This window comes from Lepus europaeus, chromosome 5 (genome assembly GCF_033115175.1).
Source record: "Lepus europaeus isolate LE1 chromosome 5, mLepTim1.pri, whole genome shotgun sequence".
NCBI classification, from domain to species: domain Eukaryota; kingdom Metazoa; phylum Chordata; class Mammalia; order Lagomorpha; family Leporidae; genus Lepus; species Lepus europaeus.
In genome coordinates, this window is record NC_084831.1 from 21,645,443 (window position 1) to 22,177,137 (window position 531,695).

The 531,695-nt window shown below is 48.1% G+C and overlaps 7 protein-coding genes, 1 non-coding gene and 1 pseudogene across 27 annotated transcripts in view; 4 read left to right on the forward strand and 5 right to left on the reverse strand.

The window, feature by feature from the left end:
- The first annotated feature begins 1,766 nt into the window (after positions 1-1,766).
- On the forward strand, positions 1,767-34,461 carry YTHDF2 (YTH N6-methyladenosine RNA binding protein F2). The gene is given in 7 exon segments (XM_062190802.1): positions 1,767-1,846; positions 1,848-1,933; positions 1,936-2,045; positions 2,048-2,273; positions 2,829-2,908; positions 5,782-7,365; positions 34,237-34,461. Coding segments are annotated over 7 exon segments (2,190 nt in total). The 3' UTR covers positions 34,261-34,461.
- Positions 34,462-77,494: 43,033 nt separating this feature from the next.
- Positions 77,495-115,578, forward strand: OPRD1 (opioid receptor delta 1). The gene is made up of 3 exons (XM_062193205.1): positions 77,495-77,721; positions 111,314-111,663; positions 115,034-115,578. Exons 1-3 carry the CDS (start codon positions 77,495-77,497, stop codon positions 115,576-115,578), a joined length of 1,122 nt encoding a protein of 373 aa, XP_062049189.1.
- A 19,599-nt stretch (positions 115,579-135,177) lies between these two features.
- On the forward strand, positions 135,178-367,892 carry EPB41 (erythrocyte membrane protein band 4.1). 15 transcript variants are annotated; one of them, XM_062190815.1, is made up of 22 exons: positions 135,178-135,285; positions 233,939-234,399; positions 238,032-238,241; positions 242,233-242,337; positions 255,266-255,308; positions 267,644-267,719; positions 271,478-271,696; positions 283,051-283,138; positions 286,375-286,527; positions 290,172-290,269; positions 292,564-292,736; positions 307,185-307,381; positions 311,332-311,388; positions 311,552-311,593; positions 312,540-312,602; positions 318,472-318,648; positions 350,541-350,990; positions 352,226-352,354; positions 361,174-361,275; positions 362,658-362,738; positions 365,891-365,995; positions 366,649-367,892. In XM_062190815.1, the coding sequence occupies exons 3-21, from the start codon at positions 238,188-238,190 to the stop codon at positions 365,987-365,989; spliced, it is 2,406 nt and encodes an 801-aa protein (XP_062046799.1). In that variant the 5' UTR covers positions 135,178-135,285; positions 233,939-234,399; positions 238,032-238,187; the 3' UTR covers positions 365,990-365,995; positions 366,649-367,892. The 15 variants fall into 15 exon arrangements, with proteins under 15 accessions (XP_062046799.1, XP_062046788.1, XP_062046787.1 ...); XM_062190804.1 differs by lacking the exon at positions 135,178-135,285 and adding an exon at positions 140,094-140,111 and having other exon boundaries at positions 233,922-234,399; XM_062190803.1 differs by lacking the exon at positions 135,178-135,285 and adding an exon at positions 160,312-160,418 and having other exon boundaries at positions 233,922-234,399.
- On the reverse strand, positions 161,047-187,875 carry LOC133759038 (elongation factor 1-alpha 1-like; annotated as a pseudogene).
- Positions 367,893-368,935: 1,043 nt separating the features above from the next.
- On the reverse strand, positions 368,936-371,957 carry TMEM200B (transmembrane protein 200B). Its single transcript, XM_062190820.1, has 2 exons — positions 371,880-371,957; positions 368,936-371,383 (listed from the first exon to the last, which is right to left on the reverse strand). The coding sequence occupies exon 2, from the start codon at positions 371,361-371,363 to the stop codon at positions 370,440-370,442; it is 924 nt and encodes a 307-aa protein (XP_062046804.1). The 5' UTR covers positions 371,364-371,383; positions 371,880-371,957; the 3' UTR covers positions 368,936-370,439.
- A 22,584-nt stretch (positions 371,958-394,541) lies between these two features.
- SRSF4 (serine and arginine rich splicing factor 4) lies at positions 394,542-423,691 on the reverse strand. 6 transcript variants are annotated; one of them, XM_062190823.1, is made up of 8 exons: positions 423,488-423,573; positions 410,831-411,013; positions 410,007-410,180; positions 405,166-405,308; positions 404,160-404,272; positions 399,797-400,011; positions 395,819-395,908; positions 394,542-395,615 (listed from the first exon to the last, which is right to left on the reverse strand). In XM_062190823.1, exons 3-8 carry the CDS (start codon positions 410,126-410,128, stop codon positions 394,748-394,750), a joined length of 1,551 nt encoding a protein of 516 aa, XP_062046807.1. In that variant the 5' UTR covers positions 410,129-410,180; positions 410,831-411,013; positions 423,488-423,573; the 3' UTR covers positions 394,542-394,747. The 6 variants fall into 6 exon arrangements, with proteins under 6 accessions (XP_062046807.1, XP_062046805.1, XP_062046808.1 ...); XM_062190821.1 differs by having other exon boundaries at positions 410,831-412,079; positions 423,488-423,559; XM_062190824.1 differs by lacking the exon at positions 423,488-423,573 and adding an exon at positions 411,942-412,079.
- A 7,027-nt stretch (positions 423,692-430,718) lies between these two features.
- Positions 430,719-460,052, reverse strand: MECR (mitochondrial trans-2-enoyl-CoA reductase). The gene is made up of 10 exons (XM_062190828.1): positions 459,849-460,052; positions 445,799-445,896; positions 445,251-445,382; positions 438,930-439,073; positions 436,241-436,343; positions 435,365-435,467; positions 433,718-433,791; positions 431,761-431,821; positions 431,555-431,627; positions 430,719-431,048 (listed from the first exon to the last, which is right to left on the reverse strand). Exons 1-10 carry the CDS (start codon positions 460,022-460,024, stop codon positions 430,891-430,893), a joined length of 1,122 nt encoding a protein of 373 aa, XP_062046812.1. The 5' UTR covers positions 460,025-460,052; the 3' UTR covers positions 430,719-430,890.
- Positions 450,344-450,462, reverse strand: LOC133761336 (small nucleolar RNA SNORA32). Its single transcript, XR_009866137.1, has one exon. It is a non-coding gene; the product is annotated as a small nucleolar RNA SNORA32 (small nucleolar RNA).
- Positions 460,053-465,482: 5,430 nt separating the features above from the next.
- The window catches only part of PTPRU (protein tyrosine phosphatase receptor type U), an 87,390-nt gene continuing 21,177 nt past the window's right edge, over positions 465,483-531,695 (forward strand). The window contains exons 1-18 of the mRNA XM_062190829.1: positions 465,483-465,555; positions 481,268-481,399; positions 483,669-483,940; positions 484,329-484,410; positions 484,490-484,605; positions 484,765-484,939; positions 485,262-485,555; positions 498,560-498,868; positions 509,302-509,411; positions 509,622-509,823; positions 510,063-510,165; positions 513,207-513,480; positions 514,019-514,055; positions 514,774-514,912; positions 521,778-521,935; positions 529,989-530,179; positions 530,834-530,909; positions 531,334-531,410. Of these exons, the coding sequence (XP_062046813.1) occupies positions 465,483-465,555; positions 481,268-481,399; positions 483,669-483,940; positions 484,329-484,410; positions 484,490-484,605; positions 484,765-484,939; positions 485,262-485,555; positions 498,560-498,868; positions 509,302-509,411; positions 509,622-509,823; positions 510,063-510,165; positions 513,207-513,480; positions 514,019-514,055; positions 514,774-514,912; positions 521,778-521,935; positions 529,989-530,179; positions 530,834-530,909; positions 531,334-531,410 (2,820 nt within the window). The remainder of the gene's footprint in view (positions 465,556-481,267; positions 481,400-483,668; positions 483,941-484,328; positions 484,411-484,489; positions 484,606-484,764; positions 484,940-485,261; positions 485,556-498,559; positions 498,869-509,301; positions 509,412-509,621; positions 509,824-510,062; positions 510,166-513,206; positions 513,481-514,018; positions 514,056-514,773; positions 514,913-521,777; positions 521,936-529,988; positions 530,180-530,833; positions 530,910-531,333; positions 531,411-531,695) is intronic.

A 531,695-nucleotide genomic window follows, 5' to 3' on the forward strand; every position in this document is an offset into this window, starting at 1 on the left:
TTTAATCTTCACAACAAACCTGTTGAGTATTATTATCCCTTTGTTGAAGGAGGGAATGAGGAAAGTTTAGTAATTTTCCTAATGCCGCCCATCTGGTGTTTAGAGCCTCCCCTCCCAGGATAAGACTTCTGATCTGATCTTTTTACAGTACTGCGCTGCCTCCAAGGGTAAGTGTGGGCAACTGCTTCCTGTTCAGGCGTGAATCCAGGCCACAGGAGTAACAAGCTGGTTATCTCCTAAAACATACTTGATTTCCTCTGGCAGGATCTACATGGATACTTAACATTTTAGGCTCCACTACTGACCTTATTCATTGCTGTCATGTGATTATGGGCAGAAACAAAGAGCCTTGAGCCCCTTAAACAAAAGGATGATGTATTCTTGAGTCAACCAAGGTCTCCTGTATACCATCACTGAGCAGATGGTATTAGGTTGATAATTCACGGTGCATTATTTATCTGTTGGCTACTATTTTATTTGAACAAAAGCCACTAGGAGATGGGCTATCCTGCTATCAATCCTGCATGAATTGGGTTTCCCTCTGATTAAAAATGCTTTTACCCACCCTTTGGATCTCTTTTGGATTCTGGTTTTCCTGAATGCAGTATTTCTCTCCTGAGAGTGGAGGGACACCACTATCCTTTTTGGGTGAGATACTCCAGGATACTTAGTAGTAGCTTTGTAACCTTGGGCAGATTACTTAACCTCTCTGTTTCCCCAGTTGCTGAAAGCCCACCGCAGGTTTTCCCAGATCAAGGACGTTCCCTTTTGAGGTCTGTACACTTGGGGGTTCTCTGGACTCCAAAGTGCGTGTGAAATTTTGCGCAGCTGCGTGAGGTGTTATTTTTCTTGGAAAGAGAGCCCACGGTTCTGAAAAGGAACTGTAGATATTCCTGCCTGCAACGTGGTGGGGGTGAATTGCTTTTGCCTGGGACAGGATTTATTTTGTGTGGATGTAGTGCTCTTTGGGCACTCTCTCTGCAGTCCGCTGAGGAGGAGGACCAGACCCCTTGTCCAGTTTCTCTCCAAGAAAGACCCGGAGAAATTCCCCTGGGGGTTCTCAGACCGCCCCCTCCCCTTTGGGATTTCCTTCCAAATAGGGGCGGGGGTGTCATTTGCAACCGGGAAGTAGGTTTATTTTAAGGTCTCGCCGGCTGCGGGGGTCGCCTCCTCATTGAAAACCAGATTTTTGCGGTTCTTCTCAAGCTAAAACCAGTCTCTCCAGGTGTTCATCGAAAACCTCGCGCTGAGACCCCAGCCGCCCTCCACCTCCTAGGCCCCAACCCCGAGGCGGTGGGAGCCGGGAGGCCGCGCGCGCCTCTTCCGCTCCTCCAGCCCAGCAGAGGGCGCCACGGCCCCGCCTCTTCTTTCCCGGGGTGCTTCGCGCCGGGCCTCTTCCGCGTGGGTGAGTGAATGTGAGAGTCAGCGCTCGCGCCGCGCGCGCCGTCCGCCTCCGCCTTCTCGGCGCCCTTATTTCTGCTGTGAGGGGCGGGCGCGCGCGCAGGAGCATAGAGACGGGCGTTGAGCTCTGGGGCTAGAGCGTCGCCCAGTCGGAGCCGGAGCCCGAGCCGCGCGCTGTGTCTCCGCTGCGTCCGCCGAGGCTCCCGAGTGTCAGGGACAAAAGCCGCCGCCGCGCCGCCGGGGCTCATCCGCTGCCGCCGCCGCTGCCGCCGCCCCGAGGGAGAGTCCGACGCCGTCGCCGCCCGTGAGGATCCGAGAGCCATGTCGGCCAGCAGCCTCTTGGAGCAGGTACAGGCCCAGCCCGCATGCCTCGGCCATTGTGTGAGGCGAGAGGGAGCCCGACTAGGCCCGGGCCCGCCGCCCCCGGTCGGGCCGAGCCGAGGCGGCGCCTCTCGCGGGCCGGGTTTCGGGCCTCTCGGGCCGGCCGCACCCAGCGCCTCGCCCTCGGCCCGCTCCTGCCGCCTCTGCGCGGGGCCCCGCAGCCCCCGGGCCGCGCCGCGCTGCTCGTCTCGGCGGGCCCTCGTCTTCCTTCCCCTTCCTGGAAGCCCCGCTCCCCTCGCGGCGCGGCTGGCGCGTCCCCCGCTCCTTCTCCCCGGGCCCCGCCGGCCTAGCGCCTTTCCCCGCCTCCCATTTTTCCACCTCCCCCTCACCACCATTCCTGACGCCTCCCCTCGGGCCTGCCGCTTTCTTCCCTGCTCGGGCCCTGCTTTCACTCGTCTCGTCTTTTTCCCCCTTCTTCCCCCCTCGGACGACACTCGCTGCTCGGCGACGCTCCCTGCGCCCGCAGAGACCAAAAGGTCAAGGAAACAAAGGTAAGCCCGGCTCGGCGGGCGGCCGGGGGGCGGCGGGGGCGGGGTCTCCGGGCAGCGCCTCCGGGAGGGGACCCTGCGGGCGCCGCCGGGCGCGCAGGTGCCTCGCACTGGGGCGTGGGACCCTCTCGGGGTGTTGCTGCAGCCGGCGAGCCGCTGGCTCCGCCACAGGGAGTCGTTCACCGAGGGTGGGGGTGGATTCGGCTTTGAAATGCCCCAGGTCCCGAGTTTCCTGTAGGTCTCAGAAGGCCTTTGTTTTTCATCCTCGTGGATCACTTTCTGGAAGTACTCACTTGTGACGGGGGAGGGGAAGCGGGAGGGAATGGAAATCTGGAGGAGCCAAGAAAATGACCTTTTTTAGATCAACTTGCTCCGGGTGGAGGGAGACATTTTCATGGACGGACGTTGATTCAGCATTAAGTATCTCCTTTCTCTTTAAGCCTGTTTGCCGTCTTAACGAGTAAGGTTTACCTTCAGGTTAGGATATGTTTGGTTTAGGAGGGAGATTGCAGCACTGGGACACTCCTAAATGGTTTTTTTTGTTTTTGTTTTTCCTAGTGCAAAATGGATCTGTACATCAAAAGGATGGACTAAATGATGATGATTTTGAACCTTACTTGAGTCCGCAGGCAAGGCCCGTGAGTAGTTCACCATTTACGTCTCTGATTAAAGGGTGTCCTATACCATTATTTTTCTACTCTAATGGTAAATTAATTTTCTGAGGGGGATTTCGCTTTCCTAATGTCTGTTAGTTGTAAAGCAATTAAAACAATTAAAGCAAATGTTATAGGCTGTTTAAGATTCCCAGCTCTTTTGTCAGCAACCATCTTGTACTCTGAGACTCACACTGGTAACATTTTAGCATGCACTAACGGTAATAGCTGAGTAATTGACCCCCTCCCCACCCATCAAGTATTTAGTTTAAGGATATTTACTGCTATTAAATATTTAGAAAATAGTCCCAGGAAACTTTTTTTTTTTTTAAGGAAAATTAGATTAATGATGTGATGAAAAATTCTAGCATAAAATCTAAAGCTAAAATGCTATTTAGCACAAATTAAAGTAAGATCGAGAATTGAGGAGTCTTCAGCGTAGTCAATCTTATAGGAAGAGTAGGTGCATGTAGATTCAAATACTGTTCATGTTAACCTGTTCTTGGCGAAACTTGTTTGATTCAGCAGGTCTTTTGTATTAGCACCTCTAGTCTCCAAGACAGTCACAAAGGTGTAGCTAACGTAAATCCCCAGATTAATGGACCAAGAGGAAAACTGACTCTCTTCCAAAATACCCTGAAAGACCAAGTTCATGGAGCATTTGTATAAAGTCTGACTATATAAAGGGGTGAAGTATAGTTGGTAGAGTCGAGTAATTTGACATACTAGTGCATGCACAAATTTGGGCCTGGTATTATATAAAATGTAGATGCTTAGGTACAATTTTCTGCATTGAAAGTATGTAGACCACCTAAGTAAGTGATTAGAACAAAGTTCTCTTGTACGACAACCAGTAAACTGGGAAAAGTAGAAAAGGAAGTAAAGGAGTGAAGGTCTTGCTACTGAAGCAGTTTGCGTACATAATCATAACAGGGAGAATGAGAGCATTTAGAAACATAATTCTTTTTCTTGTAAAACATTGTGAAATTCAGTTTTTTGAGCTTGGAGGCATGTGGGAACCTGTCAGTTCAGGTGTAGGCACTCAGTTGTATCTTCATAACTTGTGATAATAAGTCATTTGGTTTTTCTTAAGTAACCTAAAGCTTGAATTCCTGTTTAAAAATATTTGGAGGAGATGAAGAGTAACCTGAGAATCTTTGTTTTCTTGTAGTTTACTGTCAAGAGTAATTAATGTATTTTTTAGCTGGTTTTTCATTGCCCAATGTTGGAATAATGCCTCAAGCTTAATCTACTGATAATAGACTGAATTTCTTACACATAATGGATTTTGGTGTGGTAGCATTTTAACACTACCTTCAAGAATTTCTAAACTTGAGAGGGTGTATGTGAAAAGACTTTTGTTTTTAAGGAAAAACTTAAATTGGCAGAGGAAAGTATAACCATTACATCAAACCCAGTGGTTGAAAATTTTACTGTTGAAGAGCTATGTTTTAATGGCTAAGGAGTACGGTTGGCTGTGGTAATGCAAGCCTTGGGCCTCAGTGTTTATGATCATCCAAGTCTCCTTAAGGACAAAGCTGCCTGTTGCCTAGTTAATGGATATTTACATTACCAGGACTGTTTTTGGAGTTAGGGTAAACTCAGATTTTTAAAGTTGTGTTTGTTTATTCCAAAGAATGATAGGGAGGGAAAGGTGGAAAAAGAGATTTTCTGCCCACTGGTTCAAGCTTCAATGGCCAGGAACAAGTCTACAATGGCTAGGAACTCCATCCTGGTCTCTAGTATGAATGGCAGGGACTCAAGGTGTGCATTGGCAGGAAGCTGGTTTGGAAGTGGAAGTGGTGCTTTATCTCAGGCATTTCAGTTTGGGATACAGACATACTAATGGGAAACAAAGCCCACTTTAGGTTAAACTCTGTTTTGGGTCGAGCTGTATCTAAATCTACTGATAACAATTTTTTTATGCCTCTGGTTTCTCACTGAAGAATTATTCTATGAGCTATAAGATTTGTTAAAAAAAAAAAAAAAAAAACCTGAGCCAAACCTGTTCAGCATAAACTAAAGTAAGTTCAAGAATGATGGAGGCTTTTGTAGTGTAGCTGTATCTGATGTGCAGACTAGTTGCATATAAATTTTTATTTCTGATTAGGTTGGGTTCCTTGAACATACAGATCATACATTGCCTTTAGAATTGTACTTTCCTATTTAAAATGGAAAAGTTAGGTGTGGATTTCAGCTTATAGCCATTAATTTAATAGATGAAGAAAAACAGATAGCAATATATTTTTCTCATTTAAAATCCTCTGGAAGCCACTGAGCATTTTCTTTCCAGGTTATAAATAAATAGTGTCATCTATTGATGTTCCTGGATGATTTGCCAGGAGGCTAACGTTGTAAACCGTATGTACCTAACCTTGCATTTTGGTTTCAGATTGAATGGCTGAACAGACATTTAAATTTCCAATTATTTTTGTTTGCTTGTTTTTTTTTTAATCTGTTTTCATCTGGTTAGGATAGGAAACTTTTTTTGAACACTTGAATTCTGCCAAAATTCCCATTCTTTAAAATCAAAGATAATTGGTTTTAATAAAAGCATCATCTCAGTGCTTCTGTAGACTGACTTACACTGCTGTTGAAATGCTGAGTTTTTTTCCCTTTGTTGTAGTGTTAAAGTTAAAACTAATATTCACTGTATATATTAGCTTAAGTTTAAATGTTTTGACATTTCAGTTACATCAAATTTTATAAAAATACCAGTATATAGGAAGAGATCACTTCATGTGCTGTTATTTTGTAGTAATGGCTGAAATATTTGAATTGTGTGACTAAGTGGGGGAGGAAATGTCTTGGTTATTTATTTTCGTGTTTTGATTTTCCTTTTATTTTTCCTCCCACAGAATAATGCATATACTGCCATGTCAGACTCCTACTTACCCAGTTACTACAGTCCCTCCATTGGCTTTTCCTATTCGTTGGGTGAAGCTGCTTGGTCTACTGGGGGTGACACAGCCATGCCCTATCTAACTTCTTATGGACAGCTGAGCAACGGAGAGCCCCACTTCCTACCAGATGCAATGTTTGGGCAACCAGGAGCCCTAGGTAGCACTCCATTTCTTGGTCAGCATGGTTTTAATTTCTTTCCCAGTGGTATTGACTTCTCAGCATGGGGAAATAACAGTTCTCAGGGACAGTCTACTCAGAGCTCTGGATATAGTAGCAATTACGCTTATGCACCTAGCTCCTTAGGTGGAGCCATGATTGATGGACAGTCAGCTTTTGCCAATGAGACCCTCAATAAGGCTCCTGGCATGAATACTATAGACCAAGGGATGGCAGCATTGAAGTTGGGTAGCACAGAAGTTGCAAGCAGTGTTCCAAAAGTTGTAGGTTCTGCTGTTGGTAGTGGGTCCATTACTAGTAACATCGTGGCATCTAATAATTTGCCTCCAGCTACCATTGCTCCTCCAAAACCAGCATCTTGGGCTGATATTGCTAGCAAGCCTGCAAAACAGCAACCTAAGTTGAAGACCAAGAACGGCATTGCAGGGTCAAGTCTTCCACCACCCCCAATAAAGCATAACATGGATATTGGAACTTGGGATAACAAGGGTCCTGTGGCAAAAGCCCCCTCACAGGCTTTGGTTCAGAATATAGGTCAGCCAACCCAGGGGTCTCCCCAGCCTGTAGGTCAGCAGGCTAACAATAGCCCACCAGTGGCTCAAGCATCAGTAGGGCAACAGACACAGCCATTGCCTCCACCTCCACCACAGCCTGCTCAGCTCTCAGTCCAGCAACAAGCAGCTCAGCCAGCCCGCTGGGTAGCACCTCGGAACCGTGGCAGTGGGTTCGGTCATAACGGGGTGGATGGTAATGGAGTAGGACAGTCTCAGGCTGGTTCTGGATCAACTCCATCAGAACCTCACCCAGTGTTGGAGAAGCTGCGGTCCATTAATAACTATAACCCCAAGGATTTTGACTGGAACCTGAAACATGGTCGGGTTTTCATCATTAAGAGCTACTCTGAGGACGATATCCACCGTTCCATTAAGTATAACATCTGGTGCAGCACAGAGCATGGTAACAAGAGACTGGATGCTGCTTATCGATCCATGAACGGGAAAGGCCCCGTTTACTTACTTTTCAGTGTCAACGGCAGTGGACACTTCTGTGGCGTTGCAGAAATGAAATCTGCTGTGGACTACAACACATGTGCAGGTGTTTGGTCCCAGGACAAGTGGAAGGGTCGTTTCGATGTCAGGTGGATTTTTGTGAAGGACGTTCCCAATAGCCAACTGCGACACATTCGTCTAGAGAACAACGAGAATAAACCAGTGACCAACTCCAGGGACACTCAAGAAGTGCCTCTGGAAAAGGCTAAGCAGGTGTTGAAAATCATAGCCAGCTACAAGCACACCACTTCCATTTTTGATGACTTCTCACACTATGAGAAACGCCAAGAGGAAGAAGAAAGTGTTAAAAAGGTAACCAGCTTACCATTCTTAAGACTTTTCAGGAAGGAGGAGGGACTAGAGAGAACAGGGAAGGTATTACAATGAACTGTTAATAAAACCTCTGTCAGTAACACAGTATCACTTAGCAGTTCAAGGCTTTATGGAAGTGTGATTGGTCATAATTGAACCCTGGTGTACAGGAATGTGAGAGTGTTAGTGGAGGACAGAAAACAGGAGCTTAAAGGAAAGCAGAAGCAATACGGAGAAATTGAAGGTACACGATGTAGAGCAAGTCTGAAACATGCGCAGAGATAATTGAAGTGATAGAACTGTAGAAATTAAAATAAGATAGTATTGAGACTGTAGTATAACCGAAAAATGTGAAAGTTCTCTCTTGGAAATTACTCTGGGCGTTGCTGGGATTTTGTGATTGTTATCAAGGATAAGTGTGTCATTAACCAGTGCAAGCACTTTGCTGTTTTCCCTATGGCAGTCATAGTGTTTCCCAGTTCTTTCTTCCTTGTCCTGTTCTTCATGGTGTTCAGCTTAATTACTTTTTTTCATTCTTGCTTTTAACATCTTGTGTTCCTAAAGAGTCACTTTGTCTTTATTCCTCTAAACAAGTGGGAATCTTGGGCAGAGTGTTGGAGAATGGATTCAATTAGAGTTTATTTGAAAGAGTTGGTAGTACTTGCTCTGTGGTTATTTAGCGAATGTAAACCTGAGGACCGTAAGAGGACAATTAAAAAAACTGGGACAGATCATAATACCTAGGACTGAGTCATTCTTAAATGTAGGAAGTTAAGAGAAAAGATTATTGATAAGAACATTTTTCTTTGAAAAATATGTATAGAAAGAGAATTGAGCTGGTTAGCTTCAAATGTAAAATGAAAAAAACCCAATAAGCTTGTATCAATATATTTTGAATTTGTCCTGAAAGAGATCTTATATGTGACCTGGAATCTGAGGCATTGGGTAAAAACATGATTCCCTGGGTGGGGGAGGGGAGGATCTTTGATACTTTCTACTTGGAAGTTCATTGTTCAGCTAAAGTTGAGGAATAAGAAATGAAGATACACTTTATCAGGGGTGCTGAAAGCATTGGGATCTTGGAGAGGCAGAGCGTTGAAAGTTGACTGATAGTTTTCTTTCGATAGTCTTAAACTTCCTCCTCCAAAGTTTAACAGTTTAACTTAAAATCTGCCATAATCTTATAGAAAAAGATAGCTTATGAATTTTTTTTTTTTTGCTAGAAGTCTAAAGGACTAAAGATATTTTCTAAGGTTCCTATTTCTACAGGAACAAATAAAGAGGCCATGACTTTTTTTAAAAAAAAATTTATTTATTTATTTGAAAGGTGCCCTTACGGGGGGGGGGGGGGGGGGTTGGGGTGGGGTGGGAGGGAGGGAGGGAGGTTGGTCTTTCATCCATTGGTTCACTCCCCAGATGGCCACAACTGCCAGAGCTGAGCTGATCCCAAGCCAGGAGCCAGGAGATTCTTCCAGGTCTCCCATGTGGGTGCAGGGGTCCAAGGACTCCGACCATCTTCTACGGCTTTTCCAGGCCATAGCAGAAAGCTGGATCAGAAGTGGAGCAGCCAGGACTCCAGCTGGCACTCATATGGGATGCCAGCACCGCAGGTGGTGGCTTTACCTGCTATGCCACAGTGCCAGCCTGAGGCCATGACTTTTTAAGCATCATTTAGTGGCATAGCAGATTTCTGAACATATGTGAGGGGCATGTAAATGATTGGTTTAACTTACTATTTATCTCCTGTTACGAATCTGCTTTCCTTCATCTTGGAAAATTCTGTCCTACATCTTGTGTTTAAAGGAAGAAAGGCAAAGATACAGTGTAGGTATTAAAGTAAACTTGTATTTGTTAGAAGCAGCGGGGAAATGTGGGTTTAAAAACCTTAACTTATGTTAACTTTTAATTAAGAGTATATTTGGATTAATTTTACTAGAGTGGTTCAATGAATGATAATTAAACTTATAAGTAGGTGAAAGATTCATAAATGGGAATTGACTAGCCTTTTAATGTTTTCTTAGAATGAATAAAATAATAAAGTTTAAGATAACTAATGGTCCTTTTCCAAAACCATTCCATACTCTTGATGATTGAATTACCTTGATTGTTCTTAGGCTGGTGAACTAACAACCAAATAAAAATGAAACCTTTCATTATATTCGTGTCGGATTACCTTTTAGTTTTTCTGTAAGAAGAGCTGCTCCACTTTTGGGAAGGTCTCTGATTGCTTCTAAGCCTGGTTACCATTTCAGTCAGTGTTGCTTTCACTCTTTTTGGTTACTGTTATCCTTATAATAACTGATTGTAAACTGTTCTTACAGTCTTTAATTATGTTTCTAAGAATAAGCAAGTTTAATGAGAATGGAACTCATAGTTCGTTGAGGCATTACTCTCTTAAGTGGGGTGTTTACTTGTGTACCTTTGTATTTGTAAGGTTGCAAAAAAAATCTTCATGCCAAATAAGGGCAGTAACTCAGTAATTTAGGGAATTGCTTGAACTTCATCCTGAAGATGATGTCATCATACCTGTTCCAAATGGGTATGTATCTTGGTGGAACATACAAGTTGAGCCACAGCCATTTTTGCCTAGTATTATTACTGACTTGTTCTGTTAAGTGATTAATTCTCTATCCTAGAACCTTCAAATATCTGTCAGGCTTGAAACTTCCAGCAAGTTTTGGTGTCATCTTTGATAGTGTGGTCTGCTTGGTTGTATACTACAGACGGTGTTTTGTGACCTGCTTTCTGCATTTTAGAATCTTTTCCCAATTGTTAAATATTCTTCTGTGATATCACTTTAAATGGCTTAACAGTATTCTGTCATAGATTTATAATTTACTGATCCCAAATTATAGGCTATATCAGCAATTCAAATATATCACCCTTTTTCCAGTTAAATAATACCACATTGAATATGCTTTTATATAAATACTGTTTCAGTTTTTCTTTTAGTGTTAGCCGGGTAGATGCTTTTTGAAGGTCTTGGCTCTGTTATATTGCCATATGGGCCTTTTTTATTTTTCCTGAGAAATTTTTTGTTGAGGGAATTACTTTATGGCTATTACCCAGATGAAAGCAACCATGAGTTAAGAACATTTCTTTCTATTTTTTTAATTAAAGTTTTAAAATTGTTGTTTGAGAGGCAGAGAAGGCAAAAGAGAAAGAGCTGCTGCTTGTTCACTCCCAAAATGCCAGGAACTCAGTCCAGGTCCCAGCTGCTTTTTAAGCCATTACCTGCTGTCTCCTGGGGTATGCGTTAGCAGGAAGTTGCAATCAGCAGAGCCAGGACTCCCACTCTAATATGGGATGCGGGCATCCCAACCAACAGCTTAACTGCTAAGGCAAATGCCTGACCCCTTTCTCTTTTGAATTAATTTTGGAATAGTTTGGTAGAGAGCAAGAGTTAGTCTCCAAGCTAATGATATTTATAGAAACCTCTAAAATAGTTGGTATAATTTTTGTCTTCTAATTCTAGCCCTTTAACTACAGGTAAGAATAAGGGAAGTAATCCAGTAGGGGTGGCTAAGGACTCTGATTCTCTTAAGCCTACCTTAATGTTATGACTTAATTGGGCACTTGGGTAACTTATTTTTTTTTGAATAACTGGAATGCTAATGGAGAATAGAGGGAGACAGAATAGAAAATGTAGTTATGATGGCAGCAGCTTGAGGTTTTTTTTTTTTTGACAGAGTGGATAGTGAGAGAGAGAGACAGAGAGAAGGGTCTTCCTTTTTGCCGTTGGTTCACCCTCCAATGGCCGATGCGGCCGGCGCATCGTGCTGATGAAGCCAGGAGCCAGGTGCTTCTCCTGGTCTCCCATGCAGGTGCAGGGCCCAAGGACTTGGGCCATCCTCCACTGCCTTCCCAGGCCACAGCAGAGAGTTGGCCTGGAAGAGGGGCAACCGGGATAGAATCCGGCGCCCCAATCAGGACTAGAACCCTGTGTGCCAGTGCCGCAAGGCGGAGGATTAGCCTGTTAAGCCACGGCTTTTTTTTTTTTTTTTTTTTAACAGGCAGAGTGGATAGTGAGAGAGAAGGGAGCAGCTTGAGGTTTAAAGTTTCTAAATGGGCTTTGCTAGTAAGTGGGAATATCAGGGATTTCTTGAATACCTCTAGAATTATTCCCATGTTCAAGCAGAGAGTTCAATGCTGTGGGAATGTTTTTGGAAGTACTTAAATCTTATTAAGCCTTTTAAGAATTAAGATGAAGCTGTTTATCCTTTCTTTGTACGTTTTTACTATATACTAGACACTACTGAGAAACCAGGAATCTATTGTCAAGCCACCTTAAGCTATATGAGGGGTCTTCAGAAAGCTCATGCAAAGTGATTTCAAAGTTTCTTTTACACCAAAACAAACCTATTGTCATTTTGTTTTTCTTGAACTTTTTGAAATATCCTCAGGTTATAGTAGCAGCAGATAGTACAAAATAGAAAGTATTTTTTCAAAGTATGTACATGGTACCAATTTGGAAGCTTGAAGGAGGTTTCCTAATGCTGCTGCACATGTCTTTTTTTTTTTTTTTTTAATTTGTTAATTTATTTGAGAGACAGAGTTATAGAAAGATCTTTAATCCTCTGGTTCATTCCCCAAGTGGCTGGAGGTGGGCCAGATGGAACCCAGGAGCCAGGTTCCAGGTCTTCCATGTCGGTGCAGGGTGCCGGAGGACTTGGACCACCTTCTGCTGCTTTCCCAGGCAAATTAGCAGGGAGCTGGATCAGAAGTGGAGCAACTGGGACTTGAACTGGCACCCAAATGGGATGCCCACTGCAGACAGTAGATTAATGGCTATCCACAGTGCTGGCTGCACAAGTTTTTTTTTTTTTTAAAGGAAGGTGTTTCTATTCCATAATTTCTGACCAAAGTATTTATTATAAGAAATACCTAAGAAAGGACTTGAGGCCAGAAGGATAGGAATGATATAAAAGAATTGTGGATTTCCAGTACAGTTTAGGTATGTGGGAGACTGCTATGTGTATTAAAGGTATTTAGAGGTTATTATGAGAAAAAAAATTAAGATTTATTTGTGTATATAAAAGGCAGAGTTGCAAGCCGGTGCCATGGCTCAATAGGCTAATCCTCCGCGTTGCGGCGCCGGCACACCGGGTTCTAGTCCCGGTCGGGGTGCCGCATTCTGTCCTGGTTGCCCCTCTTCCAGTCCCACTCTCTGCTGTGGCCCGGGAGTGCAGTGGAGGATGGCCCAAGTGCTTTGGCCCTGCACCCCATGGGAGACCAGGATAAGCACCTGGCTCCTGCCTTCGGATCAGCGCGGTGCGCCGACTGCAGCACGCTGGCCACGGTGGCCACTGGGAGGTGAACCAACGGCAAAGGAAGACCTTTCTCTCTGTCTCTATCTCACTATCCACTCTGCCTGTCAAAAAAAAAAAAAAAAAAAAAAAAAAAGGCAGAGTTGCAGAGAGAAGTCTTCTGTCTGCAATCAGGAGCCAGGAGCTTCTGGGTCTCCAGCGGGTCTAGGGGCACAAACTTGGGCCATGTTCTGCTTTCCCAGGCCATCAGCAGGGAGCTGGATCAGGAGCTGGGACTCAAACTGGTGCCCATATGGGATGCTGGCCCCACAGAAGGATGCTTAACTTACTGTGCTACAGCGATGGCCCTGAGAAAAGTTTTTTATTCCAAATTTTCCTAGTGTTGGCGTAAGTGAAGTTTATAAAGAAGGTGATTTTTTTTTCTCTTTTTTTTTCTTTCTTTTTTTTTTTTTTTAAATTTTTGACAGGCAGAGTGGACAGTGAGAGAGAGACAGAGAAAGGTCTTCCTTTTGCCGTTGGTTCACCCTCCAATGGCCGCCGCGGTAGGCGCACTGCGGCCAGCGCACCGCGCTGTTCCGATGGCAGGAGCCAGGTGCTTCTCCTGGTCTCCCATGGGGTGCAGGGCTCAAGAACTTGGGCCATCCTCCACTGCACTCCCTGGCCACAGCAGAGAGCTGGCCTGGAAGAGGGGTAACCGGGACAGGATCCGTGCCCCGACCGGGACTAGAACCCGGTGTGCGGGCGCCGCTAGGTGGAGGATTAGCCTACTGAGCCGCGGTGCCGGCCGTTTTTTTTCTCTTTTAACCTTACCACCATTTTTCTCTTCTAGCCCTTTAATTTGGGCATTTAGTCACTTGTTGAGAAATATCTCAAGTAATTACCTTGGCTCCATTTTCAACTTTGAAAGATGCAAGTACAAAATTCAGAGGAAGAAAACACCATCTCTAACCAAATACATTGTTTTCTTATCAGCTCTTTAGGAAATAGCTATGTAAATTGTTGCTTCCTATTTGGTATTACCTTACCCCACACCACCACTAATGTTTTTTAAATTTTATTATTTGAAGCACAGAGATCTTAATAGATTCACTGGTGGTTCATTCTCCAGATGCCTGCATCAGCTTTTGTTGGTTTAGGCTAAAGTCAGGAGTCTCAGTTTCTGTCTTCCACATAGATGGCAGGAACCCAAGTACTTGAGCCTGGTTTATCACCTGTGGCCTCTAAAAGCATTAGTGAGAAGCTGGAATCAGAAGCAGATCCAGGACTCAAACCCATCACTGTAATGTGGGATGGGGGCATCCCAGGTCTCATTCTTACTGCTTGTACCAAGCATCCGCCCCACCACTGTTTTAAGTTGTTTGTGTAGAACTGATGTAGGGGCTGGTACTATGGCGTAACAGGTAAAGCCATTGCCTGTGGCACCGGCATCCCATATGTGTGCTCATTCCAGACTTGGTCGCTCCACTTCTGATCCAGCTCCCTGCTAATGCGCCTGGGAAGGCAGTGGAAAGTGGCCCAATTTCTTGGGCCCCCGCAACCATAAAGGAGAAGCAGAAAAAGCTCCTGGCTTTGGCCTGGCTCCGCTGTGGCTGTTGAGGCTGTTTGGGGAGGGATGGAAGATTTCTTTCTGTCTTTTCCCTCCCCTCTGAACTCTTGACTTTGAAATAAATAAATCTTAAAAAGTAGGCATTGTGTTTTAATTAGGATGGCAAACCTTGACTTTTTTTTTTTTTGTAAAATTCTAAGGCTATCTGAGAAGTCTACTCTGTATTGCAAATAAAGTGGCCCCCTTGCCAAAGGGATTGAGGAAATTCTATTTGTATTACTCATCACCTTCCTTGTTTTGTGTTTAGATGAAAGGCCCCTTGTGTAGTCTCCTTAGCTGGAGAACTAGATGAGAATAGACACATTGAATTTGGAGTTCTTTTTTCCTCTTTTAAAAATTTGAGAGAGCCTCCCATCTGCTGGTTCATTCTCAATGCCTACAGTGGCTGGGATTGGACCAGGCCAGGCTGGGAGCCAAGAAACTCAATCCAGGAGTCTCACGTGCGTGGGAGGAAAACTATTGTTTAAACCTCACCACTGCCTGTTAGGGTCTCCATTTAGCAGGAAGAGCTGGAGTCAGGAACTGCAAATGGTTCTCAAGCCTAGGCACTTCAGTATGCAGTACAGAGGTGTTTTAACCTCTAGGCTGAATGCCCACCCCCAAATTGGATTTCTTGAACTATACTCTTTGTATTTTTTTTTTTGACAGGCAGAATTAGTGAGACAGACAGAAAGGTCTTCCTTCTGTTGGTTCACCCCCCAAACGGCCACTATGGCTGGCGCGCTACACCGATCCGAAACCAGGAGCCAGGTGTCTCCTCCTGGTCTCCCACGCTGGTGCAGGGCCCAAGGACTTGGGCCATCCTCCACTGCCTTCCTGGGCCACAGCAGAGAGCTGGCCTGGAAGAGGAGCAACCGGAACTAGAATCCAGGGTACCGGCACTGCAGGTGGAGGATTAGCCTAGTGAGCTGCGGCGCTGGCCCCTTTGTATCTTTTTCAAGAAATACATAAATTACTGGGATGGAGCAGATAAATAAGGCACCATCTTTGCCTTAGAAATTGACAGTGTTGCTGAAACACAAAATGGATGCAATATGAGATAAGAGTTATAATTGAGGAATGAAGAAATGTTTATTTTTCTCTAGAAGAGTGATGCATTTGTGGAATCAAGGAAGACTTTATGGAATAGAGCATTTGAACCATGTCAAAATAAGTAATAATAGAGTAGTAAGCTCTCAAATGATACACAGTACTTGGCACATGGTACTTCTGATACTGTCATATCAGATAAAGGAGGCCCTAAAGAATTAATTATTCAAGGTCTCATGGCTGATAAGTAGTGGTGCAGTTGGTGTATTTCAGCATAAGTCTGGTTTCATTCTGGAGCTAGCTCATTGCCGGCCAGCTATTTTGCTTTCAAGAATTTTAGCAATTTTGTTGTTAAACATTAGTGATTATTAAACAAATTGAACAAAATTAAATGTATTAAAACACCTTTGTGTACATTAGTTTCCAAATTAGCATTGCATAAAATTAAGTGCCATTGTATTAAAAATAGTCATTACTCTTGATTATTTACATCTGTTATATCAATATATAATGTGCTACCGGACATTTCAATTCAGTGACATCACATTGGAAGTTTGAGATAACCATGTTAGTTATTTACAGCATGGAAGCTGGCAAATGCAGTATACATCAGGTCTCAATTTCTTAGATTTAGTGATGAAGAAAAAAATTACTGCAGTTAGTGCTGTATCTGTGGCTTGTACATTTTTTGAATAACAAATTTGAGGAAGTATTCTACTATTTGAAAAAGTTACCCAGTTTAGTAAAGAAGGTGCTCAAAAGATTCATCAATCAGTGAAGTTCTAACACATTTTTGTTTTTGTGTTTTATTTTTTAAAGATTTATTTGAAAGGCAGAGAGTTACAGAGAGGCTGAGACAGAGAGGGGTCTTCTATCTGCTGGTTCACTCCCCAAATGGCTGCAACAGCTGGAGCTGGGCCAGTCTGAAGCCAGGAGCTTCTTCTGGTCTCCCATACTGGTGCAGGGGCCCAAGGACCTGGAGGCCATCTTCTGCTTTCCCAAGCTGTAGCAGATAGCTGGATCGGAAGTGGAGCAGCCAGCACTTGAACTGGCGCTCATATGGGATGCTGGCACTGCAGGCATAGGCTTAACCTTCTCACCATAGCACCAGCTCCTGTTTTTTGTTTTAATAAATGGTTAATGAAGATAGGCTGGAACAGACATTTGGTACAGGGGTTAGTACATGACTGGGCTTGCCTCCCTCTCTTATAGGAGTGTCTGGGATTCAAGGGCTGTCCCTGCTTCTGATTCAAGCTTCCTGCTAATGTGCATCCTGGGAGTCAGCTGTTGATAGCTCAAGTATTTCGGTCTCTTACCACCCATATGGGAGATCTGGGATTGAGTTCTAGACTCATGACTTTAGTTGTGCACCTTTGGGAAACTAACCAGTGGGTAGAAGATATCTCTATGTCTTTCCCTCCCCCTTCCCTCCCCTGCCACTGTTTCTTTTTGTGTGTCTCTGTCTTTCATGTAAGTTTTTAAAAATTTTTCTTAAAATGTTAGAATATAGCTGGAGAGCTATTGAATCTCTAAACCCAAAGCCACTCTGTAATATATGGAGCTTGCCATATAGAAAAATGGGAAGGAGGGCATTCTTGGTAGAAGAGGAGGTAAGATGTTCAAAAACATGATCTTGTGAATGCTTATGGCACCTTTTTGGAATGATTAATTTAATGGGACTTAGTTTATATGAAGGATTTTGAGTTTGTATCCTAAACCATTGTTTAATTGGGTTATAAGGAGAACTAGTTAGGGAGTGACAATTTAGGATGAAACAGAACTGACCTTGTCGTGTACCCTGCTAGTCTTAATCCCCATGCCAGCTCTGGGAAGCAATATTCTGTATTTTATTATTTTAAAACATTTATTTTTATTGTTTAAGATTTATTTACTTGAAAGAGTTACACAGAGGAGAGGCAGAGAGAGGGAGGGAGAGGGGTCTTCCATCCACTGGGTCACTCCTCAGATGTCTGCAATGGCCAGCGCTGCGCCAGTTTGAAGCCAGGAGCTTCCTCCGGGTCTTCCCATGCGGGTGTAGGGGCCCAAGGACTTAGGCCATCTTCTGCTTTTCCATGCCATAGATAGCAGAGAGCTGGATCAGAAGTGGAGCAGCCGGCACTTGAAATCGTGCCCATATGGGATGCTGGCAATGCAGGCAGCAGCTTTAGTTGGCTGTGCCACAGTGCCGGCCCCTAAAACATTTATTTGAAAGGTAGAGCAATAGATCAAGATCTTCCATCTGCTGATTCACTTTCCAAATGCTGCAACACCCCAGGCTGGGACAGACCAAAGCGAAGAATCATGCACTCCATCCAGATCTCTCGTGTGGTTGGCAGGGACCCAAGTACTTGAGCCATCATCTGCTGCCTCCCAGGTGGGCATTAGCAGAAAGCTGGATGAGAAGGGAGTAGTCAGGACTCTAACCAGATACTCAGATATGGAATGTGGACATCACAAGTGGCAGCCTAACACCCACCCTGTATCCCATATTTATAGAGATAGGGAAACGAAAATGCACACTAGCAACTTAACAAAACTTGAGAGTTTGCTGCTCAGAGACTAAATGAAGTGTCTGGGAGAAAAAGACAATGAGGACTTGAACCAAGGTAATGAGAATGGAAAGTTGGATTTGAAGAAGGTGGCAGTCAGTTTTCTGACTGGTTATTTAAAAAAATTTGGGGAAGGGGCAGGCATCTGTTTAAGGATTTATTATTTGAAGGAGTTACAGAAAGAGAGGGAAAGGCAGTGAGTGAGAATGAATTGCTGGTTCACTCCTCTAATAGCTGCAACAGCCAGGGATGGGCCAAGCCGAAGCCAGGAGATTTATCTGGGTCTCCCATGTGGGTGCAGAGGCCTAAGTACTTGTGAGCTGGATGGGAAGTGGAGCATCCAGGACTCAAACTGGTGCCCAGAGGGATGCTGATACTGCAGTGACTTAACCCACTATGCCACATTGGGCAGGCCCCAGGGATTGTTTGAAAGGCCGAGTGACAGATTGGGAGAGACAGATCCATTGGTTCACTCTCCAAATGCCCCAGCAACCAGATCTGATCCAGGTACCAGGAACTTCATCCGTATCTCCCACATGGATGGCGGGGACCCAAGTTCTTGATCATCTACTTTGCTAGTATGTTAGCAGGGAGCTAGATTTGAAGCAGAATAGCCAGGACTTAAACCAGCATTATAATATAGCATGTAGGCATCCATCATGCCAAGTGTCTGGTCCAGTGGGTGTTAGACTTAGCTGTTAAGAAGTTGGTTGGATACCTGCATCCTGTATTAGAATACCTGTGTTTGATTCCTGCCATCCATTTGGGAGACTTGGATTGAGTTCCTGGATCACAGTTGTGGTTTAGTCTCAGTCTATAGACATTTTGGTTGTGAATCAACTGATGGAGCTTATATCACTCTGTGTGTGTCTCAAATCAGTCAGTCAATAAAATGTTAGAATATGGGAGGACCAGCAGTTTAGGGTTAGGATTTAGAGATGTATTGACTTTTGGAAATTAATGTTTGCAGTACCTGAAGGACAGTAGTGTAAACAGGCCGTTTTAAGGATTGAGATTTAGAGCTCAGAGGAGAAATTTGTTGTCAGAAGTTGAGGAAATTTTAGGGAAAAGCATGGAGAGTGTTATTTCATGATTATGCAAAGTTATTGGTAATGAAAACGGCTAACAATTGAGTGTTCTGTACAGTATCTAGCATCCAGTTGTCTGGAATATTTTTTGTGTTTTTATTCTTGTGAGGTAGGTACAACTATTTCAGTTTTACAGATGAACAGACTAAAACACAGCAAAGAGTAAATGATTTTGCGGAGTCACTCAAGAAAGGAGAACTGGTGTTACAGTTGTACAGTGTATTCCAGAGCCAACATGGAATAAAAGAAAACAGTCAACAAAATAAAATTTAAAGGGTAGGTTAAAGAGAGAGATTGACAGGGAATAGTTTGAGTTTTAGAATAAAGAGGTATAGTTAACTTACTAGACTGCGGATTACAAGTGATTATAAATGCCATTGGTACTGTTGAGTAGAAGGTAGCTTTGTGTGGTTTGGAGTGTGAAGATTCTGATCTCCATCCTTGCTGTTAAGGAATGTGGAGGTTTTGATCTCTGTACCTCAATATAAGTTGCATTTGCTGTTATTTTTATCTTTTTTTTAAAAATAGACTAAGTGCCTCTTTTTTTTTTTTTTTTTAAGATTTATTTATTTGAAAGGCAGAGTTACAGAGAAGTAGAGGTAGAGAGCGAGCGAGCAAGTGAGCTTCCATCCGCTGGTTCACTCCCCAGATGGCTGCAGCACTGATCTGAAGCCAGGTGCTTCCTCTAGGTCTCAGGTGCAGGATCCCAAGGTCTTGGGCCATCTTCTGCTGCTTTCCAAGGCCATAGCAGAGAACTGTATTGGAAGTGGAGCAGCCAGGTCTCCAACTGGTGACCATATGGGATGTCGGCACTGCAGGCAGTGGCTTTACCTGCCACAGCACAGACCCTTGGTGTTATTTTATCTTTCCAACCTCTCCCTGCTTGTGAAGTCTCAGTATCTTCCAACCTGTCTGTTCCAATCCTTAAAGAGATGTAGTAAAGTAAAGCCATCTTTTGTTTCACTAGTATGGGCTGTGTTCTCCCTCCCCAATTAGCCTTATAAAAATGTATGAAATTCAATTAAGTAAGTATTCAGTTTTTGATATGGCTAAAGATAGATCCAGAAGGGCTACTGTTTCTCCAAACTTAAAGGTTTTTCAGACGAGAACTTATTGTGGCAATGCTGGGTTCATTTAAGCTCTGAATAGCTTAAACCAGATGTGAGCCATTCTGGTTATCAGAATACTGAACATAAAGATTATTCTCACAATAGCACTGAATTCCCCTCCCCCTAAAATGGCCTTGCTCAGAACTCCATGAATGATTTCTTTTTCATCTACTTGAAGGATATAGAGAGTGAGAGAGCACACTTGGCATCTGCTGGTTTACTCCCCAAATGTTCACAATAGCCAGGGCTGTGCCAGGTTGAAGCCAGGAACCTGGAACTCCATGCAGGTCTTTTGTATAGGTGGCAGGGTCTTAAGCACTGGAGCCATCTTCTGACTTCCAGGCTCATTAGCAGGAAGCTGGATTGGAAGCATAACTGCTCCACTGTGGCCAAAATACCTATCCCACCCATAAATCTCATTTTAAAAAATTTGTTTATGTGAATAGCAGAATGACAGGGAGAAAGATGGAGATCGTCCATCCGCTGGTGCATTCCTTAAGTAGCTGCAACAAACAGGGCAGGATCAGTCCAGAGGCAGAACTACATCTTGGTCTCCGTTGTGGGTGTCAGATTCAAGCACTTGAGCTGCCATGTGCTGCTGCTTCCCAGGTGCATTAGTAGGGAGCATTAGTAGATGGGTCTGAAAACTGGCGCTTTGATAAGGGGTGGACGTGTCCCAAGAGGTGGCTTAACCTGCTGTGCCACAGTGCCCACCCCCCACCATCTCTCATAGGTGTGTATATTAAGTGCTAATTTTACAGTATTAGACAAAGTGCAGAAGAAAAGAACAGCAAGACCAGTTAGGGTTAGACTCATCAGGAAATTTTCATATAAGACAATTTGAATTGAGTCTGGAAGAATGGGTAGGAAAAGATAAGGAAGAAAATAGCTAACTGAAAGTTTGAACTGTTGGCTATAGAGGGCTGTTATTCTTTCCAACTCATGCACTTGAAGTTGACCCTATGTCTGGATTTCACATCAGCAGATCAAAAATATTTGCAAAAAGGGCAGGTGCTGTGGAACATGGTTAAGCTGCCACTTGGACACCTTTATCCCTTATGAGTGCCTGATTCAAGTTCTAGCTCAGCTTTCCATTTCAGTCTGCACAGCTGGAAGGCAGTACACAATGGCTCAAGTACCTCCATCAGAGTTCCAGGCTCCTGGCTTCAGTCTGACCCAGCCCTGGCTGTTTTATTTGGGGAGTGAACCAGGGGAGGGGGATTCTCATTCTCTCCCCCCTCCCTCTCCCCCTTTCCTCTTTTTTTTTTTTTCCCCAAAATGAAATAGTAAATAAAAATTCTAAAAAAATTGCATCTTCTGAACATGTAGACTTTTTTTGTCACTTCCATTAATATATATATATACACACACACACAGATAAACACACTATTTACATAGCATTTATGTTGTATAAGGTATTGTAAGTAATTTAGACATGAAAGTGTGTATAGATTACATGTCAGGCCATTTTAATTTATTAAGATTTTTTTTTTATTTGAAAGGCAGAATTACAAAGAAGGAGAGAGATAGAACTTTTTTTTTAATTTATTTTTTATTTGGAAGAGTTACAGAGAGAGGTAGAAACAGAGGTCTTCCATCCGCTGGTTCAATCCCCAAATGGCCACACTCGCCAGAGCTGCGCCGATCCAAAGCCAGGAGCTTCTTCCAGTCTCCCACATGGGTGCAGGGGCCCAAGGACTTGGGCCATTCTCTGCTGCTATACCAGGCCATAGCAGAGAGCTGGATCAGAAGAGGAGCAGCCGGGACTCAAACCGGCGCCCATATGGCCGGCGCTTCAGGCCAGGGCTTTAACCCACTGTGCCACAGAGCCAGCCCCCGAGATATAGAACTTTCACTGTTTGTTTACTTCCCAAATGACCCCAATGGCTGGCACTGGGCCAGGCTGAAGCCGAGAGCCTGAAACTCCATTTGGGTCTCTAACATGGGTGGCAGTGGCCCAGGCACTTGGGCCATCTGTGGCTGCTTTCCCAGGCACATTAGGAGGGAGCTGGATTGGAAGTGGAGCATCTGCGACTTAATCTCCTGGCACCCATATGGCATGTTGGCATTGCAGGCAGCGGCTTAACTCTGTTAAAATGCTGGCCTCAGACCATTTTATTTTTAATTAAAAAAAATTGCAGAGCGGCCTGCCCACATCTCATATTAGAGCATCTGGTTTGGCTCATGGCCTCTCTGCTTCCTTTCCAGCTTCCTCCTAATGCACCTGTGAGGTAGCAGTAATGGTACAAGTACTTGGGTCTCTGCCATGTAGGAGACCCACATGGAATATCTGACTTGGGCCTGGTCCACTCCCAGTTGTTAGGGGCATTTGAGGAGTGCACCAGTGGATGGAAGATATCTTTCTCTGTCTCTCCCTTTCTCTGTGTCACTGCCTTTGAAATAAATACATATATCTTTAAAAATATTTTGAGAGTAAGATTCCATTCCCCCAAATGACTAAAACTGGAAGCCAGAACTCAACCAGATCTATATGGTTTACAGGAACCCAACTGCCTGAGCCATCACCCTTGCCTCCCATAGTCTGCACTAGTGGTTAAGCTGAAAATGGGGAACCTGAGCTTGGAACCAAACCCAGTCACTCTGGTGGAGGAAGAATGTGAGAGTCCCAAATGTTGATATCTGTGGGGATCGTGGAACAAATACCCTGAGAATATTCAGGGACTGTTGTGTTTGCTGTTGGGATTATCTGGTGGGTTTTATAAGATGATCAGTAGCCTGGCTGCTGCATATGCAAATTTTGGCCATGTCACTTAGGTAATACATAAAGTGATTTAGAAAAGATAAGACTGTGTAAGCTGTTTCCTTGATGTGAACTTTTTTGTAGAGGTATAGATAGCCTGTAAAACCATTAAAGTACATCTCAGGAAAATTTGGAGTGTGCAGTTTTGTTGGAATGTTTTGTATTTTTTTTATTATAAAACTGATAAAGTATAGGAAATAGAATAATCTGTAATCCTCAATTTTGATAAACATTTTGTTTTTCATCTACCTACACAGTTTATGCAGTTATAATTGTACTGCATATGGTATTTTTCTTATCCTGCTGTTTTCCTCTTAATATTTCAGATATTTACTATTATTTAGTCATTTACTGGATCTCTATATATCGAGCACTGATCATATATCTCCAATCCCTTGAATTAATTTTGCAAAGTAGTTAAGATCATCTTTATCTTAGTTGGGGAACTGAAATTCAAGAAGGAATTAAATGGGACCAGCATTGTGGCATAGCGGATAAAGCTGTTGCCTGTAATGCCAGCCTATCACATGGGCGCCTGTTTGTGTCCTAGCTATTCCACTTCTGATCCAGCTCCCTGCTAATGACCTGGGAAAAACAGCAGAAGATGGCCCAAGTGTTTGGGTCCCTGCCACCTACGTGGGAGACCCAGATTAAGCAGTCTGGCCCAGCACTGGCTGTTGTGCCCATCTGGGGAGTTTCTCACTGTCTCTGCAGACTCTTTCAAATAAATAAATACACAAATAAGTATTTTTTTAAAAAAGGAACTTTGCATGATCTTCCCGCAGGAAGTAAACTGGAGTTTATTCTTATGTTTTATTTTACATCTTTGCATTTATCACTTAAAATACCTAGAAGTATTCTGTTGTCTCCTTGTGGTTGTAGCTAGTCACCTCTTTATGGGTGTATGAGACAACATAATTCAACTTAAACATTTATTTAATATTTTCTTTTTTTTTAAACTTTTATTTAGTAAATATAATTTTCCAAAGTACAGTTTATGGATTACAATGGCTTCCCCTCCCCCCATAACTTCCCTCCCACCTGTACCCCTCTCATCTCCTGCTCCCTCTCCCATTCCATTTTCTTTTTTAAAGACTTGTTTATTTGAAAGGCAGAATTACAGAGAGAGAGAGGAAGAGAGGGAGAGAGGTCTTCATCCACTGGTTTGCTCCCCAGATGGCCACAGTGGCCAGAGCTGCGCCAGTCTGATGCCGGGAGCCAGGAGCTTCTTCTGGGTCTCTCACACGGTTGCAGGGGCGCAAAGACTCGGGCCATCTTCTACTGATTTTTCAGGTTATAGCAGAGAGCTGGATCGGAAGAGGAGCAGCCAGGACTCGAACCTGTGCCCATATGGGATGCCAGCACTGCAGGCAGTGGCTTTACCTGCTAAGCCACAACACCAGCCCCTCAACTTTAATCTTATCATGAGAATCAAAGTGGAGCAAGCTGGGTCTTCTCTAGGTATCCTAATGACCATTTGCTGAAGATTGTAAAAAGTTAATTATAGGCAGTAGGAATAAGGAGTGCAAACAGTCTGCATAATGTATTCTGAAAGACAGTACAATCTAGTGAGAAGATTTTAGTCTGTCCCATTTCCACGTTACAAACTGTAAGGTTACTTCATTACAGTGGCAGAGCTAGAATCAGAACCCACACAATTTTTTTTTTTTTTTTTTTTTTTTTGACAGGCAGAGTTAGGTCTTCCTTCTGTGTGTTCACCCCCCAAAATGGCCAGGAGCCAGGTGCTTCCTCCTGGTCTCCCATCCGGGTGCAGGGCCCAAGCACTTGGGCCATCCTCCACTGCCTTCCTGGGCCACAGCAGAGAGCCTGACTGGAAGAGGAGCAACCAGGACAGAATCTGGCGCCCCAACCAGGACTAGAACCTGGGGTGCCGGCGCCACAGGCAGAGGATTAGCCAAGTGAGCCATGGCGCCGGCCCCCCACAAAAGTTCTTAATTCATAGTCATTTATGGTAAAAGTTACTTGGGGTCAGTGAGACTACAAAGGAGGGGGCAGTGCAGGGTAGATCTGAGAGCTCCAAAGCATGAATTCCAAAAAATAGTACCTGATACGGGCTGGCGCTGTGGTGTAGCGGGTTAAAGCCCTGGCCTGAAGCGCTCGCATCCCATATGGGCGCCGGTTCTAGTCCCGGCTGCTCTTCTGATTCAGCTCTCTGCTATGGGCTGGGATAGTAGTAGAAGATGGCCCAGGTTCTTGGGCCCCTGCACCAACGTGAGAGACCCGGAAGAAGCTCCTGGCTTCGGATCAGCACAGCTCCAGCCGTTGTGGCCATCTGGAGAGTGACAAAGCGGATGGAAGACCTCTCTGTCTCTACCTCTCTCTGTAACTCTTTCAAATAAATAAATCTTTAAAAAAAGTACCTGATATAAGACAACCTTGGAATTGTCTGGAAAGTTTTAAAAATATATTGATGCCTATGTTCTATCTCCAGACTTATTAAATGAGAGATTTTACTTAGTGCCTTAAATATTTCTTACAAATTAGAAATGATTGAAGAAAACTTTCTGTGACTTATCTGAAAATCATTGAGATTCTTTTTTTCTATCATGTACTGAATGAGCATCTTTAGAGTTGAAGCCTTGGAGTTTTCATTTTATGAACTCTACTGAAGATTCTCTTGTTTCAAAGTTTGAGGATTCCTAGATTGTGTATTATTTAGTTTTCCTCTTTAAACTAGAAGGATCTGGTGACTACTAGCTATCCTGAAGTTGTCCAGACTATAATGCTAAAGGCTGCTTTTTTTTTTAAGCTGTTTTTTAAAGATCAGTTTTGGGGGAATAGAAAAACTATTAGGTACATTACATATGATGGAGCCCTATCTTTTTTCCTTAAAAGATTTAGGCATACATATACATGGCTGATACTGTAGATGAATTGTGGATTTCAAGGTCTTGTTAACATAATATGTTTAGACTGGAAAGTCTCGGGGTTCTGGCAGATTTTTTTTGTTGTTGCCATTTAAAAAAGACTTTACTTGAAAATAGTTTTAAATTTACAAAACAAAAATCCTGATATAGTAGGGGACTTTCAAACACCAATGATTACAGTTGGGGCTCAAATCTACATTGGAGCTGAAAACTAGACATGGGAATCAAAGCTATAGGAAGAGCAGATGTTCTCTAAAATTGTTACAGATGAAGTGGCAGTGGAGGAAATATTATTACCTCGGTCCTTTGTTTCCCATGGAAGAAGAATTTCCAAGTGGAAAAGCAGAGACATTTAAAAGCAAGATTTATCAGTGTCAGAGACCTCCACCCAGAGTGGCATGGGATTTGGTTTTATATTCACCACTGTCACTGTTGAGCAAGGGAACTGAGCCTAAATATTTTTTTTAAAAAGATTTATTTATTTGAAAGGCAGAGTTAGAGAGGTCTTTCCATCTGCTGGTTTACTCCCCAAATGGCCACAGTGGCTGGAGCTGTGCCTATCTGAAGCCAGGAGCTGCTTTTTTTATTTTTTATTTTTTTAAGATTTATTTATTTATTTGAAAGAGTTAAGCAGGGAGAAGGAGAGACAGAGAGGTGTCCTCCATCCACTGGTTCATTCCCCAGTTGGCTGCAACGGCCAGAGGTGCACCAGTCTGAAGCCAGGAGGAGCTTCTGGGTCTTCCACAGGGTTGCTGGGGCCCAAGGACTTGGGCCATCTTTTGCTTTCCCAGGCCATAGCAGAGAGCTGGATTGGAAGTTGAGTAGCTGGGTCTTAAACCTGCGCCCCTATGGGATGCAGGCGCTTCAGGCCAGGGCGTTAACCTGCTGCGCCACAGCACCAGCCCTGAGTGCATAATTTTGAGTATAGTCAAGCATGGCAAGTTACCTTCATTTGGTTTAGAAATAGTGCTTTCAAATTCTACTTTTAGTTAACATTAAAAAAAAAAAATCTTTAATTTTTATCCTACACTTTGTTCTGACTTGAGTAATTACTAGTCACATTTATTATTGAAGCTGTAAATATTTTCAGGCTTTTTACTTTTCACCCTTTCAGTGAAATGTATAGAGATGTCAAGGTATTAATTAAAGGCTTGGAAAGAGTCAGATGGTATGAAAAGTAATTAGCTAATGGTGCTCTTAACTGCAGTCCCTAGAAATTCAGTCCAGCTGTATTCCCATTCCGTACCTAAAAAATCTCAATAATTAATAAAATATTACAGCTCAGCTTTAAATTGGAGGAACATTGTTCTAGTCCCTGATGAAGGCAGACTATTATATGTACCTCTAGCTTTGTTCTGTTTAGACTTTTAGGCCGGCGCCATGGCTCACTTGGTTAATCTCTGCCTGCGGCGTTGGCACCCCGAATTCTAGTCCCAGTTGCTCCTCTTCGAGTCTAGCTCTCTGCTGTGGCTCGGGAGGGCAGCGGAGGATGGCCCAAGGGCTTGGGTCCTTGCACCCGCATGGGAGACTGGGAGGATGCACCCGGTTCCTGGCTTTGGATCGACGCAGCACTGTCTGTGTTGGCCATTAGGGGAGTGAACCAACGGAAGGAAGACCTTTCTCTCACTGTCTATAACTCTACTTATCAAATAAAAAAAAAAAAGACTTTTAAATATGTTTACTGCATTGGAAACTCTAAAGATCGATTCTATAAATTGTTAAGAGCAATGAATTTTATTTGTTACATCAAATTGTTTGTTTCATGTTTATTTAAGAAGTTTTTAAAGACAGAATGGTGGAGGAGATAGAGGAAGAGACATATCTTCCATCCACTGGTTCACTCCTCAAATGATTACTAGAATGGGCTGAAAACAGGAGCCCAGAACTCCCTCCTGGTCTCCTACAAAGGGTGTCAGCACCCAAGTACTTTTTCCAGGCACATTAGCAGGGAGCTGGGTCAGAAGTGGGGCAGCCTGAACTGGTACTCTGATACCAGATGGCAGCATTGCAAGTGGTAGCTTAACCCACTGCACTGTAACGCCAGCCCCTTATTTGAGCATTCTGTATTTACATCCAGATGTGGTCAGCTTTGTGTTTATTTTTGTTTCTTTTTTTTAATTTTTAATATTAATGACTTTCTCATCATCAACTCTTTTTTAATAAGATTTTATTTTTTTAAAGATTTTTATTTATTTGAAAAAATTACACAGAGCGAGGAGAGGGAGGGGGGAGGGGACGAGGGGGGGGGGAGAGAAAAAGAGGGAGGGAAGTCTTCTATCCACTGGTTCACTTCCCAGATGGCCACAACGGCCAGAGCTGCGCCAATCTGAAGCCAGGAGCCAGGAGCTTCTTCTGGCTCTCCCACGTGGGTGCAGGAGCCCAAGGTTTTGGGCCATCTTCTGCTGCTTTCCCAAGCCATAGCAGAGAGCTGGGACTTGAACCGGCGCTCATATGGGATGCCAGCACTCCAGGCGGTGGCTTTACCCGCTACGCCACAGCGCTGCCCTCGAGATTTCACTTGAGAGGTAGAGTTACAGACAGTGAGAGGAAGAGATAGAGAGAAAGGTCTTCCTTCCGTTGGTTCACTCCCCAAATGGCCACAACGGCTGGAGCTGTGCCAATCTGAAGTCAGGAGCCAGGTGCTTCTTCCCAGTCTCCTACGTGGGTGCTGGGGCCCAAGGAGGATATGGGCCATCTTCTGCTTTCCCAGCCCATAGCAGAGAGCTGGATTGGAAGAGGAGCAGCTGGGACTAGAACCTGTGGCCACATGCGATGCTGGCCCTGTGGACAGCAGTTTTTACTTGATGTGCTTCAGCACCAGCCCTGCTTTGTGTTCTTTTCTATCAAGGCCCATGGGAACATTAAAAAAAGAAGTTAGTTGAGGACTATATTTATTCAATTTTAAAGTTAATAAAGTGATCTGCTTAAAAGTAGAGGAAGGATGGTAGAAGTAATGAAAAGAAACACCAAACAGGCAGATTTTTAAAAATTTCAAAATTCATTTTTTATTTGAAAGGCAGATTGAAGACAGAGTTACAGAGAGAGAGAGAGAGAGAGAGAGAGAGAGAGAGAGAGAGAGAGAACCCTTCTGCTGGTTTACTCCCTAAACAGCCACAACGGCTATGGCTGGATCAGGCTGAAGCAGGAGCCTGCAACTCCATCCAGGTCTCATGTGGGTCACAGGGCTCCCTAGTACTTGGATCATCTTCCACCTCTTTCTAAGCACATTAGCAGGGAGCCGGATCTGAGGTGGAGCAGCCAGTACTGGAACCTGTGCTCATATGAAATGCTGGCGTTGCAGGCAGCAGCTTAACCAGCTCTGCCAAGATGCTGGCCCCTAGTTACAGTTTATTATAGGTATGTATGTATGTAGAGGAGAAAAACAGTATATACAGGTTTCAGTACTATCTGAGGTTTTGGGCATCCAATGAGGAGCTTACTGGCTGAAGAAGATAAGGAGGGACAACTGGATGTATATTAGGTTAATTTCATATGTGTAGATTTTATGTAACATTGCCACCTTGTGGCTTTTAGAGTATTTCCTCTAGAGACCAAATTTTCTGTTTGCAGGAGTTAAAGTGAGGAGGGTCTAAGGTGGCTGTGGATGGAGAGGTGTGGGCATCTCTAAACCATAGATGAGAGGTTGAGGGCTGGAAATGTTTTCTCCAGTTGTATTTTTTTTTTTTGAAAGATACATGCTTCCCTTTTTTTTTTTAAAGATGTATTTATTTGAAAGTCAGCATCACACACACACACACAAAGGGAGAGAGGGAGGGAGGGAGGGAGGGAGGGAGGAGGGAAAGGTCTTCCATCTGATGGTCCACTCCCCAATTGGCCGCAATGGCCAGAACTGCGCCGATCCCAAGCCAGTAGCTTCCTCCGGGTCTCCCACATGGGTGCTGGATCTTGAACCTGCGCCCATATGGGATGCAGGCACTTCAGGCCAGGGTGTTAACCCGCTGCGCCACAGCACCAGCCCTTCCAGTTGTATTTTCTTAGTGAATACTTTTTTTTTTAATAAATGATTGGGGGCTAGGGTGGGGAGATATCTGTCAAAGGATACATAATTACAGTTAGGAGGAAGAAGTTTGAGATCTTTTGTGTAGCATGGTGACTCTAGTTAGTGACAGTATATTGTATAGTATTTTAAGTTTCTCACCACAGAAATAACTCTGACCCTTGTCCCTGCCACCTATGTAGGAAACCTGAATGGAGTTTTAGGCTCCCGGCTTTCTTGGCCTCTGCCTGCCCTGGCTTTTGTGGGCATTTGGGGAGTGAGTCAGTGGATGGAATGCCTTGTTCTTTTTCTCTCTCTCCTTCTTTGTTAATCTGCCTTTCAAATGGATAAAAAGTAAAGTCTAGGGGCCAGTGCTGTGGCTTAGTGGGTGAAGCTGCCACCTGCTCTGCAGGCATCCCTGGCTGCTCCACTTCTGATCCAGCTCTCTGCTGTGGCCTCGGAAAGCAATGGAAGATGGCCCAAGTCCTTGGGTCCCTGCAACTGCGTGGGAGACCCGGAGGAAGCTCCTGGCTCTGGATTGGTCCAGCTCAGGCCGTAGTGGCCATTTGGGGAGTGAACCAGCAGATGGAAGACTTCTCTCTCTGCCTCTCTGTAACTCTGCCTTTCAAATAAATAAATAAATTTTTTTTCTTTTTAAAAATTAAAATCTTTAAAATGTGAAGTGAAAATGTACTCGTTAATTTAGCTGTTTTACAATTTATACTTCACAATATCAAGCATATAAATTAGTTTTTATCAATTTAATCAAAATTAGAGTTGAATATACTACTAGGAATTTGGGTATGGCTGTGAATGAATTCAATAAAATCTTGCTGTTTTTCTGTATTGTTATTAGCATCACGATATATCTAGGTCTAGGAATGCATCTTTGTATATTTTTAGTATTTGGGCTGATTTCTGGCTAGGTGGGATATTAAAATCTGTATTTGAACTGGAGGAGCATAGGCTTGCCTCTGCACCTATAGACAGTCTGTGGCAGGAGCTTAAGGTGGGCTGGCTACTCCAACATGGTGGGGACATTTACACCAGGTGCCTTGCACCTACCCCTAGAAGCAGTAAGTTAAAACAAAAGTGGCAAGTAGGCTTCACATGAGTGCACTTGGGGAAAATGTTTTGGATAAGCCCTTTCCACTGCTGTGATGAGTCAGTAGCATCTTAAGTGCTGTTGCTAGCATACTGCTGAACTTAGGCATAAATATATTTCTTAGGGGAACAGTGGATGTGGCAGAGCAGTGTTACATAGTTTAGGTTTTCTAACAGTGTTATAGTTTGGAGCAAATAGATTTTAACTATTTCTGGGGTTATAGTACATTAAGAGAAGAGATAATAGGCAGCATTTTATTTAAAAGTCAGTTTTAGCCTGTTACTCTCAGTGGGGAGTACAGGTACTTGAAACCTGGTGTTTACTTTTTAGGGGTTTTGATCCAGTTGGGATTCATGGAACAAGGCAGAATGCAATTTAGTTTTAAATTGTGGATGTAGATTTGAGAGAAGGACATTAAAAGCTGCATTGGTGGGGCTGGTGCTGTGGCATAGTGGGTAAAGCAACAGCCTGCAGTGCCAGCATCCCATATGGGTGTTGGTTTGAGTCCCGGCTGCTCCACTTCTGATTCAGCTCTCTGCTATGGACTGGGAAAGCAGTAGAGGATGGTCCGAGTCCTTGGTCCCCTGCACCTGTGTGGGAGACCCAGAAGAAGCTCTGGCTTTGGATCTGTGTATCTCCAATCTGGCCGTTGTGGCCAACCGGGAACTGAGCCAGCAGATGGAGGACCTCTCTTTCTCTCTCTTTGTAACTCTTTCATACACATAAATAAATAAATCTTAAAAAAAAAAAAAAAAAAAGCTGCATTGGAATAGGAAGCCTTAAGGAAGATAGGGATTTTATATGGCACCTTGAAGACCAAAGGAGAGGAGCCAGACATAAAGAACAATAAAGCAGTGTGGTTGAGATTTAATAAAAAAAACATAAGTCCAAATTTCCTGAAAGTAAAAGTAGTTGATCAGAATAGAAGAGTGGTTAGAGAAATGGTAAATCCATCTAAATTATGAAAGATCAACCAGGTAATGGAGTTTAAAATTAGTGCTTGCATTTGGTGTATTGTCTCAGACTGCTGCATCTCAAGTTAGAGACTCTGGTTTTGAATCCTGGCCCTGTTCCTGCTCTAGATTCCTCCTAATGTGTACCCTGGGAAGCAGCAAATGATGTCTCAAGTACCTGGGTCCCCATTATCATGTAGGAGATCCATATTGAGTTCTGGACTTGTTGCTTCAGCCTGACCCAGCCCTGGCTGTGGTAGGCATTTGAGGAGTGAATCATCAGATGGAACTTCTCTGTATGTCTTTCTGCCTTTCAGATAAATACATTTTTAAAGTGAAAATAAAAAATTCAGATTGATACTGCTATCGAACATTTGACTTTAGTCAACTAAAGGTTGTTTTTAAATCACTTTTTTTTTTTTTTTTAAATTTTTTATTTGAGAGGTAGAGTTAGAGAAAGGATGAGGCAGAGAGATCTTCCACTTGCTGGTTCACTCCTCAGACGGCCGACCACATGGCCAGGGTAGGGCCAGAGTGAAGCCAGGAGTTTCTTCTGGGTCTGCTTTGTGGGTACAGGGGCACAAGTACTTGGGCCATTTTCTACTGCTTCCCAGGTACATTAGCAGGGAGCTGGTTTAGAAGTAGAACAGTGGGGACTCAAACTGGTGCCCTTATGGGATGCCGGCATGGCAGGTGGCAGCTTTACCTGCTATGCCACACATTGGCCTCTTGCAGTTTTCCTTTTATAGACTATATCTATGGAAACTTTGGGAGAGTGTTTCAGAAGGTAGGGTGAGGTGGGGGAAGAGAATTAATACTGGTGCCCAGATACATCAAAACTTTTGAAGTAGGCTGGCGCCGTGGCTTAACAGGCTAATCCTCCACCTTGTGGCGCCGGCACACCGGGTTCTAGTCCCGGTTGGGGCGCTGGATTCTGTCCCAGTTGCCCCTCTTCCAGGCCAGCTCTCTGTTATGGCCCGGGAAGGCAGTGGAGGATGGCCCGTCTTTGGGCCCTGCACCCGCATTGGAGACCAGGAGAAGCACCTGGCTCCTGGCTTCGGATCAGCGAGATGCGCTGGCCGCAGTGGCCATTGGAGGGTGAACCAACGGCAAAAAGGAAGACCTTTGTCTCTCTCTCTCACTATCCACTCTGCCTGTAAAAAAACAAAACAAAACTTTTGAAGTGTCTCATGTTGAACTGAATTTTTTTTTTTCATTTTTCAGATACTGGAGTGTATGGATGAGTTATTTTATTAAATTTGAAGTTTCAAAATAACTTTTTCTAAAAACGGTATTCCAGATCTTCACTTGTTGATCTTTTTCTCTAAAATGTGGATATGAAGTGAGACATAAAAACATATGCTTTTTTGAATAAATAAATTGCTGTTTTTATATTCATGGTGTAATTTAGTGATAGCATAGTGATTCATCACAAAAGCTTTACTTTTTTGATATTTATCTTTGGACAAATACTTGTAATAGCATAGTGTAAAAAGGGTACAGATGTGGTAACTATACAGTCCTAAGTTTCAGTGTTGGTGCTTTTTTGTCATAAGTTGGAGAAGTAACTTCAGAGCTTTAATTTTCTTAGCGCTACACAGGAATAACAGTCTTTGCCGGGGTGGTTTGGAAGATCATTATAATGTATGGTGACTGGAACATTTCTATGTAGAGGTTGCTACTTTTAGTAGGAATCATACTGAGTTAAAAGTTACCACAGGGTCAGTAGAACAAGTGTGAGTATATAAGTTTAGGCCTATGCACTCCCAACAGCTTAATGCTTTTGCTTTTAAAAGCCATGCAGATTTTGTCATTCATATTTTTTAAAAACCTTTACATGAGGTAGTGAGTGAAAATGGAAAGCTATTCTGGATAAACTTATGAATGACTCAAGGATTCTTTTAAAAAGAAAGAGTACTTAGATTGATTTCAGGGAGAACTTCAGTGTTGTAGTCAGTTTTCAAAAATCCATCTCTAGGTAGATTTTGATATTTCCCTAGGAGACGAGGATGGTATGTGTGTCCTTGTTAATTGTCCACAGCCCTGTTAGATAGTTACCTTCACTTTACTGAAAAGACAGTTGAGGTCTGTGAATGTGTCCAGTGCCTTGGGACTAGTATGGGTTTTAATTTAGGTTAGTGTGATTCTACTATTTTTAGGATTTTTCTCACATACCATGTATGAACAGGAGACACTGATGTATGTCTGAAGTTAGTTCCATATCTTGGAGACTGACAAGTTAACCTGAATCAGGTGTAATCTGTTTAGTAATCAGGAAAGCAATCTGTTTAGTCTTACAATGATGAGTTTTAGAGTCAAAAATAACTTCGCATTAATTGGGATGACTGATATTTACTAAGTACTTTGGTTTAAAATATGAGAAGTTAAAAAGCCAGTTTTTGTGGGAATATTGTCTAGCACAAAATAATTAAGTGCCTGTTGTTCTTTGAAGTTTTTATTCTTAAGCAAGTTTGGGTAAGTTTTAACTAACCATTTCAACTTTTTTCTTACCTTTGTAGGAACGTCAAGGTCGTGGAAAATAAAAGGCAGTTCTGCACATACTGCAGCAACGGTTGCATCTGCATATCCTAAGAGGAAAAAATGACCTTCAAGAGAATTAGGACTTTTTTCTTAATTTCATTGACTTCAGAGACGATTGCAGATTTGCAGTTTAAGTATTGGAATTTCACAAAAGACATAGGACTTAACTGGAAAATAAAAAAAAAAAAAAGAAAAAGAAAAAACTAAACAAAAAATCCCTCTAGGTAGTTTAGATGAAAAATGTCCCTTTTATTTTGGCTTCGGTTGTGATTTCAGAGCATAATGCTTTGTTTTTTTGTCTTTTTACTATGTTTTTCGGATTTTTAAGTCCGTAAGTGCATACAGTTTTCTCTAATTTTTAAACCCTTTCCTCTTCCCATTTTGACATTTGCACTTGGAGAACACTTGAGTCGCGAAGGTTTTAGGTGTCCACCCCAGAAAGTGGGAATTTGATTTTTCCCTTCCGAACTGGAAGAACATTTTTATGAAGAATTTTTGTCTAGGAGAATTTAACAGTGTTACCCAAGGTTGTGTCTTTAAGGGTGGTTCATTTTCTGGCCCTTTGTTACTCAAAGTAAAGTACTAGGAGTCCTAAGAAATGTTCTGTTCTTGTACATTATACTGATTAAGTCAGGATTAATTTGATTTCAAGGCTAAGAACAGTGGTAAAAACTCATTTACAGAAATGCATTTTGGAAGAGAAAAATATTGTAAAACGTGTAGTGAATGTTTCTTCAGTTTCTTGTTCAGCCAATGAGGAAAGGGCATTGCCTTTCTTTTTACCATTAATCACTTCTCAATAAACGTGAGATCCTGTTGAGCATCACTTCTAGTACCATTTAGTATTATTTCAATCTTCTCTATTTTATGAAAGATTTAGAGTGCTAGAAGATCTAAGATGTGAGATAGCAACTAATTTTAGGAAACATGGGCTGAGAGGAAATAGTTGAGGCTTGCTTTTGTACCCAGGGAATAACCATGACCTCTGGCAAGTCAGATCGCCCAGTATTCTTAGTGCTTTATTTCTGAGTTCTTCCCAGTACAAAGTCATTGATTCAACAAGTACCTGATTGTAAGTGTTTACTAGGTGTCAGACACTGTGCTGACTTCATACAAATCCTGCTCTTGTGCAGAAATAGTGTCCCGGATAAGGGATACAGGTTTTAATCTGAAGTAGGATTTGTTTAGACAGTATTGCACATGGATTCAGTTTTCCAAAATCATATCCCACTGGGTTTGGGTTCTTGTGAACCTCCTATCCAACCCTGATGCTTGAGTCATCCTTGTTTGTTTCCTAAGGTATGGAAGCTTCTCTGCCTATAATATTACAAAGATGTGTGGCTTCTAAGATGTCCCTATTTTGGAGTTAAATATGTGAAAACACCTTTCCTAAAAAAAGGATTCTGAAAATGGGTTTTAATGCTGTTGGACAGTTTTGTCCTCACATGACTTATTAAGTCAAGGTGCCACTAGAATGAGTAAATACTGATTCCTAATTAACATTATAATTGAAGCTGACACTTAAAACTTATAATAGATTTTTTTTTTTTCTGCCCAGAGGCACAGTACAATACTTTAAGATATTCTATCCATCAGGCTTTTTTGAAATGCAATCCCCTAAAACTGGGGAGTTCTTTGTGTTTTCATTAGTTTGAGTATTTTCACTTTGAGCCCATACTTTGACTTCTATAGGATTCCCTTGTGCTTTTAATATTTCACCCTCAAACAGGGAAATACCCAGAGAAAAGCAATTCTACCTATGTTTTCTTGTGTTGTATTTAAGATATCCATGACATTAATCAAAGTGTTTTTTTTTTTTTTTTTTTTTCTTCATTTCAAATGTCAGTACCTCAGTTGCGGAGACCACTTCTTCTCAATCTTCCTTTTTAACTCACATTTAGAAAATACTGTTAATGGCTTTGGGAGTAGACTGGACAGAATTTGAAGCCCCACTAACAGGGTTACTCACCTTGCCCTCCATGTGTGTTGAGGGGTTCAGGATCTTGGATTTCTGTATTAAAAAAAAAAAAAAGCCAAATTGGCCTTTTCTGTAGTATGAAAAGACTAGATTATGTTTAAGAATTTGGTCTAAAGGTTGGTTTAGTGAAGATCCCAAAATGTAGCTAATTTGCCAGTGACATTTGTTGACTGTTCCTAAGGCTTTGTTCTGTCATTTTTAGAGTAGTAACTTGGAATAGCCACGATTATTTATGATTTTGTTGATGATGAGAAGAAACAGTCTTAACATCAATGTCATAATTCAAGGAATTTTAAACTTCATATTAACAAAATGTATACATTTCACATCTATAATTTTAGCTACATTGGATTTGCCATCTTTCTTCAACATGTTCTTTTATTTAAAAAAAAATATTTGATAGAGTAACAGAGAGAGGTAGAGACAGATATTCCATCTGCCAATTCACCCCCAAAATGGCTGCAACAGTAAGGTCTGGGCCAGGTTGAAGCCAGAAACACCATCCTGATTTCCCCCAGAATGGCAGGGGCCCAAGTACTTGACCTATCTTCCATCACCTTCACAGGCACATTAGCAGGAAGCATGATTGCAAGAGAAGTAGCTGAGACTTAACTGGCACTTCGGTATGGGATGCTAGTGGCAAGCTGGCGACTTAGCCCTCCTGTGCCACGATGCCAACCCCTCTTTTAAAGCTTAGTTTTTAAATAGTTTGACAAAAAACAATATTGTGACTTCTCATATACCCTTCATTCACCTTCTTCCAAATGTTACTATCTTGCATATGCACAGGAAAATTATTAAAATCAGTAAGTACTGACACAGTGCTACTAATTAATCTACAGCCCTTACTTCAGTTTTGCCAGTGGTCACAGTGATATTTTTTTCTGCTTCAGTATCCAGTCTAAGATTCCACTTTGCATTTATTTTAGTCTGTTGTAGCTTGTGACAATTCTTTAGTGTCCATCTTTTGTATGCTTTAGTAGGAGAGTACTGACCAGTTCTCTTCTATGATGCCTTCTGAACTGTACTTACCTCACTGTTGAGGTTATTTTTCAGTAAGATTGCAGAAGTACTTTTTCCTTCTCAGTGCAGTATACCAGACACATTGTCAGTTTGATTTATATTCGGTCACTGAATTAAAGTGATGTCTGCCAGATTTCTCTTGCCAATTTTCCTTTTGTAATTAAAAAGTAACTGGGGGGTGTGTTTTGAAATTACCATTCTTTGCTCCCCTAATTTTGGCATCTTTGGATTTCTGTTGCCTGCAACAAATATTACTGTGGCACTTGCTTAAATGTTAATTTACTGTTTATTCCGTTTACTAGTTAGAATTATGTAAAGAGGCTTTCCTCATTTATTTATTGAATTACCTCAGTTTGGACTCATGGTTTATTCCATGGGACAGTACTATTTTGTTCTTCAGATTGTCTCATCTTTGGCCATTGGGAGCTCCCTTAAGTTGGCACGTGTGTATTTTTTTTTTTTTTTATTTTTGAGAGATCTCCCATCCGCTCCCTATCATGCAAAGGCTCGAGCAGGAGCTGGGAATGCAATCTAGGACTCCTGTATGGGTGGCAGGAACCCAAATCAAACCATCCTGGCTACTTTCCAAGGATCTGCATTGTTAGCAGGAAGCTTTAGTCCCGAGCCAGAACCAGAAATCAAACCCAGGCACTCAGATGTGGCACTCTGGGACCAGGACTGATGTTGAGTACTAAGCTAAACACCCACTCTGACATTCTCCCAACGTTTCAGAGAGCTTCCTTTCTGAGGCTACTCTTGGGTTTTTCCTGTCCCTCTCCCTGGGAACTGTTTCCTTTTGTGGAAGAATATTTAGAAAGCATTTTTGGTTGAAGCAATTCTTGAAACTGCAGTGGATTATTAAAATGGGGTTGGTTTATTACCAGTGGAGTAAAAGTGGGGGTTCAGTCTAATCAGAGTAGTTGACCACATAATTTCTTATTCCCCTCAAATAACGCCATATAATATACAAGGGCTTCAAAAAGTTCCCGGAAAATGCACATTCTTTTAATTCAAAATTTCCAGGAACCAATGATCTTCTGAAGTCGCGACTTTAGGGTGGGGCTCTGAGTATTGGAGGATTTGCGCTTTTCCCTAATTTGTACTTGTCCGGTAATAGAGACCCCAAATTTTCCAAGTTCTACCCAAAGGTCCTGCTTCCCACATCTTCCAAACTATTTTTCGGATTCAGATCTCTTTCTGGCTGTGAGAAAGTAAAAAAAAAATAGGCCATGTGTTTACTTGAAAAGGGACGTGATGTGTGTTTCATCATCGGAGTTCTGAAAATTCTGTCCCTAGGCGTTAGGATTTGGGAAGTCCGTTTACAATCAACTCTGCATTGGGAAGCCGGGCCACTCTTAGGACATTATCTCCGGTGGTTTCTGAGCACTTTCCTTACCGTTGAGACGCTTTTCTTTGGGATTGTGCTAGTCATTGGAGCTGCTGGCTTTGCACGCAACAAGCCGCCAGGGCCGTGAGCCGGAGAAGGTCCCGCACAGACTCGGCGGCGGGGAGCGGCCGGGCGGCGCGTGCGCGTGCCGTGCCCCGCCGCTCGAGGAGGGCTCTCCTTGTTTGTGCGCACGCCCGGGTCTCCACGCGCCCCCGACCGCCGCAGCCTCCGGTTTTTGAACCCTTTCTCGCGTGCGGAGCGGCTGTTTTACCGCGAGGGAGGGTGGGGTCAAGATGGAGCCCGCCATTGCGCCTGCGCCTGCGCGAAAGCCCCGGCCCGCGCCGACCCCGCCCCTCAGGTGTGCCGGGTCGTGTGTGAGGGACGCGTGCGGAGCGCTTTCTCCAGCCTCTGATGCCGACGCGAGGGGGCGGCTCCCTGAGGAGACTCCCGGCTTGCGGCGCTGTCGTTTTTTGTGCGTGAGTGCATTTACCTGTGTGTGGGTTTTTTTGTTTTTTTTTTTCCCCTTTTTCTCCTGCTCATTCGTATTCAGCTTGTATTTTGTGACCTTTTGTCGGTGCTGTTGTTGGGCACCGGGGAAAGAAATGATTGAAAAACTCTTCTCAGAAAAAAGTTGAAGGAGTACACGAACACGATTGATGTGGAGTTGTGGGAGATAGGCAGAGAGCAGTGAGACAGAAGAGGGGGTCCGGAAGTTGCCCTTCTTCGTAGCTTTCCCTTGTCTCAGGGGGCGCCCCGTGAGCCCCTTCCCAGGTTCGGCTGTCACTCACAGGCGCTCTGCTTCCTTGCTGTGACTCTGGGCAAGTCCGGGACTCGCTCAGTGCATGCATTGTCTTGCTGGGAAAAGGAAGTGGCCTCTGAAGCCACTTGGTTGTGATTTTTACAGGGATTTAACTAGCGGTTCTTTACGAATTAAAACAAAAACTGTTCAGTTACATGTAGGGTAAAAGTGTGCACCTGTTGCCTTCTAGCCTAAACTCAAAAAATTTGTTGTATGACCTACAGTTAGTGTATATAGCATGTATGTGTTCCTAAATGTGTGCATAAACACTTTTTTAAAAAATGGAATAACAATTGGCAGAGTTCTCCCGCTCACCCCTTTACTCACATTTCCGTGAGTTTTCTAATCTAACGCACTAAAGAAGGACCCTGAATTTCCATGGCATCCTCATCCCATGGCCTCTGGGATCTTGGGGAGAGGAGCACCCCAACAGGCTGCATCTCCATCATCAGAAGCACCTTGGGTGGTGTCTGTCCTAATCTTGCCCTGGAGAGTTGGAACCCTAGCTTTAACAGATTTCTGCTTCCCTTCCGGTTTGGAGTTAAACAGTCAGTGTTTACATGAGTGTCGCTCCAGATCAAGGCATTTTGAGTGGACATACAGGACATGTCCTGAGCATGGGTGCAAGGGCAAGCTGGCCAGGATTGGAGAGGGAGAACAACGTGGAGGAGGGTGGCTCATGCCACGCAGTTCTGGGAGCTGGGGCTGCAGCAGAAAACCAGAAGTCCCTGTGTTCTGTGGGACTTTAGTTCTGGTGGAGAGACATGCATTTGTCAGGTGGTTCTGTGTGGCATAGAGAAAAGTGACACAAGAGAAGGGTATGAAGCTGGAAGGGAGGGCCAGGTTAACAAACACAGAGAGGTGAGCAATGATCCTGTTGGGTGAGGCTTTGCGAAGAAAGCACCTCATTTTCTGTCACTATACCTCTTCTGTCTCCTTAGCTAGTCTCCTAATCCCACTTCTCCACTCTGTATTCACTGTCACTTCCTGGGCCCCTTTAGCTTTATCAGATTTAATTGATGAACCCTAATCCCAGTTACATCCAAGACTCCACCCACCAGCACCTGTGCATTTTGTAGCATGGCTGGAGAGATCCATCCAACCAGGGTCTCATTTTGAATGCTTCATTGTCGGCTTCAGCAGGAAGATCATCGACATTTCCTTCATCTGTTCACAAGACAACCCATTGCATGCCTACTTGCTTTTCTCAACCCTCAGCCGCCTCCTCTCCCATCTCTGCTTTCATTGGGTGACTTCCTCGTTGCCTGAGGAAAGTTGAAGCAATCAGAACAAAACATCAGACTCCTACTGCACCCGCCTGTCATACGCGCTGCCCTACCACCAGTTCTAGGTTAGCGCTTCTCCAAGACAACTGGTCAGCAGCAGCGCCACCACCAGGGGACTTGTCAGAAATGCACGTTCGTCCCACCCCCGACCTACTGGGACCCAGACACTTGTGCTTTATGAGTTCTCCCTGGAATATGAGAACTGGTGTCCTCAGGCGATGCATGTTTCTGTCTAGAGTAAACCCCCCTTTGTGCACCAAATCTCAGTCTTCAGCCAACTCAAGAACATGGTTCCGTCAAATCTCCCTCTCCCACTTCACAGTTTTTTTTTTTTTATTTTTTTATTTTTGACAGGCAGAGTGGACAGTGAGAGAGAGAGAGAGAGAGAGAGAGAGAGAAAGGTCTTCCTTTTGCCGTTGGTTCACCCTCTAATGGCCGCTGCGGTAGCGCGCTGCGGCCGGCGCACCGCGCTGTTCCGATGGCAGGAGCCAGGTGCTTCTCCTGGTCTCCCATGGGGTGCAGGGCCCAAACACTTGGGCCATCCTCCACTGCACTCCCTGGCCACAGCAGAGAGCTGGCCTGGAAGAGGGGCAACCGGGACAGGATCGGTGCCCTGACCGGGACTAGAACCCGGTGTGCCGGCGCCGCAAGGCGGAGGATTAGCCTGTTGAGCCACGGCGCCGGCCCCACTTCACAGTTTTTACGGCAGCTGAATTGTTTCCATCAGCATACACATGTGGAGCTGTTCCTCCCATTTCTTCCACTGGTCACCAAACGTCTCTATTCCTCTTTGCAACAGAACCCACAAGAGGAAGCTGTTACTCACTGGCCGTTTCTCTTCTCCTGTCTAACCCACGCAAACAGGCTGTCAGCCTCTTCATTCCGGGGAGCCTGCTCTTGCAAGGTCATTAGTGAACTCTGCGTTGCTGATTCTCAGTCTTATTTGACCTAGAACAGCAGGTGGCTTTGATGTGCCCTTCTCCTTGATCTCCTTTCTTCACCTGGATCCTACAATGCAGCACTCCTGGATTTTCCTCCCATTTCACAGTTGTTTCCACTCAGTCTCCCTGACTCCTTTCTCCTACTGATGTCAGGAGTCATTCCCTCCCTTTCTATCTGTACTGACTAGATCCCATCCAGTCCTGTAGCTTTAAACACCATTCAGGTACTGACAGCTCCTGAACATACACAGCCCAGAGCTGTCTCCTGAACTCTGGAGTATCCCACTGCCAGCCTCTGCATGGGATGTCTCACACCTCACCTTCCTGTGCTGCATCTCAATAGCTCATCCAACAGTGCCTCAGACCGAATCCCAGGAGTGTTGCTTGGTTCCCTTTCTCACTGTGATATGAGAAGTCTTCAAGAAGCTCATAAAAATGCATTTTACAAAAAACTGCAGATTTCATATCTTTGCACCAAAATAAACTTCTCTTAATTTCATTTTCCACAATCTTTTAAAAAACATATTACTGGGTGCTTTTTTTTTTTTTAAATCATTTTCGCTTTATTTGAAAGGAAGAGAGGGAAGGAGAGAAAGTTTATCTCCCATCAGCTGGTTCACACCTTAAATACCTCCAACAGTCAGGGCTGGGTCAGACTGAACTTTTTTTTTTTTTGACAGGCAGAGTTAGTGAGAGAGAGACAGAGAGAAAGGTCTTCCTTCCATTGGTCCACCCCCCAAATGGCCACTACTCCTGGCGCGCTGCACCGATCCGAAGCCAGGAGCCAGGTGCTTCCTCCTGGTCTCCCGTGCGGGTGCAGGGCCCAAGGACTTGGGCCATCCTCCACTGCCTTCCCGGGCCACAGCAGAGAGCTGGACTGGCAGAGGAGCAACCGGGACAGAATCCAGCGCCCCAACCAGGACTAAAACTCGGGGTGCTGGCACCGCAGGCGGAGGATTAGCCTAGTGAGCCACGGTGCCGGCCAGGGGCTGGAACTTAACCAGCATCTCCCACGTATGTGGCAGGGACCCAACTTCTTAAACCATCACCTGCTGCCACCCAGGGTGTGCATCAGCAGGAAGCTGGAATCGGAAGTGGAGCGGCATCTTAACTGCTAAGCCAAAAGCCAGCCCCTCCATCTCCAATATTAGTCAGTTTATCTTACTAGCTGCCCTGTCTCACCGTATCTACCCTGACTCTCCAGGGGATGCCGTGATTACTTAGCTAGTCTCCTCTTCCACCTTTGCTTCCTAGTCTGTCCTTCCTCCACTGAGCAGCAGGAAGGTCTGTGAAAGTGCACATCGGATGGCGCTTGGCACTATTGCACACTAGGTTAAGCCACTGCCTGTGATGCTGGCCTATCAGAGTGCCAGTTCGAGTCCCAGCTGCTCTGCTTCTGGTCCAGCTTCCTCCAAATGTGCCTGAGAAAGAAGCAGAAGATGGCCCAAGTGCTTGGGCCCCTGCCACCCACATGGGAGACCCAGAAGGGATTCCAGGCTCCTGACTTCAGCCTGGCCATTGCAGCCAGCTGATGAAAGACTTCTTTGTCTGTCTCTCTCTTCCTCTACCTTTCAAATAAATAACAGAAAGAAAAGAGAAGAAAATGTGCATCAGAAGGGCAGGTGTTCGGTGCAGTGATTGGTATGCTGCTTGAGACACCTGCATCCCGTATTGGAGTGTTTTGGATTTGAGGCTTGGCTCTCCTCTCAATTCCAGTATCTTGCTAATGCATACCCTGGGAGGAAGCAGGTGATGGCTCAAGTACTTGGGTCTCTGCCGCCACGTGGGAGACCCAGATTGAGTTCCTGGCTCCTTGCTTCAGCCTGGCCCATCCCTGGTTATTGCAAACATTTGAGGGGTGAACCAGCATATCTGTCTCTGTCTCTCTCCCTATTTTTCTTTCAAATAAAAAATAAAAACAACAACAAAAAAGGTAACATACATCAGAGCATATCATGGCTCCCATTTAATTCAAGGTAAAGGCCAAAGCCTTTAATGGTCTCGAAAGCTCTAAGTCATCTAACTCCCACTCCTTCCATCTTACTTCTCTCTGTTCTTATCTGCTTCACTCACTGACCCCCTGCCCCTCTTCTCAACACTCCAGCCCCCTGCTTCCCCCAGGATAACCTGGTGTACCCACAGGGCCCACTCCCTCCCTCACCTCCTCCAGGTATTGCAGCAGAGGGCACCTTGTCAGTGAGTTCTCCCCTTATTTCTTGTCTACACCCGTCCCCATCTCCCACATTGTCTGTCCCCCTTGCTCCAGGGTGAAGTTGGACCCGAGATCACACCCATCCCAGATTTGCCTCTTTTCTACTCTGAGATAGGGAGTCAGAAAGGCCAATAAAAAGCTCCAATTTTTAAAATGGAAAACTATTGATTTGTAGAATTTCAAAAGCAGTTTCTAGGGTTGGGTGTTTGGTCCAGTGGTTAAGTCACTGGTTAAGTTGCCTGCATTCTACATCAGGGTGCCTGGGTTTGACATCTGGCTCTGGCCCCTGGTTCCAGCTTCTTACTAATGTGCACCCTGAGGGGCACTGGTGATGGCTCAAGTAGTTGGGTTCCTGCCACTCACATAGAAGACTTGGATTGGGTTCCCAGCTCTCAGGTTTGGCCTTGGCCAGCCCTGCCCATCACATGGATCTGGGGAGTAAACCAGAAGATGAGAGATATTTCTCTCTCCCTATCTTTTTGTCTATCAAATAAATAAATAAATAATAATTTTTTAAAATACAGTTTCCATTCTTAAATCCTGACTCGTAATTTCCTAGAGTGGAAAAATGCTGATGTGGGGATCAGAAACCTTGGATTCCAGGCTCTGTGACCTGTGGCAGGTGCATCAGTAGGCTTGGTCTGCTTGGGAAGTGAGGGGCCCAGGCTAACTGCTCTATGAAGTTAACCTATCACCAGCCTGTCAGCATGTCATGTTAGCTCCACTTCCAAAGTAAAGCTCAGCACCCCACGGCCACCGCCTTATCTGGGTTGCTGCATAAGACCCCTCACTGACACCCTGCTTCCAGTCTTGTCCTCTCCTCTGCCCTCCACAGAGCTGACCTTCCCTGCCTCAGTGAATTTTTTTTTAATCTAAATCAGAGCATGCCCCTTTCCATCTTGAATCCTCCAGGGATTCTTGTGCTCCTTAGTCTGACCTACAAGGCCCCTTGCCACCTGGCCCTCTGATTCCAGCTACAGTCATGTTGAGGCCCTCCAGCATCTCATTCATGCTTTGTTTTCCCCTTTTAGGACTCAGCATCAATGTCATTTCTTGACTGAGCTTCCTCTCCTGGCTACCTTATCTAAAGTCAGATCATACCTGTCAGTTGAAATTCAGCTCCCAATTTGTTTATCTCATAACATTGATCACATCGTAAAGTTATTTGAAACCATGCTATTCTCATACAATGGGGATACTATATTATTGTAAAAAAAAAAAAGATAGGAATTGGAGCTGGTATTGTGGTATAGTAGGTAAAGCCACCTGCGATGCCGATGCCAGGGTGCTGGTTTGTGTCCTGGCTGTTCCACTTCTGATCCAGCTCCCTGCTAATGACCTGGGGTAGAAGCAGCAGATGATGGCCCAAGTGCTTGGGCCCCTACCACTCATGTGGGAGACCTGGATGAAGCTACTGGCTCTTGGCTTCAGCGTGGGCCAGCCTCGACCATTGTGGCCATCTGGGTTAGTGTAAGCCAGCAGATGAAATACCTCTTTTTTTTCTTTCTTCCTCCCTCTGTCCCTCTATCCCTCTCTCTCCATCTCTCTATCTCCCTCTCCCTTCTCTGTAACTTTTTCAAATAAATAAAAGCTTAAAAAAAAAGACAGATAGGAATCCATGTACTGATATAGAATGCATTCTAAGATACATTGTGGAAAAAACTCAAGTCCAGTACCAAGTATATAGAATACCACTGTTTGTATAATAAGGGGGTGGGACATGTTTGCTTGTATGTGCCTGTGTTATCTCTAGATGTGTATAGAGGAAACTGATAACACTGTTTGCCCCTCTTAGGGGGACTAGGTGGCCAAGGGTAGGAGTGGGGGCTTTTCACTGCTCACCCTTTTGCACTTTGAATCATAATGTACCACCTATTGAAAATAAATAAATCTTTTAACATTGTGTATTTGTTTTGTTTCCTGTCTCCCTAAAGCGAATGTAGAGGTCATGCGTGCATACACAAGATCCTTCCTGGTTCACTGTTGTATTCTCTGCATTTAACCTAATGCTTGGCACTTACTGAGTGTGCAAATGAATGATTGCCTCTCCCAGCTCTAACTTGTGGTTCTAATTCTAGGACTTCAAGTACCTAAGAAATGAATTCCAAGACCCAGCCACTCAGCGGAGCTGAGGGGAACACTGAATTGTGTAGTGTGGTGTACTGTTTTACTGTGTTGTTTTCAAAGTTGACAGGACTTGCATTGAGGGTGGATACAGATGGGCTTCTCCTGTGAGAGCCCAGGTAACCAAAAGAGGGCCGTGTCCTGCTCGGCCCATGCCCACCCAGCTATGGCCTCTGGGGGAGGTCGCTTCAGAGACAGACAAAGCAGCCCCCTTTCCGGAGGCCTCAACACCCTCAGGGTCATAGCTCCTCTGGCACTCTAGTTCCGAGACTGCCACTGGACTGCATTCTTTTTTTCTTTTAACAACTTTATTTATTTATTTGAGAGGTAGAGTTACAGAGAGAGGCAGAGGCAGAGAGAAATCTTCTATCTGCTGGTTCACTCTTCAAATGGCCTCAACGGCCGGGGCTAAGCCAATTTGAAGTCAGGCGTCAGGAGCTTCTTCCGGGACTCCCACAGGGGTGCAGGGACCCAAACACTTAGGCCATCTTCCAGTCCTCTCCAGGCCACAGCAGAGATCTGGATCGGAAGAAGAGCAGCTGGGATACCAACTGGCACCTGTATGGGATTCTGGTGCTGAAGGCAGAGGCTTAGCCCACTGCGCCACAGCGCTGGCCCCTGGACTGCATTCTAAACTCTCTGAGGTCAGGATCTGGTCTGTCTTGCTCACCAGTCTACTCATAGCCTAGCATAGGAGAGAATGAACAAAGGAATGAAAGAGTACAGATAGAGGGGACTCCTGAACAGAGGAAGGCCGCAATGAGGGGCTGTCATACCCCCACATAGCCAGTAGGGGGCGCTGGAGGAGCATTTGTGGAGATGGCTGCTGCTCCTGAGCCTTACACTCTGGGTGAAGAACCCTGATTTAACCAGGGGAGTGGAGGTTAGTTCATTGTTGACACATTTATTCAAGGATTTTAAAAAGAGGCACACTTTGTGGAGAGTGTGGCTGCACACAGAAATGAACACTATCTAGAAAGGAAGTGCTAGTGGGGCTCATGGGAGACCTGGGAAAGGGGCGCTCAGTTTGAGGCATGTGGCGAAGCCTCCTCTTCTTGATTTCACTTGCTAGCCCCTCTGCCTCCTCTCAGCAGCCCTGAAAGGATGAGTTCTAGGCTCTTCCCTCCTCCTGCTCTTTCCTCTCCTCCTCTTTTCTCATTCTTCCTGTGGTTTCTGTTACCATCTAGGTGGAGACAGTCACCGGGGACACCATAGCCTTCTCTGAGCTCCAGCCTGCACATCCAACAACCTGCTCCCCCTCCAAGGTCCTGGCGAGTGGCTGAATGATGCAGCCATTTCCTAAGTCAGAGCCATGTGAGTCATCCTCACTCAAGCCTTGAGCAGCCCATCCACTCTGTCTCCCGAATCTGCCCCCCTCTCCAACTCCCATAATCCCAGCTGCCTATACTGCAGGCCCTTCTCCCCTCAGGAGCCAAAGTGATGGTTTAAAAATGCGAATAGGGGCCGGCGCTGTGGCTTAACAGGCTAATCCTCCGCCTCGCCGTGCCGGCACACCGGGTTCTAGTCCCGGTTGGGGCACTGGATTCTATCCCGGTTGCCCCTCTTCCAGGCCAGCTCTCTGCTATGGCCCGGGAAGGCAGTGGAGGATGGCCCAAGTCCTTGGGCCCTGCACCCGCATGGGAGACCAGGAGAAGCACCTGGCTCCTGGCTTTGGATCAGCGCAATGCTCCGGCCGCAGCGGCCATTGGAGGGTGAACCAACGGCAAAAAGGAAGACCTTTCTCTCTGTCTCTGTCTCACTATCCACTCTGCCTGTAAAAAAAAAAAAAAAAAAAAAAATGCGAATAGGGTCCCGGCTGCTCCACTTCCAATCCAGCTTTCTGCTATGGCCTGGGAAAGCAGTAGAAGATGGCCCAAGTCCTTCGGCTCCTGCACCTGGAAGAAGCTCCTGGCTCCTGGCTTTGGATCGGTGCAGCTCCGGCCGTTGTGGCCATCTGGGAAGTGAACCAATGGGTGGAAGACCTCTCTCTCTCTCTCTCTCTCTCTCTCTCTCTCTGCCTTTCCTTCTCTCTCTGTGTAACTCTGACTTTCAAGTAAATAAATAAATCTTTAAAAAAATTAAAAATGTGGGCTGGCGCCATGGCTTAACAGGCTAATCTTCCGCCTCGCGGTGCCAGCATACCGGGTTCTAGTCCCGGTCGGGGCACCGGATTCTATCCCGGTTGCCCCTCTTCCAGGCCAGCTCTCTGCTATGGCCCGGGAAGGCAGTGGAGGATGGCCCAAGTCCTTGGGCCCTGCACCCGCATGGGAGACCAGGAGAAGCACCTGGCTCCTGGCTTCGGATCAGCGAGATGAGCTGGCCGCAGCGGCCATTGGAGAGTGAACCAACAGCAAAAGGAAGACCTTTCTCTCTCTCTCTCTCTCTCACTATCCACTCTGCCTGTCAAAAAAAAAATTAAAAATTAAAAATGCGAACAGGGTTGGGACCAACATTGTGGTGCAGTAGGCTAAGCTGCTGTCTGTGACACCAGCATCCCATATGAGCAGCAGTTCAAGTCCCGGTTGCTCCACTTCCAATCCAGCTCCCTGCCAACGAGTCTGGGAAGGCAGCAGAAGGAGTTCCAGGCTCTTGGCTTCTGCTTGGCCCAGGCCCAGCTTTCACAGCCATGTGGGGAGTAAACTAGTGAGTGGGAGACCTCTCTCTCTCTCTCTCTCTTTTCAAATAAATTTATTTGAAAGGCAGAGCTACAGAGAGGCAGAGTTATCTGCAGGTTTACTCCCCAGATGGCTGCAATGACCGGTGCTGGAGCAATCCAAAGCCAGGAGCCAGGAGCTTTCCCCGGGTGTTGCATGTGGGTGCAGAGGCCCAAGGACTTGGGCCATCTTTCACTGCTTTCCCAGGCCATAGTAGAGAGCTGGTTTGGAAGTGGAGCAGACAGGACTTGAACCGGTGCTCTTATGGGATGCTGGCATTGCAGGTGGTGCTTTACCCACTACGCCACAGCACCAGCCCCATCAAATAAATAAATCTTAAAGAAGAAATGCAAATGGGGGACTGGTGTTTTTGTACAGCAGGTTGAAACACCGATTTGAGCCCTCCCGTTTGAGTCCCAGCTGTTCTGCTTCCAATCCTGCTTCCTGTTAATGAACCTGGGAAGGTAATGGATGATGGCTCAAGTACTTGGACTTGTGCCACCCATGTGGGAGACCCTGATGTAGTTCCTGGCTCCTGGCTTTGGCCTGGCCCAGACCTGGCTGTCACGGTCATTCCAGCATTTGGAAGATTCTCTCTCTCTCTCTGTCTCTGTCTCTGTCTCTGTTGCTCTGCTTTTCAAGTGAATGAGTGAATAAATTTTTTAAAAAGATTTATTTATTTATTTGAAAGGCAGAGTTACATAGATGCAGAGGCAGTGTGGGAGGGTCTTCCATCACTGGTTTACTCCCTAATTGGCTGCAACGGCCAGAGCTGTGCCAATCTGAAGCCAGGAGCCAGGAGCTCCTTCAGGGCCCCCCACATGGGTGCAGGGGCCCAAGGACTTGGGCCACCTTCTACTGTTTTCCCAGGCCATAGCAGAAAGCTGGATCAGAAGTGGAACAGCCGGGACTTGAACTGGTGCCCATACGGGATGCCGGCACTGCAGTAGGCGGCTTTACCCGCTACGCCACTGTGCTGGCTCCAATCCCTGACTTCGTGATTTGAGAAGATGAATGCCCAGGCTGTGCAGAGATCTGCTGCTAAACCCTTTCAGGTACTTGGCTCATCCTGCAAAAAGGCAGGCCTGGAGAATCATTGTCACACAGACAGCAAGGGCTTTAAGACAAGAGAGGTTCTGGCTTCCAGTCCATCACTGCTGGTTGTGTGCACAGGTCATTCCGTGTTTCTGACCCTCAGCTTTCCTGCCTGTGAAGACAGGCCCGGTATCCTGTGCATTGCTGGGCCCATGGGAGGAGTTTGTGAGCCACCACAAAGGACCCTTGGACCATTCATATTAGTTTCTTTCCTAACAGTGAGAAAATAGTGTGGATTAATGGTTAGCAGCCTAGGTTCTTGGTCAGACCGAGCAGGATCTATTACTTCTTAGTAAACTGCCTTGGGAGAGGTAATGTGACATTTCAATTTCCTCCCATGGAAAAGGAGGGACAAAGCCATCCTGCGTTATAAGAGCTGTTATGAGCAAAACAGGAAGCCAATGTGTATAGTGAGGCTCAATAGACGGTGGGAGGACCAAGAAATTGGATCAATAGTTCTGATCCTCCTTAGTGACTTCATTTATTGGGAACTGTTTATCGAGCATCTACTTTATGCAAGACATGGGGAACGTCTGGCCTGTGGGTTTTATAAGGCCGTGAAATTGTTTGGTCTGGCCCTGCCAAGGCAATTGCAGACAGGACTCAAAATTCAGTATATCCTGTAGCAGGCTTTTTTTTTTTTTTTTGCTTTAGAAATGATTTTATTTTATGCACAAATAATGGACAGTTGCCTTACACATAAATACTATTTTCCAAAAATAATTAGGAACTTATTAAAAGAAAACTACATAACAAAAACTTTCTAAAAGATTTATTTATTTATTTGACAGGCATAGTTACAGAGAGAGAGAGAGGGAGAGACAGAGAGAGGTCTTCCATCCACTGGTTCATGCCCCAAATGAACGCTATGGCCAGAGCTGGGCTGATCTGAAGCCAGGAACCAGAAGCTTCTTCCAGGTCTCCTATGCGGGTTCAAGGGCCCAAGTGTTTGGGCCATCTTCTGCTTTCCCAGGCCATCAGCAGGGAGCTGGATCGGAAGCAGAATAGCCTGGACTCAAACCAGCGCCCATATGAGATGCTGGCACTGCAAGCGGGTACTTAACTTACTACGCCACAGCGCTAGCCCTACATAACAAATTTTAAAAGGCACTAGAACTCCCATTTCTGCATTACTGCTAAGCTATAAAATTAAAGCTTGTTCTCCCAGGAATAAGTTTCTCCAAAATGGAAATTATACAGTGATATTCCAGGCAGATTATCCGGTTTTCACCCCTATAGCTACAGCTACCTATCAGAACTGTTGAACTAGGTCAGAGCATACCAGTGGAGTCAGGCTTCATTATACAAAGCCATTTTGCTCTTCTAAGATGCTAACAAATCAAGACAGGAAATACAGAAATCAAAACAAAAGATATTATTTGAGATTGTCATGTAAATTGTTATAACTTTTTAACATGAATAATTTATATTATACTTTATATAATTTAATTTATATAATATTTTATAACATGAATAAAAGGGGTACTTTACTGCAAAGAAAATTTTTTATATATCTTTTCCCATGAATTTTTATAATTACTACACAAATGCTGCCTGGTGCCATTATCCCCAGTTCACCTCTGTATTTAAAAGCACAACTTTTGTGATTTATATGAACACATGTATCAGGGAAGATTTAACATGGAGATGCAGTCTGACATCCATAATCTGATGTTCTGCTGACAGCGGTGTGTGAGAGATGTATTTCCAATCACCTTTCATTTGAGTGAGCTTCTGTGAAATATGTGTCAATAATTTAACAAGTCCTAAGTCTCCAAAGGAGATTTTCAAAGGCACAGATTTTTACATCCTCCATGTAGCAGGCTAATTTTTAAGTTGATTATTTTGTCTAGCCTGCAAACGGTGTTATAAATATCCAAATGGTCCACCCCTGGAGGGTCCAACATGGACTGGCTTTCAGGTGTAGGAGAGAAGACATGTCCATGACGAAGCTGTCACATGCAAAGTGATGAAGGCCTAAGAGCGGCTTCCTAAACAACAGCAATAGCAAACAGCCTGGAGACTCAGAAACTTACTGAGTCAAAGAAGCCAGAGGCAAAGGAGAACATGTGATGTGGTTCCATGTTTATGAAGTTCTAGATCTGGTGAAACAATCTGTGATCACAGAGGCCAGAAGAGTGGTTTCTGTTGAGGTGCTGAGAGGGAAGAGGCAGGAGGCAACTTGCTGGGGTGTTGGAAATGTTCTGCTTTGATCCGAGTAGTGGATGCCTAGGTGTATGAAAGATATAAAAATTCACCCAAAAGAAGACCACATATGGCATAGTAGGTTATCCACATCCTGTGACATCAGCATCCCACTTGAGTGCTGGTTTGAGTCCCAGCTTCTCCACTTCCTGTTCAGCTCCCTGCTAATACAACTGGAAGTCAGCAGAAGATGGTCCAAGTTCCTGGGCCTCTGCCAGCCACATGGGAGACCTAGATGGAGTTCCAGGCTGCCTGGCCCAGCCCCATCTGTTGTAGCCAGTGAGTGAGCCAGTGGATAGAAACCACCCCCCCCCTTCTCACTTTGTCTATTCCTCTCTGCAATTCTTCCTTTCAAATAAGTAAATAAATAAAATTTGGCAGGGGAAAAGTTGCCAGAGGATTTTCGATTTCTTCTAAAGGGACAGAGCAGGCTACATGGCTGAAGAAGGGGCTGCATGGGAGAAATGGCCACTTTCTCTCCCTTGGTGTTTCGGTAACAGGAGCTGAACAAGGCACTTTCTCCCTTAATGGAGTCAGGAATCATCAGTAAGTGGTTTGGGAGATTATTTGCTATCTGTTTACAATGCAAAAAATATTTCTTTGTGGGGGGATTACATAATTGCAAAAGTCATGGTCAGGGAGGTAATTATCAAGTGTAACATGAGTGTTCTATTTTTGGGCCTCTTTGCTGGCTCTTCTGGTCCTGCATCCCCTTTGGCTAATGTGATTGTGAGTTGTTTTGCTGGTTCTCTTCTGTCAGAGGTGGCTGGATGACAGGAGGCAATGGATGGGGGACGTACCGCATCTCTGCTGGGCTTTGCCGTTCACAGGGCACCTGTGTGCACAGCAGCTCACCCAGTAGCAATCCAGCAGGGAGGCAGGGGTGTCAGGCACGGTTATTGATTGATGCAAGCAATGAGAACAGATTCTGCGTAGCTTAAGCAGTGAGGGGATGTGTTGGGAGGTTATTGAAGAGCTCACAGAATTGTGAAAATGGGAGATACTGAATTGACAGGCAGGAATCAAAGGAGGCTTACTTAAGCATTTTAGCATCTTTATTTCATGAGCTTTCACAGTTAAGTTTGAGATCGATCAAGATAGAGTTTCGAGGAAGAGGTGGCATGGACCTGGGTGACGGAAGATAATTTCACCAGCAGAGAAAGATTTCAAGAGGGAATGGCTGCGTGAGCTAAGGCAGGAAGGTGGAAAAGAGTGGTGAGGTGTGGTGGGTGCACAGCTGTGTATGGGAGCAGTGCAGTGAGAGATGAAGCTGGGAGGCTCGGCCGAGGCTGTGCTGTGGAGAGGTTTTCATGCCTGGGTGATGAGTTTGTATTTAAACCTGTGGGCGGTGGGAATCCATTGGAGGTTTTGTTTGATTTGATTTGAAAGAGACAAAGACACACACACACACACAGGGAGGGAGAGAGAGAGAGGTTGGGGAGGGGAGAGGGAATCCATCTGCTGTTTCACTCTTCAAATGCCCACGACAGCTGGGGATGGGCCAAGTGGAAGCCAGGAGCCAAGAACTCAACTCAGGTCTTTGGTGTGGGTGGTAGGGACCCAAGTACTTGAGCCATCACTTGCTGCTTCCCATGGCGCACATTAGCAGAAAGCTGGAGTCAAGAGTGGAACCAGAGCTTGAACCTAGACACTCCAGTATGGGGTGTGGGCACCTTGAGTGGCATCTGCTGCTAGTTTTTTGTTTCTTTATATAAAATTGTACATATTGATGGGGTGCTGTGTGATAATTCAATATCTGTATACATTGGGTAATGATCAAATTAGGATAATTCCCATTTCTATCTCCTTATATGTTTTTAAAATATTCGTTTATTTATTTGAAACACAGAGTTACAGAGAGGCAGAGGGAGACAGAAAGAGAGAGAGGTCTTCCATCTGCTGGTTCATTCCCAAAATGGCTGCAACGGCTGGAGCTGGGCTGATCTGAAGCCAGGAGCCTGGAGCTTGTTCCAGGTCTTCCAAGTGGGTGCAGGGGCCACTGCTTTCCCAAGCACATTAACAGGGAGCTGGATCTCGAACCAGTGCCAATATAGGATGTCAGCACTATAGGTAGCGGTTTTTACCTGCTACGCCACAGTGCTGGCCCCAACATTTCTTTATTTATTTTTAAAGATTTATTTATTTATTGGAAAGAGGCAGAGAGAGAGGTCTTCCACCTGCTGGTTCACTCCCCAATTGGCCACAACAGCCGGAGCTGTGCCGATCTGAAGCCAGGAGCGAAGAGCTTCTGCTGGGTGTCCCACATGAGTGCAGGGGCCCAAGGACTTGGGCCATCTTCCACCGCTTTCCTAGGCCATAGCAGAGAGCTGCAGGTGGCAGCTTTACCTGCTATGCCACAGTGCTTGCCCCTCCTCCATCTCTTTAAATTTTTTTAAAAGATTTATTTGGCCGGCGCCACTGCTCAATAGGCTAATCTTCCGCCTAGCGGCGCTGGCACACCGGGTTCTAGTCCTGGTCGGGGCGCTGGATTCTGTCCTGGTTGCTCCTCTTCCAGTCCAGCTCTCTGCTGTGGCATGGGAGTGCAGTAGAGGATGGCCCACGTGCTTGGGCCCTGCACCCGCATGGGAGACCAGGAGAAGCACCTGGCTCCTGGCTTCGGATCAGCGAGATGAGCTGGCCGCAGCGGCCATTGGAGAGTGAACCAACGGCAAAAAGGAAGACCTTTCTCTCTCTCTCTCTCTCTCTCTCTCTCACTATCCACTCTGCCTGTAAAAAAAAAAAAATTTGAAAATAACACATATTATAATAAAACTTACATGAATATAGTCTCTTTTTCTCTCTCATGGAATTTTTCAATTAATATTTTTGGACCCCTGTTGACTACACGCAATTAAAACCATGGGAAGTAAAACCCTGGATAAGGGAAGGCTGCTCTAGTTCAAAGTCAAACAACAAATTTGAACTTGGATTATACATTCACAGGGAAATACCCAACCCAACCCAACCCTGATTCCAACTCAGACTAGGATGTGCAAGTTTCCTGGCTTCCCTGTGGCAGAGGAGAGATTTTTCTCCTTCTCCTCTTTCATTAAGTATTTTTAGGAGGGTCTCAGTTCTGTCTCCTCACCCTGGCTACCCTCTTGTCATCCAAGCACCTCTGTACCTCAGGAATCTTCCCATGCAGTTCTGCACCATCCACCAGGTGAATGCAGAGTGCAGCTCTGATCATGCTCAGTGACTCCCCGTGGATTAGAAAAGTACAGCATTGTTGATTAAGTAGCAGCTCAGGCCTTGAGAGTAGGGCCCCATCCCAACTTCAAAGTCTCTGCACCCGTCACTCCCAGCAGGGCATTTGCTGGACAGACAGAGGCAGTAGCTCGAGGAACTAGCGGCATGCCAAAGAGATGTGTGTGCTTTCTCCCCGGCACTTGGAACCACCTACCTGGCAAAATGTGACCCCCCCTTCCCCTGCCACTTACATTCTCATAGGAATTCATTTTTCCTTCTTATTCACAGTGCAACAGGAATAGGAAAAAATGCTTTTCTATTTTTTATGTTTATTATGTTAAAGGAAGAGCAACAGATGTATACACACATACACTCGTATACACACACACACATACATATCTTCCATCCACTGTTTCACTTTCCAAATGTCCACAACAGCCAGGACTGGGCCAAGCCAAAGCTAGGAGCCAAGAAATCCACCCACATAGGTGGCAGGGAACCAAGCACTTGAGCCATCACCTGCTGCCTCTGAGGGTGTGCGTTAGTAGAAAGCTGGATCAGAAGCAGAGCTGGGACTCTGACCCAGGTAGTTCCATATGGGGTGTGGGTGTTCCTTGTGGCAACTTAACCCACTGAGCCAAATGCCCGCCCTGCAGATGCTATTTTTATAAAGCTGCTGAAGTGGCAAATTTTATGTGATGTATATTTAACCAAAGAAAAAAAGTGCTGCCTGGTGCATTTCCTATACTAAGCCAGCTTCATCCCTGGGGATGACTGCCCTGTTACAAGCAACATACTTACTAGGCCTTCTGGTTATACAAAGCATGACCCAGATTGAGCGCAGTGGGAGGAGTTGAGACCGGAAGAACTAAACTGCTTTGCACAATGAAATAAAGGGTGTCTTGTGGGCTGGGACACTGTCAGGTGATTAATGGGTTTTGTTGTTTGTTTGGACCTTGTTCTTGTTTTCTTTCTCTGGCAGACCTGGGAAATGGGTGTGGGGCAGGCACAGAAGAGGGCAGGCTTTTCTTTTGCGGAACAGCAATTGTACAGTTCTGTTTCCTGGATTACGATTTCCTCCCGATGTACCCAAGCTGTCAGTGAGGCTTGTGAGCTGCCACGCCTGGAATTAGCCTGTGGCTCAGGCTGTCTTGGGGACAGAAGGGAGGAACAGTGACTCCATCTCTGAAAAGAGGTGATTGGGAGCCCATAGCAGCCTGAAATTGTGACTGCAACACAGCCAGGATTGACCAGGAAGAAACCAGAGCACTTGTTCAGACCACAGGCCGTGTGTGTTAGTAAAATGGCGCAGTCTTATCTATGGTGCAATTCACACCCCAGACACCACCCTAGGCTCTACTCCCACCACCATTGCTGAAAGCCAGGTGACCCCATGGCCCAAACACCGGTGTCAGCTCCACCCCCCTCCTAATGGGATTTGCTGCTCCTACTTCCCTGCCCGCCACTCCCGCCTCCCGGCAAAGCTTTAAGAGGACCTGTTCCTGAACACGTGGCTCTCTTTCTCTCATCTCTCTGTCTCCTCTCTTGATCTCTCTCTCTCTCTCTCTCTCTCTCTCTTTGACAGGCAGAGTTAGACAGTGAGAGAGAGAGAGAGAGAGAGAGAGAGACAGAAAAGTCTTCCTTTTTTCCGTTGGTTCACCCCTCAAGTGGCCGCTACGGCCAGCACACTGCGCTGATCCGAAGCCAGGAGCCAGGTGCTTCCTCCTGGTCTCCCGTGCGGGTGCAGGGCCCAAGCACTTGGGCCATCCTCCACTGCCTACCTGGGCCACAGCAGAGAGTTGGACTGGAAGAGGAGCCACCAGGACAGAATCCCCGGGAACTAGAACCCGGGGTGCCGGCGCCGCAGGTGGAGGATTAGCCTAGTGAGCCATGGAGCCGGTCTCTCACTCTCTCTTGATCTCTTCCCTCTTTTCCTTCTTTGTCCCTTTCCCTTACTCCATTTGGTGTGTTTTGTGGCGGCCTTATAGTGAGCTTCCAAATAAGATTTTCTTTCTAAAGATTTATTTAATTTATTTGAAAGGCAGAGAGAGAGAATCTTCCACGTGCTGATTCATTCCCCCAGATGCCCACAACAACAGGCTGGGCCAGGATGAAGCCAAGAGCCAGGAACTCCATCCAGTTCTCCCATGTGAGTGGCAGGAACGCAAACACTTGAGCCATCACCCACTGCTCCCAGGCATATTAGCAGGGAGCTGAATCGGAAGCAGAGCAGCTGGGACACAAATCAGTGCTCTGATATGGGATGTGGATGTCCCAAGTGGCGGCTTAGCCTGCTGTGCCACAACGCTGGTCCCAGACTGTTTTATTTTTTTTTTATTTTTTATTTTATTTTATTTTTTTATGTTTTTTGACAGGCAGAGTGGACAGTGAGAGAGAGACAGAGAGAAAGGTCTTCCTTTTTGCCGTTGGTTTACCCTCCAATGGCCGCCGCGGTAGGCGCACTGCGGCCGGCGCACCGCGCCGATCCGATGGCAGGAGCCAGGTGCTCCTGGTCTCCCATGGGGTGCAGGGCCCAAGGACTTGGGCCATCCTCCACTGCACTCCCTGGCCACAGCAGAGAGCTGGCCTGGAAGAGGGGCAACCGGGACAGGATCGGTGCCCCGACCGGGACTAGAACCCCGTGTGCCGGCGCCGCAAGGCGGAGGATTAGCCTGTTGAGCCACAGCGCCGGCCCCAGACTGTTTTATTTTGATCACAAGTTAATTAACATCGGTGATCCTCAGTCTCAGTCCTTGTTTAATGGGCCTCACAGGCTCTGTCGCAGAAGGCTGCCGAGGGGATCAAATCTGGTGCCATTTGTGTCTCTGTATCGCTTGGTACAGCGGCCATCACACAGAATTCAGTTCACTCACATGAAATTGCTGTTTTGTGGGTCAAAAATGGCTGAAGAGAGGCAACCCAATCAGGAGCCAATAAATTCAGGATACTACAAGCATGCTAAAATCTTCATGGAGGGGCAGGCACTTTGATGCTGTGGGTCAAACCCGTTTCCTTTACCAGAGTGCTAGTTTAAGTCCTGGCACCTCTGCTTCTGGTCCAGTCCCTCTAATGTGCCAAGTATTTGGATCACTGCCATCCACATGGAGACCTGGATGGAGTTCCTGATTACTGCTTTGGCCTGACCCAGCCCCAGCTGTTGTGGGCATTTGATGAGTGAACCAGTGGATGGAAGATTTTCTCTATCTCTTTCTCTTCCCGTCTATCACTCTAACTTTCAAATAAATCAATATTAAAAAAAAAAAAAAACCTCAAGAAGTTCATGGAAAATGGAATTAAAAGATACATTTATTTTGGTGCAAAATTTTTTGAAGTCCACACACTGTTCATAATACATAATAATGTCATGAGCTTGTTGAAGATCCCTTATGTAATTATTGTTGTTATTATTGTTGAGTCCCTCATATTCAAGAAACTTGGGAAAAATTGGCAAGAAGAGTGGGTTCCTGCAGTCACTGAGAATAGGAGGCTGAGCTCTTTGGTTCAGACATCAAGGGCAAGTGGGAGCTGGGAAGAATACAGGACTCAGGTGACAGCTGTAGTCATCTTGATTGTAATTTCTCTCACTTGGACAGTTTACAAAATGCGCACTTGCACTGAAGTCTTAGGTTCTTCATAACTTCATTTCTCTTTCTAGCCCTTTTGAAATGTCCTTAAAACACTTATATTTGATTTGAAAGGCAGAGAGACAGAGACAGAGGTCTCCCATCTGCTGGTTCATTCTCCAAATGACCATAATGGCTAGGACTGGGCCAGGCCACAGTCAGGAGTTGGAACTCCATTCCGGTCTTCCACATGGGTGACAGGGACCCAGGTTCTTGAGCCATCACCTCCTGCCTCCCAGGGTGTACGTCAGCAGGAAGCTGGGATCAGAGGCAGAGCTAGGGCTTGAGCTCAGGCTCCCTGAAATGGGATGCAGGTGTCCCAAGTGGCATCTTGTCCACTGCACCGAATGCCAGCTCCTGAAATGCTTTTTGTAACCAGATGACTCCTGGACCATGCTCTGAGGAGGAGGACAGACTGTGCAGTAGGTGAGAGGAGCTGCAGGAGGAGCCCAGGCAGGGGTGAGGGGGGCATCCCCAGCAGGGAGGCCCAGCTTTCTCCTGAGGCCTCCACCCTCCCTGACATCAGGGCCCATGGGCAGCAAGGCTTGGGGACTCCCTGTGAACGCTGGAGGCTGCAGAGAGGAGCATGCTCTAGAGCACATGCCTGGGGATGGAGCTGAGAGGAGCAGACTCTGCCTTGTTAACCTTCCTGGGCTGGAGGGCAAGCGGGAGGCAGTGCCGGGTCTGGCAGGCCAATGGGCAGGACTGAGCATTCCAGGGGCAGGCAGGACACTGTGGGTTCCGCTCACTCTCGCTGCAGAAAGGGGTGGGCTGTGGCAAGTCTCCTTGGGAGCTCTCTTCATTTTCACAGAAGCTTGGAGAATGAAATGAGTCATGTTTCCAAATGCAGTGGAGGAAGCAGGCCCAGCTCTCCGCTTCCCCCTCCTCCTGTGGTCCCTCTGAGGGAGGAGGGGCCGGCCATCTTGGCTACTTCTGTACCAGTGATGACAGGTACAGGTTTTTTTTTTTTTTTTTTTTTTTAATGAATTATTTTATTTATTTGAAAGACAGAGTTACAGAGAGGGGTAGAGCCAGAGAGACCACAATGGCCAGAGCTGAGCTGATCTGAAGCCAGGAGCCAGGAGCTTCTTCTGGGCCTCCCATGCAGGTGCAGGGGCTCAAGGACTTGGGCCATCTTCTACTGCTTTCCCAGGACGTAGCAGAGAGCTGGATCAGAGGAGGAGCTGCCGAGACTTGAAATGGCGTCCGTATGAGATGCTGGTGCTGCAGGCTGGGGCTTAAACCCACTGTGCCACAGTGCCGACCCCACAGGTTTGTTTATTTATTTTCTCAAAAGATAAAAATAGCTTTGTCCCCTCACCCTAGGTTATTATAAAATATTTAAACTGTTTCACAAAGATATTTTAAAAAGTAAACAAAATCATGTTATTCTATCATCCAGAAACAGGCCCTTTTGCTATTTTTCTTAAAGATTTATTTATTTACTTGAAAGACAGAGTAGCAGAGAGAAAGAGAGAGAGAGAGAGAGTTCATCTGCTGGTTCACTCCTCAAATGGCTGCAACAACCAGGTCTGACCTGGCCAAAGCTAGGAAGCTAGAACTCCATCTGGGTCTCCCAAGTGGGTGGCAGGGTCCCTCCTCTGCTACCTTCCCAGGCTCATTAGCAGAGAGCTGGATCAGAAGTGCCAGGACTTGAACTGTCACTCTGAAATGGGATGCGGGTGTCACAAGTGGCAGCCTAAGCCACTGCACCAACATGCTGGCCCCGCCTCTTAGAATTTTGATGATCACTTTTCTTATTTTTTTAAAAAATATATATTTTATTTTATTTATTTATTTGGAACGTGGGGAAGGGGGCCACTGTGGCACAGTGGGTTAGACTGCTGTTTGGGATGCCTGCATCCTAGGTTGCAATGCTCGTCTTGAGTCCTGCTTCCTGCTAATGCATGTGGGAGACCTAGATGGAGTTCCTGAATTCAGCCTGGCCTAGCCCTTTCTGTTACCGGCAGTGGGGTAGTGAACTAGTGGTTGGAAGATATCATTCTCTCACTCTGTTCATCTGCCTTTCAAATTAATTAATTCATTGATTAAAAAAGAGAAGGCATGGGGCCAGCATGGTGGTGTAGCGGGTAAAGCCGCCGCCTGCAGTGCTGGCATCCCATGTGGGCACCAGTTTGCATCCTGGCTGCTCCACGTCCTATCCAGCTCTCTGCTATGGCCTGGGAAAGCAGTAGAAGATGGCCCAAGTCCTTGGGACCCTGCATCCTGTGGAAGACCTGGAGGAAACTTCTGGCTCCTGGCTTCGGATCAGCGCAGCTCCAGCTGTTGCAGCCAACTGGGGAGTGAACCAGCGGATGGAAGACCTCTCTCTCTGCCTCTCCTTCTCTCTCTGTATAACTCTGACTTTCAAGTAAATAAATAATCTTTAAGTTAAAAGAAGAAAGAAAGATTGAGAGAGCTATCTTCCATCTGCTGGTTTATTCCCCAAATATCTGCAACAGCAGTGCAGGGCCAGGCCAAAGCCCAGAATTCAGGGACCCAAGTACCGGAGCCATCACCTGCGGCCTCCCAGGGTATACATCAGCAGGAAGCTGGAATCAAGAGCTGAGCAAGGACTTGAATCCAGGGACTTAGATACAGGATGTTGCCCCACAAGCAGCATCTTTTTTTTTTTCTTTTTAAATATTTACTTATTTATTTGAAAGTCAGAGTTACACAGAGGAGAGGCAGAGAGAGAGAGAGAGAGAGAGAGAGAGAGAGAGAGAGAGAGAGAGATCGATCTTCCATCCGCTGGTTCATTTCCCAATTGGTTGCAATGGCTGGAGCTGTACCAATCCAAAGCCAGGAGCGAGGAGCTTCTTCCAGGTCTCCCATGCGGGTGCAGAGGCCCAAGCACTTGAGCATCTTCTGCTTTCCCAGGCCATAGCAGAGAGCTGGATCAGAAGAGGAGCAGCTGGACTTGAACTGGCACCCATATGGGATGCTGGCACTGCAGGCAGCGGCTTTACCCACTATGCCACAGCGCTGGCCCCACAGCAGCATCTTAATTGCTGCACTAAAGGCCTCCCCTCATTTTTTTTTTCTTCATATTCAGAGCTGGACCCTTAAGACGTCAGCAGCAGCCTTGGGACTGAGACTTGATGGGTTTCGTCTCTTCATTCTGTGCCTAGTGGAAATTTTAATTCCTTTCCCAAACATTTTTTTTTTTAATTTTTTTTTTTTTTTTTGACAGGCAGAGTGGATAGTGAGAGAGAGAGAGAGACAGAGAGAAAGGTCTTCCTTTGCCGTTGGTTCACCCTCCAATGGCCGCTGCGGCCGGCGCATCTCGCTGATCCGAAGGCAGGAGCCAGGTGCTTCTCCTGGTCTCCCATGCGGGTGCAGGGCCCAAGCACTTGGGCCATCCCCCACTGCACTCCCTGGCCACAGCAGAGAGCTGGCCTGGAAGAGGGGCAACCGGGACAGAATCCAGCACCCCAACCGGGACTAGAACCCGGTGTGCCGGCGCCGCAAGGCGGAGGATTAGCCTGTTAAGCCACGGCACCGGCCCCAAACATTTTTTTTTTTTTAAAGATTTATTTATTTATTTGAAAGGCAGAGTTACAGAGAGAGGGAGAGAAATCTTCCATCTGCTGGTTCACTCCTTAAATGGCCACAACAGCAAGGGGCTGGGCCAGGCCAAAGCCAGGAGCCTGGAACTCTGAGTCTCCCACGTGGGTGACAGGGGCCCAAGTACTGGGGTCATACTCCACTGCTTTCCCAGGAGCATTAGTAGGAAGCTGGGTGGAAAGTGAGACAGATGGTTCTGAAACTGGCATTCATATGGATGCTGGCATCGCAGGCAGCAGCTTAACTACAACGCAGGCCTCCTCTTCCTAAACTTACTTGTATTCCAGGGCTCATGTGGACCCAGTGACTTTGGTCCTACTTCCTGCCTCCAGTGTGTTCTCCGTCTCTGCTCTGGTGTGGAACCCCAGAGCTAGCACACCCTGGTGTTACCTGAGACCTGGGATTTATTTGCTTTCCTCCATTTCCAGAAAAATCCAGACTCACTGGAAGCCATGTGTGTATTATAGACATTGCCAAGGTGCACAAGGAAGGAGGGGTATTAGTGATTGCTGGTGGGCACACCCCACCCCAGACGTGTCATTTCTAACTGATTGCCTAAGAGCAGACGCCCTGGGCTCAGGCTTTCCACATGTGGTGGTTGATCAAAATGTTACCTTAAAGAGAGACAGTTCCCTCCCCAAGGAGTTGCTGCCATCTGTTGAGACAGCAATGCCTTTCATCTCGCTAGACACATTCATCTTTTTAATGTTTTTTTAAATAAAAATGGGCTCCTTCAACATGATCTCTAGGATGGCAGAGCTGATATTCTTTTTTCCATCTTTGGAAGAAAGAACTGAAATGAAAGTCTTGACCGTTGCCTAAAAACCATGCCACCCTACTCTGCCCCCGGCTCAGCCTCCAGGCCACACTGAGCTGTGCCCTTCAGTGCACTTGGGAACATCTCTCGTTCCTGTGTTTGGTGTGGTCTGTCTGTCTTTCTATTTATTTATTCTCATTTTATTGAAAGGCAGAGAGACAGAGACACACAGACAGAACTTACATCCACTGGTTCACTCTCCAGTTTCCAGTAGCAGCCAGGGCTGGGCCAGGCTGAAGCCAGGAGCCAGGAGATCAATCAGGGTCTCCATTGTGGGTGGCAGGGACTCAAGTACCTGCTTCCTGGCCGGTGCATTAGCAGGAAGCTGGATCGGTAAAGGAGCTAGGACTTCAACTGATACGGGGTAAGGTAGCTAGCTTGGGCTGGAGGTGGCAAACCACTAGGCCCTAGCCCATGTAATTCCATCCTATTTGTCTGTCAGAACACTCTTTTTCCCAGGATGCCTTATTTTCATCCGAGATCTCGGGAAGGGCCGCCATGTAAATATGTTTGTTAAACTCCATGTGGAATTTTAAGGAGGTATAAATTTCCCAGGTGACCATGCTACCTCATAAAAGGAGGTGCTGAGAGGTGCTTGCTCTCTTCTATCAGATACAAGGATGAGAGGAGGTGCTGAGGGTGTTCCCCCCTTCCCTACCGCCATCCCCTTCCCTCTCTGGCCCACTCTAACGCCCACATGTGTGTGTATGTGTGTGTGTATGTGTGTCTGTATTTGCTTTCTTACCTTCTGAATAAATGTTCCTGTACTTAAAACGCTTTTTAAGTAAAAGGCAAGTACCTAGATTAATAAAAGCAGACCCTACTTCTTCTGCATCACAACCAGGCACTCTGATACTGGATGTGGGTAGCCCCAACAGTGTCTTAACTGCTGTGCCAAAGCCCCATCCCTAATGTGGTATTTCTTACTCTAGTTATCCAGAGAAACAGAATAGGATCTATGTACAGATAAAAATTTGATTTGCGGAATTAGTTCACCTGATTATGGAAGCAAACCCAACATCTGTACAGTGGACCAGTAGGCTGGAGACCCAGGGACAGGCCAATGTCTCCACTCATGCCTGGCATTGTTACACAGTAGGCCCTTTTAAAGATTTATTTATTTGAAGACAGAGTAATGAGAAAGGAGAGAGAGAGAGAGAGAGAGAGAATATGAACGAATTCCTTCCATCTGCTGGTTTACTCCCCAAATGGTCACAAGGGACAGGGCTGAGACAGCCTGAAGCCAGGAGCCTGGAACTATATCCAGGTCTGCCACATGGGTACAGGACATGGCCATCTTCCACTTCTTTCCCAGTTGCATTAGCAGGGAGCTTGATCAGAAGTGGAGCAGCTGGGGCTCAAACTGGTGCTCTTATATAGGATTGGGATGCTGGGAACTACCACTTAACCCACTGTGTCACAATGCCCATAAAGGAGGTCCTTTGATAGAAGTGTTCACTCCCTGTGTGACCAGAAACATCCGAGAATTTAAAAAATTATTTTATTTTTATTTTTTTACAAAAAGCAGGGCCTCACTACGTCTGCTTCAGGCACGAAGAAACTAAGGGCCAGGCTGGGACTCTGGTGTGGAGATTTGACCGGAATCCACTAACCCGTTATCAAATCATCACCCACGTCTACCCTCCAGCTCAACTTCCTGTTCCTGCTCCAGGCCCTGCCATGAGTTCCCTCCTCTGTGTTTCATCTGGTGCTGTCCCTGCTCCTAACATGCACCTCCCTTCCTCTTCTATATTTCACTTGTTTACTTATTCATTCAACAAACATCTCTTAAGCACCCCTAAGGGGGTAGGTGCTATCTTTGTGCTGGGAACAAGGTGATGAGGAAGAGAGGTAAGATCCCTGCCCTCTGGCGCTTACATGCTAGTGTTGAGAAAATGCAAGCCAGTACATGGACAAGATTAGAACCTCTGCTTGCATTAGAACATTGATTCACTCAACAAACATGTCATGAGAGCCTACTGTTGGCATAACCAATTGTCTGGATTTCTGAGTTTCTGTGGTGAAGTAGGAAAGTTGGGGTGTGTGGTCAGTTGATGTACTGTGTGCCAGACTGAAAGTGAGTCCTGAAACTTTAGGATCTGTGGGTGGGTGGACCCGTCATGGTGGCTGCAGAGGGAATGGAGGCACAGTGAGAAGCAGAGAGTGAGTCCCCTACATGATATTTTTGGTTCTAGAACCTTTTTTTTAAAATATATTTTATCTTTTATTATTTATTTATTTTTATTTTTGACAGGCAGAGTGGACAGTGAGAGAGAGACAGAGAGAAAGGTCTTCCTTTGCCATTGGTTCACCCTCCAATGGCCACCGCGGCCGGCGTACTGTGGCCGGCGCACCGCGCTGATCCGAAGGCAGGAGCCAGGTGCTTCTCCTGGTCTCCCATGCGGGTGCAGGGCCCAAGCACTTGGGCCATCCTCCACTGCACTCCCGGGCCATAGCAGAGAGGTGGCCTGGAAGAGGGGCAACCGGGACAGAATCCGGCGCCCCGATGGGGACTAGAACCCGGTGTGCCAGTGCCGCTAGGTGGAGGATTAGCCTGTTGAGCCACGGCGCCGGCTCAAAAATGTATTTTATTTTTTAAATGTTTGCTTATTTTCATGTGCTTGAAAGGCAAAGTGACAGAAGCAGATCTTCTGGCCGCTGGTTCATTCTCCAAATGTCTGCATCAACCAGGGTAGGGCCAGACTGAGCCAGGAGGCCAGAACTCCATCTGGGTCTCCCACAGAGGTGGCAGGGACCCAAATACTTGGGCCGTCACCTGCTGCCTCTGAGGATGCAGTAGCGGGAAGTTGGACCTGAAGTGGAGGAGTCAGTCTCTGAACTGGTGCTCTGATACGGGATGCAGGTGGCCAAAGCAATGGCTTAATCTGCTGTACCCCAGCACCTGCCTCCCCTGCCCCCACTGAACCTTCCTAGGGGCAGTCTACACCCCTGACTGTACATTCTCAGACATCCCTGCTCCCCCACCATTGATCTCCATTTTCTTCTTAACTGCAATGGGTTCTTTTTAAAAATATTTGTTTATTTATTTGAAGGACAGAGTGACAGAGAGGGAGAGACAGAGAGATCTTCCATATGCTTGTTCATTCCCCAGTGGCCACAAAAACCAGGGCTAGGCCAGGCTGAAACCAGGATCCAGGAGACACATCTGGGTCATCTTGATGGGTAGCAGGGATCCAGGTACTTGTGTGCCATCATCTGCTGCCCCCAGGGTGCACATTAGCAGGAAGCTGGATCGGAAGCAGAGCAGCTGGATCTCTGCTATAGGACGCCAGTGCCACAAATAGTGGCTTAACCCACTACACCACAACGCTGGCCCCGTGGCAATGGGTTAATGTTACTTACACCCAGAGTCCTAACTGGCAGAGACAATGTCCAAAAACAACTGTAACCTGGGAAGTGTAGTGCTTCACGAGGTGTCTGCAGCCCAGGGTCCAGCTGTAGCCAGTGAGGAAGTGGCCTGCATGCTTGGCTATGTCCCCAGCACAGCCTTTCCCATCCATCTGAGTCAGTCTATGGTCTTTGCCTTTCAAATTCCAGCAACAACAGCTTTCTCCCAACACTTACTGCTTCCTCCCTTACATCTTCCATGTCACCTGCTAGCCTGTGTCACGTGTGGTCATCTTTGCATTTCTCCCATAGTGTCTAAAATGTCCTTTGTTTGGAAAATGCGCATACGGGGCCTGATGTTCCCAGCAGAGTGTGAATATTCTTACTCATTGGTAAGAATCCCTGACACTGGTGTGGTACTGCAATCTATCAAGTGTTGTCAAGTTCATTATCATCACAGGGCATTCAGCTCTTCAGAATTTGGATGGCACTGCAGCCGCTATTTGTTCTGTGCATATTTTATGTGCTTGGTGAAGCGGGGGTAAATCTTGAGGCTCAGACGAAGTGCATGGCCTGAGATCCCCAACTTGCACATCCAAGAACTGACCACAGTGCCTTACTTCCAGGCTGCAAATCTGTGTTCTCTGTGCCCTGGCAGGATTGCAAGGGCAGAGCGCAAGCTGCTCACCCCTCCCTCAGGTCCCCAGTGATCTGATTCATGTCCTCTGGGCCGGTCTTGGCATTGTCCTGACTTCCTCAGGGAGAGCAGGACCCTGGTCACTCGGTTTGCCCATCTGGCCAAGTCATGCAAATTCAGTTCCCCAGAGCTGCTGTGGTTGCCATGGCAACTTCCCTGGGCTCCTCTCAGTGGAAACCTGGGGGCGAGCTGTTTTGAAGCAAACAGGGGGAAAACAGGAAAATTCTCCCACTGGTGTGGACATCTCACAAGTAGCCAGCCTCTCTTCCAAATTCCTTTCAATGTCTCATAGGTGGCTCCATGGGGTCCAATCCCTCCATTTTACAGGTGAGGAAACTGAGGCCCAGGGTACTTTGAGTTGCACAAAGAGTGTGTGTGTCTTGGCCAGGAGGGTGTCTGGAGTCAGAGAGGCCTGTGTGAACTGAGTGATGTGGGGTGGGCTCTTGAACCGGCCTGAGCCCAGGATTCCTCATTGCTACGTAAACTGGGGGTCATTACTCTCTTTCCCTGAAGGGTGAAATGAAAGCATGGACGTGACATACTTCACAAGTGCTTGGTGTGGAACAGATGCAGTTGTGCAAGATTACCAGGCCCAGTGCTGGGGAGAGTGCTACGGGAGTTTGAAGACATAGGTTCTGACCTTGACCGTGCTACTAACTTGCTGTGATCCAGAGGTGGGTCCCTTTACTACCCGGAATCTCAGCATCTTTTCCCTTTTCTTTTAAAACTATGTTTGTTTATTTTTCATATATTTGAAAGGCAGAGAGAGATCTTCCACCCACTGGTTTATTCCTCAAATGTCTTCAACAGTTGAGGCTGGGTCAGGCCTAAGCCAGGGGCCCAGAACTCAATCCAGGTTTACAGGTGGCAGGGACCACCTGCTGCCTCTCAGGGTGCACATCAGCAGGAAGTCGGAATTAGAAGCAGAGCTGAGCCTTGAGTTTACGTGCTCTGGTTTGGATGCAGACATTCCAGTGGCATCTTTTTTTTTTTTTTTTCCCAGTGGCATCTTAACTGCTGCACCAAATGCCCAACCCTCAGTATCTTTTTCTTCTAAAAAATTTTATTTGAAAGGCAGAGCCACAGAGAGAGAGAGAGAGGTCTTCCATCCACTTATTCACACCCAAATGGCCACAACATCTGGGCCTGGGCCAGGCTGAAGCCAGGAACCAGTAATTCCATTCAGGTCTCCCACATGGGTGAGAGGGGCCTAATACTTGGAACATCGTTCACTGCCTCCTGGCCACACTAGCAGAAGGTTGGATCTAAAGCAGAGCAGCCAGGACTCGAATTGGCACTCTGATATGGGATGTGGGCATTAATCCACTGTGCCCAATGCTCACCCCTGCACCTTTTTCTATAAAAAGAGAGTGTGATCCAGGTAATGCCAAAGCTTGCTTTCTTTCTTCTTCTTTTTTAAAGATTTATTTATTTATTTGAAAGGCAGAGTTGCAGAGAGGCAGAGGCAGAGGTAGAGAGGTCTTCCATCCACTGGTTCACTCCCTAAATGGCTGCAATGGCTGCAACTGGGTAAATCAGGAGCCAGGAGCCAGGAGCTTCTTCTGGGTCTCCCATGCATTTGCAGGGGCTTAAGAACTTGGGCCATCTTCTACTGTTTTCCCAGGCTATAGCAGAGAGCTGGATCGGAAGAGGAGCAGCCAGGATTTGAACTGGCACTTATATGGGATGGCAGCACTGCAGGCGGCGGCTTTACCCGCTATGCCAAAGCCCCGGTACACCAAGCCTTCTTTTCTTTCTTTTTTTTTTTTTTGACAGGCAGAGTGGACAGTGAGAGAGAGACAGAGAGAAAGGTCCTCCTTTTGCCGTTGGTTCACCCTCCAATGGCTGCCGCGGTAGCGCGCTGTGGCCAGCGCACCGCGCTGTTCCGATGGCAGGAGCCAGGTGCTTCTCCTGGTCTCCCATGGGGTGCAGAGCCCAAACACTTGGGCCATCCTCCACTGCACTCCCTGGCCACAGCAGAGAGCTGGCCTGGAAGAGGGGCAACCGGGATAGGATCGGTGCCCCGACCGGGACTAGAACCCGGTGTACCGGCGCCGCAAGGCGGAGGATTAGCCTGTTGAGCCACGGCGCCGGCCAAAGCTTTCTTTTCACTTCTGTAATTCTGTGCTTCTGGGGACAGCATGCTAATTGCAGGGTTCCTAAAGCCATGTTTGTTTCACCCCATCACCTGCCTCACTACCAGGTTGACCCTGGTGGCTAGTGAGTTCCCTGAACCCCAGGGTCCACTGAGAGAGAGGGAGAGAGGATTCTGAGGGCTGGGCCTCACCCAGAGGGCTGGCTCCGTGGTAACCACTCTGGGTCAGGACCAGGAGGAGGGGGAAGAAGGATGCCTTGAATGGAGTTCAGGACTTGACAGTGGGAGTACTCAGCTGACAAGGTCTACTGAAAGCTTTTAGAGCCCTTGGCCTCAGCGTGCGGTGATGAGGGATGGTTGCTGAAGATGAAGGAGGAGGAGAGGGAGGCGAGTGGGTGGGCAGAACGATTCCAGCGGCACAGGGGTAGGGGGTGGGCAGGGATGGGACCTGTTGGGGTGAGCAGGGAGCTGAAGGGGGCAGGCAGAGAAGGAAGGACTGATTTTCACCTAACAATGATAGCTTGGGAGATGAAACAGGAGCAGGATGAGGATTTCTGGTCATGCTTGCTTCCCTCTGGGCTGTTGGTTTACAGCCCCTGGGAGGCCAGCAGTGGAGGCACCCTACACTATTCTCAGAGCCTGAAGAAGCCCACCCTTCTGGCTGGGTCACGCCTGATGGCCTGGCTGCTGGGCCCCATACCTCAGAGGCCCCTCACCTTCTGCCTATAAGCCTCTGTGTATGGAGCTGCAGTTGGCAGTGGGCTGGGGAGCTCTGAGCTCATCCACTCTCTCCTCCCAGCCTCTGTCCCATTTCTGCTGCTGTCAACTCATCCTTTAAAGTCTCTTCTAATCCAAACCCTCATCACTGTCCACATCACACGGACAGCAAACAAATCCTGCGACTTGACTCATGCAAGGACCCAGCACACGACGTGGCATGTGTCTCCAACAAGGGATAAATCCCAGGGATATGCTGGTCTAAAACTGGATTCACTTTGACCTGCAAGACATAGAGAGGAGGGTTGGTATAAACATGTTTGTTGTTCTTAATATTAGGCATGGTTATTGTTAGTAATAGTACTAGCTAAGACAAGACTTTAGTTAATACCTCCTATGTACCAGGCCCTGTAACAAGCTGTATATTTGCATTACTTCATTTATCTTCTTCATAATCTGATAAAATAAGTATTACTTTCACTGCTGCTTAATAGATGGGGAAGCTGAGGCTTGAAAAAGTCACATGACTTGCATGTGGCTCACCCAGTGTTTAACCAGAGGTGGGGAAACTTTTTTTCTGCTGAGGGCCATATGGATATATACCATCATTCATGGACCATACAAAATTATAACTTGAAAATTACCCTGCTATATATTTATTGAATTTCAAGTTCTGTCTGCGGTTGCCTCGGTAGGGCCACACCAATGATTTCCTGGACCCTCTATGGCCCTCGGGCTAGGTGCTCTCCACTCCTGGTGAACCCAGAGCCCACTCTTCATCATGGAATTCCATCTCCCAGGCACCAAAGATTATTAGTGCCTATAAACCACATCCATTTATTCCTGTGCCACCCTTCGTGAGATGTAATCCACACACAAGCACACCCTTTAGGAATGCTGACCAGGAGTGACTTCTGTCAGAGGTCTTGAAGCTGGCAGACCAGAGGTGGTGTCTGGATCAGAAGTGGAGTAGCCGGAACTTGAACTGGCACTCATATGGGATGCCAGTGCTGCAGTGTCTTTACCTGCTACACCACAGTGCTGGCCCCACCATATTGGCTTTTCATCCTCCATGCTTATTATTTCATGACTGCCGGATGACTGCTACAGCTCCAGGCATCATGGCAGCATCTCATGGGTCAGGGACAAACAGTTTTCTCCTGATGCGACTTTGATATTTATCCTGGAAAAAAAAAAAACTGCCAGCAGGTTTCTTGTTACACCTCACTGGCCACATATTTACTCCTACGCCAATCACTGCTGTAGAAAATATGCATTAGGATGGATCCCGCTTAACAAGTGCTCCCAAACCCAGGGGCTCAAAACAACCACTGTTTGTCGTTATGAGTCTATGGGTAGCTGGGTAGTTCTGCTGCTCTTAGGCTGGTCTGGCTTTTCTTGGCTCGGCTTACTCCTCCCGTGCCTGTGATCAGCTGCTGGGGAAGCTGGGGGCTGGCTTGTCCAGGATGGTGACTGGGTCTCTCATCCATCAGGTTGGCTCCGGCTTGTTCCCATGGCAGCAACAGGGTTCCAAGAAATTGGGTTTAAGTATGCAAGGCCTCTTGAGACCCAGGCCCTGAGCCGACACAATGTCATTTCCATTCCATTCTACTGGGCAAAGCAAGTCATGCTTTGTCGCTGGTACAAGGGGTGGGGTGAGACTCTGCTGCTTGACCGGGGTGTGTGTGTGTGGGGGGGGAGGGGCTGCCATGTTTCATTGCAAAGGGCACAGGCACAGAGTGGAGTGAGGTGTTGGGACCATTTTGCAACCCACACAGATTACCATGGCTGATTTCGATCACTTCATTCTCTGAGGCAGGCATGGGCTCCCTTCCCCAGATCAAGGGAATGCCAATATGCCCTGATCTGGGGGATAGTGTTGTAGGGAATGGGGTGGGGGGAGTACCACTGTTGTGGGACAGGGGCTGCGCTCAGGCCCAAGGAGCCGTAGGGAGACTGTGCAGCTGCAGTTTCTCTAAGTCACCATCTCTTTCCTGGAAAGGATGCTTCGCATCTGCCTCTTGCTGATGCCTGAGCTAGACCCTGTGATGGGTCCTCTAGCAGGTCCTCTAGCATTTCCTCCGTGACACTCAACTGCAAAAATGAATTTTTTTTTTTGACAGGCAGAGTGGACAGTGAGAGAGAGACAGAGAGAAAGGTCTTCCTTTTGCCGTTGGTTCACCCTCCAATGGCCGCCGCAGTAGGCGTGCTGCGGCCGGCGCACCGCGCTGATCCGATGGCAGGAGCCAGGTGCTTCTCCTGGTCTCCCATGGGGTGCAGGGCCCAAGCACCTGGGCCATCCTCCACTGCACTCCCTGGCCACAGCAGAGAGCTGGCCTGGAAGAGGGGCAACCGGGACAGAATCGGTGCCCCGACCGGGACTAGAACCCGGTGTGCCGGCGCCACAAGGCGGAGGATTAGCCTAGTGAGCCACGGCGCCGGCCCCAAAAATGAATTTAAAAGACCAAATGAACTCTGCCTCTGCCCCATCCCTTGCAAGGCAGGGAAGTTGGTCTCAGTCATTGGAGAGTGGGGTCGGTGCGTGTGTGTTGCAGGGGTTCTAGTCTTCCGCTCACTTGAGGTTTACGTGGTCCAGGAAATATGGGGCAAAAAGCATTACCATTTGGATCAGCACAGTGATCTCCAAGGGGCTTTGCCCAGGCTCCAGGGTCCACTCAAAAGGATGGGACTGCCTCTCTCCCTTGATGTGTAACAGACTTTCCCAGGTGCTTATTAGCCACCCGTGTTCACTCTGTCCTCCGCTTGTCAGGAAACCCATCTGTGTGTCCTGCCTTGGACCACGCTCCCTATTCAACTTCAATCCCTCACCAGGACGGGATGATCCTCATGGAACCCTGGCCCTGCCTCTGCTTCCAGCAGACAGACGTGCCCCAGGGAACAATGTGTGATATGAACATGTCTGAGGGAGCAGGGGAGGAAGTGACAGCTCAGCTGACACCCGATGGCGGTGTTGGAGTGGGTTAGGGGAGGAAGGAGCCAGGGAGGGATAGTGTTCCAAGCAGAGGAGCCAGCACCAGGGACTCTAAAGTCATCCCCATCTTATGACTGAAAATGCACGTATGAAGCTCACAGAAGTTAAGTAACTCCTCAGCGTCATGCAACCAGGAAGTGGCTCAGCTGGAGTTTCAAATCCTGCACTGTAATGCTGAAGCATAAACCTGGAGGTGAGAGAAGTAAATGACCTGGAGGCCACAAGGAATTTGTTTTGGCTGGAACATCATGTGGGAAGGGGACAGGAGGCCGGAGCTGGGGGCAGAGAGGCGGGGGGAGGCAGAGAGAGAAGTGAGAGCGTGGGGCACCCTGTAGCCATGGCAACACCGCTTGAGGGCAGCAAGGTTGGGTCCGGGGAGATCATTCCAGGGACCCTCTCGGTAGTTTCAGCCAGAACTGACGAGGATGGAGGTAAGAATAAAATATAATGGCAAGATTCATGGGTTATAAAGGAAGAATGGTGGTCAGGACTTGATTGCTGAGAGAGAGAGAGAGAGAGAGAGAGAGAGAATATGATTATCAGGTTTCTAGCTCCAGCAGCTAGATGGATGGTTCCCATCCTATTTCTTTCACTGATTTGCTGTGGGTCCTTGGGGACCTCACCCAGGCTCTCTGGTTGTCTGGCTTCCTAGCTATAAAATGAACACAATGAAACCTGACCTCCCCAAGTATCCGGATGGTGTCAAGATAAGATGAAATCATCAATCTGGAAGTGCTCTGGAGAGTCAAAGAGTACTTTGCAAACACAAGTGGTTATTATTTTATGGTTACCTTTATGTCTGCCCCTCCCGGGGCTTGCAGATGGAGCTGGACGGCCCAGGGAGCTGCTGGGAGGGAGGCAGCCCTGTATTTCCCATCAGGCAGATCTGTCTCTTTGGCAGGTGGGAGCCACATGCCCACGTACTAAATTGTTAATAGCTTCCCTGGAGAGTTCCTTTCTGCTCTGACTCCTCAGTGATTTCTGTTTCTCTACTGCTGACGCCTTCTGATGCCCTGGGTTGGCCCAGGATTTCCCACCCACTTTTGTTTTTGTTTCCCCCCTGAAGTCAGGGATGGGAACAACCCCAAGCAGAGCCCAGCTGGGGAGCATCGTGTCAGATTCCCTGCGCTCCACCAAGCATAGGCACCGGCTCAAAATCTCCAGCTCCAAGTGACTCCTTGCCCTCCACAGTGGGAGGAAACTGTCAAACAGACGGTGGCTTTGGGGACAGCATAGTGTAGCAGTCAGGAGACGGCTGTTTGGAGTCCCACAGCCCCTGGTCTGGCTGTTCGGCTCTGGGTGGGGCAGGTCACCGAAACTCTGTGATGTGGGATAATAATAACGGCAGCAGCGCACGCCTGGAGGACTGGTTGAGGATGACCTGAGATGATCCACAAAGCGCCTGGCCCAGGGCAAGCTCCCCATAATCGGCAGCCAGTGGGTCATAGCTACATGAATGGGACTGCCTTGTAAAGCCAAATAGACAACTCTCACCTCCTTGTAAGAGTTAATCACTTCAAAACACAGTTGCCCCTCAGCCTATACAGGGGACTGGTTCTAGGACCCCCTCAGACACCAAAATCCACAGAGGCTCAAGTCCCTTACATAACGTGCACAGTTTTTAGGGGCTGGCCTTGTGGCACAGTGGGTTAAGCCACAGCTTGTGACACTGGCATCCCATATTGCAGCGCCAGTTCTTGGCCTAGCAGCTGCTTTGCTTCCAATCAAGCATCCTGCTAACATGCCTGGGAAGGCAACAGAAGATGGCCCAAGTACTTGTGTTGTGGGAGAAGTAGGCTTTGATTTTTATCCAGGTCCTTGCCTTTTATTTAAAAGGCGTTTTAAGTACAGGCACATATACGGTGCACAAAATGATAACATTTATTTAAAAGGTAAGAAAGCAAACACACACACACACACACACGGGCACAGCTGAGGAGTGGAGTGGGAGAAAAGAATTAGGGGAGAGCAGAGAGGTAGAGAGGGGGCAGCTCAGCACCTCCTTTCATTGGTCTCCAAAGGAAGAGGGGGTGAGCACTCCCAGCACCTTCTTTTGAGGTAATGTGGCCACCTATGTACATGGCGACTTTCTCCCCAGGTCCTGGATGAATGTAAGGTATTCTGGAGCCGGCGCCATGGCTTAACAGGCTAATCCTCTGCCTTGCGGCACTGGCACACCGGGTTCTAGTCCTGGTTGGGGCACCGGATTCTATCCCGGTTGCCCCTCTTGCAGGCCAGCTCTCTGCTATGGCCCGGGAAGGCAGTGGAGGATGGCCCAAGTGCTTGGGCCCTGCACCCTCATGGGAGACCAGGAGGAAGCACCTGGCTCCTGGCTTCGGATCAGTGAGATGCGCCGGCCGCAGCGGCCATTGGAGGGTGAACCAACGGCAAAAAGGAAGACCTTTTTCTCTGTCTCTCTCTCTCACTATCCACTCTGCCTGTCAAAAAAAAAAAAGTATTCTGGGGAGGGGAGTGTTCTGACAGTAGGATAGAATTACATGGGACAGGGCCTTGTGATTGGTGACCTCCGGCTCAGCTAGCTAGCTACCTTGTCCCATATCACTTGGACCTCTGCCACCCACGTTGGAGACCCCAGTGCAGTTCCAGGCTTCTGGCTTCTGCCTGACCCAGCCCCAGCTATTGTGGCCATTTGGGGATGGAAGATTTTTTTTTTCCCTCTCTCTTTAAAATAAGTAAATCTTTTTCAAAGCAGTTTCATGGAGGAAGTGATATTTAAGTGAAAACTTGTAGAATCAGTAGCAGTTAGCCTAGGGAAGTGGCTGAGTCTTCCAAGTGGAAGAAATGGAAGATGCAAATGTCCTAAGGTAGAAAAAAAAATTTTTTTTTTTGGTTTGTTGGAGGATTAGGGAGGAGGCCAGAACTCCAATTAAGCAGCTCTCCTCCTCCTTATCTCAATTTCTCTCCCCTGGCACTAGAAAAGTCTCTGAGGACCAGACCCTTTGGAACAGGGGAGAGAGTTTGGCAGCATATGTGACCACAGCATAAACTTCCATCTGACGAGTTCTCAGTTATTGAATGGAGAAGCTTTGGAGTGGAGGATTTGCTGTAACAGGTAGAGGGGCTTGGACAGCACCTGAGTGAGGTGGAGAGAGTGGAGAAGAGGATGGGCTTGGGAATTCTTCTTTGTTCCTTCTGGAAAGAGGACACCCTTACACACAGGTTGATGACTTGAGCCAGAGGGTGGAGTGAGCTAGTGGTCCCTACCCACAAGCCAAGAGCATTGTCTCAGAGCCCAGAGCTAGAAGTCTGCTCCAAAGTATTGGTGCATGGATAAAGTGCTTATCACAGGACCTGGAACAGAGTAAAGCTTGGTGAAGGGAATGTTCCAGAAAGGTATCCAGAGAGGATGGCTCTGGATCCGGGCTGCTCAGGTTGGGGAAGGAGTGTGGAAGGATGAGTTAGCCAGGTGCTCATGTAGCAGTCAGAGGGAGCCTTAAGGTGGTCTTTAAGACCCTGCACACCCCCTCACCAGTTCGCCCAGGACTGACTTCCTGGCTTCCTTTCAGGTCCTCTGACCACAGCACCTTGACCCTGCGTGGTTCTTCCGTCTGGCAAGCTCTTCCTTAAGTTAGTTCTCCCCCCAGACTTCACACCTGGCCTCAAGTGTCACTCCACAGGGCAGGTGTCAGGGCCTCCGGGTTTTACACTCTGCAGCTTTCCACTGTTGGTGCCTGTCTTCACTGGTGTGGTGTTAGGGCGGCTGTCCCTGCCCCCACTGGGCCGTGAGTCCCAGGAAGCAGAGGCTGCGACTAGCTTTATGTACTGGCATCAGTACTCAGGTCTTTTGTTAGGCGCCCTGGGGATGCTTGCTGAGTGAATGCGTAGAGTGGGAGGAGAGCGAGGATGACCCCGGTCACTTGTGGAGCGCTCACTGTGCCTGGCGCTGACCTACGTTCCTTTTTCGTACCCTCTTCCTTTCTCCAGCAACCCTATCAGGTGGCTGAGCGATCTCCCGCACTTCACCGACAAAGAGCATGAAGAGGTTAAGGGACTTGCCCAAGGTCACTGCGCAGGGATGGGAAACAGGATTCACATTCAGGTCCTTTTGGCTCCAAAACGTCCCAGGGCTGGGGAGGGGCGCACACACCCCCGCGGAGCTTGACTGGGGACCGGGGGGGGGGGGGCAGAGACTGCCCTGGCGTGGCTTGCCTGTGTTGCAGCATCCGCCCCCGCTCCCGGGCGCAGACTGGCGGCCGCCTCCGGGCCACGTGGTGCGAACGGCGGGCGCGTCCGAGGAACCCGCAGCGGTTCCCGGCTCACAGCGCTCCCGGCGAGGATAGCGGGTGGAAGCCGGGGGCAGAGCCCGTGCTGGCGGCGAGGCACAGAGAAGAGAAAGCGGAGCGCTCGGGGCGCTGCAGCCGGCGGCGTCGGGGCAGCGGCCTCGGCTGTTCGCGCGTCCCTTGCTCCAGGTCCCTGCGCCCAGGGCGCACGGTGGAGAGGTACGCGGCGCGGGCCACCCGGCCGCCATGGAGCCGGCCCCCTCCGCCGGCGCCGAGCTGCAGCCCGCGCTCCTCGCCAACGCCTCGGACGCCTACCCCAGCGCCTTCCCCAGCGCGGGCGCCAATGCGTCGGGGCCACTGGGCGCACGGAGCGCCTCGTCTCTCGCCCTGGCCATCGCCATCACCGCACTCTACTCGGCGGTATGCGCCGTGGGGCTGCTGGGCAACGTGCTCGTCATGTTCGGCATCGTGCGGTGAGTCCGCTGCGGGCTGGCGCCGCGGGGCTGGGGTTCACCGACTTGGGGCCGTGCCTGGGAGCTCCCTTGGTCTCGGTACTTCCTCCAGGGGCGACCGGGGCGCAGCGGAGAGCGGGACGCAAGGCTCCGTGTCCGTGTGTATGCACGCGAACCTGCCGGCCCCGCGCTTAACCAGGTACCGTGCGGTCATCTGTGGGCATCCCCTTGCTGCCGCATCAGGGCTGTGGGACAGTTTGGCAACAGTTTTGTGTGTCTGGCGTGATGTTAGCAAGGGAGATTGTGACAGTACAGGTGTCTATCTGGTCCCCTGAAACCTCCTAGGGGTGGGCCTCTGGGGAGCCAGCTCGCCGTGGGTACGTGGGAGTGGACGGTCAAGAGTGTTGTGTGTGCCTGCACCGTGCTGCAGGGACGTTTGCCAGTTCATAGCGGACATCCTTAGGTTGGTTTGTGCTTGTCCCAAACCATCTGTTTGTGATTGTGTTAGAGAAAGTGACCATGTGACTGTTGCTTCTCCTCAGGCCCCCCCCCCCCCCCAGCCCCAGGGGAGCATCCAAAGTGGCTGTGGTCACCCGCGTTTGTGCAGCTGGATGTGTGTTTGCCAGCAGGGTGTTGTGTGTTGTGGCTGCGGTGGACAGTGGCTGTGGTGCCCAGTGGCTCCTCTGCTCCCTTCCGCAGGGGCCATCTGCTCAGGAACTCTGGGTCTGCTGCAGAGAGACTTCCACCCTCCTCTCAGCCGGCGGCTCCGGGGTTCTCTCTCCTTCCCTGAATCAGGGGTCTGTTCTCCTGCTGTATGTTTGGGCTGTAGCTGGGTGTGTGCTCCCACCCCAGGAAGTGAGGTTGGTGTCTGTGGATAGTGCTGCTTGCTCATAGCCTAAACCAGCACCAGCGCCCCTCAGAAGTAGCTCTCCCGACACAGCCCTGCCAGCTCGAGCAAAAAAGGGTTGAAAGGAAACCTCCATCCTTACATCAGCAAAGACTTTACTGTTGGCTGGGAATGGGTCCTCCATGCTGGTTGACCTAGGACGCTGTCCTGAACCTCTCTGGGCTGTGGTATCACCAGGCAGAGCAGAGGGCAAGACACGGACTCAGAGGTCCGAGAGGCTGTGGTTGCAGCCCAGTCACTGTTGCTGGGCACCATTCCCCAGGTCCCACCTCCCATCTGCCTCAATTTCCCTGCATGAAGACTAGAGACCCAATCTCCTCTACTGAGGAACAGGATTTCCACATATGGGTCTGTGAGGGGCAGGACACGTGGGTTGGAGATTGGATGGGAGGTGTGGGTGGCAGGTGGCTTTGTCATTGGTGATCTCCAGGGCATCTGTGCTCCCCCGGAAAGGATGCAGGGTGCGAGAATTTCCTGTGCTTTCGATGACTCATCACCGGCTACGGTGGGAAAACTCCCCCAAACACAGGCAGGATTGATCTTGGCTTTGTGTTTTGTCAGGGATTCTTTCCCCCTTGTGGCTTAGAGAGGGCTGGCCTGCATGTTAATCCTTGCGCTGCCGTGAGCTGACCCCATGTCTTGGGCAAATCAATGATCATCTTTGAAGCCTCAGTTTCTTCACCTATAGAACGGGGTAGTAGAACCTTCTTCAGTAGGGTGGTTGCGAGGTGTCAGTACAAAGTGCTAATATGATGCAGCTGGCCCTGTGCCTGCACCTCGTACATGGAAGCTGTCCATATAGTGAAGAGGAGTGATCTTCCAGATCCTATACAATCCAGTGCTGATTAAAGGAAGCCACGGGCGAGCAGCTCTTGTCCTAAGGTGGGCTGCGATTCTGAGACTTTCTGAGAATTCCAAGTTCCTGGCACACAGTGTCTCCAGGGAAGCTCCAGGTGCTCCAGGCCAGGAAAAGCCGAGCTGCAGCGTGTTCCCACTTCCAGCCTTCTCCCCAGAGCCTTCTGGCTGGTGGGCTGAGGAGCGCAGCTTCCCAACTAGCACTGAGCAAGGGCCTCTGGCTTCCCACTGTCCACTCTGGGCAGGCGCTGGGCTCAGCCTGCTAGGTGCGTTCCCAGCTGCCCTTCCGGAAATCGCATTGGGGATGTATGCAGACGGCGTAGCTGACCCCCGGAGGCCCCTGGCCAGCCATCTGCTGATAGCTGTGTCTTGGTCTGAGTGACTTGATTCTCACTTCCACAGCCCTTGGGCTGGGCGGTGGAATCACCATCACCATCATCATCATCACCCTTGTTGTAAAACAAAATGAGGAATCTGCAGCTCAGAGAGAGGCAAGGTGACTTATTCCACCAAGGAACCATAGCAGCACTAGACGTCTGTTAGGTTTAGAGCTCTGGGCTTGTGGCTCCAAGTCCAGAATATTGTCTGGAGCTGGTCAGGGTAGGGGACAGCCAAAACATTGCATGAAAGGAGTCACAATCCTGTCCTTCTTTTTGTCCCAGGATCCTCAGAGGTGGTGGAGGCCTAAGGACTGACTCCCCGTCATTTGGCCCATGTATTTTTTTAAAAAGATTTATTTATTTTACTTGAAAGTCAGAGCTACACAGAAAGAGAAGGAGAGGCAGAAAGAGAGAGAGAGAGGGGGAGACAGAGGTCTTCCATCAGCTGATTCACTCCCCAAGTGGCTGCAACGACCAGATCCGAAGCCAGGAGCCAGGAGCTTCTTCCAGCTCTCCCACGCAGGTGCAGGGACCCAAGGACTTGGGCCATCTTCTACTGCTTTCCCAGGCTATAGCAGAGAGCCGGATTGGAAGTGGAGCAGCCGGATCTCGAACCAGCGCCCATATGGGATGCCGGCACTGCAGGCGGTGGCTTTACCCACTACACCACAGCGCCAGCCCCACAGCCCATGTATTTAAGATGCTGTCCTTCGGGGATAGAGAGTCATGGGGACTGGTACTTGGTCCTTCCCCACTGAGAGGAGGCTGAAGACAAAGCAGCTGCCTGGGGCTTGGCTTCCACTGGAAAAATCCCAAGAGCAGTGGTGGAGTTTGGTCCAGGGTGGAGAAAAGCCCTGGTCTCCTCAGGGCCCCAAGAAACCCACTCATCCTTCTGCATGTGCTAGAAGGGCGCCTGGGAGTTGAGCTCTTAGCAGCAGCCCATGGTGCCTGGGAACGAGGCTTCTGTGCAGGTGAGCAGGATTTCTCGGGATGCCTGGTCCCAAGGGCAGAGCATCACCCTCTGCTCCTGCAGTGTGCATCTGGCCAGTGTGGTGATGTGGTGCTGGCCTTGGGGATGTCCTAGGTCTCAGAGCAGGTGCTGGATTGTCCCTCCTTCTGGGCAGAGTCCATGTTGTCAGCTGGGCTGGCATCTTAGACAGGCCTGCTGGGTAGGGTGGAGTGTGAAGGGCTTAGCCGACCCCTCTTCTCTGACAGGTGATCCCTTGTTTCCTCTGTGTGGCCTAGAACTAACTGGTTTGCGTGATCCAGAATCCAGAATCCAGGCAGGCGAATGGAGACAGCCCCTTTCCCCTGGCCTCTTGTCTGTTCCACAGCCTTCTGCCTCCACCTCTCCCTGATCCTGGTTTCATTAGGTGTGCAACCTGCTGTGTCTGCACAGCTCCCTGGCACCCTAGCGTCTTCCTAGCCCCAGCCTGCTTCCCTGTGCTGTTTGGGGCTGTGTGTGTCTCCGCCCCTTGATCTCTCCTGAGCCCGTGTCTCTTCTGACGTCTCCTGTATCCAGAGCCAGCTCCACACCTGCTGAGATCTTCAGCTTGTCGGTTGCCTCTCTGCATCCCAGGCTCTCCATCCCTGGGTGTGAACAGCATCCATCTGAGAGGTACCTTTGGTGAGGCACCGAGTTTTCCCTCCTGTCTGAGGGAACTGCAGCATGCAGCAGGGTGGAGAGGTGAAGTCAGGCAGCCAGGGCTGGGGCCGGCTCACAACAGACGAATGTGGCTGTTGCTTGTCCCTCCACCCACTGCCCAGGTAGCAAGAAAGGTATTCAAGGGTCAACTTTGCAGAATTGGGAGTAGAGTCTCTGTATTTTTTTTTTTTAATTAAAACTTACTTAACTTGAAAGGCAGAGAAATAGAGATCTTCCATCTACTGGTTCACTCCAGATGCCCACAACAGCCATGCCAAAGCCAGGAGCCAAATCAGTCTGAGTCTCTTCCATGGATGGCATGGACCCAAGTACTTGAGCCATCATTATCTGCTGCCTCCTAGAGTATGCTTAGTAAGAAACTGGACTGGAAGCAGAGGAGCCAGAACTTCTGCCAGACATTCTTGTAATAGAGCGTCCTAAGCAGTGCCTTAACCCCTGAGCCAAACACTCACCCCACCTCCGTCTTGTTTGGGGGAGCCCAGCATGTGCTCCTTGTCTGTTTGTCTCCCTTCCCTCTTTTGCCCAGGTTGACCTAGGGCCTCTAGGCCAGGAGAAATTCCAGTGCAGTGACAGTACCATGGCAAAGGTCACGGCTTGGGGTCAGATGGGACCCATTGTCAACCCCAGCTCCACCGCTTCCTGGTGCTGTGACTTTGGGTAAACAGCTTACCTTCCTTGAGCCTCGTTTCCTCATTTGAAAATGTGGGGGTGATCCTTACAGGTTATTGGGAAGCGTAAATGAGATCACACATGTCGGTCCTGTAGCAGGGCCTCCGTGTGTGCTGGGTGCTGTGACTAAACAGCACTCCTACCGCTACTGCAGGTGGCCGTCCAGGTCTGATTGTCTACATTTCCCACCTTGGGCCCTGGCCCATGCCCCATTTGGGCTGCACACTTACTCATTCAAGAAGCACTGGCTGACTTTGGCCCTGGCCGGTCAGTCCAGCCTCAGTTCCCGTCACCCAGGCTCTCACAGTAAACCTCAGCCCAGCCTCTGGCCCTTGACACAACCAGGCCTGTGACCCCCTGGTTTGCTGCAGCTCCAGGGACAGGGGTAGCTTCCTGGGCCGTGGGAGTGCTGAGGGGCGGGGCATTCCAGGCAGAGATAACAGCATGAGCAATGGTGGGAATGTTCTGCTGGGGAGTAGGGAGACTCAGCACAGCTGAGCTGAGCTACCAGGGACTGTGGGATGGAGAGGTTGCAGGGACAAAAGTGAGTGTCCTCACTGTGGTTGCCAAAACACCTCCTGTGTGCTGAGCTTCAGCAGGGCCTGGGAGCACTGATGAGTCTGCCTGCATCATTCTTGCCTTCCAGGCTTCCTGAGAAGGCACAGGTGCTCAAGGAACTCCATGGACCAGTCCCAGGTGACTGGAGGGAGTCGTTCTGCTGGGAAGGTGCAACCAGAGGCTGGAGGAGGGCCTGAGCCAGGCCAGCATGGCTGTGTGGAGGGGCAAAGGTTGCTCAGGCTCTGGCTGTCAGGCTGGGCATGGGAGCTGAGGCTGGTTGAGTCTCTGGGACTCACAGTATGGCCGGCTTTGGAGAGCTTTGGGTTACATGTCACGGGGAGAGGATTTGGGAACAATCTATGCAGGACACATCTGGTGTGGGTGTCAGCGGGGTGGACTGGATGGGGAGGGGTTCGGTGTGGCTCAGGGCAGTGGGAAGAGAGCCGTGGGACCCTGGACGGGTCATTGACACCTTGGCGTCAGTTCTGTTTCTGAGGTGGGATGTGATGGACCTGAGAAGAAGGCAGGAGGCTCTGCCTGAGGACACTGGGGAACCTGAGCAGGAAATGCAAACATAGCCGTGGCCGTGTTCTCCGTGCCCTCCCACGCTTGTCCTGGAGCCTGCCATTCCCTAGTCTCAGGCTCATTCCCTGGGCAGTATGTGTGACCCATGGAGGAGCCACGAGGACTCTGAGGAGCCTCTTCCTGAGCCATGAGCCAGTGGCTTCTCCAAGCTGCACCACGGGCCCTGCAACAGGGGCTCCAGGTCTTCATTTATAGGCGAGGATGCGAGGCTCGGAGGGAGCAGGTGCCTCTGACAGCCCAGACTCAACCCCTGGTCTTTTTTTTTTTTTTTCCAAACATTTATTTATTTATTTTAAAGGCAGAGTTTCAGAGAGGCAGAAAAGAAAAGAAAAGAAAGAGGGAGGGAGGAAAGGCCAGGAGCTTCTTCCAGGTCTTCCATGTGGATAGAGGGGCCCAAGGACTTGGGCCATCTTCCACTGCCTTCACTCCTAATCTTTTTGACTGCAAAACCACTGCACACCCACTGTGCCCCTGCTGTTGGGAGACGTGGGGGGATGGAGGCGAGAGCTGGGCATGCTGCGGCTGCGTTTACTCAGAATGAGCTTGAGCAGTCCATACGCATCCTCTCTGAGCCTTGGCTTTCTCATCTGTGAAACGGGAGCAGCAACAGGTTACAAGCGAGCACAAGGAACTGCCGAGGTGTGACATGGAGGTGTACACGTGGGCAGGTGTAAGGGTGCCGGCCCTGTTTCCTGTCGTGACAGCTGCTTAGACAACGAGGCCGACTTTCTTCTCTTTCATTCGCTGAATGCTGAGCCCCAGAGGAACCGGAATTATTGGGTGAATGCTAGAGAGAAACTGTATCAGCTCAGTACTAGAAATTTTCTTTTTCAATAAAGATAACATAGTAGTTCTTTCAGGAACTATGAGCAGTTAAAGCAGAGAAAGATGTTATCCATAATCCTAGCACAACCAGAAAAGCTTTGTCATTTTGATGTCTTTCCTTTCCATCTCTTCCTTTCCATCTCTTTTTCCGCCTCTCTCTTTCTCTCAAAATATGTTTTAATAAAATCAGGATCACATGTTGAAGTCATGAGCACACTTTATATAATATTTTATAAGAAGCATTACATCATGAGCATGATCTCAAGCTATCAGATGTTCATTTTAAAAAAAAAGAAAAGATTTATTGGGGTTGGCACTGTGGCGCAGCAGGTTAAAGCCCTAGCCTGCAGAACCAACATCCCATACAGGCACTGGTTCGAGTCCTGGCTGCTCCACTTCCAATCCAGCTCCCTGTTAATGGCCCTGGGAAAGCAGTGGAGGATGGCCCAGATTCTTGGGCCCCTGCACGCATGTGGGAGACCCAGAAGAAGCTCCTGGCTCCTGGCTCCTGGCTCCTGGCTCCTGGCTCCTGGCTCCTGGCTTCAGATCAGCTCATCTCCAGCCCTTGCAGCCATTAGGGGAGTGACCCAGCAGTTGGAAGACCTCTCTTTCTCTCTCTGTCTACCTCTGTCTGTAACTCTGTCTTTCAAATAAAGAAAGTAAATCTTGAGAGAGAGAGAGAGAAAGAGAGAGAGAGAGATTGATTTATGTGAAAGGCAGAGTAACAGAGAAAGAAGGAGAGGCAAAAAGAGAAAAATGTCTTCTATCTGTAGATTTACTCCCCAAAAAGGACTGCAATGGCAGGGGCTGGGCCAGGCCGAAGCCAAGCAGACTGGAACTCCATTTGGGTCTCCCATGTGGGTGGCAGGGGCCCAAGTACTTGGTCCTTCTGGTCCATCTTCCTCTGCTTTCCCAGGTGCATTAACAGGGAGCTAAATCAGAAGCAGAGCAGTCGAGACTTGAACCAGCGCTCTGATATGAGATACCAGTGTCAGAGGTGGGAGCTTAACCCCCTGTGCCATAACAGTACCTACTGTGTTATTTCTATGTGGAATTTTCCCACAATCAAAGCTTTCCAAGAAGATGTGGCTGCTGTGTCATGTAGGGAGCTTCTCGTCACTGAAGGTATGCAAGCTGAAGCTGGAACACCAAGGGGGTAGAAGTTTGGCACCAGAGATTCAGGTAGAGAAAAGATAGGACAAACATTAATTGCAGGGCCCTGTCACCACAGCCGAGATTCAAAGAAGAAAGGTTCTCCGATGCTGCCATCTGGGCTCCTGCTGCCCCTCCCTGGCAGATGCCTGGACTTTGAGAGACAGGGGGCTGTGCCAGGGCAAAGCCTGACTTCATTAACCTCAGAATCCTGGGACCTCAAAATCAAATTGGCTGCCCGGACATCACAACATGCACAGGAAGAGGGATCATTGTGGGGTAGAACAGAAAGCCTGGCTTAAATTAGCAATTTACCATCATCAGTCTGTAGCGGCCCCATTACCAGCTGTGGGTGTGGGGTAGGCCAGGGCGTCTGGGCTGTCTTCTATTGATTTATGGCTCCCAGAGCAGCTGCACAAATCAGCGGCTTTGTCTCTGTCCAGGAAGGAGGTATGCGGGAAGATTCCTGCTTTCTGGAGCTTTCCTGGTCTCTCTTGAGAAGTGAAAGAAACTCCAGCTTCCACAAAAAGTCCTTGGTGGGGGCATAGGCCTCGAGGAGGGGCCGACACAGAAGTAACTGTGTCACCACGGCACGGAATTGGGAATCGTGGATGAGTTTCTTTGGTGAACACTTATTTTGTGCCAAGCACTCAGCCTAGATAACTGTGGGTGTACTTCAGAAAGTTCATGGAAAAATGCACAAAAATTTGAGATCTGTGCATAATTATTTCATGATTTGCATTTTCTGTGAACTTTTTTTTTTTTTTTTTTTTTTTTTTTTTATTTTTGACAGGCAGAGTGGACAGTGAGAGAGAGAGAGACAGAGAGAAAGGTCTTCCTTTGCCGTTGGTTCACCCTCTAATGGCCGCCGCGGTAGCGCGCTGCGGCCGGCGCACCGCGCTGTTCCGATGGCAGGAGCCAGGTGCTTCTCCTGGTCTCCCATGGGGTGCAGAGCCCAAACACTTGGGCCATCCTCCACTGCACTCCCTGGCCACAGCAGAGAGCTGGCCTGGAAGAGGGGCAACCGGGACAGGATCGGTGCCCCGACCGGGACTAGAACCCGGTGTGCCGGCGCCGCAAGGCGGAGGATTAGCCTGTTGAGCCACGGCGCCGGCCTCTGTGAACTTTTTTTAAACAATTTTTAAAAAAGATTTATGTATTTATTTGAAGGGCAGAGTTAACAGAGAGAGAGGGAGAGACAGAGAGAGTTCTTCTATCTGCTGGTTCATTCCCCAAATGGCTGCAACAGCCAGAGGTGGGCCAATCTGAAGCCAGGAGCCAGGAGCCAGGAGCTTCTTCTGGGTTTCCCATATGGGCATGGGGCCCAAGCACTTGGGCCATCTTCTACTGATTTCCCAGGTGCATTAGCAGAGAGCTGGATCAGAATTGGAGCAGCCAGGACTTGAACCGGCACCCATATGGGATGCTAACACCACAGGTGGCAGCTTTACTATACCACAGCACCACAGCACTGGCCCCTTTGGTGAACTTTTTTAAGCCCCCCTCCCCCTCCCCCCCGGGGGCCAACACTGTGGCAAAGCAGGTAAAGCTGCCGCCTGGAGTGCCGGCATCCCATATGGGCATTGGTTTGAGTTGTGGCTGCTCTACTTCCAATCCAGCTCTCTGCTATGGGCTGGGAAGGCAGTAGAAGATGGCCCAAGTCCTTGGGCCCCTGAACTCACGTGGGAAACCCAGAAGAAGCTCCTGGCTCCTGGCTTCGGATCGGCCCAGCTCTGGCCATTGCGGCCATTTGGGGAGAGAACCAGTGGATAGAAGACTTTCTCTTTCTCTCTCTCTCTCTCTCTTTCTCTCTCTGTGCCTCTGCCTATGCCTCTCTGTAACTCTGCCTTTCAAATATGAATAAATACATCTTTAAAAAAAGGCCCCCCATATGCATGGATTTCATAATTTTTTGCACCAAAATACATTTAGCTTTTAACTCCATTTTACTTGAACTTTTTGAATACTCCTCATATGTTATCCTGTTTCATGCTCACGTAATTCACAAGAGGTGAATGTTGTTGCCTCATTTTATAGCTGATGGGGGAACCTGAGGCTCAGAGCCCTGACATAACATGCAGAGGCCCAGGGTCTGGCTGAACTAGAAGGGCTCACATGTTAACCATTGCCCTGTCCTCTGCCACTCTGAATGTCAAGTTCAGTTCCTCTGATGTGCAGATGAGGAACTCGAGGCCTGGAGAGATTCCATGTCTCCGGAGTTAGTGGCCAGGGCTGGACTAAAACTCACAGTTCCCAAGTCTTCACCCCTCTTCTTGCATCTCTTTATACACTTGGGATTGTTTGAGCCAAGAGAGGGCCAAAAGGAAGCTGGAAGTTGTGGTCCATGGGTGCTTGGAGAGCGGGTTCTTGCACAGGACAGCCTGGCCTAGGCACCACTGGCTGCACCTGCAGCAGGAGAGGCCCATTGTCCAGAGGCAAACAGACCAGGGCTCCAAAGTGAGCTGAGCAGGTTTCTCATCTGTGAAAAGGATTGTTGGGAACACCTCCACATCCCAAGGTAACGGCAAACACACACTCATCAGCCCCTCCTAGGTACCAGGCATAGTTCTTCTCCAGTTTTGTTGCAGATTTATTACAAGTCCCAGATAGAGCTTGATTTTTTCTTTTCAGCATCTTGTTCCTTGGTCCTTTAGACCCAGATGCCATGACACTGGGCATCAGTGCCGGCCAAGGAAGACTGGCAAACACCAGGCACAGGCACCACTGTGGTTCCTTGGTTGTCCTTCCTTGCCATATGGGAGGGCTGGTGGCCAGGCTGCAGCTGTGTAGGGGAGGAGGGCAGGGGGCCTGCTGCTGAAGGAAGAGTGTTTCGGGCACAAGGAACAGTGAAGGCAAAGCATAAAGGAGGGGATGCCCGTGTGGCCTTAACGCAGGCCTGGTCTGCAGCAGGGAGCTATGAGTGGTAATGATACCTTCTGGCTGACTGCCCGGGCCTTGGGACGCAGGGGGCAGGGATTGAGCAAGGGACAGAGGATGCTTGTCCTAGCCAGGCCAGATACCCCTGCAGGACAGATGGAGATCATCCGTTTCCCTTGGTTACAAAAACTCATGCTCCCAGAGTGCTAGGAAAGGCCCCCACCTCGTGATTTTCCATCCTTTCTTGAGAGGAAGGGCAGGCAGCCCCAGGGGACCCCCTCCACCTGCTCAGGCCTTGTCATCCAGGTAAGGGGGAGCCCAGTCGTGATGTTGACTTGGCAGGAGTTCGCACTGCAGATAGATCTGCTGATCTCTGAGTGCGGACGAGCTCTGAGCCAAGCTTGTCAAGCTGACTGTGTGTTATCTCACTGTGTGTTATCTCATGTAGTTCTCCCTACTCTGTGAGCTTGGTACTGCATTTCTTTCAGCTGATAGACGAGGAAGCTGAGGCTCAGGGTGATCATTCCGCGGCGCAGGGCCACAGGTGGAAAATGGCAGGGTTGGTCCAGTTGTGTAATGGGTCCAGGAAGCCACGTCCAGGAAGGAGGTTAAACCCTTACTGCTCTCTGATTCCACGGTGGAGTTCCAGGGGCTGAGAGAGTAGACCTGATTGTAACGTTATTTTTTTTTTTTTTAAGATTTATTTATTTACTTTGAAAGTCAGCGTTACACAAAGAGAGAAGGAGAGGCAGACAGAGAGAGAGAAAGAGAGAGAGAGAGAGAGAGGTCTTCCATCTGCTGGTTCACTCCCCAAGCCAGGAGCCAGGAGCTTCCTCTGGTTCTTCCTATGTGGGTGCAGGGGCCCAAGAGCTTGGGCCATCTTTTACTGCTTTCCCAGGCCATAGCAGAGAGCTGAATGGGAAGTGGAGCAGTCGGGTTTTGAACTGACGCCCATATGGGATGCTGGCACTGCAGGCGGTGGCTTTACCTGCTACACCACAGCGCTGGCCCCTGTAAAGTTCTTAAAGTATTCAGTGGTTCGTAAACAAAAGTGAAAAGGGTGCCAGGCAGCAAGAAAGATGGTAAACTACACAGCAGGACCAAAGGGCTGGAGGCCACCTGGGCTTTGGGGAACACCTGGTGCTGTCTGCTCTGCAGGCCTGGCTGCTTGCCTGCCTCTCCTTTGGGGGCCACATTTCCTTCTGGGAGCAGAATGGCAATAAACTGAGACCCGTTTTGCAGGGTGGGTGCAGTTCAAAGGAGAAAGTGTTTGTGAGGTGCTCTGCACGGGCTCACTGTCCCCAGAGAGTGTCCCTGGGTGGGAGGGGCATGTGATGGACAGGCCAGACAAACCATGTAGCGTCCACACTGAAGGACTTGAAATTAAGAATCCAGAAATTACAACTGTGGCAGAAATGGATATGTCTTTCATAAGACTAGAAGGCTTTGTATAGGAGACCTTATGGCAAAATCTCTCTTTTTTTCTTTCTTTCTTTTTTTTTTTTTGAACAAAAAGCTACTTGTTTGAAAGGCAGTGAGACAGAGACAGAGATATCCCACCCACTAGCTCACCTCCCAAACACCCACAACAGTTCAGTTCAGGCCAGGCCAGGCCCAAGCCAGGAACGAGGAATTCAGTCCAAGTCTCCCATCCCACTTGGGCCACCACCTGCTGCTCCCCAGGGTGTACATCAGCAAGAAGTTGAACTATTGAGTAGAGTCAGGTGCTGCTGTGTGGGATGTGGGCATCGCCAAGTGTTAGCTTCTGCACCAGACCCCCGCTCCAACTCTGTTTCAATCTTCACTACAGTTTAGAAGGTAGAAACTGGAGCCTCATTTTTCTTATCTGTTAAATGAAGAGAAATGTGCCCATTTTATAGGCGCAGAGGCCGGAGCCCAGAGATGAAGACTTCTGCCCAAGAACACCTGGTTAGTAAGAGTCTGGCTGCAGAGCCCACACTCTTTCCGTTTAACCACACTGCTGTGTCATCACAGTTGATCCTTCTAACAACCCAGCCTTTTGGTTGCCATTGCCTTTTTAAAGAAAAAAAGATTTAAGTATTTATTTGAAAGCCAGAATTACGGAGAGAGGGAGGGAAGAGACGGCCAGAGAGAGAATTCTCTCTCTGTCTGCTGGGTCATTCCTCAAATGGCTGCAATGGCAGGGCCTGGGCCAGGCTGAAGCCAGGAGCCAGGAGCGTCTTCCAGGTCTCCCACATGGGTGGCTGGTGCCCAAGTACTTGGGCCATGGTTCTCCGCTTTCCCAGGCCTATTAGTGGAGAACTTGGATGGGAAGCTGGCACTCAAAGCAGCACTCTGTCATGGAATGCTGGTGTTGCAAGCAGTTGCTTAACTTGCTGTGCCCCAACACAGGCCCCATGTATGAACTCTTTGAGGTCCTCTTGTGTTTCAAGGACTCAGCATATGCACCTGTAGGGCCCAGCCACACAAGCCTGAGATTGGTAGGGTAGGCTGGCAGGATGGAGGGCTCAAGCAAGAGTGGAAGCTGCAGTCCGTGCTGGAGTTGCTGCTTACTCTGGGAAACCTCAGTTTTGTCCCGAAGACTTCAACTAAGTGGGCGAGGCCAGCCCGGACTACTGAGGCTGGGCTCTACCTAGAGTCACCTGGTTGTAGACGTTAACCACATGCACAAAACACCTCCGCAGCAGCACCTCTGGTAGTGCTGAGTAAATGGGTGTGTTGATCTAGTCCCGCTGACACATCAAACTAACCGTCCCAGGGCCAGACAGACCCGGGCTCATGTGGTACTGAAACCTATGTTCTGTGTGACCTTGGGCAAACTTCTGCACCTCTCTGAGCCTTGGTCCCCTCCTGTGCCCAGTGTTGTGGCAGTGCCGACTGCCATCGATTGTCAGATTAAATGTGAGGATGTGACTATAGTGTCTTTGTCCAGTGCCTGTCACCTAGAAAGGGGGACACAGGAAAATCGATGGTCTTGGGCCTGTGTTTTATCACTGTGGTGACTGCTTGTTTCTGTGTTTGCCTTCCCTTAAAAAAATTATTTTTAATTACTTAATTTTATTTTCCCTGACCCTAAGGAGACATCACTGGGTATTTCTTAATATCTGATTGGCACTTTATTAATGAGATTTCCTCTGCGGAGTTGTTGGGATTTATAATAAAATTCCCAGCTCCAAGACAAGAAGGAACTAAGATATGTGGCAAAGTCAGGCCACTGTCCTCTCCAGATGACCCGTTCCTGTTCAACTCAGTAAATCTTCCCCCAGGGAATCTTCCATTCTCCTTGCTGTATCCCTGCCCCATGAGAGAGCCTCCTCTGTGTTCTCACAGTGTCCTGTGGGCCCTGCCAAGCCCAGCCATGCACTCTGCATTGGTTGTTTTTGTTGTTGTTTGTTTTGTTTTTTAAGATGTATTTATTCATCTGAGAGGCAGAGCTACAGAGAGGGAAGGACAGAGAGAGATCTATCTGCTGGTTCACTCCCCAAATGGCTGCAACGGCCGTAGCTGAGCTGATCTGAAGCCAGGAGCTAGGAGCCTCCTCTAGGTCTCCCACGTGGATGCAGAGACCCAAGCATCTTGGCCATCTTCCACTGCCTTTGCTGTCCACAAGCAGAGAGCTGGATCGGAAGAGAAGCAGCTGGGACTCGAACTGGTGCCTACATGGGGTGCCAGCACTGCAGGCAGAGGTCTGACCCAGTACGCCACAGTGCCAGGCCCCATGCACTATTTCTTACACCTGGTTACTCCTCTCTGCCTCTGGCTCCTCAGCGCCCGGGAGTGGTGTGAAGGAGAGGAAATGTCCTTGTTTTGAGCTGGAGCCCCCACCAAGCTTCCCACATGTAGGTCACATGTCAGCAGGTGTTGATGGGAGGGACATGTCCTATTTCCAGGAGTGACTTGCCACCCGTGGGGAGCTCTGCTTGTGGGGCCCCCGTTGTGACAGCTGCCCCATCCCCCAGTCCAGCCATCCTTTAGCCAGAGCAGGGCCAGGTGATGGAGTGCAAGGGCCACATGGTTCTTGAACTGAGTCCATCAAGGCATCTGCTCTGTTTATGACCTGGTGAGGCCTGGGCGGCCTCTCACTCCTGTTCAGCTCTGGGGCCCCTTATTTCCATGGTGCAGCTCGCCCCCCCTCTGCCGTGACCCCTAGTAACCCCTCACTGTGCTTCACTGTAGTAAACCACTTCACTGCACCGCTGTGCTCCCCCGGGCCTTGCCAGCTAATTAATCCCTGGCCGCTTGCCTATACTGTTAAATGCTGGGCAGGGCCCTGCTGTCCAGCCCAGCGGGTATTTTGCCAGTGGGGAAGGCAGCCACCCCTTTGTTGGCAAACACGGGGAGCTCCAGCTGGACAGGCTACTTGTTCCCCACAGTGGGCAGGGCAGAGCCTCGGTGATCACTGCCAGAACTGTCCACTGCTTGCCTCTTCATTTGCAAACCAAAGGGACCGAACCTGATATTTGGGGTAAGATACAGTAGTGGTTAGCCACGTGGGCTCAGGAAACTGAGGCCCAGGACAGATCCTGTGACACCCATATTTGGACCTTTTGATGAGTGACTTCACCCCTGTGGGCCTCAACATTCCTTGCCTGTAAAATGGAGTAAACTCGCCTCTGAGGTGGCTGTGCAGGTTCAGCAAGATAACGAGCACTCAGGTCCCACTCGCAGGGAAGCTGGCGCACAGTGCTCGGGAGCACTCTCACCAGCCACCTTGCCCTTTGTTGTTAGGGGGATGAGCATTTGGCACAGTGGCTGGGTTGCCTCTTGGCACGTCCACATCCTGTGTTGGCGTGCCTAGCTTGAGTCCTAGCTACTCCACCTCCAGGCCAGCCCCCCACCAATGCGCATCCTGTGATGCAGCACATGATGGCTCCAGTGTTTGGGTCCCTGCCACCCACATAGGAGAGCTGGATGGAGTTCCAGACTCCTGCCTTTGGCCTGGCGCGCACTTCCCCTGCACATACACACATATACACATATACACATATACACATATATATGTGTATATATACACACATATGCATATATGTATGTATATATACACTGATAGATATGTGTCTATATAGTGTATATATATATATATATATATATATACAGACAGACACACACACACAGAAATCTATACCCTCACAATTCTGGAGGCCAGAAGTTCAGAAGGCGCCAAGAGGGCTGTGCTGCCTCTGAAGGCTCTTGGAGAGAGTCTGCCCTTGCTTCTTCCAGTTTCTGGGGGCGATGCGTGTTGCTTAGCTTGTGACTGTGTCCCTCCAGGACCTCCCCCCCTCCAGTCTCTGCATCTGTCTTCCTTGGCCTTGTCCCTGTAGGCCTCTTACAGGGACCCTTATGATTGGAGTTAGGGCCTATCCAGATAACCCAGGACAACCTCATTTCATTGTGTCTACAAAGGACTATTTCCCAAATTGTAGCAGGATTTGTGTACAAAGGCAAGACTCCAAGGCCTTTTACCAGGAGATAGTGTTTTATTATTTATGCCAGTGTAAGGCCAGGTAGAATTTATTTTTTAAAAGGTTTTATTTATTTGAGAGGTAAAGTCACAGACAGTGAGAGGGAGAGACAGAGAGAGAGGTCTTCCATCCACTGGTTCACTCTCCAAATGGCTGCAACGGCCGGAGCTGGGCTAATATAAATCCAGGAGCCAGGAACTTTTCCAGGTCTCCCATGCGGGTACAGGGGCCCAAGTGCTTGGGCCATCTTTTGCATTAAAAGGCCATAGCAGAGAGCTGGATCAGAAGTGGAGCAGCCGGGACTAGAACCGGCGCCCCATGGGATGACGGTGCCACAGGCAGAGGATTAACCTACTGCGCCACAGCGTCGGCCCCAAGGTGGAATTTCTTATCCAACTGCCTGAGCCCAGAACAAAGAGGGGTATTTCCTTATATGTGGTTTTGGCCTCTCCCTTATATGGCTACATGTATACACTTGGTTGGAATTGTAACGTTACATGGCGGCCATAGGGATGGATGCAGTACTGCACATGTGTGCATGATTACTGATGATGACCTTTTCCACGCACACACTGAGCCGCACCGAAATCATTGCTCTGTACTAACGAGCAGAACCTGACATGGTTACATATAAGCAGATAGGGACTACAGTTGGAACATTCCCAGACAAGCAGCTAATAACCGCATTTCAATCCCAGGACAGGATCCTCCCCTCTTCTTCTTCAGAACTTGGGAAGGCCTCTCCTACAACTTTAATCATGTCAGTTAGAAACAAGTCTAATTAAAAAACAAATTACTCTGCCATAAAATAAGGCTGCATTCACAGGTACTAGAGGTTGGGACATGGACATGGCCTTTTATTTAATTATTTTTTAAAGATTTACTTATTTATTTGAAGGGCAGAGTTACAGAGAGGCAGAGAGAGAGAGAGAATCTTGGTTCACTTCCCAAATGCCTGCAATGGCCAGAGCTGGTTGAATCTAGGAGCTTCTTCCAGGTCTCCCATGTGGGTGCAGGGGTCCAATGACTTGGACTATCTTCTGTTGCTTTCCCAGGCACATTAACAGGAAGCTGGATTGGAAGTGGAGCAGCCGGGACTCGAACTGGTACCCATATGGGATGCCGGCACTGTAAGCAGTGGCATTATGCACTATGCTCCAGCCCCAACCCCTTGGACATGTATTTTTTAAATTATTTTTTAATAATTTTATTTTATTAATTATTAATTATTTGTTTATTTGAAAGAGTTACACAGAGAGAGAAGGAGAGGCAGAGAAAGAGAGGTCTTTCATCCGTTGGTTCACTCCCCAATTGGCTGCAATGGCCAGAGCTGTATCGATCCAAAGCCAGGAGCTTCCTCCAGGTCTTCCCATGTGGGTGCAGGAGCCCAAGGACCTGGGCCATCTTCTACTGCTTTCCCAGGCTATAGCAGAGAGCTGGATTGGAAGTGGAGCAGCTGGGACTTGAACCGGTGTCCATATGGGATGCTTGCATTGCAGGCGGTGGCTTTACCCGCTATGCCACATCACCAGCCCCTGGACATGTCTTTTAAAGGGGTACCCTTCAAGCCACCACACTGAAGGAAGTATCTTCAGGTCACTGGCCTACGATGTGGAGACACTGGAACAGGTGGGTTTGGGGAGGTTTAGGAGAAGGCGATGAATCAAGTTGTGAGCTGGGGAGGCCAGGTGGGTGGTGGTGATCAGCCAAACTCTGCCTGAGGCTCTGTGTGACAGGGGATCTCTTGAGCTGATGTCCACCAGCACCAATGCCAGTGAGGTCAGGAACACTGAGGACTGCACGTGGCTGTGCGTGGAGGCAGCGGCCAGGAAGCAGACACTGGACGCCTGTCCACAGCGGCTGCCCTGCTGCCTGGGGTGTATGTCCACATTCATGGATTTAGGTTGTCAGTCCTCCTCACTTCCTTCCTGGAGAGATGGGAGGAGGCCAGGGCCTGCACACCCTGTGTGCCTGCAGATTTACCTGGAGCGTCTCAGGCCCTCCGTTACCCTAGGAGGGTGGGGTCATTTTTTTTCTTTAAGATTTATTCATTTATTTAAAAGAGCAACAGAGAGCAAGGGACACACACATACACACACAGTGGGGGGGGGTATCTTCCATCTGCTGGTTCACTCCCCACATGGCCACAATGACCAAGACTGGGCCAGGTCGAAGGCAGGAGTCTGGGACTCCATAGGGGCATTTCCCATGTGAGTGACAGAGATTGAAGAACTTGGGCCATTGCTTTCCCAGGTGCATTAGTAGGGAGCTGGATTGGAAGTGGAGCAGCCAGGACTCGAACCAGCGCACATATAGGATGCCTGTGTTGCAGGCTGCAGTGTCGCAGCTGGTGGTGTTGCAGTTGGCAGCTTTGACCTGGTCCAGACCGTTGCAGCCATTTGAGGATTGAACGAACCGATGGCCTGTCTGTGGCTGTTGTGGGCATTTGGGGAAGAAATCAGCGGATGGAAGGTCTAATCCTCTCTTTATTGCTCTGCCTTTCAAATAAATAGCTAAATCTTGAAAAAGAGAGAGAGAGCACTTATGTGGTCTGCAAGTCCTAAAATACTCTCTGGCCCTCAAACCCGCACTCTGGTGTGAAATGCTGGCATCATGAGCGGCAGTCGAACTCACTGTGCTACAATGCTGACGCCTTATCTTTTTTTTTTTTTTTTTAAGATTTATTTATTTATTTGAAAGAGAGGCACAGAGGCAGAGGCAAAGAGAGAGGTCTTCCATCCCCTGGTTGACTCCCCAAATGGCCACAATGGCTGGAGCTGGGCTGATCCAAAGCCAGAGCCAGGGGCTTCTTCCAGGTCTCCCACGCGGGTGCAGAGACCCAAACACTTGGGCCATCTTCTACTGCTTACCCAGGCCATAGCAGAGAGCTGGATCAGAAGTGGAGCAGCCGAAACTAGAACCGATGCCTATATGGATGCTGGCACTACAGGCGGTGGCTTTACTCGCTGCGCCATAGTGCCAGCCCAGATCCCTTATCTTTTAGTTCTATTTTTCCATAAACTTTTTTTGAAGTGCCCTTATGTAAAACAAGGCAGGTTTCCATGAAGATCTGTCACTAATACTGGTTTTTAAAATTTTTTATTAAATGGTTTTACATTATTTGAGAATTCTATAGTGAGCAGAAAGCAGCTGGGGACAAACTCAGTCCTAAACGCTCCAGCGACCCACACTGGGTTTGGTTGGGACCAGACAGGTTTGGATCTAGGATGGGCTTGGTTCTGAGATACTACAAGGCCAATGAGGCAGACTCGAGGACTGCTACTAGTGCTACTGGCCTTGGTTTAGGTCTCTGGCCCTTACTTTGACCCCATGGGCTATTGTGCATAAGTGGGAAAAAAAAAAAAAAAAAACAGCCCTCAGTTCAGTTAAAAACAAAGGCGCGGCCGGCAACTGCAACATGGCTCAATAGGCTAATCCCCTGCCTAGCAGGGAGCCGGATTCTGTCCCAGTTGCCCCTCTTCCAGGCCAGCTCTCTGCTATGGCCCGGGAGTGCAGTGGAGGATGGCCCAAGTGCTTGGCCCCTGCACCCGCATGGGAGACCAGGAGAAGCACCTGGCTCCTGCCTTCGGATCAGCGCGGTGCGCCGGTTGCAGCGCGCCAGCCACGGCGGCCATTGGAGGGTGAACCAACGGCAAAAGAAGACCTTTCTCCCTGTCTCTCTCTCTCACTGTCCACTCTGCCTGTAAAAAAACAAAACAAAAACGAAGGTGCTCCCTTGGATAAGTGATCTGAGCAAATGTTTCCTCTTGCTGCTGGCAGCACAGTCACTTCAGAGTCCGGGCAATCAGGGTCAGGCCCAGGTGCCCTTCCGGGGGACCTGAGCTGATCCAGGTTGAAGATGGGAGAGGAAAGGAGGGTGGGAGGGAAGGAGGAGGAGATTGGCACTGGCGCTCTCGGGCATGCAGAGCGTTACAGCCCAGGGACGGGGCCCCTGGAGGCCTTCTCCAGGGCTCCGCCAGCAGCCACTCTGGGGCGCCTGGCCTGGTGCTCAGTGCTGGGATGCCGCATGGACACGGCTCCTGTCTGAAGGACATCCCCATCTAGTGTGGCTGACAGACATGTTAACGTGGATTCATCCCACATCTGTTTTGAGCACCTGCTGTGTGCCAGGCATTCTTGGGGGTCAAATGCTCATAGTGATGACCAAGGCCACACTGCCTGGCCCTGGGGGAGCTCAGTTGTCAAGGAGAGTATGTGAGGGGCACACAGAGGCCAGAGGAGAGAAGCAAAAACCAAAGTCAAGATGCAGGCCCTGGGTTTGTCTCTGGTCAGCCTCTTCGTGACTGCAGTCTTGAGCCAGTTCCTCCCTGTCTATCGGGGCTAACAGAAGTTTGCTGTCTGCAAATTGGGGATAATAAATGCCATCTCCTGCGTAGGGGTGCTGTGATACAAAATGCTTATCTCGGTGTCTGGCACATAGTAAGCATCTGTGTTAAGCATCTGTTCGTGACTGCAACTAAACACCTGACAAGAGCTACTTAGGGGGTGCCGGTGCTGTGGCATAGCAGGTAAAGCCTCAGGCAGTACTGGCATCCCATATGGACGCCGGTTCGAGTCCTAGGTGCTCTACTTCCAATCTAGCTCTCTGCTATGGCCTGGGAAAGCAGTAGAAGAAGGCCCAAGTCCTTAGGCCCCTGCACCCACGTGGGAAACCCAGAAGAAGCTCCTGGCTCCTGCCTGGGGATCAGCCCAGCTCTGGCCATTGCAGCCATTTGGGGAGTGAATCAGTAGATGGAAAACCTCTCTCTCTCTCTCTGCTTCTGCTTCTGCCTCTCTGTAACTCTGCCTTTCAAATAAATAAATAAATCTTTTTTAAAAAAAGCTACTTAGGAAGGAAGAAGGGTATTCTGGCTCAGGGTTTAAGGGGGCTCACAGTGCCAGATCAGGTGGCCCCGTTGGTCTGGCGACTGAGGAAGGTGCTGGATGATGGAGTGTGTTTGGAAGGAGGATCCAGTGTTGAGACAGGGAGCCCGCTCATGTCCCACGTCCTTGTCTCAGTAAAGCCTTCTTGAATCCATCATGGGGGCTCCGCCCCAGCAACTTGATCCAATCCAGTCACTTCCCACAGGCCCCACCTTTACATATCACAGTGCATTGTCCCTACCCTTAATCCAGTTTCCTTAATCCAGTTAATCCTGTAATTTAACCTGAGACTTCAGGGTTCATCTGTCAGCATGAGTTGGGGAGTTTAACCCTGTTCAGACTGCCGCAGGGTCCAATGAATATTTATCATCTGTGAAAGAGCAAAGCACAGGAGTCAAGGATACAAAAATCACATCTGGAAAGGCGTGGCTGCACTTGCTGTCCATCAGCATGGTCACCTCCCTTTCGTGCTCTGAGCTGGCTTCTCCCCCTTGCCCCACTGCACCCTGTCATTCTGTTACTTTGTGCTGAGGTATGTATGTATGTATGCATTTTTAAGGTTTATTTGGGGCTGGTGCTGTGGCACAGCAGGTTAAAGCCCCAGTCTGCTGTGCCAACATCCCATATTGGTGCCAGTTTGAGTCCTGGCTGCCCCACTTTGATCCAGCTCTCTGCTATGGTCTGGGAAAGCAGTAGAAGATGGCCCAAGTGCTTGGGCCCCTGTACCCACATGGGAGACCCAGAAGAAGCTCCTGGCTCCTGGCTTTGGCCATTACAGCCATTTTGGGAGTGAACCAGCAGGTGGAAGACCTTTCTCTCTGTCTTTCCCTTTCTCTGTCTGTAATTCTACTTCTCAAATAAATAAATAAAATCTTAAGGAAAAAAAAAGAGATTGACAGAGAGAGGTCTTCATCCACTGGTTCACTCCCCAACCAAGTATCCCATGTGGGGAGCAGGGGCTGAAACACTCGGGCTATCCTCTGCTGCTTTCCCAGGCCATTAGCAGGGAGCTGGATTGGAAGTGGAGCAGCTAGGACATGCACCAGTGCCCACATGGGATGCCGGCACTGCATGCAGCAGCTCTCCCCACTACATCACAGTGCCAGCCCCTGTCCTGAGGTTTTAAGTCTGCTCTCCCTAAGACCCCAGCAGGGTCTGGGATGTGTGAAAAATAGTTGAATGCTATGGAGCAGGCCCCTTGTGGAGAAACCCACTCCACTCTGACCTGGCTTCCCTCTGGGTCCCTTCCCCGTGCCATCCCACCCCTTAGTGGGTTGAAAACGAGTGGAGATGTCAAGGGGGCTGGGGAAGGTGATTAGCAAGCACAGACCCAGGCAGTTGATCTGGGCTTGGGCCTTGCTGTGCTCACTTCCTGGCTGCCTGTCTCTGGAAGAGCCACGAAGCCTCGCCCAGCTGCGCCGTGAGGACAGCGTGAACTGCCCAGGCGGCAGTGAAGGCAAATGAAATCGCTGCAGGCTCAGGTCTGACCCTCAGGGAACACTGTTTCAAGTAAACAAACAACGCCCCCAGGCTGTCAGGCCCAGCCCACTGATGCTGGTGCCCAGGATGGAATGGCCCCAGCGTCAAGACATCATGGGCCACGCTGGCCAAGTGCTCTGCGTTTGCCTGGGAAGAGCTGTCTAGTCGGTGGCACTAAAGTATTCAAGGAGAAACCAGGCTTTTCAGAGGCCCAGGAACATGTGTGGAGTACATGTGGCCCCTGCTGTGCAGGCCCAGTGGGACCAGGCCCTTCCATCAGAGCACAGCCAGTCTCCAGCAAATCAAAAGGAAATCGGAGGTGGCCATGAGCCTGCCACAGTGGGGCTTGTTTACAGAAGAGGGACTGGGTTTAGGGATCCAGATGAACTTGCTCCCCCACCCCCGCTGATGGATGCTTCGGGAAGGAAGCCTGGCTGGGAGCCTGGCATGGGAAGCCTGGCTGGGAGCGAGTTCCCCAGCGGCTGCAGGATTCAAGATGAGCTGCTGGGGACTCAGCTGCAGGGAACAGGCCCAGGGGTTCCCCGAAACATCTCAGGATCAATGGTGGTTCAGCCAGGGCATTCCCATCCTCAGCCCCTGGCTAGGGGCCAGTGGGTGATGATTAGACCTGAAGAGCAAAAGGCAGAACAAGAGGAATAAACAGTTCCTATCCCCATGCCGGCCCATCGGCCAGGTGCTGTCACGTGTGTTGGCTCCTGAAGCATCATTACACAGAAATTACCCAGGAAACGGGCTCGGAAGGGTGGGGAGATTTGTTCAAGGTCATTCAGCTCTGTGTGTTGGGGAGCCAAGAGCTGAGTGGTTTCAAGGATCCTCTTGAGCTTAGAAAATAAACACAGAGACAACTCTGGATTACCTCGTGTGTCCCTAGAAATTCACAAGTTGAAGCCCTAACTGCTGCTGTGATAGGACTGGAACCAGTAATTCTTTTTAGCAGGTTTTTTTTTTTTTTTAAGATTTATTTGTTTATTTGAAAGTCAGGGCCGGCGCTGTGGCTCAACAGGCTAATCCTCCGCCTTGTGGCACCGGCACACCGGGTTCTAGTCCCGGTCGGGGCACCGATCCTGTCCCGGTTGCCCCTCTTCCAGGCCAGCTCTCTGCTGTGGCCAGGGAGTGCAGTGGAGGATGGCCCAAGTCCTTGGGCCCTGCACCCCATGGGAGACCAGGAGAAGCACTTGGCTCCTGCCATCGGAACAGCGCGGTGCGCCGGCCACAGCGCGCCTACCACGGCGGCCATTGGAGGGTGAACCAACAGCAAAGGAAGACCTTTCTCTCTGTCTCCCTCTACTGTCCACTCTGCCTGTCAAAAATTAAAAAAAAAAAAAGAAAGAAAGAAAGAAAGAGTTACACAGAGAGAGGAAAGGCAGAGAGAGAGAGAGAGAGAGAGAGAGAGAGAGAGAAAGAGGTCTTCCATCCGATGGTTCACTCCCCCAATTGGCCGCAACGACTGGAGCTGTGCCGATCCGAAGCCAGGAGCCAGGAGCTTCTTCCGGGTCTCCCACACGGGTGCAGGGGCCCAAGGACTTGGGCCATCTTCTACTGCTTTCCCAGGCCATAGCAGAGAGCTGGATCAGAAGTGGAGCAGCCGGGATGTGAACCGGTGCCCATATGGGATGCCAGCACTTCAGGCCAGGGTGTTAACCCGCTATGCCACAGCGCCGGCCCCCAGTAATTTTTTTTAATAACTTGTTTTTGCTTTATCCTGTGGATGATGTATGACCGCCCTCAAACCAGCATTTGCTTTTTCTCCTTTGACTTTGCTGTTCTGTGTCTGTGTGAACAGACTCTTTCTCCCAGCACTCTGAGCCTCATCTAGTACCTGTAGGTAAAATATGGACAACATGGAAGTACCACTTTTGCACCTGCATTGTGGCACAGCAGATTAAGTCACTGCCTGTAATGTGGGCCTCCCATATGGGCGCTGGTGGAGTTCTGATTGCTCCACTTCTGATCCAGCTCTCTGTAATGTGTCTGGGATAAAGTGGAAGATGGCTCAAGTGCTTGGGCCCCTGCACCCACGTGGGAGACAGTTGAAGTTCTGGACCCGTGGCTTCTGCCTGGCCCAGCCCTGGCTGTTGCGGCCATTTGGGAAGTGAACCAGTGAATGGAAGATCTCTCTTTCTTTCTGTCAATCTCTCTCTGTAATTCTGCCTTTCAAATAAACAAAAAAAAGTCTTAAAAAAAACAGTTTACCCATTTTAAAAAAATATATTTGTTTGAAAGGAAGGCAGACAGTGATCTTCCATCTCCTGGTTCACTCCCCAAATGCCTACAGCAGCCAGGGCTGGGCCAGGAATTCAGGAAGCCAGGAACCAGGAACTCAGTTTGAGTCTCCCACATGGTTCGCAGGGCATCACCTGCTGCCTCCTAAGGTGTGCATTAGCTGGAAGCTGGATCAGAAGCAGTACCAGAGCTGGGACTTGAACCCAGGTACTCCAGCATAAGATGTGGGCATCCCACATAGTGTCTTTTTTTTTTTAAGATTTGTTTTATTTATATGAAAAGCAGGCTGGCGCTGTGGCTCACTTGGCTAATCCTCCGCCTGCGGCGTCGGCACCCCAGGTTCTAGTCCCTGCTGGGGCACCGGATTCTGTCCCGGTTGCCCCTCTTCCAGTCCAGCTCTCTGCTGTGGTCCAGGAAGGCAGTGGAGGATGGCCCAAGTGCTTGGGCCCTGCACCCGCATGGGAGACCGGGAGGAAGCACCTGGCTCCTGGCTTCAGATTGGTGCAGTGCTGGCCATAATGGTCATTTGGGGGGTGAACCAATGGAAGGAAGACCTTTCTCTCTGTCTCTCTCTCTCTCACTGTCTAACTCTGCCTGTACAAAAAAAAAAAAAAAAGAAAAAAAGAAAAAAGGAAAAAGCAGAATTATAGAGCAAAGGAGGGAGGGAGGGAGGGAGAGAGAAAGAGAGAGAATTTTCCATCCACTGGTTCACTCCCCAAATGGCCGTAACAGACATGGCTGGGCCAGGCTGAAGCCAGTAGACTAGAACTCCATCCATGTCTCCCACGTTGGTGACAGGGTCCAAGCACTCAGGCCATCTGCTGCTGCTTTCCCAGGTGCATTAGCAGGGAGCTGGATAGGAAATGGAGCAGCAAGGACTCAAACCAGCACCTGTGTGGGATGCTGGTGTTGCAGATGGCAGCTTTACCTGCTGTGCCACAATGCTAGCCCTTCATTGTGGTTTTGATTTGCATTTCCCCAGTGATTAGTCATGTTGAGCATCTTTTCATGTGCTGGTTGGCTACATGTATATCTTTTTTTTTTTTTTTAATGTATTGATGGCATAGCAGGTAAAGTGCCGCCTGCAGTGCCGGCATCCCATATGGGTGCTGGTTTGAGTCCTGGCTGCTCCACTTCCGATCCAGCTCTCTGCTATGGCTTGGGAAAGCAGTAGAAGATGGCCCAGACCCCTGAGCCCCTGTACCCATGTGGGAGACCTGGAGGAAGCTCCAGGCTTCTGGCTTCAGATCAGCCCAGCTTCAGCCATTGTGACCATTTGGGGAGTGAACCAGTGGGCTGGGAACAGGAGCAGCAGACCAACGTCTGTGGAGGGGGCTACAGGCCCTGAGACCCCTGCCCTTGTCCCTGGCTCAGCCAGGTTTCTGCCCCTCCCTCTGCAACAGAGCGGCTTCATCGCTTAAGAGGATAACCTGGAGGGACTGTGGACTCAGGGTTGGCAGACGCGAACAGGGTACAAACGGAAAAGCGGGAGACTGCCCCCAGGTCCGTTCTCCAGGATCCAGCGCATCAGAAATTTGGTGCGCAGGCAGGACATGGGCGGGCCCCAGAGAAGTGTCCTACAGAAACTCATGGTTAGATGTCCCTGTGGAAAGGCAGGTCATTGCGGGGAAGCCCTACAGTGAGGCGCACCAGCCGTGGGGTCCCCACGCCGACCGCACACACAGCTGCCCGCTCCTCACGCAGCCTTCACGCACAGAGCAACCCGGAACCACGCATCATTCGATATTTGAACCAGGTCTCCAGGATAAAAGAGAGAGGCCAAACAAACAAAAAGGTTGGAGGCAAATCGACAAGCAGAAAACACAAAGCAAAGATGATCCTCGGAGAGTCACGAGGAGATACCGCGTGCGTGCAGTAGGTGCTGTAACTGCTGTCTACGGAAGGGAATCAGAAGAGAAGGCAGTGGGAAAATCAAACACGAGAGTCAAAATTAAAAAATGTCAAGAGGAGGGCTGAGGATAATGAAAAAGAAACTTCCCAGAGGGTGTAATAAAAAGACAGTGTGAGACCATCCGAGGATCAGCGCAGGAGGCCTGGTGTCTGTCGCGATACCCAGCGTTGCCAGGGACCCTAGAGAAAGCGGAGCGGGAGGAAGTGCTCCACTCGAGGGCGTGAGAATATTCACCCTGAAGGCCAGGCCAGGCCGAGGAGGCCCGGTCCGGAGGAAGGAGCCCTCGAAGCTCAGCAGCACGAAATGCCGCACTTCCAGGGGAAAAGAGAGAGAAATCGCGGGGGTTGGGGCAGAGGACGGATCCCGCATCCAAATGGTTCACGCGCCTCAGTGGCAACACTGGAAGCTGGAAGATAATGGACCTGGGCCTTCAAAAATTTTAAATGCATATTTATTTTCATTTTGTTTGAAAGAGACACAGAAATGGAGAGAGCTCCCATCCACTGATTTAATCCTCAAAGAACTGCAACAGCTGGGGCTGGGTCAGGTTGAAACCAGGAGTCCAGATCTCAATCCAGATCTCCTACATGGGTGGTAGGAACCCAGATACTTGAGCCATCATCTGCTGCTGCCCAGGGTGTGCATTAGCAGGGAGCTAGAATCGGAAGCAGCGTTGGGACTTGAACCCAGGTGCTCTGATGTGAGAGGCAGGTATCGCAAGTGGTGTCCTCACCATGGAACCAGATGCCCCCCTCTCATTCCTTCAAAATTCTGATGGAAAATTATTTCCAAATTACTATTCCATATATAGTCAAAGAAACCAGAAGCGAGGCTAGAATAAAGACGTCTTCAGACAAGCAAGGGTATAAAAATTGCAGCTCCTGTGTGCCCTTTCTCAGGGAATGACTAGAGATGTGCCTTCCCAGAATGCGTACATAAACCAAGACAGGGGAAGAGGCGGCAGCTGGGAGACAGGTGCTTCCACGGAGGAGGAGAGGTGCACAGCTGGTCTAGGTAGCATTGAGTCTCAGATGGGAGGGGAGGAGGAAGGGTTCAGGAGGTGAGTCACTAGGAAAACAAAGGGAGTTGATTACCACTGGCATGGAAAAGGCATTTGACAAGTCTGTTGGTGTGTTTGGGGAGAATTAGCAATATGAACAGAACGAAGCCGGGGGGGGGGGGGGGGAGAGGCAATTATTAACTCTAGGGAAACAAAAAATCTGTACTAGAAAAATAAATGTAATTGTAGCATGGAGCATGCTATCTGGTTTAGAAGTGGACAAAACCTGCAAAGTCGCAAGACTCTAAGTTCTAAAAAAATAAAGGTCAACCCTGAATACTGATGTAGATAAAAATTGTGATAAAGCCGTCTTGGGAGATTGCAGAGGGGAAGAATTGAGGGACATTATAGGGTTCACTAACATCTGTTTCTCCCTCCCTCTGGCCACAATGAGTACAGGACTGTTGGCCCTTGCAGTTGGACTGGGCCCCACGACTGTTCTGGCCAGTCGGCTTCAGGTGACAGTGATGTTTTGCCACCAGTCTAAAGTTCAGATGAGGACAAGGCTTTGTGGTGCACTGGGTTAAGCTTCCTGGGTCCCATATTGCACTGCCTGGGATTGAGTCCTGTCTACACTTCCTATCCAGCTTCTTGCTAATGTGTACCCTGGGAGGCAGCAGGTGATGGCTCAAATACTTGGGTTTCTTCCACTCACATGGGTGAGCGAATGGAATTCCTGGCTCTTGGCTTCAGCCTGGCCTACTCCTAGCTATTGCAGGCATTTGGGGAATGAACCAGTGGATGAAAGATTGATCTCCACCCCCCCCCCCATTTCTCTCTCTTTCTCTCCCTTCCCTCAATCCCTCCCTCTATTTTTCTTTTTCTCTCTCTCTCTTTCTGCCTTTCAAATAAATTTAAAAAAATTTTTTTTTTTCTTTTTTGACAGACAGAGTGAACAGTGAGAGAGACAGAAAGGTCTTCCTTTTTCCATTGGTTCACCCCACAATGGCCGCTGCGGCTGGCACACCGCAATGATCTGAAGCCAGGAGCCAGGTGCTTCTCCTGGTCTCCCATGCGGGTGTAGGGCCCAAGGACTTGGGCCATCCTCCACTGCCTTCCCAGACCACAGCAGAGAGCTGGACTGGAAGACGAGCAACCGGGACAGAACCGGCACCCCAACCAGGATTAGAACCCGGAGTACCGGAGCCACAGGTGGAGGATTAGCCTAGTGAGCCATGGCGCCAGCCTTTTTTTTTTTAATTTTAAAAAATAAAGTTCAGGGGCTGGTGTCGTGGTGTAGTGGGCTAAGCTGTCACTTGCAATGCCAGTATGCCATACTGGAGTGTCAGTTCGAGTCCCGACTGCTCCACTTCCGATCCAGCTCTCTGCTGATGCTCCTGAGAAAGCAGTGGAAGATGGCCCAAGTGCTTGGGCCCCTGCCACCCAAATGAGAGACCTAGATGGAGTTCCAGGCTCCTGGCTTTGGCCCGGACCAACCCTGCTCATTGCAGCCATTTGGGGAGTGAACCAGTGGATAGAAGATCTTTCTTTCTCTTTCTCTATTACTCTGCCTTTCAAATTAAATAAATAAATCTTTAAAAAAATCATAAAGTTCAGATGACCTGGCAGCTACCCCTTCCCTCTCCAAAGTGACCAAGGAGGCCTCAGGTTGAGAAGGCAGAGCCACAGGAGTGGAGCAGCCTGGAATTGCTTCATGGAATCTGGTTGTCCTGGAGACAATGGACTTTGTGACAAATAAATAACTCTTTAATGTATTACGCCACTGAGGCTTTGGGGATTGTTACTGCTGCGCAGTCTGGCTAAACCAAATGCAAACTTCCGAGGTAGGTGTCTAGCAGAGTGGTTAAGATTCGTGTGTCCCACATTAGAGTACAGGGTTCAGTTGCCAGCTCAGGCCCTGGACTCCAGCTTCCTGCCAGTGTAGACCTTGAGAGGCCGTGGTGTTGGCTGCAGTAATTGAGTTCCTGCCACCCACGTGGGAGACCTGGGTTGCATTCCTGGCTCGTGGCTACAGCCTGCCCCAGTCCCAGCCATTATAGGCATTTGGGGAGTGAACCAGTGAATACGAGTACTCTCTCTCTCCCCCCCTCAAATAAATAAAAGTTTTAAAGAAATTTCTTCAAATACTAACTTCAGCAAATACTATATAAAACTGATAAGAATATCCATGAAGGCATATTCTTTATAATGATGGAAATAATTATCAAAGAATAGCTAAATGTATTCAAAGTGGTTGCCTCTCAGGAGCGGGACAGAGAAAGCGTGGGCTGAGGTGCAGCTGTGTTCACTAAAGTGCTATATGGGGATGGGAGTTTTGGCACAGCAGGTCAAGCCTCTGCATCCCATATCGGAGTGCCTGGCTACTCTGCTTCCATCTAACCCACTAATAATGCATGCCCTGGGAGGCAGCAGATGATGGCCCAAGTACTTGGGCTTCTGCCACCCATGTGGGAGAACTCCATGGAGTTCCTGACTCCTGGCTTTGGCCAGGTCCAGCTCCAGCCATTGTGACAATTTGGGGAGTGAACCAGGAGATGAAAGACCTCTCTCACCCTCTTTCTCTGTCACTTTGCCTTTCAAATAAACAAACTTCAAAACAAAACAAAACCTGCCAGCTGGCTTTCCACTCTGCTACTGTATTGTGTTGGCAGAAATGAATAAGAAGTGATATTCACAGATGTGATATGGGAGACTCTCCTCCAATCTGTCCCAGTGGCTGTCTCTGGGGAGAGAGGACATGGTGGACAGAGTGTTTGGGGGAACTACAGATGTGACCGGACCTGGGCCACCTAGGAAGGGAGGCGACCTGGGTAGGATCCAGTCCGGGGACTTTGGTTTTTCTCCTGATGGCCATGGGGAGCTGGGAGGGTGCAGGGTAAGCAGCAGAGAATCCTGGGCAAATCTAGTGCACATCCTGACTTAGCTGGGGAGACGGGCTGCTGCAGGGAGCGGTCAGGAGCTGTTGCAGTGGTCCCAGGGACAGCCAAGGAGCCTTGGAAGTGACCTGCAGGTGACGTGTGTCTGTCGGGAGCCTGCTGTTTGTACTGTGGGCTCAGTGATGCAACAGAGAACGATGGGCAGTCTTTAGCTTTCAGGAAGCTTCCATAGGCAAGAGACAAATGGACGGCAAGAAGCTAAGAGCAGGTAGGGGCCGGTGCCATAACAGGAATAAAGCCACTTCAGGGGCTGGACAGAGGTAACGGGGAGAGGGTACTTCAGAGAAGGGGTCAGGGAGGGCCTCTCTGAGGAGGTGGCATCTGAATAGAGTCCTGAATTAAGCGAAGGAGCAGACCATGTAAAATTGAGAGCTGAGAATTTCCGGGCACAGGGGGCAGCAGGTGCAGAGGCTCTGCGGTAGGGGTGGGCTTGACAGGCCAAGGGACAGCAAAGAGGCCAGCGTGGGGCGGGGCTCATCAGCTGAGGGGAAAGAGCCGGGAGCTGAGGCTCTAGAGGGGCTCTGGGAGAGGGGGCTGCCGGGGAGCACAGAGGGAACTTTGGGCTGAGAGCAGGAAAGCCCTGCGTGATTGGTCTCCAGGCCGGAGGAAGGAGGACGGGAGGAGGCTGCGGGACAGGGCTTGGCTGTGGGGGTGAGAGGGAGAGGAGGGGGCTCCCCGGCCCACCTGGCCCAGCCACAGCAGCCTCATCACCCACTTCCCAGCACCCCAGCCCCCTCTTGGGATAGAAGGAGCCTTCACACATCAAAATAGCAGGCAAAGAACAGCCTCTAATTGTTCTGCGTAAGAGCGGAGAAATTAGACGAGTCAGCTGCGGGCTGGGCCCGCCTCCCACACAGCTGCGATCCCGCAGATCCCGCACCGCCACCGCAGACAGACTTCCCTGCTGCTGCCTCCGAGCAGAACTTCCGCAGCGTCCAGCCCCAGAGCAAATGGTGGCTATTTCGGGAGGCAGTGGGACAGATGCTGGCCCTGGCGGACAATGAATGAATCAATTTTTTTAAACAAACAAAAAAGTCGATCACTTCATGAAGGCCTCGCCTTAGAGGGTGGATTTGTTCCATCATGCAAAAACACTCTGTGAGTATCACTTCTTACAAAATTTGTTTCTGCCAACACAATACAGTAGCAGAGTGGAAAGCCAGCTGGCAGGTTTTGTTTTGTTTTATTTGAAAGTTCACTTATTTGAAAGGCAAAGTGACAGAGAGGGAAGGTGAGAGAGATCTTTCATCTCCTGGTTCACTCCCCAAATTGTCACAATGGCTGGAGCTGGACCCGGCCAAGGCCAGGAGTCAGGAACTCCATGGAGTTCTCCCACATGGGTGGCAGAAGCCCAAGTACTTGGGCCATCATCTGCTGCCTCCCAGGGCATGCATTATTAGTGGGTTAGATGGAAGCAGAGTAGCCAGGCACTCTGATATGGGATGCAGGCATCTCAAGCAGAGGCTAACCTGCTGTGCCATAGCATCCACCCATCCCCATCCCCAGAGCAGGGCTTGGGATCAGAGGATTCTGAAGGAGTGGAGGTGGTACCACCTTCGGGGCAGAATGGAGAAAGGCCCTCGGATGGCAGAAGGTCTAAGTTCTCCCCTGAGCTCTGTAGCTGTTGCTGTGTGACCTAGGATGAGTTGTGCCAGCTCTCTGGGCTGTATTTTCCCTTCTCGCCCCACCCCTCCCAGTACTGGCTTTAGGCTACACAGAGATTCCCCAACTGTGGAATTCATAAGATCCCTTGGGGAGGGTGCTTGTTAAAGATGAAGATTCCCAGGCCCTACTTCCAGAGATTACGATTTGGCAAGGGGGCAGGCGAGTGGTGCAATGGCGAAGTTGCCACTTGGGAGGCCTGCATTACATACCCGAGTGCCTGATTTGAGTTTTGAGTCCTGGCCACTCTGCCTTCTATCCAGCGTCCTATTAATGCACATCTTCAGAGACTGCGGGTGGTGGCCCAATTACATGGGTCTGCCACTTACGTGGGAGATCCGGGTAGAGTTCCTGGCTCCTGGCCTCAGCCTGGCCCATTCCTGGCTATTGTGGGCATCTGGGGAGTAAAGCAGTAGATGCAAGATCTCTCCCCATCTATCTCTCTGTCTCTCTCTGCCCTTCAAAGCAAATGAAAAGAAATACTTAAAAATTAAAAGCAAAGATTTAGCTGATCAAGGCGGGGTGCTCCAGGCGTCTGCTTCTCATAGGCTCTTCCCATAATTCTGAAGAAGTCCGGGGACCATACTTTAATAAAAGCACTTCCCCTCAAGCTCTTGGGGCTCTTCCTGCCCGGAAGTGTGGGGAGTCGCTCACACCACCTTCTGGGCTTATGAGATCATCCCAGGGGCATGGAGGAAGCCTGTATCCCACCTCAGTGCACCTGTGTCTTGCTGCTGCATCGTCTGCTTCCATGTTCGCCATCCCCTCCAGGCCCTGCTACAGTACCACTGCAGAGCATGGCCAGGATGAGGAGCCAGCTGCAGTGTGGACAGCATAGAGGTTGGAGAGGTGTGGGGACTGTTGGGCGCAGCGCTTGGTTGCAGACACCTGGCTCCTGTCCTGGGCTGGATGTGTGACACTGTCGCCTGCTCCCCTTACCCATGTCACTGTGGGTGGGGATGGGATGCAGCATGGCTTCTGCAGGAAGTGAGTCCAGCTGCATGGGGATAGCGAGGCCCGGATAGGGCCCCAGGAAGGGATGGGGCCTTAACAAGAGGACATCCCAGCCAGTGTGCAGGGCACTGTCTCTTCCTTGGGGCTGAGCTTGCATGTACCCCAAAGGCCAAGTCCGTGGCAGAAGCTAGAGGGTCTAGCCCCCAGATTTGTTCTTCACATATGAAGAAAAGAACATTTATCCTGCCCTGGGTGCTTACTGTGCAGGGCTCAGAGCTCAGGGCTCTGTCCTCTCACTACATTTTCCCAACCCTCCCGAGAAGCTGGTTCAGGTATCACTGTTTTGTCTTTAACCATATTGCTTAGTGCCTCTCGGAAGATAAGGATTTTTCCTAAAATACCTTCAGTCGACGTCACTCACAGCCAGAGAAATCCTGGTGCATCTGTTGTAGTGGGAAGGCGTGATGTTGAATCAGATAGTTCCTTGCTCTAGCTCCCTCTGCTCTTGACCTTCTGTGTGACCTTGAACATCACTTCCTCTGAGTTTCACATGACCCTGAATTCTGTGACATAAGATCAATTATACATGCACTCCCTTCTAAGGTACACGAAGATGAAGACGGCCACCAACATCTACATCTTCAACCTGGCGTTGGCTGATGCTCTGGCCACCAGCACACTGCCTTTCCAGAGCGCCAAGTACCTGATGGAGACGTGGCCCTTCGGGGAACTGCTCTGCAAGGCTGTGCTCGCCATTGACTACTACAATATGTTCACCAGTATCTTCACTCTCACCATGATGAGCGTCGACCGCTACATCGCCGTCTGCCACCCCGTCAAGGCCCTGGACTTCCGCACGCCTGCCAAGGCCAAGCTGATCAATATCTGCATCTGGGTGTTGGCCTCGGGTGTTGGTGTACCCATCATGGTCATGGCTGTGACCCGTCCTCGGGGTAAGTGATGGAACTGTGGCACAGGCACTGACCACAGGAGGCAGCACATGGACCTCTGTGGGTCTGTGGGGACTTTTCCAGGGTGAGGGTCAGTGGCCATGGGGAATTTATGAATGGATTGTGGATCAGTGAAAGTGTGGTACTGGTCAGTGGCAGAGTGGAAAGTCAACCAGTGGAAATGGGAATGGTTGGCCAATGGTGAATGGTTGACTACTGTGTGGATGAGTGAGTGCTCAGTGATCATGGGAATTTGTGAATGGGATTATGAATAGCTGGTCCATGTGCATGTAGGTGGGTGGCCAGGAATGTGTGGGCCACTGACCTATAGGGAGATGGATGGATAGCCAGCAGGGTTACTGTCACTGACCAGTGGAGACCACAGGATGTGCAGCCCCATGCCAAACTCCCGTTCACTGCAGTTTTAAAGCCATTCACCCAGGGGCTGGGGGTGTGCTGCAGTGGGTTAAGTCGGTGCTTGTGACATCAGCATCCCTTATGGGTGCCAGTTTGAGTCTTGGCTGCTCCACTTCTGATCCAGCTCCTTGCTAATACACTTAGGAAGGCAGCAGAAGATGGCCCAAGTGCTTGTGCCCCTGCCAACCATGTGGGAGACCCGGGTGTAATTCCTGGCTCCTGGCTTTGGACTGACCCAGCCCTATCTGTTGTGGCGATTTGGGGAGTGAACCAGCAGATGGAGATCTATCTCTCCCTCTCTGTCACTCTACCTTTCAAATGAATAAATAAATCTTCCAAAAAAATTAATAAAGTCATCGTCCCAGGTGATCAAAGCAAGGCCTAGAGAAGGCCTGGAGAGGATGACAGCCTAGTGCTTTTCCTCAGTATAAAGCAGTGATTGGCAGAGTTAACCACAGTAGGGGAGCTGCTGCAACGAGCCCCAGGCTCAAGGGCGTAACCCTTGCTTGCTTTATTTCTCATTCGCATCACAATCCAGTATCGGAGGAGCAAGTCCTTCAGGGACCCAAGCTCCCTCTGATAGTTTCTGAATCTTCCACTGTTGGTGTCTGGCTGGCAAGATGAACGTGGAGAGGGGAGGGGGGCAAAGCACAACCAAGCACTTTAGAATGGTGCTGTCCACCCCTCCTGGGCATAGCTGTCCCATGGCCCCATGGTGATGGAAGGAAGTGGGAAACGTAGTCTAGAAGGGTGCCAAAGACACGAGGAACTAACTGACCTCTCTGAGCCACACTGCATCATGGCATCATGGAGCGTGGAGAAGGTTAAATAAGGTTGTAGATGCAAAACACAAGGCTTAGCTCATTGCCAAGGTCCTAGAAATAGCAGCCATCAAGTGATTAAGCCTGCGAGACAGACAAGGCAGGGACTCCAACTCCATTTGACTGTAAGAAAACTGAGAGAGGCCAGGTAGTTTACTTAGGGCCACACAGCCAGATATTTGGTGACCGTTGGCCCATCTTCTGAGGTTCCTGCTTCCAGGTCTGCTGTTCCTTTTGGCCCCTTGAGTGGAGGCAGGCAGAAGATTGGCGCCGCGCATGGGAGAGGAGAGCAGTCCTTATGGGAAGCTTCTTGGTCACCCTTGACTCTCACAAGGGCAGAGCCCCTGGTGCCCTTATGCAGCTGCTGAGCAACTGGCTTTGACTCAGCAGAAAGGCCCGCTGCTCATCAGCCTTCTGTTTACAGGTCATTAACTGCAGCCCTGCTGGGGGCTGGACCAGATGGGCCTTCTCGACCTGCGTGCGTGCGCGCGCGCACACACACACACACCTCCAGGGTGAGCCATCAGCACTTGTTGGCTCAGTGGGCCACTTGCTGTATGACCTTAAGCAAGTGCTCTTCCCCTCTGGGTCTGTTTTTCCACCTGTACAATGAAGGGCTTGGATTCAGCCCTCCCTGGGAGTCCTGCCAGCCTGAGGTCCTATAGAGCTACTTGGTCTGTGGGTCCCCAGTCACCTTCTAAGAATTCTCGGGCTTCAAGTCCATGGTGTGGGTCCGCCACTCCTTGCATTCTGGGAGATCTTGGGAGTCCCCTGGGCAGTTCAGGCCTGGGTCAGAATCCCACAGCCCCCACCGCAGAAGAGTGAGCTCATGCCATCCAGGGCAGGTCTGGCTGTGGGAAGTTTCTTCCTGATGCTGCACTGAGATCTGCCGCCCTCCTGGGAGGTGCCCTCACCCTGGCCTCTGGATTCTGGCCCTCTCCCCTGAGTGTGTCCAGAGCTTGAAGCCCACCATGCTCAGTGCTTTATGGCTTATCCCTCTTAATCTTCACAGTGATGAGATGTGGGTACTATTAAAAGTCCCACTTCGGGGCCGGCTCTGTAGTATAGAGGGCTAAGGTTCCGCCTGCAGTGCCGGCATCCCATATGGGCACTGGTTCTGATCTCAACTGCTCCACTTCTGATCCAGCTCTGTGCTATGGCCTGGGAAAGCAGTAGAAGATGGCCCAAGTCCTTGGGCCCCTGCACCCATGTGGCAGACCTGGAAGAAGTTCCTGGCTCCTGGTTTGGATCAGCCCAGCTCTGGCTGTTGCAGCCATTTGGGGAGTGAACCAGCAGATGGAAGATCTTTCTGTCTGTAAATCTTTAAAAAAAGAAAAAAAAAGTCCCACTTTGCCAACGCTCCAAGAGCTTAAGTAATTTGTCCAAGGTCACACCATACACTTAGTAGGGCCTGAGTCATGCTTTTTAATTTAATTTTTAATTTCTTTTGATTTGAAAGGCAGAGACACACACACGCACAGGAAGATCTTCTATCGGCTGATTCACTTCCTAAATGCCCACAATAGCCAGGTGTGGGTCAGGAACCCAGAACTCAGTCCCGGTCTCCCACATGAGTGGCAAGGACCCAAGTACTTGGGCAATCACCTGCTGCCTCCCAGGGTTAGCATTAGCAGGAAGCTGGATGGGAAGCAGAGTACCTGGGTCTCCCATCAGGCATTGTGATAGGGGTGTGTGTGTCCTAAGCCAACTTAACAGCAGTGCCATCAGCCAGTCCTGAGCCCTGCCCTTAACTCAGGCCCTCTCTGTCCATCTGAGCCCTACTGTCCCCACTGGACCTAGTTCAGAAGTGAGGTGTGGGGTTGGCTTCGAGTTATCACAATGGATGGCATGTGGTGGGCTGGGCTAAATGATTTCATTCCTGCCACCCATGGACCCAGAGGCTGTAGAGTGGGGGGGGGGGGGGGGGACAGGTGGAAGGAGGCTTCCCAAGGAGAGCAGGTCCTGCTGGGGTCTTCAAGGATGAATGGGAGTTCACCAAGCACAGAAGAATCACCTTGAGCAAAGGCTGGGGGCAGGGGGCAGCTCCTGGCCCAGGCTGGAAGGGCGCGAGCAGGCAGGGCCTCAGGCACACGTGTCCCTCACCCCTCTCTGTCTTCCCTTGTTTCTCGGTCCAGACGGGGCGGTGGTGTGCATGCTCCAGTTCCCCAGCCCCAGCTGGTACTGGGACACGGTGACCAAGATCTGCGTGTTCCTCTTCGCCTTCGTGGTGCCCATCCTCGTCATCACCGTGTGCTACGGCCTCATGCTGCTGCGCCTGCGCAGCGTGCGCCTGCTGTCGGGCTCCAAGGAGAAGGACCGCGGGCTGCGGCGCATCACGCGCATGGTGCTGGTGGTGGTGGGCGCCTTCGTGGTGTGCTGGGCGCCCATCCACATCTTCGTCATCGTCTGGACGCTGGTGGACATCGACCGGCGCGACCCGCTCGTCGTGGCCGCGCTGCACCTGTGCATCGCGCTCGGCTACGCCAACAGCAGCCTCAACCCCGTGCTCTACGCCTTCCTCGACGAGAACTTCAAGCGCTGCTTCCGCCAGCTCTGCCGCGCGCCCTGCGGCCGCTCCGAGCCCGCCGGCTTCAGCCGCGGGCGCGAGGCCACTGCCCGCGAGCGCGTCACCGCCTGCACCCCGTCCGATGGCCCAGGCGTTGGGGGCGCGGCCGCCTGAGCCGACCGCCCGGATGCCCCGTGCGGGGTCTGGAAGAGGGGCGGGGCGGTGGGCGGGGCCTCCGGGGACGGGCGGGGCGGAGGGCGGGGTCTCTAAGCTGATGGAGACTTCAGGGCGTGGGATGTGAGGCTCTAGAATCAGGCCCCCAAATAAGGGCTCTCCACGGGAGCAGAGCTGCCAGTTGGAGTCCAGCCTGGGACCTCAGGGTGGGTGGGGACCGAGGTGGGGGCGGTGGCTTGATTGAGTTGCAAGCTTGGACTTGAGCAGGACAAGGGATGGAGCAGGGATGGGACAGGACAGTCCGCCTGGCTCAAGATCTGGGGAGCCAGATGGGGGCCTCAACTCTCCTGCCTTGGGGCTGGAGGTCCTGTCGCCAGTCCCAGCAAGGGGCGGGACTCGCAGGGGTCTAGCCACAACTTGACATCTTTTTGCCGAGAGAATAAGAGAGAAACGATCCACCTTTCTCTCCTTAGCAGTCCACTGTTCCCTTGGAGCAGACAGGGCTGCCTCAGCACCGTGTCGCCAGCACTTGGTCTCGGTGGGGAGTGACACAGGATAGTGGTGCCAGGGGCCGGCCCCTCCAGAAGAGGGTAATGGGGTAGGGTCCCCAGACCCAAGTTCTAACCAGGGCCCAGTGGCTCTGGAAGGAGCAGGAAGGTCCTCTAAGACCCCAACCACCAGTGGCCCTCTGTGCCACCTGGTGATGGCGGGTGGACTGAGATAGAGTGGCTAGCTACTACTGTTATGGGTGGCTACTTTTGAGGGTCCCCAGAGCCCTGGTGTCTCTGGCCCAGGTGCTGGAGGACAGAGGACCACCTAGTTAGAGCCCCGTGGATGTTTAAGTGGCACCTGGATGGGTGGGAGGCTGTCAGAAGCCCCCAGTGCCATGTGCTGCCTGGTCTGGGCCCCTGGTGAGAAACTTGAAAAAGTCATCCTCCCTTCTCCCAGTGTCTGGCTGCACCTCACGTGTGTCCAGGGAGCTGGAGCTGCCCTGCAGGCCCTGAACTTGAAGGAGGTGGGGGGGGGGGCTTTCAGAACTGTGGAGCCAACGTTTGCTCCATCCCCCTCCCCTGCCAGGGCTTCTACCTGCTCCTGCCAAGCCCCCCCCCCCGCCCCCAGCTGCTGAGGGCAGTGTTCACCCAGAGCTGGGCATAGGAGCCTTTCTCTTCCTATGTTTAGCATTTTATCCAGGCTCTCCCAGATTTTGGCTTCCGTCAGTACCGGGGTCTGCCCTAGCCCGGTGCCACCCCCATGCCCCATCTCCTTTCCCTCCACCCCAGACGCTGCCTCAGCCCTGTTCCCTCACTCCCGATGGAAGCAGTGTGCTGACATTCTTGTAAAAACAAATTTAATTTCTTCCCTTTTTGGGACAGATGGAAAGAAATTGACGTCTTTGTCTCAAACAAAAGAAGAAAGACACAATATACCTCTTTTCCCTCTGACAGCCATTTCTTCGGAACAAAAGCCGGGAGGCTGTCACTCTAGGCTGAACTAGCATGGTGGGGGGTGGGGGGTGCTTAGGCACCACGATGGTCTTTGGGCACATTATGGGGAGGGATGCCCTCCGTGAGCCAAGCACAGCACCCCACTCAAGGTGACACCCCAGAGGCCCCAGGCCTGGGGATGTTCCCCCTGCAGGACGTGGCTCCCTGGGGCCTGGAGAGGTGGCGGGGCAGTGGCCAGCACTCACACTCACCACCACTGTGACCCAGAGGGACCCTGTGACCATGAGGGTGAGGTCATCAAGGCCGGAATGCTCATCATCTGGGCCTCCTGCTGCTAGTGCTTCCGGACAATGGCAGGGAAAGGGCACTTTGTAGGAAGCAGGGAAGACGTTGCAGGTGGTGACAGCGGGGCCAGGGCTGTTTATTCTTGCAAGGACCGTGTCCTCTCCGGTCCTCCTCAGGACAGACCTTTCTCAAGGCTGCTGCGGGCCTGCTCACGGCCATCTCCCGGGGCCAGAACAGATCAGGCAGTGTTTTACCCCTGGTGTTCTATAGATTTTTTATCTGTCTGACGTGCTGGTTTGTCCACCCAACAGGGGCTGGATCCAGGCCACGTGCGCTCGTTGTGTTGAAATCAGCTTCATGCCAGGCGGTGCACACTGGGCCTGGGGACTCGGAGCTGAGTCAGACGCGGGCCTTCCTGGAGACAGACAGATGACTGCCTCTGGGTGTGATCAGCAGTGACAGGGAGCCAGGGGCGTCTCTCGGGAAGTGCTTTTTCCAGTGTTTTACTTAAACACACGTCGGTAGCAATTCTGTAAGAGGTGGAACAAGGTCAGGGGCCTCAAAGGAAGCATAGCAGTTGACCACCAGGAAGAGAGAACAGTGCAGCTGCACAGGGATGTTTAAGTGCTTGGCGAGCCTGAGACGTGGGTGCAGGTGCAGCCTGGGGCTTAACCCAGCACTGCTGTGCGTCCGACCTGCTGCCCAGTGCCTTACGCGCATCATCGCAGCGGGTCCTCACCACCGCCCTGTGGACGCCAGAGTGGCATCCCCATTTTCAACAAGAAGGACGAGGCTCACAGAGGTTAAGCCCCTTGCCCCTGGGTCACAGAGCCTGTCAGGAGCAGTAGAAGTGAGGTTAGGGGAGTTCCAGGACAATTGCAAAGTCCACATTTCCAGTGAATTCCAGGCATCCTTAAAGTAGAAAGGCTTTGGTGGTGGGCACCCTGGCAGGAGGTTTTTAAAAAACTTAAATGGAAAAATCCGAAGGGAAAGGGCAATTTTCCATGAACTTTTGTTCCTCCTGGAGCTCCGAACCTTCAGATTTCGGAATGCACTGTGCACAATGTGTTGAGAGCTCCACACTGACAGTGTAATTCTAGATCATCACGGGGCTCTCAGCACTGCAGAGCAGTCTCTTTCCCCCCAATTTCCATTTCTCTCTTTCCAGGAGGTGGGAGGGAGGTTTCTGCCTCTGGTTTCTTCTTGAAACCAGAGGCAGAAAGTCCTACAGGCTCGTAGCTCTTCTTGGTGTCTGGGAAGCAGTGCTTAAGGCTGGCATCAGGTCTTGCTTTCCTTCCCTCAGCCTCAGTTTCCCCATCTGTTGAGTGGGCCACCTGCCTGGGGTGGCTGGGAGCATTGAATGAAGTGATGCCTCTGCTCCTGCAGCGCGCACACAGGAAGCCCTTGGCTTGTGCTAAGTGGCTGCTACTCAAAGTGGAGCAGGAGTGCAAAGTCAGAGCTGGAGGGAGAGGAGAGGAGCAACGAGGAAGAGAGCAGCTGGGGAGGCAGCTGGGGGATGCCCCTGCTCGCTGTGCTCTGGTGCCACCGTGGAGAGGGAGAAGCTGCCGGAGAAGCAGGAGGAGGACGGGGAGACAGTGTTGCCATGGATACGAAGAGGAGGGCGTTCCCAGGGGGAGGGTGTGATGGAGGATGTCAAGTGTCACAGAGAAGGTGGTGGTGGGGAGGGCAAAAGGGTGATGGGAGTAAGCCAGTTTCAAGTTCAGTCTCCTGCGTGGCCTGGAAGGCAACTCCCGCTGGGTTCAGATCTCAGCTCTGACACTATCTGGTGAGGGATGGCCCACTCTGAGCTTTGGGGACCTCCCAGATCTAAGGGCCCGGCTGGTCGCTAGTAAGAGCCCTGCTTTGCTGGATTCTTGGCCTCTTGCCAGCAGTGTGATGTGAAGCAAAGCACTTCACCTTCAGGAGCGCCCCCTAAAGCTGACCCGTTGCAAGTGAAGTGGTGGCACCTGGGAGGCCTGCATGCCAGGGTCACTCTCAGCACCGTGGGTGCCGGAGGCAGCTGCCCTGCGGAGGCTTGCTTGGCTTGGAATTTGAAACTCCTTAAAATGAAGAGGGGCCCTGGCCTCCTGGGAGCTCTTGGAGGAGCAGCAGTGTGGGCCAGGCGCCTGCTGGGACTTAGCCAAAGACCTGTGACAGATCCTTAGCCCAGGCCCGGCTCATGCACCAACACAGACGCTCACCTCTGCCACCTCTCATTATCATCAGTCCCTTCATTTCATGTCCGGGTGCTGAGCACAGGGTGCTGGGAGCTGGCGGGCCGACAGAGGCTCCATCCATTCCGCTGCAGCGGGTGTGCAGGTGATCGGAGTGGACACCGGGCCAGCTGGCTGGGTGGCACCGGCTGCGGATGGTGCAGGCATTCAAATGAGGCTGAGAGAGTGGCTGGGGAGGGCCTTCAACAGAGATGTGGTGCTGCGGGGCGGTGTGGCCCTGGGAGGTGGTCCAGGTTTGAGCCCCAGTGCCAACACCAGAGGTGAGCTCTCTGCCCCCTGCAACACACACGGCGCCCAGCCACTGGCAGAGTGCCCAGCGAGTGGCCGTTATAACTTTAGAGCGGTAGTAGATGGCACTTACCTGTGCCCAGCTTAGTGGAGTAACTAACCTTCCCGGCATGACTGGCGGAGGCATTATTATTACTACCCTCTTTTTACAGGTGAGGAAACTGAGGCTCAGGGAAAGGGGCAACGTGCCTGAGCCCCATGGGTTGGCAGTGATTGACCAAGCTAGGATCTCATCGTAGGTCTGTCAAGTCCAAGTTCACTTCCTCCTCCTTCCACGTGGAAGCACTCTGGTTACACAGAGATGCCCAGGTTGCAGCTCACAGCCACGGACCGAGCGTTCCCTGTGCCAGGTGCCATCCATGCCGGCTGCCCGCAAATCTGCTGTGAGCTTGGCAGGTTTCTCACCCGTCCACTCTCTCCCTGGAAAGCCTTCTTGTTCTGTAATTGTTTCCACTGCCTCTCAGGTCTCTGTTGGGTGACCCTGGGCGAGATATTGCACCGTCTGCGTCCGTTTCCTCAGCCTGGGTTACGGCACCTCCCTGGTAAGACTCGGGGAGGGCCGTGGGTGAAGGACCTTGTCTGTTGTGGTCACCGAGGTGTTCACAACAGATGCCGACGCGCACACTGCGGTGCTTCCTCCACGTGGCTGAACAATGTGCCTGTCGCTGAGTGAGGGCTCGGTACATGGAGCTTTTTAAATATTATCTAATGTTTTGGGCTCTACCTGCTCCAGCCATGGTTTTTAGTGCTGTAGAAGGGCCAGGAGCAGAGGGTGTTCTCTCCTGACCATGTCCCTGGGTTTCAGAGGGGACTGTGGGCACTGGAGAAGCAAACTGCAGTTCTTTGTACTCTTTTGTCCTCAGCAGAGCGGCCCTCCCGGGACAGAGCAGGGGCAGCCTGGAAGAGGAGCAAAGGTTCCCAGGGGCACCAGCCTGGGTGTTTCGGCCTGAACCTGGAGCCACGGGAATGGAATCCCTTGGTGGGTATCAGTGCAGGTGACATTCATCTGATGGGACTCGTTGTCTAGAATCTTCTCTTGGGGGGCCTGCCACTGTGGCATAGTAGGTTAAGCTTCTGCCTGGGGTGCTGGCATCCCATATGGGCACTGGTTCTTGTCCTGGCTGCTCCACTTCTGATCCAGCTCTCTGCTATGGCCTGGGAAAGCGGTAGAAGATGGCCCAAGTGCTTGGGTCCCTGCACCCGCATGGGAGACCCGGAAGAAGCTCCTGGCTCCTGGCCTCGGATCAGCACAGCTCTGGTCATTGTGATCATTTGGAGGTGAAACAGCAGATGCTCGCTCTCTCTCGCTCTCTCCCCCTGTAACTCTGCGTCTCAAATAAATAAATCTTTATTTAAAAAAAAAAAAAAAGGAATCTTCTGTTGAAGCGATTCCTGGGACGGGACACAGAGGATGCGGTCTAGACTCTGCTTCCTTGCTGTCAGCTTGGACTGAGGGAGGCTGGCGCATGTCGGAGACTTGACGCGAACACCTGCTTTTCGCCTGGGCACTGAAGACCCAAGCTTGGATTCTTCCAATAAAGAGTGGTGCACTGTTGGCCTCTGCGTCTCGGGCTGTTCTGTTGACTCCCCTTCCCTGGCCCCCATGTGAGGGGGCGCCCAGTCGGGGGTGGTGGACCTGCCCACTCCCACCTGTGGGGAGGCAGCCCTACCTTCAGCGCCTTCTCAGAGAGTGATGCGGCATTGTCCTTAGACCCCGCCTTCCCCCTCTCTGCCTGCCCCAGCCTGGTGGGGGAGACAAGCACAAAGCTGTGTCCATTTCTTAGCCCCAGTCCCAAACCAAACCTGGCTTCGGCTCCCCTCCCTTCCCCCCAAATTGGCCCCTCCGGTCCCCTATGCCCTGCCCCCATCTTAGTCCCTTACCTTGCACCGCTGCTCATCTCACCCGCCTCTCCCCACCCCTGCACCTCAGCTCACCCCCACCTCCTTTCATTCCCCTGCCCCTCAGTGACCCTGACTTTGGCCACCCAAGCACAAACCTCCCTGCATTCAGGGCAGCCCGGAGCAGGAGGGAGCAGAGCCACCTGGCCCAGGAGGCCAGCTCTTCCCGCAGTTGCTGGCTCTGCTGGTGAACAAGCCGCTTTCCGGAAAGGAATCACTTCCTGACCTCCGTCTGCCTCCCCCGACGTGTGACTCTTCCTTCAGAGGCCTGGGGCCTGGAACCGCCCCCACCCCACCCCAGCCGTCTCCCTTGGGAGATTCAGGGAGTCTCGGCCCAAGGCCGGCCACCCTGGGCCTTCCTGTGTCTAGGTGATGAGCACTGAGGAGCCCGGACCCAGGCGGATGGCAACGCCCCCAGTGTGGACTGTGGGTGGGAGCACGGATGGGGCCACCAGGCTGCCCTGGGTGGGGGGGCAAGGGCTTGAGTGGCCTTTCCCTGCTCGCAGACAGGGGCTCAGGGCCGGGAGACTTCACAGAGGCCTGACAGCTCCAGGAGGGGGAAGGAGAGCACTGAGAGAGTGTGTGTGTGTGTGTGTGTGTGTGTGTGTGAGAGAGAGAGAGAGAGAGAGCGCGAGCATCTGGCTGTTCAGGTGAGTGTGTGTGAGAGAGGAGATGATGATCACTTGAGAGGCAGAGAGACAGAGTTCCTGTGTATTGGTTCACTCCCCAAATGCCCACAACAGCCAGGGCCAGGCTAGGCCAGAGCTGCGAGCCTGGAGCTCATCTGGGTTTTCCATGTGGGCTGCAGGGGCCCAATTTCTTGAGCCATCACCTCACAGAGGGGTACATTAAACAGAGCTGGAGTTGGGGCGCAGCCCCAGAGTCTGTGGGACACGGCGTCCCGACAGGTGGCTTAATCCGCCCCAGGGTCCAGATTTCGTTACTCGCCTTGGGGAAAATCTTACCCTTGCGGCCGCTCTGGCCCTCACTTTCCTACTTTGTAAACTAGGATAACGAGTAGACAACAGCTGTGCCTGGAAACTAGGGTTCCTCACCGCCCATGGGGAAAACACACCCTGCCTTTAACCTTCCATAGCTCCCAGTTGCCCCAAAAATACAGATGAGCATTCAGGCCCTTGTGTAGAACCCCCTGTGCAGTGGGGGGGATTCTAGGAATCTCTGTTCAGATTTGCTCGCCCACAACCTCTGTTCCCTTGCGGGGGCGGGATCCACTGCAGGAAGAAAAGGCCAGGTTGTCAGAGAAGTGGAGCAGGCAGAGTGTACGTCTGTCATGTGCCACCTTCACCACCCTCTGCCTCCAGGAAGCCTTCTCTGATTGCTCTAGCCACACTCTTGGGTCCCTGCCTGGCCCTCCTCCAGTGGCTTTGGGTGCCCACCTGAGCCAGATCTGCTCCCTCACAGTGGGCTGCTGGGCCCCCGCAGCGTCAGCAGACTTATGGGAACCCTGCTGCTCCCTAGGGGCAAAAGGAAAGCCTGGTGGAAAAGAACATCAGGTTTTTTGTTGTTGTTGTTGTTGTTGTTGTTCTTTTCTTGTCTTGTCTTCAATGACATTTATGGGGCTTCTTGGTCCTGTATCAAACTAATATGTGCTTGTTACAGAGACTGACAAACATGATAAACATGGAAAAGCCATCACCCATAGTTCTCCATTCTATTAACATATGGGTGTGTTCTCTTACCCAGAGGAACCCCTGGGGGGTCTACAGATAATTTCGCAGCCCTCTGAAATGTGGTACAACCCTACTGCAAGGTCACACACACTCCTTGCAGGCATTTAACAGCTGATGCACTGGAGGATCCACGCTAAGTACTATGAAGACACCTGTATGTAGGGCCACAAAGACACAGAAGCCACACATACCCACCGCCTGACTGCAAACCTCCCACCATCCCACTCCACACCCAGGGTACATTCTGTTCCCCTATGCAGACTCGTACATGCACAATGCACTTCTTTGCACCCACATCTGCCACCCGGGCACACACATTGATACACCTGTGTTCATACATCAACCCCCCCCCCACCAACCCCCCCCACAGAACCAAACTGGGTAAAGAAATGTAAGGCTGTCAGAGGTCTGGCTCATTTCACGAGTGCTGCTGCCACCTACTGGTCATATTTTGCATCAGCACCCTCGTTGATTTTTTGCTTCATTCTGCTCCCCAGGGTGCTTCCACCTGCCAGCTCCCTCCTCATCTGGGGAAGCTGGGCCTTGGAACTGGTTCCAGAAAGAGGGACGTAAATGAGGGCACGCGAGTGGAGTGGGGAGACCATCACTGACTGACCATCCATTATGTGTTAAGCGCTGCTGACTTTAGTAGCTGTTGCCTCATTTGTTTTCCCAATCCTATGTGCCTTGGACCCTGACTGGCACACCGACAGTCCTAACAGCCATTTAAATTAGATGAATTAAAACACTTTAGAGTGAGCATAGATCATCAGCAGCATCAAGGGGTTCAACGACCACAGTTGGAAAATATCTTCTGAAATGTGATGCTGCTGCTGACACGTGCTATGTATCAGTACTAAGAAGTCTAGGGGCTGGCGCTGTGGTGTAGTGGGCTAAAGCCTCCGCTTGTGGCGCCAACATCCCACATGGGCACTGGTTCGAGTCCCGGCTGCTCCACTTCCAATCCAACTTTCAGCTATGGCCTGGAAAAGCAGCAGAGGATGATCCATGTCCTGGGGCCCCTGAACCCTCATGAGAGACCTGGAAGAAGCTTCTGGCTCCTGGCTTTGAATCGACTCAGCTCTTGCCATTGTGGCTATTTGGGGAGTGAACCAGTGGATAGAATACCTCTCCTCTCTCTCTCTCTCTCTCTCTCTCTCTCTCTCTCTCTCTCTGCCTTTCTGTAACTCTGCTTTTCAAATAAATAAATAAATCTTAAATAAAGTCTACAGGAGAATGTGCAGAGATTATATGAAAATACATTTTATACCAGGAGCTTGAGCATCCTTGGATTTTCAGCATCCACAGTGTAACCGAGAGGGCAAGGGGGACACAGGGACGGGGAGAGAATCTGAATCAGATCCCCAACTTGAACTTATTCTTCACAAGCTACCGCAGGAAAGCTTATCATGCAGCATGGCAGCCGGAGGGAGACAGACCAGCAGTGGGCTAAGGCAGGTCGCAGGGTCCGAGTCAGAGCCCTAAGCACACCACCTGTGAAGGTGTGGGAGCAGGCAGTGTCTCCTGGTCTCCATTTCCTATGTCTTGGACACTCCCCTAACCCTTGCTATAAAAACCCTGCAAACTGCTTCTCAGAGAGGCAGTTTTTAAAAAATACTTTAAAAAGATTATTTGTTTGTTTAAAAGGCAGAGTTACAGAGAGAAAGGGAGAGACACAGAAATTTTCCCTCTGTTGTTTCACTCCCCAAATGCCCATAACAGCCAAGGTAGACCCAGACTGAAGCCAGGAAGCCTGGAACTCCATCTGGGTCTCCCACGTGGGCGCAAGGGCCCAAGCACTTGGGGCATCTTCTGCTGTTCTCCTGGGCGCATTAGCAGGGAGCTGGACCAGAAGTGGAGCAGCCGGGACGGGAACCAGTGTTCACATGGGATGCTGGCATCACAGGGGGCTGGCAGCTTAACCGGCTGCACCCTGACGCTGGCTCCGAGAGGAAATTTCTTCAGGGAACTCTCAGGGAGCTCTAGGGAGCCCTTCCCACTGCTGCCTGTATCTGTAAGTCAGTGCAGGCTTCCTCTGAGCAGCCCCCGCCCAGCGCTGATTCCAGGTGAGCGGATCCGGTGTGTCTGCTGATCGCGAGACCCACACCCCACAGGCACTGAGAGCCACTGTTTTTGACGGTTGAGGAGATGGAAGTTCACAGAGGGGAAGTGACTTGCTCAAGTTACACAACGCCTTCCTGTGACTCGACTCTGCTCGGAACAGAAAGACAAGGAAGAAGGAGCAAAGGTGAGAAGTTTTTTAATAAAGATTTATTTTTTTAAGTGATTGTTACAGAGAGAGAGAGAGAGAGAGAGAGAGAGATTCTCTTCCATCTGCTGCTTCACTCCCCAGGTGGCTGTAACAGGCAGGGTTGAGCAAGGCTGAAGCCAGGAGCCAGGAGATTCTTCGGGGTCTCCCAAGCAGGTGGCAGGGGCCCAAACACATGGGCCATCTTTCGCTGCTTTCCCAGGCCATCAACAAGGAGTTGGATAGGAAGTGCAATAGCCGGGACTCGAACCAATGCCCATATGGGATGCGGGCGTCGCAGGTGGTGGCTTCACCTGCGACCCCACGACTTTGGCCCCAAAGGTGAGAATTGTGCTGCGATTTACAGGAAACCCAGTGCAGCTCCCTAACCTCAGAGGAACTGGGAAACCCCTAACAGTGGGTGGGGGCCACCTGGAGAGATGATTCCCCCATCCGGGAAGGACCCCTACCCTGAGCTGCTGCCTTAAATCCATTCACTCAGCGCATGCCTGTTGCTAATAGCGAGCCAGGCTGTGCTCACACTGAGGAGGGGCCGTGAACCAAACAGACGGAAGGGGGCAGGCGTGAGGCCTGGCTGTTAAGAAGCTGCTCCAATGCTCATGTCTCACATCAGCGGCCTGGGTTTGAGTCCTGCCGTCACTTCCTGGCCCCATTTCCCATTGCAGCTTCCTGCCAATGTGCACCCTGGGAGGTAGCAATGATGGCTCAAGTCCCTGTGTTCCTGCCATCCCCTGGGAGACCCGATGGAGTTCCTGATTCCTGCCTTCAGCCTGGCCCCACCCTGGATGTTGTGGGCATTTGGGGAGTGAACTAGTTCCACCCTGGGGCTCCCCATGGGCCCCGTCCTTGCTGGCCTGCTCCCGTGAGTTTTGGGGGCCCCTTTGAGCTTCTCTTCACCCTGCAGGCCCCGCTTGGTTGCAGGATCCGACATGAGAGCGTGGCAGGGGTGGGCCTTGGTGGCTCAGCCCAGACTGCCCTGTGTTGAGGTTGAGCTTAGAGAGCTTCCGGTATGGAGTCAAGAAGACCTGGTCTGAGTCCAGCCTCAGCCTTGGCCTTGTTGTGTGACCTTGGGCAGGTCTGGTGCCCTTGCCAATCCTTAGCTCTTTTCTTTGTTAAAGCAAGGAACTTGCCATGGAGCAGTGCTTCCAACTATGGCTCCTTGGAAGGCCCGGGAGCAGCCCAGCCAGGGTAGGATAGGGGGACGCCAAGCACATGGGTGCTCCTGTGCCCACCCCCTGCCCTCTGTAGCCCACATTGAGCTTCTATGGGCAAGAGTACGACAGCCACCGGACTGGTTGATATCTATGTCCTCCTTAGCCCTAAAGACGTTAAAATCAGTCCATGTCTTACCTGACCACTGGACTGCGAGCTGGTAAGAACTGGGACCAGGGCTGGATCCTCTTCCTGCCTCCTCCTCCCCCTACAGAACGTGGCTGCGAGAGGGAGGCCCAGGAGGTGTCCCCCTGCACAGACCACATGTGGAAGACAGCAGGCCAGCAGCAACCCACCCCAACCAGAGACCTCTGGGTGCCCCACACAGCGCTGACTCTGCCTGGGGAGGCAAGGCAGATGGGGAGGACTTCATGGGGCCTTTGAGGATGGCCCTCCAAACCTGGGACGTGAGGAACGATGGGAGGGCATGGTACAGAGCACGCCTGAGCCCAGCCTTCAGGAGCTGGCCACACAGCAGGTGCAGTGAGTCGGGGTTTGGTTCTAGATGGGAAGCTTTGGTGAAACTGCCTCCCCCCTCCCCGGGCATGGTTGGGTGACAGAATGCCACTGCCTGCTCTAGCTACAGAACCCCACAGTCAGGGCCGGCGCTGTGGCGCAGTGGGTTAACGCCCTGGCCTGAAGTGCCTGCATCCCATATGGGCACCGGTTTGAGACCTGGTTGCTCTACTTCCGATCCAGCTCTCTGCTATCGCCTGGGAAAGCAGTGGAAGATGGCCCAAGTGCTTGGGCCCTTGCATCTTTATGGGAGACCTGGAGGGAGCTCCTGGCTCCTGGCTTCGGATCGGTGCAGCTCTGGCCGTTGCGACCAATTGGGAAGTGAACCAGAAGATGGAAGACCTCTCTCTCTCTCTCTCTGCCTCCTCTTCTCTCTATGTGTAACTCTGACTTTCAAATAAATGAATAAATTTTAAAAGAAAAAGAACCCCACCATCTCCTGCAGGGGACCTCGCACTCGGCTGTGTCAGGCCTGGGCAGCCTCACGCTTGCATAGGCACTCAGAGGGCCCCGTGCCTCGTGCCCACAGGACGTCCTGTTTCTCTCCCTTTGGAAAGTGTCAGCCTCCCTTGCCTCAGGTCTCTTTCCCCGTCCCATACTTGTGTCCTCTGGTCCTGAGTGACCACCGGCATTTTGATTACTAACGTTGTGTTCCTTTTCTTAAAGGGGTCCCCAAACAAGCTGCAGGCACCACAGGCCTGGCTCTACCCACTGCGTCTGCAGATTGCCCAATGGCAAAACAAGAATAAAGGTCTTCATGAGAGTAAAGTGACTGCTTATTATTTATATTTATTTATTTTAATTTGAGAGGCAGAGACAGAGCTCTCCGTGGTTGGCTCACTCTCCCAAATACCTGCAATGGCTGGGACTGGACTAAGCCAAATCCAGGAGCTGAGAACTCCGTCCAGGTCCCCCACACGGCTGGCAGGAACCCAACCAACTGAGCCGTCACCTGCTGCCTCCCACGGTGCACGTGAGCAGGGAGCTGGAAGGGAGAGTGAAGCCAGGACTCAAACCCAAGTGGGCATGCCAACCTGATGTCTTAACCACGAGGCCGCGCACCTAGCATCTGATCTAGTCCAGCTGATCTGTCTTCGTCCACTCAAAGGCACTGACATAGAGCTGAGGAGCAAGGGTAAGGCACTTGCCCAGGGTCTTACAGTAACCCACGTGAGCCGGGGCTGCCTCCCAGGGCGGTCCCCCTGGAGAGCCCACCTTTCTTTCTTTTTTTTTTTTTTAACAGGCAGAGTGGACAGTGAGAGAGAGAGACAGAGAGAAAGGTCTTCCCTTTGCCGTTGGTTCACCCTCCAATGGCCGCCGCGGTAGGCGCGCTGCAGCCAGTGCACCGCGCTGATCCGATGGCAGGAGCCAGGTGCTTCTCCTGGTCTCCCATGGGGTGCAGGGCCTAAGGACTTTGGGCCATCCTCCACTGCACTCCCTGGCCACAGCAGAGAGCTGGCCTGGAAGAGGGGCAACCGGGACAGGATCAGTGCCCCAACCTGGACTAGAACCCGGTGTGCCGGCGCCGCAAGGCAGAGGATTAGCCTAGTGAGCTGCGGCGCCGGCCGAGCCCACCTTTCTTTCTCCTCTCCTCCTCCTGCTCCTCCTTCTTCTTTGTCTCCTTCTCCTTTTTCTCATTCTTCTTCCTCTTCCTCCTTTAAGGTTTATTTATTTGAAAGGCGGTTACAGAGAGAGAAGGTGAGATAGAGAAAGAAAATCTTCCATCCACTTGTTCACTCTCCAGATGGCCACAATGGCTGGAGCTGGGCCAGGCTGAAGCCAGGGGCCCGGAATTCTATTTGGGTCTCTCACACAAGTGGCAGGGGCCCAGACACTTGGGTCGTCTGCTGCTTTCCCAAGTGCATTAGCAGGGAGCTGGATCAGAAGTGGAGCAGCCCCTTTTTGTAATTCCTGTATCCAGTCTCCCAGCTGAGTCCTGTCTGTTCTACCTCAACAGTCTTCCCATCCCTCCTCCTCATGTAGGCAATTTCAGCAGGCTCTCAGCTTCACTTAACCTCTTACTCCAGGCTACTTTATATACAATACTAGATTCATCTTACAGAAACAAAAGCTCTGACTGCGTATCCCACGTGTGTTCTATCTCCCCTACTAGACTGTAAGCTCCTTATGGGCAGGATCCATGTCTGAGTCATCTTTGTATCTCCCATAGCATCTTAGCAATAAATAGCTCTTGAATGGAAAAAAAGAAGAAGAAGAAGAAGAAGAAGAAGAAGAAGAAGAAGAAGAAGAAGAAGAAGAAGAAGAAGAAGAAGAAGAAGTGGATCAGCCAGGACTCAAACTGGCGAAGAAGAAGAAGAAGAAGAAGAAGAAGAAGAAGAAGAAGAAGAAGAAGAAGAAGAAGAAGAAGAAGAAGAAGAAGAAGAAGAAGAAGAAGAAGAAGAAGAAGAAGAAGAAGAAGAAGAGGAAGAGGAAGAGGAAGAGGAAGAGGAAGAGGAAGAGGAAGAAGAAGAAGAAGAAGAAGAAGAAGAAGAAGAAGAAGAAGAAGAAGAGGATCAGCCAGGACTCAAACTGGCGCCCATATGAGATGCTGGTGCCACAGGTGGTGGCTTTACCTTCTGTGCCACAGCACCGGCCCCAAGAATAATAATTTTTAAAAACACAAATTGTGTGTGTGTGTGTGTGTGTACTGTGGCACAGCGGGTTAAGCTGGTGCCTATGATGCCGGCATCCCATACAGGCACTGATTGAACTGGTCTACCTGGCACCCATATGGGATGCCGGCGTCACAGACACCGGCTTAACCCGCTGTGCCGCAGCACCGACCCCTGGAAGTCCACCTTTCATCACACCCCCTGCCTCCAAGCTGGCACTTGGCTCAAAGCTGCCTCTGTCCCAGGCTGAGAGACCCTAGAGCTGGACGGCTCAGCTCTGCGCCTCCCTGCCAGTGGCTCTGTGGCCGCTAGGTGGCAGCGGACACCATCTTTCCCTTGCCCGGGCGCTTGCTCCTTCCCTGTTCTCGGTCCCAAGTAGCCAGGGTCTCAGCGATCCCGAAAGCCTACCTCAGCGCTTTCCTGTTCTCCCACTTACAGGGAATTGCGCCCCAGCCCTGTCGTTTCCCGGCTGTGTGACAGCAGCAGATCGCTCTCTGTCTCCTTTTTACTCATCCATAAATCAGAGTTGTCTCACGGGAGCAGGTAGGCAAAGGCACTGGTAGGTGTAGAGGCCATCAGTCATTGGCAACCACAGCTGTTTCAGCAGGGCTCCCAGAGGTGGCTTCTGGGAAGAGGTTTTCCTGCCAGGATCGCCCCCCCACACACACACCCTACCCTTTCCCCCCAACGCTGCAGCAAACCGAGAGGAGCCCCTGGGCAATGGGGGTTTCAGAGCCTTGAACAGGTGCCTCCTATCTCCAGCGTGGGTCCCTCCCTGGCCTGGAGTATCTGGCTTGGCTTTATTTCCATCCCTGCCCATCCCCATCCCTACCTAGGCAGTCCCTGCAGCCTCCTGCCCATTTCGCTGCTCTCCCGGGGAACTTGCCCCAGGCTTCAGGTGAGTTCTCCTGGGTGAGGTCCCTGACCCACCGCCCACTAACTCTCACTTGCCCCTCACCCTCCTCCTAAAATGACTGCCAGACCCAGGTACAGCATGACTGACCCATTGACCATCACCAAACGTCCACCCCTCTGTGCCCTGACCTGACACTCAAGGCCTTCCACTACTTGGTCTCATGATTTACCCTGTGCTTCCAATGTGCCAGACCATTCTCTGTCCCCAAAGCACAGCTTTGCTAGCCTACCCCCAGGCCTTTGTGCCAACTGTTCTGTGCTGGAGTGCCCTGTGCCATTTCCACATAGTGAATTCATCCTCGAAAGCCTCTCTGGGGGGTGGGGTGCATTTACCCCAGCAGTTAAGATATCAGCACACTGCACTGCAGTGCCTGGGTGTGATTGAAACCCGGCCCTGCTAATGCAGGTGATGGCTCAAGTACTTGGGTCCCTGCTACCCATGTGGGAGACCTGGATGGAGTTCCCAACTCCTGGCAATAGCTCAGCCTTGGCCATTTGGGGAGTGAACAGGCAAAGGGAGCTTGCTCTGTCTTTCTCTCTTTAAAGGTTTATTTATTTGAAAGGTAGAGTGGGAGAGGTCTTCCATCCATTGGTTCACTTTCAAATGTTGTCAACAGATAGGGCTGGGTCAGGCTGAAGCCAGGAGCCAGGAACTCCATCTCAGTCTCCAACATGGGTGCCGGGGACTCAAGCACTTGGGCCATCATCTGCTTCCCGAGTGCATTGGCAGGGAGCTGGATCGGAAGCGAGTAGCCCGGACTCCAACTCAACTCAGATAGGAGATGCATGAGTCCCAAGCCACAGCCTGACCCACTATGCCACAATGCCCCCCGACCCCCCGCCTCTCAAATACATAAATAAAACTTAAAAAAGAAAAAAGTCTCGTTGGAAGGTCTCTTCCTGCAGGCAGCCTCCTCTAATTCCTCACATGGGAGCATTCTGTCTCTCAAATAAAGTTAGAGCCAAACATCAGACAGGATTGCTTTCCCCTCGCTGGGCTCTGGGTGCTCAGCTCCTCCAGAGCCCCCACCACACCCCAGGGGGCAGGAGTGTCCCTGGCCCATGGAGCACAGCTGGGTTGGGCAAGGCAGGCAGGGAGAGAGCTGAGGATGGACCTGCTTGGAAGAGGTCAGACACGCTGTAGGTGGGGTCAGGATTCAAACCTGCAACTGATTCCAGCCATGCCCCTGCCTCAGGCCTGTGTCTCCCCCTCTGATCTGCCACTCTCTTCCCCTTTCACATGTTCTGCTTTACTGAAGAAGCAAAGGCTCCCATACATATACACCCCCCTCCAGGCCTCTTTATCACCCAACCCAAGCCCAAGCGAAGCCACATGCCCAGGCCCTGGAGGGATAAGGACTTGGCTGGAGGCCCAGGCCTTCTCAGAGGCAGAAGGGGAGACACAAACAGGTTCTTCCCCCACTCCCCAGGCTTATCAGTCCCCCACAGGCCCCAGCCATCTGGGTGCTCGGCTGTCCCTGCACCCTCTGCAGCAGGGCTGTGCGACCTCCGGCGGTCACTCCTGCTCTCTGAGACACAGACCCTCTGCAGCACATTTTGGGCTATGAGGATTCAGGGGGAGGCAGCACGAGACTGCGTGCACGGCCAGAGCTGAGGAACCAGAGGCGCTCCCTACAGCAGAGGAGAGGGCTAGGACCTCGCTGGCAGAGGTAGTGGGCCCGGGACTGGGATCCAGGGGCCGGGGGCCGAAGTCCAGGCCGTGACAGCCCCCGCAACTCTTGCAGTGGCTGACAAGGCACAATCACCCACACAAGTGCACAAGTCACCTCCCCGAGAAACACGCACAGGTGCCTTAGTGACGAGGAGCTTTCTAGGTCCCCAAGGCTTGGGGCCTGGGGGGTAACCTGTGCATAGGACACAGAGAGACCTGGGCAGTCACATCCCGAGCGCACCCCCATCAGCACACACAAACACACGGAGAGAAACACGCAAGATCAGACGTTCCCACGCGCACAAACTCAGCAAGGCTGAGCCCTCTCTGGCCGCCCCATCATACACACAGGCTTATCAGGCTGGGGCAGCCTCCGGCCCTGCTGAGTCACCCGCAGGCAGCTCAGCCCAGCGGAGCCTGCCCAACAGGGGCGGGGCCTGCGCAGTTCTTCAGAATAACTCGGCCCACCCACGGCTGGGGTTTCCTTTCTCCAGCCCTTTGATTGAGTCATTGCGCCGAGGGGGTGGGGGAGGCAGCAGAGAGCTCGTGTTTGTAAAGGCCAAATGCAGGGGTTTCCAGCTGCTCTCTCCTGGGTACATGAATACACAGGGAGCAATTAAAAAATAGTACTAGACCCATTATAGAGTATTTGCATATATAGTTTCACAAACTCGCATAGAATCATCACACTGTGTCTATATAAAGTCAGTCCTATTAGTAATCCCATTTTATCCCAGAGGGGAAGTGGTTTGCCTTGCTTTTAACCTCTGGGCGATACCGCCTGGTGAGCAGGTGAGTATGTAGTTAAATGAAAGGTGTGTGAATCTGCTTGGGAGCCCGTGTGTGTGTGTGTGTGCACACGCGCGTGCCAGGTTTCCCTATGCGGTCACATGCCCAGAGACTGCCAGGTTCTCAAGTGTCCAGATTTCTGGTCAAGGAAGCTGGAGCTGCTGTGGCCCCCGAAGTGTGTCCCTTCTGTTAGGAGACATGTCCCAGATCTGGGGGCTCAGTCTGCTCCTCTTCTCCTGGACGACGCATTCCTCTTTGAAAGCGGGGACCCAGGCTCCGAAGCCTAAAACAGGAGCTGACTCAGAAAAGCCTGTAGGGAATTAAGAGTGACTTTTCACCCCTGTAACATCTATGATCACGGTAACTGCTAACACCTACTGGATGCTCGCCTGGGATTGGCTCTGGTCTTAGTGCTTAACATGGATTATTTCATTTACTGCTGTACGACTCTTAAAAAAAAGATTATTTATGTGAAAGAGTTGCACAGAGAGAGAGAGATCTTCCACGTGCTGGTTGGCTCTCAAGGCTGGGCCAGGCTGAAGCCAGGAGCCAGCAGCTTCTTCTGTGGTTCCCACACGGATGGCAGGAACCCAAACACTTGGGCCATTCTCCACTGCTTTTCCCAGGCCATCAGTAGGCAGTTGGATCAAAAGTGGAGCAGCCGGGATCCGAACCTGCGCCCATAGGGGATGCCGGCATGGCAGGTGCAGTGGTATAACCCGCTACACCACGATGCTGGCCCCGCTGTACACGCTTGGATGAGGCCTCTGCAGAGGCAGGAACTGAACCAGAGTAGCTTGCATCCTGTGACAGCAGTCTGATCAGCACATCTGATAGGAAGGTCACTAAACTCATAGGAAGTCACTCACCCTCTGGGGCCTGGCCCCCCTCTCTCCCCAACTCATCTCATCGGAAGAAGGGAAGACTCCGTGGCTCCCCAGCATGGAATATTCTATAGAGACCCTGCCATTCTGCGGTTCTCTACTCATTAAGTTTTCTCCCTTAGGAGCAGACTTGGCCTTCCTATGAGAGAGACTTCTGGTGTATCAGGATGGTTTGGAATGGAGAGGTCACCCTGGGTGGTGACTGGTGGCTTCCTGACATGGGCCTCACAGGAGCCAGCACAGGTCCGAAAGGAGATGGAAGGGAGGGTCTTGGGCCACCGGCCATGCAAGCCCCTTACAGCCTTGATCAGACGGATCGTCACGAGGGGAAATCGCGGGGACAGGCGGCGAGACAGAGGAGAATCAGAACCTGCATTTACCGAACACCTAACTGTGTGGCTGACTGGTGCGGCACTTTGCACACATCGTCGGTTCTCAGGAAAACACCGAGTTACCGTGGAGCAAACACATTCAGAGAACTGACCTGCTCAAGGTCACCCAGGCCGGGAGTGGTGGTCTCGCCAGGGTCCCTTCCCCAGATCCCCGACGACCAACCCCTGTTTCTACCTAGCACCCTTGGGGCAGCACCACGTGGCAAATTGCATCATGCTTTCGCCATATGACGTCAGACTGGCCACTCCAGACAATCCAGGAACTCCCTTCCCTTTCCTGCTCTGATTCCTTAGGTCGACCGGGGGCTGCCCGGGGGCTAGGCGTCCCTGCCGGCCCACACCTGCAGCCCCCGCCCCTTCCCGGTTGCGACACTCCCACTCCCTTGCCCGGGCCTGCCCGCCGCCGTGCCGATTGGCAGCTGCCGACGCCAATCAGAGGGCCTCCAGGCCCTGGGGCGGGGCGTCGCGGCAGAGTTGCCCTGTCAGTGCAGGTGGAGGCCCCCGGCGGGGCAAAGTGGCAGCAAGCTCTTAAAGGGCGAGAGCGGCGCGGAGCGAGCGCGCGGCCCGGCCCGGCCTGGCCAGGTCCCCTCCCCGTCCAGCCCAGGTGAGCCTGGACCGCCTTTGGGGGGCGACCCCCGGCCCCTGGGAATGACAGGGGGAGGGACAGAGGAGCCCACCCCCGAGGGCCTGGGCCGTCTTGGGAGGAGCGAGACAGGGTCAAAGGGCCCCTGGGTCCCAGGGTGCAAACTTGGGGTCCCAAGGGACACGGGCGTCTCGAAGTTGAAGGTGCGGGGCGGGGGTCTCGGCGTTAGGAGAGGGGGTCCGGGAGCTCGGGTGCGGAGATAGGCTGCGGCCGGTCCCGGTCCGGTCCGGGTCCTAGCGTGAGGGTCCCTGCGGAGCGGCGCAGCTCGAGGACGCCCCCCAACCCCGCCCTGCCCAGCTCCGCAGCGCTGGCCCGAGAGGGCAGAGGGCGCCCCGGGCCTGGAGCCCCGCGTCCCGCTCCGCCCTTACGTAACTGACTTTGAGTTTCCGGAGCCCGGGACCCGCGGCGGGGGCGCCGGGCTGCCCGCCAGGCTGGCCCTCGGGTGCCTGCCCGGCCCCGCACGCTCGCGCCCAGGCCTGGCCTCCCGGGAGGGCTCAGGTTCCTGTTCGCCGCCCTCGCTCGGTTCCCCGCGCCTCTCACCTCTCCCGTCTCTGCGGGTCTCTGTCCTCTGCCCTTCCGCACGAGTAGTGTCGCTGTCGCCTACACTTCCCGGCGGGCTCCGCCTCTTTGGTCGGACGCGACCCCCTTCCCTCCGGCGAGTTGGAGGGGGCGACTCTCCCGGACAGACCCCAGCCCGAGCTGGCCCGGAAGAGGCGCGGGGAGGACTGTCCTGGGAGGGTTGGGCAAGGTTATTCCAGGGCCCACGGTTTCCCTGGAGGGAGCAGCTGAACGCGACCCCTCCAGTTCCTGAAGAGGAGACTGGGAGAAAGCCTGGCCGGGGAGCCCCCGTGGGAGCTGCCTTGTGTCATGGCAGGGTCAGGCCTCTAGCTCCTGGAGGGGGTGGGGAGGGCGGGGTGGGGGGAGAGCTGTGGCCCAGAGCTGGACCCCTAGCCCAGGCTCCGCGGGCTCCACACCTGCACCCCCCCTGGAGGATGCACTTGGCAGGGAGCTGGGAGAGGTCAGAGTGGGGGCAGAGAAGTGACAGACACTGGAGTCACAACCTGCCACCAAGGCTGACACTTCGGAAATAACTCCTGTGCCCTGGAGTGGTAGTGCCTGCTGCTGTTGGTGCCTGGAGATAAGGTGTTACAGCGGTTGTGAGGTGGAAATTGTTAACTTCCAACACGGGGTGGGGGAGGGGGCCTTTGCAGAGGCACTGGAAGGGTCGGGAAGAAGGGGAGCCGGAGGCTGGGGGTGGGGGTGGGGATGGGAGGGGACATCCCAGTGTCCTCCAGGCTTTGCGTGACCCAGGACTGGGTCTGAATCCCCACCCTGCCACCTCCTTGCTCTGTGACCTTGCCTGAGTCACTTTAGCTTTCTGAGCCCCGGCTTCTCCCTTAGTCCATAACCTGGACCTCAGAGCCATTAGCGGAAGCAAATGAGGCCCTGAGTATGCAGCAACCCGAAGGGAGGCTGGTCTGAGAGCAGCCAGGGGGGTGCTCCAGGCAGAGATGGAGTGGGGAAGCCCTGAGGTTTCCCCTGTGTAGACGGGAGAGTTGGGCTGGGCCTGCCAGCTCCCAGCGTTGTAGGGTGTGGGTGGAGTGCCTGGGTGTGTGGGTGGCATTCGGCGAGGCCAGGCGGCTCCACACCCACTGTCTCCCGATCAGCCCAGTCCTGTGCCACCTAGACCAGGCTGGCCTCCCTCCTGTAGGCCCCTGGTGCCAAGAGAAGCTCCCAGGGCTCCTAGGCTGCCCCAGCCCCTAGAGCAGTGGGGGCGGGGCCCTGGTGGAGCAGGGCCTGCACCCTCTCTGCAGAGTGGACCCTGGCCAGGAGCCTGGCTGGCTGGGCAGGAATGTCCCAGCCTGGCTAGGAAGATGCTGACGCTGTGCAGGCTTGTGGAGGCCCCGAGCTCGGCTGGTTGGAACCGAGCCCAGCTGATGGGACCTGGGCTGTGGGGTGAGACAGAGGCTGGGGTAGGGGTTGGGGGGCGGGGGAGATGCAAGGAGAGAATCCAGGAGGGGAAGCCGGACCAGACGGACCAGAGGAGTGAGACCAGAAGACGCTCCACTCGGTGGTTCCCTAGGCCTTTCCCCAGTACCAGCTGTGCACCACATTACAAGGTGTGCGGCCACAGAGCTCAGCCGGATACTCACAAAGAGCCGTGGAGAGGTCACGGTGGCCTGAGGTTTGTTGAGGGGGAGCGTTGCAGAGGAGCGCTGTATGACAGCCCCCTGGCGGGGATGAGTTAAGAATTTCCCCAGGGCTCAAGATTCTGGTGTTTGTTAAAGGGGACTGCGTTCCACCCCTTTGCAGCCTGTGGACCAGGAACTTTTCTGCCTGGGCCTCAGTTTTCCTTTCTGTGAGATGGGGAGGGGAGGTAAGCCTAGAGCCTGCTGTTCTGGGCTTGTGGTCTCTAATCCTCATTAGAGCTCCTGCCTGCTAAGCAGCTGCTGTGCATGGCTTTCGACCGTGAGCCTTTAGCCTTAACTCATTCGGTTCTCACTGCCTCCCGAGCGAAGAAGCAGCATCCCTGTCTTGTGGGAGTCCAGGGAGGTGAATCAGCTCACCCAAGACACACAGCCAGAAAGTAGCCAAGCTGGGATTTGAACTCAGGTCCAACTCCAAAGCCCAGATGATGAGAGAAACAGCTCCTACCCCATGGGTACTGAGGTGCCCCCCATTGCTCAGCCCTCACCTGGGGAACTCCCTGACCCCTGCGGAGCAAACCCTGAGCCCTGGGGTGTTCAGGCTGGGTGGGAGCAGGTTGTTCTGCAGGCACGGGGTGCCCACCTGGCCCAGTGTCGATGGAAGGGGCAGAGGGAGCGGTCTGCAGGTCAGGGCCCACCAGGGTTTCCCCAGAGGGCCAGCCTCACCAACTACGGCCCAGGTTAGGGAGCTGCACCCTGGAAGGCGATCTTGGTTATATGGCCAACTGTGGGCCTCAGTTTCCCCATCTGTAAAATGGACTTCAGTGAGTGCAGCCATTCGTTGATACTTGGGTTAGTTAGTTAGGTCCGTGATGAGACCAAAGCACTGGTGGCAGTGACTGAGCCTGTGGAGGGAGAGTCTGGGCCAGGAACAGCGTGGATCCCAGCCTGGCTGTTTGTAAACCACAATTTCAGATGAAGGGACTGAGGTTAGAAGTCCCAGAGCCGTGTCTGGGGCTGCGCATCTGGTCCCGCGGGAACTGAGCGGGGAAAGTCCGTGCCAGCCCTGGAGAACAGCGGCCTGCCGATGCCAGCCGGACCTGGCTTGGCTTAAGCAGGCTTGGGGACGTGAAGCGACTCCCCAGGGACACAGAGAGGAAGGCGTCCCTTTGCCTCCTGTCCTCATCTTGGACATGGGCATAGCAGCAATGTTGCGTTTATGCTCCCTGAGTTACCCTGAAGGTCGCAGGAGATGAAGGGTTTGCAGAAGCAGGTGAGGACGCGGGTTTCAGTCCAGAGCCACCATTCGGTGTGTGTTTGTGGGGAGGGGCACTTCTGGTAGCCCCTGGGGAAGCGGCCCGGAGAATAACACCCCCACTTATTACAGAGTCCCCATGGGCCAGGCACTGTGCTCAGAACCTGACTCCTTGGTGTCTCCTCTGAGCCTGCGGCCACCTTGTCACTGAGCTGATGGCCCACGTGGAGCCGCTCTGCAATGGTAGTAGCTCTCCCTTGAGACCACTAGACTGTGGGCCAAACGTTGTTCACAAAGCTCATGGAAAATGGAATGAAAAGACAAGTTTATTTTGGTGCAAAAAAATTTCTGAAATCCATGCATAATACACATTTTCCCTTGAGCTTTTTTTTTTTTTTTTTTAAGATTTTATTTATTTATTTGAGAGGTGGAGTTACAAAGAGAGGTCTTCCATCCACTGGTTCACTCCCCAAATGGCCACTGAGCTAGGCAGGTCCAAAGCCAGGAGCCAGGAGCTTCTTTGAGGACTCCCACATGAGTGCAGGGGCCCAAGCACTTGGGCCATCTTGTACTGTTTTCCCAGGCTATAACCAGAGAGCTGGATCAGAAGTGGAGCAGGTGGGACTCGAACCAGTGCTCATAGGGGATACCAGTGCTGCAGATGAAGGCTTAGCCTGCTATTCCACAGCACTGGCCCTTCCCTGAGCTTTTTAAAGACCCCCTTGGATGTGTAGATTTCAAAAATTTTTTGCACCAAAATAAACTTGTCTTTTAATTTTATTTTCCAAGAACTTTTTGAGAAAACTCTTGTATCAAGTCATATAATCCTCACACCAACTTGCAAGGCGGATACTAATACTGTACCCATTTTATAGATGAATACATGAGGCATAGAGAAGTTAAAAAACGGGCCCGATGTCACAGACAGTTGACCCAGGATTTGATTGAACCCAGGGTCTTAAATCTCCTTCTTGAAGTCTCACCACCATTGGAATTCAATAATTATTTCTGTGCGATTGCCCTTCACTGTGCTGTGGGCTCCACAAGGGCAGGGTCCATGTCTGTGGCTCCCCAGCATCGGGCACACAGAGGATGCTCAGTTTGTCCCCAGGGACAGGACTCTGCTGCCTCCAGGGCACAGGATGCATGGGTCGCTCCTGGGGGTGAGGAGGGTATCTGCCCCAGGAGGGCCTCGGAGGCTGAGGGTGGAAAGGGTTCTCCCTGGCCCAAGTCCCCAAGTCCCAGCTGCAGAGGGGGCCCGGAGCGTGTTGGTTGGCTGTACTGTGTGTCTCACTCCTGTCCTTTGCTTCCTCCCATGTGCGACGGTGGTGATGACTCCATGGCCTCTCCACATCTGGCTGTGTGACCTCGGTGGCTGCTTCTGGGTGAGTACTGGTTTGACTTGATGAGGGTCACCTGAGCTCGATTCTACCACATGTCCTGTGGTCCTGAGGTGGCCTGGGAGTGGACAGCCCTTTCTAGGTGCCTGGTGCTCTGAGTATGACTTTTGGGTCACAGAGTGGAGTGCACAGGTCTTTGGGGGGCAGACTGGCCTGCGATAGAACCCTTGTTGTGCGACTTCCTGATGAGTACACATCTGCAGAATGGGAGTGTTCACACCTAACAGACTCAAGTCTATTTTGCTCTTTTACTTCAGTGGGCCGTACGAGGACAGGGGATTTTGTTCATCTGTTCTCTACTGTATCTCCATACCTTGGATATAGTGGCACATAGTTAGTGCTTGGTAAATTGTTTCTGGGATCTTTGAAGGAATTTATTGAGCATTTGCTATGCACCTATCAGTATGCTTTGTATTGGATTAAATGCACAATGAATATGAGATGCCCAGCATAGCGTCCTCTATTTGCTTATTAGATTGTGAATTTCTTGGGGGTCAGGGCCGTGTTAAAGTGGCTCTGGGTCCTCTTAACCGAGTGAGGGGCAAGCACTAATTAGGCATCAGATAGCACAGAGACAGGCCAAGGCCCAGGACTTCCTGGGGAAGGAGTGAGAGTCTCTGGGTTTCACTGGAAGAGAGAAGCAGTTGGGAAGGGGTGGGGCCTGGTGGGGGAAGGGTGTGGAGGGGCTCTGCCTCCCAGTGTGCTAGTTCCCCTTCATCTGCAGCTTTGCTTTTGTGATTTCAGTTATCCATGTCAATCACAGTCTGAAGTTATTAGATGGAAAATTCTGGAAGTAAACAATTCCTAAGTTTTACATTCCAAGTAATGCAAGGAAATCTTGTGCCGGCTTGCTGTGTCCCACCTGGGTTGTGAGCGGCCCTGTGTCTAGCGTGTGCAGGCTGTGGACACTTTGCCTGCCAGTCACATAGTAGCTGTCTGGGTTACCAGGTCCACTGTTGTGGGGTGGGTGAGCTTGTGTTCTTGTTATTCTTTTTTTTTTTTTTTAATTTTATTGATTTATTTGAGAGATAGAGGTACAGACAGTGAGAGGGAGACAAAGAGTAAGGTCTTCCATCTGCTGATTCACTCCCCAAATGGCTGCAATGGCCGAAGCTGAGCTGAAATGAAGCCAGGAGCCAGGAGCTTCTTCCAGGTCTTCCTTGCAGGTACAGGGGCTTAAGTGCTTGGGCCATCTTCCACTGCTATCCCAGGCCATAGCAGAGAGCTGGATCAGAAGAGGAGCAGCCGGGACTAGAACCACAGCCCATATGGGATGTGGTGCTGCAGCGCCAGCCTCTCTCCTGTTACTCTAATAACGGCCTCAGTAATTGTTCTACTTTACTGTTAGCTACTGCTGATAGAAGGTATGTGTGTATATCCAGTGGGGGTCCTGGCACACATGCCCCACAGGTCAGAGGAGACTGCTGCCCTCGCAGCTCCCCAGGGGCAGCTCTGTCGCCACTGTCCTGGCTGTGTGCTCTTGGGCAAGTCATGAACTTCTCTGAGTCTCAGAGACCTCGCCTGTGACACACACATCATCACGTGCTCTCACAGGGTGCCACGAGAAGTGCCCAGCATGGGGCTTCCTTTGGTAACTTTTGCTTTCCCCTCAGCTCTGGGCTTGTTCTGTGACAGCACTAAGGAAAACGCCTCTCTCTCTCTTTAAAATTTTATTTATTTTATTTTATCTTATTTGAAAGGCAGAGTTACAGAGAGAGAGAGAGAGAGAGAGAGAGAGATCGATCTTCCATCTGCTGGTTCACTCCCTAAATGACTGCAATAGCTAGGGCTGGGCCAGGCCAAAACTAGGAGCCAGGAGCTTCTTCTGGGTCTCCCATACAGGTGCAGGAGCCCAAGCACTTGGGCCATCTTCTACTGCTTCCCCAGGCCATAGCAGAGAGCTGGATCAGAAGTGGAGCAGCCAGAACTCAAACTGGTACCCATATGGGATGCTGGCACTGAAGGTGCTGGCCCCAATTCCTCTCTATTTGCCTTCTTCCTCTCACTTTTAGCTTCCCACTCAGCCAGAACTAGAGTCCAGAGGCAGGAGCCCTTGAACTCCCCAGCAGGCTGGCGAGGCCCTGAGGATCTCTGGTCATTACATGTGTCATTGCCATCTATCAGCTGGGCTGGTTGTTTTATCTAAAATTATCTCCTATACTCCTACCCGTAATTCTCTGAGGTATGAGTTCCTGGGGTGTTCGTTGGAGAAATGAATTTACACACACACACACACACACACGACACTGCCCCCCCCCCCCAGGCCTGGTGCTCTAACAGTTTTGAAGAGGGGAGATGATAGAAGGCAGAAGGCAGGACAGCAGAGCAGCTGGGGTCAGACAGGCCTGGCTGTGAGCCCTGTGTCTATTGCTTGCTAGTTGTGTGACCTTAGGTGACTGTTGAATCTCTCAGACTCTCAGTTTTCTTATCTGTAAAATGAAGATAATACAAGAACCTACCTACCTCCCCAGGGTTCTTGTGAGAATTACATAATGAGGCACCTGGTGAGCACTCAATGAATGGTAGTAGTGATTGTTGTAATTATAACGATCAGTATTATTTGGGGATTATAAAGCTGTCTCTCTCAGGACACTAATCAGGTCTGGGAGGGAACTGCTGGGGACAGGTGGAAAGCAACCTGGTGTGACAGGTTCCAGAAGGCACCTGTGGGGTGCAGGGAGGGAGGCCGTCTCGCGGAAGTGAGAAGGTGCCTCCCTTCCTGGTTGTCTTCTTGTCCTGTGTCCAGTGTGTGCCAGGCCCTGCGCTGGGCAGGGGGCAAAGAGCTGAATCTGTGTTGCTGGGAGCTTGGAGCATGGTTGGGGAGAAGGGCTGAGAAAGCAGCAAGATTGCTGCTGTGTGTCTTAGGCAGAGACCAGGGGGAAGGACATTGGCAGTGGAAGCAAGTGCACGTACCATGGTCCGGAGCCATGACCTGCACTTGGGGGAAGGCAGGTGCCTCATTATGTAATTCTCACAAGAACCCTGGGGAAGGCAGCTGGAAAGATGGGCTCAGAATTAGGGGGGCTTGACCCACACAATGGGAAGCCACTGGACAGGGAGCTGGAAGGGGCAGGGGCAGGAGCAACTGTCCAGCTGAGAGATGCCAAGGTCTTAGGGCTGAGGCTGTGCCATGGGCTGAGGAACACTGGGCAGGCATGAGGTCTGTGTAGGGGGCAGAGCCAGCAGGACGTGATAATGGACTGTGGCGGGCAGGCAGGAGAGGATGGAGGGAAGAGTGAGATCCTGGGGTCTCTGACCAAGGTGCGTATCTGGGAGGGGGAGCCAGAGCTGAGTGAGGGGTAAAAGCCCCTCACCTGCTCCTTGCCACCTTCCCCTGCAGCAGCCCGGGCAGCAGCTCCCCACTCAGCAGCTGTGTTGAGCTGGACACCCAGGGCAAGGCCTCAGGCCACAAGGACCCATGGCTCCCGCTCCTGTCTTGGGTGTTCCTTGGGGTGACTCTGATGGGCCTGGCAGGGTGCAGCGCTCTTTGAGGTGCGGGCCTGGCAGGAGCTGTGTGGTGCTGAGGAGCCAGGCCACTGACTGCCTGGGTGACTTCACGGCCCACTCCTGCTCTCTTGCCTGTCTCCTTTTCTTGGGAGTGAGGACAAGGAAACCTGTTGGAGTGGGTATTGTGGCACATTGGGTTAAACCATTGCTTGGGACACCTACGTCCCGTATCAGAGTGCTGGCTTGAGCCTTGGCTTCTCTGCTTCCAATCCAGCTTCTTGCGAATGCATCCAGGGAGACAGCAGATGATGGCCAAGCTACTTGGGCCTCTGCCACCCATGCTGGTGATCCCGATGGAGTTCCCAGCTCCTGGCTTTGGCCTGATCCAGCCCTGGCTGTTGTGGGCATTTTGGAAATGAACAGTGGTTTTAAGATACTCTCTCTCTCTCTCTCGCTCTCTCTCTCTCTCTATGCCTTTCGAGTAGATAAAGACAAATAAACATTAAAAAAAAAAAAAAAGAAAACCTGTTCTGCCTGCCTTGAAGATTCAACGATACAGCGCAGCTAGAGACAAACAACATTTATTAAGCTGCCTTGTAAGATTCTGGGGACACAAAGGTGACTCAGACAGAGTTCCTGCTCCTCAGGTGCAGAGTGAGCCCAGGGGAGCAGCTGGTTAACTCTTCATAGGCATCAGGGGAAAAGAGAGCTAAGCTCGGCCCAGCACTGTGGCGCAGTGGGTTAAGCTGCTGCGTATGACGCAAGCATCCCATAGGGGCGCCAGTCCGTGTCCCTGCTGTTTCACTTCTGATCCAGCTCCCTGCTAACGCGCCTGGGAAGGCAGTGGAAGATGGCCCAAGTGTCTAGGCTCCTGCCACCACAAGGAAGACCCAAACGGAGTTCCTGGCTCCTGCCTGGCCCAGCCCTGGCTGTTGTAGCCATTTTCAGGAGTGAACCAGCAGATGGAAGATCTCTCTCTCTCTCTCTCTGTCTCTCCCTCTCTCTGTAACTCTGCCTTCCAAGTAAATAAATAAGCTTTCAGGAGAAGAGAGAGCGAGCTGAGCTGAGTTTGAAGGATGAATAAGAGCTCTCTAGGTGATCAGTGGAGGGAACAACCTTCTAGGTACAGGGAACGGCACGTGCAAGGACTCAGGCACTGCTGTTGGGTATGGCTGGAACATAAAGGGAGGTGCAGGCTTGGAGGCCAGCCGGGAAGCAGGGCCCACATCATGGCCGCTGGCTCCCTTCCTTCCTGCACCCTCAAAGTTGACTCTTCCTCCTTCCCACCCTGCTCCCTCCCGTTCTCCCTTCCTCTCATTCCCTCCCCAACCCCCAAGTCAGACCCAGTTCCCTCCCCCACCCCCAAGTCAGACCCGGTGCTGCCTCTCTCGGGAGTCAACACCCTGTGTTCCCTGCTGTGTGGCCCTCCATCATGCACTTGCCCTCTCTGCACCTCAGTTTCCACCTCAGTAAAATGGGTCCAGCAGGCCTTCCTTGCAGGGCGGGGTGGAACTTCAATGAGATAATCCCTACACATGGCCTGGGCTAGTGTCTTCATGTCATGGGCAGCCATAAAAGGAGCTACAATTAAATTGTCATTATTTGGACCCCTTAATTGCAGCCACACCCACTGCTTCCCCTGCCTCGCCTGGCAGCCAGCTCTGGCCAACAAAGGAGGGAAAAGATTAAGAAACAAGCCCAAATCTCCAGAGGGGTCCTGGCCCCGTGCCTAGTAGGCTGCCCTCCTACCTCTGCTCCCCTTTGGCCTCAGGTCCAAGGACTCTCAGTCCTGAGGCCTGGGCCCTCCGTGGCTGGAGGCCAAAACCAGCCACAGGCCCTGAAACAGGGATGAATATTTGGAAAGTATGTGGCCTTATGTCCTCCCCCGACCCCCGGAAGCTGATAATTAGGCCCCCATTTCCCTGGTGCTTGGGAAAAGAGTGAGCGTGATGTCCTGTATCTCTGGGGGTCCCGTGGTCAGGGCAGGGCTGGATCCCTGAGGGTCCTGGATCATCCAGCAGGTGCTGGTCACCGAGTGCCTTTGGGTCCAGAGCCGGTGGCTGATGGTGCAAGGTCAGGGAGCTGGAGCCCAGGTCTCTTGATCCCCAGTGCACTGCCCCCTGCACAGGTGTGGTGCAGTGACCTTGGCTGTCACTTTACCTCTCTGAGCCTCAGCTTCTCTGCTGCAGAAGGGAGAGGATGGGAAACGGTGTGACTGAGGCTGCAGGTGGTCCCTGGCGGCACTAAGCAGTGACTGTTAACGCTGTTGTCACTACTGCCTCTCGAGAACCTTCTGCCCCATCCCTCCGCAGGTCTCTAGACACAGCATATCGATAAGGCTTCCTAGTGAACAGACACACCTGATTAAAAGCTCAGCACCTCCTACTGGCCCGTCCCAGCGCCTCCTCCCGCGGCCGGCTGGGGCAGTCTCCTGCAGCCCGCTCTGATCCATTGGGTGCTGCTGCGGACGCTTGGGAAAGCAGAGGAAGCAGATGATCTGCGTTACCCAGGCCTGGGCTGCAGGGGCAGAGGTGGATTGGATGACACCAGACTCCTGCAGGGGCTGGGGGGTGGGCCCCAGAGGTCCCATAGGCTGGAGCACGGGCCACCGTGGGCGAATCATCTGCCGTCCCTGAGCCTTCACATTCTGATTTGTGAGAGAGGAGTGCATTGATGTGAGAGGTTTCTAATGCAGGATTACGAATAGGGATTTGGGAGCTCACAGCCCTGGTTTAAATCCTAGCACCACCCCTTAGCAGCCGAGGGACCTCTCACAAGCTGCTCTTCCTCCGTGAGCTTCAGATTTCTCAGTTACCAGATGAGATAGGTGCTAGCACCTCCTCGCAGGATTATTTAAGGGTGAGTTAGATAATTTGTGTGAAGCGTGCACTCCGTGGCTGACATGCTGGGCTTGTTGTTTTTCTGTGATTAGTTGAAAGCCGATCAGAAAACAGCTTGCTGATACGGCAGGGCTTGGGGAATGGGTGGGATTCATTCATTCACTCACCAGTTAATATTTTTTTTTTTAAGATTTATTTTATTTATTTGAAAGGCAGAGTTAGAGAGAGAGAGAGAGAGAGAGAGAGAGAGAGAGAGAGAGAAAGAGAGAGATCTTCCATCTGCTAGTTTGTTCTCCAAATGGCCACAATGGCCAGGCTGAAACCAGGAGCCAGGAGCTTCTTCTGGGTCTCTTATGTGGTTGCAGGGGCTCAAGCACTTAGGCCATCGTCCACTGCTTTCTCAGGTGTATTAGCAGGGAGCTGGATTGGAAGTGGAGCAGCTGAGACTCGAACCAGCGTCCAAATGGGATGCTGGCATCACAGGCAGCACCCGTTGTGCCACAACGCCAGCCCCTCCCCCAGTTAATATTTAGGATTTGCAGAGACAAAAGGAGCAGGAGGCTGCAGAAGGGGCCTCAGACAGACCTGCCCCTTCTAGCTGTGTCGCGTGAGATCTTCTCTTCTCCTACCTGGGTCTCAGTGCATCACAGGTAAAATGGGGTGGACGGGGAGCAGAATGTTCCTTCCAGAGCTGTCCTGAGCTTAAGAGCAACACAGCGGGTGCTGAGCCTGCGTCTGATTCCTTTACCCTCCAGCTCTGTGTGATCGCCTGCAGTCACATCATGACTGTCTGCCCTTAGGCACTCCCAGCGGCACACTTCCACCCCAGGGCCTTTGCACTCGCCGGTCCTTGGGCCTGGAATACTCTAACCCCAACCGTTTTCTTGACTTGCTGTCTTTTCTCCTTACCTGTGTGGTTTATGTGACACCCTCCCTCCTGTCAGTTTCAGCACTCCTTCACCCCCTTTCAGGCTTGTTTTCTTCGCAGCACTTACCACTCTTGGACACTTGTTATTTGTTTATGACCTGTCTTTTCCCGTTGGAATGGACGCTCAGTGATGACGATGACGACTTTGGTCGGCCCTGTTCAGTGTCATATCCCTTATACCTAGCGGGGTGTACGGCACAGGGTAGGTGCCCTGGCAGTATTTGTGGAGTGAACTAATGAATTAAGGAAGCCTCATCTGGCTTTAGCACGGTGCTGAGCACGTAGTAGGTTCTCAATACATAAATGTATGACAGGAAGAGAAAGCGGTCATCCACCCTTCCATCTGACAGATAATCCTTTGGCTGGGTCAACCCCAGGCCCTTCGGCTGCTTCTGCTTTCTGCCAGGGCATCAGTTTCAGCTGCAGTGCCCAAATCTTTTGTTCCTGAGCCTGAGCTATGCAGAATTTCTAGTCGGGGCTGCTTGGCTGTTGGGCCCACAATGGTGATTATGTCATTACTGGTAATTAGCACTTAGGCCCACAGGATCCAGCTTTGCATTTTTCAGCAGAAATCCCAGCGGACAGCTGTGCTGGCCAGTGGGGGCCCAGGCCTGGAGCAGCTTCCTCTGGAGCTCCCCGCTTCCCAGCTCTGGGTCTGACTTGGGGAGACCAGAACAGAGGGGCCCAGAGGTAGGGGCGCGTGGGTCCCCAGCTTAGCTGCGGTCCTGTGCAGGCTGTGCCTCCATTCCTGGCCTGGTGTAGAGCATTTCCCCCTCCTGGCCCAGGGGAGCTAGTGGAGGAGGGTTACACACATCCGGCGGGCGAGGCATTTTCTGATGCTCTGGATCCAGGCACTGTGAGTGGGGGACATGAACAACGGGCTTGAAACTGGGAGCCTGGGTTTGAGTCTCTCTTAGCTGCTGACTTGCTGGGAGACCTCAGCACACCCACTGTTCTGCTGGGGGCTCTGCTTTCTCATCTGTCGAAGACAGCTGGGCGTGCTTGCTTGGCCTCCCTGGGGAAGAGAGGCAGGCAAGCGGAGTGGGCAAGGCGCTGGCTTCTGCAGTCAGACCTGATTTCCCTACTATAGCCCTTCCTAGCTGTGTGACAGTGCGTAAATTACTTTACTTCTCTGATTTCCATTCCCAAAGCCAGAAAATGGGATTTAAACTTTGTGCCCACTCCATAGGGTTGTTGTCAAATTTGAGAAGACAGTGTGAGTTAAGTACCTGACTTGTAGCAGCGCTGTGCCCAGCATTGTTGGTATTATCATACTAACCATCATGGAAACGAAAGCAAGCTGTGACGGGTGAGAAGGGCCAGGTAGACGTGAGTTCAAGGCCTAACTGACACGTGCTTCCTGGGTGATCTTGGGGGCGAGGTTTTCTCTCCTCTGAAATCCTGCTTCCTCGTGTGTAAAGTGGGAATGGTAGTGAGAGCCTCGTCAGGAGCCGCTGTGAGGGTCAGGGACATGCTGCACAGAAAGTGCTTGGAACGCTGCTCAGGAAATCTGTGCCGCGTGTGCTCACGTCCAGGGAGGATTTCGCCTTGGTGTTGAGGATTTTTTTTCTGCTTGGTTAATAGATTTTTTTAAAAAAGATTTTATTTATTTATTTATTAGAGAGGTAAAGTTACAGACAGAGGGAGGGAGAGACACAGAGAGAGGTCTTCCATCCACTGGTTCACTCCCCAAATGGCAGCAACGGCTAGAGCTGGGTGGATCCAAAGCCAGGAGCCAGCAGCTTCCTCTGGGTCTCCCACGCAGGTGCAGGGGCCCAAGCACTTGGGCCATCTTCCACTGCTTACCCAGACCATTAGCAGAGAGTCGGATCAGAAGAGCGGCAGCCGGGACACGAACCAACACCCACATGGGATGCGGGCACTGCATGTGGAGTCTTAGCCTACTACACCACAGCGCTGGCCCCTTATAGCAGATTTAAAAGAAAAATCGCACTCAGTGCAGGTTTGGGGCTTTGTGATCTGCAGAACCCTTTCACACCTTCCCTACCCCCCGCTGCTACCCTGTAAGACAGCCTGGGTAGGCGTGGCCACCTCCATTTGGCTGGTGAAGAAAGCAGAGCCCATAGAGCCCGTCGTGGACTGAGTGTTTGTGTCCCTCTAACATGCACAGGTGAAGCCCTAATTCCCAATGCTGCTGGATTTGCAGATGGAGCCTGGGGGGTGGGGCGGTGGTGATTAGGGTGAGAGGAGACCTTGAGGGTGGGGCCTCCATGTGGGGAGGAAGAAGGTGGCCGCCTGCAAGCCCCGACGGGAGGCCTCACCAGGATTGGACCGAGCTGGACCCTTACCCTACACTTGGAGCCTCCGGAACGCTCAGAAAATCAGTGTGGTTACTTAAGGGCCCGGCCTGTGGTATTTCGTTATGGCAGCCTGGGCTGATGGAGACTAGTGATTTGCCCAGAGTCCCACAGTGAACATATGGCAGATCCAAGGCGGCAGTGTATTTGGCATCTATATTTCTCTTCCTTCGCTAAAATGCTCCAGGTCACCGACTGGGAGATTGGACACTGAATGCCGAGTGCTGGCTGGGCTTAGGGACTGTCCTCCTGCAGCAGCTCCCGAAGGCCCGGGGCACAGGTTGACCGCAGCCATGCCTGGGTACCCAGTACCCTCTGCTTCCCTGCGGCTCCCTGCACAGGTCCATGCCTGGGTACCCAGTACCCTCTGCTTTCCTGCGGCTCCTTCTCGGTCCTCTTCCCCTCCAGCCTGACTTTAGTGACTGCTTTGAGAGGGATCTCAGCTAGCAGTTTGCCCTGAGCCTCTCTGTGTCTCTTGGGGAGCTCTGGAGGACTCGAGTTCCCTAGGGATAGAGAATTAGTGGGTTAAGCCCGAGGGAGCTTGAAGCTTTGCAGGATCGGGGTCATTAGGCTCACCGAGCTCACCGCAGCTGGTGAGAAGGGGGGGTGGGGAGGGGTTGGACGCAAGGCCCTTCAGTCCCTCCTTGGATGCTCCAGGGCTACAGTCCAAAGCTGTCACAGCAGCCTTTCACTGGGGTCTTGGGACAGATGTGGTATTGCCCGTTCCTATCGTTTCCAAGTCGCTTTCCTGAGAGTGCTGTGAACACAGTGTGGAGTAGGGGATGGGGATATCACACACACCCAGTGTCATGTGTGCAGTGGGGCAGATCACTGAGCATTTCTAGTCTGTGGTCTCTTCCCCTATAATTGAGGCTGATAATACTTTGCAAGTTTGCTATGAGGCTAAATGCAACATTGTGTATAAGGCACTTAGTAGGTGGGTCCTTCAAAGCATTTGTGGAACAACAGAATTAAAAGATAACTTTATTTTGGTGCAAACAAATTTTGAAACCACTGCATAGTTTTTTAATAATATGCATTTTCCAGAAATGTTTTAAAACTATAATCAGGGGCCGGCACTGTGGCGCAGCAGGTTAATGTCCTGGCCTGAAGTGCTGGCATCCCATATGGGCGCCGGTTCTAGTCCTGGCTGCTCCACTTCTGATCCGGCTCTCTGCTATGGCCTGGGAAAGCAGTGAAAGATGGCCCAAGTCCTTGGGCCCCTGCAGCCACATGGGAGACCTGGAGGATGCTCTTGGCTCCTGGCTTCAGATTAGCACAGCTGTGGCCATAGCCATCTGGGGAGTGAACCAGTGGATGGAAGACCTCTCTCTGTCTCTACCTCTCTAACTCTTTCAGATAAATAAAATAAATCTTAAAACGAAACCTATATTGAAACATTGTTATCATGTAATAACTGCACTTTTATGGGCTACAGTGCACTATTTCAACACCCGTATACCGCGTAAACTGATCAAATCAGGCCATAGCTTCCATCTCCTTATCCCGCCTGTATGTTTGGAGGCTTCCAGCTCCTCTCTCCAGGTCTTCATACAGTACATTTTTATGAACTACTATTGTCCCACTGTGCTGGGGAACAATAGAACATGTTACTTCTATCAAGCTGTGTTTGGTACCCTTTATCCCACCTTCCTCTTCTCCCCTCCCCCCACACTGCTCACCCTCTTAATTGCTACCCTAAGTTCAGATCAACTTTTTTACATGAAAGAGAATATGCGGTATTTATGTTTCTGTGCCTGGTTTATCAGACACTTAGCATCACTTATAATAATGACCTCCAGTTCTATCCATTTTGCTACAGTAGTCAGGATTTCGTTCTTTTATGTGGCTGAATAATATTCCTTTGTGTGTATATACTACCTTCCCTTTATCCATTCATTCAATGATGGACACCTGGGTCGATGCCCTATCTCGGCTGTTGTGAATGATACTGCGAGGAGCGTGGGAGTGCAGGTATTTCTTTCATATGCTGATTTCATTTCCTTCAGATACATGCCCAGAAGTGGGACAGCCGGGTCATGTTGTAGATCTATTTCTAGCTGTCTGAGGAACCGCCACCCTGTTCTCCACGATCGCTGTGCTAATTTGCACTCCCACCGGCTGTACAGGCGGCTCCCTTCTCTCTGCATCCTCACCAGCATTTGCTGGGTTTTGTCTTTTTGATAGAAGCCATTCTGACTGGAGCGAGATGCTAGCTCATTGCGGTTTGGACGGCAGTGATACTGCGCATTGTTTTCATCTCTCTGCTGGCTGTTTGTGTTCTTCTGAGAAAGGTCTGGTCAGATCCTTTGCCCATTTTTTTAAATGGATTTTTTTGTTGTTGCTGCTGAGTTTGTATTTATTTATAACTTTTTAATGTGAGATAGAAAGAGAGAAACAGAGGGGGAGAAGGAGAGAGGGAGAGAGAAAGAGACAGTGAGAGAGAGAGATAGATAGAGAGAGAGAGAGATCTCATTGGTTGTTTCAGTCCCCAAATGCTTGCACTGGTTAGATGGTTGGATGGGACTGAAGCCAAAGCTCCCACATGGGTGGCAGGGACCCAGTCACCCCTATCACCACCCCTCCCAGCATCTGCATTTAGCAATAAGCTGATGTCAGGAGCCAGAGCCAGGTATCCAAACCAGGTACTCTGCTGTGGAAGCAGGCATCTTAACTGCGAGGCCAAAAGCCCAACTCTGTTCAGTTTTTCGAGTTCCTTATATATTCCACATGTTAATCCTTTGACAGATGAATAGTTTGTAAATATTTCCTCCCATTCTGTTGGTTGTCTTTTCACACCATTGATTGTTTCCTTTGCTGTGTAAAAGCTTCTGAGTTTCTTTTCTTTTTCTTTTTTAAAGATTTATTTATTTGAAAATCAGAGTTATGCAGAGAAAGAAGGAGAGGCAGAGAGAGAGAGAGAGAGAGAGAGAGAGATTGGTCTTCCATCTGCTGGTTCACTCCCCAATTGGCTGCAATGGTGGAGCTGTGCCAGTCTGAAGCCAGGAGCCAGGAGATTCTTCCGGGTCTCCCACATGGGTGCAGGGGCCCAAGGACTTGGGCCATCTTCCACTGCTTTCCTAGGCCGTAGCAGAGAGCTGGATTGGAAGTGAAGCAGCCAGGACTTGGACTGGTGCCCATATGGGATGCTGGCACTGCAGGCGGTGGCCTTACCCGCCATGCCACAGCCTCAGGTCCCCTGAGTTTCATATCAACCCATTTGTCCAATTTTGCTTTTGTTGGCTGTGCTTTTTGGATCTTTTGCAAAGATCATTGCCTCTACTGTTGTCTTGAAGTGTTTCTCCTGTGATTTTTTCTGGTAGTTTTACAGTTTTGGGTCTTACATTTATATATATATTTTAAAAATTATTTATTTAAAAGTCAAAGTTACAGAGAGAGAGAGAGAATTTTCCATTGGCTGGTTCACTACGCAAGTGGTGACAATAGCCAGGGCTGAGTCAGGCTGAAGCCAGGAATCAGGAGCTTCATCCAGGTCTCTCACATGGGTGGCAGGGGTCCAACCTGGGCCATCCTCTACTGCTCTCCTAGGCCATTAGCAGGGAGCTAGATTAGAAGTGGAGCAGCTGGGACTTGAACCAGAGCCCATATGGGATGCTGATGTTGCAGGTGGCAGCTTTACCTGCTATGCCACAATGCTGGCCCCACATTCAGAAGTTTCATTCATCTTAACTTGATATTCTTAAAATTTTATTAACTTATTTGAAATACAGTGTGACAGAGAAAGGGAGAGACAGAGAGAGAAAGAGTTCTTCCATCTGCTGGTTCTCTCTCCAAATGGCTGCAATGGCTGGGACTGGGCCAAGCTGAAGCCTGGATCCCTGAACTTCATCTATGTCTCCCACATGGGTGGCAGGGACCCAAGTACTTGGGCCATAGTCCACTGCTTTTCCAGGCACATTAACAGGAATCTGGATTGGAGGTGGGGCAGCCAAGACTCGAACTGGCACTGTAATACAGTATGGCAGTGTTGCAAGTGGTGGCTTAACCTATTGCACCACAACACCAGCCCTTTGAGTTGACTTTTGTATGGGGTAAGAGGGAGGGATCAAGTTTTAGTCTTCTGCATATGGACATCCAGTTTTTCCAGCAGTATTTATTCAAGAGGCTTTTGCTGGTGCATTTCCATCAGCTTTTGAAGACCTTTGTATGTGCCTGGCACACAGCAAATAACTCATATAATATGTAGTTGTTATTATTGTCTATAAATTTTCTCTTTTTAAATACATTTATTTATTTAACTTACTTGAAAGGCAGAGAGAGACAGGCAATAATCTGTCGCTATTAGTTCATTCTCCAAACACCTGTAACAGGCATGGCTGGGCCAGTCTGAGGCCAGGAACCAGGAATTTAATGCCATTCTTCCATGTGGGTGGCAGAGACTCAAGTATTTGAGCTATTAGCTGGTGTCTCCTAGGGTGTGCACCAGCAGGAAGCTGGAATTGAGAGCGGGACTCTAACCCAGGCACTCTGGTATTTGTTGTGGGCATCCCAAGTAGTATCTTAAATACTGCACCAAATACTTGTCTCCAGTTATTTTCTTTTTAAAGATTTATTTATTTATTTTGGAAGGTAGAATTACAGAGAGAGAGACAGAGACATAGAGAAATATCTTCCATCCGCTGGTTCACTACCCAAATGGCTGCAATGGCTGGAGCTGGGCCAATCCAAAGCTAGAAGCCAGGAGTTTTTTCTGGGTCTCCCATGTGGATGCAGAGGCCATATGCTGCTGCTTTCCCTGGTGCATTAGCAGGGAGATGGATGGAAAGTGGAGCAGCCAGGACAGGAACTGGTACCCATATGGGATGCAGGCACTGCAGGTGGCAGCTTTGGCTGCTATGCCACAGTGCCAGCCCCTATTACTATTTTTTAAAATTATTTATTTATTTGAGAGGTAGAGTTACAGAGAGAGGGAGAGACAGAAAATAGGTTTTCCTCCCATTGGTTTACCCCCCCAAATGGCCGCCATGGCTGGAGCTGCGCTGATCTGAAGCCAGGAGCCAGGTGCTTCCTCCTAGTCTCCCATGCGGATCCAGGGGCCCAAACACTTGGGCCATCCTCCACTGCCATCCTGGGCCACAGCAGAGAGCTGGACTGGAAGAGGAGCAGCCGGGACTAGAACCCAGCGTCCATATGGGATGCAAGTGTCTACCAGTCTCTGGGCCTATTTCTTAATCTGTTTACAAGTCAGTAGCTTGGGCTTGATGATCTCCAAGGGCCTAACAAGTTCTAACATCCTGTGAGTCTAGAGGCTTAGGGGAATGCCTTAGCCACCATCCAGCAGATCTGCTTTTACAATTTCAACTTCTTTCCCTTTTGCTCCCTGTTTCTTGGAGTGTTTCCATGGTAACCATAATCTATAGATTTTAACCACATTTAGTTTTTTTTTTTTTTTAAGATTTATTTAAAATTTTTAAAGAGAGAGAGAGAGGTCTCCCATCCGCTGGTTCACTCCCCAAATGGCCGCCATGGCTGGAGCTGTGCCAATCTGAAGCCAGGAGCCAGGACTTCTTCTGGGTCTCCCATGTGAGTGCAGGGGCCCAAGGACTTAGGCCATCTTCTACTGCTTTCCCAGGCCACAGCAGAGAGCTGGACAGGAAGTGGAACAGCTGGATCTTGAATCGGTGCCCACATGGGATGCTGGCGCTTCAGGCCAGGGTGTTAACCCGCTGTGTCACAGCGCCGGCCCCACAGAGAAACTCTTTAAGACAATTTTTGTTAAGCAAAGTGCATTCTATCATAGAAGTTAAAACATGCTCTGTTATTATTTTTTTTCTTTGAGAGTCAGAGAGAGAGAGAGAGAGAGAGAGTGTACGTGTGTTCCTATCTTCTGATTCACTCCACAAATGCCTTCAACAGCCTAGACTGGGCCAAGCTGAAACTGGGAGCCAGGAGCTCAATTCAAGTCTCCCATGTGGGTGGCTGGAGCCCAGTTTCCTGGGTCATCACCTCTGCTGCTCAGGGTTTGCATAAACAGGGGACTGAACTCAGGAGCTGGAGTCAAGAATTGAACCCAGGTAGTCTGATGTGGGATGCAGGCACTCGGTTAAACACCCACCCTCTGTGTTTTCAAATATGAAAGACAAGTTGTTTGTATTCAATAGCAGCACTCTCTCTGATGGGTTTCTTCTGACTTTATTGAAAGATGACTAGAACAGTTAGTGTGGTGTGCTATAATTTTTAAAAAATGCTGTAGCCAATGCATTCTTAAAAGATCATGGATGTAATTTAAAGGATGTTTGCCAAGTTTCATTTATGAGAGAGAAAAATAGGGAGCAATCTAAATCAGGTTAACTAAATTTTGGCCTAGCCATTTGTACTGTTAAAAATGATGACGCAGGGGCTGGTGTTGTGATGCAGCGGGTTAAGCTGCCACCTGTGACACCAGCATCCTGGCTGCTCCACTAACCATCCAGCTCCCTACTAATGACCTGGGAAGGTAGCAGAAGATGGCCCAAGTGCTTCAGCCTCTGGCACCCGTATGGGAGACCTGGGTGGACTTCCTGGCTCCTGGCTTCAACCTGGCCCAGACCTGGCTGTTGCGCGGACTTTTAGGGAGAGAACTAACACATGGAAGATCTCTCCCCACACACCCTGCCCCATAGCTCTGCATTTAACTAAGTAAATAAATCTTTAAAAAAAGATGCAAATATTCAAAATATATTACTAAGTTCAGAAAGTTCCAAAACAATAAGTCTAAATTCTTATTTTTACTTATTTATTTAAAATGCAGAGACAGAGACATACAGGGAGATTTTTGTAGGTCAGAGTCAGAAACCAGGAACTCAACCCGGGCCTCCCATGTAGATGGTAGGGGGCCACGTACTTGAGTTGTCAAAGGCTGCCTCCCAGCGCGCAGCTTACCAGGAAGCTGAAATCAGGAGCGGAGCTGGGCTTGGTACCCAGACTGAGGGCATCCTAAGTGGTTGTCTTATTCTTGCAATTTGACCCTTTTTACCTATAAAATAAGTAATTTCCTACAGGTAAATTAAAAAGTATAAGAAAAAGTATTAGAAAAGTCTCCTTCCAAAATATTGGTGGTAGTTATTTTTGATTGGAGGCTTTGTGGTGATTTGCATTTTTCTTTTTATTTAAATGTACTTTCTAGGAACAGTTCAGGTACTTGTAATAAAAACAATCCCCTAAAAGGCATTCCACTGGATGAACAGTGCTTCTCATGTTGCTATAGCTTCTTTATCAGTTTTGTTTACAAGGTCTAAAATGACTGCACTTTGATGACCAAGGGCAGGATGGAACGCCATTCTCTTCAGGTACTTTTGGTACCAGGATTGGTTTTTAGTTCAGTAGTGACTGCTCAGAACGCATCGTGGTGGGCCCGGCTTTTCAAAGCCTTCTTCAGCTCTTGTTGCCCTCTACAACAAAGGTTTTCCGTGAGTCCTATCACTGGGGCCTCAGGCCAGCTGTGTCTCTAATCTGCCCACGGCCCAGATTTGGATATGGTTCAGACTCTAACTGTTCCCCCACCTTATCCTTGCTTTCTTCCAATCTCATCTCTTCCAGGTCATTGGAGGCCTCATCTCTCCTCCCTGGCCCTGCCTACTGGTCACCACCTAATTTCCCCATCTAATTTCCCCCTTTTTCGTGCAGCTGGTGTTTGCTTTTGCTGAGCTCAGTTTGCAACGGGGAAGGATTAAGACCCTTTCATGCATTTTCTTTCTTTTTTTTTTTTTTTTTGCTTAGTGCCCTTGACTGCTCCAGGGGCTAACAGGCAGCCAGCAGGGCCTGTATTCCCTAGGAGGGAACAGGAAGGGTCGTGGGGGAGTTAGTGGTGGGCTCAGCTGGCAGGCGGAATAGAGATGGCCCCTGGAGACCCCCTCTCGGGCCTTGGATCATGGCACAGCTGCCACACAGATGTAAACATGGAGCTGAGCTGTTTCTGCCTGGGAAATCAGCCTCAATGATGGCGGTTGGGACCACCAACCTTGGTACTGAAGGCAGCCTCTGCAGGGTGAGCTGGGAGCGGGCATCTGGTCTGAGAATCTGGGAGGGCAGGTGGGTTCATTACTTAAAGCCCCACCCCTGTGTGTGATGGGCCCAGCTAAACTCAGAGAGCAAGCACTTACTCTAACAGGTGACGGTGCATAAGAAAGATCCCTCATGTGAGGTTAGTACTTTACAAATCCTTTCCATCTCTACACTGAGAATTAAAAGTCAGTCTTAGAATTCAGGTCTTTCAGATTCTATTGCCTGGGTAACAGATTTTGGTGTGGTGTTGAATAGCACTTTGCATTTTTTTTTTTTTTTTTTTTTGACAGGCAGAGTTAGACAGTGAGAGAGAGAGACAGAGAGAAAGGTCTTCTTTCCGTTGGTGCACTCCCCAAATGGCCGCTGCGGCCGGTGCGCTGCGCCGATCTGAAGCCAGGAGCCAGGCGCTTCCTCCTGGTCTCCCATGCAGGTGCAGGGCCCAAGCACTTGGGCCATCCTCCACTGCCTTCCTGGGCCACAGCAGAGAGCTGGACTGGAAGAGGAGCAACCAGGACAGAATCCGGCGCCCCAACCGGGACTAGAACCCGGAGTGCCGGTGCCGCAGGTGGAGGATTAGCCAAGTGAGCTGCGGCGCTGGCCTGCACTTTGCATTTTTTTTTTAAAAGATTTATTTTATTTATTTGAAAGGCAGAGTTACACACACACAGAGAGGTCTTCCATCTGCTGGTTCACTCCCCAAATGACTGCAATGGCTGGGCTGGGCCAGGCTGAAGCCGGAGCCAGGAACTTCATCTGGGTCTCCTATGTGGGTGACATGGGCCCAAGCACTTTCCCAGGTGCATTAGCAGGAACTGGATTGGAAACGGAGCAGCTCAGACTCAAACCAGTACTCATATGGGATGTCGGTGTTGCAGGCCATACTGTTTTTTTTTTTTTTTAAATATTTATCTATTTTTTTAAAAGGCAGAGTTAAAGAGAGAAAAAAGCAGAGAGAGAGAGAGATCTTCCATCCACTGATTCACTCCCCAATGGCCGCAACAGCCAGGGCTGGGCCAAACTGAAGCCAGGAGCTTCATCTGGCTCTCCCATGTGGGTGCCAGGGGCCCAAGGACCTGGGCCACCCTCCACTGCTTTTCCAGGGATGCTAGTGGGAAGCTGGATTAGAAGTGGAGCAGCCAGGACTTGAACCGGTGCCCGTATGGGATGCTGGCTCTGCAGATGGGAGCTTAACTCCCTGTGCAATGGCACCAGCCCGCAGGCCATAGTTTAATCTGCAGTGCCACAATGCTGTCCTCAGAACTCAGAATCTAACAGTGGCTCTAAGTTGCTCTGGTTTTTTTTTTTTTTTTTTTTTTTTAAGAATAAATAATGAGAGAGAGAAGAGAGAGATTGTGATTCCATCTGTTGGCTCATTCCCAAATGCCTGAAACAGCAGAGACTGGGGGCTTGGCTGGGAACTCAATCCAGGTCTGCCATATGGTGAGGGAACTCTGTCACCTGAGCCATCACGTTGTCTCCCAGAGTCCGCGTTAGCAGGAAGCTGAAGTCAGGAGCTGGAGCCAGGAACCTAACTCCAGTGTGAAGTGTGGCCGTCTTAACCTCCAAGTCAAACGCCCAACCAGAAACTAAGGCACAGGGGAGACCAGTTAGGGCGGGCTGGAGACTGGCAAGTGAACCCAGGCAGTCCGAGCTCAGAGGCCGAGCTGACATCCCGGGGACAGCTTAGCCGGCGTTTGCAGGCTCTGATGGTTTCAGTGTCCCGGCTTCAGTCTCCTTATCTCAAAAGAGGAATACCAGAACCCATCTTACCTTATAAGCATCACGCTTCAAAGAGCCTTCTTTCTGCCCCGCGGAGCGGCAGCCTGCGGAGACCCGCCTGGTAGGGAGCAGAAGGGGCCTCTGAAACCACTGGATAGAAATAAGTGCACAGCAGGCATTTGCCAGAGCAACGCTGAATTCCGCCGAGGCCAGTCTTTATGATTCGGAGAGTGCTAGGGTGAATTAGGAGACTCTTAAATGCAGAAAACAGGCGGAATTACGGCGCGGCCGCAGCACTTAGCTTCCAGTCCAGGCCCCAGTGTCAGCACAGCTGCCGGGAGATCATGGAATGACAGGGAGGGAAACCGAGGCTCGTACCAGCTGAGTGCCTCACCTGGGGTCGCCAGGTGCCTCGGGGAGCAGCCTCTAACGTGAGTTCCCCTTTCCCGAAACTTCCAAATCTAGGCCTCGTACCTGGTCCTCCGCCGGAAGGAAAAGGCCGCCTCTCCGGCCCGGGCACTACCTGCCTCATTTCCCACGTGGGTGCTGCTCCATGCCTGGTTCGAGCTGCGCGTGCGCACACGCGGCCAGCCCCTTGCTTTTTCCCCCTCTTTCTTCCCCTCCCCTCTCCTGACCCAGCTAGGGGAGGGGGGCAGACGAGGGAGCTAGAACTTGGCCTCAGCCAATGGGCTGGCGGGCCGCGGGCCCGGCCCCCTCCTTCCCTCCGGCGCGGCCCAATAGGAATTTACTACAATGTTGTGGCGAGCGGGAGGGGGCGGCGGGGGGGGGGCCCGCGCGGGCGGGCGGGCTGCGGGCCGGGCCGGCCTCGCCTCGCGGAGGGAAGGCGGGAGGGCGCGCGCTAGGGCTGCTGCTCGCTCGCTCCCTCCCTCCCTCAGCCAGCGGGTTTAGTCAGCCAGCAGCCCGCAGGCCCTCGAGCCGCAGAGGGCCCGAGCCTCGGACGCCGGCGCCTCCTCCTGCCATTGTTCGTCTGGCCGTAGCAGCGGCGGGCGCGGGAGCCCGGGCCCGGGAGCGACCGGTGAGGCGAGGCGGCGGCGGCGGCGCGCGAGCCGCGGTGTGGGGGGCGGGGGGCGCGCCGCGGTCCCCCGAGGGGACGGTCCTGGCGGCCGCTGCGGCGCCGCAACCTCTTTGTCTGCAGCCCCCCGCAGGCCCCGGGCTGGGGGCGCCAGCGGCACCGTGGAGGGGCCTCGTTCGCACGCCGGAGCGCTGAGGGGCAGGGCCCGGGACGCGGGCTTGAGGAGCCGCTGGAGGGCCGGGTGCTGTTGAGGACTGGGGCCGGAGGAGCCTTTTAAAAAGTTAGGCTTGGGGGTGTCATTTTGAGGAGGGAAAACCGGCTCCCCCGGGTCTTGTCAGCCGTGGTGCGGTGGGCAGGAGCCGGGGAAGGGAGCCCGGTGGGGAGAATTGCGGGTTTCGGACGGGGACGGTGTTGGGTGCAGCTGCAGAGCGGGCTCTTCGTGCCCAGGGTGCGGGGCTGTTTGCAGAAGTCAGGCGGGATCTGCAGGGTGGAGGGAGCCCTCGCAGGACTTCCGGGCCTCCCTGCCACAGACACCTGCATCGTTTAAAAAAAAAAAAAAAAAAAAATCCCCGGACCGGAGGGATCCACTGCTTTGCTCCTCTGGTCGCCACGGTTGCCGGCGAGCGAAGGGTTAAGTCGGTCCTCCGAGCGTCGTGACCTCCTTTTTCAGTTCGCGCATCTGTCGGCTTGGAAATCCGTGCCGGTGCTGGCCGGGCGGCTGTACCTGCGGAGAGACCTGGCTCCGGGCTCGCCCGCCGGCGCCGCCCCCAGGCCCTTCCTCGGGGAGCTCTGGCCCGCACCGGGTCCCGCTGGCCGGGCACCACGCGCCCCGAATTGCTGAGGCCGGGGTTCTGGCCCCGTGACAGCGACTGTCGCCCTGTTGTTGCTCTCACTGTGCCCTCCCATAAATGACTAGTCTGTGGAGACTTGTCGGTTCTTGGCAAGTGTTGCTGATTAGGAGATTGGGTTTTTAAATTTCTTTTTTTTTTTTTTTTAAGAGATGCTGAGCTTTTTTTAGAAGTCTGGGTGATTTCACAGCTGCTATTTTCTTCCTTCTGTTTTTAGGGAAAATTGCAAGAATTGTGTTTTGTGTCTTGGGTATTATGATAGTGGATTTATACTCCCTTGAGGATATATTGTACTCATTGCTGTCGTTCGTTACTGTTTTCTCTATTCTCAGTCATGGCAAACATTTCAGTTGGTTTGAACCTTCTAATCAAGGAAGACTGATACATTAGGGTAGCATTAACCCTACTTCTAATGGAAGCTTGATGTACTCTTCATTTTCCTTTTCTGTAATTGAAAACATAAATTCTTTGTTAGGTGTGAAATTTTTGGTTTGATAAACTAGTTTCTTGGGGGTGATATTCATAAACTCCTTGTGGACTGTATAACAGACTGGCACACAGTAAGCACTTGATAAATGGCAAGAAAAATGGATAGAATACCTGAACATCAGATTGCCTTAGAATCAAAGCACTAGCTCAGAGTGTCCTCTATCAGAAGTTTGTAATTAAGATAAAGATGGGCATAGTCATATCCCCATTGGGAAAAGTACGGCAGATCTTTGCCACTAATAAAAGTGAACTCATTGTTGAATCCAGGTTCAGCATTCTAACCTTTTGATTCTTTTTTCCTCTAATAAAACTATACTTTCCCATTTATAATTGAATTCAGGCTTTTTAATCGTTAGGTCTCACCAAAATTCTCCTGACATTTATACCAGTGTTTTATTTTATGTTGAATGGCTTACAGGTAAATTCTTACACACAATGGCCCAATTATCTTTCCACCTGCACTCACCAACCAAATAGACCTGCCCATGCTTTGCCGTCTCTGCACTTTTGGACATACAGTTCCAACTGTGCTTATCATTTATATTACTTTTATTTTCAGTTTTCTTACCGTAAGAATATTCTGTGTATTCGTAACTTGAAGTGTGGGGCAAAATGCTCAGTGTGGAAGGGAATTTGATGGAATTTTTTGTTTGCTTTGAATTTTCCTTGAGCCTCATTAGTATGGCCAACCAGTTGAGTTTTCTTTAGTTTGTTTGTTAAAAGGATTTAGGCCCTAAGTGTCGCATTAATGTGTGCAGCAGTTAGTGGTAGATGATGGCTGATGGTAGATTAGGAAAACCTTTTAGGGAATAGGAGTTTGGCCTAGTGATTAAGAAGGGTTAGGATACACTACATACCACATCCAAGTGCCTGCTTTTGATTCTTGGCTGCTGATCCTAGCTTCCTGCTAATGTGGCCCCTGAGAAGCCCCAGTGGTGACACAAGTGATTGGTTTCCTGCCACCCATGTAGGAGACCTGGATTCAGCTCCAAGCTCCACGCATTTGGAGAGCAAACCAGCAGATGAGCTCTATCAGATTAAAAAAAAAAAAAAACTTTATAGGCTTCCGTTCTACACAGAGCTAAAAGCTCCATTTGATAAGTTTGGTATGTGGAAACTGGTTTTTTTTTTTTTTTTTTTTTTGACAGGCAGAGTGGATAGTGAGAGAGAGATACAGAGAGAAAGGTCTTTCTTTTTGCGGTTGGTTCACCTTCCAATGGCCGCTGCGGCCGGCGCATCTCGCTGATCCGAAGCCAGGAGCCAGGTGCTTCTCCTGGTCTCCCATGCGGGTGCAGGGCCCAAGCACTTGGGCCATCCTCCACTGCCTTCCCGGGCCATAGTAGAGAGCTGGCCTGGAAGAGGGGCCACCAGGATAGAATCCGGCGCCCCAACCGGGACTAGAACCCGGTATGCCGGTGCCGCAAAGCGGAGGATTAGCCTGTTGAGCCACGGCGCCGGCCGAAACTGTTTTTAAGTAGTCTAAAAAAATTTCATCTTTTAGGCGGATCTCTGTTTGCTTTCTGCATTTGTTCTCTTTCCTTGTGGTCCAAGGGCCAATATATTCTGAATGTTTTTTAAACACCTAAGTCATATTTATTTTGTTCAGGGCCGGCGCTGTGGCTCAGCAGGTTAACACCCTGGCCTGAAGCGTAGGCATCCCGTATGGGCGCTGGTACTAGTCCAAGCTGCTCCTCTTCCGATCCAGCTTTCTGCTATGGCGTCTCTCTCTCTGCCTCTCCTGTCTCTGTGTAACTCTTACTTTCAAATAAATAAACAAATAAATCTTTAAAAAAAATTTGTTGTGTTCAAGTAGGAGATGGGGGGAATAAATGTTTTAAATAGGCCTACCCTCAATATGCAAAATGATACAATGTTTTATATAATAACAAAATACTATAAAAATAATTTTCTTTGCATATTTAAAATTGCTTTTATTGCCTCTCTTATTTCCTTAAGAAACATCTAAACAGTATCTAAGTTAATGCATGATTTTAGTTGATTTTTCCTCTGAAAGAAACAATTGTGGCATTTTGTTGAGACGTGACCTATATATGTTTGTCTTGTTATTATCTTTTGTCAGGTTTGTGCTCCATATTTAAAGTTGACTGGTGTGAAATTTTCTTGTATGCAGTTTCGGACTTCACAGTTTTGAAAATTACAGAGTCAGCTTCCCATCTCATTCCTTAGTTTATGGTCTTAATTTCAAACACATTCGTCTTATGAGAGATAGTGAGGTGAAGATAGTTTCCTCAGAAAACTCTAGAGTTAAGGTTGTCAGGAACATTTGCTAAAAACCTACAGGATTCTTGAATTTTCTGTAAGTACTTTTCACCAATTTGATAGTGGTGATTTGATTTTGTGACTTTATAATATGAATGGCTGTGGATTTCTGGTTCAGAAATCAGGAGGAGCATGTGTTTAGAACACAGCCTGTTTCCCTGTTATCTAAGGCAGGCCAGCGCTGGCAGTGCTGCCAGTGTGTTTTTCCAAGAGTCTCATTAAGTTCATGATTGGTCAGACGCATATTCAGATGTGGATTCATCTCTGCTTCGAAAGAACTTGTTTTTTTCCTCCAATTTCTCAAACAGAATCATTTTTCTTATGAACAACTTTGCTTTTTTCTCTGGATTGATCAGTTACAGGCCTTATTTATATAGGTGATTCAGAATTACTGGGGGGTAATTGGTTAATTTATGATAGCTTTTAGTTAGAGGAGAGCTGGATGCCAGGGATGTAATTTTATTCATTTAAGTTTCTTAGTATGTTACTGGTGGCTTACGGTGTCTCTTTTCTTATGAGTGAGTTCATAGTGTGTTCAGTAAAATGCATTGTAACAGATACTCTGGTGTACACACGGAGTTAGATTAGTATTTTGGTTTACTCTGCTGTTATTTAATGAATACACAGTGAGCAGGATATAAAAAAGCTACAGCAATGAATAGTACTCAGAGATTGGAGACATTAAAAAGGAGAACTTTATTTTATATTGAGGGCTGATTCCATTTAGAACTAACTGCTTCACTGATACTTTTTTTCAAATATTGGTTTTAAGAAAGCTTAGTGAGAGAATCTGATTATGATGGACACTCATTTTTTCTAATAATTTTTGTTCAAATGTGATTATACCCACCTTGAAACATTTGAAAATAAATAGACTAGCTCTCTGAATTTGGAGGAAAGCAGCATTTTATGGCATGGCTGATGCAATTCAAGGAATGACTTGAAGAGACCTGACTACCCCTGACTTCCTAATCCTTATCAGCTTCCCCCAAAGTCACCCTAAGTAAATGTGCAATCTGTGCAGCAACTGGGAGCTTGATATATGAATATTCTGTTTCTCCTTATGATTAAATCACTCCCATAAAAGTCTTTTCTATGTAGAAATTCTGGCATTATGTTTGTTACTGCTTTTATTTAGTTTTCTTTTCCTATTTTAAAAATATTTATTTATTTTAAAGGTAGAGTTACAGATGGAGAGAGGGAGAGACAGAGAGGGAAGTCTTCCATCGTTGATTCACTCCCCAAATGGCCACAATGGCCAGGGCTGAGCCAGACTCAAGCCAGGAACCAAGAGCTTCTTCTGTGTCTCCCACATGGGGGCAGGTACCCAACTACTTGGGCCATCTTCTACTGCTTTCCCAGGCCACTAGCAGGGAGTTGGATTGGAAGTGGAGCAGCTGGGTCTGGAAATGGCACCCATACTGGATGCCATTGCTGCAGGTGGAGACTTAACCTACTACACCACAGCGCCAGCCCCTGCACTTGTCTCTTGATTATCTCTAAGATAAAACTAAGTGGATTAAACTGTGATTGCTCATTGAATCATTACTTTCTGCCTTCCATGGCTGAGGACTCTTTGGGTCACTTATATCAGTTAATGTAGGCCCTTCCCTGCCATTCTCAGTTTTCAGGATGACCTCTATTTGTAGAAGTTAAAATTGTTTTTGAGAGGTGAATGTTTGGCCTAGTGGTTAAGATGCCTGCGTGTATGTTGGAGTACCTGGGTTGGAGTCCCCTCTCTGGCTCCCAATTCCTGCTTCTTGTTGAGAGCTAGCAAATGATGGCTCAAGTAGTTGAGTCCTTGCCACCCTTGTAGGAGACCTAGATTGAGTGTCTGGCTCCCAGCTCTGATGCAGGATTTGGAGAGTGAACCAGCTGGCAGATTGTCTCTCCGATGGAACAGATACGACTATGACTTCTGAGTTTATACTGAAAAATTAGATTGGAAGCAGCAGTAGATACTCTATTTAATATTATTTGTTATCTAATTATATTTTAATCTATTGTATATATATCTATAATTCCATTTTATTATATAATAATGTCTATCAATAGGGATAGGAATACTTCAATTTCTTTTCTTTTTTTTTTTTTTTTTGACAGGCAGAGTGAACAGTGAGAGAGAGAGAGACAGAGAGAAAGGTCTTCTTTTGCCATTGGTTCACCCTCCAATGCCCGCCGTGGCTGGCGCGCTGCGGCCGGCGCACCGTGCTGATCTGATGGCAGGAGCCAGGTGCTTCTCCTGGTCTTCCATGGGGTGCAGGGCCCAAGCACTTGGGCCATCCTCCACTGCACTCCAGGGCCATAGCAGAGAGCTGACCTGGAAGAGGGGCAACCGGGACAGAATCCGGGGCCCCGATTGGGACTAGAACCCGGTGTGCCGGCGCCGCAAGGCGGAGGATTATCCTGTTGAGCCACGGCGCCGGCCCAAATACTTCAATTTCTTTAAAGAAATAAAAAATAAAGTAGGGCATAATATATACTCTAGTAGTTAATTGTGATTTATAAATTCAACCCACTTTCTCCTTATGCCTTCTGTCCCCGACAGCAGTCATCCTAATACAAATCAACTTATGATAGGTCTTCTATATGTCTTTATCATAGATCTGGACAACACAGACTGGGGTTTAGATGATCACTACATTAATATTCTATCTGTGCATTTTATCTTGATAATATCTGCATTAAACCATAAAAATTTATGATATAAAAGTTTCAGGTGAGAAATTCAGTGATTTAACTGCATTAAAGTATACAAGTATTTTGAGTTGGTTAAATTTAAGCCTGTAATCCACAACATAGTAGAAGTGTATATTTTTGAATATATAGTACTATGTCAAAGTTTAGCTGTGGATGATATATCTGCTTGTATAAATTCTTTTTTTTCTAATAAAAATTTTATAGGAAAGAGAGAAGAGACTAAGAGCTCTCATCCATTGGCTGCCTTCCCAAATGCCAATATCAGCTGGGGGCTAAAAAGCCTGGTTCCTGTGTGATGGCAGGAACCAACTACTCAGGCCATCACTGCTGCCTCCCAGGGTTTGCATTAACAGGAAACTGGAATCAAGAGCCAGAGCTGGGGGCTGGAGCTGGGCACTTCATGGCAGGCACTGGGGTGCAGCAGGTTAAGCTGCCTTTTGGGAAGCTCCATATCCTATATCAGAGTGCTGGTTTGAAGCAGTGAGCCAACAAGATGAAAGAGCTCTCTCTTTCTCTCTCTCTCACTCTGCCTTTCAAATAATTTGAAAAACAAAACAAAAACAAAAACAAAAACAACTTAAAAAGAAGCTAAGGGGCTGGTGCGGTGGCCTGGGAAAGCAGTGGAAGATGGCCCAAGTCTTTGGGCCCCTATACCCACGTGGGAGACCCAGAAGAAGCTCCTGGTTCCTGACTACAGTCTGGCCCAGCCCTGGCTGTTGTAGCCATTTGGGGAGTGAGCCAGCGGAGGAAGACCTCTCTCTCTGTTTCTACCTCTCTCTGTAATTCTGTCTTTCAAATAAGTAAAAAAAATTAAAAATTAAAAAAAAAAAAAAGCTAAGCACCACAGTGTGTGACACGGATGTTCTGACTGACAGGTGGCTTAACTGCCACTAACTAATCCTGTTACAATCATTTTTTTTTTTTAATAAATGTGAATTTACAAAGTGCAACTTTTGCATTGTTGTGGCTTCCCCCCCCAACCTCCCTCCTTCCTGCAGCCCTCCCATCTCCCACTCCCTCCCCCACCCCACTCTTCATCAGGTTTCATTTTCAATTACCTTTATATACAGAAGATCAACTTAGTATATACTAGGCAAAGATTTCAACAGACTACACCCACACACCCACACAAGATATAGAGTACTGTTCAACTAGTAGTGTTATCTTTAACTCTCATAGTAAAACACATTAAGGACAGAGATCCTACGTGGGGAGCATGTGCACAGTGACTCCTGTTGTTGATTTAACAATTGAGACTCCTATTTATGGCGTCAGTAATCACCCGAGGCTCTTGTCATGAGCTGTTGAGGCTATGGAAGCTCCTTAAGTTCACCAACTCTGAACTACAATCATTTTTAAAACAATATGATCTTAGGGGCCTGTGCTGTGGCTCAGTGGGTTAACGCCTTGGCCTGAAGCGCCAGCATCCCAAAGGGCGCCGGTTCGAGACCAGAGTGCTCCACTTCCTGTCCAGCTCTCTGCTATGGCCTGGGAAAGCAGTAAGATGGCTCAAGTCCTTGGGCCCCTGCACCCATGTGGGAGACCTGGAAGAAGCTCCTGGCTCCTGGCTTTGGGTTGGCGCAGCTCCGGCCGTTGCGACCAATTGGAGAGTAAACCAATGGATGGAAGACCTCTCTCTGCCTCTCTGCTTCTCTGCTTCTCTCTCTGTGTAACTCTGACTTTCAGATAAATAAATATTTACAAAAGTAAATAAAAAAATGAGATCTAAAGATATATATTTAAGCATTTTCCCTGATAAAATAATCCTATTTTGATTTATATTCCAGACATATATTTTAATTTACCAACTTCAAATTCTGCATATATTCAAGTCAATGGTGTTTCACCTTGATAATACACTTGGTACAGACTTGAAATTAACTCCTCCTCCCTCCAGTTTTTGGCCATATGGACACAGGCAGAACTGTCAAGAGCTCCAAGGATTTAAGCCCTCAGGTTTTACCTGCCAACCATTGCAGCTTGCAGTGGGAGACACATGGAAAGCAGCTTAAAGAGAAGGCTCCCCCCACCTTTTTTTTTTTTTTTTTGCTACCACCCACTTGCTATTTCTTGCCCTTCTCTCTCTAATGATTCAGAGAACCAACGCTGTTGCTAGCTTACTACCTGCAGAGTCTTGCTAATCTTGATGGTATTATGTAATTAGATAAACCTTTTACATAGTGTCATATGATATTGTGTGTATGTCCTCCTGCAAATGTGTTTTTAGGGTAATTTCTTTCCATCTGGTGTTGGAAATGAGCTTTTTGTGAGATTATTTTTAAATCTTCAAGCTTTCTGGCATCCTCAAGACTTGAAACAACATAATTGCTTTTGGAGACAAGAAAATTCACATAGGATATTAATGTTTTTTCCTGTGAAAATGTAAATAGTATTTTATTTTAAAAATCATATCCTGTGTTCTGAACAGGCAAAATGTGCATTTTATGTTTAGATAGTCTTCAGATAATTTTGTTAGGTAGAATATAATCGGTCAGTTGTTGCCAAGTAGAAAAAGGAAAGGAAAGGTACTTAAGGGAAAGGGGCCAAGAATCTGAAGCCTGTTAGAGGAGAGATTGCAAAGATGTTTCTGGTTCATTGTTTTCTGTATTTATTCATTTATGCCAGATTTTGTCATGTGATGTTTTATATTGCATATTGAACTTGTATTCCCCAACGAGGTTGTCAGTTTCTGGAGTACACAGGCTCACTGTTATGTCTTTGACTGCCTTTCCTACTTCCCCCAAATTCAGATGTTGTTTAGTACCTTAGCTAGATTCATACTATAGAAGGCATGCCATGATGTTAATGAAAATGTGAATTCCAGGGCAATTAAGATGTAAGACCTGAGTTATAATTCTGACATTGCTTCTGATGATCTCATTCGTTCTGCATGACATTTTACTCCAGAAATACTCAATATACTTCTCATAAAAGTAAAACTAGTAGCCTACATAACCACAACATTGTTATTTTTTTAAAAGATTTATTTATTTATTTGAAAGAGTTACACAGAGAGAGAAGGAGAGGCAGAGAGAGAGAGAGAGAGAGAGATCTTCCATCCACTGGTTCACTCCCCAGTGGCTGCAACGGCCAGAGCTGCGCCAGTCTGAAGCCAGGAGCCAGGAGCTTCTTCGGGTCTCCCACACGGGTGCAGGGGCCCAAGGACTTGGGCCATCTTGTACTGTTTTCCCAGGCTATAGCAGAGCTGGATTGGAAGTGGAGCAGCTGGGACTCAAACCGGCACCCATATAGGATGCTGGCACTACAGGCGGCAGCTTAAACCACTGTGGCACAGCACCGGCCCCACAACATTGTTATTATACCTAAGAAAATTAGCAGTGTTTCCATAGTATCAACCAATATGCAATCCATGTTTGGATTTCTCCACTAGATTTTTTTGTTTAAATATTAAATTTATATTATATATAATTATATACTATTAAATATTTTTCATTTCCTTTAATCTAGAATAGCACTTGCCCCCTCTAACTGATCTTAACTTTAATGAATTCTGGTGCCTGTTGACTCATAGAATGTCTTATTTTGGGTTGTCTAATTGTTCCCCCAAGGTTTTGTTTAATTTGTTTCATTGTCTGCTTTGCTTCCAGTAAACTGAGAGTTATCTCTATAGGTTTGATTGAGCTTAGGTAAGACATATTTGGCAAGAATATTTCAGAGGTGATGATTGTGTTTTTCATTTTGCATCACATCAGGAAGTTCATAATGTCTGACTGTCCCATAATAAGTGACTCTAATTTTGATCACCTCCTTAAGGTGATAATCATCAGGTTTCTTCATGGTAAAGGTAATATATTTAACGTTTGGTGTGCTACTTTGGCATCTGTGGATATACCATTCCCCAGTTACCATTTCCCATTGCTTTTAGTATCCATTGATTCTTGGCAGTTGCAGGTGAAGTCCGCTCTTGAAAATGAATTTGGAAAATTTATATTAGGGAGGGAAAGGAAGGTAATGCAAGCCTTTGCTACTATATTACATAGACTTTAATGGATTCTTGCTAAATCTTATGTCTTGTATTTTTTCCCTGATTTGTTCCTAAAACTAGGCTTCTATGTTAAATTTTATTTGGTAGTAGAGCATAATGACCATAAGAATTATATTTGTATTTAGTTGTGCTTTGCTAAGGTAATTTTGGTTTTATTTCCTTTTCTAGTGATATGCTTTTTTTTTTTTAAAGAGTTATTTATTTGAAAAGCAGAATTAACAGAGAGAGAGAGAGAGAGAGAGAGAGAGAGAGAGAGGAGAGATCTTCCATCTGCTGACTTACTCCCCAAATGGCCACAACAGCTGGAACTAGGCTGGTGAGAAATCAGGAGCCAGGAGCTTCTTCCAGGTCTCCTACAAGAGTGCAGGAGCCCAAGCACTCGGGCCATCATCTGCTGCTTTCCCAGATGCGTTAGCAGGGAGTTGGATCAGAAGTGGAGCAGCTGGGACTCAAACCGGTGCCCATATCAGATGCTGGCACTGCAGACCACAGCTTTACCCCCTGTACCACAGGTGCTGGCCCAGTGATATACTTTTTTGTTTTGCTCATTAGGTATATGTAATTAACCTTTTAATTTATTTATTTGAGAAGTGGAAAAAGAGAACAACAGCTCCTTTCTGATGATTCATTCCCTAAAAGCCAGCAACAGTAGGGACTGGACCAGGTTGACACTGGGAGGTGTGAAACCAATCCAGGTCTCTCACATGGGTGGCAGGGACCCATCTACCTGAGCCATCATCCGCTGCCTCCCAGAGTGTGCATGCATCATCAGGAGGCTAGAATCGGGAACAGGCCCAGACACTCCCATATGATATGCAGGTTTCGCATCTGGTGTGCTAACCACCATGCCAGATGCCTACCACAGCCTTAATCTTTTAATTTTTTTTTTTTAAGATTTATTTATGTATTCAAAAGTCAGAGTTAGAGACAGTGAGAGACAGAGAGAGATCTTCCATCTGTTGGTTCACTCCCCAGATGGCTGCAATGGCCAGTGCTAGGCCAGGCCTAACCCAGGAGGCAGGAGCTTCATCTAGGTCTCAGAGATGACCTTTCTGATAAGGTGACATCTGAGTAGAGTCCTGAATGGATGAAGACAATGAGCAGTGCATGTGTCTGGAGGAAGAGCATTACAGGCAGACAGAGCAACGAGCACAAATGTTTAAACATGTTTGGTGTGTTGGGGAACCCTTAAGTAAGTCAGCATGGTGTAGCAGAATGATCTAGGGGACAATGGTAGGAGTTTGAGTTCAGAGGTATTGTATGTACAAGGAGCAGGTTATTTAGTGCCTTGTTGGCAGTGGTAAAGCTTTTCATTTCATTTTGAGACAGGAATTCATGGGAGGATTTTGAGAGCAACAATGGCATGATCGTTCATTTAATACATATTAACCAATTACCTACATTGAGCAGTACCCTGTGGGTTTATGTAATCACAAAAATGTAAATATGACCTCTACCCTAAGGCAGTTTAATGATCTATCATAAATTAGAAATAATGGGGCACACACATAAAAATTTAGGAATAGAGACTCTGTCATGGAAATATCTGTAGTTATGGAAAAGGTACGGAGCAAAATGTGGGTAAAATTGTGTTCTTCTACTTGGTTCAGCTCATGTTATTGTTATTACTGGGTGCCTGTTATGTGCCAGGTAAAGTATTACTAGTGCTGGTGTTTACTGATGACTTCTTATGAGCTGTGTGCTTTATAGGTGTGACGTTAGGTGTTAAGGAGTGTGGGCTCCAGGGCTAGAATGCCTGGTTTTAAATTCTAGTTGTGTCATTCTTTAACTAGTGACCTTGGGCAAGTTACTTAACTTCTGGACCTCAATTTACTCATTCTATAATGTAGCAATGATAAAAATGCATACCTTTTAAGGTTGTTATGATTGAATGAGATAATATGTGAGATATTTAGAACCGTGCCTGGCACCAGATAAATAGCTATTATTATTTTTTCATTTAAGTCTGCAACTGTTTGGAGTAGGTGTTATTAATCCATTTTATATTTTAGCTAGCAGGTTAGAAGTTAAGTAATTTATCCATAGTTACACAACTAGCAAGTGAAAATTGGCTTCAAAGTTGGCACTTTTTTTTTAGATTTATTTTTATTTTATTTATTTGCAAGTCAGAGTTATAGAGAGGGAGGGAAGGAGAGAAAGAGAGAGGGAGAATCTTCCATCCCCTGGTTCACTCTCCAAATGGCCACAAGGGCCAGGGTTGGGCCAGGCTGAAAGCCAGGAATCAGAGGCTTCATCCAGGATTCCCAATTGGATGCAGAGGCCCAAGGCCATCTTCCACTGCTTTCCCAAGCATATTAGCAGGGAGCTGGGTCGGAAGTGGAGCAGCTGGCACCCATATGGGATGCTGGTGTTGCAGACAGTGGCTTAACCCACTGTACCACAGCACTGGTCTCCAGAGTTGGCACTCTTTACTGTCACACCTTTACTTACCCAATATGTCCATGAGCAAATGGGGAAGGAGACATTTAGATCTAGCCTTCTCCAGTCAAAGTCAATGATTTCTTAGTAAGTGTGATCCAATGAAAGTACTTTTCTGTTCCTGTTTCATTTTCTGTGAGGTGAGCATGATGTCCACATAACAGGTAGTAAAAGTAAACAAAACAAACCTTGCTGTGTGCCTGCCCTATAGATCAATGTTAGTTCCTGGTCAGACGTTTGGCTAGTTTAAAATTCCCATGTCCCACATTTGTACCAGGGTTTGATTCCCACATTCCAGCTTCCCACCATTATAGACCCTAGGAGGCTGCAGGTGATGGCTCAAATAATTGGGTATCTGCCACTCACATGAGAGACTTGGACTGAGTTCCCAGCTTCTGTTGCTCTAGCTCTCTATCTGTGTCTGTCTGTTTCTCTGCTTCTTAAAAAAAAGAAAAAAAAAAAATCCCTTTGACCTCATGGAGATGGTAGAGATTAATGTTTGGTTAAGAATAATTTTTAATTTTTACATCCTGACCCATACTTTTTTCTATCCATGTGTCTATATGCTTGTTATATACAATATATATGTAATACAACTATATACAAAACATGGGTTTTATCTAGTGGGGCTGTTTGGCTTGCTTCAGATTTATATTGTAACATTTTTAAGCCTGCAAATGAGCATTCTAAAGACCCATTTCACAGTAAGTCTGGCTTTATAGCCTCATTTCCGGTTGTAGGACACAGTCATGTGGTTGATGTCCCCATTGTTGCTTTTATCTTTTTGCAGCAGATGTGAAAGTAAACATACAAGTTGAAAAACAGGAAGGGGTTTGAGTTAGTTTTTTTTTTTTTTTGCAAACGAACTTGTACTCAAGGCACCTGAAATCTGAAATACCTTGAATCTTTGTGACTTTCAGCAGTTACAAAGAGTTAGTATACTTTGTTGTTGTAAATGAATTTAAAAGCAAATAATTTTACAGTTTAATGAATTCATGATTTGCATATATTTTTGCTCTTTAGGGAAGTGAATATTATGTTCCTATTTTTGACTGAAACAGAACTGATAATTATAATTTTATAGTCACCCCAATTGCGTTTTTTTTAATCTATAGAATAATTTTTCAATAAAGAAAGTAAAACTGTTTGTTATTGTTACTGAATACCTGTTCCAATATCATTACACTTGTGAACTTCTTCAAAAGCCAAAACTTAAGGCAGCATTTTGCTACTTTGCTCTGTTGTCTTTGTTCCTAAGGAAGGAAATTAATGCATATCAAATGTTAGCTATTATCGGGCACTGCTCTCTCTACATTAACTAACTGAAATATTTCCACCTCTGATGTCCTGTTCCCAATGTATTTTTATTGCTTTGGTGATGTCTCTCCCTCCTATCTCCTCCCCTGTCCCTTTCTTTTTTTTCTTCTCCTCTTAAATGATTCTCTCATGCTTTTGCTGAATGGTTTTCTGCTTACAGTTTTGGGAGTCTGTGTGATGCAGTGACCTGTAAGAATATGGGTTTTGGAGTCAGGACCTGGGTTTATAGTCAAGTTCTGGTTTTGATAGGGAAGAAACTGCTTTCTTAATAAATGAAAGGAAGAGTTCTCCAGAGTTGGCTTTCAAAGGAGTTTCTGCCCCTGGGATGGAGAATTGAAGCTCACAGCAAGGACTTTTGTTCCTAAAGATTCACCTTCTCCAAGGGAATCTCTTGCTGACCTCAGGGAATGTTGCTTTCTCTCTAATTTTCTGTCCTAGAGGAGAGTCTTAATATTCCTGCAGTACACAGCTGAGAACAGGCTGGAACATTTAGTACTTTACTAAAGGCTCAGAGACACAAAAGGGAAATAAACATAGACTAACTAGTATGCACGGAGATAATCTGGCTCGGAAAGTGAAACTCACTTCTCTGTGGTTAGCAGTGGTCTTATTGGGATACCTCCCTTCCCTGACCTGCAACACAGACATAGTGTGTCTGCCTTTCAGTGGCAGAAGCTATCTTAGACTCTTCTACCTTAGAGTGCCTCCAGTATATGCAGATCACTGTAAACACAATGGAGCAGTCCCACAGAGGAAACAGTTTCTCTATCTTTGCAGCCAGTGCTTATATGTGAGAGAAGGCCCTTCTTGTGTGTGATCAACACCAAGTTTATACAACCTTCAGCGGAGACCACAGTTACTCACAGAATACCCAATTGCCATTCACAGAAGAGAACACAAATAATGTAAGGTGCTGGGGTAGAGGTAGGGAGGTTTGTTTTGTAACTGTTTACTTTAGAGCATATAATCTCTGATTGTAACTCAGTAACTTGGCACAAAGTAGCTGTCCATAAGTATTTCCTTCCCATTCTTTAAATCTTAACTCCATTTGATCCCTAAGGAACAATTGTTTAGTTTGTTGTAGTTTTATCTAAGAGAGTTTTGCTTGAGGGGATCCTACTAATTGGGTGCAAAGTTAGGCTGAGGATAGTGGTAATAAACATGCTTGGTATCAAGATGAAATCCTTGGTGCCTGAACTGGCTGACTTTAAATGCCTTTTTTTTTTTTTTTTTAATTTTTGACAGGCAGAGTGGACAGTGAGAGAGAGACAGAGAGAAAGGTCTTCCTTTTGCCGTTGGTTCACCCTCCAATGGCCGCTGCGGCCGGCGCATTGTGCTGATCCGAAGCCAGGAGCTTCTCCTGGTCTCCCATGCGGGTGCAGGGCCCAAGCACTTGGGCCATCCTCCTCTGCACTCCCGGGCCGCAGCAGAGAGCTGGCCTGGAAGAGGGGCCACCGGGATAGAATCCGGTGCCCCAACCGGGACTAGAACCCGGTGTGCCGGCGCCGCAAGGCGGAGGATTAGCCTGTTAAGCCACGGCGCAGGCCCTGCCTTTTTTTTTTTTTTTTTTAAGATTTATTTATTTGAGTCGGCGCCGCAAGGCGGAGGATTAGCCTAGTGAGCCGCGGCGCCGGCACACCGGGTTCTAGTCCCGGTCGGGGCACCGGATTCTGTCCCGGTTGCCCCTCTTCCAGGCCAGCTCTCTGCTGCGGCCCGGGAGTGCAGTGGAGGATGGCCCAAATGCTTGGGCCCTGCACCCCATGGGAGACCAGGAGAAGCACCTGGCTCCTGCCATCGGATCAGCGCAGTGCGCCGGCCGCATGGCGCCAACCGCGGCGGCCATTGGAGGGTGAACCAACGGCAAAGGAAGACCTTTCTCTCTGTCACTCTCTCTCACTGTCCACTCTGCCTGTCAAAAAAAAAAAAAAAAGATTTATTTATTTGAAAGTCAGAGTTATACAGAGAGAGGAGTGGCAGAGAGAGAGAGAGAGGTGAGAGAGAGAGAGAGAGAGAGGGAGGGAGGAGTGGTGGAGAGAGAAGAGAGAGAGGAAGGGGGGGTGTCTTCCATCCTCTGGTTCACTCCCCAATTGGCCTCAATGGCTGGAGCTGTGCCAGTCTGAAGCCAGGAGCCAGGAGCTTCTTCCAGGTCTCCCACACTGGTGCAGGGGCCCAAGGCCATAGCAGAGAGCTGGATCGGAAGTGGAGCAGCTGGGACTTCAACCAGTGCCCATATGGGATGCTGGAGCTACAGGTGGTGGCTTTACCTGCTAGGCCCCAGTGCGGCCCCTAACTTTAAATGTTAAAGAAGGTGTTCTGAGTATTGATTTCAGAAGGGGATGAATTGAGGCAGCCCTGTGCTTGTTTCTGAGACAGGAAAAGTAGAATACAATTAAAAACCTTTAGTGTCACAGACTTAGAACCCTGGCTCTGATACAAACTAGCTGTATTTTTTTGGACAAGTTATTTGTGCTCCCTAATTTACATAATACTTAACATGATGCATCCTGAGAAGCTTAGAATTGCTGAGGTTAGAAATTATATGTAATATGGTTAGCATTGTTCCTGTCACATAGTATATACTTAATGAATGGGAAGTAATTATTTTATTTTTGCAGTTTATTTATTCTTATTTGTTTCAAAGCAGAGTAATGGAGAGAGGGAAAAATCTTCCATCCATTGGTTCATACCCCAAATGCCTGTGACAGCCAGAGCTGGGTCAAGCTGGAGCTAGGAACCAAGAACTCCCATCTGGGTCTCCCACATAGGTGATAGGGACCTAAGTATTTGAGCTATCTGCTGCCTTCTCTGGTGAGCATTAGCAGGAACTTGGATCAGAAGCAGAGGCAAGACTTGATCCCAGGTACTCCAGTATCGGATGTCAGAGTCCAAAGCAAAAGCTTAACCTATGCCACGATGCCTGCTCTGTGAGTATATTTTAAACAACATCCCTTTAAAATCCAAGTTATACTGACATGTGTTCCAATCTTGGCTTTAAAAAAAAAAAAAGTTGTATTGAGATATAATTAATATACTGTATGATTTACCCATTTAAAGAATCCAATTTAAGTCAAAATTTTTAAAAAGTGTTTTTATTTATTTGAAAGAGACTAAGAATGAGAGAGTGAGAGACAGAGATCTTGAGTCTGCTGATTTATTTCTCAAATATCCAGGAGCCAGGGCTGGGTCAGGTTGAAGCCAGGAGCTTGGAACTCAATTTGGGTCTCCCATATGGGTGGCAGGAACCCTACTTAAGCTATCACTGCTGCTTCTCAGGGTGACCATTAGCAGGAAGCTGGAACCAGGAGCTGGAATCAGAAATTAAACCAAGGCACTCCAATGTGTGACACAGGCATCTTAATGACTGGGCTGAATGCCTCCCTCTGATTCTCTGTATTTTAGTCTGATTAAGGGTTTGTGCAGCTGTCACTTTAATTTAACTTTTGAACATTTTTTTTTTTAGATTTATTTTAGGAGCTGACACTGTGGTGTAGCAGATAAAGCTGCCGCCTGCAGTGTCAGCATCCCATATGGGTGCTGGTTCAAGTCCTGGCTGCTCCACTTCTGATCCAGCTCTCTGCTATGGCCTGGGAAAGCAGTAGAAGATGGCCCAAGTCCTTGGTCCCCTGCACCGGTGTGGGAGACCCAGAAGAAGCTCCTTGCTCCAGATCAGCACAATTCCGGCCATTGCAGTCAATTGGGGAGTGAACCAGCAGATGGAAAACCTCTCTTTCTCTGCCTCTCCTTCTCTCTGTGTGTAACTCTTTCAAATAAATAAATCTTTTCTTTTTTTTTTTTAAGATTTATTTTATTTATTTGAAATAATTTCAGAGAGAGGTAGAACCAGAGAGAGAGAGAGAGAGAGAGAGAGAGAGAGAGAGTCTTCTATCTGCTGATTCACTGCCCAGATGGCTGCAATGGCCAGAGCTGAGCTGATCTGAAGCCAGGAGTCAAGAGCTTCTTCTGAGTCTCCCTTGTGGGTGCAGAAGCCCCCAAACTTAGGCCATCCTCTACTGCTTTTCCATAGCAGAGAGCTGGATTGGAAGTGGAGCAGCCGGGACTCAAACTGGCGCCGATATAGGATGCTGGTGCTGCAGGCCAGGGCTTTAACCCACTGCACTACCGTGTTGGTCCTGACTTTTGAGCATTTTTATCCCCCTGAAAATAAAGCCCATAGCCATTAGCTATTATTCTTCATTCCCCGAATTGCAATTCTAGTCCTAGACAACCACTATGTCTTCATAAATTTGACTATTCTGAAATTTCATGTGAATGAAACCATATGATATGTGGTCTTTTTATGACTGGCTTCTTTCATTTAATATAATGTTTTCAAAGTTCATCCTTGTGGTAGTATGTATCAACAGTCCATTCCTTTTCATTGTCAAATAATATTCCTTTGTATGATTATACCATGTTTTATTTATGTGTTCATCTGTTGATGGACATTAGGGTTGCTTCAGCTTTTTGATGATTATGGATAATGCTGTTGTGAACATTCATACTCAATTTTTTATGTGAACTTTTGTTTTCATTTTCCTGGGTATGTACCTAGATGTGGAATTTCTGGGGTCTTATTATAACTCTGTGGCTATATTTTTAAGGATTGCATAGTTTCCTGTTTTCTGAAAACCGTCTTTACTGTTATCATCAAGTTGCTAAACCATTTTTTATTATGTTCTACCATCTTGAGTAGATAATGGAATTGCAAGTGAATCTGTTTTTCTGTAGATATATCATCTATGAGACATTCTTTCCCACTTCATTGCCTCTTTTTTTTTTTTTTTTGACATGTAGTTTTTATCTGGCTGAGTATGGTTTTAAGAAATAAAAGTTCAAGGCCAGGGGCTGGTGCTGTGGCGTAGTGGGTAAAGCCATGACCTGCAGTGCCAGCATCCCATATGGGCACTGGTTTGAGTACTGGCTGCTCCATTTCCAATCCAGCTCTCTACTACTGCCTGGGAAAGCAGTAGAAGATGGCTCAAGTCCTTGGGCCCCCACACATGTGTGGGAGACCTGGAAGAAATTCCTGGCTCCTGGCTTCGGATCGGCACAGCTCCGGCCGTTGCGGCCATTTGGGGAGTGAACCAGCAGATGGAAGACCTCTCTGCCTCTTCTCTCTGTATAACTCTGACTTTCAAATAAATAAATAAATCTTTAAACAAAAAAAAGTTCAAGGCCAGTGTTGTGATGCATTGGGTTAAGCTACTGCCTGCAATGCTGGCATCCTGCATCAGAGCTCCAGGTAAGTCCCAGCTGCTGTGCTTCTGATCCAGCTCCTTGCTAATGCTCCTGGGAGAGCATTGGAAGATGGTTCAAGTACTTGGGCTCCTGCCACCCATGTGGGAGACCAGGATGGATTTCCTGGCTCCTGGCTTAAACCTGACCCAGCCCTGGCTGTTGATGGCCATTTGGTGAGTGAACCACTAGATGGAAGGTCCGCTATGCCCCACTCTGATGTTCTGCCTTTCAAATAAATAACACATCTTTAAAAAAAAAAAAAAAAGTAAAAGTTCTCAATAAAAATCTACTGTAGTTTGATCCATGCCTTGTGATGAATAATATCCATGATTTGTGATAGGAGGAGCAATCCTTAAACATATGTTTAATATGTGATGCTAAAAGTCTGTGGCAGGCTAAATTATTCTTCCAACACTTAAAATGCCTAATTACAGAATTTTGAAAGAAAAAGAGGAGGCAGCATTGTGGCATAATGGGTTAAGACCTCCCCTATAAGTCCTGGGTGCTCCACTTCCAGTCCAGCTCCCTACTATTGTATCTGGGGAAGCAGTGAAAGATGGCCTAAGTCCTTGGGCCCCAGCACCCACGTAGGAGACCCCTATGAAATTCCTGGCTCCTGGCTTCAGCCAGGGTTGTGACCACTTGGGGAGTGACAGTAGATGGGAGATTTCTCTTTCTCTCTCTCTCCCTCTTTCTCTCTGTAACTATCTTTCAAGTAAATAAATATAAATCTTTAAGAAAAAAAATATAAAATTATGAATATAGAGATTAAAACAGTTTAGATGAGAAAATAAATCATAACAAATTATATATTTTTAAAATCAGAAAAGTAGTGTAAATACAAAATTCAGAGAAGCAGCATAACATTTTTATTGACTGCCTGATAGTGCTATAGCTCTTTTCCTATTTTTTATACTTTATACTCCTCCTCTAAATATTTCTATATTTTAGTTTTGTAATTCACTTTCTGTAGAGACAATATAAATATAATTGTTGGCTTTGGCAGGGACCAGTACAAAGGAGGGCTCTAAAGCTTAAGGTTCTTTAGTTTTATGGAAAATCCACCTCTGCTTAGTAAGTAACCTTAAGAAAGGAACCAGGAGATTGTAATATGCCTATTCTGTATTCTAATCATTGATTGTAATTGTTTGATTATTATACATGGCTTTTTGTGAATCATTCTTTCTTGGAATTAATGCTCAATTAGGAATTATTTTTATTTGTATTTTGCATTTTAATGATATGTTTCCTTCTAGCAGTGTGCATTGCTATTCAGTCATCCTTGGTACAGAAAGCTTCTTTTTTTTAAAAACACTTCCCTTTAAAAAGTACACATTTCTTGCTTTACAAATAGTTGGTGTTTATTAATGTAGGGATGAAAAACAGGCCAAGCCTGAGTTTGATATATATTTTTCAGTGTGAGGTTTATCTCCTCTGTTCAGATTCAGACTAAATGGTTTCTTTTTTCAGGCCCTCAATACATTTTCTTTCTTTAAAAAAATTTTTTTTTTTTTTAATTTATTTGAAAGAGATACAGAGAAAGGAGAGAGAGATCTTCCATCTGCTGGTTAACTTAAACAGTCACAACAGCCAGGGCTGGGCCAGACCGAAGCCAGGATCTTCTTCCAGGTCTCTCACGTGGGTGCAGGGTTCCAAGGATTATGGAGCCCAATAGAAAGTGGAGCAGCCGGGACTTGAACTGGCGGCACCCATATGGGATGTTGGCACCGCAGGCAGAGGCTTGCTTAACCTTTTGCACCACAGTGCCGGCCCCTACGTTTCCCCTTTTATGTCAACTATAGTTCTCTTTTATCTCTCTTACTAGTAGTGAAAATCAAGTACATTATTGAAAGACAATATGCTCTGAAAATCACGTAGAGATAAGCTTGTTCCATGATGATGTGACCTTGGTATCATATCATCAATAGTATGGTCATTTAACAGTTTTGTTTTTGGGGTGGATTCCTGGAGGCCAAGACTTTGCATAGAACGTAAAAATAAGTTTGTGACAGAGAATTGAAGCTTTTTCCAAGGTACACACTCTTGTTTTATAAACAAAAGTCTAGATATTTTGATAGATTTTTAAATCCCACAATTTAAATGTTGAAAGCACAGTACAGTTAGATTTTGAGCTGGGTATAGTTTGTATATTTACTTTGTTTTAATTTTAAAAATGGTCTTTTTTTGTTTAGCATTTGACTTGAATCCATAAAATATTTATTTTCAGGAAAACATTTTAGATCAAAACATATTTGCTGTATTATATTTTGATGATGACTAGATGGCAACATCTGTCTTTGAGTTTATCTTTTTCTTTTCAGAAAGCAGAAGGGAGGGAAGAAGAGAAAGATGTATTGCACTTAGTATTCTTACAGCCATTTGGAGTCAGGTGGTAGGATTTTCTTTTAATTTTTTTTTAATAAGAGAGAGATTGAGAGACAGAGGGAAGTCCCCTTTGCTCCCTAAATGCTTGTAGTGCCTGGGGCTGGGTCAATGCCAGATCCAGGAGCCAGGACCTAAGTTTAGGTCTTCTACTGGGGGACAGGAATCCAACTTACTTGAGCCATCACCTGCTGTTTCCCAAGGTCTGCACTGGCAGGAAGTTAGCATCAGAAGCCGGAGCTGGGCATTGAGCCCAGGTACCCTGAGGAGGGACAGGGACATCTTCACTGCTGGGAGTGGTGAAATAACTTCTGTAAGGTCATTCAGCTAATAACTGTGAATGCTGACTTAAACCTGGATTTAGCTGACTTTAAAACTGGCCAATAGTGGTGATTATAATGATACTCCTTTTGTTATGGTCGGGCAGTGGTAACTTTCATTTCATTCAATTCACATTTTCATAAGTCACAAGTTACTGTAATGTAAATTATTGAACTGTGGTATTCTTCATGCAACTTTTTTTTTTTCTCATGAAACTTTGTTTTAATTGATCTCAAAATTCTGTGACAGATTTTTGGCTAAGCTGTTTCCATTAAAAAGTACTGATTTGAGGGGCTGGTGCTGTGGTGTAGCAGGTAAAGCCACCACCTGCAGTGCCGGCATCCCATATGGGCGCCGGTTTAAGTCCTGGCTGCTCCACTTCCAATCCAGCTCTCTGCTATGGCCTGGGAAAGCAGTACAGTCCTTGGGCCCCTGTACCCGTGTGGGAGACCCAGAAGAAGCTCCTGGCTCCTAGCTTCGGATTGGCGCAGCTCTGGCCATTGCAGCCAATGGGGAGTGAACCAGTGGATGGAAGATCTCTCTCTCTCTCTGCCTCTCCTTCTCTCTCTGTGTAACTCTAACATTCAAGTAAATAAATAAATCTTAAAAAAAAAAGTATGGATTTGAAAAACTAGTAACTTGGGGATTGGCATTGTGGCCCAGTGGGTTAAGCTGCTGCTTGCAATGCTGGCATCCCTTATGGGTACTGTTGAGTCCCAGCTGCTCCACTTCTGATCCAGCTCTCTGCTGTGGTCTGGGAAAGCAGTGGAAGATGATCCAAGTCCTTGGGCCCCAGCTTCCACATAGGAGACCTGGAAGAAGCTCCTGGCTTCAGATCTGCTCAGCTCCGGCCATTTGGGGAGTGAAACAGTGGATAGAAGACCTCGTTTTCTGCATCTACCTCTCTCTCTGTAACTCTTTCAAATAAATAAAATACATCTTTCAAAAAAATGGCCAATTGAGACATACTTTTTAAAATAATTAATTAATTTGAAAGGCGGAGTTACAGAGACAGAGAAGAGAGAGAGATCTTTAATCTGTTGGTTCATTCTTCAAATGGTCACAGTAGCTGAAGCTGGGCTGATCCGAAGCCAGGAGCCTGGAGCTTGTTCTGGGTATCCCATGTGGGTGCAGGAGTCCAAGGACTTGGGCCATCTTCTACTATCCCAGGCCATAACAGAGAGCGCCGATATGGGATGCCAGCACTGCAGGTGGCATCTTTACCAGCTATGGCACAGCGCCGGCCATGAGACATACAGGTTTTTTGTTTGTTTGTTTGTTTTAAATTTATTTGACAGATAGAGTTAGACAGTGAGAGAGAGAGAGACAGAAAGGTCTTCCTTCCATGGGTTCACCCCGCAAATGGCTGCAACGGCCAGAACTATGCCGATCTGAAGCCAGGAGCCAGGTGCTTCCTCCTAGTCTCCCATGCGGGTGCAGGCGTCCAAGCACTTGGGCCATCCTCCACTGCCTTTCAGGGCCACAGCAGAGAGCTTGACTGGAAGAGGAGCAACCAGGACTAGAACCCAGCGCCCATATGGGATGCTGGCACCACAGGTAGAGGATTAACCAAGTGAGCCACGGCGCTGGCCCATACAGTTTTGAGATCTTTCTTCCACCACCCATTAATACTGGGGTGGCCAGTGTTAGTGATAATATTCCTTTAGCCTTCTGAGTTTTCCGGGCCAACTTGGTGACCTTGTCAGCTCTAGCAACCTTCTTGTCCACTGATTTAACAACACCCACAGCAACACCACAGCAACTCTCAACACATACATAGACTCACCAGAAACCATATCAATTATGGGAACATCACAAGATTTTAAGAGTTTAGGGCCATCTTCCAGTTTCTTACCAAGACACTATCAATCTTTTCCTTCAGTTCAGCAAATTTGCAAGTAGTGTGAGCTGTGTAATAATCCAGTACAGGGGCACAGCCAGCACTGATTTGGCCTGGATGGTTCAGGATAATCACCTGAGCAGTGCAGTCAGCTGTTTGCATTGGTGAATCGTTTTTGCTGTCACCAGCAACACTGCCACAATGAACATCTTTGACAGTCACATTCTTGACATTGAAGCCCATGTTATCCCCAGGAAGAGCATGACTCAAAGCTTTCATGGTGCATTTAACAGATTTTACTTCGCTTCTGATGTTGACTGGAGCAAAGATTACTACTATGCCAAGTTGGAGAACACCAATCTCTATTTGGCCCATAGGGACAGTACGAATACCATCAGTTTTGTAGAAATCCTGCAGGGGCAGACACAAAGGCTTGTCAGTCGGATGAGTTAGTGGGAGGATGCAGTCTAGGGCTTCAAGAATTGTGGTTTCTCTGGCATTGCCATTTTTGTTGGTGACTTTCCATCCCTTGAACCAAGGCATAGTAGTACTTGGCTCCAGCATGTTGTCACCATTCCAAATGGATATTGGCACAAATGCTACTATGTCGGAATTGTAGCCAAGTTTCTTCATTTGGGTGCTGACTTCCTTAACCATTTCCTTGTATCCTTTCTGGTAAAGGGTGGCTCAATGGAATTCATTTTGTTAACAAACAATGAGTTGTTTCACACCCGGTGTGTGAGCAAGAATGGCATGCTCATGGGCCTGCCCATTCTCGGAGACACCAGCTTCACATTTACCGACCCCAACAGCAACAATCAGAGCAGCAGTCAGCCCGATATGAGTCGTGTCCTCGATCCAGTTTCTGCATCCTGGGGGCATCATTGATTGTCACGTAATACTTGCTGGTCTCAACTTTCCACGGGGAGTTGTCAGTGGAGCCATCATGCTTGTGCTCAGCCTTCAGATTATCTAAGACCGGGTGTACTGAAGGAGCCCTTCCCCTCTCGGCAGCCTCTCCTCAAAATTTTCAAAAATTAATTATGCCCACGGGGCTAGAGTTTTGGTATTGTAGGAAAGGCTGCTGCCTGTGGTGCTGGCATTACATATGGGCACCGGTTCGAGTCCCAGCTGTGATCCAGCTCTCTGTTGTGGCCTGGGAAAGCAGTAGAAGATGGCTCAAGTCCTTGGGCTTCTGCACCCTCGTGGGAGACCCAGAGGAAGCTCCTGGCTTCTGGCTTCAGATCGGTGCAGCTCTGGCCATTGCAGCCAATTGGGGAGTAAACCAGCAGATGGAAGACCTCTCTCTCTCTCTCTCTCTCTCTCTCTTTCTCTTTCTTTCTGCCTCTCTGTGTAACTCTGGCTTTCAAATAATTAAATTAAAAAAATTATGCCCAATTCTGGTATTTTTAAACTTTTTTTTTGAAAAAAGATTTATTTATTTATTTGAAAGGCAGAGTTACAGAGAGGCAGAGAGAAAGATATCTTCCATCCGCTAGTTCACTCCCCAGATGGCTGCAATGGCTGGAGCTGTGCCGATCCGGAGCCAGGAGCCTCTTCTAGGTCTCCCACATGGGTGCAGGGGCCCAAGCACTTGGGCCATCTTCTGCTGCTTTCCCTGACCATAACAGAGAGCTGGATCAGAAGTGGAGAAGCCGGGACTCGAGCTGGTGCCCGTATGGCTTTACCCACTATGCTATAGCACCTGCCTCTGTTTTTTAAACTTTAATATGTATGCAAAACAGGTGAGGATATTGTTAAAGTACAGATTCTGATACAGTAGGTTAGCCATAGTTCTGCAATCTAGAATATTCTAGATGATGCCTAGTCTGCTGGTCTGGCCACATTTCGGATAGCACAGCCTTGGTAAATGAGAGAAAGTTGTCTCCCCATTAAGATGATTAAAATGAAGAGTGAGAATTCAGGTATAGGATAGACAGATGAAATACCTGTTTTTTCCATAATTTTTAATTATGTCACTGAAAGTCAATTGAAATATTTACTTTGATATTAGTGGTTTTTGATACATTTTGTTATGAATATTTGAAAAATTAAAGAGGAATCAGGAGTGTAGGTAATTCTTACTGTGTTCTGGGAACTGCTTTAAATACTTTTCATTACCGATTTTCATTACTGATTTACTTTTTGGAATAAACCTTAAAGAGCCAATCTTAATTATGAACTCATTAATGTATGGAATTGACTCTTACATAAATTAATATCTTTTGCTTAGTGAAATTCTCTACTTACTTTTAAGAGTTTCTACCTTTATTCCTTTACCAGTTCTAGAAGAAATAGTTACCACTATTATGTAGCAATTTAGATCCTAAAATTTTATGTTTTGGGCACAGGTTGATGGAAAGAGACACGTTGTGATTAGATTTTCAGCTTTTTAGTTTTGGGGTATAATTTACATATAGTAAAATGTATAGATTTTAAATTGACCAGTGAGTTTTGACACATTTGTACCTGTATAAACACACTTCCCTATCAAACTATAGAACGTGATCTAGGACAGTGTTTCCCAAACTCTGGTTTGCATCAGAATCACCTGTACAGAAGCCTTGTAAAGATAATGAAGAGGTCTCATGTGTACCCTTTAACCAGCTTCCCTAATATTAGCATCTTTCATAACCTTAGTATATTTATCAAAACCAAGAAAATTGTTTTGGTACAATACTGCTAGCTAACCTACAGTCTCTGTTTTAATTTCCCCAGTTTTTCCAATTTAGAAAAATACCACATTGCTTTTCGTGGTCATGCCTGACTTAGTCTCCTAAGTTTTTCAGTATCTCTTTGCCTCTTCTTCAGAGTACTGACCAGATATTTTGTGGAATGTCTCTCTATTTGGGTTTGTATGATTTCTTTTTTCATGATTAGGTGGATTGTGGGTTTTTGGGAAGAACACCACAAGGGTAATATGTCCTTCACTGCATCATGTCATTACTAGTTATATTAATTATTACTGATTGAGATAGATTTCTTCATTATGAAGTTATGGGTTTTTTTTCCCCTTTCTTAAGAAGCTACTCACTGGGACTGATGCTGTCGCGTAGTAGGCTAAGCCTCCACCTTTGGCACCAGCATCCCATATGGGTTCTGGTTCGTGTCCCAGCTGCTCCCTGCTCCTCTTCTTCTTTTTTAATTTGACAGGTAGAGTTATAGACAGTGAGAGAGACAGAGAGAAAGGTCTTCTTTCCGTTGGTTCAGTCGCCAAATGGCCGCCATGGCCAATGTTGCATCAATCCGAAGCCAGGAGCCAGGTGCCTCCTTCCCAGTCTCCCATGCGGATGCAGGCGTCCAAGCACTTGGGCCATCCTCCACTGCCTTCCCGGGCCACAGCAGAGAGCTTGACTGGAAGAGGAGCAACTGGGACTAGAACCCATTGCTCATATGGGATTGGGAGACCTGAAGGAAAGTCCTGGCTCCTGGCTTTGGATTCTCTCAGCTCTGGTTGTTGTGGCCATTTGGAGAGTGAATCAGCAGATGGAAGACCTTTCTCAAATAAAATAAGTCTTAAAAAAAAAAAGGAAGAAGCAGGAGCTACTAAGTTCTGCTCTTATTCAAGGGAAAGAGAGTCAAGCAAAGCCTTACCTCCATGAGGGAAGAATGTCAATGAGTTTGTGAAACATGTTAAAACCATCACAATAATTAATATATTTTAGGGGAAATACTTTAAATCTGTGTAAAATCATTTTTATCCTTTAAAATTTCACAGACTGATTTTGCAATCATTAAGAATTTTCATTGCAGTAGATGTTACTGTGGTTATTTTCTGTTTTGGGAGGTCTTTTTTTTTTTTTTTTTTTTTTTTTGACAGGCAGAGTGGATAGTGAGAGAGAGACAGAAAGGTCTTCCTTTATTGCCGATGGTTCACCCTCCAATGGCTGCTGTGGCAGGTGCATCGCGCTGATCCGAAGCCAGAAGCCAGGTGCTTCTCCTGGTCTCCCATGCGGGTGCAGGGCCCAAGGACTTGGGCCATCCTCCACTGCCTTCCCGGGCCATAGCAGAGAGCTGGCCTGGAAGAGGGGCAACCGGGATAGAATCCGGTGCCCCAACTGGGACTAGAACCTGGTGTGCCGGCGCCGCTAGGTGGAGGATTAGCCTGTTAGATGTACAGATTTTATTAAGTCTTTGTTAAGATTTAGCATGGGATTTCTTTAGATCTTATTTAATTTTTTTCATTACTGTATTGTAGTTTTCAGTAAAAGTATTGCAGTCTTTTGTTAATTTATTCCTAAGTATTCTTTTTGATGTTATTCTAAATGGTATCATTTTAATTTTCTGATTGATTAATAATAGGAAGAGAATTTTTTAAAAAAGATTTATTTTATTTATTTGGAAAACATAGTTTAGAGAGACGTAGAGACAGAAAAAGAGAGAGAGGTCTTCTATCCATTGGTAAACTCCACAAATGGCCACAATGACCAGAGCTGAGCCAGGAACTTCTGTGATCTCTGCATGTAGGTGCGGAGGTCCATGGACTTGGGCCATCCTCTGCTGCTTTCCCAGGCACATCATCAGGAAGCTGGAATGGAAGCTGAGGAGCATGGACTCAAATTGGTGCTCTAATATGGGACTCTGGTGTTGTAAACTGTGATTTAACCTGCTGTGCCACAATGCTGGCCCTAAGAACTGTAGGTGGTAAATTTATATTGAGTTGTAAGAGACATTTTTCAGAAGTTAACCTGAGCTGCTGATATTAGGTATCAGCAGAGACAATTTTTCTGGAAAGAAAATCTGAGAAATAAATGATATAAATGTCTTTTCCTTTGATTGTATAAGTAATATGAAAATTTTTTAATTTGTGGAGTTTTCAGAAAATAAAGTGAAGTATAAAGAGAAAACTAAAGGAAGGGGCGGCGCTGTGGTGTAGTGGGTAAAGCCACCGTCTGTAGTGCCGGCATCCCATAAGGGCGTCACTTTGAGTCCCGGCTGCTCCAGCTCTCTGCTATGGCCTGGGAAAGCAGTCAAGATGGCCCAAGTCCTTGGGCCCCTGCACCTTTGTGGGAGACTCAGAAGAAGCTCCTGGCTTCAGATTGGCGCAGCTCCGGCCTTTGCAGCCATGTGTGGAGTGAACTAGCAGACAGAAAATCTCTCTCTGTCTGTACCTCTCTCTCTGTCACTCTGCCTTTCAGATAAATAATCTTTAGAAATAACACGATAAATATTTTGATATTACTTCTTTGTGACTTCTTACAAATTTTTCATGGGATGTGGTATAGTATAGTCTATGTTAACATCTGAATACTTCCCATTTTGATTATTGTTTGTTTTGGTGGGTTTTCCTAAATAGATTTGATAGCAAAATTAGAAGATAAATCTCCTTTGAATGATTCAAAATCCTTTTGGACTAGCTGAATTAGTTTGACATCTAAGATATAGTTAAGGTTGGCCAGAAAGACTGCGGTAGTGCTGATTGATATAGGCTTGGGCTGCTGTTATACTTGTGAATCAGTGATAATGTCCAGACTGTAACAGGTGAGTGGGCATTATATGTGTATATGAAAAATTCATCTTTGAAGAAGATTAATTTGTGGCTTTCAAATAGGTAATGTGAATGAATGTTGAGAGTAAAATGGTGCTGACCTGGATTTGTGCTTTTGATAATGTGTAACATTTTATTTTTTTTATTAAAGTTTGTTGCTTTCTATTGATAAAAATAAAATTTTGTGATTGAAAAAAGACATTGATTTTTCTAGTTCAACCTCTCATTCAAAACATGAGTCTTCTGCTGTAACATCTATCCATAGCCAGTTGGATTGGAATTTAACCAAATTGTAGACATAAATAATTTAGAATAATGAGGCATGATGTGATAATTTAGGACATTTGCTGTTTTTAGACCTCAATTTTTATTTTGGTGTGTTGAAATTTGGGATACCTGTTATGTGTAAATAATTGCAAATTAAAAAGTTCTTGATTAGCTGACTTTGCGTTTCATTTCATTAAGATTACAGTTGCATTTTGTTTTATGCCTATACTCAGCCCCTCATTTATTATGTACCTTTGAGCAAAAAACTTAAAATATCAAAATGATAGCTAGCTGGTATAAATTTCTAAGGCTGGCCTGGGTTTCAGGGACCTAGTTCATGCTGTTTGATGTATTTAAGACATTTTTAAGGGCACATGAGGTGTAAGCAAATACTTCAGGTGTTTTGTGTTTTTAATGTGGAATGGAGTAAACTCATACAAGGGAGAGTGGTGAAAGAAAAGATTGTGTGTGCAGAGAGGATATGCAAAGCATGGTGTAGTAACAAGGCAGAGACAAGGGAGAGTGCATAATTATTCAGGAGTGAGAATGGAGCAGCTGCAGTATGCAAAGGGAAGGCCAAACTAATGGATCACTGTAACTTTAAATTCTTTGCTTAATTATGAATCTTAAATGAGCCCCTTAATCCCTTGAGGATGAATGGCTTTCCTTTTTATTAGCTGCAACTAGAGAACTCTTCCAGTGTTTGGATGCCATTAAAAATATAGTTATTGTAGATACATCACAGAATAGGTTGATCATTTTAATGTTTAACTTTAAGATATTTCATATGAATTCTTGTTGGCCAGCTAAATTGTTTCAATTTCCACAGAGTTGAATGCATTTTGGTTTGCTACAAATTGAAATATACTTTTTTCTCATGATCTCCTTAAGTATTCCCGATTCCTTGTCCAGCCTTATAAGATAATATCAGGTATAGTACTAAGTATGAGTAATAATCAGAATAGTCCATAATTATCAGCAGTTTAATAAACCGTGGCTTAGAGATGTTATGTACCCCTGAAGTCGCATAGGAGGCAAGTGGCTGTAAAGTTCAGACCCACGCTTATCTAACTTGAGGATCAGATTCTTGATCAGTGAGTTTTTTTTCCTTTCTATGGTGTCTATAAACAGGTTTTAAATATAGTATAATTGAGATGCTTTCTAGTGTAACTGTTTAAGTCTTAGGTCTATTTTTGATGTGCATATTAATTTGTTAATTAATTTTTATGTGTATATTAATAAACAAAAAACTTTCTTGGGCCCATGAAGTTAGGGTCCCAGTCTCCTTCTAAATTTATGCTCTGTCAACCTTAACATATGGCTTCCATTTTAAAGGTCACAATGTGGCTGCTCACACCCAGCCAGCCATCTGGGTCCTCAGAAGAAGGAATAGGGAGAAGGGCAGAAGGCCAAAGGGCAGTGACTTCCATTTATATCCTACAGCCTGACTCTGAGACAGCCTTTTAGTCGGCAGCATTCTGCCCTGAATTCTATGGGGACTTTGTTAAGAAGAAAAAGTGAGAGACGTCTTAGCCAGATATCTATAATTTTCTGTATAATGCCAAGTTCAAGTAAAGAAATATGACTCTTCAGTTTATTGAGAATGGTATTATAGTTTTTGTCTTTTAATGATTGAGAAAATGTGTTTATAAAAACCTGTTTCTTCATGTAATTAATAACCAGGTTGAGCCTGATACTAAGTCACGTGAAACTTTATTTTTATGTTATTCTAATGCATTAGTGCTTAGAAGGAGGAGCAGGGATTGAGCAAAAAAGATACCAAAAACAAAATGATCTAGTATGCTTTGGAGGAATTGAAGATGGAGACTGAAATTGGTACAAGAATAGAGCAGCAGCAAATCAGAAAAAACTTGAATGGTTATCTACTAAGAGGATTTTTCCTGCACAGACAGAAATTGTCTAGGATACAGATGCTATGGATATTTTTTTGAAATGAGGAGATCTCAAGAGTGCTAAACCTAAAGTAGAGGGTATCTTGAAGATTAGTGTTACCTACTCCTTGAAGTCAACCCTGGAGACCTGAGAAAAAATGTCTAGTTCATGTTGAGATATAAGTAAGGGGGTAGTGTTAAAAGGAAAACAAAGATTTTAGCTGCTGTTAAAATGGGCTTAATTGAATTGTGTAATAATTTACTACCTAACGTGGTAAAATTAATTTTTTTCCCTTGCCTGAAGAGACTCCTTGTCTCTCCCCTGCCTGGCCCATTTTCAAAGTGATTCATACTCACTGTAGTAAATCCAGAAAATATAATAAAGGGTAAAGGAAAACACTCCTCCACTGGGAGTTAATTATTGTTATCTTGATATAGTTCTTTAATATTTTATTATATATTTATAAATAAATATATACTATTTTTAAACTTATGAAGGGTCTTCAAAAAGTTTGTGGGAAAATAGAATTAAAAGAGAAGTTTATGAGTAGGCGCTGTGGAAAGTTGACCACTGTTTGGGATGCCCGCACCCTGAATTAGAGTTCCTGGTGTGAGTTCCTGTTCCTTTGCTTCTCATCTAGCTTCCTGCTAATGCTTTGGAGAAGCAGTAGTACCAGGGTCTCTGCCATCCATGTGGGAGACCTGGATGGAGTTCCTGGCTCCTAGCTTCTGCTTGGCCCAGCCTTGGCTGTTGTGGGCATTTGGAGAGTATACCAATGGATGAAAGCTCTCTGTCTCATCTGTCACTCTTTCAAATAAATAAATAGATCTTGTTTAAAAAGAGAGAAATTTTGTGCTTTTTTTTCCTTAAAAATCATACATAGTTTCATAATATACATTTTCCATGAGCTTTATTATGACCCCATGTATTCACATTAATGGCATTAGGTTATCAATTATGTGTATCATGTACATTTTGGAAGTTAAGTATTTCTAGACAAGGGCTGTTATCTAGAAGTTTTTCTCTGCTTTTTTCCATTTCTTCCTTTTTGTAAATTTCTTGTGTAAATTGAGATGAAGATGAAGGTTTAACTTGTCTTTTTTCTGGAAACAATGTTAAGAGATTTCTTTCAGGACCTCAGCTGTGTTTTCTCCATCACTCCATTTAGAAAGAAGTTGATGGAGTAGCTCAAGGGACAGATGATATGTATAGACTCTGTAATCATATAATGGCACCATGGGCAGCTGGGGTCATCAACATAATTATGTGTATGGACCTAGACCCTGGGATGGTAAGATACTGGTCAAGTGTTTGTTTTCTTAGAGAATTAAGATTTAAGAAAGCTCAGAAGAGTGTACTTTAATTATCTCTTTCCTTTAATTGCAAAGTAGAATTTTTAGATTTAAGCTCTTAAAGTCCTAAATATCCTTATTTTGAATCATTTTCTGATTCACTATTTAACGTAATTTATGAAACAACTGTTGTCACATCTTTCTCTTTTAACTTTTAGTTAAAAGTTTAGTTTAGGCACTGGTGCTGTGGCGCCGTGGGTTAAAGCCTCTGCCTGCAGCACTGGCATCCCATATGGGTGCTAACTTGAGTCCCGGCCGCTCCACTTCCCATCCAGTGCTCTGTTATGGCCTGGGAAGGCAGTGGAGGATGGCCCAATTCCTTGGGCCCCTGTACCCTTGTGGGAGACCCAAAGGAAGCTCTTGGCTCTTGCCTTAGGATCGGCTTGGCTCTGGCTGTTGCAGCCATTTGGGAAGTGAACCAGTGTATGGAAGACCTCCCTCTCTCTCTGGCTCTACCTCTTTCTGTAACTCTCTCTCTCAAATAAATAAAATAAATCTTTTTTTTTTAAAAAAAGTTTAGTTTGGGGGCTGGTGCCGTGGTGCGGCAGGTAAAGCTGGACGTCGGCATCACATGTGGGTACTGGTTCAAGTCCCAGCTGCTCTACTTCTGATCCAGCTTCTGGCTAATGTACCTGGGATAGAAGTGGAAGATGGATCTGCCGGCACCTTGGCTCACTAGGCAAATCCTCCGCCTGCAGCGCCGGCACCCCGGATTCTAGTCCCGGTCGGGGTGCCAGATTCTGTCCTGGTTGCTACTCTTCCAGGCCAGCTCTCTGCTGTGGCCCAGGAGGGCAGTGGAGGATGGCCCAGGTCCTTGGGCCCTGCACCCGCATGGGAGACCAGGAGGAAGTACTTGGCTCCTGGCTTTGGATTGGCACAGCGTGCCGGCCGCAAAGCGTTGGCCATAGCGGCCACTTGGGGGGTGAAGCAACGGAAAAGGAAGACCTTTTTCTCTCTGTCTCTCTCTCTCTCTCTCACTGTCTAACTCTACCTGCCAAAAAATAAATAAATAAATAAAATAAGAAGTGGGAGATGACTCAAGTGCTTGGGCCCCTGCATGGGAGACCTGGAAGAAGCTCCTGGCTCCTGGCTCCAGATCGGCCCAACTCTCGCCATTGTGGCTATTTGGGGAGTGAACCAGAGGATGGAAGATCTCTCTTTACCTCTGCCTCTCCTCCTCTGTAACTCTGACTTTCAAATAAATAAATGAATCTTTTTTTAAAAAAAATTTCATTTGGCCGGCGCCGTGACTCAACAGGCTAATCCTCCACCTTGCGGCGCCGGCACACCGGGTTCTAGTCCCGGTCGGGGTGCCGGATTCTGTCCCGGTTGCCCCTCTTCCAGGCCAGCTCTCTGCTGTGGCCCGGGAGTGCAGTGGAGGATGGCCCAAGTGCTTGGGGACTGCACCCCATGGGAGACCAGGATAAACACCTGGCTCCTGCCTTCGGATCAGCGCGGTGCGCCGGCTGCAGCGCGCCAACCGCGGCGGCCATTGGAGGGTGAACCAATGGCAAAGGAAGACCTTTCTCTCTGTCTCTCTCTCTCTCACTGTCCACTCTGCCTGTCAAAAAAAAAAAAAGTTTCATTTAAACCTTTAAAAACCTAAAACTTTAAAAAATGTGGTATAAGGTTAAACATATTGCTGGCTCTGTGATGCAATACGTTAATTCTCTGCCTGTGGCACTGACATCCCATATAGGCTTCTGTTCTAGTTCTGGCTGCTCCTCTTCTGGTCCAACTCTCTGCTGTGGCCTAGGAAAGCAGTAGAAGTTGGCCCACGTCCTTGCACCCCTGCACCCAAGTGGGAGACTTGGAGGGGGCTCCTGGCTTCAGATCAGCACAGCTCCGGCCATTGAGGCCAACTGGGGAGTGAACCAGTGGATGGAAGACCTCTCTCTCTTTCTACCTCTCCTTCTCTGTGTAACTCTCTACCTCTCCTTCTCTCAGTGTATAACTCTGACTTTCAAATAAATAAAATAAATCTTTGGAAAAAAAAAACATTAAAAAAACCAGTTGGCAGTGTACTGTAATGAACCCTATGTACCTCTCACCTAACTTCAACAGTTACTGAGTCACAGCTAATCTTATGTCTTATTTCATCTCTACATCTACCTGCTTTTCTTCCTTTTGTGTTATTTTGCAACATATCCCAGACATCATATCACTTTTATCTAGGAATTTGGTATTTCTTGAAAGATACTTTTTAAAAATGTCTGTAATACCATTGTTGCATCTAAGAAATGATAAACATTTAATGTCAGTTACATATCTATTGTCTTAGGTACAGATTATTTATTGATTGATTTTTGTGGAGTAGGCCTGTGACATAGCAAGTTAAGCCAGCACTTGGGATGCCTGCATCCCATTATTGGAGTGTCTGGTTGGAGTTTCAGTTACTCTGTCCTTCTGATCTGGTTTTTTGCTAATGTACCTGGGAAGCAGCAGATGAGACTCAAGTACTTGGGTTCTTCTCCTGCATGTGGGAGACCCAGAAGTAGTCCCTGGCTTTGGCTTGGCCTATCCCTGGCTGTTGTAGGTACTAGGGTAGTGAACCAGTGGATGGAAGATCTTTCTTTGTCTCTGCCTCTCTTTTTGTCACTTTGCCTTTCAAGTGAATAAATTAATCTTGCTTTCATTTTTGTAATTCTCTTGAATTAGCATTCCAATAAGGTCTATATCTTGCAGGTGATTGATATCTCCATTAAATTTCTTTTTGTATATGTGTTTTTAAATTTTTTAAAAAGATTTTATTTATTTGAGAGGTAGAGCTGCAGAGAGGGAGAGACAGAGAGAGGTCTTCCCTTCACTGGTTCATTCCCCAAATGGCTGCAATGGCTAGAGCTGGGGCGATCCAAAGCCAGGAGCCAGAAGCTTCTTCTGGGTCTCCCATGTGGGTGCAGGGACCCAAGCACTTCGGCCATCTTCTGCTGCTTTCGCAGGCCATAACAGAGAGCTCGATTAGAAGAGGAGCAGCCAGGACTGGAACCAGCGCCCATATGGGATGCTGCCGCCGTGGGTGGAAGCTTAACCTACTACACTACAGCACCGGCCCCTATTAAGTTTCTTTTAATCTATAGCTATCCTCTCTTTCTTTCTAAAATATGTTGCTGAAGAAACCAGGTCATTTAATCTGTAAAATTGTTAGTCTTGATTTTGCCAATTTCAATTTCATGGTAGAATTTCACATGCTTTTGATTCTTTGAATTTTTTCTAAATTGATAGTTGAATCTAGACATAGTTTAATCTTAACATGAAAAAGGAAAACCATGTTGTTTTTTTTTTTTTTTTCCATCTCAGGGGAAAAAAATTAATTGATAGAAGAAACTCCTGCTGCCCAGGGACAGAATGAAACAGACAAAATGATGTGCTGACTTAGGATCTTTTGCCCAATTTGGTCACCTTTGTAAAAGGAATTTGATCTAAGAATCAGATGAATTGAAATGTTTTCCAATTAAGGTCACCTTAGTGCTAATTTACTGATTAGTTAATTTTTTTCAATAAAGAAAACATGGTTTATATTTACTTGTGTTAGTTATATCTCACAGAGTTAATGAAGAGTGGGTAGGGCACCATGGTCCAAAGCCAACTTCTCAGTCTTCAACATGCACCAGAATTGCGGGGAGGGCTTGTGGAAACAGATTGCTGGGCATCATCCCCAGAGTTTCTGATTTAGTATGTCAGTGCATACCTTGAGATTTGCGTTTCTAATAAGTTTCTGGTTGATGTTGATGCTACTGGTCAGGAAACCATACTTTGTGAGCCGTTAGGTTCAAGTTTATCTAAGGGTGGACATTAGCATTACCTTTGAAGTTTTTAAAAAGTTTCAAAAATTCTTTTGAAGATGCCAGATTGGAGCCTTGGGATTTATATTTTTGACATATTTCATGATGATTCTGATGTACATCAAAGTTTTAGAACTACTGCTATCATTATTTATAGTTTGTCCCTACATGTTTTCCAAAAAATACATTAATTTTAAAATATATTATGTATTTATTATTGATATTGTTATAAATAAGGACGTGATTAGGAGAGAGATTCATTGTTTTAAACTGTGCTGTTTATCATTGTTATAGATGGCAAAATAAAAGTGCTGAATAACAGAGCTGTTGGCTCTGGACGATCAATGTTAATGCTCTTGTTTGCTGCAAAGCATAGTGACTATAAGATGATTACTTTTTCCCAGAAGGAATTTGAAAATAGTTTGGTCTGAGGTTCCTATTCCTCAAAGCAAAGAACCACTTTGTTTAGCTTAGATCCTGAACTTTCTATTAACCAATGTGTGTATGAGTTAATGATGAGTGACAACTTTTCAATCATATTTAGAGTAGACTCTTACAAATTAGACATACCAATTAGTGTGGTAAGAAATTTTTAGTTCTTCTGTAAACAATTTATTTTTGGAAGAGAAGAGAAGAGAGAGAAGAGAGAAAGATATGGGGGCAGGGGAACAGATTTCCTCCATCTGCTGAGTGTCCACAAAAACCTGGGCTGAGCCAGGCCAAAGCCAGGAGCTGGGAACTCAGGCCGGACCTCCCACAAGGAGGGGGAGAACTGGATACTTGAGTAATCATTGGCTGCCTCCCAGCCTCCTTAGGAGCAGGAAGCAGGTTCAAAAGCAGAGTCAGGACTAGAACGAAGGCAGTGTGACGTGGGGTGTGAGTGTCCCAGGTGGCAACTTCACCATTGCACTGAATGTCTGCCCTGGAATTTTTAGTTCTTGACTGATATTTTCTAAGGCTTGAACTTCATGCAATTAATATTAACAATTAATATGAACAATATGTTAATATTTCTGGAGGCTGGCACTCTGGCACACTAGGTTGATCCTCTGCCTGTGGCGCCGGCATCCCATATGGGCTCAGGGTTCTAGTCCCAGTTGCTCCTCTTCCAGTCCAGCTCTCTGCTGTGGCCTGGGAAGGCAGTAGAGGATGGCCCAAGTCCTTGGGCCCTGCACCCGCACGGGAGACCAGGAAGAAACTCCTGGCTTCGGATTGGCATAGCTCCGGCCGTTGCAGCCATTTGGAGAGTGAACCAACGGAAGGAAGATCTTTCGCTCTCTCTCCCTCACTGTCTGTAAACTGTACCTGTCAAATAAAAAGAAATATTTCTACATTACACTTTACAGATCTCCCAATTTTAGGGTTTGAAAATCTTTCACTAACTTGAAAAACACACAAAGGTGATTGGTGTGTCACTGTGTTTAAGGCCATGTTCAAATTTAGTTCAAAAGCTTATTTATTAGATAACTCCTATCACTGGGAACAAAGAGGTGAGGCAGGCACTGTTCCAATTCAAGGAACCGGTTCTCATGAACTGATTTTTCAACCTTAATTAATAACCATTAATCATGTAAGGTAAAATGTTGATCTTAGTGTGATCTTAGTAGTTACACTATGACTTTTTAGAACATAATAGAAAACTGTTACTTAACAAGCATCACAATATTTGTAATAGTTTAGGAAAAAATTTTCCATAGCAAATTGGGCTTCCTTACTAAAGTTTGCTTTAGGACCATATTAATAATTTTACTCATTCTCAAATGAGTTGTTTCCCTGCTTGTAATTAGAAGTGCATGCAGCAAGAGAGCAGGATGAATCAACTTGCAGTCAGTGTTCGGAGCCAGTTGCAGCTGCCACGTAAAGTGCTCCCATTTAGCTATTAACAGCCTTTGAAGATTGCATGTATAAAATATTCCTAATTTGTTGGGAGTACACATGGCTCTGTGTTTATAAATGTCATTGAATGGTAGGCTGTGCTTTATTAGAAAAGTATAGATCCCCGTGGGGGTACTAATTACAGCTTTGGCTGGCAAACTGCAGAAAGGCAAATAACAAAGATGGGAAAACATAAAAGAGCAGAGAGGGAGGGATCTGGGCTTTGCTGTTTTACACCTCCAGCATAAATGAGACGTGCTGTGAGTAAACACAGCTGTATGGAAAAATTGGTTTTGAAGAATTGAAAGTAAGTAAATGCTAGCTCGTTCAGATCTCCACTAAGGTCTCTGAGAACAGGGTCTTCTTGAAAATATGTTTTTTAAATATTTTATCAACTCTGCATTTTTAACAAATTCACTTCAACAATCACAGAATCCTTTTCTTCCAGTCCCACAAAGTGTGTTAAAAATGAAAGTTGGTATTGCTGTTTAGCAAAATACACAAGACAGTGGATGTACTTTTTTATTGAAACTAGGTCACTGTTACAGATTGAGTTGTCTCTTTGCTTGACAGATTTATCGTTATTGGTAGACTAGTCAGTATTGCCAATATTGCATTTTTTTTTTTTTAAGATTTATTTATTTGAAAGTCAGAGTTACACAGAGAGAGGAGAGGCAGAGAGAGAGAGAGGTCTTCCATCCGCTGACTCACTCTCCAATTGGCTGCAATGGCCGGAGCTGCGCCGATCTGAAGCCAGGAGCCAGGAGCTTCTTCCGGGTCTCCCACACAAGTACAGGGGCCCAAGGACATGGGCCATCTTTTACTGCTTTCCCAGGCCACAGCAGAGAGCTGGATTGGAAGTGGAGCAGCCGGGTCTTGAACCGGCGCCCATATGGGATGCTGGCACTGCAGGCGGTGCCCATGTGGGATGCTGACGCCTCAGGCCAGGGCATTAACCCACTGTGTCACAGCACCAGCCCCAATACTGCCTTTATATAACATAAAACCATAAATAGGGGCCGGCGCTGTGGCATAGTAGCCTAAGCTTCCTCCTGCAGTGCTGGCATTCCGTATGGGCACCGGTTCAAGTTCTGGCTTCTCCTCTTCCTATCCAGCTCTCTGCTATGGCCTGGGAAAGCAGTAGAGAATGGCCCAGGTACTTGGGCCCCTGCATCCACATGGGAGACCCAGATGAAGCTCCTGGCTCCTGGCTTCAGATTGGTCCAGTTCTGGCTGTTGCGGCCATTTGAGAAATGAACCAGTGGATGGAAGATCTTTCTCTCTGTCTCTCCCTCTCTCTGTCTGTAACTCTACCTCTCAAATAAATAAAATCTAAAAAAAAAACAAACAAACAAAAAAAAAACAACTACAAATAAACTTCAGGGATTTCACTATTAGAGCATTATATTATATTTTTACAAGATATTTCTACTGTGAATTCACAGTAGGAATCATCAAAAATATTTATTGAGTACCAGTTATAAGTTCCACTGATTGGGTATTGCTGGAGATACATTTAGAAATAGGCAAACCTTACCTTTAGGAGCTTATGTTCTAGTAATATACATTAAATAATAGAGGAAAAAGTAGAACATAATGAAATATTAGATGATGAGGTATAAAGAAGCTCTTTAAATTCCAAGTGGAAAAAGAGATTAGTAAAATCTAGCATTTAGGGGAGCTGCAACTTGAACTAGCAATGTGAACTTCAGGGACCTGCATTGTGGAGTAATGGGTAAAACCGCCTACAATGCCAGCAATCCATATGGGTGCCAGTTTGAGTCCCAGCTGTTTCACTTTAGATCCAGATCTCTGCTAATGTACCGGAGAAAGCAGTGGAAGATGCCCCAAGTTCTCACACTGGAAACCTGGACCATAAGGAAGTTCCTGCCTCCTGGCTTTGGCCTGACCCAACCCTGACCACTGTGACCATTTGGGGAGTGACCCAGTGGGTGGAAGATCTCTCTCTTTCTCTCTCTCTGTCTGTAACTTTGCCTCTCAAATAAAAATAGAAAAAAAAAAATCCACAAGCAAGGCATAAAGAAAACATTGCCTAAGAAAGCCTAGATTATATGTACTGTGACAAATGAATAGGAAGGTGGTAGGATGAATAGGACAAATGAATAGGAGTCTGGAGTAAGTGCTGTTTAGAGACTTGCTTTAAAGCTTGAGTTGTCGTGGGCAGAGTATTCTGTTGGTACTGCTAATATCTATCAGATCTGGCTTTGGTAGGATAATATTATACCAGGTTAAAAAAAAAAACCTTTTCCTTGTGGGTATGATGCAGGGGAAATTAGAGAACTTTAGAAATAGTTTTTATAGGGGCTGGTGCTGTGGCATAGTGGGTAAAGCTGCTGGCATCCCATATGGGTGCTGGTTCAAGTCCCAGCTGCTCCACTTCTGATCCAGCTCCCTGCTAGTTTGCCTGGGAAAGCAATAGAAGATGGCCCAAATCCTTGAGTCCCGGCACCCATGTGTGAGACACAGATGAAACTCCTGGCTTCAGATTTTGGCCTGGCCAGGCCATTAGGGGAGTAAATCAGCAGATGGAAGATTCTCTCTCTTTCAGTCTGCCTTGCCCTCTCCCTTTCTGTAACTCTTACTTTCAAATAAAATAAATAAATCTTAAACATAAAGAAATAATTTTATATATCTTCATGAGGATGCCCATGGATTTCGTGCATGACTGAATGCTTCTAGGTGATCAGTTTTTCCCTCCCCTCTATGTAGAGACTGACACAAAGACAAGAAGAAAGGATGCTCAATCTGCCTGACAGAAACACAACTAGAACATTTTATACTGGACCATTTTTTAAAAAGATTTATTTATTTGAAAGGCAGAGTTACGCAGAGGTGGGAGCAGGGGGCTGCACCTTCCATCCAGATGACTGCAACAGCCGGAGCTGTGCCGATCTGAAAGCCAGAAGCCAGGAGCTTCTTTCAGGTCTCCCACATGGGTGCAGGGGCCCAAGGACTTGAGCCATCATCTACTGCTTTTTCAGGCCATAGCAGAGAGCTGGAACAGAAGTGGAGCAGCCGGGACTCAAACCGGCACCCATATAGAATGCTGGCACTACAGACGGTGGCTTTACCTGCTATGCCACAGTGCTGGCCCCTTGGCCATTGTTTTTAAGAATAGATTTTTTTAAAATAGTACATTTCACTGGGGTAAAAATCAGTTTCATTTATTTATAGTTTTGTGAACCTGTGCTTCTTCCCCTGTTCATCATGCCCTCTTCACACTCTTCTGGTATGATTCTCTTTGCTTGTTACTTAGTAGAAGTATAATTCTAGCAAATACCTTTATTTTAACAAAGATTTACTTATTTATTTGAAAGAGCAACAGCGAGGGAGAGGCAGAAGGAAAAAGATCTTCCATCTACTGGCTTACTCCCCTAATGGCCACAATAGCCAGATCTGGGGCTGGCCAAAGCCAGGAGCCAGAAACTCCATCCTGTTCTCCTACTTGGGTGGCAGGGGCCCAAGCACTTGTACCATCATCAGCTACTTTTCCAGGTGCATTAGTGGAGAGCTGAATCGGAAGTGGAACAGCTAGTACTTGAACCAGTGCTCCGATAAGGGTTGCTGGTGCTACAAGAAGCAGCTTAATCTGCTCTACCACAATGCCAGCCAGCCCTTAGAAAATACTTTTCTGTATTGTTTGAATTTTCTAAACATGAGCATACATACTTTTATTTATTTTTAAGATTTATTTACTTGTTTGAAAGGCAATGTGACAGAGAAGGGGGGAGAGAGAAATCTCCCATCCACTGGTTCACTCCCCAGATGCCCTCAACAGTTGGGTCTAGACCAGCAGTCTGGAACTCCATCTGGGTCTCCCCTGAGGGTGGAAGCGACCCAAATACTGGGGTCGTTACCTGCTGCCTTCCTAGACACATCAACAGGAAGCTAGGAGCCCCAACTGGAACTTGCACCCCAACAGGAGATGGGTGGCTTAATCTACTACATCACAATGCCCACTCCAACTTTTATTTATTTATTTTTAAAAATTTATTTATTGATTTGAAAGTCAGAGTTACATGTTACACACACACACAGAGAGAGGGGTCTTTTTTTTTTTTTTTTTTTTTTTTTTTTTTTTTTTTTTTGACAGGCAGAGTTAGACAGTGAGAGAGAGAGACAGAGAGAAAGGTCTTCCTTCCATTGGTTTACCACCACCCCCCAAATGGCTGCTACAACTGGCGTGCTGCGGCCAGCGCACTGTGCCCATCCAAAGCCAGGAGCCAGGTGCTTCCTCCTGGTCTCCCATGCAGGTGCAGGGGCCCAAGGACTTGGGCCATCCTCCACTGCCTTCCCTGGCCACAGCAGAGAGCTGGACTGTAAGAGGAACAACTGGGATGGAATCTGGTACCCCAACCGGGACTAGAACCCCGGGTGCCAGCGCCACAGGTGGAGGATTAGCCTAGTGAGCCCTGGCGCCAGCCTTATTTTTTTAAAAAGTGTTAACAGTTATTATCCAGGCTGTGGGATTATTTTTATGTTCATTATATTTAAAAATGCTTTTTTGAAAAATTAGTCACCTTTGAGTAAAACCTGTGGCATTTAGATAGTAGAATACTATATAACTGTTAAAAAGAGTGAACTGAATATTTATGAAAATATATCCAATACATCCTAAGTAAATAAAGATACTTAGGTAGAGGGCATAATTCTTACTAGAAGGATCACTGAAAATAATGGAAATCATGGCATGGAGGCTGGACCTTGAAAGAGGGTTAGAATTTCAATAGGTAGAAATGAAGGCACTGAGTATTACAGTGAAAAGAGGAAGAATCAGGGCAATGCAAGCTGTTTTAGGAAATAGCGAGTAGTTCCAGGTGGGGCTGGTGAGAGAAGAAACTAGAACAGTGAAGTGAGAGCTGCTACAGGAAGACCAGGGATTTTATATGGTAGCAACTACAGACCCTTAAAAGTTTGATCTTTCAACAAATGTTTAACTGAATGAATAGTAGAACGGCATGATTAAATCTTTGTTTTTCTGAAGATAAATTTTGTAGCAGTAGGGACTGGAAATAGGCAAGTTATTTGTAGTAATCTTGAGTGGATTACAGCCGTAACAATAAAAATGGAAATGAGTACTTAGAAGTAGAGCCAATAGAATTTGGCAAGAACAAAACAGGAAATAGAGGAATTCAAGGTTTTGAATTTGGGAACATGAGAGGTAAATTCTTCCTTGCCTTCTTGAGTAAAATATATGGATTGAGGTATCCTTTAATAAAAGGGGATAGTGGATTATTATGAACAGTAATAAAGATATTGAGCTATGTAGGATTTATTACCCTGCCAGTAAATGGTCAAAATTACTATAGCTTTGGATGTCTTTGTGTCTCTATCTTGCTTGTGTTCATTTTCTTTCTCTCTCTCTCATTTGAAAGGCAGAGAGAGAGAGAGAGAGAGAAAGAGAGAGCGAACCACCATTGCTTGTTCACTTCCCAAATGCTGACAACAGCTGGGCATGGGCCAGGACAAAGCTGGAGCTGGTAACTCAATCCTGGTTTCCCATGTGGTCTCTAGGACTGTGTACCCCTGGGGACCTAAAGTCAGAAGCCAGAGCTGGGTATTGAATCCAAGCACACCTGCCTCCTTGTATGCTGTTTCTTTACCTAGTGAATATCTAGTAAAGTTACAACCTCAGTGGCCGGCGCTGAGACAAAGCAGGTAAAGTTGCCCACAGTGCTGGCATCTGATATGGGTACCAGTTCTAGTCCTGGCTGCTTCATTTCTGACCCAGTTCTCTGCTATGGCCTGGAAAAGCAATAGAAGATGGCCCATGTCCTTGGGTCCCTGCACCCGTGTGGGAGACCTGGAAGAAGCTCCTGGCTTCAGATAGGCACAGTTCTGGCCATTTCTGCCATTTGGGGAGTGACCCAGTGGATGAAAGACTTCTCTCTGCCTCTGTGGCTCTCTAACTGCCTTTCAAATAAATAAATAAATAAATCTTTTAAAAAAAAGTTATAACATTTTCTATTTTAAGTTTATCCAATAAATAAACAATTAGCTGGGGGCTTTCCTATATATGTATTTTAGAGTGTTTATTTTAACTTCTGTGATATTGGCAATTTTAAAATGAACTTAAGTGAATAAGGTAATTTGTGTGCTTGAAGTAGTATTCTCTGTATTTGGAGGATATTTTAGTTTATGAAAAGGTTACATTTTAGTAAGGACTGATGAGACCATAATTTTGAGATTGGCTTTGTTTTCCTATAAATACTGTATTAAATAGTGATTGAGTGACAGGCTGTTGAATGAAGGGGAAAGTACTACTCTAAAGCTGGAAAACATTGACTTAATGTAAGTAAGCCAGCTTAGGAATCAAACACATGGGTTATGGTTCCCATCTTACCATTGTAGAACCTTAAATAGGTCGTGTTGCTTCTCTGAGGTATCTTTTCCCCCCTTTTGTAAAATGCAGATAATACCCATTCAGTCTACTTCCAGTGAAGTTAACACTGCTGGCCAAATTGTGTCCTTCCATGTATGGTAATATGTATTACATTACTCAGGAATAAATATGTTAGTATAACTCTCATAGCTTCACAAAGGAAAGGCAAAAATGAAAAATTCACCTTTATACCAAATGCATTATTATCATCACTCAAGTTTGAGTCTCCCATTCCAGTTCAGAAGCACAATAAATTTTTATTGTATAGTTTGAATCTTTAGAGGAAATGCGGAAATGCCCATCAATTTTCTTTTTGTTTTTAAAGATGTATTTGTTTTCAATTTATTTGTAAGGAAAAGAGAGAGAGAGAGAAAGAGATCTTCTGTTTGCTAATTCAAGCCCCAGTTGCCTGCAACGGCCAGGCTGGGCAGGCTAAAGCCAAGAACCAGGAACTCCATCTGGGTCTTCCATGTGGGTGGCAGGGACCCAAGTACTTGAGCTGTTATCTGCTGCCTCCCAGGTTGCACATTAGCTGAAACTGGATCTGCAGAAAAGCACTCTGATACGGGTTTCTAAGTGGTGACTTAACGACTGCACCATATGCCCACCCCAATTTTCTTTTCTTTTGTGAAGTCTCCCCAGACTAGTTCCTCTTCTATAAAGAAACCTATCATGAATTTATAGCTTTTTTCATATTGGACTTTTGTATGCGTACTGTTATTTTTTTTCTCATTTATTTACTTGAAAGGCAGAGTTAGAGAGGGAGAGACAGAGAGAGAGGTTTTCTATCTGCTGGTTCACTCCCCAAAGGGCCACAATGGCTAGATCTGTCCGGACCAAAACCAGGAGCCAGGAGCTTCTTCTGAGTCTCCCAGGGGAGTGCAAGGACCCAAGCACTTGAGCCATCTTCCACTGCTTTTCCAGGTGTATTAGCAGAGAGCTGGAGTGGAAGTGGAACAGCCAGAACTTGAACCAGAGCCCATATGGGATGCTGGTGCCGCAGGACCCGCTACGCCACAGATTTCTGTAGTTGATATTGGTTCTGTTTTTTCTTTTTTATTGAGATATAATTAACATATCATAAATTATATGCTGTACATAGAAGTGTCAAATTTGTGGATTTTTTTTTTTTTTTGACAGAGTGGACAGTGAGAGAGAGAGAGAGAGAAAGGTCTTCCTTTGCCATTGGTTCACCCTCCAATGGCCGCCTTGCCGGTGTGCTGCGGCCGGCGCACTGCGCTGATCCGAAGGCAGGAGCCAGGTGCTTCTCCTGGTCTCCCATGCGGGTGCAGGGCCCAAGCACTTGGGCCATCCTGCACTGCAGTCCTGGGCCACAGCAGAGATCTGGCCTGGAAGAGGGGCAACCGGGACAGAATCCGGCACCCCGACCGGGACTAGAACCCGGTGTACCGGCGCCGCAAGGTGGAGGATTAGCCTGTTGAGTCACGGCGCCGGCCAAATGAAATTTTTTTTAAAAAAAGATTCATTTATTTATTTGAAAGTCAGAGTTACAGAGGAGGAGAGGCAGAGGTAAAGAGAGATCTTCCATCCTCTGGTTCACTCCCCAAATAGCCACAATGGCGAGAGTTGGGCTGATCTGGAGCCAGGAGCCAGGAGCCAGGAGCTTCTTCCAGGTCTCCCATGCAGGGGCCCAAGCACTTGAGTCATCTCCCACTTCTTATTTTATTTATTTATTTATTTTTTTGACAGGTAGAGTTAGACAGTGAGAGAGAGAGAGAGACAGAGAGAAAAAGGTCTTCCTTTTCCGTTGCTTCACCCCCCAAGTGGCCGCTATGGCCAACGCTTTGCGGCCGGCACGCTGTGCCAATCCAAAGCCAGGAGCCAAGTACTTCCTCCTGGTCTCCCATGCGGGTGCAGGGCCCAAGCACTTGGGCCATCCTGCACTGCAGTCCTGGGCCACAGCAGAGAGCTGGCCTGGAAGAGGGGCAACCAGGACAGAATCCGGCGCCCCAACCAGAACTAGAACCCTGTGTGCCAGCGCTGCAAGGTGGAGGATTAGCCTATTGAGCCGTGGCACCGCCCTAAATTTGTGGATTTTTTTTTTTTAAATTTTTGACAGGCAGAGTGGACAGTGAGAAAGAGAGACAGAGAGAAAGGTCTTCCTTTTGCTGTTGGTTCACCCTCCAAGCACTTGGGCCATCCTCCACTGCACTCCCGGGCCACAGCAGAGAGCTGGCCTGGAAGAGGGGCAACCGGGACTAGAACCTGGTATGCCGGCACCGCTAGGCGGAGGATTAGCCTGTTGAGCCACAGTGCCGGCCAGGGATTTTAATATGTTCAAAAGTTTTGCAACCATTACTACCATTTCATTCTAGCACATTTGAATAATCCCAACAAGAGCCCTGTACCCATTAGCAGTAATTCCCTATTATTCTTTTCCTCCTGCCCCTGGCAATGACTAGTCTACATTTCTGTGGATTTGCCTAATCTGGACATTTCATATAAATGAAACCATCTAATATGAGACTTTTTCTGTCTGACTTCTTTCACCGAACATGTTTTCAAAGTTCATCTATATAGTAGCCGGTATCAGTATTTAATTTCTTTCTGTGGCTGAATTAACTCCATTGTAAAAATATACCACATTTTGTTAATCCATTCATTAGTTGATGGCCTTTGGATTGCTTCTACTTTTTGGCTATTGTGAATAATACTGCTATGGATATTCATTTATAAAAATTATATATATAAATTTAAAAGACTATTTATTTATTTATTTTTTTTTTTGACAGGCAGAGTGGACAGTGAAAGACTATTTATTTAAAAAGCACAGTTACGGTGGGTGGCGGGGGGAGGAGAGAGATCTTCCATCTGCTGGTCCACTCCCCAAATGGCCAGAGCTGGACCGATCCAAAGCCAGGATCCAAGAGCTTCTTCTAGGTCTCCTACACTAGTACAGGGGTCCAAGGACTTGGGCCATCTTCCACTGTTTTCCCAGGCCATAAGCAGAGAGCTGGATTGGTAGAGGAGCAGTCAGGACACCGACCGGAAGCCATATGGGATGCCAGCACTGCAGGCGGAGGCTTAGCCTATTTATTTGAAAGGCTAAGTTATATATATAGAGATCTTCCATTTGCTGGTTCACTTCCCAAATGGCCTCAATGGCTAGGACAGAGCCAGGTCGAATCCAGGAGCCAGGAACTTCATTCAGGTCCACCATGTAGGTGGCAGGGGCCCAAGCACTTGTGCCACCTTTCTCTCTGTTTCCAAGGCCATTAGCAAGGAGCTAGAACAGAAGTGGAGCAGCTGGGACATGAACCAGGGCCCATGTGGGATGCCAGCATCACATGCAGTGATTTAATGCTATACCATTATGCCAGCCTCCTCCCACCCCTTTTTTTTTTGACAGGCAGAGTAGACAGTGAGAGAGAGACATAGAGAAAGGTCTTTGCCGTTGGTTCACCCTCCAATGGCCGCCACGGCTGGCGTGCTGCGGCCAGCGCACCGTACTGATCCAAAGGCAGGAGCCAGGTGCTTCTCCTGGTCTCCCATGGGGTGGAGGGCCCAAGGACTTGGGCCATCCTCCACTGCACTCCCGGGCCATAGCAGAGAGCTGGCCTGGAAGAGGGGCAACCGGGACAGAATCCGGCGCCCTGACCGGGTCGAGAATCCAGTGTGCTGGTGCCGCAGGCAGAGGATTACCTATTGAGCCACGGTGCCGGCCCCAGCCTCCCATTTTTTATAAAAAAGATTTTATTTATGTGAAAGAGTTAGAGGGGGAGATGTGTGTGTGCGCGCACACATACACACACACATTATGTATCTTTTAAAAAAATTCTACTGGGGCCAGCATTGTGGTGTAGCAGGTAAAGCTGCCACCTGCAATGCCAGCATCCCATATGGGCACAGGTGCGAGTCCCGGCTGCTCCACTATGGCCTGGGAAAGCAGTGGAAGATGACCCAAGTCCTTGGGACTCTGCACCCACATGAGAGACATGGAAGAAGCTCCTGGCTCCTGGCTTTGGATCGGCTCAACACTGGCCGTTGTGGCCATCTGGGGAGTGAACCAGCAGATGAAAGGCATCTCTTTCTCTCTGCCTCTCTGTAAGTCTACCTTTCAAGTAAATATACCTTTAAAAATAATTCTGTGTCCCTCTGTCTTTCAAACAAATAAAATTTTATTTTTATTTGAGAAACACACACACAACACACAGAGAATAGAGAGCAAGCCAACTCCTATCTACAGGTTCATTCTTTACATATCTGCAATGGCTGGGGCTGGGCCAGGACCAAAGCAAGGAGCCAGCAACAAAGTCTAGTTCTTGCACATGGGTGGCAGGAACCCAATTACTTAAACCATTATTGTTGTCTCCCAGGGTCTGCATTAGCAGGAACTGGAATCAGGAGCAGAATCTGGGAATTGAACCTAGGTACTCTGATGTGGGACATGGATATCTTGACTTCTTTGGAGAAATGTCTATTCAGTTACTTTACCCATCTTTTTATTATTTATTTGTTTGTTTGAATGGCAGAGTTACAGAGATGCAGAGGCAGAGGCCAAGAGAGAGAGAGAGAGAGAGAAAGGTCTTCCATCCTCTAGTTCACTCCCATATGGCCGCAACAGCTGAAGCGGCACCAATCTGAAGCCAGGAGCCAGGAGCTTCATCCTGATCTCCCACATGGGTGGAGGGGCCCAAGGACTTGGGCCATCTTCTACTATTTTTCCAGGCCATAGCAGAGAGCTGGATTGGAAGTGGATCAGCCGGGACTAAAACTGGAGCCCATTTTGGATGCCGGCACTGCAGGCAGTGGCTTTATTTGCTACGCCACAAGCACTGGTCCCTTTATCCACTTTTAAATTGGGTTATTTACCTTTTTATTGTTGAGTTATAAGAATTTCTAATGTATTTATAGGCTAGACCTTTATCGAATATATAATTGGAAATATTTTCTCCCATTCCATGGATAGTCTTTTCACTTTCTTGATGGTATCCTTTGAAACACAAAAGTGAAAATTTTAAGTAAGTCCATTTGTCTAATTTTTCCTTGATTAGTTTTGCTTTGAATTTCATATGTAATATGAAATATTCAAAGTCATGAATATTTATACTTTTCTTTTTTTAAAATTTTTAAATTTTTTTATTTTTGACAGAGTGGACAGTGAGAGAGAGAGACAGAGAGAAAGGTCTTCCTTTGCCGTTGGTTCACCCTCCAATGGCCGCTGCGGCCGGCGTACCGCGCTGATCCGAAGGCAGGAGCCAGGTGCTTCTCCCGGTCTCCCATGCGGGTGCAGGGCCCAAGGACTTGGGCCATCCTCCACTGCCTTCCCGGGCCATAGCAGAGAGCTGGCCTGGAAGAGGGGCATCCAGGACAGAACTCGGCGCCCTGACCGGGACTAGAACCCGGTGTGCCAGCGCCGCAAGGCGGAGGATTAGCCTGCTGAGCCACGGCGCCGGCCTATGCTTTTCTTATAAGAGTTTTAGTAGTTTTAATATCTATGTTTAGGATTTGATGCATTTTTAATTAATTTTTGTGTTTGACATGAGGTTGAGGCTCAGTTGTTTTTTTGCATGTGAATCTCCTGATCAGTTCATGTGGCATCAAGAATCACATATTATTTTTTAAGTTTAAAATGCTACTAGAAATGTGTTTAGGAGAAATGGCTGTACATTTTTTGCATGCTTTTAACTTCTTCTTCTTCTTTTTTTTTTTTTTTTTTTGACAGGCAGAGTTAGACAGTGAGAGAGAGAGACAGAGAGAAAGGTCTTCCTTCCTTTGGTTCAGCTCCAAATGGCCGCCACGGCCAGTGCACTGCACCGATCCGAAGCCAGGAGCCAGGTGTCCCCTCCCAGTCTCCCATGCGGGGTGCAGGGCCCAAGCACCTGGGCCATCCTCCACTGCCTTCCCGGGCCACAGCAGAGAGCTGGACTGGAAGAGGGGCAACCGGGTCAGAACCGGCGCCCCAACCAGGACTAGAACCCAGGGTGCCTGCGCCGCAGGCGGAGGATTAGCCTGGTGAGCCGTGGCGCCGGCCTACTTTTAACTTCTTTTCATCTTCTCTATCAGTAATGTCAAGATATTTTAAAATCCAGTTTTTTATTTGACATAAATGACCTGCCAAAGGCAGATAGTTAACCTCTATTTTGTATTTTATTAAAAGAGAAAAATGATACAGTGCTGGTACATAATAAATTATATTGACTGGTCCCTAGAGAATTTTACCCACATTCTTCCACTGGCCTATTATTATTAAATTGCAAATGTAAATATTGTGCCATATTAGTAACTAGAATTGTTAACATCTTTTGGAATATTATTTTCTTCTATCTGATATTGTCCTTTTATTTTATTCTCTTTTTTCTTTTTTTTTAATGTGGGCTAGTCCTGCGAGGCCCACATTGTCTGGATGGTGAGGCAACAGCGTTCTTTAACAAGAAGCACCCAAGACAGTTTTGGTGAACATTTCCATTTATTAGCAGTTAGGCACAAGCTTTTATAGAACAGGCAAAGAGGAGGAGCTAGCTCAGGGTCGCAACACTAATTGTATAGGATAAAGCCAATACTGGCGCCAGTATGGTTTTCCAGTCAGCTTGAAGGTCACATAGCCCAGGTAGCCTTCCAGGTGGTCTTATGGGTCTGGGCCACACCCTGGAGCTGTTTACCTAGTTGACAATTACAAGGCCCCTCAACAGGAAGCGGAGGTGGGGGAAATCAGCCTGTGACCCCTGCTGCCTGCCAGCAGTCAGGTCATATGTGGGGATCTCAGTGTGCTGAGTCCTTGACCAGGGTTTTTCCCTGAGGGCATGGTGTGCCGTGCCTTCTTGACCTCCTGCATAGGCTAGGCAGCAGTCTTCCAGCCAGGTACAGGATCACCCACAAAAAAAAGATGTTAGCCGGCGCCACGGCTCACTAGGCTAATCCTCTGCCTTGCGGCGCCGGCACACCAGGTTCTAGTCCCGGTCAGGGCGCAGGGTTCTGGCGGCCATTGGAGAGTGAACCAACGGCAAAAAGGAAGACCTTTCTTTCTATCTCCCTCTACTGTCCACTCTGCTTGTCAAAAAAAAAAAAAAAAAGGATGTTTATTTATTTGAACAGCAGAGCTACTGGGAGGAGGAGAGGAGGAGAGAGAGAAAGAAATATTGATTAATCTACCAGCTGCAAGTTTACTCCCCAAGTGGCTGCAACAGCCAGGCCTGGGCCAAACCAAAGACAAGAGCCGGGAACTCTATCCTAGCCTTCTGCATGAGTGGACAGGGGTCCAAGTACATGAGGAAGCTGGAACGGAAGCAACCAACAGGAGCCATCTTGGGAGATGTGCACTGTTGGAAGATGGCCCAAGTGCTTGGGCCCCTGCACCCATGTGGGTGCCCTAGAAGAAGCTCCTTGACTCCTGGCTTTGGACCAGATCAACTCTGGCTGTTGCGGCCATTTAGGGAGTGAACCAGTAGATGGAAGATCTCTCCTCTTTATCTCTGTATTTCAAATAAATAAATAAATTTTTAAAAATTTAATGATTACTATTATAAAATTACTACTAACAAATGTCACTTAATATACTATATGATTTACATTTTCTCATTTAATCCTTGTAAAAATACCATGAAGTAGGGATGATTTTACCTATAGAGAAACTGAAATTTGGCAAAGTTAAGGAATTTGCCAAGGGTCATATATATTTGTCCATGATTTTTCTAACTCTGAGCTGGTGCTGTAATCTATTTCATCCCCGTTTTCCTTTGGGTCAGCGTCTAATGATCTTTCATCATATCTGGTAGGAGAACTTTCTCTTACTTTCTTTATCATTTACTCTCATCTCTTGAAGCCACTCACCCTACCTCCAACTTCTCTTAATGCAGGTTTTACCGTAGTACTTCTTTCATATCTTTTTTAAAAAGTTTAGTTCAATTTATTTATTTATTTGAAAGACAAATTCCTGTTTGCTTGGTGACTCATCAAATGCCTGCAACAATTGGGGCTGGGCCGGGCTGAAGTTGGGAGTGAACACCGAATCTGAGTCTCCCACGTGGGTGGCAGGGACCCAAGTACTTGAGCTATCACCTACTGCTTCCAAGGTGTGCATTAGCAGGAAGCTGGAACTGGGAGTAGAACCAGGACTCAAAGTCAGTAACTGATATAGGATGTGGGCCTCCCAAGCAGTGTTTGAAATTCTAGATCAGATGCCCACCCCGTGTTTAAAGTCTTTTAATGTCCTCCTAAGATAGAATTGTAAATTCTTTATATACATGTATGATTTTTATTCATTTTCATGTTATTTGAAGGGCAGAAAAGGATGAGAGAGAGAGAATCTCTTCTATTTGTAGGTTCACTCCCCAAATGCCTACAACATCCAGCATCCAGGGCTGGACCAGGAAAACTCAAGAGCCTGGAGTACCATTTGGGTCTCTATGTATCTATGTGGATGTCAGGGACTCAAGTAAGCCATCATCTGCTGCCTCCCAGGATGTGCATTAGCAGGAAGTTGGATTGGAAACTAGAGTAGCTGGGCTTCAAACTGCATTCCAGTATGGGGTATAGGCATCCAAGTGGTGACTTAAGCCACTGCTCCAAATGTCAACCCCCATTATAAATTCCTGAACATAGGGCTGGCATTGTGGCACAGCTGGTTAAGCTGTTGCCTGTGTCTCCAGCATCCCATATCAGAGCACTTGTTCAAGTTCCACCTGCTCTGCTCTGGATTCAGCTTCCTGCTAATGTGCTTGGGAAAGCAGCAGAAGATGGTCCATCCACATAGGAGACCAGATGGAGTTCCTGGTTCCTGATCTTGGCCTGGACCATCCCCTATTATTGTGACCATTTAGGGAGTGATCCAGCGGATGGAAGATCTCTCTCTCTCTCTCTCTCATTATGCCTTTCAAATAAATAAAATAAATTTTTAAAAACAATTCTTGAACATTGCAATCTTAAGCCTCTTTCACTCTCCATTATTTTCTGTAATTCTGTGTTTTATATTCCAGCTGCTTCTTGTTTCTCAGTCACCTGCTTTCTTCACCTGACTTCTACTTATCCTTTAATATTTAACACAGGTTATTTCTGAAAACCCTTTCCTGATAGCTGTTCAAGTGCATTTTCTTTGTGTTCTGCCTGTTTTCTACATATATTACTACTTCGTAATTGCCTGCTCATCTTTTTAAATAGACTGTGTATTCTTTGAGGGTGGAAACTATTTTTTGTTTGTAACCTTGCCTCTCAGTATGATGCCTATAATATTAGGATATATTCAGCAAATGTTTATTGAATTAGTGCCTGGGTTTGTTTGAATTAGTGAGTGGATTTTTAAATATTTCTTGTGACTATGGTAAAACTTCGATTTTCTTTTTCCCTCCAGGAAGAAAAAAAGAACAGTGTTTTATTGTTGCATAATGGGAAAAAAAGCTCTTTTGTTGATACTGTAACTTTCATTGGCTTCCAGTGAGAATTTTATTATTTTAAAATTTTCAGGCTGGCGCCGTGGCTTAACAGGCTAATCCTCCGCCTTGCGGCGCCGGCACACCGGGTTCTAGTCCCGGTCGGGGCGCCGGATTCTATCCCAGCTCTCTGCTATGGCCCGGGAAGGCAGTGGAGAATGGCCCAAGTCCTTGGGCCCTGCACCCGCATTGGAGACCAGGAGAAGCACGATGAGCCGGCCGCAGCAGCCATTGGAGGGTGAACCAATGGCAAAAAGGAAGACCTTTCTCTCTGTCTCTCTCTCACTATCCACTCTGCCTGTCAAAAAAAAAAAATTTTTTTTTCATAGAACCTGAGTAACCCAGGAAAGCATTGTATAATTAATTCAAAAAATTTTAAAATGATTTTTATTTATTTATTTCAGAGGTAGAGTTACAGACACAGAGAGGGAAAGACAGAAAGATCTTCCATCCACTGGTTCACTCCCCAAATGGCCACAACAGCCAGAGCTGGGCTGATCCAAAGCCAGGAGCCTGGAGCTTCTTACAGGTGTCCCACGTGGGTGTGGGGGCCCAAGTTCCTGGGCCTTCTTCTACAGCTTTTCCAGGCCATAGCAGACAGCTAGATTGAAAGAGGAGCAGCTGGGACTAGAACTAGCACCCCTATGTGATTCCATTGCCGCAGGCAGAGACTTAGCCCACAATGCCAGAGTGACAGCTCCCGTATAATTAATTTTTAAGAAAATTTTTTGAAAATTATTTCCTGCTGGGATTTAGCTCAGGGTAGTGTTACATAAGAGAATAAAGTGTTAGTCTAGAGACTCTTGTCAAAGAGAATAATGAAAAAGATGTTGGTACAGAATAAGCTAACAGGATTTCTGGGTGTCTAGTTTGGTTCATGATCCTCTCAGCACCATTGAAACAAACACAGCCTTGTGTTTTTCAGAGCACATATAAATGAAGAATGACCTAGAGATTAGGTAGGAATGATGAGACCTACCTCTCTGTGGACTCAGATTCCTGGGAGCTGACCTAGAACTTTACACCTTTAGGGAATTCAAAGTCACTGCCATTTGAGGAGATGCTAATCTCTCTGATCTCTTTTCAGTGTTGCCTTTGTTAGGGACTATCTAGATTACACAGGAAATATTTGGAATAAACTCACACTTTCAGGGTCGTGTACTTCTACATCCACATGGGATAGAATATTAATTTCCTTTTACAGCCACACAATCATTCAATGAATTATTCTTTTGTAGTTAAATTGCAAAAGCATTTTATGAGTGCATTTTAAAAATTTATGTGTATATAGCCATAATAAATAATATATTCATTATGTATGAGATATATGTATATCTGATTATATATGTATATATGATATGTATGTATGTGTGTATATGCTCCTGTCTGCTGGTTCACTCCCCAAATGCCTGTCACAGCTGGGGCTAGGCTAGGCCTGAGCCTGATCCAAGGCTGAAGCTGGGAGCTGGGAACTCAATCCGGGTCGACCTGAGTGTTAGGAAATCATTCACTTAGGATATCTCTGCTGCCTCCTAGGATCTGCATTGGTAGGAAGCTGGAATCAGAAGTGGAGTTGGTTAGCAATGTGTCAGAAAGGATTCCTGTATTGTGAGTTTAAAATTGGACTAGATAACTTATTAAAGTCCTTTCCATGCTAAGAGTCTATAATCTTCATATAATTGGAACAAAAATAATGCTATTTACTTGTGGCCATCAAAGGAATTAAAAAATTTTCGGCCGGCGCCACGGCTCACTAGGCTAATCCTCTGTCTGTGGCACTGGCACACCGGGTTCTAGTCCCGGTCAGGGCGCTGGATTCTGTCCCAGTTGCTCCTCTTCCAGTCCAGCTCTCTGCCGTGGCCTGGGAGTGCAGTGGAGGATGTCCCAAGTGCTTGGGCCCTGCACCCGCATGGGAGACCAGGAAGAAGCACCTGGCTCCTGGCTTCGGATCGGCACAGTGCGCCAGCTGTGGCGGCCATCTGAGGGGTGAACCAACGGAAAAGGAAGACCTTTCTCTCTCTCTCTCACTGTCCAACTCTGCCTGTCAAAAAAAAATTTTTTTTTTCAACTTAAACATAACTGTTTTCTTTTTCCTTCATCAAAGAAGTAATTTTTTAAAAAAGATTTATTGATTTATTTGAAAGGCAGAGTTATAGAGAGTAAGAGATGAGGGATGAGGGATGAGGGATGAGAGAGAGAGAGAGAGAGAGGATATCTTTCATCTTTTGGTTCACTTCCCAAATGGCCACAGTGGGCCAGGCTAAAGCCAGGAGCCTGGAGCTTCTTCCATGTCTCCTAAGTGGGTACAGGAGCCCAAGGACTTGGACCATCTTCTGCTTTCCTAGGTGCATTAGCAGGGAGCTAGATCAGAAATGGAGCAGCTAGGTCTTGAACGGGTGCCCATTTGGGATGCTTGTGTCACAGGTGGTAGCTTTACCTGCTACGCCACACCACCAGTCCCCAAAGGAGTGATTTTTTTTGAGCATTGTCTCCTTCTCAACCCCACTGAGAGTTGTTATAAATTGAAGATATAATGGATATATTTGGTATAAAAACTATTTCTTACTACTTAACTATTTCTTCTTATCTAACTCTTTGAAGGACTGAAGTTATTATAGGGAAATTGTTATTTTAAACACAATAGCTTAGTTTCTATTTGAACCTGATTTTTATAGTATGTGACCTTCCTCTACACAACATACTTTCTTTCAAGTAGCTGAATTCCATTCATAGAAAATTTCAGGTCTGTTTGCAAGTACAGATCCGAGCATCCCTAATCTGAAAATCTTTTTCACAACATTTTAAATTTCAGGTTTTTGGATTAGGGATTCTCAATCAGTAAAGTCTATGTGAATATCCCAAATTTGAAAACTCTGAAATCTGAACTACTTCCAATCCCAAGCATTTTGGATAAGGGATTCTCAGCCAATATTTCCCTCATACAGTATTATTTTATTTTTCACTGCTGTTACTTTTACACTTGTAAATTATGTTTTATTATTTTTAAAAAGACAAACACTGTTTATTTGCTTATTTACTTAGGGAGGCAGAGAGGTAGGGAGAAAGAGCTCTCATGTTCCGGTTCACTCCCCAGATGTCTGCAGTCACTGAAGCCAAGAACTGGGAATCCAGTCATGCATCCTACACATGGCTGTCAGGAACCCAATTACTTGAGCTGTCATTGTTACTTTCCAAGGTCTGCTTAAGCAGGAATTGAATTCAGGAGCCAAAGCTGTGTATCAAACCTTCGAAGTTGGACATGGATGTCTTAACCAGTGTTTTAACCTAGGCTAAATACCCACCCACCTCTCATATTTTTAACTTAAACAGCATTATAACTGATATTCCTTTTTGATGACTTCTGGTTCATGATACTATACTAGAAAAGAATATCTGCAGTGAGAATTATATGTAAAGAACATAGAGAAAGCGTCATCTTGAATGGGAGCTCTCAACCCGTAAATACCCATCCCCTATTCCCCAGTCTTTGGTAACCAGTATTCTAAGTACCTCATGTAAGTGGAGTCATATGATATTAGTCCTTTTGTGTCTGATATATTTCACTTAACATGTCTTCAAGTTTCATCCATGTTGTAGGTGTATCAGATATTCTTTTTCAAAGGCTAAATAATATTCCATAGTATGCATATACTACATTTTATTTATTATTTTTTGAAAACTATATGGTGTCTCTCCTCAGTTATATTATCCTTCTGAAAAAAAATTCTCACTTTTCTGGATGGATTATTTGAGGTCATGGTCTTTGGACTTCTATATTCTGGTTGTTGGGTATACTGTTGTGCTCATGCACTGATTAAAATGCAGGGCTTAGAATGAAACAGCATTCTATGTTTAATATAAAGAATACAGTGACTCAGTTATTTCCCATAATCTGGACACCACACTTCTAGCAAGATTAACTAATCTTTTTAGAAACATATTGCCTTTTTGACTCATCTGTAGTGTTAAAAAAAAAAAAATGTGTTAGAAGCAGGCGTCTAGCCTAGCTGTTAAGACACCTGCATCCCACACTGGAATACCTGGGCTTGATAATTGGCTCTGGCTTCTGACTTCAGTTTTCTGCTAATAGCAGACCCTGGGAGGAGTGGTGATGGTTCAAGTAGTTGAGTACCTGCCACTCAAAAAGGAGACCTAGGTTGAGTTTCTGGCTTCTGATTTCAACCTGGTCTGGTCCTGGCTGTTAGGGACATTTTGGGAAACTGTCTAGCAGATGGGAGCTCTGTCTCTGCTCCCAAATTAAAAAAAAAAAGTTTAAGTCTTCTATAATATAGTTATATAATTCTAGTAGAGTTTATTACAAAATATTAAGAAATGGGAAAAAATAAACGTTCTCAACTTAGAATATAAGGCTTTACTGATAAAGTCGTAGTTCCTGTGTACCCTCAATCTCATCTCCCTTCCTATCTCTAGAGGTAACAACAGTTCTAAAATTTGAAACTATGTATTTCTTCATACTTTTTCTACCTGTGTATCGCTCAGCAATATGTAACATTGAATGATGTTTTTCAATTTTATATAAATAGTATTACATAAAGTATTTGTTTCAACCTGCTTTTTTCATGCAACATGAGATTCATCTATGTTATCTATATGTATTTTATATATCTATCTTTAGTTGTAAGTTGCTTTTTATCTTTCTTGGTTTGGAAGAGCATAGGTAATTTTGCCTCTGAATCCTGTTAATTCTGCTCTTATTTTCTTTCAAGCTGTTGTCTGAATTTAATCTCCTTCCTTCTGCCTTTTCCCTTTCTCATTCAATCCTTCCCTTCCCTCCCCTGCCCATTTTTAACAGGTTTTAAAAATTACTTGTTACTGAGGCTGGTGCTGTGGTGTAGTAGATTAAGCCTCCACCTCCAGCGCCTGCATGCCATATGGGCGCCGGTTCAAGTCCCAGCTGCTCCACTGCTAATGACCTGGGAAAGCAGCGGAATCTCTTGGCTCCTGGCTTTGGCCTGGCCCAGCCCTGGCTTTTGTGGCCATTTGGAGAGTGAATCAGTGGATAGAAGACTTCTCTCTGTTTCTCCCTCTCTCTGCCTGTAACTCTTCCTCTCAAATAAATAAATAAATCTTTTAAAAAATTATTTGTTATTTTTCACTCCATTCTTTACTGGGCCTTAGCCCTGTGGCCATTATTTTTTTAGGTATTCCCTTGCAGTAATATTTTTTAAACTTTTTTTTTTTATTATTTGAAAGGCAGAAACAGAAATGGAGAGACAGATTTCATCTGGTTCACCCCTTAAATATCCACAACAGCTAGGGCCTGGGCCAGGCTGAAGCCAGGAGCCCTGAACTTAACCTGGGTCTTCTATGTGGGTGGCAGGGACCCAAGTACTTGGGCTATCACTTGCTGCCTTCCAGAGTGCAAATTAGCTGGAAGCTGGACAGAAAGGGGAGTAGCCAGGGACTCCAATAAGATGCAGATTTCCTGAGTGGCAACTTGACCACTGCACCAATCACCCACTCTCCTAAGCTTCATTTTTTAATCTGTATCTGTAATCTCCCATTTTGGGTACCCATTTTGTCTCTCATGACTGTGTTTTTAATAATTTCCTCATTAAAAAAAAAAATCTGTTTAGGGAAAATGTCGCTGCCATATTCTGAAATCTTAGAAGAACCCAAAATTTAATAAAATATATTTGTGAAATGTAGTAAATGAACATCATTTGCTCGAACTGCCTTATCTTAGTTTTTTTTAAAAGATTCATTTATGGCCGGTGCCGCGGCTCAATAGGCTAATCCTCTGCCTTGTGGCGCCGGCACACCGGGTTCTAGTCCCGATTGGGGCACCAGATTCTGTCCTGGTTGCCCCTCTTCCAGGCCAGCTCTCTGCTGTGGCCCGGGAGTGCAGTGGAGGATGGCCCAAGTGCTTGGGCGCTGCACCCCATGGGGAGACCAGGATAAGCACCTGGCTCCTGCCTTCAGATCAGCGCGGTGCGCCGGCCTCATTGAGCTGGCCACGGCGGCCATTGGAGGGTGAACCAATGGCAACGGAAGACCTTTCTCTCTGTCTCTCTCTCTCACTGTCCACTCTGCCTGTCAGGAAAAAAAAAAAAAAAGATGATTCATTTATTTATTTGAAAGGTGGAGTTACAGAGAGGGAGGGAGGGGGGGAGGGAGGGAGGTAGAGAGAGAGAGAGAGAGAGAAAGAAAGGTCTCTTTCCCCTGGTTCATTCCCAAACAGCCAGAGCTGGGCTGATACAAATCCAGGAGCTTCTTCCAGGTCTCCCACCTGAGTGCAGGGGCACAAGGATTGGGCCATCTTCCACTGCTTTCCCAGGCCATAGCAGAGAGCTGGATTGGAAGTGGAGCAAATGGGACATGAACCAGGGCCCATATGAGATGCTGGCACTGCAGGTGGTGGCTTTACCCACTACTGCCTTATCTTAACTCACTGTGTATTCTTTTAGAATCCTTGTCCATGCAATCATGCCTGACTTTTCTTTAAAAGTTTAAAAATATATTTATAAATATATGTATTTAACTATAACCTATCTCTTTTCTCAGTATAAAGACTTTGTGAAATTGTTATTTTCTGTCAATGTTTTTGGTATGCCTTTGTCACTAACAAGTTACTCTTTATTGCTCAGAATTATATTCACAATAGTAGAGCCCTTGTATTTTGAGGGAGAAAATTGTGTTCAAATTTAGTCATTAATTTTATTGAATGTTTTTAGCAAATGGAAATACATATAGGAAATACTTAACTGTTATAGGAAATACTTAACTGTTACTAAAACATATCTCCATAGTAGTATTATATTTTTGGGTAGTTTGTAATCTGGGTTCCATATGTAATGATGGTGAGAGACACTCACTGCATCTGTTCCAGTTTCCCAAGTATCTGTTAAAATAAGCCATGAGCCAGTGCAAGTTTCTGATTCATTGTACTTTAATCAGATGACATTTAATATTTAGTTAATTTACTGGCTACAGTAAATTACCAATATAATAAATGTTAGGGAATTTATTGAGTTTAGAAATTTTTAAGTAATTACTGTTAGATTGAGTTGGTTCAAAGTTAATTAAAATAAGAGACAAGTTCCATTCTTACTTAAAACTGCTTTGTCGCTATAAATCTTCATGTTTATATTTCCCTTAAGATGTGATAAGGTTAAGTGTTTTCTTCAAGATTCTCCTTCCTTTCTGTTACATTTTCAGGCTGAATTATTGCTGCACTTTGTTTTATGTATTCCAGAAGAGTTTATTTGAACTTATCACCTTATAAAGATAATAGCATTCAAGACTTTTGACCTCTACTTGGAAAGAAAATGATTGTTATATTGGTGTGATTAGTCTGAGGGCCACTTATTTAACAGCTTCAACTGTCACAGTAAAATGAGAACCCTAAAGTAGTGATATTTGAAGAACTAAAACAGATTTCATAAAATCCATGCATTGAAATTTTTCCAGTAATGTAAAGCATTGATCTTACTTTAATTCTTTATCATTTACTCTTATTTTAGACATAATTTTAGCACACTTCACTGTTCAGTTTCCTAGAGAATGATAGATTAGCAAATAGCAGATTAGAAGAGGAGAGATTGTATGCTACTTATTGGCAGGCCACCTTATGGTCAGCAAAAAATGTGAGTTAACTGTGCAAATGAGCAAACAGGAAGACTAGTAAAGGCAGATACAAAAAATCAGGCACAGTACTGAGGTACCCTTCTTGCTGAGCTAACCATCCACACAGACTTCAGTAACGCTTGAGGACAGTAGCACTGCCTAGTAATTGAGGTTTGTAATGATGACTAAATCAACAAAAGGTTAATTATGTTATATAGATTTTAAGACATGAATCAAGGAAGCACATAATTCATTTTATAAATATTTCCATCAAGAATGACTGAAATAACACACTTTGATACATGAATAGAATAAAACTCGGTTTTATGGAAAATGTTTCTGTTTTACATATTCCTCAGTGAAGCCTGATACTCACTGGATAGTATATTCTGAGGGCCCAGGTGGTGTACTTTTAGAATATATCTAGACACCTTCTAAGTAAGCTTGAATGCTACAGAGAGGTAAAGAATATTGTTTGGTCTTTTTTAAAGGAGATGAATAAGAGTTTATTTATTTAAAAACACCTTGAAATGAGTTGATTCAGTGGTATTGATCACCATAGAGATGGCTTAAATTAAAAACCAAGTTATTGAGAACAACACGTTCATGCTGAGTGACATTCCTGATTCACTCAGTGTGGCAGTTACTCTTTGAAAGTCTTTATCGAGAATAGTTTGAAGTTGAGGTGGGGATTTGGCACAGTGGTTAAGACACTGCTGGGACTACTGCGTCCTGCATTGGACTGCTTGGGTTTGAGTCCCTGCTGTGTTCCCAGTTCCAGCTTCCCACTAATGCACACCTGAGAGGCAGCAGGTGACGGCTCAAATACCTGGGCCCTACCACCCATGTGGGAGACCTGGACTATGCTGCCTGCTCTGGGCTTCAGTCTAGCCCAGCTTCCCCTGTCGAGGCATTTGGGGAGTAAACAAATGGATGAGAGATCTCTGTCCATCTGTCTCTGCCTTCCAAAAAATTAAATTCTAGATTTTCAAGAGGGTGAGAGAGAATTATGAAGAAATTCTTGTCTATTTCATATACCATTTGCATCTGTAAAAGACATCAGGGGTTAACCTATTTTTCTAAAAGTGCTCATTAGTGTACTTAAATTATAAGGGGAAGATACTTTCCTGTGGTTTTGGTGGGAATTGATTTCATTGAGAAACAAGCTATTTTCTGTATTTTTAAAACTTCCACTTGAAGTTCTGTCTGAGAGAATGCCACTGATTTCTCTTGTCTGATTAGAAAAGTAAAAGGGCCCTTTTTAAAATTTTCATTTTCCCCTTTATTCTTCTAATTCAAATGGTAACTCTGACTCTATTATGTAGCCTTTTTTTTTTTTTTAAAGACCCATTTGTATCACTATTTTATGATTCTCTTTTTCTTTCTTTCCTATTTGTAAAATCTTAGCATTGGAAAGACAAGAACTTAGGGTTGAGTTACTGTGAGGATCCATGTAGTGGAAGAATCTTTTTCCATGGGCTCCATGACAGATGGACATTTAGCTTCTGAGAGAATAGTTTTTGGTAATAATAATCTTACTATTTCCAAGCAGCCCACTTGGTAGTTGGATGGCTCTAATAGGAATTTCTTACTTTTACAGTTTAGGTGAAATCTGTGTAATTTCCATGGACTAAAGAATTCTTTCTGTAGGCGTTACATGGGGTTTAGCTCGAAATTTATGAGAACAATCACATTTGCTTTGGATTCTCCTTTTCTAGGCCAAGCATCCCAATATCTTTCAGTTGTACTTTATGATATAGTTTCAGATTCCATCATCATCATCTTCTATCTCTGACAGATTCTGGTCTCTCTCTTTTAAAGATTTATTTGAAAGAGAGAGAGAGAGAGAGAAAGTGAGTCAGTCTTCCTTCCACTTGCTCACTCTCCAAACAGCCACAGGAGCCGAAGCCAGTAGACAGGAGCTTCATCCAGGTCTCCCATGAGGGTACAGGGGCCTAAGAACTCAGCGCATTAGCAGGGAGCTGGATCGGAAGTGGAGCAGCTGAGTCTTGAACCAGTGTGCATATGGGATGTCGGAGGTACAGGTGGAAGTTTAACCTGCTATGACACCACACTGGCCCTTGATTCTGGTGTCTTAAAACTGCCTGAAACAAAATATGAGATTTAAGGTACAATAGAAATACTGAGATTGTTACTTTCCACAATCTTCTTAATGGAGAGGGACTTCCAGGAGCCAGGGACTGTTTGTCTTTCTCACCAGTGTAGCTCTGCTATGTAACTCTAGTGGTTAGAACATTGTTGAAGAGTCATATGAGGGCTCTGGTCACTGTAAATCTGGAAATACAGCTAACAACTGTTAGCTGTTTTAGAATTTCATTTTTGTTGGGGCATACTCAGTCCATCTTAACATCTTTTTCTTGTGACCCGTCATCAAACTGGATAACCTCTAGGGATGGAGGTTGATGAATTGATGAGGTAGGCAAAAGCCAAATCATTCATATAATTCAGGTGAGAATTAAAGGGCATTTGCACAAACATGACAGCAGTAGGAAAGATGAGAAATGGACTAGTTCCAAATATATTTTGAAGGTAGATTCTATTGAAGTAACAGGTAGATTTCATTGGGAAGAGAAGTGAAGAAGGTTAAAACAAGAATAGTGCCTATGTTTCCTTCTTTCTTTCTTTCTTTCTTTCTTTTTTTTTTTTTGACAGGCAGAGTTAGACAGTGAGAAAGGTCTTCCTTCTGTTGGTTCACCCCCCAAATGGCCCCCATGGCTGGTGCGCTGTGCCGATCCGAAGCAAGGAGCCAGGTGCTTCCTCCTGGTCTCCCATGCGGGTGCAGAGCCCAAGCATTTGGGCCATCCTCCACTGCCTTCCTGGGCCACAGCGGAGAGCTGAACTGGAAGAGGAGCAACCGAGACTAGAACCCGGAGTGCTGGCGCTGCAGGCAGAGGATTAGCCTAGTGAGCTGCGGCGCCGGCCTATGTTTCTTGTTTGATGTCCTGGATGGTATGATTGAGCCATTTACTGAATGGGAAAACCAGAGAGAGAATTAAGAGTTTAATTCTGGACATGTATTGAGATGCTGGTGAGATCACACTGTCTTCTCTTTTCTATTTTGGTTCTATCGCTGTATATCTTTCATTGAACTATTTATCAGAATGGGTCAAGGAAGGTACATTACAAAATTGCTTTTAGGTTCAGACATGAAACTGCTTGGGTTAATGAGAAGCATGCTAGTGAGAATGAGATAGGGAAACCAAGGGCAGCAGAATGTAAGCCTTGGTAGCAAGGCTTTTCAAGTTTCTCTGCCCAGTATTAGTTTCAGCTTCCCTAGGGATTCCTATTGTGAATATTCACTGATAACCTGAATTTATTCAATCATTTGTTGAATATCTCCTTGATTTCAGCCTTTCCAATGTCTATTTAATTTATCTTCTTCCCTATGGAAAAAAAAACCTTCAATGGCTCTCCTCTGCTTTAAGAGTAAGGTTCAAACTACTTAGTGTCATATTCAATTCCTTTCCTAATCTGTGTCTTTGCCTGTCTCTCCTTGTCTCCCCAATTCATCTTCCCATACAACTCTGAAATATGAGAAATATGGACATGGGTGGGAGAAGTGAAGCTGATGAGACTAGAGATGGTCTTGGCCAGATTGAATAGCCTGACTAGAATTTATTAGCATAAGGGGTTTCTTTAATAGAGAAGCATCTCTGAGGTAGAAGTATCTGAAGAACCAAGTTTGCAGAGACAGATACTAGCCTCAGAATTTGTAACAAAATCACCACCCTATCCTAAATTAATAGTTTCATGAAAGCATGGCTTAGTGCTATGATCTGATACAAACATGTTTATTTATCTGGGAAATGTAAACACCTATCCTGTAAAAGGGTTGCAAAGATAACATGGTAATGGGCTTGGGGCTGTGGCATAGCAGGTAAAGCCATTGCCTGCGGTGCCAGCATCCCATATCGGTGCCAGTTTGAATATTGGCTGCTTCACTTCCTATCCAGCTCTCTGCTGTGGCCTGAGAAAGCAGTAGAGGATAGCCAAAGTCCTTGGGCCCCTGCACCCGCTTGGGAGACCCAGAAGAAGCTCCTGGCTACTGGCTTCAGAGTGGCCCAGCTACAGCCGTAGCGGCCACTTGGGGAGTGAACCAGCGGATGGGAGACTTTGTCTCTGTCTGTCTCTCTGTCTCTCTCTCTGCCTCTGCCTCTCTGCAGTTCTGCCTTTCAAATAAATAAATAATTTTAAAAAAAACATAGTAAAACATATAGAATAATGTGTGACCTTTTGCAAAGTACTCAATAAATGGTTGCTGTTAATATTATTCTTTTAGTTGCAATCTAATTTTAAATAGTTAACTCTGTTCCAACCTTACCTTTTCCTACTTCCCTGTTATAACTCTATTCCAACCAGTCTGGAATTCTTGCTAGTTCCTGAAGAACTATAAAATTTTTACTAATGGGGCCGGCACCATGGCTCACTTGGTTAATCCTCTGCCTGTGGTGCCGGCATCCCATATGGGCACCGGGTTCTGGTCCCGGTTGCTCCTCTTCCAGTCCAGCTCTCTGCTGTGGCCCGGGAGGGCAGTGGAGGATGGCCCAAGTGCTTGGGTCCTGCACCCACATGGGAGACCAGGAAAAAGCACCTGGCTCCTGGCTTCGGATCTGCATGGTGCCAGCTGTAGAGACCATTTAGGGGGTGAACCAACGGAAGGAAGACCTCTATCTCTCTCTCTCACTGTCTAACTCTTGTCAAATTAAAAAAAAAAAAAAAAAAAAAAGTCTTACTAATGTCAGTTCCCCTGCTTGTAATTCCTTTTGCCCATTGCACCTCAAGTATTTTTCTGTGATATTTGTACTCATCCTGTATTTCAAATCACCTTTTTTTTTTTTTTTTTTTTTGACAGGCATAGTGGACAGTGAGAGAGACAGAGAGAAAGGTCTTCCAATGGCTGCCGCGGCCGGTGCACCGCGCTGATCCAAAGCCTGGAGCCAGGTGCTTCTCCTGGTCTCCCATGCGGGTGCAGGGCCCAAACACTTGGGCCATCCTCCACTGCACTCCCGGGCCATAGCAGAGAGCTGGCCTGGAAGAGGGGCAACCGGGACAGAATCCGGTGCCCCGACCGGGATTAGAACCCGGTGTGCTGGCGCCGCTAGGCAGAGGATTAGCCTGTTGAGCCACGGCGCCGGCCTCAAATCACCTTTTCAACATAATCATTCTAGCTGAAAGTTCTTTATAGTTCTGTCTAGCTTAGTTAGTGTCATCCATAAGGTTTTGTCTGGTTAAGCACTTAGTACAGTACGGGTTTTAGGCAGAGTGGTTAAGACACCTGCATCTCACCTGGGTTCAAGTCCCAGGTGTGTTCCTGATTAATGTGCATCCTGTGATGACCCAAATACTTGAGTCCCTACTCCCATGTGGGAGACCCTGATTGAGTTCCTGGCCCCAGCTGTTGTGGCATATGGGGCATGTACCAATAGGTAGGAATTCTCCTTCTGTTTGTCTCTGTCTCTGCCTTATACATTAAATAAATAAAAATTTTAAAAAGCACCAGATACTGCATTATATTTATGTCTTATTTCCTTAAGAATTTTGTAGGTTTTTTTTTTTTTTGTCCCTCTCAGAAAGCTGAGCCAAAACCTAACACATAGTTAACACCCAGTAAACATTGATAGTTGTTCAATGAGTTAATTTTAAGACTCTTACTGGTAATTAAATCATTAAACTTCATCCTGAAATGCTGATGATAAGGGAAATTTTCTTAAAAAAAAAACAAAACAAAGTTTTCTATTCAAGAAACATTAATGGATCACTGGCTGTACTAATGTTAGAAATTTTTTAAAACAGTTAAAAGATCACATTGGGCCCTTTCTGTCTGCTTGGCATGGAGTTTTAAAAGACCCAATTTGTATGAAGTTAACAGATACTATTAAAACAAGTGCATTTGTCATATTAGTTGGGATATAATATGTAGAGTTTGGAGGATTAGAATTGAGATGGAATGGGAATTTATCGCTTTGTTTTCAAGTGCCGTACTGATTTTTTTAAGTCAGAAGACCTCTTTCTGCAATTAAGTAAATAGATACCTCTTTTTGGATTTTGTATCTAGAATGAAAACAGTGTCATTTACACAGGAGGAACCTGTTTGTAGAGTATTTATCCTGTTTTTGCTGCTTTTCTTTGTATCTTTTCCTCTGGTTATCTCGACTGTCATTCGTAATGGAAGAATTTGGGTTGCATGTGTAACCAATTTGTTAAGACAAATTTGTTAGAGCTTTTTAGTAAATGGTCCATAGTTTATTTTTTTTTTACGGTTTGTTTTTTTATTTGTTTAATTCAGATCAACCTGAGAACTAACTGAAGATAGCAGCCTGTTTTTAGCACTTTCATTTCAGATTTTTATATCCTTCCTTCCTCTGCCCTCCCCCACTAATAGCATTGCTACCCATGCTTGCATAGCTGGGAAGAACATACATGCCAACTATTCTTTGTCATTATCTGTTACTTCTTGCATTGACTGAGTTGTAGCATTTCTGCTAAATACTGCATTGTTTGAATTCCTGATTGTTTTCTAGCATTTAATATTTGATATTGCCTGATGTTGGTTTCATTGTGCTCCAATAGAATTATTTTTTGCTCCTCTGCTTCTGCGCCTGTTCCTTATAGTGTGTTCTCATCTCTTCTTCACTAATGTTTACCTTGTTTTTTACATATTTACAGTTATGTGGCAAAAATGTATCAATTCTACAGTGAGAAATGTTATTCTCTAACATATGTCTTAATCATATCTTCTTAAACATGGTCAAGAAGTCATATCAGTGGAGCTACCCAGAACACTGAATCTGGGCTAAGTATCATGGCTTCATGGGAAACTTGGAATTGCCCTAGTTCTATGGTTAAAAATTGCAAAATCTGGTTAAGCACCAAGAATTGTAAAAAATTTGAGTGGTTCAGCTTCCACATTTAATAATAAATTGCATTTTTTGTTTCATTCATGAATTTAGTAAACATTTGTTAAGTATTTGTTGTGCAAGGTATTGCTCACTGTTCACATTCCATTTTCTAAAGGCAGCTTTTTGTCGTTTTTGTCTCTTTGAAGTACATTCCCAAAATGATTTTCTATGCCTTGTTACCCATAGTTGGTCAGTGGCTAATAGCATTGGCAACATCTGTTAGAAATGTACAATCTTGGGGTTGGCACTACAGTGTAGAAGGTTAAGCTGCCACCTGCAGTGCCCCCATCCCACATGGACACCAGTTTGAGTCCTCCTTGCTCGACTTCCAAGCCAACTCCCTGGTAATGCACCTGGGAAAGCAGCAGAAGATGTCCCAGAGGCTTGGGTCCCTGGCACCTATGGGGGAGACCCAGATGAAGCTCCTGGCTCCTCTCTTTGGCCTGGCCCAGCCCTGGCCATTGTGGCCATTTGGGGAGTGAACCAGCAGATGGAAGATCTCTATCTCTGTATCTCTGCCTTTCAAGTAAATAAATAAATCTTTAAAAATAAAAACAAATGTACTCAGGCCACATTCCAGACATGCTGAATCAAAATCAGTATTTTAACAAGATTGCTAGCGATTTGATGCACATTAAAATCTAATAAGCACACATGTAGCAGATAATTGTTACTGTCTGGGGTGTGTGTGTGTGTGTGTGTGTGTATGTAAATAAAACAACCAAAGAAGACATATACTCATTCAGTTACTTTTTTACAGATAAGAAACACTTTCATGTGAGAAAGTGATAGGTATATCCTTTTTTTTTTTTTTTTAAGGATTTATTTTACTTATTTGAAAGAGTTACAGAGAGAGGTAGAGACAGAGAGACAGGTCTTCCATCTGCTGATTCACTCCCTAGATGGCCACAATGGCCGGAGCTGTGCCAATCCGGAGCCAGGAGCTTCTTCTGGGTCTCCCACGTGGGTGCAGGGGCTCAAGGACTTGGGCCATCTTCTACTGCTTTCCCAGGCCATAGCAGAGAGCTGGATTGGAAGAGGAGCAGCTGGGACTAGAACCGGCACTGATATGCAATGCCGGCGCTTCAAGCCAGGGCGTTAACCCGCTGCATCACAGCATTGGCCCCGGTATTTCGTTCAGAAGATAGTTTCTGTTGTTTAAACTATAAGAAGGGCCAGTGTGGTGGCGCACTAGGTTAATCCTCTGCCTGCAGCGCTGGAATCCCATATTGGCACTGGGTTCTGGTCCCGGTTGCTCCTCTTCCAGTCCAGCTCTCTGCTGTGGCCCGGGAAGGCAGTGGAGGATGGCCCAAATGCTTGGGCCCTGCACCCGCATGGGAGACCAGGAGTAGCACCTGGCTCCTGGCTCCTGTCTCCTGGCTTTGGATCGGCATAGCTCTGGTGGTGGCGGCCTTTTGGGGAGTGAACCAACAGAGGGAAGACCTTTCTTTCTCTCTCTCTCTCACTGTCTGTAACTCTACCTGTCAAATAAACAAATAAAAATCTTTAAAAAAAAAGGAATAAATAAACTATAAGAAAAAAGTTATAAAACATAGAATAAGTACTCTTTGTTTATTGAAGATTGTAAGAAAGACTTAAAAGTGGGGTTTAGGTGATTTCCATACTTGTTAAAGCTTTCACAAATGGCTTGTAAATTTTTTTAGAGATTTCTATGAGAGATCTTGGAATAAAGTCTGTTATATAGGAACATTTTATATAAAAGATTGAATTACATGTTTTATTAGCTCAGAGTAATTTTTATGACTTAGTAAATAGGATTAGAAAAGTACTTATTTAAATATTGTTGCTTAAAGTATTTTAATGCTTAAAATAACTTGAGTAGATCAGCAGCAGGAGCTCATACAAAGGTTTTTCCTCTTATTAGTATACCTTTTACTTCACTTACAGTGGTTTGCTGCCTACTAGCAGTGTGCCCTGGGGCAAGTTATTTTCTGAGTTTCAATTTCCTCAACTGTAATATCACTTAATTCTTTTTTTTTTTTTTTTTTTGACAATGCCGCTTAACTTGGGACCTGGCAAAGAAACAGTGACCAATGCACATTAGCTTCTTCCCTTTTCACTCGCTTGTTATTTGTATGTATAGTGATTCTAGGTTTAGCTCATAATTAAGATACAATTTCTCTTTTATTTGTTAATGTTGAAACAAAAGTGTAAACTCCATGGTGACATGGGCCTTGCCTATTTTGTTTTGAATTCTATTGTGTCCCACCACCTGGCATAGGACTTGTGGTGGGCTGAAGGTCTTATTGAAATATTTGTTGAGTGAATGTTTGAATAACATGCAATTGAAATAAATTTACTTGAATAAACTTCATAGAGAATGTCTTTGCAGTTTATATTTATCAGATGATTTTATTAATACCTATTATATACTGGATACTCTTCTAGTCATTGGATATATACCATGATTAAAAAGAGGGTCAAGGCCCCTGTCCTTATGGAACTTATCTTTTAGTTGGGTGGAGTGATAAGGAACAAGAATAATAAACCAGTGAATCAGTAAGTTCACAAGATAATTCTGGATAAAAGTCAGTGCAGTAATGCAGTAAACGTATTATCTGATGGAGTGAGGGCGATGACTTTAGCTAGGTATGTGGGGAGGCCTCTTCAAGAGGATGACATCTGTGCTGAGACAGTGATGAGGAGGAAAAACACAGCTGGGGAAAAACACCAGAGGAAAGAGAACAGCCTGAGGAGAAAATGAGCTAAATATGTTTCATTAATTCAGATTGTCAACATCCACATAGAATTACTTCATCTAGATAGTGTGTGGAAGATGCTGTGACACAGTGAATGCTGCTTTTTGACTAAAAGGTAGACTATCTTAGTTATAGCAGTGAATCAAAGTGAAAGATCATCAGTAGTCATCTTTGTTGCACAGTGTTTTAAAAGTCCCCTAGTGTGTTGGTGATTCTTTAGTAAACTAGGTGGGGGAATGCTCTTTGGCTATCATTGTGAAGCTTGACTACTAATACTGGGATTTTGAGATGAAGAGGCTAGAAACCAGCAAGTTTGAAATATGTTTGATCTATAACCTGCGTTCTCCTCCTGTTACAAATGAATCAACCTTGGTATTCTAAGAGTTCTTCATTATCTTATTTTTCTTCTATTTCTCTATGTGATAATTTTGTTTCCTACTATTTTTTTAAAGATTTTATTCATTTATTTGAGAGGTAGAGTTAAAGACAGAAAGAGGGAGAGACAAAAAGATCTTCCGTATGCTAGTTCACTTCCCAAATGGCTGCAACAACTGGAGCTGGGCTGATCCAAAGCCGGGAGCCAGGAGCTTCTTCCGGGTCTCCCACATGGGTACAGGGGCCCAAGCACCTGGGCCATCTTCGACTGCTTTCCCAGGCCATAGTAAAGAGCTGGATCAGAAGAGGAGAAGCTGGGACTAGAACTGGCGCCCATATGGGATGCTGGTGCCGCAGTTGGAGGCTTAGCCCACTACACCACAGCGCCGGTCCCTTGTTTCCTACTCTTAAAAATTCCAAGCTTAGGAATGTTTGGTTTAGCAGTTAAGCCACATCCCATACTGGAATGCTTGGGTTTGAGTCCAGGTTCTGAATTCTGACTCCATCTTCCTGCTGATGTGCACCCTGGGCGGCAGCAGATGATGGCTCACATACTTGGGTCCCTTTTCCCACGTGGGAGAGCTATATTGAGTTCCAGGCTCCTGATTTAAGCCTGGCCTAGCTCTGGCTGTTGCCAGCATTTGGGGAGTGAACCAATGAATGGGAGAGCTCCCTGTGGTCTCTTGTCTCTGTGCCTTAAAAAAAAAAGGTAAAAAAAAAAAAAAAAAAAAAAGCTGAGCTTTCAAAAATCTCATTTATCAGAAGGAAAACATCAAAGAGCTTAAGATATGATACCTTTGGAAGAGGTTGTAATTTGGTATTGTAACATGAAAACTTGAGAGAACTTTTGGAGCTATTTTAACTGTATGCTTGTCATTGCTGTTGTCAAGTCTGATAACAAATTATCAGAATCCTGCATTTGCTGCTCTTAGAGAAACCTATGCAATCCAAGAAATATAAAGAAAAAGAACAATACTTGGAGAACTTCATTGTCTCTTTGGGTGTGTAGAATTTTTCAGAGAATGTTGCAAAACTTGAACCATCCTATTTATACTCTCAAAGAGCAATATACAAATAAGATTTTTTTAGAGGAAGGATAAAACTGTATGTTATATACATTTCTGAGCATTTAATTTAACATGTGATGTGACCTCTGTGGATGCTATTTTAAGAGCATTGCTCAGTGTGCATATCTTTAGTGACTCAGGGTATTAATTATTTAGGATGTAGAGGTAAGATATTTTTATACTTTAATGGAAAGCCTCATGTTTAATGGATTGCAGTTCTGTTTGTTGGTGATTAAATACAAGAGAACTTCAAAAATTCTTAGAAAATGAAATTAAAAGAAGTTTATTTTGATGCCAAAAAATTTGAATCCGTACTATGACAGTTCTTCTAAAAGGTCATGGAAAATGCATATTATGAAACAATTATGTATGGATTTCAAACTTTTTGCACCAAAATAAACTTATCTTCTTGTTCCATTTTCCATGAACTTTTTGAAGTACCTTCATGCCTAAGTTTTTAGGGTTTAGGCTTTTATCTCCAATAATGTGTTTTGTTACTAAGAGCCTCCTCTTTCATCTTTTTAAAAATAGCAACATCATGACAACAGAGAAGAGTTTAGCAACTGAGACCGAAAATTCACAGCACCAACAACAGAAGGAAGAGGGTGAAGGAGCCACAAACTCAGGCCAACAAGAAACTCAGCTGGAGGAGTCTTCTCACACAGCAGCTGAGGGAGACAATCAGTGTGACCAGAAGCTGAGAGCCTCTAATGGAGACACCCCCACACATGAAGACTTGACCAGGAACAAGGAGCGGACTTCAGAAAGCAGGGGCCTGTCAAGACTGCTTTCCTCATTTCTCAAAAGGCCCAGATCTCAGGTCTCTGAGGAGGAAGGCAAAGAAGGAGAGTCAGACAAAGAAAAAGGTGAAGGAGGTCAGAAAGAGATAGAATTTGGAACCAGTCTTGATGAAGAGATCATTTTAAAGGCCCCGATTGCAGCTCCTGAACCTGAACTCAAAACAGACCCATCCTTGGATCTCCATTCATTAAGCAGTGCAGAAACACAGGTAAGGATGTGAAAGTACTTACACGGGTAAGGTAAGGTGCATTTGATAAAAGCAGTTATAAAGTTTGGTTTTCATTTGATAATATTTGGCTTTATTTCTTATTAGCCAGTTGTTTTAGATGTTGGTAGTCTTTAGTAATATGAAGCTTTTGGAGTTCAACAAATTTCAAAAGAAGTTACTGTAGTCAATGGAGACTTATTTTTTTAAGAAGATACTTAACACCACAAATCAAAGGGAAAAAATGAAAGAAAAGTATCAAATGAGTTTATTCAGGGCCTATATCATCTTCTGTAATGACAGAACAAATTAATGAATTTTAGTAAGAGAGATAAAAAGCAGTGAGGTGCTTTAGAGTTCATTTTGGTGGAATTATTAGGAATGAGATAGTTATTAACAAATGTTGTTTTATGGAAATATTCATAAAAACTGCATGGTAGAGTCAAGCTGTATGTAGGTATGCAATAGATTTGAGTCATCACTGCCTTAATTTGGTTGTTGTCTCCAACTAGATCATGTTACCACATAATATAAGATATAGATGAAGAAGTCTAGATTGATCACCCATGCAATATATATTAATGCTGGGTGAGAGTTTTGCCACAGTGTTGTTAAACTACGTATAAGTTGTTCATTTGTCCAGAAAACATGGGAAAATGTTAGTGCTGTAACTCAAATTGTTTTCTAAGAATCTCATTTGTTTTCAGCCTTAGTATCTAAAAATTATGCTATTTTCAAAGTCTTATTTCTGAAACATGTGAACACTATATGCATTAAGAGTGTAAGGAGTGTTACAGGTCCAAGGTTTGGGCTATGTAGTTTTATTTGAATTTTCTAAATATATTACATATAATTCTGGAAATATTACTTGCTAAAAGTAAAATTTAGAATAAAGTTATAATTATGTACTTAGTGTTAATAAAGCCAGGTTGAAACAAGATTTACTACATATGAATGATGCAGGCTATGGAACCAGGCCAGGGAATTCAAATCAGAGAAGGGACACTTTCACTCCATCCATTGCTTGCTCTGCACAACAAAGACAATACCTACCTCATTTGGCTATTGTGACAATTAAAAGAGTTTAAAATATAGAGCTCTTAAAACATTGGCTGGTAATACATTCTAGTTATTATTACTCAATAGATAAACACAAATAGTAAAGCCAAAGAAGCCCTATTTATCTAAGTAGTATTAATTTAATTTTACTTTAGGAATACCCAAAGAAAGAAATTGCATTATATTCCAGGAGGCCTTCTCCTTTCCCACTCTACATACACACACTTAGTGAAAGGGAAAATTAATTTCTTATTTTAGGGAACATTGAATTAGAACATGTTTGTTTTGTCCAAAGACCATAGATTTGGACTCAAATTGAAACAGATGATAAAGTTAATTTCAGTGTTACCTAAAATCTCATTGATTTAATTCTAGAATTGAAATAATGTTATCTATAAAATGTGTACATATGAATAAAAAGAAATTAGTATTGTTAGTAGAATTTTAAGGAGATATTGGTTAAGGAAGGATATTGGTTATTTGAGGCCTTTAGAAACTAGTATTTACAATCAAAACCTTGTGGATCAGAAGCTGTGAATGATGTTTACTTGCCTGACCATATTCATGCTTATGTTTGTATTAGTCTGTTTTCTGTGGCCAATAACCCAGTGCCACATTTTGGGTGAGTCACAATGAAAGGAAGTTTATTTTTGCTCACGGTTCTGGAGGTGCCTGGCCAAGGGGCTACATCTGGAAATGGCCTTCTGGCCGACAGTCCTGAGGTGATGCAGGGCTTCACATGGCAAGAGACAGTAAGCACATGTGTGCCGCTATGTCTGCTCTCTCCCTCTTCTATGCAGTCATCAGGATTCAGTCTTTTAAATGACTTTGTTTAATCCTAATCACATCCCAAGGGCACCTCTAAGACACTGTGTTGGATAAAGCTTCCAACCTCCTAACACCTCACAATGGGGATTAAGCACTAGGGCACTTTCAAACTGTATCCAAACCATACCAGTGTAGTAGAAATTCATTTAGGTGGTCCTTTGCTATCCAAAATTCTTAAAAGGTGGGTTTGCTATATAGCATTGCACCAGTCTTCATCCAGAGTAGCTTGGAATTTTTGGATACTGCTAGTTTTTAAAATGTTTATTTATTCATTCAACAAATACTTATTGAAAACCAGTCATTTGTGATAAACTCTAGACTTGTTATACTTTGTTAAATAAAAACTACAATATGGTGAAGAGATAAGATCATGAATTTTGAATCCAGACTGGTATGTGACTTTTTGTATGATTGTAGGTGAGTTACTTCAGTTTCTCTAGCATCGGTTTTTCATTTGTCAAGTATGGATAATAATAGTACTCATCCCACAAAGTTGTTATGAGGATTAAATGAGTTCATATAAGTAATGCTCTTCAAACAGTAACTGGTGCATTACAATTGCTGTATAAGTGTTTGCCATTGTAGATGTAGTCCTTGCTCTTGTGGACTTTCTAGTCTAATGGAGAAGACAAAAAATTAGTAAATACAAAATATTTATTATGAAGAGTGTTATAAAGATGGAAAAAAAAAAAACAAAACAGGATACTAGCATGAGAAACAGAGGGGAGAGAGGTTAGATAGGATCATCCATGATGTCCCCACCTATGAAACTGGCATCCTGGATAGATGCTAGTTTGTGTCCTGGCTGCTCCACTTCCAATCCTGCTCCCTACTAATATGCCTGGGAAAGCAACAGAGGATGGCCCAAGTGCTTGGGCCCCTGTACCCAATATAGGAGACCTGGAAGAAGCTCCTGGTTTCAGACTGGCCCTACCCCAGTCATTGCAGCCATTTGAGGAGTGAACAGAGGATGGAAGATCTCTCTGTCTCTCTCTAACTTTGACTTTCAAATAAATAAATAAGCCAATCTTAAAAAAAAAAAAGGAAAAAAAGGATTAATGGGGTTTACTTAAAAATTTTTCAGCAATCTCATCATGTTGAAAATAAAAAATTGCCAAAATGTCCCACTTACCTGTATTACATTGGAATGACTTTAATGATTACCTAGGAGACCCAGATTTCAAACTGTCTCTTCCATCTTTGAAACTCTTTTACATTTAGCATGACTGATACTTAGTAAAAAGATTAATTTTAACTGGTAGTTAGAGTTTTTAGCCTAGCACTTTATGTTAAGTTAATGCTCTAAACCTAAACACTTTTCCTAGCCATTTATAAAATTTGTAATATGTGATAAATCATATCTTGTTTTGCAATTCATAAGACTACCTTGCTAAAATTGAGCATGGAACAGAAATGCTGAGGTTTTGATAAACTATAAAAATATTTAATGGCATGGTCGGGAAGAATATATAATAGTGAGAACAGTAGGCCAATATTTTATGGTTTACCTGAATTACTGTTTAATAGGACTCTGCCTGAGAAATTTTGATGCTATTAAAGGCCATAGGTGTTCTGGAGGATCGTATCTTTTATAGAAAAATAATTATTTAATATTAATGTCACGTATTTTCGAAGTTTTCTTCTTTGGTTAGCGCTTTTATTAGCTAGGGGTATTGCAGATAAAAGTGTATACAGCACATTTTGTGAGATGTCTTTATTACTGACTCGGTGTGGTCATGGATATGCAGCCTGCCCAGGAAGAACACAGAGAAGAGCCAGATTTTGAAACTAAGGGAGGAGAAGGAATTGAAGAGTGCTTCAAAACAGAAGTAAAAGAAGAAAATCCTCAATCAAAAGCAGAAGAATTAAAAGCTTCTGAGAAATCGATCAGAAGACACAGAAACATGCATTGCAAGGTTTCTTTGTTGGACGACACAGTTTATGAATGTGTCGTGGAGGTGAGTGCATTTTAATTTCCAGTAGTCAGTCCTCTTGTGAATCGTTGCATCTGGAGTTGGATAAGTATTGCCTTTACCCAAGGTAAGATCCACTGGAACTACTATTCTTTGTGGAAAGAAATGTTAATAGTGATTTCCTGGAGGTGAGGCTAGAGGATTATAAGCAAGTCTTATTTTCTTCTCCAGTTTTTCCTGTGTCTGCTGAAATCTTGTGAACTGAGGGAGAAGGCATTTACCTTGTGGTTCAGATGCCTGCACCTGACACCACAGTGTCTGGGTTCAGTTTTGGTTCAGTCTGCTGAGTCTTGCTTCCTCTTATTCAGACCCTGGGAGGCAGCTGTGATGGTCCAAGTAATTGGGTTCCTGCCACTCATGTGGAATACCTGGATTGAATTCACAGCTCCTGGGTCCAGCCCTGACCCAGCTCTGATGATTGTGGGCATTTAGGGAGCAAACAAGTAGATAGGAGCTCTCTGTCTCTGCTTCTCAAAACAAAAACAAAACAAAAAACTCCAGTAAAGAAATCAGACAAAATCTTTTGGGTAGAGCATATGTTACTTTAATAATAAGAAAGTATTTTGTTTTAAAAATATATGTTTTGTTATAGAGTGATCTTCCATGATTAGATTTTACAAGATTACCTCAATTTCTGATTTTAGGTTCAGCTGTTCTCATAGGTGTGCAACAAATTACTTCTAAATTGAATTATTTATGTGCAAATGCAAATATACCCAAGAGCAAATAGATAATCTAAAATATTAGGCTGTATTTACTATAGATATTCCCTCCCCAAGTTGTAAAAAGGGAATCAAGAAAAATGTTTTATTGCACTTTGAAAACAGCCACTACACCTGGTAACTAGAGGAGTCCCAAGGTCTGCTTTTATTGCTTCTTGCTGTTGGCTAGGTTAAAGATGATGAAACTCTTCCACACTCATTCTTCCTGTTCATACAAAATCCAGGTGTGGGTCCATTATATCTGAAGCCCTTTGGAACATATGTGTTTCAGAAGTCATGATTTATTTATTTATTTATTTTTTTCTTTCTTTCTTTATTTTTTTTTTTTTACCTTTTTGACAGGCAGAGTGGATAGTAGGAGAGAGAGACAGAGAGAAAGGTCTTCCTTTGCCGTTGGTTCACCCTCCAATGGCCGCCGTGGCCGGTGCGCTGCGGCGGCGCACCGCGCTGATCCGATGGCAGGAGCCAGGTGCTTCTCCTGGTCTCCCATGGGGTGCAGGGCCCAAGGACTTGGGCCATCCTCCACTGCACTCCCGGGCCACAGCAGAGAGCTGGCCTGGAAGAGGGGTAACCAGGACAGAATCCGGTGCCCCGACTGGGACTAGAACCCAGTGTGCCGGCGCCGCAAGGCGGAGGATTAGCCTGTTGAGCCAAGGTGCCGGCTATTTATTTATTTTTAAACTTTTATTTAATGAATATAAATTTCCAAAGTACAGCTTATGGATTACAATGGCTTCCCCCCCACCAATAACTTTCCTCCCACCCGCAACCCTCCCCTTTCCCGCTCCCTCTCCCCTTCCATTCACATCAAGATTCATTTTCAATTCTCTTTATATACAGAAGATCAGTTTAGTATATATTAAGTAAAGATTTCAACAGTTTGCCCCACATAGCAACACAAAGTGAAAAAATACTGTTGGAGTACTAGTTATAGCATTAAGTAACAGTGTACAGCACATTAAAGACAGAGATCCTACATGATATTTTTAAAAAATTGATTACTTTTGTATGCAATTTCCAATTTAACACCAGGTTTTTTTTTCATTGTCAATTAACTTTATATACAGAAGATCGATTCAGTATATGCTAAGTAAAGATTTCATCAGTTTGCACCCACACAGAAATACAAAGTGTAAAAATACTGTTTTAGTACTAGTTATAGCATCACTTCACATTGGACAACACATTAAGGACAGATCCCACATGAGACATAAGTACACAGTGACTCCTGTTGTTGATTTAACAATTTGACACTCTTGTTTATGGCGTCAGAAGTCATGATTTTTTAAAAAAAAGAATTATTTATTTATTTGAGAGGCAGACTTACAGACAGAGAAAGGTCTTCCATCCACTGATTCACTCCCGAAATGGCTGCAATGCTTGGAGCTGGGCTGATCCAAAGCCAGGAGCTTCTTCCAGGTCTCCTACATGGGTACAGGGGCCTAAGCACTTGGGCCATCTTCCACTGCTCTCCCAGGCCATCAGCAGGGAGCTGGAGTGGAAGTGGAGTAGCCGGGACTTGAACTGGTGTCCATATGGGATGCTGGCACCACAGGTGGAGACTTAACCTACTATGTTATAGCACCAGAATTCAAGAATTTTTAAATTTGAAAAAGGCATTAAGTACATATTCCTTATAAGTCATAATAAATCTACCATGACCTGTGACAGTACCCACATTATTAAATGTGTTCTTTCTGTGATGAAATATATAAAGATTCATTCTAAGATGGGTAAATTGATTGTAATTAACCTCTTACAGTTAAGGTTAGAATTTGCCTTGAAATGATTTTTAATAACAAAAAGAATTTTTTTTTTTTTTTGACAGGCAGAGTGGACAGTGAGAGAGAGAGACAGAGAGAAAGGTCTTCCTTTTGCCGTTGGTTTACTCTCCAATGGCCGCTGCGGCCGGCACACTGCGCTGATCCAAAGGCAGGAGCCAGGTGCTTCTCCTGGTCTCCCATGGGGTGTAGGGCCCAAGGACTTGGGCCATCCTTCACTGCACTCCTGGGCCATAGCAGAGAGCTGGCCTGGAAGAGGGGCAACTGGGACAGAATCTGGTGCCCCGACCAGGACTAGAATCCAGTGTGCCAGCGCCGCTAGGCGGAGGATTAGCCTGTTGAGCCACAGCACCAGCCTACAAAGAATTTTTTTAGAACTGCTGGATTTTGGAATGATGAGTAAGGGACTAGGAATCTGAACCTGAAGATTCTTGAAATCATTTTCCATTGTTTAGAGTGAAAACATAGGAAAAAGATGAAGAAAAATATGTAATAATGATAGGTTAAGACTGAAATGAATTAACATTTTTGTGAAGTACTAATAGTCATTCAGAATAACTCATGCAATTGGGAGGAAGATATGTCATGTATGTGTGACCAAAATAATTCTGATTTTTTGAAGCCTTTTTCTGTTTATTTCTCAGAAGGCATTAGTGTACTTAATTTTTTCAACAGTTCCAGTAGGTAGGTAGCACAGATGTAAATAGTCTTACCATTTTTTGAATAGGAAAGATAATATTCAGAAAGGTTAACTGAATCTATCCAGGTTGTATAGCTTGTAAATGGAAGATCTAGGAATTTTTGACTCTAAATTACAGCCTCTCCATTAGGGCATTTCCTCCCTAGAAATGGAGTGTAGGTACTCAAAGTTGGAAATGATTTGACTTTTTAGGTAAGCAAACATTCAGAAAATGATTTGTAGCACCATTGAAAGAGCTACTCCAACAGATAGCGTCAACAGGCTATCTAAAATATTATTTAAAGAATTTTTCTGAAAAAGATTGCACAGAGGTTAAGCATAACTCATTCTCTTGGAACATTTGGTCTGAAAAGGATAAAGAGTCTAATGATTTTCACAGCCACAGTTAAATGTCACTGTTGACAGTTGATTCAGAAATTCAGTTTGTCATGGTGACTGACAGCGACCCATAACGTGCCTTAGGAAATATTGCAACAAAAATAAAGATAATGATGTTTAGGAAGGATTTAGAGGTTGGGTGGTGGAGGGAAGATACAATTTTGCTTTGAATTGTAAGACTGTTTCCCAGTTATTATAAATGTGTTGCATCTGTAAGATGACAAATTGAGGAGCAGGAATTTGGTAAATTGTATTGTTCTTAGATTATTTAGCTAGCTGAAAGTTTGTTAATAACCAAAAATAAAAGAGAAAATTGGAAAGTCACATTTTATTTTGTTTAATGATGAATACAAGAATAATAATAAACCTCAACTGAAATTTGTGTGTCTTTGCAGAAACATGCTAAGGGACAAGATTTGCTTAAACGAGTGTGTGAGCACCTCAATCTTTTGGAGGAAGACTATTTTGGCCTCGCCATTTGGGACAATGCAACCTCTAAGGTAAGTAGACTGCTTGCAGTTTGAGAAGCTGATAAAATTTTAATGTAATTCTTTTGTTGTTGGAATTGTTGTTAAGAATGTATTCTGTGCCTGATTTTCTAAGACATGTTATATACTTAAGAGTTACTCCTTGTCTACTCTTGCTTCTCAGATTTTCCTTCTAGAATTAAAATAAAATAATAATAATATAAAAAAGACCATTGCTAGTGTGTTCTTTCATCACTGAGAAAAAGTATCTTCTGTATATTTAAGAAAGGCTGGGAGGAGTGGGCATTTGGCACACTGGTTGAGATACTACTTGGGATACCTGCATCTCATCGGAGTGCCTGGGTTTGAGTCCTGGCTCTGCTTCCAATTCAGTTACTATTAATGCACAGCCTGAGAGGCCACAGGTGATGGATCAGGTGTTTGAGTTCCTATCATGTGGGAGACTTGGATTGAGTTCTCAAGTTCTGGTTTTGGTCTGGCCCAGCCCTGGCTGTTACAGGCATTTGGGAAGTGGACCAGCAGATGGAAGATCTTTCCTCTGTCTGTCTCTCTGTTTCTCTGCCTTTCAAATAAATTTTTAAAAATAATAAGAGCAGGGAAAGCAAAGAGGTATGATGCTCTAATTAAAAAGTAAATACCAATAACTTATAACTCCACATACAATTAATATTGTATTGAATACATGGGAAGTTCATAAAATTGAATGGATGGTCTAGAATCAATATTATCATTACATTATAATATATAATTTTAATTTGAAGCAATGTTATAAGAGAGTAAAGTCTCAGTGCTATTAAACTGTCATATGATGAATCTGACATTCCTCAGTCTAAAAGGAAGCCAATTGTTATCTTTCTTTTAAAGATTTATTTATGTATTTGAAAGGCAGAGTTACAGAGAGGCAGAGAGAGGGGTCTTCATTCTGCTGGTCCATACCCCAGTGGCTAGAGCTGGGCCGTTCCAAAGCCAGGAGCCAGGAACTTCTTCTGGGTCTCACACATAGGTGCAGAAGCCCAAGGACTTGGGCCATCTTCTGCTGCTTTCCCAGGCTATTAGCAGGGAACTGGATCAGAAGTGGAGCATCTGAGACTTGAACTGGTGCCCATATGGGATGCCAGCACGCAGGTGGTGGCTTTACCTGCTATGCCACAATGCTGGCCCCTAATTGTTAACTTTTGAAAGAAGTAAAAAGGGTGTGTGAGAACATGGAGAAAGGTTAGAAGTCAGGTTTTTACCTCAGTACATTTATGTTATTTCCTGGGGCAATTAAAAATGACAAATACTTAGCTTAATATGTAATGAAGAAAATTTCATTCTAGTTTATATTACTAGATGATGTGAATATAGCTGTGGGTAAGGTAGACATTGTCACTGCTGCCTGGGGCTTTTAGTTTAGTATGAAGTTAACATTAATTTCTGTTGTGATGAGTGTTATACAAAAAGAGTACAGATGTCATGAGAAGGTATGGCCTGGAAAGTCTTTGGGGAGATGGCTAAGCTGAGTTGTAGAGAATAAAATGGGCAAATGAAGTGGAGAGAGAATGGCTTGTGGAAAGATCTGGAATTGAGAGAGTGATATTTAAGGAACTGAGAGACTTTTAGCCTTGCTGAACATAGAGTGTAGGGAATAGAGTCATGGGTGAATCTAATGAGATATATGGGGTAAGAGGTATGGGGTGTCCTTGAGAGAGTCGTATTTACAATGTGTTCAAGTCATTTTAGCTGGTTCTTTCTCCAAGGTGATTTCAACTTACTAAGACAAGTTGAGGGACAGCAAGCAACAGCAAAGCCCATAGATTAGATTATTTGAGTTGGGTAACCGAAGATATGGAATTACCCTTTGCCTAAACAAAATATCTTTGTAAAATATATCTGGTAGTTTGCAAAAACTTGTTCCTCCTGTGAATGACTGCTGACTCAAACAGAAAAACTGTGTTTACCAGCACTAGGTTAATAATTGTTCTTTTAAATTCTTAACCTTTACTTTGTCTCCCTAAAGGCTCAAACCAGTTTGTATTGAAGTCTCTATTTCCCATTAGTAACAGAATGTTGAAGTTAATTAAAAATAAAACACTACTCCTAAAACTACAGTGACAAACTTTCTGCAGCCATGCGCTAGAACATTCTCCTATAAGCCAAAGAAAATACTCTGAGAATTACTTTAGCTTACACAAACTCAGTGAAATAATTTTAAGCCCCCCAAACAGAATTTTGTTATATTGTGGGAAATAAGCCACCAAAGTTAATGTGAGAATAATTGAAAATCTTTGAATTTAGCATGGAAGTATATAAAGTCTCTGAATATCTACTTATTTAATATAACTGGAAATAATTTTTCTATGAGCCAAGCATGCTTAAATGTCTAGAAGCTGACTCATCTAAAGGTATCCACAAAAGAAATCCTTTTCACTTGCAGTTGAGTTTCTAGGGCCCTTATTTGGAGAACATTTTCAGTGGTATTGATAACTTTAAAAATTTTGAAAATTTGTTTTTATTTTATTTTATTTGAAAGGCAAAGAGATAGGGGAGAGGAGAGGAAGAGACAGAGAGCTAGATATACAGAGGGAAATTTTCCATCTGCTGGTTCACTCCCCAATGCCTTCAACAGCTGAGACTGAACGAGGCTGAAGCCAGAGGTGCTGAACTCAGTACATATGGGTGACAGAGACCCAAGCACCTGGACCATTACCTGTTGCCTCTGAGAGTGTGCATTAGCAGGAAGCAGGATTGGAAGTGGAGGATCTGGGATTTGAACTAGGCAAGCAGCACCTTAATCAATGTGCCAGACACCTGCTCCCATTAAACACTTTTGACCATTGTTAGTGTTATCCATATCCTGCCCTGTTAGCAACTATTTTTATTTCCTTTACAACAGTTTTCATTATTTCAGTTAATTTTTTTTAAGATTTTCTTTATTTTTATTTATTTGAGAGGCAGAGTTACAGACAGTGAGAGGGAGAGACAGAGAGAAAGGTCTTCCTTCCATTGGTTCACTTCCCAGATGGCTGCAATGGCTGGAGCTGCGCCAATCCGAAGCAGGAGCCAGGCGCTTCTTCCAGGTCTCCCACGCACGTGCAGGGGCCCAAGGGCTTGAGCATCTTCTACTGCTTTTCTGGGCCATAGCAGAGAGCTGGATCGGAAGTAGAGCAGTCAGGACTAGAACTGGTGCCCATATGGGATGCTGGCACCACATTCGGAAGATTAACCTACTGTGCCATGATGCCAGCCCTTCAGTTAAATTTTTAAAAAATTTTTATTTCTTTTTTTTTTTTGAAAATTAATTAATTAACTAGTTTATTTTTTGACAGGCAGAGTAGACAGTGAGAGAGAGAGAGAGACAGAAAGGTCTTCCTTTTTTCCCTTGGTTCACCCCTCAATGGCCGCTGCGGCTGGCGCACCACGCTGATCCGAAGGCAGGAGCCAGGTGCTTCTCCTGGTCTCCCATGGGGTGCAGGGCCCAAGAACTTGGGCCTTCCTCCACTGCACTCCCGGGTCACAGCAGAGAGCTGGCCTGGAAGAGGGGCAACCAGGACAGAATCCGGCGCCCCGACCGGGACTAGAACCTGGTGCGCTGGCACCGCAGGTGGAGGATTAGCCTATTGAGCCGCGGTACCGGCCTTAAATTTTTATTTCTTAGAAAGAGAGAGAGAAAGAGAGAGAGAGAGAGAACACTTCTATATGCTGGTTTATTCCTCCAAGTATCCATAGCATCTGGGAGCTGAAGCTAGGAGCCAAGAACTCATAGCAGGTCTCCCATGTGGGTAGAACTTGAGCCATTACTTTCTGCCTCCCAGGATACACGTTAGCAGGAAGTTGGATCAGAAGTTGAAGTAGAACTCAAACTCTGGGACTCTGATATGAGATATGGATATCCTACGTGGCAACTTAACTGCTGTGCCTACCCCTACTATTTAATGAAGCAATATTAAATTGCTTTATGTTCATTTATATAATTATGAAGTATTTTTAAAAGTGCCTAATATAGGGGCTGGTGCTGTGGCATAATGGGTTAAGCTGCTACCTACAATGCTGGCATCTCATATGAGCACTGGTTCAAAACTAGGCTGCTCCATTTCTGATCCAGCTCCCTGCTAATGTGCCAGGGAAAGCAGCAGAAGATGGCTTAAGAGTTTGGGCCCTTGCCACTCACGTGGCAGACCTGGAAGAAGCTCCTGGCTCCTGGCTTCAGCCTGGCCCAGCCCTGGCCATTGCTGCCATTTGGGGAGTGAACCAGTGGATTTAAGATTCCCTCTGCTTCTCCCTCTCTTTATCTTTGTAACTCAGGCTTTCAAATAAATAAATTAATTTAAAAAAAAAAAAAGGAAGAAAGAAAGAAAAGAAAGACAGAGTTACAGAGAAAAGACAGAGATTTTCCATCTGCTGATTCACTCCCCAAATGGCTGCAATGGCCAGGGCTGGACCAGGCCAAAGCTAGGAGCCAGGAACTTCCTCTGGGTCTTCCATGAGGGTGCAGGGGCCCAAGGACTTGGTTCATCTTCTGCTGCTTTCCCAGGCACATTGGCAGGGAGCTGGATTGGAAATGGTGCAATCAGTACTTGGGACTTGACCCAGTGCCCATAGGGGATACCAGTGTTGCAGGTGGCAGCTTTACCTGCTAAGCCACAATGCCAGCCCCACGTTCCATAAATGTTTATTGAAAGAGTGAGACATTTTGTTGTACTTTGTAGAATCACTTTGCCACTTAGTAGTGGTGAGATAGGTAAGTTACATTTGTTTTCTCACTGGTAAAATATGGATACATGCTTTGTAGTATGTTGCCTGACTTATAGTAAGTACTCAGTAGAAATCAGTATTTTTATTATGATAGTATAATTATTTCAAAATGAAATTATTCACTAACCAAACCCTTTGGCTTAAAGAATTTGTGTGACATAAAGCAGAGGTGAATTCTAGAGCATATTTCAGGTTGAATACAATCCTTTCTCAAGCAGAGTATACTAAAGAACAGTGTACTTTTATTCAAAATTAATTGTATTTAGCCAGATTATATGACTTCTTTTAAGCTATTAGAAAAAGACAAAATTACAATAAATTTAGTTAAAGTTAACAATTGGTTTTTAGTCACAATTCATGAACTAGGTAGCCTCCATACTACGAACCAGAGCTCCCACTGGCAGTGGCAGACAGTGGGCTTTACAAGGTGGGGAAAAGGAACAGATTAATAGAAGAAAAGCTGACTGGCTAACATCAGAGTATTTTTCTTGAAAGGATTAGAACAGGGGAGACTTCCTTATTAAGCTGACTCAGGTAGGCTGAAATCACCTCTTTATATAAAAATTGGTTTGTTTGTATATCTACCTGTGTCTGTAGTATTTTGGTTACTTGGCTTGAGTAATCCATTTTGGTTGTTCAGCACTGTTGGGGCCTAGTGAAGGAGTTCAAATCACAGCAGTGGGCCCTATAATTTTTAATGCTATCATTCCCTGTGTACCTGCTGGCAGTGAGCCAAATTTCCAGATAACCCCCTGTTAGGAAAGATATGTATAGTTATTCATAGTTATGCATGACATGATTACACTTGTAAAATATTTAATCTTTGTTATTCATCTATCTAAAATTGTGTATCATTCTGAAAACAGAAAATACCAGAGGTTCAAGTCTTTGGGAGCTCGGAAAGCAGAAGCACATAAAGGCAGAGGTGTCTTCCTTCAGGTTGCACAGTTAATTCAGTCCTGTAGCTCCTTGCCTGTGCTCCTTCCTAAGTGATTTTCTTCTGCATCTTTGTATTCCTCTTTCCTAGATTTTTACATTCACCTTTGTTTCTTGCTTGTTTTTGTTATTGTGTGTTTCCTACCTACAGAATTAGTTCATGTATGATACAATGAGATAAATATTTTATCTTCTTTCCATTCTTAGTCTCTGGTGTCTCTCTTCTATGTATATAAAGATTTGCCCTTTGTATAAATAACTTCCTCAGAGCTTCTGCATTCATGTGTTAGATGGATACGCAGTGGGGTGTCTTTAGCAGGGAGGAAAGCTAATTGAATTGACTTTTCCCTCCTATGGAATGACTTGCCTGCTTTCCCTACTGACTGCAGGTAAGGGCTTATTGCCAGACTGAGCCTGGCAGGAGGAGAGGAAAAGTGGTTAGGAGCGAACTTCTATTGCCCTGTCAGAAATTTATTGCCACTATGAATCAACCTTAGTTGCTTCCTATATTTTATCCTTATTCATGCTTAGTTATTTATGAATGAATCAAGGATTTTTTTATTTGAGGGAAAAGTCACCTACATTAATTCCCCTCTTTCCAAATTCCCTCTCCAAGCAAAAAACTTGAGCCCCTCTGGCAGATCATGAGAACTTTAAGCTTGGATTACGTTCGGTTCAGTACTATGTTGTCTTCTTTCTCCATTTCGTGTGTGGATGATTTTCTTACCTTTGGAGTTGGATAATCAACTCTAAAAAGATAATCAGTCTTAGCCAGAAGAGTTTCTCTCACCTTGCAAAGGCAAAGAACAAGCACCAAAGAACAAATAGCCACCGGGGTGACTATTAAACCGAGAGTATGAGGAATTTAGGTGAACAGTCGTCTGAAAGGTTGTATTGTATTCCATTGATTTAAGAGTGTCTTTGAAGGCAATGTCAGTGATGAGTGTGTATACACACACACACACACACACTGTGGCACAGTGAGTTAATGCCCTGGCCTGAAGCGCCAGCATCCCATGTATGTGGGTGCCAGTTCGAGACCTGGCTGCTCTGCTTCTGATCTGGCTCTCTGCTGTGGCCTGGGAAAGCAGTGGAAGATGGCCCGAGTCCTTGGGGCACCTGCACCCATGTGGGAGACCCTGAGGAGGCTCCTGGCTCCTGGCTTCTGGCTCCTGGCTCCTGGCAACTCTGGCCGTTACAGCCAATTGAGGAGTGAACTATTGGTTGGAAGACCTCTATCTCTCTCTAACTCTCCTTCTCTCTCTGTGTAACTCTGACTTTCAAATGGGTTTGAAAGGCAGAATTACAGAGGGAGGGAGGGAGGGAGGGAGGGAGAGAGAGAGAGAGAGAGAGAGAGAGAGAGAAATCTTCTATCCACTGGTTCACTCCCCAGCTGGCCACAATGGCTGGGCCAGGCCAAAGCTAGGAGCCTGGAACTCTATCCAGGCCTCCCAACTGGGTGGCAGGGGCCCAAGTACTTGGGCCATCTTCTGCCACTTTCCTGGGTGCATTAGCAGGGGGCTAGATTGGAAGTGGAGCAGCTGGGACTTGAACCAGCACCCATATAGGGTGCTGGCATGGCAGGTGGTGGCTTAACCTGGTACATCACAGTGCTGGCCCCATGATGATTGTATCTTTAGAGTCTACAAAATTCACCTTAGTCTTTTTTTAAAAAGATTTATTTATTTGTTTGAAAGTCAGAGTTACACAGAGAGAGAGGAGAGGCAGAGAGAGGGAGAGAGAGAGAGGTCTTCCATCCGATGGTTCACTCCCCAGTTGGCTGCAATGGTCAGAGTTGCACCTATCCAAAACCAGGAGCCAGGAGCTTCTTCTGGATCTCCCCCATGGTTGCAGGGGCCCAAGAACCCAGTCCATCCTCCACTGCTTTCCCAGGCCATAGCAGAGAGCTGGATTGGAAGTGCAGGAGCAGGACTAGAACTGGTGCCCATATGGGATGCCAGTGCTTCAGGCCAGGGCGTTAACCCACTGCGCCACAGCCTTGGCCCCATGTTAGTCTTTTTGATTTACTAAATACACCTGCAGAGTAGAGAGGCTGCATTTGGGATCTTGTTTTTTGCTAGAGAAACTTGTTTTGGTGGTTGAGATGTATTTACATGTGTTGCTTTTTAGCACTAAAGGAATAAGGTCTACAATTACCTGCACAATAGAGGGTTTTTTTTTTTCTTTTCTTTTTTTTTAAGATTTATTTGAAAATCAGAGTTACACAGAGAAAGGAGAGCAGAGAGAGATCTTTCATCCTCTGGTTCACTCCCCAGTTGGCCACAATGGCTGGAGCTGTGTGGATCTGAAGCCAGGAGCTTCCTCCACGAGAGTACAGGGGCCTCAGGACTTGGGCCATCTTCTACTGCTTTCCCAGACCATAGCAGAGAGCTGGATCAGAAGTGAAGCAGCTGGGACTCAAACCGGTGCCCATATGGGATGCCAACACTGTAGGTGGTGGCTCTACCTGCTATGCCACAGTGTTGGCCCCCAATAGAGTTTTTATAAACCTATATTGGAAAGTGATTTGAGGTCCAAGCAGCAGGATAAACAAGGATTCTTCTTTGAGTTAAGACAGACTTCTGGAGATTATAAATTATTTACTCCAAAAGACTAGTATTTTATAAGTCACTTGTGTGTACATAGGGGATTATAGGGCCTCCAGATACGGATATTTGATGACCAACCCAGGATATGTGTAGTTCTTTCTTAGAACTTTATGACAAGGTTATAAATGCTATAAAAAATATGAAAATCTCTTATTCATTTTATCTTTTCTTTCTTTGTTTTTAAATATTTATTTTATTTATTTGAAAGAGTTACAGGGAGAGGTCTTCCATCCGCTGGTTCACTCCCCAATTGGCCACATTGGCCAAAGCTGGGCCGGTCTGAAGCCAGGAGCCAGGAGCTTCTTCTGGGTCTCCCATGTGGGTGCAGGGCCCCACGGTGTTGGGCCATCTTCTACTGCTTTCCCAGGCCATAGCAGATAGTTGAATTGGGTGAGGAACAGCCGGGACTAGAACTGGTGCCCATATAGGATGCTGGTGCTTCAGGCCAGGGCTTTAACCTGCTGTGCCACAACGTCGGCCCCTCATTTTACCTTTTCAAATACTGTTGTCCTAGTTTATCATTTCTTTCCTAGTTTACTGTAATAGCATCATTCATTCATTGTTTTTTATTCATTCATAAAATCTATTGAGCAAATAGCATTTGCCTTGTGTTGAGCGGAGATATGAAAAATGTAGTCTCTTTCCTCATGAAGCTCCCAGACTGACTAGGAGCTGGCAGTAAGATAGGTACCCACATAGATGGGGTGTCAAAAAGGGTTTTCTGCAGAAGGGAACATCAGACGAGAATTTTTAGAGATAGGAATCTTCAGATGCATAGATGGGGAGAGTATTCCCAAGCAGTGAAACTATATGGAGGATGGTGTTTTTTGAAACAAAAGAGCACATGGGAGGCCTGTAATAAATACTTCAGTTGAGGGAACAGAGATCTGAATCGGGGTTTGCTACTTTTTATTGCTGTGCTATTTGGAAACTTTTTTAAGCTAAAGAAGGAATGTCATTTTTTGTAATGTGTGAACTTAAAATGTTAGTGTGCTTTCTTTTACTCACAAGATATAATGGATAAAATCAGCCTTGAAAGGGAATTCCCTACTACTGAAAGTATTTAAACAGGTAGTAGAAGGTTATGCAGAACTGCTATTTTAGAAGGTAACTTATGGGGGCCAGCATTGTGGTATAGCAGATCAAGCTGCTGCTTGTGATGCCAGCATCTCACATGGATACCAATTCATGTCCTGGCTGCTCCACTTCCAATACAACTCCCTGCAAATGTGCCTGGGAAAGCAGCAGATGTGATGGCCCAGATGCTCGGGCCCCTGCTACCCACATGGGAGACCTGGTAAGGCTCTTGGCTTCGGGCTTCCACCTGGCCCAGCCCTGGCTGTTGGGGCCATTTGGAGAGTGAGCCAGAAGATGGAAGATCTTCTCTTTCTCTTCCTCTCCTTTCTGAAACTCTGCCTTTCAGAAAAATAAATAAATCTTTAAAAAGAAAGTAACTTACAGTCCCTATTAAAATAAGTTCGTGGGCTGGCGCCGCGGCTCACTAGGCTAATCCTCCGCCTTGCGGCGCCGGCACACTGGGTTCTAGTCCCGGTCGGGGCACGGATCCTGTCCCAGTTGCCCCTCTTCCAGGCCAGCTCTCTGCTGTGGCCCGGGAGTGCAGTGGAGGATGGCCCAAGTGCTTGGGCCCTGCACCCCATGGGAGATCAGGAGAAGCGCCTGGCTCCTGCCATCGGATCAGTGCGGTGTACCGGCCACAGCGCGCTACCGCGGCAGCCATTGGAGGGTGATCCAACGCCAAAAGGAAGACCTTTCTCTCTGTCTCTCTCTCACTGTCTACTCTGCCTGTCAAAAAAAAAAAAAGTTCTCTAACTTGTTTTATCAATGAAGTCCAACCGTTCTTCCTCTCTTTTACAACCATCCTGTTTGAAAAATTGGCTTACACATATTATCTCTATTTCCTCACTATTGGCATAACATAATACAAGAAAGTATATAAAGCATACACGTACATTTCTGATGATTTTTACAGAGTGAATGCATCTGTAGTAAAGCTCTACAATAAAGAGAAGGGAACTTTTCCAGAATCTCCTTCTGTGCTCTCTGTCACTGTCCCTAATCCCCACCAGCTTCTTAATTTGATCTCCCTTGTCTGTAATCATGCTTCCTCTAATTCGTATCACTCCTTGATTTTAAATCTTTCAGCTTTGAACTTTATAAAGTCCAAGTGTCTTAGCATGGAGTACTATATCCTCCGTGCTCTGGCCCTTACTGTTCTTTTTGGTTTTCCTTTCTCCTCCTTAACACTGTGTTCCAGCTGTGCTGAACTACAGCAGCAACTTGGATGTCTTGTGTGCTCTCTTTTACCTTTTTGCCCCTCTAATTACTTCCTTTTCTTCTGTGACTATCTCTTGTTTATCCTTCAGGATTCAATTTAGATCCCTCAAACATGCTATTGAGAAACATTTTCTAACTACCCTCTGGTTCATTTTGGTGCACATCTGTGTGCTGTTAGGGTGCTTTCCACTCTATCTTAGCGCTGTCACACACAGTTCTGTTACAGGAATGAGCACACGTAGAACAAACAGATTAGTCCCTTCTGTCTCTCACATTAGAATGACAGCTTGGTGGGGTGGCTGTTTAGCCTAACGGTTAGAGTACCTGTGTTCCATATTGTAGTACCTGTATTTGATTCCCACCGCAGGTTCCTGACACTGTCTTTCTGCTAATGCCCACTCTGGGAGGCAGCAGGTGATGGCTCAAGAACTGGGTTCCTGCCATCCATGTGGAGAACTCAGCTGAGCTCACAGATCCTGCTTCCATCCTCAGTCCAGCCCTGAACTGGTATAGGCTTTAGGGAAGTAAACAAGCAGATACGGCCATGCTCTCTTATTCTGTCTCTCTGCCTCTCAAATAAATAAATGAATAAAGAAAATGGCAAGTCCTTGAGGACAAATGCCATTTAAACATTTTTATATTCATAGTGCCCAGCACTTGGAAACATTCTTCAAATATTTGTTGGGTAAATTAAAAACTAGGAGTGGAGTAATTTAAACTGAGTTTAAAAGTACCTGTTCCTGTTATCTCCAGAAAGTTTTGTTTAATGCTTTTCTTTTTGATATGGAGGTGTGGATACCAAAGCAATAATTTGTTCATTGAATTAGTTTATCTCTTGGAGCCCCCATTTGATCGTCGCAAATCTGGGTTTGTCTTCTTTGTGTAGGAATGATAGCCCCAGAGTCATAGAATGTTTTATGTAATCACTGAGAGGAGTTTGGAAACTTCAGATTATCTTTGGATATTCTCTTAAAATTATGTGGCGTTTACTATGGTGGGTAATAACCACTTAAAGTGGTGGAAGGTAGTTTTCATTGAGTGTCCTGGATTGCATGGTAAACCAGGGTTCTCAGAGTCCCCCAAAACTCTTCAGTGGTTGCTTTTAAAGTTTTCCCTCTGACTTTAGACTTACAATAATTTATAAAGTTTTTCAGTCATTTAAAACAGAAGAAAACTGCCAAGTCCACCCTTTCTGACAGAACTTAGACAAGTATGTGCTTGGTTTTTATACTAAAGAATTGTTTTGTGTGAAGTGCTATTATTAATATATATTTCTTAATCCTCTGGGTTAATTACAGGGTAAGTACCAGAAGAAACTGTTCCCCTGTCTTGTGGTTATTGTCTGTTGTGGTAACCAGGTTTATATAACAGTCAAAGTAGTATATAACCAAATGTAAAATGGTGATGTTCAAGCCCAGTCCTTTGGGGCAAATGGGATGGTCACCCATACTTGTCCCTTGTTGGTAGGGGATGGAAGGAGATGTGTTACTCTTTTTTTCTTCTAAATACCACTAAAATTCAATGTTAAACCTCTTAGATGAAGGAAAGGGAGTAAGAGGAGGCAAGAGAGAAGCTCCTGGGATGCTGGTAGTGTTATAATTCTTTATTGGTCTGTATTTAAGTTCTATGTGCTTCTCCATATGTATCTTATATTCATATAATGTTTTAAGTAAGTCTAGAAATTTGGGAATTTCTGTCTTCAAATATCTCTCAAAGATGTTAATGGTAAGGCTCTTTTCAAGTACCATGATTTTTTGTGGTCTACCATGGGTTAAGAAGCCCTACCTTTATGGTATGGAGACTCAAAGTGGAGTATGAGATAGTGAAGTGCCAAGAGTCTTCAGAGAAAACAAAATATTTGTTAAGTAAACATTAACCAGACCCAAACAATATACCAAGTGCTGTGTGACAGAAAACTTGAATGAGACCAAAGGTCAGGGTTTGAGGGGAAAATAAGATTTGGAAGATGCCAATTAAGTTGTGGATATTACTGTTCTTTATTGAATAATACAAATAAAAAATATTTATTTGGAATTTACCATTTACTAAAAGATTTACATGTTAACTGATTTAATCTTCACAATAATTCTAGAAAAATTCTATTAATAATGCATTTTACAGATAAGGAAACTGAGATGCAGAGGTCCTGGGCCAGGAAGTAGTGGAACCTAGGATTCAAGCCAAACTTCTGGCTTCCTGTTTTTCCTCTGCTCAAAACCAGTATGTTTTATGAATGTAAAGGTTATCAGAGGAAACGTAGGTTGAGCTGGAGGTACTGTTCGCAGCTGGCCAGTTGTCCTGCTTCTAGTACTCTGTTGTCTGTGTGTTCTGGAGCTCTGTGTGAATACCTTTTCTTCTCTTCACAGACGTGGCTGGATTCTGCCAAAGAAATAAAAAAGCAGGTTCGTGGTAAGTGGATATCGCCCCTTTTAAGTTCTTTCTTTCTTTTAGTAGGTCAGAGGATTTCCAACCACTTCTAGCTGTGAGTCAGTCACTTCAGAATACTGACTATTGCAGATTGCTTTGAAACTCAGATAAAGCTTTCCCCTGGAGGAGGAGATTCCATAATAGAAAAATGCAACAGAGGTGGACACTATTGAGATGTAGGTCAGATCTTGACGATTTTTTTTATAACTAGGCGTAGTCAGGGAAAACAGGAACAGTTGAGAGTAACAGAAGGCAGAAAAGAACAAAGATGCAAACAGAAAAAGGATATGGGAGTCAGGTCTCAAGATCGTAGTGATTGAAACTTCACTCGTAAGAGTTTGCTGCTGGATGCTATTTGTTCTGAATTGTTTTGGATTACTGAATTCTCACTTTCTTTATAGCTTCCTTCATATACAGTAGGTATCTGTAATTTCAACTTTCTGTAGTTTTTAGTTAAATACCAGCTGAGGTCCCAAAATATTAAATGAAAATTAAAAAAATAAACTATTTGATTTTTTAAAAAGATTTATGTATTGATTTGAAAGGCAGAAAGACATATATATATATATATATAGAGAGAGAGAGAGAGAGAGAGAGAGAGGGAGGGAGGGAGGGAGGGAGGGAGGGAGAGAAAGAAAGGAAGACATCTTCCATCTACTGATTTTCTCCCTAAATGCCTACAGCAACTAGGGCCAGGCCAAGCTGAAGCCAAGAGTCAGGAACTCATTTGGGTGACAGTGATCCAAGGACCTGAGCCATCATCTGCTACCTCCCTAGGTGCATTAGCAGAAATATGGAGCAGCTAGGACTCAAACCAGCACTCCTGTATGATATATGAGTGTTCCAAGATATGACTTAAGCAGCTGCTCCATAATACCTGTCCCCAGTTCAGTTTTAAATTGTGTCTTGTTTTGAATAGTGTGATGAAATCTTATGCCATCCTACTCTGTCCTGCCTGGAAAGTGAATCATCCCTTTGTACAGTGTATCCATTGCTACATATGCAACCTATCATTAGTCAATTAGCAGCCATCTAGGTTATAAGATCAACTGTCATTGATACCACAGTATATTCAAGTTATCCTGGTTTTACACAATAATGGCCACAAAACACAGGAGTAGTGATACTGATTATTCAGTTATGCCAAAGAGCAACCATTTATTTATTTAAAAGGCAGAGCTACAGAGAGAGGGAGGGAGAGACAAAGAAATCTTCCATCTGCTGGTTCACTCCCCAAATGGCCATAATGGCCAGAGGTAGGCTGATCCAAAGCCAGGAGTCAGAATCTTCTTCCAGGTCTGTCATGCAGGTGCAGGGGCCCAAACACTTGGGCCATCTTCTACTCCTCTCCCAGGCCATATCAGGGAGCTGATCAGAATTGGAGGAGCCAGGTCTTGAACTGGTACCCACATAGGATGCCTGCATTGCAGGTGGCATCTTAACCTGCTACACTACAGTACCAGCCCCCTATAATTGTTTTAAATTTCTTAATCTAGAGAATCAAAATACTCCTTTGGACTGACAACTCCCCATATTTGACTTATCTATAAAAGCTTGTTGGCGCCGTGGCTCACTAGGCTAATCCTCCGCCTTGCGGCGCCAGCACACCGGGTTCTAGTCCTGGTCAGGGCACCGGATTCTGTCCCAGTTGCCCCTCTTCCAGGCCAGCTCTCTGCTGTGGCCCGGGAGTGCAGTGGAGGATGGCCCAAGTGCTTGGGCCCTGCACCCGCATGGGAGACCAGGAGAAGCACCTGGCTCCTGCCATCGGATCAGCGTGGTGCGTTGGCTGCAGCGTGCTAACCGCGGCGGCCATTGGAGGGTGAACCAACGGCAAAGGAAGACCTTTCTGTCTGTCTCTCTCTCTCACTGTCCACTCTGCCTGTCAAAAAAAATAAAAATAAAAATAAATTTAAAAAAAAGCTTGTACTAAAATGCATGTTATGACCAAAATAGTCAGAATATCTGAGCCACAAAAAGAAAGTCACTTTTAATGAAAATTAAAATAAAAATGAAAATTTTAATGAAAAAGTCACTTTTAATGAAAATACTCTTATTTTTATTCCATTATAACTCAGGAATAAGTGATGTGCAAGAGGACTCTTCAAGAAGAAAATATAGTTATGATGAATGAAATAAACTTAGTGGATTATCTTCCTGAGTATTAAAAAAAAAAGTCTCTTGGAGCAGGCATTTGGCACAGTGGTTAGATATCAATTAGGATGCTACATTCCACATGAGAATGCCTGGATTTGAGTCCTGGCTCTGCTTCCAATTCCAGCTTCCTGGTAAAGCACACCCTGGGAGGAAGCAGGTGATGGCTTAAGTACTTGGATCCTTACCCCTCACATGGGAGACTCTGATGAAGCTCTAGACTGCTGCCTTTGGCCAGGCCAAGCCCTGGCTGCTGTGAGCATTTGGGGAGTAAATTAGCAGATGGAAGATCTCTATCTCTCTCTGCCTTTCAAATTAATTAATTAATTAAAAAACTCTCGCTAAAAAGAGCTTAAAATATTATAAAATAGGGGCTAGCATTGTGGCATAGTGGGTAAAGCCACTTCCTGTGACACCAGCATCCCGTCTGAGCACCAGTTTGAGTCCTGGCTGCTCCACTTCCAATCCAGCTCCTTGCTAATGGCTTGGAAAAAGCAGTGGAGGATGGCCCAAGTGCTGGGGACCCTGTACGCACAATGGAGATCCAGATGATGCTTCTGGTTCCTGGCTTCTGCCTATCCCAGCCTTGCTGTTACAGTCACCTAGGGAGTGAACCAGTGGACAGAAGATCTCTTTCCTCTCTACCTCTACCTCTGTCTCTATAACTCTTTCATATAAATAAATATTTTAAAGTATATGAAATAGTGAAAAGCCTTCACTGGAAGAACAAAAATACTCCATGTTCCTAACAAAAATTTAATAGTGAATCAAAATATTAACATTTTATTAAGCCAAAGAGAAGGATAATGTTTATTTTTTTAAAGATTTATTTATTTATTTGAGAGGCAGAGTTACAGAAAGAGGGAGAGACAGAGTGAGGTCTTCCACCTGCTGGTTCACTCCCCAAATGGCCGCAGCAGCTGGAACGAGGCCAATCCAAAGCAGGAGCCAGGAGTTTCTGGGTCTCCCACAGGGGTGCCCATATGGGATACCAGCAATGCAGGCAGAGGCTTAACCTACTACACCATGGCACGGGACCCAATAACATTTATCTGTTGGAAAGGGTGGGCTTTTTTTTGTTTGTTTGTTTTTCCTGTTTGTAAAGTTGTTTTGAGCATTATGGAATACATCATGTAGAAAACAAAAGTTGCCTAAGTCCTATCCTCTGGGCATCATCACTGTTAAATGGGTGCAATCTACAAGATTTTTTTCTAAGCATATATAAATTTTACTTTTCTAAATTATTAAATTATTAGTGTGCTGTACCTGGTTTTTAAGAATAGTTTTTTGAATTTTCAGATAGCCTTTATTTTTATAAAGTTATATATGTTCATGGTTTAAAAAGTCAGTTTATTCTTCTGAGCTTTTAATAATAAAGAGAGATTTCAGCTGTACACACACCCCCCCCCTCCCCAGTTATCCCACTCTAGATAGGCAAACATTTTTAATGGTTTGGTTAAATTTTAATTGTTTTTAGGTATTTACTTAAAATTTTAAGAATAGTTTTTAAAAATAGGTACAAGAAGTATGTGGCATAAAATTGGAAAATGTGAATGAGTATAGCACAAGTCCCTGGCCATGCAGTTTCCTTTCCTGGAAACATCCATAGGAACTAATTCCTTGTGTCCTTTCTAGATTTGCATTGTGTATATCTTAATATAAATATGAAAATAATTTTAAAATTTAATATAATTTGAATTATTTTCCATACCAATATATATATATAAATTTATTGTAATTTATTTTTATTTATTTGAAATGCAAAGTTGCAGAGAGAGAGGGAGAGACAGAGACAGAGAGAGGTCTCTCATCGCTGGTTCACTCCATAAACGGCTGCAGTGACCAGGACTGGGCCACACTGAAGCCAGGAGCCCAGAGCTTCTTCCTAGGCTCCCATGTGGATGCAGAGGCCCAAGCACTTGGGCCATACTCCAATGCTTTCTCTGGCACATTAACCAGGAGCTGTATCAGAACTGGAGCAGCCAGGAGTTGAACTGGTGCCCATATGGGATGCTGGAGTTGCAGGTAGCAGCTTAACCTGCTATGCCACAATGCCAACCCCCTATTTTTTAAATTTTTAAAAAGACTTAATCATTTTATTTGAAAGGCAGAGCAACAGAGAGAGAAAAGAAGAGAGGGAGGAAGAGAGAGAGAGAATAGATCTTCCATCCACTGGTTTACTCCCCAGATGGCTTTAATAGCTAGATCAAAGCCTGAGGCCTGGAATTCCATCTGGTCTCCCACAAGGGTGGCAGGGGCCCAAGCACTTGATCCATTTTCTGCTGCTTTCTCAGGAACATTAGCAGGGAGCTGGATTGGAAATGGAGCAACAGGGATTTGAACTGGTGCCTCTGTAGGATGTCAGCACCAGAGGTGGTGGCTTAACCTGCTGCACCACAATGCAGGTGCTATAAAAAAAAGTTAATGATTATATACACAATATATATAGCTGGTACTATTGTTGAACCTTTTTAGTTAATTCCAATAGTTCGCTATTACAAACAAAATTACAATGGATTTATTTGTACACATCTCTGTGCACTTATATGAGTATTGGTAAATTTTTAGAATCAGATTTTTAAATTGTGAATATTTAAAATTATATATTTAACACCAAGAGTTTTTTTCCATACTTCAAAAGATATAGAAAAGTATAGAGACTAATGTAACGAGTACCCACCACCCAGCATTAACATGTGTTACCATTTTTTATTTATTGTAGACCAGTATAGGTATGGTTTTGTTTCCCTCCCAGTCCCATTCTTTTCCTCACTAGACATAGAAATCTATTATCATTAATTTAGGGTGATTCCTTGTAGTCTATATATTTTTGTTTCTTCTCTCATCCATTCCCACATACAGTATAGAGGATACTGTTGTTTTGTCTGGTTTTTTTAAAGATTTATTTATTTATTTGAAAGTCAGAGTTACATAGAGAGAGGGAAGGAGAGGCAGAGAGAGAGAGAGAGGTCTTCCATCTGCTGGTTCACTCCCCAACTGGCTGCAACGGCCAGAGCTGCACCCATCAGGAGCCAGGAGCTTCCTCCAGGTCTCCCATGCAGGCATAGGGGCCCAAGGACCTGAGTCATCTTGCACTGCCCTCCCAGGCCACAGCAGAGAGCTGGATTGGAAATGGGGCAGCTGGGACTCAAACTGGCACCTATATGGGATGCTGGCACTGCAGACAATGGCTTTACCTGCTAAGCCACAGGGCCAGCCCTGCTTTGTCTATTTTTGTGACAAATATAGATGAAGCCTGACCAATTTGGATTTTCAACCTCTCTCTTCTCTCTCAGCTTAATTTTTAACTTTCTTTATTTCCTTGGTTCGGAATAAGAGGACTCTCTCTTACTGAGTCAGGCTAGCCACCTGGAATATGCCCTTTATAGAATAGTATAGAGCAAAGGCAAGAAATCCTTACCTTTTTTGCATATTGTAAATTGCTGATATATAATTTGCACAGTGTATGTTAAAAAAAATAAAATCTATCACCCTTGCATACCTCTTCCTTAACGTATCCCCCATCCTCCTCCTGCAGAGGTCACTATTGTCTTATTTTGTGTTAATGATTGCACTGACATTTTGAAAGGGTTTTTCTTGTGAATGTATGCCTAAAAACACAGTGCCACGTTCTTGTCTGAATGTCATGTGAATTATGTAACAGGTGATCATGTGACATGCTTTTCTGACTCAAGATGGTTTTTGAAATTAATCCCTGTTGAAAGAGAGAAATCCAGAAAACAATCCTTAATCTTCTACTATGAGTCGTAAGAGTGATATCCTGATTTCATGTTTTTAAATATTGATTTTCCCCCCTACAATAAACTGAATTCACAATGGATCATGGGTCATAGTTTAAAAAACTGATTTAAGAAATTTAGCTGGAAATGGAGCTGTGAGATTTAGGTTATATTTACTTTCGCCTTTACAGGGTACTGCCAAATTATATATCAGGATTCTTGACTTTTTTTTTTTTTTTTTTTTTGACAGGCAGAGTTAGACAGTGTGAGAGAGAGACAGAGAGAAAGGTCTTCCTTCCGTTGGTTCACCCCCCAAATGGCTGCTACAGCTGGTGTGCTGTGGCTGGTGTGCTGCACCGATCCGAAGCCAGGAGCCAGGTGCTTCTCCTGGTTTCCCATGCGGGTGCAGGGCCCAAGGACTTGGGCCATCCTCCACTGCCTTCCTGGACCACAGCAGAGAGCTGGACTGGAAGAGGAGCAACCGGGACAGAACCAGCGCCCCAACTGGGACTAGAATCCGGAGTGCCAGCGCCGCAGGCAGAGGATTAGCCTAGTGAGCCGCGACGACCGCCAGGATTCTTGACTTTCTATGCTCTTAGAAGGCCTCAATTTTTTCCCAATAGTTAGTAAAGAATTTTTCTTAAAGATTTATTTATTGGGGTCAATGCTGTGGCTCAGCAGATTACGGCCCTGGCTTGTATCACTGGCATCCCGTATGGGTGCTGGTTCATGTCCCAGCTGTTCCATTTCCAATTCAGCTCCCTGCTAATGCACCTTGGAAAACAGTGGAGGATGGCCCAAGTTCTTGGGCCCCTGCACACATGTGAGAGACCCAGAGGAAGGTGCTGGCTCCTGGTTTCAGGTCAGCTGAGCTCTGGCTGTTGTGGCCATCTGGGGAATGAACCAGTGGATGGAAGACCCCTCCCACACCCCAGCCCCGCTCTGTTTCTACCTCTCTCTTTAAAAAAAAAAAGAAAAAAAAAGGTTTATTTATTTTGAAAGTCAGTTATGGGGCTGGTGCTGTGGTAGCGGCCCTCTGCCTGCAGTGCCAGCATTCCATATGAGCGCCAGTTTGGGTCCCAGCTGCTCCACTTCCAATCCAGTTCTCTGCTGTGGTCTGCAAAAGCAGTAGAAGATGGCCCAGGTCCTTGGGCCTCTGAACTCACGTGAGAGATCTGGAAGAAGCTCCTGGCTCCTGGTTTCAGATTGTCCCAGCTTTGGTCATTGTGGCTATTTGGGGGTTGATACAGTGGCTAGAAGACCTCTGTCTGTCTGTCTCTCTCTGCCTCTGCCTTTCTATAACTCTTCCTTTCAAATAAATAAATAAATTTTTTTTATTAATTTGAAAGGCAGAGTTACACAGAGAAGGAAAGGCAGAGAGAGAGAGAGAGGTCTTCCATCTGCTGGTTCATTCCCCAACTGGCTGCAACAGCTGAAGCTGTGCTGATCCGAAGCCAGGAGCCAGGAGCTTCTTCTGGGTCTCCCACATGGGTGCAGGGACCCAAGGACGTGGGCCATCTCTGCTGCTTTCCCAGGCCACAGCAGAGAGCTGGATCAGAAGTGGAGCAGCTGGGATACCAACTGGCGCCCATATGGGATGCCAGCACTGCAGGCGACAGCTTTACCCGCTATGCCACAATGACAGCCCCAATCAATCTTAAAAAAAAAAAAAAAAAAGTCCATTATAGAGAAAGAAGGGGCGAGAGAGATCTTCTCCTTCCCCTCTTCATTCTCCACATGGTTGCAACAACCAGCACTGGGCCAGGCTGAAGCCAGGAGCTTCATCCTGGTCTCCTATGTGGATGTCAGAGGCCCAAGCACCTGGGCTATCTTCTGCTGCTTTTCCCAGGCCATTGGCAGGGAGGTGGATCAGAAGTGTAGCAGCCAGGACACAAACGTATGCCCATATGCCACAGCACTCGCCCCAAGAATTTTGTTTAATGTAATTTGAGACTTACAGAAAACTTGAAGATTGATATAAAGAATTCCTGGATAACCTTCACCCAGATTCCTCAAATGTTAATATTTTACTACATTTGCATTAGCTTTTTTTCCATTTAAGTACAGCCACAGGGTTTTTTCCTGAACAACTTAAGAGTTAAGTTGCATCATAGCACTATTCACAATACCCAAAAGGTGGAAATAACCCAAATGTTCATCAACATTTAATGGAGAAACAAAATATAGTATATTGATTGATAAAATATTTTGAAATTGCATTGAGGCAATAGTTGTACAACATTATGAATATACTAAATGCCATGGAATTCTGTGCTTTAAAATGATTGATATTATGTTATATGAATTTCACCTCAATTAAAAATGTTAACAGTAGTCATGAATGCCCTTTTGCTCCTAGATCTTTCCATTTATCTATCTTAAAAACTAAGGATTGTCTTATGTAACTGCAACACAATTATCAAAATCAGGAAACTAACATTGAAACAAGACTTTAACCAATAAACCTATTTGTTAGTTGTCCTAGTGATATCCTTTAGAGCAAAAGCAAGTCTAAGGTAGTATTTTGCATTTAGTTGTCACATCTCTTTAGTTTCTTTGATCTGGAGAAGTTTCTAGTTTCTATGTCTTTAAAATGTTTCATAACATTGATTGTTTGAAGGGTACAATCTGGTTATTTAAAACATACACACTGGAGCTGGTGCTGTGGCGTAGTGGGCTAGGCCTCTGGCTGCAGTGCTGGTATCCCATGTGGGTACCAGTTCATGTCCCGACTTCTCCTATTCAGATCCAGCACTCTGCTCTGGCCTGGGGAAGCAGTGGAAGATGGCCCAAGTGTTTGGGCCTCTGCACCCGTGTGGGAGAACTGGAGGACGCTCCTGGCTCCTGGTTGCAGATCAGCTCAGCTCTGGCCATTGCGGCCATTGTAGGGAGTGAACCAGTGGATGGAAGACCATTCTCTCTCTCTCTCCCTCTGTGTGTGTGTGTAACTCTACCTCTCAAATAAATAATCTTCTAAAAAATTAAAATATATATATATATATATACACACACACACATATCTGAAAGGTAGAGTGACAGTGAGCAAGAGAGAGAGCCTGCGCACATGAAAGAATGTGTACAAGAGTGAGAGAAAGTGAGCTTCCATTCACTGGTTCACTCCCCAAATAGCTACAACAGCTGAGGCTGGGCCAGGCTGAAGCCAGGAGCCAGGAACTCCATCTTAGTCTCCAGGAACACCATGTCGGGGATAGGGGCCCAAGTTCTTGGGCTGTAACTGCTGCTTTCCCAGGCACATTAGCAGGGAGCTGGATCTGCAGCAGAGCAGCCAGGACTCAGCCAGCATTCTGTTGTGAGCAGTGGGTTATCTCATCGTATCACAATGCCAGCCTCCAGTCCAGTTATTTATTTATTTTTTTTAAGATTCATCCATTTATTTGAAAGGCAGAGCTACAGAGAGGCAAAAGCAGAGGCAGAGGCAGAGGCAGAGGCAGAGGCAGGGGGAGAGAGAGAGAGAGAGAGAGAGAGAGAGAGAGATAGGTAGGTAAGTCGGTTGGTCGGTCGGTCTTCCATCTGCTGGTTCACTCCCCAAAAGGCCACAATGGCCAGAGCTGTGCCAATCCTAAGCCAGGAGCAAGGAGCTTCCTCCAGGTCTCCCCCGCAGGTGCAGGGGCTCAAGGACTTGGGCCATCTTCCACTGCCTTCCCAGGCCACTTCAGAGAGCTGGACCGTAAGTGGAACAGCCAGGACTCAAACTGGCACCCATATGGGATGCCAGGCAGAGTGAACAGTGAGAGAGACAGAGAGAAAGGTCTTCTTTTGCCGTTGGTTCACCCTCCAATGGCTGCCGCGGCCAGCTCGCTGCGGCCAGTGCACCACGCTGATCTGATGGCAGGAGCCAGGTGCTTCTCCTGGTCTCCCATGTGGGTGCAGGGCCCAAGCACTTGGGCCATCCTCCACTGCACACCCTGGCCACAGCAGAGAGATGGCCTGGAAGAGGGGCAACTGGGACAGAATCCGGCGCCCCGACCGGGACTAGAACCCCGTGTGCCAGTGCTGCAAGGTGGAGGATTAGCCTATTGAGCCGTGGCGCCAGCCTCCAGTTATTCTTAAAGTGGTCTGTTTGCCTTTTTCTGTTGTTTGTTCATGGTTATATTCAAGTTATGTACTTTTAGAGAAATGTCAAAAGTGTTGCTAAGTAGAACAATTTTAATGTTAAAAAAATTTAGAGCTCTTCTAGCCACCATTTTTTCTTTATTAAATAGCCTCCATAAAGAATTACTAATCACATGTGTCACATTCTAGAACTGGTCACTGACTAAAGCTTAACTTTAATTTTTTAAAACTCCAAGTGATTAACTTTTAGCTTCCTTGTTGCATTTAACCTTCAACTCACTTGCAAACAATCTGGATAGTTTCTTTAAGTATCCAAAGTATGTAACTGTTGCATAAAAAATAATAGGCACTAAAGTTTCAGTTCTTCTTAAAATTACTATTAACAAAAGTGAAAAAGCTAATATAAGAATATTTTTCTTAGTTATTTCTGATATATAATATTGACAGATACCACAAATAAATAAATAATGCTCAAAGAAAGCAAGAACGTCCATTTGTCACCTGCATTTCCCTGAGGACCCAGAGTAATATGTGGATCACATTCTGAAAACCCTTGCTGCAAACACATTGACCTAGAGGATGGTTTCTTTTTTTTAAGTTTTTTATTTATTTATTTTTTATTTATTAAACTTTTATTTAATGAATATAAATTTTCAAAGTACAGCTTATGGGTTACAATGGCTTCCCCCCTCCCATAACTTCCCTCCCACCCGCAACCCTCCCCTTTCCCACTCCCTCTCCCCTTCCATTCATGTAAAGATTCATTTTCAATTCTCTTTATATACAGAAGATCAGTTTAGTATATGTTAGGTAAAGATTTCAACAGTTTACCCCCATATAGCAACACAAAGTAAAAAAAAATACTGTTGGAGTACTAGTTATAACATTAAATAACAGTGTACAGCACATTAAAGACAGAGATCCTACATAATATATTAAAAAAAATTAATTTTCTATGCCATTTCCAATTTAACACCAGGTTTTTTTTTTTTCATTTCCAATTATCTTTATATACAGAAGATCGATTCAGTATATAATTAGTAAAGATCTCATCAGTTTGTACCCACACAGAAACACAAAGTGTAAAAATACTGTTTCAGTAGTAGTTATAGCATCACTGCACATTAGACAACACATTAAGGACAGATCCCACATGGGATGTAAGTACACAGTGACTCCTGTTGCTGACTTAACAATTTGACACTCCTGTTCATGGCGTCAGTAATCTCCCTAGGCTCTAGTCATGAGTTGCCAGGGCTATGGAAGCCTTTAGAGTTCGCTGACTTTGATCTTATTCCGATAGGGTCATAGTCAAAGTGGAAGTTCTCTCCTCCCTTCAGAGAAAGGTACCTTCTTCTTTGATGACCCCGTTCTTTCCACTGAGATCTCACTCACAGAGATCTTTCATTTAGGTCTTCTTCTTTTTTCTTTTCCATGGTATCTTGGCTTTCCATGCCTACAATACTCTCATGGGCTCTTGAGCCAGATCCGAATGCCTTAAGGGCTGATTCTGAGGCCAGAGTGTTGTTTAGGACATCTGTCATTCTATGAGTCTGCTGTGTATCCCGCTTCCCATGTTGGATCCTTCTCTCCTTTTTTGATTCTATCAGTTAGTATTAGTGGATACTTGTCTTGTTTGTGTGATCCCTTTGACTCTTAGACCTATCAGAGCCATCAATTGTGAACTGAAATTGATCACTTGGACTAGTGAGATGGCATTGGTACATGCCACCTTGATGGGATTGTATTGGAATCCCCTGGCACATTTCTAACTCCACCATTTGGGGCAAGTCCGATTGAGCATGTCCCAAATTGTACATCTCCTCCCTCTCTTTTTCCACTCTTATATTTAACAGGGAGCACTTTTCAGTTAAAATTTAAACACCTAAGAATAATTGTGTGTTAATTACAGAGTTTAACCACTAGTACTAGAACAACAACAACAACAACAAATACTAAAAAGGATAAAGTATTACATTGTACATCTAGAGTCAGGACAAGAGCTGATCAGGTCATTGTTTCTTATAGTGTCCATTTCACTTCAACAGGTTTCCCCTTTGGTGCTCAGTTGTCACTGATCAGGGAAAACAAATGGTTTCTTTCATGTTACTTTTCCTGTGTGGTTCTAAATCCTTTATAAACAAAACTCTTACATTAAATCAGGTTAAATAAAAAAAGTGGGATCTTCTGACTCTAATTTAAAGGATGTTAAGTAACTTCTTTTAAATTTTTTTTTTCCACAAGGCATAAAGATGTCAAAATACTTCAGGAAAAAAGGAATGTTTTGAAGTACTTCTAACAGTCAGAATCTTAGACATAAACATAAAACTCTTTTTGTGTTTATTTTTATAGGTATTCCTTGGAATTTCACCTTTAATGTAAAGTTTTATCCACCTGACCCCGCACAGTTAACTGAAGACATAACAAGGTAAATAATTAATTATTCATAGTTAAATATATGATAATTCTCATCATCATAGCTCTGGGGATTTTCCTACTCAAATTTGAGAAAAAATAATGAGCTATTAAATGGTTAGCCTCAGATAGAAAGCTTTTGGTCAGTTCAAGGTACACTTGCAAATAGTTAGCAGAAAAGCCTCATTTATCCATGACCTGCCTGGAAGGAACTGGTAGGGGAACTAGCCTTGCTCATCATGGGTGTTATGTCAGGCTGTTGGCAGGGATTCTATGAACCACACCATCCTCCAAAGGGGATGACACAAATGTAGTGGTAAAATAAGTCTGCTTGTGTTTTTAAAAATTTTATTGATTCATTTATTTTACTTATTTGAGGGAGAGAGCTCTTCTATATACTCATCCACAGGTTTGCTCTCAAATGCCCACAACAGCTGGGTCAGGGCCAGGCAAAAGTAAGAGCTAGGAACTCAGTCCAGGTTTCCCCAAGGGTGGCAGGGACTTAACTACTTGAGCCATTACCTGCTGCCTCACAAGGAAGCTGGAATGGAGAGTGGACATAGGGCTCAAACCCGGGCACCTAATATAGGACATGGCGTCCCAAGTGGCATCATAACCACTAAACTAAACACCCACCCCCCTGCTGTTTTTTGTTTTTCATACTCCTACCATGTTTCTCATTACAGGAAACAAAAACATTGACAGTCTTAGTATTACTATTATTTCTTCCTATCTCCCTTTCACAGTATATTATCAGGTATATGATCCTCATGACCTGAATCTTGCACTGAATCCACATAATTTATGAAATTATCTCTTGTACTCTTTAAAATCAGCCTACTGATTTCTTTTAAGAAAGTTGCTTTTATTAGATACTAGAAAAATATTAACCAGAAAAATAGAAAAGTATTATATTGTAAAGAGTGTAACTGTATATGGAGCCTCGTACACAGTAGGTCCTGGGCAAATGTTAAATTGATCTGGTAGTTGTTGATAAACAGCATCTTAATTCTTCTCTGCTGTCAACTAATTTCAGACAGATTTACAATCTCTAGCCTCAGTTTTCATATCTCTAAAATAAAGGAAGAGACTAAACTCTTTTAAAAATTTTTTTCTGTCTATTTGTTTGAAAAGTAAAGAGACAGAGAGAGAGCTTCCATCCCCAAATTCCTGCAGTAGCCAAAGCTAGGCTCACTTCAGCTCTCCCATGTGGGTAGCATGAACCCAACCACTTGAGCCCTCACCTACTGCCTCCCAAGTTACACATTATCAGGAAGCTAGAATCTGGAGCAGAGATGGGATTTGAACCCAGACACTCTGACATGTATGTGGGCATCCCAACCAGCAGCTTAGCCAATAGGCCAAGTGCCCATTGTACAGTTTTGTGTGTGTGTGTGTGTGTGTTTTTTTTTTTGCCAGGCAGAGTTAGACAGTGAGAGAGAGAGTCAGAGAGAGAGTTATAGACAGTGAGAGAGAGACAGAGAGAAAGGTCTTCTTTCCGTTAGTTCACTCCCCTATTGGCCGCTATGGACAGCGCTGCACCAATCCGAAGCCAGGAGCCGGATACTTCCTCCCAGTCTCCCATGCGGGTGCAGGGCTCAAGGACTTTGGCCATCCTCCACTGCCCTCCCGGGCCACAGCAGAGAGCTGGACTGGAAGAGGAGCAACCGGGACTAGTAGCCCGCGCCCAAACCTGGACTAGAACCCGGGGTGCCGGCGCCTCAGGCGGAGGATTAGCCCATTGTACAGTTTTTAAAAATTACTTTGGGGCCTGGCCTTGTGGCGCAGTGGGTAAAACTGTCATCCATGACGTTGGCATCCCATATGGGTACTGGTTCAAGACCCAGCTGCTACACTTCCAATCCAGTTAATGTGCCTGGAAAAGCAGAGGAAGATAGCCCAAATGCTTGGGACCCTGCACCCATGTGGGAGATCTGGAAGAAGCTCCTGACTCCCGGTTTCAGCCTGGCTCAGCCCTTTTAGCCATTTGGGGAGTGAACCAGTGGATGGAAGATCTCTCCCTCCTATCTGTCTCTGTGTTTCTTGCTCTCTCTTTGTAATTTTTTCAAATAAATAAATACATCTTTTTTTAAAATTACTTTGTTGTCTAGTCATTTTTAGTACATTCTTGCATTTGAAATGCCATTTCTTCACTTGAAAAATTTGTTTTGGTTATTTCTTTGTTATAGGCAATATTTGTCTCAGAGTTGGCTACTTCCTTATCTTTCTTCATTCAGGCTTATTATGTAAAACAAAATATATCCCTAATAAACATTACTAATTTCCTACATTTTGCAGGAGTTTAAGATTCTTGTGACTTGTTTGGGATTGCTTTTGTTTGTTTGTTTATTTATTTATTTGAAAGGCAGAGTGACAGAGGGGGAGAGAAAGAGATCTTCCATCTCCTGGTTCACTCCCCACATGCTTACAATAGCCAGGAGCCAGGAACTCCATCTGAGTCTCCCACATGAGTGTCAGGAAACCAAGTGCTTCGAGCATCATCTGCTGCCTCCCAGGTGCCTTAGCAGGAAGCTGGATTAGACACAGAGGATCCAGGACTTGACCCCAGGCACTCCAATATGCCACAATGCTTGCCCCATGCCTTTTACAAAAAGAGTACAATGATTAATTGTAGATAGCAAACATTATTACTTATGCATGTTACTCAACATCTTATGGTAAAAACCCAGGTGATTCTAATTTAGGAATTTTCAATTTAATTATACTTTCCTGTTAGTTAAAGAGGCTGAACTGGTCAACTCAGAATGAGTAGCAAGGTCAGAGCCCTGTGACCATTACCCTGATAGAAGTGTCTGTATATGTTAAAGTACTTGGTTGGTTTGTTGGAGTGACCTGTTTTAACTGCTTATCTGAATTCCCAGAAGTTAGTAAATTAGTCATACAAGGTGGCTGATAGTGTTTGGAATGCTGCATCCAACTTAACCAGTCTTGGAGGAAAAACATACCAGAAGGGTCATAGCCTAGTGAAAATGTGCCAATAATGTCATCTTTTTTTTTTTTTTTAAGATGTATTTATTTGAGAGGCAGAGGCCGAGAGAGAGAGAGCGAGGTCTTCCATCCAGTGGTTCACTCCCCAAATGGTCACAATGACTGGGACTTGAATCAGCACCCATATGGGATGCTGGCACTGCAGACGGCAGCTTTACCTGCTATGCCATAGCACCAGCTTCAATGTCATCTTTGTGAATGAAGGACAATATCTGTACATTTGACAAAGCAGAGTAATAGAAAAGAAAGGACTGGCTTTGGTGCCAAGCAAGCTTTATTACTACGTAACACTGAGAAGCCAAGCCCTTGGGCTGCCTCCTCTTCTATAATCTGACATTGAAACCCGCCTCACATGTTTTTTTGGTGAAGATGAGATAATTACTCTGTATGTGATAGTATTCTCAACAAAATGTTAGTTTCTTTATCTCCTCCAGACTTTCCCAGCTTTTTGTCTTTTCTACCTAATCTGCATTCTACCATGAGTCTAACACCGTGACAGTATTTCTTTTTGTGTATGGGAAAGTTTCAAACATACAAAAAGGAAACAATGGTGAATGAATGACCATCTGCCACTACCTACATTGAACAATTATTAATACCTATATTATCTAATGGTTACTTAATCTTTCTTTTCTTCTTATTTCTTATTTTTCTTTTCTGCTTCTCTTCCTCCCCCCCCCCCCATTTTCTTCCTTTTCTCTCTATTTTATCATTATTGTTATTCTTATTGACCTGATAACATCTTTTCTTTTTTGACTGTAGATACTATTTATGTCTTCAGCTTCGCCAGGACATAGTTTCAGGACGTCTGCCATGTTCCTTTGCAACCTTAGCATTATTGGGTTCTTACACCATCCAGTCCGAGTTGGGAGACTATGACCCAGAACTCCATGGAGTGGATTATGTCAGTGATTTTAAAGTGGCTCCAAATCAGACCAAGGAACTCGAAGAGAAGGTCATGGAACTGCATAAATCATACAGGTGAATATGTCTCCAGGGTTTGTTCTATGTTGCTTTGGCATTAAGTTTAAACCCTTGACCTTGTTTGCCTAAGAGGGGTCATGGTGCCATAGAAACAGTCAGAATGAACTTACTTTTGTGTACTGTTTGACTGTGGGCAAGTCATTTAAGCCCTCTGAACATATTTTCTTAGCAGAATAATGGGCATTGCATTGTAGGATGAAAACTAAGTGAGATAAATCACTTTACACAGTGCCTGGAACATAATAGGTACTCAATAAATGATAGCTATTATTGCTATTGCCTTTTAAAAAAAAAACAAAGTCTTTATTTTTTGAAATCTTTTTTTAATTTGAGAGAGAGACAGAGATGGACAGATATAAAGGAAAGAGAGAAAAGGAGTGAGAGCTCTCATCTGTGATTTACTCCCTAAATGCATACAATGCTAGGACTGGGCCAGACCGAAGTGGAGGGCCAGGAATTCAATCCAGGTCTCCCACGTGAGTGGCAGGGACTCAATTACTTGAGCTATCCCTGTTGTCCCCTGGGGCCTGCATTGGCAGAAAGCTGGAATCAGGAATGGCACCAGGACTGAAACCAGGCACTAGGATAAGATGTGGTTATCCCAAGTGGACACAGTTCCCCACCTTGCCTTTTTCCCCGCTGGATTTTTAAGCTTATGCTGTATAATGTGCCTTGGAATCTTAAGACAGGGATTTTTAACTTGAGATCTACATATGTGGATAGATTTCAGAGGGTCCATGAAACCCCCCTGTGAAGGTATTTATAAAAGTTTTTATTAAATTCATGTACTGCTTTTTTCATGAAACCTGTTGGTAATGTCAGGAGGTATCATAACACAGTGATCAAGAGCAAGGACATGTAGTCTGTCTGAGCTAGGTTGGAATCTTGGCTCTGCTTTGTCTGAGCCTTGGGACTTAAGTAATTTACTTAGAATTTGTCTGTCTCAGATTCTCTATGTCTGATAGAGATTAAAACCTCAGAAGAAATAGTGTGATTTTTTAGGTTTAGAAAAGGTAATATGTGTAAAATGCTTAATAGGATGTCACTGTGTTTTTCACAGAATATTCTATAAGTGTTAGCTGATATTAAAGTGCTAGAGTAATTTGTGTTTCTTTCTACCATACATCCATTTTTATTCAAGTGACTTGCTATAACTAAATTTTACAGTTGCTCAAAGAGAATTCCAAAGAATTGTCTGTTCCTTTGCCATGGTAATAACAAGCATTCAGTCTAGCCATTGAAACAACTTATGCCTTGTTGTGGTACCAATAGGGTTACAATGATAGGAATGCTTCAAATAACTCAGGATGCCCCCAATTCTGGGTGTCTTATTGCCCCTATAAGTTTGGACACCTGTCATGAGAACCATAATGACTTTAATGTCTGTAACCTACAAAACAGTAGGCTTCTGAGAGTCACCCAGCTCTCTAGGGGTAGAAAACTACCACAAACTGCTTTTCAAGTTTTGGCTTATACGATCCACTGCACTGGTATCTGGGATCACTAAACAACCACTTTATTTTTTTATTTTTATTTTTTTGACAGGCAGAGTGGACAGTGAGAGAGACAGAGAGAAAGGTCTTCCTTTGCCGTTGGCTCACCCTCCAATGGCCACTGCGGCCAGCGCACCGCGCTGGTCCGAAGGCAGGAGCCAGGTGCTTCTCCTGGTCTCCCATGGGGTGCAGGGCCCAAGCACTTGCGCCATCCTCCACTGCATTCTCAGGCCATAGCAGAGAGCTGGCCTGGAAGAGGGGCATCTGGGACAGAATCCGGCTCCCCGACCGGGACTAGAACCCGGTATGCCGGCGCCGCAGGCAGATGATTAACCTATTGAGCCATGGTGCCGGCCTAAACAACCACTTTAAAACTCGTTAATGATTGGCCAGTGCCGCAGCTCATGAGGCTAATCCTCTGCCTGCAGTGCCGGCACTCCAGGTTCTAGTCCCGGTTGGGGTGCTGGATTCTGTCCTGGTTGCTCCTCTTCCAGTGAAGCTCTCTGCTGTGGCCCGGGAGTGCAGTGGAGGATGGCCTAAGTGCTTGGGCCCTGTACCTGCATGGGAGACCAGGAGGAAGCGCCTGGCTCCTGGCTTTGGATCGGTGCAGTGCACCGGCCATGGTGTCCATTTGGGGGTGAACCAACGGAAGGAAGACCTTTCTCTCTCTAACTCTGCCTGTCAAAAAAAAAAAAAAAAACTCCTTAATGATTTTAACTTAAGGATGTTATGTTATCTTTGAATATATTTTAGAACTACCATTTATATTCTAAAAATTTATTTGTATAAGATATATATATAAAACTTATACATACAAAAGCAAATGTTGGACAGAAACAATCAAAATAATTTATGTTACAATGTAATAATTGTAAGGGAATATTTTTATTTTATAATAATTTTAAAATAATTTTTATTAACAGTAGTAGTATAACTGGGCAGTCATAAAATAGTAAAAGAAATTATCTTACTGCTGCCATAAAGCTGTACTGCAAAAAATAGTGGCTTCAGATTATAACTGATACTTTATCTCTGATGATTCTGTTTATAGTTAATTTGTTATAATAAAATCTCATGTTTGAAGAGACTGCCTAGAGTCTAACTTTCATCCTATGCTTGGCTCTCTTTTGCAGTGTTATTACATAATATTCATTATAGTTGCAAGTAGCTAATTATTATCCATTTATTATTATGTGTCAGATACTAAGCTAAGTCCTTCAGTCACAGTATCACATTTAATCTTTTTTATATAAATATACCTGAGAGTGAGTTTATCAGCTCCTTCCTGAGGACAGGTCTTGTGTGGGGGTGGGGGTGGGTCTGGGGACGAGGCACGGGCAGCTCCCTCACCAGCTGGTGGGAGCAGCCCTCAGGGACTGCAATGGGTAGGTGTCTCCCAGCACCTGGAGGCCCTCGCACATTTAATCTTTATAACCATCCTTTGAGTTAGGCCAAGGGTTCTGGCAGGGTGGTCTATAGATCCTGATGGTCTCCATGATTCTTTCAAGGGGTTCATGGGGTCAAAGTTATTTTCATAATAATGCTACGGTGTTATTTGCCTTTTTCACTGTGTTGAAATGGATGGAGTGCAAATCAAGGCAGTTAACATCAAACTGTACTAATGTCATATTCTTCCCCAATATGCACTTACAGATAAAAAATTAAAAGGGCTAGAAAACTTAAGAATAACCTTAACAAAACAGTAAAAAGTATTAATTTTATTAAATCTTGGGTATGTTCCTGTTTAATATTCTGTGTGATTAAATGGGAAGTACACAGAAAACCTTTCTACTACAAATTGAAGTACAGTCGTCTTGGGGAAATGCACTGGTGTAATTGAGTTATGAACTAAATTAGCCTCTTACGTTTTTTTAAAGATTTTATCTATTTTTTTGAGAGGTAGAGTTACAGACAGAGAGAAAGAGATACAGAAAGGTCTTCCATCCACTGATCACTCCCCAAATGACCGGAGCTGGGCCAATTCGAAGCCAGGAAGCAGGAGCTTCTTTCTGGTCTCCCATGTGGGTGCAGGGACCCAAGCACTTGGGCCATCTTCCACTGCTTTCCCAGGCCATAGCAGAGAGCTGGATTGGAAGAGGCTTGTTATTTAGAGATTTAATATTTTAACTTTTTCTTAGTTTTAATATTTCTAATATAGTAAACACTGATAGATATAACCCACATGAAACAAAAGTTCTTTGGCATCCTCTATAATTAAGAGACTAAAGAAGTCCTGAGGCCAAAGAAGTTCAAGAGCCACTGAGTTAGGTGACAGGGCACCATTGGGGTTAAAAGCATGCACTCTGGAGTCAGTCTTTGAAATATTTTAAAATTTATACTCCGTTCTTTAACATCTATGTGACTCTTAGTTACTTAAGCCCTCTAGGTTTTTGTTTTCTTCAAATGGGGATGATATATGATTTTTTTTTTTTTTTTTTTTGACAGGCAGAGTGGATAGTGAGAGAGAGACAGAAAGAAAGGTCTTCCTTTTTGCCGTTGGTTCACCCTCCAATAGCCGCTGCGGCCTGCGCATCTCGCTGATCCAAAGCCAGGAGCCAGGTGCTTCTCCTGGTCTCCCATACGGGTGCAGGGCCCAAGGACTTGGGCCATCCTCCACTGCCTTCCCCGGCCATAGCAGAGAGCTGGCCTGGAAGAGGGGCAACCGGGACAGAATCCAGTGCCCCGACCGGGACTAGAACCCGGTGTGCCGGCGCCGCAAGGCGGAGGATTAGCCTGTTAAGCCATGACGCTGGCTGTGAATTTTGTAATTGTTACATCATAAAATTCATGTAAAATGCTTAACACAGTTACTAGCATGTATGCATAATAAGAGTTCAAATATTTGCTAGGAAAATCATAATTCTTATCTCCATTTTACAAATGATGAATGTGAGCCTGGATTTGAGGAACCACAACTGGAACTTAAAAGACTTTGAATCTAAATAAAAATACAAAGGGCTGCAGTCCAGGTGGTATCTAGTCAGCTGTATGATAGAAACTGAACCATGATGACTAGAAAATGTAGAGTTCTGTAACTATGGAGTTCCTGTGCTCCTTTTTGGGAAGAATGGTGACCCTCTCTAATGGGAAGCCAAGTGAAATATTTATGTCCAACAACATTGTGTTTTCACTAGCCCAGAAAACTTCTGCTGAGACATAAGTATTTTGTTATGTATTGAAAGGAACAAGCAATTACCACCCTGCTCCTAAGACAAATAGAAGACAGCCTATGTAAGTGAAACCCTTAATAGTGGCCCTTTGCCCAGGCAGGGATTTTGAAGCTACAATTAACACTTTAAATCTACATTAGCAAATGAAGCTTTAAAATTAATTACCTTCCATTTATGGGTATTAGTAAGGTACGTAAACTTGTCAGTTGTCCCCTATTTAATTATTTGAAATCACAATCCTTAATTAGGAGGTGCAACTAGCATTTTAAAAAGGCTGGCAAAGAACACTGGAACACACTGAATGGTCTATCTTGACCCCACTTGCTTAAAAAAAATAAATACAGGGAAAGCTGGCTATAACTTCTCTTTTTTTTTTTTTTTTTTTGACAGGCAGAGTGGACAGTGAGAAAGGTCTTCCTTTCGCCGTTGGTTCACCCTCCAATGGCCGCCGCGGTAGCGCGTTGCGGCCGGCGCACCCGCGCTGTTCCGATGGCAGGAGCCAGGTGCTTCTCCTGGTCTCCCATGGGGTGCAGGGCCCTAACACTTGGGCCGTCCTCCACTGCACTCCCTGGCCACAGCAGAGAGCTGGCCTGGAAGAGGGGCAACCGGGACAGGATCGGTGCCCTGACCGGGACTAGAACCCGGTGTGCCGGCGCCGCAAGGCGGAGGATTAGCCTGTTGAGCCACGGCGCCGGCCAACTTCTCTTTTTAATGAGCAAGAGTTAACCAATGCCCAGAATTCCCTAGCTACTTTTGTAAGCTGCCATTCTTAGAAGCAGTGAATTATTAACTGTTACTGAGTAAATTCATGATGATACTCTTGGTCGTTTAGGGTTATCTGATTTCTTCTAGCTGGTTTGTTATGATTTCAAAGATCTTAGAAATTTTAAGAAAAATCATAATCTTCAAATTTTTAAGGTTAAAAATAATTTTTAAGAGATTTATTTGAAAGGCAGATACAGTGTGAGAGAGAGAATGAGAATGAGAATCTTCTATCCACTGGTTTACTCCCCAAATGGCCACAACAGCCAGGGCTGAGGCAGGCCAAAGCAAGGAACCAGTAGCTTTTTCTGGGTTTCCCATGTGGGTAGACAGGCCCATGCACTTGGGCCATCTTCTGCTGCTTTCCCAGGCCATTAGCAGGGAGTTGGATTGGGACTGAAGCAGCTGAGACTTGAACCAGTCCCCTTGTAGGATGCCAGCACTGCAGACAGAGGCTTAACCTTTAACGGTACAGCACTGGCCCCCATTTAAAAATAACTTAATTTGCAACATTGTTTTGTGAAATCAATTGATTGGTAAAATTTAAATGTGCAAATATCCATGAATGGTGTGATTATAGAAGATTTTCTTTGTGCTCTGAACTGAATATTTTCCATATTCCATTCAATAAATATGCATTATTTTTAATCATTAGAAAAAGCTTTCCAGAACATTAGGTGGAGCAGAACAAAGTAGTCATCCATGCAGAGAGGTGAGTTGGCTTGGGATGTTGAGGCCTAAGCAGGGGAGCATCCTGACATGAGCAGTCAGAGCTCAAATGGATGAGGAAGGAAGTTGTGTATGGGAACCTGGGTTGAGGGTAGGATTCAGAGACGAAGCCAAACAAGAAGGACATTCATGTTAGGGTATTTTGCATCCACATAGATAAGCAGGAAACTGTCCACAGCAGGAGTGGTCTGGGGCCAGCACTGTGGCATGCGGGTTAGGCTGCTGCCTGTGACGCCAACATCTTATATGGGTGCTGGTTCAAGTCCCTGCTGCTCCACTTCCTTCTTCTCCCTGCTAATGTGCCTGGGAAAGCAGTATAGGATGGCCTACGTGCTTGGGCCCTTGCACACATGTGGGGGACCTGGAAGAAGCTCCTGGTTCCTGGCTTCATATAGGTACAACTCCAGCCATTGTGGCCATCTGGGCAGTGAACCAGCAGATGGAAGACCTCTCTCTCTCTGTCTCTCCCTCTCTCTCTCTCTCTATGTAACTCTGCCTTTTAAATAAATAATGAGTCTTTTTTTTTTCTAAAGTAATTCTTATGAGGGCTGCTTCTCATAATTCTTGATGGCAACAATGAGACCTGTATGAGTATTTACTTCAGTAAATCTGATTTAACACCTCAACTCCATCACTGCTTAAAGCTTATCAAGAGGCTGGCACTGTGGCATAGTGGGCTAAGCCCCTGCCTGTGGCACTGGAATCCCATATGGATGCCAGTTCAAGTCCCAGTTGTTGTTCTTCCGGACCAGCTCTCTGCTATGGCCTGGGAAAGCAGTGGAAGATGGTCCAAATGCTTGGGCCCCTGCACCACTTGGAAGACCCAGAAGCAGCTCTGGCTCAGATCAGCTCAGCTCTAGCCATTGCAGCCATTTGGGGAGTAAACCAGCAGATGGAAGACCTTTCTGTCTGTAACTCTACCTCTCAAATAAATAAGTAAAATCTTTTAAAAAAAAAAGAAAAAGAAAGAAAGAAAAGAAAAAGCTTATCAACATAAAAGATCAGTCCAGTTCATGTGTCTCCTGAGAAATCTGCTAATTAAATTAATAATTTTCCAACACAGGGCCATAACTCAGTACAATCAAAACAGAATTGTGAACAACTCAGCAGCACACTCACTCCTAAAAAATGAATCTTCAGTTTTTTGTAAAGCTATTTAAGATTTTAACAGTCACATATATATGCTTCATGTAAAACTTGTTTTTTGGAAATGTGTATCCACCCAAGTAAGAAAATCAAATTATATTTTTAATCACATTAGCAGAGCTTGCTTTTTTTTTTTTTTTTTTTTTTGCAAAGTAGCAAGGTTTTGTTGGGGACAGGGCATCCATCAGAATGGAAAGGGCAGAGAAAGTGCCCAGTCATTCAGACTGGGAGAAAGCAAGGTTACATGGTTGAACGGAGAGCAGAGCTTACTCTTAAAAAACAATTTGGAGAGAGGGCCAGTACTGTGGCATAGTGGGTAAAGCACCAGCATCTTTTTTTTTTTTATTATTAAACTTTTATTTAATGAATATAAATTTCCAAAGTATAGCTTATGGGTTACAATGGCTTCCCCCCTCCCATAACTTCCCTCCCGCTCGCAACCCTCCCCTTTCCCGCTCCCTTTCCCCTTCCATTCATGTAAAGATTCATTTTCAATTCTCTTTGTATACAGAAGATCAGTTTAGTGTATATTAGGTAAAGATTTCAACATTTTGCCCATATAGCAACATCAAGTGAAAAAACTACCATTGGATTACTAATTATAGCATTAAATAGCAATGTACAGCACATTAAAGACAGAGATCCTACATAATTTTTTTTCAAATTAATTAATTTTCTATGCCATTTCCATTTTAACACCAGGTTGTTTTTTTTTTTTTTTTCATTTCCAATTCTCTTTCTATACAAAAGATCACTTCAGTATATAATTAGCAAAGACCTCATCAGTCTGCGCCCACACAGAAACGCAAAGTATAAAAATACTGTTTCAGTACCAGTCATAGCATCACTTGGCTTTAGACGACACATTAGGGACAGATCCCACATGGGGTGTAAGTACACAGTGACTCCTGTTGCTGACTTAACAATTTGACACTCCTGTTCATGGCGTCAGTAATCTCCCTAGGCTCTAGTCATGAGTTGCCAGGGCTATGGAAGCCTTTAGAGTTCGCTGACTTTGATCTTATTCCGATAGGGTCATAGTCAAAGTGGAGGTTCTCTCCCCTCTTCAGAGAAGGGTACCTCCTTCTTTGATGGCCCCGTTCTTTCCACTGGGATCTCACTCACAGAGATCATTCATTTAGGTCTTTTTTTTTTTTTTTTTTCCATGATATCTTGGCTTTCCATGCCTGCTATACTCTCATGGGCTCTTCAGCCAGATCTGAATGCCTTGAGGGCTGATTCTGAGGCCAGAGTGTTGTTTAGGACATCTGCCATCTTATGAGTCAAGCACCAGCATCTTATGGGTGCCCCTTCCAATCCAGCTCCCTGCTAATGGTGTCTGAGAAAGCAGCAGGAAGATGGCCCAAGTACTTGGGCCCCCGCACCCATGTGGGAGACCCAGAAGTTCCTGCCTTCAGCCTGGCCCAGTACTGGCTGTTGCAGTCATTTGGGGAGTAAACCAGCAGATGGAAGATCTCTCTCTCTCTCTGTCTCTCCCTATCTCTGTAAACTCTGCCTTTTAAATAAATAAAAAATAAATCTTTAAAAAACCCACTTATTTATAGAAGCATTTATCTACATAGTTTGAAATTTAAATCTGTATTCAAAGTGAGCCTGTAATTGTCACATAGGGTTGGAGGAGTGAATGTAGGGGAGATTTTCATCATTATTGCTTCATTTAGTGTTTTTTTTTTTTTTAGAAAAAAATTTTTTTATTTATTTGAAAGAGTTATAGAGAGAGTTAGAATCAGAGAGAGAGGTCTTCCATTCCACTGGTTTACTCCCCAAATGACTGCAATGACCGGAGCTGAGCTGATTTGAAGCTAGGAGCCAGGAGCTTCTTCCAGGTCTCCCACTCTGGTACAGAGGCCCAAGGAACTGGGCCTTCTTCTACTGCTTTCCCAGGCCATGACAGAGAGCTGGACCGGAAGAGGAGCAGCCGGGACTCGAACTGGCGCCCATATGGGATGCCAGCACTGCAGGCTGGGGCTTTAACCTGCTGCGCCACAGTGTCAGCCCCAATTTAGTGTTTTAAAATTTGTTTTCAAATTCAACTGATCCAAATTATTTCTCTTTATTTTGTCATCTGTGTGTAGTTGGACTACTGAGCTGTTATAAAACTCAGGTTGCAATAAAATAAACATTTATAGTTTACAAAGCCGTTTTACAACTGTTATTCATTCATTCATTCAGCAATGACTCCCCCACCCATATCTCCCAAAAATCATCGCCTGTCCTAGTGTCTGGAAAAACTTATTATGATTTCTTCCTTTACAGAGGCAATTAGGGAGACACCGGCTCACTACTCGTAAATGCAGGAGTTAGATTTCCAGCCCATGTGACTGGAGTCCTGACTTAAGTCTGCTGCCTCACACCAAGAGTCTTAACTTGGGTACTCTCATTGTGGTGCAGCAGGTTAAAGCCTCCGCCTGCAATGCCGGCATCCCATGTGGGCACCAGTTTGGGAGATCCACAGGAAGCTCCTGACTCCTGGCTTCGGGCTGGCAGAGCCCTGGACAGTGTGGCCGTTTGGGGAATGAACCAGCAGATGGAAGATCTCTCCCTCTCTCCCCAGCTCTCTCTGTAACTCTGCCTTTCAAAAAACAAACAAACAAACAAAAAAACAAAAACAAAAAAAAGTCTTAACCCTCTTGTGACCATGTGATCCCTCAAATCTATTTCTTAAAGTGTTGGACTCTGTAATCTTCTGGCTCCATTCCAGTTTCAAAAATCACAAAATTCATTCTGTCAACAAGAGTAACAACAGAAAACATAAAATAATTTGGAATAACTTTAACTAGAAAAGTATATATCTTATATGGGAAAAAAATTGAAACTGCAAAGCTTTCCTGAGATGTTTTTAATGACCAGAATAGGCAGACTTGCCTAGGAGTTCATTTTCACAGTGTCCTTTGTTCATCTTTAACTTCAGAGCCATTAATACGTAGAATTCTGACACGCTTTAGTGGTTGTTAAAAGTTTATTCTGGAAGCTGCATCATAACAAATCCCCTCCCCTGGGATTTTTTTTTTTTTCCTTTTGGTTTGTGTTCTAAGGAATCTTTTGTTCTTTTTAATGAGGGTAAAGACAGATGGGTCAGGGCTACACTTTTCCCTGTTAAATGAAAACACCCCTGCTGCTTTCTATAGCTTGAGGCTGTCTTATGGGAAACTGGCATTTATGTGTTTTTTCTTTGGGGACTGAGGCTGTGTTATTGTTACTAAGAAACTATATTTGATTGGTCTGAATTATGCAGCATTAGGAGTCATCTCTTTCTGTGGAAAATGCAACATAACTCATGTGCACTATTCAAAAGAGATGAAACTCGTATAGGAGAAAGACCGGCACAGTGTTTACAGTGAGACTGATGGTTTTCAAGCAAATCTAATTCATTATATGCTTAATAATGAAGACATCTTAATAACAGAGAACGCATTATCTATGTGCTTCTATTAACCAATATATTTTGTTTAGATCAGTGGGCAGGACACCATCTGTTACCAGAAATGTTCTTTTCATCAAGCCTACCCCTATTAAGAGCCCAAGTTAAGTAACATCAGCTGCCCTTTTGTTTAATTTTCATAATAACTCAATTCAGGGATATGGAGAGAAAAGGGCAGCTAAGAGGATATTGTAAATTGCGCCATGCCCTTAGAGGATTTAATTTGGTCATCTCCTTGCAAGAAAATTAATGGGAAGAGTTCATGTGTGTTGAAGAAAAAGGCTGAAGAGAGGGGGGCAGAAATGATGATGAATGAGGTAGCTTTAAGGAAATTGTTGAGTAGAATTGAAGCATTTTTTCTCTAATAGAGTTTTGATTTTTCATTTCCCCAAGAACTCTTTTTCTAAGGCATATTTTAATTATTTAGGTACAGGTGTCAATAGGAGTCCGGTTCCATAACAATCTACTTTCAGGACTATTACATATAGCTTGTATACATTTTACTATATGTATATGTTTATGTGTAATCTATAAAACACAATGAATATACAAATGTTATTACCATAAATATTGACACTTGAATAATTTTTAATTTTTATTCTATTAAAGGTCCATGACTCCAGCTCAGGCTGACTTGGAATTTCTTGAGAATGCCAAAAAGTTGTCTATGTATGGAGTTGATCTTCATAAAGCGAAGGTAAGGCAATGGCAACTTTGGCCTTTGCATGTATCTCATCTGCTGTGGTTTGGATGAAGTCTGAGTGTGTTCCCAAAGGTTCTGGTGCTGGAGGCTTGGTCCCCAGTGTGGTAATGCTGAGGTAGATCCTTTAGGAGGTGGAGTAGAGTGGAAGGTGATAAGGTTATGATGGTACCACCCTTTTAAGGGATTAATGTAGATCTCATGGGACTGGGTTAGTTCCTATAATAACGAATGGATTGTTTTAAAGGAGTGCAGCAAATTCCCTGAATCTCTTCTGCATGTGCTGTTCACCACGATGCAAACCGTGCTCTGGTGAAGCCAGGCAGATGCCAACCCCATGCTCTTGAACCTCCAGACTGAACAAAATAAACCTCTTTTCTTTATAAAGTACTCAACCGCAGGTATTTTGTTTTAACAATAAAAGACAGACTAAGAAAAAAATCTGTGTCACACCAATATTTACCTGGGGTAGAAATAGTAGTTTTTGGTTGGATTTTAAGTGTATCAGTTGAACCAATCAAATGTATCAACTGAATTGACCATTAACAATTCCACCATCAGAATAAAGTTTCACATCTAAGTCACTGCAGAGCTCAAAGGATGTAGTACCTAGAAAAAAGAAACTGTATTTTCCTAAAGTGCAGTTTCATTTGAAAATATAGAGTGGCAGCAAGGCATGTTTCTCAGCCAACATCGGCTATATCAGACACCCTGCAGATATGCAGATTCCTGGGTGTCTTCCACATTTAAAAAATTACTCTGCAGGCCAGGCTGTACTAAATGTACTAAATCTCTGGATTCAGTGAGTTCCCCAAATGATTTTAATTCATGCTTGAACATGAACCACTGGCCTAGGGTACTGGTTCTCAGAGTGTGACCTCTAAGCAGCATTTCTGGGACTGGCGCTGTGGCCTAGCAGATAGAGCTGCCACCTGCAGTGCCAGCATTCCATATCGGTGCTGGTGTGAATCCTAGCTGCTTCACTTCTGATCCAGCTCTCTGCTGTGGCCTGGGAAAGCAGTAGAAGATGGCCCAAGTCCTTGGGCCCTTGCACCCATGTTGGGGACCCAAAAGAAGCTCGTGGCTTTGGATCAGCATAGTTCCAACCATGCAGCCTTTTGAGGAGTGAACCACTGGGTGGAAGACCTCTCTCTCTCTCTCTGCCTCTGCCTCTCTGTAACTCTTTCAAATAAATAAATAAATAAATAAATATTTTTTTAAGACAGCAGCATTTTACATAACCACAGTGGCTCATTTGAGAACCATGAGGCTTGGGCATTGGAAACTAGCTTTAGTCCTAATTCTGCCTAATGCAACACAAGAGAATGAATGCTTAAGGCAAGTCCTTTGACCCCTCAGCTTCAGATACAAAATGTCTGGGGAGATTGAGTGGATTGTGAGGGAAAAGGGCTCAAGGGAATGATCAGAGATTCATTCAGAGGAACTAACCTGGAATACACCATCAGGAGACTCAAAACCATGTCCAGTGAGAAACAATCAGAGGAATTAGGAATAGTTTGCTCATGAAAGAGAAAGTTTGGGGAAGACAAGTGTCTGTTTTCAGGCATTTAAAGGACTGGTATGTGAATGTGAGATTTTACTATGGCTTTAAGATAGAACCTAGAGATGAAAACTATAGGGAAATACACTGTTCAGCTCAACTTGACAAATTGCCTAGCAAAGCTGTTCAAAGATGGGATGGGCTACCTCAGTAGACAGTGAGCTCCTTGTCACTGGAAGTATGCCAGGATGGGCAAAGTAAGCACTTGACAGGAATTTAGAAAAGGACATCCAAGCATCTGGTGTGTAATTAGACTAAAATAAACTGTTAGAATTCTCCTATCCTGAGTATCTTGATAGTCTCTTCTTTGCTTAAATTCTATTCTAATAAAATTTCATTGCATGTTAATGGTTTTTCTTGAGAACAAAGAGGGCTGGAACTGTAACTTTTATGAATCTCTAAAGTAAATGATAGGAAGATCAGTACCTCACATCAGGTGTACTTCCAAAACTGAAATTGTGAAGTTTTGCTTTTCAGTTCCTGTCGGACACTGGTGTTAAATCAGGAACGGATGGAGGACTCAGGCAACATGTTCTTTCCCAAATGTTGTAAAGCAAATTGTTTCTCTAAAGCATATCAATTAAGAGAGAGATACAACTGTACCCACAGACTTTAAAAACTTAAAGAGGGCTTCTTGGGAAATCACAGTTACGTAGTCATTGGGGCTGCATGTAATTTTTCCTTCCCTTTTATGCATGTTCATATAGGCACTCACTTGTTTTACTTTGCTCATTTTGAGAAACAGTAGTGAAGCAGCATTTAACTCTCGGTTTGATTACCTAGCTGAACAAGTAGTCATCGGTTAGAGGTTAACACAGGTGAATTTTATGTTCCTTCAATTGCATAGATATGTTATATTTAATTTTTAAATATTTCTTTAATAAAGAGACATGTAGGCCGGCGCCACGGCTCAATAGGCTAATCCTCTGCCTGCGGCGCTGGCACACCGGGTTCTAGTCCCAGTCGGGATGCCGGATTCTGTCCCAGTTGCCCCTCTTCCAGGCCAGCTCTCTGCTGTGGCCTGAGAGTGCAGTGGAGGATGGCCCAAGTCCTTGGGCCCTGCACCCGCATGGGAGGCCAGGAGAAGCACCTGGCTCCTGGCTTCGGATCAGCGCAGTGTGCTGGCCTCAGTGTGCTGGCCGTGGCAGCCACTGGAGGGTGAACCAATGGCAAAGGAAGACCTTTCTCTCTGTCTCTCTCACTGTCCACTCTACCTGTCAAAAAAAAAAAAAAAAAAAAAAAGAGACATGTAAATGTGTCTTCATTTTGCCTTAATGTTCTTTCCTGGCTTAGGGATAATTTTTATAATTTAATATACTTAACATCAATTATTATAAGAATCTGAGATTCTTTTATATTGTATTTTTACAGGAATAAAGACAATTTATATATCTTCTTTTCTGGAGGAATTGCATTTTTTTCATAAAAATAATTATAATTGTGCATGAATATTTGGTAGCATCCATAGGGCTAAGTCCTGGCCTCCAGGAAATCATGTGTGGTGACTTAAACAAAATAGTCCAATAGATTATGATTGCTAGGTTAAAATTTATTTGTCATTGTATGCTTTGTAACTGGTTTTGGTTATTGATATTTTTAAATTATCTAATAATAGTTAATAGTGTGCTGAGCACTTTGGTCAAGACTAAGTGCTAATGCTTTTCTTTTTCAGGACTTGGAGGGAGTAGATATTATCCTGGGTGTCTGCTCTAGTGGCCTTCTGGTTTACAAAGATAAGCTGAGAATTAACCGCTTTCCTTGGCCTAAAGTATTGAAGATTTCTTACAAACGAAGCAGCTTTTTTATCAAGATTCGGCCTGGAGAGGTACAGAATTGGTATTTCTTCCTTCCCAAACCAAGCATAAACTGTATCAAAAGTACCCCTTTGTTCTGTATTTTCCTTGTTAAATCATCTAAGAGTTCTCTATAGCTAACTATTTAGAAGCTGGAAATTCTGTTTTCTAAATTTGTCAGTCCTGAGGTGCCGCTGCTTGTCCTTGCTACTGGTCTTCTGACATTTCTCTTCCTGGGAGTCAGCATACCTTGCCAAAAGTGAAACAGGGGGTGTTTGCTCCAGGAGAAAGCTCGATGGAAAAATGTTTTCTTCAAACTGAGTAGCATTAAATCTTTTGAGGAGTTAAATTACTCATATTTTGTGCCACCAATCCCTTACCTCATAACATTAAAATTTACTTGTATGCTTTATTTGTATGTCTAGCTTTTAGTGGTTATTGAGAATATGTTCTAGGATCAAGTTCTAGATTTTTAATACAATTGGTCATTTAACTTTGTGTGTAATAACTCAGTTATTAGTTGGAGGTCAAGTTTTAGGCTATACTAATGATAGCCAAATTTAACTAATAAATTGAAGAACCATCATGTACAGCAGAATGTTGGTATAATAGGTTAAACTGCCACCTGTGATGCCGGCATCCCATATGGGTGACTTCCAGCTGTTCCACTTCTGATCCAGCATCATGCTAATGTGCCCAGAAAAGCAGTGGAGATGGCCCAAGTGCTTGCTCCTCTGCACCCACCTGGGAGACCCGGATGAAGTTTCTGGCTGCTGGCTTTAGCTTTCCCAGCCCCAAACATTGCATGCATCTGAGAAGTAAACCAGCAGATGGAAGATTTTCTTGCTCTCCCCCTCCCCAGCCCTTCTATATCTCTGCCTTTCAAATAAATAAAATAAATCTTAAAAAAATAATAATAATAAGATGCCGGCATCCCACATAGGCACCAGTTTAGTTCCCGGCAGCTCTACTTCCAATCCAGCTCTTTGCTATGGCCTGGGAGAGCAGTGGAAGATGACCCAAGTCCTTGGGCCCCTGCACACACATGAGAGACCCAGAGGAAGCTCCAGGCTTCTAGCTTCAGATCAGTCCAGCTCTGGTTGTTGCGGCCATTTGGGGAGTGAACCAGCGGATGAGAGATCTCCTCCCTCTCTCTCTCTCTCTCTCCCTCAGCCTCTCTCTAGCTCGGCCTTGCAAATAAAAAATATATGTATTTTTTTAAAAAGTAAGAATCATATTTTTATTTTTTTAAAGATTTATTTAGTTTATTTGAGAGGTAGAGTTACAGACAGAGAGAGGGAGAGACAGAGAGAGAGATCTTCCATCCGCTGGTTCACTTCCCAAATGGCCACAACAGCTGGAACTGGGCAGATCTGAAGCCAGGAGCTTTGAGCTTCTTCTGGATCTCCCATGTGGGTGCAGGGGCCCAAGTATTTGGGCCATCTTCTGCTGCCTTCCCAGGTGCATTAGCAGGGAGCTGGATCAGGAGTGAAGCAGCTGAGCCTTGTGCCGGCACCGATATGAGATGCTGGCTCTGCAGTCTGCTGCTTTACCCGCTACACCACAGCACCAGCCCCAGGAATCACATTATTGTAAGCTTTCTAGCTCCTTCTCTGCCACTTTACTAACCAGAAGGTCCTGAACAAATCTGAGGCTCAGCTTTCTTATTCAGGCGAGATACCTCCTCCATCACAATTGGTTTGAAGCTGAAGTGAGGTAAAATCTGTAAAAGCTCTGAACAGGAAAGAACCATACTAATGTAAGGTGGCCTTTAGTGTGTATATACCACCATCTACTGGTGAAAAATGGCTCATTATTTGAGCCTGAAAATTCTGGGTGCTCAGCCTTAAGTCTTGGACAGGGATTATCACTGCAGCATTTATTTTGTTTACCTGTGCCTAACAGAGCAATCGAAGCCAAGAGTTATTCAACTAGTATTTACTGAAGGATTTCCTTGTCTCAGGTACTATTCTAGGAATTTGGAATATAACAGTGATTAACAGTCTCATCCCTCAACAATCTTGTATATACATACACACACATACATGCACACATTAATAAATATGACAACGGGAAGTCCTTAGCTTTTATAAATGTCAGTTATTTAATATATGCTAAAAATGTAGGATTCTTGTTTAAGCAGGCAGTCCTGCAGCTGGAAGGTCTTTGGGCAGTATAGTATTATGCCTGCAGTAGATGATGTAGAAGTAGCATGGCATATTAGAGCGAAATTCTGGTTCTTTCATTTTCTAGCTATGAGACTGAATGAATAACTTTTCTGGCCTCAGTTTCTTCATCTGTAAAAATGCAGATGATACTGTCTATAATACTGTTGACACTAACAGGAACTTGAAATAAATGTCAGCTTCCTTTTCATTTACAAAGTGTGCTTAAAATAGAAACAAAAAGGAAAGAGGCCAAAGGACCAAGGAAAGAGACCAACAGGACAGTATTTCTGGTAGCCCTGGCAGCATACGATGTGCTTCAAAGAAGTTCTAATACATCATGATCAATCAAAGAGAAAACAGTGATTCAAGAATCAGGGGGATACATTCAAGAAATCCATTGCAGGGCTACCATTGTGGATTAGCAGGTTAAGCTGCTGCCTGGGATTCTGGCATCCCAGATGGGCACCATATCGAGTCCTGGCTGCTCCACTTCCAATCCAGCTCACTGCTAATGAACCTGGGAAAAGCAGCAGAAGATGCCCCAAGTACTTGAGCCCCTGCACCCCCTTGGGAGATTGGGAAAAAGCTTCTGGTTCCTAATTTCAGTCTGGCCCAGTCCAAACTATTGCAGCCATTTGGGGAGTGAAACAGCAGATCAAAGATTCCCTCTCTCTCTCTCCCTCTCTCTCCCTACCTCTCTCTCCCCTTCTCTCCCCCTCTCTCCCTCCCTCCCCTATTCTCCCTACCTCTCTCTCCCCTTCTCTCCCCCTCTCTCCCTCCCTCCCCTATTCTCCCTTCCTCTCTCTCCTTCTCCTTTCTCTCTCCCTCTCTCTTTAAACTCTGCCTTTCATATAAATAAAATTTAAAAAATCAGTTGCACAGCCTGGTGACTATGGTTAATAATGTATTGTATACTTGAAAATTGATAAAAGAGTAGATTTTAAGTGTTCACACATACACACACACACAAAGTATGTAAACTAATACATGTTACATGTTAATTAGCTCAATTAACCTTTCTATGATGTACTCACAGAACAATGTTATACACAATATATTCTTTTGATTTGCATTATAAAAATCCATTATTTTAAAAGAATCTACTTTGAGCCAAAAGCTTCTAATTGCCTGTGTGTCATAATATTGATTTATTGGAGCAATTTAATATCTCATTTCTTGATCATTGAACAGTTTAGTATTCAAAAAGCAGATAGTGACTTAAGAAAAGCAGTGTCTGAACAATTAAAAGGTATACTCTGTGTGTGTGTGTTTTCTCAACAAGAATAAGATATATAAATATAAGATACATTCTGTGATCTTATTTTTAAAAAAGCAATCCTCAGTAAGTAAATTTCTTATGGTAAGTAGGAAGAAATTTCAAATGTCCTTAAATTTGTAGCATTCTTTTCATGTATGATGGCCTCTTCTTGTGGTGCCATGTTTCTCTGGTACTGTATTACCATAGTTGAATAATACTTCATGTTCCATGTTTATTTGTGCTTTTACAGCAAGAACAGTATGAAAGTACCATTGGGTTCAAACTTCCCAGTTATCGAGCAGCTAAGAAATTATGGAAAGTCTGTGTAGAGCATCACACATTTTTCAGGTATTCTCATTTAAATATTTTTCAAGGGTAAATTATTTATGCATGTATCTATTTTAAGCCTGCTATTGAAATTCCCTTTATTGTGTGACTGCCACTCTTTTATTTAAATAGCTCAGATGAGAATATCTTTTGACAAAATTAATCCAGTTCCACCTCTTCGGGTTGAAAAGCAAATGCTTCAATTTTCAAAGTACCTTTCTGTGTACAGTGGAAGGAGAGAAACAAGGAGCAGGAACTTGTGTTTACCAAGAGCTCTTTGCCCTAAGTATTGCTAAAATCAGCCCTATTTAGGAGGGGTATCCTCACCTACCTCCACATTGAATTTCTCTAAGCAAAGCTTAACTGCTTTTTCCGAGGCTTTTATACTCTAGTGTTAAAGATGTGAAACTGATCTTTATCTTGGCTCCAATCAACCCCACAGAGCCATCTTTGAGACCCAGTTTTACCTGGTAATCAGAAGACCTAGGAAACTGTCATTTCCTCTGCTTTTTAAGAGTCCACGTTGTTAACCCCTTGTATTGTTTACCTAGCATTTCATGAGTGCTTACCTTTTGTGTAAGCATTGTGTTAGTCCTTGGGAATATACCATGAGATACTTCTAGCCTGTTAAGGAAAATAGTTTTTCAGTTATATAAAAGAAAGTGCATGTTTGCTGAATTACAATTAACTATATTAATGGGAAAATTTTTTTCTTGTTTTGGTAATATTTGATATAGCAATTTGTTTATTCAATAGATTTTTATTGGGTGCCAGAAATAGAAACATGAAGATGAATAAATCAGAAGGTGGGGTTCTTAGCTGAAAATACTCCAAATACCCTGTTAAATAGGTTACTGAGTGTTAGCTGAGTGTGGAGAGTATTTGACACAACTCATTCTAAGAGAGTAGAAAAGAGCTCTGACTTGGACCTTGTTACTGCCCAATCTTTTAACAGCTATGGGATTTTTTAAAGATTTATTTATTTATTTGAAAAGCAGAGTTACAGAGAGAGGGATCTTCCATCTGTTGGTTCACTCCCCAAATGACTACAACAGCCGGAGCTGGGTTGATCTGAAACCAGTAGCCAGGAGCTTCTTCCAGGTTTCCCACATGGTTGCAGGGGCCCAAGCATTTGGGCCATCTTCTGCTTCTTTTTTTAATTTTTTTAATTTTAATTTTAATTTTTTGACAGGCAGAGTGGACAGTGAAAGAGAGAGAGACCGAGAGAAAGGCCTTCCTTTACCATACAATGGCTGCCACGGCCAGCACACTGCGGCCTGCGCACCGCGCTGATCCGAAGCCAGGAGCCAGGTGCTTATCCTGGTCTCCCATGTGGGTGCAGGGCCCAAGCACTTGGGCCATCCTCCACTGCCCTCCCGGGCCACAGCAGAGAGCTGGACTGGAAGAGGGGCAACCGGGACAGAATCCGGGGCCCTGACTGGGACTAGAACCTGGTGTGCCAGCGCCGCAGGCGGAGGATTAGCCTATTGAGCCGCGGCGCCGGCCCATCTTTTGCTTCTTTGCCAGGCACATTAGCATAGAGCTGATTTGGAAGTAGAGCAGCTGGGAATTGAACTGGCACCCATGTGGGATGCCCACAATGCAGATGAAGGGTTAACCTGCTATGCCACAGTGCTGGCCCCCAGCTATGGGATTTTTATTAAATTTTTTTAGATTTATTTATTTATTTGAAAGGCAGAGTTACAGAGAGGCAGAAGCAGAGAGAGAGAGAGAGGTCTTCATCCTCTGGTTCACTCCCCAATTGGCCACAATGTCCAGAGCTGCACAGATCCAAAGCCAGGAGCCAGGAGCTTCTTCTGGGTCTCCCACCCAGGTGCAGGGGCCCAAGGACTTGGGCCATCTTCTGCTTTCCCAGGCCATAGCAGAGAGCTGGATAGGAAGTGGAGCAGCCGGGACTCACTGCTACACCACAGCGCTGGCCCCAGCTATGGGATCTTAAGCAAGTAATTTCTTACTTGAGGTTTAGTTTCATATATCTATGAAATAGAAAAAACATTACTGGAATTTAATGAAATGTTGCAGTACTATAAAAGCATTTGGAAAACCATAGGCCCTATCTATAGAAATACCAAATGATATAAATATAGGCCCCAACTAAATTATGCTGATTGAGAAATGACATAGAACTAAAATAATAATTGATTGAAAATCTCTTAGTAACTTTAAAGAAACCTTGAGAATCAGGAAACATTATTATTAAATTTTGTTTTTAATTTTACAGTTGGGATAATGAGATGATATATTATATCGTATATATATAAAATACATGATTATTGTGATTTTTTTTCTTCCAGACTGACATCTACAGACACTCTTCCCAAAAGCAAATTTCTTGCCCTAGGATCCAAATTTCGATACAGTGGCCGGACTCAAGCTCAGACCAGGCAAGCTAGTGCCCTGATTGACAGACCTGCCCCGCACTTTGAACGTACAGCAAGCAAACGGGCATCCCGGAGCCTTGATGGAGGTCTGTATTGAATATTAATGATTTCTTGTGATCCTCATTCAGTAGACAGAGATAAAAGAAGTACAGTTATCTATAAGCAAACGAGATTAAAAGTTCTCAATGGTAAATTGAAAGGAATCTTACTAATATCTAATTCAGTGGAATTATCTTAGGGAAAGGAGAACTGAGGTTGAGAGGGTAGTGGCTGGATCATTGCTAGGTGGTGTGGATCAAACCCCGCTAGAATTATAGTAAACCTAAACCTATCACAATCTACAGAGTGAAAATCTAGTGGTGTGAGACTAAATCCCTCTTAAGTGTTGATAAATATTTATTTTCTAGTAGGAAAGAGGAAAAGAGTCTGTTTCACTAAAATAATAATTTAAAAAGAGCAGTTTGTCACATGACAATCATAGGCAGAAAAAGTAATCCTGTTATTGGAGTCTCATGTTATTTAAATGAAAAAAAAAGGAAATACATTTCATGAATATGTATAATGACAGAAGAAGACCTGTCTAAATTTATGAATTTCTGGATTCTGGATCTTCTGTTCTAAGTTTATTCTCAAGGATTTGAGACCTTTACCTGAAATGAACAAGCCACATTCAGTTCATCATGCCACTTAAAAAAAGGAGACTAATAAATAAAATTTAAGAGAGTGGAAACCAAAATAGGGTATTATTGATTATATTTAAGGACTCACCTGTGCATAACCCTGTGCTTTCTACTTTAAAAGCAAGGAATGTGTTTCTCTCTCTCTCTCTCTCTCTCTCTCACACACACACACACACGCACAACCAAATTGAAAGATGTTTTCAGGAAAATGGAATTAGAAGGTATTGTGGGGGCCAGCGCCGTGGCTCACTTGATTAATCCTCCGCCTGCAAGCGCTGGCATCCCATATGGGTGCCGGGTTCTAATGTCGCTTGCTCCTCTTCCAGTCCAGCTCTCTGCTGTGGCCCAGGAGGGCAGTGGAGGATGGCCCAAGTGCATGGGAGACCAGGAGGAAGCACCTGGCTCCTGGCTTTGGCTCGGCATAGCTCCGGCCGTGGCGGCCATTTGGGGGGTGAACCAACAGAAGGAAGACCTTTCTGTCTGTCTGTCTGTCTGTCTGTCTGTCTCTCTCTCTCTCTCTCTCTCTCACTGTCTAACTCTATCAAATAAATTTGAAAAAAGAAGAAGGTATTGTGAATTTTCCATGAATTTAAAAAATTTATTAGTTGAGAGGCAGAGAAAGAGAGGAGGGGGGAGAGAGAGAGAGAGAAAGGGAGAGAGAGAAGAGTAAGTGAAGTCTTCTCATCTACTGGTTCACTTTCCAATGCTACAACAGCAGGGGCTGAGTTAAGCCAAAGCCTGGAGCCAGGAGCTCAATCTAGGTCTCCCATATGAGTGGCAGGGACTCAATTCTTTGAGCCATCACCTGCTACCCACAAGGGCTGCATTGGCAGGAAGCCACAATTGGGAGCTGGAGCAAGGAATCAAGCCTAGGTACTCTGACGTGAGACATAACATCTTAACTGCTAGATTAAACGCCAGCCCTCCAATGAATTTTTTGATGTTCCTTTGTATGGTATTAGGTTTAGGTTCCAGTCTCAACCTCTGCATTTTTCTTTTAGTTTTTTATTTACTTTTATTATTTATTTATTTGAAAGGCACAGTTACAGAAGAAAGAGGGAGAGACACAGAAAGAAAGATCTTCCATCTGCTGGTGTTGGTTCACTCCCCAAATGGCTACAATAGCCAGGACCAGGCCAGGCCGAAGCCAGGAGCCTGGAACTCCATCTGGGTCTCCCACAAGGGTACAGGGACCCAGGCACTTGAGCCATCTTCTGCTGCTTTCCCAGGCTCATTAGCAGGGAGCTGGATCAGAACAGGAGCAGCCAGGAATCAAACCAGTGACTGTATGGGATGCCAGTGTTGCAAGCAGTGGCTTAACCCACTGTTCCACAGTGCCAGCCCCTAACATGTAATACTTGATATTTTTATGAGATATAATCCAATATTTCAATACATATACACAGTGTAAATCAAACCATCAACCTTAGCATTTATGATTTATATTTTTAGCCAAATTACTTAATTTCTCTGAGCCTCAGTTTTCTCATTCATAGAATGGGAATGATGTTTATACTTCCTCAAAGAGTTTTCATTAGGAATAAATGAGATGACGTAAGTATGGTGCCTAGCACAATGGTGCTTAAGAAGTCCTCCTCCCCACCCCCCAAAACTGTTAACTGTCACTAAGATATTGTCATTCTGGCCACAGCATTATTGTTTTGTTTTGTATCATCCAGACCAGCTACTATACTCTGGTTTGTAATGTATGCAGACCCTCTAATGAAGTATGTAGAACACCCTACAGAAGCCATAGGTGCACTTTGGAAATGCCATACTAATTCAAATATTTCCTTCCATGGTATGAGAAAAATTTAAAATAGAATATAAGGAGATTTTTCTTGGCAATATTCCTATCTGTTTCATAGTTTAGTCATCTCTTGTGTTAGATAATGTGTCGGATACTGGATATATTATCATGAAAACCTCTACCCTCCCTGAATTTTTTTTTAAAGATTTATGTATTTATTTAAAAGTCAGAGCTACAGAGGAGGAGAGGCAGAGGCAGAGAGAGAGATACCTTCTATCCACTGGTTCACTCCCCAAGTGGCTACAATGGCACAGGCTGGGCCATGCTGGAGCCAGGAGCTTCATCCTGGTCTCCCACGTGGATGTAGGGGCCCAAAGACTTGGGCCTTCTTCCGCTGCTTTAATGGGTGCATTAGCAAGAAGCTGGATCAGGGGGCTGGTGCTGTGGCATAGTGGATAAAGCTGCTGCCTGCAGCACTGGCATCCAATTTGGGCGTTAGTTCAAGTCCCAGCTGCTCCACTTCCAAGCCAGCTCTCTGTTATGGCCTGGGAAAGCAGTAGAAGATGGCCCAAGTGCTTGGGCCCCTGCACCTGTGTGGGACTTGGAAGAAGCTCCTGGCTCCTGGCTTCAGATTGGTGCGGATCCAACTATTGAGGCCATCTGGGGAGTGAACAGCGATGGAAAACCTCTCTCTCTCTCTCTTTCTCTCTGTCTCTGCCTCTCTGCAACTCTGCCTTTCAAATAAAATAAATTAATATTTTAAAAAAAGAAATAAGTAAAATAAATCTTTAAAAAAAGAAAGAAAGAAATCCTTGGCTATCTAATACCATATCCCATGGCTTCCCTATTAAATAGAATTTCATATTATATAGAAGCTATGGTATGCGGTATCATTTCTTTCTGATAGCAAAAAAATAACCAAAGATTCAAGTGCAAATGAGTTTTGATACCTCAAACAAATTATAAATCTAATTTACTTATGGGAATCATACCTTGACTGCCTCTAGTTTTCTTGCTGTAGAAATCTCACAGTTCAATTTAAGATTTTTAAAAATTATTGAGTTATACACTATGGTTCTGGGGGGGGGGGTTTATCCAGTAATTTACTTTTAAAATGCTCCCATAACACTTGAGAGTCCCAAACCAAAGCATGTAAGGCAGTTCTGAAGGAAGCTAATTATAGCTTTGGTGGCTTTACCATTGGTATCACAGAGTTTTGGAACCTGGAAAAAAGTTTTGAAGTCATTTGTTCCAGTACCTAATTTTATAGAAGAGGAGCCTGAAGCCTAAAAAAGTAATTTGTCAAAGTTAACATAGTCTGCTAATGCCAACTTAGGAAGACTTTATTTCCCATAATGCCTCCCCTATCTTTACATCTTTGAGAAGTTTTTTTTTTGTTTTTTTTTGTTTGTTTGTTTGTTTGTTTGTTTGTTTTTAATTATTAGACAGGAAGAGTCAGTGAGAAAGAGAGACAGAGAGAAAGGTCTTCCTTCGGCTGGTTCACCCCCCAAATGGCTGCTACAGCTGGAACTGCACTGATCCGAAGCCAGGAGCCAGGTGCTTCCTCCTGGTTTCCCATGTAGGTGCAGGGGCCCAAGCACCTGGGCCATCCTCCACTGCCTTCCCAGGGCCACAGCAGAGAGCTGGACTGGAAGAGGAGTAACTGGGGCAGAACCTGGTGCCCATATGGGATGCTTTGCCTGCAGGCAGAGGATTAACCAAGTGAGCCACGGCACCGGCCCTGAGAAGTTTTTAATGACTAATAATATTAGCTGTTCCTGGTAATTACCACAGTGCTTGCTGTATTGTAAGTATTTAATAGATATTGAAAATAAAATTATTATTTTTTCCATATGTTGAATGTGAGAAGAATTTTATGTCCTAGACTTTCTGTGGGACATTTAAAATACATTAGAAGTTCCTAGGTATCTGGCGCTGTGGCACTGTAAGTTAAGCATCTGCCTGCAGCGCCGGCATCCCATATGGACACCAGTTTATGTCCCGGCTGCTTCTCTTCCAATCCAGCTCTCTGCTAATGGCCTGGGAAAGCAGTGGAAAATGGCCTAAGTGCCTGGGCCCCTGCACCCACAGGGGAGACCCAGAAGAAGCTCCTGGCTCCTGGCTTCAGATCAGCTCAGCTCAGCTCCAGTCTTTGCAGCCATATGGGGAGTGAACCAGCAGATGGAAGATCTCTCTCCCTCTCTCTCTCTCTCTCTCTCTCTGTAACTCTGCCCCTCAAGTAAATAAATACATCTTTAAAAAAATAAAAAAGAAAAGTTCCTAATAGAACTGTTATCCCTCCCTTTAACTTCCTCTATTTGGGAGAAAAATATATTTAAACATTTTGAGGGGCCAACAGTGTGCACAGTTGATTAAACCACTGCTTGCCACAGTGCCATCCTATATCAGAGTGTCAGTTCTAGTCCTGACTGCTCCACTTCTAGTCCAGATCCCAGCTAATGCACCTGGGAGAGCAGTGGAAGATTCCCCTGACAAACGCCCGGGAGACAAAGATGGAGTTCAGGACTCCTGGCTTCAGCCTGGCCTAGCCCGGCCATTGTGACCATTTGGGGAGGGAGACAGGGGATGGAAGCCCTTTCTCTATCTCTTCCCCTCTTTCTGCCTTTCAGATAAATAAATAAATAAATCTTAGATTTTCGTTTTCTTCAAATCTTTACGTAAATCCGGATGACTAATTAAGTTTATCTTTTCCTAGTTCATAGGCTATTTACATATCATTGTTTCTTAGGTACCTGTTAAGATCTTTTGCTCATATTTCTATTGGGTTGTCTGTCTTACTAATTTGTTGGAGTATTTTATACACTCTGGATATAAGTCTTTTGTCAGGTTGACATATTGTCAGTATGTTCTCCTACTCTCTGACTTGCTTTTTCTTTCTTTTTGGTGTCTTTTGATGAATAGAAGTTCTAAATTTCAGCATAGTCCAATTTACCAATTTTTCCCTTTGCTATGAGAAAATGAGCCTTTTTTAAAAAATCTTTGTCTACCTATGGTTATGAAGGTATTCTCTGATGTTTTCTTCTCAAACTCTTATTGTTTTTTATATTTGGATAATCAGTTTATCTAGAATTTACTTTTGTGTGTGAAATGAGATGGAGGTCAAAATTGTTTTTCATATGTATATTCACTTGGCTGTACACTCTAGGCTGAAAATATTATTCTTTCTTGATGTGTCCTAGCAAAACCTTTATTATACATCAAGTGACCATCACATTTGGAATTTATTCCTGATGTTTCTAGTCTGTTTTACTAATCTCTTTGTTTACCTTTGTGCCAATACCAAACTATGTTAATTGTTCTAGTTTTATGAAGTTTTCATCTGATATTGTTATTTCTCCAACTATATTCTTCTGTAAGATTGTATAATCTATTCTTGGCCCTTCTCTTTTTCTTATATATTTTAGAATCAGATTTTCAGTCTCCACAGAAAAAGTCTTAGGAATTTCTCTTTTTTAATTAATTAATTAATTAATTAATTTGAAAGGTAGGGTTATAGAGAGAGAGGGAGAAACGGGGCAGGGGGGATCTTCCATCTACTCATTCACTCCCCAAATGGCTGCAACAGCTGGAGCTGAGCTAGGTCGAAGCCAGGAGCCTGAAACTCCATCTAATCTCTCACGTGGCTGGCAAGGGCCCAAGTGCTTGGATCATGTTCTGCTGCTTTCTTAGGTGCTGGATCAGAAGAGCAGCAGCCGAAATGTGGGATTCAAACTGGTGTTCAGACAGGATGCCAGCATTGCAGGGGCAGCCCCAGTGTTCGAAATTTCATTGGAATTGAACTGACTATATGAGGAATCTTCAAAAGTTCATGGAAAATGCATGTTATGAAACAACTATACATGGATTTTGAATTTTTTGCACCAAAATATGCTTATCTTTTATTTCCATTTTCACACAAAAGTGGAGCACTGCTAATGGTGACTTAGCCTGCTGCACCACAATGTTGGCCCTTGAGTTTAATTGCATTCCTAATATTGATAAATTATCTTTTATTCCCCTTGAGCAGTCTTGCTAGAGATCTGTTAATGTTATTAATCTTTTTTAAAGATTTATTTATTTATTTGAAAGAATTACAGAGAGAGAGAGAGGTCTTCCATCTACTGATTTACTCCCCAAATGGCCACACCAGCCAGGAGCTTCATCTGGGTCTCCCATATGGGTGCAGGGGTCCAAGTGCAGGGTCTTAGTCCACCCGTACAGGATGGACTGGGTCCGAGGAAAGGTGAGTGCGCCGCTCGCCCGTTCCCCAGCCTCCGGATCCCGGAGACAATCAGACGCAGTGGGGAGCCAAGTCTAGTAGCAAGGACTCATTTACTTCGTGCGAAACAGAACCTTTTATAGCACAAAACTGCAGAGTCATTGGGGCAGGGCTAAGGACCAACCAATCACTTAAAAACAAATATGGGAGGGATTTCTATAGGACTAGCCATATGTCTATACACTTGTTACTAGTTTTGTTACCTCCCCTGATGTTGCGCAGCCAATTAGTTTTAGTGGTAAACAACTTTGGATTCCGCCCACCTTACTTCCTTTGGGCGCCATCATGTAACTAATTTCCCCACATCCAAGGACTTGGGGCATCCTCCGCTGCTTTTCCAGGTGCATTATCAGGATGCTGGATCAGGAGTGGAGCAGCTGGAAATCAAACCAACGCCCATATGGGATGCCAGCACTGCAGACAGTGGCTTAACCCACAGTGCTGGCCAAACCAACTTTTGGTTTTCTTGTTTATTCCTATTGTACATTTTAAAAATTTCATTTACGCCATCTTATATCTTTGTTTTCTTTTTTAACATATTTGTTTTTGTTTATTTGACAGAGAGGAAGAGAGATTGACAGTTTCCACCCCTGATTCACTCCATTACAACAGTAGGGGTGGAGAACCTGAAGCTAAGAGCCAGGAACTCACTCCAGAATTCTCATATAGTTGGCAGGAACCCACCTGCTTGAGCTGCCTCTGCTGTCTCCCAGCGTCAACATTTGCAGGAAGCTGGAATTTATTGAACCTAGGCACTCCAGTGTGGAAAATGGGCATCCTAACTAGCAGCTTAGCCACTAGATAGATGCACATGACCATCACTGAGTTGTCCATAATCTAATAGGTACCTTGAAATAGATACCTGTTGAGATTCATTATTCTTACAGTATAACCTTAGAGTTTAAGTGACTTGTCTAAGGTTGCATAGTTAGAGCAGAACTAGAAGTAGAATCTAGGACTGTGCTCTCAGACCCATAATTTTTACTTTTCATTACAATGACTTCCTTTGTGTGGAAGAAAGAGAATAAAAGGTAATAGTATTCTTTGAGCATTTGTATGTTCCAGTTACTAGTCTAAGCATTTTGCCTATCTTTTAAATATCTGAATTATGTAAAAACTCAGAAGCACACATTTTACAATTTATTAATTTGAGAGACCAAGAGAGAGCTCTTGTTTTCTGGTCCACTGTCCAAATGTCCGTTACAGCTGGAGTTGTGCCAGAGTTGAAGCCAGGAGCTGGGAACTCAGTCCAAGTCTCCCATGTGGGTTGCAGGAGCCCCATTGTTTGGGCAATTCACACTGCCTCCCAGGGTCTGCATTAGCAGAAAGCTAGAGTCAGAATCCAGAACCTGGTGTCAAATCCAGGTACCCCAACATAGGAACACAGGAATCTTAGTTGGATCTTAACCACTAAGCCAAATATAGTTCTATTTTCTTTTTATTTGAAAGTCAGAGTTGGCCGGCGTCGTGGCTCAATAGGCTAATCCTCCGCCTGCAGCGCTGGGACACCGAGTTCTAGTCCCGGTCGGGGTGCCAGATTCTGTCCCGGTTGCTCCTCTTCCAGTCCAGCTCTCTGCTATGGCCCAGGAGTGCAGTGGAGGATGGCCTAAGTCCTGGGGCCCTGCACCCACATGGGAGACCAGGAGGAAGCACCTGGCTCCTGGCTTCAGATCAGCGTGGTACGTCGGCCGTAGCAGCCATTAGGGGGTGAACCAACAGAAAAGGAAGACCTTTCTGTCTGTCTCTTTCTCTCTCACTGTCCACTCTGCCTGTTGGAAAAAAAAAAAAAAAGAAGAAGAAAGAAAGAAAATCAGAGTTACACAGAGAGAAGGAGAGGCAGAGAGGGAGATAGGTCTTCCATCCGCTGGTTCATTCCCCAGTTGGCCGCAATGGTGGAGCTGCGCCATTCTGAAGCCAGAAGCCAGGAGCTTCTTCCAGGTCTCCCACATGGGTGCAGGGGCCCAGGGACTTGGGCCATCTTCTACTGCTTTCCCAGGCCACAGCAGAGAGCTGGATTGGAAGTGAAGTAGCTGGGACTCGACCTGGCACTCACAAGGGATGCTGGCACCGCAGGCGGCGGCTTAACCCACTGTGCCACAGCACCAGCCCCTGTAGTTCTATTTTCAAATATCTTTATTTTTCTTATGTGCCATCATTTTAGTTTAAGAACTGGGTACATGAACATGCCTATGGAACTATTTTTCCCTCTTTTTCCTAGGTTCTTCTCCATCTTTATTAAAAGGGAGACTTTTCCCTGTCAGGGCCGCCTCCTTGTTTGTTTTTTTTTTTTTTTTTTTTTTTTTTTTTTTTTTTTTTAAGCATTAACTTTTAAGCTAGAGATAATGTATTAGGGAAACTTCCTTAAGACTGCTTCTGAAGTGGCCTCACTTTGATGACACAAACGCGCATTCCCTTTCTCTTCTGTTGTGTCTGGTGCCCAGAGCATCTGCTTCACCATATGGAAGACCAAAGTTGTCTCAGATTCCAGTTTTGCATTGGAGTAATAAGATCAAGGATAGCTAATAATGAAGAGAAGGACTTTTCAGCCAGTATTTTTATTACTCTTTCTCTCTCTCTCTCTTTCTTTCTTTTTTTTTTTTTTTTTTTTGACAGGCAGAGTTAGTGCGAGAAAGAGAGACAGAGAGAAAGGTCTTCTTTTCCGTTGGTTCCCCCACAATGACCTCTACAGCCCGTGCGCTGTGGCCAGCTTGCTGCACTAATCTGAAGCCAGGAACCAGGTGCTTCCTCCTGGTCTCCCATGCGGGTGCAGGGCTCAAGGACTTCGGCCATCCTCCACTGCCCTCCCAGGCCATAGCAGAGAGCTGGACTGGAAGAGGAGCAGCCGGGACAAGAACCCTGTGTGCCAGCGCCACAGGCGGAGGATTAGCCAAGTGAGCTGTGGCGCCGGCCTATACTTTCTGATTTTCAAACCATTTCCACATATACCTGTTTAACATTAACAATCTAGTGATCAAGAAGAAGCATTTAGGTATTTTTATTTTACACATGTGGAAACTGGAGCACACACAAAAGAAGTTACGTAATTTACTGGAGTTACACAAACAGGTAGTTCATCCATTCAGGCAGTAGTGGTTGTGGTGATTCCCGCCAAGGAAATACATCCTTATCATCTTCAGAGCTTCAACATATCTGGGTAGACGCTGGCACTGTGACACACTAGATTAATCCTCTGCCTGTGGTGCTGGCATCCCATATGGTTGCCGGTTCTAGTCCCGGCTGCTCCACTTCCAATCCAGCTCTCTGCTATGACCTGGGAAAGCAGTAGAAGATGGCCCAAGTGCTTGGGCCCCGGCATCCATGTGGGAGACCCAGAAGAAGCACCTGGCTCTTGGCTTTGGATCGGCTCAGCTCCGGCCATTGCAGCCATTTGGAGAGTGAACCAGCGGATGGAAGACCTTTCTCTCTGTCTCTCCCTCTCACTGTCTGTAACTCTACCTCACAAATAAATAAATAAAAATTTTTTTAAAAAAAGCACAAGATTATTACCATTATACCATTATATTCTATTGTGATCCATAGTTTTCAGTCTCCTTACTGAGAAAATGAAAGAAATTTGCCTGTCTTCATGGTTCTCAGGTTATCTTTCATTTGTATATCAGTGTGTGCACAATTAGTTTTTATCCAACACACTCTTGAAATAATATTAACCTAGAACAAAGGAATATAAGACTTAGGTATGACATTAGATGTTATTGATATTTACAGTTCATAAAGTATTTTTATATCCATTGAGTATCCATTTCCCAGCTATCTTAAAGGGTTAATATCTCCACATTTTACAAGTGATGAAGCATAAGTTGCTAAGGTTAAGCTCATTTCCCTAGATCATACTACTGTGGTGACCAAAATAACCTGGAACCCAGGTCTCATGATTTGTCTTTTGTTTCTATACCATGTTATCTTTCACAGTCAAGGATTTTTAAGATCTATTTATTTTAGAGGCAGAGTTACAGAGATAGGGAGAGACAGAGACTGAGAGATCTTCCATCTGCTGGTTCACTCCCAAAATGGTCACAAAGGCTAGAGCTGGGCTGATCCAAAGCCAGGAGCTTGGAGCTTCTTCTGGGTCTCCCACGTGGGTGCAGGGGCCCAAGGACTTGGGCCATCTTCCACTACTTTCCCAGGCCATAAACAAGGATCTGGATCAGAAGTGGAGCAACTGGGACTCAAACTGGTGCTCCTATGTGATGCCAGTGCCACAGGCAGAGGCTTAACCTTCTACACCACAGCGCTGGCCCCAGGAGTTTTATTATAATATTATTTTTCCAATTTCTGAACTCTATTTGTACCTCTGTTTCCAACTGCCAATTTCTACACTTGTGCCTGCTTTTCCACATATAGTACAGATTGCCAAGGCTAGGAATACTGAAGACATAAATCATTTGGCTCTGCAATATTAGTATTGGATTAAAACCAAATGCAAGTGGCAAAATAACACATGGTGAAAGCATGGGCTATGTTTCTATGATGCCAGGCAGAGTTGAATTAATTCTTTGAGAGGAGGTGTGAATACACATGTATAATGATACTTTAACACAACTGTGAGCAAAATATTTTGTCACATTCCTCTGTGTTGTTAGGTTTAATCCCATCTGCCATTTTTGCTTCGGCTTAGAGTACCCATGGGTAGCAGGGACTTTAAGAGGCCACAGATTTTTCACTGGAAAATAAAGTAGATTCTTATGTTTCTGCTATTTTCCCCATCCATCCTCTGAGGAATTATTTCCTTTCCTGAAGATCATTGCAATTAATGAGCACTTTTCTTGGTTTTGTATATATGAGGTGGTTGTGAATTTCAACTTTTTTATCTGTTCCGATTCAAGAGATTTCTTTATTTTTAATCTTTATAGCTTATAAATCTAAATGAGTAAATTATGTTTATTGTAATTAGCATAAGAAGTCAGGAAAAGATTTTAAAGATTTATTTATTTATCTGAAAGCGCTATATAGAGAAGGAGAGAAAGAGGCAGAGAGACAGAGAGAGCTCTTTGATCCACTGGTTCATTCCCCAAATGCTCACAATGGTTAGGACTGGGCCAGGCTGAAGCCAGAAGCCAGGAGCTTACTCCAGGTCTCCTATGTGGGTGCAGGGGCCCAAGGACTTGGGCCATCTTCCACTGCTTTCTAGGTGCATTAGCAGGGTGCTGGATTGGAAGTGGAACAGCTGGGATTCCAACCGCCCATTATGGAACGCTAGCACTGCAGGTGCCAGCTTTACCCACAAAGCTATAGCGCCAGCCCCAGAGGATTTGTTGTTGTTGTTGTTGTTGTTGTCTTAATTTGAGATGTGGAGAGACACACAAAGTGAGAGAGACAGAGTACTTCTATCAGCTGATTCACTCTCCAGATACCCACAACAGTCAGGGCTGGCTAGGCTGAAGCTAGGGGCCTGGAACTCAATCAGGTCTCCCATGTGGTGGCAGAGACCCAACCACTTGAGCCATCACTGCTGCTTTCAGAGTTTGCATTATCAGGAAACTGGCATCAGAAGCCAGAACCAGGACTTGAACCCAGGCATTCTGATGTGGGATGGGGCACTCCAACCAGCATCTTAACCACTAGGCCAAATACCTACCGCACAAGATTGTAAAGATTTGCAAAAACAAATGATTAAAGTTAAACCATCTCAGTCCATGAAAGGTTGTTGATCTGTTCTCAGAAATATTAAATCATGTGGGAAAACACCTTCATTTCTAGACATTGTCAGATGAGTAAGATCTTACTACAGAGCGTATAGATGTTTTCTTTTTCTTTTTCTTTTTCTTTTTTCTTTTTTTTTTTTTTTGACAGGCAGAGTGGACAGTGAGAGAGAGAGAGAGAAAGGTCTTCCTTTTGCCGTTGGTTCACCCTCCAATGGCCGCTGCAGCCGGCGCGCTGCAGCCGGCACATCGCGCTGATCTGAAGCCAGGAGCCAGGTGCTTATCCTGGTCTCCCATGGGGTGCAGGGCCCAAGCACTTGGGCCATCCTCCACTGCACTCCCGGGCCACAGCAGATAGCTGGCCTGGAAGAGAGGCAACCGGGACAGAATCCGGTGCCCCGACCAGGACTAGAACCTGGTGTGCCAGCGCCACAAGGCGGAGGATTAGCCTATTGAGCCGTGGCGCCCGCCCAGATGTTTTCTTTTAATCTCTGAAATAATAAAGATAAAACCACAAGAACAGTATTTGATTGTTTTGAAATAGGTTGTCTAAAACTTAGATACCAACTAGTCCAAAACAGTTAAGTTTTTGAAAAGGTGAAGATTTTATTTTAAGCCAAGTTTGTCTACACAGTCTTCCTTGAACCAAAGTTTCTCAGCATCAGCAGCTTCGCCTCTGTGCATTAGATGCCAGCACACCTTTTCTCTTTCCTTCCCAGTTGTAACAACCAAATATGTCTCCAGATCCTGCCAGATGTTCTGGGGGGTAAAATCACTCCCAGTTGAAGACCGCTGCTCTAAGTATTTTAGAGACAGAAACTGTAACACAAATAAAACTCTGGGAAAGGTTAGAACGGAACACTAAAGGTATTTTTGTTTTGTTTTAGGAACTTAAAGGCTTTGAAATAATGTTTTAAATAAATGATTTATTACTAAAGGGAAAATGTCTGGTTCAGAGATTTGCCCTTACAAGCACCAAATGTATGTAGTACGTGTCTTAGATGAGCCATTTATCAAATTGTTTTGTAGTGATTCCAAGAAGGCATCACAGAAGAAATCAGACTGAATTGTTTTTTCCTAGAATGTTTTTAGATTCTTGAAATCACCTAAAAATAAATGGATCTTCATTCTGAAAAGACTTCATGGCAGAAACCAGATTTAATAAACTTTTTTTTTTCCCTCCTCAGACTTCATTGCAGGTTCTTTTTTTTTTTTTTTTTAAGATTTATTTATTTATTTGAAAGTCAGAGTTATACAGTGAGAGGAGAGGCAGAGAGAGAGAGAGGTCTTCTATCTGATGGTTCACTCCCCAATTGGTAGCAATGGCTGGAGCTGCGCCGATCCAAAGCCAGGAGCCAGGAGCTTCTTCCAGGTCTCCCATGCAGGTGCAGGGTTCCAAGGACTTGGGCCATCTTCCACTGCTTTCCCAGGCCATAGCAGAGAGCTGGATCAGAAATGGAGCAGCCGGGACTTGAACTGGCGCTCTTATGGGATGCTGGCACTTCAGGCCAGGATGTTAACCCACTGCACCAGAGTGCTGGCCCCGAAAGTTCTTGAAACTAACAGATCACCAGACAGGTTTTCAATTTCTTTTCCTTTTTTGATCTTTTCTCTCCTGTATTCAGCATTTATGGAACATGATCATTAACACATTTTTTAAGAGTTTATTTATTTTTATTTGAAAGACAGAACTCCCATCTGCTAGTTCACTCACTAAATGCCTATAATGTTTGGGGCTAGACCAGGCCAACGCCGGAAGCCAGGAACTCAATCCAGGTCTCCAGCGTGAGTAAGAAGGACCCAAATACTTGAGCCATCACCTGCTGCTTCCAAGAGTGCACATTAGCAGGAAGCTGGAATCAGGAGCAGAGACAGGACTCCAACCCAGACACTCCTGTTTGGGATACAGGCATCCCAAACCACACAGTAACCACTATGCCAAACGCCCACCCTCATTTAACACACCTTAAGCTTTTCTATTAAGCACACTTTTAACTTTCTTGTTACTTAGAGTTACCTGGCAGATCACGAATCATGTATTTTTTTACCTTCTGCATGGTTGCTTCCCATAATGTTCATTGTCTGTCCTAGATTCAGTATTTCATCTGGTGACTCATAGTGCTTCTTTCCTTCACTTACTCTTCCCTCATCCCTTTCTCACACAGCAGCAGCTGCAGACTCAGCAGACCGGAGTCCTCGGCCCACCTCTGCACCAGCCATTGCTCAAAGTCAGATCTCAGAAGGCGGTGTCCCAGGAGCACCTGTCAAAAAAACAGCCCAGAAGGAAACAGTGACAGTTGAAGTGAAAAAGGAAGAAGAGCCCCCTGAGCCAGCTGAGCCAGAGCCTACAGAAGCATGGAAGGTATGTTGTAAATCCAGACATCTGGCTAATTCACTCTCCTAGTTAGAGGTCTTAACTCCTTGATGAGGAATTTTCCAATGAAATTGATTCTTATAGAATCCTAACAAAATTATTTCTTCCTGATAAAGAAGATGTCTGCCATGAACCTATACAATTTTTTCATAGAGTTATGATGTATTTCTGTGTAGCTGAAACTGTAAGTTATCCCAGTTTTCAATGACTCACACTGTGACCCAAATGAATATTTTTAAAATGGGCTTATAAAGCACACCAGCATAGTGATCATCTGCTTTTTAAAGTGATTTCTATTTTTCTACTCATCCAGAAGGAATCTCCAAATTGCTTTTTTTAAAAATAAGATTTATTCATTTATTTGAAAGGCAGAGTTATGAGGAGAAGAGAGGAAGATGGGGGAGACAGAGAGATCTTCCGTCCACTGGTTCACTGCCCAAATGGCTGCAATGACCAGTGCTGGGCCAGGCTGAGCCAAGAGCCAGGAGCTTCTTCTGGGTTTCCATGTGGGTACAGGAGGCCAAATACTTGGGCCATCTTACGCTGCTTTCCCAAGCGCATTAGCAGGGAGCTAGATAAGAAGTGGGCACCCATGTGGGATGCTGGCACTTTACCCACTATGCCACAGAGCCAGCCCCCTCTCCAAGTTGCTTTTTAAGAGTAAACTCTACTAATGTGATTAAAATTAATTTTATTTTCTTATATGGATGGATGCACAGTATTTCCAAATGACAAGTGTTATATAAAGCATATCTATGTGACTGTTAAAATCTTAAGTAGCTTTACAAAAAAAAAAAAAATGAAGATTTGTTTTTTAGGAGAGATTAGCAGGGTATTATATTGGAAGTGGAGCAGCTGGGACTTGGAGCCAGCGCCTGTACAGGGTGCTGGGACTCAAATCAGGCACTCTAATATACAATGTGGGCATTCTAAGCAGCAGCTTAACCACTGTGCCACAATGCCTGCTCCAATAATGCATTTTTAATGTTAGAATATCTTCTCAGTTTTTAACATTAGGATATTGCTGCTGGCACTTTTGACTATCCCTCCATTTGTTATACTATTAGAAAGTGTCATTAGATCTAGCTCCCTGCTAAAGTGGCAGAAGATGGCCCGAGTACTTGGGCCCCTGCACCTGTGTGGGAGATCTGGAAGAAGCTCCTGGCTTTGGCCTGGCCCAGTTCTGGCCGTTGCAGCCATTTGGGGAGTAAACCAGCAGATGGAAGATCTCTCTATCTCTCCCACTCTCTATGTAACTCTGCCTCTCAAATAAATAAATAAATCTGAAAAAAAAAAATAGAAAGAGATTACTGGAATTGAAAGAGATCTCAGGAATCTTCCTGAGTGGCTAAAGTTCCTCTCCCTTTCTACTAATGACTTGTGGTTCTCCTTTTGCCCATAAGGTGGACTCAAATGTCTACAAAAATAGGTTCCCTTTACTCTTGGGAGCCCAGCAGAGTAGAGATCACTGCTTGGTCTATGCCATCCATTTAAGTGCCAACAGGGGATCTGGCCAATTGATTCTATATAAATGTATGTTTTGAGATACTTGTGTTGAGTTAAGACTGAACGCTATGTCTGGTAAAATATTATTGTAATAGTAATGGGAGAATTAAGGAAGACTGAGTAAATTTAAATGTAACAGTTAAATAATTATAGCAATTACCTAAAGCCATATTTATTATATAAAGCAACAGTAGCAATAAAGTAGCCTTGTGATTGTATAAATTTTATCATCTAACACTTGTTTGGTGCCAGATGGAGATAACTTTTTTTAAGATTTATTTATTTATTTGAAAGGCAGAATTATAGGGAGAGGGTGAGAGAGAAATATCAAGAGATCTTCATCCACTGGTTCACTCCCCAAATGGCCGCAATAGCTGGAGTTGGGCCAGGCCAAAGCTAAGAGCTTCATCTGGGTCTCTCACATGGCTGCAGGGGCTCAAGTACTTGGTCCCTCACCGCTGCTTTCCCAGATGCATTAGCAGGGAGCTGAATTGGAAGCTGAGCAGCTGTGACTGAAACTGGTACTCTGACATGGGATGCAAACAACACCCACAGTCAGCCTCTAAAGAAAGCTTCTTGTCATCTTGAATCATTTGAGCAGATCTGTTCTGTAGATGTGGAGATAGGACTACTCCCCCAGGTCCATCTTTGTCTTGTTCACTGTTCTCTGTACAGGCATATTACTGTTGCTGCTTGGCCTCTGAAACTTAAGTAGAGGACCTCAATTTCCTACTGTTGGATTGCTAAGGACCCAAATCAAAAAGAAATTATTATTCTTTTAAACAAGGAATTAATCTTCATAAAATAATGTAAAATATTTAAAACTAATATTGCTAAGTGTACTTAATTCCATGATGACATTATTTCCATTTTATCAATAAGAAAATTTAAGTTCAGAGAGATGAATTAAGTTGCTTACAACTACAGGACAAGTATACCAGGATCCAGAGGAAAAACAGTCCACATTGTTAATTACTCTTGGTAGTTAGAAGAGCTATAGCTGGAGTTTATGATTTGACAGTGTCACAAGGTTTGAGTTATGATTTTTACATTCAGTCCTAGAGAAAATAGCACAATGACATTGTCCTGGAAAGTAATGCTACATAGTGTGATTAAAAAGATTATGTCAAAATCACAGAATGGGGGCAGGCTTTTAGCCTAGCAGTCATAATGCCAGTTAATATGCCTGTGTTCCAAATCAGAGTGCCTGGTTTTAATGCCTGGAGCTGGCTCATGAAGCCCTGCTAATGCAGACCCTGGGAGGCAGTGGTGATGGCTGATGTAACTGAGATGCTGCCTGGAATGAGTTTCCCAATCTCAACTTTGGCCCTGCCTAGTGCTGGGCATTGCAGGCATTTGGGGAGTCAACCAGCAGATGGGAACTCTGGTTGTCAGTCTGTCTTCTGCTTCTCAAATAAAGTTACAACAAAAACCCCACAGATTGATGAGGTTCTGTAAAGAGTGTAATATTTAAGGTGATTGATTTAACTCTTAATTAAAAAGCTCTCCTTTTGAAATCTCCAACACTTTGGGCATTATTCACTCTATTATGCTTCCTCCTAATAATCTGTCTGGTTTTTTTTTAAATACTCCATATTCTTTATGTGGAAATTACTGTTACTGAAGGTATTTCAACACCAGACAGCAGGCCTTTGGCTCACCCCTTCCTACTATTAAGGATGTATCCTGCCCTTTCACCAAACACATGGGTGCCAACTCCCAGAGAGGATATTGCAGCATGTTGAATGTTGCAGCTCAGACCTGTATGTGCTCATTTCTGAATGAGCGCTTGGAAATAATTGCATGTGTCAATAATGATTTGGATTGAGATTATTTTGATGTTTTGTTGTGTAGTAAACTGAGGGGTGAAATTGCCTTAAATAAATTGATCAACTAACAAAATTCTTTGTAAATGTATTTACCTGTTTTGTGTCATGTGTGGTTTATTGCGTTTGTGTTTTAACTGTAAGGGCTTTCTTTTTACTTCTGTTATGTATGTTATTAATTGATGTTGTCATTTGTAAATTGTTTTTAAATGTTATTTAAAATACTTCCAGATCATCAAAAAAAGAGGTAAAATAAGAACATAGAACTGTAGCATTAAATAAGATAAATTTTTATTTTTAATGAGATTTTTATAAGTTAATATAAAAATGTTTTCTTTATCAAAAGAATAATCCTTTTAATTTTCTTTTTTTGATAATTTGGATATCCATGTTACCTCTTCAGCCTTGGAAATGTGATGGTGATCTAACAGATTGCTATTGAGAGCAGACTCCTTCCCTGTAACACCCACCATAAGGCTGCATCCTGATGATTACACATCTGCATGTTTCACAGCCAGCCTAAGGATGCAGCTTATTTGGAAACAATGGTACTGAAAGAAACCTACTAACCTGGAATGTTTCTACTACTCTATTTCTTAAATGTAGGTGGAAAAAACCCACATCGAGGTCACAGTACCTACCTCAAGTGGTGAACAAACACAGGTTTGTGCCAATAGCCACTTGTTCCTTACCCCCTCTGCCCCTCAGATTTTTCTTCTTCCCCACTCCCTTCTCCTTAAAAAGAATTATAAAATGAAGGTTCAAACAAACTTCAGTGAGCCAATATTTTATTACTTTTCTTTCTTTTTTAATTATGGCAAAACAGAAGCTTGCAGAAAAAAATGAAGATCTGATAAGAATGAGGAAGGTTAGCCATTTTTCACTTCCACAAAACTACATTGCCATTTCACCCATGCCTACTTAGAATGCATTAAACAGACAGTGATCCATTCTTTCATTGATTTCTGTTAATCAGAAATTACTTTCAAATAGCATATATACGTGTGTGTGTGTATAAATGCATACATATACATAAATCAAAGAAATTATAATCTTATCCTGTATAGTGGAGGATTTAATTAAAGTAAACATTCCTCTAGGAAAATATCTTTTCTTTGATGAAATGAAATATTCAATTAGGGTCAAAACCTGTCCTTTATGTTTTAACTTTATAAAATCTATTTCACAATAGCATATTCTTAGAATCATTGGCACTCTTTTATGTGTATTTATCATAAGAACCATCATAGCAGCAACTCCCAGTTTGTTAATAACTATGGGTTGACTGCTCTGTGCCTCATTCTTCTGAACTACAGAAGAATGTAGTATATTTGTGTATAAAATGCTTTAAATCTTTCTTATAAGAGGGTATTAGAAATTTAGACACTGCAGTTTCACTAAGTATGAAATATGTCCAAAAGCTAAGTGATTTTTTAAAGTATTTTTCCACTCATGGTACATGAAGTCAAATATTTTTAAAGTCATATCTTTTGAGGTAACTCAAGCAGTTCAATTTCAAAAATGATCATAAAATAGCTTGTTATGTAAGAAGCCAATGAAGCCAGGAGCACTGTCTATTTAAATAACATCATCACCATCTTTCATCATTTATAAACAAGGTCATGCATTTTCTAATGGTAATTGTGTTCTCTGTATGTCCTTGTGATTCTGTGACCATTTCATGTTGGCATATGCTGCGCTGCGGACATTTAATTTTAAATATTTTTTGGTTTGCCAATTTGCAGTTTTTTCCCGCAAGAACAACATTTTAATTTTTTATGCTTTTCTGTTTTTCCCCCCTTTCATTTTCACAGAAAAAGAGAGAGAGACTAGATGGTGAAAACATTTATATCAGACATAGCAATTTAATGTTGGAGGTTTGTATGAACTTGAAGCTTATTTCAGTTGGTTGCCTGGAATCTTCTGCATTCCTTGCTCATCCCTTTTCTTCATTCTATGCTATGTTAGGTTTTGCATGCCATTGCATGAGAGAATTTTAGGTTTAAAATGCTTTTGCATGTTGGTAAACATGAAGATACGCAACCATCTCTCTTTCTGATTCTTTTTAGTTTCCATCTTTCATACTTATCTTAAAAAATATATGATTGGGACTACCTCTACCTTGCATGGTTCCATTGTTTTATCCAATTTTAGGAAGTTCTACATCACTGCTAAAACTTCCATGAATTTTCCGAGTGTATAAGCTTCTGTATGTCCAAAGAAGCAAATCCGCACTATTTTTTCATTTTATGAACTGAGAGAGTGTGGAAAAGTAGGAAAAATGAGCACAATTCAGAATGGATTTAAAATACTGGCGATAACAAAAAACAACAGAAGAATGGACAGGGGACAAAAGTATGATACAAGAAGAAAGAAGGATGCACAGCATTTAATGAATAGTTACCATGACACAAGTTAGTCTATTCATAAAAACAGGCCTATGAGTATGGGGTTATTATTTTAAAGATGAGAAAATTGAAGTTTAGAGAAATTAAGTCATTTCCCCGTAGTCATGATACTGGTGAGTTGGAATCTAATTCTATTAAACCACATTGTTTTCCATTCAGAAATAGCAGCATTTTGTCTGCTGTAGAAATCAGTGGTCAGATTTTTACCAGATCTGTATTAGTATACTTTACCTAATTGTGGGCTCCACATTAGAGAAATATGAAACTAATTAGAAAAGTAAGGGAACTCTATGAGAAAAAATTAAGGAAACTGGAATTATCATACATAGGAAAAAACACAAGCCAATTTAGTTTACATGTCAGAAAAAACTCTAACATAGGAGTTGATGACCTGTGTATCTTAAAAACTCAAAACAAAGACAAAAGAGTGGGCATAAACTGTTAAACCAAGGAGTTAACTAAAATATGAAGGAAATAGAAGCATCTGGGAAGATGATAAGCAGGGCTCCTGCCCTTGAAAGTTTACAGTGGGGGAACTAGAGAGAAGAGGAACAGTAAATGGGTGAACAAGGAGCAATAACATGATTACAAGTTGTTATAAAAGGTACATGGGAAATAAACAGTATGCTGTGCTTGCAAAGGGGATCTACTCTAAATGGACAAGGAAGGTCTCTCTACAATGGTAACTTTTTAAAAAAAAAATATTTAATTTTTTATTTGAAAGGCAGAGAGAGAGAGAGAGAAAGGTCTTCTGTCCGCTGGTTCACTCCCCAGATGGCCACAATGGCCAGTACTAGGGCAATCCCGAGCCAGGAGCCAGGATCTTCTTACGGGTCTCCCACATGGGTGCAGGGGCCCAAGGACTTAGGCCATCTTCTGCTGATTTCCCAGGCCATAGCAGAGAGCTGGATTGGAAGTAGAGCAGCCTGGACTCCAACTGGTACCTAAATGGGTTGCCGGCACTGCAGGTGGCAGCTTACCAGCTATGGTTCAGCGCCGGCCCCATCGTTAGGGTAACTATTCAGCTGAGGTATGAAAGATGAACATGGATTAAATGTGGTAAATATTAAACTAGAAGTTTGAAGAAGCTTTTTAAAATAAGTTTCTGGTTTAATATATGACATCCTAGGCCGGTGCCAAGGCCCAACAGGCTAATCCTCCACCTAGCGGCGCCGGCACACTGGGTTCTAGTCCCGGTCGGGGCGCTGGATTCTGTCCCGGTTGCCCCTCTTCCAGGCCAGCTCTCTGCTATGGCCCAGGAGTGCAGTGGAGGATGGCCCAAGTGCTTGGGCCCTGCACCCGCATGGGAGACCAGGATAAGCAACTGGCTCCTGCCTTCGGATCAGCGCGGTGCGCTGGCCGCAGCGCGCTGGCCGCGGTGGCCATTGGAGGGTGAACCAACGGCAAAAGGAAGACCTTTCTCTCTGTCTCTCTCTCTATCCACTCTGCCTGTCAAAAAAAAAAATAAAAAATAAAATGACATCTGTCAAAACTTTATCTTTTTTTTTAAAGAATGATTTATTTATTTAAAAGACAGAGTTACAGAGAAGAGACAGAGAGAGAGAGGGGTTGATATTCCATCTACTGGTTCACTCCCCAAATGGCCACAATGGCTGGGGCTGGGCCAGGCCGAAGCCAGGAATTGGGAGCTTCTTTGGGATCTCCCATGTGGGTGCAGGGGCCCAAGCACTTGGGCCACCTTCCACTGCATTCCCAGGCAAATTAGCAGGGAGCTGCGTAGGAAGTAGAGCAGCTGGGTCTTGAACTGACTATGCAACCATGCCGGTCCCTTAACCTCATCTTTGCTATTTTGAGAATCTGCTATGCACAAAGTACTTTGACAAAAGTAATAAAAATTATGGCCAGTCTTTATTAAACATGTACTACATGATGGGCATAATGCCAAATGTTTTACATACATTTGTCCCATGTAACATGTATTTTCCAAGGCTGGCCCTTTGGATATTTCTTTTTATTTATTTATTTATTTGAGAGGTAGAGTTATAGACAGTGAGAGACAGAGACAGAGAGAAAGGTCTTCCTTCTGCTGGTTCACTCCCCAAATGGTCGCAATGGCCGGAGCTGTGCCAATCTGGAGCAAGGAGCCAGGAGCTTCTTCTCAGTTTCCCACGTGCGTGCAGGGGCCCAAGCACGTGGGCCATCTTCTACTGCTTTCTCAGGCCATAGCAGAGAGCTGGATTGGAAGTGGAGCAGCCAGGACTAGAACCCACGCCCATGTGGGATGCTGGAGCCACAGGCGGAGGATTAACCTACTGCGCCATGGCGCTGGCCCCTTGGATATTTCAAACTTAGTAATTTGATCTCTCTGTTTTAACCCATATCCAACACTGGACCTGATTTAATACCATCTTCAGAGATTGAGTAGGATAATAGAAGTCAGTGGATCTCTGTTACTCAGCAACATTATGTCTCCCAGTTCTAATCATGTATGCAGTTCCTGACTAATCCATCTTCAGTGCCTCCTCTTACCTGGAACCTACAGTACCAATCATATATTTCTCATTTGTTCCATGAGGTGTGTTATGGCTTCTAAGACTCATGAATCCCTTTGTGTGGTGTGTTTTTTCCCCCTAGCATTTCATTGACAGCCATGAGAGGGGATTTCTAAATAAGAGTGTGTTTGAAAACTAAAACTACTAACTGACTTTTAAGAACATTTTGTATTTAATGCATATTTTGTTTGCTGCTAAAATTTAAGATGATAAGCATAAAAAGATGTCTAACCTGAACACAGCCAAAGAAATTGGACCATCATTCTTTAGTTGTTATAAAAACTGGTTTTTTTCCACTAAAGAAGTTCTCTCAAGTTATCTGTCACTCTAGCAGGGTTTTTTGTTCCCCTTAAAACATCCCTTCTCTCCCTTCTCCTACCCCACCCCCACTAATGCTTTGTTCTGGCACAAATAAGGTCGAGTTCATTTTTAGATCTACCGCCTCCTCCTCCATCTCCCAGAGAGAACCTGTACCAATAGCAAATGTCTATGACAAATTCTATTTGGAACAGGTCCCTTTGAGATCTTAATTTTATTCTGTGCCCCCACAGGTTTCCAACAAAGCCAGCTAAGAAGGATGGAGAAAGCTCCCTCAGAAGCTACTTGTTTAATTGAAACATTTATTGTCTCAGGTTCCAAGCCAGTCAATAGCTAGGCAAGATACTCATCAGTCTCCCATATTAAGAGACCAACTCAGGAGAGAGTTATGTGGTTTCACCACAGTGCCTCTTGCTCATTCACACTTTTAACTTTCTCCAACGTGTTAAATTGGTCTTGGTCCAAACAGATATAATTTCCAGTCAGGAGCTGGGTCATGGGTCCTTACATGCCTGGTGGGTCCCAGGTGCTTGGCCCAGAGCTGAGTCTGAGTGAGCTTGTTCATGCTTTTCTTTAGCTAGTAATTATGCTCATCTTGCTTTCAGCTAAAATAAAAGTGCAAACTTGTATTCCTATATTCCCAAAATGCATTTCATCCCAGCAAACCAGAGGTGCTCTTATGGGGGAGCTACAGGATTGCCCTTTTTGGGTTAGTTTTTTCTTTGACTAATCTCAAAGCAGATATACATGGTTCAGTCTTGCAACATATAAAGAATACACTAATAAATGCATTTTCTGAATGTATACCTCCAAAATCAAAGTTATAGTTTATCTTACTTGTTCTTTTTCCTATGCTTTTTCGCTTTTGATACTGCTTTTGAAGCAGTTTTACTTAGTTGAAGCGTATATTGCCCTCATAAAAAACTTGTAGACAAATTTTGATTTAAATCAATGCTAAGGTTTCACCACCACCACCCCAAATTAAACTGTTTCACACAGAGCCAAGGAAAAAATATTAACATTCACAGCATATTAGGAGATATATTTAGCATTATGATTTTCTTGGACACAGAACTGCTTTGATACATAAACAGATTCTTTTGCAGTCATAAAATGATGGGCTCCACGTATGTTGATCCCAAGCACAGATCTTTTTGAGTGTAAGTATTGCTGGAATAGAAACTTTAAAGTTTTTGTCATCAAGTTATATTTGCCAGATTATTTTTTGTCATCTTCCTTTTGAAAGTTTTTATTTACCTCTTTTCATATAAACCTAAATATTACTTCTAGCCCATGCTTCATTATCCTTAGTTTTGATCATTTCTCCTTGGAATGTCCCCTGTAAGAGCCTGCCCCTACCTTTAGGAGCCCAATATTCAAATCTAAAATGGAATTATTTTACATTGTCAAGGAGACATATAAAATATTTGATAAACTCTTGTTAACTCATTGCAGTCCATAGAAAGAATGCCCCTAATTTGGCTTATAGTGAGGGATGAAATGAAGCTGTTAAAACCTGGAAAATATAAGGCTTTTAGTTTGAGTGAATATTATTAACAACAGCCAACAACAACAAAATCCGATTGTACTTCATACCCCCGAGTAATTTTTCTGGAAGTAGTAACAACCTGCTACGAAGGCTTTAACTATAAATTTCAGTAACAAATTCTTTTTTTTTTTTTTTAAGTAGCAATACTCCAGTGGTGTGCTGGAATTAGCTCATTTTTATTTATTTATTTGAAAAGGCAGAGTTACAGATAGGCAGAGGCAGAGAGAGAAAGAGGAGAGACAGGGAGAGGGGGAGAAAGGGAGAAAGGGAGAGGTCTTCCATTTGCTAGTTCAAACCCCAGAAGGTCACAATGGCCAGAGCTGTGCCAATCTGAAGCCAGGAGCCAGGAGCTTCTTCCAGGTCTCACACATGGGTGCAAGGGCCCAAGAACCTAGGCCATCTTCCACTGCTTTCCCAGGCCATAGCAGACAGCTGGATCAGAAGTGGAGCAGCTGGGACTCAAACTGGCACCCATATGGGATGCTGGCACTGCAGGCCAGGGCGTTAACCTGCTGTGCCACAGCACCGGCCCCCTTAGCAGTTTCTCTATCTGTCGCTGTCTCCATCCTGCCTGAGATGAATCTAAATTGGTTCCTGTCCAGCCGAGGCCAACTGAGTTGTAAGATTACCTTCTGGGGATGAGGACTTGGAGATCTGGTACTTCATCATTTCAGAAGGGTCATAAATTTAAGAAGCAAGCTCTTTATGGGTTATATAACTGCTAAGAGCTGTGGGGTTCTGATGCTTCACTGATTCCAAGGAAAGAACCTTGTTTTAATAAAAAATAAACAAATAGACCATGTTATATATTTACAATTTGAATGCACTTTATGGACTAGTAACATCTATCCTGGATGTGGTGTGTTTTCTTCCAGTACCCAGTCTCTGATGGGTTGCCCTTGGTGTGTTTTTTGTTCTGATTATTTATTGTTTTACATCTGTGTCCTTTCAACTGTAGGATTTAGATAAGAGTCAAGAAGAGATCAAAAAACATCATGCCAGCATCAGTGAGCTGAAAAAGAATTTCATGGAATCTGTACCGGAACCACGGCCTAGTGAATGGGATAAGCGCTTATCTACTCATTCACCTTTCCGAACTCTTAACATCAATGGACAAATCCCTACAGGAGAAGGAGTGAGTATTTTGTCTACATGACCAAATGTGAGAATGAATGGAATAAATGTTTTTTGTATATTAACATTCTGCATCTAAGAAAAAGTTTGGAGTTGAAATACAGCTTTGATACTTTATTCATTGTAGCTTTAAGGCATTCATAATCAAACACATATTTTTTAAATCATGTAGGCTACCCAGTCCAATTATGGGAGCCATTTAGAGTTACCAGTAGATGATCAGGCTCTGAGAACATTCTGAGCTGCATGCTTCTGGCCTAGTGTGTGTGTTTATAAGTTGACCAGCAGCCAATAGAACTTTGTTTATATCCAAACTGTGCCTTCCAGGACCAGAAAGTTTACTAAATTTAGTAAGACCAAAATTGGAAAAGGATTAGCATTTTTTTGAAAACTTTATTTGAATATTTGCACAACTTAGGAATGTCTGAAATGATTGCCCACAATTATATAATAAACCAAGAAGGCCACTAAGCTAGAGGATCCAGAACATCAAGTATTAATAAATGTATTTTTAGATTAGAAAAAAAGATAGTTTATTTTTATCTTTATAAGTAATATGAAAGTTTTAATACACTGTTTCGTAAGATAGTCATACTCAGAGCAGGCCTGAAGTGTCTTTCAGGGACTTTTATTTGTCATTGTTGTCATTACTTATTTTAGCAATACTGCACCTGAGTCAATGAATCTGTTTAATGAAAATATCTTAAAAGTTGCCATGAACATATATCCAAAAATCTTTATCTCTATCCAGTACAGGTGAAATAGTTATAAAAATGGTCACAATGACTCAGTGTTTACAATGATTTTTAAATCATACTTATTTTTCCCTCTAAATGATAACAGTTCTAGTTAAGAAAGGTAAAGTGTTACCTTCATAATTTAAAAGCTGATTTTTTTCATTTTTCAGAATTCATGGTAAACTATCCAAATTATTGTTAGTTTCTGGAACTGGAGAAAGTGATAAAGTTGTCCCACAAATTATATTTTTTATATTTTTAAAGTATTATTAAAATTGGTTAGCAATTTTTCAGAGTTAAATTCATTTCACAAGTAATGCTAGAGAATACTTGGACAACAGACAGCTAAATAGTTACCAGAATGATCAAATGCCATTCCTACTTCCTGTCCTCTCAGCCACCATTCCCGGAATTAAATGGACACTAGCTTTGTGTTCTAAGTCTAGAGCGCGTACCCTGAACTGCAGCAACAACTCTGTTTTCTGGGTGAGACCACTGTCAGTGCCAGGCAGATATTTCATTTTGATATGTGTCTGGTGGTAAGAGCCATAAAGGGCCTAGTAGTCACTGTAGCTTCATTTGCCTGTGAGGATATGGCTAATCCAAGCCTCGCTGAACAATTCTGAACATATCATTTATCTTGTCAGGTCTTAGTTTATAGAGTAGATGATTAATGTCCTTACTAACTTCAGGATCCTGTGAGCCTATGACTTTGAGAAAATGCCTTGTTGCTATCTCACCTGATTAGCCCTACCTACAAACTGTAAAAGTTTTCTTTTTGACTCTCTACAAGTGGTAAAAGATGCTCAACTACTTTGAAAAAATGACTTTGTACTCTCTTGGATAAATTTGAATCAGTCTCCATTTCCAGGAAATATGTTAGGCCTTTTAATAGGAATTATCTGAGGACTGATTTGGGGGATGGTGACATCATTCTGTGGATTTTTAAAGAAATGACTTTTTATAAACTAAATTAGCACCTTGGGTAATACTAGAATAATTTTATCTCTGTGTTTACATTTATTACCCCGTAAATGAATAATGGAATAAATAATAACTACTGTTACGATCTTTTATGTTGGGATAATTCTACTTTCTGGCATTTCTTACCTTTTTTAAATAATTAGGATACTATTTCTGTTCTCTGGGGATACCTCTTCCACCTTTGACAGCATTGTTGCATGTGAGGCAACTGAATTTTATAATTTGTGTATGACCAGGTGAAGAAAACCTCTATCCTTCCCTCGGAAAGAAAGGTTGGTGGGCCAGAGGTAAAGCTGCTGTTATGACTTGTGCTTCTCAACCAGAATTTGCTCTTGTCATGGCACTAAGCAGATAATCCCCCCAGAACCGAACAATAGCTGCTAAATGATTTTTTTTTTCTTTTGGCTATCCTAGACAATTCACACCCATGACCTTTTGGCCTAACATATAACACCTCATGGCTGCAGCTTTTGCAGCTTTCAATTTGCTTATTTTGGCGCATGGCTGGTTGAAAGCTGCATGAAGATATAAATATGTATTCAGAGAGAAAACGAATTTAATTATACCCTATTCTTTTTATGTTGTCTTTCTTCTCCCTTTTTATTTTAAATATCATTATAATTTTGCATCCTTCCTTTTCCTTTTTTCCTTTTGCTGACCAGTCCCCTAGCTACTTTCTCCCTGATACATATCACTTAGGGGTGTGCAAAGAACCAGTGTTGAACTTCCAAACTGATCAGAGAAGACTAGCTCAACTGAGAGAACTTAAAGCCAAGTTTTTCCTTTCATAGATAACAACTGTCTTGACTGTGGAGAGCAGAATACAGAAATTGCAGGAGGAGAACAACTTCTCAATTGGACAATTACAAGAAAAAACTTTCCTTAAAAATGTCAAAATTGTTTGCTTAATGTAATATATAAACCTTCACCTTAATGTTACTATTTTTAATCATGACTCTGAAAGAAATGGAAAGAGAATTTGCAATTGTTGGGGGTTTCATTTTTCTCTTTTTTGTTAGACATTGGAGGCACACAAGAACTTTTATGCCTTTTGTTTTCTTTTGCAATCTTTAAAATATTTAAGATTAATATTTTTAATCCCTTGCACAAAAGCTAAGTACCACACTGAATTTTTGCAATTTTTTAAGCCTATGTGAAGAGACATGAAGATTACTTCTTATATTCTGCCATTCTATTTGTAATAAAAGTAACTTTTCTGATGGCAAGAAGAATGCTTCATTATTGGTTTTGCCCAACTGATTAGTAATTGATAGCACCAAAGCAATGAAAAACGACCCTAAATTCATGTATGCATATCCTCAAAGGAGGAATAAATAATGTAACTAAGGAAAGCCAGTGACTCTTTGAACTTTTAGGAATTCTATTGTTTACTCATTCAAAAAATTACCCTATTGTGTTACAGAAACTTTGCCAAGATAAATTGCCAAAGAAAAGTAAAACTAAAATAAAGAAAGTCCAAAAGATCTTCCCAAATCCTTTGCACATCCCCAAGTATCATTTTTGAGCATTTTCCATCTGTCATTTTGTTCATCTTTCTCTGTCTTTCTTGATCTTCTACCGTGAAAGCAGACACAGGAACGTGCTCTGTTAGTACAGGGTGAAGAGAAAATTAAAAGGCAAGAGAGACCTCCTGAGAGAGCCTTGCCCCAGCAAGAAAATGAAGAAATTCTTCCCAAGGTTTCCATTCCAATCCCTGAGGATCACAAGCCTCTCAGAAAGTGCCACCTCTACTTTAGCACTTTTCCATCTCCTCGTATTCCTTTCGTGATGTCTTTTCTTGTGGTCCTTGCATTGGCTGTTTGGTGGCTGGTCTTTCTGTGATCGGAAAACAGGGTGTGCATCTGAAATCTCAACGCTAAAACCATGGAACTTTTGTCCTTGGCTTCAACTGTGTTATCTCCTGTATGATACTCTCTGGTAGTTCACTGTCGTAAGGGAGCTCCTGTGGTCATTTTTCTGTTAATTAAATGTTACGCTTTGTAGAATATGTATTGCAGGGCACAGAAGAGTAGTAATAGATGGCCCAAGCCAGCTTTGCTGCACTAAAGTTTAACAAATTTAGAGAAATTAGATTTAGGCATTTGACAGGTTGGTTCTTTTCCGAAAAGCTTTAACTTTTATCCTGCATGTTCTTACTGTTTACTGTCACTATGTCCTCCTCTCCTATGTCTCACACAAACCAGGATACTCTCCAGAAACATTGATAGAGTGCTTTCCTAACCTCCTGTAGTCATTTGTGTGGCATGAGCTCCATAGTTTAAGAAAAAAAAAAATCAACTTACTAACTTTTCAAAAGCCTTAAAATGGTAACATTTAATCTACAAATCCATAACTACTCCTTTTCTTTGAATATCAAAGCAGTAAATACAAAGGCCTTTTCTGGAAAAGGGCTTTTGACTTCTGTGGCCTTTTTCTGAGTGTTTCTAATCTGTATAAGGACAGATGATTTTATCCTGCTTGGTTAGAAAGAGATCTACAAAGGTTCTATGCCATTGTCTCATAAGTAGAGGGTCGTTAGGGTGGAAGGAAAATGGTGCTGGTGTCCCTTAGCCTCCAGCCAGGGCTGAATTTTCCAGACTGTCTTTAAAAGTCCTAGAATACAGGTTTATTCAACATCTGTACATAAACAAACCCTTCTCCGAATTAAAATACTGTTACTTCTTAACAGCTTAAGTGATTTTGCTAGAAGCAATAGTTAGCCATTATGAAAAGTTTAAAATATATATTGATATACTTTGTTTTCCTGATACACTTCAGATCTGTTTGTTCTTGCACTTGTGTTGAAATCTATTGTTTTTAATCAATGGCTTTGTGAGCTAAAGTTCTGTTGTGACAAATATGTGTTCTCTGTTTGCATGTGGATTTATAAGTCTTCCCTGAAGTAATATGAACACTGTCTCTTGAGAACACAACTAAGCTGCCTAACCTGTTACTTTTTTACCTGATTATTGATGAAAACTTGCATGTAGCTTTTTAAAATGGCTTTTGAATGTACCAGTATGGATGTTTTGGTTAATGTCGCTAATATTTGTTTTGAAATCTGAGTTTATAGGGTTATCAAACTGATATTATTGTACTTTGTTTTACTTCTCAATGCTTTCCAGTTGATGAAACTTCTACATAACACTTTTTGGTTTTGAGAAGATGGTTTATTAGAGCAAAAAAAAAAAAAAAAGAGAGAGAGAGAGAGAGGACAGTAAAGCCAAGACTTTTTTCTCCTTCAACATCCACCATGTTCTGTTGTCTCTGGAAGCATGCAGAAATAATCCTCTGGTATTTCTTGAAAATGGTTACTCTGTCATTATAAACTTTCCCCCCAAAAATAGGAAAAGAAGCAAGGGCCAGGTTAAATTTAAAAATCTGTATGCATGCACATCTTTCATGTTGCAGGCTATGTGTATTTATAACAACTCTTTTGTAAATAAGCATATTATTGATTAATGCATATAAGAAAAGAGAGACCTCAAATCAACCTGAGATATTGCAAAGCTGTAAGTGCTCCCCTTTATCTATGAAATGGATACAAGAGCTTCCTTTAATGAAGTAACAAATGACAGGATAGCATTAGTTAGATTATTTAAAATCTTTTTTAAGGAATTAAAGATGAGATAATCTTAGGAATTTATTGATACTTTTATAACTGTTTCAGATTATATTTCCTAAATTTCCAGTTTTCATCCTTGTACACAGCTTTTTTATTAATTATAATTGTAAACTTCATCTTGAATTTTGTTTCACTTCGTATTGGAGTTATTCCAAGTCCATTAAAAGTCCAGATATAAGACAATGATACCTTTCAGTTTTCTGAAATACAGCAAGACTCCTCAGAGATCCTGATGGTCAAATGAGAGGCCATTTCTTCTATTAATAGGATAAAAATATTAAGAGGAAAATGGTCAAGCTCTTCTATTGGATGAAACTGACCAGTGCAGTCTCAAAAGACACACAAATCACAGTGATCAGAGAAAAAAAATGCTGGATATTCCAGCTTTGTTTTACCTAACGTTAATGCTGCCAATATTTGTAACATAAAGCTGTAAATAGTCTTGGTTTTCTTCGCCCTCCTCTTTCCATTCTCAGTCCCAGAGGCAGATCCAAATAACTGCATTGCTTTTTAAGTGTGATTTATTTATTTATTTATTTTTATTTGAGAGAGACATAGAGAGGTCTTCTGTCCACTTGTTTACTCCCCCAAAAGCCTACAACAGCTGGGACTAGGCCAATCTGAACCCAGAAGCCTGAACTCAATCCAGGTCTCCTACGTGGGTAGCAGATCCAAGTACTTAAGCCTCCAGGGATATGCAATAGCAGGAAGTTTGGAACAGAGAGCAAACTGATGCTCAAACCCAGGCACTCCAAAATGGCTAGCGGGCATCCCAGTGTCTTGACTGCTGTGCCAAATACCGTTTTCTGTATGTTTTTATTCCCGTTCAGCGTCTTAATGTCAGGTTGATGAATTAAAAGCAATTTGAACTAAAGGTATCAAGGCAGACCAATATAAAGTCCTAGATTTATATATTGGTTTTGCTGTTAATCATTTCTAGAGTAACTATGAATTGTTCACTTAACCACTGGTGCCCAGATTTCCACTTAGGAATGTGGAAATAAACCTACCTCATGAGAATTAATCTGTACCATGTTCCAGATTCCAGAGGCTCTGGTTGTCATTCCATTTTGGTCTTTTAGGGACTAGGAAGATGGAAGTTAAAAAACAGACACACATTAACTTCCTGGAATTTTTTTGTTTCAAAGAAAGCAATTAGATAGTTATATTTATTTCCATCTACTCATTTTTGATATTTAACCAAGCATTTAAAACTAAGGTTAAAAATATCTTTCCAAAGTAATCTTACTCTTAATAAATTTGTCTTATCTAATTAGTATGCTTAAAATGGACCATACTTGAAAATAAACCCAGCATCTATATTTTAGACCTGTCTTTTAGCCATTTCCTTATACGCCAACCCTTGGAATAGGAAGGAGGTTCTGTTTGCATGGATCAGTTTTGTACTTGTTTACATCTTTAAAAAAAGCTTCGGAGGGACAATATTCTGACTCTGTGGACTAAGATTTGACTGGGGATGGTCTGTGGAGTAGATTTCCATTTGTTATCCTAGAAACTAGGTCACTTTCTATTAAATACTATTACAAATTTTACTGTGAAATTTCTTTAGATATAAGCTTTCTAACACTTTCGCCTACTTTCCTAAGTTTCTTCTGTAATATATCTTATAGGACACACCAGACATTAGAAGTTCACTTATTTTTAGCCAATATTAACAATCAAATATGATAACTTGTGGTTTACTTAGTGGTTATGTATATTCAAAATAAAACAGAAAAGGCAGAAGTAAGATGAGACACTTTCTCGTTGTTTTTGTGTGTGTGTGTGTGTGCCAAAGGTTTTGTATACAGTAAAGATGTATTGAACATCTCTACAAAGTTGCCTTCCCCTATACTATTCTTCATAGAAATTCTAAAATCCCAAACTTCTTTACAGCATTCTCTACAGCTTTGAGAAATTTCACATTTTTTCATTACCTTCAAACTACCCCTGTTGTTTATCATTTTGTCACTAGAAACTAAGACAACTCCTTACTTTCCCTTTTGCATGGCAGGTGGGATTACCCTACCTCTGCCTCTTCTATGCAGTAGATAGTGTTAGTAAGGCTGCCCTCATTTGCTGCTGTAATCTTTCATGCCTTAGGACTCCTTTATACAACAGCAGCGTATGACCCGAAAGAAACATTGGTGTGGGGCTAGGAAAGGACACCCGAAATGGTTACAGAGTTAGGAAGCCTTATAAACTCAGGCTGGGAGAGGAAGAGTGATGGCTAAGATAAATAATTATAAATTCATGGGAGGCTTATTTAGAACCTGAAAGACAAAAAAGAAGGAAAAGCAATTTATTATTTTCATAGATAAGAAATACAGGCTAGGCGCCGGCATTGTGACACAGCAAGTTAAACAGCCTCCTGCAATGCCAGCATCTCATGTGAGCACCTGTTTGAGTCCCAGCTGTTCAGCTTCTGATCAGCTCCCTGCTAATTTTCCTGGGAAAGCAGCAGAGAATGGCTGCTTGGACCGACCCGTGCTACCCATGTGGGAGGCCTGGATGGAGTTCTAAGCTCTTGGTTTTGCCCTGGCCTAGTCTGTTGCAGCCATTTGAGGAGTGAACCAGCAGAAGGAAGATCTCTCCCTCTCACTCTCTCTGTCCCTCTGTAACTCTGCCTTTCAAATAAATAATTAAATTACAAACACAAGAAAGAAATATAGGCTAAAAGCTAAGTAACCTTCCTAATAGCTTCACTTAAATGTATAAATGACAGATTATTTTTAAAAATATTTTCCTTTTTTAAAAAAGATTCTTTATTTAAAAGGCAATGTGACACACAAAGAGAGAGAGAGACAGAGAGAGATCTTCCACCCACTGGTTCACTTCCTGAATAGCTTCAACAGCCAGGACTGGGCCAGGCCGAAGCCAGGAGCCAGGAACTCCATCTGTGTCTCCCACTTGGGTGGCAGGGGCTCAAGTACTTAGGCCATCTCCTACTACCTTCCCAGATGCATCAGCAGGAAACTAAATTGGAAGCAGAGCATCTGGGACATGGAACCAGCATTCAGATTTGGGGTGCTGGCATCACAAATGGTGACTTAACCCACAGGGCCACAATACTGGCCCCTAAATGACAGATGATTGAGGAGACATGTTTAGGGATGTTTCTCTCTCTCTCTCTCTCTTTTTTTTTTTTTTTTTTTTTTTTTGTGATTGACATACTAAAGGATAACAGTGTTCTCCCCTTTGCCACTGTGAGAATCCTGTTTTGGGTAAATAATGATGTAAATCTGGCATTTTAAAGATTAAAGGAGTAGGTGGGGTGGGGTGGGGTGCTGGAGGTACAGAGTCCCAACTCTCCCTTCTGGTCCCCAAATCAGTAAAAACAGTTTAGTCTCTTGTTCTCTACTGTCTCTTTAAAGAGTCTTTATATATACATATATATATACACACACACACACACACACGTACATGTGATCCCATCTCAGTGAAACAGAGAAAACGAATTAAGGGGAAAATATGGTTACTGCTGTGCATTTATTCAGTGGACACTAGCAAAGTGCTCTACAATACATTGCAGGGATGCCAAGAGGTAGCATTATCAGATTTTTAGGACTGGAAGATCCTAATTGAATAGGATCCTAATCTATCTCCTCTCCCCTCTAGTACTCTTCTATATGTAACATCTAGGTACTTAGACTAGTCTTGCAGCCTGTTCTTAATCTCCCAAGATAACACATTGTATCTTTGGACAGTTCTGAGTTTGTGTATACAGTATATTCTTACATTAAATCAAAATCTTTTTCACTATAGTTTTCACTTGTTGATTCTAAATGGTGGTGTTTTAAAGAATTTTCTTCCTTCACATTAGAGTTCTTCACATAAAGATAACTCTTATGTTGGAATTAGTCACATTTCTCATGCTCGGATAACTTCCTGACACCCAGATCTGTCTCAGCCTCCTCCTAGCATGTTGTCCTGCTTTCTTCTTTCTTTTCTCTAGACTTCTTTGTCTCAGCAGTTTTTTCTTCCTGGCTATATTGCACACAGGTTGCTCCCTTATGGTTTATTGAGTTTTATGTCCCTATACAGTGACTTTTTCCGCCTGAGAGATTTTAAAATGTCTGGTGTTCTCAGCTTCTTTGTAGATAGCAGACACTAGGAGTTTTTTTAGAATAGAAGAGTAGGGAATGGGATAGTTTTTGTCGTTTTGGAAACTTCTCGTCTCCAGAGCCTGTTGCCATGATAACATCACTGTTATATTTTGAGAATACTACTGGAGCCTGCATTCTAAATTTGCTTGACTTCTCTGACAGTCTCACTAAACTTGGAGAACTTGAGTGGCCCCAAGTGATTTGAATTATACCTAGGCAATATAATAGAATTTAGAAACATATTTTCTGTTTAATTCTGATTATAAATAGATCCTCACTAGAAAAAGTGTTATTAAATACAAATTTCCTTCAAAAAGTCTATGGAAAAGTAGAATTAAACTGTTTATTTTGGTGCAAAAAATTGTGAAATCCATGCATAGTTTTTTCATAATACTGTTTCCCATGAACTTATTGAAGACTCTTCATATGCATGAATTTCAAAATTATTTTACATCAAAATAAACTTGCCTTCCTCGCACACACACCCCCTCATCCCCCACCCCCACCCCCGCCAATTTGAGTGGCAGAAAGAGAGAAGGAATGAGAAAGAGGAGACCCATCCACTGGTTCACTCTTCAAATACCCATAACAGCCAGGGCTGGGTGGGGCCAAAGGCTTCAATCCAGGTCTCCCACAGGTGGCAGCATTAGCAAGAAACTAGAGTCAGGAGCCAGAGCCAGGAACTGAACCCAGGGGGGGCATGGATGTCTTAACCAGGTACTCCCATGTGAGACATGGATGTCTTAACCTCTAGACTAACTACAGACCCCTAAACTTATCTTTTAATTCCATTTCCACAAACTTTTGAAATACCTATATTTGAAATGTTATTAATCCAATTCTTTATTTGGGCCTTTCTCCTCTTTTTTTTATTAAAAAAAAAAAGATTTGTTTATTTGAAATAGTTACAGAGAGAGAGGGAAGGAGGGTGGGAGGGAGGGAGAGAGAGAGAAAGAGAGAAAAAGAGAGAGAAAGAGAGAGATCTTCCATCCACTAGTTCATTTCCCAGATGGCTGCAACTGCCAGGGCTGTGCTAGGCCGAAGCCAGGAGCCTGAAGTTTCTTCCAGGTCTCCCATGCAGGGGTCCAAGCACTTGGGCCATCTTCTGCTGCTTTTCCCAGGCCATTAGCAAAGAGCTGGATCAGAAGGGAGCAGCCAGGACATGAACTAGCACCCATATGGGATGCCAGCATTGCAAATGGCAGCTTTAATGCTATGCCAAAGTACCAGCCCCAACAGTGAGATTTCAAAAGTGAGAGGCCTTGCTGATTTTGTTCATCCTGTTCGTCTTTCTTTTATGTTTTATCTCAGCTACCACTTGTATGTAACAAATAATATTTGTTAAACTAAATTATTAATTACAAGTAACAATGGGTAAGCTCTAACTTTTCACATACAATCTCTTGTTTTGAGATATAAATTTGTGCCAACTTAATCACAGTGTGCCTAATTAGTATATGCTGGTAGTAAAGAAAGCCTGTATGTAGCCCATGGCTGCTGTCTTTCTTGTCCGTCCTATAATACGGTCCTTGGTTTGTTTAAGGATTCCATGTAATTCTCTATTAGTAGGTGTCAGTCTCTCTTGTTAATGTCTTATACTTTAGTTCAGTTAAAAGCTCTTATCCGTTTACCACAAGTAATAGTCAAATATTTTCACTCTAGAAGGTATTTTCTATACTGAATGCATATTTGTATGCATTAACTCATCTTGGAGTGAAGTATCATAAGGGAAACATATTTGTGTTTATCTAAAATACTTTGCAAAGAACAATATGATATATTTTTCTTGTGTTTTACATGGCATACCCTTAAAAATGCCAAATGTATCAAACTCTTGTGAGTTTTGTACATCATATAGATCAAGAGTTGGCAAACATGTCTGTAATGGGCCATGTAGTAAGTATTTTAGGATTTGCAGACCATTTAGTCTGTCAGAAGTGCTCAGCTTTGCCACTGTAGAGTGAAAGCAGCATAGACAATACCTAGGATGAATGAGCATGACTGTGTTCCAGTCACACTTTGTTTATGGACACACAAATTTAAATTTCACATGTGTTTTATTTGTCACTACATTGTATATTTCTCAAAACCATAGAAAAATGTAAAACCATTCTTAGCTAATAGCCATATAAAGACAAGTAGAGGGCAAGATTTCGCTGACCTCTGATACAGATCAGAAAACTGAATACGTGTTTTGTCTTTGTACAGTTTTGAAGAACTATCGTTGAAATCTTAGCATATTCTTTCTTTTTATTTATTTATTTTTATTTTTGACAGATAGCGTTAGACAGTGAGAGAAAGGGACAGAGAGAAAGGTCTTCCTTCCATTGGTTCAACCCCCAAATGGCTGCTACGGCTGGCGTTGTGCCGTTCCGAAGCCAGGAGCCAGGTGCTTCTTCCTGATCTCCCATGCAGGTGCAGGTGCCCAAGCACTTGGGCCACAGCAGAGAGCTGGACTGGAATAGCAGCAACGGACTAGAACCCGGCACCCATATGGGATGCTGGTGCTGCAGGCGGAGGATTAACCAAGCGTGCTGGCCCTAGCATATTCTTTCAGTGTCAACATATTTTTGTCTTCTTTATGTTTATCTGGTGTTAGGGTACACCCAAAATGTAATGTAAAATACTGTAGCCACACAGCACTCCTTTTCTATCCATTTTCCAAATTGCTGTGTTAACTGTAGTCTTAAAATATACAGTGCTAAGGCCGGCGCTGCAGCTCACTACACTAATCCTCCGCCTGCGGCGCCAGTACTCCGGGTTCTAGTCCTGGTTGGGGCACCAGTTCTGTCCCAGTTGCTCCTCTTCCAGTCTAGCTCTCTGCTGTAGCCCGGGAAGGCAGTGGAGGATGGCCCAACTGCTTGGGCCCTGCACCTGCGTGGGAGACCAGGAGGCACCTGACTCCTGGCTTTGGATCAGCGAAGTGCACCAGCTTAGAGGCCATTTGGGGGGTGAACCAACGGAAGGAAGACTTTTCTCTCTGTCTGTCTGTCTCTCTCTCACTGTCTAACTCTGCCTCTCTCTCTCTCTCTCTCTATATATATATATATATATATACACACACACACACACACACACAGAGTGATAAGCTCAGATGGTTCCTTCATTTTATTTTTTAAGGGTCTGCCTCCATTTTTCTCCAAGGAATTAAGAAACAGCAATTCCCAATTCACCTTCTCTTTAGCCAAGTTTAAGATATGTGTAATAACATGGTACAGAAAGGGAAGTGATTTTCACTGACTTAATGGTACACCTTAGTATCTCAAATTGATATATAAATTTAACATTGTGTGGTTTAGGAAAATAGTTTAGGAGTGTCTCTTGATCTAATTTTTACTGTTACTTTCAAAATAAGAGATTTCTCTGAGAAAATTCCCCAATTTGGAGCCTGCTGAAGCAATATTTATCAAACAGAATAAAATAAAGCAACATTTTGTGAAGCATCTTTGCTCCTTATTTGACATGGTTATATCTTGAAGGATTCTCTAATCTGCAGTAAGTTTGGGGATGAACTTTCTCTTCTTTTTTCTAAGATTTGCTTACTTATTAGAAAGGTATAGTTACAGAGAGGCAGAGGCAGAGAGAAAGAAATCTTCCTTTCTCTAGTTCATTCTCTAAAAAGAGATCTTCCATTCACTGATTCACTTCCCAAATGGCTGCAATAGAGAGACTGGGCCAGGCCAAAACCAAGAACCTGGAAGTCCATCCAGGTTTCCCACTTGGGTGCAGGAGCCCAGGGATTTGGGCCAAGATGTTTCAGCTTGAAGAAATCTGCTAAAGAACTTCTCTTTTGGAACCTTTTCTTTGATATTTTGCTCACATTATTTGGTCTGTTAATATGTAAATTTACCATAAATAAATCTTAATGCAAATTTAATTCTGGTTGCTACTGATAATTAAGAAAGTAGAAGCCAGTAATGCTGTAGGTAAACAGACCCACAACCAAAACCTACTTCAGTTGATCCACAAGAGATAGCTGTCAACCAGTCTTTCTGGAAAAGTTCTCCTGGTTTTCCATATTTTCACTCTATGTTGCCTAGTCATTTTTTTAAAAAAGATTTATTTACTTATTTTAAAGTTAGAGTTAGAGGGAGAGACAGAGAGGTCTTCCACTTGCTGGTTCACTCCCCAGATGGCCACAACAGCCAGGGCTGGGCCAGGCCAAGCTGAAGCCAGGAGCTGGGAGCTTCACCCAGAACCCAAGCCCTTAAGCCATCTTCTGCTGCTTTCCCAGGCCATTTGCAGAGAGCTGGTTTGAAAGTGGAGCACCTGGCCAGCGCCACTGCTCAATAGGCTAATCCTCCGCCTGCGGCGCCAGCACACCGGGTTCTAGTCCCTGTCGGGGCACCGGATTCTGTCCCAGTCGCTCCTCTTCCTGTCCAGCTCTCTGCTGTGGCCCGGGAGTGTAGTGGAGGATGGCCCAAGTCCTTGGGCCCTGCACCCGCATGGGAGACCAGGAGAAGCACCTGGCTCCTGGCTTCGGATCAGCGCAGTGCGCCGGCCGCAGCAGCCATTGGAGGGTGAACCAACGGCAAAAGGAAGACCTTTCTCTCACTGTCCACTCTGCCTGTCGAAATAAATAAATAAATAGGGGGGAAAAAAAAAAAAAAACATGAACCAGCACCCACATGGGATGCCGGTGTCTGACAGCAGCTTAACCCACTGTGCCAAAATGCTGGCACCTGTAGGCCAGTAATTGTCTTCTGCTTCTTGCTAAGAAGGAGACAACTTATTGATACATGTTCAGATCTCATAATATTGTTTTAAATCAGCTTTGACTTATTTATACTGTCAAAAATTTTTTTCTTGTCATTTAATCAGTAACTACGATGCATGTAATTGTCACATCTGTTAGCATTTTAACATACTGAATTTGTCTTTGGTGTGTTTTTTAAAAGCACTATACAAGGCTGGCGCTGCAGCTCACTAGGCTAATCCTCCGCCTTGCGGCGCCGGCACACCGGGTTCTAGTCCCGGTCGGGGTTCCGGATTCTGTCCCGGTTGCCCCTCTTCCAGGCCAGCTCTCTGCTGTGGCCAGGGAGTGCAGTGGAGGATGGCCCAAGTGCTTGGGTCCTGCACCCCATGGGAGACCAGAATAAGCACCTGGCTCCTGCCTTTGGATCAGCGCAGTGTGCAGGCTGCGGCAGCCATTGGAGGGTGAACCAACGGCAAAGGAAGACCTTTCTCTCTGTCTCTCTCTCTCACTGTCCACTCTTGCCTGTCAAAAAAAAAAAAAAAAAAAAAAAAAGCACTATACAAATTAGTAGTCATGAGCCATCCAGTATTGCCACTCTGATCATACTGAATATTGAAGAGGGGAAGTGGGTGTGGATTTGTGGGTGTGAGGAGAGGTTGTTCCTATAATGTGAAATTTACAAAAGGTGTATCACTTTTTCTCCTACTTCACCTTGGGTAAACCTTCTCTTATCTTACTCTCAAAGTTCTAGGTTTTATTGTATTATCCAGGTGATTGCTTAAAACCAACACTCCACATTGGAGTGGTCTGTTTACTAGCTCTGGCTATGTACCTATGCCCTTGTCTATGTAGGATAAAAACTGGTAGTTTCTCCAAAGCCACATTCTGATTAGGAGTTTGTTGAAAATGTTAACACAGAAAACCATCTTCATTATTATAGGATATTCAGGAAAAGAAGACACAGTTTCTGATAATAATTTTCTGTTGCATTTAGTTCTGTGGAATAGACATTGTTTTCTAGATCTCAAATTGGTGCTTTTCTTAAGTGTTTATTATGACTTTAATCATTTTTGAAACTAGAACTTCTGTGAAAATCTGCCAACAAATTTAACTTTGTTGCATCCTGAATGATCAGTTTTTGTACTCCTTATAGCTTTTTCCTCTCCATCTCTGTCCCACGACCCTAACCCTTCATAGTGTGATGAAATTAAACACGACCACCCAAGGTTTCTGGTCTCCTGCAAGTGTTCAGTATAACCCTTAATGTTTGCTCAAGCACTTTGGCTTCTATAGATCTACTCAGGTTTGAGAATACTTGATCTGTGGAGTCCTTGCTGGTGAGTGCAGTAAAGGCAAAATTTTCTATTACCTAATAGATGAAATTTTGCATAAGGCATGGATTATGAAGCTGTTCGCTTTTACATTTGCCTATTTTGGGGATAATCTAATAACAGCACTATTTACAAAATTATAAGAACTATGTTTGAAGGATAATTGTCATTAGAAATTTTCATTTGCTGGCATTTATGAAAGAAAGGCTGCATTGTGGATTTATTTTCCTATAATAAACAATTTTATCAACTTAGTAGAAACCAACGTCTTCCTGAATAGGCCTCTTTATCCAGATGTAATCTTTTATGCCAGTGAGCAGCAATGGACCATGAAAATGACTCTTAGTTTCATGGAGAAGCTAGTGAGTACTCCAGGGTTGTATTTTTTAGCTAAGGAGACATAGCAAACAAACTCAACAACAATAACCAAAAACATGAGGGAGGGTATATACAAGTGAGAAAGAATGAAGAGAAATGTATTGTATGATAAAGAATGATGTACTATAGAGGAGAGATAGAATTCTAAAATCATCTTTTGCTAGCCACATAGTCACTCTGTTGTTAGTTTATCCCCATTTTGAGTGTTTGTGATTCTTATGTCCTTTTTTAAACCACTTGTTGCCTAATTTTTCTACTGAAAATGTACCGAAAGTCTTATTTATTGAGCTTTGGGGGTGGAGGATCAGGGGATATTTTTCATTTTGGTAATTTTTGTTCTTCTTTCTTCATTTGTTTCCTTTTTTGGCTGAAGAATGGGCCACTGCTGCTTGACTTGTCATCTTTATGTGCTGTTTACACATGGCTTTTGCAAAAGAAGCCGTTACTACATCTGAGTTATCTTTTATTGCAAGTGCCCATTTGAAAGCATTTGTTTTAAATTAAAAAAATGTTTAAATCGCTAGGCTAATTTTCCTACTGGTTATTCTATAACCAAAAGAAACAATATTAATAATTTTTTCAAAATAAGGATAATCACAAATACTTATTATACATGAAAGCATAAATCATATATTTTGCTTTTTATAAAGGGCTTTTCTCCGAGGCTTTCTAAAGCCTTTCTGTGCCAAGAACTAACCATGCCATGTTTGATTAAAGTTAAGAATGCAGAAACAAAGCACTCGCAATTAAGGAATCTTATCAGGATTGGATTCTGTATTTTTAGTTTGCATGTTGCAGACCATTTGGGGATATTATTTAAGTATGTTGTTGATAATTTAAGTGACTGTAATATTTGTTGTTTACTTTAGTTAAGAACCAGGAGCTGACTCTTCTGCTGGGTATCTTCCTCTGTGCTTAGCAAGATAACCTCGGTTCCTGCTGGTTCTATGAGCATTTGCAGTGCAAAGCATTTCTTACTGGGTTTGCAAAGCAAGGGTAATGTGCTCTGTGGGTGTATGCGTGTTTGTGCACCCCCATCCCTAGTCCCACTGCCACCTTTCTTTACTCCTTTCTTCTTATAAAACTTATTTTTAAAAATCATATAAAGCTTATTAAAAAGTCTAACAAATTTTTTTCCTGACATGTAAAAACAGTAAGTTTAATGTATTAACTTTCCCTGAATATTTGCATTTTAGCAGGCCACGAAATCTTTGATGACACTACAGAACTGATCGTACCACTATGCTGTACTTACAAAGCTAGTCTTATATATAAATGTTTGTTTTCATTTTTTATTTGAAAGTCAGAGAAACAAGTAAACAGAGATCTTCTATCTGCTGGCTCACTCCACAAATGCCTGCAACTGCTGGGGCTGGGTCAGACTGAAGCCAGGAACTAGAAACTCAATCTAGGTCTCCCATGTGGGTGAGAGAGACCCATCTATTGAGCCATCAACCTGCTGCCTGCCAGGGTGTGCATTAACAGGAAGCTACAATTAGAAGCAGGGCCAGGACTTGAACTCAGACATTCTGATATGGGATGTGGGTATCCCATAGCATCTTAAAAAAAAAAAAAGATATATTTATTTATTTGAAAGGCAGAGTTACAAAGAGGCAGAGGCAGAGAGAGGAACAGAGGTCCTCCATCTGCTGGTTCACTCACCAAATAGCCACAATGGCTAGAGCTGAGCCGATCCAAAGCCAGGAGCCGGGAGCTTCCTCTGCATCTCTGATGTGGGTGCAGGGGACCAAGGACTTGGGCCATCTTCCACTGCTTTTCCACGCCACAGCAGAGTTGGATCAGAAGTGGAGCAGCCGGTACTCAAACCAGCACCCATATGGGATGCTGGCACTGCAGGCGGCGGCTTTACCTGCTATGCCACAGTGCCAGCCCCTCCCATAGAATGTTAACCACTACACCAAACCCACCCCACAGAGCCAATTTTAAGTCTCATTTTACTTGACAGAATGGCAAAAGAAAATACAGAGACTGTGAAAAACAGTAGTAGTTTAGTAGATATGGTAGATTTGGGATTACGTTGTGCAAGATGACTAAGATAGTCTCGGGCTGTTTTTTGAGGAAATTTTTGTAAACTGAAGAAGCAAATGTTTGGGTAATAATAATATGGAAAGGGGCCAGGACTGTGGTGCAGTGGTTAAAGCCCTGACTTGAAGTGCCAGCATCCCATATGGGTACTGATTCTAGTCCCGGCTGCTCCTCTTCTGATCCAGCTCTCTGCTATGGCCTGGGAAAGCAGTAGAAGGTAGCCCAAGTCTTTGGGCCCCTGCATCCACATGGGGGACCCAGAAGAGACTCCTGGTTCCTGGCTTTGGATCGGCACAGCTCCAGCTATTGTGGCCATTTGGGGAGCAGATGGAAGACTCTCTCTTTATCTCTACCTCTCTCTGTAATTCTGTCTTTCAAATAAATAAAAATAAATGTTTAAAAAAATATGGAAATGTATGTACTTTAAGATTCAGTACAGAAATAAATCTATTTCATTTTTAAATGGCTATAAATTTTGTGACTAATCAGAAGTATTCTCCCTGTCTTCTTGCTTAATAGAAAGTGTATATGAGTATCACAAAACTAGCTGTTAAAATAGCCTGTACAGTGTTCTTCCTAAGGATCGTGGCTCAAGAATATTTATTAAGCATCCTCATATTTTAATTCTTCTATCACAGTTTCTTTCTTCAGAGTTCTGGCTGGTAATATTTTATTTCTTTATGTTTGAAGATTTATTTTATTTATTTGAAAGGCAGAGAGACAGAGAGAGGGAGAGACAGGGAGAAAGAGATCTTTTTTCTCTCTCTCTCTCTTTTTTTTTTTTTAAATTAGGCAGAGTTAGTGAAAGAGAGAGAGAGAAAGGTCTTCCTTCCGTTGGTTCACTCCCCAAATGGCAGCCTCGGCCAGCGCTGCACCAATCTGAAGCCAGGAGCCAGGTGCTTCCTCCTAGTCTCCCATGCGGGTGCAGGGGCCCAAGCACTTGGGCCATCCTCCACTGCCTTCCCGGGACACTGCAGAGAGCTGGACTGGAAGAGGAGCAACCGGGACTAGAACCTGGTGCCCATATGGGATGTTGGCACCGCAGGCAGAGGATTAACCAAGTGAGTCACGGTGCTGACCTCCAGAAAGAGATCTTCTACACATTGGTTCACTCCCCAAATGACTACAACAGCTGGGGCTGGGCCAACCCAAAGCCAAGAGCCTGGAACTCCATCTGGGTTTCCCACGTGGGTGGCAGGGGTCCAAGTACTTGGGCCATCTTCCATTGCCTTCCCAAGCACATTAGCAGGGAGCTACATCAGAAGTGGAGCAACTGGGACTTGAAGCCGCACTCCAACATAGGATGCCACCATTTCAGGCTGTGACTTAACCCGCTGTTCCCCAAAGCCAGTTCCTAGTGATATTTTCTAAAATATATGAGGACTTGATTGAAAACTTGCTAGCAAAAGCTGAAATGAAGACCAGCCTAGTTAAAATCGTAGGCTTGGTCCATGTCACTGCTCAAGAAACACTTCCGTGTAGGAACTACATGTCTTTATTGCTCTGGTTAACGTTGCTTTGCAAACAGTAATGTTTTGAAGAGCCAGCATTGTGGTAGCACCTCCTGCGATGCCAGCATCCCATATGGGTGCCAGTTTGTGTCAGCTGCTCCATTTTGGATCCAACACCCTACTGATGACCTGGGAAAGACAGCAGAGGATGGCCCAGTGCTTGGGCCCCTGCCACTCACCTGGAAGACCCAGATGGGGTTCCTGTCTCCTGGCTTTGGCTTTGCATAGCCCTGGCCCTATGGCCATCTGGGGAATGAACCAGTGGATGGAGGATCTGTCTCTCACTCTGTCTCTAACCCTGACTTCCAAATAAATAAATAAATAAATCTTTTTAAAAAGAAATCTTTTAAGAAATATAAATAATTCTGGATATGAAGTACTATACCATTGATTTATTTTTTATAGAAAGCTTTTATTTAATAAATATAAATTTCATAGGTACAACTTTTGGATTATAGCAGTTCTTCCCCCCAAACCTACCATCCCACCTCCTACTCCCTCTCCTACCCTATTCTTCATTAAGATTCATTTTAAATTATCTTTATATACAGAAATTAACTCTATACTAAGTAAAGATTTCAACAGTTTGAACCCACACAGCACACAATGTATAAAGTACTGTTTGAAGACAAGTTTTACTGTTAATTCTCATAGTACAACTCATTAAGGGCAGAGGTCCTACATGGGGAGTAAGTGCACAGTGACTCCTGTTGTTGATTTAACAATTGACACTCTTATTTATGATGTCAGTAATCACCCGAGTCTCTTGTCATGAGCTGCCAAGGCTATTCTTGTCATGAGCTACTCAAGCCTCTTGAGGCCACAAACTCTGACATTATTTAGACAGGGCCATAATCAAAATGGGAGTTCTCTCCTCCCTTCAGAGAAAGGTACCTCCTTCTTTGATGGCCCCTTCTTTCCACTGGGCTCTCACAGAGATTTTTCATGTAGGTCAATTTTTGCCAGTGTCTTGGTTTTCCATGCCTGAAATGCTCTCATGGGCTTTTTAGCCAGATCCAAATGCTTTAAGGGCTGATTCTGAGGCCAGAGTGCTGTTTAGGACCTTTGTCATTCTGAGTCTGCTGTGTGGCCTGCTTCCCATGTTGGATTGTTTTCTCCTTTTTAATTCTACCTATTATTATTGGCAGACACTTGGTCTTATTTGTGTGTTCCCTTTGATACTTATTCTTATCCTTTATAATTGGTTATGAACTTAAACTGATCACTTTAACTAGTAAGATGACATTGGTACCTGCCAACTTAATGGGATTTGGCATCCCATGGCAAGTTTTTAGCTTTACCCTTAGGGGTAAGTCCAATATACTGTTGTTTTAAAGGGTTATAGTTTACATCAATTTTGGGGACACTGTTATCTTTAATAGCTTATATTTCCAATTAGTATCATCATGACTTTGGCAAGAGAATGATAATTTTCTTTGAGTGACTTCCCTGTTGAGGCAGATGTCTATTAAGAAAATTTACTAAGGAATTGAATTACAAGGGCTGGCATTGTGGCACAGCAGATTAAGCAGCCATTTGGGATGTAAACATCCTATGTTGCAATTCTGATTCTAGTCCCAGCTGCTCTGCTTCCAATCCAGCGTCCTCCTAATGAGCCCAGGGAAGCAATGGAGAATTGTCACCAGACAGACCTGATGGCTCCTAGCTTCAGCTTGGCCAGCCTTCACTATTGTAGCCATTTGGGAAGTGAACCAGCAGATAGAATGTGTCCCCATGTGGCTGTTCCTTTTCCCTCAGTTGCCCTGCCTTCCAAATAAATGAATAAACAAAGAAATTTTTAAAAAGAATTAAATCATAGATGTATTATATTTATTTTAATTTTTATTTACTTATTTTACATATTTGAAAGGCAGAGCAGCAGAGAGGAGGGGGGTAGATAACTCCCATCTAATCATTCCCTCCCAAAACACTTGCAATAGCCAGAGCTGGACTAAGCCAAAGACAGGAGCCAAGAACTCTCTCCAACGTCTCCTCCATGGGTGGCAGAGACCCAACCATTTGAATCATCACCTACCTTCTGGGTGCATGCCAGCAGGAAACTAAAACTGGAAACAGAGCCAGAACTTTGACCCAGACACTCTGATATGGGACACGAGTGCCTTAACCACTATGCCCAAATGCCTGGCCCACAACTACATTTTTAATTCCTCTTCCATATCTGCCATCTCTGAATCAGAAAACATGAAGCAAAAAGACGCTGCTCACTTAAATGTGAGCTATTTCTCTTCTACACAGATATATTAAGCCCATGATCATAAAATCAACTCACCAAATTACCCAGACTTGATATTTTATTCTTACCACGAAAGAGAATTTTTCTGCTATTTACTAGGTTCTGACGTTCCTTATAATTATTATTATTATTATTATTATTATTATTATTGACAGGCAGAATGGACAGTGAGAGAGAGACAGAGAGAAAGGTCTTCCTTTTGCTGTTGGCTCACCCTCCAATGGCCGCCGTGGCCGGCGCACCGCGCTGATCCGAAGCCAGGAGCCAGGTGCTTATCCCGGTCTCCCATGGGGTGCAGGGCCCAAGCACTTGGGCCATCCTCCTCTGCACTCCCGGGCCACAGCAGAGAGCTGGCCTGGAAGAGGGGCAACCGGGACAGAATCCAGTGCCCCGACCGGGACTAGAACCTGATGTGCCGGTGCCACAAGGCGGAGGATTAGCCTGTTGAGCCACGGCGCCAGCCCCTTATAATTATTTTTATTTACCCTCTTAGGAACCTATTGAGCATTATTTTTAGCTGTTTTTCAATGACTTGAAAAATATTAAGGGTTTATCAATACTTCATAAATTATTAAGACTCTTTAGGTTTTAAGGATCATTTCATTACTGATCAGACACAAGAGCATGTAAAAGAAAACAGTAACTTTTCGTGTTATAAAAGAAATATATACTTATTTAAAAAGGTTAGGAAATAGAGAAAAATAAATAATTTGAAATCCCACCACTGTTAATATTTTAGTATACCTTAAAGTCTTTTTCATGTGTACAATTACACATATAGGAAAGTATAATTTTTTAAATGAGAAATAAAATGTAGCACATTATCAAGAGGAGAGTTTAGTCTTTGAAGTTAGCATTTTTGCGTTCTTCCTTCATTCCAATGATTAGAAGTGTGTCCTTGACATCACATGGCAAGCTTGGCAGGGCTGCTGCTGCTGTTGCTTCCTTGGTCCCCTTCTGCCAACTAAGGATTCTTTATTTTTTAAAAATAGATCTATCTATCTGTTGATCTATCGATCGATCAATCGATCTATCGATCTATCTGAAAGGCAGAGTTACAGAGAGGCAGAGGCAGAGCAAGAGAAGACTTCTCTGCGCTGGTTCGCTCCTCAAAAGACCACAACGGCTGGAGCTGTGCTGATCCAAAGCCAACAGACTCTTCCAAATCTCCCACACAGGTGCAGGGGCCTAAGCACTTGAGCCATCTTCTACTGCTTTCCCAGGCCATAGCAGAGAGCTGGATCAGATAATAGAGCAGCTGGTGTTTGAACCGGGACCCATATGAAATGCCAGCGCTGCAGGCAGTGGCTTTACCACTGCACCACAGTGCTGGCCCCACTAAGGATTCTAATACATAGAAAGGTAAAATGAGACAGTTATGGGTTTTTTTCTCTTCTTAACAGAGAAAAGAATTGTTTTTCTGTTGTGAACCAAAGATAGGACTGGTCCTCACTAGCAGGGAACAGTGACCAAAGGTGTGTGAGAAAATACATAAATTCTCCAAAAAAACTTAAGTGGCTCTTGCGTATATAGGATTTTCAGGTATATTTTCACTGTGATCTTGTATAGGATAAGATAATTTTGTAAGCAAGATTCTTTTGGTAGTCTTTTCAGGTATGTAACTCTTCAAAAATAACCTGAAAAGCAAGACTCCAGATTACATTTAATGGAATGGCAGGAAAATACCTGTAAAACACACTTATCCTGCTCTTAATGAAAACTGGAATCTGTCAGTGGAAGAAGTAATTTATAACTCATTCGAGGATATACATACAAGGATATTTCAAAAAATTTCTTAGGAAGTTTATTAAGTTTATTTTTGATGCAAAAAATTTTTAAATCCATGCATAGCTTTTTCTTTTGTTTAAAGATTTACTTATTTTTAAAAAGATTTATTTATTTATTTGAAAGGCAGAGATACAGAGAGAGAATCTTCCACCCACTGGTTCACTCCCCAAATGGCCATAACAGCTGGGGCTGGGAGAGGCCAAGGGAGGAGCCAGAAGTTTCATCCAGGTCTCCCATGTTAGTACAGGGGCCCAAGTACTTGGGCCATCTTCCACTACTTTCCCAGGTGCATTATCAGGGAGCTGGATTGGAAGTGGAGCAGCCAGGACTCAAACTGGTGCCCATATGGGAGGCATCACAGGAGGCAGCTTGACCTACTGTGCCTCAATGTTGGCCCCATCCATAGCTTTTCCATAGTCTTTTTCAGTTTTTTAAGAGCCTTTGTATGCATAGCTTTTAGTTTTTGCACCAAAATGAACCTGCCTTTTAATTCTATTTTTTCACGAACATTTTGAGCTATCCTGTACACAGGGCTTAACAATCCTGAGACATAATCCTTTTGAGTAAATAGTTTTCAAGAGAAAGTTTTTAGGGGAAAAAAAATCTTGTATTCCCAAAATGAAACAAAAAAATACTGAATCATTATACTTAGCAGGAACCATTGTTTAAATAAAATTATAAAATTCAAAATCTTCAAATTGTGTTCATATTCAATTAATTGCTTGTCTAATATTCTTGCTTTTCATGTTCTTGAAACCAACTAGATAGCATTGTGGTCCCTTGTATAGGCAGCTGCCTGCCTGCCTTCCTTCTTTTTTTTTTTTTTTTTTTTTTTTTTTTTTTTGACAGGCAGAGTGGATAGTGAGAGAGACAGAGAGAAAGGTCTTCCTTTGCCGTTGGTTCACCCTCCAATGGCCGCTGCGGCCAGCGCATCTTGCTGATCCGAAGCCAGGAGCCAGGTGCTTCTCCTGGTCTCCCATGCGGGTGCAGGGCCCAAGCACTTGGGCCATCCTCCACTGCCTTCCCGGGCCATAGCAGAGAGCTGGCCTGGAAGAGGGGCAACCGGGATAGAATCCGGTGCCCCAACCGGGACTAGAACCCGGTGTGCCGGCACCGCAAGGTGGAGGATTAGCCTGTTAAGCCACGGCGCCGGCCTCTTTCTTTCTTTCTTTCTTTCTTTCTTTCTTTCTTTCTTTCTTTCTTTCTTTCTTTCTTTCTTTTTTTAAAGATTTTATTTGAGAGTTAGAGTTACAGACAGTGAGAAGGAGAGTTAGAGAGAGATTTTCTGTCTGCTGGTTCACTCCCCAAGTGGATACAATGGCCAGAGCTGTACTAATCCAAAGCCAGGAGCCAGGAGCTTCTTCCAGTCACCCACATGGGTGCAGGGACCCAAGGACTTGAGCCATCTTCTAGTGCTTTCCCAGGCCATAGCAGAGAGCTAGATTGGAAGAGAAGCAGCTGGGACTAGAACCATTGCCCATATGGGATGCCAGCACCGCAGGCGGAGGATTAATCTGCGCCACAGTGCTGGCCCCAGGCAGCTGCCATCTTTCTGTTGATGCTTCTTTCTTACCAGTCACCCATCAGTCCAGATAACATCTAGAATAACTCCTTTAAATAACATTAAGTCTCAATTTTGTGTTTTTGTTGCCAGTTGGTTTGCATATAGCCATATATCAGTTCAGATCCCTGAGAAGACCCTCTTTAGAGTTTCCAGACTAATTTGCCATGTGCAGTTGTGCAATTTTATATAATCCAGTGAGCTTTGCTGATGGTCACAGCCAAAGGCAGCAACACTGTCAGTAATATTCTTCACTGATGGTATATGCCAAATTCTGGATGTCTTATGTCATTAAGACTTTATATCTTCTGGCTAGTCTTTTCTTCTGGCTCTTCAGCTTGCTCTGTATACGTAAAAATATAGTGTCAGCCACTAAGATCAGATTCTGCTAAGAGGTCTTTGGGTAATCTTTGTGCTTCTCAAAATTAGAGTTGGGTTTGGTTTGTATCCTTTTGAGCATGACAGGTTGTGTCCTTTGCTCCTACTTAAATACCTTCTGGTGCCACAGGAAGAAGATGGGCTTTAGAACCAGAGACAGACCTGAGTCTGAACCCTTGTTCCCTCAGTTGCTAGCTCTAAGTTGATGAGCCTCTTCACTCCATCATCTCTAAATTAGGAATAACGATTTCTTCATGGTAAGACTGTAAATGAGAAAGCACGTTAAAGTGACTAGCACAGTGCCTAGCACATGTTCAGCTTGACAACATTAGTTTTCCCTTTGTTTTACTGATGGAGGAGATAAAATGCTGGAATACACAAAGGGCCTGTCAAGTGAGCCACCTTTTGTTCTTTCTAAACAGGTCAGTTATTAGCTAGCATAAGAGAAAGCTAGCTGAAGTTCTCAAGTAACATGAATTTATTCAGCAAGTTTTTTTATAAAGATTTATTTTATTTTTTTGAAAGAGCTACAGAGAGAGGTAGATACAAAGAGAGAGGTCTTCCATTCGCTAATTCACTCCCCATATGGCCACAATGGCCGGAGCTGCGCCTATCCGAAGCCAGGAGCCAAGAGCCTCTTCCAGGTCTCCCATGTGGGTGCAGGGGTCCAAGGACTTGGGCCATCCTCCACTGCTTTCCCAGGCCATAGTGGAGAGCTGGATGGGGAGAGAAGCAGCCAGGTCTAGAACCGGCATCCATATAGGGTACCGGCGCTTCAGGCCAGGGCTTTAACCTGCTGCACCACAGCGCTGGGCCCCTCAGCAAGTTTTTAACAGAGTTGTTGACATACCAAAAACAAGGTAACACAGAGCTAAGTAAGACCTAGTCAGAGCCCGCGCCGTGGCTCAATAGGCTAATCCTCTGCTTGCACCCCGGGGTTCTAGTCCCGGTTGGGGCGCCAGTTCTGTCCCGGTTGCTCCTCTTCCAGTCCAGCTCTCTGCTGTGGCCCGGGAGGGCAGTGGAGGATGGCCCAAGTCCTTGGGCCCTGCACCCGCATGGGAGACCGGGAGGAGGCACCTGGCTCCTGGCTTTGGATCAGCGCAGTGCGCCGGCTGTAGCGGCCATTTAGGGGGTGAACCAATGGAAGGAAGACCTTTCTCTCTGTCTCTCTCTCTCACTGTCTAACTCTGCCTGTCAGGGGAAAAAAAAAAAAAAAAGACGACCTGGTCAGTCCTTACCCCCCCGGGAGCTCATGGTCTAGTGGAAAAGACAGATGAATTTGCCAGCAATGACAGGGTACAATGAGAACATGAGGGAAAATATCTAACCATAGTTTAGATTGGGCAGCCCAGGGAAAATTCACAGAAGAACTGACACTTGAGTTAAGCCTGGACTTCCAGACAGAAGGATCAGTGTTTACAAAGGAATGGAAGCAAAAGAAAGCATACTATCTATGTTCTAAGAACTGCACATAGTTTCAAATTAATGGGAAGAAAGATGTGTATGTGGTGGTATAACAGCATGAAACTGGAGAGAGAAGTACAGGTCAGATTTTGTGGTATTTTCTATATCACTGAAGGGTCTGGACTTCAACCAAAAGGCAATGAAGGGGGACTGTGGTGTGGTGGGTAAAGCTGCCGCTTGCAGTGCCAGCATCCCATATGGGCACCTGTTCCAGTCTCGGCTGCTCCACTTACGATCCAGCTTTCTGCTATAGCCTGAGAAAGCAGTGGAAGATAGCCCAAGTCCTTGGGCCCCTGTACCCACGAGGGAGACCTGGAAGAGGCTCCTGGCTTCAGATCAGCACAGCTCCAGCCGTTGTAGCCAGTTGGGGAGTGAGCTGGCAGATGGAAGACCTCTCTCTCTCTCTCTCTCTCTCTCTCTCTCTCTCTCTCTCTCTTTCTGCCTCTCTGTGTGTAGCTCTGACTTGCAAATCTTAAAAAAAAAAAAAAAGGCAATGAAGAACCACTAAAGGGTTTTAAGCTAGAAAGTGGAATTTTCAATGTTTCACTTCAGAAATCAACATTACTGGCAGAATAGAAGATATATCCAAGGAAAGTTTGAGATGAGAAGGAAGGGAGGAAAGAATAAAGGCTATTGAGGGCGTTACTAGTAATCTGAGTGAGGCATTTTAAGGTAGTCAATGTGGGAATAAAGACAAGCAGATAGATAAAGATAAAAGTGACTCAACATAATCTCTCAGGGCTGGTGGATGACTGTAAGGGAGGCACTGAGGATGATTCTCAGGATTTGGGCATGAAAGGCTAGGATGGATAATGGTGTCACTTACCAATACAGTAGGAATAATAGGGGTCAGTGCTGTGGCATGGTGGGCTCAGCCTCTGCCTGTGGCACCAGTGTCCCATATGGGCACTGGTTCATGTCCTGGCTGTTCCTCTTCTGATCCAGCTGTCTGCTTGTGATCTGGGAAAGCAGTGGAGGATGGCCCAAGTGCTTGGGCCCCTGTACCCACATGGGAAACCTGGAGGAAGCTCCTGGCTCTTGGCTTCAGATCAGCTCAGCTCTGGCCGTTGCGGCCTTTTGGGGAGTGAACCAGCGGATGGAAGACCTTTGTTTCTCTGTGTCCCCCTCTGTCTGTGACTCTACCTCTCAAATTAAATAATGATAATAATAGGTATAATAGAAGCCCAAGCAGCAGCAAAGATAAGTGTAGTTTGGGTCATGTTGCATTCTACATATGTGGGAGGATGTCCAGTGAATTGTTGTCTCTGTTGTTCAAGGGTTCTGGATAGCAGAGCCAACTGGAGAGGTTGATATGACTTAAGGGAGATTGCTGTGAATGGTGGTGATCCAACCTAGCTATTACCAATTTACCTTTTATTCTGAGTAACTAACACATATAAGACATTTAAAAATATTTGTTCATTTGAAATTACCATAGCTTAAACTTTTACCTTCAATCTCTTATATGCATTTTGGGAAAAATGATCTAATTTTGCTAAGCAGCTTTTAGGTAAGAAATGCTGGCCTAAGCAATGTTTAACTCATAGAATTCCTTCTATAATTTTTAAATTATTAGTATTTTATTTGATAAGGCAGAGAAACAGATTTTTTTTTTTCATCTGCTTCTTCACTCCCCAAATGCCCACAACAGCCGAGGCTGGACCAGGCAAAAGCCAGGAGCCCAGAACTCAATCCAGTTCTCTCATGTGGTTGGCAGGGACCCAAGTTCTTGAGCCATTACCTGCTGCCTCCTAAGATGTGCATTAGCAGGAAACTAGATTAGAAGCAGAGCCAGGAGGCCGGCGCTGTGGCGCAGCGGGTAAAGCCATCGCCTGCAGTGCCGGCATCCATATGAGTGCCAGTTGGAGTCCCAGCTGTTTCACTTCCAATCCAGCTCCCTGCTGATGCACCCAAGAAAGCAGCGGTCCAAGTCTTTGGGCCCCTACACCCACTTGGAGACCCAGAAGAAGCTCTTGTCTCTTGGTTTCGGATCAGCCCAGCTCCAGCTATTGGGGAGGTCTCCCATGTGGATGGCAGGGACCCAAGCACTTGGGCCTTCACCCACTGCCTCTACAGATACACTAGCAGGAATCTGGATCGAAATCATAGCAGCCAGAACTCAAACATCAATGTATAATAGGGTGCCAGTGTTGCAAGTGGCAGCTCAACCCACTGCACCACAACACCACCTTGTCAGTTTGTCCTGTTTTGAGGTGCTTTGAATTGCATGTTTCAAGATGGATTAGGAGTGATGTTGGCCTGAAATTATTTTTTTTTAAATTTATTTATTTGAAAGAGTACCAGAGAGGGAGAGGGAGGAGGGAAGGAGAGAGGGAGCGAGAGAAAAAGAAAATGCCCTCTTCCATCTTCTGGTTCACTCCTCAAATGGCCACAATAGCCACATCTGGACAGGTTGAAACCAGGAGTGAGGATCTTCATCAGGGTTTCTCACATGGGTGCAGGTGCTCAAGTAGTTGGGCCATCCTCTGCTGCTTTCCCAGGTGCATTAACAGGGAGCGGGATAGGAAGTAGAACAACTAGGAATCAAACCAGTGCCCATTTGGGATGTCAGCACTGCAGGCAGCGGCTTCACCTGCTGCACCACAGCACCAGCCCCTCACCTGAAGCTCTTAATGCAGTGTCTTTTCTTGGCTTAGAAGAGCACTGGCTTATGTTCATCACAATGTAGGCTAGCTTACAACTTAAGGAGCAGCAGTGAATTTTTTTCTCTTTTTTAAACATTTATTTATTAATTTGAAAGAGTTACACAGAGAAGGAGAGGAAGACAGAGAGAAGTCTTCTATCTGCTGGTCCACTCCCCAATTGGCTGTGCCAATCCAAAGCCAGGAGCCAGGAGCTTCTTCTGGTCTCCCATGCAAGTGCAAGGGCCCAAGGACTTGGACCATCTTCCATTGCTTTCCCAGGCCATAGCAGAGAGCTGCATTAGAAGTGGAGCAGCCGGGACTCAAACTGGTGTGTATATGGGATTCCGGCATGACAGGTGGCGGCTTTACCTGCTATACCACAGCACCGGCCCCCAAGCAGTGAATTTTTAAATGCATATGACATGGTCCAAGCTGTGTCAGGAATACCTTCTTAAAAGAGCCCCTTTTTGTTATTAAGTTTCTATGTGGTATGCAGTATGGTAACATCATCTTACCAAGATTTCAGGCCTAAATGACTCTTAACAGCTTTCTGTTGAGCACATGCATACGTTACTTGCCATGACACCTGGCTTGTTAGGCTGTTTATTTTCAAATGGCTCGCATTCTTTTCCTACTAGTGTGATTGCCTTCTTTTCTTCTTCTTCCTCTACCTACAACTTTCTTTAAACTTTTAAGAATAGGTTCATCCATTGTGGTGGTATCTTCTCATACATGTTCTCTTTGATGTACTTATTGTGGAACTATTTTTCCTGTTATATGAGGCTCAGTCCAGAAGAGAACTGTGCTTTCTGGATTTGTTTCTCTTAGAGGTTGGAGGTATTGTGGCATTCATCTGTGAAGAAGTGTATCTCAGCTGCTGGGTCATTTTTAGTCTGCTTACAAAGAAACATTCATTATATAGATGGTTGATTTATTTGAGAGGCAGAGCGAGAAAGAGGGACAAAAAGAAGGAGACCCCATTCACTGGTTCATTCCTGAAATGCCTGCAATAGCTAGCACTGGGGCTGAAAGCTGGGAGCCAGGAACTCAATCCAAGTCCCTCATGGGTGCAGGAACCATTGCTTGACCCATCACTGCTGCCTCCCAGGGTCTGCATTAGCAGGAAACTGGAGTCAGGAACCAGAGCCAAGTATTGAACTCAGGTACTCCAATATGGAATGCAGACATCTTAACTGCTAGTGTGAGTCCCTGCCCTGATATTTTACTATTTTTGTTACCATGTTTGATATCATGACAATAATTAGTGTCTGTGCTGAATGTAACTCAACTCTGTCTTCCTGCCAACCAAAAGCTGGGTTTTAGCTTCTGTGTTAGGGACCAGTACTGATATTATGGCTTGGAGATATGAAACATTTTCAACTTGATCAGGCTCCTCAAGAACATATTTTATTTAGGGGCCAGCTCTGTGGTATAGTAGGTTAAGCCTCTGCCTACAGTGCTCGCATTCCATATGGGCACCGGCTCAAGTCCTGACTGCTCCTCTTCCAATCCAGTTCTCTGGTAATGGCCTGGGAAAGCAGTAGAAGATGGCCCAAGTGCCTCCGGATCGGCCCAGTTCTGGCTGTTGTGACCATTTGGGGAGTGAACCAGCAGACTCTCCCTCTTCCCCTCCCTCCATCTGTAACTCTGACTCTCAAATAAATAAATAGATCTTAAATAAAGAACATGTTTTACATTTTAAAAATATTTATTTATTTGAAGGACAGATCGTTAGTGAAAGATACTCCATTGCTGGTTCACTCTACAAATAGCCTGAGGAACTTCATCTGGGTCTCCAGATGAAGAATGACAAGATGGGTGACAGGGTCCCAAGTATTTCAGCCTTCTTCTGCTACTTTCACAAGTGGATTAACAGGAAACTGGGTTGGAAACAGAGTAGCCAGGACTCAACTGGCACTCCAATATGGGATGTCAGTGTTGCAAGCTGGCTTAACCTACTGTGCCACACCAGCCCAAGAATTTGTTTTGATTGACTTGTAAATTACATTCTGTCCTTTGCATGGAAATGAATTAGAGACTTCATAATGGCAAAGTAACTATCTTAAGTATGAAGAAAATATATTATACAGGGAAGCTTATGGGAATACTCATAAGTGCCAGGTTCTGTGAGAGGCACATTGGATTATTTCTCAGGTGAACAACGTATAGAAATATGACCAGAATGATACTGAAACTGCTTAAGCTGTGATAGTGTGTAGTGAACAGAACATTTTGTCTACCTTAGGAGCTAAGATTCCTGGTTTATTTTAATATTAATGGTATTAAAGCTTCTTAGAAATCATTATTGATTCTCAGCATTCATTGTATTCCTCCCCCTCTCCACCCCATTATTCCTAATCTTGCGTTTGTGTTGTTCATTCATTTGTAGAGTATAAATGGCATTCGCACAGAGGAGGTGGCTCTCGTGACAAAGGTGCTATCTACTAACCCTGACTCTGAGTGGGAGGGCCCCAAGCACTCCGTAGTTCCTAGTAAGAGCCAGCTGACCACCCCGTCGGAGTCTCCACAAAGCTTTGACTTTGGCTCCCTCTCCATAAGCAGCAAGGAGACAGAAGAGAAGGAGCAGGGGGAAGCTGGTTATTTTGATGCTAACGAAATGCCAAGAGTCCCAAGTGGGGAATGTATAGGAATGGAGGAACAGGCCAGTGCCTTAAACTTCTCAGCCAAACCAGCCTCCTGTCAGCTGCAACTTGGTGAGAAAAAGGCGCAGAGTAGTGAAGAGCATGTTGCACCAGGAGAGCCACGTGGGAAGCATAATGGATCATTTCTTGACTCTCAAGTGGGGAGCCAGTTCCCTGCCCTCATTCGAAGTTTCCAGGTAGAAACTGGATGATGCAGATCTCATGACTCTCTTTGGGAGAGGGCCAAAATCTATTCTGTGGAGGAGGTGCTGGTGGTGGTGGTAGTGGTGGTGGTGGTGAGGGTAGTAGCCTCTCTGCTTTTTTTCAAAATCACACAATCAAATTAAAGTCTTTGATTGCTGTAAAGAAACTCATTCAGAAGAATTAACTCCATGGCTAGAAATGCTTCCTTCTCTGATGACATGACAAAACTCTTGGGAGTAAACCCCAGCGATTTATGTTTATGAAGCTGGTGTTCATCTTTCCTTGCTTGAGTACTGACTGTGGAAGGAAGGACATGAATTTTGGAGATGCCTATGGTGAGGAGCCCTCAGTGTTCTCAGTCTGTGCTCCAAAATCCCAACATTCTTCATTAAAAGGGGCAACTGACCTTTGTTCTGAGATGTCAGATCCCAAGAAACGAGGTACATACTGTGGCCACCTTGTGCAGCCCACCACTCCCACTGACCCTACCCACGGAGGCTGCTGTGATCATAGGGACTGATTTCTTTTGTTAAGGTGGATGGCCATGTAATCTTATCTAAATCCAATTGTAGTTTTGGGGTGATTTATATCTTGGAGAGGGTGAGTAGGTGGAAAAAAACCTTTGATATCCCACTAGTGTTCATTCTTCTAAAATTCTGAGATTAATCACCAGGTGATGGTAGAACTGATTTATTTTCTTTTCAGTTTTCCAAATATTCTTTTTTCTCAGTGATTTCAAAGTGAATGTCTGACATTGATTTGAAAGAAGTTAATTAATTCCAGGGTAATGCATTCCAATGCCACTGCTGTTTCATGGTCCATTTGTACTTAGCAGAGGAAATGTGGCTGATTTTCTTAATTATGATGATACAGTCACAAGGACAAATGAAAGTGATTGCTATTTGGCAAATAGTCTTATATTCAAATTACGAAGGTCATTCTGAAGTGTTGTATATCACTGATCGTAACTGTCTGATCTTATGGCTTTCCATTAAGCTTATGAAAGTGATTACAGTAATGCTGCTTTTTAAATACCCCTCATGATGTGACATCTTGTCAGGGCTGCTCTGGAAGAGTATCCAAGTCTAGCGTGGAATAAACACCTTTGGAGATTGAGCTGCCCTTTGCTTGGTTAAAGCCAGCACTTTGATCAGATCAATGTCAGAAGATTAGTGTGCCACAGCCTTCAGAAAGACTCCGATAACTTTGCTTCTGTACTGGTTCACAGCCTCCCCTGGTGAAGACTCAAACTGTCACCATCTCAGACACTGCCAACGCCATGAAAAGTGAAATCCCAACCAAAGACGTCCCTATTGTCCACACTGAGACCAAGACCATCACTTATGAGGCTGCCCAGGTAGGATATGGTCTGATGCTTCAGAATCAAAGACTGGAGTAAACCCAGTGAATGACCTTCTTTCTTCACAGGATTTCTGATTTGCTGCATATAATTTCAGGTTTGTCTGGGGCAGTTCTTTGTAGAAGAGATAACTGATCTAATACTATATTAAAAGCAAAATTGTCTTGGATCGGATTGCTTGGATCTGCCCAAATCACTGGAGGAAGACAGTCTAGTGGAATGATTAAGAACATGGTCTTTTCTGGATGTCCCGCACTGGGTGGGAGCGTGGGGTTGGACCAGCAGGGAAGGATGCCTAAGCGGGTGGGAGAATTTGGCTGTGCTTGTCCCCGTGGTGATGCGTACCTTGCAAGAACAAGACCCTTCGGTACGGAGTCCCCATGCTGTTGCTGATCGTTGGAGGTTCTTTTGGTCTTCATGAGTTTTTACAAATCCAATATGATGCTGTGAAGATTAAAATTGATCCTTAATTGGAAAAAAAAACCTGAAAATTAATAAAGTTTCTTTAGAGTCAGAGTATGAGAAAATAAAGGACTCTACTCTTGATGATTCGAGGACCCAGGCCTTGGGAAGATCCTGACCTCCTCCAAGGACAAAATCCAGAAATTCTTAAGGAAACCTGATTTTGCTGATTTTTTTTTTTTTTAATGAAAGCGTGATCAGTTGGACTTCCCACTACATGTTATTAATCCAGTGGGGAAAAAAATCCAAAATCTGCAGAAAACTGGATATGAATAATTTGATAATGGATAATTTTGATAAAAGTCACGTTCCAGTCAATACTTCCCAGCTATTTCATTTGCAAATGAAATAACAGTATTATCTCTATATGTTTTACACTTTTCAATAAAAATGTGAATACTATACTAAAAAAAAAGAGCATGGGCTTTGGAGCCATGCAACCTGAGTTCAGGCCCTGGCTCCTTTATTTACCAACTTGGACAAGTTACTGAACATCTCTGAGCCTTCATCTCCCCTGCCTGTAATCTTAGCATCCACCTTATGATGTTGTTATAAGGATTAAAATATTTAAATTTTTTTAATTTAATGCTTGTAAAAATTCTTCTTAATTTTTGGCAATTTGAATATGCTAGACTAATGTTGATTTTTTAAAAATTATTCACAGAAGCCGAAAGTAAGAAAAACTATTCCCTCTGTAAACTGAACTGCTAATTCTTTCCTGCAAGAAATTTTTTTTGAACATTTATTTATTGAGCCAAGCATATACAAGGCAGACACAGTTCCTATCCTCTGGAACTCATATTCCAGGAAGGAAAGACAGGCAATAAAACATCTAAGCAGTTGTATAAATAAATTTCAGGCAGTGCTAAGTGCTATAAAGAAACTAAAATAGGAATGAATGTTTGGCACAGCAGTTGGAATGCTGCTTGGGCCACATGCATACCGTATCAGAATGCCTGGGTTCAAGTCCTGTCTCCACTCCTGAATCCAGCTTCCTACCAGTGCACATCCTGGGAGGCAGCAGGTGATGGCTCCAACTGTTGGGTCCCTGCTGCCCACGTCAGAGACCTAATTTGAGTTCCTGGCTCCTGGACATTTAAAGAATGACCCAGTGAATAGGACTTCTCTTTCTCTCTCTCCCTCTCTCCCTCTCTCTATCTCTCTCCCTCTCCCTCTCCCTCTCCCCCTCTCCCTGCCTCTCAAAAATAAGTTAAAAAAAATTATAAGTTAAAAAAAAAAATTAAAGGGCCAGTGTTCTAGCATGGCAGGTTAAGCCACCACCTGCAGTGTCAATGCTCCATATAGGCGCTGGTTCCTGTTCTGGTTGGGTCCCTGACCCCACATGGGAGACCCGGAAGAAGCTCCTGGCTCCTGGTTTCAGACCAGCCCAGCCATTGCTGTTGCGGTCATTCAGGGAGTGAACCAGAGGATGGAAGATCTCTCTGTCTCTTCTTTCTCTTCCTCTCTCTTTGTAACTCAGCCTTTCATATAAATAAATAAAGTTTTAAAAGTTAAAATATCAAGCATCTTTAACCAAATGGAGTAAAGAATTACATGAAAGGTTCTTACTGTGGGATAAGATACTCAGGGAAGTCCTTTCTGTGAAGATAACATTTTGGGGCCAGCGGTATGGCACAATGAGCTAAACCACTGCCTGCAGCACCAGATTCCCATGTGGGCACAGGTTCAAGTCCTGGCTGCTCTGCTAACGCACCTGGGAAAGCAGGTGAGGACAGCGCAAGTGATTGGGCCCCTGCACCCGCGTGGGAGACCTGGCCCAGTCCTGGCTGTCATGACCATTTGGAGAGTGAACCAACAGATGGAAGATCTCTCTCTTTGCCTCTCCCTCTCTTTCTGTAAATGCCTTTCAAATAAACAAATAAATCTTTAAAAAATAATAATTAAAAATTCAAGTTTAAAAAAAAAGATAACATTTTGGCCACTACTTGAATGATGGAAGGAGGCAATCGTGTGAAGCTCTGGCTGGTGCTTTCACATAAATCCTTTCCGGGAATCCTCATATCACCGTGGACTGCATGATGTTATCTCCATCTGGAGAGCAGTGTAGCTTGTCAGTTAAAAGCATGTGCTTTGCAATTACTCAGAATTTTGTATCCTAACCCAGCCAGGTAGATGCTAGCTAGATAACCTAAGACAGATTGTTAATCTAAGCATCAGTTTCTTTTGTTGCAAAATGTGGGGTAACAGTAACCGCTGCTGCAGGATGTAGGAGCAGATTAGGGGCGAGGACGTCTGAATAGCACCTGGCACTCACAGCCGTTCAGTTAGTGTTAGCATGCTTCTCCCTTCTCTCTCCTGTGGCCTGGAGTGTGGAATTTGAATTTTGTAAATAATGAGAGATTTCTTAGAGTTTTTCAGCAGTGGTAGTAAAGTGGCATAATTAAAGCAACGATTTTGGAAAATGATTCCTAAAGCCGTGAACGGACTATAGTCAGATAGAGACAGCAGTATTACGAAGGCAGATCTGTAAAGAACTGAAGTGTAGCCTAAAGGAAATGAGAAGAAAGAGATAATGTCAGTTGAGAAAGGAAGAGACAGATGGATTGGACTTGGCAGTGAAGGGGACTGAGAAGGAAGGGAGAGGAAATCACTTTAAGATTGTGCACACTGTTAGCAAGAGGATGTGGGAAAGCATTGCTTTCATATGCGACAAAATACTTTTAAGTTGTTGCTACCAAAGAAACAGCCTAAATGTCCATTAGTAGGGAGCTGATTAAATAAATTACAGAATAGTTAATTAAAGCAATTTCGTGTGGCCATAAAATGGGAACGATCGGCTTAAGTAGCAAGTAAGTAAACATGGGTGCATTGTACAGTACCATTTAGGAGAAGGGAGAGGATGCGTGTAAAAGCTGTGTGTGTGTAGGCCTTTGTATATCAAAACACTCTGAGTGGGTAACCCCCTCCCCACCAAAAAAAAGTGCAGTAGCCTCTGATAAAGAGGCCAAGACTGCAAGGCTTTGGTCAGAAGCAGGAGGGAGGCTGACTTCTCCTTGTACACCATTTTGAATTTTTAAATTTCTGTAGCATATATGAGTACATATACAAAAAATGTTTAATGTTTCAAAATAAATTGTTTCAAAAGCTAGAGTCACAGCTGCCCACAGCTGCCCAGGTAGTCTCAGTGTAGCCCGAACCTAGAAAAAGGTAGGGGAGAAGGAAACAGTCACCTAAAAGCTCCTAACATGGAAGAGAAATATAAAGGAAGTACATGATGTGCAGACAAAGCACATGTGCTTGTAACAAGCCAATGCTTGCTGGTTGTGTGACCTTGGGTAAGTCACTTAACCTCTTCTGACAAATATTTCTACAGCATTATGGAAATAAAGATATTTGCTTGACACAAAGGAGCTATTAAAAAATGGTAGCTATTGGGGGCAGGTCTTTGGCTCAGCAAAGCCCATATCCCGTATCAGAGTGCCTGAGTTGAGTTCCTCATCTGCTTCTGAGTCCAGCTTCCTGTTAATGTGCTCCTTGGGAGGCAGCACATGATGGCCCAAGTAGTTGGGTCCCTGCCACCCATGTGGGAAACCTGGATTGACTTCCAAGCTCCTGGCTTCAGCCTGGCCTGGTCCAACCTATTGTGGGCATTTGGGGAGTAAATGGAAGATCCCTATGTGTCTCTCTGCCTTTAAAATAAATAAAAAATAAATATTTTTTAAAAATTTTAATGGTTGCTATTACTGTAATACATTTGTTTCATTTTACTTTGTTTCATTTTACTCAGACTTAAAACAATTAGCCAAGATAAAAATTGCTTGTGCCAGACTTGGGGTAGAATAGGGAAGAGAGTTGATTTTAGAGTCGGATTTCCTGGGTTTGAACTTACTCCATCACTTAACTAGTGTGCAGTCATATTACTAAATTGCTTGTTCTGTGCCTCAGTTTCCTCATTTAATAAATGTGGCTAATAACACTTGTAGGTCTACCTCATAGGGCTGTTAGGAGGAATCAGTGAATTAATGCACAGAAAATGCTTCCAAAGTACCTGGTACACATTAAGTATTAACTACCAGGGTAGTTACTTGTGTATGGGGGGGGGGGGGATTCTACCTACAGAAAAATGCACAGATTCCAACTGCTCGATTTGATCGTTTTTGACAAATGTCTACATCTTAGGATCCAGGATATTTCTAGTACTTCTGAAATTTCCATCACAGCCTTTTCCATTTGGTACCTTTCCCTCCAGGCAGCCACTGCTCTGATTTCTACCACAGCAAACTTATTTTTGCCTGTTTTTAGACTTCCTATAAATGGAAGTATACAGTGATATACTTTTGTATCTGACTTCTTTCTCTGAACATAATTTTTTTAGGTTCATCCACGTTACATGAATCATTAGTTTACCTTTTTTATTGCTGAATAGTATACCATGTGTGAATATACCCCAATTTGTTTATCCTTTTATTTGTTGCTGGACAACTGGGTTAATTCCAGTTTGGGGAAAATATGAATTAAAGCTGCTATGAACATTCATGTACAAATCCTTCTGTGGGCATTAGGAAAACACCTAAAAGTAGAATTGCTGGATCGTAGAATAATGGATGCTTAACTTTTTAAGCAAATGCCAAAGCCACAGTACCATTTTGAGGCAACACTGGTAGGAGAATCAAGGAAGGAGGTTCCATGTGGGAAGTGTGTAAGTGGAAACCGTAACAGTGTCTCCTCTACCTTCCACCTTCTTCAGACAGAAAGGAGAGCAGAGTTGAAGGGTGGGAGGTGGGTACAGGGAGAGTCACCAGTTTATGGAGGGCACACTCCTCAAGAAGGTTTAGCCCTCCTGGCCTGCAGGTTTATATTCTTCTAACAATTTGTAAAGTGCTTTTGTTTCTATGATTGACTGTGATCTCCAGCAATGCTGTGATGTAGGCAGAACATACACAAGAGCACTTCACAAAAGACTGTGTGGAAATGCAATTAAAAGAAGCTTGGTACAAAAATTGTTGAAATCCAGGCATATGAAAGATCATGGAAAGTTCATGGAAATGCATATTATGAAAAAACTAAGTGTAGATTTCAAATTTTTTTTGCACCAAAATAAGCCTATCTTGTGTGTGTGTGTGGGTATGTGTGTGTGTAGAGAGAGAGACAGACAGACAGACAGACATGGAGACGCAGTCACTCTTTAAAAATTTATTTGAAAGGAGAGATAGAGATACACACAGATGGAAAGAGGGCTCCCATCCACTGATTCACTCCTAGATGCCTGCAATAGCCAAAGTTGGGCCACAACAATGCTGAGAACCAAGAACTCCATCCAGGTTACCCACATAGGTGACAAGGACTTAACTACTTGAGCTATCACCTGCTGGCTTCCAGAGTACACGGTAACGGGAAACTGGAATTGGAACAGAGCCAGGGCTTGAAACCAAGCACTCTAATATGGTCTGTAGGTATCCCAAGCAGTCTTAATTACTATACTGAATGCCTACCCCTTATCTTTTAATTCCATTTTCCACAGATTTTTTTTTCTTTGAAAAAAATTTTATTTATTTATTTATTTGAAAGTCAAAGTTACATAGGCAGAAGGAGAGACAGAGAGATCTTCCATCTGCTGATTTACTCCTCAGATGGCTGCAGTCCTGAGCCAGGAGCTTCATACAGGTCACTCACATGGGTGGTAGGGGCCCAGACACTTGGGCCACCTTCTACTTCTTTCCCAGGTGTATTAGGAGGGAGCTGGATCAGAAGTGGAGCAGCTGGGACTCAAACCAGTGCTCGTATGGGATTCCAGCATTGCAGGCTGCAGCTTAACCAGCTGTGCTACAGCGCTGGCTACTTCCAGAGACTTTTAAAAAATACTCTTGTATAACAGTATTGCCTTTTACAAGTGAAAATAGTACAGTATCTACCTTTTATAAATGAGAAAATTGAAGTTAAGAGAAGTCAGAATGAATTTCTGGTTTTTTTTTGTTGTTGTTGTTGCTGTTTTTGACAGGCAGAGTGGACAGTGAGAGAGAGAGACAGAGAGAAAGGTCTTCCTTTGCCGTTGGTTCACCCTCCAATGACCGCTGTGGCCGGCGCACCGCGCTGATCTGAAGGCAGGAGCCAGTTGCTTCTCCTGGTCTCCCATGGGGTGCAGGGTCCAAGCACTTGGGCCATCCTCCACTGCCTTCCCGGGCCACAGCAGAGAGCTGGCCTGGAAGAGGGGCAACTGGGACAGAATGCGGCACCCCGACCGGGACTAGAACCTGGTGTGCTGGCGCCGCTAGGCGGAGGATTAGCCTGTTGAGCTGCGGCGCCAGCCCAGAATGAATTTCTGAAGAGCCTACAGCTAGTTACTGTCTGAGCTAGGACCCTTGTCCTACTTCCTAGCTCAAGTACTTATTAACCATAAAACCTTGAACAAATTGTTTGACCGTTCTAGATATCAGTTTTCTTACTCTACAGTGAGTATAGTAACAATACCTACCTCAGTTCCTAAAGAGCATAATTGAGAATACAATTGCATGACCTGCTTGGCACATAGTAGGAGTACAATAAATTCAGATGAGTCTGAATCTAAGGTAAGTGGTCATGGCTGAAGAAAAATATTAGTGAACTAACTAATATACCTGGTATGGTAGTGGCGTGTAAGACATAGTCAAATGTCACGTTGTGTTCTTTTTCTTTGGTTTTGTCCAGATTCCCACATGGAGGGGAACCCAGCCAAGGACTCTGTTCCTTCCTAACTCTGTTTTCCTTCTGCCTCTCCCCCTAATACCTCAAAGTTTTGACTTGAAATGTGGCCCTGTTCGTAAAAATGTTGGAGGCCTCTGTTTATAGTGCAAGTGGCCCACATAAAGAGGCAGAAGATAGCAGCTTAACAAATTCTTTGCTGCAAGGTTCTTTATGGGAATAATTGTGTTTCTTTAAATCCCTCTCTGAGACAGTGTACAATACCAGCACCAGGTGTCTTAGGCCGCTGTTATCTGAAAAGTGTGTTGCAGACGCCACTCTTCTAGTGCAGTTTCCATCTTGGTCATGGGGTTATAAGCTACTCCAAGTTCACTAATAGCTGAAACATTTGCTGATCACTGTCAAGCTGGGGTTGGCCCCTGCCAACCATCTCTTTCCCTTTCTCTGATTTCATTTCTCAGCCTGATCATAGCATGTTTTGTCATAAAATAATACCTTCTGGAGAAACGGAGTAGCTCCAGCCCTATATAGCATCTCTATATAGATTAGTCGTATAGCCTGATACATTAACTACTTCAAAGCCCCTGCTCCTGAATTCCCTGTCCTTCATAGTTTTGTTGTCAAAAATGTAATTAAGATATATTACTGGCCGGCGCCGTGGCTTAACAGGCTAATCCTCTGCCTTGCGGCCGCCGGCACACCGGGTTCTAGTCCCGGTCGGGGCGCCGGATTCTATCCCGGTTGCCCCTCTTCCAGGCCAGCTCTCTGCTATGGCCCAGGAAGGCAGTGGAGGATGGCCCAAGTCCTTGGGCCCTGCACCCGCAAGGGAGACCAGAAGAAGCACCTGGCTCCTGGCTTCGGATCAGCGCGATGTGCCGGCTGCAGCAGCCATTAGAGGATGAACCAACGGCAAAAAGGAAGACCTTTCTCTCTGTCTCTCTCTCCCTCACTATCCACTCTGCCTGTCAAAAAAAAAATATATATATATATATATATATATACATATACATATGTATATATATATTACACGTATTTTAACCTACTTTCCCTTATCGGGACATTTTCTACCTCATTAACTGCAATCTCCCATCTCAGTCTTTAAAGAAGATGTCCAGAGATTCATTCCTTGGCCTCTTAAGCCCCAACAAGGACCATTCCCAGTTCTTTCTAGAAAGTTCTCTCATATGATTCAAAACCTACTCATGTCTTAGCAACCAAAGTTAAAAAAAAAAAAAACAACAGTTTACACTTTTCCTGCCTTGGATGTTGTATAAAGAATACCAGATCTGTAACCAACTGTAAATACTAGTTTTGAGTCCTTGTGCAAATCATCCAACAGCCTTTGTGAGCCTAAGTTTTCCTAACAGAGGTGCAAATACATTCCTGCCCTTTCTCTAAATTGCAGACTGCTAGTATCAGCATCAATAAAGACAGTGTTTCAAAAGCCATTTGTGAGTTATAAAATGCTGTACATGTAGGCAGTGATGGAACCTGTGGCTTCACTCCCACTTCCTCTTTCTGATCTACTCCTGCCGCTGGCCCAGTGCTAAGGAAACTATACCCATCCAGCTTCTTTAGAAGGAACCTTGTTCACAGCTGATTTATTTTATTAGATTTATGCATTCGAATGTGCAGCTGAACAGCAAAGCTGCAGCCTGCATTTACCTACAGGATTTCCTGAGAGGCACCATGATGCATTGTGATTTCTTCTGCAGGCTGATGACAGCAATGGGGACTTGGACCCAGGGGTCTTGCTGACAGCTCAAACCATCACATCCGAGACCACAAGCAGCACCACCACAACTCAGATTACCAAGGTAACAGACCAGACGGAGCTTCCTCGTGGACCCCAATGTCATGCCGAGCTTGTTGCTACCTCTCTGAAGGTTTCAGTCCCCTCCCTGTTGAGCCCAATTATTCCAAGAGTCCAGAAGGAAAGACTGCTGCTCCCCAGGGCAATAAACCTGGGGAGGGGAGACCCTGGGAGCGTCCCCGCCGACTTAGTAGCCTCATAAAGTCACGTGTGGTTGTCCCCTTTACATATTTGTACATATCTGGTGAGTGAGTCCCCCGTCTAGCCTAGGAGATAAATTTAACAAGTCAGCCAGGACAGGCGTTTGGCTCTTCACTTGAGAGGTCCACATCCACACCAGAGTGCCTGAGTTCAAGTCCTGGCTCTGCTTCCAATGCCAGCTTCCCGCTAATGTGCACCCTGGGAGGCAGCTCAAGTAGTTGAGTCTCCGTCAGCCATGTGGGGAACCTGAGGTCAGTACCAGCAGCCAGGTCCGGTCCTGCCCAATCCTGGCTGTTGTAGGCATTTGGGGAGTGAACCGATAGAAGAGAGCCCTCTCTCTGTCTCTCTTTGTGTCTCTGAAATAAATAAAATAAATTAAAAATTCAGCAAATGAGCAGGGGTTTTTTGGTATTATTATGCCATCATTTCCCTAGCCAAAAATTAGAATTTGTGGTCTGACAAAGAATTTCTATATCGAGAGAATCAAGGCCATGGGAGCTCTAGCTCAGATGTTGTGATGCTGGAATATTGGAGTTATTAGAGAACGATTTATGGGAAGCAAGAAGCAGAAAATATCTAAAATTGGAACTGCCCCCAGAAAACCAGAGGCAAACCATGTTTGCTATAGCACTAGAGGAAAGCATTTTCTTATATGTAAGAAATTTGTTCTCGACCAAGCTCTGTCATCAGTACACTAGTTAATGTGTCTCGACTTTGGTTTTCCTCCTGTATCAAAGAGCTCTACCCACCTCAGGAGATTATTTGGAGATCTTTTGATATTAATAATATGAAATTTTAAAAATAAAAGCCCAGTCTCTAGCTGTGTGACATTTATGTTCTTGGTCTTCTAATTATCTTCCTTAAAAATAATCAAAAATAAAACGTATAGAGGGAGAGCAAAGAGAGAAACCGTTGTGTTTACTTGCTCTGTTTCTCTGATGTTTGGGAGGAAGGAAAAAAAAGAAGTAAATAAACAGAGAACTGTGGCTTCCTGCCTAGCTTAAGACACTGGCCGCCCGCGAGAGGAGAGGTGTGCTCATTTAGCAGGGCAAGTGGGTCAGAAGGTGTCCCTGCACGGTGCCCAGGAGCAGGTGAAAACTTGGAGCTTTCAGCACAATCTGTGTTTTCCCTTCGTTTTTCTTATTGTGTTGTTGGCCTCAAGTGACTCCATCCTTTTGGTTACAGACTGTCAAGGGCGGGATTTCAGAGACCCGGATTGAGAAGAGAATCGTGATCACCGGAGACGCCGATGTTGACCATGATCAGGTGGGACGCTGAGGAGATTCCAGACATGGGGTTGGAGAACGGGTAGAGCGATAGAGGATCTCTCTGCCGTCTCCTTCCCCAGAAAGCTTCTTGGGTGACTTTAGCTTCTAAGTGAAGTAAGGACCCAGGGAATCAAGGCACAGAGGCCAGTGGGGTGGGGCTGCAGATGGGAACCAGGGGGTGCAGTGGGAACACTTGCACTCAAATGCTGTTTTCTTCCTCTATTCTAGTTCTTAACTCACCCACCCCCCAGTTCCCCACCCGTAAATTGGAGATTATTGAGCCTTTCTCTCTAGGTTGTTGTGAGGACCAAGTAACATGTGGCACTTGGTGGGCTCCAAGCCAGTGGGCAGTTGTTATCCAGGAGGTTGCGTGTACCCAAACCTGTGCTAGATGGTATCAAAACAAAAGGAAGGCATGCTCCTACCCTCAGAGCCCTGTCCCAGCTGAGGAGGCAACCAGGGGACATGGTGTGATGGAGACACCAGCAGGCTGAAACTTGGCTTCTGTCCTAGATCTTGCACCAACTTGCTGTGTGACCTTGGACAAATCACTTTACCTCTGATGATTTTTTTTCTTCCCGAAAAGGGAATAGGTTGATCTAGATAATTTTCTGGGCCGTTTTGAGTAGTAAAATCCTGTATTTCTATGTTAATTAGGTACTAATTGTGTGCTACAAGCAATTAGCAAATAATAAGGTCAAGATTAATGTTCCCAGTTCTCTGGTGGGTGGGGTTAGGACAGCAAAGCTGCAGAGAAGAGGGGGTGGACAAACTGCATGCAAATGCTTCTGGAATCATTGACAGGATTGCTAGAGCAATAATTCTGTGGCCTTTATGCTGATGTGCTGAGTGCCTTTAAAAAAAAAAAAAACTGAGCTGCAGTGTTGGCAGTTCCCTTGGTAGCAGGGCTGAGACTTACAGCTGAAAATACGGGGCTCAGGATTCCAGAAGCAAGGCTGCAAAGCCGAGGGAGAAGCTTCTGTTTGCCCAGCTCCGCAGGTCCTGCTGTGGTACCAGCCTGGACCCTCTCCCTCAGTGTGATGTGATGGGAGCCCCTGCTATTTGCTCAGTCTGCATGAGACAGCGCGAGTCATGATAAGGGAACAGGTGTTTGGGATTTGGAGTGACACAGGCCTGGGTTGATTGCTTAGTCTGCAAACTGGGTGTGTACCTTTGAGCTGTAGTTCCACCATGTATAAAATAAAGATGAGCACAGGTTTCTCCCAGGGTTGTTGTGACAGAGGGATGAGTACACTTGATGGCCCAGAGACATGCTCCAGGGCCCCATTCTTCTAGGTACTGAGAGATCCATGAGAGGAATAAGATATGATGCTGCCTGGCTGGGAGGGGGCACTCTAGGAAGGATTGTTGAGGACAGCGGTGCAGTGAGGGCTTCCTAGAGATGAGAGTAGGCAGAGTCAACCAAGAAGAGCAGTTGAAGGGCCAGGGTTGTGACATATAAGCTGCCATTTTGAACACCCACATCCCACTCAGAGCATCAGTTCAAGTCCTCTGCTTCCTACTAATGCACCTGGGAAGGCAGTAGATGATGGCCCAAGTGCTTGGGAGACCCAGATGGAGCTCCTGGCTGTGGCCTGGCCCAGTCCCAGCCGTTGCAGCCATCTGGGGAGTGAACTGGCAGATGGAAAATCAGAACTTCTCTGTCTCTCTCCCTCTCTGTCTCTGTCACTCTCCCTTCCAAATAAGAGAAATAAATTTTTTTAAAAAGAGGGCCTGAAGCAGGCCACAGTGTGAGCAGACGAGGTTGGATGAGCAGGGATCTGCATAGGTGGCCGTTCCAAGAATGCCTTTCATGGAGCCAAGGGACCACCAGAGGAGTGTTCCTTCTTAACTTCGTCCCTCCTGGAGATGGCTCTTAAGAGCCGAGAGGAGCAGTCAGCTGATCGGTTCCAGCTGGAGTCCTTTTTGATGGGGGCTATAGACCATGCAGAGTGATGTCATGGCTCTCCAGTGACTTCCCTTCTGCTCTCATTAGCTTTTCTAGAACAACCAAAACTATTGCAGATGCTCACCTTGGAGACGAAAGGACAGTATGGTAAAGAGGAAAGCCTGAGTTTAAATTGCTGTTGCATTACTTTCTAGGTGTGAAAACAGCACTTTATTTAACCTCTGAACTTCAGTTTCCTCATCTATAAAATGGAAATAATGGTACTGCCCTAATGTATTAAATGAACAATGTGCTTATGCTAGTACATGGCATGTAATAGGCCTTCCTCCTTTTTATTTATTTATTTTTTTTGGAAATTACTTACAGAAATTTTATATGCAATCTCAGATCTCTGTTGAAAGGTACATTACATCAAGATTACAAAATGGATACTTTATTTATAAGAGACTTCTACCTATCTATGTTTTTTTTTAAAGGCTAATTTATTTGAAAGTCAGAGTTACACAGAGAGAGGAGAAGTAGAGAGAGAGAGGTCTTCCATCTGATGGTTCACTCCCCAATTGGCTGCAACGGTCGGAGCTGTGCTGATCTGAAGCCCGGACCCAGGAGCTTCTTCTGGGTTTCCCACATGGGTACAGCGTCCCAAGGACTAGGGCCATCTTCTACTGCTTTCCCAGGCCATAGCAGAGAGCTAGATCGGAAGTGGAGCAGCCGGGACTTGAACCGGCGCCCATATGGGATGCTGGCACTTCAGGCCAGGGCATTAACCTGCTGTGCCACAGCGCCTGCCCCATACCTATGTGTTTTATCACATGATTCATTTCTTCCTTCCATCATTCTACTTTAGCTGAAAACATCTCTTCTCTAGCATGTTTCTTACCTTCCTCTCCTGTCCTGAACTTCCTGGTCGCCTGGTGTTGGGCACAGATTGGTTTTGGGCTCTGCATTTGCTTCCTGAGGGAATCTTCTCACACCTGGCCGGGGGCGTGCCGCTGTCATCCCCGGAGCCCTCTGGTGTTCCTTGAAGGCAGTGCTGCCTCCCCTGTCTGTTGCCAGTCTGAGACCCTCCTAGGCCGGGTAAGGGAGTTGTCAGCTTGTGTAACCTCAGTGCTGTCCTGCCACTGCAGAGAGAAAGATTGACTCTGTCAGGGCATCAGAGAAATCGTGTCCTGTGATCCCCTGCCTGCCTTCACCAGTGAGGCTGCTTTTTGACTGATGAGGTTTTTTTCTGTCTTTCATAGGTCCTTGTACAAGCCATCAAAGAGGCAAAGGAACAGCACCCTGACATGTCAGTGACCAAGGTGGTCGTCCATCAGGAGACCGAGATCTCTGAGGAGTGAGCTCAGGTAGGGGGTGTTCCTGCTGGGTCCCAGGGCAGCCCCTGTTCCAGCCTGAGAGAGCACCGACAAGAACCCTGGACGCGCCAGGGCCACACTCCTAGAGCAGTCCACACTGGGATTTGATAAAGCGAAGACAGGGGAGTGGTGAGAGGGAGGAGAGTGGGGATTATTACATAGTGGCTCCAATTAAAGCAGCCGGGTCATTGGTGTCCTGCCCCCAGCAGTGCCAGCAGTGTGGGTAGGAGGAGCTTCCCCAAACTTGGGTGCAAACGCCCACTCACCTCCTACAACTTCTGCCTCCTCCTGCTTCTCCACCTCCCCTTTCCCTCCCCTTTGCTGTTCTGCTGTGTCACGGGCACTGGGACAGCCAGAGTAGAAAAAACCAAGAGCAGGGTCGCACTGTCTAGAGACGGAGGAGGAGGAGTGGGGTGGGAGGATGACTGAGGCTCTGAGAACAAACCAGAGAGTTGGAAGCAGGAAGCTGCTCTTGGGGATCAGGGACCAGATAGTGCGTACAAACGACTTGAAGAAGCCATCCATCACCAGGTGTCCTCACTGAGCTCTGTGAAATGTCACTCAGGACTGCAAGGGCCTGGCAGTGGGATGGGGAAGCTTTCTCCTTTGCAGGATTTAGAAATGTGCTGCTTTGTTTCCTCTAGGAACTACCCTACCCCCAGCTCCCTGCCCTTCTCCCATCCAAGAGAAACCAGCGAAATTATAAGGAAGCTAACCTGCAATAGTCAGACTTCAGACTTTCAAGATTATCGTAAACCACCAGAAACTGAATTTCCTTTTCTATTTGGAGTTTATATCAAGAGATTCTAGATATCACTGATCCTTTTCAAGACCTTTTTCTATATTGTGATACCGGAAATTGTTCAACTTTTCATTCTATGGACAGTTTTTAAAGAACTTTTGGGGTTTTTTTATGGGGTACTTTGTAACCCCTTCAGCCTAGCCTTTCCTCACTGATTTCCAACCCAGATACCGACAGGGTCCACAGACTCCTTCAGGAAATGCTCCAGACTCTGCCACCTTTGTTGGAGGCCGAAGCCAGCTCGGAGACTCCTGCTCCCCCCCTGGGTCTATGCCCTTTGGACAACAGCAGAAACGGCCTGAACCAGCGTTCCCAGAGCCAGTGACATGACTTTCCCAGAGTGGCCAGCAGGACAACTGCCTGACCCACAGACCTCAGAACCATGTCCCTGTCCTTTCGCTGAGGGTGTCTGGTGAGGCAAACACCTCTGCTGAGAATGTAGTGTTTTTTTCTCCTTCCCTCTTAGTCTTTCTTTTTGGAGATTCTTTATAACAAGGACATAAGAAGTCGCTCCTAATATATCTGATACTGTGAATGTTGGAACAAATCTGTGGCCTTCACCTCCCCAGCCGCCCCCTTACCTCATCAGAAGCAGTGACTCTTCAGTGCTGTCCCTACTCCCAGCTCAGGAGACCGAACTCACGGGAAAAGAGGCACTTTGGCCAAAAGCGGTAATGGAACATGTTTGGTGATGATGTGGAAAAGAAAGTTAATGAGATTTTTAACGTACGTCCTGGGCATGTGCACTTCACAGGGGGAATGGTGGAGTTTCCCGGTCGGATCCTGCTGAGAACTAGTTTGGGGTGGCCTCTGGGCCTCCTCCTTTCACCAGCAGTGATGAGAGAATGTGGTGGGAGGGGCCTGTATTCTGTGAACTCTTCTCCCCCAATGGGCACCTGCCCGAGGCCACCTTTCTGGAGCAAGAGGATTGGCTTTTAGGGTTCCCCCTTCCCACAGGACAAACATGACAGGGGTACAAGCCCCAGCTCTGCTCGGTCCCACCGGCCAGCTGAGGTCCGTCAGGTTCTGTATGCTTGATTTTGTGGTAGGTTTGGGCTTTAGTTTCTTTTTTCCCCTTGGTTTTGGTTTTGGAAATAAGGACTGGTGTCCCCAAATCTCTCATCTTCCAGCTTACTTCCCACGAACAGAGCTGCCTGGACACTTCTTAGGATCCTAATTATAGGCTAGACGTGAACTTTGTAAGACAGTGGGTCACAGACAGAAACTGCGGGGGGTCCAGGGCAGTGAGCAGGGAGTGTGAGCCTCTGCTCTGACGTGGGAGCCGCTGCCTGTGTCCACAGTTTCTGCTGAGTTATTCAGACTCAACCGCTGGAACTGAGTGTGGGTGTGCATTTTTCTTTTACTTCTCATGTGAGACTGTTCTGCCAATAGGCAGCTCTCCCTAGGGAGGGAAGCAAGGGCACAGGTTGCGGATGACAGGCTTGGGGTCTGAAGTGACAGGGCTTTTCGGGGTGGTGCTCAGGCCAGAGCCATGTTTCCAGGAGCAGTAGCAAGTTAGGAATCTGACTTACACCAAACCAGCATGCCACGCGAGCTCACTTCCCAATGGCCAGCTTTCCTGGGGCACCCACCTGTGGACTGAAGGTGGGGAAAAGGAGGGCACAGCCTGTCCATCGGAAGTCTTCGCATGCTTAATGCATCCTGGGATGCAGTGGATGATGGCTCAAGTGCTTGGGCCCCTGCCATCCAGTGGGAGACCCAGATGGAGTCCCTGACTCCTGGCTTCAGCCTGGCCCAGCCCTGGCTGTTGTGGGCATTTGGTGAATGAACCAATGGATAGAAAAATCTCAATCTCTCTTTCTCTCTCTCCTCTGCTGCTCCCTTTCAAGTAGATGGAAATAAGCGAACATTTAAAAAAAAAAAAAAAAAAAAAACCAGCATAGTGACTATCCTGTGCTCAGATCAGGTGGCAGCTTCCTCGCGTGGATCCGGAGGCCTGCGCTGTACCTCAGCTCCGCAGCCAGCTGCTGCCCGGGGCCTCCTCGCCTGGAACTCTCACGCCTTCCCGGTCTCCTCCCCTTTCTTCTCTGGCACCAAATCTTGGGGCTTGGCAGTTGTTTGGGGTTTTTTTTCTTTCTGCGGTTGTGTGCGTGTGTGTGTGAAGAAAATCAGACTGTCCAGGTAGGAATGGTGGAGGGGAAGGAGAGCGAGCATTTCCAGGGCCAGGCACTGGCAGCAATCTTCCTAAAGTGACTCAGACACACCACAGTGACAACTCCTGCTGCAATTTTATTTTCACTCGAGAAATAAAAATTTCCCCCAAGCCACATGAGATCGCTGCCACCCACCCACAAAGGCAAGACCTGTATTCCTACGCTGAATGCAGGGCCCCGCCGGGTGCCTCTGCCCCCTCCTCCCCAGGCTTCCCTGGGCTGCTGGGAGGAGACTCCACCTCGGGAAGTGGCGCCAGAGCTGCGGCCTGACCAGCACCCTCGATGCTCCTGGGAAATCTGCCCAGGTCTCAGCCCCAGGCTGGTTGTTTCTACAAATCTCTCAAATGTATTATTTTGGTGACAAAAATGAAGGAGCTTTGTAAATTTTTAAAAAATTACAAATCATATCAGGTAGTTGTTTACATCTCTTGACAAAATAGGAACTATGGCAGCAGAATCAAATTGGCAAAATCTTTAGAGTAAATAGGCAATAATTAGGTCTGCTGTTTTGGCCTTTTGTAGTAAGAGAAGTGGTTGTAGTGTTTAGATATGTATTTGGTCTTGCTTCTTGTATTGCATTTTTCAATAAACTTAAAAAAAAAAAAAAGACCTGCTGAGGATTGATCCACTTTTCCGTTCATCTTCTCCTGGTAACCGGGAAAGCAAACACTGCTCTGGGAGACCTGAACTCAAGCCGTTCTCTGACGCGCGGCATCGGACAGGATGCAGCTCCAGCACCATGCGCGGGAACTTCTGGGAACTGCACATGCTCTGCCCCGCTGGGCACTGTGCAGCACAGACCACAGCTAAGAGAGGAGGGAGGGGCTCCTCAGCTGTGGGGAGGGGCTGGGGCCCCCATGGAGGCAGTGGCAGTGGTGCAGGCCTGTGGGAGAGACCCTGCATGGCTGAGGAAGGAGGGGATTGAGGTGGTGAGAGCTGAAGGCTCAGTCCCCATCCCAGATGGCAGTGGAGGGTCTCAGCTCCACTCATTGCCCACCTTCCCCGAGGCCCAAACTCCACCTCCAGGCCGCCTTAGAAGGGGCCTGGCCTGACCTGGCACATCCCAGCCTACCTTCCAAGTCTTAGTGGTCCTTGCCTACCCCTGTGGACGTGCCAGGACACCGGGTGCATCTCCCCCAGTCACCTTGGCCTGGACCTCCAGCCCCTTCAGGTACCTGTCCAGGGCTAAAGCCACATCTGGAGGCTGAAGAAATTCCGGAGGCTGAGGTGTGCTGGTCTCCACTCTCCATGGTGAAACAAGCCCCCTCCAGCTCCTTGACCTCACCCAGTGCAACTGGCATTTCCCTGCCCGCATGCAGGTCAGGGCGCCTTTGTGGTCAGAGCATCCAGCTCCAGCCTGGGATGTGACAGACGACTGCTCCACAGGGAGACTCCTGATCCTGTGCTCCTGTTTCCATGGTCCATGCTGCAGCCTCACGGCAAGCTGTCCTCCCCGTCCTCAGACCCGGGCACCCAAGTCCCCTCCTCCTCCCAGCTTGGCATAGCCCCCCAGACTGAGGCGGTCCAGGCGAGGCCAGCTTCGGTGCGCACAGTCTCGAGCCGCAGGGGACCCAAGGAGGAGCTCCCCAAGGCCCAGATCCAGAGACTTGGAATGTTCGATGCAGGAACCAGAGGGCTGCACGGTGATGATCACGTGACCAGGCTGGGCCCTCGGCCCCCAGGGTGGGGGCAGCCCCGGGCCCTTCAGCGAGTAGCTGTTGAGCAGGGCAGGCAACGCCAGGCGAGGGTTAGCAGGTTCTGAACGCATACTCCGCACCGATGGGACGGGCGAGGTCCCCCGACGCGGGGACAGGTCCCAGCTGTCTGGCTCTGCACAGCCTATGGCCCGCGGAGTCCTGGGGCCGGGGCTGGGTAGGAGCGCGCAGTCCCAGCCTGGGCCGTCGGGGGGCCGCAGGGCCTGGGCGCGCAGCACCCCCTGACGGAGCCGTCGCGTCTCCAAGTCTCGGTTCTCATACAGAAGCGTGTTGGCGCAGATAAACACGAACAGGCCGGCGCCCATGATCACCGGCCCCAGGAGCCGCAGCCGCTCGTGCGGGCCGTGAGCCCGGCCGGCGCCGCGCCCCTCGCGCCGGAGCTCGCCCACCGGGTGTGAGCTGCTGTTGGCAGCCCGGGGTCCAGGGGCCCCTGCGCGGTGCGGCCAGTAGCCGGCCACGGCGATGCCCATGCCCACCAGGACCACTAGCGCCCCCAGCGCCGCGAACGCCCCCGACGGCGAGCGCAGCCGCAGCCGGGCCCGCACCCGCAGAGGCTCCGGTGGGGAGCGCGGGCGCCGGCGGCGGCCCAGGCGGCGGCCCAGGCGGGAGACGCGGCCCTCGGGGCTCCTCCGCACCTCGGCGCAGTCTCCGGGACTCCCAGCCGTCATCCCGCCGTCGTCTGGGCGCTCTGCAGAGAGAAGATGGGAGGCAGGGAGTGATCCGACGGGCCTCGGTTCGGAGCGCCAGGCTCGGGGCCCAGATCCGGGAGGGAAGCTCGGGTCGCCTCGCCCAGGCCGCTTGGAGATCCCTGGCGGCCGCCCCCGGATTTTCCCGGGCTGCGAGGCAGGGAGCCGCCCCCGCTCGGGTTTTCCGCAGCGGAGCTCGGAGCCAGGGACGCGCGGCACAAGCCCGAGTTGGCCGGGCCGGCGCGGGGAGGTGGGAGGGGCGCGCCGGCTGCTCCCTGGCGCATCCCCTGCTCCCGGCTCCAGGCGCGGGCAGCCCGCGAGTCCGCGGCCTCGGGCAGCGCGGGGCCCCGGCAGCCGCGTCCCAGGGTAAGTACCGCGCGGGCTCACCCCACCCCCGCACGTGGCCACCCCAGAGTGCTGGAGGGAGGAGCGCTCCGGCTGCCCGGGGCCGCAGGGTCGCTCGCGGGTCCCAGCTCCCCCCTACCGCGTCGTACATACCGCAGCGTGGGAGGAGGGGGTGGCCCCGACTCCAGCCTCTCCCCGCCCGCTCCCTCCTTGCAGACCGTCTCGGGCAGCGCTGAAGCTGCAGCAGGAGAGACTCGAGCTAGACAACGGGAAGACCGCTCCGAACAAGAGCAGCCAGGGACAGCAGGCGAGGCGGCGGCGGCGGCCTCTGCCCGGGATCCTCTTCAACTCCGCACAGAAGGGGCCTCCCCTCCCCCCAGCGGCCGGGCTGGGGCCCGGGCAGGAGGCTGGCGGCGGCCGGGACTGGGCGCAGAGCCTCGCTGGACTCCCCTCGCGGCTCTCGCGGCGGCCCCGCCAGGGCTGCTGCTCCCAGGTTGCCGCGTTTCCGAGTCGGGCTCCTCGGGATGAATCATCCCGCCGCCCGGCCTCCTCCGCCGGAGGCCTCAGTGGCCCGCGTCCCGGCGACAGCAGCGCCGCCCCTGCGCCTCTGGCCGCCCCAGGGTCGGGGCCGCACAGCCCTGGCCCCTCCTGGCTGCCGATCGCGCCCGGCCTGCGGGGTGAGCTATGGATCCGGGCCGAGACCAAGAAGCCGGGCAGCGCGTGGTGTGGCCCCCACGACAGAAGGGCGTGGGAAGACACGCGGCCCCCGCCCGGGCGCCGGGGCCACGGGCGAGAGGAGGGTCGGGACCTGGCTGTCGGGCGGCGCAGCTCAGGAGCTGGGGAGGAGGCCCTGCCACCCTCCCGGCCCCATCCGCGCCCGCGAAGATCCAAGCGGGGCTTCCACCCCTGCTGCCTCCCAGGGGCGCGCCGCAGGCCCAGGGCCTGGACGGAGCCGCGGCGCCTACCGCGTCCGAGCCTGGTTCTCACGGACGGAAGGTCGCCCTCGAGGCCGAGCGGCCCGTTGGGGTCACAGCGCCGCGGACCCCCGGGTTCCGGCCCTGGGCACCGGCATCTCTCGGCGCAGCCACCGGGCCGTCCTGGGAAGAGGCGAGGCCCGTTACCCGCCGTGCCTGAGTAGGGGGCTCCTCTTCCCAGCCCGGAACCCGGGAAATGGCCACCGCGCCTCCACCCTGAACTGCGGCCCCAGCCCCAGACAGGTCACCCCGAGCCGCGGCGTCCCCGTCAGGAGGGGGGCGCAAACGTGCAGAACAGAACGAGGGGGCCAAGCCCAGAGAGCCCGAGCCTCGGCAGGGCGTGCGCCGACGCGGGGAGCCCCAGGGAGGCGGGCGCTTGCAGCCGTGGCCCGACGGCCCCTCCCCGCGGGATTCTGCACGGGGCCGGGTTCCTGGTTCCCCCCGGGGCCGGCCACGGCCCGCGACCCCACTCTAAGCTGGGGCAAAGGGAGGACCAGGCTCCCGCCCCCAGGGTCCCTTCCCGTCGGAGGGGCCGAGCAAAAAGTTAGAGAAAGTTGGGGGGGCGAGTCCATGCACCCTAGTTTGCTCACCTGGCGCCGCCGCGCCCAGGCGGGTCCGGGTCCGAGTCCGCGCGCCGCCGTCCTGCGCGCCGCCTCGGTCTCCACGGGACCCGCCCCCGGCCCCGCCCCACTCAGCCAGGCCCCGCCCCTGGGAGTCCCGGGGACCCTGCGACCCCGGTGGGCCCCGACCTAAAGGCGGCAGCTGAGAGCTGAGGGTCGCAGGTGAGCGCGGGGCGTGCGCCTGGAGATTGCGAGGTCGGGGCCCGAGTCCCGCCACCCCCACGACCCTTCACCCTCATCTCTCGCCGTTCTCAAAGCCCTGGGAAGGCGCCCCCTCCCCACACCGGGTCTCTGAGGCCCGGAGCCCAGGGCGCCTACCCCGCTCGCCGCCCCGCCTGCGGAGCCTCCGTCCAGGCACCCGGGGGGCGGCCGGAGCCTGGCCCTGCCGGCCCCACAGCCTCCCCCTGCGAGCCTCACTGCCTCCATCTGCAAGACGGGCGCAGCGCGGCCTGCCCCGCACAGGGGGCGCCAAGGGCTGAGCCCTCGGCGAACTGGAATCCCGGGGAGGGGGCGCCCGGCCCCGGCCCCAATCGGCCGGGAGCAGAGTGGGTGCGTCTCCCCTAGGAAGACGCGCTCGCCCGGGACGAGGGCAGGAGGAGGAGGGCGCCGGGGGGGCCTGCAAGGGGGCGCGTGGCTCCCCGCGCGCGCCCCCGGAGGCAGGAATGTGGCGGGAGCCGGCGGGGGTCGGGCCGGCCGCCCAGTTTCCATGATGCGGGGGGCGGGCCCGGCGGGCGGGGGCGGCACGGGCCCCCTCCCACCCGCAGCCCGGCCGGGCCCCTCGGGGAGAATTTCCGGCCTGGGATTGATTACAGCCCGCCCCTCCCCCGACACCGGGACCCCCGGCTCGCGCGGCGGGCGGGGGAGGGGCGGTAATGAGACACGGCTGTGCTGGGGGGAGGCGCGAGGACGTCGAGGGCCTGGGCGGGGCCGGGGCCGGGGCCGGGGCCGCGCGGTTCAGGCCTCGACTGCGCGGACACTGGGTGCGTCCGGGAGTCCGGGAGTCCGGGAGCCCCCTCCCCGTCCCCGGGGTCCGGGAACCCTCGGGAGGAGCCAGGCCACCTCCGGGCCTCGGCTTCCCGGGCTTCATCCCTGTGGGTCCCCTTCGCGTCCCCGCGTGTCGAACTGGAAGCTCCCGAGGCCTGAGTCGCAGAGAGACCCCGCGACCCCGCGCGGGGGAAGCCCCTGGGCTGCTGTCTCCTGCCACCCGCCGCCGTCTCCCGGTGTCCCGGGACCCGGGCGGCCTCCATCCGCTGCCCACCTCCTCCCTCACGACTTACCCCTTCACCTCTGGGTTCGCTCAGCGCCCGCACCCAACCCCTGAGCCCTTCCCGGCTCCTTCCCGGGGACACCCGCCTTGGGGCCAGCGCCAGAACAAGCCCCGGTCCTTAGGGCTCCATCTGGCCCCTGCTCCTGCCTGCTCTTGGGCTCCCTGGCCTCCTGACCCCTCGGAGTGGGCCAGCATCCCAGCTTCAGTGCCAGCGACCCCACGCCTCGGTGGGACCCTGGGTCAGTCCCTGTCCCTGCTCCCCCACCCGGGAGCCCCACCGTCCATCCTCTCCTGCTTCCGTCCAATCCACATCTCGGGGACCCTGCCCCTTGCATCTGGCAGCAGCCGGTCCCCCCGTGGCCACTCCCCTGCCCCAGCTGTCATCTCTTCCTGTCCCGCAGAGAGCCACCAAGCGTTTCTTCCCTGAATCTGACCCGCTACTCCCTGCCTAAAACTCTCAGTAGCTCCCCAGGGCGGTCCAAGTACAGTGACAATCCCTTCTGGTCTCTACAAACCACCCTCATGGGCGGCTGAACTTGTTTCTGTCCCCAGACGCGCTGTGCTGTGGCCCCCGGGGGTTGGCACTGTCCTAGGACAGAAACCCATTCGCTGGTGCTCCCCTTGCCCGCTCCGACTCTTCAGATCTGAGCCTGCTCCCGGCTCCCAGACCCAGCCACCCCTCCTCGCCCTGACCATTCTACACCCTGGACATCCCCACACACAGGTGAGCTGACATCGTGGGATTGAGTCCATTTCCCATCTGGGCCCCCACGGGCCGGAAGCTCTGAAGGGCTGGATGGGATCTGTTTTGCCCCTCTTTGGAGCCCTCTGCCCAGCAGTGTCTGCTCACAATAAGCTGGGGAATGATATTCCTAGTGTTGCTTAGAAGGTGAAATAAGCCCGGAACTGACTCCAGGTCCCCAACGGAGTGCAGGGGCCCAGGTGCCTGAGCCATCACCTGCTGCCTCCCAGCGTACACATTGGCAAGAAACAGCCAGCATTTGAAGCGGGCATCCCCATATGGGTTGCAGGTGTCCCAAGCCGCGTCTTAACTATCACACCAAACGCCCACCCTTGCAATGCTGTTTCATTCTCTGGAGAGCTCCAGGTGGTCGATGGTATACCCAGTTTACATAAGAACAAACTGAGGCTTGCAGAGAGAGCTCAACCCACTGCCCCAGCCCAGCTCCTGACACCCTCCCCCACTGCCGAGGGCCCAATGGGCCTGCTTGCTTTGGCCCTGCATGTGGGGAGCCAGTGGGCTGGAGAGCGGGGCATTGGTTACTCCAGGAGGCCCAGATTCCTCCTGAGCTCTGTGTGACCTGGATGAGCTGTCCCCTCGGGGCTGGGGGTGCACATTCCCTTCCCTTGCCCCGGCCTCCTTCTGCGGATGCCAGGAAGGGACCTGAGGCGCCCCCGGCCCCTGGGAAGGGAGTAGCTGCCACCTGCTGCAAGCACAGCCCTGCCCCAGGCCACAGAGCAGCAGGGCCTAGGATGCACCTTCTCTCTTCTCCATGCCCGCCCCCCCCGGGCTGGATTTCCTGCTCAAGCTCCATGTCTCATCTCGGGGTGCCCTGGGAGACCCCCAGAAGGCACAGTGGATGCCAGTGTGGCCTCTGCACGCCCTGCCTTCAACTCCGGCCCAGAGAGGCCTCAACCTCAGCAGAGCCTTCAGAGCTGGGTTGGAGGGGTGAGGAGGGGGAGGCTGCTGGGCGGGGCTGGATTTGCCACCTCAGGGGAGTCACAGCGTTTCCCACAGGTCCCGCCTCTGTCCTGAGTCCTTCACCGGCAGGACTGGGGTGGATTCGCTGAGAAGCGGATCCGGAATCCCAGCCCCAGTGTCCCAGAAGTGAAGGCCCAGAGAGGGGCAGCAACTTGCTCAGGGTGACCCAGCGGATGACCAGCAGAGCCGAGCTTCAAGCCCCAGAGCCACAGGTCCCATCTGGGGCTCCTGTCCTCAGTGGTCCTGGACATGAACCCCAAAGCCACCTCTTCCCACTGCACGGAAGCCCTGGGCTGGGTGACTGTGCGCTCCTTCCCCAACGTCTTGGAGCTGCTGGCACAGTCCCAGGGATAGTGAGCTCTCCATCACCAGTGTCTGAAGCCCAGAGGGGCGGGGAGGCAGAGCCTGGGTAACACTGGGCAGGTCAAGGAAAGGAGACCGTCCCGGGGGCCGGGCGAGGCCAGCCCTGGCCTGAGTCCCGCCTCTCGTCCCTACCAGGCCCAGGGACCCAGGACTGGAGCCAGCAGGACATCCTGGGAGGCGGGAGCAGCCCTCACCTGTCTCTCGCATGGGACCCTGGCTTCCACGAGGTCCAGGCTTGTCTGTGTCACACGCTGGTCAGTGGCAGAGCCAGGGTCAGAACCAGGTTTTTTAACGGTTTTACCTTAAAAAAAAAATGTATTTTTATTTAATTTGAAAGGCAGAGAGAAAGAAGTCCCATCTGCTGATTCTCTTCACAAACACCTGCAACAGCTGAGCCGGGAAACCAATCCAGGTCTCCCACGGTGGGGTGGGGGTTGCAGGGATGCGACCACCTGAGGCTCTGCCTCCCTGAGTGTGCATCAGTGGGAAGCCCGACTGGACGCGGAGGCGGGACTCCAACAGAGGACACGGGTCTCTCAAGCTGTATCTTAGCGGCTGCCTCCCGAACACGCCATTATCCTCTGCCCACCGCGCCATGACTGGGCAAGGCAGGGTGCCTCCTTCCCCTCTACAAATGGGGACAATGAGGATTGCGGCCCCCCGCCCAGTCCACAGCAGACACAGCACACAGTGGGCAGCGGGTGCCTGGCCTGAAGCTGGCGCTAGACTGTCCCTTCTCTCCCCTATGAAACGCGAACCTGAGGCTGTTGATGGGTCTCTGGCCACCTCCTCTGGGCTGCCAGTGAGGTTGTCGCCAAATAGCCTCACGTGGGAGTGGCTCAAAGGAAAGCTTTTAACCAGGAAAGGAGGGAGAGTTGCCTAAGGAACCACCTCTGTGAAAGGCAGCTTGTCCCTGCCTCTGTAGCGAGGGTTAGGGGAGGGTCCAAGATACAGGAAAGGGGGAGTGTGGGGCCGGCGCTGTGGCGTAGTTAGTGGGCTATGCCTCCACCAGTGGTGCCAGCATCCCTTATGGGCACCGGTTTGTGTGCCGGCTGCTCCACTTCCAGTCCAGCTCTGCTATGGCCTGGGAGAGCAGTGGAAGATGGCCCAAGTGCTTGGGCCCCTGCACCCATGTGGGAGATCCAGAAGAAGCTCCTGGTTCCTGCCTTCGGATTGGCTCAGCTCCGGCTGTTGAGGCCATTTGGGGAGTGAACCAGCAGATAGAAGACCTCCCTCTGTCTGTAACTCTGTCTCTCAAATAAAGAAACAAATCAGACCGGCGCCGTGGCTCAACAGGCTAATCCTCCGCCTTGCGGCGCCGGCACACCGGGTTCTAGTCCCGGTCGGGGCACCGTTCCTGTCCTGGTTGCCCCTCTTCCAGGCCAGCTCTCTGCTGTGGCCAGGGAGTGCAGTGGAGGATGGCCCAAGTGCTTGGGCTCTGCACCCCATGGGAGACCAGGAGAAGCACCTGGCTCCTGCCATCGGAACAGCGCGGTGCGCCGGCTGCAGCGCGCTACCGCGGCAGCCATTGGAGGGTGAACCAACGGCAAAAGGAAGACCTTTCTCTCTGTCTCTCTCTCACTGTCCACTCTGCCTGTCAAAAAAAAAAAAGAAAGAAAGAAAGAAACAAATCTTTCTTTAGAAAGGGGGTGGGGAGCAGGAGCTGCATCTTGCTAGGTGTGCTCACACCTAGGTGCAGGTTGGCTCTCCTGCAGCTTCCCTTGGTTGGCTGGTGGTCCGGCCCCTCTCAGCCAACGTGCCTGAAAGCCTTCTGCAACTCTCTAAGCAGGGAACTGTGCAGACCTCAGGCCCTGACCTCTCCTAAATCCCACCCTCTAGGCTACACCGCGACTGCACCTCTCTGAGCCCGAGTCATCAGGCAACATGCCAGGTACCCACATGAGGGGCACCAAGAGCTCCCTGAGCCCTGCCCAGGGGTGGCCAATAGACCTCAGCTGCTGCTGGCTCCCTGGTGTTACTCTGCTATGATCAGCTCTGATGCTCCACCCATCTCTGTCCTTGTTAGCTCAGCTCAAGGCTCTTTCCCTGTCCAATCAGCTGGGGCTGGGGAGAGACAGGATCAGGAAGTCCAAAGGAGTCAGGGCTGGAAATGCAGACGCTCTCCAAAGCCAGGGAGGCGGTGACAGCTCCCTGTGAGTGGGTGATGTCCTCACCAGGCCCGCGAATAGGGCTGCTGGCTGCAGGTGCAGCCGTGAGCGCCTGCGTGTGTCCCAGGAAGGAAGGCTGGAGGGTGCCCGTGAAATCTGCTGTGCCTCCTCCCCTTGGCGTGCTCACAACTGGAACCACATGGCAAGCAACACTTCAACCAGGGCTGGCGTTGTGGCGTAGCAGGTAAAGTCACAACCTCAACACCAGTATCCCACATGGGTGCTGCTTGAGTCTCCGCTGCTCCACTCTGATCCAGCTCCCTGAGGATGGCCTGGGAAAGGCAGTGGAGGATGGGCCAAGTCCTTGGACCCTTGGACCCATGTGGGAGACCTGGAAGAAGCTCCCGGCTCCCTGCTTCGGCCTGGCCCAGCCCCGACTGTTGTGGCCATCTAGGGGAAGTGAATCAATCAGCAGATGGAAGGTCTCTCTCTGTCTCTCCCTCTCTCTCTGTAACTCTTTCAAATAAATAATTATTAAAAAAAGAAAAACCTGGGGCCGGTGCTGTGACACAACAGATTAAAGCCCCGGCCTGCAGCGCCGGCATCCCATATGGTCGCTGGTTCAAATCCCGGTTGCTCCTCTTCCAGGCCAGCTCTCTGCTGTGGCCAGGGAGTGCAGTGGAGGATGGCCCAAGTGCTTGGGCCCTGCACCCCATGGGAGACCAGGAGGAGGCTCCTGGCTTTGGATCAGCGCAGCTCTGGCTGTTGTGGTCATTTGGGGAGTGAACCAATGGAATGAAGACCTCTCTCTCTCTCTCTCTCTGGCTCTACCTCTCTGTAACTCTTTCAAATGAATAAAATAAATTTTTTTTTAAAGGAAAAACCTCAGTTGAGAAAACTGCATATTTTCGAGAATATCTGCATTCCCCCTCCCCCCCACTGAAAATGAGGCGCACGGCCCGTGGTGCACAGGCGCAGTGCCACGAGGGGCTACAGTCAGCTCACAGCGACCACCGGGAACCCTGACCCGAAACTGTGTGTGTGCCATAGACCACTCAGGCGGAGGGGCTTGTCAGTGCTGCAAAGCCCGCTGGAGGCTCCCGGGTTCGCACCTGGCCTGGGTGCTGCTCCCTGGGCAGTGAGCACACCTGGCCCCAACAGCACTTGTTCGGTATCAGCAAATGGAATCATTAAGTTGCCAGCGCAGAATTTAAGAAGGGTCCGGCGGGCGGGGCTGGGGCTGGGGCAGCCGTGGAGGCAGCCGCCTCCCTTATCAGAGCGCCTGTGGTCCACACTCTGGCTCCTGCCCCCGGCCTTCCGCTGTGGGCACCCCAAGGGGCAGCGGTAAGACCTGGTTTGAGTTCCCCAGGGTGGGTGAAGCGGGGGCGGGGGCGGTGCTGTCTGTGTGTCTCCGCCTCTCAGATGTGAGTACCTTTTTAAAGGCAGGGTAGCTTACCTGGGCTCTCCCCGGCCCTCCCCGTCAGGGTGCGGTGCCATCGCCCAGGTGTGCTCGCCCCACGTCTCCTGGTTGAGAGGTTGAGGTTGAGGCTGCAGATCGACCCAAGAGAAGGGGGCGGGGGCCCAAACGCGCAGAACTGGGTCAGCTGGCTACACCTAGCTCCTGGGGAGCGGGGAGACACCTGGGGGGGGGGTGGTCTCCGTAGCAGGAACCACGGGGACGTGGCGCCGCTGCCTGGGGAAGGATCACACACTGCTGCCGCCGCCGCCGCAGTGAACCCCGTGTCTCTGGGGGTGGGACAGCAGACGCCGGCGCTCCGGAGACTCCCCCAGGCCAGGTACCCCCGGCCTCTGCCCAAGCCTGCGGCGGCACCGGCCAAAGACGCGGTGCCCAGAGAAGCCGGGCGCCCCCTAGCGGCCAGGCTGGGCCCCGAGCGCGGCGCGGACCGGGCAGACAGGCGTGGGCCCTTCCCGGCTCCCCGCCGTCCCGTGCCCCCGGCTCTAGGCCTCGGGCCCCCTCCGTATCTCCGGGACCTCACAGATGAGCTCCCTTGCAAACCGCCCACTGCCTTGGCTAAGCCCTGGGACTAGTCCCGCCGGCGCGTGGGGTGGAGGTAGAGCCGCATTGACCTGGCCCGAGCCAGATGCTGTTCGAGCGGGGCCCCTTGTAATTCTCGTACTAGCCCAGTGAGGGGCAGCACTAGCGCTATCCCTGTCCTACCTAGGCAAGCGCCTGAGTGACAGAGCAAGGCGTGCGCCGGGACTGCCTGAGCCGGAGCCCAAATCCTGGCCCTGGGTGGCTTGCCCCGGGTTCTGCTGTCGCCCCCGCACCCCTAAGCTGGCAGGGCCTGGTCCCTAGCCTGGCATCCAGCCCACACCGGTCCAGGTTAGCAACCACGATTCCACCATTGCAAAGGGGAAGGAGGCTCCCTGGAGCTCCCTCACTACAAATCCCCTCTGCTCCCCTCACTGCAGAGCTGGGAGTGCAGCGAGCAGGGGACCGGGCCCGCTGCCGCCACAGGAGCTTTGCTGGGCGTGCTACCCACAGGAGACCGTGGGCTCACCAGAGTCCCTCCCTGCCCAGCTCAAAACTCTGGGGACCAGGAGGGGGACCTGAAGAGGCAGCCCCAGTGGAGGAGCAGGAGCTGAGATGAGGTTTGGAGGAGGCAGGAGGGGCCCCGAGGCCGCGGGAGCTGCCCTCCCTCCTCGGCGCCGTCTGTGAGCCAGGCCTGCAGGAAACCTTGCCTTCCCTGTCCGTGAGGGCAGTAGGTGCTGCTCCAAGGCTCTAGGGTGAAGTGACACCCTGCTCCAGAATGGACAAGCCTGGGTGACAGCCCTTCTGCCCACGGAAGTGGGGGATAAAGGCATAAAGGCACGCGTTGTCTTCAACACACGTCACCAAAACCAAGTACCTGGGGCTGAACACTGTATCAAGCAGAGGCTGCCCGTGGTGGGCGCCTGGGGGCCTGGTCTGGGCAGAGCCTCTGCTGCCGCTGACCGGGAGGGCAGTGCCACAGCAGGGAGCCAGTGTGGTGATTAACTTGCCTCTTGGGACACCCGCATCCCATGTTGGAGTGCCTGGTGCAAGGCCTGGCTTCCCTCGTTCCCGGCTCCAACTTCCTGCCAATGTGCACCCTGGGTGGCAGGGAGGTGCTGGCTCAAGAACTTGGGTCCCTGTCACCCATGTGGGAGACCCAGTTGGAGTCCTAGGCTCTTGGCTTCAGGGTGGCCCTGCCCTGGCTGTTATAGGCATTTGGGGAGTGAACCAGCAAATGGAAGATCTTTATCAGGCGTGTGTGTGTGTCTGTCTGCTGCTCTGACTTGCAAATAAATTTAACTTTAAAAACCTACTTGGGGCCGGCACCGTGGCTCACTGGGCTAATCCTTTGCCTGTGGCGCCGGCACCCCGGGTTCTAGTCCCGGTTGGGGCGCCGGATTCTGTCCCTGTTGCTCCTCTTCCAGGCCAGCTCTCTGCTGTGGCCTGGGAAGGCAGTGGAGGATGGCCCAAGTGCTTGGGCCCTGCACCTGCATGGGAGACCAGGAGGAAGCACCTGGCTCCTGGCTTCAGATCAGTGCAGTGCTGGCCTTAGCGGCCATTTGGGTGGTGAACCAATGGAAGGAAGACCTTTCTCTCTGTCTCTCTCACCAACTCTGCCTGTCAAAAAAACACAAACAAACAAACAAAAACCGAAAAAACACCTACTTGGAAAAATGAAGGAATCTAGAGTCAGCTTTACCTAGAGTCAGCTAAATGCCCCAGGTGATTCTGTGGTCCACGCATGCTCACTGATGTGGCTGGGAGTAGATTCAGGAAGGGGGAGGGGCTTACAATGCAGACTGTGTGGGTGTCCTGCCTGGATGGTTTCCATCTTCTGAGCCACTATAAAGGACACTGGTATAAACCCCTCTGGACTCTAAACTTCCCACCTGGAGTTGTCCCCTTGGGGCCGATGCCCAGGAGCGGAGGCGTTGGCGCCCTGCCTGCCACGTCTCCCTCTGATGCGCTGGGTTCTGTGCCAGCAGTGTGGAAGCTCACCTGCCCTGGGCTTCCCGACAGGTCCCAGGTATAAAGCAGAGCTGCTCTGATTTGCATTTCTTTAGGACCAGCCCAGGCTTCTTTCAGACTCTCTGAGAAGCACCCGGGTGCCTGCAGAGTATGCAGTAAGAGCAATATTTTATCTTACAGAAAAAAAGGAATTTTGATTCCAGTGGGATCCGATTACATCTCCACTTGCCTTTTGGAAAAATATTTTCTTGTGAATATGATACCCCTCCAGGAAACTGCCTCAGAACTGAAAGTCAGCAATGTCTGGGAAAGCAAAGGCCCAGTGCGGCCCAAACCCGCCAGGTCCAACACAGGTCACAGCCGGCCCCTAGGAGGGCCCGCGAGCCCTGGACCAGGTGCCACCTCTTCTTCCTGTCCAAAGGTATATACTATTCTAATTTTTTTTTTTTTTGACAGAGTGGATAGTGAGAGAGAGAGACAGAGAGAAAGGTCTTCCTTTTGCCGTTGGTTCACCCTCCAATGGCCGCTGCACCGCGCTGATCCGAAGCCAGGAGCCAGGTGCTTCTCCTGGTCTCCCATGGGGTGCAGGGCCCAAGCACTTGGGCCATCCTCCACTGCACTCCCTGGCCACAGCAGAGAGCTGGCCTGGAAGAGGGGCAACCGTGACAGGATCGGTGCCCTGACCGGGACTAGAACCCGGTGTGCCGGTGCCGCAAGGCGGAGGATTAGCCTAGTGAGCCGCGGTGCCGGCCCTATTCTAATTTTTAAAAATGTATTTATTTGAAAGGCAGAGTGACAGGGAGGGAGATAGAGCTCTTCCACCTGCTGGTTCACTCCCCAAGTGGCTGCAACAGTGGGGGCTGGGCCACGTGGTAGCTAGGAGCCCAGAACTCCATCTGGGTCTTCTGCATGGTTGGCAGGGGCCCAAGCACTTGGACCACCAAGTCCATTAGCGGGGAGCTGGATGGGAAGTGGAGCAGCCGGGACCCGGCGTCGGCACCATGCGGGAGGCTGGAGTTGTAAGCAGCAGCTTCATCGGCTGCACCTCCAAGCTGGCCCGCTATTCAGAAGCTGGAATTGTTTTTATTATTTATTGGAAAGGCAGAGACCGAGACAGATCGCTCACCAACTGATTCGTTCTCCAAATGCTTGCAACACCCTGGACTGGTCTGGGCCCAAGTCAGGAGCCCAGAACTCAAACCAGATCTCCCCCATGGGCCAGCTGACCAGGTGAGCTGTCACCTGCTGCCTCTCAGGTGCGTTGGCAGGGAGGGCTCAAGCTGGCCCTCCGATAGGGGATGCAGGTGTCGCAGGTGGGCCTGACCCTCTGCACCGCAACGCCTGCCTGTCTCGCTTCTTAGTGTCTGCAAAGTTCTTCCGTGTGTTTCAGGTCCCTGTAGTTTGCCCACTTCCATTGCTGTCTGGCAAGTGAACACAAATACACAGCTCATCCATTCTATCGCAAAGCCCTCTGGGTGGTTCTGGTTTGGGCTAAGCCTGTCCTGTGCGCCTGGGTGCCTGTCGCTGCCCACTTGCTGGAACCTCCGGACCCAGAGGTGCCAGTGCTGGGTCAGGGCCTCTTCTGCCCACCTCGTGTTTCAGTGGTGAAACCAAACACAACCGCACGTGGATCCCAGGACACTGCCTCTGGTAACCGGTGTTCCTGCACCGCGTGCGGGGATTCCTTTCAGCTTAATTCTTGCTAAGAAGCCGTAGCTTGGTGACGACGAGCTCCTTTCAACGCTGGTCCGTCTTTGAATCCTCCTGGGGATGCAGCTTGGTGGCTTGGCGTTCTGCAGTGCCAACATCAGTGTTCAGCCTGCCCCCTCCTAGGCTTCTAGCCAGGGCTCCCTTGTGGGGTGGGAGGAAGGCAAGTGCCTGGACCCTTTTTATTGAGCCTGAAGATCCCTCCCCCCACCTTGGCAGCCCCCCGGACTCTGCCCAAGGCCTAACTGCTCAGCTGCTTCCTGGCCTTTGGGATGGCTTTGATCTCGCCCATGGCCCACACAAGTCCCCCAGTTTCCACGGAGACCAAAAAAGAGTCTCCTCGTACCAGGACATGAGGGTGGGAGTTGGTATCAGAGAGCCCACAGATCCTTTTTTAAAATCTTTGCTCCCTTGAGGCCCTGGCTATACAGGACATCACAGTTCATCACAGAGGTGAGAACAGCATTGGCCAAGGACTACAGCCACGTCATCTATTAATTTATGGGTTTTCAACAGTCCTCCTTTAGTGCATACAGGCTATGGCTAAGTTTGCCATTTAGTATAGGAGTTAGAGAACTTTCTCTGTACAAAGCCTGCTCATAAATATTTAAACTTTTGGGGGCCAGTGCCATGGCCGAGCGTGTTAAGCTGCCACCTGCAACACTGTCATCCCATATGGGTGCCAGTTTGAGTCCTGGCTGCTCCACTTCCAATCCAGCTCCCTGCTACTGCACCTGGGAAAGCAGTGGGAGATGGGCCAAGTGCTTGGACCCCTGCTACCCCTGTGGGAGACTTGGAGAAGCTCTTGTTTTTGACCTGGTCCAACCCTGGCCGTTGCGAACATCTGGGGAGTGAACTAGCAGATGGAAAACCTCTTTGTTGGCCGGCGCTGCGGCTCACTAGGCTAATCCTCTGCCTTGCGGCGCCGGCACACCGGGTTCTAGTCCCGGTTGGGACACCGATCCTGTTCCGGTTGCCCCTCTTCCAGGCCAGCTCTCTGCTATGGCCAGGGAGTGCAGTGCAGGATGGCCCAAGTTCTTGGGCCCTGCACCCCATGGGAGACCAGGAGAAGCACCTGGCTCCTGCCATCGGATCAGCGCGGTGCGCCGGCGGCAGCGCGCCTACCGCGGCGGCCATGGGAGGGTGAACCAACGGCAAAAGGAAGACCTTTCTCTCTGTCTCTCTCTCACTGTCCACTCTGCCTGTCAAAAAAAAAAAAAAAAAAGAAAACCTCTTTGTCTCTCCTTCTCTTTGTCTCTGTAACTCTGCCTTTCAAATAAACAAATCTTAAAAAAAATGTTTTAGGCCTTTCGGGCATTCAGTGCTGTTGCTGTAGCTTGCTCTGCTGGGGTGGACAACAGCTAGACCTGTGAGTGTGACGGGGCCCCATCGTGGACTCCGAGATTGTGCAAAACTCTCAGCTGGAATGAACTAGCCTTTCGCCTTTTTTCAACCATTTAAAAATGAAAAAACGACGCTCAGGTCAAGGGCCATAGAAAAACAAGCAGCCGGAGGTGGGGTGTTAGCCTAGGGCTTCAGGCACCCGTGTGCCACAGTCCCCGGGGGTTGGATTCCTGGCTCCAGTCCCCGGCTCCAGCTTCCCGTCACTGCAGACCTCGGCGGGGAGCAGTGGGTTCTTGCCACCCACGGGGGAGACCTGGACATACACCTTTGCTATTGGATAACTGCTCTTTGACGGACAGCTAGTGTCAACTTATAGAAATGCATTTTTGGCCAGTGCCGTGGCTTAACAGGCTAATCCTCCGCCTTGCGGCGCCGGCACCCCAGGTTCTAGTCCCGGCTGGGGCGCCGGATTCTATCCCGGTTGCCCCTCTTCCAGGCCAGCTCTCTGCTATGGCCCGGGAAGGCAGTGGAGGATGGCCCAAGTGCTTGGGCCCTGCACCTGCATGGGAGACCAGGAGAAACACCTGGCTCCTGGCTTCGGATTAGCGAGATGCGCCGACCGCAGCGGCCATTGGAGGGTGAACCAGCGGCAAAAAGGAAGACCTTTCTCTCTGTCTCTCTCTCACTATCCACTCTGCCTGTCCAAAAAAAAGAAAAAAAAAAAAAAAAGAAATGCATTTTCGAAAACACTTTTCACGGCAGTTTTGTATCTGTTTAAACTTTTATCAATAATACATAGTGGTTTAGATGTGTATGGGGGAGGGGACCCTGCCTTTCAAACAAAATCTTTTTAACAAAAGAAATTGAGCGGACATCAGAAAAAGAAAACCCTAGAGACTTTCCAGGCTTCCAGCGAGCGCGCGGGGCGGAGTTCCCCGGTGTGCGCGCTCCGCCCCCGCGGCCCCGCCCGGCCGCTGACACCTGCGCGGGGCGGGGCAGCTGTCCTGACTGACAGCTAACCCCGGGCGCCGTTCTACCCGCAGCCCGCCGGGCTCCCGCTCCGAGTGCCCGGAGCGCCAAGCGTCCCGCCAGGCCTCCGAGCGCCGACCTCCGAAGCGTCCGCCTAGTCTCGCCTTTCCCAGAATGTCCGAGCCGGAGCCCAGCTTCTTTTCCCGACCGGCTGCTTCTCATTGAGCGGTGTGCACTGAGGCTTCCGCCGTGTCTTTTTTTTTTTTTTTTTTGCGGGGTGGGGAGGGGGACGGCTCATTCCGACTGCTGGGTAACGTTTCATTGCGCGGGTCTGTCGTGGTGTAGCCGGTCATCTGTTGACCCGCATCTGGGCTGCTTCCAAGTTGTGACGGGTGTGGATAACGCTGGGACAAATGCTGTTCGCTGCAGGCTTCCCGGGAAGGCGCGGACTCGGACTGGGCGCTCGCACTGAACGCTGGGTCTGCACGGATGCTGTCTGATCACGGTCAATTACAGCGCGATCTGTAAACAACTGGCCAATGAGTCTGGTGGTGGACTCTCAGAACCTGCTGTGGTTCTGAGGGCTGCCTGATTCGTGCATCTTTTTTTTTTTTTTTTTTTGTCGCTCAAATGAACTATCATTGGTCTAAAAATTGTTATTCTTTAAAGATTAATTTTTAAGTTTATTTGAAAGGCAGAGGGACAGGGAGAGGGAGAGAGTGGCAGAGATCTTCATCTACTGGTTCATTCCCCAGGCGGCAGCAACAGCCGGGGCTGGGCCAGGCCGGAGCCAGGAGCCAGGAATTCTTCGAGGTCTCCCAGGAAGGGTTACAGGGGCCCAAGCACTTGAGCCATCTTCTACTGCTTTATCAGTGGAGCAGCCAGGACTTGACCCAGTGCTCAGATATGGGATGCTGGCATCTCAGGAGGCTGCTTAATCCATTGCACCAGGATGCCAGCCCCCTAAGGACTTTTATTTGTAACAGATTTGGAGTAATTGGCAAGTTCCAGAGCAGGGACTCCAGCCACCCCTAGGGACACCGAGTGACCTGTGTCCTGGCTGCATCTGGGCTGTGGGTGGATTCCCACGTTCGATGTTTTGAGTCCGCTGTGTGTATCTGGGCAAGTTTGATCTGAACTGAGTTCAGTAGGAACAGGACTGGGTCCTATAGAGAGCCCGCAGGTGTTCAGCTGGCTCAGGCCAAAGCAAGCGCCTCCACTGGGCGCAGCAGCCAGGTGAGGTGACTGGGGGACAGGTGAGCGTGGGTCCACCTAGGCCCAGGGACTCCAGAGCGCCACCTCCTGAGAATCCCGCCAGGGCTACTTTGTGCTGCGAGTGTGCAGCCTCGGGGTGGGTACCAAGTCAGAGTGCTGGCAGACCGCCTGTCAGTTTTTTGGGGTTTGTGGTAGAAGCCTGTATCTGACAGAAAGCAGACTGGGCCCAGGGTCTGGAACTGCTCCCTGTGCAACGCCAGCCAATTTCGTGGGTCAGAATCCCCAGACCCTCGGCAGGTGTCTGGCCTGGTGGCTAGGACAGTTAGGACACCCGCATCCCAGTTCCTGGCTCTGGCTCCTGCCTCCAGCTTCCTGTCTGTGCAGACCCCTGGGAGGCAGTGGTGGCCGCTCAAGTCGCTGGGTGCCGGCCACCTACATGGGAGACACGGACTTGGCCGAGGTGGTCAATGCAGATGTTTGGTGAGTGGGGCCAGTGGCCAGGGACTCTCTAATAAATAAGTAAATAAAAATGAAATGTTATTGGGGAGAAAAACATTTGAATGGGGCATTCCTGGAGAAATCTCCAGTAACAGAGATACCCATCTAAATTTTTTTTTTGATATCCAGTGGCCTCTGAACTTTTATTGGTCCCTTGCTCCCTGAAGGGTATCCTGCTTTTGCTGACTCAGGGCCTTAGCACTTTGGCCCACAGTCCTGTGACTGGTCGAGTTGCTACCGTCCAAGGAGTCACTGAGATAGAAGCCCGTTCTGGCTTCCCGTGGGTGGCGGTCGGTGGCGATTTCAGCCTCCACCTTGACCTTGATGTTCAGCAGGGCCTCCGACTCCTGGGTCTGGCACCGCCCCTCTGCCCAGGTCTGTGCCAGCTCTGCCTGCAGGTGCAGCAGCACTGTGCCGAGCTGCTTCATCTGCACAGCCTAGTGGACCTTGGAGAAGTCCCTCAGGCCATTCTCCAAGGTGGCCTTCAGATCCCTCCTGGACACCGGGTCCATCTCCAAGGACTGGAACACCCGCCTCAGCTCTGGGAGCATCGTCTCAGCGGTGCTGACCGTGGCAGATTGTGGGGTGACCAGCGTGGTGCTCTTTGGGATCTGCCAGGACCAGTGTTTGGCCAGCTCCTCGTCCTGGGCCCAGAAGTCTGCCATGGTTTTGCTGATGTCCTGAGATTTAGGTCAGCCCAGAGCTGCCTCCTGGTGGTTCTCTTCATGAACTGCAGCACCTCGAGAGCCTGGATTTCCGTCTCCAGCTATAGCCAGGGGACACTGCCGTCATCATTGACCTTGCCGAGCCCATAGCATGACCAGCTCCATCTCATACTGGACTCTAATCAGCGGCGAGACGGGCACTGCCCACAGGATTTGCAAAAACCCTGCACCCTCAGCCTTTCAATGGTCTCTGACGTGGTGCTCCTGAGTCTTGCCCCCCAAGCTCCCCGCTGCGCCCAGGTCCGCCAGACAGCCATTCGGGCCTCACGTGACCTTCTGGCTCTGGATGCCCCTTGGAAGCTGCAGGGGGGTCACGGAGATGAAGGTGCCTGCACGGATGCTGGCCACGCCACTGGGGGCTGGATGTGGTTAGCAGGGGGACCACTCTGAGCCCAGGGGCTGGTAGTTGGTGGGGTGGTGGTGCACACGCTGTCTGGGGAAGAAGGGCGAGAGGCCAGGACTCAGGTGCAGGCTGATGATGGAATGACCAAAGGTAAACAGGGCAGTGCACCCACAGCGACACTGCCACTGTCCCTGGGATCCTCGGTGTTCTGAAAGGCTGCAAGGAGACACAGCATTTGGAATTTGAAATTGTCAGTTGCATTCCCTTGGCCCACGATCATTAGCTTTAACGGCTCAAAGACTGGAGGTTCTCCATCCTTAGAAATACAAATCTCCTCCTACCGGTCCTGGGTCCTGATGGGGCTGAACGCTGCAGGGCCTGCGCGCACCGTGCGGAGACCGGAAGTCTGGGGAAGGAAGCTCTGCGTGGCCCATCACGCGACAGCAGCCAGACCTCTCTCGACCTAGACGCTGGAGACTGGGTCTTCTGGAAGTGAAATCGGAGAGAAACAGCTCCTGAACCCCCGCAGCAGGGTCCACCCCAGGGTCTTCTCGCACCACCTGCACTGCGCCAAAGCCTTGAAGCCTCGGATCGCAGGTTTGGTCTCAGCGCGAGCGGCCTCCCAAACGGACCAGGGTTTTCCCGGAAGCAGATGGCATCCTCAGATGTGGACACTTTTCCCAGGATGTTGGAATGAGACTTTGCATCCAACGAGCCTTTCTTGGTTCTTTGCTTAAGGGGACAATGCTGTAACTGTAGCTTCAGGCCCGGTGACTTTCGCGGAGACTTGATGAGGTGCTGGATCTGTTGTGCTAACCTTGGAGCTTTCTTTGACCTAAGGGATGCTTTGGTCCCCTCAGTAGCAAACTAGAGGAATATGCTTGGTGTGCGGCTTGTTTGAACCGTGGGCACTTTGTAGAACTGGAACAGGCTGAATTCGAGTAAGGAGCAGCCGATCTACCAACCAACCAGGGAGAAGTCTTGCTAATACTTTTTGTTGCATGTGGATAAATACAGAGTATTGTGTAGACTTGTTTACAAAAAAAGAAAAAAACCTTCAAGCTATTTGCTGAAAAGGAAGATTCCTCATCTTTTTTTTTTTTTTTTCTTTTTGACACAGAGAGTGGACAGTGAGACAGGGAGAAAGGTCTTCCTTTACCGTTGGTTCACCCCCCAGTGGCCGCTGTGGCCAGCGCACCGCACTGATCCGAAGCCAGGAGCCAGGTGCTTCTCCTGGTCTCCCACGTGGGTGCAGGGCCCAAGGACTTGGGCCATCCTCCACTGCACTCCTGGGCCACAGCAGAGAGCTGGACTGGAAGAGGAGCAACCGGGACAGAATCCGGCGCCCCAACCGGGACTAGAACCCGGGGTGCCGGTGCCGGAGGCAGAGGATTAGCCTAGTGAGCCGCGGCACCGGCCCATTTTCATTTTTAAAAGATTTGAAAGGCAGACTTAGAAGATCTCTCCATTTTGCCCTATCTGCTGGTTCACTCCTCAGATGGCCACAGTGGCGTGGGTTGGTCCAGGCCAAAACCAGGAGCCAGGAACTCCATCTGGGTCCTCCATGTCAGCGTCAGGGGCTCAAGACCTTGAGCCAACTTCTGCTTTCTCAGGCACATGAGCAGGCAGCTGGATCGGAACTGAAGCAGTCAGGACTGGAACCAGGGCTCTGACGTGGGATGCCAACATTGCAGGCAACAATGGTATGTTCAGGGGCCAGCGCTGTGGCATAGTTGGCTAAACCTCTGCCTGCAGCGCCAGCATCCCATGTGCACGGCAGGTTCAAGAACTTGAGCCTGCACGAGCAGGGAGCTGGACTGGAAGCACAAGGTACCTGGAATGTAAAGCACGCACCCCAGTGTGGCCGCCCTAAGCGGCAGCTTAACCTGCTGAGCCACGCTTGCCAATTATTTGGACTTTTCTTTTAAAAGACTCATTTTATCTGAATGGTCAAGCGACAGAGGGAACGTTATTCACCTGCTGGCTTACTCCTTAAAACCCTGCAATAGCTAAGTGTGGGCCAGGTCAAGGCCAGGAGTTAGGACTCCACCTGGGTCTTCCATGACGGCAGAAACCCAAGTGCTTGAGCCACTGTCTGCCTGCCAGGAGTCTAGATCGGAAGTAGGAAGAGGCCAGGGTTCAAACGGGCACCCTGATACGGGGTAAGGGCATCCCAAGCAGCGGCTCCACCCACTGTGCTGGGCCTGTCCTTACTTTTTTCTTTGCTCAAATAAACTGCTATACTGGTCTGAGGTATCTTAACAAAACTAAGCAACTCCAGGATGGTGACTGTGTTCAGCTTTGCAGCAAACCATCTTCCCATTTGACTATACTTCATATTCTCACGAGGAATGAGGCATCCCATCGCGCCACCTCCCTTACAGCGTTTGGTTGGTCAGTCTTTTGGATGTCAGCCATTGCAATATGTGTACAGTGGCATCTCACTGTAGTCTGTTTGCAACTTGCTAAGCTCCCCATCTGCTTAGCTGCCATTTGTCTCTTCTTGGTGAGGCGTCTATTCAGATCTTTTGCCTGTTTTAAAGTTGTTTTATTGTTGAGTTTTAGGAGTTCATTGTGTATTTTACATACAAGTTTTTTTTTTTTTTTTTTAAATTTAATTTAATTGAAAGGCAGTACCAGACAGGGAGAACTCTTCCATCTGCTGGTTCATTCCCCAAATGGCCACAACAGCCAGTGCTGGGCCAGATGGAAGGTAAGAGCCAGGAACCTCCTCTGGGTCTCCCACATGGATGCCGGGCCCGAGCATTTGGGCCACTCTCTGCTGCTCTCCAAGGAACACTGGCAGGGAGCTGGATGGGAAGTGGAGCAGCCGGGACTTGAACAGGCACCCATGAGATGTTGGCATCGCATTTGGCAGCTTTGCCCATTAAGCCACAATTATTGCTGGCCCCAGGGAAGCTCTTTATCAGCTATGTTTTGCAAGTCTTTCCCCCCAATCTGTGGCTTCTTAACAATACCTTTCAGGGCATAGTTTATATTCTAATGAAATCCAACATCAATTTTTCTTTAATGGATTGTAATACAGGTATCTTATCTGAAGTCATGGCCAAACCCAAGGTCACTAGGCTTTCTCCTTCACTGTCTGAGCCGTAGTTTTATCCATCTATGACCCATTCTGAGTTCTGAGACACTTTCTGCATGTGGATTTTGTTGTCTCCACATCACTGGTTGAAGACCATTTTGCCTCTGATCCTTTGCCAAAATCAGCTGGCTCTATTTGTGTGGGTCTCAGTAGATGTTTCCACCTACCCCTTGCAGATTTCTTTAGCCTCTTTTCATTCAGAATCTAATACAAATGGATTTAAAAATTGCTGGAAAAAAGGCTGGGGATCCTTTCAGTGCACAACATGGGCTTTCCGAACCGTTGTTCTTAAGGACCACTGAGCTAAGCTAACTTGATCAGCATCAATGCGCCTTAAACACTTAAGCAAGAACTTTCCAATGCTCATGTTAAATGATGAAGTTTATTAAATTACATGAACAGAACCTTGTTTAGAATGAGTGAATAGGAACAGAGCTTAGAATGGAATTTGGAAAAGGAGATGCAGTTAATGTGGAATTAAGGTAAACTTTTAAAATTTGTGTCTAAAAAATCCAACAGATCGTCCGAGGCAGCAGGCATTCTGACTGAGCGTCACATCACGATGGCACGACAGGCCCACGTAAGGGTCCGGAGGCTCTAGGGAGACGCTGTTCCTGGGCTTGGATGCCCAGTCTGCTCCTGAAATGCCGCGTTCCCAGGCTGCACTACCTCCCCGCGATCTGGCTGCTCCCCAGAGCTGCCTCCTTATCCTGGGATCACCCTGTTCCCCGTCTTGCTTCTCCTCTCCTGCACCCACCATCGCTGCCTTTGACGAGGGTGTCATCTGGCTTCCTGTGTGCTGATCGGGGCTGCCCTGCGCCACTGCCTCACCTGTCATGTAAGCTGACAACCACCTGGACCACAGGTGACGGAAGAGCAAGGAAGCACTCCGCTTTTGTGTCGCCTCTACAGGCGGACGCGTTAAACACAGGGACAGCTCCGCGTGAACTCCTGGGCGGCTCAGGCTTGCTGCATGCAATGAAGGCCTCTCCACCGGTCCTCAAGGGCGGAGAGCACGCGGCAGTCGCTGTGTCTCTGGGACTCCTAGGGAGCTAGGCCAAAGGCCACAGGGAAACAGGTCCTACAGAGCCTTCCTGACTCAGCCTTCCAAGACCTCTCAACCACACACGGTGAGCTCGCCACTGTGCTCGTGCCAAGTTCAGCCAGCAGCACGGGGAGTGCACGCTCTGTTCGTGAGCAACTCGGCAGCTGACTCCGCTCTCATCAGCCTGGAAGTAAGTTTCTTACGACAGGGAGAATCATGTACTCCTAGGAACCTTGCTTTTCTCCTGCTTGGCTGAGAATCCTTTAGCTGAGTGTGGCTCCCTGCCGTGGGTGATTCCAAGGGGAACAGCCAGCTACCAACGTGAGCTCTATGCTGAGAAGAGTGCTAAAGATGTATCAGGAAATGCAACTTTGATTCAAGCACCATGGAATTTTGTCAAGCAAAAATAGTCTTTATTCAAATTTAATGGAAACAGGGGTCACTATACTTTGCAAGACGGGGAAAAATAAAATTAAAAAAAATTCTTTTTTCTTTTTTAATATAAAACAATATAATCACAATACCAGAATATGGAACTCTAGTTTCTTTCCTATGGGTAACTGCAGGTATCAGTTTTCCTCGACTGTGCTGTTCACAACTTTGTTAAGTCCAAAAATATGAACTCAAAGTGGCAGGAAACTTAAGACTTAGCACTCCCACTAAATGGCATACATCAAAGGGCATCAACTCGAGGGCAGAAATGGCTGAACTCCCCGTACCCACCCACGTCACCATCCAGCCTCAAAGCCGTCCAGGTGCTGAGCTCCCTGCAGGAAAGGCCAGGCCTGAACGCCAAGGCGTTTTGGATATTCTACCGTGGGCCATGAGAAGAGGGGTTTCAGAGAGATTTTCCTTGTTTTTTTCAGTCGAGCAGGAGGCCTGGCGCCAGGAGGCTTTACTGAGAGGAAGCACTTAGATTTCACAATTATAGACACACCATCAAGGGAGTTAAAAATGTACAGCAGTGACATGTTCTACTTCAATCACTTGTGCTACGGCTACCAAACATGTACAAAAGACTTCTCCGGCGGCTCCAGCTGTGGCCGTAACCAGTTAGGACCTGGATCTAGACCGTGAGGGTGATCTAGAAGCAGATCTGGACCGCGACTTGGATCGCGATCGGTTTTTCGACACGGACTTTGATCTGGAACGTGATTCTGATGGAAGGTTTGGTTTCGATTTGGAATTGGATCTTGACCTGGACCGGCTCTCCTGCTTGGGGCCGGCGTCCTCGCTCTCCCCCCGGCCTTCCCGCTGGCCAGACTCGGACTTGGCATGTTCCCGCTCCTTTGACCGCGAGCGGGATGGCGACCTGGACTGGGAGCGGTCGGTGTCTTCCTTCTTCTTCTTCTTGCTGCTGCTCGTCTTGCTGTCCCGCTTGCTGCTGCGTTTTCTGCTCCTTTCGCTCTTGCTGCGGCTGCGGCTGCGACTGCGGCTGCGACTACGACTGCGACTGCGACTACGACTGCGGCTGCGGCTGCGGCTTTCCTCCCTGCTTCTCTTCCTCCCCTTCCTCTTGTCCTTGCTTTTGCTGCGGCTCCGGCTGCGGCTCCGGCTGCCCCCTTTGCTCCGGCTCCGGCTGCGGCTCTTGGGGTCGCTCTTCTCCTGGCTCCGGCTGGGCTCCGGGCTGCCACTCCTGCGCTTCTCCTCCTCCGCGGCCCTCGCTGGGCTCCTGCTGCCACTCTTGCTCTTGCTCTTATGCCGACTGGGACTCCGGCTCTTGGACTTCCCGGCGCTGGCATTGTTCTGTGCCTTCTCTTCCGCGTGGTCTTTGCTCTTGCTGCGGCTCTGGCCGGCGCTGCGGCTGCGGCTCCGGCTGCGGCTCTTGTCATCCTTGCTGGGGCTCCGGCTCTTCTCCTTCTTGCTCCGGCTGCGGCTCTGGCTCCGGCTGCGGCTCTTGCTCCGGGAGCGGGAGCCTGACCTGCGGAGACACGGCAGGTTGCTGAGCCACCTGAGACCAGGCTTCATGCTAAGGACGAGCACATCCAGCAGTATGATGCATGCTGGCAGTGGCAGGGACTGGGTTCTGAACCCCAATTCCCTCCCGGGCCATGATCGAAATCCAAGTGAGACCTGGCGCAGGAGTTTCCTGCTGGCCGCCTCCACACGTCCAGCTGGACCTACCTGGAGCGGGATCGACTCTTAGAATGACTGCTTTTGCTGCTGCCACTTCGGCTTCTGCTCTTCCGGGAATGTCTGCTCCGAGAGCGAGACCTAGGAGAACAGACACATTGTCAATGCTTGCTGCAAAAAGCTGGTTGATTTGAGCTGGCCCCTAAAGCCCTCCCTCCCCCCACCCCCCACTTGCTCCTCTCATTGGGTTCCTTCCTGCCGTCACTGTACCAGGCGCCACTGCTCTTTACTGGGTTCCTTATACCAGAAACCAGAGCCACCTTCCACTGCTTCCCCTCACCCCTCAGATCCTGATGATCCTGCTCTCGCCCTTCTCTCTCTGCTGCCGGCTCCCTGGGTGAGCCACTACCATCTCGTTCCTGGCACCACAAGAGCCTCCCAAAAGCACGGGCTTCTGACCTCACTGTGACCCGAGGGCTGTTATACTTAGAAGCCCAGGTTGCGGACTGATCATTTCAGGGTTTTCTGGGGAAATGGCTGATTCAGGTGGAGGGCAGCAAATGCACAGATGGCTCTAGACCACCTCATCACATCACAAATAAGAAAACTCTGGGGCCCTGTGTAGGATGCTTGCCAACAATATTCAGCCTGCACCTTACACCTCTCCAGACCTACTGCATAGGTGACAAGAAGTTCGGGAGATAAAGCATAAGTTCAATGATACCAAGAGACAACCCATAAGCTGTACTTTGGAAATTTATATTCATTAAATAAATGTTTAAGGAAAAAAAAAATGATACCAAGAGGAAACAGATAAAAGAAAGTGTGACAGTATTCAACACTGGAGTGGGCGTCGGGTTTGGCAGCTACACTGCTGCTTGGGACACCTGCCCCCACTTCAGAACGCCTGCCTCCAGGTCCAGCTCCATTTCTGATTCCAGTGTCCTGCTAACGCACGCTCTGGGAGGCTGCAGGTGACAACTCAAGTAATTGGGTCTCCACCACTGCCACCTACATGGGAGACCTGGGTATTGCAAGTATTGGGGGAATGAACCAGAGCATGGGAGATCTCAGTCTCTCTACCTTTTACATTAATTTTAAAAATCCTAAGAAAGGGGTAGGTGTTTGGCCTGTCCGTTAAGACAGTCACATGCCATCCTGGAGCCTGTGGGTTCAATCCTGGCTCCCATTCCTCAGCCCAGCGTCCTGCTAATGCACACCTCAGGAGGCAGCGGGCGATCGCTCCAGCAGCGGAGTCTCTGCCACGCACACAGGCGATCCAGACCGAGCTCCCAGCTCCCAGCTTCTGCTGGCTTTTTGCAGGCACTGAGGAGCTGTTTGGTCTCTCTGCCTCTTGAAAACAAACCAACGCTCCTCCCCAAAAAACGTAAATGTCACAGGGTCGAAAAAAGAGTGGGACTGCTCCAGACTAGAGACCTAAAACCTCTGCACAGTACCTAACCGGCCTGGAATAGCCCCTGAAGGGCTGGCGTTGGTGCAGCAGATCAAGCTGCTACCTGGCGCTCCAGTGCTCCATACTGGAATGCGGCTTCCAGCCCTGGCTGCTCCTCTTCCGACACAGCTTCTCGCTAGTGCGCCTGAAAGCAGTGGAAGATGGCCCAAATATCTGGGCCCCTGCTACCCATGAGATATCTGGGTGGACTTCCTGGTTCCTGGCTTCAGCCTGACCCAGCGCCAGCCGCTGTGGCCATTTGGGGAGATTGCTGGCTGTCACTCTGCTTCTCAAATAAATAAATCTTACAAAACAAAACACATGGGGCAACTGAGGAACTCTGGATACGGCCTGGATACTGGGTGACTAATGGAATTTTGTACTGTTAGTGCTATTAGGTGACAATATAGAACTGTGGTTATTGACATGATAGGGCACATATGCTAAAGTATTTATTGGTAAAGTGTCATAATTTCTATGACTCACTTTCAAATATTACAGCAAAATAAATGTACAGTGTATTTGTGTGTAAATATACACATACATGAATACAAAGAGGGGGGAAGAAAAGGTGGCAAAATGCTTTAGTCAGGAGAGCACACAGGTATTCACAAACCATTCCTTCACCTTTTATGTTTGAAAATAAAAGGAAAAGGGAAACAGTAAAAACAAAAATGACACTGAAGACCCAGGAGCCAGCTGAAGGGGTACCCAATGACCAAATCTGCACAAGGAAAATGACCAACAGACAAACAACAAATGTATAAGCATCCAAGGATTCATTCATACTGATACCAAGCAACCATGCTTGTCACCATCTTTGGAGGTTCCCAGGGGACATCTAACACTCTGTAAGTTGGTAAAGTTGGGCTGGCTCCTGGCCTGAATGCACCAAGTTTTTTTTTTTTTTTTTTTAAAGATTTTATTTGTTATTTGAAAAGAGGGGAGAGAGAGAAAAAGAAACAAGAGAGAGAGAGAGAGAGACAGATATTGATTGATTGATTTCCACCTGCTGGTTCACTACCCAAATGACCAGGGCTGGGCCAGACCAAAGTCAGGACTTAGAACTCCATATGGGTCTCCTACGTGGGTAGCAGGGGCCTGTATGGGAAGGGAAGCAGTACAGGCTCTGATGGGGGTGCTGCTGACACCATACCAGCCCTACACTGAGCCAACGCCAACATTCCAAGTGGACGTGCAGACACGGTATGTGAAATGGTGAACAGGAGGTACGAGTTCTGCCAATGAAGTCTTGATACATAAAATGCTGCCACTTGTCTGAAGTCTCCAGATCTAACTATGCTCACAGGAAACACAGAGGCAGGGTACGGGAATGTGTTCAACTCTCACCACAAGGTGTCCTCAGCAAGCGGAACCGGGCAATCTTTACCACAGACGACCCTGTCTCTTTGATAATTCGATGCATGGCAAATAAAAAGGCTGACAGATATGCCAATGATTAGATGCAGAATTAAGGGACACATCATATGCGTACAATGTGACTCTACACGGGAGCTGAGTCTGAACAAACCAACTGCAAAAATACGTGTTTGAGACAGCTGGGAAAATCAGAATACAAAGTGGGTACTAAACAATAATACGGAGTCACTGCTAGCCATGCTGTTGTTACGCCTGTATGTAGCACATTAGAGACGGACAGGGAGTGCCTACACGTGAGCTACAGGCTGCTCAGATCTGCCTTAAAATGAACGCAGCAGGAGGGGGTCATGAAACAAGACTGAGAAAATCAGTTGTAGCGTGATAAGTTTAACGGGATTCAGCGTTCATTAGATGATATTTTCCAATGCTCTATGTATTTAAAGGGTTAAAAACCTAAACAATAACTTCAGAAAAGCTTCTAAGTCTGCAGAAACCTGCTCCTCTTACACCCTCGCCCGGGCAGCGGCTGATTCTCCACTCGATCCCCAGCCACTCCCCTTCTGGCCCCTCCCTACGTCAGTCTCCTTGGGGAGACTCTCTGCCCCCCCCCCCCCCAAGAACGCGCATCGTGCTGCTACAAAGGCACTTCTTCCTCTGCTTCCTGCTCACTCTTTCCAACCTATCTTTCACGGCTCAGCTTCTGCCAGCCTCCAGACTGGCTGTACCGTGTGCATTTCCTGTGACAAGCCTGTCCCAATGGCAATTATTTGCTCGACGCCTGTCTTCTCCACTGGCCTGAGTTTCTGAGGTCAGGGACCATGTTTGCCTTGCTCACACATGCTGAGTCCACTGTCTGCCCTGACACAGTCTCCACCTGTGAGCGGATGATCTATCTGGGAGAGTGCCCAAGGGCCCGGTGGCTGGGTGTGCCCCAGTGAGGGATTGACCTGGGAGTCAAGTCAGAACGTCAAAGAAGCCCCTGATTCTTGTCTCAGGGAAGGGACTTGACTTCTGTTTGTACTCATGACATAAGAGTTCCAGAGTTCTACAAATGAATGTTCAGTTCCAAGTTCTGAGTTACTGAACCAGACAGGATCGTGTCACTGAGAACCCCAAAGGGGAATGTCACAGCGCATCTGTGTGCTGCTCACTAATGAGTTCACAGAGTGCCAACACACCAAAGACCCCAGCCGTACCTTGAATGACTCCGGCTCCTCGAGTAGGATCGGCGTCGTCTAGAGCCAGGCTTGTCTTCAACTAATCTTATTTTTCTGCCATTGACTTCTGTTCCATCCAACTTTTCCAAAGCTCTTTTCATATCGGAGTAAGAGACAAATTCAATCACCCCTTCATTTTTGCGACCCTTGTGAGCATCTGCATAGGTCACTTCTCCTGCCTGACGCATGTAATCCTAGAGAAAAGAAAACGCGTGGTCAGGACACGCTCTGCCCAAACCGCTAATGTAATCACCGGAACCAGGAGCTTTTCCTTCCCTGTAGGAAGACGCCAGCTTTCTTCAGAAGGAAGTTTACTCCTTAACATTGCCATCTGCCTGCCACTTCCTGAGGCTCTCTAAAGGACCAGGCGAGTAGGTGGGCGGCTGAGATGATACTGCTCTTTTAAAATACAGTTGTGTAAGAATATAAGCGTTTTAACTATCATTTTCTTAACTTTACAGTAGTAAGTTCTTTATTTATACAAGTTCATACAACTTGTGTTTTTAAAGTTCATATTTTAAATCATACATTTTTAAAAAAGATTTATACACTGGAAAGGCAGAGTGACAAAGGAGGGAGAGACTGAGAGAGAAAGACCTTTTATCTGCTGGTGTACTCTCCCAGCGCCCGCAACAGCTGGGCTGGATCCGCCTAAAGTCTCCCACATGAGTGGCAGGAACCCAAGTGCTCAGGCTATTATCTGCTGCCACCCGTGAGCATCAGCAGGAAGCTGGATTGGAGGTGAAGGGGTCGGAACTAGATGTATCGGCACTCTGCTCTATGGGGTACAGGTAACCCAAGAGACAGGGTAACCTGCTGCACCACAATGCCCGCCCACTTTGTTTTAGACTGAACTAGTAATGAGAGCATCGAGCATATTGAATGTATACTGCATGATAGGTAAGTTTCAATTAAGTTAGTCCTAATTACAACCGCATCAGAAAGATACAATCACTAACTCCATTTTAGAGATGTGGGAAGTAAAACAGAGGTATTAAAGAAATTCTCAAGGTAATGCGGGCAGTAAGTGAATGAGCCAAGGTCTGAACAGAAGCCGTGAGCTTCTGGAATCTGCATTAGCACTAGGAGTCAACTGCCAGTTCTCAATGTGATCATCTTGGGCATAAATTTATTCATTTTTAAAAAACTAACAAGAGGCTTTTAAAAAAAGATTGTAGGTAAAGTGGTTTTATTGTTTTCAAAGGTTTCTTTTTTACTTATTTGAGAGACAGAGTTATGAAGAGAGGAGTGAGAGAGAGAGACAAGGTGAGAGGAGGGGAGGAAAGGGGAGGACAGGACAGAAAGAGAGTAAAGAGAGGGAGGGGGAGAAGGGAAGAGAGAGAGAGAGAGAGATCCTCCATCCGCTGGTTCACTCCCCAGACAGCCACAATGGCTGGGGCTGGGCTAGGCTGAAGCCAGGAGCCAGGAGCTTCTTCTGGTCTCCCATAGGGATGCAGGGACCCAAGCACTTGGACCTCCTCCTCAGTTTTTCCAGGCCCATTGGCAGGGAATGGAGCAGCTGAAGCTGTAGGCCGTGGCTTAACCTCCTAAGCCACAGGGTTGGGCCCACAAGAGCCCTTAAATTTGTTTTATTTGGGGGCCTGGCACTGTGGTGCAGCAGGTTAAGCTGGGGCCTGCAGTACCAGCATCCCACGTGGGCGCCAGCTCAAGTCCCACCTGGCTGCTCCACTTTTGGTTCAGCTCCCTGCTAATGTGCCTGGGAAAGCAGAAGACGGTCTAAGTGCTTGGGCCCCTGCACCTATGTGGGAGACCCTGGAAAAAACTCCTGGTCCCTGCTTCAGCCTGGCTCAGCCCTGGCTATTGTGGCCATTTTGTGGGGGTGAATCAGTGGATGGAAGATCTCTCTATCTCTCCTTTATGCTCTTTCTGTAACTGCCTTTCAAATAAATAAATAAATCTTTAATTAAAAAAAATTTTTTTACATTTCCTTGATTAATAGCTAGAAATTATTGCACCAGGAACCACTGTAGGCTTATATAAAAATTCACTTCACTTTCAAAATAACCTTGAGGGGCCAGCGCTGTGGCCTAGTGGGTAAAGCCACCGCCTGTAGTGCCAGCATCCCATATGGGCGCCAGTTCAAGTCCTGGCTGCTCCACTTCCGATCCAGCTCTCTGTTATGGCCTGGGAAACAGTACAAGATGGCCCAAGTTCTTGGGCTCCTGCACCCGCGTGGGAGACCCAGAAGCTCCTGGATCCTGGCTTTGGATTGGTGCAGCTCTGGCCATTGCAGTCAATTGGGGAAGACCTCTCTCTGCCTTTCCTTCTCTATCTGCAAAACTCTGACTTTCAAATAAATAAATAAATCTTAAAAAAAAAATAACCTCGAGTAGAAATTAATAGTAGCCCTACTTAAAGAGGAGCCAGCATTTGGCAATGCAGCTAAGACGCCCATGCTCTCTGCTGAGTACCGAGGTTTGACAATTGGCTTCTGGCTCCAGCTTCCTGCCAGTGTGGGCTCTGAGAAGCAGTGGTGATAGGCCCTGGTACCCACATGGGAGACCTGAACTGAGTTCCTGGCTCTTTGTCTTTGGTCCCTATTGAACCCCAGGTATAGCAGGCATTTTCGGAGTGAACCAGTGAATGGGAGCTCTCTCTCTAAGAAATGTAATTTTAAAAGTTGATAAAAAGCTATGCTTATTTTGGTGCAAAGTTTTTTTGATATCCACACATACACAGGGTATTCAAAAAGTTCATGGAATGTGCATTATGAAAACAAAGCCATGTGTGGATTCAAGTTTTTTTTTTGTACCAAAATAAACTTTTCTTTTTCCTAAGATATATTTATTTGAAACACAGAATTAGACAAAATCTTCCATATCCTGGTTTACTCTAGAGCAAACATCAGACTAGGAATCAAGAGTCCTGGTGCCAGCTCTTGGCTACGACCAAGTGTGTGACTTAACTGTTTCTGGATTTCATCTTCATCAGCTGAAGGTTACTGAGAACAAATTAAAAAAAGCGGGGTGGGCAGGAGAGCGGTAGATGTTTAGTGCTTTAAATTAAAACTGTATGCCTGAGAAAAAGTCCTATTTTTTTTTTAAAGATTTAGTTTTTTATTTATTTGAAAGGCAGAGTTACAGAGAGTGGGAGAGATAAAGAGAGATCTTCTATCTGCTGGTTCACTCCCCCCAAATGGCTGCAATGGCCAGGACTGTGCCAGGCCAAAGCCAAGAGCCAGGAGCTTCTTCTAGGTTGCTTCCATAGGTGGCAGGGGTCCAAAGACTTGGGCCATCTTCCACTGTTTTTCCCAGGCCATTAGCAGGGAGCTGGATCAATGGGGACAGTGCTGTGGCGTAGCAGGTAAAGCTGCTGCCTGCAGTGCCAGCATCCCATATGAGTGCTGGTTCAAGTACTGGCTGCTCCACTTCAGATCCAGCTCTCTGCTATGGCCTGGGAGAGCAGAAGATGGCCCAAGTCCTTGGGTCCCTGTACCCACGTGGGAGACCTGGAAGAAGCTCCTGGTTCCAGACTTCGGATCAGTGCAGCTCCGGCTGTTGAGGCCAGTTGGGGAGTGAACCAGTGGATGGAAGACCCCTCCCCCCCCCAGCCCCGCCTCTCCTCTCTCTGTGTAACTCTTTCAAATAAATAAATAAATCTTAAAAAAAAAAAAAAAAAAAAAAAAGCAGAGCAGCTGGATCTCAAACTGGTGCCCATATGGGATGCTGGCATCGTAGGTGGTGGCTTAACCAACTACATCACAGTGCCAGTTCCCCTAATTTTTCTTGGCCTAAATATACTGTCTCAGTTTGTTAAAAATTACTTGTTTAATGAAGGACCAAAAAACTGAGAAGTAACCCAGGAAACCGAGTATCCCTTTCATTTGTCTTCGTAAGATCACTCCGCTTAGGATACTACTTGTAAGTTTCTTTCTTATTGAGATTCAGGACAAATAATAGCTGGAAAACAAATCTCATGAGAGAACCCAGGTCAGATGACCAAGTCTACCAATGAGGATCCATGCTGGAAGCTGACCTAAAGTTTCATGTTACAGCTAACATGGGCAACACTGGTGGATCCAACCTCTTCCTTATTACTGAGAACCACACAGGTATGTCCCTATACGATTCTCTGCAGAGAAAAATCTCATGTAACATATATTTGTTCTTAGAGCGATGGTCCAATATATAAACGAATGAAAATGTTCATGTCTTTTGTACTCCTACAGAATCTTTAATTGGAGAATTTCCAAAATGCTCTGAGAAGGTTTCAAATAAACACTACCACTATAGTCTGTGTATAACTGGTCTACATAAATGTACCTGTTTCCCAACCATAAGTCCTGCCCAATTTTATCCCAGGAGGCTAATGAGGCCCAAACCTTTAGATCTTGCCAGCTGCACCGACTTGACAAATTCTCCACAATAAGTCTGTACTCTGTGCGGGTGGGAGGGCCATATTTATCTCGGCCACTTCTTCTATAACCATAGCCACCTTAGGAAGAGTCAAAAAGATGAGATTACTTCAGTGCAGGAAAAGGGGGAGAAAAAAAATCAACAAAAAACTCCCGACAACACCCTGTCCCTTTAACCCCTTACACTTATGATTTATCTCCACCCAAACAAGAGCACATGTATTTTCACTCCAAACCCACCCGCAGTTCTAAACTAAGTTTTAAGAAAGCTATGAGTTAAACACAAAAATTTAATTTACAACGTTGTAAGTATATATTCATTAATATTTATATTTAAAAATTAACATGCATAAATTAAAAGCTATTAACAATTTAGAAATAAGTAACCAAGTTACTATATCAGTTACTGGTGTTACTCATAGTGATTACAGTTTTTGTGAAAATTTTATAGAAAAAAGATTTTCAGGCACCTATTTCAGTTTAATCTCATCTGTGTCTAACCCTTGGGATCCTCACCACCCAGGTCTAATGGGGAAAGGTTGCGGTCGTCACATGGCTTCCTGTTTTTGGTCAGCCAAGGGCCACAATGGTTCAAAGAGCCACGCATGGAAAGGTAACCCAAGGTCAGCAAATGGAACAGGCAGTCATCTTAGCCTCAAAGGATTCTTTTAATTAAAACATTGAGGTCTTTGTTAAATCTATGTTAAACAATTGCATTACAGAGGGAGAAAAAATAACACAAACACATCATTAACATTTTATAAAGCATTAAAACAAGAAATTTATGCCAATTAAAATTACACATTACCAAAAATACTTGCAATTCTACATTTAAAAAAGATATAATTTATAAAACAAATGGCTTAAACATCAATATATTTAAATATAAATGTAATATTAATTAACTTCTTTCAAAAATCAGCATTTGATAACCAAGCACGTCACGGATACAAATACCCCTGTGAATGCTTACTGCGTCCAGAGCCGTAACTGCCATCCCGCCGTGGGCCCCGGGCATGTTCCACAATCACTCGCTCACCGCAAAGGTCTTTGCCATTGAGTTCATAAACAGCATCATCTGCATCGCGCAGATCATCAAACTCCACAAAACCATACCTAGAAGAGAGCAAACAAAACCGAGGTTGGTATCACTATGACATCCAGCTTCACTAACATCAAGAGAGAGCAATGAGGTTCATGCTTAGCAAAGGTTAGGTGGGTTTTGCAAACTAAGGATCAATTTTCTCTTCTCTTTAGTGGAAACCACTTTGCTCTGTGCCAATAGGCACTGTAGGAGGCAGAGAGACTTCTTCAGTTTCCTATCTTGCTAGAAGAGTGGCCTGATATACAGAACAATTCTCTTGTTGGCCCCCTCCCCCAAAGTGGTTGGTGGCAACTACAAAGACCTCCATGGGGATGCCTGATATAAGGTGTCAATATTCAAATTAGTAACAAGACAATTAACTGTTCTAGAAATTTCAGACAAAAACTGCAGCTATTTACTTCTCTGAGAGATTCCAAATTATTTTTACAAAGTTATAGATAGGCTAGATTCTCTAAAATCTAGAGAAAACTGTGTAGACTTCCTTTTATAGCACTTCTAGCAATTCCCTAGCAGGACTGGTGGTTTGATACATTTCTGGAAAGACCCTCCCCCCAATCCTGCTGATTATAGAATATAACTTATAAAAGCAAAGCACAAAACTTATAAGGTACCGCTAAGAAAGGTTAAAAAAAGGTCCTACAAACTGTGTCATCAATAAATACTTAGTTTCACCTAGCACAGCTGTGGAAAGTGTAGCTTTGTGATCATGGCTTTTATCGATAAACCATTTACTGATCACACCTAATCACAAAGGAAAGGTTCAAGCAATCTGTGGACACCCTAAGAAGCCCTGTGTACACACAAACACTGGTTAGTGTTGCCCTGCATTGAAACATACTGATACTTTAAAAGCAGTTCAGTTCTTGCAGGGGCTCATCCAAGCTGTTGACAAAGTTACATAAACGAGGGAATTCAATTGCTCAAGTTCTCCTTTACTGAAGAGCCCCTAAGAGTCTCTCAAGGTGACCATGTACTAGGTTACACGTAGGTCACAACTTTGGAAGGGTCTCTCTATGGAAATGTCTGAGTGGCGTTCAAACTCTAAGGGCCACTGCCTCTCAATTCCATGAAAAAAAATTGACACATCCATTATTTAATGGGAAGTGTTTTGCTGTAACACTATTCAGAAACCCATAAAACTTGCTCAGTAAATGGGCTATGAGTCTTTGCAACAAGGCTTCACGCTTCCATAGGCTGGCACTGCTAAGCAGCTTAGTAAGGATGATTCTGAATTTGCTATTATAGTTGTCAAGGAAAGTAAAGCCTCTCCAAATCACTATGTTCAAAAGTGGTTTTCGGTCACTAGACATCTCTAAGAGATGTCATAGCGTAGCTGCTTCCTCCTTTCCTAGGTAGAACAGGTCATCAGAAAAGTTACACTATTATTTTCAGAGACAAAAATTAAACAACAAAAACCCATTTTCCCCTTTGGTTTATCTCTAAATAGACTGGAAAACAGAAAATGTGCCTTCTTTAGTTTCATTGTGAAGACCAATCCTGAATTTGCTCTGGGCACCATGTGACAGCCTGACACCAAGTGGGCAGAGGTGAGGGAAAACCCTCCACCCAGTGGGATGCAATACTTCCCCTCCCCTAAGAAGGACCCGCTGGCTTGCCACCACTCCATGACCAGAACGACCTAGTGTGATGTGAGAGGGACAGCACTGACTCCTGAGGACAGAAAATCCAAACTGTTGTCTTTAACATGTTAAAGCTTTCTGACCACGTGGGGAGACAGAATGCAGGGCACCTGACACAGACAGCCTGGCTGCTGCTGAGACCGGTGAGGCCTCTGTCGGGTCTCCATGGCATTTCCTCTCCCACACGCAAAGATCACCCTGCGCACGCCCATCCTGATACAAGGTGGACATGTACAGCTCACTCTGGCCTTTCAGAGAGAGCAAAGACAGTCTATTCAGCAGAGGTGCAATTATTTTAAAATAAAAATCAGCGCTCAGACTGATCTTTCTTTGTAAGCTAAGGCTGAACCAAAGCAAATCTTGTCAGTAACACTGGTCCCTGCTGATTACTGCTAGAAGAAAACGGCCTACTACAGCTCCTTGGTAGTATCCACTTCTGAAAAGTTCCAACAAATGGGTCATTCACTAGCCAATTTTTTTGGGTATCCAAGTCAGTTATTAAAATAGCTGACTTGAGATCCGATTTATTTTTCAGAAACGTTTTGGCTATTCCTCAAAGCCACGCCACAAACTCTATTTGGAACATTTTAATGTCAAAGTCCAGACCGAGGATCAAATCGGGTACCCGACTGTCACTGTTCTCTGCCACTAACATGCGGGGTAGTCTGGGAGATTGAAGCAAGTACCAAACCACACCCAGCAGGGACTCCTGCTGAGAGCAAAGCCAACTCCAGACCAGCACTGTTGCTCGTTTCAAGTTACTGTCTAGTTACATCTGCTTTCCTTGAGGAATGACTGTTGCCTTCAAGAAACAGACTAAGTCCCCCAAATAAGGCAGGAATATTGAATAACTACCAAATGTCACCTAACACTTGTTAAATAATCCCTGTGTACTGGACAACACTATCCTAATATTCTTGGCATCCAAGAGCCATTTCTTATTATTCCCATTTGACAGATGAGTAGACTGAGGCAGTGTTAAATAACTTGCATGGAAAAAAAACCATCAGAGCACTCAAAGTCTAGAGCTCAAACTCACTATTAAGACTGGAGAACTAAGAACTGATCTCAGGTGGGCACTGGTACAGCAGTTAAACTGCCACCTGGGAAACCTGCATCCCCTAGCAGACTGTGCTTTTGTGCACCTGGGAGGCAGCAGATGATGGCCCAAGTACCTGGGTCCCTGCCACCCCTGTGGAGTTCCGGATAGAGTTCCTGGCTCTTGGCTTTGGTTTGGCCTGGCCCCAGCTATTACAGGCATTTGGGGAGTGAACTAGTGCATGGGAATTTCTCTCTCTGTTGCTCTGTCTTTCAAATAAATGAAGGAACTAGTTTGGGCTCAAGTTACAGTTCTGTCAGAAACCAACTGTAAATAGCATATTTAAATCATTTTACTTTTCTGAGTCTTAGTTTACTATGAAATGTGGGAGCTATACTAAATGTAAAGTATTTCCTAACACAAAAAGTATCATAGATAAATGTTAAAAAAAAAATTCCTGTGGCTTAACAATGGATAATTTAAAGTCTGGCAGGTCTGTACGAAGATGGTGACACTAGACGGACACAACAGTGACAGGGTAAATTTAATTTTTGTTATCTAAAATACCTTTTAATACTATGTATGGGTTCCAATTTCAGTTTTTATTGAAACATTTTAACTGTCCCTGAATTAAATTTTAGTGCATTCAACAAAGTAAAATGCACTTCTTGGTAAACAACATCAGAGTCTTTTGAAATCAGTCTTAACGTTCCCTTTGTGCTTGTCAGTAAATAAAATGATACTAATCTCTTCTCTCCAAAAGCTTCTTTCTAATCTTGGTCACAGTAAGGAGTGATATACAATACACACGCGCACATTTACACTGCTGGATGTGTGCTTGTGTATGTATACCATAGGTATGCCTGTCTGTGGGATCTGCAAAAAAGCTACATAAAACACAACCAACCAGATACATTTCTCTAATTCTAACTACAGACACCTTTGCTCTTCTGCTGTTAAAAATGAACATTTTTCAGTAATTTTAGTATGAAAATGAAGAGGATGAAGGAGTTCAGGAGAATGAATCTAAGACAAATTTAGAAAATTCTTCTATACCAGGGATTGATAAAAACACAAAGACACCTCCACTATGCCTCATCTTACTCTCAGGTGCCCCATCTTTCAATCTTTCTCCCCCTATCTTATGTGAAAGGCTAAAAAGTGTGGCCTTATTAGTAAATGCACAACACTCTTCCATTAAAAAACAAAACTCCTTTCTTCATTTCTCTACCACTGTCTCTTCCCAAACTCTTCTCTGGTCATATTCTATCCTGAAAAATATGGTCAAAAGAATGAGGGGGAGAGAGAGGGAAGTTGCTGTCTTCCCCCCAAAAAAGTGGGCACTGTGACTTTTATCAAGAATAGACAGGTATCTGGATGCTACAAACCAACCAGCCACGCTGCACTGCATGGTCTGCTCTAAATTCTAGTCCATTCCTGTCTCTGTGCCAATGCTCTAGTCTTCCTCACGTAACAGATGGTACACTGCTCAGGGCAGCAGTCAGAACCCTGAAAAGCCAGAGCTAGAGGGACATGTTTTTTAAACTAAGGTACTCCAAGATTGCAATTTCAGAAATGTTAATCATGCTTCTTTACCCAAGGTTTATTACCTGAACTCATACTGTTCTTATCCTAACAACCCTCACCAACGGTCCCAGACACCTTCAGGCTTGCCCTTTTCTCTGCAAGTTCTCCAGAAAAGAATGTGGAATTGATTCCCCCTTTCAGAACGGTGCAGGCTCTTCTGTCTTCCACACACCTGCCCTGAGCAGGGAGACTGGAGAACCCTGTCAACAGCGAGGAGCAAGCAGCAGGACTTGCTCTGGAGACAGGCTGGTCAGTGGCTTAACGGGCAGATGACCACGGGGTGCGACACCAGAATCTGCTGGGGAGTGGACATGAGGAGCAGGGAAAGCAAGCCTCCATGCGTGTGACTGCGTCACCCACCAACACTGCTTACCGAGGGGCATGCCTTCCATATTCTCTCTAAAAGAAAAATGTGCCCCTTTCCACGGTGGATCTCTGCTCACCTTTGTCCTAAAACTGTGCCACATGCTTTTTCTTTGTATGTGGACATGACAGTCCTCAGCCAACCATCAGCAGGATGTGTTTTGTTTTCCCAATGTGGTGAGCCATTCCCACATTCACTCATTTTCCTGGTAAGAACCGAACCTCTCCATGGCTGGTCAGGCTTAGGGATGTTGCTGTAGCCAAGGAAAAATGTTCATCTGTTGAAGTTAACCCACGGGTGGCTTGAACCCTCAATCTAGAGTCAGTAGCACTGTATGTTAAGGGCAGGGCCCTTGAGTCTGCCCTGAAAGAAATGGCATTCAGTGAACAGGAATCAAACAGCTTTCTGTCAAAGCACTCAGTACTGGTCCTACACTTCAACCAACTTGGTCTTAGGAGGTGAAGAAAGTTAGGACACATGGACAGGATGGCAATAAAAACAGTAATTTTCACTGTCTGCATAAGGCAAGTGCTTGGAGAACATGGAAAGACACTTCTGCAACCAATTCCCACGCGCACGTGAGGCACGTGAACGCGAACGGTGTAGCTGCTCCCGATTCCAAGGGCCGGCAGCTTTTGGGGACTGGCAGCGTGGGGCCCTCACAGCAGTAACAGATGCTGCCTCGATCGCTCAGGGCCAGTGATTACGGTTGCAGTTGGCGTTCCCAGTGCCGGAGGGTTCTTTATAACCCACTACTGGAGCTGCAAACACAGGAGTAGGCTCCTGAGACCCTTGCCTATCCTGAGACGGGAAGGAGGCTGCTCTGGGCGTTCTGGCCTCGCTTTCTTTAGCCTCAGAGGAGGGAGGGCCATCAAGGCCACCCGGAGAAGGTGGATGACTTACCCGTGCTCACTGAGTGGCAGAGCTGGGGTGCGACTTCAGGGCTCACCATTACCCAGTCTGGGGCTCTTTTCACGTCGGCAAACTGGCAGTTCCGCACACCAAGAGCTTTCTGATTAGAGCTAGTGTGGATTCCTGGTCTGCACACGTTGGCCACAGCTCAGTCTGCACTTGATCTTTCCCCACCTTCAAAGAAGAAAACCTACCTCATGATTTCTCTCTTCTGGATCCCCTGACCACCTAATTCACTCCCAACAACCTTGACATCGCTTTTGACAAGTTCTCTCGGGTTGCGAACTGGGTCTACTGACAAGTTCCAGTTTTCTCATTTTGCTGGGCACTCAGGGCTGTCTCTACCTGTCTGACCAACTGACGTAATTCTAGGATGCAGCTATTTTTACTTAATCAATGTGTCTCTTTATAGCAGCGAAACTCAGCTAAATCATTCTTTTGCTTAGTCATCTAGAATGACCCCGGAAGAGCTTTTTAAATTCATTCTCTAAACCCACACCTGACTACACAAGTGATATCACGTCAATCTTTTCCCATGTCTGAGAGTTTACCTCTTTTCACGAAGCCTTAGAAAACTGCCTGAGTTCAAACATTTTAGCATTTCAATTTTATGCTTTACGTGCATGCTTTTGTGGTTCTTCAAGCCTTGTTCTTTCCTTTGTGCCTGCCTTCTCATTTGATTATGAGCTCTTCAATAACAACAAAGGCTAGTGCATGTTGGGTATTTAGCACAGAGCTTGGCACATGGTAAAGAATTTATCCATAATATTACATTGATTCCTTATATCAAATATAAAGAATATATTATTATTATTATTTCCGTTCTATAATGAGAAAACTGAGGCTTAGAGAGGCTAAACAAGTAGGTTTTTGTCACCAAGCTAAGGCGTGGTGGAGCTGCATTTGAACTCAGATCCATGACTCGAAAACGTAAGGTTCACTGCCTTTTACAGGCTGATGCTTCTCTCCAAGGTCCCGAGTACAGTCTTTTCCCATTTGACAAATGCAGTTGCCTTAGTGGTGCTCTAGCCTCAGATAAGTCATGCTGGAGTACAGTTTTTTGACACAGCAGGGTGAAGTCTCCAGGGAAAAAGGAATTGACCTTGGGGCAGGGTGAAGCACCTCTAAGGTGGGGGTATGTGACAACCAGGTTACTTTCACTCTTGTCTTTTGGTTCCCATTAGCCAGTGTCAGCCATCTGGTCCTTCCGAAAACATGTGTGGGTTCAGAACATAACAGACTAGAAGAATAGAGGAAAAATAAGATTATTCTGTGCAATCCCCATCCTGGAGGTCCCATATCAACCCCTAGAGTCTGTCTTTGGCTGTAAGGCTCAGCAAAAATTAGACCACCATAGAGAAGGTAAGAGTTGGACCTGGACATGGTAGATGTAGATGGATACTGACAACATCACGCACATAAGAATGCATCTGATTGGTTTCATAAGGAATGGTGATTGGGGACCAAAAAATATAAGCACGCATGGTGGAGAATGATGGGCCAGAAATCACAGAATACTAGAAGCTTTTCAGATCTGCAACTACACGAGGATGACAGCACCAACCAGAAAAGTACTTTGCATATGAGAAGCATCTAAATCTTAGTTTTTATTAATTCCAAACAACTATTAACACGGTTACTCCAGCCTGCTACTCTTTTACTTCAAATCCTTTTAATAATAATCACTCCTGCTTTCGAAAGTCTTCCTATGTATTAAGCATTATACTAAATGCTTTGCACATATCATATTCAATTTTCACAGCTCTGAGACTTACTCTTATCTCACAGATGAAGGAACTAACACTTAAACCAGTTGAGTAACTTGCCAAGACTACCTAAACACCTAAGAGTTTTCAAACCCAGGGGCTAATCTAAAGCCTACATCCAACCACTAGGATCTGCTGTCTCCTAACACCAATGGAAGGAAGGAAGCTCTGAGACCGAGGTTGCAGAAACAGAAGCTCTAGGAGCACAGAAAACCAGTTCCATCAGATAAACGCTGATGTGGCTACATTATAATCTTATATACTCAGTGACAAGGAAGTATCATTTCTGCATCCTATTTTGCTAATGTTATTAAGTTGTGAATACTTAGTCTGAACTAAGAAACTAGTGGAAACGAATCATTAGGAAACTTGTTATTTCAGCCAATGAATTAGTGGGAAAACTCATGATCTCTCTTTCTCTTCAATTAATTCATTGGAAAACCTCTAATGATGAAGAAACAATCAAACTCAGGCCCACGGTGTTGATTCTACACTACAAATACTCACTGGGGTAAGGGACATGGAGTAAGATCATTACACTAAAAACTGACCAGTAAAACAACATTCTTGGTAGCAGGGGAGGCAGAAAGGAAGCCATCAGAGAGCACGGTCTTCTTTGTAACTGTTCTATGAGCCTATCTGCCCATTTGTTTCAACCAGCCCAAACCTGTTTGCTAAACTGTTTCACTTTTACCAGGAGCCACATTACTATTCTATAAAGTGAGGCTACACAAAAAGCAAAATACATCTGTACTTGTAAACAGCTTATGAATCACACTATCATAATCATAACTCCCCATCATAATTAACTATATTTTTAAAGTTAACATGTTTGCTCTTTTTAAACATAACCATACCTACATCCATTTTAATATTCTTATGCTTATAAACATTACCGTAAATAATAGGTATCACAAAAAAGGGGGTCACCTAGTCTCTGATGACACAATAAAGTCCACTCAATCACAGGGGCTGGCACTGTGGCATAGTAGGCCAAGCCTCAGGCTGCGGCACCTGAATTTCACACGGGCATTGGTTTGTGTCCCAACTGCCCCTCTTCCAATCCAGCTCTCTGCTGTGGCCTGGGAAAGCAGTGGAAGATGGCTCAAGTGCTTGGGCCCCTGAATGCATGTAGGAGACCTGGAAGAAGCTCCTGGCTTTGGATCGGCTCAGCTCTGGCTGTTGTGGCCTTTTGGGGAGTAAAGCAGCAGATGGAAGACCTTTTACTCTGCCTCTCAACTAAATAAATAATCTTAAAAAAAAAAAAAAAAAAAAAAAAAAAAAACAATCACAAAAAACAAACCAACTTATAACAAAATTTGGGAGTTAACCATATCCGTTACTCTTATTGATTGAAATAAAGGTTTAAATCCAGCACCCAGCACTACCAGCTTCCACACAAAAGAAACAAAGCCCATCTGCCTACCTCTAAAACACCACAATGAATAGACTGCCAGATGCCACTCTCATAAAGGTTAGGCCTCTGGGATCACCATGTCTGTTTCCATGTCCCTCATAACCACCCCTGGCCCTGGGTGCAGTCTCAATCTCCTTCATGTTTAGTTTTGGTTAAAGATGCTACCCCCACACTACTTCATGGCCTTCCTGTGAAATTGGCCATTTCATTAATTCAGATATTTAAACAGGTTTTAAATTCTCTTGATACGAATGGGTCAGTAGCTTCATTTTATCCATATGAACACTTTCTTTAATTCCTGAAGGCTCAATTCAACACGCCTTTCTCCAATCCTCCTCCCAGGTCTTGGACCTGTTTGTGAAGGCCTCCCTTCTGGTATACAGTCCCAATACAGGTTGGAGACCTGGTGGAAGGGTAACAAGTGTCTTTTAAGCATTTCCCTAGGTATCACCTGCAGCTCAGGGATCTCTAGCCTGGGAGACTTTCATCCTGACACAGGAAAGTCACGTGCAGGTAAACTCACAGCACAATCTGATCCTTCACCTTTAGGAAATTCCATACCAGACAGCCTTAGGAATAGGACAGAGAACATTGACTTACACAAATCCTCCCCAGCCAGCCATGACAGAGCTGATATCACCTTAGAGCTCTTCGAAGAGCAGCCAGAGGAGGGTAATCGCTAGCAGTCTTCACCCAGGTACACCATCATCATAAGGACCAGCTATTTCACTTTCGGCAGTAACCTGTCAGCTTGCTGGAAGTTTCTGCAGACTAAAGGCTGAACAGGTTAATAAACTGTTACCCCTGGAGACAAGTCCCGAAAGGCAAGGATTAAGCTATCTGTAAGAAAACAGCATGAGAGAAGCATTGGCTGCTACTGCCCATGCTGCCATGTGAGTAAGAGCTCTTTAGTTTCCAGGGCTGTCAGGGTTTTGCAACCTTGGGAGAGTCACTTCACTGCTCCACACCTTGCTTCACCCATCAGCACAAACCAGGGATAGCACTTGTTTGAATATACTCAGTTGACAATAAAATCATACAAATACATGCTGTTAATATTTTCTAGAGTTTTAAGATTTTACTATTAGCTTACACATTTATAAATACCACCCTGAGCAGAAGTCTCTCAGATGCTTGGAACACCTTTCTTCTGAGGTGCTCAAAGCACAATTTTCTGTCCAGGTTATCTGGAAGCATCCAAAAATACTGGGAATACAAACCACATGTTATTGTCCAGTTTACACCTTGTGCCTATCTTTTAAGAAAGGACAGTACTTCATATTGCCCTTTTCATTCAATACCTTAACGAGAAAAGGAGGAACATGAAATAAAACTTAGCAATAGGAGCTTAAAATGACTGCCATGTAATTACAAATGCGGTTTATTCATACTACAAGCTGGGCAATTTATGCCAATAACATGTGGTCAGAAACCCCAATATGGTATTCTCTTTGCACAGCTTTTTCAAAATGACAGAAAAATAACTCACCCAAGTCTCAGGGTAAAAGAGAACAGAATAAAACAGAGACAGGCTAACTTCAACAAGAGACTTCAGTACAACAACATGAAAGGCAGGCACTTGGCTCAACCACTGGCATGACTACGTCCCATCCTGGAGTAGCTGATTCAAGTCCTGGTTCTGCTTGACTTCAGCTCTGTGCTAATGAGTGTCCTGGGAAGCAGCAGGTGATGGCGTAAGTCTCAGCCACCACAGGGACCGAATTCTAGGCTCCTGCCTTCAACCTGACCTAGCCCCAGCTGTTGTGGGCATTTGGGGAGGGAACCAGTGAATTTAAAATCTTTGTCAATCTCTGCTTTAAAAAAAAAAAAGGCAGGAGAGGAAACTGGTTAAAAAAACAAAATGGGGCCAGCATTGTAAGTGGCAGTTAAAGCTGCTACTCTGCAAGGCTAGCATTCCACACGGGTGCCAGTTCAAGTCCTGGCCGCTCCACATGGGAGACCCTGAAGAAGCTCCTGGCTTTGGACTGGCCCAGCTCTAGCTGTCGTGGCCATTTGGGGAGTGAATCAGTGGATGGAAGACCTCTCTCTGTAACTCTGCCTTTAAAATATGCACTGAGGACCTTGACTATGTTCAGTCCTCCTGTGATGTATGCATTTTACTCCATGGAAGCTGTTCTAGGCATAATACAGATGCAAACAAGGGCTTGGTTCTGTGGCCTAAAAAGTTAAGCCTTTGGGGTTCAGTGCTGTCGTGTAGTGGGCTGAGCCTCTGCCTGTGGTGCCAGCATCCCATATGGGTGCTGGTTGGTGTCCCAGCTGCTCCACTTCCAATCCAGCTCTCTGCTATGGCCTGGGAAAGTAGTAGAAGATGGCCCAAGTGTTTGGGAAACCTGGAGGAAGTTCCCAGATTTGGCTGTTGTGGCCATCTGGGGGAACGAACCAGTGGATGGAGGACCTTTCTCTCTGTCTCTCCCTCTCAAATAAATAAATAAAAACTTAACAAAAAAAGTTAAGCCTCTGTCTGCAGTGCCAGCATCCCACATGGGCATAGGTTTGAGTCCTGGCTGCTCCACTTCCAATCCAGCTCCCTGCTAATGCACCTGGGAAAGCAGTGGAAGGTGGCCCAAGTACTTAGGCCCATGCACCCACGTGGGAGACCTAAAAGAAGCTCCTGGTTCCTGGCTTTGGCCTGGCCCAGCCCAGGCTGGGGAGTGAACCAGCAGAAGGAAGGTTTCTCTCTCCCTCTTTTTTTTTTTTTTTTTAAATTTTTGACAGGCAGAGTGGACAGTGAGAGAGAGACAGAGAGAAAGGTCTTCCTTTTGCCATTGGTTCACCCTCCAATGGCCGCCGCGGTAGGCGCGCTGCGGCCGGCGCACCGCGCTGTTCTGATGGCAGGAGCCAGGTGCTTCTCCTGGTCTCCCATGGGGTGCAGGGCCCAAGCACTTGGGCCATCCTCCACTGCACTCCCTGGCCACAGCAGAGAGCTGGCCTGGAAGAGGGGCAACCGGGACAGGATTGGTGCCCCGACCGGGACTAGAACCCGGTGTGCCGGCGCCGCAAGGCGGAGGATTAGCCTGTTGAGCCACGGCGCCGGCCTCTCTCCCTCTTTTCTATTTCTGCCTTTCACATAAATAAATAAATCTGAAAAAAAAAAAAAAAAAAAAAAAAGTAAAATTCTTATGCACACAATATCCATCACAGACTTATTTTTTAAAAAGATTTATTTATTTGAAAGGGCAGAGTTACAGAGAGGGAGAGGCAGAGAGAGACAGAGACAGACTTCCATCCACTGGTTCACTCCTCAGATGGCTGCAATGGCTGGAGCTGCGCCGATCCAAAGCCAGGAGCTTCTTTCCGGTCTTCCACATGGGTGCAGGGCCCCAAGGACTTGGGCCATCTTGTACTGCTTTCCCAGGCCATAGCAGAGAGCTGGATTGGAAGAGGAGCAGCCAGGACTTGAACTGATGCCCATATTGGATGCCAGCACTTCAGGCAGCAGCTTTATCCACTATGCCACAGTACCAGCCTCACAGGGTTATTTTTGATGCAAGAATTAAGCAATAGTTGGGTAAATCATGATATAGCATACAATGGATTTTATGCATCCAATAAAATGTTAACAAGAGCAATTTTAATGTTACAGAAAAAGATAAGTAGAAAAAGTAGGATATGAAGTTGTACTTAAGACTTCACTTATGTTAAAAGCATTTTTTAAAAGATTCATTTATTTGAAGAGTTACACAGAGAAAAGAGAGGCAGAGAAAGCGAGAGAGAGCGAGAGCAAGTGGTGTCTTCCATCGGCTGGCTACTCCCCAGTTGGCAGCAATGGCCGAAAGTGCACCAATTCAAAGCCAGGAGTCAGGAGCTTCCTCCAGGTCTCCCAAGTGCGTGCAGGGGCCCAAGGACCTGGGCCATCTTCCACTGAGAAGCATTCTTAATGCTATCACTTTTCTACTTTGTTTTCCATAAATGGGCTAAAAGGAACCTACCATATTTTCTACTCAAAAAGTTTTGTAAAAAAGTTCTTGAATCCGTTATTCCTAGTAGGCTGAATGAATGAGCCTTAAACAATGTAAGATGATGCCTTCATTTATAACTTTAAATATTTTAATAAATATTTTAAAAAAACCTACAACATATAAAAATATTTTAAAGGGTAGTTTGAAGTTTAGAAAACAGGAAAATTTTCTTTAAGGATTTATTTATTTATTTGAAAGTTAGAGAGACAGAAAGACCGAGAGAAATATCTTCCTTCTGCTGATTCACTCCCCAGATGGCCACAATGGCAGGAGCTAGGCCAGGCTGAAGCCAGGAGCCAATCTGGATCTCTCAAGTAGGTGACAGGGGCCCAATCATGTGGGCTATCTTCTGCTGCTTTTCCTAGGCTGTCAGTAGGGAGCTGGATCAGAAGTGGGGCAGCCAGGATTTGAATCAGTGCCCATACGGGGTGCCAACATTGCGGGTGGCAGCTTTATCCACTACACTATAGCGCTGGCCCCAGAAAATAGGAAATCTTGACACAGCAGTTGCAGACGTAACACTGTCTAGAAGGTAATGGAAATAAAATAGAGTAAAAGGGACTGCCATTGTAGTATAGTGGATTAAGCCGCTGCCTGCAGAGCTGGCATCCCATATGGGCACTGATTCAAGTCTTGACCGCTTGCTCCACCTTTTTTTTTTTTTTTAATTTTTATATTTATTTGACAGGTAGAGTTATAGACAGTGAGAGAGAGAGAAAGGTCTTCCTTCCGTTGGTTCACTCCCCAAATGGCTGCTACGGCCGATCCGATCTGATGCCAGGAGCCAGGTGCTTCTTCCTGGTCTCCCACGCGGGTGCAGGGCCCAAGTACTTGGGCCATTCTCCACTGCCCTCCTAGCCACAGCAGAGAGCTGGACTGGAAGAGGAGAAAACGGGACTAGAACCCGGCACCCAAATGGGATGCCAGCACTGCAAGGCGGAGGATTAACCAAATAAGCCACGGCGCCGGCCCCTTGCTCCACTTCTAATCCAGCTCCCTGCTAATATGCCTGGGAAAGAAGCGGAGGATGGCCCAAGTGCTTGGGCCCCTGCACCCAAGTGGGAGACCTGGATAAGCTCCTGGCTTTGGTCTGGCCAGCCCTGGCCTTTGCAGCCATCTGGCGAGGGAACAAGTGGATGGAAGCTCTCTCTCTGTGTCTCTCTCCTCAGCTCTGTAACTCTGGCTTTCAAATAAATAAATAAATCTTTTTAAAAAACTTAGTATGTTTCAGGAATCTGCCTTAAGGTAACAATACTTTGTATACTTTTATAAGGATATTCACCAGTGTTATATATGCACATACTAGTGAAAAATGATAACCTGCCTTATAAAATTTTAATTAAGTACATTCAGAAGCATTTCTCAGTGGAAATACCTATGATAGAGGAAAACATCAGACTGTTAGAAAGAAGGAAGTGACAAAACATTGTATGAAAAAGGCAAAATCATGTACCCAAAAAGCAGACAGTGCCATTTAAAATTTTCTGTCCTCAATATTAAAAAATTTTATGAACATGTAAAAATTTTAGAACCAGAAATATGTGCTACTTTGAAATGTTAAAATACAAAAAGAATGGGTCTTTAATTTTAATTACATCTACACAGCATACTCCTTTAAATCAAAGCTTTTTAATTTCTTCTTAGATAGCCAAAAAATTAACCCAGAACCAAATGCTTTACTACTTTTCTGAACAGACTCAAAACCTTGGTTCATGTGGGTTTAAATGGGACATGATGACTGAGGCTGGCAGATTGGCCTATGAACATAGCGGTGGTGGGCTCCCTTAGGGGAAAGTATTTGCTTTTTCTTTGTAATTACTGTCACTCATTAGTTGTAGTATTATCATAAAATGAAAAACGTATATATCTGTCACTTGGGAGGTGGGTAGAAATAATCTCACATGGTTAAGGATATATTAATAACTCAACTAACCAGAAACATCAAACTTTTAAAGGGAAAGATGAAGGAAAAAACAAACTCCCACCAAGGATTCAGTCAAAGAGAAAAATCCCTGTGTAGGTTCTGGAATTGGCAGAGCTTCCTCGGGCTCTCAGGCCTAACAATGCCCTACAGTGATCAGACACACAGAACAATGACCTGACTCTGAAAGGAGACTTAAACTACATATTTTAAAAATTCAGGTGCATTCTACTCGAACAGTTTTTAAAAAAGAGTGAAAACAAAAATTTCCTAGTCATATAGATCATGAAAACAAATTAAGTAGAGAACATCCCCTGAAAATTGTATCCACAATTTCATTCTATTTACAATTTATTTACAAGATCTGCTATAGTTCTCAGGTTGGGGACTCTGAAATTCACAGCCCAGTCTCCTCGGGGCTACAGTGGCAGGAAGCTAGGGTCAGGAGGCTGAACCAGGAGACTGAACCCTGGCAATTCAATGTGGGACTCCAGGCACCAACCAGTGGTTTACCTACAAGGCGAAATGCCTGCCCCACCTTGAGAGTTTTAATTCATGACTTTAATGAAATTAAAAGCAAAACAAACCAAACTTCAAAAATTTGAAGTTTATCCTTTCAGCTACTAGGCAGGTAAAATAATCTTAGGATGTGATATGTTTTATTCATTAACTAAATTATAGAATAATTAACATATCTGAAACTACAAGATCTTGTGACAAAAAAACTCCTATACTAAATAAAAAGCCTTCTACACTTTATATGAAAATCCCAGGATTTTCCTTGCCCCTCTCCATTGCTCTCCACAGTGGATCCTGCTGGAGTCAGAGCTGCAGGTAGGAACACGGGGAAGACTGTAAGGGGATCTGAAATGGTCCTTATGATCCTGGTACATCTACAACATGTCTGTGGTCCCAGACTGAAACACTCAAGAGAGGTTCTCTAAAACACAGGCCCTCGGGTACAACGAAATGGCACATGGTGAACCACTGCACATACACTTCTTCTCCCAACCTGTAGATCCATGGACTTCTTTCCTGGACACCAATCTTCTCTGTAGAGCCCATCTGCATCCTCATTTGGTCACCCTTCTGTTATGCAAGTATTTTATGCTTCATTTAATTAGTTCTGAACTTCACTGACCCCTTTGCCTAACATATCTACTGATGTCACATTTCAACAAATCTGAACTCTTTGGCAATTCCACAAGCCCCATTCATTCAGAATCTGCTTTTGAGTTTTAATGATTAATAATCGCAATCCAGCTATGTTCAAAGACGCTTCTCAGCAGGGAGATTTGCTATACTTCTCAGTTTGGGGACTACAAGCTTACAAATGTAGCTAAAATGTCTTCTTCTGTAGTTATTCCTTCCTTCCAGACCACCTATCCGTCTCTTCTTGGTTGAAATACATCCTTACTACTGGTCCTCTTCTTAGAAGTCATTTTCCTCTGCAATGATTCCTGAATGTTCCCAGGAGGTCATACTGTGTGCCATTTGGTGATTATCATCGCTTCAAATCCCTGACACGACTCCCCAGTCTTCATTTCAACCTTGACTTTCAATGACAGATTTCATGCCTATCCTGGTTTAGTTCCTAAAAAAAGACCCAGGTATAAAGGGCCTTGAAGTCTCCCTCCTCTTATCTCACCATTTCCTGGGTTGCTCAAGCCTGCCTTCCAGAGCCTCTGAATTCCTTTCTTAGTCAATCCATTCCATTCTTCAAGTCCATCTCAAACACATCTTCTCAAGTAAGCCATTCCAAATTTTAGAGAGCAATCATCCCTTAATCCAAAGTGCATGTTGTTAACAATTCACTGGATAGCAGAACTGTTCTTCTGTCCCCTCCCCTCCCCCAATTTAATTTGCACAGCAGTGGATATCTTGTTGGTGAGTTATCAACACACTGGATTGATTCACCAGCTCCCCCCTCCTTACTATTACAGAGTATCCTAGAAAAGGAACTTCAACACATGTGCCTTATGTTATCAAATACTAGTAAGCTAAGATGCCTCCTCATGACTTTTTTTTAATGATTATAGCTATCACTTCCTGCAATTATCTCCCATCTTCTTTTTCCATGTACATGACAAAACAGGTTCAGAGACAGAACTTGTCTACAGGTATTTAAGTAGCACAGCCAAGGCCGGACCCAGGCTTGTCTGGCTTCCAGATCCACATTTCCTCCACAAAAGTTAGCTGTTCTGTCAACTTCCAGAAAGCTCTGGAAAAAGGTGGGAGTTCTAATTTTTTCACATACATAAATATCACAACAACCCCCCCTTATCTAGCACATTCCTTAAGAATGGAAAGTTCCATCATACAAAATGAGTAATTTTCTAAGCCTTTTAATTTACGCTAGAAGCAGCCAGTAGTCACAATAAGCAGCTCACTGAAGCAGTGTTCCTTCTTCACCGCTGTCCTCAAGGTGAGCCTTTCCAATCACCACGTTTTAACACCCAGACACCTTAAGAACATGTGCTTTCAGGACCTGTCAAGTCCAGCTGCTCACATCACACTGGGGAGCAAATGCAGTCACATCAGACCTGTTGCAAAGTAGAGGGATCTTTTTTTTTTTTAAAAGCCAAGGGTGTTTCCCAAGGCTTAGTGCCCTAAAATGTTGGCCCCAGTTTTTATGTCCACGCTTTCCAAGTCCTACCTAACACTTCCTGGTCCCCCTTCAGGCCTCCTTCCTCACCCACTTCCCCCTGCCAAAGTAGCTCAGGAACACAACCAACAGACCATATCCGGGACAGCAGTAAGTTAGCAATCGCAAGCCGTGGGGCTCCCCCTGCACCAACCAGCAGACACTAGCCAGGGAGGCCCCTCTTCTCCAACACATTCTACAAAAGCAAAGTCTTTTTTTTTTTGGGGGGGGGGGAGCAAGCTAGGGAGCGGAAACTACAGAATGGAAGCTCTGCTCGGAGTCCGACAGATAACTAGCTAAACGTTGACTTTACCCTCAGATAGGGAGGGCACGGCGAAAGCTCTCAGCGCGGCAAGACCATACTTTCGAAACTGTCAACCAGACTACTCAAACTGGAGTCTCCCGCCCAAAAAAAGTGTGGCACATGGCAAGTCTGGAAAAAAGAGGCCTCCCTCCAGAGCTCCCGTCCCCGAGAGAGACGCCCTGGCACCGTCCGCTCCACCAGACCGGGCAAGAGGTGAAAAGGAGCAGGAAACCCTGTGTGTTTATTTCCAGCAGCCCCCGGAGCGGGAAAGGTCGGCCTCCGGCCGGAGACGAACCAGGCCCCACTCCCAGGGCCTGGCCTCCGGCCGCCCGGGAGCTGCGCCCTCCCGCCCGCTCCGAGCCCACGCGGGGGTTCCCTCTCGCGGTCCCACTCCGGGCCTCCCCACCGCTCCCATTATCCCGCCACCACCCCCACCCGCGCAGGCGCAGTGGGAGCCGGGGCCTACCCGCGCCCCCGAGGCGCCGCCACCATGGCGGAGCCGGACCAGGCCGGCAGCTGCTGGGCGCCGCGCTGGGGACCCTCTCCCGTCCGCGCGGCCCCCTGCCACCTCCGGAGCCCTGTCCCCACCCGCCGGCCCCTCTTTCGCCCTCCTCACCCGTTCTTTAGGTCCACCTCCAGGATCTTCCCGTAGCCCTTAAAGAAGCGCTCCACATCGCGCTCCCGGGCCTGGTAGCTCAGGCGGCCGATGTACACCCGCGGCATCCCGGCAATGGTGGTGGCGGCTGGCCCCGGCCCCAGCCCCCCTTAGGCGGCGGCCGGCGAAGCAAGAGCACGGCGGCGGCGGCAACGGGCGGGCGGCGGGACCGACGCAGCCGAACCCCGGCGACGTACGCGGGCACGCAGCTCGCGAGCGCGCGCCTCCGCTTCCCCCGCCCTTCCCGCAGGCGGAGGGTAACGGGAGGGAGCGCGCGTTCGCTTCCCGCCCGACCAAGGCTGGGGGGCGGGGCTTGTCCGGGGGCGCGCCTGCGCTGGGGCGGGGCCAGGTGATCGACAGGCGGGGCTGACCACCCGCTTCCCAGCACGTCTTCTCGCGAGCTCGCCGTGGCCGCCTTCCGCATGCCCCGGCTTCGCCCCTCCCTCCGGAAGTGCGCCTGCCTGCCGGTGCCCAGCGAGCGTTCGTGGCTTTGTCCTTTGAACCGGGAGTGGTTTCGGCTTTAGAGCAGGAGCTGTGGGATTCAACCTGGCTTCCAAGTGTTTACGTTTTCGTGACCTGGGGCTCGTCTCGCGCGATATCTCCTAGGCTTCTCCGTCTTCTCTGTGAAAGGGGGACAGGAATTCCCACCTCTTTGAGTTGTGTGAGGATTACTCGTTTGGGAGAAGAGGTACGTTAAGCTCTTGGTACTGTTCCGGCACCTCGTCAGTGCCCAGTAAACTGTAAACTGGACGCTTTGCTTAAATGGGAGCGACGGGGAGACACGGAGAAGCCTAGAGCTTTGCAGTTAGGCTGGCGGTGACCCTGGGTAAACTACTTGACCAGGGAAGTTTGTTTTCTTTTCTTTTCTTTTTTAAAGATTTATTTATTTGAAAGGCAGAGTTACAGAGCGGCAGAGAGAGAGAGGTCTTCCATCCGCTGATTCACTCCCCAGATGGCTGCAACAGCCGGAGCTGTGCCGATCCGGAGCCAGGAGCTTCTTCCCCGTCTCCCACGCGGGTGCAGGGGCCCAAGCACTTGGTTGATCTTCTACTGCTTTCCCTGGCCATAGCAGAGAGCTGGATCGGAAGTGCAGCAGCTGGGACTAGAACCGGCGCCCATATGGGATGCCGGCACTGCAGGCGGCGGCTTTACCCGCTAGGCCACATGGAGTTTGTTTTCTGCCCTGTTAAATGATCTGTTTCTGTCTCGGTGGACCAGCAGGATGGCCCAGTCGGGTAGCGTGAGTGGAAGTGGTTGGGACGGTGTCTGGAATGTCCTAGGAGCTCAGTAATTACTGATCCCCTGCCCACGCAGTGTACCTAGAACCACAAGAGGATTTTGCTTCTTGGCTTGTTTTGTAAGGATAACTCGAGATTCAAATTAAAGCGGGAGAGGTAGGGTCTGCTATTAATCCAGGCCCTTGTCTTCTGCTTAGCGAAGGCGCAGAGTGGTGCAGTTTATTTAAAAGGTGAGAGCAGACTTCCCCGGGGGCGGAGTTGAAGGGGCGGCTTGACTGACAGGTAGGTGATGGAATTGCATAGGCGGGGCTCGCGGTGGCCTTCATCTAGCTGTCAGAGTGATTGGCCGTGAAGTCTGCCTTCCTGTTTTCTAGCCATTTATTTTCTCTAAATAATCAGTTTCTTTAGTGCCATCCCGAGGTTAGTGTACCCATATAAATAAAGCAGATAATAGGATGCATATGTTCTGTACATAGTAAATTCCAAAGATCATTCCACAGGAGTACAACCAGGGCGTCCTCGGGCCTGTCTGTGAGGCTGATCCCATTTTACACACACTGGCTACTTGAACCAGTAGAGGACCTTGGTCTTAATTGCAAGCTGCAGTGAATGACTGTAAATATGTGTAGGGTTCCTGGAAGTAGGATATTTGAATCGCAGGGTGTGGGCATATGTTGTTCTGATCACTATTGCTCAATTCTTTGTGAGTGCCTGTTTCCCCATCTCCTCATCAACACTCTTAGGAAACTTTGTTATTTGTCAGGCTGGTAGGTGAGGAATAGTATCTCTGAGTTTTTTTAATTTGCAGTTATTTTTATTGGAGTGAGCCTCTCTTCATATGTTTAAGATAAAATTTTATTTTCCTCTCTGTGTCTGTTTATATCCTTTGCCCATTTTTCTTGTTAAAAATTATTTGTCTTCCTTTTATTTGAAAGGCAGAGAGAGATCTTCCATCTGCTGGCTCACTTTCCAAATACCCTGAACAGCCTGGGCTGGGCCATGCCGAAGCCAGGAGCTCAGAACTCCGTTCCAGTCTCCCATGGGGGTGGCAGGGCCATCATCTGCCGCCTCCCATGGTTCGAGCTGCATTGCCGTGCACCGGAAGCAGCCGTTCCCATAGGAATGCAGGTGTCCCGAGCAGGAACTTAACCACTGCACCAGGGCGCCCTCCCTATTCTTACTGAGTCAGAAGAGCTCACTGTATATTGGGAAAATCAATTGTCTACCAAGACAAATATTTCTCATTTGTTGTTTGACTTTTCAACCTACTTTAATTTGAGAGGGAGTGATACAGAGAGAGACAGAGTTTCCATCTGTGTGCCCACTCCCCAGTGCCTGCATCAGAGGTGGTAGGGGCGTGGGTGAAGCTAGGAGCTGGGAACTCCGTGCAGGTCTTCCGTGTGGGTGACAGGAACCCAGTACCTCGAGCCATCACCACTGCTTCCCAGGCTCCGCATGGGTAGGAAGCTGGAATCCAGAGCTGGAGCCAGAAACTGAAGCCCGGTATTCTTACTGTGGGACGTGGGCGTTTTAACCCCTAGGCTAAATGCCTTTCTCTAGGGTGTGTCTTGCTATGCAAAAACACTAGCTACTTATGGAATTGAATTTAGACACCCTTTTTCTTTGATTCTAGTTTTGTGTTACACTTTGAAAGTCCTTCCTCACTCTGAAGTTTTAAAAAAAGAAATCTTGGGGCTGGTGTTGTGGGTAGCGGGTAAAGCCGCCACCTGTGACACCAGCATCCCGTATGGGTGCTGGTTTGAGTCCTGGCTGCTCTACTTCCTAATCAGTTCCCAGCTCATGTGCCCGGGAGAGTAGCGGAAGGTGGTCCAAGTCCTTGGGCCCCTGCCAGCCACGTGGGAGACCCGGAGGAAGCTCCTGGCTCCTGGCCTTGGACTGGCTGTTGCAGCTGTTTGAGGAGTGAGCCAGTGGATGGACGATGCCTCTCCCTCACTCTCAAAAAAAAAAAAATAAATAAATAAAATAAAAAAACCTCTGCCCTTCAAATAATAAATAAATCCTTTAAAAAAATCTCCCATGGCTTAGTCTGTTAATTTTAGAGCTTAGTTTTATTTTGCAGTCTTTCATTTGGATGTTAGTGAGGTGTGAAGATCATAATACCCTTTCTCACCAGCACTAACCTTGGTTGTCTCTGATAAACCTATTGTACAGATGGAAAGAGAGCCCCGCCCGCAGCAGAACCTGCTCCTCTCCCTGTTCCCAGATTAGGAAGCGGCATTTCTGTCTGGCAGGTGCCGAGGTTCAGCCTTCTGCCACCACATTGTCTGTCCTTGTGAATGTTTGAGTCCAGCTACTTCTCCTCGTCCCCACTGCCTCACCTTGTCCAGGTCTCACCATACTGTTTGCCCTCAGGGCTTGCACGGATGCTGCCCCCTCTGGCTGCATGCAGCTGGCGCTCATTCAGGCCTCACACCCTACTTGCCTGCCCTAACAGGGACTCTTGGCCGGACAGTGCCGCTGTGTTTTCTTTCCTATACCTACCATACGCTGATCATTACCTTGTTCATTCAGTGTCATCTTCTACTAGCAGCTTACTGGTATCAGGGGTCATTTGTTTTGCCTTGTGCTACATTCCTAGCATCTACAACAGTGCCTGTCACGCCAGCACTCAAAATATTGATCAATTGACTAAATGAACGATCTCTCGCCTGGACTGCTTCAAGACTGCAGGTTCTCACTTTCTCCCTTTGCCTCATGATACAGATGCAGAGAGATTTGAACTCTTCGCTTGATGTGTCAAGAATAAAATCAAGGCATTCTGAGAAAGGAGGCAGCCCCCTGCCAACTGCTGGGCCACAGGAATTGGGACTGTGTGGTGTGATGACCATTGCTTTTTTAAAAAGATCTCAATGATGGGCTGGTGTGTGACATAGCTGTTGCCTGTGACTCCAACATCAATGGGTGTTGGTTTGATTCCTGGCTTCTCCAGTTTTTTTAAAAGATTTTATTTTATTTGAAAGGCAGAGTTACAGAGAGGCAGAGACAGAGAGAGAGCTCTTCCATCTGCTGGTTCACTCCCCAAATGGCCACAATGGCCAAGACTGAACCAGGCCAAAGCCAGGAGCTTATTCCAGGTTTCCCACATGGGTGCAGGGCCCAAGCACTTGGGCCATCTTTACTGCTTTCCCAGCGCCATCAGCAGGGAGCTGGATTAGAAGTGGAGCAGTTGACAACCCATATGGATGCCAGTTCGAATCCTGGCTGTTCCACTTCCAATCCAGCTCTCTTTTATGACCTGGGAAAGCAGAAGATGGTTCAAGTCCTTGGGCCCCTGGACCCATGTGGGGGACCTGGAAGAAGCTCCAGGCTCCTGGCTTTGAATCGGTCTAGCTCTGGCCATTGCAGCCATTTGGGGAGTGAACCAGTGCATGGAAGACCTCTCTCTGCCTCTGTAAGTCTGCTTTTCAAATAAATAAATAAATATTAGAAAAGAAAATGGCATTTAAAGAGATAAGGGAGGCAGGGAAATACTTTTACAGTGTTTATTCCAGCTTACCACGTGCTCACCTTAAAGTTGTAGGTTTTCCTTCAAAGGAAGACAGTGTATTTGGGGGAAATGAGAAAATTCTGACCCAAATGTCCTGCCTGAATAATTTTGCTAAATGTGGTCTCTTATTCTGTAATGCTTTTCTCCTTTGAATAAATTATAAGCATCCTTTGAAAAAATTTATTTGAAAGGCAGAATGACAGAGTAGTAGAGGAAGAGAGACATCTTCCATCCACTGGTCACTCCCCCAATGGCCACAATAGCTGGGTCTGTGCCAGGCCAGAAACTCCATCCTGGTGTCCCACGTGGGTGGCAGGGGCCAAGCGCTTGAGCTGTCACTGCTGCCTTCCAAGGCACATTAGCAGGAAGCTGGACTGGAAGCGGAGCAGCTGGGACTCGAGCTGGGAGGCTGGTATCATAAGCAGCAGCTTATTCTACTGTGCCACAACGCTGGCCCCCACAGTCATCCTTTAAAGACCATCAGGTGTCACCCCGAGGCCTCTAAAGGGGCAGTGGGGCTCCCCTCCCTGTTCTCTAGGCATTCTGTAAATTCCCCCATGAGCTCTCTAGGCGTGGGCTTGGGCACCTTCCTCCTTCCCACCTGCCTCCTCACAGTGGCTGCAGGCTCAGCACTCTCCCTACCCCCAACCTTGCAGATTTCCCCTGAAGAAACTGGAACTTTTTTGACTCCTGTAGCCTCTGGACAACCTTCCCTCCCTCTCAGGCCTTTTTCACCTGTCCCGCTAACCTAGAGGACAGAGGATAGGGAACAGGAAGGAATTGGGGCTGACCCTGAGCCCAGGGGTACAAGGTGACAGATTCTACCCAGAAGCCACTGCAGCCCTTTCCCTGTCCATGGCTGAAGCTGCGTCCTCTCCCAGAACATGCACACAAGGCTCCTGCAGGCAAGACTGTTAGGCTGGGAGTCCGTGCACACACTTGCACTTAAACCTTCCAGGCCACTTTCTCCACGTTGCTTGGCTGCTTAAAATCTCATTGCCTCCCGCAGGCTTCTGGGCAGGTTCTGAGCTCGTGGCCCTTGGTGGTGTGACCCTGCAGCCCACACTCCACTCCAATTCTCGATTCCCCACACATCTCAGGCAGCTGCTGCACGCATCTGTCTGCAGTTTCCCGAGCACCAGGCTCTCAGACCCCCCCGGGTGCTTTGTTGGGTCTGTTTTCCCGTGAACAGCACTTCTCCAGGAACCCTTCCCTGACGTCCTCCGGCAGAGCTGGGACACTGAGTGTTTGGCCCTCCAAACACTTCCGCATCAATGGCCTCATCACTTCACTGGCATGGTATCTTGGACCAGACCAAGCAACTTGAGGGCCAGCACCTCACTTTTCACTGGTATCCCTAACTGTGAGCCACACACTAGGCACTCCGTACACCCTGAATGAGGCTCTTGACAAGGTATGGAGGGCCAGGTGATAAGGGAAACATCCCAAAGCACCTGTCCTTTGCTTTGAGCAAGTGGATCATGGAGACAAGTCTCATTGTCATACTTTGCCTGAATAAAGCTTTTTTTTTTTTTTTTAAATTAATTAATTTATTTGAAAGGCAAAGTAAGAGAGATCTTCCATCTGCTGGTTTGCTCTCCAAATGCCTGAAACACCTGGGTCCAGGCCAGGTCAATTCCAGGAGCCAGGAACTCCATCCACATCTGCCACATGGGTGACAGGAACCCACGTACTTGGCCAACATCAGCTGCCTCCCATGGGAGCTGGACTGCAAGTGTAGCAGCCCTGAGACTCAATTCCAGGCACTCCAGGATGGGACACAGGCATCCCAAGTAGAGGCATCACTCTGTGCCACAAAGCTTGTCTCCCAAACCTGTATTGTTTCAGAGCCTTTCCAACCTCACCTCAAGGACACCTTCCCTGACCCAGGGCCAAGGCCAGGGTCCCAGGTGCACTCTTAGCCCCTTACATGTCGTCTTTGTAGCACTGGTCACAGCAGTGATGACGGCGGGATTGTTGAACACAGGGTTTCTCACAGCTGCACATGAACACTGGGATGCGAGAAGCTGCCCTGGGGGCCGTGAGATGTTCACGAGCATCACTGACCCCTGCTCGCTGGATGCCAACAAACCCCTCTGCAAGTCATGACAATCAAAAATGCCCCTAGCCACCCCAGGGGGCGAAGTTGCCCCTGGCTGGGAACCACTGGTGCAGCGTTAGAGTGAGCTTCATGAGGGTGGTGCAGCTTGTCCTCAGTTCTTCAGGGCTCGATGGCCTCAGCCCAGCCATCCCTGCCAGGGACTGAGCCACACACTACCCGGGAAGTGAGATTCTACCGGTCTCCCTGTGGGCTGGCAGAGGTCACAGCTTACTGGCTGCTGCACCTGCCAGTGCCCACCCAGGCTCTGCCTTCAGGCTGCTCCGGAGGGGACTCCTGGGGACCAGATGAGGGAAGGGCAGGAGGGGGCGGGTGCACAGGGAGGGCTTTGTGTCTTTAGGAAATTCATACTTTATTAGACAACCTAAGGCTGGCTGGTGGGGAAGCCTTGGCCGGCTTCACAGTCCTGCTGGCAGGAAGAGGCAGTGAGGAGCAGCAGGGCCGGACGGGGCCCTGCAGCCAGTCTGCCCGTCTGCTCCAGTCTGCCTCTCTGGGACGGTCACATGGTGAGAATCTGCTTTGTGGATACAAAGGGCTTCGTGGAGGCCTCCAAGGCATGCTGGTAGTCCTGCAGCGGGACCTCAGTGCAGGCAGGGGCGCGGAGCTGGCCTCGGTGGGTGAGATCGCACAGCGTGAGGATCAGCTCCTTGAACTGGGCTGCAGGAGGGCAGAGGCAGTCAGCCGGGCACAGGGAGCTGCAGCCTGCTGAGCTGGCACAGCACGGGCTGCCCATGTGGCAGGGCCGGTGCAGAGCTCCAGGAGAGCATGGGAGTCCCAGCTTTGCCAGTCTGGTCCCCACCTGTATCCAGCACAGTGAGATCCAGGAAGGGACAGAGGAGTGTGGGAGGGCCCCCTCCTCCGCCCCCAGCCGCTATCCTTCAGACTGGCGGCAGTGATGGCTCCAACCCACAGACCTGGACTAGGGTGGAGCTGGGCGGGTGCTGAGTGGTGGAGGGGCAGGGTTACTTTGAGGCAGGGAAGCCGCAGAGGTACAGCAAGGAGGTGGGGGTGCAGGTGTGGGTAGAGGCTGCTTTCCTTTATCTCGCCATGGGCTGCAGACCCAGTCACCTCTGCAGGGCTCAGAGTAGTTGGGTCACTTCTGCAGCCGTTCTTAGGCACTGAGCTGTCCTGTGACCCCGGGACTGGGGCCATCATCCACTCACCTGGGCTGTGGTCCTTCTTCCACTGGGACAACCAAAAGCCCCGAAGTTTGAGGTCCTTAAAAATGAGCAGGCTCTGTGGACAGGGAGGGGACACAGGGCTCTGAGGACCAGGACTTCAGGCCCATTCAGGATGAGTCCTCCCAGGGCAGGGGCCTGGCTGAGGCATCTGGGCCCCCAACTCCCAGCAGGTTCCCCCACCAGCTTACCACAGAGGCTATGACAGGCTGCTTGGCCATCCCGCCGTAGGTCACCATGGTGCCCCCAGGCCTGGAGAATCCAGAGAGAACACAGTGGGTGCAGGCAGAGACCCAGCCTGTCTTGAACCTGCTATGGTGCTTCAGTTCTTACTCTGTGCCTAAGCTTATGCTCCGAATCCCTGGGGAAGGGTTTGAAAGTACAGATTCCTAGGCCTGACCCCAGACCTAGTCAAGTAGGAGGCACGAATCGGTATGAAACACACACCTTCCAGGTGACCTGGATATTTAGCGAGGGTTGAGAGCCCACTGAGCCAATCTCCCTGGTCAGACTTTGATGAAGTGCCACAAGGAAGTGTGCGCTACAGAGAGCAGCCCCAGGCGCGCACAGCCCTGGCCCCACGCCCCTTCCAGGCAGGCGACCGTGGGGGTACCTGGGAATCAGTCCAGACCTCATCTGTCTGTCAGTGTCCACTTTAAGGGTCAGTGCAGTGAACAGCTAACAGGCAGGGGTGACCCCTGCCATCCACATGCCCACCTCAGCAAACAGGAGCCAAGGGTATGTGCTTAGAAGCTGATAAGCTAGGTGCTGCTTGCTATACCCGTGGTGGCCCCCTTGCAGGCTCCTTCGGGAGTTTGTGGATGAAGGATGACCTGAGGTACTTTTGGGGACAACGGGAGGAAGCCAGCCACTGTAAACGACAAAGTGACAAGGTGACAGCAGCTGCTGTGTGAGGCAGTCTCTGTCCCTGAGGCTCTGGGGAGTTTGGGCCCGAGCTTTCTTCCATGGCACTTGCAGCTCCCAAGGAGCTGTGCCCTCTCCCATCCCCCACGCCTGGTCCATATGAAGAGCTAACGTGTCCCATGGGCCAGGCACCGTTCTAAGCACGTTGTTAGCTGTCAGTGACCCCAGGGAGCACTCTGAATTTCTTTTGCACCTGAGGAAGCTAAAGCCCGGCCCTGAGTTACACAGCGATTTCTACATCATCTCCATGTCCTGCAGACTAGCCTTCGCGGGCAGAACGGGTTGATATCACCCCATCTTACAGATGAAGAGACTGAAACCCGGATAGTTTCTCATGAGCTGGGGCTTCACCCTGGCCTTCCTGACTCCAGTGCCTGGCTGCAGCCACAGCACAAGGCTTCCTCCGGCAGTGACGTGGGGGCTGCAGTTGGCCCCAGAGGCTGCCAGGTCTGAAGGGTGCCTTCCGGAGTCATCGACGTTTGCGGTCAGGCCTGGTTCTGTCTACCAGATCCTGGGCAAGGCGATGGCCCTCTCTGGGCTACGCATAGTTAGGAAATGCAGACCAGAAGAGTGTGCTCCGCCCAGGGGCTGCAGGAGGGCTGGGTCAGGCCCCGGTGCACAGGAAGTGCCTGGTGGGTCTCAGCACAGCTGTGTGGCCACACAACCTATCTGCACATCTAGCATCTAGGCCGGAGTTCTCAGGGGCACTCTCCGCTGCTCTACCTGGTAGCAAGCGCCCTGTGAACGCATGTGGCAGGGCAGTGTCTCTCGGGCGCCCCCTAGCTGGAGAAGTTTCTATTGAAGAAGACAAGGACACGCACTGGCCCCAGGGGTGAGGGCGGACAGGTGGCGTTGAAGCTTCAGCTTTCCTGTGTACTTTTACATGCTTTCGAAATGCTGTCTAAGAGGCACAGTGTTACCTCTAAAATGAGGGAAATCTTTTAAAAGCCAATAAAAGCTTTAGAGCTAATAACCGGGACTGAGTGCCTTTTTAGGGTGCCCTTGGGTCATGAATTCTTGACCCTCCCTTATTTGAGAGCTCAGCAGCCTATTCCCGGCCTCCCTTGGAAAAATGAAGCTGGTCAGGCTCCCCAGAGGTCATCTAGGGGGAGAGGAGAAAGCAGTGCCCAGAGAGCTGGCTGACCTCAGCCCCACTTTCCTACTCCACATGCCAACCTGGCCCTGGCCCTGGCCGGCACCGGCCACTGGGCCTTGGGGACTTACGCCAAGTGCCGCAGCAGCTCTGTGGAGCTCTTCCCGCCCACGCAGTTGAGAGCAAGCCGCGGCTGGGGCATGTCCTGGAAAACAGAGCGGGGGGTTGAGGGGGCTTCCTCTCTGGTGGGCTCTGGAGCTCGCTTCCAGCAGCACCTCCCTGGCCCCGGCTGCGGTGGAGGAGGGAGTGAAGGGAACGGGATGCTGATGCCTTTGCATCTCACTGCACAGGAAGCGCCTTTTCTGCGGCAAGCTACCCCTGCTGTGGGTGTCCAGACTGGGTCCAGAAGGAGTCTCTGGGAAGGAACAGAGTGTCTCCGTCCAGCTGCCACAGACTCTGGCTCCCCAGGGCACCTCTTCCGGGCACGCAGGACTTTGTCCGCGGGAGATGAGCTGATCTCCTGCTCAGGTGGCTTCTCCAGGGGGCTGAGTGAGAAGAGGCCGAGACTGGCTTTGGTCACCGCTAGGGATGCTTGGGCGTGCACATTCTGGAGGGTTGAGAGGCCTTGGAGGGCAGCCATTTGGTGCAGTGATTAACGTGCTGCTTGGGATGCCTGCATCTCACACTGGGAGCGGCTGGGTTCCCGTCCAGGCTCCTCCACTTCCAGTCCAGCTTCCCGCTCACACACACCCTGGACGGCAGCAGATGACTCAAGCACTTGGGTCCCCGCCACCCCCGGGAGACCCAGATTGGATTCCTGGCTCCTGGCTTTGGCTTGAACCATCCCTGGCTGTTGTAGTCATTTGGACAGCGAGCCAGTGGATGGGAGATCTTTTTATCTTTCTGCCTTTCAAATAAAGTGGGGGGTAAAAGAGGAGGCCTTAAGTTCAGAGAGACCAGGGGTCAGCCCTGACCGCTTACATCTACTATGGTCTCAGTCAAGTGCTGTGTCTCCTCTAAGTCCTCACTTACACAACAGGGAACTTCACGGAGCTTTAGAGGGGAGTAGCAGACACACGGAAGAAGTGTGCTTAGGAAACTACTTCTTGCTCCTCCCTCTATGCCTCAGTTTTCTCAGGTCTTCTCCCAGCTGTAAGACTCACGTGGGGCCAGCGCTGTGGCATAGCGGGTAAAGCCGCCGCCTGCAGTGCCAGCATCCCATATGGGTGCTGGTTCAAGTCCCAGCCGCTTCACTTCCGATTCAGCTCTCTGCAATGGCCTGGGAAAGCAGTAGAAGATGGCCCAATTCCTTGGGTCCCTGCACCCACATGGGAGACTTGGAAGAAGCTCCTGGCTCCTGGCTTCGGATCAGCGCAGCTCCAGCCATTGTGGCCAATTGGGGAGTGAACCAGCATATGGAAGTCCTCTCTCTCTCTCTCTGCCTCTCTGCCTCTCTCTGTGAAACTCTGACTTTAAAATAAATAAATCTTAAAAAAAAAAAAAACCAACAAGACTCATGCTTGCTACCTATGGGCTGCTGGGACTCACCACAGACGTCTGAAACTGCCAATCATAGGGTGTTTCCTAAATTCTGTCTTCCTCCTGCCCCCTCCCCCAACAGCTGGGCACCTGACGCACCCTGGCTCCTGGCTACAGGCATGGCTCTCTCCTCTCAGGAAGGGGTGGAGGGGGGCTTCAGAGGGGTCCCCAGCGTTCCCAATTCAACTTTCCCCAGGGAGAAGTGTGGGGCGGAGGGAGGACGCCCCTGCCCTCGGTACCTTGAAGAAGTGTCTCGTTTCAGGCTTCCTCAGGTCCTCTTCCGTGATGACATGCTCAGCCCCCAGGTCCTTCAGTCTGTCGGTCAGCTTGGGGAGGTCAGGCCTGGAAACCGAGCACAATCCAGGGCCCGGTCACACCTGCTGCCTTTCTCCACCCTGGGCTCTGGGGCCCTGCGTCACAGCTGCGCAAAGCTACCTTTCTCTTTGTGGGCTGGGTGGGGCACCTGCTGCCTCTTGGCATCACACCCCCACGTCCTTGGCCTCCTGTCCTCCCTGATGTGAGACAGGGGCAGGGGTGACTGCCACAGCCCCTGGCAACTCAAGGAGGCTAGAGACCACCCATGTTCATGGATAGTGAGGCTTATCCGAGCTGCAGGACCCCAGAGTTGGAGGAGCCGAGTCTGTGACTGCCTCATGTCTTCCTGAGCAACTCTGGCATCTTCCTGTGTAGAAGAGCCGCGACCGGCCTCATGGTGGCACTCAGTGTGCCTCGGACTGTCAGCACCAACGCGAGGGGCAGGGGGCCTGGCGCAGAGTTCACAGGACAGTGGCACGGTTAAGACAGTCCCCCAGATGAACTGTGGTTTTATCCTAGGTCAGGCATCTCATGATCTCTCGGCTGTTCAGTAAAGGGCGGTCTCCACCTCCTTCCTGGCCTGCCTTCACATGCCAGGGACTCGCTCATTCTACAGCCCAAAGCTGTCTGCAACTTGGTTTCTTGCTCTGACTCATCTGTCCCCTGCCAGCTGTTAGCCAACTACAGAGCAGGCCATTTATGCTGATGCAAGGGCGCCATCTGGTGGAGAGCTGGGCATCTGCAGGGACGCTGGGTGGAAAGGCCCAAGCGGTAGACTGGGATTAGGCCTCCCCACGCACCTGTCTCGGACCACATTGATGGTCCTCAGGCCCAGGGCTGCGGCGATCTGGATGACTGCTTGCCCCACTCCACTGTTGGATGCGTTCTGGATGACAGAGTCCCCTGTGGAGCCAGGAAGAGACTCCAGTCAGGCCCTGCAGACCTGGGATAGGTCAAGGGCTCCCGCCTGGGGTCCAATTACAGGGCAAGAGCTGGAGCCCTCAGGCTCCAGGACCTAGTTACTGTGCCTTCTTAGACCTTCACCCGTTGCCTATAGGCTCCCCAAACTTCTGCAACACCCCGAATGCCTTCCAGTACTTGGCCACTGAGCATCCACAGTGGGCATAATTTAGACTCCTATGTAAGCGACTTTACCCCGCTCCGTTATTCTCCCAATTTTTATGCCCTCGAGTCTCTGGGTTCTTTCCCTGGTCTGCAATGCTCGCCTCCTTCGCTCCTTTCTGTGGACTCACCTCAGTGTGGCCTCCTTCCTGATTCTGCCCTCGGGGCTCCACCACATTCTGCAGGCACACCTGGCCTGTCCTATCCTGTACCAGGTCTCTCCCACTGGAGCAGGCAGTGGACCACTCTGAGAAAAATGTGGGTTCTGGGCCGAGATGGACCTGGCTGTGAGGCCCAGCTTCACCAAGGACTGTCAGTGAGAAGGGGCAACTCAGGACCTCTCTGACCTTCAGGCAGCAGGCAGGTGGCCCTGACCAGAGTCATGTGTCCAGGCAGGTGCTTGGCTGAGTCGGAAACACTGCTTGGTGTTTCGAGGCAGCAGGGACCTGGCACAATATGGGCTGGGGCCAGAGAGACAGAAAGGACTCCTGGAAGGAGAAGGCGACTCTCCTTTGCCGGTGTCACTCACTAGTGGATCATCAGTCTATCCAGAAGAATTTCTTTTTCTAGTTAAGGTCACAGGAGACAGAATAAAAAATAATAGAGTGCACCGGACTTAGGAAGGCTAAAACTGCCCCAAGGAGCCTGGGTCTTCGTCCACGCGCATGTCCTGGATTACAGCGTGAAATGTGCTTCTCACTCCGGGTCAGGAGTGCTTAGCTTAGCTGGCTTAGCTTGGATTGAGCCTGTGCTGCTCGGCCCTGAGTGGAAAAGTGGAGGGATACACAGTGGCACTTCCAGGGGTGTGAGAATGCCCAGATCTGCGGCTGCTGCTGTGGGCCATCAGAGGTGACTTCCGGGGATGAGACACAGGCAACCAAAGTCTCTGCCGCCCCAGGCCTCCGGAAGACATCCCTGCTCGCAGCTGCTGGCTTCCTGCTCTGACGGCTCCCAGGGCCCCACCGCCACAGCGGCGAGGAGCCACACTTCTCTGCGTGTGAAGCTGGGGTCAGCTCTGGCCACCCAGTGTCATCACACTCCAGCAGCTCTGTCCTCGCTGGCAGGGGCAGCCTGGGAGACGGATGCCCCTTGGGGAACTCTCAGCCACTGGAGATGAATTGGGGGGAAGCTGGCCCTGCCCCTGCCGTGGGCGCTCGTGAGGTCCCGGCAGCACTGGGCCCCCGTCACCCGCAGCAGTGAGCAGCCTGTGGGCTCGGCCTTCCTTGCTCCTGTCACTCCCTCAGCCCTGGCCTGCTGGAATCAAACTGTCTGCGCCTGGTCGCCGTCTCAGGCGCTGCTACGAGAGGAACCCCAGCCAAACACCTGGCTCTGGAATTGACTTGCTGAGTGAGCTCGTGCAGATCACGTATCTGTCTGGCCTCAGTTTCCCCACTGTTAAAAAGGAAGACCACAAACAGCAGGACCGGCGCTGTGGCACAGTAAGTGAAGCCACTGCCTGCAGTGCCGGCATCCTATATGGATGCTGGTTCAAGTCCCAGCTGCTCCACTTCTGATCCAGCTCTCTGCTATGGCCTGGGAAAGCAGTGGAAGATGGCCCGAGTCCTTGGGCCCCGGTACCCACATGGGAGACCCAGAAGAAGCTCCTGGCTCCTGGCTGCGAATTGGCACAGCTCCGGCCATTGTGGCCATCTAGGGAGTAAACCAGCGGATGGAAGACCTCTCTCTCTCTCTGCCTCTCTGCCTTTCAAATAAATGAATAAATCTTAAAAAAAAAAAAAAAAACCCACATACACACAAACAGCAGCTGACAGTCACTGGGCTGCCCGGGGACCCTCAGGGCTCCTGCCCACCACTGCACGGGCGAACAACACGTATACCTGCGAAGTGAATTCACATGGCCAGCGAGAGGCGAAGCTTGCGCTCAGGCCTAGCTTGTCCGCCTGGGGCTGGAGCTCTTACCCAGCGGTGATCCAACCTCACAGCACTGTTCTGAAGATTAATGGACTCCACGGAACAATGCCTGCAAGGCACTGCCGCGAGCCGGAAAGCGCGATGGAAATGCTGAGTGGAGTTATTAACACCGAGTTCAGCGCTTTATTGGAAACACAGGGACCGCGTCTGTCTGTCTTGTCTGGCTTTGTGTCCCCAGGCCTCAGCACAGCTCGGCACATTCTTGCTGAGTGACGGCAGTCCGGCCGGGCGCGGGGGAACGTGACCCCTCAGTGGTGCTCCTCACCAGCCCCAGCACGTGCCCTAGGAAGCAAGGTGTCACCTTGCTAAGCACACTCTCCCGGGCTGGGGGGCCGCCAGCCTCCCATCCCCCTCACTGGCAGGTCCCCGTGGCCTCAGGTCAGCACCTGGGTCATGTGCCAGTCAGCACTGCTGCCCCCACCTGCGGGTCCCTACCTGGCTGCAGCTGCTCAAAGTCCATCAGCATCCGGTAGGCCGTGCAGGGGTTGACGCCCAGGGTGGCTGCGCTCAGCAGAGGGATGTTGCTTGGGATTCCGATCAGCGCTTCCTCACCAAACACGGCCTCTGTCCGCCAGGTTCCTGGTTGGGGAATGAGGCCAGGGGAGTGAGGAAGGGCCCCTCTGCACGGCCCATGCCAGCTCAGAGCCCTGGGTCTGCGGGCAGACTTCAAGGAATGTGTGTAGAGAGAAAAAGGACACCCTGAGGTTCCCTCCTTGGGTCCTCACAATAGTTTCCTAGGGTAGGTTTTGTCATTCTCCTTTAAGTCACGTGGGTGGGGGGGGCAGCTGAGGAGCTCAAACAACTGGCCTCTGCGGGTGGCCCAGGAACCTCACTGCCAGGGCCACACAAGGACGTCCCTCTGTCCCAGGCAGGGACATTCTTCTCATCCAGGGCAGGCAGCTTGGGTGGCTTTAGGGAAGGGGGAGGACAGAGAAGTCGCTGGCCTGGGCTGGGCTAGTCTGCTGCTGTGAAAAAATCCCTAGGCCACTGAGTCCGGCTCTGATACGTGAACAACACTGGCAGCCAGAGCCTGCCCAGCCGCCCCGCCCCCACCCCCAGGAGCTGCTGTCTAAGTCCAAGGAGACCCAGGAAATGCAAACCCCCTGCAAGCTGGAAAGAAAGCACCCTTAACCCTCAGGCCACATCCCAGTTCCCGACCAGAGAATCATAGAATGTCGGGGCTGAAGCATCCCGCAGGCAATGGGGGAGGAAGTGACTCGCCCTGGCTCCTGGCCAGCCTGGGCACAGCTGGGCCACCACCTTGAGCCAGGCATTTGAACAACTCCAAAGGGGTGGAGCCGGTGAAACAGAAACACGCGAATAGGATCGTTATACACTGTAGGAGACAGGTAGTGACAGTGGCGACAGTGACTATGTGGAAGACAAGGACGGCTGCTCTGAGGAGGCGACAGGTTCAGGCGAAAGCGGAGAGGTGCTTACCACTCCGAGTACAGCAAGAACCTTCTATGCAGAGGAGAAGAGGCAGGCCAGACCCCAGAAAGAACTAGAAGGATCCGCAGCGGAGGGCAGAGTGGGGAAGGGGGCTCGGGCCGGTGACTGTGCACAGTACCCCCAGTACCGAGGAGTCCCACTGTGCGTCAGCACACTCACACACACACGTATGAAAGTTCCCAGAAGCCCCAGCTTCCGTTTCTGGTATGTGACATACTCTATCTGATGCTCCGCTCACTCACGTGCCACTTCCAGTCCACTAGACTGATTCGGTTGCTGGCTTGCGCTCTGAGGCGCAGGGGTGTGGTGTGGAGGTACATTGTATTTTAGCGAAAGGAGCTCTGGCAAGCTTTGGAAGGAGTCTGCAGTGGAGAAGGCGGGTGGGGCAGCGTGGACGCAGGCAGGCCAATCGCGAGGCTTTTGCAGGGGTTGAGGTATGAGGTGACCGCTGCTTAGCCACGACTTTGGCAAGGGGACCAAGAAGAGAAGACGGCTCAAGCTCTATTCTGAAGACAGGGCCAAAGGGATGGAGCCAGGCCTGGGTGAGCAGGGTCCCGCGTGAGGAAGAGGGTTTGCCTTGGACGGCAGACGCAAGCCCTGGCTCTGCCACATCCTCACTACGCCACTCTGCCACCTTGGGGAGGTCACCTGGAGCCTGTGTGGCCCAGGGGCCCTAGGTCTACACTTCCCCTCCCTATCCAGCCGCTGGGATCCTAACTGTACCCTGGGCGTGGCCCAGCTGGGGACAGTGCTGCAGGAGCGGGGGCAGGGAGCCTCTTGATGGAAGGCTGTGGCAACCCCGGAGTGCTGTGTGGCTGAGCACCAAGGGCCTGAGAGGGTGGAGAAGGGGCCCGGGCACCCCCAGGCCTCCCGCAGGTGGTTCCCAAACCTTCCTGGTCACCACCCCGGTTCCTCCAAGCTCACGCCTTCCATCCTCTGCTCTGCGCCAAAAGCTCAGCACAGGGCTTTCCACGCATGCATTCAGGGTGTTTCCTAATTCTGCTTACGGCGGGCAGTGGAAACGCAGCCCTTGACGTGGATTTCTGGGGCTTAGCCATCTCTAATCCTCCTCTGGAGAGAGTCTGGGTGGCAGGGGGCAGGGCTTGTGGTCAGCACCAGGGGCTTTCAGGGCTGAAAGTAGAAGCCCTGAGACTCAGGACTTGGAGAGCCAGCTCTGCCCTCTCACTAGTGACGTGACTTGCAAGTGTCTCCACCTTTTGAGTTTCAGTGTTTCCTGATCCATGAATTGCAAAGAGCAACAATTACAGCCCAGTGAAAGGGAAAATGACATTTGCACGGAGACCACTGCCGTGCCCAGCTCACGGAGGGTGTGTCGCACGCTCATCCTAATTCCTAGGCCCCAGCGATGAGGGCTCCCGTCCTCACTGTGTGCGCACATCTGACCCAGAACCGTCTCCTGCATCCACCAGGGGGCTGGCAGGCTGGAGTCCGTGGGCCAATCTGGAACCTCGGTAAAGAAAGCTTTAGTGGAACACAGCCATGCTTCCTTGTTTTTGTACTGATATGGCTGCTGCAGTGGCAGAGTTGGGTACAGCCTGCAATACCCCACATCTTTACTCCCCAGCCCTTTAAGAGAAAAGCTTTTCAGCTCCTGATGGAACGCATACAGAAGTTTGGCATTTGCAAAGAGCCATGCGTATCTTCCCTCAGGTGAGCTGCATGAGGGCTCACAGCTGGTGGAGCTGGAAGGAAACAGGGGTCTGAACCCAGGGCTGTCTCAGGAGGGTGGTCAGGATTTCCCTCCACGCTGTGTGGCCTGGTCTCCCCTGGGACTGGCTGCAGGTGGGGAAAAGGTAGCTATGGGCAGAGACAGCTGGTCCCAGGACAGATGACCCAGATGTGGCCAGCTGAGGACTCAGGGGTCCACCTGTTGCCACTCGGACTAAACTGCAGTCTTCTCAAGAAGAAAGACTGTCTGTTCCCTGCTGTTACCCAGAGCCCAGCACAGCGCGGTGCTCACAAACGGAGCTCATCCCAGTCCTCACAGTTCTAAAATCCGCATCCTCCCACTGGCACCCTGCTTTAGAGATGCCTTTTCCCGGGGCGGGGGGGAGGGGGAAGGGGAGGGGAAGGGTCCCTGTTCCAGCTCACACCACCACCATGCACACAAAGGCTTCCCGCCTTCACCCTCCGCCTTTCCAGCCCACTCTCTGCACCGCTGCCAGCCCTCCGTGACCGCCCTCAGTTTCCCCTCCCGCTTCTCTCCCGTGCCCACCCGGGATTTAGCCTCTGGCGGGAATGCGCGTGCCTTCTCTCATCGCCTGACTGGTACACGCGCTGCACGCCCTCATCCAACCCCCTAGTGGCACTTCCAAGGGGGCTTCCAGCCTGAGTTCCAGCATCCCCTCTAAGAATTCTTTCCTATGCTTCCCCACACAGGGGACTCTGCGCTCAGAGCTGTCTTTCCTTTCTGGGGTCTCCCATCCCCAGCCAAGGACCCTCTGAGGGCAGGATCTGTGTCTGACCCATCTTGGCAGGCCCTTCAGCCGGCACAGGGGTTGGCCCCAGCACTGACAGCACCCAGCAAATTCCTGTGGCTTTCAAGGTGCTCCGATGGCTGCTGGGGTGCAGCAGAGGGCAGGGCCGTTCCAGGCAGCCTCCCTGATCTCAGAGCTGGCAGTAAACTTGGTCCTTCCAGCACCCTGCGTTTCCCTGCCTGGCTCCTTTCCAGCACCAGGCCCACGCTCTGTTCTCCTCACCCAGGGCAACCAGAGGGGCCCAGCCTGCCCCTCCCAGTAACTGACTCATAGGTGGACAAGGACGCCGGCAGGTGGTTCTGGGGATGGGGCGGGCTGTGCTGGTATGATTGCTCTCAGGAGGATGTAACCCCAGGCTGCTGCTGGCCATCCATGACAGGCAGGCATGAGTCAGAACGGATTTGAGTGTGGCTGAATCCTTTATATTTACTCTCATCTCATTTGCAAAATGGGAATAATAAAGCATCTATCTCGTGGTGTGGGAATAACTGAGCTAATGCATGTAAAGTGCCTAGAAGTGCACCTGACACAGAGAGAGTGGCCAGTAAATATGTGTTGCTATTGCCATCAGAGGAAACCCCACCAAAGAATGACAGAGAGGAAGAGGAGGAGAGAGGGGGAGAGGGAGAGAAGGAGAGGGAGAGGAGGAGAGGGGGAGAGAGGGAGAGAGGGAGAGAGTAAGAGAGGGAGAGAGAGGAGGGAGAGAGGAAAGAGGGAGGGAGAGGGGAGAGAGTAAGAGGGGGGAGAGGGAGAGGTCTTTGACATCATCGAGGTTCCTGGATTCAGCTGTGCCTGAAGCTTTTAGTCTCTTGAACTTCTCAGTTACACTGATCAATTGAAGTAGCACCTTGACAGTAGGGACTCCATTTTGGAGCACTTGAGACTCCACTCTGGGAAAGCACACCCCCCCCACACACACACACTGTGAGACTCTGGTCTGAAACTATGATCTAAAACAGTAGAACAATAGCAATCCACTACATCACACTTGGCAGAGCATAGAAACCCCCTAGCATAATTGTTCAAGCTTGAAAGTAGAAAGGTTGCACAGGGTTAATGATAAAAATGTAATTTGTCTATGTCCTATATATAATTAAAACCAATACCTGGATTAATGTCAGGATTATAAGATTGTAACTGGTATTGTCAAGATTATAATTGATAATAGTTTCGCATAAGTTTTAGGTCAGCTTGACCCCGGTAACCATGTATTCCCCCCTGTTCCTAGCAACCATGAATTCCCCTCCTGATTTTGTGATTTTTGCCTTTATAAACCCTGTTGCTTTAGGCTTCAGGGTCGAGAGTTCTTTAGGGCATGAGCCCACTCTCCACCACCGGCAAATAAAGGACCATCAAATTTTATCAATGTGTGGAGCTCCTTTGTTCATACTTGCTCAGGTACAACACAATTACCTACTTCTTTTGTTTGTGTTTGTTTATTTTCATCTACTTGGAAGGCAGAGGGGCTGGCGCTGTAGTGTAGTGGGCTAAGCCTCTGTCTGTGGCGCTGGCATCCCATGTGGGCACAGGCTCATGTCCTGGCTGTGCCTCTTCTTCTTCTTTTTTTTTTTTTTAAGATTTATTTATTGGGGGCTGGAGCTGTGGTGCAATGGGTTAAAGCCCCAGCCGGCAGTGCCGGCATCCCATATGGGCACTGGTTTGAGTCCCAGCTGCCCCTCTTCTGATCCAGCTCTCTGCTATAGCCTAGAAAAGCAGTAGAAGATGGCCCAAGTCCTTGGGCCCCTGCACCCGCGTGGGAGACCCAAATGAAGCTCCCAGCTCCTGGCTTTGGATCGGCTTAGCTCTGGCCATTGTGGCCACCTAGGGAGAACCAGAGGATGGAAGACCTCTCTCTCTCTGTCTCTCCCTCTCTCTGTCTATAACTCTGCCTCTTAAACAAATAAATCTTAAAAAAAAAAAAAAAAAAAAAAAAAAGACACAGAGGGAGAGATCTTCTATCTGCTGGTTTACTCCCCAGATGCCTGCAATAGCCAAGGTCTCCCACATGGCTGGCAGGGATCCAAGCATTTGAGCCAGCATCTGCTGCTTCCCAGGTACAACAGTAGGGAGCTGGACTGGACACGGAGCAACCGGGATTTGAACCAGCACTGGGGGGTGGAGGGGTGGGGGTGGGGGTGGATGTGTGGCTTCCTAAGTTTAACCTGCTGCACCATGACGCCTGCCCGTTCTGGTGGCTTCCTCATTCACTTCATCCTCTTCCACGTGCAGATGCTCTCTGCTGGGGCTACACTGGGTTTCCACCACTTCCTCACTGAGCGTGGTGTCTCTGCTCCTTTTATTTCCTCCACATGAGATGATTTTTGGCTCATCGCCACCATCTATCAGAGGACCTCCTCGTGAAGCCTTTTCTGGTTGTTCCCTGAGACTGTCTCTCACACGCACACACGGAGGAGACCCAAGTGCCTCTGCTGCCTGCGAACTTGCTGCACTTCCCTTATGGAGGCTTTGGCTTACAAAGATTTCTCCCGTGAGACTTGAACCTCCTAGAGGCTCCTGTTTGTAGTCTCCACTGCACCTTAGGGCAGGGGCTTAGGGACGAAGGGCTTCAGAGAATTACAGCTCCAATTAACACGGACGCAAGGGGAGAACACATGCCATCACCTCCAGAGTGAAAGGACGAGAATTCTGCCCTCCCCGCTCAGCTCCCCCGACTGCGGCAGGTTTGGGGACTTAATAACAAGACCTGCACCTCTCAGCTACACTGGGCCAGGGAGAGAAAGGCTCCAGAGCAGGTCAGACAGGATCTGGAGGAAGGAAAAGGCCGCTGGCACCTGGTGAAACTCACCCAAACCGGCACCGGCCGGAATCACCCAGTCTCCTGGCTTCAGCGCGGTCACGTTGCTGCCCACTGCTACCACCTGTCCAACGCCCTCGTTCCCGCCGACAGCAGGCAGCCTGGGGAGGAGGCCATAGTTTCCTGCGGGACAAGAACAAAAGGGGAGGTCCAGGGCAGCCTGGGCAGTGGAGGAGCACGGGCCTTAGCGCCACGGACCTCAGCTCGAGCCAGGCTCTGCTCTCGCTGGCTGGCGACCGAACCCACCTCTGAGCCTTAGCTTCCTGCTCTGTGCCCAGGGTGCCGGGCCCAAGGCTCATGCGTGTTCATGCTTATTATGAGGATTAGGTCATGTAGGAAAGGAGCCCAGCGTGGGGCTGACTCACTCCCCGCTGCCATCCCCCTAACTCTCAAAGCCTCACATTCCGGAGAAGGGAGGTCACCGAAGCCGCCGCCTGCAGCCGGCCCATCTGGAGCGCAGCTGCTACGAACCTCCCACACCTGAGCCGGAAGGCTGAGCATGAACGCCGATTACCGTCCACTGCAGAAACCAAGGTTACCTTGGATCATGTTTATGTCGGACGGATTGATGGGGGCCGCCAGCATCCTCACCCGGACGTCGGATCCTCCCATGGCAGCGAGCTCCGCATTCTTCAACCTGAGCAGAGTCAGACATGTTACCATGGGCCCGGCTAGACAGAGCGGCTTTGGCTCATGGCGGCTCTCTGGAGTAGGTCAGGCTGTGTCTGAGCTGCCATGGGTGTTACAAGAGGGACAGGTGCTGTAGGAGTACAGGCAACAGGTTAACTCTCCACTCCACTGCCCAGCATGGGCAGGGAAGAGTGGAAGCCTCTGCTGGCCAGGTCAGCCTTGTGTTTCCCCAAACGTTCTGGCTATAAGAATATTGTGGTGTGCCCCCAGTAACACAGATTTCAGACCCAGGGGGGCCGGCGCTGTGGCGTAGCGGGTAAAGCTGCAGTGCTGGCATCCCACATGGGCACCGGTTTGTGTCCCGGCTGCTCCACTTCCGATCCAGCTCTCTGCTATGGCTTGGGAAAGCAGTAGAAGATGACCCAAATCCTTGGGCCCCTGCACCAATGTGGGAGACCCAAATGAAGTTCCTGGCTCCTGGCTTTGGATCAGCACAGCTCCAGCCATTGCAGCCATCTGGGGAGTGAACCAGCGGAGAGAAGACCTCACACTTTCTCTCTACTTCTCTCTCTGTATAACTCTTTCAAATAAATAAATAAATCTTTAAAAAAAATATTTGAATAGCAGTTAGAGACACGGAGAGAGAGACTCTTCTCTCTGTTGGTTTACTCCCCAAATAGCTGTGACATCCAGGTCTGGTTAGGCCAAAGCCAGGAGCCCAGACATCCATCCAGGTGTCCCATATAGGTGGCAGGAGTCCTAGCACCTGGGCCATCTTCTGCTCTCTCCCAGGCACATTAACAGGGAGCTGGATTGGAAGCAGAGCAGCCAGGACTAGAACCGGCAGCCATATGGATGCTGGCTTTGCTATAATGCCAGACCCCAAGTAGTTCCTCCAACAGGCACCCTTAGGAAACACTGGGCTAGCCCACCTGCCGTGATCTTGTTGTTGGCCCCAACATATACAGACACTGTGGGGAAATGAGAACTCCCTGGTGACTCTGACTGACCCCTCCGAGAGTGGTATCCCTTCTGATCCCCGTCTGCCAGAAAGGGTGCTGGAGGCAGCAGGGGTCAGGGCCGTGGGTGGGAGCTCCGCGACAGGACGGCTGGGTCCCCACGGGCAAGTTCCTTCTCCACTCTAGGCCGCTGCTTCTCCATCTGTACAATGGGGTGGTGGTGGTTAGGACCTGATCACTTCTGAGCGCCTCTCTCACCTTCAGCCTGTGCCACAGGGCCCTTGCACACCTTGGTACCAGCCTCTTTACCCCGCCAAGATTTACTCAGCCACTCAGACCTGTGGAAGGCTTCTGGGAGGGGGGGGCTGGTAACAATGTCCATGTGTTCCTCGTTATAAAAACAAGTTTATAAAAAGGAGACCCACGAGGCAGCCAGCAATGACCAGTGTACTGGACCTGGGGGAGGGGGCCTGTCTTGTGACTTTTTAATGAGACCCCCCTTTTTTTTCCCAAACCTCTAAGACGTCATGTCTGCAATGTTCTCTCTGCCAAAGACACTCATTAAGTAATAAATCTCATTTTTACTCAGCAAAGACACCTAACATGCCTACCAGAGGTTCTTAGCATTAGGCAGGTGCATTAGCAGAGTAAACAGAGAAAATCCCACCCACCTTCTGCAGAACTCGACCTTTAATTATATCCGAGGCTCTTGCAGCAGGTAAAAGTGTGATTGTCCAGAAGTGTTCAGCACAAAGAGTACAACCGGAGGCAGGTACCCAGCACACACCAGGCCCTGTGCTAGGGGCTTTAGGTACATGCTCTGATTTCAGATTAACATTTTGGGGCCAGCGCAGTGGCACAGCAGGTTAAGCCTCTGCCTGCAGCTCCAGCATCCCATATAGGCCTGGTTCGTGTCCTGGCTGTTCCTCTTCTGACCCAGCTCTCTGCTAATGGTCTGGGGAAGCAGTGGAAGATGGCTCAAGGGCTTGGGCCCCTGCATCCGCGTGGGAGACCCGGAGAAAGCTCCCGGCTCCTGACCTTGGATCAGCCCAACTCTGACCGTTGCAGCCATTTGGGGAGTGAACCAGAGGATGAAAGACCTCTCTCTGTGTCTCTCCCTCTCTCTGTCTGTAACTCTGCCTCTCAAATAAATCTTAAAAAGAAAGAAAGAAAGAAAGAAAGAAAGAAAGAAAGAGAGAGAAAGGAAGGAAGGAAGGAAGGAGAGAAAGAAAGGAAGGAAGGAAGGAAGGAAGGAAGGAAGGAAGGAAGGAAGGAGGGAAGGAAGGAAAGAAAGAAAGAGAAAGAAAGGAAGGAAGGAAGGAAGGAAGGGACTAACAGCTCATGAGCAAAGACTGACGCCTCCACGCTAGCAAACAGGAGACCAAGGTGCCTAGGGGTTATGGAGTCTACACAGGCTAGGGTAACTGTGACAGAGCTGATCTAACTCCACAAAGTTCGCTCTTGCTGACTCTGCTTCATATCAGCACCCTGGAATTGGTTAGGGAATCCCCACATGTCCACAGTGACCCCTGAAGACCTGAGGACCCCCTGAACTGGATCATAACCAAATCAAGGTAGGCCGTCTCACACCAGGCATGAGAAATACCAGCAAGAAACCGGGACAGACCAAGTCTCTGCAGAAAACGGTTAGGTAGGAAGGAGGTGGATGAGCAGAGCAGAAAGAATAAAGGAGGGGCCTTTTAGGAAAAGGCCCACGGCAGGGCTGGGTGTACACATAGCTGGAGCAGGGGGAGTGCTCTAGCAGCAAGGCCTGGTCTGTGAGTACCAGTTCGGGCCCACGCTGGGCACTTTGCAGGCCAGCTTTCACCCGTAACAACAGCTTCCACACTAGTGTTCTGCTTTCCCAGCTGAGGAGCGGTAAGCACCGTGTGCCAGGCCACTACTAGTCAGCGGCTGACCTGATCTGAACCTGACAGTCTGAAGCTGGAGATGCCAGGCGGGAAGGGGTGGACCCCAAGCCACGCGGAGGGCAGCCTGGGCTGGAGCTGCACCTGCCTTACAGGAGGAGGTGTCAGGGGCCCCCCAGTCTCTCTGCCAGACTCGGCAAGAGGCTGCCGCAGGGAGAGGAACACGTCTCTTCCACCGGATGTGTGAACCTGTGTTCCAATGAAAAATCCTGCCCAGAGCAAATGGGTTTCAGACTAGCTGCCCCTTTATGTTATCCCCACTGCTTCTCTCCTGCGCTGTGACAGATAATCAGAGTTTTTCAGTAAGCTGACGAAGTCTGTGTGCTCAAGCTGCTTAAAGACATTTTTTTCTGCACATTTTCTATATACTCTTCGCTCAGCCCAGTATTTCTTTTCTACAAAGCGAGAAATTCAATTCACCCTTTGAGACCCAGCTCAAATTTTACTTTCCTCATCTTTTGCGGCTTTTCCTGCTCTGGGTTCCAAAACACAAAAGGGGTCAATTAACTACCGTATTTAAGACCACTCCTAGGGGCCGGCACTGTGGTGTAGCAGGTGGGGCAGCTGCCTGCAGTGTCGGCATCCCATATGGGCACTAGTTTGAGTCCCAGCTGCTCCACTTCCGACCCAGCTCTCTATGGCCTGGGAAAGCAGTAGAGGATGGCCCAGGTCCTTGGGCCTCTGCGACTGCATGGGAGACCCAGAGGAATCTCCTGGCTTCGGACCAGCGCAGCTCTGGCCATTGCAGCCAACTGGGAAATGAACTAATGGACGGAAGACCTCTCTCTCTCTGCTTGTCCTTCTCTCTCTGTGTAACTTTCAAATAAATAAACAAATTTTTTTTTTTTTTAAAGACCACTCCTTGTTTGTTCTATTTTAGTTTATCAGCTCTCCCAATACATTTTTTCTTCTTCAGTTGATCAAGGTAACACAAGGGGGCCGGAGCTGTGGTGTAGTGGGCTAAGCCTCTGCCTGCGGTGCTGGCATCCCATAGAGGCGCCAGTTCTCGATCTGGCTGCTCCTCTTCATACCTGTATCTTTTTGCCTATGGCCTGGGAAAGCTTTGGGAGATGGCTCAAGTGCTTCAGCCCCTGCACCCGCGTGGGAGACCCAGAAGATCCTGGCTTCGGATTGGCTCTGCTTGGCTGTTGCAGCCATTTGGGGAGTGAGCCAGAGGATGGAAGACCTTTCTGTCTCTCTCTTTCTCTGTCTGAACAGATAAATAAATAAAATCTTTAACAACAACATATTAAGTGATATTAACATGGAAATAAATGTTTAAAGAAAAGATAAGACACAGGTTCACAATTCCTTTCCCAATGCTCTTGGGGTCAGATGTACTTGAGTGTAGAGCCATGTGGACAGTACCCAGAGACCAGACACCTGGGTGTGTCTGTAGCACAATGGAGGGGCATTCACACCAAGTGGGATGGATAAAGATCACGTAAAAACCGCACATGAGCATAGAGAAAGAAAAAAGCTGTCAGTTTCTAGAACTTTCTGGATTTTGGAACTGCAGATAGGCATTTGGATTTGGACCAGGTCTTTTCTTTTTCTTTTTTTGTGAAAATGTTCCCAAAAGGCTGATTGCTATCAAGGTAGTAGAGAAAGCCTGGTGAGAAATTTTTCTGTGGTCATGTCCACAGCAAATGAGAAACTACATTCTAAAAGCCTTGGTAAAAACCAAACCATGTCTTTTAGATTTGAGTTCAGGGTTCTTTCCCTCACCTCCTAGTTCCGCAGCCAGAATGTGTGTGTGCCATCTCATCATCATGGCTGTGAGCTCACGGAGGACAGAGAGCCTTCAGCTTAGCTCATGTTTAGCAGCTATCTGGGATGGCACTTTTGTCCCTTGTGAGAAAATGTGGCATGGAAATGCCAGTCATTCAGGGAATCAGGGGAGGGGCTCAAACCAAAGGGACTCAGCAACTTGCACCTGTTCTCCCAGGGAAATACTCCAGAGGATGGGCTCAAATGAAAATGATTATCCTGGGGGCCGGCGCTGTGGTGCAGTGGGTAAAGCCAGTGCCTGCAGTGCTGTCATCCTGTATGGGCGCCGGTTCTAGTCCCAGCTGCTCCACTTTCCATCCAGCTCTCTGCTATGGCCTGGGAAAACAGGAAAGTGGAAGATGGCCCAAGTCCTTCGGCCCCTGCACCTGCGTGGGAGACCTGGAAGAAGCTCCTGGCTCCTGGTTTCAGGTTGGCTCAGCTCCAGCCGCTGCGGCCATTTGGGGAGTGACCCAGCTTGTGGAAGACCTTTATCTCTCTCTGCCTCTCTGTAACTCTGCCTTTCAAATAAATAAATAAATCTTAAAAAAAAAAAAAAAAACGAAAATGATTATCCTTAAAAGGGTTCAGTCTAGGCATACAGATCAAATGTGCAGTCAGATTGCACTTAAAAATCTGAGTGACTATGGTCAAAATGAGAATCCAGGTAGATCTCAGGTTACTGAGGAGCAGGGCATGCATCTGGAGTAAAACGGACGGTGCTGGTTTCGAATCCTGCCTTATTTACCAGGTGGATGTGCCTCAGAATACCGCTCTATACAACGGAGACAATACTGACATGGAGAAAACGGCGGGAGTAGCACAGCAGGACTTTCCACTGAGCCCTCTGGTGCAGCTACCGAGACACGCCTCTATAAAGAGTCATCAGATCATGGGGCTGGTGCTGTGGCATAGCAGGTAAAGCCACTGCCTGCAGTGCTGGCATCCCATATGGGCGCTGGTTTGAGTCCTGGCTGCTCCACTTCTGATCCAGCTCTCCGCTATGGCCTGGGATAGCAGTAGAGGATGGCCCAAGTCCTTGGGCCCCTTTACCAGCACGTGAAATCCTGAAGAAGCTCCAGGCTCATGACTTTGAATCACCCAGCTCTGTCCATTGCAGCCATTTAGGGAGTGAACCAGCAGATGAAAGACCTCTCTTTTTCTCTCTCTCTGCTTCTGCCTCTCTGTAACTCTGCCTTTAAAAAAAAAAAAAAAAAAAAGTGGCCAGCGCTGCGGCTCAATAGGCTAATCCTCCGTCTGCGGCACCGGTGCCAGCACCCCGGGCTCTAGTCCTGGGCGGGGCGCTGGATTCTGTCACGGTTGCCCCTCTTCCATCCAGCTCTCTGCTATGGCCCGGGAAGGCAGTGGAGGATGGCCCAAGTGCTTGGGCCCTGCACCCGCATGGGAGACCAGGAGAAGCACCTGGCTCCTGGCTTCAGATCAGCATGGTGCGCCAGCTGCAGTGTGCGGGCCGCAGCGGCCATTGGGGGGGGGGTGTGTGAACCAATGGAAAAAGGAAGACCTTTATCTCTGTCTCTCTCTCTCACTGCCCACTCTGCCTGTCAAAAAAAAAAAAAAAAATTAAAATAAAAAAAAAGAGTCACCAGATCACTGAAAAGGAGAGAACAACTGTTGGCATAATTCAAGTCAATTTAATTCAACAACTATCTATTCACGGTCCACGTGCCAGGCACTCTGCCAAGGAGTTTAAAAATCAGTAAGGTCAAATGCCCCGCACAGCAGCTGTATGTCTGGAAACACGTGGAGCTCACTCAGACGCCGGCTTGTGGTGTGAGGGCCAACTGAGAGCATTTAACCCCACAGGGGAGGAAAACAGGGTTAGAAACGGGTCGTGGGGGGATGGCCTCGTGGTGCAGCAGGTTAAGCGGCCACCTGCCAATGCTGGTATCCCATATGAGTGCTGGTTTGAGTCCCGTCTGTTCCACTTCCAATCCAGTTCCCTGCTAGCATGCCTGGGAAAGCACTAGAAGAGGGCCCCAGTGCTTGGGTCCCTGCCACCCAGGTGGGACACCCAAACGGAGTTCTAGACTCCTGGGTTTGTTTGGCCTTGGCCCAGCTATAGCTGTTGCAGCCATTTGGGGAGTAAGCTAGCAGATGGAAGATCTCTCTCTGTCTCTCTCTGCCTCTCAAATATATTAAAAAAAAAAAAAAAAAAAAAAAAAAGATCGGGAAGAAAGGTTCTCTTAGCTGGACTTTGGATAAACAGGAGTTTCCCCGGGAGGACTCAGAGAGGAAGGCAGGCTTCTCTGCCTGGAGGGACCGCAGAGAATCTGACCTGACAGACGGCCAGCAACGGGTGTGGCCTGGACTGGAGCCAGGGGGGCAGTGAAGAGAAAAACTCCATAACCCGGAATCTTGTAAACACACGCCATCGAAGTCGTTTAGTGACCAACTCCACATGGGGCGGAGGAGCAGGAAGTCTTGGATGGTGTCCAGGCTTCTGGCTCGGACAGCTGGACATGACGTTGGCAGGAAGGAGGAGGGCATTTGGACGATGTATTTCAAGTCTGAAGCAGGTGACCTGCGGTATGGCTTTGGAGCAGGGGGTTCTCTGGGCTAGACAGAGCTGTCAGGTGTGTGTAGGTGGGGTCCAGGGGGGAGGAAAACAGATTCTGGGCAACTCGGCTGCACAACGGAATGACAAATGTTGACAGTTTACTGAGCCCCAGGCTTTATGTGGATTTTATGTGCGTGATATTCTGAGGTCCCCAAAACACGTATGTGGAGGGCAATTTACAGATGAGGAAACTGAGGCTTGGTGAAGTTGGGCAAGCCTTGCTGACTGCTAGGTCGACACCCGCTGCCCTGCGTTGGTGGAATTCTCCTGGGAGCCATTATCAAGGATTGCCTGGGACCCATTATGTTTGGGAAATACTGCCCACACACCACATCAGCGTCATAAAGGCTGTGAGAAGTCCTTGAGTAAAGATGTCCACGTCGTCGCTCTGCAATCCAGGGCTTCCCAGATTTAACACAGGCTGGGATGCGGCCTGCACTGCCCCAGCACAGGCTGCCCTGGAGCCGCAGCTGAGAAACAACGCGCTGGGCTACCCACTGCTCTGCGTGCTCTTTGTTGGCACCTGGGGAGCCTGGCTGCTCTGTGCCAACTGAGATCAGAAGTGGGAGGGAAGTTCGGGGGGAGGGCAAGCAGGGCTGATCAGGAGACGCTCAGGAGACAGGAGGGCAAAGCTGCAAACACAGGCAGGTGGTGGCAGGGGCGAGGCGTGTTGGTCCAGCTGCGTCTCAGCAGGGAGACCAGCCCCAGCCTGCCCGAGGAACGAGGAACGCCAGGGACAGTGCAGACCCTGCTGCTCCTGCAGACAGTTCTCCCAGCGTCGCCAAGGATACCGTTCTGCTGAGACAGGAAGGAAAACGGGGGCGAGTCTGAATTCCAGGAGTTGGACCTCTGGTGTGATGATAGCGATTTCTTCCCTGTTCTTTTTTTTTTTTTTTTTTTTTTAAACTCACTAGAAGAAACAGTTGCTGTGTTACAGAGTGCAAAGGAGGCACCCAAACACAGCACGGCAAGATCCCAAGCTGCTTTCCCAGGACCATTCCCGGCCTTCCCCGGTGAGAGCAACAGCGGCGCCATGCAACTCGGAGGCATGCCACTGTCTTTAGCCGACAGATCCCAGGCTGGATAAGGTCACAATGGCTCCTTTGAGGCCGACGCTGTACACCTGTGATGCCATACGAAGTACAAGGCAGACAAAAGCAGACAGAAGAAAGAGCCTTTTGAGAGGCGGGAAGAGAGGCTAGTACCCTGGGGACTGGCTCGCTTCTGTTTGCTCTGTAAGGTGGGCGCCGCCAGCTCTGCTCAGATCTCTTTCCCGCCTTCCCCAGTTAATTAGCGCCGTTTGTATCCATCTTCATCTTCCACTCAATCACTTCAAACAGTAACAATGTGCAGCAGGAAGACAGGCAGGGAGAGAGGTCAGTGGCCAGACTTCCTCCACTGCTCCTGCCTTCTCAATCCTCTACTTTGCTTCAACAAAGATCATCAGGAAGCTTGCAAGCCCCGTAACATTCACATGTCTCACTCCAGGGAAACTCACTGAAGGGAGCTGCCGAGTCCCTGTGAGGCTACCTTTGTCTCTCAGGGACAAACATGACCATGAACCCTTGCCTGGCTGGAGGCTGCTGATTATAGAACCAACCAAGGGCAAAGGGGATCCTTGGTGAACTCTGGTGCCCAAGGCCCCAGCTCTGCAGCCATGCCCAGAACTGTGGCAGCAGGACAACTGCTGGGCACAGAGGATTCACGGCTTGTACCGCATCCATGGCTGCAGCCTTATGGGAGACGATGGACAGCATGCGTGCCTGATTTGGCACTGCTGACCTTGGCAAAGCCCTTCATCAAAGACTAACTGAAGAGAACCCAGACCGCAGGGGTTTTCTGACTCCAGTAATCAGTGGCAGATGTAGGACCAGAATCCAGGCTCTCGCGGCGGGGGGGGGCTCCAGTGAAACACCCAGCCGAACCTTGTGTCATCTTTGCTTTTCCTTCTCACTGAGGGTGGGCAAGGCCAGAGAGCAGCCAGGACAGGCAAGGCAACACTAACCACGGGGAGTTAGGGCCGAGGCAGTGTGCCTCCCAGGTCCCAGGCTACCGAGCGATTCCTAGAGTGACAGGCGCTGGAAGGCACAGCAGGCACTGCCTCATAGGATGTGGTTTCCACTACGGCTGGAATCCTCCGACTGGAATCCTCCGACGTCCTCTGAGTGGCATTCAGCAGAGACCTCCCTCACAGGATCCCACTGAGCGCACAGCAGGCACGCAGCAAATGACTGGCTGCCAGCCTGGAACACTTCTCTGCCTTCTCTCATATTCTGCTCTCCAGCTCTCCTGGGGCACTCAGTGTAGACCTCCCTTATAACCGCATAGGGCAAGGGACCCTTCTTTTGGGGAGTCCATAGCTCTGAACCTACCCCATGATGGCACTTACTCCATTGGACTAGGGTGGCCCCTCCCTTGGGTTTCCAGAAGGCAAAGGCTACCAGTGCCTCCTCCCTGCAGCCTCAGGGCCTAGCATTTAGTAGGGCCTCAAAGAATAAACACAGATGAACTTACGAAATCAGTCAGTTCCACTCTTATCCCGACAACAATGAAGAACCCTCAGCAGAGCACCAAGACAACGTGTTACAAGTTTTTCCAAAGCACTGTAATTCGAATTTCAAAACCAGTTTTGATTTCAAACACTGACATCAACTGTAAAAGTAAATAAACAGGAATAAGAACTCTGAGAGCAGACACTGTCCCACAACAAGAAAGCATAACTGATACAGCCTGGGTCCTCACGACCTGCTCCCCCGAGACAGAATGGGTACATAGTTCAACAGTTTCCAGCTCAGGAGCTGGAGTTGTGGCGTAGCCCGTAAAGCCGCTGCCTGCAGTGTCGGCATCCCATACGGGCACTGGCTTGTGTCCCAGCTGCTCCACTTCTGATCCAGCTCCTTGACAGTCTGCAAAAAGCAGTGGAAGATGGCCCGAGTATTTGGGCTCCTACCATCCAAATGGGAGACCTGGATGAAGCTCCTGGCTCCCACCTGGCCCAGGCTGGCTATTGTAGTCATCTGGAGAGTGAACCAACAGATCAAAGATTTATCTCTCTTTCAAAAAATAAATAAATCTTAAAAAAGGGGGGTGGGGGAGGTTTCCAGCTCGGTGGCATTTTGCAATAGCAGCAGGCAGGTGAGGAATATGTCATGAAGAGAATCCTGAAAAGGGGAGGAGACAGAGGCTACCGGCATTTCTATTAGCTTCCCCAGGGTGGGCTGCTCCTTCCATTCCCAGCAGAAACTTGGGGTTACCTGAAGGGCCCATAATCTTACCTCTTCCTACTAATTTACAACTTTAGACTCAATCTCATTCTTAAAAACCACTTTGAGGTGACTATCATTATTTCTTCAGGCTTAGGTCTATTTCAAGGACTTTTAATAAAGAAAGGGCACCCTGAAGCTGGCACTGTGCCCAGCCAGCTAAGCTCAGCGTTACTGTCAGCAACACTGGTATCCCATGCAGGAGCACCAGTTCAAGTCCTGGCTGCTCTGCTTCCAATCTCTGTAAATGCGCCTGGGGAAGCTGCAGACGATGGCTCAAGCACTTGGGTCCCTCCCATCCACAAGTGAGACCAGGATGGAGTTCCTAGCCCTGGCTTTAGCCTCGCCTACACGTGGCTGTTGTAGCCATTTGGGGAATGAATGAGTGGGTGGAAAATTTTTGTCTTTTCCTCCCTCCATCACTCTGCCTTTCAAATAAATAAATAAATCTTAAAAAAAAAAAAAGGAGCATCTTAATTGTATGATCTTGGGCAAGTGCCTTTTAACTTTTTCAAGCCTCAGTTCCTCAGTTTCCTTATTTATAAAATGGGGAAAATATTTTTCACAAACTTTCTGATGTACCCTCATACATGTGGAAAACTTAGCCCATACAATAAATCAGAGCTCTTTTCATCCTAACACTCAGAAAATTGCAAAATTCTGAGGGGATTTTCAGGGGAAAAAAAGGGAGGAGAATGACTGGGATTTCTGGGAACTGGTAGTGAATCCAGAAAAATGGTCATGGGGGAGGAGGCCTGTGAAATTTCTAGAATGTCTGTAATTCTCTGCAGTCTCATATTTACATCTGTCGTTCACAAAAAAAGGCCAAGTGCTTACTTCAGAGTCCTTTTGGGGAGGAAGGGAAAGAAACCGAGGGAGGGAAAACGGGCTAGTAGGGGAGGAGCAGCTGGAAGCTGACAAGCAGCAGCAGGCCCAGGTCTCACTCTGAGTTCTGCAACCGCTCAGACCCGAGCAGTGTGCCTCGTTCCCTCCCTTCGGCTCCTGGAGCCCAGTCTACAAGGCGAGCACCACAAACCACACCAGGCCAGGGAATGCTCTGTTTGGATTCCGAGTGGTTCCATGACCCGACCCTGTGTAACCTGACCCAGACACCCACTCGCTGGCTGTGTAAAGGACACCTGGTTCTCTCTGTGACAGTGTGGTCACCCTAAACCTCAGAAGACTACAAAGAGAATCCCGGCCTCTGGCCTCAGTCCATGCTCAAAGCTGCCTGAATCTGGGTCAGAAGAGGAAAGATTCCCCTGGGGGTGGGAGGGGAGGTGAGGGTGGCAATGACGCTCGCCTGAGAATCTCCCACCGGCAGCGGTTCTCAGCTGTGGCTGGGCAGCAGGCTCTCCCTGGAGAGCTCTGAAGACCAGCTCAGATCTGCCGAGTACTTCGGGGTAGGGCTGGGGAATGTGCACTTTCTAAAAGCACTGCAGGTGATCCAGCTGTGCAAGCCACGGCTGAATAGAACGCTTTGCGGAGGTATCATGTTTTGAACTTCAGGGAAATTACCAGGTTCCAAACAAGGATGAGAGACTTTTTTCCCAAGTGGCTTCTGCCAGTGTTCCAGCTTCCCTGGCTCTCCAACAGGAGATAATCAATCGGGAGCCAACTGCACTCAGCTGCCCCACCTTCCTGGGGTCCCTTGAACATCAAAGATGCCTTCCTCACTACCATGGAACTCAATAAAAGGTGCGTTCCTGAAATGAAATTAGATCCGTATTTATGTTGGGAGCACCTGTCTCATGGCAGGTCTGGCACCAGGAACATAACACAAGCGTGTGGGAGAGGTGCGACGTTGCTCGTGTTCAGGGTACACGCCTGGAAACGCTCAGCCAGCACATCAGAGCAGCCCTCAGGGAAGCCAGGGCCCCGACATGACGTACACAGTGTGGGGTTTACAGGCTGATCCTGTCTTCGCCATAGTCTTTTCCGTTGCTCTAAAGGTGGGTGTGGGTAGGCTGAGTGCATGACTTTGAGTGGAAGTGAGGCTTACCTTTCCCACCTGTCAAACCATGCAGCCTCTATTTTAATCATTAAAATAATTCCATGTTTGTGTCTCCCTGGGAAAACAGTCAAAACTATTTGCTGGGAATCCACGAGTTGTAACCATGACACTGCAGGTACTTTGTGAAGAACACGAGGCCGGTCTTAGCTGATTAGCACCAGAGCCATGGCTGTCTATATTGCCTCCATGCTTAAAGATGGTGACACCGAGCCTCAGAGAACCTCACTAATTTGCCACACACACACAGCCAGGGCAGACTGAGGGAAGGGTTTGACCCCAAGTGTTCTGATCCCCAGACTTGAACTTTCTGTCCTAGCACTACTCCAGTGGCCACCAGCCCTTCCAATGGCGGGTTATTCACGCGCAGCTTCATAAGGGCTTGCCAGCTCACATACTGTTCTTTTTATTTATTTATTTTGACAGGCAGAGTTAGACAGTGAGAGAGAGAGAGACAGAGAGAAAGGTCTTCCTTCCGTTGGTTCACCCCCAAAATGGCCGTTACGGCCGACGCTGCGCCGATCTGAAGCCAGGAGCCAGGGGCTTCCTCCTGGTCTCCCACGTGGGTGCAGGGCCCAAGCACTTGGGCCATCCTCCACTGCCCTCCCGGGCCACAGCAGAGACCTGGACTGAAAGAGGAGCAATCGCGACAGAACCCGGCGCCCCGACCGGGACTAGAACTCGGGGTGCCGGCGCCGCAGGCCGAGGATTAGCTTAGTGAGCCGAGGCGCCGGCCACATATTGTTCTAATCAGCCTCCTGCAAAACTCATGAACTACGCCATCAGGATTTGAGGACAGAATCCTAAAAGCTGAGGGCGACGGTGAGTGCTCCAACAGGAGCAGGCGCTGTATCTGGCCTTGGGTCTGTCTCGCTGCAAAGCCGCTCTTTTTCTCTAGGCTAAGGGGAACTCAGAGAGAGGAGTTACAAGCCAGGGATTCCGGGCCCCGGCCCGACCACTTGGGAGGCAGGTATATCACTTCAGACAAGGCCTCTGCCCTCTGTAAAACACAAACAAGGATCTGCGACCTTCGTGACTGAGAAGTGAAGACGCAAACGGGTAGAAAAGCACTCTGAGAACGCAGGCCCTGTCGGTCACGCCCGCGTCCGAATTCCGACGGTCACCTCCTGCCTCGCCGGATTTGACCGCTCAGGCCTCCGTTTTCTCATTTGCAAAATGGGGCGCGTCAAGTAACTTTTCCAAAACACTGCTGCGGCCACTTAGCGAGATCATCCACTCCGCATCAGTGCTCCAGCCGCAGGCTGTGCCGCTCGGGTTTTTGGCTACCTCGAGGGACCGAGTTTCCCAACCACGACACACACACCGCTGGCTTCCGGTCCTGCTGTCCCCCGCCCCCTTCCTCGGGCCCTGACCTCCCTTCGCCGTGCACAGCCCGTCCAGAACCCCTTCAGAACCCCCAGCGCCCTTTCCCGGTTTCGGCGCCGCCTCTTACTCGACGACCTTGGCTGGATCCCCGTGGCTCCCATAGACCAGCGCCCGGACCCGGGAGGGCTCGGCCGACGCCGCGTAGCGAGAGGCTGCAGCCCTGTGGCAGTGAGAAGCCGAGAGCAGCCCCCGCCGCAGCCTGGCCGGGGTCAGCGCCCGGCACAGCGCGCTGCAGACCCACATGTCCGGCCAACCCTGAAGCTGACGTCCCCTGTCACGTCATCTTCCCGCGACCGCGCGCCTACGCCCCGCCCCCAGTCCCGCCCCTGCCCCGCGTGACCACGCCCCCATTCTCCTTTAAAGGGCCGTCACCTTCCTTCGCTGCCCACGCGGTGGCGCCTCGCGATTCAGCGTGAGGAGCCAGGAGTGGGGGCCTGTGGTGAGCAGTGGGGAGACCTGAGGAAGTTGCGGAGCTTCCGAGCCCGCCAAAGCTGCTCTTCCAGCAAGGAGAGGATGGGGTTGGCCTAAAGCCGTGTGCACAGCCTGGTGCTTGATTGAGTTTTCTCCATAGAGGTGCCAGGCGCCTGCAAGAATTATCTCATTGTACATTGCTATTTAATGCTATAATTAGTAATCCAATGGTAGTTTTTTCACTTTATGTTGCTATATGGGCAAAATGTTGAAATCTTTACCTAATATATACTAAACTGATCTTCTGTATACAAAGAGAATTGAAAATGAATCTTTACATGAATGGAAGGGGAAAGGGAGCGCGAAAGGGGAGGGTTGCGGGCGGGAGGGAAGTTATGGGAGGGGGGAAGCCATTGTAACCCATAAGCTGTACTTTGGAAATTTATATTCATTAAATAAAAGTTTAATAAAAAAAAAAAGAATTATCTCATTGTAAGCCGGCGCCGTGACTCACTAGGCTAATCCTCCTCCTTGCGGCGTCGGCACACCGAGTTCTAGTCCCGGTCGGGGCACCGATCCTGTCCCGGTTGCCCCTCTTCCAGGCCAGCTCTCTGCTGCGGCCAGGGAGTGCAGTGGAGGATGGCCCAAGTGCTTGGGCCCTGCACCCCATGGGAGACCAGGATAAACGCCTGGCTCCTGCCATCGGATCAGCGCAGCGGCCATTGGAGGGTGAACCAACAGCAAAGGAAGACCTTTCTTTCTGTCTCTCTCTCTCACTGTCCACTCTGCCTGTCAAAAATTTAAAAAAAAAAAATTATCTCATTGAACCTGCAGTACCTGGTGACAGCATAGGGAGGTAGAGCTTGCTTCCTAGGTGTACCTAGGAGAGCCGACGAAAACGCACGGGGAAGCAGGTGTACTGCCCTGGCTGGGCAAGTGGGTGGAACTTCGCGTGTGTTCTCTCATCGGTGCAATTGGAACATTTTGTCTCCTTCCAGCTTGTCGTGAGCCTTGGATGCAACACTAGAGGAATGTTCCTGTGGATGGAAGAGCACGCTGTGAAGACGTTTAGCGTGTTCAGCCCCGAGAGAAGGGGATTCAGTGGGACCCCGAAAGTGCTTTGTAAAAAGCCTGGTAAAGGTGTCAGATTTTGTGGTTGAGGGAAGATATGAACATAGCTGAAGTCCCAGTTGCGGGGGTGTGGGGTGCTCGCGAGGGGTTTGCTGTTGTCTGAAGAGAGGCTCTTGGTAGAGGTGCTGTTGGAGCCAGCCCCGAGGGAGGATGTTCTGTGTGCATGAAAGTCGTCTGAGGACCCATTTCAGACCCGCTGCACTAGAATCTTGGAGAAGGGTCCGGGAGTCTCTTTTTACAAGCTGCAGGTGGGTGGGGATCAGGCTTTGGGAGACACCCAGCCAGGGCTTCGAAGGCCGAGGAAGAGGCTTTCCCTGGCTTTTGCTGGCCAGAGCTTGCCCTCTCAGAGCCTGTCCCCCGAGGCCAGCGATTAGGGATGTGAGAGCTGGACGCTGGCGCTCTTGGCTTCGAGTCCTGGCTCTGCTCACTTCCAGCCATTTGATTCTGGACAAGTCTCTCGGCCTGTCTGTGTCTCCATTTCTTAAAGTTGAGGGAATCAAAGTTATCTGTTTCGCGGTTGTGAGGATCAAGTGGCATATGATCTGGCACAGGCTTGGCACATGGGGGCATCTGATTATTGTGAAGATTAGAGGAGAAATAGCACATGGCAAGCACTCACCTGGACACACAGGCCTATTTGTGCCCAGAGGTGCCAAACAACCCTCTGCTGTAAGACTCCGACGGTGACATTGTGCCGTTGGTTCCTCTGAATCCTGGGGCAGCCGAGGCAGGAAGACGCACGGAGCATCGGCCAGCACGTCTTCTCCTTCATGGGCCTGGACCTCACCCCTCTTGCATCGATTCAGCCATCACTTTTAGGCCAGGTCGTTGGGGTTCCCCCAGGGGTTCAATTTGAGAACCACTGATTGAGGGGTTCACGTCCACTTGGCCTGGCCTTGCACTCAAAAGAGTTTATACTTGGACTCCTGCTGTTTCCGGATTTGTCTTCGGCTACTGGACTGAGCACAGCCCATGATCCAACTGCACCTGATACCCACCTTCCCCGGCATTTCCTTGCCATGGGCCTTTATCCTGGCAGCTCCTCCTACCTGAGATGTCACCTGCCTGCCTCGCCAAATTGGGAAACCCCAGGGTTAAGTATCGTTTGATACCCTTTCCCCACCCTGCAGCCCTAGTCAACCCTGCCGCCTCTGTGTTCTCTCTGGACTGGTTAATGACCTTTAGGACATTGTCTCTTGGTCATTTGTGTGCCTGCATCCCCCTGCAGGCGAGAGTAGGGCCATGCTGGGTTCATCTCCATGACACCAGCGCTCCGTGTGGGGCCTGGAACAGGGCAGGGGTCATGAATATTCCATGAGTTGCAGGTAATTGAATTTCCTCTTGATCTGCTGCCGTCTGTGGGGCCATCTCCTTTCCCCTAGATTTGGGCTGGTCACTTCAGGCCAGGACTGTTTTTCTTCCTGCCTTCCTCTTTCAAGGATTATAGGAATTTGTGACTTCGGAAAAGTAAAGCAGGTGCTGTCTGTGCCTCCGTCCACCTGTTGCCCATGCCCTTTCTCCCCCCGTCGTAGTCTCTGCTGCTTTCCCCGGCACAAAGAGTGAAGGGATGGGAAATGGATCAGACCTGGTTCAAGTGCCAGGCCCGCTGTGGACGCCAGGTGACCTTGGGCAAGCATCTGCTGGTTTCTGAGCCCAAATTTGTGTCCTAACAACATGGAACCAGGTTCCTTCAAGAGTCCTGAGTGATCTGCAGCCTTGGTTGTTTCTTTGCTTCGTGTTTTATCTCCTTTTCTGGGTGGCCCCCTCTGGCTCTTGTCTGCCCCAGTGGCTCTCTGTCTTGCTGCCTTGGTTTCTTCCCTGCACTTTTTTCTTCTCTCTCTCTCTCTCCCTCCCTCCATCTCCCTGTGACTCTCACTATTTAATTTTCTACCCCTGCGCCTTTTGGATCTGTCCCCAATTCAACCTAGAGCTCGTCGGTGCTCACAAGAGCAGAGCCCAGGAGCCCAGGAGCCCGGGAGCCCTCTGCTGTGCCTCCTGCATGCCAGGGCAGCTTTGGGTGTGCCCGCCTCAGCATGGAACCAGCTGGAAGTGGAGGCGGGGGACATGAGGGCCTATACACACCTTGAACTCTCAGACTCTGTCGCACGTCGCCGGGGTTCTCCTGTCTGCTGCTTGGGGGGACTTGAACAAAATGGCAGAGTTCCTTACTCTCGAGCTTCCCTTTGCCTTTAGCTGTGGGCTTTCGGCTCATGACCTGTGGTCCCTGCCCACGACCTGTGGTCCCTGCCGCACGCGGCTCCCCTCCCGCCCCTCCTGCCCTGCTCACTGCGATCCTGCCGCCCTGGCCTCCTTGCAGCTCCCAAACCCGCTGCCTCCCACCTCTCTGCACAGGCTGTCCCCAGTGACTGCGCTGTTCCTCCCCCCGAATTGTGTGAGGCTGGCTCCCTGCCACACGTGAGGTCGCAGCCCAGGTGTCACCAGGTCACTTCCTCACTGGGACCCCCTAGCTAAGAGGCACCCTAATGTCTTGTCACAATGCCCCCTCCATTCCTTCAGCTTGCTTGTCTCAGACTGTGACGCCTGCTGTCTGGGTTTGCTGTTGGTCTCTCCCCTGGGATGCAAGCTTCCTGAAGGCAAAGACTGGCTCTAGTCATTCATTCAATATTCGCGGAGCGCCCAGCACATGCCACTGGGCTCCAGAAAGGCCTCCTAGTGGTGGAGACAAACGACGACTCCCTTCTGCGGCAGCGGCTCCAGTGAAAATGGCAACAATCCCCTTCCCCGCACCGTCCCCCTCTCAATTCGCTGGTGAACTGGACAGGACTGTGATAAGGGAGACGGAATCTGCTTTCTTTGTGTGCCTGCTATTTATTTGTGGTTCTTGTCTTCTCGCTGGAATGTAGGGTCTGTGAAGGTAGGGATGTGGGTGGGTCTGTGTGGTGTCTCCCCCTTGGCCTGACTGTTGAACAACGAACCAGGCACAGTGCTTGTTGAGTGACTGGTTTCCATTGGAGGCACCATTAGCCTGCGCTCAATTCAAGCAAGATGATTTTTAAAATAGTTGTAGCTCATTTATTCTAAAGGCAGAGTGGCAGAGAGAGAGAGAGAGAGAGAGAGAGAGAGAGATCTTACAGCTATCTAAATGTCCAGGACTGGGCCAGGCCAAAGCCAGGAGCCCAGAAATACATCCGGGTCTCTTGCATGGGTGGCAGGGATTGGAGCACTTGGGCCATCGTCCACTGCCTTCCCCGAGGCATTAGCAGAGAGCTGGACTGGAAAAGGAGCAGCCAGAACTGTGGCTTAACCCCCTGAGCTACCATACCTGCCCCCAAGCAAGACCATCTTGATTCAGATCTTGGTGCGGGCTCATATTAAAGCACAACTTTGGAAAAGTCACTTTCTGTGTGCCTCTAGTTCCTCAACTGTGTAATGGGGTTGTCAAGCTGAAGGATTTGAGTGAGTCCGGGTGGGTGCAGCACCTAAAAGATGCCTGGTCTTCATAGAGTGGGCACCTAGTTTGTGGACCATTGTGCCGTGAAGGCACCGGCTAGAGGCACGAATAGATCTGACCTGTGCAGCCAGAGGGTCGCGTAAGACCAGGGAGGGTTAGCGAGGGAGGGGACCACACGTCAGGAAGAACTTTCTAAACGCCAGCGTTTCCAAAGGCCTCAACGACCACTCCTGGCAGGCGGCGAGCGCTTGCTCCTTGGAGGTCCGTATGATTGCGCACTGGGGCCAAGGCAGAGGAGATCCACGCATCGGATGAGGCAGAGAGGGCCGGTGTCCCTGGGTCACTGTCCTGATAGCGCTCTCCGGCCGCCCGCGAGGCGCGGGCAGTGTGCGTGCTCGCCTGAGAATCCCACCCCGAGCAGAGGCCAGTGGGCTTCCACGCCGGGCCGAGGGGCCTCCAGGCAGGGGGCGCGGGGTGGGGGAGGGGCGCGCCGGGCCGGCGGGCGTCCAGACCCCGAGAGCAGCGCGCGCGGCTGCCAGCGGGGGGCGCCGCGAGACCGCCGATCGTGCGGCCGGGCCTGACGTCAGCGCCCCGCTCGCTCCGGCTCCCGCTCTGGACTCGGCGCCAGTCCCGCTCCGCGCCGCGCTGCTCCGCTCTGGCTCCGGCTCGCCTCGGGCTCGGCTCGGGCTCCGGCGGCGGCGGCGCCCCCCGCACCGGGCCCCCGGGGCAGGCGGCGGCGTAGCCACCATGGCCCGCGCCCAGGCGCTCGTCCTGGCGCTCACCTTCCAGCTCTGCGCGCCCGAGACCGAGACTCCGGCAGGTAAGCGCGCGGCGGTCGGACCGAGCTTGCCCCGCCGAGCCCGCGGGGCCCGTGGCGTAGCTCGGAAGAAAGTGTGAGTGTTGTGTGGCCGGGCGGTGCGGGCGTGCTCCCCGCGCGTGTGCGGGAGTGGGAGGTCAGTGGCGTGCTCAGGGTGTTGTGTGGCTGCGAATGTGCGTCCACGAGTTGTGCGTGCAAGGCAAGGGGGCTGTGCGTTGTGTCGGCGAGTGTGTTGGGTGAAGGTTGTGCGCCTCGAGGCGTGGGTGTGCGCCGAGTGTCTGCCGGTGGCTCGTGTTTGTGCGGCCAAGTGGGTTGTGTGCCTGCGGCGTGTGCATCCGAGTTTGGTGGTGTGGCCGGAGTTGGATCTGCTTCTGTGTTGCATGTTGCCTGCCCTGGCCGGGAGCGCTGTGTGTTTGGTGTGTGTGTGTGTGTGTGTGTGTGTGAGAGAGAGAGAGAGAGAGAGAGAGAGAGAGATGCGTGTGCCTAGTTCGGGTCCGGGAACTCATGCGTGGTGTGTGTGCGTGTGAGGTCTGTGTGTGTCCGAGCGCCGTGCGCGCGGTGTGTACGTGTGGGAGTGTCCGTAGCTTGTGTGTGCACCGCTGGGGGCTGTGTGGGTCCGAGCGGTGCCCCGAGTGCCAGGCGTGAGTGTGCGCGAGTGTGAGTGTCGGTGCGCATTGGCTGCGCGTCCAGCAGTGCTGCGAGTGTGGTGCGCGCCGGGCCGCGCTCGGGTGTGCCCGGGCCCGGCCGCCGAGGGGGCGCGGGCAAGATGTGTGCGTGCGCGCGGGGGCGCGAGTGTGGCGCGCCCGGCCCGAGCAAGTTGTCGCGGCGGCGGCGGCGGCGGCCGTGGACCGTGGGCCGCGCGGGCCGCGGGGTCTGGCCCGGCCCGGGGCTCCGGGGGCGGAGGGACCAGCGGCCGCCGACTCCGACGAGCTGGGCTGTTTGTTGTTTCGCAAGTTCGGCGCGGCGCTGGCGGGCGGCTGATCCGAGCCGGCGCCGGGCCGGGCCGGGGCGGGGAAGGACGGCGGGGGCCGGCGCGGGGGGCGCGAGGCGGGGGGCGGGGGGCGCTCCGGGTGGCCCCCGCTGGGCTGTACGGAGGGCGGCCGGGCGGGGGCCGTGCCCCAGGCGGGCGGGGCTCGGGGCTGGGCCCTGCCGGCCGCTGCGGGCCGGAGGCGCCGCGGACGCCGGGGTCTCCCGGGACACTCCGTGGGTTCCACTCGGCAACTTTGCCGGCCTGCCTGCCGTGGGCATGGGAGCGCCGGCGTGCGGCCCCGCGCTTCGGTCGGCCGGGGTCGGCAGTCTTTGGGATGTGTGGCGTGTGAGGCTGCGTACCTGCCCGTGGTGTCCCGAGCTTGTGTCTGCGCGGCGCGTGAGCTGGGCGCCGTGTGTCGCGCGTGTGTGTGCGTGCGTGTGTCGTGCGCGCGTCCCACGGCCTGCCCTAGGGCCTGGGATCCCAGACCGTGGTTCCCTCCGGCCGCGTTGGTTCGGCCCTGCTCCCGGGGACGCCTTCTACCCGCACCGAGTAACGGGGAGACGCCCGGGGCGGGATCCGAGCCGAGACACGTGCCGGGGCCGCCTTGGTGGGGAGAGGCTCCTCCCGGCTGCCCGCCCCAGACGGCGGCCTCCCCGGGATCCAGTTCCCCGCCTGCTCCCTCTAGCGTGTCTCGGGCGGGAGCTCCCGGCCTCCCACAGCTGTCCAGGCGGGCGCAGCCTTAGCTTCCACAGTCCGGTGCCCAGGACGGTGACTCAGTGAGACCTCCCTCCCCATCTTCCCCCACCCCCTGCCCTGCCCTTCCCTTCCGCAATTTTGCCCCTCCCCCACCCTGAGTCAAGGCCAAGGGGTGCGCTGCCGCTCCCCCACCCTACTCCTGCCAGTCCTCTTGATTGCCCAAATACTCAGGCGTCCCAACTTCCACCAGCAGGGGGACTTGTCCCTCAGTTTCCCTGTCTGCCTCTTGGGCAGTGCTGTGATGGTGACTGGTCTGAGTGCCAGGGGACAGCACATGGGTGTGAAGCTGTGGTTGGACGCTGCAGGGACCTGGGTTCAAACCCTGCCAGTGCCACTTGCTGTCCATGTGACTCCCAAAGTCCCTGGCAACACCTCTGTGGCTGTCACTGTTAGAGTGGAATTCAGAAGCCCCCACTAGGAGAGAGGTGGCATCATCCTGCCCCTGGTCTCGGTGACTTAGCCCAGCTCCCTGCTTACCGCCTGGGTTTCCCAGGTAGGGGCGTGTGATGTCCACACCGCAGGAATCTGTTCCACTGTGTTCCAGCTCATTTTGTCCTTTAGGGGTCGTGGACAGCAGGAATGAGGGAGAGGCTGCCTAGTGGTTTCAGGTTGAGCAATACGGTTTGTCCAGGCAGCCTGTCCTCCTGGGGCTGGAAGCGGGGGGGGGGGGGGCTCGACAGGACTTGGTGAGGGTGGCCAGGCTGGGGGTGTTGAGCTGGGCGGCCGCCTGCCCAGCCCTGGTGACGGAGAAACCCGGGTTGGATGCCCTGTTGAGGGCGTGTGTGCCGTCACCCTTCCGTGATTCCCTCAGCTGCGCTGGCTGGTGCGGTGGCCCCTCCATGTGGGGCTGGGCTAGCCAGCGTTGCAGGGCCTGACCCATGTCCCCTTCTTCCTCCCACCCTGCCCTCCTCTGAGTCGCCGACCCTGTGTGCTGATGTGTCCTGACCGTTAGCCCTCTCAGATCCCCCTGGCTGGCTGGCTTCTCTCCGGCCTCAGCTATCTTTCACCTGCAGGGAGGCTCCCCTTGGCTTCCTCCTTCCCTGCATGGTACCAGGGCTCTTCCTAAAACTCGTGTTTTAAACCTTGGGTTAACACCCTTTGGAGGGGCTGACGTCAAGGCGCAGAGAGTTAAGCCCCCATCTGCAATGCCAGCATCCCATATGGGTGCTGGTTCCAGCCCCGGGCTGCTCCTCTTCCAATCTAGCTCCCTGCTAATGTGCCTGGGAAGGCAGCAGAGGATGGCCCAAGTCCTTGGGCCCCTGCCACCCATGTGGGAGACTTGAATGGAGTTTCAGGCTCCTGGCGTGGCCAGGCCCAGCCTGGTTGTTGTGGCCATTTTGAGAGTGAACCAGTGGATGGAAGATCTCTCTCTCTCTCTCTCTCTCTCTCTCTCTCTCTCAACTCTGCCTTTCAAATAAATAAATAAATAATCTTGAAAAAATAAACCTGTTTGGAGGCTCTCTATTGCCTTTGGGGTGCAGTCCTTCCCCCTATCTCCCCAGCTCCGTTGCTTGCTGTAGCTCTTGCCTGTCTGTCTGTCCAGCCCCTTGTGTTGTGTCCCTTGCCCCTTGCATCCTGTGACCTGGCCAGCCTGCCCCATTTGCTAGAGGCCCCCTAAAAATCCCTTGCCTGCCCCCCCAGCCCTTGCACTGGCTGTCATTTCTCCCCAGAACTCTTAAGCTCCACCCCCTCGCAGGTGAACTGGTGCATCTTGTTCAGCTCTCAGCTTGCGGTCTCCCTGAAACTTCCCTTGGCCATGCCCTGTCCTGGCCCAGGAGGCCGGTGGGGGTTGATCGAATTTTCACACAGCACTGTAATTGTTGTGATTACAGTTTATCCATCCTGTCCCCCTTACCAGAGCATGGGCTCAGCGAGGACAGGGACTGGGTGTTGAGTCCCCCCCTGAACACTCAGTACCCCAGCACGGCCTGGCCTACCCAGGCAGAGTAGATCTGTGTGGCTTCAGAGGATGGATGGAGTGGAGTGGGTCAAGTTCAGAGCTGGAGATGCCAGATGGGGGCGCACTGACTCCACTGAAGGTGGAGATTAAAGAGCTAGGGTTTTCCCTCCAGGAATCTGGAAAATTCTGCTGGGGATGGCCTTATGTTGTGGAAAGGCCACGCGGAGAGGGTCGTCAGGAGCTGTGACTTGGGGAGGTGAAGTCCCTGGCAGCCAGAAGGGAGCAGGTCCCCTGCCTGCTGTGCTCACCTCCGCCCTGTCTGTGTGCTGTTCTCTGGCCCCAGCCGCAGCAGCTGGCAGGGCCCGGCCCCCAGGCTCAGCCCTTTGTGATGAGGCCTTGGCAGTTGGTGAAGCATTGAGTCCCCAACGGTCATCCTGAGTCTCTGGGGGAGGAGCCCTGGGCCAGGAGCGGGAGGGGAGCTGACTGGCAGCCCCTCCTCCATCAGCCCCAGGCCTGTCCCGGCTGCTTGAGAACTGGAGGGAAGGAAGGAGACCTGCTTCCTGCGGTGACACTTGCAGGTGTGTGGATGTGACCCTGACATCCAAGCAGTCAGGGAGTGTGTGTGTGTATGATTGTAGCTGTGGGAACAGGGCTTGTGGCGTCTGGCGGAGCATCTGATCGTCTGGTTACCCTGGTGTGGTAGAGTCTGAGCTTGGGTTAGGCTTTGGGCCCTGGAGAGTCTACGGGGCTGAAGATCCAAGGTTCAAGTTCCTAGAGTTGGACAGGCAGCTTTTTTTTTTTTTTTTAAGATTTATTTTATTTATTTGAAAGAGTTACAGAGAGAGGTAGAGACAGAAAGAGAGGTCTTCCATCTGATGGTTTACTCCCCAGATGGCCGCAATGGCCAGAGCTGCGCCGATCTGAAGCCAGGAGCCAGGAGCTTCTTCCGGGTCTCCCACATGGGTTCAGGGGTCCAAGGACTTAGGCTGTCTTCTACTGCTTTCCCAGGCCATAGCAGAGAGCTGGGTCAGAAGAGGAGCAGCCAGGACTAGAACCGGCGCCCATATAGGATGCTGGCACTTCAGGCCAGGGCTTTAACTCACTGTGCCACAGCACTGGTCCCAGGCAGCTGTTTGAGTGGCTGATGTCTCAGTATCTAGGTGAGGGTGTCCCAGGATCAGGGTGTGGGAAGGCAAACAGGATCCCACAGGGCCTATGGATGTGGAGGTGAGTGTGCCCAGGTGTCTGAGAGCGCTCAGGTTAGGGGGTGGGCAGTGTGGAGTGCCTCTGTGTTGTGTCCAGGTGCCTGGATGTCTGAGTGCCAGGGTACCCATGCACCTAGCCACAGGATTCTCATGAAATAGTGTGTCCAGGTGCGTGTGAGCACTGGGCCCTGTGTCTGTATGTTCAGGTGTGGAAGAGTCCCTGTGTCCCGTGAGAGTCTCCATTCAGGAATGCAGTGTGCATGTGTGGGTGTGGGTGGGAGTGTCCTGACACCCCCTTCCCTGGGGCCTGCCTCCTGATCGGTCTCAGACCCAAGGCCAGGGTTTGCAGTCTCCATGGCTGGTTGCTAGTGTCAGAACTTTCTGTGGGAATGTTCTGGGGCAGTAACCCCTTGTTCACATGTTCCATCTCCATGGAGTTGAAATGAATTAAAATAAGCATTGAACCCTCCATTGCACTGGACAGATTGCAAGTCCTCAGAAGTCACGTGGGACTCATGGCCATCATCAGACCCGTTGGTGCAGGGCGAGGATGTTTCCACCAGCCCAGAAAGTTCTGCCCAGTGCTGGTCTACAGGCGCAAGGGCTGCAGCATTGTCGGGGGTTGGGGAGCACTGCAGGGAGTAGCATTGGTTGACCGCATGGACTGCCCCCCAGCAGCTGTGGAGGAGGTTATGTTGACGCCTCGGCTTCCTATCCAGCCTTGTTATTTCCTGCCTGGGCTCCTGCAGGAGCCCCTCCTTGGTCTCCACTCTGCCACCAGCCTCTTGCGCTCCGATGCTTTGACACCCTGTGACCACAGTGACCCCTCTAAGGCAGACAGGACACTGTGCCTCAAGCCGAAGGTTCCCCAGCCCCCACAGGATGAAACCTACCCCGAACGTGGCAGAAGAGGCTCTGCAGGGCCAGCCGTTTCTTTTCCACATGGCTTCACTTTATGCCCTTCCTCTGATAGCCCCACTCCTGCTGCCCACCAGGTGACCCGGGCTCGCCAGGCCACCTGCCACGCCCTCTCTCACCTCTCTACCTTGGCACGTGCTGTGCCTTCTGCTGAGAGCCTCCTCCTCACCTCCTGGGGCTGCCCACGTGCTCAGCCGTCAGGTCCATGGTCGCTTGCTCTGTGAAGCCTTCCCAGCCTCTGCTATGCTCAGTGGGTCACCCTTCTCCCGTAATGCATACGTGACAGTGTGATGCCACTGTCCTCCATCTCCTTTCCCCATTAGGCTGAGTCTCTGTCGTCTCTGGTCCCTAGGACCTTGATGTATGTGGCAGGTGTCCCCTAAGCGTTTGCATCGATGTGAACCTCTGGTGCATGGACAAGGCTTGGAGGGGGTGGTGGGAGGAACTGGGGCTCCAGAGGCCAGGCAGGGGTGAGCCTCCTTGTCCGGCTCTGGGCAGGGGCTCCTACTGCCTTCAGGATGGCTGGGGGAGGACTCCGGAGGAGACAGCTCAGAAGACACTGCAGCTGGATGACTCAGGAGGTCTTGGCCAGAGCCCCAAGGTGCAGACCCCAGGGCCAAGGGCTGAGTCAGCAGGGAAGAGGAGGAAGGGGTTTTGTTTAGCTCCTGAAGTTTGGCAATGTAAGGGCCAAAGCTGGGGAGACAGACTGGGGTGGGGGTGTTGGACAGAGGCCTCGCTGGGGCTATGTGGTGGGCAAGGTCACCTCTGGGGCTGGGGGAAGCTCATGGTGCAGATGTATCTGGGGGTGGGACAGCTCAGGCGATGAGGGGACAGGTGGTGCTGGGAGGACAGCTGAGGGTTGGGGACAGGTGGGGATGGAGAGAACGCAGATGTGGGATAGCTGGAGGTGACAACTGGGAGGTGTCAGGAACCTATCTGGACAGGAGAGGTGGGTCTGAGCTGGCAGAGGAAGAAGGGCGTTACTCAGAACGTGTGCATGTGGACCTGCGTGGCTGTGTGTGTGTAAATATGGTTTGTATTGAGAGTGAGGTAGTGGAGAGCATGGGCTCAGGGTCTAGACCATCTGGGTTCTGATCCTGATTCTGTTGCTTCTAGCTGTGTGAGACCTGGGCAGGTCCTGCCCTCTCGGAGCCATTAGTGTTCTCATTTGTGAGACGGCCATGGTGACTGGGTCCTCTGCATGGGCTTGTCGTGGGGGTGCATTGTGTATTTATACGCATCTGGTTTAGAACCAGCCAGGCACACAGAAAGCACTGTGTGTTTGCTGTTATTAAGTGTGTGTGTGCGAGCGTGCGTGGGGGCAGCCTGCATGCTCAGAAAAGCTTGTTCTTGGCTTCTGATGAAGTCTGGGCCTTGGAGTGAGTGCGGGTGGCCAGGCTGGAGGGATGGGCAGTGACCAGCCAGGTTGGCTGAGTCTGGCTGTCCTCTCACTTACTCCCCACTGTTCATCTCACCTCCTCCCACCTTGCGCCAGGGCCTAACCCAGTAGGTCTCCCTCCCCTGTCCTGCCCCTCACCGCCCCGCCCTGGGCTGGGGGCCAGGGGTTGAGCTTTAATCATCCAAAAGCTTTTCAGCAGAATCTGACTTCATTGTTTGCCCGCCAGCCTGCTGGTGCCTGGCTAGACATAAGCACTGTACAATGGGCTCAGTTCTGGACTGCTGGCCTCGTGGGCGACAGTGGCTTCATCCTGTGCCCTTGGAGAGTCACTGGGGCGGAAGATGTCGGCGAGTTGGGGTCAAGGTGGGAGGAAGCCCATGGGGCAGATGAGGCCCCAGCCGGCCAGAGCTGTGGGCACAGGACCCACCTCGTTGTCGTCCACTAGCTAACTGCATGGCAGCACGGCTGTGGCCCGCCCTGCGTGTGTGCTCTCTGGGTTCCTGGGCCCAGCACGCTCATACTGCCCTACTGTGTGTGTGACCGTGCCGGGATCCAGCATCGCTAGGGGTGTGTGGGTGCTCTTGAGTTCCCTCTGCTTTGCCCCCCGACCTGTGCCTCCATCCAGCAGTTGTCCTGCCTGCTGGCGTGTTGCAGCCCCCTTCTGTGTGGCCGTCCTCTGCTGGGTGGTGAGCGTCGCACTGGGAAGGTGGATTCTCCTGGGGAACCGGACGGAGCCCCTCCTGCTGCCCCACTGCTTGCCACCACCTCAGGCTTTTTGACAGCCACACTGCATGGCGGCCTCATTGAGCTTTTCGGTGCCGTACTGCAGGACCTCACTGGGCAGTCTACACTGCCCTGGGCATGTGGGCCTTCTGGGGGTTTGGGCCTAGCCCCTCCACTGCAGCGCTGCACTGTGCTGGCCAGCAGGGCATCTCCACCCTGCATTGTGTTCCCACAGCGGGCATCTGCTTGGCATCGGCCATGTGGGCTTGCCCAGGTCACTGCCTCCTGGTCCAGCCCGGTGCTGCCACTCACTGCCCTCACCGCCCTCGGCAGCAGCTCAGCCTTCCGCTGTGTGAGCACCCTGGTGTTGTCTGGGATCCTGTCCCAGGTTTCCCTCGGAGCCCCAGGTGGGCACCGTGTTTGCATCAAGTGTCCTCCCCCCAGTGCACCCATGCCCCAGCCTGCACAGACCTCGGGGAGGCTGTGCCTCCCCTGCACTGTGGGATCACTCTGCTGCACTGGGGGTCTGGCCTGGGCTTTTCCCGGTCATGGTGTCAGTGCACTGCACAGTTACTGCGATGGGCCTCTCCCCTGCCACATACTGCTCTTGATGTGCCCTCCCCAGAGCCTTTGAACTGAATCCACTGTTCCAAACGCGCCTTTACTGTGTACCTTAGCTGTGCTGCTTCTTGTGCTGCGCTGGAGTCTACAGCTGTCTATGCCCCGGGACTTCCCTGAACTTGTATTCTGGGCTGGGTTGCTGCAGCCAGCAGTTGCCTCTGCAACCCTCTGCATCCTTCCCTTGTCCATGTCTCTGCTGCCCTGCATGCCTGCACTGGACACACCCTTGCTGCACGGAGCGCCTTCCCTTTCCCCCAGCCCCGTGCTAGTGCCTGGAGAGGGAGAAGAGCCAGGTGTTTCTCCACACACCTGTGGTGCAGCGGCCCCAAGCACCTGCCCAGCGTGCCATGAAGTGCACTGCCGTGGTGGCCACAGGCCATGCAGGGCTGGCTGCAGTGCTGCCATGCACGTGGCATCTCCACGCTGCATCCCAGTTCTGCCCGGTTCTGCCACGCCAGCCCTGGTGTCTGTCCTGGGGCGTGTGCGCACTGTGTGCAGCTCCCCGTGAAACTGCTGCATTGTACCCTCCACATACGGTGCTGTGGCACTGCACGGCCGTGTCTGTCCACAGTTCCTTCACTAAGTGTAGGCTTTGCACTGCACAGGCTGTGGCATCGCCCCATGCCCCTCTGTCCTGCCCGGTGTCTTTATCTGACCCAGGTGTCTGTACTACAAGGGATTTGTGCACTCTGCCCACCTTGCCTCGATGCTTTGCCTCTGTGTGCACCTGAGCAGGACCTTCCCCTCATTCTGCCGATATGGCTGTCCTGTTACTAACTCTGGGATTTGCAATGCCTATCAGTGAGATGAGGGGTGGGCGTGGCATAGATTCACCTGCTGCAGTTGGCTTTCTGGCATCCTCAGTGGAGATGGTAGGAAGTTGGCATTGCTGGGCTCTGTGTTAGCTCTGGTGAGTGGTGCCAGTTTCACTTTCTCTCCCTGTGGCCCGACCCTGGGACGTCTTCCTGGTTGTGGCCATGCTGAGCCCTGGGTGATTAGAAGGTGGGTATGTTGCTGCTAGCCCTGGCCATGAATCATTGCTCATCAGTTGGTTGGGGCTCTGGCGGGCAGCTCTGGGAACCCCAGCCCAAGTCTGGATGCATTGACCTGGCAGTGAGTGTGGTGAGGTAGGCTGGCCCCGGCCTCTGAGCTGGAGTCACAGTTCTTGAGCTAGGTACGGCTGGCCAGTGTTCTATTATCTGGAATTGTGGGGCCCCATAAGTGCAGCCATTTTTAGCCATCTTCTATCCAGAGGGCTTGGGGAGGGGTTCAAAGGCAGGAGGGACAGGGAGGAGCTTGGGAGGTAGAGATGCAGCTGTAAGTCGTTGGGGTGGAGAATCCAGGGTAGGACTGGGGTGGGTGAGGACGTCCAGGAGCAGGACCCGTGTTGGTTCCCGGGTTGGAATGGGCCAACTCAGGACAGGGGGACAGCTCCAGGTGATGAAATGGACCAGCCTTGTCACCGGGGTCGTATTTGGGTTTCCTAGGTTAGGATGGGGGCTGTGCCTGGTATGTGGTAAGATCCTAGCTCCTACATGTGGGAGAAGTTTTATTTCTCTCCAGGGCCACCCTTGGGAACTGGATGTTCTGTGAACAAAGCAAAGGGAACAAACATCTGATGGCGAACAGGCTGTGCTTACCCAGGGTCTTCAGAAAACAGGAGCAGCTGCAGCTACGGTGGGCAGAGGGAGCATGGCGCACACGCACACACATGTGCACACACACGCACATGCACAGCTCCCCTTCACCCCGCCACAGATGTGTGTACCCCTTAGCACGTGCCCGCCGCTGCTCAGACGTGTGCGTCTGCACACCCAGTGCTCACACTCGCTCACCTCCACACCCGTCCCCCCCAGGGGCCCCCTCTGCCCTCACATGATCCTTGCTCATGGGCACTTCACACTGCTGCAGTTGGAATAGCAGGCGCCCTTCTTATCTCACAGGTGAGGAAGCAAGGGGCAGAGAGAGCCAGTCACCCGCCAGCGATCACAGATGGACCCGAGGCTCAGCAGGAATGACAACCAAGTCTCTTGTTGAAGACTTGAAACCTGGTGCCAGGCTCTCCTGTCACTCCCACAGCCGTGCACGCACGCTCACACACACAAGCACACCGGGCAGCATGTGGGAACTTGCACGTGCAGATGTGCGTTCCCCTCCTGCAAGCCTCCAGAGCGAGCTCTGTCCCTTAGCTCACCCCGTCCAGAGCCCAGCCCAGCCGGATGTGGAGAGACCATCCCCCTGCTTCCCAAATTGTGGCGGGCGGTTGCTCAGGCAACCGCCCGGCAGATTGGGGAGATTAGCGGAGGAATGTAGCTTGGCCAGTTGGAGCTGGGGCTGGGGGAACAGTGGGCGGGGGTCCTGGCTGCTTTGGAGGCCTCTGCAGAGATGGGGGGCCCAGGCAGAGACCTGCTGGCCCCCTGTGCCTGGCCTCAATGGCACCGTGTCTCCAGGCTCGGGCTAGGCTGGGGAGTAGGAGTGGATGTGTGTGTTGTGACTTGGAGTGGGTGCTGTTTGCATCCAGGACAGGAATGTGAAGCCCCTTCTCTCACTGGTTCTGGGGACCTCTGGGTGGCTTGGCTCCTGGTGTGATCTCTGGAGAGGCTGCCTGACTGCTCAGGGCCTGTGGGGGGTGGCACTTGTCTCACCTGACTCTGGGCACTTCCCTGCTCCACACCTGCTGTGGCTCCCCAGTTCAAAATGAGGCTGGCCCCCTCACCTTGGCATTCAAGGCCTCCATGATCTAGCCTCAGCTCCCTCCCTCCGTTGTCTCCAGCCAGTCTGGGTGCTGGGCTGTGTGTTTACTACCACTTCCTTCTTTCCCTCAAATGCCCTCCCATCCACCTCACCCACCAGAGCGATACCAGCACCTGCGCTGCTGGTGGGCAGCCTCCTCCAGGAAGCCTTTCCCTTCTATGAACCCTCCCCTTCCTGGCCTTGCCCGTCTCTTGGTCTCACTCCTGTACCCCCATTCAGACTGTGAGGCCCCTGAAGGCAGGTGGAATCTCGATCATCTTTGCGTCTGTAATAGCGCCTGCTGGGACCTGCTTTGTTGTGTCAGGGACAAATGTCCTGGGAATGACACTGAGTGTGGCCCACAGGGGATGGAGATAGGGCTTTCTTCTCTCTGTGCCTGGCCTCCTGGAATAAAGTGGGTGGTTTAAACGCCCATTTCTGCTCTCTGTGGCCGCATGGCCTGGGCAAGCGGCGGCATCTCTCCAAGCCTATTTCTCTGTCTTTGGGGTGACTGTGAATGTGTACCCGCACAGGTGGTCATGTGGTAACTGGCAGGCCCCTGTGGTGGTGCGGTGTGGGGGACGTGTCGGTGCCCTTGTCGGTGTTAGTGGGACCCAGAGGGATCCTAAGCTGCACTTCTGCCCTGAACTCAAGGTCTGAGTTAGTTTTTGCCCCTGGCCTCTGGCAGGAGTTGGGTCTTTTAAAGGGGGCTGGGACTTGACTTTGGGGCTCCAGAGCCGTCCAGGCTGGAGGAGAGGGGGGCTTTTGGCAGGGCTGGGGACAGCTGATTGTTCCTATCCCAGTGAGAGCTGGGGAGGAGGTGTCAGGGCTGTCCAGAGATGAAATCTGTAAGGGTTGTAACTGCAGCTAGGCCTGGCCCAGACACACAGGGCTGGATGGACGTGGATTGGCAGGAGGGTGGCACTCCAGGTGGGCTCAGTCAGCCTGGGCTACCCCCTGGCGGGGGTGAGTCGTAGGGATTATTTGGTTGGGGTCAGGGGTCATACTAGCTGGGATCAACCGACCTGGGGTCAGTCAGTCTGGCGGTCATTTTGGCTGACGTTAGATAGCCCAGGTGTCATCTGCCCAGGGACAGTCAGTTGAGAACACTCTGGCCGAGGCCAGCCTACTAATTGGTCACCAGCATGGGTCAGTCGGTGCGGGGTCCTGTGAATGGGCCCAGCCCATCTTGGGGTTGCTCCGGCTGAGGTCAGATGGTCTGGGTGTCACTCGGAGATCCGTCTGTAGTCCAGGCTGGTCACATGGCCTGGCTCAGCATGGACCAGAAGAAGCCAAGGAGTCAGCACTCTCAGATTTACCCCAGGCCATGAGTGGGCAATCTTGGGGTAGCTGCCTTACAGTTTTTGAAGGAAGAAGGACCTGAACCCCAGGCAGAAGTCAGCTGTCTTCTGACCATCCTTATTGGCCATGTGCTCTCTCTGTGATGCACTGTGGGTCATTTTCTAGAGGGAGAGCTGAGGTCCTCCCAGCACCAATGGGGTTAAAACTTACCCTGTCCCTCTCAGGTCATAGGGCATGCTGCCGCCCAGGGCTCTACAGGCATGAAGGGGCAGCCAGGCCTTCCGGGTCCTGCAGAGAATCTTCTGTTACTTTCTGCACCGCTTGGTGCCAGCCTCATGCCCGCATCTCATCCTTGCACACTGATGGAGTGCAAGACGAGCAGAGCCCCGACAGTGGCGTGCTCCTCTGTGTTACGTCATGGAAGCAGCTAGAGAAGCCGAGGAAGCCACGGAGCCCCCAAAGCGTGGAGTCACTCTGCCCGTGACAGCACCACACGCTGCGCCTGCTGCTCCCTGGTTCCCGTCTGCCCCCTTTCTCTCCTCTTCCTGAGACTGGGAAGCAGCTCAGGTTTGCTGTATCTCCTACAAAATCGTTTCCCGGTAGGAGGCACGGACTTTGGCGTTGGAGTTCAGACCCCGCCTCTGTTCCTCATGGAGGCTCCCGCAGCACATAGTAGCAGCTGCTCTTTGTTGAGCACTTCCACGTGCTAGGTACTGTGCTATGAGGGCCACTGCTTTGAGTGCTTACCAACCCCGTCTGTGCGTGGGGAAACGGGCTCAGCTTGCCCACGGTCACAGGAGTTAGCAAATTACAGAGCCAGGGTTCTGTCCCTAGTCTGTCTGGTGCCACAGCGCCCTCACCGAGCTACCATGCTGTACTGTGGACAGATCCCTGCACCCCTCGAAGCCTGTCACCTCGTCTGTCGAATGGAAGTACCAGGGGCTGGCAGGCACCCAGGACAGAGCCTGGGCCAACTCGTGCCTGCTTGTTCGCCACTTGCTCAGGCGTTTTGCTGTTCTCCGATGCTTCAGCCGCCTCGCAGGCACTGAGGTTTGGGGGTGGTTGCAGGCACCGGTTTGTAGCTCCTCTCTGAACTGGCCATGTTCCCGGGTTTATTAGGTGCTGGGCTCAGGGCTTTGATGAGCCAGCTGAGAGCCGTGGGCCTCGTCAGCAGCCAGCGGCCTCACCTCCATTGCAATCCCCCCTCCCTCCCTCCCCTTCTCATTTAAACGGCTTCATATCCGTTCCAAATCATGGCTGTTTGCTTCCTCAAGCCACACACTGCTCAGTGCACACAAGACTGTGTTTTGTGTGTTCTGTTCCTGCACGCAGAGACCTGAGTTGGCTGGCTTTGGGCAAGGCCTGAATCCCCTGCCATCTGTGGAGTACAAATAATGCCTTATCCTCCCCTCAGCCCACACGGGGTTTCGTTTTCCATGGTGTCAATTATCTGGGGTCAACTGTGGTCCAAAAATATTGAATGGAAAATTCCAGAAATAAAAATCTCCTGAGCTTTAAATAATGTTTATTGTTATACTTGTTCTATTTTAGTATTAGTTTTTGCAATTCACCTCTTACTGTGCATCATTTATAAACTTAAACCTTAGCATAGGTAGGTATATACAGGAAAAAGCACAGTATATACAAGGGTACTTCAAAAAGTTCCTGGGAGAGTGGAATTAAAAATATGAATTTATTTTGGTGCAAAAACAATTTTGAAATCCATGCATAGTTTTTTTTGTAATATGCATTTTCTACATATTATATGCAAACTTTTTTTGTACTGAAATTTTTTTTGCCTCAAAATAAATTTGTACTTTTTATTTCAGATGGAGAGAGAGAGAGAGAGAGAGGGAAAGCTCCCGTCTCCATTACCCAAGTGCCTGTGATGGCTGGGGCTGAGCAGGCGGAAGCCGGGGGCCAGGAACTCAATCCAGGGGTCCCATGGGGGCGGCAAACACTTGAGTCATTACCTGCTGCCTCCCAGGGTGCACATTAGCAGGGAGCTGGAAGGGAGAATGGAGCCGAACCCAGACACTCTGATACGGGATGCATCCTAACCACTAGGCCCAACGCCTGCCCCAGCCCAGACTTGCAATTCTGTTTTCCCACAGACATTCTGAAGGACCCTCGCACTGGGTCCGGAACCATCTGTGGTTTCAGGCATCCCTGAGGGCCTAGGAATGTATCCCCCCAGGGGCAATGGGTCAGTTTTAGTGGCGTCTGACGTGGAGAGGAGGCCCGGATGTGCTGCTGCACTGTGGTGTGGGTGTTGTGCTGGGCTTGTCCTGAGCCTGAGTCGATTGGGGGTGGGGGTGGTTGTTTTCCTGGAGGTACCGTCAGGCTGGCTTGGGGCCCACTCTGTCCTCTGGGCGAACCCCGAGGAGCAGTCAGGAGACCTGGGCTCAGACCTCACCTCTGTCCCTAGCTGTGTGGCCCTGAGAAAGTCACTCAGCCTCTTGGGACCTCAGTTGCTCTGTCTATGAAGTGGGGCTGGTTCTAGTCCCGTCTCATGAGTTGTCGTGGGGTTCTGACGACACAGCAATAATGATAACTGTCTGTGCTGAGGAGGGTCTTTTAAAATTCTTTTAAAGATTTATTTCTTTATTTGAAAGAGTTAGAAAGAGAGAGGGGAGGGACAGAGAGAGATCTTCCATCTATTGGTTCAATCCCTAGATGGCTGCAACCGCCAGCACTAGGCCAGGCCGAAGCCAGGAGGCAAGAGCTTCATCCGGGTCTCCCGCATGGGTGCAGGGACTCAAGCACTTAGGCCATCTTGCGCTGTTTTCCCAGGCGCATTAGCAGGGAGCTGGATGGGAAACAGAGCAGCGGGGACATGAACCGGCACCCATATGGGATGCCAACGTTGCAGGCGGCGGCTTTACCCACTGCACCACAGCGCCAGCTCCTGAGGAGGGTCTTTGAGGGTGATGAACAGTGGGAGGTCCTTGGGAAGTGCCTGGGAGTGGGTGGTGTGGGGGAGGTCTTGGTATTGGGATGGAGGCAGGGTAGAGGAAGAGGGTGGAAGAGGGGGAGTTTTGTGAGTTGGAGGGAGCAGTGGGGGAGGGTCCTGGAGACAGGGAGGGGAGGGGAGTGGGTCTGGGTGGAGGGACACGAGAGCAGCCCCAGGAGCCTTCCTAGTGGGCAGCCCTGCCCCAGCCTGGGCTGAGCCAGCTCTGCCTTCCCAGCCGGCTGCACCTTCGAGGAGGTGAGCGACCCGGCAGCGCCCTGCGAATACAGCCAGGCCCAGGACGACGACTTCCAGTGGGAGCGCGTGCGGATCCAGCCTGGCGCCCGGGCCCCTGCGGACCTGCCCCACGGTGAGCCTCCTCTCCCGCACCGCACCGTCCCGCTCTGTTCTCTCGCAGAAGCAGTTCCTGGCGCTGACTGTGGAGCTCTCCAGGCGCTGTCTGATCCTGCATGTCAGGCAGTGGCTCTTGTAAAGCCGGTGCAGGTTCAAGTAATCAACGCCTTTATAGCTGAGGGTTAAACCCCTTGCAGCTTAGCTCAGGCTCCGCCCCACTCCGCCAGGCTTCCCTACTTTGTCCTCCCCTGGGAGGCCGTCTTGTGGGTCTTGGGCAGATGCTGAGGGAGCAGTGACATCAGGGCCCGATGTGTGCAGAGCCTTCCTCTGCCTCATCTTCCTGCAAGTCCCAGATGCTCCCTGACTTCTACCCTGCTGCGCCCCCACTTTGGGCTGGGGTACTTTGGGCATCCTGAGCATTGGGCTGCGAGCCAGGAGACGCGTTTTGTGGATTCTAGTACGGGCCTCCTGCTCTGATTTTGGCCCTTATGAAGTCATTCCAGAGGCTTGAAGACATTTACCGGCTGTGTGACCTCGGGGAAGTCACTTCACTTCTCTGAGCCCCCATGATCCTAACTGCAAAATGGGGAGAACAGCAGCCTACTTACAGGGTTACTAGATAGCACCTATAAAGTGCAGAGGACCCGGGGCGGGGGTGTTGGGGCTTGGCTGTTTAGGTGCTGTTGTTGGGGGTATATGAGGAGACCCAATAACTAGTACCCCTCTTCACTGGGTGCAGAATCGACTGGGAATTAGGAAAAGGGTAAGGCAGACAGAGGTTACTGATAGGGGCTGTGTCAGAGGATGTGACAGTGTGAGAACCTAATGGGCTTTCTGAGTGAACCCCAGGACAGGGCAGCCTAAAGACCCCTCGCCTTTCCCCTATCATCGTAGTGACCCAGGGCTCCCAGCATGGCTGAGCTGGCATCTGCTGTGGCACGGCACCCACCACGGCAGGGCCCCTGGGTGGGCCTTGCCACCCCTCAGCGCCTGGCACACAGTGGGCTCTCGCGTCCAAGAGAGAGGATTTGACTTCACCTTTTCCGGTCCTGACCATCCTGGGCAGGCACTGCCTGTCTTTCTCTTACACTCAGAGACCCAGCCCATGAGCAAGGGGAGTGAGAAATGTACCTGCTGCTGAGTCTGGGGCAGGTGGCAAGTGGGACAGGGACAGGAATGCACGGGACAGAGGCGGAGGGGTGTGGAGTGACAGCAGAGAGAGGCCGAGGGGCGGGAGAGGCAAGAGGCACATGAGATGCGAAGGAGTAGCAGGGCACACCCCCGTGCTCATGGACGTGGCCCAGAGAGACCTGGTTCGTGCCCCTTCCTGGGCTGGGTAGCAGGGCACACCCCCATGCTCAAGGACATGGCCCAGGGAGACCTGGGTCATGCCCCGTCCTGGGCTGCGAGTTGTGCTTACCTCGTGGCCAGGATGGACCCAGGAGCCGCCTGCCTCTGCAGCTTCCTCCTGGCTCACAGAGATGAGCAGGAGCCCCTTCTGTGGAGTCCCTGGGGAGCCCTCCTGGGGCTGGATCTGAATGAGTTTGTGCTGGCCGGCAGCCAGGTCTGGGAGGCGGCTGTGCTGAGTGGCTGCCGTGGGAGGAGCCCCAGTGGCAGCTCCCCAGCCTTCTTCCCAGCCAGGTCCTGAGGGGTCCTGTCAGCTTCTACCCACGTGGTACAGCACACGGCCTGGATCTGTGGGGAAGGGGCTGGGCTGCCTTTCTCCACATGGGACATCAAGCGAATCTGTATTGCAGGAAGTGAGACTCGGGGGGTACGGACTGGAAGTGAACGTCCTTTCATTCATGCTCTGTCCTACATTTCATTCAGTGTAGGTTCAGAGCCTGTTCGGGGATGGAGTAGAGCCCCGAGACTTCCCAGCCTGGTGCATCACAGACGTGACGTTCACGATCCCAGGCCCAGGAGGGAGGCCTTTGGAAGAGGCGGCCCGGGGTGGGGGGGGTGCTGTGCATGCCAGACATGTGACTCCTGAGCTCAGTCCATGCCCCCGGGGACAGCTGGAGCCAGGGGAAAGCTGTGGTTCAGGAACTGAATGGCCTTGGACTGTGTCCTGTAGCCACTGAGGGGCCAGAACGAGTTTTGAGAAAGTCAGGTCTGTGTTTTTTGCTGCACTTCCTCCTCTTTGGGAAACAGATGCCTTCCCCAGGGAGGCAGAGCAGGGACCAGAACTCAGAACCAACTCCTTTGCTTCTGCCCCTCCTCTGTGTCCCTCCCCTCACCCCCAAGATAGCCTCACCTCCTGACTCTTCCTCCTCTCTTCCCAGGCTCCTACCTGATGGTCAATGCTTCCCAGCATGCCCCGGGTGAGCGGGCCCACGTCATCTTCCAGAGCCTGAGCGAGAATGACACCCACTGCGTGCAGTTCAGCTACTTCCTGTACAGCAGGGATGGACACAGCCCAGGCATCCTGGGCGTCTACGTGCGCGTTAACGGGGGCCCCCTGGGCAGTGCTGTCTGGAATATGACTGGATCTCACGGCCGTCAGTGGCACCAGGCGGAGCTGGCCGTCAGCACCTTCTGGCCCAATGAATATCAGGTGGGCTGGGCCCAGTTTGTGGTCAGCCTGAGGCTGGCATTAGTCTGTGTTAGGTATTAGGAGTCCATCTGCGGTCACGGGCAGGGGTCAGTCCGGGTCCAGCATGAGAGGTCATGATTAATAGGAAGAGTGAGGGATGAGTTGGAACTGTGCCCACCTGGAGACCCTGCCTGGCTGGAAGGGTTTTGCTGCCTGTAGGGAACTATGCAGGTGGGCTGGCGCCTGTGGCCTGGACCTTGTTGGCTGTGGTTGCTCCCACTGGTGGGTTTGGTAGGGAGGGCTGGTGTAGGCTGGGCTGTCCTCTGCTGGCTGAGGACGCCCCTTGAGGGCACGTCCTGGGCCGGGCAGGAGGGATGTGGGCGTGACCGGGGCCCTTCTGCCTCGGCAGGTGCTGTTTGAGGCCCTCATCTCCCCGGACCGCAGGGGCTACATGGGTCTGGATGACATCCTGCTTCTCAGCTACCCCTGCGGTGAGTCCGGGGCGCAGGGCTGAGGGGTGCCCGCGGCCGCCGCTCCTGCCCAGCTCAACCCCGCGCTCCATTCCCGCAGCAAAGGCTCCGCATTTCTCCCGCCTGGGCGACGTGGAGGTCAACGCGGGCCAGAACGCGTCGTTCCAGTGCATGGCGGCGGGCAGAGCGGCCGAGGCCGAGCGCTTCCTCCTGCAGGTGAGGGCTGGCGGGAAACCTCCCCGGGGCCCGCGCGCCCCTGGGGAGGCCTGTGCTACACAGAGGGACGGCCACAGGGAGCAAGGTCGGTGACCCCCTCCCTTGGCCCGGGCCGGAGCGAGCTCGGGACCCCGACTCTGCCACCCCCTTTCCTCGCAGCGGCAGAGCGGGGCGCTGGTGCCCGCGGCCGGCGTGCGGCACATCAGCCACCGGCGCTTCCTGGCCACTTTCCCGCTGGTCGCCGTGGGCCGCGCCGAGCAGGACCTGTACCGCTGCGTGTCCCAGGCCCCGCGCGGTGCGGGCGTCTCTAACTTCGCGGAGCTCATCGTCAAGGGTCAGCGCGCCCACGTCTTCGGAGGCGGCTTGTGAGGGGGCGGGGCCCGAGAGGGCGGGGTCAAGTGAGCCCGGCGGGGCGGGGCAGGAGAGAGGGGCGGGGCCAAGTGTGCCTGGTGAGGCAGGGCGGGGCCTGAGAGGGCGGGGTCAAGTGAGAGCCCCTAGAGGCGGCTTAGGGCCTCGGGGTGGGGCCGGGGCTCCAGATCGGGTTTGGTAGAGAGCTTGGTAGCTGCTTGAGGGGCCTGGGAGGACCCAGGGGGCCCTTGGGGCTTGGCTATAATGGGAGGCAGAATTGGGGACCCGGTCTCCGCATCTCCTCGCAGAGCCCCCCACCCCCATCGCGCCCCCCCAGCTGCTGCGGGCCGGCCCCACCTACCTCATCATCCAGCTCAACACCAACTCTATCATCGGCGACGGGCCCATCGTGCGCAAGGAGATCGAGTACCGCATGGCCCGCGGCCCCTGGGCCGAGGTGCACGCCGTCAGCCTGCAGACCTACAAGCTGTGGCACCTGGACCCCGACACGGAGTACGAGATCAGCGTGCTGCTCACGAGGCCTGGGGACGGCGGCACCGGCCGCCCCGGGCCGCCCCTGCGCAGCCGCACCAAGTGCGCAGGTGAGGGGCCAGGGGCAGAGGGCTGAGCCCTTGTTAGGGTGATGACAGCAGTGGCTGGAACCGGGTGTCGGGCGCTCACACGCGCACAGGCGTGCGTGGTAGGTACTGGTGTCCCTTGCATCTTGCAGACAAGGTGGCAGGGCCAGAGCAGGCGGCTAGCAGGTGGCAGAGTTGGAATTGGAACCCTTGACTGGCAGGCTCCGGAATCTGTGTTCTTAATTCTGCTTCCATCATCCAGATACAATAAACAACACTGTCAAATCAACGTGCATCTTAAATTCTAGCCGGATTCCCTTGCCTGGGCATTGAGCCTGCAGCCTGTTCTTCCTTGTTAAAGGGGAGAAAGCAGCTGTTAAGAGCAATGATACACCTGCGCAAGGAGAGCGCTCTTCTGTGTAATCAGAAGGGAAATTGAGAACACAACGGTTTTCTTTGTGATTTCAGCGTTTCTTTTTAATTAGAAGTTTTATTGAGATAGTGTGGGTCTGCCTGCCGCTCCGAGGAAGCTGCAGCGAGCTCTCTGTTCCCTTGGCCCCTTTCGTTTTCGTTTTGACATTACAGCGTAATGTCACCGCCGAGTTACTGACGTCGGTAGGCTCCACGGGTCTCATCCAGGCCTCCCCAGTTTCACTTGTCTCTGTGTGTGTTTGGTCTACACAGTTTGTCATGTGCTGGTTTTTGTATTCACCACCGCAGAGAAGTATTGAACCGTCTGGTCACCCTACAAGCACTTAATGTTTCCCCCTCCTTTTTTAATTTCTTAAAGGTGTATTTATTTATTTGAAAAGCAGAATGCCCGAGAGAGAGAGAAAGCGAGAGAGAGAGATTATCCATCAAATGACTACAACAGCTTGGGCCCACACCAGGAGCCCGGAACTCCATTCCCAGTGTCCCCCGTGGGCGGCAGGAATCCAAGCACTTGGGCCATCTTCTGCTGTTTTCTCAGGCGCATTAGCAGGGATCTGGATCAGCAGTGCAGCAGCTGGGCCTCCAGCCAGTGCTGTGATATGGCCTGCCAGGGCACAGGCAGAGGCTTAGCCCTCTGTGCCACAGGTCTTTCTCCCCCATTCCCCTTTCATGACCTCACACACCTCCTTCTCTTCCTCCACCCCCTCACCCTTTGTAATCACTCCAGTTTTAAAATTCTATTTCAAAAATGTTATGTAAATGAAATCATAGAATATCTGCATTTTTGGAATTGGCTTTTTTGTGACAGTTGTATTGCAGTAGAATTCACATCTCATACAGTCCTCATTGAAGTGTACACCATTGTTGGTGGTTACTATACTCCCAGAGTAATGCAACCATCAACAGAATCGATTTTGGAACACTTTCATCACCCCAAAAGGAAGCCTGGTGGCCTTTACTAGTCCCCCCATTTCACCCTAGTACTTCTATTCCTAGCAACCACCAATCTACTTTCTGTCTCTACAGACTTGCCTCTCTGTGGACATTTCATAGAAGCAGAACCGTACAAATGATAGTCTTTTGTGCCGGGTTGCTTGCATCTAGCATGATGTTTCCCGGGTTTGTCCGAGCTGTAGCGTGTGGCAGGACCTTATTCCTTCTTGTTGCTGAGTAATGTTCTGTTGTAGAAGTAGACTACATTTTATTTGCCCATTCATCAGCTGGTGGTCATTTGGATTGTAGCTTTGGCTACTATGAGCAGTATTGCTATTCGTTTTCACATACAAGTTTTTCTAAAAAGTAATGCTTAATTATTTATACTTATCTGAAAGGAAAAGAGTAAGAAAGGCACACAGAGATCTTCCATCTGCTGGGTCACTTCCCAAATGCCTGCAACAGTTGGGGCTGGGCCGGGCCGAAGCCAGGAGCCTGGAACTCAATACAAGTTTCCTGTGTGGGTGGCCAGGACCTAAGTCCTTGAGGCATCGTCACCTGCTGCTTCCTAGGGTGCACATTAGCAGGGAGCTGGAACTGGGACTTAAATGCAGGCACTCTGAATTATAGGGGCTGTGGTTGTCCCAAACATTCTCTTAACTGCTGTGCCAAGGGCCTGCTCCTCGTGTACAAGTTTTTACATGGACATAGATTTTCATTTCTCTTGTGTATATACTATATGTCATGTGGTAATGCTTTGTTTAACCCTTGAGAAACTGCTGGAGTGTTTTCTAAAGCAACTACCATTTTACATCCCCACCTGTAGTGTGCGAGTGTTCCAGTTCTGCTACGTGTTTGCTAACACTTGCTATTATCTGTCTTCTGATTTTTTTTAAAAAGATCTATTTATTATTTGAAAGGCAGAGTTACAGAGAGGCAGAAGCAGAGAGAGAGAGAGAGCGAGAGATCGAGAGATCGAGAGAGAGAGAGAGATCTTCTATTCGTTGGTTCACTCCCCAAATGGCCACGACAGCTGGAGCTGGGCCAGTCTGAAGCCAGGAGCCAGGAGCTTCTTCTGAGTCTCCCACGTGGGTACAGGGGCCAAGGACTGGGGCCATCTTCTACTGTTTTCCCAGGTTATAGCAGAGAGCTGGATCAGAAGTGGAACAGCCAGGACTCAAACTGGTGCTCATATAGGAGCTGGTGCCACAGGCGTGTCTTCTGATTTTAACCATCCTGTTGAGTGTAAAATGATATCTCATTGTGGTTTTGATTTGCATTTCCCTGGTGGCTAATGATGTTGAGTAGTTTTTCATGAGTTTATTAGTCATTTATTTTGTTTATAGAAATGTCTATTCAGATCACTTACCCATTTTTTTTTTAAAAGATTTATTTGAAAAGCAGAGTTATGGAGAGGCAGAGACAGAGAGGTCTCCCACCCACTGGTTCACCCCCGAAATGGCTGCAATGGCCAGAGCTGGACCAATCTGAAGCCAGGAGCCAGGAGCTTCTTCCAGGTCTCCCATGTGGGTGCAGAGGCCCAAGGACTTGGGCCATCTTCTTCTGCTTTCCCAGGCCACAGCAGAGAGCTGGATTGGAAGTGGAGCATTATCTATTTTTTCTTTTGACTGTAATGTTGTATCTAAGAAACTGTTGCCTAATCCAAAGTTATGAGGGCTCATGGCCATGGTTGTTTTTTTTTTTTTTTCTTAGAATTTTATAATTTCAGCTCTTACATTTAGGCCCTTGACCCATTTTGGGTTGGTTTTTGTATATAGGGTGAAGTTGAGGTCCTAGATTCCTGGATATTCATACATTAGTATGTGAACATCAAGTTCCTGTCACTGTTTTTTGAAATGACTATTCTTTCCTGTTGAATTATCCTGGCACTGAAATGAACTTTTTTCAACATAGTTCTCTGGAGATTCATCTAAGTCATTGTGTGTATCTATGGGTCATTCTTTTTTTTTTTTTTACAGGCAGAGTAGACAGTGAGAGAGAGACAGAAAAAGGTCTTCCTTCCGTTCTTCCATTGGTTCACCCCCCAAAACGGCCGCCACGGCCGCCACGGCCGGCGCATCTCACTGATCCGAAGCCAGGAGCCAGGTGCTTCCTCCTGGTCTCCCATGCGGGTGCAGGGCCCAAGGACCTGGGCCATCCTCCACTGCCTTCCCAGGTCACAGCAGAGAGCTAGACTGGAAGAGGAGCAACCAGGACAGAATCTGGTGCCCCAACTGGGACTAGAACCCAGGGTGCCAGCGCCACAGGCGGAGGATTAGTCTAGTGAGCTGCGGCGCCGGCCGGGTCATTCTTTTTTGTTACTGAGTAATATTCCACGAAGTGGCTCATACCCCAGCTGGTTTAACCATTCACCTGTTGAAGGACATGTGGTCTGGTTCCAGTTTTTAGTTTGCAGGTTTTTGTATGAACCTGAGTTTTCATTTTTCTGGGATAAATGCCCAGGAGTATAAATGATGAGTCTTATGCTAACCGCGTGTTTAGTTTTTTTTAAGACTACCACTGTAGCTGTACTATTTTACATTCTCACTAGCAGTGTGTGAATGATCCAGGGTTCTGCAGCCTTTCTAGCATTTATGTTGTCAGTATTTTTTATTTAGACGTTCTGAGAGGTGTGTAGTGGTCTTAATTTGCATTTCTTTAATGCCTAGTGCTGTTGAACATCTTTTCACACACGATTTGCCATCTCTATGTCCTCTTGGTGTTGTCTGTTCATGTCTTTGCCCATTTTATAATTGGATTATTCATTTTTTTTTGCTATTGGATTTTCAGGTATCAGTCTGCTGTCAGATGTCTAGTTTGTCAATATTTTCTCCTGGTTTGTGTCTTATCCTACAGAGCAACCAGCTTTAGTTTTGATGAAGCCAATTTATCAAATTTCCCTTATGAGTGGTGCTTTTGGTATCAAGTGCAAGAGCTCCTTGCTTATTAAACTTCCAGAGAATTTTCCTATTTTTTCTCCCTAAAAGAAGTTTTACATATAAGTAAACATATAGTTTTACATATAAGTTTTATATATAAGAAACATAGTTTTATACGTAAGTCCATTATCTATTTTGTGTAAGTTTTTTTTTTTTTACCTTGGGTAATTAATATTCTTAAGTGTTTATTTTAAAAGTAAGCACTTTTTATTTTTAAGATTTATTTATTTGAAAGTCAGAGTTACAGAGGCAGAGAGAGAGAAGTCTTCCATCTACTGGTTCACTCTCCAAATGGCCTCAATGGCCAGAGCTGGGCCTATCCAAAGCCAGGAGCCTGGAGCTTCTGGCCCACACACATGCAGGGACCCAAGGACTTGGGCCATCTTCTACTGCTCTTCCAGGCCATAGCAGAGGGCTGGATTGGAAGTGGAGCAGCTGGGACTTGAACCGGCACCCATATGGGATGCCGGCTCTGCAGGTGGCGGCTTACCTGCTATGCCACAGCATCGGCCCCTCTTAAATGTTTTTAAAAGCTGATTTGTCAGGGCCGGTGCTGTGGTATAGCGGGTGAGGCCAACTGCCTGCAGTGCCGGCATCCCATATGGGCACAGTTTCAAGTCCCGGCTGCTCCACTTCCGAGCCAGCCCTCTGCTATGGCCTGGGAGGGAGAGCAGTGGAGGATGGCCCAAGTCCTTGGGCCCCTGCACCCGCGTGGGAGACCTGGAGGAAGCTCCTGGCTCCTGACTTCGGATTGGTGAATCTCCGGCTGTTGAGGCCATCTGAGGAGTGAACCAGCAGATGGAAGACCTTTCTCTCTGCTTCTCCTCTCTCTGTGTAACTCTGACTTTCAAATAAATAAATAAATCTTTTTTTTTAAAAAAAGAGCTGATCTGTCAATCATCCAAAAATCCTGTCTCTTGCTAGACTCGGGGTGGGTCTGAGCGTGCTGTGGGAACTGCTTTCTAGCTAAGGCGTCTGGATCCAGTTCTTTAACCACTCTTGAGTGTCAATCCCCTTGTTTTATACAGGGAATATTAATACTCTCTTTTTAAAAAGGTGTATTTATTTGAAAGGCAGAGTAAGAAAGAGAGAGATCTTCCATCTACTGGTTCACTCTTCAAATGGCTGCAGTGGCCAGGCTGGGCCAGGCTGAAGCCAGGAGCCAGAAACTCCTGGTCTCCCATGTGGGTGGCAGGGACTCAAGTACTTGAGCCATCCTCCGTGGCTTCCTAGGAACATTTGCAGGGAGCTGGATCAGAACCGGAGCAGCCTGGACTTTAGTCCACTGCCCCACAATATCAGCTCTGATAGTGCTCTTTACCGTATCGTGTTAGTTTGGAGGTTTATGCCACGCGTGTTTGTTGAGTGCCTGTTATATGCTAGGTGCTAGTGTGGTTGCTAGGAACATACGACGGCTAGGCAAATGCTGCCTGCTTCCTGTGAAACTAGCAAGAAGCTCATGTGCTGGTAGGAGGAGAGAGACCGTAAATCAGTAAACAAGTGAGATACACAGTTTGTCAGGTGGTGATGAGTGCTGGGAAGAAGAGTGGAGCCAGGAGGGGAAAGGAGTGGGTGTGTGTGCTGGGGTGTTATTTGAAAAGACGGGGGCTTTCGTTGTGGTATAGCGGGTAAAGCTGCTTCCTGCAGCACTGGCATCCGGTGTCTCCCAGCTGCTCCACTTCTGATCCAGCCCTCTGCTGATGTGCCTGGGAAAAGCAACAGCAGATGGCCCAAGTGTTGGGGCCCCTGCACCCACGTGGGAGACCTGAATGAGGCTCTTGGCTCCTGGCTCCTGCCTTTGGCCTGGCCCAGCCCTGGCTGTTTGTGGTCATCTGGGAAGTGAACCAGTGGATGGAGGGTTGCTTGCTCCCTGTCTCTCCCTCTCTCTAATTCTGCCTTTCAAGTAAATAAATAAATCTTTAAAACATAAAAAATATCAAAAGGCTCAAGGGACTCTCTTCCTCAGAGGTGACACTGGAGCAGGGATGTGAAGGAGGCAAGGGACGAAGCCTGGCGGAGCTGGGGTGGGGTGCTGCAGATGGGAGCCTTCCAGGCAGCCTGAGTAACAGCAGGTGCAAAGGCCTGGAGGCATCAAGCAAACCCATGTACCTGGCCTAGTGACTGAGAGGAGATGGCAGGAGAGAGCTCCAAGTTGAGGGGCGTGTGGGACTCTGCTGTGTTATGCTGGGTCAGCTGTGGGGTTTGGAGAGCAGGAGTGAACATGATCTACTTTTTTAAAAAAGATTTATTTATTTGAAAGGCAGAGTTACACAGAGAAGGAGAGGCAGAGAGAGAGAGAGGGCTTCCATTCTTCCATCTGCTGGTTCAGACCCCAACTGGCCACAACGGCTAGAACTGTGCTGATCCGAAGCCAGGAGCCAAGCACTTTTTCTGGGTCTCCCACGTGGGTGCAGGGGCCCAAGGACTTGGGCCATCTTCTACTGCTTTCCCAGGCCATAGCAGAGAGCTGGGTCAGAAGTGGAGCAGCCAGGACAGGAACTGGTACCCACATGAGGTGCCGGCATCCCAAGTAGAGGCTTTACAGGCTACACCACAACGCCTCCCTGAACTCAAGTATTCTGAAGTGGGACGCAGGCGTCTTAACCACCGGGCCTGACACCCAGCTCACACCATCAAGGATTCCTGGGCCCCTTTGTGGAAAGAGACTCTGGGAGGGCGAGGGTATAGAGGGGAGGCCGGGGAGGAGCCTAGGGCAGCGATCTTGGTGAGAGAGCTGGGGCTGGGAACGGAGTGGGGATGACGGCAGCGGGGAGAGGAGGTCAGATTCTGGGCTTATTCTGAGCCAGCGGCGTTCGCTGATGGATTTGGAGATGAGAGAGGGGAGGTAGCGGTCCATCAGGGATGGCTCTAAGGTGTTTTGCTCGAGCAGTAGAGGGATGGAGTTGTCATTGGCTGCGAAGGCGCAGGCTGCAGCAGGTGCCGGTCTGACAGGGGCATCATAGATCAGGAGTTCCGTGTCGGAGATGCTGACTTCGAGAGACCTATTAGACATTCAAGTGCAGATATCCATCAGGCCGATGGATATATGAGCGTGGAGTTCGGGGAAGAGGTTCAGGCCGCAGACATAAATTTGGAAGTAGTCAGGGTAGATGGTGTGGATGGTATTTAAAGCCATGGGACTGGGTGAGATCTTCTTTGCTAGTGGTTCTCAGCGGGGGCAATTGTGTCTCCCGGGAGACATTCGGTACTGTCCGGAGACGTATTGGTTGTCATGACTGGGCAGTGATGGGGGGCTGCTGGTACCCGAGTCAGGGCCAGGGAAGCTGCTAAGAATCCTGCAGTTCCCGGATGGCCCCTGAATGATCTAGTCCAAAATGGCAGTGGTGCTGAGGTCAAAAAATGCCTGATTTCCTCCCAGCCAGGCTGAAGCTGCAAGCTGGGAGCTCCATCCAGGGCTCCCACATGGGTGGCAGGGGCCCAAGCACTTGAGCCACCAGCTGCTTCCTCCCAGGGTGTGCATTGGCAGGAAGCTGGAATCTGAAGCGGAGCTGAGACTGGAACCCAGGCAGCCTGATACAGGATGCGGGTGTTTCAAGTGGCATCTTAACGTGGAGCCAAACACCCACCCCCGCTCTTGGGTTTTTAGGGAGTAGGTTCGGAAGGAAGAGGGGGGGGAGTTGTGAAGCCCGAACCTGGCAGCCTCCAGTGTTTTGGGCTCAGCACAGGTGAATGCAGGTAACTGTATTAAATGCACGTGAAGCACACAGTAGGCACTCAGTGAATGACCGCTGTCGTTAGAGTGCTATAATCTCCCAACGCAGTCCTGGTCCGCCACTCAGAATGGAAGAAACCAGCGCTCGGGGGTCACAGGGAATCTGCTGCGGCCCCTTCTCTGTGCAGGTGGGGAGGCTGGCAGCCTGGGTGCCCGTGGTGGGTGTAGAACCCAGGCTTCATGGTGCTGGCTTTTGATTGCTCCTGCTTCACAGGTGAGGAGGCAGACTTAGAGACTGAGTCTCTTGCCCGAGCCTTCACAGTGCGTCTGCAGCAGAGCCAGAACCAGACTTGGAATTTTCTGATTTCCTGCGTGGTGTTTTTAGCCATAGCAGCGGCGGCAGCAGCTGCAGCTCCCGCCACCACAGGCTGACTGCCCACTTGGTACCAGGTACTGCCGCACACGATACCTGGGCAGGGTTGGGCAGGCGCGACCTCATCCTGCCCCTGGTAATTACATGCTCCTCTTGATTGGCATCACCACCCCTCCCGGCTCGGGCGCCTTGGCCAGGAGTTGTTTTGCTGTTGGCAGCTGTGTTTTCATCTTCTCCCTCCCCAGGAAGCTCCCCTCTCACTATATTATTTGCTGTGAAAACAATAATATAGCATCAGTAAAAGGCGTTTAAAAAACTACTCTCAATCTCCCCATCCCAGCCCGACAGCTGTTTTGATTTTTCCGTTGTCTTCAAATCTGTGTTGTGCAGTCCACGCGTTTGCACGGCCGTTCTCGGGATGAGGTGGTGGGAGGATCCAGGTGCATTTGCTTGGTGCTGTTACTTGTGCTGTGTTGTTTGTCATCATTGTTTATTGGCCACGGGAATCTATTGAGTGTCCAGATCCCTATTATTATTATAAATCGTATTGCATTGAAAAAGACAGTGCTCAAAGTTTTGTAGTTTTTGTCCTAAGCATATTGTTTGGTGCATATGGTCAGGAATGGTTAAAGAAAAGGCTTTGATGTATATTGCTGTTTGGTTTTTTCATTTTATTTGAAAGGCGGAGAGACAGAGAGAAAGAGACAGTCATAGAGATCTTCCATCTGCTGGAGACATAGATTGTTTTTTAAAAAATATCGCTGTTGTAATTCATGTTGCTCGCGGTGCCGCCCGTTAGTGCACATGAGGTTGTTACATCCTGCAGGCCGGGCAGTTTGCCCCACGTCACCTTCTGTGACTCTCACACTCACTCCATGTTGTCTCCATGCTGTAGTCCAGGAACCTGACATCAACTTGGCATCAGTGTTCAAAGGGAGTGAAGCACTTGCCCAAAGTCACAGAATTGGTAAGGAGGAGAGCAAGGGCATGACCTTTGGTTTCCTTGACCCCAGTCCGCAGCTCTCCGCTCCCCCAGGCTTCAGAGTTATTGGGTCCTCATTAGCATCGTGGAAGTTCAACACATTTGAGCCTCGTTTGGCAATTGTTCTGTTACCCTCTTGGTCCCCATGTGCATCTCTGAGTGGTTCTGCTCTCTGATTCCTGTGGAATGTGGGAGGGTGGGGCTTCGAGGGCCCCCTGTTCTGCTTTGCCAGCGTGGGCTGGCAGCTGAAGAGAGTGTCTGGGTGCCAGATGGTCTTTTGGAAACACAGACTCACGGATTCACACTCTTCAATCAGCGTATCCGTCTGTAGTCAACACACACTCTCAGCCCCTGCCTCTGCCTAGAGTTGGCCTGGACAGGGAGGGAGCAAGGAGAGGCCTTGTTTTCAGAGACCCCCCTCAATCTAGCAGGCAGCTGGGAGGTCGCACAGCTGTTGGAGAACGAGATCCCCGGGTATGAAGCTAGGAATCAGAGGTTGCCATCTTGGGCCCTGGAGGGGGTTTTGGGAAACTTGAGCAGGTTGCCAGGATTTAGAAATCCAGAGATTTCACGTGAAAATCTGAATTTCTGGCTCCTCTTGAGAAACAGGAAGACCTGGGAACACTGGGCGTGTAGTGCTGCAAGGCATCCATTGCCTTTTGGGTGGGGCACCTGCTGTCCTGTTTGCTGTGGGCTCCACCCAGCCACGTCACCGGTTCATCTCCAAGTGAGGCAGGAGGGCGAGGAAGCAGTGTGCTCCTGCCAAGCCTGGGAAGACGGAAAGAAATACACCGCTGGCATCCCAGGGTGGGCGTCTGTGAGCAGAGCTGCAGGGATCTGAGGTCCTCCCTCCACTCTCCCCAGGGCAAGCAAGCAGAGCCACCTGGGGCAGTGCAGAGCCAGGCAGTGGGGGAGTGCGCTGAGGGTCTCTGGGCAGATCCCACACAACCTGCCCCCTCCTCTGCAAGCACACAAGAACAGTGAGTCAAAGACAAACATATTAGAAACAAAAATAGGAAAATCTCTCTAGGCCGGGGAAGAGAGAAAGCATAAGCATTCTCCGTGGGTTTGCAGCCTGTAACCCTCGGGCTGCAGCCAGCAGTGGGAGATAGTGTCCACGTAGGCTGGGACTGGAGTGCGCCTTGCTTGTGGGCAGAGGGCAGTCAGACAGGAGGTAGGCCTCGTTTCCAGCAGGTGAAGTCTGAAGTCTGTCTTCGATGGCTTTCTGTGTGCCCGGACTCGAGCCACTTGCCTGGGGCCCAGGGAAGAGGGCCAGGCTCCTGAGTGGGAAAGGCAGCTTGTCCCGTGCTGTGTGCTTGGGGCAGGTCCCCCGCGCACGCCTCAGTGGGGAGCAGCCAGAACTGCTGTTTCCCTGTGTGTCTTTCTAAGGACGTTCTGAGCATATCCGTCACTAAACAATGACACCAGGCTCATCCTCGCTGTCTTTAAGAGGCTCAATGGCAGTTCTTTCTTACCTGTTCGTTAAGGGACCCGAGATCGTCTGACTGAGGACGCTTTGCAGGTGCAGACACACCTGGGAGAAATGAAGCTGCCTTTCGCACAGGGTGCAGGAGGGAGAAGTATTGTGGGCAGAGCGCGCGTTTGGCACAGTGGTCAGGATGCTGCTTGAGACACTGGCATCCCGTATCGCAGTGCCTGGGGTCGAGTCCTGGCTTTGCTTCCTGTTCGAGCTTCCTGCCTGTGTGCACCCTGCGAGGCAGCGGTGGTGGCTCAGGTGCCACCCACATGAGCGATCCGGATGGAGCTCTGGTTTTGGCCTGGCCGTGGTTGTTGTGGGCATTTGGGGGACTGAACCAGTAGATGAAGATCGGTCTTTGCCTTTCAAATAAAAAAACTAAAAACAAAAGTAAACTTGTCTTCTTCTCTCGTCTTCTAGATGAGGAAATCGAGGCCCAGTGATTGGTGTAGGATCGTGCAGCTGGCCAGTGTAGACCCAGGACTCAGGCTGAGCCCCACTTCAGAGGCTTTGGTTCCTTTACTTGGGACGTGGGGACAACTTCCTGCCTCACAGGGTCACCCAGAGGTGGCCTCCCCTCTGCTGTGGATGAGAGCGGAGCTGCCGCGAGTTCAGTTTGGAATTAGTGACGTCAGAAAAATGTAGCAATGGGTTCACTCCCACTGGCCTCGTGTGGTCCAAGGTGATCTGGACCTAGGCGGTGCACTGTGCAGCCTCTCTCCTGAGGCATGGCTACAAAACGTTTTTTGACAGTGAATTTGTCATTTGGGGATGGGGGCGGTATGCGTGGCCGGATAGTGATGGGTGGAAGCATGGATTCTGGAGCCAGCTTGTCACTCACCGTGGGACTGTAATCTCTCTGTGCCCGTCTCTATGTTGGTACGACAGGGCTGGTAAGAGCCCTCATCTCATTGGATTACAGTGAGGAGTAAGTGGGTAAAGGATTTGAAAGCCTCTAGAACAGTGCCTGGCATATCCGGAGCCTCCGACGTGCAAACTGCCACTTTATTATCCTCGTTGTGTGGTAGGTTGTGTTTCCCTTGTGCTTTGGCAGCCAGGGAACTCACCACCCAATTGGAACCTTTTCTTTAGGCCTTGGCATTGTACACATTGGGTCCTATGTTTAACTATTTGCCTCTCATTCCCCCCACCATCTTGATTATTATATATGATTGTATCCTGTGTGTTACTACAAGCTGTTTCAGAACAAGTTTGAAATCATGAAATTATGAAAAATACAGCAATAGATTGATTCATACTGGTCTGATATAGTCCAGGATGTACCAGAATTAGGAGTTGAATTGTGTAGACCCAGGACTCAGGCTGAGCCCCACTTCAGAGGCCTTGGTTCCTTTACTTGGGACGTGGGGACAACTTCCTGCCTCACAGGGTCACCCAGAGGTGGCCTCCCCTCTGCTGTGGATGAGAGCGGAGCTGCCGCGAGTTCAGTCTGGAATTAGTGACATCAGAAAAATGTAGCAATGGGTTCATTCCCACTGGCCTCGTGTGGTCCAGGGTGATCTGGATGAAAAACAACAAAGCAAAACAAAAACAGGAGCCACAGCAGGTTCAGCCACTGCCTGCAATGCTGGGATCCCATATGAAGTTGAAGTCCTGCTGCTCCACTTCTAATCCAGCTCCCTACCAATATGCCTGGGAAAGCTGCAGAGGGTGGTCCAAGTGCTTGGGTCCCTGCCACCCACGTTGGAGATCCAGGTGGAGTTCCAGGCTCCTGGCTTCAGCCTGGCCCAGCACTGCCTTCCCAGGAGCATTAGCAGGGAGCTAGACCGGAAGTGGAGCAGCCAGGACTTGAGCCTGGGCTGTGATATGGAATGCCTGCACTGCAGGCCTCAGTGTAAGCCACCGTGCCACAGCACGGGCCACTTTGAGGGCCTGTTGTGTGTTAGCCATTGCCATACGTGCTTTCTGCTTGTATCTCCTTAAACTTCACAGCAGCCCCAAGCGATAGGGCTGGTAGCTCCACAATTTGCAGTCGAGGAAACCAAAGCAATCTTGGAGAGGGGAAGCGATGCAGCTGGCAGCTGGCAGCCAGGGTGCCCTGGTGGCCGGCGTCACGCACAACACGCGCTCTCCCTCCCTGTTCAGCGGGCGAGGGCAGCAGGGCTGCGGGCGGCTGACTGATGTCTTCTCTCCACATCCCTCTTCCTCTCCCCTTCCCACTTCCTCCACCTTCTCCTCTCTGCTTCCTCGCTTCGCAGAGCCCATGAGGGCCCCCAAAGGCCTGGCTTTTGCTGAGATCCAGGCCCGCCAGCTGACCCTGCAGTGGGAACCCCTGGGCTACAACGTGACGCGTTGCCACACCTACACCGTGGCGCTGTGCTATCACTACACCCCGGGCGGCAGCCACAACCAGAGCATCCGGGAGTGCGTGCAGATGGAGCGGGGCGTCAGCCGCTACACCATCCAGAACCTGCTGCCCTACCGGAACGTGCACGTGCGCCTGGTCCTCACCAACCCCGAGGGACGCAAGGAGGGCAAGGAGGTCACCTTCCAGACCGACGAGGACGGTAAGAGCCCCTGACCGCCTCCCAGAGCCCCGAGCCCCCACATCCATGAGAGTCTGCACATCTGTGAGCCGGGAATGTTCTGCTTGGGATTAAAGCAGCCGGGGAGCAACACACTCACGATAGCTGGTATTTATTCTCCGATGATGTTCAGACTGGCATAGTTTCTTCATTGAGTGTTGGGAAGAATTCAGCAGTGAAGCTGTTGGGCCTGACCTTTCCTTTGTGGCAGTATTTTTATCAACAGTTTTAATTTTTTAGATAGATATTGGAATATTGAGATGGGGGATTTTTAAAAAAATATTTATTTATTTATTTGAGAGGCAGAGTTACAGACAGAAAGAGGGAGACATACAGAGAGAGAGATCTTCCTTCTGTTGGTTCACTCCCCAAATGGCTGCAATGGCTGGAGCTGGGCTGATCCGAAGCCAAGATCCCGGAGCTTCTTCCAGGTCTCCCACATAGGTACAGGGGCCTAGGCACTTGAGCCATCTTCTACTGCCTTCCCAGGACATTAGCAGGGAGATAGATTGGAAGTGGAGCAGCTGGTACTCTAGCCAGTGCCTATATGGGATGAGGGCACCACAGGCAGAGGCTTAACCTACTATGCCACAATGCAAGTACCAAGATCTATTTTTTAAAAAAGATTTTTAAACTTTTTTTTGTGAGCCAGAGTTATGGAGAAAAAGAGAGAAAGCGAGCTTCCATCTGCTCTTTCACTCCCCAGAGGGCCACAATGGCTGGGGCAGGGCAGGGCTGAAGCCAGGAGCCAGGAGCTTTATCCGGGTATCCTTACATGGGTGGCAGGGGCCTAAGTACTAGGTTCATCTTCTGGTGCTTTCCCAGGTGCATTAACAGGAAGCTGGATCAGAAGTGGAGTGGCCAGAATGCCAGTGTCACAGGAAGTGGCTTAGCCCACTGTGCCACAACGCCAGCCCCAAGATGATCTATTCTTTTATTTTAAAAGAAAATTTATTTTTTTTTCATTTCATAAGTACTACTTTAGGAATATAGTAATTCTTCCCCCTATACCTGCTCTTCCACCCACTTTCCTCCCCCTCCTCCCCCTCCTCCCCCCATTCCCAGTTCCATTCTCCACCAAGATCCATTTTGATTAATTTCATACACAGAAGACCAACCTTATACAAGTAAAGAGTTCAACAGTTTGTACAAAAAACAAACACACAAACCAAAAAAAAACTCGTTTCTTAACAGTCAAGGTCAAGACAAGGGCTGTTCAAAATCATTGCCTCTTGAAGTTAATTTCACTTTTTTTTTTTTAAAGAAACTTAATTAACTTTAAAGAAGCACCAAAGAATGATACATCTTTTTTGAGCACTTAGACATAATTATAACACAACTCTTTGAGGACAGTGGTCCTGCATGGGAAGTTAGTGCACAATGTCTCTTGTTAATTTAACAATTAACACTTTTATGTATGATGTCAGTGATCACCCAAGGCTCTTGACATGAGCTGCCTAGGCTATGGAAGGCTTTTTAAAGATTAATTAATCTATTTGAAAGGCAGAGTTACAGAGAGGCAGAGAGAGAGATAGAGAGAGGGAGGTCTTCCAACTGCTGGTTCACTCCCCAAATGGCCATAGCGGCTGGAGCTGGGCTGATCTGAAGCCAGCAGCCAGGAGCTTCTTCCTGGTCTCCCATATGGGTACAGGGCCATCTTCTACTGCTTTCCCAGGCCATAGCAGAGAGCTGGATCACAAGTAGGGAAGCCAGGACTTGAACTGGCCCCAATATAGGATGCCAACACTGCAGGTGGCAGCTTTACCCTCCATGCCACAGCACCGGCCCCATTGGAAAACCTTTTGAGTTCACAAACTGAAAAGTGTCACAGGCCATAAGCAAAGTGGAAGTTCTGTCTTCCCTTCAGAGGAAAGTACCTCCTTTGATCACCACCTCTTTCCACTGGGGTCTCTCCCACTGAGGTCCTTCATGTAGGACATTTTTTGCTAGTGTCTTGGCTTTCTTTTTTTTTTTTTCTTTAAAGATTAATTTGTTTATTTGAAAGAGTAACACAGAGAGAGAAGGAGAGGCAGAGAGAGAGGTCTTCCATTCGCTGGTTCACTCCCCGATTGGGTGCAATGGCTGGAGCTGTGCCGATCCGAAGCCAGAAGCCAGGAGCTTCTTCCAGGTCTCCCATGTGGGTGCAGGGGCCCAAGGACATAGGCCATATTCTACTGCTTTCCCAGGCCATAGCAGAGAGCTGGATTGGAAGTGGAGCAGCTGAGACTCAAACTGGTGCTCATATAGGATGCTGGCACTGGTGGCAGCAGCTTTACCCACTACACCACAGTGCTGGCCCCCAGTGTCTTGGCTTTCCATGCCTAACATGCTCTCATGGACATTTTAGCCAGACCAGAATGCCTTAAGGGCTGATTTTTGAGGTCAGAGTGCTATTTAAAGCGATTGTCATTCTATGAGTCTGCTGTGTAGACTGCTTCCCATGTTGGAGCATTCACTCCTTTTTAATTCTGTCTATTATTGCCAGACACTTAATCCTATCCATATGATCACTTTAACACTTAAGATGGTATTTTTACCACACAGCTTAAGGGGATTTGGGGTCCTGTGGCAAGTTTTTAAACTATACCCTTAAAAGTAAGTCGTAGGAATGTATACAAAACTCTACAGCTTTACAGTTATAAACTTCATACACTTCATGGTTACAACTTTAGGAACATGGTGATTCCCTTCACTGTGCCCCCCCTCCTACCCATACTTTCACCCCTCTCCCTCCTCCCTCTCTTATTTCCACTCTTATTTTTCACTGAGATCCATTTTTTCAAACAAGATTTATTTATTTATTTATTTGAAAGTCAGAGTTACAGAGTAGTAGAGACAGAGGCAGAGAGAGAGAGAGAGACAGAGAGAGAGAGAGAGAAAGTCTTCCATCTGCTGGTTCACTCCCCAGTTGGCTGCAATGGCTGGAGCTGCGCTGATCCAAAGCCAGGAGCCAGGAGCCTCCTCTGGGTCTCCCATGTGGGCGCAGGGTCCCAAGGACTTGGCCTATCTTTTATGGCTTTTCCAGGCCATAGTGGAGATCTGGATTGGAAGTGGAACAGCTGGGACTCAAACTGGTGCCCATATGGGATGCAGGCACTGCAGGTGGTGGCTTTACCAGCTATGCTACAGCACTGGCCCCAAGAGATCCATTTTCAATGGGCTTTATACACATGTTCAACAAGTAGTGTAAAAAAAATATAAAAAACTATTCCTCAACAGTCAAGACAAGGGCTGTTCAAGTCATTGCTTCTCAAAGTATCAATTTCACTTCTACAGATTACATTTTAGGTGCTCTATTAGTTATCACAGGTCAGGGAGAACATATGGTATTTGTCCCTTTGGGACTGGCTTATTTCACTAAGTATGATGTTTTCCATATTCACCCATTTAGTTGTAAATGACTGGATTTCTTTTTTTTTTTTTTTTTACTGCTGTGTAGTATCCCATAGTGTACATATCCCATAATTTCCTTATCTAGTCTTCAGTTGATGGACATTTGGGTTGACTCCATGTCTTAGCTACTGTGAATTGAGCTGCAATAAACATTGGGTGCAGGAAACTCTTTCATGTGCTGATTTTCTTTTCCTTGGGTAAATTCCTAGGACTGGGATGGCTGGGTCATATGGTAGGTTTATATTCAGATCTGAGGTATCTCCATACTGTCTTCCATATGGCTTTACCAGTTTACATTCCAACAGTAGGTTAGGGACCATTTCCCCCACAGCCTCGCCAGCATTTGATGTTTGTTGATTTCTGTATGAAAGCCATTCTAACTGGGGTGAGATGGAACCTCATTGTGGTTTTGATTTGCCTCTCCCTAATAGCTAGTGATCCTGAGCATTTTTTCATGTGTTTGTAGGCCATTTGGATTTCCTCTTTTGAAAAATGTCTTCTTAAGTTCTTTGCCTATTTCTTCACTGGGTTGGTTGGTTGGTTGTTTTGTTGTGGAGTTTCTGGATCTCTTTATATATTCTGGTTATTAATCATTTATCAGTTGAATAATTTGCAAATAATTTCTCCCATTCTGTCAGTTGCCTCTTCACTTTCCTGAGTGTTTCTTTTGCAGTACAGAAGCTTCTCAATTTGATATAATCCTGTTTATCAATCTTGGCTTTGATTGCCTGTGTCTCTGGGGTCTTTTCCAAGAACTCTTTGCCTATGCCAATGTCTTGCAGGGTTTCCCAATATTCTCTAATAATTTGATGGTATTGGGTCATAGATTTAGGTCTGTAATCCATTTCGAGTGGATTTTTATATAAGGTGTAAGGTAGGGGTCTTCTGTACATGGAGATCCAGTTTTCCTGGAAGCATTTGTTGAAGAGACTGTCTTTTCTCCAGGAATTGATTTTAGCTCCTTTGTCAAATATAAGTTGGTTTTAGATGCTTGGATTGATTTCTGGTGTGTTTCTATTCTGTTCTATTGGTCTATCAATCTGTTTTTATACCAGTACCAGGCTGTTTTGATTATAACTGCCCTGTAGTATGTCTTGAAATCTGGTATTGTGATGCCTCTGGCTTGTTTTGTTGTATAAGATTGTTTTAGCTATTTGAGGTCTCCTGTACCTCCATATGAATTTCAGCATCATTTTTCTACATCTGAGAAGAATGTCTTTGGTATTTTGATTGGCATCACATTGAATCTGTAAATTACTTTCAGAAGTATGGACATTTTGGTGATATTGATTTTTCCAGTCCATGAACATGGAAGATTTTTTCCATTGTTTTGTATCTTTTTTTATTTCTTTCTATAATGTTTTGTAATTCTCATCATAGAGATATTTGATATCCTTGGTTAAATTTATTTCAAGGAATTTTTTTTTTGGTAGCTATTATGAATGGGATTGATCTTAGAAGTTCTTTCTTAGGCTGGCGCCGTGGCTCAACAGGCTAATCCTCTGCCTTGCAGCACCGGCACACTGGGTTCTAGTCCTGGTTGGAGTGCCGGATTCTGTCCCGGTTGCCCCTCTTCCAGGCCAGCTCTCTGCTATGGCCCGGGAGTGCAGTGGAAGATGGCCTAAGTGCTTGGGCCCTGCACTCCATGGGAGACCAGGATAAGCACCTGGTTCCTGCCTTCGGATCAGCGCGGTGTGCCGGCCACAGTGTGCCGGCCACGGCGGCCATTGGAGGGTGAACCAACGGCAAAAGGAAGACCTTTCTCTCTCTCTCTCTCTCACTGTCCACTCTGCCTGTCAAAAAAAAAAAAAGTTCTTTCTTAGCCATGGCATTGTCTGTATATACGAAAGCTTTTGATTTTTTTTTTTTTTTTTACAGGCAGAGTGGACAGTGAGAGAGAGAGAGACAGAGAGAAAGGTCTTCCTTTTGCTGTTGGTTCACCCTCCAATGGCCGCTGCGGCCAGCACATTGCGCTGATCCGAAGCCAGGAGCCAGGTGCTTCTCCTGGTCTCCCATGGGGTGCAGGGCCCAAGCACTTGGGCCATCCTCCACTGCACTCCCTGGCCACAGCAGAGAGCTGGCCTGGAAGAGGGGCAACCGGGACAGGATCGGTGCCCCACCGGGACTAGAACCCGGTGTGCCGGCGCCGCAAGGTGGAGGATTAGCCTAGTGAGCCGCGGCGCCGGCTAGCTTTTGATTTTTGTGTATTGATTTTATATCTGCTACTTTACCAAACTCTTCTATGAGTTCTAATAGTCTCTTAGTGGAGTCTTTTGGATTCCCTACATATAGAAGATGATCTATTCTTGTATCAATTTTGGTGCCATGTGTTTTTCAGAGAATTTGTTCATTTTACCTAAATTGTCTAATGTCTTGATATAAAGTTGTTTATCATATTCTCCTATCATACCTGTTGTCTATAGGATCTGTAGTGATAACCCCTTTTTCATTTCTGATGTTGGTAATTTATATTTTCTCTCTTTTCTGTTGTTCACTCTTGCTACGAGTGTACACATTTCATTAACCTTTCCAAAGAGCTGAATTTTGGCTTGATTTTCTTTAGTCTATGTTTATTTTTAAATTCTTTATTTCCTTTGTGTGCTTTTTTGGATTTGATTTGCTGTACTTTTAGTATCTTTAGATAGATACTTCTTTTTTTTTTTTAAAGATTTATTTATTTATTTGAAAGTCAGAGTTACACAGAGAGAGACAGAGAGACAAAGAGAGAGGCAGAGAGAGAGAGAAAGAGAGGTCTTCCATCCCCTGGTTCACTCCCCAATTGGCCATAACAGCCGGGCTGTGCTAATCTGAAGCCAGGAGACAGGAGCTTCTTCCAGGTCTCCCATGTGGGTGCAGGGCCCAAGGACTTGGGCCATCTTCAGCTGCTTTCCCAGGCTATAGCAGAGAGCTGGATTGGAAGTGGAGCAGCCAAGACTCAAACTGGTGCTCATATGGGATGCCGGCACCACAAGTAGTGGCTTTACCCGCTACACCACAGCACGGCCCCAAGATGGATACTTCTTAGGTCCTTACTTTTGTGCCTTTCTTCATTTCTCAATGCTATAAATCCCCCCTCAGCCCTGCTTTAGCCTCATCCCACCAGTTCTGATGTGTCCTACCCTCATCATTCCATCTGAAACATTGCCTGATTTCTGTTGCAATTTTTTCTTTGACTCAAAAGTTATTAGGTCGCTTAAAATCTAAGCAATTGGGACTGTTCTGATTATTTTTTGGTTATTGATTTCTAGCTTAGGGGCCCTCGGGCCAGAGTATGTACTGCAGCCTGTGGTTAAGGATTTTGGCAAGTATTCCATACATACTTGTAAAAAACTGCGTTCTGTCATTGGGTGCAGTGTTCTATCCATGTCCACATGTACTCCCAGGCACCCTCTGTGTCAGGCCCTCTTCTGAATGCGTTTTCTCTGTTAGCAAGTGAGATCCCCATGGCAGCCCTGTGTGGCCTTCGCTCCTGCTGCTGTCCTCATTTTACAGATGGTTGTCCAGCTAGTGCATGGATGGCAGAGCCGGATTTCAAACCTTGCCACCTGGCTTCAGAGTCGTCATTCTTGGCAGCTGCACTCCAGCACCCGCCCAGGTCCAGAGCCTTGCTCGGGGTCCCGCCAGGCCCCGGGTGCCCTGAAGCTCCTTGGCTTCTGCTTTTCCTTGTTCTCCCCCATGTGCGATCTGGCCCAGACACAAAACTCAGCTCCTGCCTTGGTTTCCACAAGACCTCATTCACCCAGGCAGTGTGCATGCCCCGTGCTGAGGATTTGCAGGGGCAAAAGTGGGGACTGGATGAGTTTACCAGGAAGCACTGCACACAACCTCAAATTGAGCATCAGACCATCCTCTCCCTCTCCCTCCCCTTCCCCTTCCCCCTCCCCTGTCCCGCTCCCTCCCCTTCCCCCTCCCCCTGTCCCTGTCCCTGTCCCTGTCCCTCTCCCTGTCCTTCTCCCTCTTCTTTTTCTTCTTCTTCTTCTTCTTTTTTTTTTTTTTAAGATTAAGGAGCATTTATTGGGCTGGCGCCGTGGCTCACTTGGTTAATCTTCCACCTGCGGTGCCAGCATCCCATATGGGTACCAGGTTCTAGTTCCGGTTGCTCTTCTTCCAGGCCAGCTCTCTGCTGTGGCCCGGGAAGGCAGTGGAGGATGGTCCAAGTGGTTGGGTGCCTGCGCCCGCGTGGAAAACCAGGAAGAGGCAACTAGCTCCTGGCTTCTGATCAGCGCAGCTCCGGCCGTAGTGGCCATTTGGAGGGTGAACCAATGGAAGGAAGACCTTTCTCTCTGTCTCTCTCCCTCACTAACTCTATCTGTCAAATAAAAAAAAATTTTAAAAAGGAGCATTTATTTGAAAACTATACATTTTAGCTAAATTCATTTTCTACTTTGATAAGAACTTATCCCATATATTTTTTTCTAGTCTCCCTAAAAATTTCTTTTTTTTTTTTTTAGAGATTTATTTGAGAGGTAGAGTTATAGACAGAAAAGGGAGAGACAGAGAGAAAGGTCTTCCATCTGCTGGTTTGCTCCCCAACAGCCGGAGCTGAGCTGATCCAAAACCAGGAGCCAGGAGCTTCTTTCAGGTCTGCCACATGCGCACAGGGGCGCAAGCACTTGGGCCATCTTCTACTGCTTTCCCAGGCCATTAGCAGAGAGCTGGATCAGAAGGGAGCAGCCGAGACTCGAGCTGGCACCCACATAGGATGCTGGCACTACAGATGGAGACTTAACCTACTACACCATGGCACCAGCCCCGCCGCCCCCCTTCTCTCCCCAAATTTCTTTACCAACTACTCTGGCCTGTAATTAAAGCCACATTTTAATTTTTTTTTTTTTTTAAAACTAGGATCCAGGAGCTTCTTCTGGTCTTCCATGTGGGTGCAGGGGCCCAAGCTCTTGGGCCATCTTCTGCTGCTTTCCTAGGCCATTAGCAGGAAGCTGGATCAGAAGTGGAGCAATTGAACCAGTGCCCATATGGGATGCTGGAGTTGTGGGCAGTGGCCTAACCTACTACGTCACAGCACCAGCCGCTAAAGCCACATTTCTAAACTACAAAGACTAAGGAACCTCCTGAACTATGCCCTAAATCCACTGCCAAATGTCATGTCGCCCACCTCAGAATGCATGTGGCACTGGGTCCAGCCATGGTCCCCGCAAGAGGCTGGGCACAGCGGCCCTTGGCACTTGGGCTTGGACTTGGACTACTCCCATGGGCCCAAGTCCTCCATAGTCCCACGTGACATGGGAGGCGAGCAGGCTGAAGCCCAGAAAGGCATGGCATTTTCTCCTATCCATAGGCCTCTGTCCATTGTCCCGGCCCACTCTGCACCCCAGATACCCTGTCCCCTCCCCAACACAGGACACCACTGCTCACCTGCTGGCCATTCTTGTCTGCTGTTCCAAGTGGCCACAGGTGCTGGGCCGGCCCACCCCGAGAGCCCCACTGCCCTGCACCCCAGCTGCCACCCTGACTGCTCTATTCTTGAAGTCTGTTGGCCCCTACTCTCATCCCCAGGGAAGTTATTGTGGCCGCTTCCCCCCACCCCTGGCCGTTCCTCACTTGGGCCACTTGGCATTTCTCTTCCCTTCCCACCTCCTCTGCTACGGGGTTACTTTGAAGACGTTTTACTTGTCACCTGAGTGTCAGTATAAAACGTGTGAAGGTCAGCCCAGGGAATTCTCACAGACTGGATGCATGCAGGTGATCCATGTCCAGACCCAGAAATAGCATTGTCAGCACCCAGAAGTCTCCCCCTGCCAGGCCCCCCGCCAGTCACTGCCTCCCAGGGGGGCTGCTATGCTGACTGGGGCATCCCAGGTTGATTTCTTCTTGGTTTTGGGCTTTTTATAGATGGGATCACACTGTGAGTGTTCTCTTTATGACTAGCTTCTTTCAACTTCTTTCAACCCCAGGGCAGGGTACCTGGGGTGCGAGGCGGGCTGGGACTACGGACGGACGGGGGCCTGTGGGTGGAGTCACGGAGCCAGATTGTGTGTTCGTTTCTAGAGAATTCATTCCTCTGCTGTCTGGTTCTTCAGGCTAATGGGCCACATTGGTTTAGCCCATTGGCTCTTTTGAATAATGCTGCAAATAAAACTCTTATAGACTTGTCCCATATTTCTGATGGGCTTGGGCCCAGAAGTAGAACAGGTAGGTTACAGGGTATACGTTTGTCTTTAGGGGATATGTCCAGACCGTCTTCCAAAGGGACTGTGGCAGTGTCTGCTCCTGCCGGGAGTGTGGAAGCACCTGGTTGCCTCCTCACCAATGCCTGTGGTTGTCTTCTTGCCGTGTTGCTGGGTGGACGGTGGTGTGGCCTGGTGAACTTGGACGCTGACTGCCTTCGCGGTGTCGGCTTTCCTGCTTTTAACTTTCACCTTCCCTACAGTGGTTTATCAAGGTGTTCCCCAGACAGAGGGCTCCAAGTTGCGTGTCTGCTGCGGAGACTGTACGTGAAAGCCCAAACCAAACGATGCCTGAAAGCGTTTGTGCTAAAATGCCCACAGTGTTTATCCCTGGGCGATGCAATTGGAGATGCCATTACTTTTCTTAAACTCATTTAGATGTTCTGTGTTGGACATAGTTTCCGTAATGAGACTTTTCTTTAGACAAGAAAAAAATTCATGTATCATCCCGAGACCTTAATGCAATTGTTGTTTTCAATTCTCTGGCAAAAATCTCCATTTTCTGAAAACCGTCCAAATGGAACAAAACCTTCAAACCTTCTCCGCTGAATGCCACGCGCACGGTGCTGAAGACACCAGCTGCTGTCTGAGTGCTCAGTCGTCCGCCGAACACTTTCAGATCGCTCGTGTCCGCCTTGGGCCTTTCAACATCACAGCATCGCATCCTGGGGGTGGTGGGGGGATGTCATAGCACGCCCACTTCCTAGCTGAGGGCACTGAGGCCCAGAGGGACCGGTAGTTCAAGCAAACCCGCGGGGAAGTGGCAAGGCCAGAGTCTGAGCCCAGGCCCCCCATCAAAGCCCACTTTCCCCTGCTCTCTGCCCCTCTCCCCTGCAGTGCCTGGCGGGATTGCGGCTGAGTCCCTGACCTTCACTCCCCTAGAGGACATGATCTTCCTCAAGTGGGAGGAGCCCCAGGAGCCCAACGGCCTCATCACTCAGTATGAGGTGAGAGGGCCTGTGGGGGGAGGTGGGAGGACAGCCCTCCTCCCCAGCGCGTGGGGAGGACGGAGGTGATTGTCACGGTTCCTGTACCTCTGGCCTGATTCTGTGCCCTGGAGGCAGTAACCAGGGAGGGGAAGGTGTCCGCCAGGCTGGCTGAGGGGAACCCAGTGCTGGGCGAGAGCTGCTCCTCTCCATCCCCCACCCATGCCCCAGATCAGCTACCAGAGCATTGAGTCATCAGACCCCGCGGTGAACGTGCCAGGCCCACGTCGCACCATCTCCAAGCTCCGCAACGAGACCTACCACGTCTTCTCCAACCTGCACCCGGGTACCACCTACCTGTTCTCTGTGCGGGCGCGCACGGGCAAGGGCTTTGGCCAGGCAGCGCTCACCGAGATCACCACCAACATCTCAGGTGCGCCCCACCTGGCCCTGGCCCCGGGCCCTTTGGAGGGGACCCAGAATCCCAGGGTTCCATGGGGATGGAGCCTGGGGGCCATCCTGGGGGTGGTGACAGAGGGCCCTGCTGAGACGAGTGCCATTTAGGGACTGAAGTCAGGGGTCAGGGAAGCTTAAGTGAGGGGGGAAGAGTTGGGAGGGCAGTGGCCAGGGGTCCAGTACCGGGCTCCACCCATGACCCGCCCTCTTCTGCAGCCCCCAGCTTTGACTATGCTGACATGCCGGCGCCCCTGGGCGAGTCTGAGAACACCATCACCGTGCTGCTGAGGCCGGCACAGGGCCGCGGCGCGCCCATCAGGTGGGGAAGCCTGTGTGCACGCTGCAGGTGGCCAGCAGGCCAGGTCCCCGGGAAGGGGCCCCTTCTCTGACCCACGACCCACGTCTAGGCCAGTGTGCCTGTGTCCTCTCTGTCCACCACTCGGGGCTTCAAGTGTCTGGGGAGGATGTTCTGTGGTGCTGGGTGGGTGGAAAGCCCATGGTCACTCCCCACTCAGCCTGGGGGTCCCCGCTGGTGGCTGTCATGAGGCTTCTGGAGAGGGGGCCTGTGCAGGCCTCTATGGGGGGCTCTCCCAGGATCCCTGGGACACGTGAGACCCTGGAGACCCTCTGTCCCCAGGAGTCACAGGGCTGGGCTCTCTAGGAGGCGGGGCAGCTTGTCAGATAGGGCCATTTGCGGAGGGCCCTGGAGCCTGGCTTCTGTGCTTCCTTCTCTCTCTGGTGGCTGCCTGTGCTAGGGAGAAGGTGCTGGGGACCAGGTGGCTGGTGTGTGTGTGTGTGTTTACATGTGGAGTGTGAGCCTGGACGTGTCTTTGTGTATGGAAGGTGTGGATGAAGACACGTGATGTGTGTGCGAGGTGTAGATGGAGTGTGCACACGTGGGAGAGCATGAGGGCGATGGCAAGGGTGTGCACGGTCATTTTATCCAGCCGCCCTGGCACTGTTTCACACATCAGGATCCGGCTCAGAGAGCCTCAGTGCCTGGCCCCGAAAGCCACAGGGCTAGCAAGGGATGCGGCTGGGGTTGGGGACCCAGGTCTGTCCTCACAGCCTATACCCTTCCTGGAAACCACAGAACCCCCTACCGCTTTACCCCTTCCTTCCACGAAGGTGCAGGCCCTGGGCTGAGGAGGTGAGGGTCCCAGTCAGCTTCCAAGGAGACAGTGAATTGCCCTGTGCCCTTGGCAGTCCTTCGCCTTGGCCCTGCTTCCTGCTCCGCTCCTCTCCTGCTCTGTCTCCCCCATATTTGCTATCACAACTCACATCCCCAGCGGCTTCCCAGACCCTCAGGGGAGGCCCAGGAAGAACTCAGAGCACAGCAGGGCATTTTGATCTCTTCTCTTCTCTTCTCTTCTCTTCTCTTCTCTTCTCTTCTCTTCTCTTCTCTTCTCTTCTCTTCTCTTCTCTTTCTTTGTTCTTCTTTTTTTTTAAGATTTATTTATTTTTAAATAGAGGGAGAGATAGGGAGAGAGTGAGGTTCCATCTACTGGTTCACTCCCCAGATGGCTGCAATGCCCAGTGCTGGGCTAGGCTGAAGCCAGGAGCCATGAGCTTCATCTGGGTCTCCCACATGGGTTCAGGCACCCAAGCACTTGGGCCATCTTCTGCTGGTTTTCTCAGGGCATTAGCAGGGAGCTAGATCAGAAGTGTAACACCCAGGACATGAACTGGGGCCCATATGAGATGTTGGTGTTGCTTTAAAAAATTTATATATATATATTTGTCCATTCACTTGCCCACTCCCTAAATGGCCGCGATGACCAGGACTGGGCCAGGACAAAGCCAGGAACCAGGAATTCCAATTGGGTCTCCCATGTGGGTGCAGGGGCCCAAGTACTCAGGCTATCCTCTTTGCTTTCCCAGGCACATTAGTAGGGAACTGGATCAGAAGTGGAGCAGCCAGGACTTGAACTTGTGCCCATATGGGATGCCAGCATTGTAGGTGGTGGCTTAACCCACTGTGCCACAGTGCCAGCCTGGGCTTTCTGCTCTTTCTGGGAATACTGGGGTCCTAGCACAGCTGACTCTGGGTGGGGTTGGGAAACCCTTCTCATTCCTTGTCCTGTTGAGTGATCCTGGGGGGCAGGCTGGCCAGGTCCCTCAGGGATGATGACAGGGTGGGCTTTGGGAGGGGAGAGCAGGGTGGCTGTGTGGCCTGGGCGTGTCCCTCCACCTGTCCTAGGCTGCTTCCTTGTCTGCACAGTGGAAATCGTTCCAGATGAAGACAGCTGTGCTCCTGACTAGTGTTAATTACTGCCCTTGACCTCAGCCTGCGGATATGGAGGCTGGGTGGCCCTGGGCTGGTGACAGGTCCCTGGGATGACTCCCCACTGTGTGAAAGCTCCAAAGGAGCCACTGGGGAGTCAGGAAAAGGTGTTTCTGTTTGATAGAGCAGAGGTCTTGGCCTCACTGGGGCTGTCACAGGAAATAGGTAAATTCATCAGCATTTGCATATTTGCTCTTGGTTTAGTCCACAGAGGGCTTGGAGGTGCTCACAGCAAAAGCCCATTTAGTAGAGTGTTTTTTTTTTTAATTTAAAGATTTATTTATTTATTTGTGAGGCAGAGTTACAGAAGGAGAGACAGAGTAAGAGGTCTTCCATTCACTGGGATGACCACAACAGCTGGAGCTGGGCTGGTCTGAAGCCAGGAGCTTCTTCTGAGTCTCCCACATGGGTGCAGGGACCCAAGCATTTGGGCCATCTTCTACTGCTTTCCCAGGCCATCAATAGGGAGCTGGGTTGGAAGTGGAGCAGTCGGGGCTCAGACCGATGCCCATATGGGATGTTGGTGCCGCAGCTGGAGGCTTAACCTACTACACCACAGAGCCAGCCCCTCAGTGGGGTTTTGCAATCAATAGAAACACATGTGCCAGATCAGAGTGGGTGGTAGCGACCTGGAGAGAAAGGGGTTCTGGCTTGCAGATGAGCAGCACCTTGGGGTCCAGAGGGGCTTAGAGATGCCACTTGTTTGCTTAGACACCACCGGAAGCCCCGCCCCTAAATGCCCAGCACAGGGCCCCTCCTGTGAGCTCAGTAACAGCTTGCTGAATGAATGAATGAGCCTGCAGCTGCCTGAGGCTGGGAAGGGACCCATTGGTGGCTTGGGTTTCCTGCCCTGCGTCACAGGCAGGAAGACCCGCTGGGGAGGCGGATGGGCGGTGACAGGAGCATCAGCTGATATGCACTGGTCCCCGCCCACTGCCTGTCACACAGGAGGACACCCGGGCCTGGGAGGTGGTAAGAGGTGGGGCTCAGAGCTGTGCTCAGATGGGCCTGGCCCCAGGGACCAGATGGCTGTGGGCGGCCTGCCGTGACCCCTGCCTCCTGCCCTGCCCGCCCAGTGTGTACCAGGTGATTGTGGAGGAAGAACGGCCGCGGCGGCTGCGGCGGGAGCCTGGCGCCCAGGACTGCTTCCCGGTGCCTCTGACCTTCGAGGCGGCGCTGGCCCGCGGCCTGGTGCACTACTTCGGGGCGGAACTGGCGGCCAGCAGTCTGCCTGAGGCCATGCCCTTCACTGTGGGGGACAACCAGACCTACCGAGGCTTCTGGAACCCACCGCTGGAGCCCAGGAAGTCCTACCTCATCTACTTCCAGGCGGCAAGCCACCTGAAGGGGGTGAGGGGCTGCAGGGCCTTGTGCCGGAGGTTGGGGGTGCAGGACACCAGGCAGCGGGCCCACCGCAGAGGTCTAAGGCCCAGGCCATGCCCCATGACCCCGCCTCCTCCTTCCCACAGAGCTCTGTCTCCTTCTGAGTCTCTCTTCCGGACTCCTCTTCAGTCCTGATCCCAGTCTTCGCCCCTCCCTGAGGCCCCGCCTTTTGGCTCAGATCCCTGCTTCTGCTTCTTTGGGTTTAGGCCCCACCTCTTCCCTAGGCCACACCCTGTTCCTCAGGCTCCGCCCTCCTTAGATCCCACCTTTCCAGCATCTCTCTTCTTAACCAGACCCCGGGTTTATGCCCCGCCCCTCCCCCCATGCTCTTCCTTGATCGCTTAGGGTACTAACCTGTGGTAGGCTTCTCACCTCTAGCCCGGCCCCCAGTCTCCTCAGTCCTCCTGCGGGTGGTCCTTGCCAAGAGACCCTGGCTGAGGTCCCTTCCTGGAGGAGGGGGAGGTCAGGGCTTCGTGGCTGAGACTCCGCCCCCTCTTCCCTGCAGGAGACCCGGCTGAACTGCATTCGCATTGCCAGGAAAGGTGAGTCCCTCGGGGTCCCCTCAAGCCCTCCCATGCTGGGTTTGTCACCTGCACAGCCCCGGGACTGGGGAGGGGGAATCCTGAGCAGAGAGGGTGGCTGGAGACCTGGGGTCAGGAAGAGCTTCCCTTCTTGGTTCCCACATGTCCACCTCAAGGGCCCCTTCTCCCAGGCTGGACAGCAGGGTGCACCCTCCCTCCCCCATCCCCCACCCTCACTGTGGTCCCGGGCAAGGGCCTGGAATAGGCCTGCAGAGAGGAGCCGTTGTGGCCAGGCTGGAGCTGATGTTTCCTGGGCGCTGGCCCTGGGCTCTGTGTCTTGGCTCCCTTTCTCGTGGTGAGAGAGAGAGGTGGGGGAAGGAGGGTCATCGTTGGTTCTCACCCGGAGAGGCCCTAACTGCACCCTAGGCACATGCTTTTCTCCATCTCCCCGTCACCTCCCCAGCGGGAAGGGTGGATCTGAAGGCCCCAGGTGTCCTGCATCCCCCATCTGCTGAAAGCTGGGGCGGGTTGTCCTGGTGGGGAGCAGGGTGGGCAGCCTCTGATGCAGGGGGCTGGGTCTGCTGCAAGGCGGGCAGTGCTGGGGTGAGGTGAGGGCCGGCGGCCTTTGCACACGTGTATTCCTGCCGCCCAGGTTTGCCACTGGGGCTCGTGTGGCTGCAGCGGGGAACTCCGTGTTCCTCTGCCCACTCTGGTCCTCTGTCCTGCTTTGTTCTCCCAGCTGCCTGCAAGGAAAGCAAGCGGCCCCTGGAGGTGTCCCAGAGGTCGGAGGAGATGGGGCTCATCCTGGGCATCTGTGCGGGCGGCCTGGCCGTGCTCATCCTCCTGCTGGGGGCCATTATCGTCATCATCCGCAAGGGGTGAGTGGGGCTGGCCCCTGGGCCCACTGCAGCTACTGCCCCACAGAGGCCTAGTGGGCGCAGAGTGTGGTGGCTGGGGCCTGGCCGGGCGGCCATCTGGCAGGTGTCTGGAGGGCTGCCAGCCTGGGCACTGGGCCTACAGAGGCTCTGACTTGGGTACCGGGAAGCCAGAGACTCAGCAAACGGCACTGCCCCAGAGCAGTGTGGCTGGAACACAGGTCTGGCTGGTGCCAGGTGCATTACCTGGGGGAGATGCTCAGTCCAGGGTGCCCAGGGCTGTGTGGGAAGCAGGCACACCCCTCCTGTGCCTGTGGGGGCTGTTGCAATGGGGAGAGTGTGGGACAGACCCGACTTGGCTTCCCCGGCTCCCTGCGGACCTTCCACCTGCTTGTCAGCCCCAACATGGAGCTGGGTGAGCTGGGGGTGGTGTTCACTCTCCTACAGACCCAGGGCTCTCTTTGGGTCCCACCCTCTTGGGCTCGGCTTACCCTGCACCCTGGGGAGTCCTCCTAGGCCTCAAAGGCCTAGCGCTGGCTTCCTGATGCATGTTGCGAAGATCAGATCTGAGAATCCAGAACCTAGCATCTTGGAGGATCAGAAGTTCAGGATTTGGGATTCTAAGAATCTCAGAATTTAGAACCAAGGGTGCTCTGAACTCCAGAGGGTAAGAGCTGCCAGGTAGTTTAAGGACATCCAGTCTCATGGTTTCCAAACCTTTTTAAAACGACAGAACCTGTCTTCAAAGCACCAATGAAAAGTTTAAAAGCAAAACCCTGCCCTGGGAGCCCCAGCATGGAGCAGGTGAAGGCTGAGCAGCAGCTCTGGCTGGAGGCAGGGTAGGGGCTTCTTTTTTTTTTTTTTTTTTTTTTGACAGGCAGAGTGGATAGTGAGAGAGAGAGACAGAGAGAAAGGTCTTCCTTTTTGCCGTTGGTTCACCCTCCAATGGCCGCTGCGGCCAGCACATTGCGCTGATCCGAAGCCAGGAGCCAGGTGCTTCTCCTGGTCTCCCATGCGGGTGCAGGGCCCAAGGACTTGGGCCATCCTCCACTGCCTTCCCGGGCCTAGCAGAGAGCTGGCCTGGAAGAGGGGCAGCCGGGATAGAATCCGGTGCCCCAACCGGGACTAGAACCCAGTGTGCCAGCGCCGCAAGGTGGAGGATTAGCCTGTTAAGCCACGGCGCCGGCCAAGGGTAGGGGCTTCTGAGACCCCTCTGCTTGCTGGCTGCAACCACACCCCCTATTCCCCACCAGGCAGCCCCAGGACACTGTGGTCCAAGCACCTGAACTGAGGGATGTGGGCTGGGGGTGGGGCGGGAGGCACACACCTGCTCAAGGTCACCCACGGAGCCAGAGGCAGAGCCAGAGGCAGAGCCAGCTCCACCCCCACCCTCCGGGGCTCTGGCTTGTAGAGCCCCTGCTGCTGCCAGGCTGGCACACGTGGATGAGTTGGCACTGGCTGTCTGGGCTGCTGGGAGCAGATAAGTGGGATCCAGGAAGATGAGAGAGCTGGCCAGGGCCTCCGAGGCAGGCACCAGCAGGAGAGTCTGGGGCTGGGGAGGAGAGGGGTCGGCACGTCCTGGTGTTGGGCTCTGGTTTTCCCCTTCTCTTGTCCCAGCATGGCTTCATGAGGAAATATTTTCACTACCATTTAATGAGTAAGTACTGTGTGCCATTAGTGCTCTAGTAACTGAGCACCTGCTCCATGCCAGGCACGGTTCTGATGCTTGGGATCCATCAGAGAATTTCTCCTCCTCCTGGGTGCTGACTCGTGAAGCAGACCTGCCTCCCGTTCATGGATGCAGAAATCCTAATGAAAGCCACGGCCCGTGTCACTTGTTCACCACGTCAGGTGTCCTGTAGGGGCCTCTTCAGCAAGCAGCAGGTTCCCGTGCTTCTCCCCAGCAGGGGGCCCGAGAGGTGGAGAGGGCTGTAAGGGAGGGGTCCCTTGAAACCCTGGTACTCTGCCCCTGCTCTGAGTGGGGGGTTTCACTCACCCTTGCATAGAGACAGGGTCAGGGCCCCACTCGGCAACCCTGTGTTACACAGGCTGTCCTAGGAGCCCCCACCCTGAGCTTCCTATGTCTCTAACAGTCTCAGTCCCATTCTGGCCCCTCACTGTGTCCCTGCCTCTCCCCTGGCCATCAGGGCCTGCTCAGCTCCTTGGGGCTCCCCGAGTCTGCATTGTGGCTATCATGGGACAGAGTTGGGGGCTGCTGTGGTAAGACAGTCACTACTCCCTGCCCCCCCAGGCCCCGGAGGCCTGATTGGAGGTAGGAGGGGCCTGGGAGGACTTTGGGAAGTGGGCCAGTGGGGTGGGGGAGATTTCAGATGTTCCATCCTGCTCTGCCCTTGGGGACAGTCAGACTGGGTTCAGTCGCCTATGGGGAGTTCCAGGGCAGGGAAGGGAGGCCTGCTGACCCCGTGCAGCTCAGACCCTGGCTGGCTGATAGTGCCCCAGCACCCAGCCCTGCCCCTCTGGGGTGCTGGACTCGCCCTGCACGGTTCATTGACTTCCTTGTGGGCCCTTGGCGCAGTGCCATCTTCCACAATGGGGCAACAGCAGTTCTGCTAGAGCTAGGTGTCCCCTGTGGGGTCAGGTCCTCTTGAACCCCATCCCGCAGCTCAGCAGGCATGGGGACAGGGAGGAAGCTGCTTGCTGGCACCTGCTGGGCCTGGGCTTCCTGTTGCTTATGTCTCAAATAGTCCACTTTTTTAAAAAAAATTATTTATTTGAAAGACAGAGTTAAAGAGAAAGGGAGAGATATAGAGATCTTCCATCACTGGTTCACTCCCCAAATGGTTGCAATGGCCAGGGCTGGGCCAGGCCAAAGCCAGGAACCAGGAGCTTCATCTCAGTCTCATATGTGGATGCAGGGGTCCAAGAATTTGGGCCATCTTCTGCTGCTTTTCAGGCACATTAGCAGGGAACTGGATCAGAAGTGGAGCAGCTGGGCCTCAAACTGGCGCCCATATGGGATGCTGGTGCTGCAGGCTGTGTCTTTACCCGGCATGCCACAGCATCGGCCCCAATAGTTTGTTTTTCTAGAGGAGGAAATGGAAGCTTGTGGAGGTGATGTCTTCTTATTTTTTTTCATTGTGTTCATTATTATTATTATTTTTTAAAACTACTTTTTGGAAGGCAGAGCAAGCAAGAGGGAGAGGGAGAGAGACCACAGAAAGGTATCTCCTGTTCACTGCCAGCCAGGGTGTGCAATAGCAGGAAGTTGAAGTTGGGAAGGCACTCCAGTGTGGCGTGGGCATGGCCCAAGCCATGTCCTCCCAGCAGCACCAAATGCCTGCCCCTTCCCCAGTCCAGGGTTGTGGCGTGCTGGGCCCTGCCGTGTGCACACGTGGTCAGAGAGGCACGGATGCTGCCCTCTTGTGCTTCGTAGCTGGTGGGCAGCCTGGCACAGAATTCAAGCACACAAGCGTGAGGTGGTTGGAACCGTGAAAAGGACTGGGTGCTGGGATGGGGGGGACAGTGCAGAGGGAATGCAGGGGACACTTGTGTTTGGCAGTAACTGGGGAGGGCTTAGGATAGGCCCTCTGGAAGTCACGGCAGCTGGGACTGGAACAATGCCATTCCTTCAGCCCCCCTCCCCACCCCTGGGGCCCCTGTGATCACCCCTACACCCTGGGCCCTCCCACCTCCCTGGAATGGATGAGAGAGGCTGTGTAACCTGGAGCCAACCTGTCCTGGAGCTCAGCTCCCCCCCACCCCCAACTCTCTCTTTCCCGCCCCCAGTCTGCAGGATTTCCTGTGGAGCCATCATTGAGGTCCCTGCTGATGGGTGATATTGGGGGTGGTGCATGGAAGACCCTGGAGCCTACCTGGATGGGACCTCAGGAGGGAGCGCAGGGTGGGGTCCAGGGCCAGAGTCCTGGCCCGGCAGCAGGAGGCCTGGGGCTGCTCTGAATTCTGCTTCTGACCCTCAGAGTCCCAGGGCAACCTGCGACTCCCTGGGACTCAGCTTCCCCATCTGTGAAATGGGACTCAGCCCTGCTCTGCTTCTCACTGGGAGTGATTCGCAGTAATGTGGGACTCTTGACCCCTCTGTGAAGGGGTGACCTGGCTTCTTGACCTTGACCCCACACCCCTGGGTGTCCAGCTGGAGTCCTCCCCACCCTGTCCCCTCCATTTCCAGTGCCTGCTTCCCTCCCAGCTGAGGTGTGTGCAGAGGGCTTCTCAGGAGAAGAGGGGCCTGCGGGTGAGGGGCTGTGCACAGGGGTGAGGCAGCCCTGGGTGAGCGCAGGTGCTTGGGTGATATCTGTGTTTATGCATACGTGTCTGCGAGTGTGTTTACCTGTGTGTGCGTGAGTGTGTCGGTGTGCATTTCCCCCTGCATGAGTGTGAGTGCATTTCCACACATGTTGCATGAGGATGTGCATATGAGTGTTTGTCTGAGTCTGTGTGTATGTATGACTTCATAGAAGCTTTGGGCCCTTTCCCTGCCTTCTTCTATCTACAGCAGCAGGCTCTTGGAAGGTTCTGGAAGAATCTTGAGCTCTGGTCCTCAGGGTCGGAGCCTGGGCAGCCCCTGGGGTAGGGTGGCCTTTGGACCTGTGGTCCCTGGCTGGTCCTGTGCTGATCGGGCATGGCTCTCAGGCCAGCTTTGCCGGAAAGTCTGGGACACACTGTGCTCTTTTCTCTTTGCACGCGGCCAGGAGAGACCACTATGCCTACTCCTACTACCCGTAAGTAGCTCCCACTGGTCTTGAGTCCCCTCTTAGGGTGACACCTCCTGCCCCCTGCCCCTGGCTGGCCTTGGACTCTCTGCTCTGATTCGCATCCTCTGTTCTCTCTCTACTGTGTCTCTTGCTTCTGGTCTTCCTCTCCCTACTCCCCCTGAGTGTGGCCACCCATGCTGGCTTTGCAGTTAGCTGGTCGTGATGTTCAGGGCTGGCTCTGTGAGTTGCCCTGAGAAGGTCACATCCCCTTCCTGAGCCTCACTGTGCTCTCCATACTGGGTGGATCCCTCCCCAGCAGAGCAGGCCAGCCCAGAGGACGGCGGGTCTCTCACCTGCTCCTCCGGGACCTGTTACTCAGGTCGCTATTTCCCAGCCCCAGCTTTCCCGGCAGCCACCTCTGTATCCTGCACCTGAGCCCACACGGCTGTCACAGAACCGCTGACCAGGCAGCTCTCCCTCCCGCGTTCCCGCGCGGTTCATTTGTGAGCCTGCAGAACCTCTGGCAGTGTCTGTGCTCAGTTCCACCCACGCAGCCTCACGCGGGGATCAGCTGGGTCCCTCGCGGCCCCTGCTCCTGGGACCTGGGCTGTGTCTGTGTAGACCAGGAGACCCGCTGGGGACAGAGCCCTGTGTGCGCGGGAGGCGGCCGCCCGGGCCAGCAGCACTCGGTGAAGGTCCTCTCGGGCTGTCACTCAGCCCACTGGGCCAGCTGTCGGCTGGACGGGGCCCTCTGTCTGCCCTGGGGTTTGCTGGGCTCTGGCCTGTCCCTCCCGCTGTCCCCTCCCCCATCTCTCTCGTTACTGTCCCTTCCCTCTCTCTTCCTCTTCTTCCTCCTTCTCTGCTTCCTCCTGATCGTCTCCCCTCTCTAGGTGGTCAAGGTCACGGCCACAGAACCTTCCCCCCACCTGATCCCTGATGGCTCTTTGGCCCTGTCCACGGGGAGGGTGGTGCCCAGAGCTGCCTGGTGGGGAGGAGTAGAGGCCTGGGCGGCTGAGCCATCTCTCGCCCGGGCTGGGAGGGCCGTGCCCACCTCGGTGCACAGCAGCAGTGGTCTCGGCGTGGACACAGCTGTCTTAGCACAGGAAGCGCACGTGGTCCTGGTGCCCAGAGGTCATCGTGTCCTGCCCCTGCCCCCGGCGGCTCTGGAGTCCAGGGCAGGCTCACTGGAGTTTGCTGCCTGGGAGACACCTGTGTTGGTCGCCTCACCCCGTGGGTGATCATGGTCCCTGAACCCTCGTACCCTGGAAGTGCTTTCTTGGGTCTGCCCTGTGTCCTGCATGCTGGGGGCTGAGCACGTGATCGGCTGTGTCCTCTTGAGCCTTCCATGTAGCTGGGGCCCTGGGGTTCTTCTCCAGCCTCCACAGTGTCCCAAGTCGGTTCCCCCTCGCTTGATTCTTGGCCCCGTGCTCCCAGAGCTGCGTTCCCCTGTTCTCACTCCCACCTCCCCTCTAGCTCCTCTGGGGTCCCCACTGCTGTTCCTCCCTATGGAGCTGGGCCTGAGTGGGGGGTGCCTCTCACTTCCCCCACTCTTGCTCTGGGAGTGGCTGGGCTTCCAGCAGTGGTGGGAACATGGACCCCATGTGGATTTCTTTGCGAGTCTGCGTGGGCCTTGGTGGGGCTGTCCTGGGGTGATGGAGTCTGACGGAGCCCAGGCTGTAGTTTGCTCTGTGCCTGGGGCACTCCTGACCACGGCTGGGCCAGACCCTCCGCTGTGGAGGGGCACGTGGCGCCCCCGCTGCAGGAGAAAGGGCTCCCAGGGCAGGTGTCTCAGAGGACAGGGGTGGGGTGGGGGTGGCGACTGCTGGGGCTGGGGCTGCCTTCCTCCTGGTTTGGGGTTCAGCGAGGGTGGCTCTGCTGTGACACAGATCAGGCCCAGAGGGACTTTTCTGCCCATTTCCTGAGCACCTGGGGCCAGTGAGAGCTACGGTCAGGGTCCCAGCTGAGGTCACTGTGCCTGTCCCTTGCTGCCAGCAGAGGTCTCAGGCAGAGACCCTGCCAGCCCTGTTTGGGTCTGGTGAGTGAAGGATGCAGGCAGAGCCCCCTCCCCATCCAGAGATGCTTCCAGAACAGCCCTCTGCACCTGGTCCCAAGGCCCCTGACTGCTGGGCCTCCTCACTCACCTCTGGCCGCTGTCCAGCCTCGCACAGCACCTGTGTGCCCCGTGGCTCCCCCTGCAGGAAGCCGGTGAACATGACCAAGGCCACCGTCAACTACCGCCAGGAGAAGACGCACATGATGAGCGCCGTGGACCGGAGCTTCACGGACCAGAGCACCCTGCAGGAGGACGAGCGCCTGGGCCTGAGCTTCATGGACGCCCACAGCTACAGCCCGCGGGGTGAGTGTGGCCCTGGCCCCTGCCTCGGGGCTCCGCAGCTGAGCCAGGGGATGGAAGCCCCCGGGCCCTCCTCACATCAGGTGCGTCCTGCAGCTCCCTGACCCCACGTGGAAGCATCTATTGAGCTCCTGCTGGATGCTGCCCTGGCGCTGGAGGTGCAGAGAAAGCACAGGAGGCGGGGAGATCTTGTGTTGGTTTTTTTGGGGGGGTCTTGCCAGGAGCTGTGCGGGAGTAAGGGGGACACAGGGATGCTTGTTCGGGAGCAGGTGCACAGTGCTGCTGTGTGGACAGAGGGATCAGAGGGCCTCACTGGTTATTGAGTGCTTGCTGTATGAGTGGTAGGGACCCAGTGGCTGGGGAGGACCCATACATAGTCACACAGACCTGGGCTTGCCTCAGATCCTTTCTTAGGATCTGTGTGACCTGGGATGAGCTGGTTAACCTCTCTGGAAGTCCGTTTTCTCCCATACCCAATAGAAATAGGAGTCATCTCTGCTGGTGGGGCTGGTGGGAAGACTAGATGAGATCACGTGTGCAGATCCTTCAGCGGCCACGTGTCAGGGGTGTGTTGTGGGTGTGTCGTGAGTGTGTCGTGAGTGCCTTCGTCCCTCGTCTTCGTGCTTTGCTTGGTGTTGATTAGTACCGAGGCGAATGTGTGGTGTTTATGCAGGTCACAGAGTCCTAGTGACTCAGGCAGTGCACCCCACTGGTGAGTGAGAACACGCCACCTGGCTGCGTCCCCCACCTCCTCCTAGTCCTCGAGATTCTCTGGAAATGCATGCTGATAATTTTCTCGCCTTTCTGGGCATAGTTTCACCAAGTGTGCTTATATCCCCAAACAATGCATAACATAGTTTCTCTCCCTTTTGAGCTCTATAAAAACCATGTGTGTGTATTATAGTAAATGTTTGAAAAGCACAGAGATAGGGACAGATTGAAAGATCCAGTGGTTCATTCCCTAAATACCTGCAACAACCCAGGCCAAAGCCGGGAGCTGGGAACACAGTTCCAGGTCTCCACCATGGGCGGCAAGAACCCAGTCACTCGGGCCATCATTACTGCCTCCCAGGGTCTGCATTAACAGGCAGCTGGGTTGGGAGCTGGACCTGGGAACTGAACCCAGGCTCTCCCACATGGGACGTGGGCATCTTAACTGCTAGGCTATGCTGTTCTTCAGCTCAACGCTGTGCCTCTGACATTTACCCACGGGACTGCTTCGCTGAGTCGGTTTACTTTCCCTGATGGATGGCTTTCCTGTGTGTGACTGTGTTACAGGTGCCGTCTCTGTTCTGTCGTCCGTAGACATTTGGTTAATTTCTAGCTTTCTCGCTGTCATCAGTGAGGCTGCCGTGAGCATTCTCACGTGAGTCTCCCGTTGCACCTGCATGTCAGGGTCTGGAAGTAGGATTGCTGGAACCTGGAGGGCGCGGCTGTTCAACTTGGTAAGGCGAGGCGAGTTGTCTTCCAGAGCGACTTTGCTGTGTCGCTCCCAGCAGTGTGTGTAATACTTTCTAGTGCTGTACATCAAGATCAAGATTCGCAAGCCTCCTTCACTTCTGCCAAACTAGTTTATGTAAGATGGTAATTTTCTATAGTCTTCATTTGCATTTCTTTGATTACTAATGAGGTTGAGCATATTTTCAAGTCATTACTGGCCATTCAGGTCTCTTTCTGTGAAGTGCCTGTTCATGTTTTTTTTACCTAATTTTCTATGGATTTTTTGGGTTGCTTTCTTAGTGGTTTTTAGGCATTCTTTATATATTTAGGATAATAAAGATTTGTCACTTAACGAATTGCAAATATCTTCTTCCAATTTGTGGCTCATCTCTCCTGGTTATTTATAGTGTCTTTGGATGCACAGAAGGTTTTTATTTTAAAGTAGTCAAATGCATCAGTGTTTTCCTCTTTTGATTTCTACTTTTTGGGTTTTCTTAAGGAATCTCTCCCTTAGGCAAGGTCATAATGTATTTTTACTTTCTTTTGGAAACTTTTAATATTTTACATTCACATTTAAATCCTTAGCTGGGATTGCTTTTATTTATTTATTTATTTAATTTGAAAGGCGGAGAGACAGAAATGGAGAAAGAGACCCAAAGAGATCCTCCACCTGCTGATTCACCCCTAGATTATTTGCAAGAGCCAGGCTAGTCCAGGCTGAAACAAGAAGCTGGGAATGCAATCCAGGTCTCCTGCATGGGGGCAGGGGCCCAAGCACCTGAACAGTCACCTGCTTCCTCCCAGGGTGCACACCAGCAGGACGCTGGCCCAGGGAGCAGAGCCGGGACCCGAACCCAGGCCCCTGACGTGGGGTGGAGGTGTGCCAAGCAGCACCTCAAGGCTGTCTCTGGAATTGATTCCTGTGTGTGCTGTCAATGAAGGATTTTATTTTTTTCTCCGTGGGGTAGCCAGCCATGCCAGCGTCATTGTTGTAGCGCATGCTCTCACTGCTGCTTTGCAGGTTTCCACACACGTGTGCGCTGTTTTGCTCCCTGTTCTCTGTCACCAGCCAGTAGCACGCTGTCTGATTGCAGTGCTCCACGTCTTGCTGTGGGGAACGGTGAGCCCGGTGAGCCCTCCCAGCCCTCTCTTCATCTGGGCGTCCTAGCTACCTTTGCCCTCATTCTCTTCCTTGTACATTTCACGACCATCTTTCCCAATTCCTGAAAAACTCTGCTGGATGGGTTCGTACCAGATCTGTGAGTCACTCTGTGAGGAGTGGAATCTGACGAAGCTGTCTTTGAGTCCATGAACACGACGTGTGTCGCTCCCTCTAGTTAGATCTTGAACCTCTCTCAGTGATATTCTCTACAGAATCTTGTACATATTTTGTTAGGCGCTGCATCCCAAGGTCCCTTGTTCTTGACTCCTTTGGCAAATAACACCCTTTAAAATGTTCCGTTTCTAGCAGTTTCTTGTATAGGGAAATATAGTTGATTTTACAGTTGATTTCTGTGTATGGATTGATCTTATATATCTTATTAATTCCCATGTGTAGAATCTTTCAGATTTTTCTAGATTCAAAAAGATCTACACTTTTTTTTTTCTTTCCCATTTCTTCCCTCTCCTGCTCCCTGCCTCGCTGTGTTTTTCTGCACAGCACTGGCTGGGACCTCCAGTGTGATGTTGAATAGCAGTGGTTATAGCAGGAATCCTGGCTTTGTTTTCCTGACTTGAAGAGGAATGCTTGTAACATTTACACAGCAAGAATGAAGTTTGCTGTGGGTTTGCGGTAGAAATGTTTTATTAGGTTAACAAAGTTCCCTTTAGTTTTTAGTTTGCTGAGAGGTTTTATTTTAAATGTATACTAAACTTGCCAAATGCTCTTATCTGCAGTTATTTGCGATGGTCATTTTTTTTCATCTGTTGATGGAGTGAGTGGCATTTTTAGATTTTCTAATGTTAACATTATCTTACATTCCTGGAATAAATTCAACTTGGTCATTATGTATTATATATAATACATATTTGGAAGGCAGAGAGACAGACAGAGAGACAGGCAGAGAGACAGGCAGAGAGACAGGCAGAGAGACAGAGAGACAGAGAGACAGAGAGACAGACAGAGAGACAGAGGTACCTTCCATCTGCTGGTTCATTTCCCAAGTGCCTGTGATAGCTGGAACTGGAGCAGGCTAAAGCCAGGAGCTGAGAACTCAATCCAGATGTCCCTTGCAGGTGGCAGGGACCCAACTACTAGAATGCTCACCTGCTGCCTTCCAGGGTGTGCATTGGCAGGAAACTGGACTTCCCACATGGGGTGAGTGGAGGCAGGCTGGTGTCCCCTCCTCCCCCCAGCTCTGAAATCCTACCTGTGACACCCTCAACCCTCTCAAGCCCTGCTGTCCGTGTGCAGCTGCTGAGCCCCGTGGGTACCAGTGGGTTTGTCACTGGGGTAAACCCAGGTACCCGGTAAAGAATGCAGGTGTCACAAGCCACAAACAGCATCTTGGCTGTGTCCAACCCCTATGATGTCTCATTTTTTTAATGTGTTGTTGGATTTAGTATACTTATTAGTCAAGATTTTTAAAAAAAGATTTATTTATTTATTTGAAAGGTGGAGAGACACAGAGGGATAGAGAAAGAACGAAAGAGATCTTTCATCCGCAGGTTCTCTTTGTAATCTCTGTCATTAAAATTTCACTGTTTCACCCTGCCTGGTAGTCGGGACAAATCCTTCATCTTACAAATGAGCTATCAGAGGCTCAGAGAGGGGGAGCCACGTGTCCAGAAAGTGCCAGCCTTTCTGAATGGCAAATGGTTGTTTCCACAGCGCGCTGCTGGGCCTCCAGGCAGGGAGGGGTAGGGAGGGGCAGGCATGGATGAGGAACTGCACATGCGAAGGCCTGCAGGTGTGCACCGGGAAGAGATCCCAGTGGGCTACATCTCCTCTCTGTTGGGGGTGAGGAGGGTGGGAGGTAAGGGTGGCATGGGAACAGGCCTGCGCTGCTGAGCGACAGAGGGGGGCAGGAAACTTGGCCGCTGCTCCCAGGGAACTCCTTTTCTAGCTGGGAGTCAAGACTGACCCAGGTGAGGCTCACGGCCCTGTGGGTGATGGGAGTGATCAGGACAGCCCCAGCGTTTCGAGCATGCACCATTGGGCAGGGGTGGCCAGGGTGGGATGCCAGGAAACTCAGGTGAGTCTGGGGGACTGGAGCCAGGGAGCCCCAGGCGGGTCTGGGGGACTGGAGCCACGTCTCCTCTGCACCCTCTGTCCCTGTCTCTGCTCGCCACTCGCTGGTCCAGCTTTGCCTTTCTTTGTTCTTTTCTGAACGGTAGAGGCCAAGTCGTAGTTTGGACTAGAAAACCAGGCTGGGTGTGATGCATCCATTAGGTGCAGATTCTAAAACAGGGGCTTCCCACATGGGGTGAATGGGGACAGGCTGGTGTGAGGAGACCAGCTGGGACCTTCCTCCCCCCAGCTCTGAACCCTGCCCAAGACACCCTCAGAACCCCTCAAGCCCTCCTGTCCATCTGGAGCTGCTGAGCCCTGTTGGGTACCTGTGGGTTTGTCGTGTAAGTGCCAGGTTCTTTTGCCAGGGAGAGGGAAGCAGAGATGGCAGGGTGGACCACAGGGCCCCTGAGTCAGAGGGGCCTGGGTTGGAATCCCACCCTGCTGTGCCTTGGTTGCTTCCTTTGTGTATAGCGATAGTGTCTGCTTGTAAGGGTATTTTAGGTGTTAAGTGACTTAAGAACCATGCCAGGCCTGTGAAAGCGCTCAACACGTTAGGGACTGTCCGCTGTTGTTGGGGGCTGGGTTTCTTTAGGAAAGCTGCTCACAGGCTGCAAAGGAACAGTCTGGGTGCTAGCGGACTGTGTAACTGGGTGGGGGCTGGGGGTGCGTGTGTGTCTTCTTCCGTGTCCAGGGAAGGCTGAGGATTCTCAATTCCAGATGTGGAAACCGAGACCCCAGGAGGCCTGGGGACTTGAGTCAGAATCCGAATCCAGGTCTTCTGACCCCAAACCCGGTGCTCTTCGCTCAGGGCCTCAGCCCTCCCTGCAAACGCCAGTGCTCACAGATGATGTGCCACGGTCACAACAGCAGGGAAGAGCCTTCGGCCACCTGGAAGCTGAGGGCTGCTTGTCCCATTCCTTCCTCCCGGGCTGGCAGCTGTGGGCGAGCTGGTCCTTGGGGACCAGGCTGTGGCAGGGCAGGAAGTGTGTTTCGAATCTGCCAAGGGGGTTCATGGGTCGGGTCCGTGGGGAGCTGCCTCCTGGGCCCAGGGAGTGCAGGGTCACCTCGGGAACACCACCCTGTCACTTCCTGGCAGGTGGCTTTAGGACACGTGGTGAGCTGTGGACTTGGCTCGGGCTGCCCATCAGGATCTCAAGCAGGAGGACTTGCTTCGCTTGTCCCCGGGCATGGCGAGCTGGCTGCACGCCCACTGTGAGGCCATGTTGGGGCCGCCCGCCCTGCAGCAGTGCCCGAGGAGCTGCCTGAGCCCCTGGCGCCCTCACTTGCGCCGTCCTCCACCTGAAGAGCTCTCTGCGGGGCTGCCAGCCTGGTTTCCACAAAGAGCACTAGGGCTGCTCCATCCCATCGATTCCCTGAACTCCCTGAGCCGAGAGAAATCCTTGAAATCGCGGTGCTCGTCTTGTGTTTGTGGTGGATGCTCCTGAGAGTCACAGGAGAGGCTGCTCTCGGGTCCCGGCCCGACGAGTCCGCGTTGGAGAAGGACCTGACTCTTGTCAGTCGGCTGCCCGGGCTCTCGGTGTTCCCCCTGTCCTGGGAATGCCCGCAGCTGCCATGGACAGGTGGTCACTGTGTGCCAGGCCCTGGGCTGGCTGCTTTATGCCCATCACCTTGGTGACGTCATCCTATCAGAGAGGGCCAGTGAACATGGGCAAGGACACGTGCAGAACTGGGGTTTGAGGCAAGATCTGACTCCAGAGCCCGCCTCCTCGCAGTCCCCACGCAGTGCTGTGCCCTCCCCCCCCCCAGTGATATTTCATGAAACAAATGCAGAAAGCCCTCTGTGGGAGGAGGTGTTCATCAGCTGTGCTGTTTCCACTCATGTCTGAGACGTAAGATGTACACAGACGCTGGAAGCCCCAAGAGGTGTTAGACGCCAGGGTGGGGAGTGTCCAGCCACGGGCCGTGCTCGGCCTGCAGAATCACTTTGGTCTGGCCCTGCCAAGGCACCCACAGGTGGACCTCAAAATTCAATACGTCTATAGCAGGCTCATTTCTACGTTGATCATTGTGGATGACCTGCAAATGACGTCATAAGTATCCATGTGGCCCCTGGCAAAATAACGCGGGTGCCCCAGCCCTGTGAGGGAAGAGAGTGAGCTGACTTGTGTATCCCAGGGTTTCGCAGACCCCTGCCCAGCCTGCTGTTCTCTCACGGAACGCTGGCGTCAGCCTGCACGCCCGGTGTTTTCTGGAACACGCTCTGGCAGCCGCTGCGGGAGGCCAGTCCTCTCCGCAGCCCGTGGGTTCCTCACCTATGAAATGAAGGGTTTGCGGCACCCGGCCGCGACGGTGTCACTGCACTTGAGCTGCCCTCCCACCAGAGCCACTGAAATCCAGACGATGAGCAAAGCAGCCGTTTTCAGACCTTGACCCAGAGGCAGCTGACGGCTGCTATTCCTGGGAGGAGGGGAAGGAGCCCTGAGGCGCGCTGCCTTTCCACCTGCTGGCCGTTCTCAAACCGTGGCCGCCACGGGAAAGGCCCGCAGAGGAGGGAGAGCTCTCCGATGTGAGTGCAGTTGGGGGAGGTCGGGTTCTTTCTGGGGGTCTCTCCTGGGGTCCTGCTGGGTCGTCACTGAGTAGGAGTTCCAGGCACGGGAGGAGGCGTCCCTGAGGATGAGTGTGAGCTGAGAGTGGGGGGAGGAAGGGTGTCCCAGGCAGAGGGAACAGCCTGTGTGAAGGCATGGGAGGGTGTGGGCAGGCACCTAGGCTCCACTGGGTGCCTGCCAGCTCAGACCTGGCCAGAGAAGGGCTGTGGGCAGTGCGAGGCTGGGAGGAGTAAGTCCGTGGGAGTGAGTGTCCCGAGGTGGGTGAGGCTGAGCCTGGGGATGCTGATGGGGACAGTGGGGAGGGGCGGGAGTGGGGGGCACTGGGAACCTCCTGCCTGCCCCCATGGGCAGAGGCTGTGCATGGCTGCCCATGGAAACGCTGGCGCACGGGAAGGCTTCTGATCAGCCTGCGGGGAGGGTGGGGCGGCAGCTCGTTCTGATTTGCTCCTCTTTGAATGGCGGTGATTACGGGGCGTTGCCAGTGTTCCAGATTGTTCCCTGGAAGAGAGGGAGGCGGGGTGGCTGTCCTAGGCCCTGCTGAGCACTGTCCCTGCAGGCAGTGTGGGGACACCACCCTGGGGTGAGGTGAGGGAATCACAGGATCCCAGAGTGGCAGGGACATGGGGGGCCCTTGGAGGTCACATGATCTGGGAAGCCCACCAAAGGGAAGGGGCTTGCCTGGGGTCCCAGGCAGGCCTTGCCAGGCTGTGGGCTCCCGCGAGCGGTCCAGCCTCCCGCACATGGGCTGTGATGCCGGTGCTCCCGGTGGTAGGACCGTGTACGTGGCAGGAACCCCTCTGTCTCCCCCTCACTGCAGGAGAGCAACGCAGCGGCGGGGTCACCGAGGCCAGCAGCCTGCTGGGGGGCTCTCCACGGCGCCCGTGTGGCCGGAAGGGCTCCCCGTACCACACAGGGCAGCTGCACCCTGCAGTGCGTGTGGCCGACCTCCTGCAGCACATCAACCAGATGAAGACGGCTGAGGGCTACGGCTTCAAGCAGGAGTACGAGGTGCACGCTCAGCCCTGGTGCTGCCAGCACACCCACTAGGCCTCGCCTGCCGCCGCCTCACCGAGGGCCCAGCCCTGGCTGCACCCTGGCTCTGACAGAGGCCACCCTGCCCTTTATGGCCTTGACCCTGGCCCACATCCGGGCCTCACTCCACCCTGGTTTCTTACTCTCCTCCTAACTCTGCTTTGAGTCCCATCTCAGTCTCCATCTGGATCCTGGTTGTGACCCTCATGCTGTCCCTAATCTGGACCTAGCTTTGACCTTTCCCCAGTGTGGACCCTGCCTCTCATCCTAAGCTCCTGTCAGCTCTTCCATGGGTCCCACCCTGCCTTCATCTGGACTCTGACACACCCTTGGCCCAACCTCATTCTGAGCCTGCTGTTGCCTTCCTTGTAGCCCCAGTCTGGATTTGACCTTTGTTCTAAACTTGACCCTTGTTCTAAAACGTCTCTCTTCTCACTTCCCTTCTTCCCACCCTTCTTGGTGTTGAACCTGGTCCCTTGCTGATGGAGGGACCCGTGGTGACTGGTTCAGCCCTGTATCTGACCCTCGCGGCCGCCCCATTGCCCCTGTGGAGGGACGGAGTCCTGTGGGCTGGGGGGGTCCTATGGGGGGTCCTGCCACCCCTACTAAATACCATTTCCCTTCTGGCAGAGTTTCTTTGAAGGCTGGGATGCCACGAAGAAGAAAGACAAGCTCCAGGGCGGCCGGCAGGAGCCGATGTCTGCCTGTGAGTCCTGGGGGGGGGGGGGAGGGAGGCTGGGGTCCAAGGCAGCAGTGGGGAGGGGCCCAGGAAGGGGGAGTACAGCCTCGGAGGTTCTAGAAGCATTGGCCACTGTTGCCTGAGGCCAGCCCTGCACCGAGCGTCATACCTGTCGTTTCCACGTCCTCCCAGCTGCCCTGTGGAGTGAGTGTGTCCCCATCTCACAGATGAGGAGACCGAGGTGGAGGAGGGCTGCACAGCTGATAACCCACAGCATACGCTGTTGGGCCTCCTTGGCTGCGTGGTGCAGGCTTCCCCTGGCCTGTCCGACCTCCCGTGAGGCTCAGAGCCTTCTGGTCAGCCCTGAGCCTCTGGGTTCCCTCCCTGCCCTGCCTGTGCCCCAGCTCTGGGCTCCCCCAGCTCAGCCTGTCCACCTGCTCTGCACTTGCAGACGATCGGCACCGAGTGAAGCTCCACCCGATGCTGGGAGACCCCAACGCCGACTACATCAACGCCAACTACATAGACGTGAGTGCCTCGCCCCTGCCGTTCCTGCTGCCCTGGCCCTGCCTGATCCAGGCTTGCTGTCTGGGCTGGGCAGAAACCTGTCCGGGAGTAGGGGAGGCTCCCGGGACCGAGGTCTGAGCACCCCCTGCCTCCTGCTCTCAGTGCCAGGGAGCTTGGAGGAGGAGGACAGAGTGAATGTTCGAGGACTTTCTGGAAGGCTCCTGCAGGCCAGAGTCGGGCTAGCCCAAGAGATGGGGGCTTCTGTGAGGCTGGGTGAAGGGAAGAGGAGGAAAGGAAGGCTCCCCG

What these genes read in the sequence shown, in the direction of transcription:
- OPRD1 (XM_062193205.1), top strand. Translation starts at nt 77,495, where the DNA reads ATGGAGCCGGCCCCCTCCGCCGGCGCCGAGCTGCAGCCCGCGCTCCTC. An exon ending in GTCATGTTCGGCATCGTGCG is followed by an intron (nt 77,722 to 111,313) that starts GTGAGTCCGCTG and finishes CTCCCTTCTAAG; the next exon opens with GTACACGAAGATGAAGACGG. An exon ending in GGCTGTGACCCGTCCTCGGG is followed by an intron (nt 111,664 to 115,033) that starts GTAAGTGATGGA and finishes TTCTCGGTCCAG; the next exon opens with ACGGGGCGGTGGTGTGCATG.
- SRSF4 (XM_062190823.1), bottom strand. Translation starts at nt 410,128, where the DNA reads ATGAGTGAATGTGGGAATGGCTCACCACATTGGGAAAACAAAACACAT. An exon ending in GGCACAGTTTTAGGACAAAG is followed by an intron (nt 405,309 to 410,006) that starts GTGAGCAGAGAT and finishes GCTCTCTTCTAG; the next exon opens with GTATGGTTTTGTGGAGTTTG. An exon ending in AGGAGCCGGAGTCATTCAAG is followed by an intron (nt 395,909 to 399,796) that starts GTACGGCTGGGG and finishes CTGTTCTCCTAG; the next exon opens with GTCTCGCTCTCGGAGCAGAC.
- EPB41 (XM_062190804.1), top strand. Translation starts at nt 233,929, where the DNA reads ATGACAACAGAGAAGAGTTTAGCAACTGAGACCGAAAATTCACAGCAC. An exon ending in TAAGCAGTGCAGAAACACAG is followed by an intron (nt 234,400 to 238,031) that starts GTAAGGATGTGA and finishes ATGGATATGCAG; the next exon opens with CCTGCCCAGGAAGAACACAG. An exon ending in TTAACTGAAGACATAACAAG is followed by an intron (nt 267,720 to 271,477) that starts GTAAATAATTAA and finishes TTTTGACTGTAG; the next exon opens with ATACTATTTATGTCTTCAGC.
- TMEM200B (XM_062190820.1), bottom strand. Translation starts at nt 371,363, where the DNA reads ATGACGGCTGGGAGTCCCGGAGACTGCGCCGAGGTGCGGAGGAGCCCC.
- MECR (XM_062190828.1), bottom strand. Translation starts at nt 460,024, where the DNA reads ATGTGGGTCTGCAGCGCGCTGTGCCGGGCGCTGACCCCGGCCAGGCTG. An exon ending in GATCCAGCCAAGGTCGTCGA is followed by an intron (nt 445,897 to 459,848) that starts GTAAGAGGCGGC and finishes GACTCTGCTCAG; the next exon opens with GTTGAAGAATGCGGAGCTCG. An exon ending in AAACGAGACACTTCTTCAAG is followed by an intron (nt 433,792 to 435,364) that starts GTACCGAGGGCA and finishes TCTGTTTTCCAG; the next exon opens with GACATGCCCCAGCCGCGGCT.